The sequence below is a fragment of the Dermacentor albipictus genome, unplaced genomic scaffold (assembly GCF_038994185.2).
Source record: "Dermacentor albipictus isolate Rhodes 1998 colony unplaced genomic scaffold, USDA_Dalb.pri_finalv2 scaffold_32, whole genome shotgun sequence".
NCBI lineage: Eukaryota > Metazoa > Arthropoda > Arachnida > Ixodida > Ixodidae > Dermacentor > Dermacentor albipictus.
This window is the reverse complement of record NW_027225586.1, coordinates 295,741-872,456: the sequence shown is the minus strand read 5'-3', so window position 1 is coordinate 872,456 and position 576,716 is coordinate 295,741.

Here is a 576,716-nt window from a genome sequence, read left to right as displayed (position 1 = left end):
ATCTCTGCCCAGTCCCCTATATATCAACTTGATAAAATCAACAAGGCGAGGGTAAACGAAGAGACTAACAATGACTCCCATGAGGTGCGACTAGAGCAGCACGGCTCTGCACTGTCTGGTGTGGCTTACCTGGCATGCACCGGGGGAATCTCACTGTGCACTTAAAACAAATGATTGTGAAGGCTGTTGCCGATGCTGACGCAATGTGATTTCTGCCTAGTGCTCTAAACGGCAAAGTGATGAAATAAAGAAATGCCTGGATAAAGGACAGGTGTAACAGTGACTCCTGTGGGGTGCGGCTGGAGCAGTGCAGCTCTTGCGCGGTATGGTACGCCTCAACTGGCATGGACGGGCGGAATTCACTGTCCAAATGAAACAAAGCATTCTGGGAGCCAGTGCTCTAAATGTCAACGTGAAGAAATGCAAAAAGGTGGGTATAAAGGACAGGAGTAAGAATGACTCCCGTGCAGAGTTTATTGAGCAGTTTCGCTTTGTGCTATCCATTGTGCTTCATTTGGTATGGACCGGTGGAATCCAACTGTCCATTAAAACAAAGCTTTGCGAAGACTTTTGATCATGCTAACGTAATGTGACTTCTGCCCAGCGCTCTAAATGTCAACGTGAAGAAATTCAACAAGGCATGGCTACACAAAGCGAGTAACAATCGCTCTCTTGAGGTGCGGCTAGAGCAGTGTGGCGCTTGCCCTGCCTGGTGCGCTTCAACTGGCATGGACCGGGAGAATCCGACTCTCCAAATAAAACAATGCATTTTGAGGGCCGTTGACCATGCTGACGCAATGTGATTTCTGCCCAGGTCTGTAAATGTCAACGTGCAGAAATGAAAAAAAGGCGTGGTTCAACGACAGGAGTAAGAATGACTCCCTTGCAGCGTGCATTCAGCTGTGCCGCTTTGCACTTTCCATTGCGCTTGAACTGGTATAGACCGGGGGAATCCGACTGTCCATTTAAAACAAAGCATTGCGGGGACTTTTGACCACGCTGACGCAATGTGATTTCTGCCCAGTCCCCTATATGTCAACTTGATAAAATGCAACAAGGCGTGGGTAAACGAAGAGACTAACAATGACTCCCATGAGGTGCGACTAGAGCAGCACAGGTCTGCACTGTCTGGTGTGGCTTACCTGGCATGCACCGCGGGAATCTCACTGTGCACTTAAAACAAACGATTGTGAAGGCTCTTGCCGATGCTGACACTATGTGATTTCTGCCCAGTGCTATTTAATGTCAACGTGAAGAAATGCAAGAAGGTGTGAATGCGATGAGAGTAACAATGACTCCCGCGAGGTGCGACTAGAGCAGTGCGGCTCTTGCGCAGTCTGCTGCACTCCAACTGGCATAGATCGGGGGAATCCGACTGTCCATTTAAAACAAATTTTTGCGCGGGCCGTTCACCATGCTGACGCAATGTGATTTCTGCCTAGTGCTATAAACGGCAAAGTGATGAAATAAAGAAATGCCTGGATAAAGGACAGGTGTAAGAGTGACTCCTGTGAGGTGCGGCTGGAGCAGTGCAGCTCTTGCGCGGTATGGTACGCCTCAACTGGCATGGACGGGCGGAATTCACGGTCCAAATGAAACAAAGCCCTCTGGGAGCCAGTGCTCTAAATGTCAACGTGAAGAAATGCAAAAAGGTGGGTGTAAAGGACAGGAGTAAGAATGACTCCCGTGCAGAGTTTATTGAGCAGTTTCGCTTTGTGCTATCCATTGTGCTTCATTTGGTATGGACCGGTGGAATCCAACTGTCCATTGAAACAAAGCTTTGCGAAGACTTTTGATCATGCTGACGTAATGTGACTTCTGCCCAGCGCTCTAAATGTCAACGAGAAGAAATGCAACAAGGCATGGCTACACAAAGCGAGTAACAATGGCTCTCTTGAGGTGCGGCTAGAGCAGTGTGGCGCTTGCGCTGCCTGGTGCGCTTCAACTGGCATGGACCGGGAGAATTCGACTCTCCAAATAAAACAATGCATTTTGAGGGCCATTGACCATGCTGACGCAATGTGATTTCTGCCCAGGTCTGTAAATGTCAACGTGCAGAAATGAAAAAAAGGCGTGGTTAAACGACAGGAGTAAGAATGACTCCCTTGCAGTGTGGATTCAGGAGTGGCGCTTTATGCTATCTGTTGTGCATCAACTGGCATGGACCGGCTGAAACTGACTGTCCACTTAAAACAAAGCATTGCAAGGACTTTTGACGATGCTGACGCAATGTGATTTGTGCCCAGGGCTCTAAATGTCAATGTGAGGAAATGGAACAAAGCGTGGGTGAAGGACGTCAGTAACAATGACTCCCTTGAGGTGCGGCTAGAACAGTGCTGCTTTGCACTGTCTGGTGTGGTTCAACTGGAATGCACAGGGGGAATCTTACTGTGCTTTTAAAAGATATAATTGCGAGGGCGGTTGACCATTTTTATGCAAGGTGATTTGTGCCCAGTGCCCTAAATGTCAACCTGAAGAAATAGAACAAGGCGTGGGGGAACTAAGTGAGTAACAATGACTCCCTTGAGCTGCGGCTAGAGCAGTGCGGCTCTAGCGCTGCCTGGTGCGCTTCAACTGGGATAGATCGGGGTAATCCGACTGTCCATTTAAAACAAATGATTGCGAGGGCCGTTGACCATGCTGACGCAATTTGATTTCTGCCTAGTGCTTTAAACGTGAAATAAATTAATTAAGGAAAGGGCTGGATAAACGACAGGAGTAACTATGACACCCTTTAGGTGCGGCTAGCGCAGTGCAGCTCTTGCGCGGTCTGGTGCGAATGAACTGGCATGGACTGACAGAATCCACTGTCCAAATAAAACAAACCATTCTGGCGGCCGTTGAGCATGCTGACGCAGTGTGATTTCTGCACAGTGCTTTAAACGTGAAATAAATTAATTAAGGAAAGGGCTGGATAAACGACAGGAGTAACTATGACACCCTTTAGGTGCGGCTAGTGCAGTGCAGCTCTTGCGCGGTCTGGTGCGAATGAACTGGCATGGACTGACAGAATCCACTGTCCAAATAAAACAAACCATTCTGGCGGCCGTTGAGCATGCTGACGCAGTGTGATTTCTGCACAGTGCTCTAAATGTCGAAGTGAAAAAATGAAAAAAAAGCGTGGATAAAAGACAGGAGTAAGAATGACTCCCTTGCAGTGTGGATTGAGCTGTGCCGCTTTGCACTTTCCGTTGCGCTTCAACTGGTATGGACCGGGAGAATCTGACTGTCCATTTAAAACAAAGCATTGCGAGGACTTTTGACCATGCTGATGCAATGTGATCTCTGCCCAGTCCCCTATATGTCAACTTGATAAAATCAACAAGGCGAGGGTAAACGAAGAGACTAACAATGACTCCCATGAGGTGCGACTAGAGCAGCACGGCTCTGCACTGTCTGGTGTGGCTTACCTGGCATGCACCGGGGGAATCTCACTGTGCACTTAAAACAAATGATTGTGAAGGCTGTTGCCGATGCTGACACAATGTGATTTCTGCCCAGTGCTATTTAATGTCAACGTGAAGAAATGCAAGAAGGTGTGTACGCGATGAGAGTAACAATGACTCCCTCGAGGTGCGACTAGAGCAGTGCGGCTCTTGCGCAGTCTGCTGCACTCAAACTGGCATAGATCGGGGGAATCCGACTGTCCATTTAAAACAAATGATTACGCGGGCCGTTCACCATGCTGACGCAATGTGATTTCTGCCTAGTGCTCTAAACGGCAAAGTGATGAAATAAAGAAATGCCTGGATAAAGGACAGGTGTAAGAGTGACTCCTGTGAGGTGCGGCTGGAGCAGTGCAGCTCTTGCGCGGTATGGTACGCCTCAACTGGCATGGACGGGCGGAATTCACTGTCCAAATGAAACAAAGCATTCTGGGAGCCAGTGCTCTAAATGTCAACGTGAAGAAATGCAAAAAGGTGGGTATAAAGGACAGGAGTAAGAATGACTCCCGTGCAGAGTTTATTGAGCAGTTTCGCTTTGTGCTATCCATTGTGCTTCATTTGGTATGGACCGGTGGAATCCAACTGTCCATTAAAACAAAGCTTTGCGAAGACTTTTGATCATGCTGACGTAATGTGACTTCTGCCCAGCGCTCTAAATGTCAACGTGAAGAAATGCAACAAGGCATGGCTACACAAAGCGAGTAACAATGGCTCTCTTGAGGTGCGGCTAGAGCAGTGTGGCACTTGCGCTGCCTGGTGCGCTTCAACTGGCATGGACCGGGAGAATCCGACTCTCCAAATAAAACAATGCATTTTGAGGGCCGTTGACCATGCTGACGCAATGTGATTTCTGCCCAGGTCTGTAAATGTCAACGTGCAGAAATGAAAAAAAGGCGTGGTTAAACGACAGGAGTAAGAATGACTCCCTTGCAGTGTGGATTCAGGAGTGGCGCTTTATGCTATCTGTTGTGCATCAACTGGCATGGACCGGCTGAAACTGACTGTCCACTTAAAACAAAGCATTGCAAGGACTTTTGACGATGCTGACGCAATGTGATTTGTGCCCAGGGCTCTAAATGTCAATGTGAGGAAATGGAACAAAGCGTGGGTGAAGGACGTTAGTAACAATGACTCCCTTAAGGTGCGGCTAGAACAGTGCTGCTTTGCACTGTCTGGTGTGGTTCAACTGGAATGCACAGGGGGAATCTTACTGTGCTTTTAAAAGATATAATTGCGAGGGCGGTTGACCATTTTTATGCAAGGTGATTTGTGCCCAGTGCCCTAAATGTCAACCTGAAGAAATAGAACAAGGCGTGGGGGAGCTAAGTGAGTAACAATGACTCCCTTGAGCTGCGACTAGAGCAGTGCGGCTCTAGCGCTGCCTGGTGCGCTTCAACTGGGATAGATCGGGGTAATCCGAATGTCCATTTAAAACAAATGATTTCGAGGGTCGTTGACCATGCTGACGCAATTTGATTTCTGCCTAGTGCTTTAAACGTGAAATAAATAAATTAAGGAAAGGGCTGGATAAACGACAGGAGTAACTATGACACCCTTTAGGTGCGGCTAGCGCAGTGCAGCTCTTGCGCGGTCTGGTGCGAATGAACTGGCATGGACTGACAGAATCCACTGTCCAAATAAAACAAACCATTCTGGGGGCCGTTGAGCATGCTGACGCAGTGTGATTTCTGCACAGTGCTCTAAATGTTGAAGTGAAAAAATGAAAAAAAAAAGCGTGGATAAAAGACAGGAGTAAGAATGACTCCCTTGCAGTGTGGATTGAGCTGTGCCGCTTTGCACTTTCCGTTGCGCTTCAACTGGTATGGACCGGGAGAATCTGACTGTCCATTTAAAACAAAGCATTGCGAGGACTTTTGACCATGCTGATGCAATGTGATCTCTGCCCAGTCCCCTAAATGTCAACGTGATAAAATGCAACAAGGCGAGGGTAAACGAAGAGACTAACAATGACTCCCATGAGGTGGGACTAGAGTAGCGCGGCTTTGCACTGTCTGGTGTGGTTTACCTGGCATGCACCGGGGGAATCTCACTGTGCACCTAAAACAAATGATTGTGAAGGCTGTTGCCGATGCTGACGCAATGTGATTTCTGCCTAGTGCTCTAAACGGCAAAGTGATGAAATAAAGAAATGCCTGGATAAAGGACAGGTGTAACAGTGACTCCTGTGAGGTGCGGCTGGAGCAGTGCAGCTCTTGCGCGGTATGGTACGCCTCAACTGGCATGGACGGGCGGAATTCACTGTCCAAATGAAACAAAGCATTCTGGGAGCCAGTGCTCTAAATGTCAACGTGAAGAAATGCAAAAAGGTGGGTATAAAGGACAGGAGTAAGAATGACTCCCGTGCAGAGTTTATTGAGCAGTTTCGCTTTGTGCTATCCATTGTGCTTCATTTGGTATGGACCGGTGGAATCCAACTGTCCATTAAAACAAAGCTTTGCGAAGACTTTTGATCATGCTGACGTAATGTGACTTCTGCCCAGTGCTCTAAATGTCAACGTGAAGAAATGCAACAAGGCATGGCTACACAAAGCGAGTAACAATCGCTCTCTTGAGGTGCGGCTAGAGCAGTGTGGCACTTGCGCTGCCTGGTGCGCTTCAACTGGCATGGACCGGGAGAATCCGACTCTCCAAATAAAACAATGCATTTTGAGGGCCGTTGACCATGCTGACGCAATGTGATTTCTGCCCAGGTCTGTAAATGTCAACGTGCAGAAATGAAAAAAAGGCGTGGTTAAACGACAGGAGTAAGAATGACTCCCTTGCAGTGTGGATTCAGGAGTGGCGCTTTATGCTATCTGTTGTGCATCAACTGGCATGGACCGGCTGAAACTGACTGTCCACTTAAAACAAAGCATTGCAAGGACTTTTGACGATGCTGACGCAATGTGATTTGTGCCCAGGGCTCTAAATGTCAATGTGAGGAAATGGAACAAAGCGTGGGTGAAGGACGTCAGTAACAATGACTCCCTTGAGGTGCGGCTAGAACAGTGCTGCTTTGCACTGTCTGGTGTGGTTCAACTGGAATGCACAGGGGGAATCTTACTGTGCTTTTAAAAGATATAATTGCGAGGGCGGTTGACCATTTTTATGCAAGGTGATTTGTGCCCAGTGCCCTAAATGTCAACCTGAAGAAATAGAACAAGGCGTGGGGGAACTAAGTGAGTAACAATGACTCCCTTGAGCTGCGGCTAGAGCAGTGCGGCTCTAGCGCTGCCTGGTGCGCTTCAACTGGGATAGATCGGGGTAATCCGACTGTCCATTTAAAACAAATGATTGCGAGGGCCGTTGACCATGCTGACGCAATTTGATTTCTGCCTAGTGCTTTAAACGTGAAATAAATTAATTAAGGAAAGGGCTGGATAAACGACAGGAGTAACTATGACACCCTTTAGGTGCGGCTAGCGCAGTGCAGCTCTTGCGCGGTCTGGTGCGAATGAACTGGCATGGACTGACAGAATCCACTGTCCAAATAAAACAAACCATTCTGGCGGCCGTTGAGCATGCTGACGCAGTGTGATTTCTGCACAGTGCTTTAAACGTGAAATAAATTAATTAAGGAAAGGGCTGGATAAACGACAGGAGTAACTATGACACCCTTTAGGTGCGGCTAGTGCAGTGCAGCTCTTGCGCGGTCTGGTGCGAATGAACTGGCATGGACTGACAGAATCCACTGTCCAAATAAAACAAACCATTCTGGCGGCCGTTGAGCATGCTGACGCAGTGTGATTTCTGCACAGTGCTCTAAATGTCGAAGTGAAAAAATGAAAAAAAAGCGTGGATAAAAGACAGGAGTAAGAATGACTCCCTTGCAGTGTGGATTGAGCTGTGCCGCTTTGCACTTTCCGTTGCGCTTCAACTGGTATGGACCGGGAGAATCTGACTGTCCATTTAAAACAAAGCATTGCGAGGACTTTTGACCATGCTGATGCAATGTGATCTCTGCCCAGTCCCCTATATGTCAACTTGATAAAATCAACAAGGCGAGGGTAAACGAAGAGACTAACAATGACTCCCATGAGGTGCGACTAGAGCAGCACGGCTCTGCACTGTCTGGTGTGGCTTACCTGGCATGCACCGGGGGAATCTCACTGTGCACTTAAAACAAATGATTGTGAAGGCTGTTGCCGATGCTGACACAATGTGATTTCTGCCCAGTGCTATTTAATGTCAACGTGAAGAAATGCAAGAAGGTGTGTACGCGATGAGAGTAACAATGACTCCCTCGAGGTGCGACTAGAGCAGTGCGGCTCTTGCGCAGTCTGCTGCACTCAAACTGGCATAGATCGGGGGAATCCGACTGTCCATTTAAAACAAATGATTACGCGGGCCGTTCACCATGCTGACGCAATGTGATTTCTGCCTAGTGCTCTAAACGGCAAAGTGATGAAATAAAGAAATGCCTGGATAAAGGACAGGTGTAAGAGTGACTCCTGTGAGGTGCGGCTGGAGCAGTGCAGCTCTTGCGCGGTATGGTACGCCTCAACTGGCATGGACGGGCGGAATTCACTGTCCAAATGAAACAAAGCATTCTGGGAGCCAGTGCTCTAAATGTCAACGTGAAGAAATGCAAAAAGGTGGGTATAAAGGACAGGAGTAAGAATGACTCCCGTGCAGAGTTTATTGAGCAGTTTCGCTTTGTGCTATCCATTGTGCTTCATTTGGTATGGACCGGTGGAATCCAACTGTCCATTAAAACAAAGCTTTGCGAAGACTTTTGATCATGCTGACGTAATGTGACTTCTGCCCAGCGCTCTAAATGTCAACGTGAAGAAATGCAACAAGGCATGGCTACACAAAGCGAGTAACAATGGCTCTCTTGAGGTGCGGCTAGAGCAGTGTGGCACTTGCGCTGCCTGGTGCGCTTCAACTGGCATGGACCGGGAGAATCCGACTCTCCAAATAAAACAATGCATTTTGAGGGCCGTTGACCATGCTGACGCAATGTGATTTCTGCCCAGGTCTGTAAATGTCAACGTGCAGAAATGAAAAAAAGGCGTGGTTAAACGACAGGAGTAAGAATGACTCCCTTGCAGTGTGGATTCAGGAGTGGCGCTTTATGCTATCTGTTGTGCATCAACTGGCATGGACCGGCTGAAACTGACTGTCCACTTAAAACAAAGCATTGCAAGGACTTTTGACGATGCTGACGCAATGTGATTTGTGCCCAGGGCTCTAAATGTCAATGTGAGGAAATGGAACAAAGCGTGGGTGAAGGACGTTAGTAACAATGACTCCCTTAAGGTGCGGCTAGAACAGTGCTGCTTTGCACTGTCTGGTGTGGTTCAACTGGAATGCACAGGGGGAATCTTACTGTGCTTTTAAAAGATATAATTGCGAGGGCGGTTGACCATTTTTATGCAAGGTGATTTGTGCCCAGTGCCCTAAATGTCAACCTGAAGAAATAGAACAAGGCGTGGGGGAGCTAAGTGAGTAACAATGACTCCCTTGAGCTGCGACTAGAGCAGTGCGGCTCTAGCGCTGCCTGGTGCGCTTCAACTGGGATAGATCGGGGTAATCCGAATGTCCATTTAAAACAAATGATTTCGAGGGTCGTTGACCATGCTGACGCAATTTGATTTCTGCCTAGTGCTTTAAACGTGAAATAAATAAATTAAGGAAAGGGCTGGATAAACGACAGGAGTAACTATGACACCCTTTAGGTGCGGCTAGCGCAGTGCAGCTCTTGCGCGGTCTGGTGCGAATGAACTGGCATGGACTGACAGAATCCACTGTCCAAATAAAACAAACCATTCTGGGGGCCGTTGAGCATGCTGACGCAGTGTGATTTCTGCACAGTGCTCTAAATGTTGAAGTGAAAAAATGAAAAAAAAAGCGTGGATAAAAGACAGGAGTAAGAATGACTCCCTTGCAGTGTGGATTGAGCTGTGCCGCTTTGCACTTTCCGTTGCGCTTCAACTGGTATGGACCGGGAGAATCTGACTGTCCATTTAAAACAAAGCATTGCGAGGACTTTTGACCATGCTGATGCAATGTGATCTCTGCCCAGTCCCCTAAATGTCAACGTGATAAAATGCAACAAGGCGAGGGTAAACGAAGAGACTAACAATGACTCCCATGAGGTGGGACTAGAGTAGCGCGGCTTTGCACTGTCTGGTGTGGTTTACCTGGCATGCACCGGGGGAATCTCACTGTGCACCTAAAACAAATGATTGTGAAGGCTGTTGCCGATGCTGACGCAATGTGATTTCTGCCTAGTGCTCTAAACGGCAAAGTGATGAAATAAAGAAATGCCTGGATAAAGGACAGGTGTAACAGTGACTCCTGTGAGGTGCGGCTGGAGCAGTGCAGCTCTTGCGCGGTATGGTACGCCTCAACTGGCATGGACGGGCGGAATTCACTGTCCAAATGAAACAAAGCATTCTGGGAGCCAGTGCTCTAAATGTCAACGTGAAGAAATGCAAAAAGGTGGGTATAAAGGACAGGAGTAAGAATGACTCCCGTGCAGAGTTTATTGAGCAGTTTCGCTTTGTGCTATCCATTGTGCTTCATTTGGTATGGACCGGTGGAATCCAACTGTCCATTAAAACAAAGCTTTGCGAAGACTTTTGATCATGCTGACGTAATGTGACTTCTGCCCAGTGCTCTAAATGTCAACGTGAAGAAATGCAACAAGGCATGGCTACACAAAGCGAGTAACAATCGCTCTCTTGAGGTGCGGCTAGAGCAGTGTGGCGCTTGCGCTGCCTGGTGCGCTTCAACTGGCATGGACCGGGAGAATCCGACTCTCCAAATAAAACAATGCATTTTGAGGGCCGTTGACCATGCTGACGCAATGTGATTTCTGCCCAGGTCTGTAAATGTCAAGGTGCAGAAATGAAAAAAGGCGTGGTTAAACGACAGGAGTAAGAATGACTCCCTTGCAGTGTGCATTCAGCTGTGCCGCTTTGCACTTTCCATTGCGCTTGAACTGGTATAGACCGGGGGAATCCGACTGTCCATTTAAAACAAAGCATTGCGGGGACTTTTGACCACGCTGACGCAATGTGATTTCTGCCCAGTCCCTTATATGTCAACTTGATAAAATGCAACAAGGCGTGGGTAAACGAAGAGACTAACAATGACTCCCATGAGGTGCGACTAGAGCAGCACAGGTCTGCACTGTCTGGTGTGGCTTACCTGGCATGCACCGCGGGAATGTCACTGTGCACTTAAAACAAACGATTGTGAAGGCTGTTGCCGATGCTGACACTATGTGATTTCTGCCCAGTGCTATTTAATGTCAACGTGAAGAAATGCAAGAAGGTGTGAATGCGATGAGAGTAACAATGACTCCCGCGAGGTGCGACTAGAGCAGTGCGGCTCTTGCGCAGTCTGCTGCACTCCAACTGGCATAGATCGGGGGAATCCGACTGTCCATTTAAAACAAATAATTGCGCGCGCCGTTCACCATGCTGACGCAATGTGATTTCTGCCTAGTGCTATAAACGGCAAAGTGATGAAATAAAGAAATGCCTGGATAAAGGACAGGTGTAAGAGTGACTCCTGTGAGGTGCGGCTGGAGCAGTGCAGCTCTTGCGCGGTATGGTACGCCTCAACTGGCATGGACGGGCGGAATTCACTGTCCAAATGAAACAAAGCATTCTGGGAGCCAGTGCTCTAAATGTCAACGTGAAGAAATGCAAAAAGGTGGGTATAAAGGACAGGAGTAAGAATGACTCCCGTGCAGAGTTTATTGAGCAGTTTCGCTTTGTGCTATCCATTGTGCTTCATTTGGTATGGACCGGTGGAATCCAACTGTCCATTAAAACAAAGCTTTGCGAAGACTTTTGATCATGCTGACGTAATGTGACTTCTGCCCAGCGCTCTAAATGTCAACGTGAAGAAATGCAACAAGGCATGGCTACATAAAGCGAGTAACAATGGCTCTCTTGAGGTGCGGCTAGAGCAGTGTGGCACTTGCGCTGCCTGGTGCGCTTCAACTGGCATGGACCGGGAGAATCCGACTCTCCAAATAAAACAATGCATTTTGAGGGCCGTTGACCATGCTGACGCAATGTGATTTCTGCCCAGGTCTGTAAATGTCAACGTGCAGAAATGAAAAAAAAGGCGTGGTTAAACGACAGGAGTAAGAATGACTCCCTTGCAGTGTGGATTCAGGAGTGGCGCTTTATGCTATCTGTTGTGCATCAACTGGCATGGACCGGCTGAAACTGACTGTCCACTTAAAACAAAGCATTGCAAGGACTTTTGACGATGCTGACGCAATGTGATTTGTGCCCAGGGCTCTAAATGTCAATGTGAGGAAATGGAACAAAGCGTGGGTGAAGGACGTTAGTAACAATGACTCCCTTGAGGTGCGGCTAGAACAGTGCTGCTTTGCACTGTCTGGTGTGGTTCAACTGGAATGCACAGGGGGAATCTTACTGTGCTTTAAAAAGATATAATTGCGAGGGCGGTTGACCATTTTTATGCAAGGTGATTTGTGCCCAGTGCCCTAAATGTCAACCTGAAGAAATAGAACAAGGCGTGGGGGAGCTAAGTGAGTAACAATGACTCCCTTGAGCTGCGACTAGAGCAGTGTGGCTCTAGCGCTGCCTGGTGCGCTTCAACTGGGATAGATCGGGGTAATCCGACTGTCCATTTAAAACAAATGATTGCGAGGGCCGTTGACCATGCCGACGCAATTTGATTTCTGCCTAGTGCTTTAAACGTGAAATAAATAAATTAAGGAAAGGGCTGAATAAACGACAGGAGTAACTATGACACCCTTTAGGTGCGGCTAGCGCAGTGCAGCTCTTGCGCGGTCTGGTGCGAATGAACTGGCACGGACTGACAGAATCCACTGTCCAAATAAAACAAACCATTCTGGGGGCCGTTGAGCATGCTGACGCAGTGTGATTTCTGCACAGTGCTCTAAATGTCGAAGTGAAAAACTGAAAAAAAAAGCGTGGATAAAAGACAGGAGTAAGAATGACTCCCTTGCAGTGTGGATTGAGCTGTGCCGCTTTGCACTTTCCGTTGCGCTTCAACTGGTATGGACCGGGAGAATCTGACTGTCCATTTAAAACAAAGCATTGCGAGGACTTTTGACCATGCTGATGCAATGTGATCTCTGCCCAGTCCCCTATATGTCAACTTGATAAAATCATCAAGGCGTGGGTAAACGAAGAGACTAACAATGACTCCCATGAGGTGCGACTAGAGCAGCACGGCTCTGCACTGTCTGGTGTGGCTTACCTGGCATGCACCGGGGGAATCTCACTGTGCACTTAAAACAAATGATTGTGAAGGCTGTTGCCGATGCTGACACTATGTGATTTCTGCCCAGTGCTATTTAATGTCAACGTGAAGAAATGCAAGAAGGTGTGTGTAAGCGGTGAGAGTAACAATGACTCCCTTGAGGTGCGACTAGAGCAGTGCAGCTTTTGCACAGTCTGCTGCACTCCAGCTGGCATAGATCGGGGGAATCCGACTGTCCATTTAAAACAAATGATTGCGAGGGCCGTCGGCCATGCTGACGCAATGTGATTTCTGCCCAGTGCTCTAAACGTGAAACTGAAGTAAATAAAAAAAGGCATGGATAAACTACAGGAGTCACAATGACTCCCTTGTGGTGCGGCTATCGCAGTGCGGCTCTTGCGTGGTCTTGTGTGCCTCAACTGGCATGGACCGGCGGAATCATCATCAGCATCAGCCTGGTTACGCCTACTGCAGGGCAAAGGCCTCTCCCATACATCTCCAACAACCCCGATCATGTACTAAGTGTGGCCATGTCGTCCCCGCAAACTTCTGAATCTCATGCGCCCGCCTAACTTTCTGCCGCCCTCTGCTAAGCTTCTCTTCCCCTGGAATCCATTCCGTAACCCTCAATGACCATCGGTTATCTTCCCTCCTCATTGCGTATCCTGCCCATGCCCCTTTCTTTTTCTTGATTTCAACTAAGATGTCATTAAGTCGCGTTTGTTCCCTCACCCAATCTGCTCTTTTCTTATCCTTGAACGTTACACCTATCATTCTTCTTTCCATAGCTCGTTGTGTCGTCCTCAATATGAGCAGAACCCTTTTCGTAAGCCTCAAGGTTTCTGCCCCATAGGTGAGTGCTGGTAAGACACAGGTATTATATACTTTCCTCTTGAGGGGATAACGGCAACCTGCTATTCATCATCTGAGAATGCCTGCCAAACGCACCCCAGCCCATTCTTGTTCTTCTGAATATTTCTGTCTTATGATCCGCATCCGCAGTCACTACCTGACCTAAGTTGGTGTATTCCCTTACGACTTCCAGTGCCTCGCTGCCTATTGTAAATTGCGGTTTTCTTCGGAGACTGTTAAGCATTACTTTATTTCCTGCAGATTAATTTTTAGACCCACTCTTCTGCTTTGCCTATCCAGGTCACTGAACATGCATTGCAATTGGTCCCCTGAGGTACTAAGCAAGGCAATGTCATCAGCGAATCGCGAGTTACCAAGCTATTCTCGATTAACTTTTATCCCCAATTCTTCCCAATCCATGTCTCTGAATACCTCCTGTAAAATAAAATGCCCAAATAAAACAAAGCATTTTGGGGGCCGTTGACCGTGCTGACGCAGTGTGATTTCTGCACACTGCTCTAAATGTCAAAGTGAAAAAATGAAAAAAAGGTGTGGATAAACGACATGAGTAAGAATGACTCCCTTGCAGTGCGCATTCAGCTGTGCCGCTTTGCACTTTCCATTGCGCTTCAACTGGTATAGACCGGGGGTCTCCGACTGTCCATTTAAAACAAAGCATTGCGGGGACTTTTGACCATGCTGACGCAATGTGATTTCTGCCCAGTCCCCTATATGTCAACTTGATAAAATCAACAAGGCGTGGGTAAACGAAGAGACTAACAATGACTCCCATGAGGTGCGACTAGAGCAGCACAGCTTTGCACTGTCTGGTGTGGTTTACCTGTCATGCACCGGGGGAATCTCACTGTGCACTTAAAACAAATGATTGTGAAGGCTGTTGCCGATGCTGACACAATGTGATTTCTGCCCAGTGCTATTTAATGTCAACGTGAAGAAATGCAAGAAGGTGTGTATGCGATGAGAGTAACAATGACTCCCTCGAGGTGCGACTAGAGCAGTGCGGCTCTTGCGCAGTCTGCTGCACTCCAACTGGCATAGATCGGGGGAATCCGACTGTCCATTTAAAACAAATGATTACGCGGGCCGTTCACCATGCTGACGCAATGTGATTTCTGCCTAGTGCTCTAAACGGCAAAGTGATGAAATAAAGAAATGCCTGGATAAAGGACAGGTGTAAGAGTGACTCCTGTGAGGTGCGGCTGGAGCAGTGCAGCTCTTGCGCGGTATGGTACGCCTCAACTGGCATGGACGGGCGGAATTCACTGTCCAAATGAAACAAAGCATTCTGGGAGCCAGTGCTCTAAATGTCAACGTGAAGAAATGCAAAAAGGTGGGTATAAAGGACAGGAGTAAGAATGACTCCCGTGCAGAGTTTATTGAGCAGTTTCGCTTTGTGCTATCCATTGTGCTTCATTTGGTATGGACCGGTGGAATCCAACTGTCCATTAAAACAAAGCTTTGCGAAGATTTTTGATCATGCTGACGTAATGTGACTTCTGCCCAGCGCTCTAAATGTCAACGTGAAGAAATGCAACAAGGCATGGCTACACAAAGCGAGTAACAATCGCTCTCTTGAGGAGCGGCTAGAGCAGTGTGGCGCTTGCGCTGCCTGGTGCGCTTCAACTGGCATGGACCGGGAGAATCCGACTCTCCAAATAAAACAATGCATTTTGAGGGCCGTTGACCATGCTGACGCAATGTGATTTCTGCCCAGGTCTGTAAATGTCAACGTGCAGAAATGAAAAAAAGGCGTGGTTAAACGACAGGAGTAAGAATGACTCCCTTGCAGTGTGGATTCAGGAGTGGCGCTTTATGCTATCTGTTGTGCATCAACTGGCATGGACCGGGGGAATCCGACTGTCCATTTAAAACAAAGCATTGCGGGGACTTTTGACCATGCTGACGCAATGTGATTTCTGCCCAGTCCCCTATATGTCAACTTGATAAAATCAACAAGGCGTGGGTAAACGAAGAGACTAACAATGACTCCCATGAGGTGCGACTAGAGCAGCACAGCTTTGCACTGTCTGGTGTGGTTTACCTGTCATGCACCGGGGGAATCTCACTGTGCACTTAAAACAAATGATTGTGAAGGCTGTTGCCGATGCTGACACAATGTGATTTCTGCCCAGTGCTATTTAATGTCAACGTGAAGAAATGCAAGAAGGTGTGTATGCGATGAGAGTAACAATGACTCCCTCGAGGTGCGACTAGAGCAGTGCGGCTCTTGCGCAGTCTGCTGCACTCCAACTGGCACAGATCGGGGGAATCCGACTGTCCATTTAAAACAAATGATTACGCGGGCCGTTCACCATGCTGACGCAATGTGATTTCTGCCTAGTGCTCTAAACGGCAAAGTGATGAAATAAAGAAATGCCTGGATAAAAGACAGGTGTAAGAGTGACTCCTGTAAGGTGCAGCTGGAGCAGTGCAGCTCTTGCGCGGTATGGTACGCCTCAACTGGCATGGACGGGCGGAATTCACTGTCCAAATGAAACAAAGCATTCTGGGAGCCAGTGCTCTAAATGTCAACGTGAAGAAAAAGGTGGGTATAAAGGACAGGAGTAAGAATGACTCCCGTGCAGAGTTTATTGAGCAGTTTCGCTTTGTGCTATCCATTGTGCTTCATTTGGTATGGACCGGTGGAATCCAACTGTCCATTAAAACAAAGCTTTGCGAAGACTTTTGATCATGCTGACGTAATGTGACTTCTGCCCAGCGCCCTAAATGTCAACGTGAAGAAATGCAACAAGGCATGGCTACACAAAGCGAGTAACAATGGCCCTCTTAAGGTGCGGCTAGAGCAGTGTGGCGCTTGCGCTGCCTGGTGCGCTTCAACTGGCATGGACCGGGAGAATCCGACTCTCGAAATAAAACAATGCATTTTGAGGGCCGTTGACCATGCTGACGCAATGTGATTTCTGCCCAGGTCTGTAAATGTCAACGTGCAGAAATGAAAAAAAAAGGCGTGGTTAAAGGACAGGAGTAAGAATGACTCCCTTGCAGTGTGGATTCAGGAGTGGCGCTTTATGCTATCTGTTGTGCTTCAACTGGCATGGACCGGCTGAAACTGACTGTCCACTTAAAACAAAGCATTGCAAGGACTTTTGACGATGCTGACGCAATCTGATTTGTGCCCAGGGCTCTAAATGTCAATGTGAGGAAATGGAACAAAGCGTGGGTGAAGGACGTTAGTAACAATGACTCCCTTGAGGTGCGGCTAGAACAGTGCTGCTTTGCACTGTCTGGTGTGGTTCAACTGGAATGCACAGGGGGAATCTTACTGTGCTTTTAAAAGATATAATTGCGAGGGCGGTTGACCATTTTTATGCAAGGTGATTTGTGCCCAGTGCCCTAAATGTCAACCTGAAGAAATAGAACAAGGCGTGGGGGAGCTAAGTGAGTAACAATGACTCCCTTGAGCTGCGGCTAGAGCAGTGCGGCTCTAGCGCTGCCTGGTGCGCTTCAACTGGGATAGATCGGGGTAATCCGACTGTCCATTTAAAACAAATGATTGCGAGGGCCGTTGACCATGCTGACGCAATTTGATTTCTGCCTAGTGCTTTAAACGTGAAATAAATAAATTAAGGCAAGGGCTGGATAAACGACAGGAGTAACTATGACACCCTTTAGGTGCGCCTAGCGCAGTGCAGCTCTTGCGCCGTCTGGTGCGAATGAACTGGCATGGACTGACAGAATCCACTGTCCAAATAAAACAAACCATTCTGGGGGCCGTTGAGCATGCTGACGCAGTGTGATTTCTGCACAGTGCTCTAAATGTCGAAGTGAAAAAATGAAAAAAAAAGCGTGGATAAAAGACAGGAGTAAGAATGACTCCCTTGCAGTGTGGATTGAGCTGTGCCGCTTTGCACTTTCCGTTGCGCTTCAACTGGTATGGACCGGGAGAATCTGACTGTCCATTTAAAACAAAGCATTGCGAGGACTTTTGACCATGCTGATGCAATGTGATCTCTGCCCAGTCCCCTATATGTCAACTTGATAAAATCAACAAGGCGAGGGTAAACGAAGGGACTAACAATGACTCCCATGAGGTGCGACTAGAGCAGCACGGCTCTGCACTGTCTGGTGTGGCTTACCTGGCATGCACCGGGGGAATCTCACTGTGCACTTAAAACAAATGATTGTGAAGGCTGTTGCCGATGCTGACGCAATGTGATTTCTGCCTAGTGCTCTAAACGGCAAAGTGATGAAATAAAGAAATGCCTGGATAAAGGACAGGTGTAAGAGTGACTCCTGTGAGGTGCGGCTGGAGCAGTGCAGCTCTTGCGCGGTATGGTACGCCTCAACTGGCATGGACGGGCGGAATTCACTGTCCAAATGAAACAAAGCATTCTGGGAGCCAGTGCTCTAAATGTCAACGTGAAGAAATGCAAAAAGGTGGGTATAAAGGACAGGAGTAAGAATGACTCCCGTGCAGAGTTTATTGAGCAGTTTCGCTTTGTGCTATCCATTGTGCTTCATTTGGTATGGACCGGTGGAATCCAACTGTCCATTAAAACAAAGCTTTGCGAAGACTTTTGATCATGCTGACGTAATGTGACTTCTGCCCAGCGCTCTAAATGTCAACGTGAAGAAATGCAACAAGGCATGGCTACACAAAGCGAGTAACAATGGCCCTCTTGAGGTGCGGCTAGAGCAGTGTGGCGCTTGCGCTGCCTGGTGCGCTTCAACTGGCATGGACCGGGAGAATCCGACTCTCCAAATAAAACAATGCATTTTGAGGGCCGTTGACCATGCTGACGCAATGTGATTTCTGCCCAGGTCTGTAAATGTCAACGTGCAGAAATGAAAAAAAAGGCGTGGTTAAACGACAGGAGTAAGAATGACTCCCTTGCAGTGTGGATTCAGGAGTGGCGCTTTATGCTATCTGTTGTGCTTCAACTGGCATGGACCGGCTGAAACTGACTGTCCACTTAAAACAAAGCATTGCAAGGACTTTTGACGATGCTGACGCAATGTGATTTGTGCCCAGGGCTCTAAATGTCAATGTGAGGAAATGGAACAAAGCGTGGGTGAAGGACGTTAGTAACAATGACTCCCTTGAGGTGCGGCTAGAACAGTGCTGCTTTGCACTGTCTGGTGTGGTTCAACTGGAATGCACAGGGGGAATCTTACTGTGCTTTTAAAAGATATAATTGCGAGGGCGGTTGACCATTTTTATGCAAGGTGATTTGTGCCCAGTGCCCTGAATGTCAACCTGAAGAAATAGAACAAGGCGTGGGGGAGCTAAGTGAGTAACAATGACTCCCTTGAGCTGCGGCTAGAGAAGTGCGGCTCTAGCGCTGCCTGGTGCGCTTCAACTGGGATAGATCGGGGTAATCCGACTGTCCATTTAAAACAAATGATTGCGAGGGCCGTTGACCATGCTGACGCAATTTGATTTCTGCCTAGTGCTTTAAACGTGAAATAAATAAATTAAGGAAAGGGCTGGATAAACGACAGGAGTAACTATGACACCCTTTAGGTGCGGCTAGCGCAGTGCAGCTCTTGCGCGGTCTGGTGCGAATGAACTGGCATGGACTGACAGAATCCACTGTCCAAATAAAACAAACCATTCTGGGGGCCGTTGAGCATGCTGACGCAGTGTGATTTCTGCAAAGTGCTCTAAATGTCGAAGCGAAAAAATGAAAAAAAAAGCGTGGATAAAAGACAGGAGTAAGAATGACTCCCTTGCAGTGTGGATTGAGCTGTGCCGCTTTGCACTTTCCGTTGCGCTTCAACTGGTATGGACCGGGAGAATGTGACTGTCCATTTAAAACAAAGCATTGCGAGGACTTTTGACCATGCTGATGCAATGTGATCTCTGCCCAGTCCCCTATATGTCAACTTGATAAAATCAACAAGGCGAGGGTAAACGAAGAGACTAACAATGACTCCCATGAGGTGCGACTAGAGCAGCACAGGTCTGCACTCTCTGGTGTGGCTTACCTGGCATGCACCGCGGGAATCTCACTGTGCACTTAAAACAAACGATTGTGAAGGCTGTTGCCGATGCTGACACTATGTGATTTCTGCCCAGTGCTATTTAATGTCAACGTGAAGAAATGCAAGAAGGTGTGAATGCGATGAGAGTAACAATGACTCCCGCGAGGTGCGACTAGAGCAGTGCGGCTCTTGCGCAGTCTGCTGCACTCCAACTGGCATAGATCGGGGGAATCCGACTGTCCATTTAAAACAAATAATTGCGCGGGCCGTTCACCATGCTGACGCAATGTGATTTCTGCCTAGTGCTATAAACGGCAAAGTGATGAAATAAAGAAATGCCTGGATAAAGGACAGGTGTAAGAGTGACTCCTGTGAGGTGCGGCTGGAGCAGTGCAGCTCTTGCGCGGTATGGTACGCCTCAACTGGCATGGACGGGCGGAATTCACTGTCCAAATGAAACAAAGCATTCTGGGAGCCAGTGCTCTAAATGTCAACGTGAAGAAATGCAAAAAGGTGGGTATAAAGGACAGGAGTAAGAATGACTCCCGTGCAGAGTTTATTGAGCAGTTTCGCTTTGTGCTATCCATTGTGCTTCATTTGGTATGGACCGGTGGAATCCAACTGTCCATTAAAACAAAGCTTTGCGAAGACTTTTGATCATGCTGACGTAATGTGACTTCTGCCCAGCGCCCTAAATGTCAACGTGAAGAAATGCAACAAGGCATGGCTACACAAAGCGAGTAACAATGGCTCTCTTAAGGTGCGGCTAGAGCAGTGTGGCGCTTGCGCTGCCTGGTGCGCTTCAACTGGCATGGACTGGGAGAATCCGACTCTCGAAATAAAACAATGCATTTTGAGGGCCGTTGACCATGCTGACGCAATGTGATTTCTGCCCAGGTCTGTAAATGTCAACGTGCAGAAATGAAAAAAAAGGCGTGGTTAAAGGACAGGAGTAAGAATGACTCCCTTGCAGTGTGGATTCAGGAGTGGCGCTTTATGCTATCTGTTGTGCTTCAACTGGCATGGACCGGCTGAAACTGACTGTCCACTTAAAACAAAGCATTGCAAGGACTTTTGACGATGCTGACGCAATGTGATTTGTGCCCAGGGCTCTAAATGTCAACGTGAGGAAATGGAACAAAGCGTGGGTGAAGGACGTTAGTAACAATGACTCCCTTGAGGTGCGGCTAGAACAGTGATGCTTTGCACTGTCTGGTGTGGTTCAACTGGAATGCACAGGGGGAATCTTACTGTGCTTTTAAAAGATATAATTGCGAGGGCGGTTGACCATTTTTATGCAAGGTGATTTGTGCCCAGTGCCCTAAATGTCAACCTGAAGAAATAAAACAAGGCGTGGGGGAGCTAAGTGAGTAACAATGACTCCCTTGAGCTGCGACTAGAGCAGTGCGGCTCTAGCGCTGCCTGGTGCGCTTCAACTGGGATAGATCGGGGTAATCCGACTGTCCATTTAAAACAAATGATTGTGAGGGCCGTTGACCATGCCGACGCAATTTGATTTCTGCCTAGTGCTTTAAACGTGAAATAAATAAATTAAGGAAAGGGCTGGATAAACGACAGGAGAAACTATGACACCCTTTAGGTGCGGCTAGCGCAGTGCAGCTCTTGCGCGGTCTAGTGCGAATGAACTGGCACGGACTGACAGAATCCACTGTCCAAATAAAACAAACCATTCTGGGAGCCGTTGAGCATGCTGACGCAGTGTGATTTCTGCACAGTGCTCTAAATGTCGAAGTGAAAAAATGAAAAAAAAAGCGTGGATAAAAGACAGGAGTAAGAATGACTCCCTTGGAGTGTGGATTGAGCTGTGCCGCTTTGCACTTTCCGTTGCGCTTCAACTGGTATGGACCGGGAGAATCTGACTGTCCATTTAAAACAAAGCATTGCGAGGACTTTTGACCATGCTGATGCAATGTGATCTCTGCCCAGTCCCCTATATGTCAACTTGATAAAATCATCAAGGCGTGGGTAAACGAAGAGACTAACAATGACTCCCATGAGGTGCGACTAGAGCAGCACGGCTCTGCACGGTCTGGTGTGGCTTACCTGGCATGCACTGGGGGAATCTCACTGTGCACTTAAAACAAATGATTGTGAAGGCTGTTGCCGATGCTGACACTATGTGATTTCTGCCCAGTGCTATTTAATGTCAACGTGAAGAAATGCAAGAAGGTGTGTGTAAGCGGTGAGAGTAACAATGACTCCCTTGAGGTGCGACTAGAGCAGTGCAGCTTTTGCACAGTCTGCTGCACTCCAGCTGGCATAGATCGGGGGAATCCGACTGTCCATTTAAAACAAATGATTGCGAGGGCCGTCGGCCATGCTGACGCAATGTGATTTCTGCCCAGTGCTCTAAACGTGACACTGAAGTAAATAAAAAAAGGCATGGATAAACTACAGGAGTCACAATGACTCCCTTGTGGTGCGGCTATCGCAGTGCGGCTCTTGCGTGGTCTTGTGTGCCTCAACTGGCATGGACCGGCGGAATCATCATCAGCATCAGCCTGGTTACGCCTACTGCAGGGCAAAGGCCTCTCCCATACATCTCCAACAACCCCGATCATGTACTAAGTGTGGCCATGTCGTCCCCGCAAACTTCTGAATCTCATGCGCCCGCCTAACTTTCTGCCGCCCTCTGCTAAGCTTCTCTTCCCTTGGAATCCATTCCGTAACCCTCAATGACCATCGGTTATCTTCCCTCCTCATTGCGTATCCTGCCCATGCCCCTTTCTTTTTCTTGATTTCAACTAAGATGTCATTAAGTCGCGTTTGTTCCCTCACCCAATCTGCTCTTTTCTTATCCTTGAACGTTACACCTATCATTCTTCTTTCCATAGCTCGTTGTGTCGTCCTCAATATGAGCAGAACCCTTTTCGTAAGCCTCAAGGTTTCTGCCCCATAGGTGAGTGCTGGTAAGACACAGGTATTATATACTTTCCTCTGGAGGGGATAATGGCAACCTGCTAATCATCATCTGAGAATGCCTGCCAAACGCACCCCAGCCCATTCTTGTTCTTCTGAATATTTCTGTCTCATGATCCGCATCCGCTGTCACTACCTGCCCTAAGTTGATGTATTCCCTTACGACTTCCAGTGCCTCGCTGCCTATTGTAAATTGCGGTTTTCTTCGGAGACTGTTAAGCATTACTTTAGTTTCCTGCAGAATAATTTTTAGACCCACTCTTCTGCTTTGCCTATCCAGGTCACTGAACATGCATTGCAATTGGTCCCCTGAGGTACTAAGCAAGGCAATGTCATCAGCGAATCGCGAGTTACCAAGCTATTCTCGATTAACTTTTATCCCCAATTCTTCCCAATCCATGTCTCTGAATACCTCCTGTAAAATAAAATGCCCAAATAAAACAAAGCATTTTGGGGGCCGTTGACCGTGCTGACGCAGTGTGATTTCTACACAGTGCTCTAAATGTCAAAGTGAAAAAATGAAAAAAAAGGTGTGGATAAACGACATGAGTAAGAATGACTCCCTTGCAGTGTGCATTCAGCTGTGCCGCTTTGCACTTTCCATTGCGCTTCAACTGGTATAGACCGGGGGAATCCGACTGTCCATTTAAAACAATCATTGCGGGGACTTTTGACTATGCTGACGCAATGTGATTTCTGCCCAGTCCCCTATATGTCAACTTGATAAAATCAACAAGGCGTGGGTAAACGAAGGGACTAACAATGACTCCCATGAGGTGCGACTAGAGCAGCACAGCTTTGCACTGTCTGGTGTGGTTTACCTGTCATGCACCGGGGGAATCTCACTGTGAACTTAAAGAAAATGATTGTGAAGGCTGTTGCCGATGCTGACACAATGTGATTTCTGCCCAGTGCTATTTAATGTCAACGTGAAGAAATGCAACAAGGTGTGTATGCGATGAGAGTAACAATGACTCCCTCGAGGTGCGACTAGAGCAGTGCGGCTCTTGCGCAGTCTGCTGCACTCCAACTGGCATAGATCGGGGGAATCCGACTGTCCATTTAAAACAAATGATTACGCGGGCCGTTCACCATGCTGACGCAATGTGATTTCTGCCTAGTGCTCTAAACGGCAAAGTGATGAAATAAAGAAATGCCTGGATAAAGGACAGGTGTAAGAGTGACTCCTGTGAGGTGCGGCTGGAGCAGTGCAGCTCTTGCGCGGTATGGTACGCCTCAACTGGCATGGACGGGCGGAATTCACTGTCCAAATGAAACAAAGCATTCTGGGAGCCAGTGCTCTAAATGTCAACGTGAAGAAATGCAAAAAGGTGGGTATAAAGGACAGGAGTAAGAATGACTCCCGTGCAGAGTTTATTGAGCAGTTTCGCTTTGTGCTATCCATTGTGCTTCATTTGGTATGGACCGGTGGAATCCAACTGTCCATTAAAACAAAGCTTTGCGAAGACTTTTGATCATGCTGACGTAATGTGACTTCTGCCCAGCGCTCTAAATGTCAACGTGAAGAAATGCAACAAGGCATGGCTACACAAAGCGAGTAACAATGGCCCTCTTGAGGTGCGGCTAGAGCAGTGTGGCGCTTGCGCTGCCTGGTGCGCTTCAACTGGCATGGACCGGGAGAATCCGACTCTCCAAATAAAACAATGCATTTTGAGGGCCGTTGACCATGCTGACGCAATGTGATTTCTGCCCAGGTCTGTAAATGTCAACGTGCAGAAATGAAAAAAAAGGCGTGGTTAAACGACAGGAGTAAGAATGACTCCCTTGCAGTGTGGATTCAGGAGTGGCGCTTTATGCTATCTGTTGTGCTTCAACTGGCATGGACCGGCTGAAACTGACTGTCCACTTAAAACAAAGCATTGCAAGGACTTTTGACGATGCTGACGCAATGTGATTTGTGCCCAGGGCTCTAAATGTCAATGTGAGGAAATGGAACAAAGCGTGGGTGAAGGACGTTAGTAACAATGACTCCCATGAGGTGCGGCTAGAACAGTGCTGCTTTGCACTGTCTGGTGTGGTTCAACTGGAATGCACAGGGGGAATCTTACTGTGCTTTTAAAAGATATAATTGCGAGGGCGGTTGACCATTTTTATGCAAGGTGATTTGTGCCCAGTGCCCTAAATGTCAACCTGAAGAAATAGAACAAGGCGTGGGGGAGCTAAGTGAGTAACAATGACTCCCTTGAGCTGCGGCTAGAGCAGTGCGGCTCTAGCGCTGCCTGGTGCGCTTCAACTGGGATAGATCGGGGTAATCCGACTGTCCATTTAAAACAAATGATTGCGAGGGCCGTTGACCATGCTGACGCAATTTGATTTCTGCCTAGTGCTTTAAACGTGAAATAAATAAATTAAGGAAAGGGCTGGATAAACGACAGGAGTAACTATGACACCCTTTAGGTGCGGCTAGCGCAGTACAGCTCTTGCGCGGTCTGGTGCGAATGAACTGGCATGGACTGACAGAATCCACTGTCCAAATAAAACAAACCATTCTGGGGGCCGTTGAGCATGCTGACGCAGTGTGGTTTCTGCACAGTGCTCTAAATGTCGAAGTGAAAAAATGAAAAAAAAGCGTGGATAAAAGACAGGAGTAAGAATGACTCCCTTGCAGTGTGGATTGAGCTGTGCCGCTTTGCACTTTCCGTTGCGCTTCAACTGGTATGGACCGGGAGAATCTGACTGTCCATTTAAAACAAAGCATTGCGAGGACTTTTGACCATGCTGATGCAATGTGATCTCTGCCCAGTCCCCTATATGTCAACTTGATAAAATCAGCAAGGCGAGGGTAAACGAAGAGACTAACAATGACTCCCATGAGGTGCGACTAGAGCAGCACGGCTCTGCACTGTCTGGTGTGGCTTACCTGGCATGCACCGGGGGAATCTCACTGTGCACTTAAAACAAATGATTGTGAAGGCTGTTGCCGATGCTGACGCAATGTGATTTCTGCCTAGTGCTCTAAACGGCAAAGTGATGAAATAAAGAAATGCCTGGATAAAGGACAGGTGTAAGAGTGACTCCTGTGAGGTGCGGCTGGAGCAGTGCAGCTCTTGCGCGGTATGGTACGCCTCAACTGGCATGGACGGGCGGAATTCACTGTCCAAATGAAACAAAGCATTCTGGGAGCCAGTGCTCTAAATGTCAACGTGAAGAAATGCAAAAAGGTGGGTATAAAGGACAGGAGTAAGAATGACTCCCGTGCAGAGTTTATTGAGCAGTTTCGCTTTGTGCTATCCATTGTGCTTCATTTGGTATGGACCGGTGGAATCCAACTGTCCATTAAAACAAAGCTTTGCGAAGACTTTTGATCATGCTGACGTAATGTGACTTCTGCCCAGCGCTCTAAATGTCAACGTGAAGAAATGCAACAAGGCATGGCTAAACAAAGCGAGTAACAATGGCTCTCTTGAGGTGCGGCTAGAGCAGTGTGGCGCTTGCGCTGCCTGGTGCGCTTCAACTGGCATGGACCGGGAGAATCCGACTCTCCAAATAAAACAATGCATTTTGAGGGCCGTTGACCATGCTGACGCAATGTGATTTCAGCCCAGGTCTGTAAATGTCAACGTGCAGAAATGAAAAAAAGGCGTGGTTAAACGACAGGAGTAAGAATGACTCCCTCGCAGTGTGGATTCAGGAGTGGCGCTTTATGCTATCTGTTGTGCATCAACTGGCATGGACCGGCTGAAACTGACTGTCCACTTAAAACAAAGCATTGCAAGGACTTTTGACGATGCTGACGCAATGTGATTTGTGCCCAGGGCTCTAAATGTAAATGTGAGGAAATGGAACAAAGCGTGGGTGAAGGACGTTAGTAACAATGACTCCCTTAAGGTGCGGCTAGAACAGTGCTGCTTTGCACTGTCTGGTGTGGTTCAACTGGAATGCACAGGGGGAATCTTACTGTGCTTTTAAAAGATATAATTGCGAGGGCGGTTGACCATTTTTATGCAAGGTGATTTGTGCCCAGTGCCCTAAATGTCAACCTGAAGAAATAGATCAAGGCGTGGGGGAGCTAAGTGAGTAACAATGACTCCCTTGAGCTGCGACTAGAGCAGTGCGGCTCTAGCGCTGCCTGGTGCGCTTCAACTGGGATAGATCGGGGTAATCCGACTGTCCATTTAAAACAAATGATTGCGAGGGCCGTTGACCATGCTGACGCAATTTGATTTCTGCCTAGTGCTTTAAACGTGAAATAAATAAATTAAGGAAAGGGCTGGATAAACGACAGGAGTAACTATGACACCCTTTAGGTGCGGCTAGCGCAGTGCAGCTCTTGCGCGGTCTGGTGCGAATGAACTGGCATGGACTGACAGAATCCACTGTCCAAATAAAACAAACCATTCTGGGGGCCGTTGAGCATGCTGACGCAGTGTGATTTCTGCACAGTGCTCTAAATGTCGAAGTGAAAAAATGAAAAAAAAAGCGTGGATAAAAGACAGGAGTAAGAATGACTCCCTGGCAGTGTGGATTGAGCTGTGCCACTTTGCACTTTCCGTTGCGCTTCAACTGGTATGGACCGGGAGAATCTGACTGCCCATTTAAAACAAAGCATTGCGAGGACTTTTGACCATGCTGATGCAATGTGATCTCTGCCCAGTCCCCTATATGTCAACTTGATAAAATCATCAAGGCGTGGGTAAACGAAGAGACTAACAATGACTCCCATGAGGTGCGACTAGAGCTGCACGGCTCTGCACTGTCTGGTGTGGCTTACCTGGCATGCACCGGGGGAATCTCACTGTGCACTTAAAACAAATGATTGTGAAGGCTGTTGCCGATGCTGACACTATGTGATTTCTGCCCAGTGCTATTTAATGTCAACGTGAAGAAATGCAAGAAGGTGTGTGTAAGCGGTGAGAGTAACAATGACTCCCTTGAGGTGCGACTAGAGCAGTGCAGCTTTTGCACAGTCTGCTGCACTCCAGCTGGCATAGATCGGGGGAATCCGACTGTCCATTTAAAACAAATGATTGCGAGGGCCGTCGGCCATGCTGACGCAATGTGATTTCTGCCCAGTGCTCTAAACGTGAAACTGAAGTAAATAAAAAAGGCATGGATAAACTACAGGAGTCACAATGACTCCCTTGTGGTGCGGCTATCGCAGTGCGGCTCTTGCGTGGTCTTGTGTGCCTCAACTGGCATGGACCGGCGGAATCATCATCAGCATCAGCCTGGTTACGCCTACTGCAGGGCAAAGGCCTCTCCCATACATCTCCAACAACCCCGATCATGTACTAAGTGTGGCCATGTCGTCCCCGCAAACTTCTGAATCTCATGCGCCCGCCTAACTTTCTGCCGCCCTCTGCAAAGCTTCTCTTCCCTTGGAATCCATTCCGTAACCCTCAATGACCATCGGTTATCTTCCCTCCTCATTGCGTATCCTGCCCATGCCCCTTTCTTTTTCTTGATTTCAACTAAGATGTCATTAAGTCGCGTTTGTTCCCTCACCCAATCTGCTCTTTTCTTATCCTTGAACGTTACACCTATCATTCTTCTTTCCATAGCTCGTTGTGTCGTCCTCAATATGAGCAGAACCCTTTTCGTAAGCCTCAAGGTTTCTGCCCCATAGGTGAGTGCTGGTAAGACACAGGTATTATATACTTTCCTCTTGAGGGGATAACGGCAACCTGCTATTCATCATCTGAGAATGCCTGCCAAACGCACCCCAGCCCATTCTTGTTCTTCTGAATATTTCTGTCTTATGATCCGCATGCGCTGTCACTACCTGACCTAAGTTGGTGTATTCCCTTACGACTTCCAGTGCCTCGCTGCCTATTGTAAATTGCGGTTTTCTTCGGAGACTGTTAAGCATTACTTTAGTTTCCTGCAGATTAATTTTTAGACCCACTCTTCTGCGTTGCCTATCCAGGTCACTGAACATGCATTGCAATTGGTCCCCTGAGGTACTAAGCAAGGCAATGTCATCAGCGAATCGCGAGTTACCAAGCTATTCTCGATTAACTTTTATCCCCAATTGTTCCCAATCCATGTCTCTGAATACCTCCTGTAAAATAAAATGCCCAAATAGAACAAAGCATTTTGGGGGCCGTTGACCGTGCTGACGCAGTGTGATTTCTGCACAGTGCTCTAAATGTCAAAGTGAAAAAATGAAAAAAGGTGTGGATAAACGACATGAGTAAGAATGACTCCCTTGCAGTGTGCATTCAGTTGTGCCGCCTTGCACTTTCCATTGCGCTTCAACTGGTATAGACCGGGGGAATCCGACTGTCCATTTAAAACAAAGCATTGCGGGGACTTTTGACCATGCTGACGCAATGTGATTTCTGCCCAGTCCCCTATATGTCAACTTGATAAAATCAACAGGGCGTGGGTAAACGAAGAGACTAACAATGACTCCCATGAGGTGCGACTAGAGCAGGACAGCTTTGCACTGTCTGGTGTGGTTTACCTGTCATGCACCGGGGGAATCTCACTGTGCACTTAAAACAAATGATTGTGAAGGCTGTTGCCGATGCTGACACAATGTGATTTCTGCCCAGTGCTATTTAATGTCAACGTGAAGAAATGCAAGAAGGTGTGTATGCGATGAGAGTAACAATCACTCCCTCGAGGTGCGACTAGAGCAGTGCAGCTCTTGCGCAGTCTGCTGCACTCCAACTGGCATAGATCGGGGGAATCCGACTGTCCATTTAAAACAAATGATTACGCGGGCCGTTCACCATGCTGACGCAATGTGATTTCTGCCTAGTGCTCTAAACGGCAAAGTGATGAAATAAAGAAATGCCTGGATAAAGGACAGGTGTAAGAGTGACTCCTGTGAGGTGCGGCTGGAGCAGTGCAGCTCTTGCGCGGTATGGTACGCCTCAACTGGCATGGACGGGCGGAATTCACTGTCCAAATGAAACAAAGCATTCTGGGAGCCAGTGCTCTAAATGTCAACGTGAAGAAATGCAAAAAGGTGGGTATAAAGGACAGGAGTAAGAATGACTCCCGTGCAGAGTTTATTGAGCAGTTTCGCTTTGTGCTATCCATTGTGCTTCATTTGGTATGGACCGGTGGAATCCAACTGTCCATTAAAACAAAGCTTTGCGAAGACTTTTGATCATGCTGACGTAATGTGACTTCTGCCCAGCGCCCTAAATGTCAACGTGAAGAAATGCAACAAGGCATGGCTACACAAAGCGAGTAACAATGGCTCTCTTAAGGTGCGGCTAGAGCAGTGTGGCGCTTGCGCTGCCTGGTGCGCTTCAACTGGCATGGACCGGGAGAATCCGACTCTCGAAATAAAACAATGCATTTTGAGGGCCGTTGACCATGCTGATGCAATGTGATTTCTGCCCAGGTCTGTAAATGTCAACGTGCAGAAATGAAAAAAAAGGCGTGGTTAAAGGACAGGAGTAAGAATGACTCCCTTGCAGTGTGGATTCAGGAGTGGCGCTTTATGCTATCTGTTGTGCTTCAACTGGCATGGACCGGCTGAAACTGACTGTCCACTTAAAACAAAGCATTGCAAGGACTTTTGACGATGCTGACGCAATGTGATTTGTGCCCAGGGCTCTAAATGTCAATGTGAGGAAATGGAACAAAGCGTGGGTGAAGGACGTTAGTAACAATGACTCCCTTGAGGTGCGGCTAGAACAGTGCTGCTTTGCACTGTCTGGTGTGGTTCAACTGGAATGCACAGGGGGAATCTTACTGTGCTTTTAAAAGATATAATTGCGAGGGCGGTTGACCATTTTTATGCAAGGTGATTTGTGCCCAGTGCCCTAAATGTCAACCTGAAGAAATAGAACAAGGCGTGGGGGAGCTAAGTGAGTAACAATGACTCCCTTGAGCTGCGACTAGAGCAGTGCGGCTCTAGCGCTGCCTGGTGCGCTTCAACTGGGATAGATCGGGGTAATCCGACTGTCCATTTAAAACAAATGATTGCGAGGGCCGTTGACCATGCCGACGCAATTTGATTTCTGCCTAGTGCTTTAAACGTGAAATAAATAAATTAAGGAAAGGGCTGGATAAACGACAGGAGTAACTATGACACCCTTTAGGTGCGGCTAGCGCAGTGCAGCTCTTGCGCGGTCTGGTGCGAATGAACTGGCACGGACTGACAGAATCCACTGTCCAAATAAAACAAACCATTCTGGGGGCCGTTGAGCATGCTGACGCAGTGTGATTTCTGCACAGTGCTCTAAATGTCGAAGTGAAAAAATGAAAAAAAAGCGTGGATAAAAGACAGGAGTAAGAATGACTCCCTTGCAGTGTGGATTGAGCTGTGCCGCTTTGCACTTTCCGTTGCGCTTCAACTGGTATGGACCGGGAGAATCTGACTGTCCATTTAAAACAAAGCATTGCGAGGACTTTTGACCATGCTGATGCAATGTGATCTCTGCCCAGTCCCCTATATGTCAACTTGATAAAATCATCAAGGCGTGGGTAAACGAAGAGACTAACAATGACTCCCATGAGGTGCGACTAGAGCAGCACGGCCCTGCACTGTCTGGTGTGGCTTACCTGGCATGCACTGGGGGAATCTCACTGTGCACCTAAAACAAATGATTGTGAAGGCTGTTGCCGATGCTGACACTATGTGATTTCTGCCCAGTGCTATTTAATGTCAACGTGAAGAAATGCAAGAAGGTGTGTGTAAGCGGTGAGAGTAACAATGACTCCCTTGAGGTGCGACTAGAGCAGTGCAGCTTTTGCACAGTCTGCTGCGCTCCAGCTGGCATAGATCGGGGGAATCCGACTGTCCATTTAAAACAAATGATTGCGAGGGCCGTCGGCCATGCTGACGCAATGTGATTTCTGCCCAGTGCTCTAAACGTGAAACTGAAGTAAATAAAAAAAGGCATGGATAAACTACAGGAGTCACAATGACTCCCTTGTGGTGCGGCTATCGCAGTGCGGCTCTTGCGTGGTCTTGTGTGCCTCAACTGGCATGGACCGGCGGAATCATCATCAGCATCAGCCTGGTTACGCCTACTGCAGGGCAAAGGCCTCTCCCATACATCTCCAACAACCCCGATCATGTACTGAGTGTGGCCATGTCGTCCCCGCAAACTTCTGAATCTCATGCGCCCGCCTAACTTTCTGCCGCCCTCTGCTAAGCTTCTCTTCCCTTGGAATCCATTCCGTAACCCTCAATGACCATCGGTTATCTTCCCTCCTCATTGCGTATCCTGCCCATGCCCCTTTCTTTTTCTTGATTTCAACTAAGATGTCATTAAGTCGCGTTTGTTCCCTCACCCAATCTGCTCTTTTCTTATCCTTGAACGTTACACCTATCATTCTTCTTTCCATAGCTCGTTGTGTCGTCCTCAATATGAGCAGAACCCTTTTCGTAAGCCTCAAGGTTTCTGCCCCATAGGTGAGTGCTGGTAAGACACAGGTATTATATACTTTCCTCTGGAGGGGATAATGGCAACCTGCTAATCATCATCTGAGAATGCCTGCCAAACGCACCCCAGCCCATTCTTGTTCTTCTGAATATTTCTGTCTCATGATCCGCATCCGCTGTCACTACCTGCCCTAAGTTGATGTATTCCCTTACGACTTCCAGTGCCTCGCTGCCTATTGTAAATTGCGGTTTTCTTCGGAGACTGTTAAGCATTACTTTAGTTTCCTGCAGATTAATTTTTAGACCCACTCTTCTGCTTTGCCTATCCAGGTCACTGAACATGCATTGCAATTGGTCCCCTGAGGTACTAAGCAAGGCAATGTCATCAGCGAATCGCGAGTTACCAAGCTATTCTCGATTAACTTTTATCCCCAATTCTTCCCAATCCATGTCTCTGAATACCTCCTGTAAAATAAAATGCCCAAATAAAACAAAGCATTTTGGGGGCCGTTGACCGTGCTGACGCAGTGTGATTTCTACACAGTGCTCTAAATGTCAAAGTGAAAAAATGAAAAAAAAGGTGTGGATAAACGACATGAGTAAGAATGACTCCCTTGCAGTGTGCATTCAGCTGTGCCGCTTTGCACTTTCCATTGCGCTTCAACTGGTATAGACCGGGGGAATCCGACTGTCCATTTAAAACAAAGCATTGCGGGGACTTTTGACTATGCTGACGCAATGTGATTTCTGCCCAGTCCCCTATATGTCAACTTGATAAAATCAACAAGGCGTGGGTAAACGAAGGGACTAACAATGACTCCCATGAGGTGCGACTAGAGCAGCACAGCTTTGCACTGTCTGGTGTGGTTTACCTGTCATGCACCGGGGGAATCTCACTGTGAACTTAAAAAAAATGATTGTGAAGGCTGTTGCCGATGCTGACACAATGTGATTTCTGCCCAGTGCTATTTAATGTCAACGTGAAGAAATGCAACAAGGTGTGTATGCGATGAGAGTAACAATGACTCCCTCGAGGTGCGACTAGAGCAGTGCGGCTCTTGCGCAGTCTGCTGCACTCCAACTGGCATAGATCGGGGGAATCCGACTGTCCATTTAAAACAAATGATTACGCGGGCCGTTCACCATGCTGACGCAATGTGATTTCTGCCTAGTGCTCTAAACGGCAAAGTGATGAAATAAAGAAATGCCTGGATAAAGGACAGGTGTAAGAGTGACTCCTGTGAGGTGCGGCTGGAGCAGTGCAGCTCTTGCGCGGTATGGTACGCCTCAACTGGCATGGACGGGCGGAATTCACTGTCCAAATGAAACAAAGCATTCTGGGAGCCAGTGCTCTAAATGTCAACGTGAAGAAATGCAAAAAGGTGGGTATAAAGGACAGGAGTAAGAATGACTCCCGTGCAGAGTTTATTGAGCAGTTTCGCTTTGTGCTATCTATTGTGCTTCATTTGGTATGGACCGGTGGAATCCAACTGTCCATTAAAACAAAGCTTTGCGAAGACTTTTGATCATGCTGACGTAATGTGACTTCTGCCCAGCGCTCTAAATGTCAACGTGAAGAAATGCAACAAGGCATGGCTACACAAAGCGAGTAACAATGGCCCTCTTGAGGTGCGGCTAGAGCAGTGTGGCGCTTGCGCTGCCTGGTGCGCTTCAACTGGCATGGACCGGGAGAATCCGACTCTCCAAATAAAACAATGCATTTTGAGGGCCGTTGACCATGCTGACGCAATGTGATTTCTGCCCAGGTCTGTAAATGTCAACGTGCAGAAATGAAAAAAAAAGGCGTGGTTAAACGACAGGAGTAAGAATGACTCCCTTGCAGTGTGGATTCAGGAGTGGCGCTTTATGCTATCTGTTGTGCTTCAACTGGCATGGACCGGCTGAAACTGACTGTCCACTTAAAACAAAGCATTGCAAGGACTTTTGACGATGCTGACGCAATGTGATTTGTGCCCAGGGCTCTAAATGTCAATGTGAGGAAATGGAACAAAGCGTGGATGAAGGACGTTAGTAACAATGACTCCCATGAGGTGCGGCTAGAACAGTGCTGCTTTGCACTGTCTGGTGTGGTTCAACTGGAATGCACAGGGGGAATCTTACTGTGCTTTTAAAAGATATAATTGCGAGGGCGGATGACCATTTTTATGCAAGGTGATTTGTGCCCAGTGCCCTAAATGTCAACCTGAAGAAATAGAACAAGGCGTGGGGGAGCTAAGTGAGTAACAATGACTCCCTTGAGCTGCGGCTAGAGCAGTGCGGCTCTAGCGCTGCCTGGTGCGCTTCAACTGGGATAGATCGGGGTAATCCGACTGTCCATTTAAAACAAATGATTGCGAGGGCCGTTGACCATGCTGACGCAATTTGATTTCTGCCTAGTGCTTTAAACGTGAAATAAATAAATTAAGGAAAGGGCTGGATAAACGACAGGAGTAACTATGACACCCTTTAGGTGCGGCTAGCGCAGTACAGCTCTTGCGCGGTCTGGTGCGAATGAACTGGCATGGACTGACAGAATCCACTGTCCAAATAAAACAAACCATTCTGGGGGCCGTTGAGCATGCTGACGCAGTGTGGTTTCTGCACAGTGCTCTAAATGTCGAAGTGAAAAAATGAAAAAAAAGCGTGGATAAAAGACAGGAGTAAGAATGACTCCCTTGCAGTGTGGATTGAGCTGTGCCGCTTTGCACTTTCCGTTGCGCTTCAACTGGTATGGACCGGGAGAATCTGACTGTCCATTTAAAACAAAGCATTGCGAGGACTTTTGACCATGCTGATGCAATGTGATCTCTGCCCAGTCCCCTATATGTCAACTTGATAAAATCAGCAAGGCGAGGGTAAACGAAGAGACTAACAATGACTCCCATGAGGTGCGACTAGAGCAGCACGGCTCTGCACTGTCTGGTGTGGCTTACCTGGCATGCACCGGGGGAATGTCACTGTGCACTTAAAACAAATGATTGTGAAGGCTGTTGCCGATGCTGACGCAATGTGATTTCTGCCTAGTGCTCTAAACGGCAAAGTGATGAAATAAAGAAATGCCTGGATAAAGGACAGGTGTAAGAGTGACTCCTGTGAGGTGCGGCTGGAGCAGTGCAGCTCTTGCGCGGTATGGTACGCCTCAACTGGCATGGACGGGCGGAATTCACTGTCCAAATGAAACAAAGCATTCTGGGAGCCAGTGCTCTAAATGTCAACGTGAAGAAATGCAAAAAGGTGGGTATAAAGGACAGGAGTAAGAATGACTCCCGTGCAGAGTTTATTGAGCAGTTTCGCTTTGTGCTATCCATTGTGCTTCATTTGGTATGGACTGGTGGAATCCAACTGTCCATTAAAACAAAGCTTTGCGAAGACTTTTGATCATGCTGACGTAATGTGACTTCTGCCCAGCGCTCTAAATGTCAACGTGAAGAAATGCAACAAGGCATGGCTAAACAAAGCGAGTAACAATGGCTCTCTTGAGGTGCGGCTAGAGCAGTGTGGCGCTTGCGCTGCCTGGTGCGCTTCAACTGGCATGGACCGGGAGAATCCGACTCTCCAAATAAAACAATGCATTTTGAGGGCCGTTGACCATGCTGACGCAATGTGATTTCAGCCCAGGTCTGTAAATGTCAACGTGCAGAAATGAAAAAAAGGCGTGGTTAAACGACAGGAGTAAGAATGACTCCCTTGCAGTGTGGATTCAGGAGTGGCGCTTTATGCTATCTGTTGTGCATCAACTGGCATGGACCGGCTGAAACTGACTGTCCACTTAAAACAAAGCATTGCAAGGACTTTTGACGATGCTGACGCAATGTGATTTGTGCCCAGGGCTCTAAATGTCAATGTGAGGAAATGGAACAAAGCGTGGGTGAAGGACGTTAGTAACAATGACTCCCTTAAGGTGCGGCTAGAATAGTGCTGCTTTGCACTGTCTGGTGTGGTTCAACTGGAATGCACAGGGGGAATCTTACTGTGCTTTTAAAAGATATAATTGCGAGGGCGGTTGACCATTTTTATGCAAGGTGATTTGTGCCCAGTGCCCTAAATGTCAACCTGAAGAAATAGATCAAGGCGTGGGGGAGCTAAGTGAGTAACAATGACTCCCTTGAGCTGCGACTAGAGCAGTGCGGCTCTAGCGCTGCCTGGTGCGCTTCAACTGGGATAGATCGGGGTAATCCGACTGTCCATTTAAAACAAATGATTGCGAGGGCCGTTGACCATGCTGACGCAATTTGATTTCTGCCTAGTGCTTTAAACGTGAAATAAATAAATTAAGGAAAGGGCTGGATAAACGACAGGAGTAACTATGACACCCTTTAGGTGCGGCTAGCGCAGTGCAGCTCTTGCGCGGTCTGGTGCGAATGAACTGGCATGGACTGACAGAATCCACTGTCCAAATAAAACAAACCATTCTGGGTGCCGTTGAGCATGCTGACGCAGTGTGATTTCTGCACAGTGCTCTAAATGTCGAAGTGAAAAAATGAAAAAAAAAGCGTGGATAAAAGACAGGAGTAAGAATGACTCCCTGGCAGTGTGGATTGAGCTGTGCCGCTTTGCACTTTCCGTTGCGCTTCAACTGGTATGGACCGGGAGAATCTGACTGCCCATTTAAAACAAAGCATTGCGAGGACTTTTGACCATGCTGATGCAATGTGATCTCTGCCCAGTCCCCTATATGTCAACTTGATAAAATCATCAAGGCGTGGGTAAACGAAGAGACTAACAATGACTCCCATGAGGTGCGACTAGAGCTGCACGGCTCTGCACTGTCTGGTGTGGCTTACCTGGCATGCACCGGGGGAATCTCACTGTGCACTTAAAACAAATGATTGTGAAGGCTGTTGCTGATGCTGACACTATGTGATTTCTGCCCAGTGCTATTTAATGTCAACGTGAAGAAATGCAAGAAGGTGTGTGTAAGCGGTGAGAGTAACAATGACTCCCTTGAAGTGCGACTAGAGCAGTGCAGCTTTTGCACAGTCTGCTGCACTCCAGCTGGCATAGATCGGGGGAATCCGACTGTCCATTTAAAACAAATGATTGCGAGGGCCGTCGGCCATGCTGACGCAATGTGATTTCTGCCCAGTGCTCTAAACGTGAAACTGAAGTAAATAAAAAAGGCATGGATAAACTACAGGAGTCACAATGACTCCCTTGTGGTGCGGCTATCGCAGTGCGGCTCTTGCGTGGTCTTGTGTGCCTCAACTGGCATGGACCGGCGGAATCATCATCAGCATCAGCCTGGTTACGCCTACTGCAGGGCAAAGGCCTCTCCCATACATCTCCAACAACCCCGATCATGTACTAAGTGTGGCCATGTCGTCCCCGCAAACTTCTGAATCTCATGCGCCCGCCTAACTTTCTGCCGCCCTCTGCAAAGCTTCTCTTCCCTTGGAATCCATTCCGTAACCCTCAATGACCATCGGTTATCTTCCCTCCTCATTGCGTATCCTGCCCATGCCCCTTTCTTTTTCTTGATTTCAACTAAGATGTCATTAGGTCGCGTTTGTTCCCTCACCCAATCTGCTCTTTTCTTATCCTTGAACGTTACACCTATCATTCTTCTTTCCATAGCTCGTTGTGTCGTCCTCAATATGAGCAGAACCCTTTTCGTAAGCCTCAAGGTTTCTGCCCCATAGGTGAGTGCTGGTAAGACACAGGTATTATATACTTTCCTCTTGAGGGGATAACGGCAACCTGCTATTCATCATCTGAGAATGCCTGCCAAACGCACCCCAGCCCATTCTTGTTCTTCTGAATATTTCTGTCTTATGATCCGCATGCGCTGTCACTACCTGACCTAAGTTGGTGTATTCCCTTACGACTTCCAGTGCCTCGCTGCCTATTGTAAATTGCGGTTTTCTTCGGAGACTGTTAAGCATTACTTTAGTTTCCTGCAGATTAATTTTTAGACCCACTCTTCTGCGTTGCCTATCCAGGTCACTGAACATGCATTGCAATTGGTCCCCTGAGGTACTAAGCAAGGCAATGTCATCAGCGAATCGCGAGTTACCAAGCTATTCTCGATTAACTTTTATCCCCAATCGTTCCCAATCCATGTCTCTGAATACCTCCTGTAAAATAAAATGCCCAAATAGAACAAAGCATTTTGGGGGCCGTTGACCGTGCTGACGCAGTGTGATTTCTGCACAGTGCTCTAAAAGTCAAAGTGAAAAAATGAAAAAAGGTGTGGATAAACGACATGAGTAAGAATGACTCCCTTGCAGTGTGCATTCAGTTGTGCCGCTTTGCACTTTCCATTGCGCTTCAACTGGTATAGACCGGGGGAATCCGACTGTCCATTTAAAACAAAGCATTGCGGGGACTTTTGACCATGCTGACGCAATGTGATTTCTGCCCAGTCCCCTATATGTCAACTTGATAAAATCAACAAGGCGTGGGTAAACGAAGAGACTAACAATGACTCCCATGAGGTGCGACTAGAGCAGCACAGCTTTGCACTGTCTGGTGTGGTTTACCTGTCATGCACCGGGGGAATCTCACTGTGCACTTAAAACAAATGATTGTGAAGGCTGTTGCCGATGCTGACACAATGTGATTTCTGCCCAGTGCTATTTAATGTCAACGTGAAGAAATGCAAGAAGGTGTGTATGCGATGAGAGTAACAATGACTCCCTCGAGGTGCGACTAGAGCAGTGCAGCTCTTGCGCAGTCTGCTGCACTCCAACTGGCATAGATCGGGGGAATCCGACTGTCCATTTAAAACAAATGATTACGCGGGCCGTTCACCATGCTGACGCAATGTGATTTCTGCCTAGTGCTCTAAACGGCAAAGTGATGAAATAAAGAAATGCCTGGATAAAGGACAGGTGTAAGAGTGACTCCTGTGAGGTGCGGCTGGAGCAGTGCAGCTCTTGCGCGGTATGGTACGCCTCAACTGGCATGGACGGGCGGAATTCACTGTCCAAATGAAACAAAGCTTTCTGGGAGCCAGTGCTCTAAATGTCAACGTGAAGAAATGCAAAAAGGTGGGTATAAAGGACAGGAGTAAGAATGACTCCCGTGCAGAGTTTATTGAGCAGTTTCGCTTTGTGCTATCCATTGTGCTTCATTTGGTATGGACCGGTGGAATCCAACTGTCCATTAAAACAAAGCTTTGCGAAGACTTTTGATCATGCTGACGTAATGTGACTTCTGCCCAGCGCCCTAAATGTCAACGTGAAGAAATGCAACAAGGCATGGCTACACAAAGCGAGTAACAATGGCTCTCTTAAGGTGCGGCTAGAGCAGTGTGGCGCTTGCGCTGCCTGGTGCGCTTCAACTGGCATGGACCGGGAGAATCCGACTCTCGAAATAAAACAATGCATTTTGAGGGCCGTTGACCATGCTGATGCAATGTGATTTCTGCCCAGGTCTGTAAATGTCAACGTGCAGAAATGAAAAAAAAGGCGTGGTTAAAGGACAGGAGTAAGAATGACTCCCTTGCAGTGTGGATTCAGGAGTGGCGCTTTATGCTATCTGTTGTGCTTCAACTGGCATGGACCGGCTGAAACTGACTGTCCACTTAAAACAAAGCATTGCAAGGACTTTTGACGATGCTGACGCAATGTGATTTGTGCCCAGGGCTCTAAATGTCAATGTGAGGAAATGGAACAAAGCGTGGGTGAAGGACGTTAGTAACAATGACTCCCTTGAGGTGCGGCTAGAACAGTGCTGCTTTGCACTGTCTGGTGTGGTTCAACTGGAATGCACAGGGGGAATCTTACTGTGCTTTTAAAAGATATAATTGCGAGGGCGGTTGACCATTTTTATGCAAGGTGATTTGTGCCCAGTGCCCTAAATGTCAACCTGAAGAAATAGAACAAGGCGTGGGGGAGCTAAGTGAGTAACAATGACTCCCTTGAGCTGCGACTAGAGCAGTGCGGCTCTAGCGCTGCCTGGTGCGCCTAAACTGGGATAGATCGGGGTAATCCGACTGTCCATTTAAAACAAATGATTGCGAGGGCCGTTGACCATGCCGACGCAATTTGATTTCTGCCTAGTGCTTTAAACGTGAAATAAATAAATTAAGGAAAGGGCTGGATAAACGACAGGAGTAACTATGACACCCTTTAGGTGCGGCTAGCGCAGTGCAGCTCTTGCGCGGTCTGGTGCGAATGAACTGGCACGGACTGACAGAATCCACTGTCCAAATAAAACAAACCATTCTGGGGGCCGTTGAGCATGCTGACGCAGTGTGATTTCTGCACAGTGCTCTAAATGTCGAAGTGAAAAAATGAAAAAAAAGCGTGGATAAAAGACAGGAGTAAGAATGACTCCCTTGCAGTGTGGATTGAGCTGTGCAGCTTTGCACTTTCCGTTGCGCTTCAACTGGTATGGACCGGGAGAATCTGACTGTCCATTTAAAACAAAGCATTGCGAGGACTTTTGACCATGCTGATGCAATGTGATCTCTGCCCAGTCCCCTATATGTCAACTTGATAAAATCATCAAGGCGTGGGTAAACGAAGAGACTAACAATGACTCCCATGAGGTGCGACTAGAGCAGCACGGCTCTGCACTGTCTGGTGTGGCTTACCTGGCATGCACTGGGGGAATCTCACTGTGCACCTAAAACAAATGATTGTGAAGGCTGTTGCCGATGCTGACACTATGTGATTTCTGCCCAGTGCTATTTAATGTCAACGTGAAGAAATGCAAGAAGGTGTGTGTAAGCGGTGAGAGTAACAATGACTCCCTTGAGGTGCGACTAGAGCAGTGCAGCTTTTGCACAGTCTGCTGCACTCCAGCTGGCATAGATCGGGGGAATCCGACTGTCCATTTAAAACAAATGATTGCGAGGGCCGTCGGCCATGCTGACGCAATGTGATTTCTGCCCAGTGCTCTAAACGTGAAACTGAAGTAAATAAAAAAAGGCATGGATAAACTACAGGAGTCACAATGACTCCCTTGTGGTGCGGCTATCGCAGTGCGGCTCTTGCGTGGTCTTGTGTGCCTCAACTGGCATGGACCGGCGGAATCATCATCAGCATCAGCCTGGTTACGCCTACTGCAGGGCAAAGGCCTCTCCCATACATCTCCAACAACCCCGATCATGTACTAAGTGTGGCCATGTCGTCCCCGCAAACTTCTGAATCTCATGCGCCCGCCTAACTTTCTGCCGCCCTCTGCTAAGCTTCTCTTCCCTTGGAATCCATTCCGTAACCCTCAATGACCATCGGTTATCTTCCCTCCTCATTGCGTATCCTGTCCATGCCCCTTTCTTTTTCTTGATTTCAACTAAGATGTCATTAAGTCGCGTTTGTTCCCTCACCCAATCTGCTCTTTTCTTATCCTTGAACGTTACACCTATCATTCTTCTTTCCATAGCTCGTTGTGTCGTCCTCAATATGAGCAGAACCCTTTTCGTAAGCCTCAAGGTTTCTGCCCCATAGGTGAGTGCTGGTAAGACACAGGTATTTTATACTTTCCTCTTGAGGGGATAACGGCAACCTGCTATTCATCATCTGAGAATGCCTGCCAAACGCACCCCAGCCCATTCTTGTTCTTCTGAATATTTCTGTCTTATGATCCGCATCCGCTGTCACTACCTGACCTAAGTTGGTGTATTCCCTTACGACTTCCAGTGCCTCGCTGCCTATTGTAAATTGCGGTTTTCTTCGGAGACTGTTAAGCATTACTTTAGTTTCCTGCAGATTAATTTTTAGACCCACTCTTCTGCTTTGCCTATCCAGGTCACTGAACATGCATTGCAATTGGTCCCCTGAGGTACTAAGCAAGGCAATGTCATCAGCGAATCGCGAGTTACCAAGCTATTCTCGATTAACTTTTATCCCCAATTCTTCCCAATCCATGTCTCTGAATACCTCCTGTAAAATAAAATGCCCAAATAAAACAAAGCATTTTGGGGGCCGTTGACCGTGCTGACGCAGTGTGATTTCTGCACAGTGCTCTAAATGTCAAAGTGAAAAAATGAAAAAAAGGTGTGGATAAACGACATGAGTAAGAATGACTCCCTTGCAGTGTGCATTCAGCTGTGCCGCTTTGCACTTTCCATTGCGCTTCAACTGGTATAGACCGGGGGAATCCGACTGTCCATTTAAAACAAAGCATTGCGGGGACTTTTGACCATGCTGACGCAATGTGATTTCTGCCCAGTTCCCTATATGTCAACTTGATAAAATCAACAAGGCGTGGGTAAACGAACAGACTAACAATGACTCCCATGAGGTGCGACTAGAGCAGCACAGCTTTGCACTGTCTGGTGTGGTTTACCTGTCATGCACCGGGGGAATCTCACTGTGCACTTAAAACAAATGATTGTGAAGGCTGTTGCCGATGCTGACACAATGTGATTTCTGCCCAGTGCTATTTAATGTCAACGTGAAGAAATGCAAGAAGGTGTGTATGCGATGAGAGTAACAATGACTCCCTCGAGGTGCGACTAGAGCAGTGCGGCTCTTGCGCAGTCTGCTGCACTCCAACTGGCATAGATCGGGGGAATCCGACTGTCCATTTAAAACAAATGATTACGCGGGCCGTTCACCATGCTGACGCAATGTGATTTCTGCCTAGTGCTCTAAACGGCAAAGTGATGAAATAAAGAAATGCCTGGATAAAGGACAGGTGTAAGAGTGACTCCTGTGAGGTGCGGCTGGAGCAGTGCAGCTCTTGCGCGGTATGGTACGCCTCAACTGGCATGGACGGGCGGAATTCACTGTCCAAATGAAACAAAGCATTCTGGGAGCCAGTGCTCTAAATGTCAACGTGAAGAAATGCAAAAAGGTGGGTATAAAGGACAGGAGTAAGAATGACTCCCGTGCAGAGTTTATTGAGCAGTTTCGCTTTGTGCTATCCATTGTGCTTCATTTGGTATGGACCGGTGGAATCCAACTGTCCATTAAAACAAAGCTTTGTGAAGACTTTTGATCATGCTGACGTAATATGACTTCTGCCCAGCGCCCTAAATGTCAACGTGAAGAAATGCAACAAGGCATGGCTACACAAAGCGAGTAACAATGGCTCTCTTAAGGTGCGGCTAGAGCAGTGTGGCGCTTGCGCTGCCTGGTGCGCTTCAACTGGCATGGACCGGGAGAATCCGACTCTCGAAATAAAACAATGCATTTTGAGGGCCGTTGACCATGCTGACGCAATGTGATTTCTGCCCAGGTCTGTAAATGTCAACGTGCAGAAATGAAAAAAAAAGGCGTGGTTAAAGGACAGGAGTAAGAATGACTCCCTTGCAGTGTGGATTCAGGAGTGGCGCTTTATGCTATCTGTTGTGCTTCAACTGGCATGGACCGGCTGAAACTGACTGTCCACTTAAAACAAAGCATTGCAAGGACTTTTGACGATGCTGACGCAATGTGATTTGTGCCCAGGGCTCTAAATGTCAATGTGAGGAAATGGAACAAAGCGTGGGTGAAGGACGTTAGTAACAATGACTCCCTTGAGGTGCGGCTAGAACAGTGCTGCTTTGCACTGTCTGGTGTGGTTCAACTGGAATGCACAGGGGGAATCTTACTGTGCTTTTAAAAGATATAATTGCGAGGGCGGTTGACCATTTTTATGCAAGGTGATTTGTGCCCAGTGCCCTAAATGTCAACCTGAAGAAATAGAGCAAGGCGTGGGGGAGCTAAGTGAGTAACAATGACTCCCTTGAGCTGCGACTAGAGCAGTGCGGCTCTAGCGCTGCCTGGTGCGCTTCAACTGGGATAGATCGGGGTAATCCGACTGTCCATTTAAAACAAATGATTGCGAGGGCCGTTGACCATGCCGACGCAATTTGATTTCTGCCTAGTGCTTTAAACGTGAAATAAATAAATTAAGGAAAGGGCTGGATAAACGACAGGAGTAACTATGACACCCTTTAGGTGCGGCTAGCGCAGTGCAGCTCTTGCGCGGTCTGGTGCGAATGAACTGGCCCGGACTGACAGAATCCACTGTCCAAATAAAACAAACCATTCTGGGGGCCGTTGAGCATGCTGACGCAGTGTGATTTCTGCACAGTGCTCTAAATGTCGAAGTGAAAAAATGAAAAAAAAGCGTGGATAAAAGACAGGAGTAAGAATGCCTCCCTTGCAGTGTGGATTGAGCTGTGCCGCTTTGCACTTTCCGTTGCGCTTCAACTGGTATGGACCGGGAGAATCTGACTGTCCATTTAAAACAAAGCATTGCGAGGACTTTTGACCATGCTGATGCAATGTGATCTCTGCCCAGTCCCCTATATGTCAACTTGATAAAATCATCAAGGCGTGGGTAAACGAAGAGACTAACAATGACTCCCATGAGGTGCGACTAGAGCAGCACGGCTCTGCACTGTCTGGTGTGGCATACCTGGCATGCACTGGGGGAATCTCACTGTGCACTTAAAACAAATGATTGTGAAGGCTGTTGCCGATGCTGACACTATGTGATTTCTGCCCAGTGCTATTTAATGTCAACGTGAAGAAATGCAAGAAGGTGTGTGTAAGCGGTGAGAGTAACAATGACTCCCTTGAGGTGCGACTAGAGCAGTGCAGCTTTTGCACAGTCTGCTGCACTCCAGCTGGCATAGATCGGGGGAATCCGACTGTCCATTTAAAACAAATGATTGCGAGGGCCGTCGGCCATGCTGACGCAATGTGATTTCTGCCCAGTGCTCTAAACGTGAAACTGAAGTAAATAAAAAAAGGCATGGATAAACTACAGGAGTCACAATGACTCCCTTGTGGTGCGGCTATCGCAGTGCGGCTCTTGCGTGGTCTTGTGTGCCTCAACTGGCATGGACCGGCGGAATCATCATCAGCATCAGCCTGGTTACGCCTACTGCAGGGCAAAGGCCTCTCCCATACATCTCCAACAACCCCGATCATGTACTAAGTGTGGCCATGTCGTCCCCGCAAACTTCTGAATCTCATGCGCCCGCCCAACTTTCTGCCGCCCTCTGCTAAGCTTCTCTTCCCTTGGAATCCATTCCGTAACCCTCAATGACCATCGGTTATCTTCCCTCCTCATTGCGTATCCTGCCCATGCCCCTTTCTTTTTCTTGATTTCAACTAAGATGTCATTAAGTCGCGTTTGTTCCCTCACCCAATCTGCTCTTTTCTTATCCTTGAACGTTACACCTATCATTCCTCTTTCCATAGCTAGTTGTGTCGTCCTCAATATGAGCAGAACCCTTTTCGTAAGCCTCAAGGTTTCTGCCCCATAGGTGAGTGCTGGTAAGACACAGCTATTATATACTTTCCTCTTGAGGGGATAACGGCAACCTGCTATTCATCATCTGAGAATGCCTGCCAAACGCACCCCAGCCCATTCTTGTTCTTCTGAATATTTCTGTCTTATGATCCGCATCCGCTGTCACTACCTGACCTAAGTTGGTGTATTCCCTTACGACTTCCAGTGCCTCGCTGCCTATTGTAAATTGCGGTTTTCCTCGGAGACTGTTAAGCATTACTTTAGTTTCCTGCAGATTAATTTTTAGACCCACTCTTCTGCTTTGCCTATCCAGGTCACTGAACATGCATTGCAATTGGTCCCCTGAGGTACTAAGCAAGGCAATGTCATCAGCGAATCGCGAGTTACCAAGCTATTCTCGATTAACTTTTATCCCCAATTCTTCCCAATCCATGTCTCTGAATACCTCCTGTAAAATAAAATGCCCAAATAAAACAAAGCATTTTGGGGGCCGTTGACCGTGCTGACGCAGTGTGATTTCTGCACAGTGCTCTAAATGTCAAAGTGAAAAAATGAAAAAAAGGTGTGGATAAACGACATGAGTAAGAATGACTCCCTTGCAGTGTGCATTCAGCTGTGCCGCTTTGCACTTTCCATTGCGCTTCAACTGGTATAGACCGGGGGAATCCGACTGTCCATTTAAAACAAAGCATTGCGGGGACTTTTGACCATGCTGACGCAATGTGATTTCTGCCCAGTCCCCTATATGTCAACTTGATAAAATCAACAAGGCGTGGGTAAACGAAGGGACTAACAATGACTCCCATGAGGTGCGACTAGAGCAGCACAGCTTTGCACTGTCTGGTGTGGTTTACCTGTCATGCACCGGGGGAATCTCACTGTGCACTTAAAACAAATGATTGTGAAGGCTGTTGCCGATGCTGACACAATGTGATTTCTGCCCAGTGCTATTTAATGTCAACGTGAAGAAATGCAAGAAGGTGTGTATGCGATGAGAGTAACAATGACTCCCTCGAGGTGCGACTAGAGCAGTGCGGCTCTTGCGCAGTCTGCTGCACTCCAACTGGCATAGATCGGGGGAATCCGACTGTCCATTTAAAACAAATGATTACGCGGGCCGTTCACCATGCTGACGCAATGTGATTTCTGCCTAGTGCTCTAAACGGCAAAGTGATGAAATAAAGAAATGCCTGGATAAAGGACAGGTGTAAGAGTGACTCCTGTGAGGTGCGGCTGGAGCAGTGCAGCTCTTGCGCGGTATGGTACGCCTCAACTGGCATGGACGGGCGGAATTCACTGTCCAAATGAAACAAAGCATTCTGGGAGCCAGTGCTCTAAATGTCAACGTGAAGAAATGCAAAAAGGTGGGTATAAAGGACAGGAGTAAGAATGACTCCCGTGCAGAGTTTATTGAGCAGTTTCGCTTTGTGCTATCCATTGTGCTTCATTTGGTATGGACCGGTGGAATCCAACTGTCCATTAAAACAAAGCTTTGCGAAGACTTTTGATCATGCTGACGTAATGTGACTTCTGCCCAGCGCTCTAAATGTCAACGTGAAGAAATGCAACAAGGCATGGCTACACAAAGCGAGTAACAATGGCCCTCTTGAGGTGCGGCTAGAGCAGTGTGGCGCTTGCGCTGCCTGGTGCGCTTCAACTGGCATGGACCGGGAGAATCCGACTCTCCAAATAAAACAATGCATTTTGAGGGCCTTTGACCATGCTGACGCAATGTGATTTCTGCCCAGGTCTGTAAATGTCAACGTGCAGAAATGAAAAAAAAGGCGTGGGTAAACGACAGGAGTAAGAATGACTCCCTTGCAGTGTGGATTCAGGAGTGGCGCTTTATGCTATCTGTTGTGCTTCAACTGGCATGGACCGGCTGAAACTGACTGTCCACTTAAAACAAAGCATTGCAAGGACTTTTGACGATGCTGACGCAATGTGATTTGTGCCCAGGGCTCTAAATGTCAATGTGAGGAAATGGAACAAAGCGTGGGTGAAGGACGTTAGTAACAATGACTCCCTTGAGGTGCGGCTAGAACAGTGCTGCTTTGCACTGTCTGGTGTGGTTCAACTGGAATGCACAGGGGGAATCTTACTGTGCTTTTAAAAGATATAATTGCGAGGGCGGTTGACCATTTTTATGCAAGGTGATTTGTGCCCAGTGCCCTAAATGTCAACCTGAAGAAATAGAACAAGGCGTGGAGGAGCTAAGTGAGTAACAATGACTCCCTTGAGCTGCGGCTAGAGCAGTGCGGCTCTAGCGCTGCCTGGTGCGCTTCAACTGGGATAGATCGGCGTAATCCGACTGTCCATTTAAAACAAATGATTGCGAGGGCCGTTGACCATGCTGACGCAATTTGATTTCTGCCTAGTGCTTTAAACGTGAAATAAATAAATTAAGGAAAGGGCTGGATAAACGACAGGAGTAACTATGACACCCTTTAGGTGCGGCTAGCGCAGTGCAGCTCTTGCGCGGTCTGGTGCGAATGAACTGGCATGGACTGACAGAATCCACTGTCCAAATAAAACAAACCATTCTGGGGGCCGTTGAGCATGCTGACGCAGTGTGATTTCTGCACAGTGCTCTAAATGTCGAAGTGAAAAAATGAAAAAAAAAAGCGTGGATAAAAGACAGGAGTAAGAATGACTCCCTTGCAGTGTGGATTGAGCTGTGCCGCTTTGCACTTTCCGTTGCGCTTCAACTGGTATGGACCGGGAGAATCTGACTGTCCATTTAAAACAAAGCATTGCGAGGACTTTTGACCATGCTGATGCAATGTGATCTCTGCCCAGTCCCCTATATGTCAACTTGATAAAATCAACAAGGCGAGGGTAAACGAAGAGACTAACAATGACTCCCATGAGGTGCGACTAGAGCAGCACGGCTCTGCACTGTCTGGTGTGGCTTACCTGGCATGCACCGGGGGAATCTCACTGTGCACTTAAAACAAATGATTGTGAAGGCTGTTGCCGATGCTGACGCAATGTGATTTCTGCCTAGTGCTCTAAACGGCAAAGTGATGAAATAAAGAAATGCCTGGATAAAGGACAGGTGTAACAGTGACTCCTGTGAGGTGCGGCTGGAGCAGTGCAGCTCTTGCGCGGTATGGTACGCCTCAACTGGCATGGACGGGCGGAATTCACTGTCCAAATGAAACAAAGCATTCTGGGAGCCAGTGCTCTAAATGTCAACGTGAAGAAATGCAAAAAGGTGGGTATAAAGGACAGGAGTAAGAATGACTCCCGTGCAGAGTTTATTGAGCAGTTTCGCTTTGTGCTATCCATTGTGCTTCATTTGGTATGGACCGGTGGAATCGAACTGTCCATTAAAACAAAGCTTTGCGAAGACTTTTGATCATGCTGACGTAATGTGACTTCTGCCCAGCGCTCTAAATGTCAACGTGAAGAAATGCAACAAGGCATGGCTACACAAAGCGAGTAACAATCGCTCTCTTGAGGTGCGGCTAGAGCAGTGTGGCGCTTGCGCTGCCTGGTGCGCTTCAACTGGCATGGACCGGGAGAATCCGACTCTCCAAATAAAACAATGCATTTTGAGGGCCGTTGACCATGCTGACGCAATGTGATTTCTGCCCAGGTCTGTAAATGTCAACGTGCAGAAATGAAAAAAAGGCGTGGTTAAACGACAGGAGTAAGAATGACTCCCTTGCAGTGTGCATTCAGCTGTGCCGCTTTGCACTTTCCATTGCGCTTGAACTGGTATAGACCGGGGGAATCCGACTGTCCGTTTAAAACAAAGCATTGCGGGGACTTTTGACCACGCTGACGCAATGTGATTTCTGCCCAGTCCCCTATATGTCAACTTGATAAAATGCAACAAGGCGTGGGTAAACGAAGAGACTAACAATGACTCCCATGAGGTGCGACTAGAGCAGCACAGGTCTGCACTGTCTGGTGTGGCTTACCTGGCATGCACCGCGGGAATCTCACTGTGCACTTAAAACAAACGATTGTGAAGGCTGTTGCCGATGCTGACACTATGTGATTTCTGCCCAGTGCTATTTAATGTCAACGTGAAGAAATGCAAGAAGGTGTGAATGCGAAGAGAGTAACAATGACTACCGCGAGGTGCGACTAGAGCAGTGCGGCTCTTGCGCAGTCTGCTGCACTCCAACTGGCATAGATCGGGGGAATCCGACTGTCCATTTAAAACAAATAATTGCGCGGGCCGTTCACCATGCTGACGCAATGTGATTTCTGCCTAGTGCTATAAACGGCAAAGTGATGAAATAAAGAAATGCCTGGATAAAGGACAGGTGTAAGAGTGACTCCTGTGAGGTGTGGCTGGAGCAGTGCAGCTCTTGCGCGGTATGGTACGCCTCAACTGGCATGGACGGGCGGAATTCACTGTCCAAATGAAACAAAGCATTCTGGGAGCCAGTGCTCTAAATGTCAACGTGAAGAAATGCAAAAAGGTGGGTATAAAGGACAGGAGTAAGAATGACTCCCGTGCAGAGTTTATTGAGCAGTTCGCTTTGTGCTATCCATTGTGCTGCATTTGGTATGGACCGGTGGAATCCAACTGTCCATTAAAACAAAGCTTTGCGAAGACTTTTGATCATGCTGACGTAATGTGACTTCTGCCCAGCGCCATAAATGTCAACGTGAAGAAATGCAACAAGGCATGGCTACACAAAGCGAGTAACAATGGCTCTCTTAAGGTGCGGCTAGAGCAGTGTGGCGCTTGCGCTGCCTGGTGCGCTTCAACTGGCATGGACCGGGAGAATCCGACTCTCGAAATAAAACAATGCATTTTGAGGGCCGTTGACCATGCTGACGCAATGTGATTTCTGCCCAGGTCTGTAAATGTCAACGTGCAGAAATGAAAAAAAAGGCGTGGTTAAAGGACAGGAGTAAGAATGACTCCCTTGCAGTGTGGATTCAGGAGTGGCGCTTTATGCTATCTGTTGTGCTTCAACTGGCATGGACCGGCTGAAACTGACTGTCCACTTAAAACAAAGCATTGCAAGGACTTTTGACGATGCTGACGCAATGCGATTTGTGCCCAGGGCTCTAAATGTCAATGTGAGGAAATGGAACAAAGCGTGGGTGAAGGACGTTAGTAACAATGACTCCCTTGAGGTGCGGCTAGAACAGTGCTGCTTTGCACTGTCTGGTGTGGTTCAACTGGAATGCACAGGGGGAATCTTACTGTGCTTTTAAAAGATATAATTGCGAGGGCGGTTGACCATTTTTATGCAAGGTGATTTGTGCCCAGTGCCCTAAATGTCAACCTGAAGAAATAGAACAAGGCGTGGGGGAGCTAAGTGAGTAACAATGACTCCCTTGAGCTGCGACTAGAGCAGTGCGGCTCTAGCGCTGCCTGGTGCGCTTCAACTGGGATAGATCGGGGTAATCCGACTGTCCATTTAAAACAAATGATTGCGAGGGCCGTTGACCATGCCGACGCAATTTGATTTCTGCCTAGTGCTTTAAACGTGAAATAAATAAATTAAGGAAAGGGCTGGATAAACGACAGGAGTAACTATGACACCCTTTAGGTGCGGCTAGCGCAGTGCAGCTCTTGCGCGGTCTGGTGCGAATGAACTGGCACGGACTGACAGAATCCACTGTCCAAATAAAACAAACCATTCTGGGGGCCGTTGAGCATGCTGACGCAGTGTGATTTCTGCACAGTGCTCTAAATGTCGAAGTGAAAAAATGAAAAAAAAGCGTGGATAAAAGACAGGAGTAAGAATGACTCCCTTGCAGTGTGGATTGAGCTGTGCCGCTTTGCACTTTCCGTTGCGCTTCAACTGGTATGGACCGGGAGAATCTGACTGTCCATTTAAAACAAAGCATTGCGAGGACTTTTGACCATGCTGATGCAATGTGATCTCTGCCCAGTCCCCTATATGTCAACTTGATAAAATCATCAAGGCGTGGGTAAACGAAGAGACTAACAATGACTCCCATGAGGTGCGACTAGAGCAGCACGGCTCTGCACTGTCTGGTGTGGCTTACCTGGCATGCACTGGGGGAATCTCACTGTGCACTTAAAACAAATGATTGTGAAGGCTGTTGCCGATGCTGACACTATGTGATTTCTGCCCAGTGCTATTTAATGTCAACGTGAAGAAATGCAAGAAGGTGTGTGTAAGCGGTGAGAGTAACAATGACTCCCTTGAGGTGCGACTAGAGCAGTGCAGCTTTTGCACAGTCTGCTGCACTCCAGCTGGCATAGATCGGGGGAATCCGACTCTCCATTTAAAACAAATGATTGCGAGGGCCGTCGGCCATGCTGACGCAATGTGATTTCTGCCCAGTGCTCTAAACGTGAAACTGAAGTAAATAAAAAAAGGCATGGATAAACTACAGGAGTCACAATGACTCCCTTGTGGTGCGGCTATCGCAGTGCGGCTCTTGCGTGGTCTTGTGTGCCTCAACTGGCATGGACCGGCGGAATCATCATCAGCATCAGCCTGGTTACGCCTACTGCAGGGCAAAGGCCTCTCCCATACATCTCCAACAACCCCGATCATGTACTAAGTGTGGCCATGTCGTCTCCGCAAACTTCTGAATCTCATGCGCCCGCCTAACTTTCTGCCGCCCTCTGCTAAGCTTCTCTTCCCTTGGAATCCATTCCGTAACCCTCAATGGCCATCGGTTATCTTCCCTCCTCATTGCGTATCCTGCCCATGCCCCTTTCTTTTTCTTGATTTCAACTAAGATGTCATTAGGTCGCGTTTGTTCCCTCACCCAATCTGCTCTTTTCTTATCCTTGAAAGTTACACCTATCATTCTTTCCATAGCTCGTTGTGTCGTCCTCAATATGAGCAGAACCCTTTTCGTAAGCCTCAAGGTTTCTGCCCCATAGGTGAGTGCTGGTAAGACACAGGTATTATATACTTTCCTCTTGAGGGGATAACGGCAACCTGCTATTCATCATCTGAGAATGCCTGCCAAACGCACCCCAGCCCATTCTTGTTCTTCTGAATATTTCTGTCTTATGATCCGCATCCGCTGTCACTACCTGACCTAAGTTGGTGTATTCCCTTACGACTTCCAGTGCCTCGCTGCCTATTGTAAATTGCGGTTTTCTTCGGAGACTGTTAAGCATTACTTTAGTTTCCTGCAGATTAATTTTTAGACCCACTCTTCTGCTTTGCCTATCCAGGTCACTGAACATACATTGCAATTGGTCCCCTGAGGTACTAAGCAAGGCAATGTCATCAGCGAATCGCGAGTTACCAAGCTATTCTCGATTAACTTTTATCCCCAATTCTTCCCAATCCATGTCTCTGAATACCTCCTGTAAAATAAAATGCCCAAATAAAACAAAGCATTTTGGGGGCCGTTGACCGTGCTGACGCAGTGTGATTTCTGCACAGTGCTCTAAATGTCAAAGTGAAAAAATGAAAAAAAGGTGTGGATAAACGACATGAGTAAGAATGACTCCCTTGCAGTGTGCATTCAGCTGTGCCGCTTTGCACTTTCCATTGCGCTTCAACTGGTATAGACCGGGGGAATCCGACTGTCCATTTAAAACAAAGCATTGCGGGGACTTTTGACCATGCTGACGCAATGTGATTTCTGCCCAGTCCCCTATATGTCAACTTGATAAAATCAACAAGGCGTGGGTAAACGAAAGGACTAACAATGACTCCCATGAGGTGCGACTAGAGCAGCACAGCTTTGCACTGTCTGGTGTGGTTTACCTGTCATGCACCGGGGGAATCTCACTGTGCACTTAAAACAAATGATTGTGAAGGCTGTTGCCGATGCTGACACAATGTGATTTCTGCCCAGTGCTATTTAATGTCAACGTGAAGAAATGCAAGAAGGTGTGTATGCGATGAGAGTAACAATGACTCCCTCGAGGTGCGACTAGAGCAGTGCGGCTCTTGCGCAGTCTGCTGCACTCCAACTGGCATAGATCGGGGGAATCCGACTGTCCATTTAAAACAAATGATTACGCGGGCCGTTCACCATGCTGACGCAATGTGATTTCTGCCTAGTGCTCTAAACGGCAAAGTGATGAAATAAAGAAATGCCTGGATAAAGGACAGGTGTAAGAGTGACTCCTGTGAGGTGCGGCTGGAGCAGTGCAGCTCTTGCGCGGTATGGTACGCCTCAACTGGCATGGACGGGCGGAATTCACTGTCCAAATGAAACAAAGCATTCTGGGAGCCAGTGCTCTAAATGTCAACGTGAAGAAATGCAAAAAGGTGGGTATAAAGGACAGGAGTAAGAATGACTCCCGTGCAGAGTTTATTGAGCAGTTTCGCTTTGTGCTATCCATTGTGCTTCATTTGGTTTGGACCGGTGGAATCCAACTGTCCATTAAAACAAAGCTTTGCGAAGACTTTTGATCATGCTGACGTAATGTGACTTCTGCCCAGCGCTCAAAATGTCAACGTGAAGAAATGCAACAAGGCATGGCTACACAAAGCGAGTAACAATGGCTGTCTTGAGGTGCGGCTAGAGCAGTGTGGCGCTTGCGCTGCCTGGTGCGCTTCAACTGGCATGGACCGGGAGAATCCGACTCTCCAAATAAAACAATGCATTTTGAGGGCCGTTGACCATGCTGACGCAATGTGATTTCTGCCCAGGTCTGTAAATGTCAACGTGCAGAAATGAAAAAAAGGCGTGGTTAAACGACAGGAGTAAGAATGACTCCCTTGCAGTGTGGATTCAGGAGTGGCGCTTTATGCTATCTGTTGTGCATCAACTGGCATGGACCGGCTGAAACTGACTGTCCACTTAAAACAAAGCATTGCAAGGACTTTTGACGATGCTGACGCAATGTGATTTGTGCCCAGGGCTCTAAATGTCAATGTGAGGAAATGGAACAAAGCGTGGGTGAAGGACGTTAGTAACAATGACTCCCTTAAGGTGCGGCTAGAACAGTGCTGCTTTGCACTGTCTGGTGTGGTTCAACTGGAATGCACAGGGGGAATCCTACTGTGCTTTTAAAAGATATAATTGCGAGGGCGGTTGACCATTTTTATGCAAGGTGATTTGTGCCCAGTGCCCTAAATGTCAACCTGAAGAAATAGAACAAGGCGTGGGGTAGCTAAGTGAGTAACAATGACTCCCCTGAGCTGCGACTAGAGCAGTGCGGCTCTAGCGTTGCCTGGTGCGCTTCAACTGGGATAGATCGGGGTAATCCGACTGTCCATTTAAAACAAATGATTGCGAGGGCCGTTGACCATGCTGACGCAATTTGATTTCTGCCTAGTGCTTTAAACGTGAAATAAATAAATTAAGGAAAGGGCTGGATAAATGACAGGAGTAACTATGACACCCTTTAGGTGCGGCTAGCGCAGTGCAGCTCTTGCGCGGTCTGGTGCGAATGAACTGGCATGGACTGACAGAATCCACTGTCCAAATAAAACAAACCATTCTGGGGGCCGTTGAGCATGCTGACGCAGTGTTATTTCTGCACAGTGCTCTAAATGTCGAAGTGAAAAAATGAAAAAAAAGCGTGGATAAAAGACAGGAGTAAGAATGACTCCCTTGCAGTGTGGATTGAGCTGTGCCGCTTTGCACTTTCCGTTGCGCTTCAACTGGTATGGACCGGGAGAATCTGACTGTCCATTTAAAACAAAGCATTGCGAGGACTTTTGACCATGCTGATGCAATGTGATCTCTGCCCAGTCCCCTAAATGTCAACGTGATAAAATGCAACAAGGCGAGGGTAAACGAAGAGACTAACAATGACTCCCATGAGGTAGGACTAGAGTAGCGCGGCTTTGCACTGTCTGGTGTGGTTTACCTGGCATGCAACGGGGAAATCTAACTCTGCCATGAAAAGAAATGATTGCGAAGGCCGTTGACCATGCTGACACAATGTGATTTCTGCCCAGTGCTATTTAATGTCAACGTGAAGAAATGCAAAAAAGGTGTGTGTAAGCGATGAGAGTAACAATGACACCCTTGAGGTGTGACTAGAGCAGCGCAGCATTTGCACAGTCTGCTGCACTCCAGCTGGCATAGATCGGGGGAGTCCGACTGTCCAATTAAAACAAATGATTGTGAGCGCCGTCGACCATGCTGACGGAATGTGATTTCTGCCCAGTGCTCTAAACGTCAAAGTGAAGTAATTAAAAAAAAGGACGGATAAACGACAGGAGTAACAATGACTCCCTCGTGGTGCGGCTATCGCAGTGCGGCTATTGCGTGGTCTTGTGCGCCTCAACTGGCATGGACCGGCGGAATCATCATCAGCATAGGCCTGGTTACGCCTACTGCAGGGCAAAGGCCTCTCCCATACATCTCCAACAACCCCGATCATGTACTAAGTGTGGCCATGTCGTCCCTGCAAACTTCTGAATCTCATGCGCCCGCCTAACTTTCTGCCGCCCTCTGCTAAGCTTCTCTTCCCTTGGAATCCATTCCGTAACCCTCAATGACCATCGGTTATCTTCCCTCCTCATTGCGTATCCTGCCCATGCCCCTTTCTTTTTCTTGATTTCAACTAAGATGTCATTAAGTCGCGTTTGTTCCCTCACCCAATCTGCTCTTTTCTTATCCTTGAACGTTACACCTATCATTCTTCTTTCCATAGCTCGTTGTGTCGTCCTCAATATGAGCAGAACCCTTTTCGTAAGCCTCAAGGTTTCTGCCCCATAGGTGAGTGCTGGTAAGACACAGGTATTATATACTTTCCTCTTGAGGGGATAACGGCAACCTGCTATTCATCATCTGAGAATGCCTGCCAAACGCACCCCAGCCCATTCTTGTTCTTCTGAATATTTCTGTCTTATGATCCGCATCCGCTGTCACTACCTGACCTAAGTTGGTGTATTCCCTTACGACTTCCAGTGCCTCGCTGCCTATTGTAAATTGCGGTTTTCTTCGGAGACTGTTAAGCATTACTTTAGTTTCCTGCAGATTAATTTTTAGACCCACTCTTCTGCTTTGCCTATCCAGGTCACTGAACATGCATTGCAATTGGTCCCCTGAGGTACTAAGCAAGGCAATGTCATCAGCGAATCGCGAGTTACCAAGCTATTCTCGATTAACTTTTATCCCCAATTCTTCCCAATCCATGTCTCTGAATACCTCCTGTAAAATAAAATGCCCAAATAAAACAAAGCATTTTGGGGGCCGTTGACCGTGCTGACGCAGTGTGATTTCTGCACAGTGCTCTAAATGTCAAAGTGAAAAAATGAAAAATGGTGTGGATAAACGACATGAGTAAGAATGACTCCCTTGCAGTGTGCATTCAGCTGTGCCGCTTTGCACTTTCCATTGCGCTTCAACTGGTATAGACCGGGGGAATCCGACTGTCCATTTAAAACAAAGCATTGCGGGGACTTTTGACCATGCTGACGCAATGTGATTTCTGCCCAGTCCCCTATATGTCAACTTGATAAAATCAACAAGGCGTGGGTAAACGAAGGGACTAACAATGACTCCCATGAGGTGCGACTAGAGCAGCACAGCTTTGCACTGTCTGGTGTGGTTTACCTGTCATGCACCGGGGGAATCTCACTGTGCACTTAAAACAAATGATTGTGAAGGCTGTTGCCGATGCTGACACAATGTGATTTCTGCCCAGTGCTATTTAATGTCAACGTGAAGAAATGCAAGAAGGTGTGTATGCGATGAGAGTAACAATGACTCCCTCGAGGTGAGACTAGAGCAGTGCGGCTCTTGCGCAGTCTGCTGCACTCCAACTGGCATAGATCGGGGGAATCCGACTGTCCATTTAAAACAAATGATTACGCGGGCCGTTCACCATGCTGACGCAATGTGATTTCTGCCTAGTGCTCTAAACGGCAAAGTGATGAAATAAAGAAATGCCTGGATAAAGGACAGGTGTAAGAGTGACTCCTGTGAGGTGCGGCTGGAGCAGTGCAGCTCTTGCGCGGTATGGTACGCCTCAACTGGCATGGACGGGCGGAATTCACTGTCCAAATGAAACAAAGCATTCTGGGAGCCAGTGCTCTAAATGTCAACGTGAAGAAATGCAAAAAGGTGGGTATAAAGGACAGGAGTAAGAATGACTCCCGTGCAGAGTTTATTGAGCAGTTTCGCTTTGTGCTATCCATTGTGCTTCATTTGGTTTGGACCGGTGGAATCCAACTGTCCATTAAAACAAAGCTTTGCGAAGACTTTTGATCATGCTGACGTAATGTGACTTCTGCCCAGCGCTCAAAATGTCAACGTGAAGAAATGCAACAAGGCATGGCTACACAAAGCGAGTAACAATGGCTGTCTTGAGGTGCGGCTAGAGCAGTGTGGCGCTTGCGCTGCCTGGTGCGCTTCAACTGGCATGGACCGGGAGAATCCGACTCTCCAAATAAAACAATGCATTTTGAGGGCCGTTGACCATGCTGACGCAATGTGATTTCTGCCCAGGTCTGTAAATGTCAACGTGCAGAAATGAAAAAAAGGCGTGGTTAAACGACAGGAGTAAGAATGACTCCCTTGCAGTGTGGATTCAGGAGTGGCGCTTTATGCTATCTGTTGTGCATCAAATGGCATGGACCGGCTGAAACTGACTGTCCACTTAAAACAAAGCATTGCAAGGACTTTTGACGATGCTGACGCAATGTGATTTGTGCCCAGGGCTCTAAATGTCAATGTGAGGAAATGGAACAAAGCGTGGGTGAAGGACGTTAGTAACAATGACTCCCTTAAGGTGCGGCTAGAACAGTGCTGCTTTGCACTGTCTGGTGTGGTTCAACTGGAATGCACAGGGGGAATCCTACTGTGCTTTTAAAAGATATAATTGCGAGGGCGGTTGACCATTTTTATGCAAGGTGATTTGTGCCCAGTGCCCTAAATGTCAACCTGAAGAAATAGAACAAGGCGTGGGGTAGCTAAGTGAGTAACAATGACTCCCCTGAGCTGCGACTAGAGCAGTGCGGCTCTAGCGTTGCCTGGTGCGCTTCAACTGGGATAGATCGGGGTAATCCGACTGTCCATTTAAAACAAATGATTGCGAGGGCCGTTGACCATGCTGACGCAATTTGATTTCTGCCTAGTGCTTTAAACGTGAAATAAATAAATTAAGGAAAGGGCTGGATAAATGACAGGAGTAACTATGACACCCTTTAGGTGCGGCTAGCGCAGTGCAGCTCTTGCGCGGTCTGGTGCGAATGAACTGGCATGGACTGACAGAATCCACTGTCCAAATAAAACAAACCATTCTGGGGGCCGTTGAGCATGCTGACGCAGTGTTATTTCTGCACAGTGCTCTAAATGTCGAAGTGAAAAAATGAAAAAAAAGCGTGGATAAAAGACAGGAGTAAGAATGACTCCCTTGCAGTGTGGATTGAGCTGTGCCGCTTTGCACTTTCCGTTGCGCTTCAACTGGTATGGACCGGGAGAATCTGACTGTCCATTTAAAACAAAGCATTGCGAGGACTTTTGACCATGCTGATGCAATGTGATCTCTGCCCAGTCCCCTAAATGTCAACGTGATAAAATGCAACAAGGCGAGGGTAAACGAAGAGACTAACAATGACTCCCATGAGGTAGGACTAGAGTAGCGCGGCTTTGCACTGTCTGGTGTGGTTTACCTGGCATGCAACGGGGAAATCTAACTCTGCCATGAAAAGAAATGATTGCGAAGGCCGTTGACCATGCTGACACAATGTGATTTCTGCCCAGTGCTATTTAATGTCAACGTGAAGAAATGCAAAAAAGGTGTGTGTAAGCGATGAGAGTAACAATGACACCCTTGAGGTGTGACTAGAGCAGCGCAGCATTTGCACAGTCTGCTGCACTCCAGCTGGCATAGATCGGGGGAATCCGACTGTCCAATTAAAACAAATGATTGTGAGCGCCGTCGACCATGCTGACGGAATGTGATTTCTGCCCAGTGCTCTAAACGTCAAAGTGAAGTAATTAAAAAAAAGGACGGATAAACGACAGGAGTAACAATGACTCCCTCGTGGTGCGGCTATCGCAGTGCGGCTATTGCGTGGTCTTGTGCGCCTCAACTGGCATGGACCGGCGGAATCATCATCAGCATAGGCCTGGTTACGCCTACTGCAGGGCAAAGGCCTCTCCCATACATCTCCAACAACCCCGATCATGTACTAAGTGTGGCCATGTCGTCCCTGCAAACTTCTGAATCTCATGCGCCCGCCTAACTTTCTGCCGCCCTCTGCTAAGCTTCTCTTCCCTTGGAATCCATTCCGTAACCCTCAATGACCATCGGTTATCTTCCCTCCTCATTGCGTATCCTGCCCATGCCCCTTTCTTTTTCTTGATTTCAACTAAGATGTCATTAAGTCGCGTTTGTTCCCTCACCCAATCTGCTCTTTTCTTATCCTTGAACGTTACACCTATCATTCTTCTTTCCATAGCTCGTTGTGTCGTCCTCAATATGAGCAGAACCCTTTTCGTAAGCCTCAAGGTTTCTGCCCCATAGGTGAGTGCTGGTAAGACACAGGTATTATATACTTTCCTCTTGAGGGGATAACGGCAACCTGCTATTCATCATCTGAGAATGCCTGCCAAACGCACCCCAGCCCATTCTTGTTCTTCTGAATATTTCTGTCTTATGATCCGCATCCGCTGTCACTACCTGACCTAAGTTGGTGTATTCCCTTACGACTTCCAGTGCCTCGCTGCCTATTGTAAATTGCGGTTTTCTTCGGAGACTGTTAAGCATTACTTTAGTTTCCTGCAGATTAATTTTTAGACCCACTCTTCTGCTTTGCCTATCCAGGTCACTGAACATGCATTGCAATTGGTCCCCTGAGGTACTAAGCAAGGCAATGTCATCAGCGAATCGCGAGTTACCAAGCTATTCTCGATTAACTTTTATCCCCAATTCTTCCCAATCCATGTCTCTGAATACCTCCTGTAAAATAAAATGCCCAAATAAAACAAAGCATTTTGGGGGCCGTTGACCGTGCTGACGCAGTGTGATTTCTGCACAGTGCTCTAAATGTCAAAGTGAAAAAATGAAAAAAAGGTGTGGATAAACGACATCAGTAAGAATGACTCCCTTGCAGTGTGCATTCAGCTGTGCCGCTTTGCACTTTCCATTGCGCTTCAACTGGTATAGACCGGGGGAATCCGACTGTCCATTTAAAACAAAGCATTGCGGGGACTTTTGACCATGCTGACGCAATGTGATTTCTGCCCAGTCCCCTTTATGTCAACTTGATAAAATCAACAAGGCGTGGGTAAACGAAGGGACTAACAATGACTCCCATGAGGTGCGACTAGAGCAGCACAGCTTTGCACTGTCTGGTGTGGTTTACCTGTCATGCACCGGGGGAATCTCACTGTGCACTTAAAACAAATGATTGTGAAGGCTGTTGCCGATGCTGACACAATGTGATTTCTGCCCAGTGCTATTTAATGTCAACGTGAAGAAATGCAAGAAGGTGTGTATGCGATGAGAGTAACAATGACTCCCTCGAGGTGCGACTAGAGCAGTGCGGCTCTTGCGCAGTCTGCTGCACTCCAACTGGCATAGATCGGGGGAATCCGACTGTCCATTTAAAACAAATGATTACGCGGGCCGTTCACCATGCTGACGCAATGTGATTTCTGCCTAGTGCTCTAAACGGCAAAGTGATGAAATAAAGAAATGCCTGGATAAAGGACAGGTGTAAGAGTGACTCCTGTGAGGTGCGGCTGGAGCAGTGCAGCTCTTGCGCGGTATGGTACGCCTCAACTGGCATGGACGGGCGGAATTCACTGTCCAAATGAAACAAAGCATTCTGGGAGCCAGTGCTCTAAATGTCAACGTGAAGAAATGCAAAAAGGTGGGTATAAAGGACAGGAGTAAGAATGACTCCCGTGCAGAGTTTATTGAGCAGTTTCGCTTTGTGCTATCCATTGTGCTTCATTTGGTTTGGACCGGTGGAATCCAACTGTCCATTAAAACAAAGCTTTGCGAAGACTTTTGATCATGCTGACGTAATGTGACTTCTGCCCAGCGCTCAAAATGTCAACGTGAAGAAATGCAACAAGGCATGGCTACACAAAGCGTGTAACAATGGCTGTCTTGAGGTGCGGCTAGAGCAGTGTGGCGCTTGCGCTGCCTGGTGCGCTTCAACTGGCATGGACCGGGAGAATCCGACTCTCCAAATAAAACAATGCATTTTGAGGGCCGTTGACCATGCTGACGCAATGTGATTTCTGCCCAGGTCTGTAAATGTCAACGTGCAGAAATGAAAAAAAGGCGTGGTTAAACGACAGGAGTAAGAATGACTCCCTTGCAGTGTGGATTCAGGAGTGGCGCTTTATGCTATCTGTTGTGCATCAACTGGCATGGACCGGCTGAAACTGACTGTCCACTTAAAACAAAGCATTGCAAGGACTTTTGACGATGCTGACGCAATGTGATTTGTGCCCAGGGCTCTAAATGTCAATGTGAGGAAATGGAACAAAGCGTGGGTGAAGGACGTTAGTAACAATGACTCCCTTAAGGTGCGGCTAGAACAGTGCTGCTTTGCACTGTCTGGTGTGGTTCAACTGGAATGCACAGGGGGAATCCTACTGTGCTTTTAAAAGATATAATTGCGAGGGCGGTTGACCATTTTTATGCAAGGTGATTTGTGCCCAGTGCCCTAAATGTCAACCTGAAGAAATAGAACAAGGCGTGGGGTAGCTAAGTGAGTAACAATGACTCCCCTGAGCTGCGACTAGAGCAGTGCGGCTCTAGCGTTGCCTGGTGCGCTTCAACTGGGATAGATCGGGGTAATCCGACTGTCCATTTAAAACAAATGATTGCGAGGGCCGTTGACCATGCTGACGCAATTTGATTTCTGCCTAGTGCTTTAAACGTGAAATAAATAAATTAAGGAAAGGGCTGGATAAATGACAGGAGTAACTATGACACCCTTTAGGTGCGGCTAGCGCAGTGCAGCTCTTGCGCGGTCTGGTGCGAATGAACTGGCATGGACTGACAGAATCCACTGTCCAAATAAAACAAACCATTCTGGGGGCCGTTGAGCATGCTGACGCAGTGTTATTTCTGCACAGTGCTCTAAATGTCGAAGTGAAAAAATGAAAAAAAAGCGTGGATAAAAGACAGGAGTAAGAATGACTCCCTTGCAGTGTGGATTGAGCTGTGCCGCTTTGCACTTTCCGTTGCGCTTCAACTGGTATGGACCGGGAGAATCTGACTGTCCATTTAAAACAAAGCATTGCGAGGACTTTTGACCATGCTGATGCAATGTGATCTCTGCCCAGTCCCCTAAATGTCAACGTGATAAAATGCAACAAGGCGAGGGTAAACGAAGAGACTAACAATGACTCCCATGAGGTAGGACTAGAGTAGCGCGGCTTTGCACTGTCTGGTGTGGTTTACCTGGCATGCAACGGGGAAATCTAACTCTGCCATGAAAAGAAATGATTGCGAAGGCCGTTGACCATGCTGACACAATGTGATTTCTGCCCAGTGCTATTTAATGTCAACGTGAAGAAATGCAAAAAAGGTGTGTGTAAGCGATGAGAGTAACAATGACACCCTTGAGGTGTGACTAGAGCAGCGCAGCATTTGCACAGTCTGCTGCACTCCAGCTGGCATAGATCGGGGGAATCCGACTGTCCAATTAAAACAAATGATTGTGAGCGCCGTCGACCATGCTGACGGAATGTGATTTCTGCCCAGTGCTCTAAACGTCAAAGTGAAGTAATTAAAAAAAGGACGGATAAACGACAGGAGTAACAATGACTCCCTCGTGGTGCGGCTATCGCAGTGCGGCTATTGCGTGGTCTTGTGCGCCTCAACTGGCATGGACCGGCGGAATCATCATCAGCATAGGCCTGGTTACGCCTACTGCAGGGCAAAGGCCTCTCCCATACATCTCCAACAACCCCGATCATGTACTAAGTGTGGCCATGTCGTCCCTGCAAACTTCTGAATCTCATGCGCCCGCCTAACTTTCTGCCGCCCTCTGCTAAGCTTCTCTTCCCTTGGAATCCATTCCGTAACCCTCAATGACCATCGGTTATCTTCCCTCCTCATTGCGTATCCTGCCCATGCCCCTTTCTTTTTCTTGATTTCAACTAAGATGTCATTAAGTCGCGTTTGTTCCCTCACCCAATCTGCTCTTTTCTTATCCTTGAACGTTACACCTATCATTCTTCTTTCCATAGCTCGTTGTGTCGTCCTCAATATGAGCAGAACCCTTTTCGTAAGCCTCAAGGTTTCTGCCCCATAGGTGAGTGCTGGTAAGACACAGGTATTATATACTTTCCTCTTGAGGGGATAACGGCAACCTGCTATTCATCATCTGAGAATGCCTGCCAAACGCACCCCAGCCCATTCTTGTTCTTCTGAATATTTCTGTCTTATGATCCGCATCCGCTGTCACTACCTGACCTAAGTTGGTGTATTCCCTTACGACTTCCAGTGCCTCGCTGCCTATTGTAAATTGCGGTTTTCTTCGGAGACTGTTAAGCATTACTTTAGTTTCCTGCAGATTAATTTTTAGACCCACTCTTCTGCTTTGCCTATCCAGGTCACTGAACATGCATTGCAATTGGTCCCCTGAGGTACTAAGCAAGGCAATGTCATCAGCGAATCGCGAGTTACCAAGCTATTCTCGATTAACTTTTATCCCCAATTCTTCCCAATCCATGTCTCTGAATACCTCCTGTAAAATAAAATGCCCAAATAAAACAAAGCATTTTGGGGGCCGTTGACCGTGCTGACGCAGTGTGATTTCTGCACAGTGCTCTAAATGTCAAAGTGAAAAAATGAAAAAAAGGTGTGGATAAACGACATGAGTAAGAATGACTCCCTTGCAGTGTGCATTCAGCTGTGCCGCTTTGCACTTTCCATTGCGCTTCAACTGGTATAGACCGGGGGAATCCGACTGTCCATTTAAAACAAAGCATTGCGGGGACTTTTGACCATGCTGACGCAATGTGATTTCTGCCCAGTCCCCTATATGTCAACTTGATAAAATCAACAAGGCGTGGGTAAACGAAGGGACTAACAATGACTCCCATGAGGTGCGACTAGAGCAGCACAGCTTTGCACTGTCTGGTGTGGTTTACCTGTCATGCACCGGGGGAATCTCACTGTGCACTTAAAACAAATGATTGTGAAGGCTGTTGCCGATGCTGACACAATGTGATTTCTGCCCAGTGCTATTTAATGTCAACGTGAAGAAATGCAAGAAGGTGTGTATGCGATGAGAGTAACAATGACTCCCTCGAGGTGCGACTAGAGCAGTGCGGCTCTTGCGCAGTCTGCTGCACTCCAACTGGCATAGATCGGGGGAATCCGACTGTCCATTTAAAACAAATGATTACGCGGGCCGTTCACCATGCTGACGCAATGTGATTTCTGCCTAGTGCTCTAAACGGCAAAGTGATGAAATAAAGAAATGCCTGGATAAAGGACAGGTGTAAGAGTGACTCCTGTGAGGTGCGGCTGGAGCAGTGCAGCTCTTGCGCGGTATGGTACGCCTCAACTGGCATGGACGGGCGGAATTCACTGTCCAAATGAAACAAAGCATTCTGGGAGCCAGTGCTCTAAATGTCAACGTGAAGAAATGCAAAAAGGTGGGTATAAAGGACAGGAGTAAGAATGACTCCCGTGCAGAGTTTATTGAGCAGTTTCGCTTTGTGCTATCCATTGTGCTTCATTTGGTATGGACCGGTGGAATCCAACTGTCCATTAAAACAAAGCTTTGCGAAGACTTTTGATCATGCTGACGTAATGTGACTTCTGCCCAGCGCTCTAAATGTCAACGTGAAGAAATGCAACAAGGCATGGCTACACAAAGCGAGTAACAATGGCCCTGTTGAGATGCGGCTAGAGCAGTGTGGCGCTTGCGCTGCCTGGTGCGCTTCAACTGGCATGGACCGGGAGAATCCGACTCTCCAAATAAAACACTGCATTTTGAGGGCCGTTGACCATGCTGACGCAATGTGATTTCTACCCAGGGCTGTAAATGTCAACGTGCAGAAATGAAAAAAAAGCGTGGTTAAACGACAGGAGTAAGAATGACTCCCTTGCAGTGTGGATTCAGGAGTGGCGCTTTATGCTATCTGTTGTGCTTCAACTGGCATGGACCGGCTGAAACTGACTGTCCACTTAAAACAAAGCATTGCAAGGACTTTTGACGATGCTGACGCAATGTGATTTGTGCCCAGGGCTCTAAATGTCAATGTGAGGAAATGGAACAAAGCGTGGGTGAAGGACGTTAGTAACAATGACTCCCTTGAGGTGCGGCTAGAACAGTGCTGCTTTGCACTGTCTGGTGTGGTTCAACTGGAATGCACAGGGGGAATCTTACTGTGCTTTTAAAAGATATAATTGCGAGGGCGGTTGACCATTTTTATGCAAGGTGATTTGTGCCCAGTGCCCTAAATGTCAACCTGAAGAAACAGAACAAGGCGTGGGGGAGCTAAGTGAGTAACAATGACTCCCTTGAACTGCGGCTAGAGCAGTGCGGCTCTAGCGCTGCCTGGTGCGCTTCAACTGGGATAGATCGGGGTAATTCGACTGTCCATTTAAAACAAATGATTGCGAGGGCCGTTGGCCATGCTGACGCAATTTGATTTCTGCCTAGTGCTTTAAACGTGAAATAAATAAATTAAGGAAAGGGCTGGATAAACGACAGGAGTAACTATGACACCCTTTAGGTGCGGCTAGCGCAGTGCAGCCCTTGCGCGGTCTGGTGCGAATGAACTGGCATGGACTGACAGAATCCACTGTCCAAATAAAACAAACCATTCTGGGGGCCGTTGAGCATGCTGACGCAGTGTGATTTCTGCACAGTGCTCTAAATGTCGAAGTGAAAAAATGAAAAGAAAGCGTGGATAAAAGACAGGAGTAAGAATGACTCCCTTGTAGTGTGGATTGAGCTGTGCCGCTTTGCACTTTCCGTTGCGCTTCAACTGGTATGGACCGGGAGAATCTGACTGTCCATTTAAAACAAAGCATTGCGAGGACTTTTGACCATGCTGATGCAATGTGATCTCTGCCCAGTCCCCTAAATGTCAACGTGATAAAATGCAACAAGGCGAGGGTAAACGAAGAGACTAACAATGACTCCCATGAGGTGGGACTAGAGTAGCGCGGCTTTGCACTGTCTGGTGTGGTTTACCTGGCATGCAACGGGGGAATCTAACTCTGCCATGAAAAGAAATGATTGCGAAGGCCGTTGACCATGCTGACACAATGTGATTTCTGCCCAGTGCTATTTAATGTCAACGTGAAGAAATGCAAAAAAGGTGTGTGTAAGCGATGAGAGTAACAATGACACCCTTGAGGTGTGACTAGAGCAGCGCAGCATTTGCACAGTCTGCTGCACTCCAGCTGGCATAGATCGGGGGAATCCGACTGTCCAATAAAACAAATGATTGTGAGCGCCGTCGACCATGCTGACGGAATGTGATTTCTGCCCAGTGCTCTAAACGTCAAAGTGAAGTAATTAAAAAAAAGGACGGATAAACGACAGGAGTAACAATGACTCCCTCGTGGTGCGGCTATCGCAGTGCGGCTGTTGCGTGGTCTTGTGCGCCTCAACTGGCATGGACCGGCGGAATCATCATCAGCATAGGCCTGGTTACGCCTACTGCAGGGCAAAGGCCTCTCCCATACATCTCCAACAACCCCGATCATGTACTAAGTGTGGCCATGTCGTCCCTGCAAACTTCTGAATCTCATGCGCCCGCCTAACTTTCTGCCGCCCTCTGCTAAGCTTCTCTTCCCTTGGAATCCATTCCGTAACCCTCAATGACCATCGGTTATCTTCCCTCCTCATTGCGTATCCTGCCCATGCCCCTTTCTTTTTCTTGATTTCAACTAAGATGTCATTAAGTCGCGTTTGTTCCCTCACCCAATCTGCTCTTTTCTTATCCTTGAACGTTACACCTATCATTCTTCTTTCCATAGCTCGTTGTGTCGTCCTCAATATGAGCAGAACCCTTTTCGTAAGCCTCAAGGTTTCTGCCCCATAGGTGAGTGCTGGTAAGACAAAGGTATTATATACTTTCCTCTTGAGGGGATAACGGCAACCTGCTATTCATCATCTGAGAATGCCTGCCAAACGCACCCCAGCCCATTCTTGTTCTTCTGAATATTTCTGTCTTATGATCCGCATCCGCTGTCACTACCTGACCTAAGTTGGTGTATTCCCTTACGACTTCCAGTGCCTCGCTGCCAATTGTAAATTGCGGTTTTCTTCGGAGACTGTTAAGCATTACATTAGTTTCCTGCAGATTAATTTTTAGACCCACTCTTCTGCTTTGCCTATCCAGGTCACTGAACATGCATTGCCATTGGTCCCCTGAGGTACTAAGCAAGGCAATGTCATCAGCGAATCGCGAGTTACCAAGCTATTATCGATTAACTTTTATCCCCAATTCTTCCCAATCCATGTCTCTGAATACCTCCTGTAAAATAAAATGCCCAAATAAAACAAATCATTTTGGGGGCCGTTGACCGTGCTGACGCAGTGTGATTTCTGCACAGTGCTCTAAATGTCAAAGTGAAAAAATGAAAAAAAGGTGTGGATAAACGACATGAGTAAGAATGACTCCCTTGCAGTGTGCATTCAGCTGTGCCGCTTTGCACTTTCCATTGCGCTTCAACTGGTATAGACCGGGGGAATCCGACTGTCCATTTAAAACAAAGCATTGCGGGGACTTTTGACCATGCTGACGCAATGTGATTTCTGCCCAGTCCCCTATATGTCAACTTGATAAAATCAACAAGGCGTGGGTAAACGAAGGGACTAACAATGACTCCCATGAGGTGCGACTAGAGCAGCACAGCTTTGCACTGTCTGGTGTGGTTTACCTGTCATACACCGGGGGAATCTCACTGTGCACTTAAAACAAATGATTGTGAAGGCTGTTGCCGATGCTGACACAATGTGATTTCTGCCCAGTGCTATTTAATGTCAACGTGAAGAAATGCAAGAAGGTGTGTATGCGATGAGAGTAACAATGACTCCCTCGAGGTGCGACTAGAGCAGTGCGGTTCTTGCGCAGTCTGCTGCACTCCAACTGGCATAGATGGGGGGAATCCGACTGTCCATTTAAAACAAATGATTACGCGGGCCGTTCACCATGCTGACGCAATGTGATTTCTGCCTAGTGCTCTAAACGGCAAAGTGATGAAATAAAGAAATGCCTGGATAAAGGACAGGTGTAAGAGTGACTCCTGTGAGGTGCGGCTGGAGCAGTGCAGCTCTTGCGCGGTATGGTACGCCTCAACTGGCATGGACGGGCGGAATTCACTGTCCAAATGAAACAAAGCATTCTGGGAGCCAGTGCTCTAAATGTCAACGTGAAGGAATGCAAAAAGGTGGGTATAAAGGACAGGAGTAAGAATGACTCCCGTGCAGAGTTTATTGAGCAGTTTGGCTTTGTGCTATCCATTGTGCTTCATTTGGTATGGACCGGTGGAATCCAACTGTCCATTAAAACAAAGCTTTGCGAAGACTTTTGATCATGCTGACGTAATGTGACTTCTGCCCAGCGCTCTAAATGTCAACGTGAAGAAATGCAACAAGGCATGGCTACACAAAGCGAGTAACAATGGCTCTCTTGAGGTGCGGCTAGAGCAGTGTGGCGCTTGCGCTGCCTGGTGCGCTTCAACTGGCATGGACCGGGAGAATCCGACTCTCCAAATAAAACAATGCATTTTGAGGGCCGTTGTCCATGCTGACGCAATGTGATTTCTGCCCAGGTCTGTAAATGTCAACGTGCAGAAATGAAAAAAAAGGCGTGGTTAAACGACAGGAGTAAGAATGACTCCCTTGCAGTGTGGATTCAGGAGTGGCGCTTTATGCTATCTGTTGTGCTTCAACTGGCATGGACCGGCTGAAACTGACTGTCCACTTAAAACAAAGCATTACAAGGACTTTTGACGATGCTGACGCAATGTGATTTGTGCCCAGGGCTCTAAATGTCAATGTGAGGAAATGGAACAAAGCGTGAGTGAAGGACGTTAGTAACAATGACTCCCTTGAGGTGCGGCTAGAACAGTGCTGCTTTGCACTGTCTGGTTTGGTTCAACTGGAATGCACAGGGGGAATCTTACTGTGCTTTTAAAAGATATAATTGCGAGGGCCGTTGACCATTTTTATGCAAGGTGATTTGTGCCCAGTGCCCTAAATGTCAACCTGAAGAAATAGAACAAGGCGTGCGGGAGCTAAGTGAGTAACAATGACTCCCTGGAGCTGCGGCTAGAGCAGTGCGGCTCTAGCGCTGCCTGGTGCGCTTCAACTGGGATAGATCGGGGTAATCCGACTGTCCATTTAAAACAAATGATTGCGAGGGCCGTTGACTATGCTGACGCAATTTGATTTCTGCCTAGTGCTTTAAACGTGAAATAAATAAATTAAGGAAAGGGCTGGATAAACGACAGGAGTAACTATGACACCCTTTAGGTGCGGCTAGCGCAGTACAGCTCTTGCGCGGTCTGGTGCGAATGAACTGGCATGGACTGACAGAATCCACTGTCCAAATAAAACAAACCATTCTGGGGGCCGTTGAGCATGCTGACGCAGTGTGATTTCTGCACAGTGCTCTAAATGTCGAAGTGAAAAAATGAAAAAAAAGCGTGGATAAAAGACAGGAGTAAGAATGACTCCCTTGCAGTGTGGATTGAGCTGTGCCGCTTTGCACTTTCCGTTGCGCTACAACTGGTATGGACCGGGATAATCTGACTGTCCATTGAAAACAAAGCATTGCGAGGACTTTTGACCATGCTGATGCAATGTGATCTCTGCCCAGTCCCCTATATGTCAACTTGATAAAATCAACAAGGCGTGGGTAAACGAAGAGACTAACAATGACTCCCATGAGGTGCGACTAGAGCAGCACGGCTCTGCACTGTCTGGTGTGGCTTACCTGGCATGCACCGGGGGAATCTCACTGTGCACTTAAAACAAATGATTGTGAAGGCTGCTGCCGATGCTGACACAATGTGATTTCTGCCCAGTGCTATTTAATGTCAACGTGAAGAAATGCAAGACGGTGTGTGTAAGCTATGAGAGTAACAATGACTCCCTGGAGGTGCGACTAGAGCAGCACGGCTCTGCACTGTCTGGTGTGGCTTACCTGGCATGCACCGGGGGAATCTCACTGTGCACTTAAAACAAATGATTGTGAAGGCTGTTGCCGATGCTGACACAATGTGATTTCTGCCCAGTGCTATTTAATGTCAACGTGAAGAAATGCAAGAAGGTGTGTGTAAGCTATGAGAGTAACAATGACTCCCTTGAGGTGCGACTAGAACAGTGCAGCTTTTGCACAGTCTGCTGCACTCCAGCTGGCATAGATCGGGGGAATCCGACTGTCCATTTAAAACAAATGATTGCGAGGGCCGTCGACCATGCTGACGCAATGTGATTTCTGCCCAGTGCTCTAAACGTGAAACTGAAGTAAATAAAAAAAGGCATGGATAAACTACAGGAGTCACAATGACTCCCTTGTGGTGCGGCTATCGCAGTGCGGCTCTTGCGTGGTCTTGTGTGCCTCAACTGGCATGGACCGGCGGAATCATCATCAGCATCAGCCTGGTTACGCCTACTGCAGGGCAAAGGCCTCTCCCGTACATCTCCAACAACCCCGATCATGTACTATGTGTGGCCATGTCGTCCCTGCAAACTTCTTAATCTCATGCGCCCGCCTAACTTTCTGCCGCCCTCTGCTAAGCTTCCCTTCCCTTGGAATCCATTCCGTAACCCTTAATGACCATCGGTTATCTTCCCTCCTCATTTCGTATCCTGCCCATGCCCATTTCTTTTTCTTGATTTCAACTAAGATGTCATTAACTCGCGTTTGTTCCCTCACCCAATCTGCTCTTTTCTTATACTTTAACGTTACACCTATCATTCTTCTTTCCATAGCTCGTTGCGTCGTCCTCAATTTGAGCAGAACCTATTTCGTAAGCCTCCAGGTTTCTGCCCCATAGGTGAGTACTGGTAAGACACAGGTATTATATACTTTCCTCTTGAGGGGATAATGGCAACCTGCTAATCATCATCTGAGAATGCCTGCCAAACCCACCCCAGCCCATTCTTGTTCTGAATATTTCTGTCTCATGATCCGCATCCGCTGTCACTACCTGCCCTAAGTTGATGTAATCCCTTACGACTTCTAGTGCCTCGCTGCCAATTGTAAATTGCTGTTTTCTTCCGAGACTGTTAAGCATTACTTTAGTTTCCTGCAGATTAATTTTTAGACCCACTCTTCTGCTTTGCCTATCCAGGTCAGTGAACATGCATTGCAATTGGTCCCCTGAGGTACTAAGGAAGGCAATGTCATCAGCGAATCGCGAGTTACTAAGCTATTCTCGATTAACTTTTATCCCCAAATCTTCCCAATCCATGTCTCTGAATACCTCCTGTAAAATAAAATGCCCAAATAAAACAAAGCATTTTGGGGGCAGTTGACCATGCTGACGCAATGTGATTTCTGCCCAGGTCTGTAAATGTCAACGTGCAGAAATGAAAAAAAGGCGTGGTTAAACGACAGGAGTAAGAATGACTCCCTTGCAGTGTGGATTCAGGAGTGGCGCTTTATGCTATCTGTTGTGCATCAACTGGCATGGACCGGGGGAATCCGACTGTCCATTTAAAACAAAGCATTGCGGGGACTTTTGACCATGCTGACGCAATGTGATTTCTGCCCAGTCCCCTATATGTCAACTTGATAAAATCAACAAGGCGTGGGTAAACGAAGAGACTAACGATGACTCCCATGAGGCGCGACTAGAGCAGCACAGCTTTGCACTGTCTGGTGTGGTTTACCTGTCATGCACCGGGGGAATCTCACTGTGCACTTAAAACAAATGATTGTGAAGGCTGTTGCCGATGCTGACACAATGTGATTTCTGCCCAGTGCTATTTAATGTCAACGTGAAGAAATGCAAGAAGGTGTGTATGCGATGAGAGTAACAATGACTCCCTCGAGGTGCGACTAGAGCAGTGCGGCTCTTGCGCAGTCTGCTGCACTCCAACTGGCATAGATCGGGGGAATCCGACTGTCCATTTAAAACAAATGATTACGCGGGCCGTTCACCATGCTGACGCAATGTGATTTCTGCCTAGTGCTCTAAACGGCAAAGTGATGAAATAAAGAAATGCCTGGATAAAGGACAGGTGTAAGAGTGACTCCTGTGAGGTGCGGCTGGAGCAGTGCAGGTCTTGCGCGGTATGGTACGCCTCAACTGGCATGGACGGGCGGAATTCACTGTCCAAATGAAACAAAGCATTCTGGGAGCCAGTGCTCTAAATGTCAACGTGAAGAAATGCAAAAAGGTGGGTATAAAGGACAGGAGTAAGAATGACTCCCGTGCAGAGTTTATTGAGCAGTTTCGCTTTGTGCTATCCATTGTGCTTCATTTGGTATGGACCGGTGGAATCCATCTGTCCATTAAAACAAAGCTTTGCGAAGACTTTTGATCATGCTGACGTAATGTGGCTTCTGCCCAGCGCCCTAAATGTCAACGTGAAGAAATGCAACAAGGCATGGTTACACAAAGCGAGTAACAATGGCTCTCTTAAGGTGCGGCTAGAGCAGTGCGGCGCTTGCGCTGCCTGGTGCGCTTCAACTGGCATGGACCGGGAGAATCCGACTCTCGAAATAAAACAATGCATTTTGAGGGCCGTTGACCATGCTGACGCAATGTGATTTCTGCCCAGGTCTGTAAATGTCAACGTGCAGAAATGAAAAAAAAGGCGTGGTTAAAGGACAGGAGTAAGAATGACTCCCTTGCAGTGTGGATTCAGGAGTGGCGCTTTATGCTATCTGTTGTGCTTCAACTGGCATGGACCGGCTGAAACTGACTGTCCACTTAAAACAAAGCATTGCAAGGACTTTTGACGATGCTGACGCAATGTGATTTGTGCCCAGGGCTCTAAATGTCAATGTGAGGAAATGGAACAAAGCGTGGGTGAAGGACGTTAGTAACAATGACTCCCTTGAGGTGCGGCTAGAACAGTGCTGCTTTGCACTGTCTGGTGTGGTTCAACTGGAATGCACAGGGGGAATCTTACTGTGCTTTTAAAAGATATAATTGCGAGGGCGGTTGACCATTTTTATGCAAGGTGATTTGTGCCCAGTGCCCTAAATGTCAACCTGAAGAAATAGAACAAGGCGTGGGGGAGCTAAGTGAGTAACAATGACTCCCTTGAACTGCGGCTAGAGCAGTGCGGCTCTAGCGCTGCCTGGTGCGCTTCAACTGGGATAGATCGGGGTAATCCGACTGTCCATTTAAAACAAATGATTGCGAGGGCCGTTGACCATGCTGACGCAATTTGATTTCTGCCTAGTGCTTTAAACGTGAAATAAATAAATTAAGGAAAGGGCTGGATAAACGACAGGAGTAACTATGACACCCTTTAGGTGCGGCTAGCGCAGTGCAGCTCTTGCGCGGTCTGGTGCGAATGAACTGGCACGGACTGACAGAATCCACTGTCCAAATAGAACAAACCATTCTGGGGGCCGTTGAGCATGCTGACGCAGTGTGATTTCTGCACAGTGCTCTAAATGTCGAAGTGAAAAAATGAAAAAAAAAGCGTGGATAAAAGACAGGAGTAAGAATGACTCCCTTGCAGTGTGGATTGAGCTGTGCCGCTTTGCACTTTCCGTTGCGCTTCAACTGGTATGGACCGGGAGAATCTGACTGTCCATTTAAAACAAAGCATTGCGAGGACTTTTGACCATGCTGATGCAATGTGATCTCTGCCCAGTCCCCTATATGTCAACTTGATAAATTCAACAAGGCGAGGGTAAACGAAGAGACTAACAATGACTCCCATGAGGTGCGACTAGAGCAGCACGGCTCTGCACTGTCTGGTGTGGCTTACCTGGCATGCACCGGGGGAATCTCACTGTGCACTTAAAACAAATGATTGTGAAGGCTGTTGCCGATGCTGACGCAATGTGATTTCTGCCTAATGCTCTAAACGGCAAAGTGATGAAATAAAGAAATGCCTGGATAAAGGACAGGTGTAACAGTGACTCCTGTGAGGTGCGGCTGGAGCAGTGCAGCTCTTGCGCGGTATGGTACGCCTCAACTGGCATGGACGGGCGGAATTCACTGTCCAAATGAAACAAAGCATTCTGGGAGCCAGTGCTCTAAATGTCAACGTGAAGAAATGCAAAAAGGTGGGTATAAACGACAGGAGTAAGAATGACTCCCGTGCAGAGTTTATTGAGCAGTTTCGCTTTGTGCTATCCATTGTGCTTCATTTGGTATGGACCGGTGGAATCCAACTGTCCATTAAAACAAAGCTTTGCGAAGTCTTTTGATCATGCTGACGTAATGTGATCTCTGCCCAGTCCCTTAAATGTCAACGTGATAAAATGCAACAAGGCGAGGGTAAACGAAGAGACTAACAATGACTCCCGTGTGGTGGGACTAGAGTAGCGCGGCTTTGCACTGTCTGGTGTGGTTTACCTGGCATGCAACGGGGGAATCTAACTCTGCCATGAAAAGAAATGATTGCGAAGGCCGTTGACCATGCTGACACAATGTGATTTCTGCCCAGTGCTATTTAATGTCAACGTGAAGAAATGCAAAAAAGGTGTGTGTAAGCGATGAGAGTAACAATGACACCCTTGAGGTGTGACTAGAGCAGCGCAGCATTTGCACAGTCTGCTGCACCCCAGCTGGCATAGATCGGGGGAATCCGACTGTCCAATTAAAACAAATGATTGTGAGCGCCGTCGACCATGCTGACGGAATGTGATTTCTGCCCAGTGCTCTAAACGTCAAAGTGAAGTAATTAAAAAAAAGGACGGATAAACGACAGGAGTAACAATGACTCCCTCGTGTGGCGGCTATCGCAGTGCGGCTCTTGCGTGGTCTTGTGTGCCTCAACTGGCATGGACCGGCGGAATCATCATCATCATCAGCCTGGTTACGCCTACTGCAGGGCAAAGGCCTCTCCCATACATCTCCAACAACCCCGATCATGTACTAAGTGTGGCCATGTCGTCCCCGCAAACTTCTGAATCTCATGCGCCCGCCTAACTTTCTGCCGCCCTCTGCTAAGCTTCTCTTCCCTTGGAATCCATTCCGTAACCCTCAATGACCATCGGTTATCTTCCCTCCTCATTGCATATCCTGCCCATGCCCCTTTCTTTTTCTTGATTTCAACTAAGATGTCATTAAGTCGCGTTTGTTCCCTCACCCAATCTGCTCTTTTCTTATCCTTGAACGTTACACCTATCATTCTTCTTTCCATAGCTCGTTGTGTCGTCCTCAATATGAGCAGAACCCTTTTCGTAAGCCTCAAGGTTTCTGCCCCATAGGTGAGTGCTGGTAAGACACAGGTATTATATACTTTCCTCTTGAGGGGATAACGGCAACCTGCTATTCATCATCTGAGAATGCCTGCCAAACGCACCCCAGCCCATTCTTGTTCTTCTGAATATTTCTGTCTTATGATCCGCATCCGCTGTCACTACCTGACCTAAGTTGGTGTATTCCCTTACGACTTCCAGTGCCTCGCTGCCTATTGTAAATTGCGGTTTTCTTCGGAGACTGTTAAGCATTACTTTAGTTTCCTGCAGATTAATTTTTAGACCCACTCTTCTGCTTTGCCTATCCAGGTCACTGAACATGCATTGCAATTGGTCCCCTGAGGTACTAAGCAAGGCAATGTCATCAGCGAATCGCGAGTTACCAAGCTATTCTCGATTAACTTTTATCCCCAATTCTTCCCAATCCATGTCTCTGAATACCTCCTGTAAAATAAAATGCCCAAATAAAACAAAGCATTTTGGGGGCCGTTGACCGTGCTGACGCAGTGTGATTTCTGCACAGTGCTCTAAATGTCAAAGTGAAAAAATGAAAAAAAAGGTGTGGATAAACGACATGAGTAAGAATGACTCCCTTGCAGTGTGCATTCAGCTGTGCCGCTTTGCACTTTCCATTGCGCTTCAACTGGTGTAGACCGGGGGAATCCGACTGTCCATTTAAAACAAAGCATTGCGGGGACTTTTGACCATGCTGACGCAATGTGATTTCTGCCCAGTCCCCTATATGTCAACTTGATAAAATCAACAAGGCGTGGGTAAACGAAGAGACTAACAATGACTCCCATGAGGTGCGACTAGAGCAGCACAGCTTTGCACTGTCTGGTGTGGTTTACCTGTCATGCACCGGGGGAATGTCACTGTGCACTTAAAACAAACGATTGTGAAGGCTGTTGCCGATGCTGACACTATGTGATTTCTGCCCAGTGCTATTTAATGTCAACGTGAAGAAATGCAAGAAGGTGTGTATGCGACGAGAGTAACAATGACTCCCTCGAGGTGCGACTAGAGCAGTGCGGCTCTTGCGCAGTCTGCTGCACTCCAACTGGCATAGATCGGGGGAATCCGACTGTCCATTTAAAACAAATAATTGCGCGGGCCGTTCACCATGCTGACGCAATGTGATTTCTGCCTAGTGCTATAAACGGCAAAGTGATGAAATAAAGAAATGCCTGGATAAAGGACAGGTGTAAGAGTGACTCCTGTGAGGTGCGGCTGGAGCAGTGCAGCTCTTGCGCGGTATGGTACGCCTCAACTGGCATGGACGGGCGGAATTCACTGTCCAAATGAAACAAAGCATTCTGGGAGCCAGTGCTCTAAATGTCAACGTGAAGAAATGCAAAAAGGTGGGTATAAAGGACAGGAGTAAGAATGACTCCCGTGCAGAGTTTATTGAGCAGTTTCGCTTTGTGCTATCCATTGTGCTTCATTTGGTATGGACCGGTGGAATCCAACTGTCCATTAAAACAAAGCTTTGCGAAGACTTTTGATCATGCTGACGTAATGTGACTTCTGCCCAGCGCCCTAAATGTCAACGTGAAGAAATGCAACAAGGCATGGCTACACAAAGCGAGTAACAATGGCTCTCTTAAGGTGCGGCTAGAGCAGTGTGGCGCTTGCGCTGCCTGGTGCGCTTCAACTGGCATGGACCGGGAGAATCCGACTCTCGAAATAAAACAATGCATTTTGAGGGCCGTTGACCATGCTGACGCAATGTGATTTCTGCCCAGGTCTGTAAATGTCAACGTGCAGAAATGAAAAAAAAGGCGTGGTTAAAGGACAGGAGTAAGAATGACTCCCTTGCAGTGTGGATTCAGGAGTGGCGCTTTATGCTATCTGTTGTGCTTCAACTGGCATGGACCGGCTGAAACTGACTGTCCACTTAAAACAAAGCATTGCAAGGACTTTTGACGATGCTGACGCAATGTGATTTGTGCCCAGGGCTCTAAATGTCAATGTGAGGAAATGGAACAAAGCGTGGGTGAAGGACGTTAGTAACAATGACTCCCTTGAGGTGCGGCTAGAACAGTGCTGCTTTGCACTGTCTGGTGTGGTTCAACTGGAATGCACAGGGGGAATCTTACTGTGCTTTTAAAAGATATAATTGCGAGGGCGGTTGACCATTTTTATGCAAGGTGATTTGTGCCCAGTGCCCTAAATGTCAACCTGAAGAAATAGAACAAGGCGTGGGGGAGCTAAGTGAGTAACAATGACTCCCTTGAGCTGCGACTAGAGCAGTGCGGCTCTAGCGCTGCCTGGTGCGCTTCAACTGGGATAGATCGGGGTAATCCGACTGTCCATTTAAAACAAATGATTGCGAGGGCCGTTGACCATGCCGACGCAATTTGATTTCTGCCTGGTGCTTTAAACGTGAAATAAATAAATTAAGGAAAGGGCTGGATAAACGACAGGAGTAACTATGACACCCTTTAGGTGCGGCTAGCGCAGTGCAGCTCTTGCGCGGTCTGGTGCGAATAAACTGGCACGGACTGACAGAATCCACTGTCCAAATAAAACAAACCATTCTGGGGGCCGTTGAGCATGCTGACGCAGTGTGATTTCTGCACAGTGCTCTAAATGTCGAAGTGAAAAAATGAAAAAAAAAGCGTGGATAAAAGACAGGAGTAAGAATGACTCCCTTGCAGTGTGGATTGAGCTGTGCCGCTTTGCACTTTCCGTTGCGCTTCAACTGGTATGGACCGGGAGAATCTGACTGTCCATTTAAAACAAAGCATTGCGAGGACTTTTGACCATGCTGATGCAATGTGATCTCTGCCCAGTCCCCTATATGTCAACTTGATAAAATCAACAAGGCGAGGGTAAACGAAGAGACTAACAATGACTCCCATGAGGTGCGACTAGAGCAGCACGGCTCTGCACTGTCTGGTGTGGCTTACCTGGCATGCACCGGGGGAATCTCACTGTGCACTTAAAACAAATGATTGTGAAGGCTGTTGCCGATGCTGACGCAATGTGATTTCTGCCTAGTGCTCTAAACGGCAAAGTGATGAAATAAAGAAATGCCTGGATAAAGGACAGGTGTAACAGTGACTCCTGTGAGGTGCGGCTGGAGCAGTGCAGCTCTTGCGCGGTATGGTACGCCTCAACTGGCATGGACGGGCGGAACTCACTGTCCAAATGAAACAAAGCATTCTGGGAGCCAGTGCTCTAAATGTCAACGTGAAGAAATGCAAAAAGGTGGGTATAAAGGACAGGAGTAAGAATGACTCCCGTGCAGAGTTTATTGAGCAGTTTCGCTTTGTGCTATCCATTGTGCTTCATTTGGTATGGACCGGTGGAATCCAACTGTCCATTAAAACAAAGCATTGCGAAGACTTTTGATCATGCTGACGTAATGTGACTTCTGCCCAGCGCTCTAAATGTCAACGTGAAGAAATGCAACAAGGCATGGCTACACAAAGCGAGTAACAATCGCTTTCTTGAGGTGCGGCTAGAGCAGTGTGGCGCTTGCGCTGCCTGGTGCGCTTCAACTGGCATGGACCGGGAGAATCCGACTCTCCAAATAAAACAATGCATTTTGAGGGCCGTTGACCATGCTGACGCAATGTGATTTCTGCCCAGGTCTGTAAATGTCAACGTGCAGAAATGAAAAAAAGGCGTGGTTAAACGACAGGAGTAAGAATGACTCCCTTGCAGTGTGGATTCAGGAGTGGCGCTTTATGCTATCTGTTGTGCTTCAACTGGCATGGACCGGCTGAAACTGACTGTCCACTTAAAACAAAGCATTGCAAGGACTTTTGACGATGCTGACGCAATGTGATTTGTGCCCAGGGCTCTAAATGTCAATGTGAGGAAATGGAACAAAGCGTGGGTGAAGGACGTTAGTAACAATGACTCCCTTGAGGTGCGGCTAGAACAGTGCTGCTTTGCACTGTCTGGTGTGGTTCAACTTGAATGCACAGGGGGAATCTTACTGTGCTTTTAAAAGATATAATTGCGAGGGCGGTTGACCATTTTTATGCAAGGTGATTTGTGCCCAGTGCCCTAAATGTCAACCTGAAGAAATAGAACAAGGCGTGGGGGAGCTAAGTGAGTAACAATGACTCCCTTGAGCTGCGGCTAGAGCAGTGCGGCTCTAGCGCTGCCTGGTGCGCTTCAACTGGGATAGATCGGGGTAATCCGACTGTCCATTTAAAACAAATGATTGCGAGGGCCGTTGGCCATGCTGACGCAATTTGATTTCTGCCTAGTGCTTTAAACGTGAAATAAATAAATTAAGGAAAGGGCTGGATAAACGACAGGAGTAACTATGACACCCTTTAGGTGCGGCTAGCGCAGTGCAGCTCTTGCGCGGTCTGGTGCGAATGAACTGGCATGGACTGACAGAATCCACTGTCCAAATAAAACAAACCATTCTGGGGGCCGTTGAGCATGCTGACGCAGTGTGATTTCTGCACAGTGCTCTAAATGTCGAAGTGAAAAAATGAAAAAAAAAGCGTGGATAAAAGACAGGAGTAAGAATGACTCCCTTGCAGTGTGGATTGAGCTGTGCCGCTTTGCACTTTCCGTTGCGCTTCAACTGGTATGGACCGGGAGAATCTGACTGTCCATTTAAAACAAAGCATTGCGAGGACTTTTGACCATGCTGATGCAATGTGATCTCTGCCCAGTCCCCTATATGTCAACTTGATAAAATCAACAAGGCGAGGGTAAACGAAGAGACTAACAATGACTCCCATGAGGTGCGACTAGAGCAGCACGGCTCTGCACTGTCTGGTGTGGGTTACCTGGCATGCACCGGGGGAATCTCACTGTGCACTTAAAACAAATGATTGTGAAGGCTGTTGCCGATGCTGACGCAATGTGATTTCTGCCTAGTGCTCTAAACGGCAAAGTGATGAAATAAAGAAATGCCTGGATAAAGGACAGGTGTAACAGTGACTCCTGTGAGGTGCGGCTGGAGCAGTGCAGCTCTTGCGCGGTATGGTACGCCTCAACTGGCATGGACGGGCGGAATTCACTGTCCAAATGAAACAAAGCATTCTGGGAGCCAGTGCTCTAAATGTCAACGTGAAGAAATGCAAAAAGGTGGGTATAAAGGACAGGAGTAAGAATGACTCCCGTGCAGAGTTTCTTGAGCAGTTTCGCTTTGTGCTATCCATTGTGCTTCATTTGGTATGGACCGGTGGAATCCAAGTGTCCATTAAAACAAAGCTTTGCGAAGACTTTTGATCATGCTGACGTAATGTGACTTCTGCCCAGCGCTCTAAATGTCAACGTGAAGAAATGCAACAAGGCATGGCTACACAAAGCGAGTAACAATCGCTCTCTTGAGGTGCGGCTAGAGCAGTGTGGCGCTTGCGCTGCCTGGTGCGCTTCAACTGGCATGGACCGGGAGAATCCGACTCTCCAAATAAAACAATGCATTTTGAGGGCCGTTGACGATGCTGACGCAATGTGATTTCTGCCCAGGTCTGTAAATGTCAACGTGCAGAAATGAAAAAAAGGCGTGGTTAAACGACAGGAGTAAGAATGACTCCCTTGCAGTGTGCATTCAGCTGTGCCGCTTTGCACTTTCCATTGCGCTTCAACTGGTATAGACCGGGGGAATCCGACTGTCCATTTAAAACAAAGCATTGCGGGGACTTTTGACCATGCTGACGCAATGTGATTTCTGCCCAGTCCCCTATATGTCAACTTGATAAAATCAACAAGGCGTGGGTAAACGAAGGGACTAACAATGACTCCCATGAGGTGCGACTAGAGCAGCACAGCTTTGCACTGTCTGGTGTGGTTTACCTGTCATGCACCGGGGGAATCTCACTGTGCACTTAAAACAAATGATTGTGAAGGCTGTTGCCGATGCTGACACAATGTGATTTCTGCCCAGTGCTATTTAATGTCAACGTGAAGAAATGCAAGAAGGTGTGTATGCGATGAGAGTAACAATGACTCCCTCGAGGTGCGACTAGAGCAGTGCGGCTCTTGCGCAGTCTGCTGCACTCCAACTGGCATAGATCGGGGGAATCCGACTGTCCATTTAAAACAAATGATTACGCGGGCCGTTCACCATGCTGACGCAATGTGATTTCTGCCTAGTGCTCTAAACGGCAAAGTGATGAAATAAAGAAATGCCTGGATAAAGGACAGGTGTAAGAGTGACTCCTGTGAGGTGCGGCTGGAGCAGTGCAGCTCTTGCGCGGTATGGTACGCCTCAACTGGCATGGACGGGCGGAATTCACTGTCCAAATGAAACAAAGCATTCTGGGAGCCAGTGCTCTAAATGTCAACGTGAAGAAATGCAAAAAGGTGGGTATAAAGGACAGAAGTAAGAATGACTCCCGTGCAGAGTTTATTGAGCAGTTTCGCTTTGTGCTATCCATTGTGCTTCATTTGGTATGGACCGGTGGAATCCAACTGTCCATTAAAACAAAGCTTTGCGAAGACTTTTGATCATGCTGACGTAATGTGACTTCTGCCCAGCGCCCTAAATGTCAACGTGAAGAAATGCAACAAGGCATGGCTACACAAAGCGAGTAACAATGGCTCTCTTGAGGTGCGGCTAGAGCAGTGTGGCGCTTGCGCTGCCTGGTGCGCTTCAACTGGCATGGACCGCGAGAATCCGACTCTCCAAATAAAACAATGCATTTTGAGGGCCGTTGACCATGCTGACGCAATGTGATTTCTGCCCAGGTCTGTAAATGTCAACGTGCAGAAATGAAAAAAAAGGCGTGGTTAAAGGACAGGAGTAAGAATGACTCCCTTGCAGTGTGGATTCAGGAGTGGCGCTTTATGCTATCTGTTGTGCTTCAACTGGCATGGACCGGCTGAAACTGACTGTCCACTTAAAACAAAGCATTGCAAGGACTTTTGACGATGCTGACGCAATGTGATTTGTGCCCAGGGCTCTAAATGTCAATGTGAGGAAATGGAACAAAGCGTGGGTGAAGGACGTTAGTAACAATGACTCCCTTGAGGTGCGGCTAGAACAGTGCTGCTTTGCACTGTCTGGTGTGGTTCAACTGGAATGCACAGGGGGAATCTTACTGTGCTTTTAAAAGATATAATTGCGAGGGCGGTTGACCATTTTTATGCAAGGTGATTTGTGCCCAGTGCCCTAAATGTCAACCTGAAGAAATAGAACAAGGCGTGGGGGAGCTAAGTGAGTAACAATGACTCCCTTGAACTGCGGCTAGAGCAGTGCGGCTCTAGCGCTGCCTGGTGCGCTTCAACTGGGATAGATCGGGGTAATCCGACTGTCCATTTAAAACAAATGATTGCGAGGGCCGTTGACCATGCTGACGCAATTTGATTTCTGCCTAGTGCTTTAAACGTGAAATAAATAAATTAAGGAAAGGGCTGGATAAACGACAGGAGTAACTATGACACCCTTTAGGTGCGGCTAGCGCAGTGCAGCTCTTGCGCGGTCTGGTGCGAATGAACTGGCACGGACTGACAGAATCCACTGTCCAAATAGAACAAACCATTCTGGGGGCCGTTGAGCATGCTGACGCAGTGTGATTTCTGCACAGTGCTCTAAATGTCGAAGTGAAAAAATGAAAAAAAAAGCGTGGATAAAAGACAGGAGTAAGAATGACTCCCTTGCAGTGTGGATTGAGCTGTGCCGCTTTGCACTTTCCGTTGCGCTTCAACTGGTATGGACCGGGAGAATCTGACTGTCCATTTAAAACAAAGCATTGCGAGGACTTTTGACCATGCTGATGCAATGTGATCTCTGCCCAGTCCCCTATATGTCAACTTGATAAATTCAACAAGGCGAGGGTAAACGAAGAGACTAACAATGACTCCCATGAGGTGCGACTAGAGCAGCACGGCTCTGCACTGTCTGGTGTGGCTTACCTGGCATGCACCGGGGGAATCTCACTGTGCACTTAAAACAAATGATTGTGAAGGCTGTTGCCGATGCTGACGCAATGTGATTTCTGCCTAATGCTCTAAACGGCAAAGTGATGAAATAAAGAAATGCCTGGATAAAGGACAGGTGTAACAGTGACTCCTGTGAGGTGCGGCTGGAGCAGTGCAGCTCTTGCGCGGTATCGTACGCCTCAACTGGCATGGACGGGCGGAATTCACTGTCCAAATGAAACAAAGCATTCTGGGAGCCAGTGCTCTAAATGTCAACGTGAAGAAATGCAAAAAGGTGGGTATAAACGACAGGAGTAAGAATGACTCCCGTGCAGAGTTTATTGAGCAGTTTCGCTTTGTGCTATCCATTGTGCTTCATTTGGTATGGACCGGTGGAATCCAACTGTCCATTAAAACAAAGCTTTGCGAAGTCTTTTGATCATGCTGACGTAATGTGATCTCTGCCCAGTCCCTTAAATGTCAACGTGATAAAATGCAACAAGGCGAGGGTAAACGAAGAGACTAACAATGACTCCCGTGTGGTGGGACTAGAGTAGCGCGGCTTTGCACTGTCTGGTGTGGTTTACCTGGCATGCAACGGGGGAATCTAACTCTGCCATGAAAAGAAATGATTGCGAAGGCCGTTGACCATGCTGACACAATGTGATTTCTGCCCAGTGCTATTTAATGTCAACGTGAAGAAATGCAAAAAAGGTGTGTGTAAGCGATGAGAGTAACAATGACACCCTTGAGGTGTGACTAGAGCAGCGCAGCATTTGCACAGTCTGCTGCACCCCAGCTGGCATAGATCGGGGGAATCCGACTGTCCAATTAAAACAAATGATTGTGAGCGCCGTCGACCATGCTGACGGAATGTGATTTCTGCCCAGTGCTCTAAACGTCAAAGTGAAGTAATTAAAAAAAAGGACGGATAAACGACAGGAGTAACAATGACTCCCTCGTGTGGCGGCTATCGCAGTGCGGCTCTTGCGTGGTCTTGTGTGCCTCAACTGGCATGGACCGGCGGAATCATCATCATCATCAGCCTGGTTACGCCTACTGCAGGGCAAAGGCCTCTCCCATACATCTCCAACAACCCCGATCATGTACTAAGTGTGGCCATGTCGTCCCCGCAAACTTCTGAATCTCATGCGCCCGCCTAACTTTCTGCCGCCCTCTGCTAAGCTTCTCTTCCCTTGGAATCCATTCCGTAACCCTCAATGACCATCGGTTATCTTCCCTCCTCATTGCATATCCTGCCCATGCCCCTTTCTTTTTCTTGATTTCAACTAAGATGTCATTAAGTCGCGTTTGTTCCCTCACCCAATCTGCTCTTTTCTTATCCTTGAACGTTACACCTATCATTCTTCTTTCCATAGCTCGTTGTGTCGTCCTCAATATGAGCAGAACCCTTTTCGTAAGCCTCAAGGTTTCTGCCCCATAGGTGAGTGCTGGTAAGACACAGGTATTATATACTTTCCTCTTGAGGGGATAACGGCAACCTGCTATTCATCATCTGAGAATGCCTGCCAAACGCACCCCAGCCCATTCTTGTTCTTCTGAATATTTCTGTCTTATGATCCGCATCCGCTGTCACTACCTGACCTAAGTTGGTGTATTCCCTTACGACTTCCAGTGCCTCGCTGCCTATTGTAAATTGCGGTTTTCTTCGGAGACTGTTAAGCATTACTTTAGTTTCCTGCAGATTAATTTTTAGACCCACTCTTCTGCTTTGCCTATCCAGGTCACTGAACATGCATTGCAATTGGTCCCCTGAGGTACTAAGCAAGGCAATGTCATCAGCGAATCGCGAGTTACCAAGCTATTCTCGATTAACTTTTATCCCCAATTCTTCCCAATCCATGTCTCTGAATACCTCCTGTAAAATAAAATGCCCAAATAAAACAAAGCATTTTGGGGGCCGTTGACCGTGCTGACGCAGTGTGATTTCTGCACAGTGCTCTAAATGTCAAAGTGAAAAAATGAAAAAAAAGGTGTGGATAAACGACATGAGTAAGAATGACTCCCTTGCAGTGTGCATTCAGCTGTGCCGCTTTGCACTTTCCATTGCGCTTCAACTGGTGTAGACCGGGGGAATCCGACTGTCCATTTAAAACAAAGCATTGCGGGGACTTTTGACCATGCTGACGCAATGTGATTTCTGCCCAGTCCCCTATATGTCAACTTGATAAAATCAACAAGGCGTGGGTAAACGAAGAGACTAACAATGACTCCCATGAGGTGCGACTAGAGCAGCACAGCTTTGCACTGTCTGGTGTGGTTTACCTGTCATGCACCGGGGGAATCTCACTGTGCACTTAAAACAAATGATTGTGAAGGCTGTTGCCGATGCTGACACAATGGGATTTCTGCCCAGTGCTATTTAATGTCAACGTGAAGAAATGCAAGAAGGTGTGTATGCGATGAGAGTAACAATGACTCCCTCGAGGTGCGACTAGAACAGTGCGGCTCTTGCGCAGTCTGCTGCACTCCAACTGGCATAGATCGGGGGAATCCGACTGTCCATTTAAAACAAATGATTACGCGGGCCGTTCACCATGCTGACGCAATGTGATTTCTGCCTAGTGCTCTAAACGGCAAAGTGATGAAATAAAGATATGCCTGGATAAAGGACAGGTGTAAGAGTGACTCCTGTGAGGTGCGGCTGGAGCAGTGCAGCTCTTGCGCGGTATGGTACGCCTCAACTGGCATGGACGGGCGGAATTCACTGTCCAAATGAAACAAAGCATTCTGGGAGCCAGTGCTCTAAATGTCAACGTGAAGAAATGCAAAAAGGTGGGTATAAAGGACAGGAGTAAGAATGACTCCCGTGCAGAGTTTATTGAGCAGTTTCGCTTTGTGCTATCCATTGTGCTTCATTTGGTATGGACCGGTGGAATCCAACTGTCCATTAAAACAAAGCTTTGCGAAGACTTTTGATCATGCTGACGTAATGTGACTTCTGCCCAGCGCCCTAAATGTCAACGTGAAGAAATGCAACAAGGCATGGCTACACAAAGCGAGTAACAATGGCTCTCTTAAGGTGCGGCTAGAGCAGTGTGGCGCTTGCGCTGCCTGGTGCGCTTCAACTGGCATGGACCGGGAGAATCCGACTCTCGAAATAAAACAATGCATTTTGAGGGCCGTTGACCATGCTGACGCAATGTGATTTCTGCCCAGGTCTGTAAATGTCAACGTGCAGAAATGAAAAAAAAGGCGTGGTTAAAGGACAGGAGTAAGAATGACTCCCTTGCAGTGTGGATTCAGGAGTGGCGCTTTATGCTATCTGTTGTGCTTCAACTGGCATGGACCGGCTGAAACTGACTGTCCACTTAAAACAAAGCATTGCAAGGACTTTTGACGATGCTGACGCAATGTGATTTGTGCCCAGGGCTCTAAATGTCAATGTGAGGAAATGGAACAAAGCGTGGGTGAAGGACGTTAGTAACAATGACTCCCTTGAGGTGCGGCTAGAACAGTGCTGCTTTGCACTGTCTGGTGTGGTTCAACTGGAATGCACAGGGGGAATCTTACTGTGCTTTTAAAAGATATAATTGCGAGGGCGGTTGACCATTTTTATGCAAGGTGATTTGTGCCCAGTGCCCTAAATGTCAACCTGAAGAAATAGAACAAGGCGTGGGGGAGCTAAGTGAGTAACAATGACTCCCTTGAGCTGCGACTAGAGCAGTGCGGCTCTAGCGCTGCCTGGTGCGCTTCAACTGGGATAGATCGGGGTAATCCGACTGTCCATTTAAAACAAATGATTGCGAGGGCCGTTGACCATGCCGACGCAATTTGATTTCTGCCTGGTGCTTTAAACGTGAAATAAATAAATTAAGGAAAGGGCTGGATAAACGACAGGAGTAACTATGACACCCTTTAGGTGCGGCTAGCGCAGTGCAGCTCTTGCGCGGTCTGGTGCGAATAAACTGGCACGGACTGACAGAATCCACTGTCCAAATAAAACAAACCATTCTGGGGGCCGTTGAGCATGCTGACGCAGTGTGATTTCTGCACAGTGCTCTAAATGTCGAAGTGAAAAAATGAAAAAAAAAGCGTGGATAAAAGACAGGAGTAAGAATGACTCCCTTGCAGTGTGGATTGAGCTGTGCCGCTTTGCACTTTCCGTTGCGCTTCAACTGGTATGGACCGGGAGAATCTGACTGTCCATTTAAAACAAAGCATTGCGAGGACTTTTGACCATGCTGATGCAATGTGATCTCTGCCCAGTCCCCTATATGTCAACTTGATAAAATCAACAAGGCGAGGGTAAACGAAGAGACTAACAATGACTCCCATGAGGTGCGACTAGAGCAGCACGGCTCTGCACTGTCTGGTGTGGCTTACCTGGCATGCACCGGGGGAATCTCACTGTGCACTTAAAACAAATGATTGTGAAGGCTGTTGCCGATGCTGACGCAATGTGATTTCTGCCTAGTGCTCTAAACGGCAAAGTGATGAAATAAAGAAATGCCTGGATAAAGGACAGGTGTAACAGTGACTCCTGTGAGGTGCGGCTGGAGCAGTGCAGCTCTTGCGCGGTATGGTACGCCTCAACTGGCATGGACGGGCGGAACTCACTGTCCAAATGAAACAAAGCATTCTGGGAGCCAGTGCTCTAAATGTCAACGTGAAGAAATGCAAAAAGGTGGGTATAAAGGACAGGAGTAAGAATGACTCCCGTGCAGAGTTTATTGAGCAGTTTCGCTTTGTGCTATCCATTGTGCTTCATTTGGTATGGACCGGTGGAATCCAACTGTCCATTAAAACAAAGCATTGCGAAGACTTTTGATCATGCTGACGTAATGTGACTTCTGCCCAGCGCTCTAAATGTCAACGTGAAGAAATGCAACAAGGCATGGCTACACAAAGCGAGTAACAATCGCTCTCTTGAGGTGCGGCTAGAGCAGTGTGGCGCTTGCGCTGCCTGGTGCGCTTCAACTGGCATGGACCGGGAGAATCCGACTCTCCAAATAAAACAATGCATTTTGAGGGCCGTTGACCATGCTGACGCAATGTGATTTCTGCCCAGGTCTGTAAATGTCAACGTGCAGAAATGAAAAAAAGGCGTGGTTAAACGACAGGAGTAAGAATGACTCCCTTGCAGTGTGGATTCAGGAGTGGCGCTTTATGCTATCTGTTGTGCTTCAACTGGCATGGACCGGCTGAAACTGACTGTCCACTTAAAACAAAGCATTGCAAGGACTTTTGACGATGCTGACGCAATGTGATTTGTGCCCAGGGCTCTAAATGTCAATGTGAGGAAATGGAACAAAGCGTGGGTGAAGGACGTTAGTAACAATGACTCCCTTGAGGTGCGGCTAGAACAGTGCTGCTTTGCACTGTCTGGTGTGGTTCAACTTGAATGCACAGGGGGAATCTTACTGTGCTTTTAAAAGATATAATTGCGAGGGCGGTTGACCATTTTTATGCAAGGTGATTTGTGCCCAGTGCCCTAAATGTCAACCTGAAGAAATAGAACAAGGCGTGGGGGAGCTAAGTGAGTAACAATGACTCCCTTGAGCTGCGGCTAGAGCAGTGCGGCTCTAGCGCTGCCTGGTGCGCTTCAACTGGGATAGATCGGGGTAATCCGACTGTCCATTTAAAACAAATGATTGCGAGGGCCGTTGGCCATGCTGACGCAATTTGATTTCTGCCTAGTGCTTTAAACGTGAAATAAATAAATTAAGGAAAGGGCTGGATAAACGACAGGAGTAACTATGACACCCTTTAGGTGCGGCTAGCGCAGTGCAGCTCTTGCGCGGTCTGGTGCGAATGAACTGGCATGGACTGACAGAATCCACTGTCCAAATAAAACAAACCATTCTGGGGGCCGTTGAGCATGCTGACGCAGTGTGATTTCTGCACAGTGCTCTAAATGTCGAAGTGAAAAAATGAAAAAAAAAGCGTGGATAAAAGACAGGAGTAAGAATGACTCCCTTGCAGTGTGGATTGAGCTGTGCCGCTTTGCACTTTCCGTTGCGCTTCAACTGGTATGGACCGGGAGAATCTGACTGTCCATTTAAAACAAAGCATTGCGAGGACTTTTGACCATGCTGATGCAATGTGATCTCTGCCCAGTCCCCTATATGTCAACTTGATAAAATCAACAAGGCGAGGGTAAACGAAGAGACTAACAATGACTCCCATGAGGTGCGACTAGAGCAGCACGGCTCTGCACTGTCTGGTGTGGGTTACCTGGCATGCACCGGGGGAATCTCACTGTGCACTTAAAACAAATGATTGTGAAGGCTGTTGCCGATGCTGACGCAATGTGATTTCTGCCTAGTGCTCTAAACGGCAAAGTGATGAAATAAAGAAATGCCTGGATAAAGGACAGGTGTAACAGTGACTCCTGTGAGGTGCGGCTGGAGCAGTGCAGCTCTTGCGCGGTATGGTACGCCTCAACTGGCATGGACGGGCGGAATTCACTGTCCAAATGAAACAAAGCATTCTGGGAGCCAGTGCTCTAAATGTCAACGTGAAGAAATGCAAAAAGGTGGGTATAAAGGACAGGAGTAAGAATGACTCCCGTGCAGAGTTTCTTGAGCAGTTTCGCTTTGTGCTATCCATTGTGCTTCATTTGGTATGGACCGGTGGAATCCAAGTGTCCATTAAAACAAAGCTTTGCGAAGACTTTTGATCATGCTGACGTAATGTGACTTCTGCCCAGCGCTCTAAATGTCAACGTGAAGAAATGCAACAAGGCATGGCTACACAAAGCGAGTAACAATCGCTCTCTTGAGGTGCGGCTAGAGCAGTGTGGCGCTTGCGCTGCCTGGTGCGCTTCAACTGGCATGGACCGGGAGAATCCGACTCTCCAAATAAAACAATGCATTTTGAGGGCCGTTGACGATGCTGACGCAATGTGATTTCTGCCCAGGTCTGTAAATGTCAACGTGCAGAAATGAAAAAAAGGCGTGGTTAAACGACAGGAGTAAGAATGACTCCCTTGCAGTGTGCATTCAGCTGTGCCGCTTTGCACTTTCCATTGCGCTTCAACTGGTATAGACCGGGGGAATCCGACTGTCCATTTAAAACAAAGCATTGCGGGGACTTTTGACCATGCTGACGCAATGTGATTTCTGCCCAGTCCCCTATATGTCAACTTGATAAAATCAACAAGGCGTGGGTAAACGAAGGGACTAACAATGACTCCCATGAGGTGCGACTAGAGCAGCACAGCTTTGCACTGTCTGGTGTGGTTTACCTGTCATGCACCGGGGGAATCTCACTGTGCACTTAAAACAAATGATTGTGAAGGCTGTTGCCGATGCTGACACAATGTGATTTCTGCCCAGTGCTATTTAATGTCAACGTGAAGAAATGCAAGAAGGTGTGTATGCGATGAGAGTAACAATGACTCCCTCGAGGTGCGACTAGAGCAGTGCGGCTCTTGCGCAGTCTGCTGCACTCCAACTGGCATAGATCGGGGGAATCCGACTGTCCATTTAAAACAAATGATTACGCGGGCCGTTCACCATGCTGACGCAATGTGATTTCTGCCTAGTGCTCTAAACGGCAAAGTGATGAAATAAAGAAATGCCTGGATAAAGGACAGGTGTAAGAGTGACTCCTGTGAGGTGCGGCTGGAGCAGTGCAGCTCTTGCGCGGTATGGTACGCCTCAACTGGCATGGACGGGCGGAATTCACTGTCCAAATGAAACAAAGCATTCTGGGAGCCAGTGCTCTAAATGTCAACGTGAAGAAATGCAAAAAGGTGGGTATAAAGGACAGAAGTAAGAATGACTCCCGTGCAGAGTTTATTGAGCAGTTTCGCTTTGTGCTATCCATTGTGCTTCATTTGGTATGGACCGGTGGAATCCAACTGTCCATTAAAACAAAGCTTTGCGAAGACTTTTGATCATGCTGACGTAATGTGACTTCTGCCCAGCGCCCTAAATGTCAACGTGAAGAAATGCAACAAGGCATGGCTACACAAAGCGAGTAACAATGGCTCTCTTGAGGTGCGGCTAGAGCAGTGTGGCGCTTGCGCTGCCTGGTGCGCTTCAACTGGCATGGACCGCGAGAATCCGACTCTCCAAATAAAACAATGCATTTTGAGGGCCGTTGACCATGCTGACGCAATGTGATTTCTGCCCAGGTCTGTAAATGTCAACGTGCAGAAATGAAAAAAAGGCGTGGTTAAACGACAGGAGTAAGAATGACTCCCTTGCAGTGTGGATTCAGGAGTGGCGCTTTATGCTATCTGTTGTGCTTCAACTGGCATGGACCGGCTGAAACTGACTGTCCACTTAAAACAAAGCATTGCAAGGACTTTTGACGATGCTGACGCAATGTGATTTGTGCCCAGGGCTCTAAATGTCAATGTGAGGAAATGGAACAAGGCGTGAGTGAAGGACGTTAGTAACAATGACTCCCTTGAGGTGCGGCTAGAACAGTGCTGCTTTGCACTGTCTGGTGTGGTTCAACTGGAATGCACAGGGGGAATCTTACTGTGCTTTTAAAAGATATAATTGCGAGGGCGGTTGACCATTTTTATGCAAGGTGATTTGTGCCCAGTGCCCTAAATGTCAACCTGAAGAAATAGAACAAGGCGTGGGGGAGCTAAGTGAGTAACAATGACTCCCTTGAGCTGCGGCTAGAGCAGTGCGGCTCTAGCGCTGCCTGGTGCGCTTCAACTGGGATAGATCGGGGTAATCCGACTGTCCATTTAAAACAAATGATTGCGAGGGCCGTTGACCATGCTGACGCAATTTGATTTCTGCCTAGTGCTTTAAACGTGAAATAAATAAATTAATGAAAGGGCTGGATAAACGACAGGAGTAACTATGACACCCTTTAGGTGCGGCTAGCGCAGTACAGCTCTTGCGCGGTCTGGTGCGAATGAACTGGCATGGACTGACAGAATCCACTGTCCAAATAAAACAAACCATTCTGGGGGCCGTTGAGCATGCTGACGCAGTGTGATTTCTGCACAGTGCTCTAAATGTCGAAGTGAAAAAATGAAAAAAAAGCGTGGATAAAAGACAGGAGTAAGAATGACTCCCTTGCAGTGTGGATTGAGCTGTGCCGCTTTGCACTTTCCGTTGCGCTTCAACTGGTATGGACCGGGAGAATCTGACTGTCCATTGAAAACAAAGCATTGCGAGGACTTTTGACCATGCTGATGCAATGTGATCTCTGCCCAGTCCCCTATATGTCAACTTGATAAAATCAACAAGGCGTGGGTAAACGAAGAGACTAACAATGACTCCCATGAGGTGCGACTAGAGCAGCACGGCTCTGCACTGTCTGGTGTGGCTTACCTGGCATGCACCGGGGGAATCTCACTGTGCACTTAAAACAAATGATTGTGAAGGCTGTTGCCGATGCTGACACAATGTGATTTCTGCCCAGTGCTATTTAATGTCAACGTGAAGAAATGCAAGACGGTGTGTGTAAGCTATGAGAGTAACAATGACTCCCTTGAGGTGCGACTAGAACAGTGCAGCTTTTGCACAGTCTGCTGCACTCCAGCTGGCATAGTTCGGGGGAATCCGACTGTCCATTTAAAACAAATGATTGCGAGGGCCGTCGACCATGCTGACGCAATGTGATTTCTGCCCAGTGCTCTAAACGTGAAACTGAAGTAAATAAAAAAAGGCATGGATAAACTACAGGAGTCACAATGACTCCCTTGTGGTGCGGCTATCGCAGTGCGGCTCTTGCGTGGTCTTGTGTGCCTCAACTGGCATGGACCGGCGGAATCATCATCAGCATCAGCCTGGTTACGCCTACTGCAGGGCAAAGGCCTCTCCCGTACATCTCCAACAACCCCGATCATGTACTATGTGTGGCCATGTCGTCCCTGCAAACTTCTTAATCTCATGCGCCCGCTTAACTTTCTGCCGCCCTCTGCTAAGCTTCCCTTCCCTTGGAATCCATTCCGTAACCCTTAATGACCATCGGTTATCTTCCCTCCTCATTTCGTATCCTGCCCATGCCCATTTCTTTTTCTTGATTTCAACTAAGATGTCATTAACTCGCGTTTGTTCCCTCACCCAATCTGCTCTTTTCTTATCCTTTAACGTTACACCTATCATTCTTCTTTCCATAGCTCGTTGCGTCGTCCTCAATTTGAGCAGAACCTATTTCGTAAGCCTCCAGGTTTCTGCCCCATAGGTGAGTACTGGTAAGACACAGGTATTATATACTTTCCTCTTGAGGGGATAATGGCAACCTGCTAATCATCATCTGAGAATGCCTGCCAAACCCACCCCAGCCCATTCTTGTTCTTCTGAATATTTCTGTCTCATGATCCGCATCCGCTGTCACTACCTGCCCTAAGTTGATGTAATCCCTTACGACTTCTAGTGCCTCGCTGCCAATTGTAAATTGCTGTTTTCTTCCGAGACTGTTAAGCATTACTTTAGTTTCCTGCAGATTAATTTTTAGACCCACTCTTCTGCTTTGCCTATCCAGGTCAGTGAACATGCATTGCAATTGGTCCCCTGAGGTACTAAGGAAGGCAATGTCATCAGCGAATCGCGAGTTAATAAGCTATTCTCGATTACCTTTTATCCCCAAATCTTCCCAATCCATGTCTCTGAATACCTCCTGTAAAATAAAATGCCCAAATAAAACAAAGCATTTTGGGGGCCGTTGACCATGCTAACGCAATGTGATTTCTGCCCAGGTCTGTAAATGTCAACGTGCAGAAATGAAAAAAAGGCGTGGTTAAACGACAGGAGTAAGAATGACTCCCTTGCAGTGTGGATTCAGGAGTGGCGCTTTATGCTATCTGTTGTGCATCAACTGGCATGGACCGGGGGAATCCGACTGTCCATTTAAAACAAAGCATTGCGGGGACTTTTGACCATGCTGACGCAATGTGATTTCTGCCCAGTCCCCTATATGTCAACTTGATAAAATCAACAAGGCGTGGGTAAACGAAGAGACTAACAATGACTCCCATGAGGTGCGACTAGAGCAGTACAGCTTTGCACTGTCTGGTCTGGTTTACCTGTCATGCACCGGGGGAATCTCACTGTGCACTTAAAACAAATGATTGTGAAGGCTGTTGCCGATGTTGACACAATGTGATTTCTGCCCAGTGCTATTTAATGTCAACGTGAAGAAATGCAAGAAGGTGTGTATGCGATGAGAGTAACAATGACTCCCTCGAGGTGCCACTAGAGCAGTGCGGCTCTTGCGCAGTCTGCTGCACTCCAACTGGCATAGATCGGAGGAATCCGACTGTCCATTTAAAACAAATGATTACGCGGGCCGTTCACCATGCTGACGCAATGTGATTTCTGCCTAGTGCTCTAAACGGCAAAGTGATGAAATAAAGAAATGCCTGGATAAAGGACAGGTGTAAGAGTGACTCCTGTGAGGTGCGGCTGGAGCAGTGCAGGTCTTGCGCGGTATGGTACGCCTCAACTGGCATGGACGGGCGGAATTCACTGTCCAAATGAAACAAAGCATTCTGGGAGCCAGTGCTCTAAATGTCAACGTGAAGAAATGCAAAAAGGTGGGTATAAAGGACAGGAGTAAGAATGACTCCCGTGCAGAGTTTATTGAGCAGTTTCGCTTTGTGCTATCCATTGTGCTTCATTTGGTATGGACCGGTGGAATCCAACTGTCCATTAAAACAAAGCTTTGCGAAGACTTTTGATCATGCTGACGTAATGTGACTTCTGCCCAGCGCCCTAAATGTCAACGTGAAGAAATGCAACAAGGCTACACAAAGCGAGTAACAATGGCTCTCTTAAGGTGCGGCTAGAGCAGTGTGGCGCTTGCGCTGCCTGGTGCGCTTCAACTGGCATGGACCGGGAGAATCCGACTCTCGAAATAAAACAATGCATTTTGAGGGCCGTTGACCATGCTGACGCAATGTGATTTCTGCCCAGGTCTGTAAATGTCAACGTGCAGAAATGAAAAAAAAAAGGCGTGGTTAAAGGACAGGAGTAAGAATGACTCCCTTGCAGTGTGGATTCAGGATAGGCGCTTTATGCTATCTGTTGTGCTTCAACTGGCATGGACCGGCTGAAACTGACTGTCCACTTAAAACAAAGCATTGCAAGGACTTTTGACGATGCTGACGCAATGTGATTTGTGCCCAGGGCTCTAAATGTCAATGTGAGGAAATGGAACAAAGCGTGGGTGAAGGACGTTAGTAACAATGACTCCCTTGAGGTGCGGCTAGAACAGTGCTGCTTTGCACTGTCTGGTGTGGTTCAACTGGAATGCACAGGGGGAATCTTACTGTGCTTTTAAAAGATATAATTGCGAGGGCGGTTGACCATTTTTATGCAAGGTGATTTGTGGCCAGTGCCCTAAATGTCAACCTGAAGAAATAGAACAAGGCGTGGGGGAGCTAAGTGAGTAACAATGACTCCCTTGAGCTGCGGCTAGAGCAGTGCGGCTCTAGCGCTGCCTGGTGCGCTTCAACTGGGATAGATCGGGGTAATCCGACTGTCCATTTAAAACAAATGATTGCGAGGGCCGTTGACCATGCTGACGCAATTTGATTTCTGCCTAGTGCTTTAAACGTGAAATAAATAAATTAAGGAAAGGGCTGGATAAACGACAGGAGTAACTATGACACCCTTTAGGTGCGGCTAGCGCAGTGCAGCTCTTGCGCGGTCTGGTGCGAATGAACTGGCATGGACTGACAGAATCCACTGTCCAAATAAAACAAACCATTCTGGGGGCCGTTGAGCATGCTGACGCAGTGTGATTTCTGCACAGTGCTCTAAATGTCGAAGTGAAAAAATGAAAAAAAAAGCGTGGATAAAAGACAGGAGTAAGAATGACTCCCTTGCAGTGTGGATTGAGCTGTGCCGCTTTGCACTTTCCGTTGCGCTTCAACTGGTATGGACCGGGAGAATCTGACTGTCCATTTAAAACAAAGCATTGCGAGGACTTTTGACCATGCTGATGCAATGTGATCTCTGCCCAGTCCCCTATATGTCAACTTGATAAAATCAACAAGGCGAGGGTAAACGAAGAGACTAACAATGACTCCCATGAGGTGCGACTAGAGCAGCACGGCTCTGCACTGTCTGGTGTGGCTTACCTGGCATGCACCGGGGGAATCTCACTGTGCACTTAAAACAAATGATTGTGAAGGCTGTTGCCGATGCTGACACAATGTGATTTCTGCCCAGTGCTATTTAATGTCAACGTGAAGAAATGCAAGAAGGTGTGTATGCGATGAGAGTAACAATGACTCCCTTCGAGGTGCGACTAGAGCAGTGCGGCTCTTGCGCAGTCTGCTGCACTCCAACTGGCATAGATCGGGGGAATCCGACTGTCCATTTAAAACAAATGATTACGCGGGCCGTTCACCATGCTGACGCAATGTGATTTCTGCCTAGTGCTCTAAACGGCAAAGTGATGAAATAAAGAAATGCCTGGATAAAGGACAGGTGTAAGAGTGACTCCTGTGAGGTGCGGCTGGAGCAGTGCAGCTCTTGCGCGGTATGGTACGCCTCAACTGGCATGGACGGGCGGAATTCACTGTCCAAATGAAACAAAGCATTCTGGGAGCCAGTGCTCTAAATGTCAACGTGAAGAAATGCAAAAAGGTGGGTATAAAGGACAGGAGTAAGAATGACTCCCGTGCAGAGTTTATTGAGCAGTTTCGCTTTGTGCTATCCATTGTGCTTCATTTGGTATGGACCGGTGGAATCCAACTGTCCAATAAAACAAAGCTTTGCGAAGACTTTTGATCATGCTGACGTAATGTGACTTCTGCCCAGCGCTCTAAATGTCAACGTGAAGAAATGCAACAAGGCATGGCTACACAAAGCGAGTAACAATGGCTCTCTTGAGGTGCGGCTAGAGCAGTGTGGCGCTTGCGCTGCCTGGTGCGCTTCAACTGGCATGGACTGGGAGAATCGGACTCTCCAAATAAAACAATGCATTTTGAGGGCCGTTGACCATGCTGACGCAATGTGATTTCTGCCCAGGTCTGTAAATGTCAACGTGCAGAAATGAAAAAAAGGCGTGGTTAAACGACAGGAGTAAGAATGACTCCCTTGCAGTGTGGATTCAGGAGTGGCGCTTTATGCTATCTGTTGTGCATCAACTGGCATGGACCGGCTGAAACTGACTGTCCACTTAAAACAAAGCATTGCAAGGACTTTTGACGATGCTGACGCAATGTGATTTGTGCCCAGGGCTCTAATTGTCAATGTGAGGAAATGGAACAAAGCGTGGGTGAAGGACGTTAGTAACAATGACTCCCTTAAGGTGCGGCTAGAACAGTGCTGCTTTGCACTGTCTGGTGTGGTTCAACTGGAATGCACAGGGGGAATCTTACTGTGCTTTTAAAAGATATAATTGCGAGGGCGGTTGACCATTTTTATGCAAGGTGATTTGTGCCCAGTGCCCTAAATGTCAACCTGAAGAAATAGAACAAGGCGTGGGGTAGTTAAGTGAGTAAAAATGACTCCCTTGAGCTGCGACTAGAGCAGTGCGGCTCTAGCGCTGCCTGGTGCGCTTCAACTGGGATAGATTGGGGTAATCCGACTGTCCATTTAAAACAAATGATTGCGAGGGCCGTTGACCATGCTGACGCAATTTGATTTCTGCCTAGTGCTTTAAACGTGAAATAAATAAATTAAGGAAAGGGCTGGATAAACGACAGGAGTAACTATGACACCCTTTAGGTGCGGCTAGCGCAGTACAGCTCTTGCGCGGTCTGGTGCGAATGAACTGGCATGGACTGACAGAATCCACTGTCCAAATAAAACAAACCATTCTGGGGGCCGTTGAGCATGCTGACGCAGTGTGATTTCTGCACAGTGCTCTAAATGTCGAAGTGAAAAAATGAAAAAAAAAGCGTGGATAAAAGACAGGAGTAAGAATGACTCCCTTGCAGTGTGGATTGAGCTGTGCCGCTTTGCACTTTCCGTTGCGCTTCAACTGGTATGGACCGGGAGAATCTGACTGTCCATTTAAAACAAAGCATTGCGAGGACTTTTGACCATGCTGATGCAATGTGATCTCTGCCCAGTCCCCTAAATGTCAACGTGATAAAATGCAACAAGGCGAGGGTAAACGAAGAGACTAACAATGACTCCCATGAGGTGGGACTAGAGTAGCGCGGCTTTGCACTGTCTGGTGTGGTTTACCTGGCATGCAACGGGGGAATCTAACTCTGCCATGAAAAGAAATGATTGCGAAGGCCGTTGACCATGCTGACACAATGTGATTTCTGCCCAGTGCTATTTAAAGTCAACGTGAAGAAATGCAAAAAAGGTGTGTGTAAGCGATGAGAGTAACAATGACACCCTTGAGGTGTGACTAGAGCAGCGCAGCATTTGCACAGTCTGCTGCACTCCAGCTGGCATAGATCGGGGGAATCCGACTGTCCAATTAAAACAAATGATTGTGAGCGCCGTCGACCATGCTGACGGAATGTGATTTCTGCCCAGTGCTCTAAACGTCAAAGTGAAGTAATTAAAAAAAAGGACGGATAAACGACAGGAGTAACAATGACTCCCTCGGGGTGCGGCTATCGCAGTGCGGCTATTGCGTGGTCTTGTGCGCCTCAACTGGCATGGACCGGCGGAATCATCATCAGCATAGGCCTGGTTACGCCTACTGCAGGGCAAAGGCCTCTCCCATACATCTCCAACAACCCCGATCATGTACTAAGTGTGGCCATGTCGTCCCTGCAAACTTCTGAATCTCATGCGCCCGCCTAACTTTCTGCCGCCCTCTGCTAAGCTCCTCTTCCCTTGGAATCCATTCCGTAACCCTCAATGACCATCGGTTATCTTCCCTCCTCATTGCGTATCCTGCCCATGCCCCTTTCTTTTTCTTGATTTCAACTAAGATGTCATTAAGTCGCGTTTGTTCCCTCACCCAATCTGCTCTTTTCTTATCCTTGAACGTTACACCTATCATTCTTCTTTCCATAGCTCGTTGTGTCGTCCTCAATATGAGCAGAACCCTTTTCGTAAGCCTCAAGGTTTCTGCTCCATAGGTGAGTGCTGGTAAGACACAGGTATTATATACTTTCCTCTTGAGGGGATAACGGCAACCTGCTATTCATCATCTGAGAATGCCTGCCAAACGCACCCCAGCCCATTCTTGTTCTTCTGAATATTTCTGTCTTATGATCCGCATCCGCTGTCACTACCTGACCTAAGTTGGTGTATTCCCTTACGACTTCCAGTGCCTCGCTGCCTATTGTAAATTGCGGTTTTCTTCGGAGACTGTTAAGCATTACTTTAGTTTCCTGCAGATTAATTTTTAGACCCACTCTTCTGCTTTGCCTATCCAGGTCACTGAACATGCATTGCAATTGGTCCCCTGAGGTACTAAGCAAGGCAATGTCATCAGCGAATCGCGAGTTACCAAGCTATTCTCGATTAACTTTTATCCCCAATTCTTCCCAATCCATGTCTCTGAATACCTCCTGTAAAATAAAATGCCCAAATAAAACAAAGCATTTTGGGGGCCGTTGACCGTGCTGACGCAGTGTGATTTCTGCACAGTGCTCTAAATGTCAAAGTGAAAAAATGAAAAAAAGGTGTGGATAAACGACATGAGTAAGAATGACTCCCTTGCAGTGTGCATTCAGCTGTGCCGCTTTGCACTTTCCATTGCGCTTCAACTGGTATAGACCGGGGGAATCCGACTGTCCATTTAAAACAAAGCATTGCGGGGACTTTTGACCATGCTGACGCAATGTGATTTCTGCCCAGTCCCCTATATGCCAACTTGATAAAATCAACAAGGCGTGGGTAAACGAAGGGACTAACAATGACTCCCATGAGGTGCGACTAGAGCAGCACAGCTTTGCACTGTCTGGTGTGGTTTACCTGTCATGCACCGGGGGAATCTCACTGTGCACTTAAAACAAATGATTGTGAAGGCTGTTGCCGATGCTGACACAATGTGATTTCTGACCAGTGCTATTTAATGTCAACGTGAAGAAATGCAAGAAGGTGTGTATGCGATGAGAGTAACAATGACTCCCTCGAGGTGCGACTAGAGCAGTGCGGCTCTTGCGCAGTCTGCTGCACTCCAACTGGCATAGATCGGGGGAATCCGACTGTCCATTTAAAACAAATGATTACGCGGGCCGTTCACCATGCTGACGCAATGTGATTTCTGCCTAGTGCTCTAAACGGCAAAGTGATGAAATAAAGAAATGCCTGGATAAAGCACAGGTGTAAGAGTGACTCCTGTGAGGTGCGGCTGGAGCAGTGCAGCTCTTGCGCGGTATGGTACGCCTCAACTGGCATGGACGGGCGGAATTCACTGTCCAAATGAAACAAAGCATTCTGGGAGCCAGTGCTCTAAATGTCAACGTGAAGAAATGCAAAAAGGTGGGTGTAAAGGACAGGAGTAAGAATGACTCCCGTGCAGAGTTTATTGAGCAGTTTCGCTTTGTGCTATCCATTGTGCTTCATTTGGTATGGACCGGTGGAATCCAACTGTCCATTAAAACAAAGCTTTGCGAAGACTTTTGATCATGCTGACGTAATGTGACTTCTGCCCAGCGCTCTAAATGTCAACGTGAAGAAATTCAACAAGGCATGGCTACACAAAGCGAGTAACAATGGCTCTCTTGAGGTGCGGCTAGAGCAGTGTGGCGCTTGCGCTGCCTGGTGCGCTTCAACTGGCATGGACCGGGAGAATCCGACTCTCCAAATAAAACAATGCATTTTGAGGGCCGTTGACCATGGTGACGCAATGTGATTTCTGCCCAGGTCTGTAAATGTCAACGTGCAGAAATGAAAAAAAGGCGTGGTTAAACGACAGGAGTAAGAATGACTCCCTTGCAGTGTGGATTCAGGAGTGGCGCTTTATGCTATCTGTTGTGCTTCAACTGGCATGGACCAGCTGAAACTGACTGTCCACTTAAAACAAAGCATTGCAAGGATTTTGACGATGCTGACGCAATGTGATTTGTGCCCAGGGCTCTAAATGTCAATGTGAGGAAATGGAACAAAGCGTGAGTGAAGGACGTTAGTAACAATGACTCCCTTGAGGTGCGGCTAGAACAGTGCTGCTTTGCACTGTCTGGTGTGGTTCAACTGGAATGCACAGGGGGAATCTTACTGTGCTTTTAAGAGATATAATTGCGAGGGCGGTTGACCATTTTTATGCAAGGTGATTTGTGCCCAGTGCCCTAAATGTCAACCTGAAGAAATAGAACAAGGCGTGGGGTAGTTAAGTGAGTAACAATGACTCCCTTGAGCTGCGACTAGAGCAGTGCGGCTCTAGCGCTGCCTGGTGCACTTCAACTGGGATAGATCGGGGTAATCCGACTGTCCATTTAAAACAAATGATTGCGAGGGCCGTTGACCATGCTGACGCAATTTGATTTCTGCCTAGTGCTTTAAACGTGAAATAAATAAATTAAGGAAAGGGCTGGATAAACGACAGGAGTAACTATGACACCCTTTAGGTGCGGCTAGCGCAGTGCAGCTCTTGCGCGGTCTGGTGCGAATGAACTGGCATGGACTGACAGAATCCACTGTCCAAATAAAACAAACCATTCTGGGGGCCGTTGAGCATGCTGACGCAGTGTGATTTCTGCACAGTGCTCTAAATGTCGAAGTGAAAAAATGAAAAAAAAAGCGTGGATAAAAGACAGGAGTAAGAATGACTCCCTTGCAGTGTGGATTGAGCTGTGCCGCTTTGCACTTTCCGTTGCGCTTCAACTGGTATGGACCGGGAGAATCTGACTGTCCATTTAAAACAAAGCATTGCGAGGACTTTTGACCATGCTGATGCAATGTGATCTCTGCCCAGTCCCCTATATGTCAACTTGATAAAATCAACAAGGCGAGGGTAAACGAAGAGACTAACAATGACTCCCATGAGGTGCGACTAGAGCAGCACGGCTCTGCACTGTCTGGTGTGGCTTACCTGGCATGCACCGGGGGAATCTCACTGTGCACTTAAAACAAATGATTGTGAAGGCTGTTGCCGATGCTGACGCAATGTGATTTCTGCCTAGTGCTCTAAACGGCAAAGTGATGAAATAAAGAAATGCCTGGATAAAGGACAGGTGTAACAGTGACTCCTGTGAGGTGCGGCTGGAGCAGTGCAGCTCTTGCGCGGTATGGTACGCCTCAACTGGCATGGACGGGCGGAATTCACTGTCCAAATGAAACAACGCATTCTGGGAGCCAGTGCTCTAAATGTCAACGTGAAGAAATGCAAAAAGGTGGGTATAAAGGACAGGAGTAAGAATGACTCCCGTGCAGAGTTTATTGAGCAGTTTCGCTTTGTGCTATCCATTGTGCTTCATTTGGTATGGACCGGTGGAATCCAACTGTCCATTAAAACAAAGCTTTGCGAAGACTTTTGATCATGCTGACGTAATGTGACTTCTGCCAAGCGCTCTAAATGTCAACGTGAAGAAATGCAACAAGGCATGGCTACACAAAGCGAGTAACAATCGCTCTCTTGAGGTGCGGCTAGAGCAGTGTGGCGCTTGCGCTGCCTGGTGCGCTTCAACTGGCATGGACCGGGAGAATCCGACTCTCCAAATAAAACAATGCATTTTGAGGGCCGTTGACCATGCTGACGCAATGTGATTTCTGCCCAGGTCTGTAAATGTCAACGTGCAGAAATGAAAAAAAGGCGTGGGTAAACGACAGGAGTAAGAATGACTCCCTTGCAGTGTGCATTCAGCTGTGCCGCTTTGCACTTTCCATTGCGCTTGAACTGGTATAGACCGGGGGAATCCGACTGTCCATTTAAAACAAAGCATTGCGGGGACTTTTGACCACGCTGACGCAATGTGATTTCTGCCCAGTCCCCTATATGTCGACTTGATAAAATTCAACAAGGCGTGGGTAAACGAAGAGACTAACAATGACTCCCATAAGGTGCGACTAGAGCAGCACAGGTATGCACTGTCTGGTGTGGCTTACCTGGCATGCACCGCGGGAATCTCACTGTGCACTTAAAACAAACGATTGTGAAGGCTATTGCCGATGCTGACACTATGTGATTTCTGCCCAGTGCTACTTAATGTCAACGTGAAGAAATGCAAGAAGGTGTGAATGCGATGAGAGTAACAATGACTCCCGCGAGGTGCGACTAGAGCAGTGCGGCTCTTGCGCAGTCTGCTGCACTCCAACTGGCATAGATCGGGGGAATCCGACTGTCCATTTAAAACAAATAATTGCGCGGGCCGTTCACCATGCTGACGCAATGTGATTTCTGCCTAGTGCTATAAACGGCAAAGTGATGAAATAAAGAAATGCCTGGATAAAGGACAGGTGTAAGAGTGACTCCTGTGAGGTGCGGCTGGAGCAGTGCAGCTCTTGCGCGGTATGGTACGCCTCAACTGGCATGGACGGGCGGAATTCACTGTCCAAATGAAACAAAGCATTCTGGGAGCCAGTGCTCTAAATGTCAACGTGAAGAAATGCAAAAAGGTGGGTATAAAGGACAGGAGTAAGAATGACTCCCGTGCAGAGTTTATTGAGCAGTTTCGCTTTGTGCTATCCATTGTGCTTCATTTGGTATGGACCGGTGGAATCCAACTGTCCATTAAAACAAAGCTTTGCGAAGACTTTTGATCATGCTGACGTAATGTGACTTCTGCCCAGCGCCCTAAATGTCAACGTGAAGAAATGCAACAAGGCATGGCTACACAAAGCGAGTAACAATGGCTCTCTTAAGGTGCGGCTAGAGCAGTGTGGCGCTTGCGCTGCCTGGTGCGCTTCAACTGGCATGGACCGGGAGAATCCGACTCTCGAAATAAAACAATGCATTTTGAGGGCCGTTGACCATGCTGACGCAATGTGATTTCTGCCCAGGTCTGTAAATGTCAACGTGCAGAAATGAAAAAAAAGGCGTGGTTAATGGACAGGAGTAAGAATGACTCCCTTGCAGTGTGGATTCAGGAGTGGCGCTTTATGCTATCTGTTGTGCTTCAACTGGCATGGACCGGCTGAAACTGACTGTCCACTTAAAACAAAGCATTGCAAGGACTTTTGACGATGCTGACGCAATGTGATTTGTGCCCAGGGCTCTAAATGTCAATGTGAGGAAATGGAACAAAGCTTGGGTGAAGGACGTTAGTAACAATGACTCCCTTGAGGTGCGGCTAGAACAGTGCTGCTTTGCACTGTCTGGTGTGGTTCAACTGGAATGCACAGGGGGAATCTTACTGTGCTTTTAAAAGATATAATTGCGAGGGCGGTTGACCATTTTTATGCAAGGTGATTTGTGCCCAGTGCCCTAAATGTCAACCTGAAGAAATAGAACAAGGCGTGGGGGAGCTAAGTGAGTAACAATGACTCCCTTGAGCTGCGACTAGAGCAGTGCGGCTCTAGCGCTGCCTGGTGCGCTTCAACTGGGATAGATCGGGGTAATCTGACTGTCCATTTAAAACAAATGATTGCGAGGGCCGTTGACCATGCCGACGCAATTTGATTTCTGCCTAGTGCTTTAAACGTGAAATAAATAAATTAAGGAAAGGGCTGGATAAACGACAGGAGTAACTATGACACCCTTTAGGTGCGGCTAGCGCAGTGCAGCTCTTGCGCGGTCTGGTGCGAATGAACTGGCACGGACTGACAGAATCCACTGTCCAAATAAAACAAACCATTCTGGGGGCCGTTGAGCATGCTGACGCAGTGTGATTTCTGCACAGTGCTCTAAATGTCGAATTGAAAAAATGAAAAAGAAAGCGTGGATAAAAGACAGGAGTAAGAATGACTCCCTTGGAGTGTGGATTGAGCTGTGCCGCTTTGCACTTTCCGTTGCGCTTCAACTGGTATGGACCGGGAGAATCTGACTGTCCATTTAAAACAAAGCATTGCGAGGACTTTTGACCATGCTGATGCAATGTGATCTCTGCCCAGTCCCCTATATGTCAACTTGATAAAATCATCAAGGCGTGGGTAAACGAAGAGACTAACAATGACTCCCATGAGGTGCGACTAGAGCAGCACGGCTCTGCACTGTCTGGTGTGGCTTACCTGGCATGCACCGGGGGAATCTCACTGTGCACTTAAAACAAATGATTGTGAAGGCTGTTGCCGATGCTGACGCAATGTGATTTCTGCCTAGTGCTCTAAACGGCAAAGTGATGAAATAAAGAAATGCCTGGATAAAGGACAGGTGTAAGAGTGACTCCTGTGAGGTGCGGCTGGAGCAGTGCAGCTCTTGCGCGGTATGGTACGCCTCAACTGGCATGGACGGGCGGAATTCACTGTCCAAATGAAACAAAGCATTCTGGGAGCCAGTGCTCTAAATGTCAACGTGAAGAAATGCAAAAAGGTGGGTATAAAGGACAGGAGTAAGAATGACTCCCGTGCAGAGTTTATTGAGCAGTTTCGCTTTGTGCTATCCATTGTGCTTCATTTGGTATGGACCGGTGGAATCCAACTGTCCATTAAAACAAAGCTTTGCGAAGACTTTTGATCATGCTGACGTAATGTGACTTCTGCCCAGCGCCGTAAATGTCAACGTGAAGAAATGCAACAAGGCATGGCTACACAAAGCGAGTAACAATGGCTCTCTTAAGGTGCGGCTAGAGCAGTGTGGCGCTTGCGCTGCCTGGTGCGCTTCAACTGGCATGGACCGGGAGAATCCGACTCTCGAAATAAAACAATGCATTTTGAGGGCCGTTGACCATGCTGACGCAATGTGATTTCTGCCCAGGTCTGTAAATGTCAACGTGCAGAAATGAAAAAAAAGGCGTGGTTAAAGGACAGGAGTAAGAATGACTCCCTTGCAGTGTGGATTCAGGAGTGGCGCTTTATGCTATCTGTTGTGCTTCAACTGGCATGGACCGGCTGAAACTGACTGTCCACTTAAAACAAAGCATTGCAAGGACTTTTGACGATGCTGACGCAATGTGATTTGTGCCCAGGGCTCTAAATGTCAATGTGAGGAAATGGAACAAAGCGTGGGTGAAGGACGTTAGTAACAATGACTCCCTTGAGGTGCGGCTAGAACAGTGCTGCTTTGCACTGTCTGGTGTGGTTCAACTGGAATGCACAGGGGGAATCTTACTGTGCTTTTAAAAGATATAATTGCGAGGGCGGTTGACCATTTTTATGCAAGGTGATTTGTGCCCAGTGCCCTAAATGTCAACCTGAAGAAATAGAACAAGGCGTGGGGGAGCTAAGTGAGTAACAATGACTCCCTTGAGCTGCGACTAGAGCAGTGCGGCTCTAGCGCTGCCTGGTGCGCTTCAACTGGGATAGATCGGGGTAATCCGACTGTCCATTTAAAACAAATGATTGCGAGGGCCGTTGACCATGCCGACGCAATTTGATTTCTGCCTAGTGCTTTAAACGTGAAATAAATAAATTAAGGAAAGGGCTGGATAAACGACAGGAGTAACTATGACACCCTTTAGTTGCGGCTAGCGCAGTGCAGCTCTTGCGCGGTCTGGTGCGAATGAACTGGCACGGACTGACAGAATCCACTGTCCAAATAAAACAAACCATTCTGGGGGCCGTTGAGCATGCTGACGCAGTGTGATTTCTGCACAGTGCTCTAAATGTCGAAGTGAAAAAATGAAAAAAATAGCGTGGATAAAAGACAGGAGTAAGAATGACTCCCTTGCAGTGTGGATTGAGCTGTGCCGCTTTGCACTTTCCGTTGCGCTTCAACTGGTATGGACCGGGAGAATCTGACTGTCCATTTAAAACAAAGCATTGCGAGGACTTTTGACCATGCTGATGCAATGTGATCTCTGCCCAGTCCCCTATATGTCAACTTGATAAAATCATCAAGGCGTGGGTAAACGAAGAGACTAACAATGACTCCCATGAGGTGCGACTAGAGCAGCACGGCTCTGCACTGTCTGGTGTGGCTTACCTGGCATGCATCGGGGGAATCTCACTGTGCACTTAAAACAAATGATTGTGAAGGCTGTTGCCGATGCTGACGCAATGTGATTTCTGCCTAGTGCTCTAAACGGCAAAGTGATGAAATAAAGAAATGCCTGGATAAAGGACAGGTGTAAGAGTGACTCCTGTGAGGTGCGGCTGGAGCAGTGCAGCTCTTGCGCGGTATGGTACGCCTCAACTGGCATGGACGGGCGGAATTCACTGTCCAAATGAAACAAAGCATTCTGGGAGCCAGTGCTCTAAATGTCAACGTGAAGAAATGCAAAAAGGTGGGTATAAAGGACAGGAGTAAGAATGACTCCCGTGCAGAGTTTATTGAGCAGTTTCGCTTTGTGCTATCCATTGTGCTTCATTTGGTATGGACCGGTGGAATCCAACTGTCCATTAAAACAAAGCTTTGCGAAGACTTTTGATCATGCTGACGTAATGTGACTTCTGCCCAGCGCCCTAAATGTCAACGTGAAGAAATGCAACAAGGCATGGCTACACAAAGCGAGTAACAATGGCTCTCTTAAGGTGCGGCTAGAGCAGTGTGGCGCTTGCGCTGCCTGGTGCGCTTCAACTGGCATGGACCGGGAGAATCCGACTCTCGAAATAAAACAATGCATTTTGAGGGCCGTTGACCATGCTGACGCAATGTGATTTCTGCCCAGGTCTGTAAATGTCAACGTGCAGAAATGAAAAAAAAGGCGTGGTTACAGGACAGGAGTAAGAATGACTCCCTTGCAGTGTGGATTCAGGAGTGGCGCTTTATGCTATCTGTTGTGCTTCAACTGGCATGGACCGGCTGAAACTGACTGTCCACTTAAAACAAAGCATTGCAAGGACTTTTGACGATGCTGACGCAATGTGATTTGTGCCCAGGGCTCTAAATGTCAATGTGAGGAAATGGAACAAAGCGTGGGTGAAGGACGTTAGTAACAATGACTCCCTTGAGGTGCGGCTAGAACAGTGCTGCTTTGCACTGTCTGGTGTGGTTCAACTGGAATGCACAGGGGGAATCTTACTGTGCTTTTAAAAGATATAATTGCGAGGGCGGTTGACCATTTTTATGCAAGGTGATTTGTGCCCAGTGCCCTAAATGTCAACCTGAAGAAATAGAACAAGGCGTGGGGGGCTAAGTGAGTAACAATGACTCCCTTGAGCTGCGACTAGAGCAGTGCGGCTCTAGCGCTGCCTGGTGCGCTTCAACTGGGATAGATCGGGGTAATCCGACTGTCCATTTAAAACAAATGATTGCGAGGGCCGTTGACCATGCCGACGCAATTTGATTTCTGCCTAGTGCTTTAAACGTGAAATAAATAAATTAAGGAAAGGGCTGGATAAACGACAGGAGTAACTATGACACCCTTTAGGTGCGGCTAGCGCAGTGCAGCTCTTGCGCGGTCTGGTGCGAATGAACTGGCACGGACTGACAGAATCCACTGTCCAAATAAAACAAACCATTCTGGGGGCCGTTGAGCATGCTGACGCAGTGTGATTTCTGCACAGTGCTCTAAATGTCGAAGTGAAAAAATGAAAAAAATAGCGTGGATAAAAGACAGGAGTAAGAATGACTCCCTTGCAGTGTGGATTGAGCTGTGCCGCTTTGCACTTTCCGTTGCGCTTCAACTGGTATGGACCGGGAGAATCTGACTGTCCATTTAAAACAAAGCATTGCGAGGACTTTTGACCATGCTGATGCAATGTGATCTCTGCCCAGTCCCCTATATGTCAACTTGATAAAATCATCAAGGCGTGGGTAAACGAAGAGACTAACAATGACTCCCATGAGGTGCGACTAGAGCAGCACGGCTCTGCACTGTCTGGTGTGGCTTACCTGGCATGCATCGGGGGAATCTCACTGTGCACTTAAAACAAATGATTGTGAAGGCTGTTGCCGATGCTGACGCAATGTGATTTCTGCCTAGTGCTCTAAACGGCAAAGTGATGAAATAAAGAAATGCCTGGATAAAGGACAGGTGTAAGAGTGACTCCTGTGAGGTGCGGCTGGAGCAGTGCAGCTCTTGCGCGGTATGGTACGCCTCAACTGGCATGGACGGGCGGAATTCACTGTCCAAATGAAACAAAGCATTCTGGGAGCCAGTGCTCTAAATGTCAACGTGAAGAAATGCAAAAAGGTGGGTATAAAGGACAGGAGTAAGAATGACTCCCGTGCAGAGTTTATTGAGCAGTTTCGCTTTGTGCTATCCATTGTGCTTCATTTGGTATGGACCGGTGGAATCCAACTGTCCATTAAAACAAAGCTTTGCGAAGACTTTTGATCATGCTGACGTAATGTGACTTCTGCCCAGCGCCCTAAATGTCAACGTGAAGAAATGCAACAAGGCATGGCTACACAAAGCGAGTAACAATGGCTCTCTTAAGGTGCGGCTAGAGCAGTGTGGCGCTTGCGCTGCCTGGTGCGCTTCAACTGGCATTGACCGGGAGAATCCGACTCTCGAAATAAAACAATGCATTTTGAGGGCCGTTGACCATGCTGACGCAATGTGATTTCTGCCCAGGTCTGTAAATGTCAACGTGCAGAAATGAAAAAAAAAGGCGTGGTTAAAGGACAGGAGTAAGAATGACTCCCTTGCAGTGTGGATTCAGGAGTGGCGCTTTATGCTATCTGTTGTGCTTCAACTGGCATGGACCGGCTGAAACTGACTGTCCACTTCAAACAAAGCATTGCAAGGACTTTTGACGATGCTGACGCAATGTGGTTTGTGCCCAGGGCTCTAAATGTCAATGTGAGGAAATGGAACAAAGCGTGGGTGAAGGACGTTAGTAACAATGACTCCCTTGAGGTGCGGCTAGAACAGTGCTGCTTTGCACTGTCTGGTGTGGTTCAACTGGAATGCACAGGGGGAATCTTACTGTGCTTTTAAAAGATATAATTGCGAGGGCGGTTGACCATTTTTATGCAAGGTGATTTGTGCCCAGTGCCCTAAATGTCAACCTGAAGAAATAGAACAAGGCGTGGGGGAGCTAAGTGAGTAACAATGACTCCCTTGAGCTGCGACTAGAGCAGTGCGGCTCTAGCGCTGCCTGGTGCGCTTCAACTGGGATAGATCGGGGTAATCCGACTGTCCATTTAAAACAAATGATTGCGAGGGCCGTTGACCATGCCGACGCAATTTGATTTCTGCCTAGTGCTTTAAACGTGAAATAAATAAATTAAGGAAAGGGCTGGATAAACGACAGGAGTAACTATGACACCCTTTAGGTGCGGCTAGCGCAGTGGAGCTCTTGCGCGGTCTGGTGCGAATGAACTGGCACGGACTGACAGAATCCACTGTCCAAATAAAACAAACCATTCTGGGGGCCGTTGAGCATGCTGACGCAGTGTGATTTCTGCACAGTGCTCTAAATGTCGAAGTGAAAAAATGAAAAAAAAGCGCGGATAAAAGACAGGAGTAAGAATGACTCCCTTGGAGTGTGGATTGAGCTGTGCCGCTTTGCACTTTCCGTTGCGCTTCAACTGGTATGGACCGGGAGAATCTGACTGTCCATTTAAAACAAAGCATTGCGAGGACTTTTGACCATGCTGATGCAATGTGATCTCTGCCCAGTCCCCTATATGTCAACTTGATAAAATCATCAAGGCGTGGGTAAACGAAGAGACTAACAATGACTCCCATGAGGTGCGACTAGAGCAGCACGGCTCTGCACGGTCTGGTGTGGCTTACCTGGCATGCACTGGGGGAATCTCACTGTGCACTTAAAACAAATGATTGTGAAGGCTGTTGCCGATGCTGACACTATGTGATTTCTGCCCAGTGCTATTTAATGTCAACGTGAAGAAATGCAAGAAGGTGTGTGTAAGCGGTGAGAGTAACAATGACTCCCTTGAGGTGCGACTAGAGCAGTGCAGCTTTTGCACAGTCTGCTGCACTCCAGCTGGCATAGATCGGGGGAATCCGACTGTCCATTTAAAACAAATGATTGCGAGGGCCGTCGGCCATGCTGACGCAATGTGATTTCTGCCCAGTGCTCTAAACGTGAAACTGAAGTAAATAAAAAAAGGCATGGATAAACTACAGGAGTCACAATGACTCCCTTGTGGTGCGGCTATCGCAGTGCGGCTCTTGCGTGGTCTTGTGTGCCTCAACTGGCATGGACCGGCGGAATCATCATCAGCATCAGCCTGGTTACGCCTACTGCAGGGCAAAGGCCTCTCCCATACATCTCCAACAACCCCGATCATGTACTAAGTGTGGCCATGTCGTCCCCGCAAACTTCTGAATCTCATGCGCCCGCCTAACTTTCTGCCGCCCTCTGCTAAGCTTCTCTTCCCTTGGAATCCATTCCGTAACCCTCAATGACCATCGGTTATCTTCCCTCCTCATTGCGTATCCTGCCCATGCCCCTTTCTTTTTCTTGATTTCAACTAAGATGTCATTAAGTCGCGTTTGTTCCCTCACCCAATCTGCTCTTTTCTTATCCTTGAACGTTACACCTATCATTCTTCTTTCCATAGCTCGTTGTGTCGTCCTCAATATGAGCAGAACCCTTTTCGTAAGCCTCAAGGTTTCTGCCCCATAGGTGAGTGCTGGTAAGACACAGGTATTATATACTTTCCTCTGGAGGGGATAATGGCAACCTGCTAATCATCATCTGAGAATGCCTGCCAAACGCACCCCAGCCCATTCTTGTTCTTCTGAATATTTCTGTCTCATGATCCGCATCCGCTGTCACTACCTGCCCTAAGTTGATGTATTCCCTTACGACTTCCAGTGCCTCGCTGCCTATTGTAAATTGCGGTTTTCTTCGGAGACTGTTAAGCATTACTTTAGTTTCCTGCAGATTAATTTTTAGACCCACTCTTCTGCTTTGAGTATCCAGGTCACTGAACATGCATTGCAATTGGTCCCCTGAGGTACTAAGCAAGGCAATGTCATCAGCGAATCGCGAGTTACCAAGCTATTCTCGATTAACTTTTATCCCCAATTCTTCCCAATCCATGTCTCTGAATACCTCCTGTAAAATAAAATGCCCAAATAAAACAAAGCATTTTGGGGGCCGTTGACCGTGCTGACGCAGTGTGATTTCTACACAGTGCTCTAAATGTCAAAGTGAAAAAATGAAAAAAAAGGTGTGGATAAACGACATGAGTAAGAATGACTCCCTTGCAGTGTGCATTCAGCTGTGCCGCTTTGCACTTTCCATTGCGCTTCAACTGGTATAGACCGGGGGAATCCGACTGTCCATTTAAAACAAAGCATTGCGGGGACTTTTGACTATGCTGACGCAATGTGATTTCTGCCCAGTCCCCTATATGTCAACTTGATAAAATCAACAAGGCGTGGGTAAACGAAGGGACTAACAATGACTCCCATGAGGTGCGACTAGAGCAGCACAGCTTTGCACTGTCTGGTGTGGTTTACCTGTCATGCACCGGGGGAATCTCACTGTGAACTTAAAAAAAATGATTGTGAAGGCTGTTGCCGATGCTGACACAATGTGATTTCTGCCCAGTGCTATTTAATGTCAACGTGAAGAAATGCAACAAGGTGTGTATGCGATGAGAGTAACAATGACTCCCTCGAGGTGCGACTAGAGCAGTGCGGCTCTTGCGCAGTCTGCTGCACTCCAACTGGCATAGATCGGGGGAATCCGACTGTCCATTTAAAACAAATGATTACGCGGGCCGTTCACCATGCTGACGCAATGTGATTTCTGCCTAGTGCTCTAAACGGCAAAGTGATGAAATAAAGAAATGCCTGGATAAAGGACAGGTGTAAGAGTGACTCCTGTGAGGTGCGGCTGGAGCAGTGCAGCTCTTGCGCGGTATGGTACGCCTCAACTGGCATGGACGGGCGGAATTCACTGTCCAAATGAAACAAAGCATTCTGGGAGCCAGTGCTCTAAATGTCAACGTGAAGAAATGCAAAAAGGTGGGTATAAAGGACAGGAGTAAGAATGACTCCCGTGCAGAGTTTATTGAGCAGTTTCGCTTTGTGCTATCCATTGTGCTTCATTTGGTATGGACCGGTGGAATCCAACTGTCCATTAAAACAAAGCTTTGCGAAGACTTTTGATCATGCTGACGTAATGTGACTTCTGCCCAGCGCTCTAAATGTCAACGTGAAGAAATGCAACAAGGCATGGCTACACAAAGCGAGTAACAATGGCCCTCTTGAGGTGCGGCTAGAGCAGTGTGGCGCTTGCGCTGCCTGGTGCGCTTCAACTGGCATGGACCGGGAGAATCCGACTCTCCAAATAAAACAATGCATTTTGAGGGCCGTTGACCATGCTGACGCAATGTGATTTCTGCCCAGGTCTGTAAATGTCAACGTGCAGAAATGAAAAAAAAGGCGTGGTTAAACGACAGGAGTAAGAATGACTCCCTTGCAGTGTGGATTCAGGAGTGGCGCTTTATGCTATCTGTTGTGCTTCAACTGGCATGGACCAGCTGAAACTGACTGTCCACTTAAAACAAAGCATTGCAAGGACTTTTGACGATGCTGACGCAATGTGATTTGTGCCCAGGGCTCTAAATGTCAATGTGAGGAAATGGAACAAAGCGTGGGTGAAGGACGTTAGTAACAATGACTCCCATGAGGTGCGGCTAGAACAGTGCTGCTTTGCACTGTCTGGTGTGGTTCAACTGGAATGCACAGGGGGAATCTTACTGTGCTTTTAAAAGATATAATTGCGAGGGCGGTTGACCATTTTTATGCAAGGTGATTTGTGCCCAGTGCCCTAAATGTCAACCTGAAGAAATAGAACAAGGCGTGGGGGAGCTAAGTGAGTAACAATGACTCCCTTGAGCTGCGGCTAGAGCAGTGCGGCTCTAGCGCTGCCTGGTGCGCTTCAACTGGGATAGATCGGGGTAATCCGACTGTCCATTTAAAACAAATGATTGCGAGGGCCGTTGACCATGCTGACGCAATTTGATTTCTGCCTAGTGCTTTAAACGTGAAATAAATAAATTAAGGAAAGGGCTGGATAAACGACAGGAGTAACTATGACACCCTTTAGGTGCGGCTAGCGCAGTACAGCTCTTGCGCGGTCTGGTGCGAATGAACTGGCATGGACTGACAGAATCCACTGTCCAAATAAAACAAACCATTCTGGGGGCCGTTGAGCATGCTGACGCAGTGTGGTTTCTGCACAGTGCTCTAAATGTCGAAGTGAAAAAATGAAAAAAAAGCGTGGATAAAAGACAGGAGTAAGAATGACTCCCTTGCAGTGTGGATTGAGCTGTGCCGCTTTGCACTTTCCGTTGCGCTTCAACTGGTATGGACCGGGAGAATCTGACTGTCCATTTAAAACAAAGCATTGCGAGGACTTTTGACCATGCTGATGCAATGTGATCTCTGCCCAGTCCCCTATATGTCAACTTGATAAAATCAGCAAGGCGAGGGTAAACGAAGAGACTAACAATGACTCCCATGAGGTGCGACTAGAGCAGCACGGCTCTGCACTGTCTGGTGTGGCTTACCTGGCATGCACCGGGGGAATCTCACTGTGCACTTAAAACAAATGATTGTGAAGGCTGTTGCCGATGCTGACGCAATGTGATTTCTGCCTAGTGCTCTAAACGGCAAAGTGATGAAATAAAGAAATGCCTGGATAAAGGACAGGTGTAAGAGTGACTCCTGTGAGGTGCGGCTGGAGCAGTGCAGCTCTTGCGCGGTATGGTACGCCTCAACTGGCATGGACGGGCGGAATTCACTGTCCAAATGAAACAAAGCATTCTGGGAGCCAGTGCTCTAAATGTCAACGTGAAGAAATGCAAAAAGGTGGGTATAAAGGACAGGAGTAAGAATGACTCCCGTGCAGAGTTTATTGAGCAGTTTCGCTTTGTGCTATCCATTGTGCTTCATTTGGTATGGACCGGTGGAATCCAACTGTCCATTAAAACAAAGCTTTGCGAAGACTTTTGATCATGCTGACGTAATGTGACTTCTGCCCAGCGCTCTAAATGTCAACGTGAAGAAATGCAACAAGGCATGGCTAAACAAAGCGAGTAACAATGGCTCTCTTGAGGTGCGGCTAGAGCAGTGTGGCGCTTGCGCTGCCTGGTGCGCTTCAACTGGCATGGACCGGGAGAATCCGACTCTCCAAATAAAACAATGCATTTTGAGGGCCGTTGACCATGCTGACGCAATGTGATTTCAGCCCAGGTCTGTAAATGTCAACGTGCAGAAATGAAAAAAAGGCGTGGTTAAACGACAGGAGTAAGAATGACTCCCTTGCAGTGTGGATTCAGGAGTGGCGCTTTATGCTATCTGTTGTGCATCAACTGGCATGGACCGGCTGAAACTGACTGTCCACTTAAAACAAAGCATTGCAAGGACTTTTGACGATGCTGACGCAATGTGATTTGTGCCCAGGGCTCTAAATGTCAATGTGAGGAAATGGAACAAAGCGTGGGTGAAGGACGTTAGTAACAATGACTCCCTTAAGGTGCGGCTAGAACAGTGCTGCTTTGCACTGTCTGGTGTGGTTCAACTGGAATGCACAGGGGGAATCTTACTGTGCTTTTAAAAGATATAATTGCGAGGGCGGTTGACCATTTTTATGCAAGGTGATTTGTGCCCAGTGCCCTAAATGTCAACCTGAAGAAATAGATCAAGGCGTGGGGGAGCTAAGTGAGTAACAATGACTCCCTTGAGCTGCGACTAGAGCAGTGCGGCTCTAGCGCTGCCTGGTGCGCTTCAACTGGGATAGATCGGGGTAATCCGACTGTCCATTTAAAACAAATGATTGCGAGGGCCGTTGACCATGCTGACGCAATTTGATTTCTGCCTAGTGCTTTAAACGTGAAATAAATAAATTAAGGAAAGGGCTGGATAAACGACAGGAGTAACTATGACACCCTTTAGGTGCGGCTAGCGCAGTGCAGCTCTTGCGCGGTCTGGTGCGAATGAACTGGCATGGACTGACAGAATCCACTGTCCAAATAAAACAAACCATTCTGGGGGCCGTTGAGCATGCTGACGCAGTGTGATTTCTGCACAGTGCTCTAAATGTCGAAGTGAAAAAATGAAAAAAAAAGCGTGGATAAAAGACAGGAGTAAGAATGACTCCCTGGCAGTGTGGATTGAGCTGTGCCGCTTTGCACTTTCCGTTGCGCTTCAACTGGTATGGACCGGGAGAATCTGACTGCCCATTTAAAACAAAGCATTGCGAGGACTTTTGACCATGCTGATGCAATGTGATCTCTGCCCAGTCCCCTATATGTCAACTTGATAAAATCATCAAGGCGTGGGTAAACGAAGAGACTAACAATGACTCCCATGAGGTGCGACTAGAGCTGCACGGCTCTGCACTGTCTGGTGTGGCTTACCTGGCATGCACCGGGGGAATCTCACTGTGCACTTAAAACAAATGATTGTGAAGGCTGTTGCCGATGCTGACACTATGTGATTTCTGCCCAGTGCTATTTAATGTCAACGTGAAGAAATGCAAGAAGGTGTGTGTAAGCGGTGAGAGTAACAATGACTCCCTTGAGGTGCGACTAGAGCAGTGCAGCTTTTGCACAGTCTGCTGCACTCCAGCTGGCATAGATCGGGGGAATCCGACTGTCCATTTAAAACAAATGATTGCGAGGGCCGTCGGCCATGCTGACGCAATGTGATTTCTGCCCAGTGCTCTAAACGTGAAACTGAAGTAAATAAAAAAGGCATGGATAAACTACAGGAGTCACAATGACTCCCTTGTGGTGCGGCTATCGCAGTGCGGCTCTTGCGTGGTCTTGTGTGCCTCAACTGGCATGGACCGGCGGAATCATCATCAGCATCAGCCTGGTTACGCCTACTGCAGGGCAAAGGCCTCTCCCATACATCTCCAACAACCCCGATCATGTACTAAGTGTGGCCATGTCGTCCCCGCAAACTTCTGAATCTCATGCGCCCGCCTAACTTTCTGCCGCCCTCTGCAAAGCTTCTCTTCCCTTGGAATCCATTCCGTAACCCTCAATGACCATCGGTTATCTTCCCTCCTCATTGCGTATCCTGCCCATGCCCCTTTCTTTTTCTTGATTTCAACTAAGATGTCATTAAGTCGCGTTTGTTCCCTCACCCAATCTGCTCTTTTCTTATCCTTGAACGTTACACCTATCATTCTTCTTTCCATAGCTCGTTGTGTCGTCCTCAATATGAGCAGAACCCTTTTCGTAAGCCTCAAGGTTTCTGCCCCATAGGTGAGTGCTGGTAAGACACAGGTATTATATACTTTCCTCTTGAGGGGATAACGGCAACCTGCTATTCATCATCTGAGAATGCCTGCCAAACGCACCCCAGCCCATTCTTGTTCTTCTGAATATTTCTGTCTTATGATCCGCATGCGCTGTCACTACCTGACCTAAGTTGGTGTATTCCCTTACGACTTCCAGTGCCTCGCTGCCTATTGTAAATTGCGGTTTTCTTCGGAGACTGTTAAGCATTACTTTAGTTTCCTGCAGATTAATTTTTAGACCCACTCTTCTGCGTTGCCTATCCAGGTCACTGAACATGCATTGCAATTGGTCCCCTGAGGTACTAAGCAAGGCAATGTCATCAGCGAATCGCGAGTTACCAAGCTATTCTCGATTAACTTTTATCCCCAATTGTTCCCAATCCATGTCTCTGAATACCTCCTGTAAAATAAAATGCCCAAATAGAACAAAGCATTTTGGGGGCCGTTGACCGTGCTGACGCAGTGTGATTTCTGCACAGTGCTCTAAATGTCAAAGTGAAAAAATGAAAAAAGGTGTGGATAAACGACATGAGTAAGAATGACTCCCTTGCAGTGTGCATTCAGTTGTGCCGCTTTGCACTTTCCATTGCGCTTCAACTGGTATAGACCGGGGGAATCCGACTGTCCATTTAAAACAAAGCATTGCGGGGACTTTTGACCATGCTGACGCAATGTGATTTCTGCCCAGTCCCCTATATGTCAACTTGATAAAATCAACAAGGCGTGGGTAAACGAAGAGACTAACAATGACTCCCATGAGGTGCGACTAGAGCAGCACAGCTTTGCACTGTCTGGTGTGGTTTACCTGTCATGCACCGGGGGAATCTCACTGTGCACTTAAAACAAATGATTGTGAAGGCTGTTGCCGATGCTGACACAATGTGATTTCTGCCCAGTGCTATTTAATGTCAACGTGAAGAAATGCAAGAAGGTGTGTATGCGATGAGAGTAACAATGACTCCCTCGAGGTGCGACTAGAGCAGTGCAGCTCTTGCGCAGTCTGCTGCACTCCAACTGGCATAGATCGGGGGAATCCGACTGTCCATTTAAAACAAATGATTACGCGGGCCGTTCACCATGCTGACGCAATGTGATTTCTGCCTAGTGCTCTAAACGGCAAAGTGATGAAATAAAGAAATGCCTGGATAAAGGACAGGTGTAAGAGTGACTCCTGTGAGGTGCGGCTGGAGCAGTGCAGCTCTTGCGCGGTATGGTACGCCTCAACTGGCATGGACGGGCGGAATTCACTGTCCAAATGAAACAAAGCATTCTGGGAGCCAGTGCTCTAAATGTCAACGTGAAGAAATGCAAAAAGGTGGGTATAAAGGACAGGAGTAAGAATGACTCCCGTGCAGAGTTTATTGAGCAGTTTCGCTTTGTGCTATCCATTGTGCTTCATTTGGTATGGACCGGTGGAATCCAACTGTCCATTAAAACAAAGCTTTGCGAAGACTTTTGATCATGCTGACGTAATGTGACTTCTGCCCAGCGCCCTAAATGTCAACGTGAAGAAATGCAACAAGGCATGGCTACACAAAGCGAGTAACAATGGCTCTCTTAAGGTGCGGCTAGAGCAGTGTGGCGCTTGCGCTGCCTGGTGCGCTTCAACTGGCATGGACCGGGAGAATCCGACTCTCGAAATAAAACAATGCATTTTGAGGGCCGTTGACCATGCTGATGCAATGTGATTTCTGCCCAGGTCTGTAAATGTCAACGTGCAGAAATGAAAAAAAAGGCGTGGTTAAAGGACAGGAGTAAGAATGACTCCCTTGCAGTGTGGATTCAGGAGTGGCGCTTTATGCTATCTGTTGTGCTTCAACTGGCATGGACCGGCTGAAACTGACTGTCCACTTAAAACAAAGCATTGCAAGGACTTTTGACGATGCTGACGCAATGTGATTTGTGCCCAGGGCTCTAAATGTCAATGTGAGGAAATGGAACAAAGCGTGGGTGAAGGACGTTAGTAACAATGACTCCCTTGAGGTGCGGCTAGAACAGTGCTGCTTTGCACTGTCTGGTGTGGTTCAACTGGAATGCACAGGGGGAATCTTACTGTGCTTTTAAAAGATATAATTGCGAGGGCGGTTGACCATTTTTATGCAAGGTGATTTGTGCCCAGTGCCCTAAATGTCAACCTGAAGAAATAGAACAAGGCGTGGGGGAGCTAAGTGAGTAACAATGACTCCCTTGAGCTGCGACTAGAGCAGTGCGGCTCTAGCGCTGCCTGGTGCGCTTCAACTGGGATAGATCGGGGTAATCCGACTGTCCATTTAAAACAAATGATTGCGAGGGCCGTTGACCATGCCGACGCAATTTGATTTCTGCCTAGTGCTTTAAACGTGAAATAAATAAATTAAGGAAAGGGCTGGATAAACGACAGGAGTAACTATGACACCCTTTAGGTGCGGCTAGCGCAGTGCAGCTCTTGCGCGGTCTGGTGCGAATGAACTGGCACGGACTGACAGAATCCACTGTCCAAATAAAACAAACCATTCTGGGGGCCGTTGAGCATGCTGACGCAGTGTGATTTCTGCACAGTGCTCTAAATGTCGAAGTGAAAAAATGAAAAAAAAGCGTGGATAAAAGACAGGAGTAAGAATGACTCCCTTGCAGTGTGGATTGAGCTGTGCCGCTTTGCACTTTCCGTTGCGCTTCAACTGGTATGGACCGGGAGAATCTGACTGTCCATTTAAAACAAAGCATTGCGAGGACTTTTGACCATGCTGATGCAATGTGATCTCTGCCCAGTCCCCTATATGTCAACTTGATAAAATCATCAAGGCGTGGGTAAACGAAGAGACTAACAATGACTCCCATGAGGTGCGACTAGAGCAGCACGGCTCTGCACTGTCTGGTGTGGCTTACCTGGCATGCACTGGGGGAATCTCACTGTGCACCTAAAACAAATGATTGTGAAGGCTGTTGCCGATGCTGACACTATGTGATTTCTGCCCAGTGCTATTTAATGTCAACGTGAAGAAATGCAAGAAGGTGCGTGTAAGCGGTGAGAGTAACAATGACTCCCTTGAGGTGCGACTAGAGCAGTGCAGCTTTTGCACAGTCTGCTGCACTCCAGCTGGCATAGATCGGGGGAATCCGACTGTCCATTTAAAACAAATGATTGCGAGGGCCGTCGGCCATGCTGACGCAATGTGATTTCTGCCCAGTGCTCTAAACGTGAAACTGAAGTAAATAAAAAAAGGCATGGATAAACTACAGGAGTCACAATGACTCCCTTGTGGTGCGGCTATCGCAGTGCGGCTCTTGCGTGGTCTTGTGTGCCTCAACTGGCATGGACCGGCGGAATCATCATCAGCATCAGCCTGGTTACGCCTACTGCAGGGCAAAGGCCTCTCCCATACATCTCCAACAACCCCGATCATGTACTAAGTGTGGCCATGTCGTCCCCGCAAACTTCTGAATCTCATGCGCCCGCCTAACTTTCTGCCGCCCTCTGCTAAGCTTCTCTTCCCTTGGAATCCATTCCGTAACCCTCAATGACCATCGGTTATCTTCCCTCCTCATTGCGTATCCTGCCCATGCCCCTTTCTTTTTCTTGATTTCAACTAAGATGTCATTAAGTCGCGTTTGTTCCCTCACCCAATCTGCTCTTTTCTTATCCTTGAACGTTACACCTATCATTCTTCTTTCCATAGCTCGTTGTGTCGTCCTCAATATGAGCAGAACCCTTTTCGTAAGCCTCAAGGTTTCTGCCCCATAGGTGAGTGCTGGTAAGACACAGGTATTATATACTTTCCTCTGGAGGGGATAATGGCAACCTGCTAATCATCATCTGAGAATGCCTGCCAAACGCACCCCAGCCCATTCTTGTTCTTCTGAATATTTCTGTCTCATGATCCGCATCCGCTGTCACGACCTGCCCTAAGTTGATGTATTCCCTTACGACTTCCAGTGCCTCGCTGCCTATTGTAAATTGCGGTTTTCTTCGGAGACTGTTAAGCATTACTTTAGTTTCCTGCAGATTAATTTTTAGACCCACTCTTCTGCTTTGCCTATCCAGGTCACTGAACATGCATTGCAATTGGTCCCCTGAGGTACTAAGCAAGGCAATGTCATCAGCGAATCGCGAGTTACCAAGCTATTCTCGATTAACTTTTATCCCCAATTCTTCCCAATCCATGTCTCTGAATACCTCCTGTAAAATAAAATGCCCAAATAAAACAAAGCATTTTGGGGGCCGTTGACCGTGCTGACGCAGTGTGATTTCTACACAGTGCTCTAAATGTCAAAGTGAAAAAATGAAAAAAAAGGTGTGGATAAACGACATGAGTAAGAATGACTCCCTTGCAGTGTGCATTCAGCTGTGCCGCTTTGCACTTTCCATTGCGCTTCAACTGGTATAGACCGGGGGAATCCGACTGTCCATTTAAAACAAAGCATTGCGGGGACTTTTGACTATGCTGACGCAATGTGATTTCTGCCCAGTCCCCTATATGTCAACTTGATAAAATCAACAAGGCGTGGGTAAACGAAGGGACTAACAATGACTCCCATGAGGTGCGACTAGAGCAGCACAGCTTTGCACTGTCTGGTGTGGTTTACCTGTCATGCACCGGGGGAATCTCACTGTGAACTTAAAAAAAATGATTGTGAAGGCTGTTGCCGATGCTGACACAATGTGATTTCTGCCCAGTGCTATTTAATGTCAACGTGAAGAAATGCAACAAGGTGTGTGTAAGCTATGAGAGTAACAATGACTCCCTTGAGGTGCGACTAGAACAGTGCAGCTTTTGCGCAGTCTGCTGCACTCCAACTGGCATAGATCGGGGGAATCCGACTGTCCATTTAAAACAAATGATTACGCGGGCCGTTCACCATGCTGACGCAATGTGATTTCTGCCTAGTGCTCTAAACGGCAAAGTGATGAAATAAAGAAATGCCTGGATAAAGGACAGGTGTAAGAGTGACTCCTGTGAGGTGCGGCTGGAGCAGTGCAGCTCTTGCGCGGTATGGTACGCCTCAACTGGCATGGACGGGCGGAATTCACTGTCCAAATGAAACAAAGCATTCTGGGAGCCAGTGCTCTAAATGTCAACGTGAAGAAATGCAAAAAGGTGGGTATAAAGGACAGGAGTAAGAATGACTCCCGTGCAGAGTTTATTGAGCAGTTTCGCTTTGTGCTATCCATTGTGCTTCATTTGGTATGGACCGGTGGAATCCAACTGTCCATTAAAACAAAGCTTTGCGAAGACTTTTGATCATGCTGACGTAATGTGACTTCTGCCCAGCGCTCTAAATGTCAACGTGAAGAAATGCAACAAGGCATGGCTAAACAAAGCGAGTAACAATGGCTCTCTTGAGGTGCGGCTAGAGCAGTGTGGCGCTTGCGCTGCCTGGTGCGCTTCAACTGGCATGGACCGGGAGAATCCGACTCTCCAAATAAAACAATGCATTTTGAGGGCCGTTGACCATGCTGACGCAATGTGATTTCAGCCCAGGTCTGTAAATGTCAACGTGCAGAAATGAAAAAAAGGCGTGGTTAAACGACAGGAGTAAGAATGACTCCCTTGCAGTGTGGATTCAGGAGTGGCGCTTTATGCTATCTGTTGTGCATCAACTGGCATGGACCGGCTGAAACTGACTGTCCACTTAAAACAAAGCATTGCAAGGACTTTTGACGATGCTGACGCAATGTGATTTGTGCCCAGGGCTCTAAATGTCAATGTGAGGAAATGGAACAAAGCGTGGGTGAAGGACGTTAGTAACAATGACTCCCTTAAGGTGCGGCTAGAACAGTGCTGCTTTGCACTGTCTGGTGTGGTTCAACTGGAATGCACAGGGGGAATCTTACTGTGCTTTTAAAAGATATAATTGCGAGGGCGGTTGACCATTTTTATGCAAGGTGATTTGTGCCCAGTGCCCTAAATGTCAACCTGAAGAAATAGATCAAGGCGTGGGGGAGCTAAGTGAGTAACAATGACTCCCTTGAGCTGCGACTAGAGCAGTGCGGCTCTAGCGCTGCCTGGTGCGCTTCAACTGGGATAGATCGGGGTAATCCGACTGTCCATTTAAAACAAATGATTGCGAGGGCCGTTGACCATGCTGACGCAATTTGATTTCTGCCTAGTGCTTTAAACGTGAAATAAATAAATTAAGGAAAGGGCTGGATAAACGACAGGAGTAACTATGACACCCTTTAGGTGCGGCTAGCGCAGTGCAGCTCTTGCGCGGTCTGGTGCGAATGAACTGGCATGGACTGACAGAATCCACTGTCCAAATAAAACAAACCATTCTGGGGGCCGTTGAGCATGCTGACGCAGTGTGATTTCTGCACAGTGCTCTAAATGTCGAAGTGAAAAAATGAAAAAAAAAGCGTGGATAAAAGACAGGAGTAAGAATGACTCCCTGGCAGTGTGGATTGAGCTGTGCCGCTTTGCACTTTCCGTTGCGCTTCAACTGGTATGGACCGGGAGAATCTGACTGCCCATTTAAAACAAAGCATTGCGAGGACTTTTGACCATGCTGATGCAATGTGATCTCTGCCCAGTCCCCTATATGTCAACTTGATAAAATCATCAAGGCGTGGGTAAACGAAGAGACTAACAATGACTCCCATGAGGTGCGACTAGAGCTGCACGGCTCTGCACTGTCTGGTGTGGCTTACCTGGCATGCACCGGGGGAATCTCACTGTGCACTTAAAACAAATGATTGTGAAGGCTGTTGCCGATGCTGACACTATGTGATTTCTGCCCAATGCTATTTAATGTCAACGTGAAGAAATGCAAGAAGGTGTGTGTAAGCGGTGAGAGTAACAATGACTCCCTTGTGGTGCGACTAGAGCAGTGCAGCTTTTGCACAGTCTGCTGCACTCCAGCTGGCATAGATCGGTGGAATCCGACTGTCCATTTAAAACAAATGATTGCGAGGGCCGTCGGCCATGCTGACGCAATGTGATTTCTGCCCAGTGCTCTAAACGTGAAACTGAAGTAAATAAAAAAGGCATGGATAAACTACAGGAGTCACAATGACTCCCTTGTGGTGCGGCTATCGCAGTGCGGCTCTTGCGTGGTCTTGTGTGCCTCAACTGGCATGGACCGGCGGAATCATCATCAGCATCACCCTGGTTACGCCTACTGCAGGGCAAAGGCCTCTCCCATACATCTCCAACAACCCCGATCATGTACTAAGTGTGGCCATGTCGTCCCCGCAAACTTCTGAATCTCATGCGCCCGCCTAACTTTCTGCCGCCCTCTGCAAAGCTTCTCTTCCCTTGGAATCCATTCCGTAACCCTCAATGACCATCGGTTATCTTCCCTCCTCATTGCGTATCCTGCCCATGCCCCTTTCTTTTTCTTGATTTCAACTAAGATGTCATTAAGTCGCGTTTGTTCCCTCACCCAATCTGCTCTTTTCTTATCCTTGAACGTTACACCTATCATTCTTCTTTCCATAGCTCGTTGTGTCGTCCTCAATATGAGCAGAACCCTTTTCGTAAGCCTCAAGGTTTCTGCCCCATAGGTGAGTGCTGGTAAGACACAGGTATTATATACTTTCCTCTTGAGGGGATAACGGCAACCTGCTATTCATCATCTGAGAATGCCTGCCAAACGCACCCCAGCCCATTCTTGTTCTTCTGAATATTTCTGTCGTATGATCCGCATGCGCTGTCACTACCTGACCTAAGTTGGTGTATTCCCTTACGACTTCCAGTGCCTCGCTGCCTATTGTAAATTGCGGTTTTCTTCGGAGACTGTTAAGCATTACTTTAGTTTCCTGCAGATTAATTTTTAGACCCACTCTTCTGCGTTGCCTATCCAGGTCACTGAACATGCATTGCAATTGGTCCCCTGAGGTACTAAGCAAGGCAATGTCATCAGCGAATCGCGAGTTACCAAGCTATTCTCGATTAACTTTTATCCCCAATTGTTCCCAATCCATGTCTCTGAATACCTCCTGTAAAATAAAATGCCCAAATAGAACAAAGCATTTTGGGGGCCGTTGACCGTGCTGACGCAGTGTGATTTCTGCACAGTGCTCTAAATGTCAAAGTGAAAAAATGAAAAAAGGTGTGGATAAACGACATGAGTAAGAATGACTCCCTTGCAGTGTGCATTCAGTTGTGCCGCTTTGCACTTTCCATTGCGCTTCAACTGGTATAGACCGGGGGAATCCGACTGTCCATTTAAAACAAAGCATTGCGGGGACTTTTGACCATGCTGACGCAATGTGATTTCTGCCCAGTCCCCTATATGTCAACTTGATAAAATCAACAAGGCGTGGGTAAACGAAGAGACTAACAATGACTCCCATGAGGTGCGACTAGAGCAGCACAGCTTTGCACTGTCTGGTGTGGTTTACCTGTCATGCACCGGGGGAATCTCACTGTGCACTTAAAACAAATGATTGTGAAGGCTGTTGCCGATGCTGACACAATGTGATTTCTGCCCAGTGCTATTTAATGTCAACGTGAAGAAATGCAAGAAGGTGTGTATGCGATGAGAGTAACAATGACTCCCTCGAGGTGCGACTAGAGCAGTGCAGCTCTTGCGCAGTCTGCTGCACTCCAACTGGCATAGATCGGGGGAATCCGACTGTCCATTTAAAACAAATGATTACGCGGGCCGTTCACCATGCTGACGCAATGTGATTTCTGCCTAGTGCTCTAAACGGCAAAGTGATGAAATAAAGAAATGCCTGGATAAAGGACAGGTGTAAGAGTGACTCCTGTGAGGTGCGGCTGGAGCAGTGCAGCTCTTGCGCGGTATGGTACGCCTCAACTGGCATGGACGGGCGGAATTCACTGTCCAAATGAAACAAAGCATTCTGGGAGCCAGTGCTCTAAATGTCAACGTGAAGAAATGCAAAAAGGTGGGTATAAAGGACAGGAGTAAGAATGACTCCCGTGCAGAGTTTATTGAGCAGTTTCGCTTTGTGCTATCCATTGTGCTTCATTTGGTATGGACCGGTGGAATCCAACTGTCCATTAAAACAAAGCTTTGCGAAGACTTTTGATCATGCTGACGTAATGTGACTTCTGCCCAGCGCCCTAAATGTCAACGTGAAGAAATGCAACAAGGCATGGCTACACAAAGCGAGTAACAATGGCTCTCTTAAGGTGCGGCTAGAGCAGTGTGGCGCTTGCGCTGCCTGGTGCGCTTCAACTGGCATGGACCGGGAGAATCCGACTCTCGAAATAAAACAATGCATTTTGAGGGCCGTTGACCATGCTGATGCAATGTGATTTCTGCCCAGGTCTGTAAATGTCAACGTGCAGAAATGAAAAAAAAGGCGTGGTTAAAGGACAGGAGTAAGAATGACTCCCTTGCAGTGTGGATTCAGGAGTGGCGCTTTATGCTATCTGTTGTGCTTCAACTGGCATGGACCGGCTGAAACTGACTGTCCACTTAAAACAAAGCATTGCAAGGACTTTTGACGATGCTGACGCAATGTGATTTGTGCCCAGGGCTCTAAATGTCAATGTGAGGAAATGGAACAAAGCGTGGGTGAAGGACGTTAGTAACAATGACTCCCTTGAGGTGCGGCTAGAACAGTGCTGCTTTGCACTGTCTGGTGTGGTTCAACTGGAATGCACAGGGGGAATCTTACTGTGCTTTTAAAAGATATAATTGCGAGGGCGGTTGACCATTTTTATGCAAGGTGATTTGTGCCCAGTGCCCTAAATGTCAACCTGAAGAAATAGAACAAGGCGTGGGGGAGCTAAGTGAGTAACAATGACTCCCTTGAGCTGCGACTAGAGCAGTGCAGCTCTAGCGCTGCCTGGTGCGCTTCAACTGGGATAGATCGGGGTAATCCGACTGTCCATTTAAAACAAATGATTGCGAGGGCCGTTGACCATGCCGACGCAATTTGATTTCTGCCTAGTGCTTTAAACGTGAAATAAATAAATTAAGGAAAGGGCTGGATAAACGACAGGAGTAACTATGACACCCTTTAGGTGCGGCTAGCGCAGTGCAGCTCTTGCGCGGTCTGGTGCGAATGAACTGGCACGGACTGACAGAATCCACTGTCCAAATAAAACAAACCATTCTGGGGGCCGTTGAGCATGCTGACGCAGTGTGATTTCTGCACAGTGCTCTAAATGTCGAAGTGAAAAAATGAAAAAAAAGCGTGGATAAAAGACAGGAGTAAGAATGACTCCCTTGCAGTGTGGATTGAGCTGTGCCGCTTTGCACTTTCCGTTGCGCTTCAACTGGTATGGACCGGGAGAATCTGACTGTCCATTTAAAACAAAGCATTGCGAGGACTTTTGACCATGCTGATGCAATGTGATCTCTGCCCAGTCCCCTATATGTCAACTTGATAAAATCATCAAGGCGTGGGTAAACGAAGAGACTAACAATGACTCCCATGAGGTGCGACTAGAGCAGCACGGCTCTGCACTGTCTGGTGTGGCTTACCTGGCATGCACTGGGGGAATCTCACTGTGCACCTAAAACAAATGATTGTGAAGGCTGTTGCCGATGCTGACACTATGTGATTTCTGCCCAGTGCTATTTAATGTCAACGTGAAGAAATGCAAGAAGGTGTGTGTAAGCGGTGAGAGTAACAATGACTCCCTTGAGGTGCGACTAGAGCAGTGCAGCTTTTGCACAGTCTGCTGCACTCCAGCTGGCATAGATCGGGGGAATCCGACTGTCCATTTAAAACAAATGATTGCGAGGGCCGTCGGCCATGCTGACGCAATGTGATTTCTGCCCAGTGCTCTAAACGTGAAACTGAAGTAAATAAAAAAAGGCATGGATAAACTACAGGAGTCACAATGACTCCCTTGTGGTGCGGCTATCGCAGTGCGGCTCTTGCGTGGTCTTGTGTGCCTCAACTGGCATGGACCGGCGGAATCATCATCAGCATCAGCCTGGTTACGCCTACTGCAGGGCAAAGGCCTCTCCCATACATCTCCAACAACCCCGATCATGTACTAAGTGTGGCCATGTCGTCCCCGCAAACTTCTGAATCTCATGCGCCCGCCTAACTTTCTGCCGCCCTCTGCTAAGCTTCTCTTCCCTTGGAATCCATTCCGTAACCCTCAATGACCATCGGTTATCTTCCCTCCTCATTGCGTATCCTGTCCATGCCCCTTTCTTTTTCTTGATTTCAACTAAGATGTCATTAAGTCGCGTTTGTTCCCTCACCCAATCTGCTCTTTTCTTATCCTTGAACGTTACACCTATCATTCTTCTTTCCATAGCTCGTTGTGTCGTCCTCAATATGAGCAGAACCCTTTTCGTAAGCCTCAAGGTTTCTGCCCCATAGGTGAGTGCTGGTAAGACACAGGTATTTTATACTTTCCTCTTGAGGGGATAACGGCAACCTGCTATTCATCATCTGAGAATGCCTGCCAAACGCACCCCAGCCCATTCTTGTTCTTCTGAATATTTCTGTCTTATGATCCGCATCCGCTGTCACTACCTGACCTAAGTTGGTGTATTCCCTTACGACTTCCAGTGCCTCGCTGCCTATTGTAAATTGCGGTTTTCTTCGGAGACTGTTAAGCATTACTTTAGTTTCCTGCAGATTAATTTTTAGACCCACTCTTCTGCTTTGCCTATCCAGGTCACTGAACATGCATTGCAATTGGTCCCCTGAGGTACTAAGCAAGGCAATGTCATCAGCGAATCGCGAGTTACCAAGCTATTCTCGATTAACTTTTATCCCCAATTCTTCCCAATCCATGTCTCTGAATACCTCCTGTAAAATAAAATGCCCAAATAAAACAAAGCATTTTGGGGGCCGTTGACCGTGCTGACGCAGTGTGATTTCTGCACAGTGCTCTAAATGTCAAAGTGAAAAAATGAAAAAAAGGTGTGGATAAACGACATGAGTAAGAATGACTCCCTTGCAGTGTGCATTCAGCTGTGCCGCTTTGCACTTTCCATTGCGCTTCAACTGGTATAGACCGGGGGAATCCGACTGTCCATTTAAAACAAAGCATTGCGGGGACTTTTGACCATGCTGACGCAATGTGATTTCTGCCCAGTCCCCTATATGTCAACTTGATAAAATCAACAAGGCGTGGGTAAACGAACAGACTAACAATGACTCCCATGAGGTGCGACTAGAGCAGCACAGCTTTGCACTGTCTGGTGTGGTTTACCTGTCATGCACCGGGGGAATCTCACTGTGCACTTAAAACAAATGATTGTGAAGGCTGTTGCCGATGCTGACACAATGTGATTTCTGCCCAGTGCTATTTAATGTCAACGTGAAGAAATGCAAGAAGGTGTGTATGCGATGAGAGTAACAATGACTCCCTCGCGGTGCGACTAGAGCAGTGCGGCTCTTGCGCAGTCTGCTGCACTCCAACTGGCATAGATCGGGGGAATCCGACTGTCCATTTAAAACAAATGATTACGCGGGCCGTTCACCATGCTGACGCAATGTGATTTCTGCCTAGTGCTCTAAACGGCAAAGTGATGAAATAAAGAAATGCCTGGATAAAGGACAGGTGTAAGAGTGACTCCTGTGAGGTGCGGCTGGAGCAGTGCAGCTCTTGCGCGGTATGGTACGCCTCAACTGGCATGGACGGGCGGAATTCACTGTCCAAATGAAACAAAGCATTCTGGGAGCCAGTGCTCTAAATGTCAACGTGAAGAAATGCAAAAAGGTGGGTATAAAGGACAGGAGTAAGAATGACTCCCGTGCAGAGTTTATTGAGCAGTTTCGCTTTGTTCTATCCATTGTGCTTCATTTGGTATGGACCGGTGGAATCCAACTGTCCATTAAAACAAAGCTTTGTGAAGACTTTTGATCATGCTGACGTAATATGACTTCTGCCCAGCGCCCTAAATGTCAACGTGAAGAAATGCAACAAGGCATGGCTACACAAAGCGAGTAACAATGGCTCTCTTAAGGTGCGGCTAGAGCAGTGTGGCGCTTGCGCTGCCTGGTGCGCTTCAACTGGCATGGACCGGGAGAATCCGACTCTCGAAATAAAACAATGCATTTTGAGGGCCGTTGACCATGCTGACGCAATGTGATTTCTGCCCAGGTCTGTAAATGTCAACGTGCAGAAATGAAAAAAAAGGCGTGGTTAAAGGACAGGAGTAAGAATGACTCCCTTGCAGTGTGGATTCAGGAGTGGCGCTTTATGCTATCTGTTGTGCTTCAACTGGCATGGACCGGCTGAAACTGACTGTCCACTTAAAACAAAGCATTGCAAGGACTTTTGACGATGCTGACGCAATGTGATTTGTGCCCAGGGCTCTAAATGTCAATGTTAGGAAATGGAACAAAGCGTGGGTGAAGGACGTTAGTAACAATGACTCCCTTGAGGTGCGGCTAGAACAGTGCTGCTTTGCACTGTCTGGTGTGGTTCAACTGGAATGCACAGGGGGAATCTTACTGTGCTTTTAAAAGATATAATTGCGAGGGCGGTTGACCATTTTTATGCAAGGTGATTTGTGCCCAGTGCCCTAAATGTCAACCTGAAGAAATAGAGCAAGGCGTGGGGGAGCTAAGTGAGTAACAATGACTCCCTTGAGCTGCGACTAGAGCAGTGCGGCTCTAGCGCTGCCTGGTGCGCTTCAACTGGGATAGATCGGGGTAATCCGACTGTCCATTTAAAACAAATGATTGCGAGGGCCGTTGACCATGCCGACGCAATTTGATTTCTGCCTAGTGCTTTAAACGTGAAATAAATAAATTAAGGAAAGGGCTGGATAAACGACAGGAGTAACTATGACACCCTTTAGGTGCGGCTAGCGCAGTGCAGCTCTTGCGCGGTCTGGTGCGAATGAACTGGCCCGGACTGACAGAATCCACTGTCCAAATAAAACAAACCATTCTGGGGGCCGTTGAGCATGCTGACGCAGTGTGATTTCTGCACAGTGCTCTAAATGTCGAAGTGAAAAAATGAAAAAAAAGCGTGGATAAAAGACAGGAGTAAGAATGCCTCCCTTGCAGTGTGGATTGAGCTGTGCCGCTTTGCACTTTCCGTTGCGCTTCAACTGGTATGGACCGGGAGAATCTGACTGTCCATTTAAAACAAAGCATTGCGAGGACTTTTGACCATGCTGATGCAATGTGATCTCTGCCCAGTCCCCTATATGTCAACTTGATAAAATCATCAAGGCGTGGGTAAACGAAGAGACTAACAATGACTCCCATGAGGTGCGACTAGAGCAGCACGGCTCTGCACTGTCTGGTGTGGCATACCTGGCATGCACTGGGGGTATCTCACTGTGCACTTAAAACAAATGATTGTGAAGGCTGTTGCCGATGCTGACACTATGTGATTTCTGCCCAGTGCTATTTAATGTCAACGTGAAGAAATGCAAGAAGGTGTGTGTAAGCGGTGAGAGTAACAATGACTCCCTTGAGGTGCGACTAGAGCAGTGCAGCTTTTGCACAGTCTGCTGCACTCCAGCTGGCATAGATCGGGGGAATCCGACTGTCCATTTAAAACAAATGATTGCGAGGGCCGTCGGCCATGCTGACGCAATGTGATTTCTGCCCAGTGCTCTAAACGTGAAACTGAAGTAAATAAAAAAAGGCATGGATAAACTACAGGAGTCACAATGACTCCCTTGTGGTGCGGCTATCGCAGTGCGGCTCTTGCGTGGTCTTGTGTGCCTCAACTGGCATGGACCGGCGGAATCATCATCAGCATCAGCCTGGTTACGCCTACTGCAGGGCAAAGGCCTCTCCCATACATCTCCAACAACCCCGATCATGTACTAAGTGTGGCCATGTCGTCCCCGCAAACTTCTGAATCTCATGCGCCCGCCTAACTTTCTGCCGCCCTCTGCTAAGCTTCTCTTCCCTTGGAATCCATTCCGTAACCCTCAATGACCATCGGTTATCTTCCCTCCTCATTGCGTATCCTGCCCATGCCCCTTTCTTTTTCTTGATTTCAACTAAGATGTCATTAAGTCGCGTTTGTTCCCTCACCCAATCTGCTCTTTTCTTATCCTTGAACGTTACACCTATCATTCTTCTTTCCATAGCTCGTTGTGTCGTCCTCAATATGAGCAGAACCCTTTTCGTAAGCCTCAAGGTTTCTGCCCCATAGGTGAGTGCTGGTAAGACACAGGTATTATATACTTTCCTCTTGAGGGGATAACGGCAACCTGCTATTCATCATCTGAGAATGCCTGCCAAACGCACCCCAGCCCATTCTTGTTCTTCTGAATATTTCTGTCTTATGATCCGCATCCGCTGTCACTACCTGACCTAAGTTGGTGTATTCCCTTACGACTTCCAGTGCCTCGCTGCCTATTGTAAATTGCGGTTTTCCTCGGAGACTGTTAAGCATTACTTTAGTTTCCTGCAGATTAATTTTTAGACCCACTCTTCTGCTTTGCCTATCCAGGTCACTGAACATGCATTGCAATTGGTCCCCTGAGGTACTAAGCAAGGCAATGTCATCAGCGAATCGCGAGTTACCAAGCTATTCTCGATTAACTTTTATCCCCAATTCTTCCCAATCCATGTCTCTGAATACCTCCTGTAAAATAAAATGCCCAAATAAAACAAAGCATTTTGGGGGCCGTTGACCGTGCTGACGCAGTGTGATTTCTGCACAGTGCTCTAAATGTCAAAGTGAAAAAATGAAAAAAAGGTGTGGATAAACGACATGAGTAAGAATGACTCCCTTGCAGTGTGCATTCAGCTGTGCCGCTTTGCACTTTCCATTGCGCTTCAACTGGTATAGACCGGGGGAATCCGACTGTCCATTTAAAACAAAGCATTGCGGGGACTTTTGACCATGCTGACGCAATGTGATTTCTGCCCAGTCCCCTATATGTCAACTTGATAAAATCAACAAGGCGTGGGTAAACGAAGGGACTAACAATGACTCCCATGAGGTGCGACTAGAGCAGCACAGCTTTGCACTGTCTGGTGTGGTTTACCTGTCATGCACCGGGGGAATCTCACTGTGCACTTAAAACAAATGATTGTGAAGGCTGTTGCCGATGCTGACACAATGTGATTTCTGCCCAGTGCTATTTAATGTCAACGTGAAGAAATGCAAGAAGGTGTGTATGCGATGAGAGTAACAATGACTCCCTCGAGGTGCGACTAGAGCAGTGCGGCTCTTGCGCAGTCTGCTGCACTCCAACTGGCATAGATCGGGGGAATCCGACTGTCCATTTAAAACAAATGATTACGCGGGCCGTTCACCATGCTGACGCAATGTGATTTCTGCCTAGTGCTCTAAACGGCAAAGTGATGAAATAAAGAAATGCCTGGATAAAGGACAGGTGTAAGAGTGACTCCTGTGAGGTGCGGCTGGAGCAGTGCAGCTCTTGCGCGGTATGGTACGCCTCAACTGGCATGGACGGGCGGAATTCACTGTCCAAATGAAACAAAGCATTCTGGGAGCCAGTGCTCTAAATGTCAACGTGAAGAAATGCAAAAAGGTGGGTATAAAGGACAGGAGTAAGAATGACTCCCGTGCAGAGTTTATTGAGCAGTTTCGCTTTGTGCTATCCATTGTGCTTCATTTGGTATGGACCGGTGGAATCCAACTGTCCATTAAAACAAAGCTTTGCGAAGACTTTTGATCATGCTGACGTAATGTGACTTCTGCCCAGCGCTCTAAATGTCAACGTGAAGAAATGCAACAAGGCATGGCTACACAAAGCGAGTAACAATGGCCCTCTTGAGGTGCGGCTAGAGCAGTGTGGCGCTTGCGCTGCCTGGTGCGCTTCAACTGGCATGGACCGGGAGAATCCGACTCTCCAAATAAAACAATGCATTTTGAGGGCCTTTGACCATGCTGACGCAATGTGATTTCTGCCCAGGTCTGTAAATGTCAACGTGCAGAAATGAAAAAAAAGGCGTGGGTAAACGACAGGAGTAAGAATGACTCCCTTGCAGTGTGGATTCAGGAGTGGCGCTTTATGCTATCTGTTGTGCTTCAACTGGCATGGACCGGCTGAAACTGACTGTCCACTTAAAACAAAGCATTGCAAGGACTTTTGACGATGCTGACGCAATGTGATTTGTGCCCAGGGCTCTAAATGTCAATGTGAGGAAATGGAACAAAGCGTGGGTGAAGGACGTTAGTAACAATGACTCCCTTGAGGTGCGGCTAGAACAGTGCTGCTTTGCACTGTCTGGTGTGGTTCAACTGGAATGCACAGGGGGAATCTTACTGTGCTTTTAAAAGATATAATTGCGAGGGCGGTTGACCATTTTTATGCAAGGTGATTTGTGCCCAGTGCCCTAAATGTCAACCTGAAGAAATAGAACAAGGCGTGGAGGAGCTAAGTGAGTAACAATGACTCCCTTGAGCTGCGGCTAGAGCAGTGCGGCTCTAGCGCTGCCTGGTGCGCTTCAACTGGGATAGATCGGCGTAATCCGACTGTCCATTTAAAACAAATGATTGCGAGGGCCGTTGACCATGCTGACGCAATTTGATTTCTGCCTAGTGCTTTAAACGTGAAATAAATAAATTAAGGAAAGGGCTGGATAAACGACAGGAGTAACTATGACACCCTTTAGGTGCGGCTAGCGCAGTGCAGCTCTTGCGCGGTCTGGTGCGAACGAACTGGCATGGACTGACAGAATCCACTGTCCAAATAAAACAAACCATTCTGGGGGCCGTTGAGCATGCTGACGCAGTGTGATTTCTGCACAGTGCTCTAAATGTCGAAGTGAAAAAATGAAAAAAAAAGCGTGGATAAAAGACAGGAGTAAGAATGACTCCCTTGCAGTGTGGATTGAGCTGTGCCGCTTTGCACTTTCCGTTGCGCTTCAACTGGTATGGACCGGGAGAATCTGACTGTCCATTTAAAACAAAGCATTGCGAGGACTTTTGACCATGCTGATGCAATGTGATCTCTGCCCAGTCCCCTATATGTCAACTTGATAAAATCAACAAGGCGAGGGTAAACGAAGAGACTAACAATGACTCCCATGAGGTGCGACTAGAGCAGCACGGCTCTGCACTGTCTGGTGTGGCTTACCTGGCATGCACCGGGGGAATCTCACTGTGCACTTAAAACAAATGATTGTGAAGGCTGTTGCCGATGCTGACGCAATGTGATTTCTGCCTAGTGCTCTAAACGGCAAAGTGATGAAATAAAGAAATGCCTGGATAAAGGACAGGTGTAACAGTGACTCCTGTGAGGTGCGGCTGGAGCAGTGCAGCTCTTGCGCGGTATGGTACGCCTCAACTGGCATGGACGGGCGGAATTCACTGTCCAAATGAAACAAAGCATTCTGGGAGCCAGTGCTCTAAATGTCAACGTGAAGAAATGCAAAAAGGTGGGTATAAAGGACAGGAGTAAGAATGACTCCCGTGCAGAGTTTATTGAGCAGTTTCGCTTTGTGCTATCCATTGTGCTTCATTTGGTATGGACCGGTGGAATCGAACTGTCCATTAAAACAAAGCTTTGCGAAGACTTTTGATCATGCTGACGTAATGTGACTTCTGCCCAGCGCTCTAAATGTCAACGTGAAGAAATGCAACAAGGCATGGCTACACAAAGCGAGTAACAATCGCTCTCTTGAGGTGCGGCTAGAGCAGTGTGGCGCTTGCGCTGCCTGGTGCGCTTCAACTGGCATGGACCGGGAGAATCCGACTCTCCAAATAAAACAATGCATTTTGAGGGCCGTTGACCATGCTGACGCAATGTGATTTCTGCCCAGGTCTGTAAATGTCAACGTGCAGAAATGAAAAAAAGGCGTGGTTAAACGACAGGAGTAAGAATGACTCCCTTGCAGTGTGCATTCAGCTGTGCCGCTTTGCACTTTCCATTGCGCTTGAACTGGTATAGACCGGGGGAATCCGACTGTCCATTTAAAACAAAGCATTGCGGGGACTTTTGACCACGCTGACGCAATGTGATTTCTGCCCAGTCCCCTATATGTCAACTTGATAAAATGCAACAAGGCGTGGGTAAACGAAGAGACTAACAATGACTCCCATGAGGTGCGACTAGAGCAGCACAGGTCTGCACTGTCTGGTGTGGCTTACCTGGCATGCACCGCGGGAATCTCACTGTGCACTTAAAACAAACGATTGTGAAGGCTGTTGCCGATGCTGACACTATGTGATTTCTGCCCAGTGCTATTTAATGTCAACGTGAAGAAATGCAAGAAGGTGTGAATGCGAAGAGAGTAACAATGACTACCGCGAGGTGCGACTAGAGCAGTGCGGCTCTTGCGCAGTCTGCTGCACTCCAACTGGCATAGATCGGGGGAATCCGACTGTCCATTTAAAACAAATAATTGCGCGGGCCGTTCACCATGCTGACGCAATGTGATTTCTGCCTAGTGCTATAAACGGCAAAGTGATGAAATAAAGAAATGCCTGGATAAAGGACAGGTGTAAGAGTGACTCCTGTGAGGTGTGGCTGGAGCAGTGCAGCTCTTGCGCGGTATGGTACGCCTCAACTGGCATGGACGGGCGGAATTCACTGTCCAAATGAAACAAAGCATTCTGGGAGCCAGTGCTCTAAATGTCAACGTGAAGAAATGCAAAAAGGTGGGTATAAAGGACAGGAGTAAGAATGACTCCCGTGCAGAGTTTATTGAGCAGTTCGCTTTGTGCTATCCATTGTGCTGCATTTGGTATGGACCGGTGGAATCCAACTGTCCATTAAAACAAAGCTTTGCGAAGACTTTTGATCATGCTGACGGAATGTGACTTCTGCCCAGCGCCATAAATGTCAACGTGAAGAAATGCAACAAGGCATGGCTACACAAAGCGAGTAACAATGGCTCTCTTAAGGTGCGGCTAGAGCAGTGTGGCGCTTGCGCTGCCTGGTGCGCTTCAACTGGCATGGACCGGGAGAATCCGACTCTCGAAATAAAACAATGCATTTTGAGGGCCGTTGACCATGCTGACGCAATGTGATTTCTGCCCAGGTCTGTAAATGTCAACGTGCAGAAATGAAAAAAAAGGCGTGGTTAAAGGACAGGAGTAAGAATGACTCCCTTGCAGTGTGGATTCAGGAGTGGCGCTTTATGCTATCTGTTGTGCTTCAACTGGCATGGACCGGCTGAAACTGACTGTCCACTTAAAACAAAGCATTGCAAGGACTTTTGACGATGCTGACGCAATGTGATTTGTGCCCAGGGCTCTAAATGTCAATGTGAGGAAATGGAACAAAGCGTGGGTGAAGGACGTTAGTAACAATGACTCCCTTGAGGTGCGGCTAGAACAGTGCTGCTTTGCACTGTCTGGTGCGGTTCAACTGGAATGCACAGGGGGAATCTTACTGTGCTTTTAAAAGATATAATTGCGAGGGCGGTTGACCATTTTTATGCAAGGTGATTTGTGCCCAGTGCCCTAAATGTCAACCTGAAGAAATAGAACAAGGCGTGGGGGAGCTAAGTGAGTAACAATGACTCCCTTGAGCTGCGACTAGAGCAGTGCGGCTCTAGCGCTGCCTGGTGCGCTTCAACTGGGATAGATCGGGGTAATCCGACTGTCCATTTAAAAGAAATGATTGCGAGGGCCGTTGACCATGCCGACGCAATTTGATTTCTGCCTAGTGCTTTAAACGTGAAATAAATAAATTAAGGAAAGGGCTGGATAAACGACAGGAGTAACTATGACACCCTTTAGGTGCGGCTAGCGCAGTGCAGCTCTTGCGCGGTCTGGTGCGAATGAACTGGCACGGACTGACAGAATCCACTGTCCAAATAAAACAAACCATTCTGGGGGCCGTTGAGCATGCTGACGCAGTGTGATTTCTGCACAGTGCTCTAAATGTCGAAGTGAAAAAATGAAAAAAAAAGCGTGGATAAAAGACAGGAGTAAGAATGACTCCCTTGCAGTGTGGATTGAGCTGTGCCGCTTTGCACTTTCCGTTGCGCTTCAACTGGTATGGACCGGGAGAATCTGACTGTCCATTTAAAACAAAGCATTGCGAGGACTTTTGACCATGCTGATGCAATGTGATCTCTGCCCAGTCCCCTATATGTCAACTTGATAAAATCATCAAGGCGTGGGTAAACGAAGAGACTAACAATGACTCCCATGAGGTGCGACTAGAGCAGCACGGCTCTGCACTGTCTGGTGTGGCTTACCTGGCATGCACTGGGGGAATCTCACTGTGCACTTAAAACAAATGATTGTGAAGGCTGTTGCCGATGCTGACACTATGTGATTTCTGCCCAGTGCTATTTAATGTCAACGTGAAGAAATGCAAGAAGGTGTGTGTAAGCGGTGAGAGTAACAATGACTCCCTTGAGGTGCGACTAGAGCAGTGCAGCTTTTGCACAGTCTGCTGCACTCCAGCTGGCATAGATCGGGGGAATCCGACTCTCCATTTAAAACAAATGATTGCGAGGGCCGTCGGCCATGCTGACGCAATGTGATTTCTGCCCAGTGCTCTAAACGTGAAACTGAAGTAAATAAAAAAAGGCATGGATAAACTACAGGAGTCACAATGACTCCCTTGTGGTGCGGCTATCGCAGTGCGGCTCTTGCGTGGTCTTGTGTGCCTCAACTGGCATGGACCGGCGGAATCATCATCAGCATCAGCCTGGTTACGCCTACTGCAGGGCAAAGGCCTCTCCCATACATCTCCAACAACCCCGATCATGTACTAAGTGTGGCCATGTCGTCTCCGCAAACTTCTGAATCTCATGCGCCCGCCTAACTTTCTGCCGCCCTCTGCTAAGCTTCTCTTCCCTTGGAATCCATTCCGTAACCCTCAATGGCCATCGGTTATCTTCCCTCCTCATTGCGTATCCTGCCCATGCCCCTTTCTTTTTCTTGATTTCAACTAAGATGTCATTAGGTCGCGTTTGTTCCCTCACCCAATCTGCTCTTTTCTTATCCTTGAAAGTTACACCTATCATTCTTTCCATAGCTCGTTGTGTCGTCCTCAATATGAGCAGAACCCTTTTCGTAAGCCTCAAGGTTTCTGCCCCATAGGTGAGTGCTGGTAAGACACAGGTATTATATACTTTCCTCTTGAGGGGATAACGGCAACCTGCTATTCATCATCTGAGAATGCCTGCCAAACGCACCCCAGCCCATTCTTGTTCTTCTGAATATTTCTGTCTTATGATCCGCATCCGCTGTCACTACCTGACCTAAGTTGGTGTATTCCCTTACGACTTCCAGTGCCTCGCTGCCTATTGTAAATTGCGGTTTTCTTCGGAGACTGTTAAGCATTACTTTAGTTTCCTGCAGATTAATTTTTAGACCCACTCTTCTGCTTTGCCTATCCAGGTCACTGAACATACATTGCAATTGGTCCCCTGAGGTACTAAGCAAGGCAATGTCATCAGCGAATCGCGAGTTACCAAGCTATTCTCGATTAACTTTTATCCCCAATTCTTCCCAATCCATGTCTCTGAATACCTCCTGTAAAATAAAATGCCCAAATAAAACAAAGCATTTTGGGGGCCGTTGACCGTGCTGACGCAGTGTGATTTCTGCACAGTGCTCTAAATGTCAAAGTGAAAAAATGAAAAAAAGGTGTGGATAAACGACATGAGTAAGAATGACTCCCTTGCAGTGTGCATTCAGCTGTGCCGCTTTGCACTTTCCATTGCGCTTGAACTGGTATAGACCGGGGGAATCCGACTGTCCATTTAAAACAAAGCATTGCGGGGACTTTTGACCACGCTGACGCAATGTGATTTCTGCCCAGTCCCCTATATGTCAACTTGATAAAATGCAACAAGGCGTGGGTAAACGAAGAGACTAACAATGACTCCCATGAGGTGCGACTAGAGCAGCACAGGTCTGCACTGTCTGGTGTGGCTTACCTGGCATGCACCGCGGGAATCTCACTGTGCACTTAAAACAAACGATTGTGAAGGCTGTTGCCGATGCTGACACTATGTGATTTCTGCCCAGTGCTATTTAATGTCAACGTGAAGAAATGCAAGAAGGTGTGAATGCGATGAGAGTAACAATGACTCCCGCGAGGTGCGACTAGAGCAGTGCGGCTCTTGCGCAGTCTGCTGCACTCCAACTGGCATAGATCGGGGGAATCCGACTGTCCATTTAAAACAAATAATTGCGCGGGCCGTTCACCATGCTGACGCAATGTGATTTCTGCCTAGTGCTATAAACGGCAAAGTGATGAAATAAAGAAATGCCTGGATAAAGGACAGGTGTAAGAGTGACTCCTGTGAGGTGCGGCTGGAGCAGTGCAGCTCTTGCGCGGTATGGTACGCCTCAACTGGCATGGACGGGCGGAATTCACTGTCCAAATGAAACAAAGCATTCTGGGAGCCAGTGCTCTAAATGTCAACGTGAAGAAATGCAAAAAGGTGGGTATAAAGGACAGGAGTAAGAATGACTCCCGTGCAGAGTTTATTGAGCAGTTTCGCTTTGTGCTATCCATTGTGCTTCATTTGGTATGGACCGGTGGAATCCAACTGTCCATTAAAACAAAGCTTTGCGAAGACTTTTGATCATGCTGACGTAATGTGACTTCTGCCCAGCGCTCTAAATGTCAACGTGAAGAAATGCAACAAGGCATGGCTACACAAAGCGAGTAACAATGGCTGTCTTGAGGTGCGGCTAGAGCAGTGTGGCGCTTGCGCTGCCTGGTGCACTTCAACTGGCATGGACCGGGAGAATCCGACTCTCTAAATAAAACAATGCATTTTGAGGGCCGTTGACCATGCTGACGCAATGTGATTTCTGCCCAGGTCTGTAAATGTCAACGTGCAGAAATGAAAAAAAGGCGTGGTTAAACGACAGGAGTAAGAATGACTCCCTTGCAGTGTGGATTCAGGAGTGGCGCTTTATGCTATCTGTTGTGCATCAACTGGCATGGACCGGCTGAAACTGACTGTCCACTTAAAACAAAGCATTGCAAGGACTTTTGACGATGCTGACGCATTGTGATTTGTGCCCAGGGCTCTAAATGTCAATGTGAGGAAATGGAACAAAGCGTGGGTGAAGGACGTTAGTAACAATGACTCCCTTAAGGTGCGGCTAGAACAGTGCTGCTTTGCACTGTCTGGTGTGGTTCAACTGGAATGCACAGGGGGAATCTAACTGTGCTTTTAAGAGATATAATTGCGAGGGCGGTTGACCATTTTTATGCAAGGTGATTTGTGCCCAGTGCCCTAAATGTCAACCTGAAGAAATAGAACAAGGCGTGGGGTAGCTAAGTGAGTAACAATGACTCCCTTGAGCTGCGACTAGAGCAGTGCGGCTCTAGCGCTGCCTGGTGCGCTTCACCTGGGATAGATCGGGGTAATCCGACTGTCCATTTAAAACAAATGATTGCGAGGGCCGTTGACCATGCTGACGCAATTTGATTTCTGCCTAGTGCTTTAAACGTGAAATAAATAAATTAAGGAAAGGGCTGGATAAACGACAGGAGTAACTATGACACCCTTTAGGTGCGGCTAGCGCAGTGCAGCTCTTGCGCGGTCTGGTGCGAATGAACTGGCATGGACTGACAGAATCCACTGTCCAAATAAAACAAACCATTCTGGGGGCCGTTGAGCATGCTGACGCAGTGTGATTTCTGCACAGTGCTCTAAATGTCGAAGTGAAAAAATGAAAAAAAAAAGCGTGGATAAAAGACAGCAGTAAGAATGACTCCCTTGCAGTGTGGATTGAGCTGTGTCGCTTTGCACTTTCCGTTGCGCTTCAACTGGTATGGACCGGGAGAATCTGACTGTCCATTTAAAACAAAGCATTGCGAGGACTTTTGACCATGCTGATGCAATGTGATCTCTGCCCAGTCCCCTAAATGTCAACGTGATAAAATGCAACAAGGCGAGGGTAAACGAAGAGACTAACAATGACTCCCATGAGGTAGGACTAGAGTAGCGCGGCTTTGCACTGTCTGGTGTGGTTTACCTGGCATGCAACGGGGAAATCTAACTCTGCCATGAAAAGAAATGATTGCGAAGGCCGTTGACCATGCTGACACAATGTGATTTCTGCCCAGTGCTATTTAATGTCAACGTGAAGAAATGCAAAAAAGGTGTGTGTAAGCGATGAGAGTAACAATGACACCCTTGAGGTGTGACTAGAGCAGCGCAGCATTTGCACAGTCTGCTGCACTCCAGCTGGCATAGATCGGGGGAATCCGACTGTCCAATTAAAACAAATGATTGTGAGCGCCGTCGACCATGCTGACGGAATGTGATTTCTGCCCAGTGCTCTAAACGTCAAAGTGAAGTAATTAAAAAAAAGGACGGATAAACGACAGGAGTAACAATGACTCCCTCGTGGTGCGGCTATCGCAGTGCGGCTATTGCGTGGTCTTGTGCGCCTCAACTGGCATGGACCGGCGAAATCATCATCAGCATAGGCCTGGTTACGCCTACTGCAGGGCAAAGGCCTCTCCCATACATCTCCAACAACCCCGATCATGTACTAAGTGTGGCCATGTCGTCCCTGCAAACTTCTGAATCTCATGCGCCCGCCTAACTTTCTGCCGCCCTCTGCTAAGCTTCTCTTCCCTTGGAATCCATTCCGTAACCCTCAATGACAATCGGTTATCTTCCCTCCTCATTGCGTATCCTGCCCATGCCCCTTTCTTTTTGTTGATTTCAACTAAGATGTCATTAAGTCGCGTTTGTTCCCTCACCCAATCTGCTCTTTTCTTATCCTTGAACGTTACACCTATCATTCTTCTTTCCATAGCTCGTTGTGTCGTCCTCAATATGAGCAGAACACTTTTCGTAAGCCTCAAGGTTTCTGCCCCATAGGTGAGTGCTGGTAAGACACAGGTATTATATACTTTCCTCTTGAGGGGCTAACGGCAACCTGCTATTCATCATCTGAGAATGCCTGCCAAACGCACCCCAGCCCATTTTTGTTCTTCTGAATATTTCTGTCTTATGATCCGCATCCGCTGTCACTACCTGACCTAAGTTGGTGTATTCCCTTACGACTTCCAGTGCCTCGCTGCCTATTGTAAATTGCGGTTTTCTTCGGAGACTGTTAAGCATTACTTTAGTTTCCTGCAGATTAATTTTTAGACCCACTCTTCTGCTTTGCCTATCCAGGTCACTGAACATGCATTGCAATTGGTCCCCTGAGGTACTAAGCAAGGCAATGTCATCAGCGAATCGCGAGTTACCAAGCTATTCTCGATTAACTTTTATCCCCAATTCTTCCCAATCCATGTCTCTTAATACCTCCTGTAAAATAAAATGCCCAAAAAAAACAAAGCATTTTGGGGGCCGTTGACCGTGCTGACGCAGTGTGATTTCTGCACAGTGCTCTAAATGTCAAAGTGAAAAAATGAAAAAAAAGGTGTGGATAAACGACATGAGTAAGAATGACTCCCTTGCAGTGTGCATTCAGCTGTGCCGCTTTGCACTTTCCATTGCGCTTCAACTGGTATAGACCGGGGGAATCCGACTGTCCATTTAAAACAAAGCATTGCGGGGACTTTTGACCATGCTGACGCAATGTGATTTCTGCCCAGTCCCCTATATGTCAACTTGATAAAATCAACAAGGCGTGGGTAAACGAAAGGACTAACAATGACTCCCATGAGGTGCGACTAGAGCAGCACAGCTTTGCACTGTCTGGTGTGGTTTACCTGTCATGCACCGGGGGAATCTCACTGTGCACTTAAAACAAATGATTGTGAAGGCTGTTGCCGATGCTGACACAATGTGATTTCTGCCCAGTGCTATTTAATGTCAACGTGAAGAAATGCAAGAAGGTGTGTATGCGATGAGAGTAACAATGACTCCCTCGAGGTGCGACTAGAGCAGTGCGGCTCTTGCGCAGTCTGCTGCACTCCAACTGGCATAGATCGGGGGAATCCGACTGTCCATTTAAAACAAATGATTACGCGGGCCGTTCACCATGCTGACGCAATGTGATTTCTGCCTAGTGCTCTAAACGGCAAAGTGATGAAATAAAGAAATGCCTGGATAAAGGACAGGTGTAAGAGTGACTCCTGTGAGGTGCGGCTGGAGCAGTGCAGCTCTTGCGCGGTATGGTACGCCTCAACTGGCATGGACGGGCGGAATTCACTGTCCAAATGAAACAAAATATTCTGGGAGCCAGTGCTCTAAATGTCAACGTGAAGAAATGCAAAAAGGTGGGTATAAAGGACAGGAGTAAGAATGACTCCCGTGCAGAGTTTATTGAGCAGTTTCGCTTTGTGCTATCCATTGTGCTTCATTTGGTTTGGACCGGTGGAATCCAACTGTCCATTAAAACAAAGCTTTGCGAAGACTTTTGATCATGCTGACGTAATGTGACTTCTGCCCAGCGCTCAAAATGTCAACGTGAAGAAATGCAACAAGGCATGGCTACACAAAGCGAGTAACAATGGCTGTCTTCAGGTGCGGCTAGAGCAGTGTGGCGCTTGCGCTGCCTGGTGCGCTTCAACTGGCATGGACCGGGAGAATCCGACTCTCCAAATAAAACAATGCATTTTGAGGGCCGTTGACCATGCTGACGCAATGTGATTTCTGCCCAGGTCTGTAAATGTCAACGTGCAGAAATGAAAAAAAGGCGTGGTTAAACGACAGGAGTAAGAATGACTCCCTTGCAGTGTGGATTCAGGAGTGGCGCTTTATGCTATCTGTTGTGCATCAACTGGCATGGACCGGCTGAAACTGACTGTCCACTTAAAACAAAGCATTGCAAGGACTTTTGACGATGCTGACGCAATGTGATTTGTGCCCAGGGCTCTAAATGTCAATGTGAGGAAATGGAACAAAGCGTGGGTGAAGGACGTTAGTAACAATGACTCCCTTAAGGTGCGGCTAGAACAGTGCTGCTTTGCACTGTCTGGTGTGGTTCAACTGGAATGCACAGGGGGAATCCTACTGTGCTTTTAAAAGATATAATTGCGAGGGCGGTTGACCATTTTTATGCAAGGTGATTTGTGCCCAGTGCCCTAAATGTCAACCTGAAGAAATAGAACAAGGCGTGGGGTAGCTAAGTGAGTAACAATGACTCCCCTGAGCTGCGACTAGAGCAGTGCGGCTCTAGCGTTGCCTGGTGCGCTTCAACTGGGATAGATCGGGGTAATCCGACTGTCCATTTAAAACAAATGATTGCGAGGGCCGTTGACCATGCTGACGCAATTTGATTTCTGCCTAGTGCTTTAAACGTGAAATAAATAAATTAAGGAAAGGGCTGGATAAATGACAGGAGTAACTATGACACCCTTTAGGTGCGGCTAGCGCAGTGCAGCTCTTGCGCGGTCTGGTGCGAATGAACTGGCATGGACTGACAGAATCCACTGTCCAAATAAAGCAAACCATTCTGGGGGCCGTTGAGCATGCTGACGCAGTGTTATTTCTGCACAGTGCTCTAAATGTCGAAGTGAAAAAATGAAAAAAAAGCGTGGATAAAAGACAGGAGTAAGAATGACTCCCTTGCAGTGTGGATTGAGCTGTGCCGCTTTGCACTTTCCGTTGCGCTTCAACTGGTATGGACCGGGAGAATCTGACTGTCCATTTAAAACAAAGCATTGCGAGGACTTTTGACCATGCTGATGCAATGTGATCTCTGCCCAGTCCCCTAAATGTCAACGTGATAAAATGCAACAAGGCGAGGGTAAACGAAGAGACTAACAATGACTCCCATGAGGTAGGACTAGAGTAGCGCGGCTTTGCACTGTCTGGTGTGGTTTACCTGGCATGCAACGGGGAAATCTAACTCTGCCATGAAAAGAAATGATTGCGAAGGCCGTTGACCATGCTGACACAATGTGATTTCTGCCCAGTGCTATTTAATGTCAACGTGAAGAAATGCAAAAAAGGTGTGTGTAAGCGATGAGAGTAACAATGACACCCTTGAGGTGTGACTAGAGCAGCGCAGCATTTGCACAGTCTGCTGCACTCCAGCTGGCATAGATCGGGGGAATCCGACTGTCCAATTAAAACAAATGATTGTGAGCGCCGTCGACCATGCTGACGGAATGTGATTTCTGCCCAGTGCTCTAAACGTCAAAGTGAAGTAATTAAAAAAAAGGACGGATAAACGACAGGAGTAACAATGACTCCCTCGTGGTGCGGCTATCGCAGTGCGGCTATTGCGTGGTCTTGTGCGCCTCAACTGGCATGGACCGGCGGAATCATCATCAGCATAGGCCTGGTTACGCCTACTGCAGGGCAAAGGCCTCTCCCATACATCTCCAACAACCCCGATCATGTACTAAGTGTGGCCATGTCGTCCCTGCAAACTTCTGAATCTCATGCGCCCGCCTAACTTTCTGCCGCCCTCTGCTAAGCTTCTCTTCCCTTGGAATCCATTCCGTAACCCTCAATGACCATCGGTTATCTTCCCTCCTCATTGCGTATCCTGCCCATGCCCCTTTCTTTTTCTTGATTTCAACTAAGATGTCATTAAGTCGCGTTTGTTCCCTCACCCAATCTGCTCTTTTCTTATCCTTGAACGTTACACCTATCATTCTTCTTTCCATAGCTCGTTGTGTCGTCCTCAATATGAGCAGAACCCTTTTCGTAAGCCTCAAGGTTTCTGCCCCATAGGTGAGTGCTGGTAAGACACAGGTATTATATACTTTCCTCTTGAGGGGATAACGGCAACCTGCTATTCATCATCTGAGAATGCCTGCCAAACGCACCCCAGCCCATTCTTGTTCTTCTGAATATTTCTGTCTTATGATCCGCATCCGCTGTCACTACCTGACCTAAGTTGGTGTATTCCCTTACGACTTCCAGTGCCTCGCTGCCTATTGTAAATTGCGGTTTTCTTCGGAGACTGTTAAGCATTACTTTAGTTTCCTGCAGATTAATTTTTAGACCCACTCTTCTGCTTTGCCTATCCAGGTCACTGAACATGCATTGCAATTGGTCCCCTGAGGTACTAAGCAAGGCAATGTCATCAGCGAATCGCGAGTTACCAAGCTATTCTCGATTAACTTTTATCCCCAATTCTTCCCAATCCATGTCTCTGAATACCTCCTGTAAAATAAAATGCCCAAATAAAACAAAGCATTTTGGGGGCCGTTGACCGTGCTGACGCAGTGTGATTTCTGCACAGTGCTCTAAATGTCAAAGTGAAAAAATGAAAAAAAGGTGTGGATAAACGACATGAGTAAGAATGACTCCCTTGCAGTGTGCATTCAGCTGTGCCGCTTTGCACTTTCCATTGCGCTTCAACTGGTATAGACCGGGGGAATCCGACTGTCCATTTAAAACAAAGCATTGCGGGGACTTTTGACCATGCTGACGCAATGTGATTTCTGCCCAGTCCCCTATATGTCAACTTGATAAAATCAACAAGGCGTGGGTAAACGAAGGGACTAACAATGACTCCCATGAGGTGCGACTAGAGCAGCACAGCTTTGCACTGTCTGGTGTGGTTTACCTGTCATGCACCGGGGGAATCTCACTGTGCACTTAAAACAAATGATTGTGAAGGCTGTTGCCGATGCTGACACAATGTGATTTCTGCCCAGTGCTATTTAATGTCAACGTGAAGAAATGCAAGAAGGTGTGTATGCGATGAGAGTAACAATGACTCCCTCGAGGTGCGACTAGAGCAGTGCGGCTCTTGCGCAGTCTGCTGCACTCCAACTGGCATAGATCGGGGGAATCCGACTGTCCATTTAAAACAAATGATTACGCGGGCCGTTCACCATGCTGACGCAATGTGATTTCTGCCTAGTGCTCTAAACGGCAAAGTGACGAAATAAAGAAATGCCTGGATAAAGGACAGGTGTAAGAGTGACTCCTGTGAGGTGCGGCTGGAGCAGTGCAGCTCTTGCGCGGTATGGTACGCCTCAACTGGCATGGACGGGCGGAATTCACTGTCCAAATGAAACAAAGCATTCTGGGAGCCAGTGCTCTAAATGTCAACGTGAAGAAATGCAAAAAGGTGGGTATAAAGGACAGGTGTAAGAATGACTCCCGTGCAGAGTTTATTGAGCAGTTTCGCTTTGTGCTATCCATTGTGCTTCATTTGGTATGGACCGGTGGAATCCAACTGTCCATTAAAACAAAGCTTTGCGAAGACTTTTGATCATGCTGACGTAATGTGACTTCTGCCCAGCGCTCTAAATGTCAACGTGAAGAAATGCAACAAGGCATGGCTACACAAAGCGAGTAACAATGGCCCTGTTGAGATGCGGCTAGAGCAGTGTGGCGCTTGCGCTGCCTGGTGCGCTTCAACTGGCATGGACCGGGAGAATCCGACTCTCCAAATAAAACACTGCATTTTGAGGGCCGTTGACCATGCTGACGCAATGTGATTTCTACCCAGGGCTGTAAATGTCAACGTGCAGAAATGAAAAAAAAGCGTGGTTAAACGACAGGAGTAAGAATGACTCCCTTGCAGTGTGGATTCAGGAGTGGCGCTTTATGCTATCTGTTGTGCTTCAACTGGCATGGACCGGCTGAAACTGACTGTCCACTTAAAACAAAGCATTGCAAGGACTTTTGACGATGCTGACGCAATGTGATTTGTGCCCAGGGCTCTAAATGTCAATGTGAGGAAATGGAACAAAGCGTGGGTGAAGGACGTTAGTAACAATGACTCCCTTGAGGTGCGGCTAGAACAGTGCTGCTTTGCACTGTCTGGTGTGGTTCAACTGGAATGCACAGGGGGAATCTTACTGTGCTTTTAAAAGATATAATTGCGAGGGCGGTTGACCATTTTTATGCAAGGTGATTTGTGCCCAGTGCCCTAAATGTCAACCTGAAGAAACAGAACAAGGCGTGGGGGAGCTAAGTGAGTAACAATGACTCCCTTGAACTGCGGCTAGAGCAGTGCGGCTCTAGCGCTGCCTGGTGCGCTTCAACTGGGATAGATCGGGGTAATTCGACTGTCCATTTAAAACAAATGATTGCGAGGGCCGTTGGCCATGCTGACGCAATTTGATTTCTGCCTAGTGCTTTAAACGTGAAATAAATAAATTAAGGAAAGGGCTGGATAAACGACAGGAGTAACTATGACACCCTTTAGGTGCGGCTAGCGCAGTGCAGCCCTTGCGCGGTCTGGTGCGAATGAACTGGCATGGACTGACAGAATCCACTGTCCAAATAAAACAAACCATTCTGGGGGCCGTTGAGCATGCTGACGCAGTGTGATTTCTGCACAGTGCTCTAAATGTCGAAGTGAAAAAATGAAAAGAAAGCGTGGATAAAAGACAGGAGTAAGAATGACTCCCTTGCAGTGTGGATTGAGCTGTGCCGCTTTGCACTTTCCGTTGCGCTTCAACTGGTATGGACCGGGAGAATCTGACTGTCCATTTAAAACAAAGCATTGCGAGGACTTTTGACCATGCTGATGCAATGTGATCTCTGCCCAGTCCCCTAAATGTCAACGTGATAAAATGCAACAAGGCGAGGGTAAACGAAGAGACTAACAATGACTCCCATGAGGTGGGACTAGAGTAGCGCGGCTTTGCACTGTCTGGTGTGGTTTACCTGGCATGCAACGGGGGAAAATAACTCTGCCATGAAAAGAAATGATTGCGAAGGCCGTTGACCATGCTGACACAATGTGATTTCTGCCCAGTGCTATTTAATGTCAACGTGAAGAAATGCAAAAAAGGTGTGTGTAAGCGATGAGAGTAACAATGACACCCTTGAGGTGTGACTAGAGCAGCGCAGCATTTGCACAGTCTGCTGCACTCCAGCTGGCATAGATCGGGGGAATCCGACTGTCCAATAAAACAAATGATTGTGAGCGCCGTCGACCATGCTGACGGAATGTGATTTCTGCCCAGTGCTCTAAACGTCAAAGTGAAGTAATTAAAAAAAAGGACGGATAAACGACAGGAGTAACAATGACTCCCTCGTGGTGCGGCTATCGCAGTGCGGCTGTTGCGTGGTCTTGTGCGCCTCAACTGGCATGGACCGGCGGAATCATCATCAGCATAGGCCTGGTTACGCCTACTGCAGGGCAAAGGCCTCTCCCATACATCTCCAACAACCCCGATCATGTACTAAGTGTGGCCATGTCGTCCCTGCAAACTTCTGAATCTCATGCGCCCGCCTAACTTTCTGCCGCCCTCTGCTAAGCTTCTCTTCCCTTGGAATCCATTCCGTAACCCTCAATGACCATCGGTTATCTTCCCTCCTCATTGCGTATCCTGCCCATGCCCCTTTCTTTTTCTTGATTTCAACTAAGATGTCATTAAGTCGCGTTTGTTCCCTCACCCAATCTGCTCTTTTCTTATCCTTGAACGTTACACCTATCATTCTTCTTTCCATAGCTCGTTGTGTCGTCCTCAATATGAGCAGAACCCTTTTCGTAAGCCTCAAGGTTTCTGCCCCATAGGTGAGTGCTGGTAAGACAAAGGTATTATATACTTTCCTCTTGAGGGGATAACGGCAACCTGCTATTCATCATCTGAGAATGCCTGCCAAACGCACCCCAGCCCATTCTTGTTCTTCTGAATATTTCTGTCTTATGATCCGCATCCGCTGTCACTACCTGACCTAAGTTGGTGTATTCCCTTACGACTTCCAGTGCCTCGCTGCCAATTGTAAATTGCGGTTTTCTTCGGAGACTGTTAAGCATTACATTAGTTTCCTGCAGATTAATTTTTAGACCCACTCTTCTGCTTTGCCTATCCAGGTCACTGAACATGCATTGCCATTGGTCCCCTGAGGTACTAAGCAAGGCAATGTCATCAGCGAATCGCGAGTTACCAAGCTATTATCGATTAACTTTTATCCCCAATTCTTCCCAATCCATGTCTCTGAATACCTCCTGTAAAATAAAATGCCCAAATAAAACAAATCATTTTGGGGGCCGTTGACCGTGCTGACGCAGTGTGATTTCTGCACAGTGCTCTAAATGTCAAAGTGAAAAAATGAAAAAAAGGTGTGGATAAACGACATGAGTAAGAATGACTCCCTTGCAGTGTGCATTCAGCTGTGCCGCTTTGCACTTTCCATTGCGCTTCAACTGGTATAGACCGGGGGAATCCGACTGTCCATTTAAAACAAAGCATTGCGGGGACTTTTGACCATGCTGACGCAATGTGATTTCTGCCCAGTCCCCTATATGTCAACTTGATAAAATCAACAAGGCGTGGGTAAACGAAGGGACTAACAATGACTCCCATGAGGTGCGACTAGAGCAGCACAGCTTTGCACTGTCTGGTGTGGTTTACCTGTCATACACCGGGGGAATCTCACTGTGCACTTAAAACAAATGATTGTGAAGGCTGTTGCCGATGCTGACACAATGTGATTTCTGCCCAGTGCTATTTAATGTCAACGTGAAGAAATGCAAGAAGGTGTGTATGCGATGAGAGTAACAATGACTCCCTCGAGGTGCGACTAGAGCAGTGCGGTTCTTGCGCAGTCTGCTGCACTCCAACTGGCATAGATCGGGGGAATCCGACTGTCCATTTAAAACAAATGATTACGCGGGCCGTTCACCATGCTGACGCAATGTGATTTCTGCCTAGTGCTCTAAACGGCAAAGTGATGAAATAAAGAAATGCCTGGATAAAGGACAGGTGTAAGAGTGACTCCTGTGAGGTGCGGCTGGAGCAGTGCAGCTCTTGCGCGGTATGGTACGCCTCAACTGGCATGGACGGGCGGAATTCACTGTCCAAATGAAACAAAGCATTCTGGGAGCCAGTGCTCTAAATGTCAACGTGAAGGAATGCAAAAAGGTGGGTATAAAGGACAGGAGTAAGAATGACTCCCGTGCAGAGTTTATTGAGCAGTTTGGCTTTGTGCTATCCATTGTGCTTCATTTGGTATGGACCGGTGGAATCCAACTGTCCATTAAAACAAAGCTTTGCGAAGACTTTTGATCATGCTGACGTAATGTGACTTCTGCCCAGCGCTCTAAATGTCAACGTGAAGAAATGCAACAAGGCATGGCTACACAAAGCGAGTAACAATGGCTCTCTTGAGGTGCGGCTAGAGCAGTGTGGCGCTTGCGCTGCCTGGTGCGCTTCAACTGGCATGGACCGGGAGAATCCGACTCTCCAAATAAAACAATGCATTTTGAGGGCCGTTGTCCATGCTGACGCAATGTGATTTCTGCCCAGGTCTGTAAATGTCAACGTGCAGAAATGAAAAAAAAGGCGTGGTTAAACGACAGGAGTAAGAATGACTCCCTTGCAGTGTGGATTCAGGAGTGGCGCTTTATGCTATCTGTTGTGCTTCAACTGGCATGGACCGGCTGAAACTGACTGTCCACTTAAAACAAAGCATTACAAGGACTTTTGACGATGCTGACGCAATGTGATTTGTGCCCAGGGCTCTAAATGTCAATGTGAGGAAATGGAACAAAGCGTGAGTGAAGGACGTTAGTAACAATGACTCCCTTGAGGTGCGGCTAGAACAGTGCTGCTTTGCACTGTCTGGTTTGGTTCAACTGGAATGCACAGGGGGAATCTTACTGTGCTTTTAAAAGATATAATTGCGAGGGCCGTTGACCATTTTTATGCAAGGTGATTTGTGCCCAGTGCCCTAAATGTCAACCTGAAGAAATAGAACAAGGCGTGCGGGAGCTAAGTGAGTAACAATGACTCCCTGGAGCTGCGGCTAGAGCAGTGCGGCTCTAGCGCTGCCTGGTGCGCTTCAACTGGGATAGATCGGGGTAATCCGACTGTCCATTTAAAACAAATGATTGCGAGGGCCGTTGACTATGCTGACGCAATTTGATTTCTGCCTAGTGCTTTAAACGTGAAATAAATAAATTAAGGAAAGGGCTGGATAAACGACAGGAGTAACTATGACACCCTTTAGGTGCGGCTAGCGCAGTACAGCTCTTGCGCGGTCTGGTGCGAATGAACTGGCATGGACTGACAGAATCCACTGTCCAAATAAAACAAACCATTCTGGGGGCCGTTGAGCATGCTGACGCAGTGTGATTTCTGCACAGTGCTCTAAATGTCGAAGTGAAAAAATGAAAAAAAAGCGTGGATAAAAGACAGGAGTAAGAATGACTCCCTTGCCGTGTGGATTGAGCTGTGCCGCTTTGCACTTTCCGTTGCGCTTCAACTGGTATGGACCGGGATAATCTGACTGTCCATTGAAAACAAAGCATTGCGAGGACTTTTGACCATGCTGATGCAATGTGATCTCTGCCCAGTCCCCTATATGTCAACTTGATAAAATCAACAAGGCGTGGGTAAACGAAGAGACTAACAATGACTCCCATGAGGTGCGACTAGAGCAGCACGGCTCTGCACTGTCTGGTGTGGCTTACCTGGCATGCACCGGGGGAATCTCACTGTGCACTTAAAACAAATGATTGTGAAGGCTGCTGCCGATGCTGACACAATGTGATTTCTGCCCAGTGCTATTTAATGTCAACGTGAAGAAATGCAAGACGGTGTGTGTAAGCTATGAGAGTAACAATGACTCCCTTGAGGTGCGACTAGAGCAGCACGGCTCTGCACTGTCTGGTGTGGCTTACCTGGCATGCACCGGGGGAATCTCACTGTGCACTTAAAACAAATGATTGTGAAGGCTGTTGCCGATGCTGACACAATGTGATTTCTGCCCAGTGCTATTTAATGTCAACGTGAAGAAATGCAAGAAGGTGTGTGTAAGCTATGAGAGTAACAATGACTCCCTTGAGGTGCGACTAGAACAGTGCAGCTTTTGCACAGTCTGCTGCACTCCAGCTGGCATAGATCGGGGGAATCCGACTGTCCATTTAAAACAAATGATTGCGAAGGCCGTCGACCATGCTGACGCAATGTGATTTCTGCCCAGTGCTCTAAACGTGAAACTGAAGTAAATAAAAAAAGGCATGGATAAACTACAGGAGTCACAATGACTCCCTTGTGGTGCGGCTATCGCAGTGCGGCTCTTGCGTGGTCTTGTGTGCCTCAACTGGCATGGACCGGCGGAATCATCATCAGCATCAGCCTGGTTACGCCTACTGCAGGGCAAAGGCCTCTCCCGTACATCTCCAACAACCCCGATCATGTACTATGTGTGGCCATGTCGTCCCTGCAAACTTCTTAATCTCATGCGCCCGCCTAACTTTCTGCCGCCCTCTGCTAAGCTTCCCTTCCCTTGGAATCCATTCCGTAACCCTTAATGACCATCGGTTATCTTCCCTCCTCATTTCGTATCCTGCCCATGCCCATTTCTTTTTCTTGATTTCAACTAAGATGTCATTAACTCGCGTTTGTTCCCTCACCCAATCTGCTCTTTTCTTATCCTTTAACGTTACACCTATCATTCTTCTTTCCATAGCTCGTTGCGTCGTCCTCAATTTGAGCAGAACCTATTTCGTAAGCCTCCAGGTTTCTGCCCCATAGGTGAGTACTGGTAAGACACAGGTATTATATACTTTCCTCTTGAGGGGATAATGGCAACCTGCTAATCATCATCTGAGAATGCCTGCCAAACCCACCCCAGCCCATTCTTGTTCTGAATATTTCTGTCTCATGATCCGCATCCGCTGTCACTACCTGCCCTAAGTTGATGTAATCCCTTACGACTTCTAGTGCCTCGCTGCCAATTGTAAATTGCTGTTTTCTTCCGAGACTGTTAAGCATTACTTTAGTTTCCTGCAGATTAATTTTTAGACCCACTCTTCTGCTTTGCCTATCCAGGTCAGTGAACATGCATTGCAATTGGTCCCCTGAGGTACTAAGGAAGGCAATGTCATCAGCGAATCGCGAGTTACTAAGCTATTCTCGATTAACTTTTATCCCCAAATCTTCCCAATCCATGTCTCTGAATACCTCCTGTAAAATAAAATGCCCAAATAAAACAAAGCATTTTGGGGGCCGTTGACCATGCTGACGCAATGTGATTTCTGCCCAGGTCTGTAAATGTCAACGTGCAGAAATGAAAAAAAGGCGTGGTTAAACGACAGGAGTAAGAATGACTCCCTTGCAGTGTGGATTCAGGAGTGGCGCTTTATGCTATCTGTTGTGCATCAACTGGCATGGACCGGGGGAATCCGACTGTCCATTTAAAACAAAGCATTGCGGGGACTTTTGACCATGCTGACGCAATGTGATTTCTGCCCAGTCCCCTATATGTCAACTTGATAAAATCAACAAGGCGTGGGTAAACGAAGAGACTAACGATGACTCCCATGAGGCGCGACTAGAGCAGCACAGCTTTGCACTGTCTGGTGTGGTTTACCTGTCATGCACCGGGGGAATCTCACTGTGCACTTAAAACAAATGATTGTGAAGGCTGTTGCCGATGCTGACACAATGTGATTTCTGCCCAGTGCTATTTAATGTCAACGTGAAGAAATGCAAGAAGGTGTGTATGCGATGAGAGTAACAATGACTCCCTCGAGGTGCGACTAGAGCAGTGCGGCTCTTGCGCAGTCTGCTGCACTCCAACTGGCATAGATCGGGGGAATCCGACTGTCCATTTAAAACAAATGATTAGGCGGGCCGTTCACCATGCTGACGCAATGTGATTTCTGCCTAGTGCTCTAAACGGCAAAGTGATGAAATAAAGAAATGCCTGGATAAAGGACAGGTGTAAGAGTGACTCCTGTGAGGTGCGGCTGGAGCAGTGCAGGTCTTGCGCGGTATGGTACGCCTCAACTGGCATGGACGGGCGGAATTCACTGTCCAAATGAAACAAAGCATTCTGGGAGCCAGTGCTCTAAATGTCAACGTGAAGAAATGCAAAAAGGTGGGTATAAAGGACAGGAGTAAGAATGACTCCCGTGCAGAGTTTATTGAGCAGTTTCGCTTTGTGCTATCCATTGTGCTTCATTTGGTATGGACCGGTGGAATCCATCTGTCCATTAAAACAAAGCTTTGCGAAGACTTTTGATCATGCTGACGTAATGTGGCTTCTGCCCAGCGCCCTAAATGTCAACGTGAAGAAATGCAACAAGGCATGGTTACACAAAGCGAGTAACAATGGCTCTCTTAAGGTGCGGCTAGAGCAGTGCGGCGCTTGCGCTGCCTGGTGCGCTTCAACTGGCATGGACCGGGAGAATCCGACTCTCGAAATAAAACAATGCATTTTGAGGGCCGTTGACCATGCTGACGCAATGTGATTTCTGCCCAGGTCTGTAAATGTCAACGTGCAGAAATGAAAAAAAAGGCGTGGTTAAAGGACAGGAGTAAGAATGACTCCCTTGCAGTGTGGATTCAGGAGTGGCGCTTTATGCTATCTGTTGTGCTTCAACTGGCATGGACCGGCTGAAACTGACTGTCCACTTAAAACAAAGCATTGCAAGGACTTTTGACGATGCTGACGCAATGTGATTTGTGCCCAGGGCTCTAAATGTCAATGTGAGGAAATGGAACAAAGCGTGGGTGAAGGACGTTAGTAACAATGACTCCCTTGAGGTGCGGCTAGAACAGTGCTGCTTTGCACTGTCTGGTGTGGTTCAACTGGAATGCACAGGGGGAATCTTACTGTGCTTTTAAAAGATATAATTGCGAGGGCGGTTGACCATTTTTATGCAAGGTGATTTGTGCCCAGTGCCCTAAATGTCAACCTGAAGAAATAGAACAAGGCGTGGGGGAGCTAAGTGAGTAACAATGACTCCCTTGAGCTGCGGCTAGAGCAGTGCGGCTCTAGCGCTGCCTGGTGCGCTTCAACTGGGATAGATCGGGGTAATCCGACTGTCCATTTAAAACAAATGATTGCGAGGGCCGTTGACCATGCTGACGCAATTTGATTTCTGCCTAGTGCTTTAAACGTGAAATAAATAAATTAAGGAAAGGGCTGGATAAACGACAGGAGTAACTATGACACCCTTTAGGTGCGGCTAGCGCAGTGCAGCTCTTGCGCGGTCTGGTGCGAATGAACTGGCATGGACTGACAGAATCCACTGTCCAAATAGAACAAACCATTCTGGGGGCCGTTGAGCATGCTGACGCAGTGTGATTTCTGCACAGTGCTCTAAATGTCGAAGTGAAAAAATGAAAAAAAAAAGCGTGGATAAAAGACAGGAGTAAGAATGACTCCCTTGCAGTGTGGATTGAGCTGTGCCGCTTTGCACTTCCTGTTGCGCTTCAACTGGTATGGACCGGGAGAATCTGACTGTCCATTTAAAACAAAGCATTGCGAGGACTTTTGACCATGCTGATGCAATGTGATCTCTGCCCAGTCCCCTATATGTCAACTTGATAAATTCAACAAGGCGAGGGTAAACGAAGAGACTAACAATGACTCCCATGAGGTGCGACTAGAGCAGCACGGCTCTGCACTGTCTGGTGTGGCTTACCTGGCATGCACCGGGGGAATCTCACTGTGCACTTAAAACAAATGATTGTGAAGGCTGTTGCCGATGCTGACGCAATGTGATTTCTGCCTAATGCTCTAAACGGCAAAGTGATGAAATAAAGAAATGCCTGGATAAAGGACAGGTGTAACAGTGACTCCTGTGAGGTGCGGCTGGAGCAGTGCAGCTCTTGCGCGGTATGGTACGCCTCAACTGGCATGGACGGGCGGAATTCACTGTCCAAATGAAACAAAGCATTCTGGGAGCCAGTGCTCTAAATGTCAACGTGAAGAAATGCAAAAAGGTGGGTATAAACGACAGGAGTAAGAATGACTCCCGTGCAGAGTTTATTGAGCAGTTTCGCTTTGTGCTATCCATTGTGCTTCATTTGGTATGGACCGGTGGAATCCAACTGTCCATTAAAACAAAGCTTTGCGAAGTCTTTTGATCATGCTGACGTAATGTGATCTCTGCCCAGTCCCTTAAATGTCAACGTGATAAAATGCAACAAGGCGAGGGTAAACGAAGAGACTAACAATGACTCCCGTGTGGTGGGACTAGAGTAGCGCGGCTTTGCACTGTCTGGTGTGGTTTACCTGGCATGCAACGGGGGAATCTAACTCTGCCATGAAAAGAAATGATTGCGAAGGCCGTTGACCATGCTGACACAATGTGATTTCTGCCCAGTGCTATTTAATGTCAACGTGAAGAAATGCAAAAAAGGTGTGTGTAAGCGATGAGAGTAACAATGACACCCTTGAGGTGTGACTAGAGCAGCGCAGCATTTGCACAGTCTGCTGCACCCCAGCTGGCATAGATCGGGGGAATCCGACTGTCCAATTAAAACAAATGATTGTGAGCGCCGTCGACCATGCTGACGGAATGTGATTTCTGCCCAGTGCTCTAAACGTCAAAGTGAAGTAATTAAAAAAAAGGACGGATAAACGACAGGAGTAACAATGACTCCCTCGTGTGGCGGCTATCGCAGTGCGGCTCTTGCGTGGTCTTGTGTGCCTCAACTGGCATGGACCGGCGGAATCATCATCATCATCAGCCTGGTTACGCCTACTGCAGGGCAAAGGCCTCTCCCATACATCTCCAACAACCCCGATCATGTACTAAGTGTGGCCATGTCGTCCCCGCAAACTTCTGAATCTCATGCGCCCGCCTAACTTTCTGCCGCCCTCTGCTAAGCTTCTCTTCCCTTGGAATCCATTCCGTAACCCTCAATGACCATCGGTTATCTTCCCTCCTCATTGCATATCCTGCCCATGCCCCTTTCTTTTTCTTGATTTCAACTAAGATGTCATTAAGTCGCGTTTGTTCCCTCACCCAATCTGCTCTTTTCTTATCCTTGAACGTTACACCTATCATTCTTCTTTCCATAGCTCGTTGTGTCGTCCTCAATATGAGCAGAACCCTTTTCGTAAGCCTCAAGGTTTCTGCCCCATAGGTGAGTGCTGGTAAGACACAGGTATTATATACTTTCCTCTTGAGGGGATAACGGCAACCTGCTATTCATCATCTGAGAATGCCTGCCAAACGCACCCCAGCCCATTCTTGTTCTTCTGAATATTTCTGTCTTATGATCCGCATCCGCTGTCACTACCTGACCTAAGTTGGTGTATTCCCTTACGACTTCCAGTGCCTCGCTGCCTATTGTAAATTGCGGTTTTCTTCGGAGACTGTTAAGCATTACTTTAGTTTCCTGCAGATTAATTTTTAGACCCACTCTTCTGCTTTGCCTATCCAGGTCACTGAACATGCATTGCAATTGGTCCCCTGAGGTACTAAGCAAGGCAATGTCATCAGCGAATCGCGAGTTACCAAGCTATTCTCGATTAACTTTTATCCCCAATTCTTCCCAATCCATGTCTCTGAATACCTCCTGTAAAATAAAATGCCCAAATAAAACAAAGCATTTTGGGGGCCGTTGACCGTGCTGACGCAGTGTGATTTCTGCACAGTGCTCTAAATGTCAAAGTGAAAAAATGAAAAAAAGGTGTGGATAAACGACATGAGTAAGAATGACTCCCTTGCAGTGTGCATTCAGCTGTGCCGCTTTGCACTTTCCATTGCGCTTCAACTGGTGTAGACCGGGGGAATCCGACTGTCCATTTAAAACAAAGCATTGCGGGGACTTTTGACCATGCTGACGCAATGTGATTTCTGCCCAGTCCCCTATATGTCAACTTGATAAAATCAACAAGGCGTGGGTAAACGAAGAGACTAACAATGACTCCCATGAGGTGCGACTAGAGCAGCACAGCTTTGCACTGTCTGGTGTGGTTTACCTGTCATGCACCGGGGGAATCTCACTGTGCACTTAAAACAAATGATTGTGAAGGCTGTTGCCGATGCTGACACAATGGGATTTCTGCCCAGTGCTATTTAATGTCAACGTGAAGAAATGCAAGAAGGTGTGTATGCGATGAGAGTAACAATGACTCCCTCGAGGTGCGACTAGAACAGTGCGGCTCTTGCGCAGTCTGCTGCACTCCAACTGGCATAGATCGGGGGAATCCGACTGTCCATTTAAAACAAATGATTACGCGGGCCGTTCACCATGCTGACGCAATGTGATTTCTGCCTAGTGCTCTAAACGGCAAAGTGATGAAATAAAGATATGCCTGGATAAAGGACAGGTGTAAGAGTGACTCCTGTGAGGTGCGGCTGGAGCAGTGCAGCTCTTGCGCGGTATGGTACGCCTCAACTGGCATGGACGGGCGGAATTCACTGTCCAAATGAAACAAAGCATTCTGGGAGCCAGTGCTCTAAATGTCAACGTGAAGAAATGCAAAAAGGTGGGTATAAAGGACAGGAGTAAGAATGACTCCCGTGCAGAGTTTATTGAGCAGTTTCGCTTTGTGCTATCCATTGTGCTTCATTTGGTATGGACCGGTGGAATCCAACTGTCCATTAAAACAAAGCTTTGCGAAGACTTTTGATCATGCTGACGTAATGTGACTTCTGCCCAGCGCCCTAAATGTCAACGTGAAGAAATGCAACAAGGCATGGCTACACAAAGCGAGTAACAATGGCTCTCTTAAGGTGCGGCTAGAGCAGTGTGGCGCTTGCGCTGCCTGGTGCGCTTCAACTGGCATGGACCGGGAGAATCCGACTCTCGAAATAAAACAATGCATTTTGAGGGCCGTTGACCATGCTGACGCAATGTGATTTCTGCCCAGGTCTGTAAATGTCAACGAGCAGAAATGAAAACAAAGGCGTGGTTAAAGGACAGGAGTAAGAATGACTCCCTTGCAGTGTGGATTCAGGAGTGGCGCTTTATGCTATCTGTTGTGCTTCAACTGGCATGGACCGGCTGAAACTGACTGTCCACTTAAAACAAAGCATTGCAAGGACTTTTGACGATGCTGACGCAATGTGATTTGTGCCCAGGGCTCTAAATGTCAATGTGAGGAAATGGAACAAAGCGTGGGTGAAGGACGTTAGTAACAATGACTCCCTTGAGGTGCGGCTAGAACAGTGCTGCTTTGCACTGTCTGGTGTGGTTCAACTGGAATGCACAGGGGGAATCTTACTGTGCTTTTAAAAGATATAATTGCGAGGGCGGTTGACCATTTTTATGCAAGGTGATTTGTGCCCAGTGCCCTAAATGTCAACCTGAAGAAATAGAACAAGGCGTGGGGGAGCTAAGTGAGTAACAATGACTCCCTTGAGCTGCGACTAGAGCAGTGCGGCTCTAGCGCTGCCTGGTGCGCTTCAACTGGGATAGATCGGGGTAATCCGACTGTCCATTTAAAACAAATGATTGCGAGGGCCGTTGACCATGCCGACGCAATTTGATTTCTGCCTGGTGCTTTAAACGTGAAATAAATAAATTAAGGAAAGGGCTGGATAAACGACAGGAGTAACTATGACACCCTTTAGGTGCGGCTAGCGCAGTGCAGCTCTTGCGCGGTCTGGTGCGAATGAACTGGCACGGACTGACAGAATCCACTGTCCAAATAAAACAAACCATTCTGGGGGCCGTTGAGCATGCTGACGCAGTGTGATTTCTGCACAGTGCTCTAAATGTCGAAGTGAAAAAATGAAAAAAAAAAGCGTGGATAAAAGACAGGAGTAAGAATGACTCCCTTGCAGTGTGGATTGAGCTGTGCCGCTTTGCACTTTCCGTTGCGCTTCAACTGGTATGGACCGGGAGAATCTGACTGTCCATTTAAAACAAAGCATTGCGAGGACTTTTGACCATGCTGATGCAATGTGATCTCTGCCCAGTCCCCTATATGTCAACTTGATAAAATCAACAAGGCGAGGGTAAACGAAGAGACTAACAATGACTCCCATGAGGTGCGACTAGAGCAGCACGGCTCTGCACTGTCTGGTGTGGCTTACCTGGCATGCACCGGGGGAATCTCACTGTGCACTTAAAACAAATGATTGTGAAGGCTGTTGCCGATGCTGACGCAATGTGATTTCTGCCTAGTGCTCTAAACGGCAAAGTGATGAAATAAAGAAATGCCTGGATAAAGGACAGGTGTAACAGTGACTCCTGTGAGGTGCGGCTGGAGCAGTGCAGCTCTTGCGCGGTATGGTACGCCTCAACTGGCATGGACGGGCGGAACTCACTGTCCAAATGAAACAAAGCATTCTGGGAGCCAGTGCTCTAAATGTCAACGTGAAGAAATGCAAAAAGGTGGGTATAAAGGACAGGAGTAAGAATGACTCCCGTGCAGAGTTTATTGAGCAGTTTCGCTTTGTGCTATCCATTGTGCTTCATTTGGTATGGACCGGTGGAATCCAACTGTCCATTAAAACAAAGCTTTGAGAAGACTTTTGATCATGCTGACGTAATGTGACTTCTGCCCAGCGCTCTAAATGTCAACGTGAAGAAATGCAACAAGGCATGGCTACACAAAGCGAGTAACAATCGCTCTCTTGAGGTGCGGCTAGAGCAGTGTGGCGCTTGCGCTGCCTGGTGCGCTTCAACTGGCATGGACCGGGAGAATCCGACTCTCCAAATAAAACAATGCATTTTGAGGGCCGTTGACCATGCTGACGCAATGTGATTTCTGCCCAGGTCTGTAAATGTCAACGTGCAGAAATGAAAAAAAGGCGTGGTTAAACGACAGGAGTAAGAATGACTCCCTTGCAGTGTGGATTCAGGAGTGGCGCTTTATGCTATCTGTTGTGCTTCAACTGGCATGGACCGGCTGAAACTGACTGTCCACTTAAAACAAAGCATTGCAAGGACTTTTGACGATGCTGACGCAATGTGATTTGTGCCCAGGGCTCTAAATGTCAATGTGAGGAAATGGAACAAAGCGTGGGTGAAGGACGTTAGTAACAATGACTCCCTTGAGGTGCGGCTAGAACAGTGCTGCTTTGCACTGTCTGGTGTGGTTCAACTTGAATGCACAGGGGGAATCTTACTGTGCTTTTAAAAGATATAATTGCGAGGGCGGTTGACCATTTTTATGCAAGGTGATTTGTGCCCAGTGCCCTAAATGTCAACCTGAAGAAATAGAACAAGGCGTGGGGGAGCTAAGTGAGTAACAATGACTCCCTTGAGCTGCGGCTAGAGCAGTGCGGCTCTAGCGCTGCCTGGTGCGCTTCAACTGGGATAGATCGGGGTAATCCGACTGTCCATTTAAAACAAATGATTGCGAGGGCCGTTGGCCATGCTGACGCAATTTGATTTCTGCCTAGTGCTTTAAACGTGAAATAAATAAATTAAGGAAAGGGCTGGATAAACGACAGGAGTAACTATGACACCCTTTAGGTGCGGCTAGCGCAGTGCAGCTCTTGCGCGGTCTGGTGCGAATGAACTGGCATGGACTGACAGAATCCACTGTCCAAATAAAACAAACCATTCTGGGGGCCGTTGAGCATGCTGACGCAGTGTGATTTCTGCACAGTGCTCTAAATGTCGAAGTGAAAAAATGAAAAAAAAAGCGTGGATAAAAGACAGGAGTAAGAATGACTCCCTTGCAGTGTGGATTGAGCTGTGCCGCTTTGCACTTTCCGTTGCGCTTCAACTGGTATGGACCGGGAGAATCTGACTGTCCATTTAAAACAAAGCATTGCGAGGACTTTTGACCATGCTGATGCAATGTGATCTCTGCCCAGTCCCCTATATGTCAACTTGATAAAATCAACAAGGCGAGGGTAAACGAAGAGACTAACAATGACTCCCATGAGGTGCGACTAGAGCAGCACGGCTCTGCACTGTCTGGTGTGGGTTACCTGGCATGCACCGGGGGAATCTCACTGTGCACTTAAAACAAATGATTGTGAAGGCTGTTGCCGATGCTGACGCAATGTGATTTCTGCCTAGTGCTCTAAACGGCAAAGTGATGAAATAAAGAAATGCCTGGATAAAGGACAGGTGTAACAGTGACTCCTGTGAGGTGCGGCTGGAGCAGTGCAGCTCTTGCGCGGTATGGTACGCCTCAACTGGCATGGACGGGCGGAATTCACTGTCCAAATGAAACAAAGCATTCTGGGAGCCAGTGCTCTAAATGTCAACGTGAAGAAATGCAAAAAGGTGGGTATAAAGGACAGGAGTAAGAATGACTCCCGTGCAGAGTTTATTGAGCAGTTTCGCTTTGTGCTATCCATTGTGCTTCATTTGGTATGGACCGGTGGAATCCAACTGTCCATTAAAACAAAGCTTTGAGAAGACTTTTGATCATGCTGACGTAATGTGACTTCTGCCCAGCGCTCTAAATGTCAACGTGAAGAAATGCAACAAGGCATGGCTACACAAAGCGAGTAACAATCGCTCTCTTGAGGTGCGGCTAGAGCAGTGTGGCGCTTGCGCTGCCTGGTGCGCTTCAACTGGCATGGACCGGGAGAATCCGACTCTCCAAATAAAACAATGCATTTTGAGGGCCGTTGACCATGCTGACGCAATGTGATTTCTGCCCAGGTCTGTAAATGTCAACGTGCAGAAATGAAAAAAAGGCGTGGTTAAACGACAGGAGTAAGAATGACTCCCTTGCAGTGTGGATTCAGGAGTGGCGCTTTATGCTATCTGTTGTGCTTCAACTGGCATGGACCGGCTGAAACTGACTGTCCACTTAAAACAAAGCATTGCAAGGACTTTTGACGATGCTGACGCAATGTGATTTGTGCCCAGGGCTCTAAATGTCAATGTGAGGAAATGGAACAAAGCGTGGGTGAAGGACGTTAGTAACAATGACTCCCTTGAGGTGCGGCTAGAACAGTGCTGCTTTGCACTGTCTGGTGTGGTTCAACTTGAATGCACAGGGGGAATCTTACTGTGCTTTTAAAAGATATAATTGCGAGGGCGGTTGACCATTTTTATGCAAGGTGATTTGTGCCCAGTGCCCTAAATGTCAACCTGAAGAAATAGAACAAGGCGTGGGGGAGCTAAGTGAGTAACAATGACTCCCTTGAGCTGCGGCTAGAGCAGTGCGGCTCTAGCGCTGCCTGGTGCGCTTCAACTGGGATAGATCGGGGTAATCCGACTGTCCATTTAAAACAAATGATTGCGAGGGCCGTTGGCCATGCTGACGCAATTTGATTTCTGCCTAGTGCTTTAAACGTGAAATAAATAAATTAAGGAAAGGGCTGGATAAACGACAGGAGTAACTATGACACCCTTTAGGTGCGGCTAGCGCAGTGCAGCTCTTGCGCGGTCTGGTGCGAATGAACTGGCATGGACTGACAGAATCCACTGTCCAAATAAAACAAACCATTCTGGGGGCCGTTGAGCATGCTGACGCAGTGTGATTTCTGCACAGTGCTCTAAATGTCGAAGTGAAAAAATGAAAAAAAAAGCGTGGATAAAAGACAGGAGTAAGAATGACTCCCTTGCAGTGTGGATTGAGCTGTGCCGCTTTGCACTTTCCGTTGCGCTTCAACTGGTATGGACCGGGAGAATCTGACTGTCCATTTAAAACAAAGCATTGCGAGGACTTTTGACCATGCTGATGCAATGTGATCTCTGCCCAGTCCCCTATATGTCAACTTGATAAAATCAACAAGGCGAGGGTAAACGAAGAGACTAACAATGACTCCCATGAGGTGCGACTAGAGCAGCACGGCTCTGCACTGTCTGGTGTGGGTTACCTGGCATGCACCGGGGGAATCTCACTGTGCACTTAAAACAAATGATTGTGAAGGCTGTTGCCGATGCTGACGCAATGTGATTTCTGCCTAGTGCTCTAAACGGCAAAGTGATGAAATAAAGAAATGCCTGGATAAAGGACAGGTGTAACAGTGACTCCTGTGAGGTGCGGCTGGAGCAGTGCAGCTCTTGCGCGGTATGGTACGCCTCAACTGGCATGGACGGGCGGAATTCACTGTCCAAATGAAACAAAGCATTCTGGGAGCCAGTGCTCTAAATGTCAACGTGAAGAAATGCAAAAAGGTGGGTATAAAGGACAGGAGTAAGAATGACTCCCGTGCAGAGTTTCTTGAGCAGTTTCGCTTTGTGCTATCCATTGTGCTTCATTTGGTATGGACCGGTGGAATCCAAGTGTCCATTAAAACAAAGCTTTGGGAAGACTTTTGATCATGCTGACGTAATGTGACTTCTGCCCAGCGCTCTAAATGTCAACGTGAAGAAATGCAACAAGGCATGGCTACACAAAGCGAGTAACAATGGCTCTCTTGAGGGGCGGCTAGAGCAGTGTGGCGCTTGCGCTGCTTGGTGCGCTTCAACTGGCATGGACCGGGAGAATCCGACTCTCCAAATAAAACAATGCATTTTGAGGGCCGTTGACCATGCTGACGCAATGTGATTTCTGCCCAGGTCTGTAAATGTCAACGTGCAGAAATGAAAAAAAGGCGTGGTTAAACGACAGGAGTAAGAATGACTCCCTTGCAGTGTGCATTCAGCTGTGCCGCTTTGCACTTTCCATTGCGCTTCAACTGGTATAGACCGGGGGAATCCGACTGTCCATTTAAAACAAAGCATTGCGGGGACTTTTGACCATGCTGACGCAATGTGATTTCTGCCCAGTCCCCTATATGTCAACTTGATAAAATCAACAAGGCGTGGGTAAACGAAGGGACTAACAATGACTCCCATGAGGTGCGACTAGAGCAGCACAGCTTTGCACTGTCTGGTGTGGTTTACCTGTCATGCACCGGGGGAATCTCACTGTGCACTTAAAACAAATGATTGTGAAGGCTGTTGCCGATGCTGACACAATGTGATTTCTGCCCAGTGCTATTTAATGTCAACGTGAAGAAATGCAAGAAGGTGTGTATGCGATGAGAGTAACAATGACTCCCTCGAGGTGCGACTAGAGCAGTGCGGCTCTTGCGCAGTCTGCTGCACTCCAACTGGCATAGATCGGGGGAATCCGACTGTCCATTTAAAACAAATGATTACGCGGGCCGTTCACCATGCTGACGCAATGTGATTTCTGGCTAGTGCTCTAAACGGCAAAGTGATGAAATAAAGAAATGCCTGGATAAAGGACAGGTGTAAGAGTGACTCCTGTGAGGTGCGGCTGGAGCAGTGCAGCTCTTGCGCGGTATGGTACGCCTCAACTGGCATGGACGGGCGGAATTCACTGTCCAAATGAAACAAAGCATTCTGGGAGCCAGTGCTCTAAATGTCAACGTGAAGAAATGCAAAAAGGTGGGTATAAAGGACAGAAGTAAGAATGACTCCCGTGCAGAGTTTATTGAGCAGTTTCGCTTTGTGCTATCCATTGTGCTTCATTTGGTATGGACCGGTGGAATCCAACTGTCCATTAAAACAAAGCTTTGCGAAGACTTTTGATCATGCTGACGTAATGTGACTTCTGCCCAGCGCCCTAAATGTCAAAGTGAAGAAATGCAACAAGGCATGGCTACACAAAGCGAGTAACAATGGCTCTCTTGAGGTGCGGCTAGAGCAGTGTGGCGCTTGCGCTGCCTGGTGCGCTTCAACTGGCATGGACCGCGAGAATCCGACTCTCCAAATAAAACAATGCATTTTGAGGGCCGTTGACCATGCTGACGCAATGTGATTTCTGCCCAGGTCTGTAAATGTCAACGTGCAGAAATGAAAAAAAGGCGTGGTTAAACGACAGGAGTAAGAATGACTCCCTTGCAGTGTGGATTCAGGAGTGGCGCTTTATGCTATCTGTTGTGCTTCAACTGGCATGGACCGGCTGAAACTGACTGTCCACTTAAAACAAAGCATTGCAAGGACTTTTGACGATGCTGACGCAATGTGATTTGTGCCCAGGGCTCTAAATGTCAATGTGAGGAAATGGAACAAGGCGTGAGTGAAGGACGTTAGTAACAATGACTCCCTTGAGGTGCGGCTAGAACAGTGCTGCTTTGCACTGTCTGGTGTGGTTCAACTGGAATGCACAGGGGGAATCTTACTGTGCTTTTAAAAGATATAATTGCGAGGGCGGTTGACCATTTTTATGCAAGGTGATTTGTGCCCAGTGCCCTAAATGTCAACCTGAAGAAATAGAACAAGGCGTGGGGGAGCTAAGTGAGTAACAATGACTCCCTTGAGCTGCGGCTAGAGCAGTGCGGCTCTAGCGCTGCCTGGTGCGCTTCAACTGGGATAGATCGGGGTAATCCGACTGTCCATTTAAAACAAATGATTGCGAGGGCCGTTGACCATGCTGACGCAATTTGATTTCTGCCTAGTGCTTTAAACGTGAAATAAATAAATTAATGAAAGGGCTGGATAAACGACAGGAGTAACTATGACACCCTTTAGGTGCGGCTAGCGCAGTACAGCTCTTGCGCGGTCTGGTGCGAATGAACTGGCATGGACTGACAGAATCCACTGTCCAAATAAAACAAACCATTCTGGGGGCCGTTGAGCATGCTGACGCAGTGTGATTTCTGCACAGTGCTCTAAATGTCGAAGTGAAAAAATGAAAAAAAAGCGTGGATAAAAGACAGGAGTAAGAATGACTCCCTTGCAGTGTGGATTGAGCTGTGCCGCTTTGCACTTTCCGTTGCGCTTCAACTGGTATGGACCGGGAGAATCTGACTGTCCATTGAAAACAAAGCATTGCGAGGACTTTTGACCATGCTGATGCAATGTGATCTCTGCCCAGTCCCCTATATGTCAACTTGATAAAATCAACAAGGCGTGGGTAAACGAAGAGACTAACAATGACTCCCATGAGGTGCGACTAGAGCAGCACGGCTCTGCACTGTCTGGTGTGGCTTACCTGGCATGCACCGGGGGAATCTCACTGTGCACTTAAAACAAATGATTGTGAAGGCTGTTGCCGATGCTGACACAATGTGATTTCTGCCCAGTGCTATTTAATGTCAACGTGAAGAAATGCAAGACGGTGTGTGTAAGCTATGAGAGTAACAATGACTCCCTTGAGGTGCGACTAGAACAGTGCAGCTTTTGCACAGTCTGCTGCACTCCAGCTGGCATAGATCGGGGGAATCCGACTGTCCATTTAAAACAAATGATTGCGAGGGCCGTCGACCATGCTGACGCAATGTGATTTCTGCCCAGTGCTCTAAACGTGAAACTCAAGTTAATAAAAAAAGGCATGGATAAACTACAGGAGTCACAATGACTCCCTTGTGGTGCGGCTATCGCAGTGCGGCTCTTGCGTGGTCTTGTGTGCCTCAACTGGCATGGACCGGCGGAATCATCATCAGCATCAGCCTGGTTACGCCTACTGCAGGGCAAAGGCCTCTCCCGTACATCTCCAACAACCCCGATCATGTACTATGTGTGGCCATGTCGTCCCTGCAAACTTCTTAATCTCATGCGCCCGCTTAACTTTCTGCCGCCCTCTGCTAAGCTTCCCTTCCCTTGGAATCCATTCCGTAACCCTTAATGACCATCGGTTATCTTCCCTCCTCATTTCGTATCCTGCCCATGCCCATTTCTTTTTCTTGATTTCAACTAAGATGTCATTAACTCGCGTTTGTTCCCTCACCCAATCTGCTCTTTTCTTATCCTTTAACGTTACACCTATCATTCTTCTTTCCATAGCTCGTTGCGTCGTCCTCAATTTGAGCAGAACCTATTTCGTAAGCCTCCAGGTTTCTGCCCCATAGGTGAGTACTGGTAAGACACAGGTATTATATACTTTCCTCTTGAGGGGATAATGGCAACCTGCTAATCATCATCTGAGAATGCCTGCCAAACCCACCCCAGCCCATTCTTGTTCTTCTGAATATTTCTGTCTCATGATCCGCATCCGCTGTCACTACCTGCCCTAAGTTGATCTAATCCCTTACGACTTCTAGTGCCTCGCTGCCAATTGTAAATTGCTGTTTTCTTCCGAGACTGTTAAGCATTACTTTAGTTTCCTGCAGAATAATTTTTAGACCCACTCTTCTGCTTTGCCTATCCAGGTCAGTGAACATGCATTGCAATTGGTCCCCTGAGGTACTAAGGAAGGCAATGTCATCAGCGAATCGCGAGTTAATAAGCTATTCTCGATTACCTTTTATCCCCAAATCTTCCCAATCCATGTCTCTGAATACCTCCTGTAAAATAAAATGCCCAAATAAAACAAAGCATTTTGGGGGCCGTTGACCATGCTAACGCAATGTGATTTCTGCCCAGGTCTGTAAATGTCAACGTGCAGAAATGAAAAAAAGGCGTGGTTAAACGACAGGAGTAAGAATGACTCCCTTGCAGTGTGGATTCAGGAGTGGCGCTTTATGCTATCTGTTGTGCATCAACTGGCATGGACCGGGGGAATCCGACTGTCCATTTAAAACAAAGCATTGCGGGGACTTTTGACCATGCTGACGCAATGTGATTTCTGCCCAGTCCCCTATATGTCAACTTGATAAAATCAACAAGGCGTGGGTAAACGAAGAGACTAACAATGACTCCCATGAGGTGCGACTAGAGCAGCACAGCTTTGCACTGTCTGGTCTGGTTTACCTGTCATGCACCGGGGGAATCTCACTGTGCACTTAAAACAAATGATTGTGAAGGCTGTTGCCGATGTTGACACAATGTGATTTCTGCCCAGTGCTATTTAATGTCAACGTGAAGAAATGCAAGAAGGTGTGTATGCGATGAGAGTAACAATGACTCCCTCGAGGTGCCACTAGAGCAGTGCGGCTCTTGCGCAGTCTGCTGCACTCCAACTGGCATAGATCGGGGGAATCCGACTGTCCATTTAAAACAAATGATTACGCGGGCCGTTCACCATGCTGACGCAATGTGATTTCTGCCTAGTGCTCTAAACGGCAAAGTGATGAAATAAAGAAATGCCTGGATAAAGGACAGGTGTAAGAGTGACTCCTGTGAGGTGCGGCTGGAGCAGTGCAGGTCTTGCGCGGTATGGTACGCCTCAACTGGCATGGACGGGCGGAATTCACTGTCCAAATGAAACAAAGCATTCTGGGAGCCAGTGCTCTAAATGTCAACGTGAAGAAATGCAAAAAGGTGGGTATAAAGGACAGGAGTAAGAATGACTCCCGTGCAGAGTTTATTGAGCAGTTTCGCTTTGTGCTATCCATTGTGCTTCATTTGGTATGGACCGGTGGAATCCAACTGTCCATTAAAACAAAGCTTTGCGAAGACTTTTGATCATGCTGACGTAATGTGACTTCTGCCCAGCGCTCTAAATGTCAACGTGAAGAAATGCAACAAGGCATGGCTACACAAAGCGAGTAACAATGGCTCTCTTGAGGTGCGGCTAGAGCAGTGTGGCGCTTGCGCTGCCTGGTGCGCTTCAACTGGCATGGACCGGGAGAATCGGACTCTCCAAATAAAACAATGCATTTTGAGGGCCGTTGACCATGCTGACGCAATGTGGTTTCTGCCCAGGTCTGTAAATGTCAACGTGCAGAAATGAAAAAAAGGCGTGGTTAAACGACAGGAGTAAGAATGACTCCCTTGCAGTGTGGATTCAGGAGTGGCGCTTTATGCTATCTGTTGTGCATCAACTGGCATGGACCGACTGAAACTGACTGTCCACTTAAAACAAAGCATTGCAAGGACTTTTGACGATGCTGACGCAATGTGATTTGTGTCCAGGGCTCTAATTGTCAATGTGAGGAAATGGAACAAAGCGTGGGTGAAGGACGTTAGTAACAATGACTCCCTTAAGGTGCGGCTAGAACAGTGCTGCTTTGCACTGTCTGGTGTGGTTCAACTGGAATGCACAGGGGGAATCTTACTGTGCTTTTAAAAGATATAATTGCGAGGGCGGTTGACCATTTTTATGCAAGGTGATTTGTGCCCAGTGCCCTAAATGTCAACCTGAAGAAATAGAACAAGGCGTGGGGTAGCTAAGTGAGTAACAATGACTCCCTTGAGCTGCGACTAGAGCAGTGCGGCTCTAGCGCTGCCTGGTGCGCTTCAACTGGGATAGATCGGGGTAATCCGACTGTCCATTTAAAACAAATGATTGCGAGGGCCGTTGACCATGCTGACGCAATTTGATTTCTGCCTAGTGCTTTAAACGTGAAATAAATAAATTAAGGAAAGGGCTGGATAAACGACAGGAGTAACTATGACACCCTTTAGGTGCGGCTAGCGCAGTGCAGCTCTTGCGCGGTCTGGTGCGAATGAACTGGCATGGACTGACAGAATCCACTGTCCAAATAAAACAAACCATTCTGGGGGCCGTTGAGCATGCTGACGCAGTGTGATTTCTGCACAGTGCTCTAAATGTCGAAGTGAAAAAATGAAAAAAAAGCGTGGATAAAAGACAGGAGTAAGAATGACTCCCTTGCAGTGTGGATTGAGCTGTGCCGCTTTGCACTTTCCGTTGCGCTTCAACTGGTATGGACCGGGAGAATCTGACTGTCCATTTAAAACAAAGCATTGCGAGGTCTTTTGACCATGCTGATGCAATGTGATCTCTGCCCAGTCCCCTAAATGTCAACGTGATAAAATGCAACAAGGCGAGGGTAAACGAAGAGACTAACAATGACTCCCATGAGGTGGGACTAGAGTAGCGCGGCTTTGCACTGTCTGGTGTGGTTTACCTGGCATGCAACGGGGGAATCTAACTCTGCCATGAAAAGAAATGATTGCGAAGGCCGTTGACCATGCTGACACAATGTGATTTCTGCCCAGTGCTATTTAATGTCAACGTGAAGAAATGCAAAAAAGGTGTGTGTAAGCGATGAGAGTAACAATGACACCCTTGAGGTGTGACTAGAGCAGCGCAGCATTTGCACAGTCTGCTGCACTCCAGCTGGCATAGATCGGGGGAATCCGACTGTCCAATTAAAACAAATGATTGTGAGCGCCGTCGACCATGCTGACGGAATGTGATTTCTGCCCAGTGCTCTAAACGTCAAAGTGAAGTAATTAAAAAAAAGGACGGATAGACGACAGGAGTAACAATGACTCCCTCGGGGTGCGGCTATCGCAGTGCGGCTATTGCGTGGTCTTGTGCGCCTCAACTGGCATGGACCGGCGGAATCATCATCAGCATAGGCCTGGTTACGCCTACTGCAGGGCAAAGGCCTCTCCCATACATCTCCAACAACCCCGATCATGTACTAAGTGTGGCCATGTCGTCCCTGCAAACTTCTGAATCTCATGCGCCCGCCTAACTTTCTGCCGCCCTCTGCTAAGCTCCTCTTCCCTTGGAATCCATTCCGTAACCCTCAATGACCATCGGTTATCTTCCCTCCTCATTGCGTATCCTGCCCATGCCCCTTTCTTTTTCTTGATTTCAACTAAGATGTCATTAAGTCGCGTTTGTTCCCTCACCCAATCTGCTCTTTTCTTATCCTTGAACGTTACACCTATCATTCTTCTTTCCATAGCTCGTTGTGTCGTCCTCAATATGAGCAGAACCCTTTTCGTAAGCCTCAAGGTTTCTGCTCCATAGGTGAGTGCTGGTAAGACACAGGTATTATATACTTTCCTCTTGAGGGGATAACGGCAACCTGCTATTCATCATCTGAGAATGCCTGCCAAACGCACCCCAGCCCATTCTTGTTCTTCTGAATATTTCTGTCTTATGATCCGCATCCGCTGTCACTACCTGACCTAAGTTGGTGTATTCCCTTACGACTTCCAGTGCCTCGCTGCCTATTGTAAATTGCGGTTTTCTTCGGAGACTGTTAAGCATTACTTTAGTTTCCTGCAGATTAATTTTTAGACCCACTCTTCTGCTTTGCCTATCCAGGTCACCGAACATGCATTGCAATTGGTCCCCTGAGGTACTAAGCAAGGCAATGTCATCAGCGAATCGCGAGTTACCAAGCTATTCTCGATTAACTTTTATCCCCAATTCTTCCCAATCCATGTCTCTGAATACCTCCTGTAAAATAAAATGCCCAAATAAAACAAAGCATTTTGGGGGCCGTTGACCGTGCTGACGCAGTGTGATTTCTGCACAGTGCTCTAAATGTCAAAGTGAAAAAATGAAAAAAAGGTGTGGATAAACGACATGAGTAAGAATGACTCCCTTGCAGTGTGCATTCAGCTGTGCCGCTTTGCACTTTCCATTGCGCTTCAACTGGTATAGACCGGGGGAATCCGACTGTCCATTTAAAACATAGCATTGCGGGGACTTTTGACCATGCTGACGCAATGTGATTTCTGCCCAGTCCCCTATATGCCAACTTGATAAAATCAACAAGGCGTGGGTAAACGAAGGGACTAACAATGACTCCCATGAGGTGCGACTAGAGCAGCACAGCTTTGCACTGTCTGGTGTGGTTTACCTGTCATGCACCGGGGGAATCTCACTGTGCACTTAAAACAAATGATTGTGAAGGCTGTTGCCGATGCTGACACAATGTGATTTCTGACCAGTGCTATTTAATGTCAACGTGAAGAAATGCAAGAAGGTGTGTATGCGATGAGAGTAACAATGACTCCCTCGAGGTGCGACTAGAGCAGTGCGGCTCTTGCGCAGTCTGCTGCACTCCAACTGGCATAGATCGGGGGAATCCGACTGTCCATTTAAAACAAATGATTACGCGGGCCGTTCACCATGCTGACGCAATGTGATTTCTGCCTAGTGCTCTAAACGGCAAAGTGATGAAATAAAGAAATGCCTGGATAAAGCACAGGTGTAAGAGTGACTCCTGTGAGGTGCGGCTGGAGCAGTGCAGCTCTTGCGCGGTATGGTACGCCTCAACTGGCATGGACGGGCGGAATTCACTGTCCAAATGAAACAAAGCATTCTGGGAGCCAGTGCTCTAAATGTCAACGTGAAGAAATGCAAAAAGGTGGGTGTAAAGGACAGGAGTAAGAATGACTCCCGTGCAGAGTTTATTGAGCAGTTTCGCTTTGTGCTATCCATTGTGCTTCATTTGGTATGGACCGGTGGAATCCAACTGTCCATTAAAACAAAGCTTTGCGAAGACTTTTGATCATGCTGACGTAATGTGACTTCTGCCCAGCGCTCTAAATGTCAACGTGAAGAAATTCAACAAGGCATGGCTACACAAAGCGAGTAACAATGGCTCTCTTGAGGTGCGGCTAGAGCAGTGTGGCGCTTGCGCTGCCTGGTGCGCTTCAACTGGCATGGACCGGGAGAATCCGACTCTCCAAATAAAACAATGCATTTTGAGGGCCGTTGACCATGCTGACGCAATGTGATTTCTGCCCAGGTCTGTAAATGTCAACGTGCAGAAATGAAAAAAAGGCGTGGTTAAACGACAGGAGTAAGAATGACTCCCTTGCAGTGTGGATTCAGGAGTGGCGCTTTATGCTATCTGTTGTGCTTCAACTGGCATGGACCAGCTGAAACTGACTGTCCACTTAAAACAAAGCATTGCAAGGATTTTGACGATGCTGACGCAATGTGATTTGTGCCCAGGGCTCTAAATGTCAATGTGAGGAAATGGAACAAAGCGTGAGTGAAGGACGTTAGTAACAATGACTCCCTTGAGGTGCGGCTAGAACAGTGCTGCTTTGCACTGTCTGGTGTGGTTCAACTGGAATGCACAGGGGGAATCTTACTGTGCTTTTAAGAGATATAATTGCGAGGGCGGTTGACCATTTTTATGCAAGGTGATTTGTGCCCAGTGCCCTAAATGTCAACCTGAAGAAATAGAACAAGGCGTGTGGTAGTTAAGTGAGTAACAATGACTCCCTTGAGCTGCGACTAGAGCAGTGCGGCTCTAGCGCTGCCTGGTGCGCTTCAACTGGGATAGATCGGGGTAATCCGACTGTCCATTTAAAACAAATGATTGCGAGGGCCGTTGACCATGCTGACGCAATTTGATTTCTGCCTAGTGCTTTAAACGTGAAATAAATAAATTAAGGAAAGGGCTGGATAAACGACAGGAGTAACTATGACACCCTTTAGGTGTGGCTAGCGCAGTACAGCTCTTGCGCGGTCTGGTGCGAATGAACTGGCATGGACTGACAGAATCCACTGTCCAAATAAAACAAACCATTCTGGGGGCCGTTGAGCATGCTGACGCAGTGTGATTTCTGCACAGTGCTCTAAATGTCGAAGTGAAAAAATGAAAAAAAAGCGTGGATAAAAGACAGGAGTAAGAATGACTCCCTTGCAGTGTGGATTGAGCTGTGCCGCTTTGCACTTTCCGTTGCGCTTCAACTGGTATGGACCGGGAGAATCTGACTGTCCATTGAAAACAAAGCATTGCGAGGACTTTTGACCATGCTGATGCAATGTGATCTCTGCCCAGTCCCCTATATGTCAACTTGATAAAATCAACAAGGCGTGGGTAAACGAAGAGACTAACAATGACTCCCATGAGGTGCGACTAGAGCAGCACGGCTCTGCACTGTCTGGTGAGGCTTACCTGGCATGCACCGGGGGAATCTCACTGTGCACTTAAAACAAATGATTGTGAAGGCTGTTGCCGATGCTGACACAATGTGATTTCTGCCCCTTGCTATTTAATGTCAACGTGAAGAAATGCAAGAAGGTGTGTGTAAGCTATGAGAGTAACAATGACTCCCTTGAGGTGCGGCTAGAACAGTGCAGCTTTTGCACAGTCTGCTGCACTCCAGCTGGCATAGATCGGGGGAATCCGACTGTCCATTTAAAACAAATGATTGCGAGGGCCGTCGACCATGCTGACGCAATGTGATTTCTGCCCAGTGCTCTAAACGTGAAACTGAAGTAAATAAAAAAAGGCATGGATAAACTACAGGAGTCACAATGACTCCCTTGTGGTGCGGCTATCGCAGTGCGGCTCTTGCGTGGTCTTGTGTGCCTCAACTGGCATGGACCGGCGGAATCATCATCAGCATCAGCCTGGTTACGCCTACTGCAGGGCAAAGGCCTCTCCCGTACATCTCCAACAACCCCGATCATGTACTATGTGTGGCCATGTCGTCCCTGCAAACTTCTTAATCTCATGCGCCCGCCTAACTTTCTGCCGCCCTCTGCTAAGCTTCCCTTCCCTTGGAATCCATTCCGTAACCCTTAATGACCATCGGTTATCTTCCCTCCTCATTTCGTATACTGCCCATGCCCATTTCTTTTTCTTGATTTCAACTAAGATGTCATTAACTCGCGTTTGTTCCCTCACCCAATCTGCTCTTTTCTTATCCTTTAACGTTACACCTATCATTCTTCTTTCCATAGCTCGTTGCGTCGTCCTCAATTTGAGCAGAACCTATTTCGTAAGCCTCCAGGTTTCTGCCCCATAGGTGAGTACTGGTAAGACAGGTATTATATACTTTCCTCTTGAGGGGATAATGGCAACCTGCTAATCATCATCTGAGAATGCCTGCCAAACCCACCCCAGCCCATTCTTGTTCTTCTGAATATTTCTGTCTCATGATCCGCATCCGCTGTCACTACCTGCCCTAAGTTGATGTAATCCCTTACGACTTCTAGTGCCTCGCTGCCAATTGTAAATTGCTGTTTTCTTCCGAGACTGTTAAGCATTACTTTAGTTTCCTGCAGATTAATTTTTAGACCCACTCTTCTGCTTTGCCTATCCAGGTCAGTGAACATGCATTGCAATTGGTCCCCTGAGGTACTAAGCAAGGCAATGTCATCAGCGAATCGCGAGTTACCAAGCTATTCTCGATTAACTTTTATCCCCAATTCTTCCCAATCCATGTCTCTGAATACCTCCTGTAAAATAAAATGCCCAAATAAAACAAAGCATTTTGGGGGCCGTTGACCGTGCTGACGCAGTGTGATTTCTGCACAGTGCTCTAAATGTCAAAGTGAAAAAATGAAAAAAAAGGTGTGGATAAACGACATGAGTAAGAATGACTCCCTTGCAGTGTGCATTCAGCTGTGCCGCTTTGCACTTTCCATTGCGCTTCAACTGGTATAGACCGGGGGAATCCGACTGTCCATTTAAAACAAAGCATTGCGGGGACTTTTGACCATGCTGATGCAATGTGATTTCTGCCCAGTCCCCTACATGTCAACTTGATAAAATCAACAAGGCGTGGGTAAACGAAGGGACTAACAATGACTCCCATGAGGTGCGACTAGAGCAGCACAGCTTTGCACGGTCTGGTGTGGTTTACCTGTCATGCACCGGGGGAATCTCACTGTGCACTTAAAACAAATGATTGTGAAGGCTGTTGCCGATGCTGACACAATGTGATTTCTGCCCAGTGCTATTTAATGTCAACGTGAAGAAATGCAAGAAGGTGTGTATGCGATGAGAGTAACAATGACTCCCTCGAGGTGCGACTAGAGCAGTGCGGCTCTTGCGCAGTCTGCTGCACTCCAACTGGCATAGATCGGGGGAATCCGACTATCCATTTAAAACAAATGATTACGCGGGCCGTTCACCATGCTGACGCAATGTGATTTCTGCCTAGTGCTCTAAACGGCAAAGTGATGAAATAAAGAAATGCCTGGATAAAGAACAGGTGTAAGAGTGACTCCTGTGAGGTGCGGCTGGAGCAGTGCAGCTCTTGCGCGGTATGGTACGCCTCAACTGGCATGGACGGGCGGAATTCACTGTCCAAATGAAACAAAGCATTCTGGGAGCCAGTGCTCTAAATGTCATCGTGAAGAAATGCAAAAAGGTGGGTATAAAGGACAGGAGTAAGTATGACTCCCGTGCAGAGTTTATTGAGCAGTTTCGCTTTGTGCTATCCACTGTGCTTCATTTGGTATGGACCGGTGGAATCCAACTGTCCATTAAAACAAAGCTTTGCGAAGACTTTTGATCATGCTGACGTAATGTGACTTCTGCCCAGCGCTCTAAATGTCAACGTGAAGAAATGCAACAAGGCATGGCTACACAAAGCGAGTAACAATTGCCCTCTTGAGGTGCGGCTAGAGCAGTGTGGCGCTTGCGCTGCCTGGTGCACTTCAACTGGCATGGACCGGGAGAATCCGACTCTCCAAATAAAACAATGCATTTTGAGGGCCGTTGACCATGCTGACGCAATGTGATTTCTGCCCAGGTCTGTAAATGTCAACGTGCAGAAATGAAAAAAAGGCGTGGTTAAACGACAGGAGTAAGAATGACTCCCTTGCAGTGTGGATTCAGGAGTGGTGCTTTATGCTATCTGTTGTGCATCAACTGGCATGGACCGGCTGAAACTGACTGTCCACTTAAAACAAAGCATTGCAAGGACTTTTGACGATGCTGACGCAATGTGATTTGTGCCCAGGGCTCTAAATGTCAATGTGAGGAAATGGAACAAAGCGTGGGTGAAGGACGTTAGTAACAATGACTCCCTTAAGGTGCGGCTAGAACAGTGCTGCTTTGCACTGTCTGGTGTGGTTCAACTGGAATGCACAGGGGGAATCTTACTGTGCTTTTAAAAGATATAATTGCGAGGGCGGTTGACCATTTTTATGCAAGGTGATTTGTTCCCAGTGCCCTAAATGTCAACCTGAAGAAATAGAACAAGGCGTGGGGTAGCTAAGTGAGTAACAATGACTCCCTTGAGCTGCGACTAGAGCAGTGCGGCTCTAGCGCTGCCTGGTGCACTTCAACTGGGATAGATCGGGGTAATCCGACTGTCCATTTAAAACAAATGATTGCGAGGGCCGTTGACCATGCTGACGCAATTTGATTTCTGCCTAGTGCTTTAAACGTGAAATAAATAAATTAAGGAAAGGGCTGGATAAACGACAGGAGTAACTATGACACCCTTTAGGTGCGGCTAGCGCAGTGCAGCTCTTGCGCGGTCTGGTGCGAATGAACTGGCATGGACTGACAGAATCCACTGTCCAAATAAAACAAACCATTCTGGGGGCCGTTGAGCATGCTGACGCAGTGTGATTTCTGCACAGTGCTCTAAATGTCAAAGTGAAAAAATGAAAAAAAAGGTGTGGATAAACGACATGAGTAAGAATGACTCCCTTGCAGTGTGCATTCAGCTGTGCCGCTTTGCACTTTCCATTGCGCTTCAACTGGTATAGACCGGGGGAATCCGACTGTCCATTTAAAACAAAGCATTGCGGGGACTTTTGACCATGCTGATGCAATGTGATTTCTGCCCAGTCCCCTACATGTCAACTTGATAAAATCAACAAGGCGTGGGTAAACGAAGGGACTAACAATGACTCCCATGAGGTGCGACTAGAGCAGCACAGCTTTGCACGGTCTGGTGTGGTTTACCTGTCATGCACCGGGGGAATCTCACTGTGCACTTAAAACAAATGATTGTGAAGGCTGTTGCCGATGCTGACACAATGTGATTTCTGCCCAGTGCTATTTAATGTCAACGTGAAGAAATGCAAGAAGGCGTGTATGCGATGAGAGTAACAATGACTCCCTCGAGGTGCGACTAGAGCAGTGCGGCTCTTGCGCAGTCTGCTGCACTCCAACTGGCATAGATCGGGGGAATCCGACTATCCATTTAAAACAAATGATTACGCGGGCCGTTCACCATGCTGACGCAATGTGATTTCTGCCTAGTGCTCTAAACGGCAAAGTGATGAAATAAAGAAATGCCTGGATAAAGGACAGGTGTAAGAGTGACTCCTGTGAGGTGCGGCTGGAGCAGTGCAGCTCTTGCGCGGTATGGTACGCCTCAACTGGCATGGACGGGCGGAATTCACTGTCCAAATGAAACAAAGCATTCTGGGAGCCAGTGCTCTAAATGTCATCGTCAAGAAATGCAAAAAGGTGGGTATAAAGGACAGGAGTAAGTATGACTCCCGTGCAGAGTTTATTGAGCAGTTTCGCTTTGTGCTATCCACTGTGCTTCATTTGGTATGGACCGGTGGAATCCAACTGTCCATTAAAACAAAGCTTTGCGAAGACTTTTGATCATGCTGACGTAATGTGACTTCTGCCCAGCGCTCTAAATGTCAACGTGAAGAAATGCAACAAGGCATGGCTACACAAAGCGAGTAACAATGGCCCTCTTGAGGTGCGGCTAGAGCAGTGTGGCGCTTGCGCTGCCTGGTGCGCTTCAACTGGCATGGACCGGGAGAATCCGACTCTCCAAATAAAACAATGCATTTTGAGGGCCGTTGACCATGCTGACGCAATGTGATTTCTGCCCAGGTCTGTAAATGTCAACGTGCAGAAATGAAAAAAAGGCGTGGTTAAACGACAGGAGTAAGAATGACTCCCTTGCAGTGTGGATTCAGGAGTGGCGCTTTATGCTATCTGTTGTGCATCAACTGGCATGGACCGGCTGAAACTGACTGTCCACTTAAAACAAAGCATTGCAAGGACTTTTGACGATGCTGACGCAATGTGATTTGTGCCCAGGGCTCTAAATGTCAATGTGAGGAAATGGAACAAAGCGTGGGTGAAGGACGTTAGTAACAATGACTCCCTTAAGGTGCGGCTAGAACAGTGCTGCTTTGCACTGTCTGGTGTGGTTCAACTGGAATGCACAGGGGGAATCTTACTGTGCTTTTAAAAGATATAATTGCGAGGGCGGTTGACCATTTTTATGCAAGGTGATTTGTTCCCAGTGCCCTAAATGTCAACCTGAAGAAATAGAACAAGGCGTGGGGTAGCTAAGTGAGTAACAATGACTCCCTTGAGCTGCGACTAGAGCAGTGCGGCTCTAGCGCTGCCTGGTGCACTTCAACTGGGATAGATCGGGGTAATCCGACTGTCCATTTAAAACAAATGATTGCGAGGGCCGTTGACCATGCTGACGCAATTTGATTTCTGCCTAGTGCTTTAAACGTGAAATAAATAAATTAAGGAAAGGGCTGGATAAACGACAGGAGTAACTATGACACCCTTTAGGTGCGGCTAGCGCAGTGCAGCTCTTGCGCGGTCTGGTGCGAATGAACTGGCATGGACTGACAGAATCCACTGTCCAAATAAAACAAACCATTCTGGGGGCCGTTGAGCATGCTGACGCAGTGTGATTTCTGCACAGTGCTCTAAATGTCAAAGTGAAAAAATGAAAAAAAAGGTGTGGATAAACGACATGAGTAAGAATGACTCCCTTGCAGTGTGCATTCAGCTGTGCCGCTTTGCACTTTCCATTGCGCTTCAACTGGTATAGACCGGGGGAGTCCGACTGTCCATTTAAAACAAAGCATTGCGGGGACTTTTGACCATGCTGATGCAATGTGATTTCTGCCCAGTCCCCTACATGTCAACTTGATAAAATCAACAAGGCGTGGGTAAACGAAGGGACTAACAATGACTCCCATGAGGTGCGACTAGAGCAGCACAGCTTTGCACGGTCTGGTGTGGTTTACCTGTCATGCACCGGGGGAATCTCACTGTGCACTTAAAACAAATGATTGTGAAGGCTGTTGCCGATGCTGACACAATGTGATTTCTGCCCAGTGCTATTTAATGTCAACGTGAAGAAATGCAAGAAGGCGTGTATGCGATGAGAGTAACAATGACTCCCTCGAGGTGCGACTAGAGCAGTGCGGCTCTTGCGCAGTCTGCTGCACTCCAACTGGCATAGATCGGGGGAATCCGACTATCCATTTAAAACAAATGATTACGCGGGCCGTTCACCATGCTGACGCAATGTGATTTCTGCCTAGTGCTCTAAACGGCAAAGTGATGAAATAAAGAAATGCCTGGATAAAGGACAGGTGTAAGAGTGACTCCTGTGAGGTGCGGCTGGAGCAGTGCAGCTCTTGCGCGGTATGGTACGCCTCAACTGGCATGGACGGGCGGAATTCACTGTCCAAATGAAACAAAGCATTCTGGGAGCCAGTGCTCTAAATGTCATCGTCAAGAAATGCAAAAAGGTGGGTATAAAGGACAGGAGTAAGTATGACTCCCGTGCAGAGTTTATTGAGCAGTTTCGCTTTGTGCTATCCACTGTGCTTCATTTGGTATGGACCGGTGGAATCCAACTGTCCATTAAAACAAAGCTTTGCGAAGACTTTTGATCATGCTGACGTAATGTGACTTCTGCCCAGCGCTCTAAATGTCAACGTGAAGAAATGCAACAAGGCATGGCTACACAAAGCGAGTAACAATGGCCCTCTTGAGGTGCGGCTAGAGCAGTGTGGCGCTTGCGCTGCCTGGTGCGCTTCAACTGGCATGGACCGGGAGAATCCGACTCTCCAAATAAAACAATGCATTTTGAGGGCCGTTGACCATGCTGACGCAATGTGATTTCTGCCCAGGTCTGTAAATGTCAACGTGCAGAAATGAAAAAAAGGCGTGGTTAAACGACAGGAGTAAGAATGACTCCCTTGCAGTGTGGATTCAGGAGTGGCGCTTTATGCTATCTGTTGTGCATCAACTGGCATGGACCGGCTGAAACTGACTGTCCACTTAAAACAAAGCATTGCAAGGACTTTTGACGATGCTGACGCAATGTGATTTGTGCCCAGGGCTCTAAATGTCAATGTGAGGAAATGGAACAAAGCGTGGGTGAAGGACGTTAGTAACAATGACTCCCTTAAGGTGCGGCTAGAACAGTGCTGCTTTGCACTGTCTGGTGTGGTTCAACTGGAATGCACAGGGGGAATCTTACTGTGCTTTTAAAAGATATAATTGCGAGGGCGGTTGACCATTTTTATGCAAGGTGATTTGTTCCCAGTGCCCTAAATGTCAACCTGAAGAAATAGAACAAGGCGTGGGGTAGCTAAGTGAGTAACAATGACTCCCTTGAGCTGCGACTAGAGCAGTGCGGCTCTAGCGCTGCCTGGTGCACTTCAACTGGGATAGATCGGGGTAATCCGACTGTCCATTTAAAACAAATGATTGCGAGGGCCGTTGACCATGCTGACGCAATTTGATTTCTGCCTAGTGCTTTAAACGTGAAATAAATAAATTAAGGAAAGGGCTGGATAAACGACAGGAGTAACTATGACACCCTCTAGGTGCGGCTAGCGCAGTGCAGCTCTTGCGCGGTCTGGTGCGAATGAACTGGCATGGACTGACAGAATCCACTGTCCAAATAAAACAAACCATTCTGGGGGCCGTTGAGCATGCTGACGCAGTGTGATTTCTGCACAGTGCTCTAAATGTCGAAGTGAAAAAATGAAAAAAAAAGCGTGGATAAAAGACAGGAGTAAGAATGACTCCCTTGCAGTGTGGATTGAGCTGTGCCGCTTTGCACTTTCCGTTGCGCTTCAACTGGTATGGACCGGGAGAATCTGACTGTCCATTGAAAACAAAGCATTGCGAGGACTTTTGACCATGCTGATGCAATGTGATCTCTGCCCAGTCCCCTATATGTCAACTTGATAAAATCAACAAGGCGAGGGTAAACGAAGAGACTAACAATGACTCCCATGAGGTGCGACTAGAGCAGCACGGCTCTGCACTGTCTGGTGTGGCTTACCTGGCATGCACCGGGGGAATCTCACTGTGCACTTAAAACAAATGATTGTGAAGGCTGTTGCCGATGCTGACGCAATGTGATTTCTGCCTAGTGCTCTAAACGGCAAAGTGATGAAATAAAGAAATGCCTGGATAAAGGACAGGTGTAACAGTGACTCCTGTGAGGTGCGGCTGGAGCAGTGCAGCTCTTGCGCGGTATGGTACGCCTCAACTGGCATGGACGGGCGGAATTCACTGTCCAAATGAAACAACGCATTCTGGGAGCCAGTGCTCTAAATGTCAACGTGAAGAAATGCAAAAAGGTGGGTATAAAGGACAGGAGTAAGAATGACTCCCGTGCAGAGTTTATTGAGCAGTTTCGCTTTGTGCTATCCATTGTGCTTCATTTGGTATGGACCGGTGGAATCCAACTGTCCATTAAAACAAAGCTTTGCGAAGACTTTTGATCATGCTGACGTAATGTGACTTCTGCCAAGCGCTCTAAATGTCAACGTGAAGAAATGCAACAAGGCATGGCTACACAAAGCGAGTAACAATCGCTCTCTTGAGGTGCGGCTAGAGCAGTGTGGCGCTTGCGCTGCCTGGTGCGCTTCAACTGGCATGGACCGGGAGAATCCGACTCTCCAAATAAAACAATGCATTTTGAGGGCCGTTGACCATGCTGACGCAATGTGATTTCTGCCCAGGTCTGTAAATGTCAACGTGCAGAAATGAAAAAAAGGCGTGGGTAAACGACAGGAGTAAGAATGACTCCCTTGCAGTGTGCATTCAGCTGTGCCGCTTTGCACTTTCCATTGCGCTTGAACTGGTATAGACCGGGGGAATCCGACTGTCCATTTAAAACAAAGCATTGCGGGGACTTTTGACCACGCTGACGCAATGTGATTTCTGCCCAGTCCCCTATATGTCGACTTGATAAAATTCAACAAGGCGTGGGTAAACGAAGAGACTAACAATGACTCCCATGAGGTGCGACTAGAGCAGCACAGGTATGCACTGTCTGGTGTGGCTTACCTGGCATGCACCGCGGGAATCTCACTGTGCACTTAAAACAAACGATTGTGAAGGCTATTGCCGATGCTGACACTATGTGATTTCTGCCCAGTGCTACTTAATGTCAACGTGAAGAAATGCAAGAAGGTGTGAATGCGATGAGAGTAACAATGACTCCCGCGAGGTGCGACTAGAGCAGTGCGGCTCTTGCGCAGTCTGCTGCACTCCAACTGGCATAGATCGGGGGAATCCGACTGTCCATTTAAAACAAATAATTGCGCGGGCCGTTCACCATGCTGACGCAATGTGATTTCTGCCTAGTGCTATAAACGGCAAAGTGATGAAATAAAGAAATGCCTGGATAAAGGACAGGTGTAAGAGTGACTCCTGTGAGGTGCGGCTCGAGCAGTGCAGCTCTTGCGCGGTATGGTACGCCTCAACTGGCATGGACGGGCGGAATTCACTGTCCAAATGAAACAAAGCATTCTGGGAGCCAGTGCTCTAAATGTCAACGTGAAGAAATGCAAAAAGGTGGGTATAAAGGACAGGAGTAAGAATGACTCCCGTGCAGAGTTTATTGAGCAGTTTCGCTTTGTGCTATCCATTGTGCTTCATTTGGTATGGACCGGTGGAATCCAACTGTCCATTAAAACAAAGCTTTGCGAAGACTTTTGATCATGCTGACGTAATGTGACTTCTGCCCAGCGCCCTAAATGTCAACGTGAAGAAATGCAACAAGGCATGGCTACACAAAGCGAGTAACAATGGCTCTCTTAAGGTGCGGCTAGAGCAGTGTGGCGCTTGCGCTGCCTGGTGCGCTTCAACTGGCATGGACCGGGAGAATCCGACTCTCGAAATAAAACAATGCATTTTGAGGGCCGTTGACCATGCTGACGCAATGTGATTTCTGCCCAGGTCTGTAAATGTCAACGTGCAGAAATGAAAAAAAAAGGCGTGGTTAATGGACAGGAGTAAGAATGACTCCCTTGCAGTGTGGATTCAGGAGTGGCGTTTTATGCTATCTGTTGTGCTTCAACTGGCATGGACCGGCTGAAACTGACTGTCCACTTAAAACAAAGCATTGCAAGGACTTTTGACGATGCTGACGCAATGTGATTTGTGCCCAGGGCTCTAAATGTCAATGTGAGGAAATGGAACAAAGCTTGGGTGAAGGACGTTAGTAACAATGACTCCCTTGAGGTGCGGCTAGAACAGTGCTGCTTTGCACTGTCTGGTGTGGTTCAACTGGAATGCACAGGGGGAATCTTACTGTGCTTTTAAAAGATATAATTGCGAGGGCGGTTGACCATTTTTATGCAAGGTGATTTGTGCCCAGTGCCCTAAATGTCAACCTGAAGAAATAGAACAAGGCGTGGGGGAGCTAAGTGAGTAACAATGACTCCCTTGAGCTGCGACTAGAGCAGTGCGGCTCTAGCGCTGCCTGGTGCGCTTCAACTGGGATAGATCGGGGTAATCTGACTGTCCATTTAAAACAAATGATTGCGAGGGCCGTTGACCATGCCGACGCAATTTGATTTCTGCCTAGTGCTTTAAACGTGAAATAAATAAATTAAGGAAAGGGCTGGATAAACGACAGGAGTAACTATGACACCCTTTAGGTGCGGCTAGCGCAGTGCAGCTCTTGCGCGGTCTGGTGCGAATGAACTGGCACGGACTGACAGAATCCACTGTCCAAATAAAACAAACCATTCTGGGGGCCGTTGAGCATGCTGACGCAGTGTGATTTCTGCACAGTGCTCTAAATGTCGAATTGAAAAAATGAAAAAGAAAGCGTGGATAAAAGACAGGAGTAAGAATGACTCCCTTGGAGTGTGGATTGAGCTGTGCCGCTTTGCACTTTCCGTTGCGCTTCAACTGGTATGGACCGGGAGAATCTGACTGTCCATTTAAAACAAAGCATTGCGAGGACTTTTGACCATGCTGATGCAATGTGATCTCTGCCCAGTCCCCTATATGTCAACTTGATAAAATCATCAAGGCGTGGGTAAACGAAGAGACTAACAATGACTCCCATGAGGTGCGACTAGAGCAGCACGGCTCTGCACTGTCTGGTGTGGCTTACCTGGCATGCACCGGGGGAATCTCACTGTGCACTTAAAACAAATGATTGTGAAGGCTGTTGCCGATGCTGACGCAATGTGATTTCTGCCTAGTGCTCTAAACGGCAAAGTGATGAAATAAAGAAATGCCTGGATAAAGGACAGGTGTAAGAGTGACTCCTGTGAGGTGCGGCTGGAGCAGTGCAGCTCTTGCGCGGTATGGTACGCCTCAACTGGCATGGACGGGCGGAATTCACTGTCCAAATGAAACAAAGCATTCTGGGAGCCAGTGCTCTAAATGTCAACGTGAAGAAATGCAAAAAGGTGGGTATAAAGGACAGGAGTAAGAATGACTCCCGTGCAGAGTTTATTGAGCAGTTTCGCTTTGTGCTATCCATTGTGCTTCATTTGGTATGGACCGGTGGAATCCAACTGTCCATTAAAACAAAGCTTTGCGAAGACTTTTGATCATGCTGACGTAATGTGACTTCTGCCCAGCGCCGTAAATGTCAACGTGAAGAAATGCAACAAGGCATGGCTACACAAAGCGAGTAACAATGGCTCTCTTAAGGTGCGGCTAGAGCAGTGTGGCGCTTGCGCTGCCTGGTGCGCTTCAACTGGCATGGACCGGGAGAATCCGACTCTCGAAATAAAACAATGCATTTTGAGGGCCGTTGACCATGCTGACGCAATGTGATTTCTGCCCAGGTCTGTAAATGTCAACGTGCAGAAATGAAAAAAAAGGCGTGGTTAAAGGACAGGAGTAAGAATGACTCCCTTGCAGTGTGGATTCAGGAGTGGCGCTTTATGCTATCTGTTGTGCTTCAACTGGCATGGACCGGCTGAAACTGACTGTCCACTTAAAACAAAGCATTGCAAGGACTTTTGACGATGCTGACGCAATGTGATTTGTGCCCAGGGCTCTAAATGTCAATGTGAGGAAATGGAACAAAGCGTGGGTGAAGGACGTTAGTAACAATGACTCCCTTGAGGTGCGGCTAGAACAGTGCTGCTTTGCACTGTCTGGTGTGGTTCAACTGGAATGCACAGGGGGAATCTTACTGTGCTTTTAAAAGATATAATTGCGAGGGCGGTTGACCATTTTTATGCAAGGTGATTTGTGCCCAGTGCCCTAAATGTCAACCTGAAGAAATAGAACAAGGCGTGGGGGAGCTAAGTGAGTAACAATGACTCCCTTGAGCTGCGACTAGAGCAGTGCGGCTCTAGCGCTGCCTGGTGCGCTTCAACTGGGATAGATCGGGGTAATCCGACTGTCCATTTAAAACAAATGATTGCGAGGGCCGTTGACCATGCCGACGCAATTTGATTTCTGCCTAGTGCTTTAAACGTGAAATAAATAAATTAAGGAAAGGGCTGGATAAACGACAGGAGTAACTATGACACCCTTTAGGTGCGGCTAGCGCAGTGCAGCTCTTGCGCGGTCTGGTGCGAATGAACTGGCACGGACTGACAGAATCCACTGTCCAAATAAAACAAACCATTCTGGGGGCCGTTGAGCATGCTGACGCAGTGTGATTTCTGCACAGTGCTCTAAATGTCGAAGTGAAAAAATGAAAAAAATAGCGTGGATAAAAGACAGGAGTAAGAATGACTCCCTTGCAGTGTGGATTGAGCTGTGCCGCTTTGCACTTTCCGTTGCGCTTCAACTGGTATGGACCGGGAGAATCTGACTGTCCATTTAAAACAAAGCATTGCGAGGACTTTTGACCATGCTGATGCAATGTGATCTCTGCCCAGTCCCCTATATGTCAACTTGATAAAATCATCAAGGCGTGGGTAAACGAAGAGACTAACAATGACTCCCATGAGGTGCGACTAGAGCAGCACGGCTCTGCACTGTCTGGTGTGGCTTACCTGGCATGCATCGGGGGAATCTCACTGTGCACTTAAAACAAATGATTGTGAAGGCTGTTGCCGATGCTGACGCAATGTGATTTCTGCCTAGTGCTCTAAACGGCAAAGTGATGAAATAAAGAAATGCCTGGATAAAGGACAGGTGTAAGAGTGACTCCTGTGAGGTGCGGCTGGAGCAGTGCAGCTCTTGCGCGGTATGGTACGCCTCAACTGGCATGGACGGGCGGAATTCACTGTCCAAATGAAACAAAGCATTCTGGGAGCCAGTGCTCTAAATGTCAACGTGAAGAAATGCAAAAAGGTGGGTATAAAGGACAGGAGTAAGAATGACTCCCGTGCAGAGTTTATTGAGCAGTTTCGCTTTGTGCTATCCATTGTGCTTCATTTGGTATGGACCGGTGGAATCCAACTGTCCATTAAAACAAAGCTTTGCGAAGACTTTTGATCATGCTGACGTAATGTGACTTCTGCCCAGCGCCCTAAATGTCAACGTGAAGAAATGCAACAAGGCATGGCTACACAAAGCGAGTAACAATGGCTCTCTTAAGGTGCGGCTAGAGCAGTGTGGCGCTTGCGCTGCCTGGTGCGCTTCAACTGGCATGGACCGGGAGAATCCGACTCTCGAAATAAAACAATGCATTTTGAGGGCCGTTGACCATGCTGACGCAATGTGATTTCTGCCCAGGTCTGTAAATGTCAACGTGCAGAAATGAAAAAAAAGGCGTGGTTAAAGGACAGGAGTAAGAATGACTCCCTTGCAGTGTGGATTCAGGAGTGGCGCTTTATGCTATCTGTTGTGCTTCAACTGGCATGGACCGGCTGAAACTGACTGTCCACTTAAAACAAAGCATTGCAAGGACTTTTGACGATGCTGACGCAATGTGATTTGTGCCCAGGGCTCTAAATGTCAATGTGAGGAAATGGAACAAAGCGTGGGTGAAGGACGTTAGTAACAATGACTCCCTTGAGGTGCGGCTAGAACAGTGCTGCTTTGCACTGTCTGGTGTGGTTCAACTGGAATGCACAGGGGGAATCTTACTGTACTTTTAAAAGATATAATTGCGAGGGCGGTTGACCATTTTTATGCAAGGTGATTTGTGCCCAGTGCCCTAAATGTCAACCTGAAGAAATAGAACAAGGCGTGGGGGAGCTAAGTGAGTAACAATGACTCCCTTGAGCTGCGACTAGAGCAGTGCGGCTCTAGCGCTGCCTGGTGCGCTTCAACTGGGATAGATCGGGGTAATCCGACGGTCCATTTAAAACAAATGATTGCGAGGGCCGTTGACCATGCCGACGCAATTTGATTTCTGCCTAGTGCTTTAAACGTGAAATAAATAAATTAAGGAAAGGGCTGGATAAACGACAGGAGTAACTATGACACCCTTTAGGTGCGGCTAGCGCAGTGGAGCTCTTGCGCGGTCTGGTGCGAATGAACTGGCATGGACTGACAGAATCCACTGTCCAAATAAAACAAACCATTCTGGGGGCCGTTGAGCATGCTGACGCAGTGTGATTTCTGCACAGTGCTCTAAATGTCGAAGTGAAAAAATGAAAAAAAAGCGTGGATAAAAGACAGGAGTAAGAATGACTCCCTTGCAGTGTGGATTGAGCTGTGCCGCTTTGCACTTTCCGTTGCGCTTCAACTGGTATGCCCGGGAGAATCTGACTGTCCATTTAAAACAAAGCATTGCGAGGACTTTTGACCATGCTGATGCAATGTGATCTCTGCCCAGTCCCCTATATGTCAACTTGATAAAATCATCAAGGCGTGGGTAAACGAAGAGACTAACAATGACTCCCATGAGGTGCGACTAGAGCAGCACGGCTCTGCACTGTCTGGTGTGGCTTACCTGGCATGCACCGGGGGAATCTCACTGTGCACTTAAAACAAATGATTGTGAAGGCTGTTGCCGATGCTGACGCAATGTGATTTCTGCCTAGTGCTCTAAACGGCAAAGTGATGAAATAAAGAAATGCCTGGATAAAGGACAGGTGTAAGAGTGACTCCTGTGAGGTGCGGCTGGAGCAGTGCAGCTCTTGCGCGGTATGGTACGCCTCAACTGGCATGGACGGGCGGAATTCACTGTCCAAATGAAACAAAGCATTCTGGGAGCCAGTGCTCTAAATGTCAACGTGAAGAAATGCAAAAAGGTGGGTATAAAGGACAGGAGTAAGAATGACTCCCGTGCAGAGTTTATTGAGCAGTTTCGCTTTGTGCTATCCACTGTGCTTCATTTGGTATGGACCGGTGGAATCCAACTGTCCATTAAAACAAAGCTTTGCGAAGACTTTTGATCATGCTGACGTAATGTGACTTCTGCCCGGCGCCCTAAATGTCAACGTGAAGAAATGCAACAAGGCATGGCTACACAAAGCGAGTAACAATGGCTCTCTTAAGGTGCGGCTAGAGCAGTGTGGGGCTTGCGCTGCCTGGTGCGCTTCAACTGGCATGGACCGGGAGAATCCGACTCTCGAAATAAAACAATGCATTTTGAGGGCCGTTGACCATGCTGACGCAATGTGATTTCTGCCCAGGTCTGTAAATGTCAACGTGCAGAAATGAAAAAAAAGGCGTGGTTAAAGGACAGGAGTAAGAATGACTCCCTTGCAGTGTGGATTCAGGAGTGGCGCTTTATGCTATCTGTTGTGCTTCAACTGGCATGGACCGGCTGAAACTGACTGTCCACTTAAAACAAAGCATTGCAAGGACTTTTGACGATGCTGACGCAATGTGATTTGTGCCCAGGGCTCTAAATGTCAATGTGAGGAAATGGAACAAAGCGTGGGTGAAGGACGTTAGTAACAATGACTCCCTTGAGGTGCGGCTAGAACAGTGCTGCTTTGCACTGTCTGGTGTGGTTCAACTGGAATGCACAGGGGGAATCTTACTGTGCTTTTAAAAGATATAATTGCGAGGGCGGTTGACCATTTTTATGCAAGGTGATTTGTGCCCAGTGCCCTAAATGTCAACCTGAAGAAATAGAACAAGGCGTGGGGGAGCTAAGTGAGTAACAATGACTCCCTTGAGCTGCGACTAGAGCAGTGCGGCTCTAGCGCTGCCTGGTGCGCTTCAACTGGGATAGATCGGGGTAATCCGACTTTCCATTTAAAACAAATGATTGCGAGGGCCGTTGACCATGCCGACGCAATTTGATTTCTGCCTAGTGCTTTAAACGTGAAATAAATAAATTAAGGAAAGGGCTGGATAAACGACAGGAGTAACTATGACACCCTTTAGGTGCGGCTAGCGCAGTGCAGCTCTTGCGCGGTCTGGTGCGAATGAACTGGCACGGACTGACAGAATCCACTGTCCAAATAAAACAAACCATTCTGGGGGCCGTTGAGCATGCTGACGCAGTGTGATTTCTGCACAGTGCTCTAAATGTCGAAGTGAAAAAATGAAAAAAAAAAGCGTGGATAAAAGACAGGAGTAAGAATGACTCCCTTGCAGTGTGGATTGAGCTGTGCCGCTTTGCACTTTCCGTTGCGCTTCAACTGGTATGGACCGGGAGAATCTGACTGTCCATTGAAAACAAAGCATTGCGAGGACTTTTGACCATGCTGATGCAATGTGATCTCCGCCCAGTCCCCTATATGTCAACTTGATAAAATCATCAAGGCGTGGGTAAACGAAGAGACTAACAATGACTCCCATGAGGTGCGACTAGAGCAGCACGGCTCTGCACTGTCTGGTGTGGCTTACCTGGCATGCACCGGGGGAATCTCACTGTGCACTTAAAACAAATGATTGTGAAGGCTGTTGCCGATGCTGACACTATGTGATTTCTGCCCAGTGCTATTTAATGTCAACGTGAAGAAATGCAAGAAGGTGTGTGTAAGCGGTGAGAGTAACAATGACTCCCTTGAGGTGCGACTAGAGCAGTGCAGCTTTTGCACAGTCTGCTGCACTCCAGCTGGCATAGATCGGGGGAATCCGACTGTCCATTTAAAACAAATGATTGCGAGGGCCGTCGGCCATGCTGACGCAATGTGATTTCTGCCCAGTGCTCTGAACGTGAAACTGAAGTAAATAAAAAAAGGCATGGATAAACTACAGGAGTCACAATGACTCCCGGTGCGGCTATCGCAGTGCGGCTCTTGCGTGGTCTTGTGTGCCTCAACTGGCATGGACCGGCGGAATCATCATCAGCATCAGCCTGGTTACGCCTACTGCAGGGCAAAGGCCTCTCCCATACATCTCCAACAACCCCGATCATGTACTAAGTGTGGCCATGTCGTCCCCGCAAACTTCTGAATCTCATGCGCCCGCCTAACTTTCTGCCGCCCTCTGCTAAGCTTCTCTTCCCTTGGAATCCATTCCGTAACCCTCAATGACCATCGGTTATCTTCCCTCCTCATTGCGTATCCTGCCCATGCCCCTTTCTTTTTCTTGATTTCAACTAAGATGTCATTAGGTCGCGTTTGTTCCCTCACCCAATCTGCTCTTTTCTTATCCTTGAACGTTACACCTATCATTCTTCTTTCCATAGCTCGTTGTGTCGTCCTCAATATGAGCAGAACCCTTTTCGTAAGCCTCAAGGTTTCTGCCCCATAGGTGAGTGCTGGTAAGACACAGGTATTATATACTTTCCTCTTGAGGGGATAACGGCAACCTGCTATTCATCATCTGAGAATGCATGCCAAACGCACCCCAGCCCATTCTTGTTCTTCTGAATATTTCTGTCTTATGATCCGCATCCGCTGTCACTACCTGACCTAAGTTGGTGTATTCCCTTACAACTCCCAGTGCCTCGCTGCCTATTGTAAATTGCGGTTTTCTTCGGAGACTGTTAAGCATTGCTTTAGTTTCCTGCAGATTAATTTTTAGACCCACTCTTCTGCTTTGCCTATCCAGGTCACTGAACATGCATTGCAATTGGTCCCCTGAGGTACTAAGCAAGGCAATGTCATCAGCGAATCGCGAGTTACCAAGCTATTCTCGATTAACTTTTATCCCCAATTCTTCCCAATCCATGTCTCTGAATACCTCCTGTAAAATAAAATGCCCAAATAAAAAAAAGCATTTTGGGGGCCGTTGACCATGCTGACGCAATGTGATTTCTGCCCAGGTCTGTAAATGTCAACGTGCAGAAATGAAAAAAAGGCGTGGTTAAACGACAGGAGTAAGAATGACTCCCTTGCAGTGTGGATTCAGCAGTGGCGCTTTATGCTATCTGTTGTGCATCAACTGGCATGGACCGGGGGAATCCGACTGTCCATTTAAAACAAAGCATTGCGGGGACTTTTGACCATGCTGACGCAATGTGATTTCTGCCCAGTCCCCTATATGTCAACTTGATAAAATCAACAAGGCGTGGGTAAACGAAGAGACTAACAATGACTCCCATGAGGTGCGACTAGAGCAGCACAGCTTTGCACTGTCTGGTGTGGTTTACCTGTCATGCACCGGGGGAATCTCACTGTGCACTTAAAACAAATGATTGTGAAGGCTGTTGCCGATGCTGACACAATGTGATTTCTGCCCAGTGCTATTTAATGTCAACGTGAAGAAATGCAAGAAGGTGTGTATGCGATGAGAGTAACAATGACTCCCTCGAGGTGCGACTAGAGCAGTGCGGCTCTTGCGCAGTGCTGGTAAGACACAGGTATTATATACTTTCCTCTTGAGGGGATAACGGCAACCTGCTATTCATCATCTGAGAATGCCTGCCAAACGCACCCCAGCCCATTCTTGTTCTTCTGAATATTTCTGTCTTATGATCCGCATCCGCTGTCACTACCTGACCTAAGTTGGTGTATTCCCTTACGACTTCCAGTGCCTCGCTGCCTATTGTAAATTGCGGTTTTCTTCGGAGACTGTTAAGCATTACTTTAGTTTCCTGCAGATTAATTTTTAGACCCACTCTTCTGCTTTGCCTATCCAGGTCACTGAACATGCATTGCAATTGGTCCCCTGAGGTACTAAGCAAGGCAATGTCATCAGCGAATCGCGAGTTACCAAGCTATTCTCGATTAACTTTTATCCCCAATTCTTCCCAATCCATGTCTCTGAATACCTCCTGTAAAATAAAATGCCCAAATAAAACAAAGCATTTTGGGGGCCGTTGACCATGCTGACGCAATGTGATTTCTGCCCAGGTCTGTAAATGTCAACGTGCAGAAATGAAAAAAAGGCGTGGTTAAACGACAGGAGTAAGAATGACTCCCTTGCAGTGTGGATTCAGCAGTGGCGCTTTATGCTATCTGTTGTGCATCAACTGGCATGGACCGGGGGAATCCGACTGTCCATTTAAAACAAAGCATTGCGGGGACTTTTGACCATGCTGACGCAATGTGATTTCTGCCCAGTCCCCTATATGTCAACTTGATAAAATCAACAAGGCGTGGGTAAACGAAGAGACTAACAATGACTCCCATGAGGTGCGACTAGAGCAGCACAGCTTTGCACTGTCTGGTGTGGTTTACCTGTCATGCACCAGGGGAATCTCACTGTGCACTTAAAACAAATGATTGTGAAGGCTGTTGCCGATGCTGACGCAATGTGATTTCTGCCTAGTGCTCTAAACGGCAAAGTGATGAAATAAAGAAATGCCTGGATAAAGGACAGGTGTAAGAGTGACTCCTGTGAGGTGCGGCTGGAGCAGTGCAGCTCTTGCGCGGTATGGTACGCCTCAACTGGCATGGACGGGCGGAATTCACTGTCCAAATGAAACAAAGCATTCTGGGAGCCAGTGCTCTAAATGTCAACGTGAAGAAATGCAAAAAGGTGGGTATAAAGGACAGGAGTAAGAATGACTCCCGTGCAGAGTTTATTGAGCAGTTTCGCTTTGTGCTATCCATTGTGCTTCATTTGGTATGGACCGGTGGAATCCAACTGTCCATTAAAACAAAGCTTTGCGAAGACTTTTGATCATGCTGACGTAATGTGACTTCTGCCCAGCGCCCTAAATGTCAACGTGAAGAAATGCAACAAGGCATGGCTACACAAAGCGAGTAACAATGGCTCTCTTAAGGTGCGGCTAGAGCAGTGTGGCGCTTGCGCTGCCTGGTGCGCTTCAACTGGCATGGACCGGGAGAATCCGACTCTCGAAATAAAACAATGCATTTTGAGGGCCGTTGACCATGCTGACGCAATGTGATTTCTGCCCAGGTCTGTAAATGTCAACGTGCAGAAATGAAAAAAAAAGGCGTGGTTAAAGGACAGGAGTAAGAATGACTCCCTTGCAGTGTGGATTCAGGAGTGGCGCTTTATGCTATCTGTTGTGCTTCAACTGGCATGGACCGGCTGAAACTGACTGTCCACTTAAAACAAAGCATTGCAAGGACTTTTGACGATGCTGACGTAATGTGATTTGTGCCCAGGGCTCTAAATGTCAATGTGAGGAAATGGAACAAAGCGTGGGTGAAGGACGTTAGTAACAATGACTCCCTTGAGGTGCGGCTAGAACAGTGCTGCTTTGCACTGTCTGGTGTGGTTCAACTGGAATGCACAGGGGGAATCTTACTGTGCTTTTAAAAGATATAATTGCGAGGGCGGTTGACCATTTTTATGCAAGGTGATTTGTGCCCAGTGCCCTAAATGTCAACCTGAAGAAATAGAACAAGGCGTGGGGGAGCTAAGTGAGTAACAATGACTCCCTTGAGCTGCGACTAGAGCAGTGCGGCTCTAGCGCTGCCTGGTGCGCTTCAACTGGATAGATCGGGTTAATCCGACTGTCCATTTAAAACAAATGATTGCGAGGGCCGTTGACCATGCCGACGCAATTTGATTTCTGCCTAGTGCTTTAAACGTGAAATAAATAAATTAAGGAAAGGGCTGGATAAACGACAGGAGTAACTATGACACCCTTTAGGTGCGGCTAGCGCAGTGGAGCTCTTGCGCGGTCTGGTGCGAATGAACTGGCACGGACTGACAGAATCCACTGTCCAAATAAAACAAACCATTCTGGGGGCCGTTGAGCATGCTGACGCAGTGTGATTTCTGCACAGTGCTCTAAATGTCGAAGTGAAAAAATGAAAAAAAAGCGTGGATAAAAGACAGGAGTAAGAATGACTCCCTTGCAGTGTGGATTGAGCTGTGCCGCTTTGCACTTTCCGTTGCGCTTCAACTGGTATGGACCGGGAGAATCTGACTGTCCATTTAAAACAAAGCATTGCGAGGACTTTTGACCATGCTGATGCAATGTGATCTCTGCCCAGTCCCCTATATGTCAACTTGATAAAATCATCAAGGCGTGGGTAAACGAAGAGACTAACAATGACTCCCATGAGGTGCGACTAGAGCAGCACGGCTCTGCACTGTCTGGTGTGGCTTACCTAGCATGCACCGGGGGAATCTCACTGTGCACTTAAAACAAATGATTGTGAAGGCTGTTGCCGATGCTGACGCAATGTGATTTCTGCCTAGTGCTCTAAACGGCAAAGTGATGAAATAAAGAAATGCCTGGATAAAGGACAGGTGTAAGAGTGACTCCTGTGAGGTGCGGCTGGAGCAGTGCAGCTCTTGCGCGGTATGGTACGCCTCAACTGGCATGGACGGGCGGAATTCACTGTCCAAATGAAACAAAGCATTCTGGGAGCCAGTGCTCTAAATGTCAACGTGAAGAAATGCAAAAAGGTGGGTATAAAGGACAGGAGTAAGAATGACTCCCGTGCAGAGTTTATTGAGCAGTTTCGCTTTGTGCTATCCACTGTGCTTCATTTGGTATGGACCGGTGGAATCCAACTGTCCATTAAAACAAAGCTTTGCGAAGACTTTTGATCATGCTGACGTAATGTGACTTCTGCCCGGCGCCCTAAATGTCAACGTGAAGAAATGCAACAAGGCATGGCTACACAAAGCGAGTAACAATGGCTCTCTTAAGGTGCGGCTAGAGCAGTGTGGCGCTTGCGCTGCCTGGTGCGCTTCAACTGGCATGGACCGGGAGAATCCGACTCTCGAAATAAAACAATGCATTTTGAGGGCCGTTGACCATGCTGACGCAATGTGATTTCTGCCCAGGTCTGTAAATGTCAACGTGCAGAAATGAAAAAAAAGGCGTGGTTAAAGGACAGGAGTAAGAATGACTCCCTTGCAGTGTGGATTCAGGAGTGGCGCTTTATGCTATCTGTTGTGCTTCAACTGGCATGGACCGGCTGAAACTGACTGTCCACTTAAAACAAAGCATTGCAAGGACTTTTGACGATGCTGACGCAATGTGATTTGTGCCCAGGGCTCTAAATGTCAATGTGAGGAAATGGAACAAAGCGTGGGTGAAGGACGTTAGTAACAATGACTCCCTTGAGGTGCGGCTAGAACAGTGCTGCTTTGCACTGTCTGGTGTGGTTCAACTGGAATGCACAGGGGGAATCTTACTGTGCTTTTAAAAGATATAATTGCGAGGGCGGTTGACCATTTTTATGCAAGGTGATTTGTGCCCAGTGCCCTAAATGTCAACCTGAAGAAATAGAACAAGGCGTGGGGGAGCTAAGTGAGTAACAATGACTCCCTTGAGCTGCGACTAGAGCAGTGCGGCTCTAGCGCTGCCTGGTGCGCTTCAACTGGGATAGATCGGGGTAATCCGACTGTCCATTTAAAACAAATGATTGCGAGGGCCGTTGACCATGCCGACGCAATTTGATTTCTGCCTAGTGCTTTAAACGTGAAATAAATAAATTAAGGAAAGGGCTGGATAAACGACAGGAGTAACTATGACACCCTTTAGGTGCGGCTAGCGCAGTGCAGCTCTTGCGCGGTCTGGTGCGAATGAACTGGCACGGACTGACAGAATCCACTGTCCAAATAAAACAAACCATTCTGGGGGCCGTTGAGCATGCTGACGCAGTGTGATTTCTGCACAGTGCTCTAAATGTCGAAGTGAAAAAATGAAAAAAAAAAGCGTGGATAAAAGACAGGAGTAAGAATGACTCCCTTGCAGTGTGGATTGAGCTGTGCCGCTTTGCACTTTCCGTTGCGCTTCAACTGGTATGGACCGGGAGAATCTGACTGTCCATTTAAAACAGAGCATTGCGAGGACTTTTGACCATGCTGATGCAATGTGATCTCTGCCCAGTCCCCTATATGTCAACTTGATAAAATCATCAAGGCGTGGGTAAACGAAGAGACTAATAATGACTCCCATGAGGTGCGACTAGAGCAGCACGGCTCTGCACTGTCTGGTGTGGCTTACCTGGCATGCACCGGGGGAATCTCACTGTGCACTTAAAACAAATGATTGTGAAGGCTGTTGCCGATGCTGACGCAATGTGATTTCTGCCTAGTGCTCTAAACGGCAAAGTGATGAAATTAAGAAATGCCTGGATAAAGGACAGGTGTAAGAGTGACTCCTGTGAGGTGCGGCTGGAGCAGTGCAGCTCTTGCGCGGTATGGTACGCCTCAACTGGCATGGACGGGTGGAATTCACTGTCCAAATGAAACAAAGCATTCTGGGAGCCAGTGCTCTAAATGTCAACGGAAGAAATGCAAAAAGGTGGGTATAAAGGACAGGAGTAAGAATGACTCCCGTGCAGAGTTTATTGAGCAGTTTCGCTTTGTGCTATCCATTGTGCTTCATTTGGTATGGACCGGTGGAATCCAACTGTCCATTAAAACAAAGCTTTGCGAAGACTTTTGATCATGCTGACGTAATGTGACTTCTGCCCAGCGCCCTAAATGTCAACGTGAAGAAATGCAACAAGGCATGGCTACACAAAGCGAGTAACAATGGCTCTCTTAAGGTGCGGCTAGAGCAGTGTGGCGCTTGCGCTGCCTGGTGCGCTTCAACTGGCATGGACCGGGAGAATCCGACTCTCGAAATAAAACAATGCATTTTGAGGGCCGTTGACCATGCTGACGCAATGTGATTTCTGCCCAGGTCTGTAAATGTCAACGTGCAGAAATGAAAAAAAAGGCGTGGTTAAAGGACAGGAGTAAGAATGACTCCCTTGCAGTGTGGATTCAGGAGTGGCGCTTTATGCTATCTGTTGTGCTTCAACTGACATGGACCGGCTGAAACTGACTGTCCACTTAAAACAAAGCATTGCAAGGACTTTTGACGATGCTGACGCAATGTGATTTGTGCCCAGGGCTCTAAATGTCAATGTGAGGAAATGGAACAAAGCGTGGGTGAAGGACGTTAGTAACAATGACTCCCTTGAGGTGCGGCTAGAACAGTGCTGCTTTGCACTGTCTGGTGTGGTTCAACTGGAATGCACAGGGGGAATCTTACTGTGCTTTTAAAAGATATAATTGCGAGGGCGGTTGACCATTTTTATGCAAGGTGATTTGTGCCCAGTGCCCTAAATGTCAACCTGAAGAAATAGAACAAGGCGTGGGGGAGCTAAGTGAGTAACAATGACTCCCTTGAGCTGCGACTAGAGCAGTGCGGCTCTAGCGCTGCCTGGTGCGCTTCAACTGGGATAGATCGGGGTAATCCGACTGTCCATTTAAAACAAATGATTGCGAGGGCCGTTGACCATGCCGACGCAATTTGATTTCTGCCTAGTGCTTTATACGTGAAATAAATAAATTAAGGAAAGGGCTGGATAAACGACAGGAGTAACTATGACACCCTTTAGGTGCGGCTAGCGCAGTGCAGCTCTTGCGCGGTCTGGTGCGAATGAACTGGCACGGACTGACAGAATCCACTGTCCAAATAAAACAAACCATTCTGGGGGCCGTTGAGCATGCTGACGCAGTGTGATTTCTGCACAGTGCTCTAAATGTCGAAGTGAAAAAATGAAAAAAAAGCGTGGATAAAAGACAGGAGAAAGAATGACTCCCTTGCAGTGTGGATTGAGCTGTGCCGCTTTGCACTTTCCGTTGCGCTTCAACTGGTATGGACCGGGAGAATCTGACTGTCCATTTAAAACAAAGCATTGCGAGGACTTTTGACCATGCTGATGCAATGTGATCTCTGCCCAGTCCCCTATATGTCAACTTGATAAAATCATCAAGGCGTGGGTAAACGAAGAGACTAACAATGACTCCCATGAGGTGCGACTAGAGCAGCACGGCTCTGCACTGTCTGGTGTGGCTTACCTGGCATGCACCGGGGGAATCTCACTGTGCACTTAAAACAAATGATTGTGAAGGCTGTTGCCGATGCTGACGCAATGTGATTTCTGCCTAGTGCTCTAAACGGCAAAGTGATGAAATAAAGAAATGCCTGGATAAAGGACGGGTGTAAGAGTGACTCCTGTGAGGTGTGGCTGGAGCAGTGCAGCTCTTGCGCGGTATGGTACGCCTCAACTGGCATGGACGGGCGGAATTCACTGTCCAAATGAAACAAAGCATTCTGGGAGCCAGTGCTCTAAATGTCAACGTGAAGAAATGCAAAAAGGTGGGTATAAAGGACAGGAGTAAGAATGACTCCCGTGCAGAGTTTATTGAGCAGTTTCGCTTTGTGCTATCCATTGTGCTTCATTTGGTATGGACCGGTGGAATCCAACTGTCCATTAAAACAAAGCTTTGCGAAGACTTTTGATCATGCTGACGTAATGTGACTTCTGCCCAGCGCCCTAAATGTCAACGTGAAGAAATGCAACAAGGCATGGCTACACAAAGCGAGTAACAATGGCTCTCTTAAGGTGCGGCTAGAGCAGTGTGGCGCTTGCGCTGCCTGGTGCGCTTCAACTGGCATGGACCGGGAGAATCCGACTCTCGAAATAAAACAATGCATTTTGAGGGCCGTTGACCATGCTGACGCAATGTGATTTCTGCCCAGGTCTGTAAATGTCAACGTGCAGAAATGAAAAAAAAGGCGTGGTTAAAGGACAGGAGTAAGAATGACTCCCTTGCAGTGTGGATTCAGGAGTGGCGCTTTATGCTATCTGTTGTGCTTCAACTGGCATGGACCGGCTGAAACTGACTGTCCACTTAAAACAAAGCATTGCAAGGACTTTTGACGATGCTGACGCAATGTGATTTGTGCCCAGGGCTCTAAATGTCAATGTGAGGAAATGGAACAAAGCGTGGGTGAAGGACGTTAGTAACAATGACTCCCTTGAGGTGCGGCTAGAACAGTGCTGCTTTGCACTGTCTGGTGTGGTTCAACTGGAATGCACAGGGGGAATCTTACTGTGCTTTTAAAAGATATAATTGCGAGGGCGGTTGACCATTTTTATGCAAGGTGATTTGTGCCCAGTGCCCTAAATGTCAAACCTGAAGAAATAGAACAAGGCGTGGGGGAGCTAAGTGAGTAACAATGACTCCCTTGAGCTGCGACTAGAGCAGTGCGGCTCTAGCGCTGCCTGGTGCGCTTCAACTGGGATAGATCGGGGTAATCCGACTGTCCATTTAAAACAAATGATTGCGAGGGCCGTTGACCATGCCGACGCAATTTGATTTCTGCCTAGTGCTTTAAACGTGAAATAAATAAATTAAGGAAAGGGCTGGATAAACGACAGGAGTAACTATGACACCCTTTAGGTGCGGCTAGCGCAGTGGAGCTCTTGCGCGGTCTGGTGCGAATGAACTGGCACGGACTGACAGAATCCACTGTCCAAATAAAACAAACCATTCTGGGGGCCGTTGAGCATGCTGACGCAGTGTGATTTCTGCACAGTGCTCTAAATGTCGAAGTGAAAAAATGAAAAAAAAAGTGTGGATAAAAGACAGGAGTAAGAATGACTCCCTTGCAGTGTGGATTGAGCTGTGCCGCTTTGCACTTTCCGTTGCGCTTCAACTGGTATGGACCGGGAGAATCTGACTGTCCATTTAAAACAAAGCATTGCGAGGACTTTTGACCATGCTGATGCAATGTGATCTCTGCCCAGTCCCCTATATGTCAACTTGATAAAATCATCAAGGCGTTGGTAAACGAAGAGACTAACAATGACTCCCATGAGGTGCGACTAGAGCAGCACGGCTCTGCACTGTCTGGTGTGGCTTACCTGGCATGCACCGGGGGAATCTCACTGTGCACTTAAAACAAATGATTGTGAAGGCTGTTGCCGATGCTGACGCAATGTGATTTCTGCCTAGAGCTCTAAACGGCAAAGTGATGAAATAAAGAAATGCCTGGATAAAGGACAGGTGTAAGAGTGACTCCTGTGAGGTGCGGCTGGAGCAGTGCAGCTCTTGCGCGGTATGGTACGCCTCACCTGGCATGGACGGGCGGAATTCACTGTCCAAATGAAACAAAGCATTCTGGGAGCCAGTGCTCTAAATGTCAACGTGAAGAAATGCAAAAAGGTGGGTATAAAGGACAGGAGTAAGAATGACTCCCGTGCAGAGTTTATTGAGCAGTTTCGCTTTGTGCTATCCATTGTGCTTCATTTGGTATGGACCGGTGGAATCCAACTGTCCATTAAAACAAAGCTTTGCGAAGACTTTTGATCATGCTGACGTAATGTGACTTCTGCCCAGCGCCCTAAATGTCAACGTGAAGAAATGCAACAAGGCATGGCTACACAAAGCGAGTAACAATGGCTCTCTTAAGGTGCGGCTAGAGCAGTGTGGCGCTTGCGCTGCCTGGTGCGCTTCAACTGGCATGGACCGGGAGAATCCGACTCTCGAAATAAAACAATGCATTTTGAGGGCCGTTGACCATGCTGACGCAATGTGATTTCTGCCCAGGTCTGTAAATGTCAACGTGCAGAAATGAAAAAAAAGGCGTGGTTAAAGGACAGGAGTAAGAATGACTCCCTTGCAGTGTGGATTCAGGAGTGGCGCTTTATGCTATCTGTTGTGCTTCAACTGGCATGGACCGGCTGAAACTGACTGTCTACTTAAAACAAAGCATTGCAAGGACTTTTGACGATGCTGACGCAATGTGATTTGTGCCCAGGGCTCTAAATGTCAATGTGAGGAAATGGAACAAAGCGTGGGTGAAGGACGTTAGTAACAATGACTCCCTTGAGGTGCGGCTAGAACAGTGCTGCTTTGCACTGTCTGGTGTGGTTCAACTGGAATGCACAGGGGGAATCTTACTGTGCTTTTAAAAGATATAATTGCGAGGGCGGTTGACCATTTTTATGCAAGGTGATTTGTGCCCAGTGCCCTAAATGTCAACCTGAAGAAATAGAACAAGGCGTGGGGGAGCTAAGTGAGTAACAATGACTCACTTGAGCTGCAGCTAGAGCAGTGCGGCTCTAGCGCTGCCTGGTGCGCTTCAACTGGGATAGATCGGGGTAATCCGACTGTCCATTTAAAACAAATGATTGCGAGGGCCGTTGACCATGCTGACGCAATTTGATTTCTGCCTAGTGCTTTAAACGTGAAATAAATAAATTAACGAAAGGGCTGGATAAACGACAGGAGTAACTATGACACCATTTAGATGCGGCTAGCGCAGTACAGCTCTTGCGCGGTCTGGTGCGAATGAACTGGCATGGACTGACAGAATCCACTATCCAAATAAAACAAACCATTCTGGGGGCCGTTGAGCATGCTGACGCAGTGTGATTTCTGCACAGTGCTCTAAATGTCGAAGTGAAAAAATGAAAAAAAAAGCGTGGATAAAAGACAGGAGTAAGAATGACTCCCTTGCAGTGTGGATTGAGCTGTGCCGCTTTGCACTTTCCGTTGCGCTTCAACTGGTATGGACCGGGAGAATCTGACTGTCCATTGAAAACAAAGCATTGCGAGGACTTTTGACCATGCTGATGCAATGTGATCTCTGCCCAGTCCCCTATATGTCAACTTGATAAAATTAACAAGGCGTGAGTAAACGAAGAGACTAACAATGACTCCCATGAGGTGCGACTAGAGCAGCACGGCTCTGCACTGTCTGGTGTGGCTTACCTGGCATGCACCGGGGGAATCTCACTGTGCACTTAAAACAAATGATTGTGAAGGCTGTTGCCGATGCTGACACTATGTGATTTCTGCCCAGTGCTATTTAATGTCAACGTGAAGAAATGCAAGAAGGTGTGTGTAAGCGGTGAGAGTAACAATGACTCCCTTGAGGTGCGACTAGAGCAGTGCAGCTTTTGCACAGTCTGCTGCACTCCAGCTGGCATAGATCGGGGGAATCCGACTGTCCATTTAAAACAAATGATTGCGAGGGCCGTCGGCCATGCTGACGCAATGTGATTTCTGCCCAGTGCTCTAAACGTGAAACTGAAGTAAATAAAAAAAGGCATGGATAAACTACAGGAGTCACAATGACTCCCGGTGCGGCTATCGCAGTGCGGCTCTTGCGTGGTCTTGTGTGCCTCAACTGGCATGGACCGGCGGAATCATCATCAGCATCAGCCTGGTTACGCCTACTGCAGGACAAAGGCCTCTCCCATACATCTCCAACAACCCCGATCATGTACTAAGTGTGGCCATGTCGTCCCCGCAAACTTCTGAATCTCATGCGCCCGCCTAACTTTCTGCCGCCCTCTGCTAAGCTTCTCTTCCCTTGGAATCCATTCCGTAACCCTCAATGACCATCGATTATCTTCCCTCCTCATTGCGTATCCTGCCCATGCCCCTTTCTTTTTCTTGATTTCAACTAAGATGTCATTAACTCGCGTTTGTTCCCTCACCCAATCTGCTCTTTTCTTATCCTTTAACGTTACACCTATCATTCTTCTTTCCTTAGCTCGTTGCGTCGTCCTCAATTTGCGCAGAACCCATTTCGTAAGCCTCAAGGTTTCTGCCCCATAGGTGAGTGCTGGTAAGACACAGGTATTATATACTTTCCTCTTGAGGGGATAACGGCAACCTGCTATTCATCATCTGAGAATGCCTGCCAAACGCACCCCAGCCCATTCTTGTTCTTCTGAATATTTCTGTCTTATGATCCGCATCCGCTGTCACTACCTGACCTAAGTTGGTGTATTCCCTTACGACTTCCAGTGCCTCGCTGCCTATTGTAAATTGCGGTTTTCTTCGGAGACTGTTAAGCATTACTTTAGTTTCCTGCAGATTAATTTTTAGACCCACTCTTCTGCTTTGCCTATCCAGGTCACTGAACATGCATTGCAATTGGTCCCCTGAGGTACTAAGCAAGGCCATGTCATCAGCGAATCGCGAGTTACCAAGCTATTCTCGATTAACTTTTAACGCGATAGCGTTAAGGAGCTCGTGTCGCAGAAAAGCCGGTGTCGTCGGCGTCGGTGTCGGCGTCGGCGGCGTTGACCGTGAGCGATAAATCACGGCAGGCGCTTCATAAATAAAAAGCAACTTCCAAGATTGGCCCGGTGGGAATCGAACCCACGTCTCCGGAGTGTGAGACGGAGACGCTACCACTCAGCCACGAGTTCGATGCTTTCAAGCGGTGCAAACGCGCCTCTAGTGAATGCGGTGTTGCCTTCGAAACGAGCCGTGGAAAGTTATACTGCGGTGTATATCGGTAATTATGAACATGTAACGTACAGAAGTCACAATTACACGAGTTGCGAAGTGCGTTTCCGCTGCATTTCTTCTGCGCTTTCCGCACACGCAGAGCCATCTTGCGGCAAACACAGAAGACCCCCTCCTCTCAATGTACGGCGCTGCCCCGACAGGAGGCGCGCCGCGCGCGCATTGGGACCGCTGCCAGGCGCGTCGCGGGACTCCCTCTCCCCTGACGACGCTTCGCCGTGCTCCCGCTTTAGATTACTATCTATCTCTCTGCCCGTGCCGATCACGACGTTTGGCTGGCGTAGATCGTTTCCCCTCCGAGACACCGAGTTCTTTGGTTCGTTTCGTTCGCTCAGGCGCACGTTTCGTTGCCGCGCCGAACGCTGAGTTGCTCGGCGCTCACCGCGTGATAGGTGGGCGCTAAGTCCGATGCGGGGCGCATCGTAAGTGATTGCTGTGCCGTAGCGCATTGTCTTATACCCCTTGGCGGGTCGACGGGAACGCTGTCGCGTCCCACTCTTGAAGGCGAAGCTTAAGCGTCCTCCAATTTTTATCCCCAATTCTTCCCAATCCATGTCTCTGAATACCTCCTGTAAAATAAAATGCCCAAATAAAACAAAGCATTTTGGGGGCCGTTGACCGTGCTGACGCAGTGTGATTTCTGCACAGTGCTCTAAATGTCAAAGTGAAAAAATGAAAAAAAAAAGCGTGGATAAAAGACAGGAGTAAGAATGACTCCCTTGCAGTGTGAATTGAGCTGTGCCGCTTTGCACTTTCCGTTGCGCTTCAACTGGTATGGACCGGGAGAATCTGACTGTCCATTTAAAACAAAGCATTGCGAGGACTTTTGACCATGCTGATGCAATGTGATCTCTGCCCAGTCCCCTATATGTCAACTTGATAAAATGCGACAAGGCGTGGGTAAACGAAGAGACTAACTATGACTCCCATGAGGTGCGACTAGAGCAGCACGGCTTTGCACTGTCTGGTGTGGTTTACCTGGCATGCACCGGGGGAATCTCACTGTGCAATTAAAACAAATAATTGTGAAGGCTGTTGCCGATGCTGACACAATGTGATTTCTGCCCACTGCTATTTAATGTCAACGTGAAGAAATGCAAGAAGGTGTGTGTAAGCGGTGAGAGTAACAATGACTCCCTTGAGGTTCGCCTAGAGCAGTGCGGCTCTTGCGCAGTCTGCTGCACTCCAACTGGCATAGATCGGGGGAATCCGACTGTCAATTTATAACAAATGATTGCGAGGGCCGTTCACCATGCTTACGCAATGTGATTTCTGCCCAGTGCTCTAAACGTCAAAGTGAAGTAATTAAAAAAAAGGACGGATAAACGACAGGAGTAACCATGACTCCCTTGTGGCGCGGCTATCGCAGTGCGGCTCTTGCGTGGTCTTGTGTGCCTCAACTGGCATGGACCGGCGGAATCAGCATCAGCCTGGTTACGCCTACTGCAGGGCAAAGGCCTCTCCCATACATCTCCAACAACCCCGATCATGTACTAAGTGTGGCCATGTCGTCCCTGCAAACTTCTTAATCTCATGCGCCCGCCTAACTTTCTGCCGCCCTCTGCTAAGCTCCCCTTCCCTTGGAATCCATTCCGTAACCCTTAATGACCATTGGTTATCTTCCCTCCTCATTTCGTGTCCTGCCCATGCCCATTTCTTTTTCTTGATTTCAACTAAGACATCATTAACTCGCGTTTGTTCCCTCACCCAATCTGCTCTTTTCTTATCCTTTAACATTACACCTATCATTCTTCTTTCCATAGCTCGTTTCGTCGTCCTCAATTTGAGCAGAACCATTTTCGTAAGCCTCCAGGTTTCTGCCCCATAGTTGAGTACTGGTAAGACGCAGGTATTATATACTTTCCTCTTGAGGGGATAATGGCAACCTGCTAATCATCATCTGAGAATGCCTGCCAAACACACCCCAGCCCATTCTTGTTCTTCTGAATATTTCTGTCTTATGATCCGCATCCGCTGTCACTACCTGCCCTAAGTTGATGTATTCCCTTACGACTTCTAGTGCCTCGCTGCCAATTGTAAATTGCTGTTTTCTTCCGAGACTGTTAAGCATTACTTTAGTTTCCTGCTGATTAATTTTTAGACCCACTCTTCTGCTTTGCCTATCCAGGTCAGTGAACATGCATTGCAATTGGTCCCCTGAGGTACTGAGGAAGGCAATGTCATCAGCGAATCGCGAGTTACTAAGCTATTCTCGATTAACTTTTATCCCCAATTCTTCCCAATCCATGTCTCTGAATACCTCCTGTAAAATAAAATGCCCAAATAAAACAAAGCATTTTGGGGGCCGTTGACCGTGCTGACGCAGTGTGATTTCTGCCCAGTCCCCTATATGTCAACTTGATAAAATGCAACAAGGCGTGGGTAAACGAAGAGACTAACAATGACTCCCATGAGGTGCGACTAGAGCAGCACGGTTCTGCACTGTCTGGTGTGGTTTACCTGGCATGCACCGCGGGAATCTCACTGTGCACTTAAAACAACTGATTGTGAAGGCTGTTGCCGATGCTGACACTATGTGATTTCTGCCCAGTGCTATTTAATGTCAACGTGAAGAAATGCAAGAAGGTGTGCGTAAGCGAAGAGAGTAACAATGACTCCCTCGTGGTGCGACTAGAGCAGTGCGGCTCTTGCGCAGTCTGCTGCACTCCAACTGGCATAGATCGGGGGAATCCGACTGCCCAATTAAAACAAATGATTCGAGGGCCGTTCACCATGCTGACGCAATGTGATTTCTGCCTAGTGCTCTAAACGGAAAAGTGATGAAATAAAGAAATGCCTGGATAAAGGACAGGTGTAAGAGTGACTCCTGTGAGGTGCGGCTGGAGCAGTGCAGCTCTTGCACGGTATGGTACGCCTCAACTGGCATGGACCGGCGGAATTCACTGTCCAAATGAAACGAAGCATTCTGGGGGCCAGTGCTCTAAAGGTCAACGTGAAGAAATGCAAAAAGGTGGGTATAAAGGACAGGAGTAAGAATGACTCCCGTGCAGAGTTTATTGAGCAGTTTCGCTTTGTGCTATCCATTGTGCTTCATTTGGTATGGACCGGTGGAATCCAACTGTCCATTAAAACAAAGCTTTGCGAAGACTTTTGATCATGCTGACGTAATGTGACTTCTGCCCAGCGCTCTAAATGTCAACGTGAAGAAATGCAACAAGGCATGGCTACACAAAGCGAGTAACAATGGCTCTCTTGAGGGGCGGCTAGAGCAGTGTGGCGCTTGCGCTGCTTGGTGCACTTCAACTGGCATGGACCGGGAGAATCCGACTCTCCAAATAAAACAATGCATTTTGAGGGCCGTTGACCATGCTGACGCAATGTGATTTCTGCCCAGGTCTGTAAATGTCAACGTGAAGAAATGAAAAAAAGGCGTGGTTAAACGACAGGAGTAACTATGACACCCTTTAGGTGCGGTTAGCGCAGTACAGCTCTTGCGCGGTCTGGTGCGAATGAACTGGCATGGACTGACAGAATCCACTGTCCAAATAAAACAAACCATTCTGGGGGCCGTTGAGCATGCTGACGCAGTGTGATTTCTGCACAGTGCTCTAAATGTCGAAGTGAAAAAATGAAAAAAAAGCGTGGATAAAAGACAGGAGTAAGAATGACTCCCTTGCAGTGTGGATTGAGCTGTGCCGCTTTGCACTTTCCGTTGCGCTTCAACTGGTATGGACCGGGAGAATCTGACTGTCCATTGAAAACAAAGCATTGCGAGGACTTTTGACCATGCTGATGCAACGTGATCTCTGCCCAGTCCACTATATGTCAACTTGATAAAATCAACAAGGCGTGGGTAAACGAAGAGACTAACAATGACTCCCATGAGGTGCGACTAGAGCAGCACGGCTCTGCACTGTCTGGTGTGGCTTACCTGGCATGCACCGGGGGAATCTCACTGTGCACTTAAAACAAATGATTGTGAAGGCTGTTGCCGATGCTGGCACAATGTGATTTCTGCCCAGTGCTATTTAATGTCAACGTGAAGAAATGCAAGAAGGTGTGTGTAAGCTATGAGAGTAACAATGACTCCCTTGAGGTGCGACTAGAACAGTGCAGCTTTTGCACAGTCTGCTGCACTCCAGCTGGCATAGATCGGGGGAATCCGACTGTCCATTTAAAACAAATGATTGCGAGGGCCGTCGACCATGCTGACGCAATGTGATTTCTGCCCAGTGCTCTAAACGTGAAACTGAAGTAAATAAAAAAAGGCATGGATAAACTACAGGAGTCACAATGACTCCCTTGTGGTGCGGCTATCGCAGTGCGGCTCTTGCGTGGTCTTGTGTGCCTCAACTGGCATGGACCGGCGGAATCATCATCAGCATCAGCCTGGTTACGCCTACTGCAGGGCAAAGGCCTCTCCCGTACATCTCCAACAACCCCGATCATGTACTATGTGTGGCCATGTCGTCCCTGCAAACTTCTTAATCTCATGCGCCCGCCTAACTTTCTGCCGCCCTCTGCTAAGCTTCCCTTCCCTTGGAATCCATTCCGTAACCCTTAATGACCATCGGTTATCTTCCCTCCTCATTTCGTATCCTGCCCATGCCCATTTCTTTTTCTTGATTTCAACTAAGATGTCATTAACTCGCGTTTGTTCCCTCACCCAATCTGCTCTTTTCTTATCCTTTAACGTTACACCTATCATTCTTCTTTCCATAGCTCGTTGCGTCGTCCTCAATTTGAGTAGAACCCATTTCGTAAGCCTCCAGGTTTCTGCCCCATAGGTGAGTACTGGTAAGACACAGGTATTATATACTTTCCTCTTGAGGGGATAATGGCAACCTGCTAATCATCATCTGAGAATGCCTGCCAAACGCACCCCAGCCCATTCTTGTTCTTCTGAATATTTCTGTCTCATGATCCGCATCCGCTGTCACTACCTGCCCTAAGTTGATGTAATCCCTTACGACTTCTAGTGCCTCGCTGCCAATTGTAAATTGCTGTTTTCTTCCCAGACTGTTAAGCATTACTTTAGTTTCCTGCAGATTAATTTTTAGACCCACTCTTCTGCTTTGCCTATCCAGGTCAGTGAACATGCATTGCAATTGGTCCCCTGAGGTACTAAGGAAGGCAATGTCATCAGCGAATCGCGAGTTACTAAGCTATTCTCGATTAACTTTTATCCCCAAATCTTCCCAATCCATGTCTCTGAATACCTCCTGTAAAATAAAATGCCCAAATAAAACAAAGCATTTTGGGGGCCGTTGACCATGCTGACGCAATGTGATTTCTGCCCAGGTCTGTAAATGTCAACGTGCAGAAATGAAAAAAAGGCGTGGTTAAACGACAGGAGTAAGAATGACTCCCTTGCAGTGTGGATTCAGGAGTGGCGCTTTATGCTATCTGTTGTGCATCAACTGGCATGGACCGGGGGAATCCGACTGTCCATTTAAAACAAAGCATTGCGGGGACTTTTGACCATGCTGACGCAATGTGATTTCTGCCCAGTCCCCTATATGTCAACTTGATAAAATCAACAAGGCGTGGGTAAATTAAGAGACTAACAATGACTCCCATGAGGTGCGACTAGAGCAGCACAGCTTTGCACTGTCTGGTGTGGTTTACCTGTCATGCACCGGGGGAATCTCACTGTGCACTTAAAACAAATGATTGTGAAGGCTGTTGCCGATGCTGACACAATGTGATTTCTGCCCAGTGCTATTTAATGTCAACGTGAAGAAATGCAAGAAGGTGTGTATGGGATGAGAGTAACAATGACTCCCTCGAGGTGCGACTAGAGCAGTGCGGCTCTTGCGCAGTCTGCTGCACTCCAACTGGCATAGATCGGGGAAATCCGACTGTCCATTTAAAACAAATGATTACGCGGGCCGTTCACCATGCTGACGCAATGTGATTTCTGCCTAGAGCTCTAAACGGCAAAGTGATGAAATAAAGAAATGCCTGGATAAAGGACAGGTGTAAGAGTGACTCCTGTGAGGTGCGGCTGGAGCAGTGCAGCTCTTGCGCGGTATGGTACGCCTCAACTGGCATGGACGGGCGGAATTCACTGTCCAAATGAAACAAAGCATTCTGGGAGCCAGTGCTCTAAATGTCAACGTGAAGAAATGCAAAAAGGTGGGTATAAAGGACAGGAGTAAGAATGACTCCCGTGCAGAGTTTATTGAGCAGTTTCGCTTTGTGCTATCCATTGTGCTTCATTTGGTATGGACCGGTGGAATCCAACTGTCCATTAAAACAAAGCTTTGCGAAGACTTTTGATCATGCTGACGTAATGTGACTTCTGCCCAGCGCCCTAAATGTCAACGTGAAGAAATGCAACAAGGCATGGCTACACAAAGCGAGTAACAATGGCTCTCTTAAAGTGCGGCTAGAGCAGTGTGGCGCTTGCGCTGCCTGGTGCGCTTCAACTGGCATGGACCGGGAGAATCCGACTCTCGAAATAAAACAATGCATTTTGAGGGCCGTTGACCATGCTGACGCAATGTGATTTCTGCCCAGGTCTGTAAATGTCAACGTGCAGAAATGAAAAAAAAGGCGTGGTTAAAGGACAGGAGTAAGAATGACTCCCTTGCAGTGTGGATTCAGGAGTGGCGCTTTATGCTATCTGTTGTGCTTCAACTGGCATGGACCGGCTGAAACTGACTGTCCACTTAAAACAAAGCATTGCAAGGACTTTTGACGATGCAGACGCAATGTGATTTGTGCCCAGGGCTCTAAATGTCAATGTGAGGAAATGGAACAAAGCGTGGGTGAAGGACGTTAGTAACAATGACTCCCTTGAGGTGCGGCTAGAACAGTGCTGCTTTGCACTGTCTGGTGTGGTTCAACTGGAATGCACAGGGGGAATCTTACTGTGCTTTTAAAAGATATAATTGCGAGGGCGGTTGACCATTTTTATGCAAGGTGATTTGTGCCCAGTGCCCTAAATGTCAACCTGAAGAAATAGAACAAGGCGCGGGGGAGCTAAGTGAGTAACAATGACTCCCTTGAGCTGCGGCTAGAGCAGTGCGGCTCTAGCGCTGCCTGGTGCGCTTCAACTGGGATAGATCGGGGTAATCCGACTGTCCATTTAAAACAAATGATTGCGAGGGCCGTTGACCATGCTGACGCAATTTGATTTCTGCCTAGTGCTTTAAACGTGAAATAAATAAATTAAGGAAAGGGCTGGATAAACGACAGGAGTAACTATGACACCCTTTAGGTGCGGCTAGCGCAGTGCAGCTCTTGCGCGGTCTGGTGCGAATGAACTGGCATGGACTGACAGAATCCACTGTCCAAATAAAACAAACCATTCTGGGGGCCGTTGAGCATGCTGACGCATTGTGATTTCTGCACAGTGCTCTAAATGTCGAAGTGAAAAAATGAAAAAAAAAGCGTGGGTAAAAGACAGGAGTAAGAATGACTCCCTTGCAGTGTGGATTGAGCTGTGCCGCTTTGCACTTTCCGTTGCGCTTCAACTGGTATGGACCGGGAGAATCTGACTGTCCATTTAAAACAAAGCATTGCGAGGACTTTTGACCATGCTGATGCAATGTGATCTCTGCCCAGTCCCCTATATGTCAACTTGATAAAATCAACAAGGCGAGGGTAAACGAAGAGACTAACAATGACTCCCATGAGGTGCGACTAGAGCAGTACGGCTCTGCACTGTCTGGTGTGGCTTACCTGGCATGCACCGGGGGAATCTCACTGTGCACCTAAAACAAATGATTGTGAAGGCTGTTGCCGATGCTGACACAATATGATTTCTGCACAGTGCTCTAAACGTCAAACTGAAGTAATTAAAAAAAGGCATGGATAAACTACAGGAGTAACCATGACTCCCTTGTGGAGTGGCTATCGCAGTGCGGCTCTTGCGTGGTCTTGTGTGCCTCAACTGGCATGGACCGGCGCAATCATCATCAGCATCAGCCTGGTTACGCCTACTGCAGGGCAAAGGCCTCTCCCATACATCTCCAACAACCCCGATCATGTACTATGTGTGGCCATGTCGTCCCTGCAAACTTCTTAATCTCATGCGCCCGCCTAACTTTCTGCCGCCCTCTGCTAAGCTTCCCTTCCCTTGGAATCCATTCCGTAACCCTCAATGACCATCGGTTATCTTCCCTCCTCATTGCGTATCCTGCCCATGCCCATTTCTTTTTCTTGATTTCAACTAAGATGTCATTAACTCGCGTTTGTTCCCTCACCCAATCTGCTCTTTTCTTATCCTTGAACGTTACACCAATCATTCTTCTTTCCATAGCTCGTTGCGTCGTCCTCAATTTGAGCAGAACCCTTTTCGTAAGCCTCGAGGTTTTTGCCCCATAGGTGAGTACTGGTAAGACACAGGTATTATATACTTTCCTCTTGAGGGGATAATGGCAACCTGCTAATCATCATCTGAGAATGCCTGCCAAACGCACCCCAGCCCATTCTTGTTCTTCTGAATATTTCTGTCTCATGATCCGCATCCGCTGTCACTACCTGCCCTAAGTTGATGTATTCCCTTACGACTTCCAGTGCCTCGCTGCCAATTGTAAATTGCTGTTTTCTTCCGAGACTGTTAAGCATTACTTTAGTTTCCAGAAGAGGGTTAAAGCGCCGAAAAAACACAACACACAGCAAGCGAGACGGGACAGGCGCAACTTCCAACTGTTTATTCACCGCGTATGCGAATGAATATAAGGACAAAGATGGGCAGCAAGAACCACACATGCGCACGAGGTTTTTACATAATGCGGATAAAGATAGGTTAAGTACACACGTATCTCACGCCCGTGTATCTAAAAAAGCAGTTTCATTCTTATAAATGGAGATAGATGGGGCGCTAACACAATCGCTACAGTTTCTTTTAATATAGTAGGCCTCCAACAGTTCACGGGCAGTCTGGTCCTTACTTCTGTTTAAAACCTTTGCTTCTTTCAGCCTTGCCACACACTTGATCTTCCTTTCTTCTCCGCAGGCTTTACAATGATGCGGCAGATGGGAACCAGTGCCATTTTTTAAATCGCGATTATGTTCCGCTAATCGGTCATTAATACAACGGCCGGTTTGTCCGATGTACTTCTTTCCACATGTGAGAGGTATCTGATATACAACACCCACGGCACACTTAACAAACGGGGCTGCATGTCTCTTTTTACAGTCAGTTTTGTTTACATTGTCGGGGTCAGTTTTTGACGCACAAACCAGCCAGTTTCTTTGGGGCGGAAAAAACCACAGGAACCTTATATTTTGCGGCTACATGCTTCAAATTGTGCGCTACCTTATGGGTGTACGGGATGACAACCGGTCTACTTTTGCTTTTGGGGACGACATCTTGGTCGCCCTTCTTTGTACTTTCTTTTTTCATTTTTCGCAGCAAGGCTTCCGCTACTCCGGTTAAGATCGAGGTTGGAAAGCCTGCTTTTTCCAACTTACGAATCTGGGTGTGAAAGCTTTCCTCTGCCTTATGACAACAAGATTTCTTCAGTGACGCTTCCAGGCACATCTGAGCAATGGCGCGTTTTACTGTCTTTGAATGGGAGGAATCATATGGCATTAGTTCTTTTTGTGCGCGAGGGTGATACATCCAGCAAAAGCTTTGGTCATTAAGGGTAATGTCAATGTCTAAAAACTGCAATCTGTTGCCTTGGGCAAGCTCGTAGGTGAAGTCCAAACCTTTTCCAAGTAGTTTAAAACCAGATAAAACTTCTTCCACTATTTGTGGGTAAGATGAGGAAACCTGTTTCTTTAAAATAATTAAAAAATCGTCAACGTATCTAAAAGTTTTCAGCACTTTGGCTTCGTCGAAAGTATCCGCCAGTGACTTGTCCATCTGCGCGAGAAAGATGTTACATAGCACTGGAGCGACGCAGGAACCAATGCAAATTCCTTTTTTCTGAACAAACAGCCGGTCTTCAAATAAAACCACCGTGCAAGACAAGTAATATTCTAACAATGCCATGAAATTCGCAACAGAAACACCGGCAGAGTTCTGGAAGGAAATCGCCCCATTCATTTCAATGCACGACTGTACAGCGGCAAACAACTCAGTCTGTGGGATAGAATAGAAAAGGTCAACAACGTCAATGGAAACGTCAATGGAGCCGCATCATTGTAAAGCCTGCGGAGAAGAAAGGAAGATCAAGCGTGTGGCAAGGCTGAAAGAAGCAAAGGTTTTAAACAGAAGTAAGGACCAGACTGCCCGTGAACTGTTGGAGGCCTACTATATTAAAAGAAACTGTAGCGATTGTGTTAGCGCCCCATCTATCTCCATTTATAAGAATGAAACTGCTTTTTTAGATACACGGGCGTGAGATACGTGTGTACTTAACCTATCTTTATCCGCATTATGTAAAAACCTCGTGCGCATGTGTGGTTCTTGCTGCCCATCTTTGTCCTTATATTCATTCGCATACGCGGTGAATAAACAGTTGGAAGTTGCGCCTGTCCCGTCTCGCTTGCTGTGTGTTGTGTTTTTTCGGCGCTTTAACCCTCTTCTGGAAACATGCACCAACTAGCCCCCCAACAAGTATTACTTTAGTTTCCTGCAGATTACTTTTTAGACCCACTCTTCTGCTTTGTCTCTCCAGGTCAGTGAACATGCATTGCAATTGGTCCCCTGAGGTACTAATGAAGGCAATGTCATCAGCGAATCGCGAGTTACTAAGCTATTCTCGATTAACTTTTATCCCCAATTCTTCCCAATCCATGTCTCTGAATACCTCCTGTAAAATAAAATGCCCAAATAAAACAAAGCATTTTGGGGGCCGTTGACCATGCTGACGCAGTGTGATTTCTGCACAGTGCTCTAAATGTCAACGTGACAAAATGAAAAAAAGCGTGGATAAACGACATGAGTAATGACTCCCTAGCAGTGTGCATTCAGCTGTGCCGCTTTGCACTTTCCGTTGTGCTTCAACTGGTATAGACCGGGGGAATCCTGCTGTCCATTTAAAACAAAGCATTGCGGGGACTTTTGACCATGCTGACGCAATGTGATTTCTGCCCAGTCCCCTATATGTCAACTTGATAAAATGCGACAAGGCGTGGGTAAACGAAGAGACTAACTATGACTCCCATGAGGTGCGACTAGAGCAGCACGGCTGTGCACTGTCTGGTGTGGTTTACCTGGCATGCACCGGGGGAATCTCACTGTGCAAATAAAACAAATAATTGTGAAGGCTGTTGCCGATGCTGACACAATGTGATTTCTGCCCACTGCTATTTAATGTCAACGTGAAGAAATGCAAGAAGGTGTGTGTAAGCGGTGAGAGTAACAATGACTCCCTTGAGGTGCGCCTAGAGCAGTGCGGCTCTTGCGCAGTCTGCTGCACTCCAACTGGCATAGATCGGGGGAATCCGACTGTCAATTTATAACAAATGATTGCGAGGGCCGTTCACCATGCTTACGCAATGTGATGTCTGCCCAGTGCTCTAAACGTCAAAGTGAAGTAATTAAAAAAAAGGACGGATAAACGACAGGAGTAACCATGACTCCCTTGTGGAGCGGCTATCGCAGTGCGGCTCTTGCGTGGTCTTGTGTGCCTCAACTGGCATGGACCGGCGGAATCAGCATCAGCCTGGTTACGCCTACTGCAGGGCAAAGGCCTCTCCCATACATCTCCAACAACCCCGATCATGTACTAAGTGTGGCCATGTCGTCCCTGCAAACTTCTTAATCTCATGCGCCCGCCTAACTTTCTGCCGCCCTCTGCTAAGCTCCCCTTCCCTTGGAATCCATTCCGTAACCCTTAATGACCATTGGTTATCTTCCCTCCTCATTTCGTGTCCTGCCCATGCCCATTTCTTTTTCTTGATTTCAACTAAGACATCATTAACTCGCGTTTGTTCCCTCACCCAATCTGCTCTTTTCTTATCCTTTAACATTACACCTATCATTCTTCTTTCCATAGCTCGTTGCGTCGTCCTCAATTTGAGCAGAACCATTTTGTAAGCCTCCAGGTTTCTGCCCCATAGTTGAGTACTGGTAAGACACAGGTATTATATACTTTCCTCTTGAGGGGATAATGGCAACCTGCTAATCATCATCTGAGAATGCCTGCCAAACACACCCCAGCCCATTCTTGTTCTTCTGAATATTTCTGTCTCATGATCCGCATCCGCTGTCACTACCTGCCCTAAGTTGATGTATTCCCTTACGACTTCTAGTGCCTCGCTGCCAATTGTAAATTGCTGTTTTCTTCCGAGACTGTTAAGCATTACTTTAGTTTCCTGCTGATTAATTTTTAGACCCACTCTTCTGCTTTGCCTATCCAGGTCAGTGAACATGCATTGCAATTGGTCCCCTGAGGTACTGAGGAAGGCAATGTCATCAGCGAATCGCGAGTTACTAAGCTATTCTCGATTAACTTTTATCCCCAATTCTTCCCAATCCATGTCTCTGAATACCTCCTGTAAAATAAAATGCCCAAATAAAACAAAGCATTTTGGGGGCCGTTGACCGTGCTGACGCAGTGTGATTTCTGCCCAGTCCCCTATATGTCAACTTGATAAAATGCAACAAGGCGTTGGTAAACGAAGAGACTAACAATGACTCCCATGAGGTGCGACTAGAGCAGCACGGTTCTGCACTGTCTGGTGTGGTTTACCTGGCATGCACCGCGGGAATCTCACTGAGCACTTAAAACAAATGATTGTGAAGGCTGTTGCCGATGCTGACACTATGTGATTTCTGCCCAGTGCTATTTAATGTCAACGTGAAGAAATGCAAGAAGGTGTGCGTAAGCGAAGAGAGTAACAATGACTCCCTCGCGGTGCGACTAGAGCAGTGCGGCTCTTGCGCAGTCTGCTGCACTCCAACTGGCATAGATCGGGGGAATCCGACTGTCCATTTAAAACAAATGATTCGAGGGCCGTTCACCATGCTGACGCAATGTGATTTCTGCCTAGTGCTCTAAACGGCAAAGTGATGAAATAAAGAAATGCCTGGATAAAGGACAGGTGTAAGAGTGACTCCTGTGAGGTGCGGCTGGAGCAGTGCAGCTCTTGCACGGTATGCTACGCCTCAACTGGCATGGACCGGCGGAATTCACTGTCCAAATGAAACAAAGCATTCTGGGGGCCAGTGCTCTAAAGGTCAACGTGAAGAAATGCAAAAAGGTGGGTATAAAGGACAGGAGTAAGAATGACTCCCGTGCAGAGTTTATTGAGCAGTTTCGCTTTGTGCTATCCATTGTGCTTCATTTGGTATGGACCGGTGGAATCCAACTGTCCATTAAAACAAAGCTTTGCGAAGACTTTTGATCATGCTGACGTAATGTGACTTCTGCCCAGCGCTCTAAATGTCAACGTGAAGAAATGCAACAAGGCATGGCTACACAAAGCGAGTAACAATGGCTCTCTTGAGGGGCGGCTAGAGCAGTGTGGCGCTTGCGCTGCTTGGTGCGCTTCAACTGGCATGGACCGGGAGAATCCGACTCTCCAAATAAAACAATGCATTTTTAGGGCCGTTGACCATGCTGACGCAATGTGATTTCTGCCCAGGTCTGTAAATGTCAACGTGAAGAAATGAAAAAAAGGCGTGTTTAAACGACAGGAGTAACTATGACACCCTTTAGGTGCGGCTAGCGCAGTACAGCTCTTGCGCGGTCTGGTGCGAATGAACTGGCATGGACTGACAGAATCCACTGTCCAAATGAAACAAACAATTCTGGGGGCTGTTGAGCATGCTGACGCAGTGTGATTTCTGCACAGTGCTCTAAATGTCGAAGTGAAAAAATGAAAAAAAAAGCGTGGATAAAAGACAGGAGTAAGAATGACTCCCTTGCAGTGTGGATTGAGCTGTGCCGCTTTGCACTTTCCGTTGCGCTTCAACTGGTATGGACCGGGACAATCTGACTGTCCATTGAAAACAAAGCATTGCGAGGACTTTTGACCATGCTGATGCAATGTGATCTCTGCCCAGTCCCCTATATGTCAACTTGATAAAATCAACAAGGCGTGGGTAAACGAAGAGACTAACAATGACTCCCATGAGGTGCGACTAGAGCAGCACGGCTCTGCACTGTCTGGTGTGGCTTACCTGGCATGCACCGGGGGAATCTCACTGTGCACTTAAAACAAATGATTGTGAAGGCTGTTGCCGATGCTGACACAATGTGATTTCTGCCCAGTGCTATTTAATGTCAACGTGAAGAAATGCAAGAAGGTGTGTGTAAGCTATGAGAGTAACAATGACTCCCTTGAGGTGCGACTAGAACAGTGCAGCTTTTGCACAGTCTGCTGCACTCCAGCTTGCATAGATCGGGGGAATCCGACTGTCCATTTAAAACAAATGATTGCGAGGGCCGTCGACCATGCTGACGCAATGTGATTTCTGCCCAGTGCTCTAAACGTGAAACTGAAGTAAATAAAAAAAGGCAAGGATAAACTACAGGAGTCACAATGACTCCCTTGTGGTGCGGCTATCGCAGTGCGGCTCTTGCGTGGTCTTGTGTGCCTCAACTGGCATGGACCGGCGGAATCATCATCAGCATCAGCCTGGTTACGCCTACTGCAGGGCAAAGGCCTCCTCGTACATCTCCAACAACCCCGATCATGTACTATGTGTGGCCATGTCGTCCCTGCAAACTTCTTAATCTCATGCGCCCGCCTAACTTTCTGCCGCCCTCTGCTAAGCTTCCCTTCCCTTGGAATCTATTCCGTAACCCTTAATGACCATCGGTTATCTTCACTCCTCATTTCGTATCCTGGCCATGCCCATTTCTTTTTCTTGATTTCAACTAAGATGTCATTAACTCGCGTTTGTTCCCTCACCCAATCTGCTCTTTTCTTATCCTTTAACGTTACACCTATCATTCTTCTTTCCATAGCTCGTTGCGTCGTCCTCAATTTGAGCAGAACCCATTTCGTAAGCCTCCAGGTTTCTGCCCCATAGGTGAGTACTGGTAAGACTCAGGTATTATATACTTTCCTCTTGAGGGGATAATGGCAACCTGCTAATCATCATCTGAGAATGCCTGCCAAACGCACCCCAGCCCATTCTTGTTCTTCTGAATATTTCTGTCTCATGATCCGCATCCGCTGTCACTACCTGCCCTAAGTTGATGTAATCCCTTACGACTTCTAGTGCCTCGCTGCCAATTGTAAATTGCTGTTTTCTTCCGAGACTGTTAAGCATTACTTTAGTTTCCTGCAGATTAATTTTTAGACCCACTCTTCTGCTTTGCCTATCCAGGTCAGTGAACATGCATTGCAATTGGTCCCCTGAGGTACTAAGGAAGGCAATGTCATCAGCGAATCGCGAGTTACTAAGCTATTCTCGATTAACTTTTATCCCCAAATCTTCCCAATCCATGTCTCTGAATACCTCCTGTAAAATAAAATGCCCAAATAAAACAAAGCATTTTGGGGGCCGTTGACCATGCTGACGCAATGTGATTTCTGCCCAGGTCTGTAAATGTCAACGTGCAGAAATGAAAAAAAGGCGTGGTTAAACGACAGGAGTAAGAATGACTCCCTTGCAGTGTGGATTCAGGAGTGGCGCTTTATGCTATCTGTTGTGCATCAACTGGCATGGACCGGGGGAATCCGACTGTCCATTTAAAACAAAGCATTGCGGGGACTTTTGACCATGCTGACGCAATGTGATTTCTGCCCAGTCCCCTATATGTCAACTTGATAAAATCAACAAGGCGTGGGTAAACGAAGAGACTAACAATGACTCCCATGAGGTGCGACTAGAGCAGCACAGCTTTGCACTGTCTGGTGTTGTTTACCTGTCATGCACTGGGGGAATCTCACTGTGCACTTAAAACAAATGATTGTGAAGGCTGTTGCCGATGCTGACACAATGTGATTTCTGCCCAGTGCTATTTAATGTCAACGTGAAGAAATGCAAGAAGGTGTGTATGCGATGAGAGTAACAATGACTCCCTCGAGGTGCGACTAGAGCAGTGCGGCTCTTGCGCAGTCTGCTGCACTCCAACTGGCATAGATCGGGGGAATCCGACTGTCCATTTAAAACAAATGATTACGCGGGCCGTTCACCATGCTGACGCAATGTGATTTCTGCCTAGTGCTCTAAACGCAAAGTGATGAAATAAAGAAATGCCTGGATAAAGGACAGGTGTAAGAGTGACTCCTGTGAGGTGCGGCTGGAGCAGTGCAGCTCTTGCGCGGTATGGTACGCCTCAACTGGCATGGACGGGCGGAATTCACTGTCCAAATGAAACAAAGCATTCTGGGAGCCAGTGCTCTAAATGTCAACGTGAAGAAATGCAAAAAGGTGGGTATAAAGGACAGGAGTAAGAATGACTCCCGTGCAGAGTTTATTGAGCAGTTTCGCTTTGTGCTATCCATTGTGCTTCATTTGGTATGGACCGGTGGAATCCAACTGTCCATTAAAACAAAGCTTTGCGAAGACTTTTGATCATGCTGACGTAATGTGACTTCTGCCCAGCGCTCTAAATGTCAACGTGAAGAAATGCAAGAAGGCATGGCTACACAAAGCGAGTAACAATGGCTCTCTTGACATGCGGCTAGAGCAGTGTGGCGCTTGCGCTGCCTGGTGCGCTTCAACTGGCATGGACCGGGAGAATCCGACTCTCCAAATAAAACAATGCATTTTGAGGGCCGTTGACCATGCTGACGCAATGTGATTTCTGCCCAGGTCTGTAAATGTCAACGTGCAGAAATGAAAAAAAGGCGTGGTTAAACGACAGGAGTAAGAATGACTCCCTTGCAGTGTGGATTCAGGAGTGGCGCTTTATGCTATCTGTTGTGCTTCAACTGGCATGGACCGGCTGAAACTGACTGTCCACTTAAAACAAAGCATTGCAAGGACTTTTGACGATGCTGACGCAATGTGATTTGTGCCCAGGGCTCTAAATGTCAATGTGAGGAAATGGAACAAAGCGTGAGTGAAGGACGTTAGTAACAATAACTCCCTTGAGGTGCGGCTAGAACAGTGCTGCTTTGCACTGTCTGGTGTGGTTCAACTGGAATGCACAGGGGGAATCTTACTGTGCTTTTAAAAGATATAATTGCGAGGGCGGTTGACCATTTTTATGCAAGGTGATTTGTGCCCAGTGCCCTAAATGTCAACCTGAAGAAATAGAACAAGGCGTGGGGGAGCTAAGTGAGTAACAATGACTCCCTTGAGCTGCGGCTAGAGCAGTGCGGCTCTAGCGCTGCCTGGTGCGCTTCAACTGGGATAGATCGGGGTAATCCGACTGTCCATTTAAAACAAATGATTGCGAGGGCCGTTGACCATGCTGACGCAATTTGATTTCTGCCTAGTGCTTTAAACGTGAAATAAATGAATTAAGGAAAGGGCTGGATAAACGACAGGAGTAACTATGACACCCTTTAGGTGCGGCTAGCGCAGTACAGCTCTTGCGCGGTCTGGTGCGAATGAACTGGCATGGACTGACAGAATCCACTGTCCAAATAAAACAAACCATTCTGGGGGCCGTTGAGCATGCTGACGCAGTGTGATTTCTGCACAGTGCTCTAAATGTCGAAGTGAAAAAATGAAAAAAAAAGCGTGGATAAAAGACAGGAGTAAGAATGACTCCCTTGCAGTGTGGATTGAGCTGTGCCGCTTTGCACTTTCCGTTGCGCTTCAACTGGTATGGACCGGGAGAATCTGACTGTCCATTTAAAACAAAGCATTGCGAGGACTTTTGACCATGCTGATGCAATGTGATCTCTGCCCAGTCCCCTAAATGTCAACGTGATAAAATGCAACAAGGCGAGGGTAAACGAAGAGACTAACAATGACTCCCATGAGGTGGGACTAGAGAAGCGCGGCTTTGCACTGTCTGGTGTGGTTTACCTGGCATGCAACGGGGGAATCTAACTCTGCCATGAAAAGAAATGATTGCGAAGGCCGTTGACCATGCTGACACAATGTGATTTCTGCCCAGTGCTATTTAATGTCAATGTGAAGAAATGCAAAAAAGGTGTGTGTAAGCGATGAGAGTAACAATGACACCCTTGAGGTGTGATTAGAGCAGCGCAGCATTTGCACAGTCTGCTGCACTCCAGCTGGCATAGATCGGGGGAATCCGACTGTCCAATTAAAACAAATGATTGTGAGCGCCGTCGACCATGCTGACGGAATGTGATTTCTGCCCAGTGCTATATAATGTCAACGTGAAGAAATGCAAGAAGGTGTGTGTAAGCGGTGAGAGTAACAATGACTCCCTTGAGGTGCGCCTAGAGCAGTGCGGCTCTTGCGCAGTCTGCTGCACTCCAACTGGCATAGATCGGGGGAATCCGACTGTCAATTTATAACAAATGATTGCGAGGGCCGTTCACCATGCTTACGCAATGTGATTTCTGCCCAGTGCTCTAAACGTCAAAGTGAAGTAATTAAAAAAAAGGACGGATAAACGACAGGAGTAACCATGACTCCCTTGTGGAGCGGCTATCGCAGTGCGGCTCTTGCGTGGTCTTGTGTGCCTCAACTGGCATGGACCGGCGGAATCAGCATCAGCCTGGTAACGCCTACTGCAGGGCAAAGGCCTCTCCCATAAATCTCCAACAACCCCGATCATGTACTAAGTGTGGCCATGTCGTCCCTGCAAACTTCTTAATCTCATGCGCCCGCCTAACTTTCTGCCGCCCTCTGCTAAGCTCCCCTTCCCTTGGAATCCATTCCGTAACCCTTAATGAAAATTGGTTATCTTCCCTCCTCATTTCGTGTCCTGCCCATGCCCATTTCTTTTTCTTGATTTCAACTAAGGCATCATTAACTCGCGTTTGTTCCCTCACCCAATCTGCTCTTTTCTTTTCCTTTAACATTACACCTATCATTCTTCTTTCCATAGCTCGTTGCGTCGTCCTCAATTTGAGCAGAACCATTTTCGTAAGCCTCCAGGTTTCTGCCCCATAGTTGAGTACTGGTAAGACACAGGTATTATATACTTTCCTCTTGAGGGGATAATGGCAACCTGCTAATCATCATCTGAGAATGCCTGCCAAACACACCCCAGCCCATTCTTGTTCTTCTGAATATTTCTGTCTCATGATCCGCATCCGCTGTCACTACCTGCCCTAAGTTGATGTATTCCCTTACGACTTCTAGTGCCTCGCTGCCAATTGTAAATTGCTGTTTTCTTCCGAGACTGTTAAGCATTACTTTAGTTTCCTGCTGATTAATTGTTAGACCCACTCTTCTGCTTTGCCTATCCAGGTCAGTGAACATGCATTGCAATTGGTCCCCTGAGGTACTGAGGAAGGCAATGTCATCAGCGAATCGCGAGTTACTAAGCTATTCTCGATTAACTTTTATCCCCAATTCTTCCCAATCCATGTCTCTGAATACCTCCTGTAAAATAAAATGCCCAAATAAAACAAAGCATTTTGGGGGCCGTTGACCGTGCTGACGCAGTGTGATTTCTGCCCAGTCCCCTATATGTCAACTTGATAAAATGCAACAAGTCGTGGGTAAACGAAGAGACTAACAATGACTCCCATGAGGTGCGACTAGAGCAGCACGGTTCTGCACTGTCTGGTGTGGTTTACCTGGCATGCACCGCGGGAATCTCACTGTGCACTTAAAACAAATGATTGTGAAGGCTGTTGCCGATGCTGACACTATGTGATTTCTGCCCAGTGCTATTTAATGTCAACGTGAAGAAATGCAAGAAGGTGTGCGTAAGCGAAGAGAGTAACAATGACTCCCTCGTGGTGCGACTAGAGCAGTGCGGCTCTTGCGCAGTCTGCTGCACTCCAACTGGCATAGATCGGGGGAATCCGACTGTCCATTTAAAACAAATGATTCGAGGGCCGTTCACCATGCTGACGCAATGTGATTTCTGCCTAGTGCTCTAAACGGCAAAGTGATGAAATAAAGAAATGCCTGGATAAAGGACAGGTGTAAGAGTGACTCCTGTGAGGTGCGGCTGGAGCAGTGCAGCTCTTGCACGGTATGGTACGCCTCAACTGGCATGGACCGGCGGAATTCACTCTCCAAATAAAACAAAGCATTCTTGGGGCCAGTGCTCTAAAGGTCAACGTGACGAAATGCAAAAAGGTGGGTATAAAGGACAGGAGTAAGAATGACTCCCGTGCAGAGTTTATTGAGCAGTTTCGCTTTGTGCTATCCATTGTGCTTCATTTGGTATGGACCGGTGGAATCCAACTGTCCATTAAAACAAAGCTTTGCGAAGACTTTTGATCATGCTGACGTAATGTGACTTCTGCCCAGCGCTCTAAATGTCAACGTGAAGAAATGCAACAAGGCATGGCTACACAAATCGAGTAACAATGGCTCTCTTGAGGGGCGGCTAGAGCAGTGTGGCGCTTGCGCTGCTTGGTGCGCTTCAACTGGCATGGACCGGGAGAATCCGACTCTCCAAATAAAACAATACATTTTGAGGGCCGTTGACCATGCTGACGCAATGTGATTTCTGCCCAGGTCTGTAAATGTCAACGTGAAGAAATGAAAAAAAGGCGTGGTTAAACGACAGGAGTAACTATGACACCCTTTAGGTGCGGCTAGCGCAGTACAGCTCTTGCGCGGTCTGGTGCGAATGAACTGGCATGGACTGACAGAATCCACTGTCCAAATAAAACAAACCATTCTGGGGGCCGTTGAGCATGCTGACGCAGTGTGATTTCTGCACAGTGCTCTAAATGTCGAAGTGAAAAAATGAAAAAAAAAGCGTGGATAAAAGACAGGAGTAAGAATGACTCCCTTGCAGTGTGGATTGAGCTGTGCCGCTTAGCACTTTCCGTTGCGCTTCAACTGGTATGGACCGGGAGAATCTGACTGTCCATTTAAAACAAAGCATTGCGAGGACTTTTGACCATGCTGATGCAATGTGATCTCTGCCCAGTCCCCTAAATGTCAACGTGATAAAATGCAACAAGGCGAGGGTAAACGAAGAGACTAACAATGACTCCCATGAGGTGGGACTAGAGTAGCGCGGCTTTGCACTGTCTGGTGTGGTTTACCTGGCATGCAACGGGGGAATCTAACTCTGCCATGAAAAGAAATGATTGCGAAGGCCGTTGACCATGCTGACACAATGTGATTTCTGCCCAGTGCTATTTAATGTCAAGGTGAAGAAATGCAAAAAAGGTGTGTGTAAGCGATGAGAGTAAAATGACACCCTTGAGGTGTGATTAGAGCAGCGCAGCATTTGCACAGTCTGCTGCACTCCAGCTGGCATAGATCGGGGGAATCCGACTGTCCAATTAAAACAAATGATTGTGAGCGCCGTCGACCATGCTGACGGAATGTGATTTCTGCCCAGTGCTATATAATGTCAACGTGAAGAAATGCAAGAAGGTGTGTGTAAGCGGTGAGAGTAACAATGACTCCCTTGAGGTGCGCCTAGAGCAGTGCGGCTCTTGCGCAGTCTGCTGCACTCCAACTGGCATAGATCGGGGGAATCCGACTGTCAATTTATAACAAATGATTGCGAGGGCCGTTCACCATGCTTACGCAATGTGATTTCTGCCCAGTGCTCTAAACGTCAAAGTGAAGTAATTAAAAAAAAGGACGGATAAACGACAGGAGTAACCATGACTCCCTTGTGGAGCGGCTATCGCAGTGCGGCTCTTGCGTGGTCTTGTGTGCCTCAACTGGCATGGACCGGCGGAATCAGCATCAGCCTGGTTACGCCTACTGCAGGGCAAAGGCCTCTCCCATACATCTCCAACAACCCCGATCATGTACTAAGTGTGGCCATGTCGTCCCTGCAAACTTCTTAATCTCATGCGCCCGCCTAACTTTCTGCCGCCCTCTGCTAAGCTCCCCTTCCCTTGGAATCCATTCCGTAACCCTTAATGAAAATTGGTTATCTTCCCTCCTCATTTCGTGTCCTGCCCATGCCCATTTCTTTTTCTTGATTTCAACTAAGACATCATTAACTCGCGTTTGTTCCCTCACCCAATCTGCTCTTTTCTTATCCTTTAACATTACACCTATCATTCTTCTTTCCATAGCTCGTTGCGTCGTCCTCAATTTGAGCAGAACCATTTTCGTAAGCCTCCAGGTTTCTGCCCCATAGTTGAGTACTGGTAAGACACAGGTATTATATACTTTCCTCTTGAGGGGATAATGGCAACCTGCTAATCATCATCTGAGAATGCCTGCCAAACACACCCCAGCCCATTCTTGTTCTTCTGAATATTTCTGTCTCATGATCCGCATCCGCTGTCACTACCTGCCCTAAGTTGATGTATTCCCTTACGACTTCTAGTGCCTCGCTGCCAATTGTAAATTGCTGTTTTCTTCCGAGACTGTTAAGCATTACTTTAGTTTCCTGCTGATTAATTGTTAGACCTACTCTTCTGCTTTGCCTATCCAGGTCAGTGAACATGCATTGCAATTGGTCCCCTGAGGTACTGAGGAAGGCAATGTCATCAGCGAATCGCGAGTTACTAAGCTATTCTCGATTAACTTTTATCCCCAATTCTTCCCAATCCATGTCTCTGAATACCTCCTGTAAAATAAAATGCCCAAATAAAACATAGCATTTTGGGGGCCGTTGACCGTGCTGACGCAGTGTGATTTCTGCCCAGTCCCCTATATGTCAACTTGATAAAATGCAACAAGGCGTGGGTAAACGAAGAGACTAACAATGACTCCCATGAGGTGCGACTAGAGCAGCACGGTTCTGCACTGTCTGGTGTGGTTTACCTGGCATGCACCGCGGGAATCTCACTGTGCACTTAAAACAACTGATTGTGAAGGCTGTTGCCGATGCTGACACTATGTGATTTCTGCCCAGTGCTATTTAATGTCAACGTGAAGAAATGCAAGAAGGTGTGCGTAAGCGAAGAGAGTAACAATGACTCCCTCGTGGTGCGACTAGAGCAGTGCGGCTCTTGCGCAGTCTGCTGCACTCCAACTGGCATAGATCGGGGGAATCCGACTGTCCATTTAAAACAAATGATTCGAGGGCCGTTCACCATGCTGACGCAATGTGATTTCTGCCTAGTGCTCTAAACGGCAAAGTGATGAAATAAAGAAATGCCTGGATAAAGGACAGGTGTAAGAGTGACTCCTGTGAGGTGCGGCTGGAGCAGTACAGCTCTTGCACGGTATGGTACGCCTCAACTGGCATGGACCGGTGGAATTCACTGTCCAAATGAAACAAAGCATTCTGGGGGCCAGTGCTCTAAAGGTCAACGTGAAGAAATGCAAAAAGGTGGGTATAAAGGACAGGAGTAAGAATGACTCCCGTGCAGAGTTTATTGAGCAGTTTCGCTTTGTGCTATCCATTGTGCTTCATTTGGTATGGATCGGTGGAATCCAACTGTCCATTAAAACAAAGCTTTGCGAAGACTTTTGATCATGCTGACGTAATGTGACTTCTGCCCAGCGTTCTAAATGTCAACGTGAAGAAATGCAACAAGGCATGGCTACACAAAGCGAGTAACAATGGCTCTCTTGAGGGGCGGCTAGAGCAGTGTGGCGCTTGCGCTGCTTGGTGCGCTTCAACTGGCATGGACCGGGAGAATCCGACTCTCCAAATAAAACAATGCATTTTGAGGGCCGTTGACCATGCTGACGCAATGTGATTTCTGCCCAGGTCTGTAAATGTCAACGTGAAGAAATGAAAAAAAGGCGTGGTTAAACGACAGGAGTAACTATGACACCCTTTAGGTGCGGCTAGCGCAGTACAGCTCTTGCGCGGTCTGGTGCGAATGAACTGGCATGGACTGACAGAATCCACTGTCCAAATAAAACAAACCATTCTGGGGGCCGTTGAGCATGCTGACGCAGTGTGATTTCTGCACAGTGCTCTAAATGTCGAAGTGAAAAAATGAAAAAAAAAAGCGTGGATAAAAGACAGGAGTAAGAATGACTCCCTTGCAGTGTGGATTGAGCTGTGCCGCTTTGCACTTTCCGTTGCGCTTCAACTGGTATGGACCGGGAGAATCTGACTGTCCATTTAAAACAAAGCATTGCGAGGACTTTTGACCATGCTGATGCAATGTGATCTCTGCCCAGTCCCCTAAATGTCAACGTGATAAAATGCAACAAGGCGAGGGTAAACGAAGAGACTAACAATGACTCCCATGAGGTGGGACTAGAGTAGCGCGGCTTTGCACTGTCTGGTGTGGTTTACCTGGCATGCAACGGGGGAATCTAACTCTGCCATGAAAAGAAATGATTGCGAAGGCCGTTGACCATGCTGACACAATGTGATTTCTGCCCAGTGCTATTTAATGTCAATGTGAAGAAATGCAAAAAAGGTGTGTGTAAGCGATGAGAGTAACAATGACACCCTTGAGGTGTGATTAGAGCAGCGCAGCATTTGCACAGTCTGCTGCACTCCAGCTGGCATAGATCGGGGGAATCCGACTGTCCATTTAAAACAAATGATTGCGAGGGCCGTCGGCCATGCTGACGCAATGTGATTTCTGCCCAGTGCTCTAAACGTGAAACTGAAGTAAATAAAAAAAGGCATGGATAAACTACAGGAGTCACAATGACTCCCTTGTGGTGCGGCTATCGCAGTGCGGCTCTTGCGTGGTCTTGTGTGCCTCAACTGGCATGGACCGGCGGAATCATCATCAGCATCAGCCTGGTTACGCCTACTGCAGGGCAAAGGCCTCTCCCATACATCTCCAACAACCCCGATCATGTACTATGTGTGGCCATGTCGTCCCTGCAAACTTCTTAATCTCATGCGCCCGCCTAACTTTCTGCCGCCCTCTGCTAAGCTTCCCTTCCCTTGGAATCCATTCCGTAACCCTTAATGACCATTGGTTATCTTCCCTCCTCATTTCGTGTCCTGCCCATGCCCATTTCTTTTTCTTGATTTCAACTAAGACATCATTAACTCGCGTTTGTTCCCTCACCCAATCTGCTCTTTTCTTATCCTTTAACATTACACCTATCATTCTTCTTTCCATAGCTCGTTGCGTCGTCCTCAATTTGAGCAGAACCATTTTCGTAAGCCTCCAGGTTTCTGCCCCATAGTTGAGTACTGGTAAGACACAGGTATTATATACTTTCCTCTTGAGGGGATAATGGCAACCTGCTAATCATCATCTGAGAATGCCTGCCAAACACACCCCAGCCCATTCTTGTTCTTCTGAATATTTCTGTCTCATGATCCGCATCCGCTGTCACTACCTGCCCTAAGTTGATGTATTCCCTTACGACTTCTAGTGCCTCGCTGCCAATTGTAAATTGCTGTTTTCTTCCGAGACTGTTAAGCATTACTTTAGTTTCCTGCTGATTAATTGTTAGACCCACTCTTCTGCTTTGCCTATCCAGGTCAGTGAACATGCATTGCAATTGGTCCCCTGAGGTACTGAGGAAGGCAATGTCATCAGCGAATCGCGAGTTACTAAGCTATTCTCGATTAACTTTTATCCCCAATTCTTCCCAATCCATGTCTCTGAATACCTCCTGTAAAATAAAATGCCCAAATAAAACAAAGCATTTTGGGGGCCGTTGACCGTGCTGACGCAGTGTGATTTCTGCCCAGTCCCCTATATGTCAACTTGATAAAATGCAACAAGTCGTGGGTAAACGAAGAGACTAACAATGACTCCCATGAGGTGCGACTAGAGCAGCACGGTTCTGCACTGTCTGGTGTGGTTTACCTGGCATGCACCGCGGGAATCTCACTGTGCACTTAAAACAAATGATTGTGAAGGCTGTTGCCGATGCTGACACTATGTGATTTCTGCCCAGTGCTATTTAATGTCAACGTGAAGAAATGCAAGAAGGTGTGCGTAAGCGAAGAGAGTAACAATGACTCCCTCGTGGTGCGACTAGAGCAGTGCGGCTCTTGCGCAGTCTGCTGCACTCCAACTGGCATAGATCGGGGGAATCCGACTGTCCATTTAAAACAAATGATTCGAGGGCCGTTCACCATGCTGACGCAATGTGATTTCTGCCTAGTGCTCTAAACGGCAAAGTGATGAAATAAAGAAATGCCTGGATAAAGGACAGGTGTAAGAGTGACTCCTGTGAGGTGCGGCTGGAGCAGTGCAGCTCTTGCACGGTATGGTACGCCTCAACTGGCATGGACCGGTGGAATTCACTGTCCAAATGAAACAAAGCATTCTGGGGGCCAGTGCTCTAAAGGTCAACGTGAAGAAATGCAAAAAGGTGGGTATAAAGGACAGGAGTAAGAATGACTCCCGTGCAGAGTTTATTGAGAAGTTTCGCTTTGTGCTATCCATTGTGCTTCATTTGGTATGGACCGGTGGAATCCAACTGTCCATTAAAACAAAGCTTTGCGAAGACTTTTGATCATGCTGACGTAATGTGACTTCTGCCCAGCGCTCTAAATGTCAACGTGAAGAAATGCAACAAGGCATGGCTACACAAAGCGAGTAACAATGGCTCTCTTGAGGGGCGGCTAGAGCAGTGTGGCGCTTGCGCTGCTTGGTGCGCTTCTACTGGCATGGACCGGGAGAATCCGACTCTCCAAATAAAACAATGCATTTTGAGGGCCGTTGACCATGCTGACGCAATGTGATTTCTGCCCAGGTCTGTAAATGTCAACGTGAAGAAATGAAAAAAAGGCGTGGTTAAACGACAGGAGTAACTATGACACCCTTTAGGTGCGGCTAGCGCAGTACAGCTCTTCCGCGGTCTGGTGCGAATGAACTGGCATGGACTGACAGAATCCACTGTCCATATAAAACAAACCATTCTGGGGGCCGTTGAGCATGCTGACGCAGTGTGATTTCTGCACAGTGCTCTAAATGTCGAAGTGAAAAAATGAAAAAAAAAGCGTGGATAAAAGACAGGAGTAAGAATGACTCCCTTGCAGTGTGGATTGAGCTGTGCCGCTTTGCACTTTCCGTTGCGCTTCAACTGGTATGGACCGGGAGAATCTGACTGTCCATTGAAAACAAAGCATTGCGAGGACTTTTGACCATGCTGATGCAATGTGATCTCTGCCCAGTCCCCTATATGTCAACTTGATAAAATCAACAAGGCGTGGGTAAACGAAGAGACTAACAATGACTCCAATGAGGTGCGACTAGAGCAGCACGGCTCTGCACTGTCTGGTGTGGCTTACCTGGCATGCACCGGGGGAATCTCACTGTGCACTTAAAACAAATGATTGTGAAGGCTGTTGCCGATGCTGACATTATGTGATTTCTGCCCAGTGCTATTTAATGTCAACGTGAAGAAATGCAAGAAGGTGTGTGTAAGCGGTGAGAGTAACAATGACTCCCTTGAGGTGCGACTAGAGCAGTGCAGCTTTTGCACAGTCTGCTGCACTCCAGCTGGCATCGATCGGGGGAATCCGACTGTCCATTTAAAACAAATGATTGCGAGGGCCGTCGGCCATGCTGACGCAATGTGATTTCTGCCCAGTGCTCTAAACGTGAAACTGAAGTAATTAAAAAAGGCATGGATAAACTACAGGAGTCACAATGACTCCCTTGTGGTGCGGCTATCGCAGTGCGGCTCTTGCGTGGACTTGTGTGCCTCAACTGGCATGGACCGGCGGAATCATCATCAGCATCAGCCTGGTTACGCCTACTGCAGGGCAAAGGCCTCTCCCATACATCTCCAACAACCCCGATCATGTACTATGTGTGGCCATGTCGTCCCTGCAAACTTCTTAATCTCATGCGCCCGCCTAACTTTCTGCCGCCCTCTGCTAAGCTTCCCTTCCCTTGGAATCCATTCCGTTACCCTTAATGACCATCGGTTATCTTCCCTCCTCATTTCGTATCCTGCCCATGCCCATTTCTTTTTCTTGATTTCAACTAAGATGTCATTAACTCGCGTTTGTTCCCTCACCCAATCTGCTCTTTTCTTATCCTTTAACGTTACACCTATCATTCTTCTTTCCATAGCTCGTTGCGTCGTCCTCAATTTGAGCAAAACCCATTTCGTAAACCTCCAGGTTTCTGCCCCATAGGTGAGTACTGGTAAGACACAGGTATTATATACTTTCCTCTGGAGGGGATAATGAAAACCTGCTAATCATCATCTGAGAATGCCTGCCAAACGCACCCCAGCCCATTCTTGTTCTTCTGAATATTTCTGTCTCATGATCCGCATCCGCTGTCACTACCTGCCCTAAGTTGATGTATTCCCTTACGACTTCTAGTGCCTCGCTGCCAATTGTAAATTGCTGTTTTCTTCCGAGACTGTTAAGCATTACTTTAGTTTCCTGCAGATTAATTTTAGACCCACTCTTCTGCTTTGCCTATCCAGGTCAGTGAACATGCATTGCAATTGGTCCCCTGAGGTACTAAGGAAGGCAATGTCATCAGCGAATCGCGAGTTACTAAGCTATTCTCGATTAACTTTTATCCCCAAATCTTCCCAATCCATGTCTCTGAATACCTCCTGTAAAATAAAATGCCCAAATAAAACAAAGCATTTTGGGGGCCGTTGACCGTGCTGACGCAGTGTGATTTCTGCACAGTGCTCTAAATGTCAAAGTAAAGAAATGAAAAAAAGGTGTGGATAAACGACATGAGTAAGAATGACTCCCTTGCAGTGTGCATTCAGCTGTGCCGCTTTGCACTTTCCATTGCGCTTGAACTTGTATAGACCGGGGGAATCCGACTGTCGATTTAAAACAAAGCATTGCGGGGACTTTTGACCACGCTGACGCAATGTGATTTCGGCCCAGTCCCCTATATGTCAACTTGATAAAATGCAACAAGGCGTGGGTAAACGAAGAGACTAACAATGACTCCCATGAGGTGCGACTAGAGCAGCACAGGTCTGCACTGTCTGGTGTGGCTTACCTGGCATGCACCGCGGGAATCTCACTGTGCACTTAAAACAAACGATTGTGAAGGCTGTTGCCGATGCTGACACTATGTGATTTCTGCCCAGTGCTATTTAATGTCAACGTGAAGAAATGCAAGAAGGTGTGTATGCCATGAGAGTAACAATGACTCCCTCGAGGTGCGACTAGAGCAGTGCGGCTCTTGCGCAGTCTGCTGCACTCCAACTGGCATAGATCGGGGGAATCCGACTGTCCATTTAAAACAAATAATTGCGCGGGCCGTTCACCATGCTGACGCAATGTGATTTCTGCCTAGTGCTATAAACGGCAAAGTGATGAAATAAAGAAATGCCTGGATAAAGGACAGGTGTAAGAGTGACTCCTGTGAGGTGCGGCTGGAGCAGTGCAGCTCTTGCGCGGTATGGTACGCCTCAACTGGCATGGACGGGCGGAATTCACTGTCCAAATGAAACAAAGCATTCTGGGAGCCAGTGCTCTAAATGTCAACGTGAAGAAATGCAAAAAGGTGGGTATAAAGGACAGGAGTAAGAATGACTCCCGTGCAGAGTTTATTGAGCAGTTTCGCTTTGTGCTATCCATTGTGCTTCATTTGGTATGGACCGGTGGAATCCAACTATCCATTAAAACAAAGCTTTGCGAAGACTTTTGATCATGCTGACGTAATGTGACTTCTGCCCAGCGCTCTAAATGTCAACGTGAAGAAATGCAACAAGGCATGGCTACACAAAGCGAGTAACAATCGCTCTCTTGAGGTGCGGCTAGAGCAGTGTGGCGCTTGCGCTGCCTGGTGCGCTTCAACTGGCATGGACCGGGAGAATCCGACTCTCCAAATAAAACAATGCATTTTGAGGGCCGTTGACCATGCTGACGCAATGTGATTTCTGCCCAGGTCTGTAAATGTCAACGTGCAGAAATGAAAAAAGGCTGGGTAAACGACAGGAGTAAGAATGACTCCCTTGCAGTGTGCATTCAGCTGTGCCGCTTTGCACTTTCCATTGCGCTTGAACTGGTATAGACCGGGGGAATCCGACTGTCCATTTAAAACAAAGCATTGCGGGGACTTTTGACCACGCTGACGCAATGTGATTTCTGCCCAGTCCCCTATATGTCAACTTGATAAAATGCAACAAGGCGTGGGTAAACGAAGAGACTAACAATGACTCCCATGAGGTGCGACTAGAGCAGCACAGGTCTGCACTGTCTGGTGTGGCTTACCTGGCATGCACCGCGGGAATCTCACTGTGCACTTAAAACAAACGATTGTGAAGGCTGTTGCCGATGCTGACACTATGTGATTTCTGCCCAGTGCTACTTAATGTCAACGTGAAGAAATGCAAGAAGGTGTGAATGCGATGAGAGTAACAATGACTCCCGCGAGGTGCGACTAGAGCAGTGCGGCTCTTGCGCAGTCTGCTGCACTCCAACTGGCATAGATCGGGGGAATCCGACTGTCCATTTAAAACAAATAATTGCGCGGGCCGTTCACCATGCTGACGCAATGTGATTTCTGCCTAGTGCTATAAACGGCAAAGTGATGAAATAAAGAAATGCCTGGATAAAGGACAGGTGTAAGAGTGACTCCTGTGAGGTGCGGCTGGAGCAGTGCAGCTCTTGCGCGGTATGGTACGCCTCAACTGGCATGGACGGGCGGAATTCACTGTCCAAATGAAACAAAGCATTCTGGGAGCCAGTGCTCTAAATGTCAACGTGAAGAAATGCAAAAAGGTGGGTATAAAGGACAGGAGTAAGAATGACTCCCGTGCAGAGTTTATTGAGCAGTTTCGCTTTGTGCTATCCATTGTGCTTCATTTGGTATGGACCGGTGGAATCCAACTGTCCATTAAAACAAAGCTTTGCGAAGACTTTTGATCATGCTGACGTAATGTGACTTCTGCCCAGCGCTCTAAATGTCAACGTGAAGAAATGCAACAAGGCATGGCTACACAAAGCGAGTAACAATGGCTCTCTTGAGGTGCGGCTAGAGCAGTGTGGCGCTTGCGCTGCCTGGTGCGCTTCAAGTGGCATGGACCGGGAGAATCCGACTCTCCAAATAAAACAATGCATTTTGAGGGCCGTTGACCATGCTGACGCAATGTGATTTCTGCCCAGGTCTGTAAATGTCAACGTGCAGAAATGAAAAAAAGGCGTGGTTAAACGACAGGAGTAAGAATGACTCCCTTGCAGTATGGATTCAGGAGTGGCGCTTTATGCTATCTGTTGTGCATCAACTGGCATGGAGCGGCTGAAACTGACTGTCCACTTAAAACAAAGCATTGCAAGGACTTTTGACGATGCTGACGCAATGTGATTTGTGCCCAGGGCTCTAAATGTCAATGTGAGGAAATGGAACAAAGCGTGGGTGAAGGACGTTAGTAACAATGACTCCCTTGAGGTGCGGCTAGAACAGTGCTGCTTTGCACTGTGTGGTGTGGTTCAACTGGAATGCACATGGGGAATCTTACTGTGCTTTTAAAAGATATAATTGCGAGGGCGATTGACCATTTTTATGCAAGGTGATTTGTGCCCAGTGCCCTAAATGTCAACCTGAAGAAATAGAACAAGGCGTGGGGGAGCTAAGTGAGTAACAATGACTCCCTTGAGCTGCGACTAGAGCAGTGCGGCTCTAGCGCTGCCGGGTGCGCTTCAACTGGGATAGATCGGGGTAATCCGACTGTCCATTTAAAACAAATGATTGCGAGGGCCATTGCCCATGCTGACGCAATTTGATTTCTGCCTAGTGCTTTAAACGTGAAATAAATAAATTAAGGAAAGGGCTGGATAAACGACAGGAGTAACTATGACACCCTTTAGGTGCGGCTAGCGCAGTGCAGCTCTTGCGCGGTCTGGTGCGAATGAACTGGCATGGACTGACAGAATCCACTGTCCAAATAAAACAAACCATTCTGGGGGCCGTTGAGCATGCTGACGCAGTGTGATTTCTGCACAGTGCTCTAAATGTCGAAGTGAAAAAATGAAAAAAAAAGCGTGGATTAAAGACAGGAGTAAGAACGACTCCCTTGCAGTGTGGATTGAGCTGTGCCGCTTTGCACTTTCCGTTGCGCTTCAACTGGTATGGACCGGGAGAATCTGACTGTCCATTTAAAACAAAGCATTGCGAGGACTTTTGACCATGCTGATGCAATGTGATCTCTGCCCAGTCCCCTAAATGTCAACGTGATAAAATGCAACAAGGCGAGGGTAAACGAAGAGACTAACAATGACTCCCAAGAGGTGGGACTAGAGTAGCGCGGCTTTGCACTGTCTGGTGTGGTTCACCTGGCATGCAACGGGGGAATCTAACTCTGCCATGAAAAGAAATGATTGCGAAGGCCGTTGACCATGCTGACACAATGTGATTTCTGCCCAGTGCTATTTAATGTCAATGTGAAGAAATGCAAAAAAGGTGTGTGTAAGCGATGAGAGTAACAATGACACCCTTGAGGTGTGATTAGAGCAGCGCAGCATTTGCACAGTCTGCTGCACTCCAGCTGGCATAGATCGGGGGAATCCGACTGTCCAATTAAAACAAATGATTGTGAGCGCCGTCGACCATGCTGACGGAATGTGATTTCTGCCCAGTGCTCTAAACGTCAAAGTGAAGTAAACAAAAAAAAGGACGGATAAACGACAGGAGTAACAATGACTCCCTCGTGGTGCGGCTATCGCAGTGCGGCTATTGCGTGGTCTTGTGCGCCTCAACTGGCATGGACCGGCGGAATCATCATCAGCATCAGCCTGGTTACGCCTACTGAGGGGCAAAGGCCTCTCCCATACATCTCCAACAACCCCGATCATGTACTATGTGTGGCCATGTCGTCCCTGCAAACTTCTTAATCTCATGCGCCCGCCTAACTTTCTGCCGCCCTCTGCTAAGCTTCCCTTCCCTTGGAATCCATTCCGTAACCCTTAATGACCATCGGTTATCTTCCCTCCTCATTTCGTATCCTGCCCATGCCCATTTCGTTTTCTTGATTTCAACTAAGATGTCATTAACTCGCGTTTGTTCCCTCACCCAATCTGCTCTTTTCTTATCCTTTAACGTTACACCTATCATTCTTCTTTCCATAGCTCGTTGCGTCGTCCTCAATTTGAGCAAAACCCATTTCGTAAACCTCCAGGTTTCTGCCCCATAAGTGAGTGCTGGTAAGACACAGGTATTATATACTTTCCTCTGGAGGGGATAATGGCAACCTGCTAATCATCATCTGAGAATGCCTGCCAAACGCACCCCAGCCCATTCTTGTTCTTCTGAATATTTCTGTCTCATGATCCGCATCCGCTGTCACTACCTGCCCTAAGTTGATGTATTCCCTTACGACTTCTAGTGCCTCGCTGCCAATTGTAAATTGCTGTTTTCTTCCGAGACTGTTAAGCATTACTTTAGTTTCCTGCAGATTAATTTTAGACCCACTCTTCTGCTTTGCCTATCCAGGTCAGTGAACATGCATTGCAATTGGTCCCCTGAGGTACTAAGGAAGGCAATGTCATCAGCGAATCGCGAGTTACTAAGCTATTCTCGATTAACTTTTATCCCCAAATCTTCCCAATCCATGTCTCTGAATACCTCCTGTAAAATAAAATGCCCAAATAAAACAAAGCATTTTGGGGGCCGTTGACCGTGCTGACGCAGTGTGATTTCTGCACAGTGCTCTAAATGTCAAAGTAAAGAAATGAAAAAAAGGTGTGGATAAACGACATGAGTAAGAATGACTCCCTTGCAGTGTGCATTCAGCTGTGCCGCTTTGCACTTTCCATTGCGCTTGAACTGGTATAGACCGGGGGAATCCGACTGTCGATTTAAAACAAAGCATTGCGGGGACTTTTGACCACGCTGACGCAATGTGATTTCTGCCCAGTCCCCTATATGTCAACTTGATAAAATGCAACAAGGCGTGGGTAAACGAAGAGACTAACAATGACTCCCATGAGGTGCGACTAGAGCAGCACAGGTCTGCACTGTCTGGTGTGGCTTACCTGGCATGCACCGCGGGAATCTCACTGTGCACTTAAAACAAACGATTGTGAAGGCTGTTGCCGATGCTGACACTATGTGATTTCTGCCCAGTGCTACTTAATGTCAACGTGAAGAAATGCAAGAAGGTGTGAATGCGATGAGAGTAACAATGACTCCCGCGAGGTGCGACTAGAGCAGTGCGGCTCTTGCGCAGTCTGCTGCACTCCAACTGGCATAGATCCGGGGAATCCGACTGTCCATTTAAAACAAATAATTGCGCGGGCCGTTCACCATGCTGACGCAATGTGATTTCTGCCTAGTGCTATAAACGGCAAAGTGATGAAATAAAGAAATGCCTGGATAAAGGACAGGTGTAAGAGTGACTCCTGTGAGGTGCGGCTGGAGCAGTGCAGCTCTTGCGCGGTATGGTACGCCTCAACTGGCATGGACGGGCGGAATTCACTGTCCAAATGAAACAAAGCATTCTGGGAGCCAGTGCTCTAAATGTCAACGTGAAGAAATGCAAAAAGGTGGGTATAAAGGACAGGAGTAAGAATGACTCCCGTGCAGAGTTTATTGAGCAGTTTCGCTTTGTGCTATCCATTGTGCTTCATTTGGTATGGACCGGTGGAATCCAACTGTCCATTAAAACAAAGCTTTGCGAAGACTTTTGATCATGCTGACGTAATGTGACTTCTGCCCAGCGCTCTAAATGTCAACGTGAAGAAATGCAACAAGGCATGGCTACACAAAGCGAGTAACAATGGCTCTCTTGAGGTGCGGCTAGAGCAGTGTGGCGCTTGCGCTGCCTGGTGCGCTTCAAGTGGCATGGACCGGGAGAATCCGACTCTCCAAATAAAACAATGCATTTTGAGGGCCGTTGACCATGCTGACGCAATGTGATTTCTGCCCAGGTCTGTAAATGTCAACGTGCAGAAATGAAAAAAAGGCGTGGTTAAACGACAGGAGTAAGAATGACTCCCTTGCAGTATGGATTCAGGAGTGGCGCTTTATGCTATCTGTTGTGCATCAACTGGCATGGAGCGGCTGAAACTGACTGTCCACTTAAAACAAAGCATTGCAAGGACTTTTGACGATGCTGACGCAATGTGATTTGTGCCCAGGGCTCTAAATGTCAATGTGAGGAAATGGAACAAAGCGTGGGTGAAGGACGTTAGTAACAATGACTCCCTTGAGGTGCGGCTAGAACAGTGCTGCTTTGCACTGTGTGGTGTGGTTCAACTGGAATGCACATGGGGAATCTTACTGTGCTTTTAAAAGATATAATTGCGAGGGCGATTGACCATTTTTATGCAAGGTGATTTGTGCCCAGTGCCCTAAATGTCAACCTGAAGAAATAGAACAAGGCGTGGGGGAGCTAAGTGAGTAACAATGACTCCCTTGAGCTGCGACTAGAGCAGTGCGGCTCTAGCGCTGCCGGGTGCGCTTCAACTGGGATAGATCGGGGTAATCCGACTGTCCATTTAAAACAAATGATTGCGAGGGCCGTTGCCCATGCTGACGCAATTTGATTTCTGCCTAGTGCTTTAAACGTGAAATAAATAAATTAAGGAAAGGGCTGGATAAACGACAGGAGTAACTATGACACCCTTTAGGTGCGGCTAGCGCAGTGCAGCTCTTGCGCGGTCTGGTGCGAATGAACTGGCATGGACTGACAGAATCCACTGTCCAAATAAAACAAACCATTCTGGGGGCCGTTGAGCATGCTGACGCAGTGTGATTTCTGCACAGTGCTCTAAATGTCGAAGTGAAAAAATGAAAAAAAAAGCGTGGATTAAAGACAGGAGTAAGAACGACTCCCTTGCAGTGTGGATTGAGCTGTGCCGCTTTGCACTTTCCGTTGCGCTTCAACTGGTATGGACCGGGAGAATCTGACTGTCCATTTAAAACAAAGCATTGCGAGGACTTTTGACCATGCTGATGCAATGTGATCTCTGCCCAGTCCCCTAAATGTCAACGTGATAAAATGCAACAAGGCGAGGGTAAACGAAGAGACTAACAATGACTCCCATGAGGTGGGACTAGAGTAGCGCGGCTTTGCACTGTCTGGTGTGGTTCACCTGGCATGCAACGGGGGAATCTAACTCTGCCATGAAAAGAAATGATTGCGAAGGCCGTTGACCATGCTGACACAATGTGATTTCTGCCCAGTGCTATTTAATGTCAATGTGAAGAAATGCAAAAAAGGTGTGTGTAAGCGATGAGAGTAACAATGACACCCTTGAGGTGTGATTAGAGCAGCGCAGCATTTGCACAGTCTGCTGCACTCCAGCTGGCATAGATCGGGGGAATCCGACTGTCCAATTAAAACAAATGATTGTGAGCGCCGTCGACCATGCTGACGGAATGTGATTTCTGCCCAGTGCTCTAAACGTCAAAGTGAAGTAAACAAAAAAAAGGACGGATAAACGACAGGAGTAACAATGACTCCCTCGTGGTGCGGCTATCGCAGTGCGGCTATTGCGTGGTCTTGTGCGCCTCAACTGGCATGGACCGGCGGAATCATCATCAGCATCAGCCTGGTTACGCCTACTGAGGGGCAAAGGCCTCTCCCATACATCTCCAACAACCCCGATCATGTACTATGTGTGGCCATGTCGTCCCTGCAAACTTCTTAATCTCATGCGCCCGCCTAACTTTCTGCCGCCCTCTGCTAAGCTTCCCTTCGCTTGGAATCCATTCCGTAACCCTTAATGACCATCGGTTATCTTCCCTCCTCATTTCGTATCCTGCCCATGCCCATTTCGTTTTCTTGATTTCAACTAAGATGTCATTAACTCGCGTTTGTTCCCTCACCCAATCTGCTCTTTTCTTATCCTTTAACGTTACACCTATCATTCTTCTTTCCATAGCTCGTTGCGTCGTCCTCAATTTGAGCAAAACCCATTTCGTAAACCTCCAGGTTTCTGCCCCATAGGTGAGTACTGGTAAGACACAGGTATTATATACTTTCCTCTGGAGGGGATAATGGCAACCTGCTAATCATCATCTGAGAATGCCTGCCAAACGCACCCCAGCCCATTCTTGTTCTTCTGAATATTTCTGTCTCATGATCCGCATCCGCTGTCACTACCTGCCCTAAGTTGATGTATTCCCTTACGACTTCTAGTGCCTCGCTGCCAATTGTAAATTGCTGTTTTCTTCCGAGACTGTTAAGCATTACTTTAGTTTCCTGCAGATTAATTTTAGACCCACTCTTCTGCTTTGCCTATCCAGGTCAGTGAACATGCATTGCAATTGGTCCCCTGAGGTACTAAGGAAGGCAATGTCATCAGCGAATCGCGAGTTACTAAGCTATTCTCGATTAACTTTTATCCCCAAATCTTCCCAATCCATGTCTCTGAATACCTCCTGTAAAATAAAATGCCCAAATAAAACAAAGCATTTTGGGGGCCGTTGACCGTGCTGACGCAGTGTGATTTCTGCACAGTGCTCTAAATGTCAAAGTAAAGAAATGAAAAAAAGGTGTGGATAAACGACATGAGTAAGAATGACTCCCTTGCAGTGTGCATTCAGCTGTGCCGCTTTGCACTTTCCATTGCGCTTGAACTGGTATAGACCGGGGGAATCCGACTGTCGATTTAAAACAAAGCATTGCGGGGACTTTTGACCACGCTGACGCAATGTGATTTCTGCCCAGTCCCCTATATGTCAACTTGATAAAATGCAACAAGGCGTGGGTAAACGAAGAGACTAACAATGACTCCCATGAGGTGCGACTAGAGCAGCACAGGTCTGCACTGTCTGGTGTGGCTTACCTGGCATGCACCGCGGGAATCTCACTGTGCACTTAAAACAAACGATTGTGAAGGCTGTTGCCGATGCTGACACTATGTGATTTCTGCCCAGTGCTATTTAATGTCAACGTGAAGAAATGCAAGAAGGTGTGTATGCGATGAGAGTAACAATGACTCCCTCGAGGTGCGACTAGAGCAGTGCGGCTCTTGCGCAGTCTGCTGCACTCCAACTGGCATAGATCGGGGGAATCCGACTGTCCATTTAAAACAAATAATTGCGTGGGCCGTTCACCATGCTGACGCAATGTGATTTCTGCCTAGTGCTCTAAACGGCAAAGTGCTGAAATAAAGAAATGCCTGCATAAAGGACAGGTGTAAGAGTGACTCCTGCGAGGTGCGGCTGGAGCAGTGCAGCTCTTGCGCGGTATGGTACGCCTCAACTGGCATGGACGGGCGGAATTCACTGTCCAAATGAAACAAAGCATTCTGGGAGCCAGTGCTCTAAATGTCAACGTGAAGAAATGCAAAAAGGTGGGTATAAAGGACAGGAGTAAGAATGACTCCCGTGCAGAGTTTATTGAGCAGTTTCGCTTTGTGCTATCCATTGTGCTTCATTTGGTATGGACCGGTGGAATCCAACTGTCCATTAAAACAAAGCTTTGCGAAGACTTTTGATCATGCTGACGTAATGTGACTTCTGCCCAGCGCTCTAAATGTCAACGTGAAGAAATGCAACAAGGCATGGCTACACAAAGCGAGTAACAATCGCTCTCTTGAGTTGCGGCTAGAGCAGTGTGGCGCTTGCGCTGCCTGGTGCGCTTCAACTGGCATGGACCGGGAGAATCCGACTCTCCAAATAAAACAATGCATTTTGAGGGCCGTTGACCATGCTGACGCAATGTGATTTCTGCCCAGGTCTGTAAATGTCAACGTGCAGAAATGAAAAAAGGCGTGGTTAAACGACAGGAGTAAGAATGACTCCCTTGCAGTGTGCATTCAGCTGTGCCGCTTTGCACTTTCCATTGCGCTTGAACTGGTATAGACCGGGGGAATCCGACTGTCCATTTAAAACAAAGCATTGCGGGGACTTTTGACCACGCTGACGCAATGTGATTTCTGCCCAGTCCCCTATATGTCAACTTGATAAAATGCAACAAGGCGTGGGTAAACGAAGAGACTAACAATGACTCCCATGAGGTGCGACTAGAGCAGCACAGGTCTGCACTGTCTGGTGTGGCTTACCTGGCATGCACCGCGGGAATCTCACTGTGCACTTAAAACAAACGATTGTGAAGGCTGTTGCCGATGCTGACACTATGTGATTTCTGCCCAGTGCTACTTAATGTCAACGTGAAGAAATGCAAGAAGGTGTGAATGCGATGAGAGTAACAATGACTCCCGCGAGGTGCGACTAGAGCAGTGCGGCTCTTGCGCAGTCTGCTGCACTCCAACTGGCATAGATCGGGGGAATCCGACTGTCCATTTAAAACAAATAATTGCGCGGGCCGTTCACCATGCTGACGCAATGTGATTTCTGCCTAGTGCTATAAACGGCAAAGTGATGAAATAAAGAAATGCCTGGATAAAGGACAGGTGTAAGAGTGACTCCTGTGAGGTGCGGCTGGAGCAGTGCAGCTCTTGCGCGGTATGGTACGCCTCAACTGGCATGGACGGGCGGAATTCACTGTCCAAATGAAACAAAGCATTCTGGGAGCCAGTGCTCTAAATGTCAACGTGAAGAAATGCAAAAAGGTGGGTATAAAGGACAGGAGTAAGAATGACTCCCGTGCAGAGTTTATTGAGCAGTTTCGCTTTGTGCTATCCATTGTGCTTCATTTGGTATGGACCGGTGGAATCCAACTGTCCATTAAAACAAAGCTTTGCGAAGACTTTTGATCATGCTGACGTAATGTGACTTCTGCCCAGCGCTCTAAATGTCAACGTGAAGAAATGCAACAAGGCATGGCTACACAAAGCGAGTAACAATGGCTCTCTTGAGGTGCGGCTAGAGCAGTGTGGCGCTTGCGCTGCCTGGTGCGCTTCAAGTGGCATGGACCGGGAGAATCCGACTCTCCAAATAAAACAATGCATTTTGAGGGCCGTTGACCATGCTGACGCAATGTGATTTCTGCCCAGGTCTGTAAATGTCAACGTGCAGAAATGAAAAAAAGGCGTGGTTAAATGACAGGAGTAAGAATGACTCCCTTGCAGTATGGATTCAGGAGTGGCGCTTTATGCTATCTGTTGTGCATCAACTGGCATGGAGCGGCTGAAACTGACTGTCCACTTAAAACAAAGCATTGCAAGGACTTTTGACGATGCTGACGCAATGTGATTTGTGCCCAGGGCTCTAAATGTCAATGTGAGGAAATGGAACAAAGCGTGGGTGAAGGACGTTAGTAACAATGACTCCCTTGAGGTGCGGCTAGAACAGTGCTGCTTTGCACTGTCTGGTGTGGTTCAACTGGAATGCACAGGGGGAATCTTACTGTGCTTTTAAAAGATATAATTGCGAGGGCGGTTGACCATTTCTATGCAAGGTGATTTGTGCCCAGTGCCCTAAATGTCAACCTGAAGAAATAGAACAAGGCGTGGGGGAGCTAAGTGAGTAACAATGACTCCCTTGAGCTGCGACTAGAGCAGTGCGGCTCTACCGCTGCCTGGTGCGCTTCAACTGGGATAGATCGGGGTAATCCGACTGTCCATTTAAAACAAATGATTGCGAGGGCCGTTGACCATGCTGACGCAATTTGATTTCTGCCTAGTGCTTTAAACGTGAAATAAATAAATTAAGGAAAGGGCTGGATAAACGACAGGAGTAACTATGACACCCTTTAGGTGCGGCTAGCGCAGTGCAGCTCTTGCGCGGTCTGGTGCGAATGAACTGGCATGGACTGACAGAATCCACTGTCCAAATAAAACAAACCATTCTGGGGGCCGTTGAGCATGCTGACGCAGTGTGATTTCTGCACAGTGCTCTAAATGTCGAAGTGAAAAAATGAAAAAAAGCGTGGATAAAAGACAGGAGTAAGAACGACTCCCTTGCAGTGTGGATTGAGCTGTGCCGCTTTGCACTTTCCGTTGCGCTTCAACTGGTATGGACCGGGAGAATCTGACTGTCCATTTAAAACAAAGCATTGCGAGGACTTTTGACCATGCTGATGCAATGTGATCTCTGCCCAGTCCCCTAAATGTCAACGTGATAAAATGCAACAAGGCGAGGGTAAACGAAGAGACTAACAATGACTCCCATGAGGTGGGACTAGAGTAGCGCGGCTTTGCACTGTCTGGTGTGGTTTACCTGGCATGCAACGGGGGAATCTAACTCTGCCATGAAAAGAAATGATTGCGAAGGCCGTTGACCATGCTGACACAATGTGATTTCTGCCCAGTGCTATTTAATGTCAATGCGAAGAAATGCAAAAAAGGTGTGTGTAAGCGATGAGAGTAACAATGACACCCTTGAGGTGTGATTAGAGCAGCGCAGCATTTGCACAGTCTGCTGCACTCCAGCTGGCATAGATCGGGGGAATCCGACTGTCCAATTAAAACAAATGATTGTGAGCGCCGTCGACCATGCTGACACAATGTGATTTCTGCCCAGTGCTCTAAACGTCAAACTGAAGTAATTAAAAAAAGGCATGGATAAACTACAGGAGTCACAATGACTCCCTTGTGGTGCGGCTATCGCAGTGCGGCTCTTGCGTGGTCTTGTGTGCCTCAACTGGCATGGACCGGCGCAATCATCATCAGCATCAGCCTGGTTACGCCTACTGCAGGGCAAAGGCCTCTCCCATACATCTCCAACAACCCCGATCATGTACTATGTGTGGCCATGTCGTCCCTGCAAACTTCTTAATCTCATGCGCCCGCCTAACTTTCTGCCGCCCTCTGCTAAGCTCCCCTTCCCATGGAATCCATTCCGTAACCCTTAATGACCATTGGTTATCTTCCCTCCTCATTTCGTGTCCTGCCCATGCCCATTTCTTTTTCTTGATTTCAACTAAGACGTCATTAACTCGCGTTTGTTCCCTCACCCAATCTGCTCTTTTCTTATCCTTTAACATTACACCTATCATTCTTCTTTCCATAGCTCGTTGCGTCGTCCTCAATTTGAGCAGAACCATTTTCGTAAGCCTCCAGGTTTCTGCCCCATAGTTGAGTACTGGTAAGACACAGGTATTATATACTTTCCTCTTGAGGGGATAATGGCAACCTGCTAATCATCATCTGAGAATGCCTGCCAAACACACCCCAGCCCATTCTTGTTCTTATGAATATTTCTGTCTCATGATCCGCATCCGCTGTCACTACCTGCCCTAAGTTGATGTATTACCTTACGACTTCTAGTGCCTCGCTGCCAATTGTAAATTGCTGTTTTCTTCCGAGACTGTTAAGCATTACTTTAGTTTCCTGCTGATTAATTTTTAGACCCACTCTTCTGCTTTGCCTATCCAGGTCAGTGAACATGCATTGCAATTGGTCCCCTGAGGTACTGAGGAAGGCAATGTCATCAGCGAATCGCGAGTTACTAAGCTATTCTCGATTAACTTTTATCCCCAATTCTTCCCAATCCATGTCTCTGAATACCTCCTGTAAAATAAAATGCCGAAATAAAACAAAGCATTTGGGGGCCGTTGACCGTGCTGACGCAGTGTGATTTCTGCCCAGTCCCCTATATGTCAACTTGATAAAATGCAACAAGGCGTGGGTAAACGAAGAGACTAACAATGACTCCCATGAGGTGCGACTAGAGCAGCACGGTTCTGCACTGTCTGGTGTGGTTTACCTGGCATGCACCGCGGGAATCTCACTGTGCACTTAAAACAAATGATTGTGAAGGCTGTTGCCGATGCTGACACTATGTGATTTCTGCCCAGTGCTATTTAATGTCAACGTGAAGAAATGCAAGAAGGTGTGCGTAAGCGAAGAGAGTAACAATGACTCCCTCGTGGTGCGACTAGAGCAGTGCGGCTCTTGCGCAGTCTGCTGCACTCTAACTGGCATAGATCGGGGAATCCGACTGTCCATTTAAAACAAATAATTGCGCGGGCCGTTCACCATGCTGACGCAATGTGATTTCTGCCTAGTGCTATAAACGGCAAAGTGATGAAATAAAGGAATGCCTGGATAAAGGACAGGTGTAAGAGTGACTCCTGTGAGGTGCGGCTGGAGCAGTGCAGCTCTTGCACGGTATGGTACGCCTCAACTGGCATGGACCGGTGGAATTCACTGTCCAAATGAAACAAAGCATTCTGGGGGCCAGTGCTCTAAAGGTCAACGTGAAGAAATGCAAAAAGGTGGGTATAAAGGACAGGAGTAAGAATGACTCCCGTGCAGAGTTTATTGAGCAGTTTCGCTTTGTGCTATCCATTGTGCTTCATTTGGTATGGACCGGTGGAATCCAACTGTCCATTAAAACAAAGCTTTGCGAAGACTTTTGATCATGCTGACGTAATGTGACTTCTGCCCAGCGCTCTAAATGTCAACGTGAAGAAATGCAACAAGGCATGGCTACACAAAGCGAGTAACAATGGCTCTCTTGAGGGGCGGCTAGAGCAGTGTGGCGCTTGCGCTGCTTGGTGCGCTTCAACTGGCATGGACCGGGAGAATCCGACTCTCCAAATAAAACAATGCATTTTGAGGGCCGTTGACCATGCTGACGCAATGTGATTTCTGCCCAGGTCTGTAAATGTCAACGTGAAGAAATGAAAAAAAGGCGTGGCTAAACGACAGGAGTAACTATGACACCCTTTAGGTGCGGCTAGCGCAGTACAGCTCTTGCGCGGTCTGGTGCGAATGAACTGGCATGGACTGACAGAATCCACTGTCCAAATAAAACAAACCATTCTGGGGGCCGTTGAGCATGCTGACGCAGTGTGATTTCTGCACAGTGCTCTAAATGTCGAAGTGAAAAAATGAAAAAAAAGCGTGGATAAAAGACAGGAGTAAGAATGACTCCCTTGCAGTGTGGATTGAGCTGTGCCGCTTTGCACTTTCCGTTGCGCTTCAACTGGTATGGACCGGGAGAATCTGACTGTCCATTGAAAACAAAGCATTGCGAGGACTTTTCACCATGCTGATGCAATGTGATCTCTGCCCAGTCCCCTATATGTCAATTTGATAAAATCAACAAGGCGTGGGTAAACGAAGAGACTAACAATGACTCCCATGAGGTGCGACTAGAGCAGCACGGCTCTGCACTGTCTGGTGTGGCTTACCTGGCATGCACCGGGGGAATCTCACTGTGCACTTAAAACAAATGATTGTGAAGGCTGTTGCCGATGCTGACACTATGTGATTTCTGCCCAGTGCTATTTAATGTCAACGTGAAGAAATGCAAGGAGGTGTGTGTAAGCGGTGAGAGTAACAATGACTCCCTTGAGGTGCGACTAGAGCAGTGCAGCTTTTGCACAGTCTGCTGCACTCCAGCTGGCATAGATCGGGGGAATCCGACTGTCCATTTAAAACAAATGATTGCGAGGGCCGTCGGCCATGCTGACGCAATGTGATTTCTGCCCAGTGCTCTAAATGTGAAACTGAAGTAAATAAAAAAAGGCATGGATAAACTACAGGAGTCACAATGACTCCCTTGTGGTGCGGCTATCGCAGTGCGGCTCTTGCGTGGTCTTGTGTGCCTCAACTGGCATGGACCGGCGGAATCATCATCAGCATCAGCCTGGTTACGCCTACTGCAGGGCAAAGGCCTCTCCCATACATCTCCAACAACCCCGATCATGTACTATGTGTGGCCATGTCGTCCCTGCAAACTTCTTAATCTCATGCGCCCGCCTAACTTTCTGCCGCCCTCTGCTAAGCTTCCCTTCCCTTGGAATCCATTCCGTAACCCTTAATGACCATCGGTTATCTTCCCTCCTCATTTCGTATCCTGCCCATGCCCATTTCTTTTTCTTGATTTCAACTAAGATGTCATTAACTCGCGTTTGTTCCCTCACCCAATCTGCTCTTTTCTTATACTTTAACGTTACACCTATCATTCTTCTTTCCATAGCTCGTTGCGTCGTCCTCAATTTGAGCAGAACCTATTTCGTAAGCCTCCAGGTTTCTGCCCCATAGGTGAGTACTGGTAAGACACAGGTATTATATACTTTCCTCTTGAGGGGATAATGGCAACCTGCTAATCATCATCTGAGAATGCCTGCCAAACCCACCCCAGCCCATTCTTGTTCTGAATATTTCTGTCTCATGATCCGCATCCGCTGTCACTACCTGCCCTAAGTTGATGTAATCCCTTACGACTTCTAGTGCCTCGCTGCCAATTGTAAATTGCTGTTTTCTTCCGAGACTGTTAAGCATTACTTTAGTTTCCTGCAGATTAATTTTTAGACCCACTCTTCTGCTTTGCCTATCCAGGTCAGTGAACATGCATTGCAATTGGTCCCCTGAGGTACTAAGGAAGGCAATGTCATCAGCGAATCGCGAGTTACTAAGCTATTCTCGATTAACTTTTATCCCCAAATCTTCCCAATCCATGTCTCTGAATACCTCCTGTAAAATAAAATGCCCAAATAAAATAAAGCATTTTGGGGGCCGTTGACCATGCTGACGCAATGTGATTTCTGCCCAGGTCTGTAAATGTCAACGTGCAGAAATGAAAAAAGGCGTGGTTAAACGACAGGAGTAAGAATGACTCCCTTGCAGTGTGGATTCAGGAGTGGCGCTTTATGCTATCTGTTGTGCATCAACTGGCATGGACCGGGGGAATCCGACTGTCCATTTAAAACAAAGCATTGCGGGGACTTTTGACCATGCTGACGCAATGTGATTTCTGCCCAGTCCCCTATATGTCAACTTGATAAAATCAACAAGGCGTGGGTAAACGAAGAGACTAACAATGACTCCCATGAGGTGCGACTAGAGCAGCACAGGTCTGCACTGTCTGGTGTGACTTACCTGGCATGCACCGCGGGAATCTCACTGTGCACTTAAAACAAACGATTGTGAAGGCTGTTGCCGATGCTGACACTATGTGATTTCTGCCCAGTGCTACTTAATGTCAACGTGAAGAAATACAAGAAGGTGTGAATGCGATGAGAGTAACAATGACTCCCGCGAGGTGCGACTAGAGCAGTGCGGCTCTTGCGCAGTCTGCTGCACTCCAACTGGCATAGATCGGGGGAATCCGACTGTCCATTTAAAACAAATGATTACGCGGGCCGTTCACCATGCTGACGCAATGTGAGTTCTGCCTAGTGCTCTAAACGCAAAGTGATGAAATAAAGAAATGCCTGGATAAAGGACAGGTGTAAGACTGACTCCTGTGAGGTGCGGCTGGAGCAGTGCAGCTCTTGCGCGGTATGGTACGCCTCAACTGGCATGGACGGGCGGAATTCACTGTCCAAATGAAACAAAGCATTCTGGGAGCCAGTGCTCTAAATGTCAACGTGAAGAAATGCAAAAAGGTGGGTATAAAGGACAGGAGTAAGAATGACTCCCGTGCAGAGTTTATTGAGCAGTTTCGCTTTGTGCTATCCATTGTGCTTCATTTGGTATGGACCGGTGGAATCCAACTGTCCATTAAAACAAAGCTTTGCGAAGACTTTTGATCATGCTGACGTAATGTGACTTCTGCCCAGCGCTCTAAATGTCAACGTGAAGAAATGCAACAAGGCATGGCTACACAAAGCGAGTAACAATGGCTCTCTTGAGGTGCGGCTAGAGCAGTGTGGCGCTTGCGCTGCCTGGTGCGCTTCAACTGGCATGGACCGGGAGAATCCGACTCTCCAAATAAAACAATGCATTTTGAGGGCCCTTGACCATGCTGACGCAATGTGATTTCTGCCCAGGTCGGTAAATGTCAACGTGCAGAAATGAAAAAAAAGGCGTGGTTAAACGACAGGAGTAAGAATGACTCCCTTGCAGTGTGGATTCAGGAGTGGCGCTTTATGCTATCTGTTGTGCTTCAACTGGCATGGACCGGCTGAAACTGACTGTCCACTTAAAACAAAGCATTGCAAGGACTTTTGACGATGCTGACGCAATGTGATTTGTGCCCAGGGCTCTAAATGTCAATGTGAGGAAATGGAACAAAGCGTGAGTGAAGGACGTTAGTAACAATGACTCCCTTGAGGTGCGGCTAGAACAGTGCTGCTTTGCACTGTCTGGTGTGGTTCAACTGGAATGCACAGGGGGAATCTTACTGTGCTTTTAAAAGATATAATTGCGAGGGCGGTTGACCATTTTTATGCAAGGTGATTTGTGCCCAGTGCCCTAAATGTCAACCTGAAGAAATAGAACAAGGCGTGGGGGAGCTAAGTGAGTAACAATGACTCCCTTGAGCAGCGGCTAGAGCAGTGCGGCTCTAGCGCTGCCTGGTGCGCTTCAACTGGGATAGATCGGGGTAATCCGACTGTCCATTTAAAACAAATGATTTCGAGGGCCGTTGACCATGCTGACGCAATTTGATTTCTGCCTAGTGCTTTAAACGTGAAATAAATAAATTAAGGAAAGGGCTGGATAAACGACAGGAGTAACTATGACACACTTTAGTTGCGGCTAGCGCAGTACAGCTCTTGCGCGGTCTGGTGCGAATGAACTGGCATGGACTGACAGAATCCACTGTCCAAATAAAACAAACCATTCTGGGGGCCGTTGAGCATGCTGACGCAGTGTGATTTCTGCACAGTGCTCTAAATGTCGAAGTGAAAAAATGAAAAAGAAGCGTGGATAAAAGACAGGAGTAAGAATGACTCCCTTGCAGTGTGGATTGAGCTGTGCCGCTTTGCACTTTCCGTTGCGCTTCAACTGGTATGGACCGGGAGAATCTGACTGTCCATTGAAAACAAAGCATTGCGAGGACTTTTGACCATGCTGATGCAATGTGATCTCTGCCCAGTCCCCTATATGTCAACTTGATAAAATCAACAAGGCGTGGGTAAACGAAGAGACTAACAATGACTCCCATGAGGTGCGACTAGAGCAGCACGGCTCTGCACTGTCTGGTGTGGCTTACCTGGCATGCACCGGGGGAATCTCACTGTGCACTTAAAACAAATGATTGTGAAGGCTGTTGCCGATGCTGACACAATGTGATTTCTGCCCAGTGCTATTTAATGTCAACATGAAGAAATGCAAGAAGGTGTGTGTAAGCTATGAGAGTAACAATGACTCCCTTGAGGTGCGACTAGAACAGTGCAGCTTTTGCACAGTCTGCTGCACTCCAGCTGGCATAGATCGGGGGAATCCGACTGTCCATTTAAAACAAATGATTGCGAGGGCCGTCGACCATGCTGACGCAATGTGATTTCTGCCCAGTGCTCTAAACGTGAAACTGAAGTAAATAAAAAAAGGCATGGATAAACTACAGGAGTCACAATGACTCCCTTGTGGTGCGGCTATCGCAGTGCGGCTCTTGCGTGGTCTTGTGTGCCTCAACTGGCATGGACCGGCGGAATCATCATCAGCATCAGCCTGGTTACGCCTACTGCAGGGCAAAGGCCTCTCCCGTACATCTCCAACAACCCCGATCATGTACTATGTGTGGCCATGTCGTCCCTGCAAACTTCTTAATCTCATGCGCCCGCCTAACCTTCTGCCGCCCTCTGCTAAGCTTCCCTTCCCTTGGAATCCATTCCGTAACCCTTAATGACCATCGGTTATCTTCCCTCCTCATTTCGTATCCTGCCAATGCCCATTTCTTTTTCTTGATTTTCACTAAGATGTCATTAACTCGCGTTTGTTCCCTCACCCAATCTGCTCTTTTCTTATCCTTTAACGTTACACCTATCATTCTTCTTTCCATAGCTCGTTGCGTCGTCCTCAATTTGAGCAGAACCCATTTCGTAAGCCTCCAGGTTTCTGCCCCATACGTGAGTACTGGTAAGACACAGGTATTATATAATTTCCTCTTGAGGGGATAATGGCAACCTGCTAATCATCATCTGAGAATGCCTGCCAAACGCACCCAAGCCCATTCTTGTTCTTCTGAATATTTCTGTCTCATGATCCGCATCCGCTGTCACTACCTGCCCTAAGTTGATGTAATCCCTTACGACTTCTAGTGCCTCGCTGCCAATTGTAAATTGCTGTTTTCTTCCGAGACTGTTAAGCATTACTTTAGTTTCCTGCAGATTATTTTTAGACCCACTCTTCTGCTTTGCCTATTCAGGTCAGTGAACATGCATTGCAATTGGTCCCCTGAGGTACTAAGGAAGGCAATGTCATCAGCGAATCGCGAGTTACTAAGCTATTCTCGATTAACTTTTATCCCCAAATCTTCCCAATCCATGTCTCTGAATACCTCCTGTAAAATAAAATGCCCAAATAAAACAAAGCATTTTGGGGGCCGTTGACCGTGCTGACGCAGTGTGATTTCTGCACAGTGCTCTAAATGTCAAAGTAAAGAAATGAAAAAAAGGTGTGGATAAACGACATGAGTAAGAATGACTCCCTTGCAGTGTGCATTCAGCTGTGCCGCTTTGCACTTTCCATTGCGCTTGAACTGGTATAGACCGGGGGAATCCGACTGTCGATTTAAAACAAAGCATTGCGGGGACTTTTGACCACGCTGACGCAATGTGATTTCTGCCCAGTCCCCTATATGTCAACTTGATAAAATGCAACAAGGCGTGGGTAAACGAAGAGACTAACAATGACTCCCATGAGGTGCGACTAGAGCAGCACAGGTCTGCACTGTCTGGTGTGGCTTACCTGGCATGCACCGCGGGAATCTCACTGTGCACTTAAAACAAACGATTGTGAAGGCTGTTGCCGATGCTGACACTATGTGATTTCTGCCCAGTGCTATTTAATGTCAACGTGATGAAATGCAAGAAGGTGTGTATGCGATGAGAGTAACAATGACTCCCTCGAGGTGCGACTAGAGCACTGCGGCTCTTGCGCAGTCTGCTGCACTCCAACTGGCATAGATCGGGGGAATCCGACTGTCCATTTAAAACAAATAATTGCGCGGGCCGTTCACCATGCTGACGCAGTGTGATTTCTGCCTAGTGCTCTAAACGGCAAAGTGATGAAATAAAGAAATGCCTGGATAAAGGACAGGTGTAAGAGTGACTCCTGTGAGGTGCGGCTGGAGCAGTGCAGCTCTTGCGCGGTATGGTACGCCTCAACTGGCATGGACGGGCGGAATTCACTGTCCAAATGAAACAAAGCATTCTGGGAGCCAGTGCTCTAAATGTCAACGTGAAGAAATGCAAAAAGGTGGGTGTAAAGGACAGGAGTAAGAATGACTCCCGTGCAGAGTTTATTGAGCAGTTTCGCTTTGTGCTATCCATTGTGCTTCATTTGGTATGGACCGGTGGAATCCAACTGTCCATTAAAACAAAGCTTTGCGAAGACTCTTGATCATGCTGACGTAATGTGACTTCTGCCCAGCGCTCTAAATGTCAACGTGAAGAAATGCAACAAGGCATGGCTACACAAAGCGAGTAACAATCGCTCTCTTGAGGTGCGGCTAGAGCAGTGTGGCGCTTGCGCTTCCTGGTGCGCTTCAACTGGCATGGACCGGGAGAATCCGACTCTCCAAATAAAACAATGCATTTTGAGGGCCGTTGACCATGCTGACGCAATGTGATTTCTGCCCAGGTCTGTAAATGTGAACGTGCAGAAATGAAAAAAAGGCGTGGTTAAACGACAGGAGTAAGAATGACTCCCTTGCAGTGTGCATTCAGCTGTGCCGCTTTGCACTTTCCATTGCGCTTGAACTGGTATAGACCGGGGGAATCCGACTGTCCATTTAAAACAAAGCATTGCGGGGACTTTTGACCACGCTGACGCAATGTGATTTCTGCCCAGTCCCCTATATGTCAACTTGATAAAATGCAACAAGGCGTGGGTAAACGAAGAGACTAACAATGACTCCCATGAGGTGCGACTAGAGCAGCACAGGTCTGCACTGTCTGGTGTGGCTTACCTGGCATGCACCGCGGGAATCTCACTGTGCACTTAAAACAAACGATTGTGAAGGCTGTTGCCGATGCTGACACTATGTGATTTCTGCCCAGTGCTACTTAATGTCAACGTGAAGAAATGCAAGAAGGTGTGAATGCGATGAGAGTAACAATGACTCCCGCGAGGTGCGACTAGAGCAGTGCGGCTCTTGCGCAGTCTGCTGCACTCCAACTGGCATAGATCGGGGGAATCCGACTGTCCATTTAAAACAAATAATTGCGCGGGCCGTTCACCATGCTGACGCAATGTGATTTCTGCCTAGTGCTATAAACGGCAAAGTGATGAAATAAAGAAATGCCTGGATAAAGGACAGGTGTAAGAGTGACTCCTGTGAGGTGCGGCTGGAGCAGTGCAGCTCTTGCGCGGTATGGTACGCCTCAACTGGCATGGACGGGCGGAATTCACTGTCCAAATGAAACAAAGCATTCTGGGAGCCAGTGCTCTAAATGTCAACGTGAAGAAATGCAAAAAGGTGGGTATAAAGGACAGGAGTAAGAATGACTCCCGTGCAGAGTTTTTTGAGCAGTTTCGCTTTGTGCTATCCATTGTCCTTCATTTGGTATGGACCGGTGGAATCCAACCGTCCATTAAAACAAAGCTTTGCGAAGACTTTTGATCATGCTGACGTAATGTGACTTCTGCCCAGCGCTCTAAATGTCAACGTGAAGAAATGCAACAAGGCATGGCTACACAAAGCGAGTAACAATGGCTCTCTTGAGGTGCGGCTAGAGCAGTGTGGCGCTTGCGCTGCCTGGTGCGCTTCAACTGGCATGGACCGGGAGAATCCGACTCTCCAAATAAAACAATGCATTTTGAGGGCCGTTGACCATGCTGACGCAATGTGATTTCTGCCCAGGTCTGTAAATGTCAACGTGCAGAAATGAAAAAAAGGCGTGGTTAAACGACAGGAGTAAGAATGACTCCCTTGCAGTGTGGATTCAGGAGTGGCGCTTTATGCTATCTGTTGTGCATCAACTCGCATGGAGCGGCTGAAACTGACTGTCCACTTAAAACAAAGCATTGCAAGGACTTTTGACGATGCTGACGCAATGTGATTTGTGCCCAGGGCTCTAAATGTCAATGTGAGGAAATGGAACAAAGCGTGGGTGAAGGACGTTAGTAACAATGACTCCCTTGAGGTGCGGCTAGAACAGTGCTGCTTTGCACTGTCTGGTGTGGTTCAACTGGAATGCACAGGGGGAATCTTACTGTGCTTTTAAAAGATATAATTGCGAGGGCGGTTAACCATTTTTATGCAAGGTGATTTGTGCCCAGTGCCCTAAATGTCAACGTGAAGAAATAGAACAAGGCGTGGGGGAGCTAAGTGAGTAACAATGACTCCCTTGAGCTGCGACTAGAGCAGTGCGGCTCTAGCGCTGCCTGGTGCGCTTCAACTGGGATAGATCGGGGTAATCCGACTGTCCATTTAAAACAAATGATTGCGAGGGCCGTTGACCATGCTGACGCAATTTGATTTCTGCCTAGTGCTTTAAACGTGAAATAAATAAATTAAGGAAAGGGCTGGATAAACGACAGGAGTAACTATGACACCCTTTAGGTGCGGCTAGCGCAGTGCAGCTCTTGCGCGGTCTGGTGCGAATGAACTGGCATGGACTGACAGAATCCACTGTCCAAATAAAACAAACCATTCTGGGGGCCGTTGAGCATGCTGACGCAGTGTGATTTCTGCACAGTGCTCTAAATGTCGAAGTGAAAAAATGAAAAAAAAAGCGTGGATAAAAGACAGGAGTAAGAATGACTCCTTTGCAGTGTGGATTGAGCTGTGCCGCTTTGCACTTTCCGTTGCGCTTCAACTGGTATGGACCGGGAGAATCTGACTGTCCATTTAAAACAAAGCATTGCGAGGACTTTTGACCATGCTGATGCAATGTGATCTCTGCCCAGTCCCCTAAATGTCAACGTGATAAAATGCAACAAGGCGAGGGTAAACGAAGAGACTAACAATGACTCCCATGAGGTGGGACTAGAGTAGCGCGGCTTTGCACTGTCTGGTGTGGTTTACCTGGCATGCAACGGGGGAATCTAACTCTGCTATGAAAAGAAATGATTGCGAAGGCCGTTGACCATGCTGACACAATGTGATTTCTGCCCAGTGCTATTTAATGTCAATGTGAAGAAATGCAAAAAAGGTGTGTGTAAGCGATGAGAGTCACAATGACACCCTTGAGGTGTGATTAGAGCAGCGCAGCATTTGCACAGTCTGCTGCACTCCAGCTGGCATAGATCGGGGGAATCCGACTGTCCAATTAAAACAAATGATTGTGAGCGCCGTCGACCATGCTGACGGAATGTGATTTCTGCCCAGTGCTCTAAACGTCAAAGTGAAGTAAATAAATAAAAGGACGGATAAACGACAGGAGTAACAATGACTCCCTCGTGGTGCGGCTATCGCAGTGCGGCTATTGCGTGGTCTTGTGCGCCTCAACTGGCATGGACCGGCGGAATCATCATCAGCATAGGCCTGGTTACGCCTACTGCAGGGCAAAGGCCTCTCCCATACATCTCCAACAACCCCGATCATGTACTAAGTGTGGCCATGTCGTCCCCGCAAACTTCTGAATCTCATGCGCCCGCCTAACTTTCTGCCGCCCTCTGCTAAGCTTCTCTTCCCTTGGAATCCATTCCGTAACCCTCAATGACCATCGGTTATCTTCCCTCCTCATTGCGTATCCTGCCCATGCCCCTTTCTTTTTCTTGATTTCAACTAAGATGTCATTAAGTCGCGTTTGTTCCCTCACCCAATCTGCTCTTTTCTTATCCTTGAACGTTACACCTATCATTCTTCTTTCCATAGCTCGTTGTGTCGTCCTCAATATGAGCAGAACCCTTTTCGTAAGCCTCAAGATTTCTGCCCCATAGGTGAGTGCTGGTAAGACACAGGTATTATATACTTTCCTCTTGAGGGGATAACGGCAACCTGCTATTCATCATCTGAGAATGCCTGCCAAACGCACCCCAGCCCATTCTTGTTCTTCTGAATATTTCTGTCTTATGATCCGCATCCGCTGTCACTACCTGACCTAAGTTGGTGTATTCCCTTACGACTTCCAGTGCCTCGCTGCCTATTGTAAATTGCGGTTTTCTTCGGAGACTGTTAAGCATTACTTTAGTTTCCTGCAGATTAATTTTTAGACCCACTCTTCTGCTTTGCCTATCCAGGTCACTGAACATCCATTGCAATTGGTCCCCTGAGGTACTAAGCAAGGCAATGTCATCAGCGAATCGCGAGTTACCAAGCTATTCTCGATTAACTTTTATCCCCAATTCTTCCCAATCCATGTCTCTGAATACCTCCTGTAAAATAAAGTGCCCAAATAAAACAAAGCATTTTGGGGGGCGTTGACCGTGCTGACGCAGTGTGATTTCTGCACAGTGCTCTAAATGTCAAAGTGAAAAAATGAAAAAAAAAAGCGTGGATAAAAGACAGGAGTAAGAATGACTCCCTTGCAGTGTGGATTGAGCTGTGCCGCTTTGCACTTTCCGTTGCGCTTCAACTGGTATGGACCGGGAGAATCTGACTGTCCATTTAAAACAAAGCATTGCGAGGACTTTTGACCATGCTGATGCAATGTGATCTCTGCCCAGTCCCCTATATGTCAACTTGATGAAATCAACAAGGCGAGGGTAAACGAAGAGACTAACAATGACTCCCATGAGGTGCGACTAGAGCAGCACGGCTCTGCACTGTCTGGTGTGGCTTACCTGGCATGCACCGGGGGAATCTCACTGTGCACTTAAAACAAATAATTGTGAAGGCTGTTGCCGATGCTGACACAATGTGATTTCTGCCCACTGCTATTTAATGTCAACGTGAAGAAATGCAAGAAGGTGTGTGTAGGCGGTGAGAGTAACAATGACTCCCTTGAGGTGCGCCTAGAGCAGTGCGGCTCTTGCGCAGTCTGCTGCACTCCAACTGGCATAGATCGGGGGAATCCGACTGTCAATTTATAACAAATGATTGCGAGGGCCGTTCACCATGCTTACGCAATGTGATTTCTGCCCAGTGCTCTAAACGTCAAAGTGAAGTAATTAAAGAAAAGGACGGATAAACGACAGGAGTAACCATGACTCCCTTGTGGAGCGGCTATCGCAGTGCGGCTCTTGCGTGGTCTTGTGTGCCTCAACTGGCATGGACCGGCGGAATCAGCATCAGCCTGGTTACGCCTACTGCAGGGCAAAGGCCTCTCCCATACATCTCCAACAACCCCGATCATGTACTAAGTGTGGCCATGTCGTCCCTGCAAACTTCTTAATCTCATGCGCCCGCCTAACTTTCTGCCGCCCTCTGCTAAGCTCCCCTTCCCTTGGAATCCATTCCGTAACCCTTAATGACCATTGGTTATCTTCCCTCCTCATTTCGTGTCCTGCCCATGCCCATTTCTTTTTCTTGATTTCAACTAAGACATCATTAACTCGCGTTTGTTCCCTCACCCAATCTGCTCTTTTCTTATCCTTTAACATAACACCTATCATTCTTCTTTCCATAGCTCGTTGCGTCGTCCTCAATTTGAGCAGAACCATTTTCGTAAGCCTCCAGGTTTCTGCCCCATAGTTGAGTACTGGTAAGACACAGGTATTATATACTTTCCTCTTGAGGGGATAATGGCAACCTGCTAATCATCATCTGAGAATGCCTGCCAAACACACCCCAGCCCATTCTTGTTCTTCTGAATATTTCTGTCTCATGATCCGCATCCGCTGTCACTACCTGCCCTAAGTTGATGTATTCCCTTACGACTTCTAGTGCCTCGCTGCCAATTGTAAATTGCTGTTTTCTTCCGAGACTGTTAAGCATTACTTTGGTTTCCTGCTGATTCATTTTTAGACCCACTCTTCTGCTTTGCCTATCCAGGTCAGTGAACATGCATTGCAATTGGTCCCCTGAGGTACTGAGGAAGGCAATGTCATCAGCGAATCGCGAGTTACTAAGCTATTCTCGATTAACTTTTATCCCCAATTCTTCCCAATCCATGTCTCTGAATACCTCCTGTAAAATAAAATGCCCAAATAAAACAAAGCATTTTGGGGGCCGTTGACCGTGCTGACGCAGTGTGATTTCTGCCCAGTCCCCTATATGTCAACTTGATAAAATGCAACAAGGCGTGGGTAAACGAAGAGACTAACAATGACTCCCATGAGGTGCGACTAGAGCAGCACGGTTCTGCACTGTCTGGTGTGGTTTACCTGGCATGCACCGCGGGAATCTCACTGTGCACTTAAAACAAATGATTGTGAAGGCTGTTGCCGATGCTGACACTATGTGATTTCTGCCCAGTGCTATTTAATGTCAACGTGAAGAAATGCAGGAAGGTGTGCGTAAGCGAAGAGAGTAACAATGACTCCCTCGTGGTGCGACTAGAGCAGTGCGGCTCTTGCGCAGTCTGCTGCACTCCAACTGGCATAGATCGGGGGAATCCGACTGTCCATTTAAAACAAATGATTCGAGGGCCGTTCACCATGCTGACGCAATGTGATTTCTGCCTAGTGCTCTAAACGGCAAAGTGATGAAATAAAGAAATGCCTGGATAAAGGACAGGTGTAAGAGTGACCCCTGTGAGGTGCGGCTGGAGCAGTGCAGCTCTTGCACGGTATGGTACGCCTCAACTGGCATGGACCGGTGGAATTCACTGTCCAAATGAAACAAAGCATTCTGGGGGCCAGTGCTCTAAAGGTCAACGTGAAGAAATGCAAAAAGGTGGGTATAAAGGACAGGAGTAAGAATGACTCCCGTGCAGAGTTTATTGAGCAGTTTCGCTTTGTGCTATCCATTGTGCTTCATTTGGTATGGACCGGTGGAATCCAACTGTCCATTAAAACAAAGCTTTGCGAAGACGTTTGATCATGCTGACGTAATGTGACTTCTGCCCAGCGCTCTAAATGTCAACGTGAAGAAATGCAACAAGGCATGGCTACACAAAGCGAGTAACAATGGCTCTCTTGAGGGGCGGCTAGAGCAGTGTGGCGCTTGCGCTGCTTGGTGCGCTTCAACTGGCATGGACCGGGAGAATCCGACTCTCCAAATAAAACAATGCATTTTGAGGGCCGTTGACCATGCTGACGCAATGTGATTTCTGCCCAGGTCTGTAAATGTCAACGTGAAGAAATGAAAAAAAGGCGTGGTTAAACGACAGGAGTAACTATGACACCCTTTAGGTGCGGCTAGCGCAGTACAGCTCTTGCGCGGTCTGGTGCGAATGAACTGGCATGGACTGACAGAATCCACTGTCCAAATAAAACAAACCATTCTGGGGGCCGTTGAGCATGCTGACGCAGTGTGATTTCTGCACAGTGCTCTAAATGTCGAAGTGAAAAAATGAAAAAAAAGCGTGGATAAAAGACAGGAGTAAGAATGACTCCCTTGCAGTGTGGATTGAGCTGTGCCGCTTTGCACTTTCCGTTGCGCTTCAACTGGTATGGACCGGGAGAATCTGACTGTCCATTGAAAACAAAGCATTGCGAGGACTTTTCACCATGCTGATGCAATGTGATCTCTGCCCAGTCCCCTATATGTCAACTTGATAAAATCAACAAGGCGTGGGTAAACGAAGAGACTAACAATGACTCCCATGAGGTGCGACTAGAGCAGCACGGCTCTGCACTGTCTGGTGTGGCTTACCTGGCATGCACCGGGGGAATCTCACTGTGCACTTAAAACAAATGATTGTGAAGGCTGTTGCCGATGCTGACACTATGTGATTTCTGCCCAGTGCTATTTAATGTCAACGTGAAGAAATGCAAGAAGGTGTGTGCAAGCGGTGAGAGTAACAATGACTCCCTTGAGGTACGACTAGAGCAGTGCAGCTTTTGCACAGTCTGCTGCACTCCAGCTGGCATAGATCGGGGGAATCCGACTGTCCATTTAAAACAAATGATTGCGAGGGCCGTCGGCCATGCTGACGCAATGTGATTTCTGCCCAGTGCTCTAAACGTGAAACTGAAGTAAATAAAAAAAGGCATGGATATACTACAGGAGTCACAATGACTCCCTTGTGGTGCGGCTATCGCAGTGCGGCTCTTGCGTGGTCTTGTGTGCCTCAACTGGCATGGACCGGCGGAATCATCATCAGCATCAGCCTGGTTACGCCTACTGCAGGGCAAAGGCCTCTCCCATACATCTCCAACAACCCCGATCATGTACTATGTGTGGCCATGTCGTCCCTGCAAACTTCTTAATCTCATGCGCCCGCCTAACTTTCTGCCGCCCTCTGCTAAGCTTCCCTTCCCTTGGAATCCATTCCGTAACCCTTAATGACCATCGGTTATCTTCCCTCCTCATTTCGTGTCCTGCCCATGCCCATTTCTTTTTCTTGATTTCAACTAAGACATCATTAACTCGCGTTTGTTCCCTCACCCAATCTGCTCTTTTCTTATCCTTTAACATTACACCTATCATTCTTCTTTCCATAGCTCGTTGCGTCGTCCTCAATTTGAGCAGAACCATTTTCGTAAGCCTCCAGGTTTCTGCCCCATAGTTGAGTACTGGTAAGACACAGGTATTATATACTTTCCTCTTGAGGGGATAATGGCAACCTGCTAATCATCATCTGAGAATGCCTGCCAAACACACCCCAGCCCATTCTTGTTCTTCTGAATATTTCTGTCTCATGATCCGCATCCGTTGTCACTACCTGCCCTAAGTTGATGTATTCCCTTACGACTTCTAGTGCCTCGCTGCCAATTGTAAATTGCTGTTTTCTTCCGAGACTGTTAAGCATTACTTTAGTTTCCTGCTGATTAATTTTTAGACCCACTCTTCTGCTTTGCCTATCCAGGTCAGTGAACATGCATTGCAATTGGTCCCCTGAGGTACTGAGGAAGGCAATGTCATCAGCGAATCGCGAGTTACTAAGCTATTCTCGATTAACTTTTATCCCCAATTCTTCCCAATCCATGTCTCTGAATACCTCCTGTAAAATAAAATGCCCAAATAAAACAAAGCATTTTGGGGGCCGCTGACCGTGCCGACGCAGTGTGATTTCTGCACAGTGCTCTAAATGTCAAAGTAAAGAAATGAAAAAAAAGGTGTGGATAAACGACATGAGTAAGAATGACTCCCTTGCAGTGTGCATTCAGCTGTGCCGCTTTGCACTTTCCATTGCGCTTGAACTGGTATAGACCGGGGGAATCCGACTGTCGATTTAAAACAAAGCATTGCGGGGACTTTTGACCACGCTGACGCAATGTGATTTCTGCCCAGTCCCCTATATGTCAACTTGATAAAATCAACAAGGCGTGGGTAAACGAAGAGACTAACAATGACTCCCATGAGGTGCGACTAGAGCAGCACGGTTCTGCACTGTCTGGTGTGGTTTACCTGGCATGCACCGCGGGAATCTCACTGTGGACTTAAAACAAATGATTGTGAAGGCTGTTGCCGATGCTGACACAATGTGATTTCTGCCCAGTGCTATTTAATGTCAACGTGAAGAAATGCAAGAAGGTGTGTATGCGATGAGAGTAACAATGACTCCCTCGAGGTGCGACTAGAGCAGTGCGGCTCTTGCGCAGTCTGCTGCACTCCAACTGGCATAGATCGGGGGAATCCGACTGTCCATTTAAAACAAATGATTCGAGGGCCGTTCACCATGCTGACGCAATGTGATTTCTGCCTAGTGCTCTAAACGGCAAAGTGATGAAATAAAGAAATGCCTGGATAAAGGACAGGTGTAAGAGTGACCCCTGTGAGGTGCGGCTGGAGCAGTGCAGCTCTTGCACGGTATGGTACGCCTCAACTGGCATGGACCGGTGGAATTCACTGTCCAAATGAAACAAAGCATTCTGGGGGCCAGTGCTCTAAAGGTCAACGTGAAGAAATGCAAAAAGGTGGGTATAAAGGACAGGAGTAAGAATGACTCCCGTGCAGAGTTTATTGAGCAGTTTCGCTTTGTGCTATCCATTGTGCTTCATTTGGTATGGACCGGTGGAATCCAACTGTCCATTAAAACAAAGCTTTGCGAAGACGTTTGATCATGCTGACGTAATGTGACTTCTGCCCAGCGCTCTAAATGTCAACGTGAAGAAATGCAACAAGGCATGGCTACACAAAGCGAGTAACAATGGCTCTCTTGAGGGGCGGCTAGAGCAGTGTGGCGCTTGCGCTGCTTGGTGCGCTTCAACTGGCATGGACCGGGAGAATCCGACTCTCCAAATAAAACAATGCATTTTGAGGGCCGTTGACCATGCTGACGCAATGTGATTTCTGCCCAGGTCTGTAAATGTCAACGTGAAGAAATGAAAAAAAGGCGTGGTTAAACGACAGGAGTAACTATGACACCCTTTAGGTGCGGCTAGCGCAGTACAGCTCTTGCGCGGTCTGGTGCGAATGAACTGGCATGGACTGACAGAATCCACTGTCCAAATAAAACAAACCATTCTGGGGGCCGTTGAGCATGCTGACGCAGTGTGATTTCTGCACAGTGCTCTAAATGTCGAAGTGAAAAAATGAAAAAAAAGCGTGGATAAAAGACAGGAGTAAGAATGACTCCCTTGCAGTGTGGATTGAGCTGTGCCGCTTTGCACTTTCCGTTGCGCTTCAACTGGTATGGACCGGGAGAATCTGACTGTCCATTGAAAACAAAGCATTGCGAGGACTTTTCACCATGCTGATGCAATGTGATCTCTGCCCAGTCCCCTATATGTCAACTTGATAAAATCAACAAGGCGTGGGTAAACGAAGAGACTAACAATGACTCCCATGAGGTGCGACTAGAGCAGCACGGCTCTGCACTGTCTGGTGTGGCTTACCTGGCATGCACCGGGGGAATCTCACTGTGCACTTAAAACAAATGATTGTGAAGGCTGTTGCCGATGCTGACACTATGTGATTTCTGCCCAGTGCTATTTAATGTCAACGTGAAGAAATGCAAGAAGGTGTGTGCAAGCGGTGAGAGTAACAATGACTCCCTTGAGGTACGACTAGAGCAGTGCAGCTTTTGCACAGTCTGCTGCACTCCAGCTGGCATAGATCGGGGGAATCCGACTGTCCATTTAAAACAAATGATTGCGAGGGCCGTCGGCCATGCTGACGCAATGTGATTTCTGCCCAGTGCTCTAAACGTGAAACTGAAGTAAATAAAAAAAGGCATGGATATACTACAGGAGTCACAATGACTCCCTTGTGGTGCGGCTATCGCAGTGCGGCTCTTGCGTGGTCTTGTGTGCCTCAACTGGCATGGACCGGCGGAATCATCATCAGCATCAGCCTGGTTACGCCTACTGCAGGGCAAAGGCCTCTCCCATACATCTCCAACAACCCCGATCATGTACTATGTGTGGCCATGTCGTCCCTGCAAACTTCTTAATCTCATGCGCCCGCCTAACTTTCTGCCGCCCTCTGCTAAGCTTCCCTTCCCTTGGAATCCATTCCGTAACCCTTAATGACCATCGGTTATCTTCCCTCCTCATTTCGTGTCCTGCCCATGCCCATTTCTTTTTCTTGATTTCAACTAAGACATCATTAACTCGCGTTTGTTCCCTCACCCAATCTGCTCTTTTCTTATCCTTTAACATTACACCTATCATTCTTCTTTCCATAGCTCGTTGCGTCGTCCTCAATTTGAGCAGAACCATTTTCGTAAGCCTCCAGGTTTCTGCCCCATAGTTGAGTACTGGTAAGACACAGGTATTATATACTTTCCTCTTGAGGGGATAATGGCAACCTGCTAATCATCATCTGAGAATGCCTGCCAAACACACCCCAGCCCATTCTTGTTCTTCTGAATATTTCTGTCTCATGATCCGCATCCGTTGTCACTACCTGCCCTAAGTTGATGTATTCCCTTACGACTTCTAGTGCCTCGCTGCCAATTGTAAATTGCTGTTTTCTTCCGAGACTGTTAAGCATTACTTTAGTTTCCTGCTGATTAATTTTTAGACCCACTCTTCTGCTTTGCCTATCCAGGTCAGTGAACATGCATTGCAATTGGTCCCCTGAGGTACTGAGGAAGGCAATGTCATCAGCGAATCGCGAGTTACTAAGCTATTCTCGATTAACTTTTATCCCCAATTCTTCCCAATCCATGTCTCTGAATACCTCCTGTAAAATAAAATGCCCAAATAAAACAAAGCATTTTGGGGGCCGCTGACCGTGCCGACGCAGTGTGATTTCTGCACAGTGCTCTAAATGTCAAAGTAAAGAAATGAAAAAAAAGGTGTGGATAAACGACATGAGTAAGAATGACTCCCTTGCAGTGTGCATTCAGCTGTGCCGCTTTGCACTTTCCATTGCGCTTGAACTGGTATAGACCGGGGGAATCCGACTGTCGATTTAAAACAAAGCATTGCGGGGACTTTTGACCACGCTGACGCAATGTGATTTCTGCCCAGTCCCCTATATGTCAACTTGATAAAATCAACAAGGCGTGGGTAAACGAAGAGACTAACAATGACTCCCATGAGGTGCGACTAGAGCAGCACGGTTCTGCACTGTCTGGTGTGGTTTACCTGGCATGCACCGCGGGAATCTCACTGTGGACTTAAAACAAATGATTGTGAAGGCTGTTGCCGATGCTGACACAATGTGATTTCTGCCCAGTGCTATTTAATGTCAACGTGAAGAAATGCAAGAAGGTGTGTATGCGATGAGAGTAACAATGACTCCCTCGAGGTGCGACTAGAGCAGTGCGGCTCTTGCGCAGTCTGCTGCACTCCAACTGGCATAGATCGGGGGAATCCGACTGTCCATTTAAAACAAATGATTACGCGGGCCGTTCACCATGCTGACGCAATGTGATTTCTGCCTAGTGCTCTAAACGGCAAAGTGATGAAATAAAGAAATGCCTGGATAAAGGACAGGTGTAAGAGTGACTCCTGTGAGGTGCGGCTGGAGCAGTGCAGCTCTTGCGCGGTGTGGTACGCCTCAACTGGCATGGACGGGCGGAATTCACTGTCCAAATGAAACAAAGCATTCTGGGAGCCAGTGCTCTAAATGTCAACGTGAAGAAATGCAAAAAGGTGGGTATAAAGGACAGGAGTAAGAATGACTCCCGTGCAGAGTTTATTGAGCAGTTTCGCTTTGTGCTATCCATTGTGCTTCATTTGGTATGGACCGGTGGAATCCAACTGTCCATTAAAACAAAGCTTTGCGAAGACTTTTGATCATGCTGACGTAATGTGACTTCTGCCCAGCGCCCTAAATGTCAACGTGAAGAAATGCAACAAGGCATGGCTACACAAAGCGAGTAACAATGGCTCTCTTAAGGTGCGGCTAGAGCAGTGTGGCGCTTGCGCTGCCTGGTGCGCTTCAACTGGCATGGACCGGGAGAATCCGACTCTCGAAATAAAACAATGCATTTTGAGGGCCGTTGACCATGCTGACGCAATGTGATTTCTGCCCAGGTCTGTAAATGTCAACGTGCAGAAATGAAAAAAAAGGCGTGGTTAAAGGACAGGAGTAAGAATGACTCCCTTGCAGTGTGGATTCAGGAGTGGCGCTTTATGCTATCTGTTGTGCTTCAACTGGCATGGACCGGCTGAAACTGACTGTCCACTTAAAACAAAGCATTGCAAGGATTTTTAACGATGCTGACGCAATGTGATTTGTGCCCAGGGCTCTAAATGTCAATGTGAGGAAATGGAACAAAGCGTGGGTGAAGGACGTTAGTAACAATGACTCCCTTGAGGTGCGGCTAGAACAGTGCTGCTTTGCACTGTCTGGTGTGGTTCAACTGGAATGCACAGGGGGAATCTTACTGTGCTTTTAAAAGATATAATTGCGAGGGCGGTTGATCATTTTTATGCAAGGTGATTTGTGCCCAGTGCCCTAAATGTCAACCTGAAGAAATAGAACAAGGCGTGGGGGAGCTAAGTGAGTAACAATGACTCCCTTGAGCTGCGGCTAGAGCAGTGCGGCTCTAGCGCTGCCTGGTGCGCTTCAACTGGGATAGATCGGGGTAATCCGACTGTCCATTTAAAACAAATGATTGCGAGGGCCGTTGACCATGCTGACGCAATTTGATTTCTGCCTAGTGCTTTAAACGTGAAATAAATAAATTAAGGAAAGGGCTGGATAAACGACAGGAGTAACTATGACACCCTTTAGGTGCGGCTAGCGCAGTGCAGCTCTTGCGCGGTCTGGTGCCAATGAACTGGCATCGACTGACAGAATCCACTGTCCAAATAAAACAAACCATTCTGGGGGCCGTTGAGCATGCTGACGCAGTGTGATTTCTGCACAGTGCTCTAAATGTCGAAGTGAAAAAATGAAAAAAAAGCGTGGATAAAAGACAGGAGTAAGAATGACTCCCTTGCAGTGTGGATTGAGCTGTGCCGCTTTGCACTTTCCGTTGCGCTTCAACTGGTATGGACCGGGAGAATCTGACTGTCCATTTAAAAAAAAGCATTGCGAGGACTTTTGACCACGCTGATGCAATGTGATCTCTGCCCAGTCCCCTATATGTCAACTTGATAAAATCAACAAGGCGAGGGTAAACGAAGAGACTAACAATGACTCCCATGACGTGCGACTAGAGCAGCACGGCTCTGCACTGTCTGGTGTGGCTTACCTGGCATGCACCGGGGGAATCTCACTGTGCACTTAAAACAAATGATTGTGAAGGCTGTTGCCGATGCTGACACAATGTGATTTCTGCCCAGTGCTCTAAACGTCAAACTGAAGTAATTAAAAAAAGGCATGGATAAACTACAGGAGTCACAATGACTCCCTTGTGGTGCGGCTATCGCAGTGCGGCTCTTGCGTGGTCTTGTGTGCCTCAACTGGCATGGACCGGCGCAATCATCATCAGCATCAGCCTGGTTACGCCTACTGCAGGGCAAAGGCCTCTCCCATACATCTCCAACAACCCCGATCATGTACTATGTGTGGCCATGTCGTCCCTGCAAACTTCTTAATCTCATGCGCCCGCCTAACTTTCTGCCGCCCTCTGCTAAGCTTCCCTTCCCTTGGAATCCATTCCGTAACCCTCAATGACCATCGGTTATCTTCCCTCCTCATTGCGTATCCTGCCCATGCCCATTTCTTTTTCTTGATTTCAACTAAGATGTCATTAACTCGCGTTTGTTCCCTCACCCCATCTGCTCTTTTCTTATCCTTGAACGTTACACCAATCATTCTTCTTTCCATAGCTCGTTGCGTCGTCCTCAATTTGAGCAGAACCCTTTTCGTAAGCCTCCAGGTTTTTGCCCCATAGGTGAGTACTGGTAAGACACACGTATTATATACTTTCCTCTTGAGGGGATAATGGCAACCTGCTAATCATCATCTGAGAATGCCTGCCAAACGCACCCCAGCCCATTCTTGTTCTTCTGAATATTTCTGTCTCATGATCCGCATCCGCTGTCACTACCTGCCCTAAGTTGATGTAATCCCTTACGACTTCTAGTGCCTCGCTGCCAATTGTAAATTGCTGTTTTCTTCCGAGACTGTTAAGCATTACTTTAGTTTCCTGCAGATTAATTTTTAGACCCACTCTTCTGCTTTGCCTATCCAGGTCGGTGAACATGCATCGCAATTGGTCCCCTGAGGTACTAAGGAAGGCAATGTCATCAGCGAATCGCGAGTTACTAAGCTATTCTCGATTAACTTTTATCCCCAATTATTCCCAATCCATGTCTCTGAATACCTCCTGTAAAATAAAATGCCCAAATAAAACAAAGCATTTTGGGGGCCGTTGACCATGCTGACGCAGTGTGATTTCTGCACAGTGCTTTAAATGTCAACGCGACAAAATGAAAAAAAGCGTGGATAAACGACATGAGTAATGACTCCCTAGCAGTGTGCATTCAGCTGTGCCGCTTTGCACTTTCCGTTGTGCTTCAACTGGTATAGACCGGGGGAATCCTGCTGTCCATTTAAAACAAAGCATTGCGGGGACTTTTGACCATGCTGACGCAATGTGATTTCTGCCCAGTCCCCTATATGTCAACTTGATAAAATGCGACAAGCCGTGGGTAAACGAAGAGACTAACTATGACTCCCATGAGGTGCGACTAGAGCAGCACGGCTTTGCACTGTCTGGTGTGGTTTACCTGGCATGCACCGGGGGAATCTCACTGTGCAATTAAAACAAATAATTGTGAAGGCTGTTGCCGATGCTGACACAATGTGATTTCTGCCCACTGCTATTTAATGTCAACGTGAAGAAATGCAAGAAGGTGTGTGTAAGCGGTGAGAGTAACAATGACTCCCTTGAGGTGCGCCTAGAGCAGTGCGGCTCTTGCGCAGTCTGCTGCACTCCAACTGGCATAGATCGGGGGAATCCGACTGTCAATTTATAACAAATGATTGCGAGGGCCGTTCACCATGCTTACGCAATGTGATTTCTGCCCAGTGCTCTAAACGTCAAAGTGAAGTAATTAAAAAAAAGGACGGATAAACGACAGGAGTAACCATGACTCCCTTGTGGAGCGGCTATCGCAGTGCGGCTCTTGCGTGGTCTTGTGTGCCTCAACTGGCATGGACCGGCGGAATCAGCATCAGCCTGGTTACGCCTACTGCAGGGCAAAGGCCTCTCCCATACATCTCCAACAACCCCGATCATGTACTAAGTGTGGCCATGTCGTCCCTGCAAACTTCTTAATCTCATGCGCCCGCCTAACTTTCTGCCGCCCTCTGCTAAGCTCCCCTTCCCTTGGAATCCATTCCGTAACCCTTAATGACCATTGGTTATCTTCCCTCCTCATTTCGTGTCCTGCCCATGCCCATTTCTTTTTCTTGATTTCAACTAAGACATCATTAACTCGCGTTTGTTCCCTCACCCAATCTGCTCTTTTCTTATCCTTTAACATTACACCTATCATTCTTCTTTCCATAGCTCGTTGCGTCGTCCTCAATTTGAGCAGAACCATTTTCGTAAGCCTCCAGGTTTCTGCCCCATAGTTGAGTACTGGTAAGACACAGGTATTATATACTTTCCTCTTGAGGGGATAATGGCAACCTGCTAATCATCATCTGAGAATGCCTGCCAAACACACCCCAGCCCATTCTTGTTCTTCTGAATATTTCTGTCTCATGATCCGCATCCGCTGTCACTACCTGCCCTAAGTTGATGTATTCCCTTACGACTTCTAGTGCCTCGCTGCCAATTGTAAATTGCTGTTTTCTTCCGAGACTGTTAAGCATTACTTTAGTTTCCTGCTGATTAATTTTTAGACCCACTCTTCTGCTTTGCCTATCCAGGTCAGTGAACATGCATTGCAATTGGTCCCCTGAGGTACTGAGGAAGGCAATGTCATCAGCGAATCGCGAGTTACTAAGCTAATCTCGATTAACTTTTATCCCCAATTCTTCCCAATCCATGTCTCTGAATACCTCCTGTAAAATAAAATGCCCAAATAAAACAAAGCATTTTGGGGGCCGTTGACCGTGCTGACGCAGTGTGATTTCTGCCCAGTCCCCTATATGTCAACTTGATAAAATGCAACAAGGCGTGGGTAAACGAAGAGACTAACAATGACTCCCATGAGGTGCGACTAGAGCAGCACGGTTCTGCACTGTCTGGTGTGGTTTACCTGGCATGCACCGCGGGAATCTCACTGTGGACTTAAAACAAATGATTGTGAAGGCTGTTGCCGATGCTGACACTATGTGATTTCTGCCCAGTGCTATTTAATGTCAACGTGAAGAAATGCAAGAAGGTGCGCGTAAGCGAAGAGAGTAACACTGACTCCCTCGTGGTGCGACTAGAGCAGTGCGGCTCTTGCGCAGTCTGCTGCACTCCAACTGGCATAGACCAGGGGAATCCGACTGTCCATTTAAAAACAAATGATTCGAGGGCCGTTCACCATGCTGACGCAATGTAATTTCTGCCTAGTGCTCTAAACGGCAAAGTGATGAAATAAAGAAATGCCTGGATAAAGGACAGGTGTAAGAGTGACTCCTGTGAGGTGCGGCTGGAGCAGTGCAGCTCTTGCACGGTATGGTACGCCTCAACTGGCATGGACCGGCGGAATTCACTGTCCAAATGAAACAAAGCATTCTGGGGGCCAGTGCTCTAAAGGTCAACGTGAAGAAATGCAAAAAGGTGGGTATAAAGGACAGGAGTAAGAATGACTCCCGTGCAGAGTTTATTGAGCAGTTTCGCTTTGTGCTATCCATTGTGCTTCATTTGGTATGGACCGGTGGAATCCAACTGTCCATTAAAACAAAGCTTTGCGAAGACTTTTGATCATGCTGACGTAATGTGACTTCTGCCCAGCGCTCTAAATGTCAACGTGAAGAAATGCAACAAGGCATGGCTACACAAAGCGAGTAACAATGGCTCTCTTGAGGGGCGGCTAGAGCAGTGTGGCGCTTGCGCTGCTTGGTGCGCTTCAACTGGCATGGACCGGGAGAATCCGACTCTCCAAATAAAACAATGCATTTTGAGGGCCGTTGACCATGCTGACGCAATGTGATTTCTGCCCAGGTCTGTAAATGTCAACGTGAAGAAATGAAAAAAAGGCGTGGTTAAACGACAGGAGTAACTATGACACCCTTTAGGTGCGGCTAGCGCAGTACAGCTCTTGCGCGGTCTGGTGCGAATGAACTGGCATGGACTGACAGAATCCACTGTCCAAATAAAACAAACCATTCTGGGGGCCGTTGAGCATGCTGACGCAGTGTGATTTCTGCACAGTGCTCTAAATGTCGAAGTGAAAAAATGAAAAAAAAAGCGTGGATAAAAGACAGGAGTAAGAATGACTCCCTTGCAGTGTGGATTGAGCTGTGCCGCTTTGCAACTGGTATGGACTGGTATGGACTTTTCAACTGGTATGGACCGGGAGAATCTGACTGTCCATTGAAAACAAAGCATTGCGAGGACTTTTGACCATGCTGATGCAATGTGATCTCTGCCCAGTCCCCTATATGTCAACTTGATAAAATCAACAAGGCGTGGGTAAACGAAGAGACTAACAATGACTCCCATGAGGTGCGACTAGAGCAGCACGGCTCTGCACTGTCTGGTGTGGCCTAATTGGCATGCACCGGGGGAATCTCACTGTGCACTTAAAACAAATGATTGTGAAGGCTGTTGCCGATGCTGACACAATGTGATTTCTGCCCAGTGCTATTTAATGTCAACGTGAAGAAATGCAAGAAGGTGTGTGTAAGCTATGAGAGTAACAATGACTCCCTTGAGGTGCGACTAGAACAGTGCAGCTTTTGCACAGTCTGCTGCACTCCAGCTGGCATAGATCGGGGGAATGCGACTGTCCATTTAAAACAAATGATTGCGAGGGCCGTCGACCATGCTGACGCAATGTGATTTCTGCCCAGTGCTCTAAACGTGAAACTGAAGTAAATAAAAAAAGGCATGGATAAACTACAGGAGTCACAATGACTCTCTTGTGGTGCGGCTATCGCAGTGCGGCTCTTGCGTGGTCTTGTGTGCCTCAACTGGCATGGACCGGCGGAATCATCATCAGCATCAGCCTGGTTACGCCTACTGCAGGGCAAAGGCCTCTCCCGTACATCTCCAACAACCCCGATCATGTACTATGTGTGGCCATGTCGTCCCTGCAAACTTCTTAATCTCATGCGCCCGCCTAACTTTCTGCCGCCCTCTGCTAAGCTTCCCTTCCCTTGGAATCCATTCCGTAACCCTTAATGACCATCGGTTATCTTCCCTCCTCATTTCGTATCCTGCCCATGCCCATTTCTTTTTCTTGATTTCAACTAAGATGTCATTAACTCGCGTTTGTTCCCTCACCCAATCTGCTCTTTTCTTATCCTTTAACGTTACACCTATCATTCTTCTTTCCATAGCTCGTTGCGTCGTCCTCAATTTGAGCAGAACCCATTTCGTAAGCCTCCAGGTTTCTGCCCCACAGGTGAGTACTGGTAAGACACAGGTATTATATACTTTCCTCTTGAGGGGATAATGGCAACCTGCTAATCATCATCTGAGAATGCCTGCCAAACGCACCCCAGCCCATTCTTGTTCTTCTGAATATTTCTGTCTCATGATCCGCATCCGCTGTCACTACCTGCCCTAAGTTGATGTAATCCCTTACGACTTCTAGTGCCTCGCTGCCAATTGTAAATTGCTGTTTTCTTCCGAGACTGTTAAGCATTACTTTAGTTTCCTGCAGATTAATTTTTAGACCCACTCTTCTGCTTTGCCTATCCAGGTCAGTGAACATGCATTGCAATTGGTCCCCTTAGGTACTAAGGAAGGCAATGTCATCAGCGAATCGCGAGTTACTAAGCTATTCTCGGTTAACTTTTATCCCCAAATCTTCCCAATCCATGTCTCTGAATACCTCCTGTAAAATAAAATGCCCAAATAAAACAAAGCATTTTGGGGGCCGTTGACCATGCTGGCGCAATGTGATTTCTGCCCAGGTCTGTAAATGTCAACGTGCAGAAATGAAAAAAAGGCGTGGTTAAACGACAGGAGTAAGAATGACTCCCTTGCAGTGTGGATTCAGGAGTGGCGCTTTATGCTATCTGTTGTGCATCAACTGGCATGGACCGGGGGAATCCGACTGTCCATTTAAAACAAAGCATTGCGGGGACTTTTGACCATGCTGACGCAATGTGATTTCTGCCTAGTCCCCTATATGTCAACTTGATAAAATCAACAAGGCGTGGGTAAACGAAGAGACTAACGATGACTCCCATGAGGTGCGACTAGAGCAGCACAGCTTTGCACTGTCTGGTGTGGTTTACCTGTCATGCACCGGGGGAATCTCACTGTGCACTTAAAACAAATGATTGTGAAGGCTGTTGCCGATGCTGACACAATGTGATTTCTGCCCAGTGCTATTTAAGGTCAACGTGAAGAAATGCAAGAAGGTGTGTATGCGATGAGAGTAACAATGACTCCCTCGAGGTGCGACTAGAGCAGTGCGGCTCTTGCGCAGTCTGCTGCACTCCAACTGGCATAGATCGGGGGAATCCGACTGTCCATTTAAAACAAATGATTACGCGGGCCGTTCACCATGCTGACGCAATGTGATTTCTGCCTAGTGCTCTAAACGGCAAAGTGATGAAATAAAGAAATGCCTGGATAAAGGACAGGTGTAAGAGTGACTCCTGTGAGGTGCGGCTGGAGCAGTGCAGGTCTTGCGCGGTATGGTACGCCTCAACTGGCATGGACGGGCGGAATTCACTGTCCAAATGAAACAAAGCATTCTGGGAGCCAGTGCTCTAAATGTCAACGTGAAGAAATGCAAAAAGGTTGGTATAAAGGACAGGAGTAAGAATGACTCCCGTGCAGAGTTTATTGAGCAGTTTCGCTTTGTGCTATCCATTGTGCTTCATTTGGTATGGACCGGTGGAATCCAACTGTCCATTAAAACAAAGCTTTGCGAAGACTTTTGATCATGCTGACGTAATGTGACTTCTGCCCAGCGCCCTAAATGTCAACGTGAAGAAATGCAACAAGGCATGGCTACACAAAGCGAGTAACAATGGCTCTCTTAAGGTGCGGCTAGAGCAGTGTGGCGCTTGCGCTGCCTGGTGCGCTTCAACTGGCATGGACCGGGAGAATCCGACTCTCGAAATAAAACAATGCATTTTGAGGGCCGTTGACCATGCTGACGCAATGTGATTTCTGCCCAGGTCTGTAAATGTCAACGTGCAGAAATGAAAAAAAGGCGTGGTTAAAGGACAGGAGTAAGAATGACTCCCTTGCAGTGTGGATTCAGGAGTGGCGCGTTATGCTATCTGTTGTGCTTCAACTGGCATGGACCGGCTGAAACTGACTGTCCACCTAAAACAAAGCATTGCAAGGACTTTTGACGATGCTGACGCAATGTGATTTGTGCCCAGGGCTCTAAATGTCAATGTGAGGAAATGGAACAAAGCGTGGGTGAAGGACGTTAGTAACAATGACTCCCTTGAGGTGCGGCTAGAACAGTGCTGCTTTGCACTGTCTGGTGTGGTTCAACTGGAATGCACAGGGGGAATCTTACTGTGCTTTTAAAAGATATAATTGCGAGGGCGGTTGACCATTTTTATGCAAGGTGATTTGTGCCCAGTGCCCTAAATGACAACCTGAAGAAATAGAACAAGGCGTGGGGGAGCTAAGTGAGTAACAATGACTCCCTTGAGCTGCGACTAGAGCAGTGCGGCTCTAGCGCTGCCTGGTGCGCTTCAACTGGGATAGATCGGGGTAATCCGACTGTCCATTTAAAACAAATGATTGCGAGGGCCGTTGACCATGCCGACGCAATTTGATTTCTGCCTAGTGCTTTAAACGTGAAATAAATAAATTAAGGAAAGGGCTGGATAAACGACAGGAGTAACTATGACACCCCTTAGGTGCGGCTAGCGCAGTGCAGCTCTTGCGCCGTCTGGTGCGAATGAACTGGCACGGACTGACAGAATCCACTGTCCAAATAAAACAAACCATTCTGGGGGCCGTTGAGCATGCTGACGCAGTGTGATTTCTGCACAGTGCTCTAAATGTCGAAGTGAAAAAATGAAAAAAAAAGCGTGGATAATAGACAGGAGTAAGAATGACTCCCTTGCAGTGTGGATTGAGCTGTGCCGCTTTGCACTTTCCGTTGCGCTTCAACTGGTATGGACCGGGAGAATCTGACTGTCCATTTAAAACAAAGCATTGCGAGGACTTTTGACCATGCTGATGCAATGTGATCTCTGCCCAGTCCCCTATATGTCAACTTGATAAAATCATCAAGGCGTGGGTAAACGAAGAGACTAACAATGACTCCCATGAGGTGCGACTAGAGCAGCACGGCTCTGCACTGTCTGGTGTGGCTTACCTGGCATGCACCGGGGGAATCTCACTGTGCACTTAAAACAAATGATTGTGAAGGCTGTTGCCGATGCTGACACTATGTGATTTCTGCCCAGTGCTATTTAATGTCAACGTGAAGAAATGCAAGAAGGTGTGTGTAAGCGGTGAGAGTAACAATGACTCCCTTGAGGTGCGACTAGAGCAGTGCAGCTTTTGCACAGTCTGCTGCACTCCAGCTGGCATAGATCGGGGGAATCCGACTGTCCATTTAAAACAAATGATTGCGAGGGCCGTCGGCCATGCTGACGCAATGTGATTTCTGCCCAGTGCTCTAAACGTGAAACTGAAGTAAATAAAAAAGGCATGGATAAACTACAGGAGTCACAATGACTCCCTTGTGGTGCGGCTATCGCAGTGCGGCTCTTGCGTGGTCTTGTGTGCCTCAACTGGCATGGACCGGCTGAATCATCATCAGCATCAGCCTGGTTACGCCTACTGCAGGGCAAAAGCCTCTCCCATACATCTCCAACAACCCCGATCATGTACTATGTGTGGCCATGTCGTCCCTGCAAACTTCTTAATCTCATGCGCCCGCCTAACTTTCTGCCGCCCTCTGCTAAGCTTCCCTTCCCTTGGAATCCGTTCCGTAACCCTTAATGACCATCGGTTATCTTCCCTCCTCATTTCGTATCCTGCCCATGCCCATTTCATTTTCTTGATTTCAACTAAGATGTCATTAACTCGCGTTTGTTCCCTCACCCAATCTGCTCTTTTCTTATCCTTTAACGTTACACCTATCATTCTTCTTTCCATAGCTCGTTGCGTCGTCCTCAATTTGAGCAGAACCCATTTCGTAAGCCTCCAGGTTTCTGCCCCATAGGTGAGTACTGGTAAGACACAGGTATTATATACTTTCCTCTGGGGGGGATAATGGCAACCTGCTAATCATCATCTGAGAATGCCTGCCAAACGCACCCCAGCCCATTCTTGTTCTTCTGAATATTTCTGTCTCATGATCCGCATCCGCTGTCACTACCTGCCCTAAGTTGATGTATTCCCTTACGACTTCTAGTGCCTCGCTGCCAATTGTAAATTGCTGTTTTCTTCCGAGACTGTTAAGCATAACTTTAGTTTCCTGCAGATTAATTTTAGACCCACTCTTCTGCTTTGCCTATCCAGGTCAGTGAACATGGATTGCAATTGGTCCCCTGAGGTACTAAGGAAGGCAATGTCATCAGCGAATCGCGAGTTACTAAGCTATTCTCGATTAACTTTTATCCCCAAATCTTCCCAATCCATGTCTCTGAATACCTCCTGTAAAATAAAATGCCCAAATAAAACAAAGCATTTTGGGGGCCGTTGACCGTGCTGACGCAGTGTGATTTCTGCACAGTGCTCTAAATGTCAAAGTAAAGAAATGAAAAAAAGGTGTGGATAAACGACATGAGTAAGAATGACTCCCTTGCAGTGTGCATTCAGCTGTGCCGCTTTGCACTTTCCATTGCGCTTGAACTGGTATAGACCGGGGGAATCCGACTGTCGATTTAAAACAAAGCATTGCGGGGACTTTTGACCACGCTGACGCAATGTGATTTCTGCCCAGTCCCCTATATGTCAACTTGATAAAATGCAACAAGGCGTGGGTAAACGAAGAGACTAACAATGACTCCCATGAGGTGCGACTAGAGCAGCACAGGTCTGCACTGTCTGGTGTGGCTTACCTGGCATGCACCGCGGGAATCTCACTGTGCACTTAAAACAAACGATTGTGAAGGCTGTTGCCGATGCTGACACTATGTGATTTCTGCCCAGTGCTATTTAATGTCAACGTGATGAAATGCAAGAAGGTGTGTATGCGATGAGAGTAACAATGACTCCCTCGAGGTGCGACTAGAGCAGTGCGGCTCTTGCGCAGTCTGCTGCACTCCAACTGGCATAGATCGGGGGACTCCGACTGTCCATTTAAAACAAATAATTGCGTGGGCCGTTCACCATGCTGACGCAATGTGATTTCTGCCTAGTGCTCTAAACGGCAAAGTGATGAAATAAAGAAATGCCTGGATAAAGGACAGGTGTAAGAGTGACTCCTGTGAGGTGCGGCTGGAGCAGTGCAGCTCTTGCGCGGTATGGTACGCCTCAACTGGCATGGACGGGCGGAATTCACTGTCCAAATGAAACAAAGCATTCTGGGAGCCAGTGCTCTAAATGTCAACGTGAAGAAATGCAAAAAGGTGGGTATAAAGGACAGGAGTAAGAATGACTCCCGTGCAGAGTTTATTGAGCAGTTTCGCTTTGTGCTATCCATTGTGCTTCATTTGGTATGGACCGGTGGAATCCAACTGTCCATTAAAACAAAGCTTTGCGAAGACTTTTGATCATGCTGACGTAATGTGAATTCTGCCCAGCGCTCTAAATGTCAACGTGAAGAAATGCAACAAGGCATGGCTACACAAAGCGAGTAACAATCGCTCTCTTGAGGTGCGGCTAGAGCAGTGTGGCGCTTGCGCTGCCTGGTGCGCTTCAACTGGCATGGACCGGGAGAATCCGACTCTCCAAATAAAACAATGCATTTTGAGGGCCGTTGACCATGCTGACGCAAAGTGATTTCTGCCCAGGTCTGTAAATGTCAACGTGCAGAAATGAAAAAAAGGCGTGGTTAAACGACAGGAGTAAGAATGACTCCCTTGCAGTGTGGATTGAGCTGTGCCGCTTTGCACTTTCCGTTGCGCTTCAACTGGTATGGACCGTGAGAATCTGACTGTCCATTGAAAACAAAGCATTGCGAGGACTTTTGACCATGCTGATGCAATGTGATCCCTGCCCAGTCCCCTATGTGTCAACTTGATAAAATCAACAAGGCGTGGGTAAACGAAGAGACTAACAATGACTCCCATGAGGTGCGACTAGAGCAGCACGGCTCTGCACTGTCTGGTGTGGCTTACCTGGCATGCACCGGGGGAATCTCACTGTGCACTTAAAACAAATGATTGTGAAGGCTGTTGCCGATGCTGACACAATGTGATTTCTGCCCAGTGCTATTTAATGTCAACGTGAAGAAATGCAAGAAGGTGTGTGTAAGCTATGAGAGTAACAATGACTCCCTTGAGGTGCGACTAGAACAGTGCAGCTTTTGCACAGTCTGCTGCACTCCAGCTGGCATAGATCGGGGGAATCCGACTGTCCATTTAAAACAAATGATTGCGAGGGCCGTCGACCATGCTGACGCAATGTGATTTCTGCCCAGTGCTCTAAACGTGAAACTGAAGTAAATAAAAAAAGGCATGGATAAACTACAGGAGTCACAATGACTCCCTTGTGGTGCGGCTATCGCAGTGCGGCTCTTGCGTGGTCTTGTGTGCCTCAACTGGCATGGACCGGCGGAATCATCATCAGCATCAGCCTGGTTACGCCTACTGCAGGGCAAAGGCCTCTCCCGTACATCTCCAACAACCCCGATCATGTACTATGTGTGGCCATGTCGTCCCTGCAAACTTCTTAATCTCATGCGCCCGCCTAACTTTCTGCCGCCCTCTGCTAAGCTTCCCTTCCCTTGGAATCCATTCCGTAACCCTTAATGACCATCGGTTATCTTCCCTCCTCATTTCGTATCCTGCCCATGCCCATTTCTTTTTCTTGATTTCAACTAAGATGTCATTAACTCGCGTTTGTTCCCTCACCCAATCTGCTCTTTTCTTATCCTTTAACGTTACACCTATCATTCTTCTTTCCATAGCTCGTTGCGTCGTCCTCAATTTGAGCAGAACCCATTTCGTAAGCCTCCAGGTTTCTGCCCCATAGGTGAGTACTGGTAAGACACAGGTATTATATACTTTCCTCTTGAGGGGATAATGGCAACCTGCTAATCATCATCTGAGAATGCCTGCCAAACGCACCCCAGCCCATTCTTGTTCTTCTGAATATTTCTGTCTCATGATCCGCATCCGCTGTCACTACCTGCCCTAAGTTGATGTAATCCCTTACGACTTCTAGTGCCTCGCTGCCAATTGTAAATTGCTGTTTTCTTCCGAGACTGTTAAGCATTACTTTAGTTTCCTGCAGATTAATTTTTAGACCCACTCTTCTGCTTTGCCTATCCAGGTCAGTGAACATGCATTGCAATTGGTCCCCTGAGGTACTAAGGAAGGCAATGTCATCAGCGAATCGCGAGTTACTAAGCTATTCTCGATTAACTTTTATCCCCAAATCTTCCCAATCCATGTCTCTGAATACCTCCTGTAAAATAAAATGCCCAAATAAAACAAAGCATTTTGGGGGCCGTTGACCGTGCTGACGCAGTGTGATTTCTGCACAGTGCTCTAAATGTCAAAGTGAAAAAATGAAAAAAAGGTGTGGATAAACGACATGAGTAAGAATGACTCCCTTGCAGTGTGCATTCAGCTGTGCCGCTTTGCACTTTCCATTGCGCTTCAACTGGTATAGACCGGGGGAATCCGACTGTCCATTTAAAACAAAACATTGCGGGGACTTTTGACCATGCTGACGCAATGTGATTTCTGCCCAGTCCCCTATATGTCAACTTGATAAAATCAACAAGGCGTGGGTAAACGAAGAGACTAACAATGACTCCCATGAGGTGCGACTAGAGCAGCAGAGCTTTGCACTGTCTGGTGTGGTTTACCTGTCATGCACCGGGGGAATCTCACTGTGCACTTAAAACAAATGATTGTGAAGGCTGTTGCCGATGCTGACACAATGTGATTTCTGCCCAGTGCTATTTAATGTCAACGTGAAGAAATGCAAGAAGGTGTGTATGCGATGAGAGTAACAATGACTCCCTCGAGGTGCGACTAGAGCAGTGCGGCTCTTGCGCAGTCTGCTGCACTCCAACTGGCATAGATCGGGGGAATCCGACTGTCCATTTAAAACAAATGATTACGCGGGCCGTTCACCATGCTGACGCAATGTGATTTCTGCCTAGTGCTCTAAACGGCAAAGTGATGAAATAAAGAAATGCCTGGATAAAGGACAGGTGTAAGAGTGACTCCTGTGAGGTGCGGCTGGAGCAGTGCAGGTCTTGCGCGGTATGGTACGCCTCAACTGGCATGGACGGGCGGAATTCACTGTCCAAATGAAACAAAGCATTCTGGGAGCCAGTGCTCTAAATGTCAACGTGAAGAAATGCAAAAAGGTGGGTATAAAGGACAGGAGTAAGAATGACTCCCGTGCAGAGTTTATTGAGCAGTTTCGCTTTGTGCTATCCATTGTGCTTCATTTGGTATGGACCGGTGGAATCCAACTGTCCATTAAAACAAAGCTTTGCGAAGACTTTTGATCATGCTGACGTAATGTGACTTCTGCCCAGCGCCCTAAATGTCAACGTGAAGAAATGCAACAAGGCATGGCTACACAAAGCGAGTAATAATGGCTCTCTTAAGGTGCGGCTAGAGCAGTGTGGCGCTTGCGCTGCCTGGTGCGCTTCAACTGGCATGGACCGGGAGAATCCGACTCTCGAAATAAAACAATGCATTTTGAGGGCCGTTGACCATGCTGACGCAATGTGATTTCTGCCCAGGTCTGTAAATGTCAACGTGCAGAAATGAAAAAAAGGCGTGGTTAAAGGACAGGAGTAAGAATGACTCCCTTGCAGTGTGGATTCAGGAGTGGCGCTTTATGCTATCTGTTGTGCTTCAACTGGCATGGACCGGCTGAAACTGACTGTCCACTTAAAACAAAGCATTGCAAGGACTTTTGACGATGCTGACGCAATGTGATTTGTGCCCAGGGCTCTAAATGTCAATGTGAGGAAATGGAACAAAGCGTGGGTGAAGGACGTTAGTAACAATGACTCCCTTGAGGTGCGGCTAGAACAGTGCTGCTTTGCACTGTCTGGTGTGGTTCAACTGGAATGCACAAGGGGAATGCGACTCTCCAAATAAAACAATGCATTTTGAGGGCCGTTGAACATGCTGACGCAATGTGATTTCTGCCCAGGTCTGTAAATGTCAACGTGCAGAAATGAAAAAAAGGCGTGGTTAAACGACAGGAGCAAGAATGACTCCCTTGCAGTGTGCATTCAGCTGTGCCGCTTTGCACTTTCCATTGCGCTTGAACTGGTATAGACCGGGGGAATCCGACTGTCCATTTAAAACAAAGCATTGCGGGGACTTTTGACCACGCTGACGCAATGTGATTTCTGCCCAGTCCCCTATATGTCAACTTGATAAAATGCAACAAGGCGTGGCTAAACGAAGAGACTAACAATGACTCCCATGAGGTGCGACTAGAGCAGCACAGGTCTGCACTGTCTGGTGTGGCTTACCTGGCATGCACCGCGGGAATCTCACTGTGCACTTAAAACAAACGATTGTGAAGGCTGTTGCCGATGCTGACACTATGTGATTTCTGCCCAGTGCTACTTAATGTCAACGTGAAGAAATCCAAGAAGGTGTGAATGCGATGAGAGTAACAATGACTCCCGCGAGGTGCGACTAGAGCAGTGCGGCTCTTGCGCAGTCTGCTGCACTCCAACTGGCATAGATCGGGGGAATCCGACTGTCCATTTAAAACAAATAATTGCGCGGGCCGTTCACCATGCTGACGCAATGTGATTTCTGCCTAGTGCTATAAACGGCAAAGTGATGAAATAAAGAAATGCCTGGATAAAGGACAGGTGTAAGAGTGACTCCTGTGAGGTGCGGCTGGAGCAGTGCAGCTCTTGCGCGGTATGGTACGCCTCAACTGGCATGGACGGGCGGAATTCACTGTCCAAATGAAACAAAGCATTCTGGGAGCCAGTGCTCTAAATGTCAACGTGAAGAAATGCAAAAAGGTGGGTATAAAGGACAGGAGTAAGAATGACTCCCGTGCAGAGTTTATTGAGCAGTTTCGCTTTGTGCTATCCATTGTGCTTCATTTGGTATGGACCGGTGGAATCCAACTGTCCATTAAAACAAAGCTTTGCGAAGACTTTTGATCATGCTGACGTAATGTGACTTCTGCCCAGCGCTCTAAATGTCAACGTGAAGAAATGCAACAAGGCATGGCAACACAAAGCGAGTAACAATGGCTCTCTTGAGGTGCGGCTAGAGCAGTGTGGCGCTTGGGCTGCCTGGTGCGCTTCAACTGGCATGGACCGGGAGAATCCGACTCTCCAAATAAAACAATGCATTTTCAGGGCCGTTGACCATGCTGACGCAATGTGATTTCTGCCCAGGTCTCTAAATGTCAACGTGCAGAAATGAAAAAAAGGCGTGGGTAAACGACAGGAGTAAGAATGACTCACTTGCAGTGTGGATTCAGGAGTGGCGCTTTATGCTATCTGTTGTGCATCAACTGGCATGGAGCGGCTGAAACTGACTGTCCACTTAAAACAAAGCATTGCAAGGACTTTTGACGATGCTGACGCAATGTGATTTGTGCCCAGGGCTCTAAATGTCAATGTGAGGAAATGGAACAAAGCGTGGGTGAAGGACGTTAGTAACAATGACTCCCTTGAGGTGCGGCTAGAACAGTGCTGCTTTGCACTGTCTGGTGTGGTTCAACTGGAATGCACAGGGGGAATCTTACTGTGCTTTTAAAAGATATAATTGCGAGGGCGGTTGACCATTTTTATGCAAGGTGATTTGTGCCCAGTGCCCTAAATGTCAACCTGAAGAAATAGAACAAGGCGTGGGGGAGCTAAGTGAGTAACAATGACTCCCTTGAGCTGCGACTAGAGCAGTGCGGCTCTAGCGCTGCCTGGTGCGCTTCAACTGGGATAGATCGGGGTAATCCGACTGTCCATTTAAAACAAATGATTGCGAGGGCCGTTGACCATGCTGACGCAATTTGATTTCTGCCTAGTGCTTTAAACGTGAAATAAATAAATTATGGAAAGGGCTGGATAAACGACAGGAGTAACTATGACACCCTTTAGGTGCGGCTAGCGCAGTGCAGCTCTTGCGCGGTCTGGTGCGAATGAACTGGCATGGACTGACAGAATCCACTGTCCAAATAAAACAAACCATTCTGGGGGCCGTTGAGCATGCTGACGCAGTGTGATTTCTGCACAGTGCTCTAAATGTCGAAGTGAAAAAATGAAAAAAAAAATGGCTGTGGCTTAGCTAAGGTTAAGCCCAGGATGCGAAGCATACTAGCCTTTATTTTAACGCGACAGCGTTAAGGAGCTCGTGTCGCAGAAAAGCCGGTGTCGTCGGCGTCGGCTCAGGCGTGCGGCGCTTGCTCAGGCGCACATTTCGTTGTCGCGCCGAACGCTGCGTTGCTCGACGCGCACCGCGTCCGATGCGGGGCGCGACGCCGCGAGCGACGGCGGGAGTTGGAGCGCCGGTTCTCCTCTGTCGTGACGTCACGGTGTCACGTGATTTCATGGTCACCGCCGCGCCTGAGGAGCTGGGTTGAGCCCTCGTAATATGCTTCGCATAACGTCGGCTCAGGCGTGCGGCGCTTGCTCAGGCGCACATTTCGTTGTCGCGCCGAACGCTGCGTTGCTCGACGCGCACCGCGTCTGATGCGTGGCGCGACGCCGCGAGCGACGGCGGGAGTTGGAGCGCCGGTTCTCCTCTGTCGTGACGTCACGGTGTCACGTGATTTCATGGTCACCGCCGCGCCTGAGGAGCTGGGTTGAGCCCTCGTAATATGCTTCGCATAAAAAGCGTGGATAAAAGACAGGAGTAAGAATGACTCCCTTGCAGTGTGGATTGAGCTGTGCCGCTTTGCACTTTCCGTTGCGCTTCAACTGGTATGGACCGGGAGAATCTGACTGTCCATTTAAAACAAAGCATTGCGAGGACTTTTGACCATGCTGATGCAATGTGATCTCTGCCCAGTCCCCTAAATGTCAACGTGATAAAATGCAACAAGGCGAGGGTAAACGAAGAGACTAACAATGACTCCCATGAGGTGGGACTAGAGTAGCGCGGCTTTGCACTGTCTGGTGTGGTTTACCTGGCATGCAACGGGGGAAGCTAACTCTGCCATGAAAAGAAATGATTGCGAAGGCCGTTGACCATGCTGACACAATGTGATTTCTGCTCAGTGCTATTTAATGTCAATGTGAAGAAATGCAAAAAAGGTGTGTGTAAGCGATGAGAGTAACAATGACACCCTTGAGGTGTGATTAGAGCAGCGCAGCATTTGCACAGTCTGCTGCACTCCAGCTGGCATAGATCGGGGGAATCCGACTGTCCAATTAAAACAAATGATTGTGAGCGCCGTCGACCATGCTGACGGAATGTGATTTCTGCCCAGTGCACTAAACGTCAAAGCGAAGTAAATAAAAAAAAGGACGGATAAACGGCAGGAGTAACAATGACTCCCTCGTGGTGCGGCTATCGCAGTGCGGCTATTGCGTGGTCTTGTGCGCCTCAACTGGCATGGACCGGCGGAATCATCATCAGCATAGGCCTGGTTACGCCTACTGCAGGGCAAAGGCCTCTCCCATACATCTCCAACAACCCCGATCATGTACTAAGTGTGGCCATGTCGTCCCCGCAAACTTCTGAATCTCATGCGCCCGCCTAACTTTCTGCCGCCCTCTGCTAAGCTTCTCTTCCCTTGGAATCCATTCCGTAACCCTCAATGACCATCGGTTATCTTCCCTCCTCATTGCGTATCCTGCCCATGCCCCTTTCTTTTTCTTGATTTCAACTAAGATGTCATTAAGTCGCGTTTGTTCCCTCACCCAATCTGCTCTTTTCTTATCCTTGAACGTTACACCTATCATTCTTCTTTCCATAGCTCGTTGTGTCGTCCTCAATATGAGCAGAACCCTTTTCGTAAGCCTCAAGGTTTCTGCCCCATAGGTGAGTGCTGGTAAGACACAGGTATTATATACTTTCCTCTTGAGGGGATAACGGCAACCTGCTATTCATCATCTGAGAATGCCTGCCAAACGCACCCCAGCCCATTCTTGTTCTTATGAATATTTCTGTCTCATTGCCCGCATCCGCTGTCACTACCTTACCTAAGTTGGTGTATTCCCTTACGACTTCCAGTGCCTCGCTGCCTATTGTAAATTGCGGTTTTCTTCGGAGACTGTTAAGCATTACTTTAGTTTCCTGCAGATTAATTTTTAAACCCACTCTTCTGCTTTGCCTATCCAGGTCACTGAACATGCATTGCAATTGGTCCCCTGAGGTACTAAGCAAGGCAATGTCATCAGCGAATCGCGAGTTACCAAGCTATTCTCGATTAACTTTTATCCCCAATTCTTCCCAATCCATGTCTCTGAATACCTCCTGTAAAATAAAATGCCCAAATAAAACAAAGCATTTTCGGGGCCGTTGACCGTGCTGACGCAGTGTGATTTCTGCACAGTGCTCTAAATGTCAAAGTGAAAAAATGAAAAAAAAGCGTGGATAAAAGACAGGAGTAAGAATGACTCCCTTGCAGTGTGGATTGAGCTGTGCCGCTTTGCACTTTCCGTTGCGCTTCAACTGGTATGGACCGGGAGAATCTGACTGTCCATTTAAAACAAAGCATTGCGAGGACTTTTGACCATGCTGATGCAATGTGATCTCTGCCCAGTCCCCTATATGTCAACTTGATAAAATCAACAAGGCGAGGGTAAACGAAGAGACTAACAATGACTCCCATGAGGTGCGACTAGAGCAGCACGGCTCTGCACTGTCTGGTGTGGCTTACCTGGCATGCACCGGGGGAATCTCACTGTGCACTTAAAACAAATGATTGTGAAGGCTGTTGCCGATGCTGACACAATGTGATTTCTGCCCAGTGCTCTAAACGTCAAACTCAAGTAATTAAAAAAAGGCATGGATAAACTACAGGAGTCACAATGACTCCCTTGTGGTGCGGCTATCGCAGTGCGGCTCTTGCGTGGTCTTGTGTGCCTCAACTGGCATGGACCGGCGCAATCATCATCAGCATCAGCCTGGTTACGCCTACTGCAGGGCAAAGGCCTCTCCCATACATCTCCAACAACCCCGATCATGTACTATGTGTGGCCATGTCGTCCCTGCAAACTTCTTAATCTCATGCGCCCGCCTAACTTTCTGCCGCCCTCTGCTAAGCTTCCCTTCCCTTGGAATCCATTCCGTAACCCTCAATGACCATCGGTTATCTTCCCTCCTCATTGCGTATCCTGCCCATGCCCATTTCTTTTTCTTGATTTCAACTAAGATGTCATTAACTCGCGTTTGTTCCCTCACCCAATCTGCTCTTTTCTTATCCTTGAACGTTACACCTATCATTCTTCTTTCCATAGCTCGTTGCGTCGTCCTCAATTTGAGCAGAACCCTTTTCGTAAGCCTCCAGGTTTTTGCCCCATAGGTGAGTACTGGTAAGACACAGGTATTATATACTTTCCTCTTGAGGGGATAATGGCAACCTGCTAATCATCATCTGAGAATGCCTGCCAAACGCACCCCAGCCCATTCTTGTTCTTCTGAATATTTCTGTCTCATGATCCGCATCCGCTGTCACTACCTGCCCTAAGTTGATGTATTCCCTAACGACTTCCAGTGCCTCGCTGCCAATTGTAAATTGCTGTTTTCTTCCGAGACTGTTAAGCATTACTTTAGTTTCCTGCAGATTACTTTTTAGACCCACTCTTCTGCTTTGTCTCTCCAGGTCAGTGAACAAGCATTGCAATTGGTCCCCTGAGGTACTAATGAAGGCAATGTCATCAGCGAATCGCGAGTTACTAAGCTATTCTCGATTAACTTTTATCCCCAATTCTTCCCAATCCATGTCTCTGAATACCTCCTGTAAAATAAAATGCCCAAATAAAACAAAGCATTTTGGGGGCCGTTGACCGTGCTGACGCAGTGTGATTTCTGCCCAGTCCCCTCTATGTCAACTTGATAAAATGCAACAAGGCGTGGGTAAACGAAGAGACTAACAATGACTCCCATGAGGTGCGACTAGAGCAGCACGGTTCTGCACTGTCTGGTGTGGTTTACCTGGCATGCACCGCGGGAATCTCACTGTGCACTTAAAACAAATGATTGTGAAGGCTGTTGCCGTACTGACACTATGTGATTTCTGCCCAGTGCTATTTAATGTCAACGTGAAGAAATGCAAGAAGGTGTGCGTAAGCGAAGAGAGTAACAATGACTCCCTCGTGGTGCGACTAGAGCAGTGCGGCTCTTGCGCAGTCTGCTGCACTCCAACTGGCATAGATCGGGGGAATCCGACTGTCCATTTAAAACAAATGATTCGAGGGCCGTTCACCATGCTGACGCAATGTGATTTCTGCCTAGTGCTCTAAACGGTAAGTGATGAAATAAAGAAATGCCTGGATAAAGGACAGGTGTAAGAGTGACTCCTGTGAGGTGCGGCTGGAGCAGTGCAGCTCTTGCACGGTATGGTACGCCTCAACTGGCATGGACCGGCGGAATTCACTGTCCAAATGAAACAAAGCATTCTGGGGGCCAGTGCTCTAAAGGTCAACGTGAAGAAATGCAAAAAGGTGGGTATAAAGGACAGGAGTAAGAATGACTCCCGTGCAGAGTTTATTGAGCAGTTTCGCTTTGTGCTATCCATTGTGCTTCATTTGGTATGGACCGGTGGAATCCAACTGTCCATTAAAACAAAGCTTTGTAAAGACTTTTGATCATGCTGACGTAAAGTGACTTCTGCCCAGCGCTCTAAATGTCAACGTGAAGAAATGCAACAAGGCATGGCTACACAAAGCGAGTAACAATGGCTCTCTTGAGGGGCGGCTAGAGCAGTGTGGCGCTTGCGCTGCTTGGTGCGCTTCAACTGGCATGGACCGGGAGAATCCGACTCTCCAAATAAAACAATGCATTTTGAGGGCCGTTGACCATGCTGACGCAATGTGATTTCTGCCCAGGTCTGTAAATGTCAACGTGAAGAAATGAAAAAAAGGCGTGGTTAAATGACAGGAGTAACTATGACACCCTTTAGGTGCGGCTAGCGCAGTACAGCTCTTGCGCGGTCTGGTGCGAATGAACTGGCATGGACTGACAGAATCCACTGTCCAAATAAAACAAACCATTCTGGGGGCCGTTGAGCATGCTGACGCAGTGTGATTTCTGCACAGTGCTCTAAATGTCGAAGTGAAAAAATGAAAAAAAAAGCGTGGATAAAAGACAGGAGTAAGAATGACTCCCTTGCAGTGTGGATTGAGCTGTGCCGCTTTGCACTTTCCGTTGCGCTTCAACTGGTATGGACCGGGAGAATCTGACTGTCCATTGAAAACAAAGCATTGCGAGGACTTTTGACCATGCTGATGCAATGTGATCTCTGCCCAGTCCCCTATATGTCAACTTGATAAAATCAACAAGGCGTGGGTAAACGAAGAGACTAACAATGACTCCCATGAGGTGCGACTAGAGCAGCACGGCTCTGCACTGTCTGGTGTGGCTTACCTGGCATGCACCGGGGGAATCTCACTGTGCACTTAAAACAAATGATTGTGAAGGCTGTTGCCGATGCTGACACAATGTGATTTCTGCCCAGTGCTATTTAATGTCAACGTGAAGAAATGCAAGAAGGTGTGTGTAAGCTATGAGAGTAACCATGACTCCCTTGAGGTGCGACTAGAACAGTGCAGCTTTTGCACAGTCTGCTGCACTCCAGCTGGCATAGATCGGGGGAATCCGACTGTCCATTTAAAACAAATGATTGCGAGGGCCGTCGACCATGCTGACGCAATGTGATTTCTGCCCTGTGCTCTAAACGTGAAACTGAAGTAAATAAAAAAAGGCATGGATAAACTACAGGAGCCACAATGACTCCCTTGTGGTGCGGCTATCGCAGTGCGGCTCTTGCGTGGTCTTGTGTGCCTCAACTGGCATGGACCGGCGGAATCATCATCAGCATCAGCCTGGTTACGCCTACTGCAGGGCAAAGGCCTCTCCCGTACATCTCCAACAACCCCGATCATGTACTATGTGTGGCCATGTCGTCCCTGCAAACTTCTTAATCTCATGCGCCCGCCTAACTTTCTGCCGCCCTCTGCTAAGCTTCCCTTCCCTTGGAATCCATTCCGTAACCCTTAATGACCATCGGTTATCTTCCCTCCTCATTTCGTATCCTGCCCATGCCCATTTCTTTTTCTTGATTTCAACTAAGATGTCATTAACTCGCGTTTGTTCCCTCACCCAATCTGCTCTTTTCTTATCCTTTAACGTTACACCTATCATTCTTCTTTCCATAGCTCGTTGCGTCGTCCTCAATTTGAGCAGAACCCATTTCGTAAGCCTCCAGGTTTCTGCCCCATAGGTGAGTGCTGGTAAGACACAGGTATTATATACTTTCCTCTTGAGGGGATAATGGCAACCTGCTAATCATCATCTGAGAATGCCTGCCAAACGCACCCCAGCCCATTCTTGTTCTTCTGAATATTTCTGTCTCATGATCCGCATCCGCTGTCACTACCTGCCCTAAGTTGATGTAATCCCTTACGACTTCTAGTGCCTCGCTGCCAATTGTAAATTGCTGTTTTCTTCCGAGACTGTTAAGCATTACTTTAGTTTCCTGCAGATTAATTTTTAGACCCACTCTTCTGCTTTGCCTATCCAGGTCAGTGAACATGCATTGCAATTGGTCCCCTGAGGTACGAAGGAAGGCAATGTCATCAGCGAATCGCGAGTTACTAAGCTATTCTCGATTAACTTTTATCCCCAAATCTTCCCAATCCATGTCTCTGAATACCTCCTGTAAAATAAAATGCCCAAATAAAACAAAGCATTTTGGGGGCCGTTGACCGTGCTGACGCAGTGTGATTTCTGCACAGTGCTCTAAATGTCAAAGTGAAAAAATGAAAAAAAGGTGTGGATAAACGACATGAGTAAGAATGACTCCCTTGCAGTGTGCATTCAGCTGTGCCGCTTTGCACTTTCCATTGCGCTTCAGCTGGTATAGACCGGGGGAATCCGACTGTCCATTTAAAACAAAACATTGCGGGGACTTTTGACCATGCTGACGCAATGTGATTTCTGCCCAGTCCCCTATATGTCAACTTGATAAAATCAACAAGGCGTGGGTAAACGAAGAGACTAACAATGACTCCCATGAGGTGCGACTAGAGCAGCAGAGCTTTGCACTGTCTGGTGTGGTTTACCTGTCATGCACCGGGGGAATCTCACTGTGCACCTAAAACAAATGATTGTGAAGGCTGTTGCCGATGCTGACACAATGTGATTTCTGCCCAGTGCTATTTAATGTCAACGTGAAGAAATGCAAGAAGGTGTGTATGCGATGAGAGTAACAATGACTCCCTCGAGGTGCGACTAGAGCAGTGCGGCTCTTGCGCAGTCTGCTGCACTCCAACTGGCATAGATCGGGGGAATCCGACTGTCCATTTAAAACAAATGATTACGCGGGCCGTTCACCATGCTGACGCAATGTGATTTCTGCCTAGTGCTCTAAACGGCAAAGTGATGAAATAAAGAAATGCCTGGATAAAGGACAGGTGTAAGAGTGACTCCTGTGAGGTGCGGCTGGAGCAGTGCAGGTCTTGCGCGGTATGGTACGCCTCAACTGGCATGGACGGGCGGAATTCACTGTCCAAATGAAACAAAGCATTCTGGGAGCCAGTGCTCTAAATGTCAACGTGAAGAAATGCAAAAAGGTGGGTATAAAGGACAGGAGTAAGAATGACTCCCGTGCAGAGTTTATTGAGCAGTTTCGCTTTGTGCTATCCATTGTGCTTCATTTGGTATGGACCGGTGGAATCCAACTGTCCATTAAAACAAAGCTTTGCGAAGACTTTTGATCATGCTGACGTAATGTGACTTCTGCCCAGCGCCCTAAATGTCAACGTGAAGAAATGCAACAAGGCATGGCTACACAAAGCGAGTAACAATGGCTCTCTTAAGGTGCGGCTAGAGCAGTGTGGCGCTTGCGCTGCCTGGTGCGCTTCAACTGGCATGGACCGGGAGAATCCGACTCTCCAAATAAAACAATGCATTTTGAGGGCCGTTGACCATGCTGACGCAATGTGATTTCTGCCCAGGTCTGTAAATGTCAACGTGCAGAAATGAAAAAAAGGCGTGGTTAAAGGACAGGAGTAAGAATGACTCCCTTGCAGTGTGGATTCAGGAGTGGCGCTTTATGCTATCTGTTGTGCTTCAACTGGCATGGACCGGCTGAAACTGACTGTCCACTTAAAACAAAGCATTGCAAGGACTTTTGACGATGCTGACGCAATGTGATTTGTGCCCAGGGCTCTAAATGTCAATGTGAGGAAATGGAACAAAGCGTGGGTGAAGGACGTTAGTAACAATGACTCCCTTGAGGTGCGGCTAGAACAGTGCTGCTTTGCACTGTCTGGTGTGGTTCAACTGGAATGCACAGGGGGAATCTTACTGTGCTTTTAAAAGATATAATTTGCGAGGGCGGTTGACCATTTTTATGCAAGGTGATTTGTGCCCAGTGCCCTAAATGTCAACCTGAAGAAATAGAACAAGGCGTGGGGGAGCTAAGTGAGTAACAATGACTCCCTTGAGCTGCGACTAGAGCAGTGCGGCTCTAGCGCTGCCTGGTGCGCTTCAACTGGGATAGATCGGGGTAATCCGACTGTCCATTTAAAACAAATGATTGCGAGGGCCGTTGACCATGCCGACGCAATTTGATTTCTGCCTAGTGCTTTAAACGTGAAATAAATAAATTAAGGAAAGGGCTGGATAAACGACAGGAGTAACTATGACACCCTTTAGGTGCGGCTAGCGCAGTGCAGCTCTTGCGCGGTCTGGTGCGAATGAACTGGCACGGACTGACAGAATCCACTGTCCAAATAAAACAAACCATTCTGGGGGCCGTTGAGCATGCTGACGCAGTGTGATTTCTGCACAGTGCTCTAAATGTCGAAGTGAAAAAATGAAAAAAAAGCGTGGATAAAAGACAGGAGTAAGAATGACTCCCTTACAGTGTGGATTGAGCTGTGCCGCTTTGCACTTTCCGTTGCGCTTCAACTGGTATGGACCGGGAGAATCTGACTGTCCATTTAAAAGAAAGCATTGCGAGGACTTTTGACCATGCTGATGCAATGTGATCTCTGCCCAGTCCCCTATATGTCAACTTGATAAAATCATCAAGGCGTGGGTAAACGAAGAGACTAACAATGACTCCCATGAGGTGCGACTAGAGCAGCACGGCTCTGCACTGTCTGGGGTGGCTTACCTGGCATGCACCGGGGGAATCTCACTGTGCACTTAAAACAAATGATTGTGAAGGCTGTTGCCGATGCTGACACTATGTGATTTCTGCCCAGTGCTATTTAATGTCAACGTGAAGAAATGCAAGAAGGTGTGTGTAAGCGGTGAGAGTAACAATGACTCCCTTGAGGTGCGACTAGAGCAGTGCAGCTTTTGCACAGTCTGCTGCACTCCAGCTGGCATAGATCGGGGGAATCCGACTGTCCATTTAAAACAAATGATTGCGAGGGCCGTCGGCCATGCTGACGCAATGTGATTTCTGCCCAGTGCTCTAAACGTGAAACTGAAGTAAATAAAAAAGGCATGGATAAACTACAGGAGTCACAATGACTCCCTTGTGGTGCGGCTATCGCAGTGCGGCTCTTGCGTGGTCTTGTGTGCCTCAACTGGCATGGACCGGCGGAATCATCATCAGCATCAGCCTGGTTACGCCTACTGCAGGGCAAAGGCCTCTCCCATACATCTCCAACAACCCCGATCATGTACTATGTGTGGCCATGTCGTCCCTGCAAACTTCTTAATCTCATGCGCCCGCCTAACTTTCTGCCGCCCTCTGCTAAGCTTCCCTTCCCTTGGAATCCATTCCGTAACCCTTAATGACCATCGGTTATCTTCCCTCCTCATTTCGTATCCTGCCCATGCCCATTTCTTTTTCTTGATTTCAACTAAGATGTCATTAACTCGCGTTTGTTCCCTCACCCAATCTGCTCTTTTCTTATCCTTTAACGTTACACCTATCATTCTTCTTTCCATAGCTCGTTGCGTCGTCCTCAATTTGAGCAGAACCCATTTCGTAAGCCTCCAGGTTTCTGCCACATAGGTGAGTACTGGTAAGACACAGGTATTATATACTTTCCTCTGGAGGGGATAATGGCAACCTGCTAATCATCATCTGAGAATGCCTGCCAAACGCACCCCAGCCCATTCTTGTTCTTCTGAATATTTCTGTCTCATGATCCGCATCCACTGTCACTACCTGCCCTAAGTTGATGTATTCCCTTACGACTTCTAGTGCCTCGCTGCCAATTGTAAATTGCTGTTTTCTTCCGAGACTGTTAAGCATTACTTTAGTTTCCTGCAGATTAATTTTAGACCCACTCTTCTGCTTTGCCTATCCAGGTCAGTGAACATGCATTGCAATTGGTCCCCTGAGGTACTAAGGAAGGCAATGTCATCAGCGAATCGCGAGTTACTAAGCTATTCTCGATTAACTTTTATCCCCAAATCTTCCCAATCCATGTCTCTGAATACCTCCTGTAAAATAAAATGCCCAAATAAAACAAAGCATTTTGGGGGCCGTTGACCGTGCTGACGCAGTGTGATTTCTGCACAGTGCTCTAAATGTCAAAGTAAAGAAATGAAAAAAAGGTGTGGATAAACGACATGAGTAAGAATGACTCCCTTGCAGTGTGCATTCAGCTGTGCCGCTTTGCACTTTCCATTGCGCTTGAACTGGTATAGACCGGGGGAATCCGACTGTCGATTTAAAACAAAGCATTGCGGGGACTTTTGACCACGCTGACGCAATGTGATCTCTGCCCAGTCCCCTATATGTCAACTTGATAAAATCAACAAGGCGAGGGTAAACGAAGAGACTAACAATGACTCCCATGAGGTGCGACTAGAGCAGCACGGCTCTGTACTGTCTGGTGTGGCTTACCTGGCATGCACCGGGGGAATCTCACTGTGCACTTAAAACAAATGATTGTGAAGGCTGTTGCCGATGCTGACACAATGTGATTTCTGCCCAGTGCTCTAAACGTCAAACTGAAGTAATTAAAAAAAGGCATGGATAAACTACAGGAGTCACAATGACTCCCTTGTGGTGCGGCTATCGCAGTGCGGCTCTTGCGTGGTCTTGTGTGCCTCAACTGGCATGGCCCGGCGCAATCATCATCAGCATCAGCCTGGTTACGCCTACTACAGGGCAAAGGCCTCTCCCATACATCTCCAACAACCCCGATCATGTACTATGTGTGGCCATGTCGTCCCTGCAAACTTCTTAATCTCATGCGCTTGCCTAACTTTCTGCCGCCCTCTGCTAAGCTTCCCTTCCCTTGGAATCCATTCCGTAACCCTCAATGACCATCGGTTATCTTCCCTCCTCATTGCGTATCCTGCCCATGCCCATTTCTTTTTCTTGATTTCAACTAAGATGTCATTAACTCGCGTTTGTTCCCTCACCCAATCTGCTCTTTTCTTATCCTTGAACGTTACACCAATCATTCTTCTTTCCATAGCTCGTTGCGTCGTCCTCAATTTGAGCAGAACCCTTTTCGTAAGCCTCCAGGTTTTTGCCCCATAGGTGAGTACTGGTAAGACACAGGTATTATATACTTTCCTCTTGAGGGGATAATGGCAACCTGCTAATCATCATCTGAGAATGCCTGCCAAACGCACCCCAGCCCATTCTTGTTCTTCTGAATATTTCTGTCTCATGATCCGCATCCGCTGTCACTACCTGCCCTAAGTTGATGTATTCCCTTACGACTTCCAGTGCCTCGCTGCCACTTGTAAATTGCTGTTTTCTTCCGAGACTGTTAACCATTACTTTAGTTTCCTGCAGATTACTTTTTAGACCCACTCTTCTGCTTTGTCTCTCCAGGTCAGTGAACATGCATTGCAATTGGTCCCCTGAGGTACTAATGAAGGCAATGTCATCAGCGAATCGCGAGTTACTAAGCTATTCTCGATTAACTTTTATCCCCAATTCTTCCCAATCCATGTCTCTGAATACCTCCTGTAAAATAAAATGCCCAAATAAAACAAAGCATTTTGGGGGCCGTTAACCGTGCTGACGCAGTGTGATTTCTGCCCAGTCCCCTATATGTCAACTTGATAAAATGCAACAAGGCGTGGGTAAACGAAGAGACTAACAATGACTCCCATGAGGTGCGACTAGACCAGCACGGTTCTGCACTGTCTGGTGTGGTTTACCTGGCATGCACCGCGGGAATCTCACTGTGCACTTAAAACAAATGATTGTGAAGGCTGTTGCCGATGCTGACACTATGTGATTTCTGCCCAGTGCTATTTAATGTCAACGTGAAGAAATGCAAGAAGGTGTGCGTAAGCGAAGAGAGTAACAATGACTCCCTCGTGGTGCGACTAGAGCAGTGCGGCTCTTGCGCAGTCTGCTGCACTCCAACTGGCATAGATCGGGGGAATCCGACTGTCCATTTAAAACAAATGATTCGAGGGCCGTTCACCATGCTGACGCAATGTGATTTCTGCCTAGTGCTCTAAACGGCAAAGTGATGAAATAAAGAAATGCCTGGATAAAGGACAGGTGTAAGAGTGACTCCTGTGAGGTGCGGCTGGAGCAGTGCAGCTCTTGCACGGTATGGTACGCCTCAACTGGCATGGACCGGCGGAATTCACTGTCCAAATGAAACAAAGCATTCTGGGGGCCAGTGCTCTAAAGGTCAACGTGAAGAAATGCAAAAAGGTGGGTATAAAGGACAGGAGTAAGAATGACTCCCGTGCAGAGTTTATTGAGCAGTTTCGCTTTGTGCTATCCATTGTGCTTCATTTGGTATGGACCGGTGGAATCCAACTGTCCATTAAAACAAAGCTTTGCGAAGACTTTTGATCATGCTGACGTAATGTGACTTCTGCCCAGCGCTCTAATTGTCAACATGAAGAAATGCAACAAGGCATGGCTACACAAAGCGAGTAACAATGGCTCTCTTGAGGGGCGGCTAGAGCAGTGTGGCGCTTGCGCTGCTTGGTGCGCTTCAACTGGCATGGACCGGGAGAATCCGACTCTCCAAATAAAACAATGCATTTTGAGGGCCGTTGACCATGCTGACGCAATGTGATTTCTGCCCAGGTCTGTAAATGTCAACGTGAAGAAATGAAAAAAAGGCGTGGTTAAACGACAGGAGTAACTATGACACCCTTTAGGTGCGGCTAGCGCAGTACAGCTCTAACGCGGTCTGGTGCGAATGAACTGGCACGGACTGACAGAATCCACTGTCCAAATAAAACAAACCATTCCGGGGGCCGTTGAGCATGCTGACGCAGTGTGATTTCTGCACAGTGCTCTAAATGTCGAAGTGAAAAAATGAAAAAAAAGCGTGGATAAAAGACAGGAGTAAGAATGACTCCCTTGCAGTGTGGATTGAGCTGTGCCGCTTTGCACTTTCCGTTGCGCTTCAACTGGTATGGACCGGGAGAATCTGACTGTCCATTGAAAACAAAGCATTGCGAGGACTTTTGACCATGCTGATGCAATGTGATCTCTGCCCAGTCCCCTATATGTCAACTTGATAAAATCAACAAGGCGTGGGTAAACGAAGAGACTAACAATGACTCCCATGAGGTGCGACTAGAGCAGCACGGCTCTGCACTGTCTGGTGTGGCTTACCTGGCATGCACCGGGGGAATCTCACTGTGCACTTAAAACAAATGATTGTGAAGGCTGTTGCCGATGCTGACACAATGTGATTTCTGCCCAGTGCTATTTAATGTCAACGTGAAGAAATGCAAGAAGGTGTGTGTAAGCTATGAGAGTAACAATGACTCCCTTGAGGTGCGACTAGAACAGTGCAGCTTTTGCACAGTCTGCTGCACTCCAGCTGGCATAGATCGGGGGAATCCGACTGCCCATTTAAAACAAATGATTTCGAGGGCCGTCGACCATGCTGACGCAATGTGATTTTTGCCCAGTGCTCTAAACGTGAAACTGAAGTAAATAAAAAAAGGCATGGATAAATTACAGGAGTCACAGTGACTCCCTTGTGGTGCGGCTATCGCAGTGCGGCTCTTGCGTGGTCTTGTGTGCCTCAACTGGCATGGACCGGCGGAATCATCATCAGCATCAGCCTGGTTACGCCTACTGCAGGGCAAAGGCCTCTCCCGTACATCTCCAACAACCCCGATCATGTACTATGTGTGGCCATGTCGTCCCTGCAAACTTCTTAATCTCATGCGCCCGCCTAACTTTCTGCCGCCCTCTGCTAAGCTTCCCTTCCCTTGGAATCCATTCCGTAACCCTTAATGACCATCGGTTATCTTCCCTCCTCATTTCGTATCCTGCCCATGCCCATTTCTTTTTCTTGATTTCAACTAAGATGTCATTAACTCGCGTTTGTTCCCTCACCCAATCTGTCCTTTCTTATCCTTTAACGTTACACCTATCATTCTTCTTTCCATAGCTCGTTGCGTCGTCCTCAATTTGAGCAGAACCCATTTCGCAAGCCTCCAGGTTTCTGCCCCATAGGTGAGTACTGGTAAGACACAGGTATTATATACTTTCCTCTTGAGGGGATAATGGCAACCTGCTAATCATCATCTGAGAATGCCTGCCAAACGCACCCCAGCCCATTCTTGTTCTTCTGAATATTTCTTTCTCATGATCCGCATCCGCTGTCACTACCTGCCCTAAGTTGGTGTATTCCCTTACGACTTCCAGTGCCTCGCTGCCTATTGTAAATTGCGGTTTTCTTCGGAGACTGTTAAGCATTACTTTAGTTTCCTGCAGATTAATTTTTAGACCCACTCTTCTGCTTTGCCTATCCAGGTCAGTGAACATGCATTGCAATTGGTCCCCTGAGGTACTAAGGAAGGCAATGTCATCAGCGAATCGCGAGTTACTAAGCTATTCTCGATTAACTTTTATCCCCAAATCTTCCCAATCCATGTCTCTGAATACCTCCTGTAAAATAAAATGCCCAAATAAAACAAAGCATTTTGGGGCCGTTGACCATGCTGACGCAATGTGATTTCTGCCCAGGTCTGTAAATGTCAACGTGCAGAAATGAAAAAAAAGGCGTGGTTAAACGACAGGAGTAAGAATGACTCCCTTGCAGTGTGGATTCAGGAGTGGCGCTTTATGCTATCTGTTGTGCATCAACTGGCATGGACCGGGGGAATCCGACTGTCCATTTAAAACAAAGCATTGCGGGGACTTTTGACCATGCTGACGCAATGTGATTTCTGCCCAGTCCCCTATATGTCAACTTGATAAAATCAACAAGGCGTGGGTAAACGAAGAGACTAACAATGACTATCATGAGGTGCGACTAGAGCAGCACAGCTTTGCACTGTCTGGTGTGGTTTACCTGTCATGCACCGGGGGAATCTCACTGTGCACTTAAAACAAATGATTGTGAAGGCTGTTGCCGATGCTGACACAATGTGATTTCTGCCCAGTGCTATTTAATGTCAACGTGAAGAAATGCAAGAAGGTGTGTATGCGATGAGAGTAACAATGACTCCCTCGAGGTGCGACTAGAGCAGTGCGGCTCTTGCGCAGTCTGCTGCACTCCAACTGATTTAGATCGGGGGAATCCGACTGTCCATTTAAAACAAATGATTACGCGGGCCGTTCACCATGCTGACGCAATGTGATTTCTGCCTAGTGCTCTAAACGGCAAAGTGATGAAATAAAGAAATGCCTGGATAAAGGACAGGTGTAAGAGTGACTCCTGTGAGGTGCGGCTGGAGCAGTGCAGGTCTTGCGCGGTATGGTACGCCTCAACTGGCATGGACGGGCGGAATTCACTGTCCAAATGAAACAAAGCATTCTGGGAGCCAGTGCTCTAAATGTCAACGTGAAGAAATGCAAAAAGGTGGGTATAAAGGACAGGAGTAAGAATGACTCCCGTGCAGAGTTTATTGAGCAGTTTCGCTTTGTGCTATCCATTGTGCTTCATTTGGTATGGACCGGTGGAATCCAACTGTCCATTAAAACAAAGCTTTGCGAAGACTTTTGATCATGCTGACGTAATGTGACTTCTGCCCAGCGCCCTAAATGTCAACGTGAAGAAATGCAACAAGGCATGGCTACACAAAGCGAGTAACAATGGCTCTCTTAAGGTGCGGCTAGAGCAGTGTGGCGCTTGCGCTGCCTGGTGCGCTTCAACTGGCATGGACCGGGAGAATCCGACTCTCGAAATAAAACAATGCATTTTGAGGGCCGTTGACCATGCTGACGCAATGTGATTTCTGCCCAGGTCTGTAAATGTCAACGTGCAGAAATGAAAAAAAGGCGTGGTTAAAGGACAGGAGTAAGAATGACTCCCTTGCAGTGTGGATTCAGGAGTGGCGCTTTATGCTATCTGTTGTGCTTCAACTGGCATGGACCGGCTGAAACTGACTGTCCACTTAAAACAAAGCATTGCAAGGACTTTTGACGATGCTGACGCAATGTGATTTGTGCCCAGGGCTCTAAATGTCAATGTGAGGAAATGGAACAAAGCGTGGGTGAAGGACGTTAGTAACAATGACTCCCTTCAGGTGCGGCTAGAACAGTGCTGCTTTGCACTGTCTGGTGTGGTTCAACTGGAATGCACAGGGGGAATCTTACTGTGCTTTTAAAAGATATAATTGCGAGGGCGGTTGACCATTTTTATGCAAGGTGATTTGTGCCCAGTGCCCTAAATGTCAACCTGAAGAAATAGAACAAGGCGTGGGGGAGCTAAGTGAGTAACAATGACTCCCTTGAGCTGCGACTAGAGCAGTGCGGCTCTAGCGCTGCCTGGTGCGCTTCAACTGGGATAGATCGGGGTAATCCGACTGTCCATTTAAAACAAATGATTGCGAGGGCCGTTGACCATGCCGACGCAATTTGATTTCTGCCTAGTGCTTTAAACGTGAAATAAATAAATTAAGGAAAGGGCTGGATAAACGACAGGAGTAACTATGACACCCTTTAGGTGCGGCTAGCGCAGTGCAGCTCTTGCGCGGTCTGGTGCGAATGAACTGGCACGGACTGACAGAATCCACTGTCCAAATAAAACAAACCATTCTGGGGGCCGTTGAGCATGCTGACGCAGTGTGATTTCTGCACAGTGCTCTAAATGTCGAAGTGAAAAAATGAAAAAAAAAGCGTGGATAAAAGACAGGAGTAAGAATGACTCCCTTGCAGTGTGGATTGAGCTGTGCCGCTTTGCACTTTCCGTTGCGCTTCAACTGGTATGGACCGGTAGAATCTGACTGTCCATTTAAAACAAAGCATTGCGAGGACTTTTGACCATGCTGATGCAATGTGATCTCTGCCCAGTCCCCTATATGTCAACTTGATAAAATCATCAAGGCGTGGGTAAACGAAGAGACTAACAATGACTCCCATGAGGTGCGACTAGAGCAGCACGGCTCTGCACTGTCTGGTGTGGCTTACCTGGCATGCACCGGGGGAATCTCACTGTGCACTTAAAACAAATGATTGTGAAGGCTGTTGCCGATGCTGACGCAATGTGATTTCTGCCTAGTGCTCTAAACGGCAAAGTGATGAAATAAAGAAATGCCTGGATAAAGGACAGGTGTAAGAGTGACTCCTGTGAGGTGCGGCTGGAGCAGTGCAGCTCTTGCGCGGTATGGTACGCCTCAACTGGCATGGACGGGCGGAATTCACTGTCCAAATGAAACAAAGCATTCTGGGAGCCAGTGCTCTAAATGTCAACGAGAAGAAATGCAAAAAGGTGGGTATAAAGGACAGGAGTAAGAATGACTCCCGTGCAGAGTTTATTGAGCAGTTTCGCTTTGTGCTATCCATTGTGCTTCATTTGGTATGGACCGGTGGAATCCAACTGTCCATTAAAACAAAGCTTTGCGAAGACTTTTGATCATGCTGACGTAATGTGACTTCTGCCCGGCGCCCTAAATGTCAACGTGAAGAAATGCAACAAGGCATGGCTACACAAAGCGAGTAACAATGGCTCTCTTAAGGTGCGGCTAGAGCAGTGTGGCGCTTGCGCTGCCTGGTGCGCTTCAACTGGCATGGACCGGGAGAATCCGACTCTCGAAATAAAACAATGCATTTTGAGGGCCGTTGACCATGCTGACGCAATGTGATTTCTGCCCAGGTCTGTAAATGTCAACGTGCAGAAATGAAAAAAAAGGCGTGGGGAAAGGACAGGAGTAAGAATGACTCCCTTGCAGTGTGGATTCAGGAGTGGCGCTTTATGCTATCTGTTGTGCTTCAACTGGCATGGACCGGCTGAAACTGACTGTCCACTTAAAACAAAGCATTGCAAGGACTTTTGACGATGCTGACGCAATGTGATTTGTGCCCAGGGCTCTAAATGTCAATGTGAGGAAATGGAACAAAGCGTGGGTGAAGGACGTTAGTAACAATGACTCCCTTGAGGTGCGGCTAGAACAGTGCTGCTTTGCACTGTCTGGTGTGGTTCAACTGGAATGCACAGGGGGAATCTTACTGTGCTTTTAAAAGATTTAATTGCGAGGGCGGTTGACCATTTTTATGCAAGGTGATTTGTGCCCAGTGCCCTAAATGTCAACCTGAAGAAATAGAACAAGGCGTGGGGGAGCTAAGTGAGTAACAATGACTCCCTTGAGCTGCGACTAGAGCAGTGCGGCTCTAGCGCTGCCTGGTGCGCTTCAACTGGGATAGATCGGGGTAATCCGACTGTCCATTTAAAACAAATGATTGCGAGGGCCGTTGACCATGCCGACGCAATTTGATTTCTGCCTAGTGCTTTAAACGTGAAATAAATAAATTAAGGAAAGGGCTGGATAAACGACAGGAGTAACTATGACACCCTTTAGGTGCGGCTAGCGCAGTGCAGCTCTTGCGCGGTCTGGTGCGAATGAACTGGCACGGACTGACAGAATCCACTGTCCAAATAAAACAAACCATTCTGGGGGCCGTTGAGCATGCTGACGCAGTGTGATTTCTGCACAGTGCTCTAAATGTCGAAGTGAAAAAATGAAAAAAAAAGCGTGGATAAAAGACAGGAGTAAGAATGACTCCCTTGCAGTGTGGATTGAGCTGTGCCGCTTTGCACTTTCCGTTGCGCTTCAACTGGTATGGACCGGGAGAATCTGACTGTCCATTTAAAACAAAGCATTGCGAGGACTTTTGACCATGCTGATGCAATGTGATCTCTGCCCAGTCCCCTATATGTCAACTTGATAAAATCATCAAGGCGTGGGTAAACGAAGAGACTAACAATGACTCCCATGAGGTGCGACTAGAGCAGCACGGCTCTGCACTGTCTGGTGTGGCTTACCTGGCATGCACCGGGGGAATCTCACTGTGCACTTAAAACAAATGATTGTGAAGGCTGTTGCCGATGCTGACGCAATGTGATTTCTGCCTAGTGCTCTAAACGGCAAAGTGATGAAATAAAGAAATGCCTGGATAAAGGACAGGTGTAACAGTGACTCCTGTGAGGTGCGGCTGGAGCAGTGCAGCTCTTGCGCGGTATGGTACGCCTCAACTGGCATGGACGGGCGGAATTCACTGTCCAAATGAAACAAAGCATTCTGGGAGCCAGTGCTCTAAATGTCAACGTGAAGAAATGCAAAAAGGTGGGTATAAAGGACAGGAGTAAGAATGACTCCCGTGCAGAGTTTATTGAGCAGTTTCGCTTTGTGCTATCCATTGTGCTTCATTTGGTATGGACCGGTGGAATCCAACTGTCCATTAAAACAAAGCTTTGCGAAGACTTTTGATCATGCTGACGTAATGTGACTTCTGCCCAGCGCCCTAAATGTCAACGTGAAGAAATGCAACAAGGCATGGCTACACAAAGCGAGTAACAATGGCTCTCTTAACGCGCGGCTAGAGCAGTGTGGCGCTTGCGCTGCCTGGTGCGCTTCAAATGGCATGGACCGGGAGAATCCGACTCTCGAAATAAAACAATGCATTTTGAGGGCCGTTGACCATGCTGACGCATTGTGATTTCTGCCCAGGTCTGTAAATGTCAACGTGCAGAAATGCAAAAAAAGGCGTGGTTAAAGGACAGGAGTAAGAATGACTCCCTTGCAGTGTGGATTCAGGAGTGGCGCTTTATGCTATCTGTTGTGCTTCAACTGGCATGGACCGGCTGAAACTGACTGTCCACTTAAAACAAAGCATTGCAAGGACTTTTGACGATGCTGACGCAATGTGATTTGTGCCCAGGGCTCTAAATGTCAATGTGAGGAAATGGAACAAAGCGTGGGTGAAGGACGTTAGTAACAATGACTCCCTTGAGGTGCGGCTAGAACAGTGCTGCTTTGCACTGTCTGGTGTGGTTCAACTGGAATGCACAGGGGGAATCTTACTGTGCTTTTAAAAGATATAATTGCGAGGGCGGTTGACCATTTTTATGCAAGGTGATTTGTGCCCAGTGCCCTAAATGTCAACCTGAATAAATAGAACAAGGCGTGGGGGAGCTAAGTGAGTAACAATGACTCCCTTGAGCTGCGACTAGAGCAGTGCGGCTCTAGCGCTGCCTGGTGCGCTTCAACTGGGATAGATCGGGGTAATCCGACTGTCCATTTAAAACAAATGATTGCGAGGGCCGTTGACCATGCCGACGCAATTTGATTTCTGCCTAGTGCTTTAAACGTGAAATAAATAAATTAAGGAAAGGGCTGGATAAACGACAGGAGTAACTATGACACCCTTTAGGTGCGGCTAGCGCAGTGCAGCTCTTGCGCGGTCTGGTGCGAATGAACTGGCACGGACTGACAGAATCCACTGTCCAAATAAAACAAACCATTCTGGGTGCCGTTGAGCATGCTGACGCAGTGTGATTTCTGCACAGTGCTCTAAATGTCGAAGTGAAAAAATGAAAAAAAAAGCGTGGATAAAAGACAGGAGTAAGAATAACTCCCTTGCAGTGTGGATTGAGCTGTGCCGCTTTGCACTTTCCGTTGCGCTTTAACTGGTATGGACCGGGAGAATCTGACTGTCCATTTAAAACAAAGCATTGCGAGGACTTTTGACCATGCTGATGCAATGTGATCTCTGCCCAGTCCCCTATATGTCAACTTGATAAAATCATCAAGGCGTGGGTAAACGAAGAGACTAACAATGACTCCCATGAGGTGCGACTAGAGCAGCACGGCTCTGCACTGTCTGGTGTGGCTTACCTGGCATGCACCGGGGGAATCTCACTGTGCACTTAAAACAAATGATTGTGAAGGCTGTTGCCGATGCTGACGCAATGTGATTTCTGCCTAGTGCTCTAAACGGCAAAGTGATGAAATAAAGAAATGCCTGGATAAAGGACAGGTGTAACAGTGACTCCTGTGAGGTGCGGCTGGAGCAGTGCAGCTCTTGCGCGGTATGGTACGCCTCAACTGGCATGGACGGGCGGAATTCACTGTCCAAATGAAACAAAGCATTCTGGGAGCCAGTGCTCTAAATGTCAACGTGAAGAAATGCAAAAAGGTGGGTATAAAGGACAGGAGTAAGAATGACTCCCGTGCAGAGTTTATTGAGCAGTTTCGCTTTGTGCTATCCATTGTGCTTCATTTGGTATGGACCGGTGGAATCCAACTGTCCATTAAAACAAAGCTTTGCGAAGACTTTTGATCATGCTGACGTAATGTGACTTCTGCCCAGCGCTCTAAATGTCAACGTGAAGAAATGCAACAAGGCATGGCTACACAAAGCGAGTAACAATCGCTCTCTTGAGGTGCGGCTAGAGCAGTGTGGCGCTTGCGCTGCCTGGTGCGCTTCAACTGGCATGGACCGGGAGAATCCGACTCTCCAAATAAAACAATGCATTTTGAGGGCCGTTGACCATGCTGACGCAATGTGATTTCTGCCCAGGTCTGTAAATGTCAACGTGCAGAAATGAAAAAAAGGCGTGGTTAAACGACAGGAGTAAGAATGACTCCCTTGCAGTGTGCATTCAGCTGTGCCGCTTTGCACTTTCCATTGCGCTTGAACTGGTATAGACCGGGGGAATTCGACTGTCCATTTAAAACAAAGCATTGCGGGGACTTTTGACCACGCTGAGGCAATGTGATTTCTGCCCAGTCCCCTATATGTCAACTTGATAAAATGCAACAAGGCGTGGGTAAACGAAGAGACTAACAATGACTCCCATGAGGTGCGACTAGAGCAGCACAGGTCTGCACTGTCTGGTGTGGCTTACCTGGCATGCACCGCGGGAATCTCACTGTGCACTTAAAACAAACGATTGTGAAGGCTGTTGCCGATGCTGACACTAAGTGATTTCTGCCCAGTGCTATTTAATGTCAACGTGAAGAAATGCAAGAAGGTGTGAATGCGATGAGAGTAACAATGACTCCCTCGAGGTGCGACTAGAGCAGTGCGGCTCTTGCGCAGTCTGCTGCACTCCAACTGGCATAGATCGGGGGAATCCGACTGTCCATTTAAAACAAATAATTGCGCGGGCCGTTCACCATGCTGACGTAATGTGATTTCTGCCTAGTGCTATAAACGGCAAAGTGATGAAATAAAGAAATGCCTGGATAAAGGACAGGTGTAAGAGTGACTCCTGTGAGGTGCGGCTGGAGCAGTGCAGCTCTTGCGCGGTATGGTACGCCTCAACTGGCATGGACGGGCGGAATTCACTGTCCAAATGAAACAAAGCATTCTGGGAGCCAGTGCTCTAAATGTCAACGTGAAGAAATGCAAAAAGGTGGGTATAAAGGACAGGAGTAAGAATGACTCCCGTGCAGAGTTTATTGAGCAGTTTCGCTTTGTGCTATCCATTGTGCTTCATTTGGTATGGACCGGTGGAATCCAACTGTCCATTAAAACAAAGCTTTGCGAAGACTTTTGATCATGCTGACGTAATGTGACTTCTGCCCAGCGCTCTAAATGTCAACGTGAAGAAATGCAACAAGGCATGGCTACACATAGCGAGTAACAATGGCTCTCTTGAGGGGCGGCTAGAGCAGTGTGGCGCTTGCGCTGCTTGGTGCGCTTCAACTGGCATGGACCGGGAGAATCCGACTCTCCAAATAAAACAATGCATTTTGATGGCCGTTGACCATGATGACGCAATGTGATTTCTGCCCAGGTCTGTAAATGTCAACGTGAAGAAATGAAAAAAAGGCGTGGTTAAACGACAGGAGTAAGAATGACTCCCTTGCAGTGTGGATTCAGGAGTGGCGCTTTATGCTATCTGTTGTGCATCAACTGGCATGGACCGGCTGAAACTGACTGTCCACTTAAAACAAAGCATTGCAAGGACTTTTGACGATGCTGACGCAATGTGATTTGTGCCCAGGGCTCTAAATGTCAATGTGAGGAAATGGAACAAAGCGTGGGTGAAGGACGTTAGTAACAATGACTCCCTTAAGGTGCGGCTAGAACAGTGCTGCTTTGCACTGTCTGGTGTGCTTCAACTGGAATGCACAGGGGGAATCTTACTGTGCTTTTAAAAGATATAATTGCGAGGGCGGTTGACCATTTTTATGCAAGGTGATTTGTGCCCAGTGCCCTAAATGTCAACCTGAAGAAATAGATCAAGGCGTGGGGGAGCTAAGTGAGTAACAATGACTCCCTTGAGCTGCGACTAGAGCAGTGCGGCTCTAGCGCTGCCTGGTGCGCTTCAACTGGGATAGATCGGGGTAATCCGACTGTCCATTTAAAACAAATGATTGCGAGGGCCGTTGACCATGCTGACGCAATTTGATTTCTGCCTAGTGCTTTAAACGTGAAATAAATAAATTAAGGAAAGGTCTGGATAAACGACAGGAGTAACTATGACACCCTTTAGGTGCGGCTAGCGCAGTGCAGCTCTTGCGCGGTCTGGTGCGAATGAACTGGCATGGACTGACAGAATCCACTGTCCAAATAAAACAAACCATTCTGGGGGCCCTTGAGCATGCTGACACAGTGTGATTTCTGCACAGTGCTCTAAATGTCGAAGTGAAAAAATGAAAAAAAAAGCGTGGATAAAAGACAGGAGTAAGAATGACTCCCTTGCAGTGTGGATTGAGCTGTGCCGCTTTGCACTTTCCGTTGCGCTTCAACTGGTATGGACCGGGAGAATCTGACTGTCCATTTAAAACAAAGCATTGCGAGGACTTTTGACCATGCTGATGCAATGTGATCTCTGCCCAGTCCCCTAAATGTCAACGTGATAAAATGCAACAAGGCGAGGGTAAACGAAGAGACTAACAATGACTCCCATGAGGTGGGACTAGAGTAGCGCGGCTTTGCACTGTCTGGTGTGGTTTACCTGGCATGCAACGGGGGAATCTAACTCTGCCATGAAAAGAAATGATTGCGAAGGCCGTTGCCGATGCTGACACAATGGGATTTCTGCCCAGTGCTATTTAATGTCAACGTGAAGAAATGCAAGAAGGTGTGTGTAAGCTATGAGAGTAACAATGACTCCCTTGAGGTGCGACTAGAACAGTGCAGCTTTTGCACAGTCTGCTGCACTCCAGCTGGCATAGATCGGGGGAATCCGACTGTCCATTTAAAACAAATGATTGCGAGGGCCGTCGACCATGCTGACGCAATGGGATTTCTGCCCAGTGCTCTAAACGTGAAACTGAAGTAAATAAAAAAAGGCATGGATAAACTACAGGAGTCACAATGACTCCCTTGTGGTGCGGCTATCGCAGTGCGGCTCTTGCGTGGTCTTGTGTGCCTCAACTGGCATGGACCGGCGGAATCATCATCAGCATCAGCCTGGTTACGCCTACTGCAGGGCAAAGGCCTCTCCCGTACATCTCCAACAACCCCGATCATGTACTATGTGTGGCCATGTCGTCCCTGCAAACTTCTTAATCTCATGCGCCCGCCTAACTTTCTGCCGCCCTCTGCTAAGCTTCCCTTCCCTTGGAATCCATTCCGTAACCCTTAATGACCATCGGTTATCTTCCCTCCTCATTTCGTATCCTGCCCATGCCCATTTCTTTTTCTTGATTTCAACTAAGATATCATTAACTCGCGTTTGTTCCCTCACCCAATCTGCTCTTTTCTTATCCTTTAACGTTACACCTATCATTCTTCTTTCCATAGCTCGTTGCGTCGTCCTCAATTTGAGCAGAACCCATTTCGTAAGCCTCCAGGTTTCTGCCCCATAGGTGAGTACTGGTAAGACACAGGTATTATATACTTTCCTCTTGAGGGGATAATGGCAACCTGCTAATCATCATCTGAGAATGCCTGCCAAACGCACCCCAGCCCATTCTTGTTCTTCTGAATATTTCTGTCTCATGATCCGCATCCGCTGTCACTACCTGCCCTAAGTTGATGTAATCCCTTACGACTTCTAGTGCCTCGCTGCCAATTGTAAATTGCTGTTTTCTTCCGAGACTGTTAAGCATTCCTTTAGTTTCCTGCAGATTAATTTTTAGACCCACTCTTCTGCTTTGCCTATCCAGGTCAGTGAACATGCATTGCAATTGGTCCCCTGAGGTACTAAGCAAGGCAATGTCATCAGCGAATCGCGAGTTACTAAGCTATTCTCGATTAACTTTTATCCCCAAATCTTCCCAATCCATGTCTCTGAATACCTCCTGTAAAATAAAATGCCCAAATAAAACAAAGCATTTTGGGGGCCGTTGACCATGCTGACGCAATGTGATTTCTGCCCAGGTCTGTAAATGTCAACGTGCAGAAATGAAAAAAAGGTGTGGTTAAACGACAGGAGTAAGAATGACTCCCTTGCAGTGTGGATTCAGGAGTGGCGCTTTATGCTATCTGTTGTGCATCAACTGGCATGGACCGGGGGAATCCGACTGTCCATTTAAAACAAAGCATTGCGGGGACTTTTGACCATGCTGACGCAATGTGATTTCTGCCCAGTCCCCTATATGTCAACTTGATAAAATCAACAAGGCGTGGGTAAACGAAGAGACTAACAATGACTCTCATGAGGTGCGACTAGAGCAGCACAGCTTTGCACTGTCTGGTGTGGTTTAACTGTCATGCACCGGGGGAATCTCACTGTGCACTTAAAACAAATGATTGTGAAGGCTGTTGCCGATGCTGACACAATGTGATTTCTGCCCAGTGCTATTTAATGTCAACGTGAAGAAATGCAAGAAGGTGTGTATGCGATGAGAGTAACAATGACTCCCTCGAGGTGCGACTAGAGCAGTGCGGCTCTTGCGCAGTCTGCTGCACTCCAACTGGCATAGATCAGGGGAATCCGACTGTCCATTTAAAACAAATGATTACGCGGGCCGTTCACCATGCTGACGCAATGTGATTTCTGCCTAGTGCTCTAAACGGCAAAGTGATGAAATAAAGAAATGCCTGGATAAAGGACAGGTGTAAGAGTGACTCCTGTGAGGTGCGGCTGGAGCAGTGCAGCTCTTGCGCGATATGGTACGCCTCAACTGGCATGGTCGGGCGGAATTCACTGTCCAAATGAAACAAAGCATTCTGGGAACCAGTGCTCTAAATGTCAACGTGAAGAAATGCAAAAAGGTGGGTATAAAGGACAGGAGTAAGAATGACTCCCGTGCAGAGTTTATTGAGCAGTTTCGCTTTGTGCTATCCATTGTGCTTCATTTGGTATGGACCGGTGGAATCCAACTGTCCATAAAACAAAGCTTTGCGAAGACTTTTGATCATGCTGACGTAATGTGACTTCTGCCCAGCGCCCTAAATGTCAACGTGAAGAAATGCAACAAGGCATGGCTACACAAAGCGAGTAACAATGGCTCTCTTAAGGTGCGGCTAGAGCAGTGTGGCGCTTGCGCTGCCTGGTACGCTTCAACTGGCATGGACCGGGAGAATCCGACTCTCGAAATAAAACAATGCATTTTGAGGGCCGTTGACCATGCTGACGCAATGTGATTTCTGCCCAGGTCTGTAAATGTCAACGTGCAGAAATGAAAAAAAAAGGCGTGGTTAAAGGACAGGAGTAAGAATGACTCCCTTGCAGTGTGGATTCAGGAGTGGCGCTTTATGCTATCTGTTGTGCTTCAACTGGCATGGACCGGCTGAAACTGACTGTCCACCTAAAACAAAGCATTGCAAGGACTTTTGGCGATGCTGACGCAATGTGATTTGTGCCCAGGGCTCTAAATGTCAATGTGAGGAAATGGAACAAAGCGTGGGTGAAGGACATAGTAACAATGACTCCCTTGAGGTGCGGCTAGAACAGTGCTGCTTTGCACTGTCTGGTGTGGTTCAACTGGAATGCACAGGGGGAATCTTACTGTGCTTTTAAAAGATATAATTGCGAGGGCGGTTGACCATTTTTATGCAAGGTGATTTGTGCCCAGTGCCCTAAATGTCAACCTGAAGAAATAGAACAAGGCGTGGGGGAGCTAAGTGAGTAACAATGACTCCCTTGAGCTGCGACTAGAGCAGTGCGGCTCTAGCGCTGCCTGGTGCGCTTCAACTGGGATAGATCGGGGTAATCCGACTGTCCATTTAAAACAAATCATTGCGAGGGCCGTTGACCATGCCGACGCAATTTGATTTCTGCCTAGTGCTTTAAACGTGAAATAAATAAATTAAGGAAAGGGCTGGATAAACGACAGGAGTAACTATGACACCCTTTAGGTGCGGCTAGCGCAGTGCAGCTCTTGCGCGGTCTGGTGCGAATGAACTGGCACGGACTGACAGAATCCACTGTCCAAATAAAACAAACCATTCTGGGGGCCGTTGAGCATGCTGACGCAGTGTGATTTCTGCACAGTGCTCTAAATGTCGAAGTGAAAAAATGAAAAAAAAAGCGTGGATAAAAGACAGGAGTAAGAATGACTCCCTTGCAGTGTGGATTGAGCTGTGCCGCTTTGCACTTTCCGTTGCGCTTTAACTGGTATGGACCGGGAGAATCTGACTGTCCATTTAAAACAAAGCATTGCGAGGACTTTTGACCATGCTGATGCAATGTGATCTCTGCCCAGTCCCCTAAATGTCAACGTGATAAAATGCAACAAGGCGAGGGTAAACGAAGAGACTAACAATGACTCCCATGAGGTGGGACTAGAGTAGCGCGGCTTTGCACTGTCTGGTGTGGTTTACCTGGCATGCAACGGGGGAATCTAACTCTGCCATGAAAAGAAATGATTGCGAAGGCCGTTGCCGATGCTGACACAATGGGATTTCTGCCCAGTGCTATTTAATGTCAACGTGAAGAAATGCAAGAAGGTGTGTGTAAGCTATGAGAGTAACAATGACTCCCTTGAGGTGCGACTAGAACAGTGCAGCTTTTGCACAGTCTGCTGCACTCCAGCTGGCATAGATCGGGGGAATCCGACTGTCCATTTAAAACAAATGATTGCGAGGGCCGTCGACCATGCTGACGCAATGGGATTTCTGCCCAGTGCTCTAAACGTGAAACTGAAGTAAATAAAAAAAGGCATGGATAAACTACAGGAGTCACAATGACTCCCTTGTGGTGCGGCTATCGCAGTGCGGCTCTTGCGTGGTCTTGTGTGCCTCAACTGGCATGGACCGGCGGAATCATCATCAGCATCAGCCTGGTTACGCCTACTGCAGGGCAAAGGCCTCTCCCGTACATCTCCAACAACCCCGATCATGTACTATGTGTGGCCATGTCGTCCCTGCAAACTTCTTAATCTCATGCGCCCGCCTAACTTTCTGCCGCCATCTGCTAAGCTTCCCTTCCCTTGGAATCCATTCCGTAACCCTTAATGACCATCGGTTATCTTCCCTCCTCATTTCGTATCCTGCCCATGCCCATTTCTTTTTCTTGATTTCAACTAAGATATCATTAACTCGCGTTTGTTCCCTCACCCAATCTGCTCTTTTCTTATCCTTTAACGTTACACCTATCATTCTTCTTTCCATAGCTCGTTGCGTCGTCCTCAATTTGAGCAGAACCCATTTCGTAAGCCTCCAGGTTTCTGCCCCATAGGTGAGTACTGGTAAGACACAGGTATTATATACTTTCCTCTTGAGGGGATAATGGCAACCTGCTAATCATCATCTGAGAATGTCTGCCAAACGCACCCCAGCCCATTCTTGTTCTTCTGAATATTTCTGTCTCATGATCCGCATCCGCTGTCACTACCTGCCCTAAGTTGATGTAATCCCTTACGACTTCTAGTGCCTCGCTGCCAATTGTAAATTGCTGTTTTCTTCCGAGACTGTTAAGCATTCCTTTAGTTTCCTGCAGATTAATTTTTAGACCCACTCTTCTGCTTTGCCTATCCAGGTCAGTGAACATGCATTGCAATTGGTCCCCTGAGGTACTAAGCAAGGCAATGTCATCAGCGAATCGCGAGTTACTAAGCTATTCTCGATTAACTTTTATCCCCAAATCTTCCCAATCCATGTCTCTGAATACCTCCTGTAAAATAAAATGCCCAAATAAAACAAAGCATTTTGGGGGCCGTTGACCATGCTGACGCAATGTGATTTCTGCCCAGGTCTGTAAATGTCAACGTGCAGAAATGAAAAAAAGGTGTGGTTAAACGACAGGAGTAAGAATGACTCCCTTGCAGTGTGGATTCAGGAGTGGCGCTTTATGCTATCTGTTGTGCATCAACTGGCATGGACCGGGGGAATCCGACTGTCCATTTAAAACAAAGCATTGCGGGGACTTTTGACCATGCTGACGCAATGTGATTTCTGCCCAGTCCCCTATATGTCAACTTGATAAAATCAACAAGGCGTGGGTAAACGAAGAGACTAACAATGACTCTCATGAGGTGCGACTAGAGCAGCACAGCTTTGCACTGTCTGGTGTGGTTTAACTGTCATGCACCGGGGGAATCTCACTGTGCACTTAAAACAAATGATTGTGAAGGCTGTTGCCGATGCTGACACAATGTGATTTCTGCCCAGTGCTATTTAATGTCAACGTGAAGAAATGCAAGAAGGTGTGTATGCGATGAGAGTAACAATGACTCCCTCGAGGTGCGACTAGAGCAGTGCGGCTCTTGCGCAGTCTGCTGCACTCCAACTGGCATAGATCAGGGGAATCCGACTGTCCATTTAAAACAAATGATTACGCGGGCCGTTCACCATGCTGACGCAATGTGATTTCTGCCTAGTGCTCTAAACGGCAAAGTGATGAAATAAAGAAATGCCTGGATAAAGGACAGGTGTAAGAGTGACTCCTGTGAGGTGCGGCTGGAGCAGTGCAGCTCTTGCGCGATATGGTACGCCTCAACTGGCATGGACGGGCGGAATTCACTGTCCAAATGAAACAAAGCATTCTGGGAACCAGTGCTCTAAATGTCAACGTGAAGAAATGCAAAAAGGTGGGTATAAAGGACAGGAGTAAGAATGACTCCCGTGCAGAGTTTATTGAGCAGTTTCGCTTTGTGCTATCCATTGTGCTTCATTTGGTATGGACCGGTGGAATCCAACTGTCCATAAAACAAAGCTTTGCGAAGACTTTTGATCATGCTGACGTAATGTGACTTCTGCCCAGCGCCCTAAATGTCAACGTGAAGAAATGCAACAAGGCATGGCTACACAAAGCGAGTAACAATGGCTCTCTTAAGGTGCGGCTAGAGCAGTGTGGCGCTTGCGCTGCCTGGTACGCTTCAACTGGCATGGACCGGGAGAATCCGACTCTCGAAATAAAACAATGCATTTTGAGGGCCGTTGACCATGCTGACGCAATGTGATTTCTGCCCAGGTCTGTAAATGTCAACGTGCAGAAATGAAAAAAAAAGGCGTGGTTAAAGGACAGGAGTAAGAATGACTCCCTTGCAGTGTGGATTCAGGAGTGGCGCTTTATGCTATCTGTTGTGCTTCAACTGGCATGGACCGGCTGAAACTGACTGTCCACCTAAAACAAAGCATTGCAAGGACTTTTGGCGATGCTGACGCAATGTGATTTGTGCCCAGGGCTCTAAATGTCAATGTGAGGAAATGGAACAAAGCGTGGGTGAAGGACATAGTAACAATGACTCCCTTGAGGTGCGGCTAGAACAGTGCTGCTTTGCACTGTCTGGTGTGGTTCAACTGGAATGCACAGGGGGAATCTTACTGTGCTTTTAAAAGATATAATTGCGAGGGCGGTTGACCATTTTTATGCAAGGTGATTTGTGCCCAGTGCCCTAAATGTCAACCTGAAGAAATAGAACAAGGCGTGGGGGAGCTAAGTGAGTAACAATGACTCCCTTGAGCTGCGACTAGAGCAGTGCGGCTCTAGCGCTGCCTGGTGCGCTTCAACTGGGATAGATCGGGGTAATCCGACTGTCCATTTAAAACAAATCATTGCGAGGGCCGTTGACCATGCCGACGCAATTTGATTTCTGCCTAGTGCTTTAAACGTGAAATAAATAAATTAAGGAAAGGGCTGGATAAACGACAGGAGTAACTATGACACCCTTTAGGTGCGGCTAGCGCAGTGCAGCTCTTGCGCGGTCTGGTGCGAATGAACTGGCACGGACTGACAGAATCCACTGTCCAAATAAAACAAACCATTCTGGGGGCCGTTGAGCATGCTGACGCAGTGTGATTTCTGCACAGTGCTCTAAATGTCGAAGTGAAAAAATGAAAAAAAGCGTGGATAAAAGACAGGAGTAAGAATGACTCCCTTGCAGTGTGGATTGAGCTGTGCCGCTTTGCACTTTCCGTTGCGCTTCAACTGGTATGGACCGGGAGAATCTGACTGTCCATTTAAAACAAAGCATTGCGAGGACTTTTGACCATGCTGATGCAATGTGATCTCTGCCCAGTCCCCTATATGTCAACTTGATAAAATCATCAAGGCGTGGGTAAACGAAGAGACTAACAATGACTCCCATGAGGTGCGACTAGAGCAGCACGGCTCTGCACTGTCTGGTGTGGCTTACCTGGCATGCACCGGGGGAATCTCACTGTGCACTTAAAACAAATGATTGTGAAGGCTGTTGCCGATGCTGACGCAATGTGATTTCTGCCTAGTGCTCTAAACGGCAAAGTGATGAAATAAAGAAATGCCTGGATAAAGGACATGTGTAAGAGTGACTCCTGTGAGGTGCGGCTGGAGCAGTGCAGCTCTTGCGCGGTATGGTACGCCTCAACTGGCATGGACGGGCGGAATTCACTGTCCAAATGAAACAAAGCATTCTGGGAGCCAGTGCTCTAAATGTCAACGTGAAGAAATGCAAAAAGGTGGGTATAAAGGACAGGAGTAAGAATGACTCCCGTGCTGAGTTTATTGAGCAGTTTCGCTTTGTGCTATCCATTGTGCTTCATTTGGTATGGACCGGTGGAATCCAACTGTCCAATAAAACAAAGCTTTGCGAAGACTTTTGATCATGCCGACGTAATGTGACTTCTGCCCAGCGCCCTAAATGTCAACGTGAAGAAAGGCAACAAGGCATGGCTACACAAAGCGAGTAACAATGGCTCTCTTAAGGTGCGGCTAGAGCAGTGTGGCGCTTGCGCTGCCTGGTGCGCTTCAACTGGCATGGACCGGGAGAATCCGACTCTCGAAATAAAACAATGCATTTTGAGGGCCGTTGACCATGCTGACGCAATGTGATTTCTGCCCAGGTCTGTAAATGTCAACGTGCAGAAATGCAAAAAAAGGCGTGGTTAAAGGACAGGAGTAAGAATGACTCCCTTGCAGTGTGGATTCAGGAGTGGCGCTTTATGCTATCTGTTGTGCTTCAACTGGCATGGACCGGCTGAAACTGACTGTCCACTTAAAACAAAGCATTGCAAGGACTTTTGACGATGCTGACGCCATGTGATTTGTGCCCAGGGCTCTAAATGTCAATGTGAGGAAATGGAACAAAGCGTGGGTGAAGGACGTTAGTAACAATGACTCCCTTGAGGTGCGGCTAGAACAGTGCTGCTTTGCACTGTCTGGTGTGGTTCAACTGGAATGCACAGGGGGAATCTTACTGTGCTTTTAAAAGATATAATTGCGAGGGCGGTTGACCATTTTTATGCAAGGTGATTTGTGCCCAGTGCCCTAAATGTCAACCTGAAGAAATAGAACAAGGTGTGGGGGAGCTAAGTGAGTAACAATGACTCCCTTGAGCTGCGACTAGAGCAGTGCGGCTCTAGCGCTGCCTGGTGCGCTTCAACTGGGATAGATCGGGGTAATCCGACTGTCCATTTAAAACAAATGATTGCGAGGGCCGTTGACCATGCCGACGCAATTTGATTTCTGCCTAGTGCTTTAAACGTGAAATAAATAAATTAAGGAAAGGGCTGGATAAACGACAGGAGTAACTATGACACCCTTTAGGTGCGGCTAGCGCAGTGCAGCTCTTGCGCGGTCTGGTGCGAATGAACTGGCATGGACTGACAGAATCCACTGTCCAAATAAAACAAACCATTCTGGGGGCCGTTGAGCATGCTGACGCAGTGTGATTTCTGCACAGTGCTCTAAATGTCGAAGTGAAAAAATGAAAAAAAAGCGTGGATAAAAGACAGGAGTAAGAATGACTCCCTTGCAGTGTGGATTGAGCTGTGCCGCTTTGCACTTTCCGTTGCGCTTCAACTGGTATGGACCGGGAGAATCTGACTGTCCATTTAAAACAAAGCATTGCGAGGACTTTTGACCATGCTGATGCAATGTGATCTCTGCCCAGTCCCCTAAATGTCAACGTGATAAAATGCAACAAGGCGAGGGTAAACGAAGAGACTAACAATGACTCCCATGAGGTGGGACTAGAGTAGCGCGGCTTTGCACTGTCTGGTGTGGTTTACCTGGCATGCAACGGGGGAATCTAACTCTGCCATGAAAAGAAATGATTGCGAAGGCCGTTGCCGATGCTGACACAATGTGATTTCTGCCCAGTGCTATTTAATGTCAACGTGAAGCAATGCAAGGTGTGTGTAAGCTATGAGAGTAACAATGACTCCCTTGAGGTGCGACTATAAAAGTGCAGCTTTTGCACAGTCTGCTGCACTCCAGCTGGCATAGATCGGGGGAATCCGACTGTCCATTTAAAACAAATGATTGCGAGGGCCGTCGACCATGCTGACGCAATGGGATTTCTGCCCAGTGCTCTAAACGTGAAACTGAAGTAAATAAAAAAAGGCATGGATAAACTACAGGAGTCACAATAACTCCCTTGTGGTGCGGCTATCGCAGTGCGGCTCTTGCGTGGTCTTGTGTGCCTCAACTGGCATGGACCGGCGGAATCATCATCAGCATCAGCCTGGTTACGCCTACTGCAGGGCAAAGGCCTCTCCCGTACATCTCCAACAACCCCGATCATGTACTATGTGTGGCCATGTCGTCCCTGCAAACTTCTTAATCTCATGCGCCCGCCTAACTTTCTGCCGCCCTCTGCTAAGCTTCCCTTCCCTTGGAATCCATTCCGTAACCCTTAATGACCATCGGTTATCTTCCCTCCTCATTTCGTATCCTGCCCATGCCCATTTCTTTTTCTTGATTTCAACTAAGATATCATTAACTCGCGTTTGTTCCCTCACCCAATCTGCTCTTTTCTTATCCTTTAACGTTACACCTATCATTCTTCTTTCCATAGCTCGTTGCGTCGTCCTCAATTTGAGCAGAACCCATTTCGTAAGCCTCCAGGTTTCTGCCCCATAGGTGAGTACTGGTAAGACACAGGTATTATATACTTTCCTCTTGAGGGGATAATGGCAACCTGCTAATCATCATCTGAGAATGTCTGCCAAACGCACCCCAGCCCATTCTTGTTCTTCTGAATATTTCTGTCTCATGATCCGCATCCGCTGTCACTACCTGCCCTAAGTTGATGTAATCCCTTACGACTTCTAGTGCCTCGCTGCCAATTGTAAATTGCTGTTTTCTTCCGAGACTGTTAAGCATTCCTTTAGTTTCCTGCAGATTAATTTTTAGACCCACTCTTCTGCTTTGCCTATCCAGGTCAGTGAACATGCATTGCAATTGGTCCCCTGAGGTACTAAGCAAGGCAATGTCATCAGCGAATCGCGAGTTACTAAGCTATTCTCGATTAACTTTTATCCCCAAATCTTCCCAATCCATGTCTCTGAATACCTCCTGTAAAATAAAATGCCCAAATAAAACAAAGCATTTTGGGGGCCGTTGACCATGCTGACGCAATGTGATTTCTGCCCAGGTCTGTAAATGTCAACGTGCAGAAATGAAAAAAAGGTGTGGTTAAACGACAGGAGTAAGAATGACTCCCTTGCAGTGTGGATTCAGGAGTGGCGCTTTATGCTATCTGTTGTGCATCAACTGGCATGGACCGGGGGAATCCGACTGTCCATTTAAAACAAAGCATTGCGGGGACTTTTGACCATGCTGACGCAATGTGATTTCTGCCCAGTCCCCTATATGTCAACTTGATAAAATCAACAAGGCGTGGGTAAACGAAGAGACTAACAATGACTCTCATGAGGTGCGACTAGAGTAGCACAGCTTTGCACTGTCTGGTGTGGTTTAACTGTCATGCACCGGGGGAATCTCACTGTGCACTTAAAACAAATGATTGTGAAGGCTGTTGCCGATGCTGACACAATGTGATTTCTGCCCAGTGCTATTTAATGTCAACGTGAAGAAATGCAAGAAGGTGTGTATGCGATGAGAGTAACAATGACTCCCTCGAGGTGCGACTAGAGCAGTGCGGCTCTTGCGCAGTCTGCTGCACTCCAACTGGCATAGATCAGGGGAATCCGACTGTCCATTTAAAACAAATGATTACGCGGGCCGTTCACCATGCTGACGCAATGTGATTTCTGCCTAGTGCTCTAAACGGCAAAGTGATGAAATAAAGAAATGCCTGGATAAAGGACAGGTGTAAGAGTGACTCCTGTGAGGTGCGGCTGGAGCAGTGCAGCTCTTGCGCGATATGGTACGCCTCAACTGGCATGGACGGGCGGAATTCACTGTCCAAATGAAACAAAGCATTCTGGGAACCAGTGCTCTAAATGTCAACGTGAAGAAATGCAAAAAGGTGGGTATAAAGGACAGGAGTAAGAATGACTCCCGTGCAGAGTTTATTGAGCAGTTTCGCTTTGTGCTATCCATTGTGCTTCATTTGGTATGGACCGGTGGAATCCAACTGTCCATAAAACAAAGCTTTGCGAAGACTTTTGATCATGCTGACGTAATGTGACTTCTGCCCAGCGCCCTAAATGTCAACGTGAAGAAATGCAACAAGGCATGGCTACACAAAGCGAGTAACAATGGCTCTCTTAAGGTGCGGCTAGAGCAGTGTGGCGCTTGCGCTGCCTGGTACGCTTCAACTGGCATGGACCGGGAGAATCCGACTCTCGAAATAAAACAATGCATTTTGAGGGCCGTTGACCATGCTGACGCAATGTGATTTCTGCCCAGGTCTGTAAATGTCAACGTGCAGAAATGAAAAAAAAAGGCGTGGTTAAAGGACAGGAGTAAGAATGACTCCCTTGCAGTGTGGATTCAGGAGTGGCGCTTTATGCTATCTGTTGTGCTTCAACTGGCATGGACCGGCTGAAACTGACTGTCCACCTAAAACAAAGCATTGCAAGGACTTTTGGCGATGCTGACGCAATGTGATTTGTGCCCAGGGCTCTAAATGTCAATGTGAGGAAATGGAACAAAGCGTGGGTGAAGGACATAGTAACAATGACTCCCTTGAGGTGCGGCTAGAACAGTGCTGCTTTGCACTGTCTGGTGTGGTTCAACTGGAATGCACAGGGGGAATCTTACTGTGCTTTTAAAAGATATAATTGCGAGGGCGGTTGACCATTTTTATGCAAGGTGATTTGTGCCCAGTGCCCTAAATGTCAACCTGAAGAAATAGAACAAGGCGTGGGGGAGCTAAGTGAGTAACAATGACTCCCTTGAGCTGCGACTAGAGCAGTGCGGCTCTAGCGCTGCCTGGTGCGCTTCAACTGGGATAGATCGGGGTAATCCGACTGTCCATTTAAAACAAATCATTGCGAGGGCCGTTGACCATGCCGACGCAATTTGATTTCTGCCTAGTGCTTTAAACGTGAAATAAATAAATTAAGGAAAGGGCTGGATAAACGACAGGAGTAACTATGACACCCTTTAGGTGCGGCTAGCGCAGTGCAGCTCTTGCGCGGTCTGGTGCGAATGAACTGGCACGGACTTTCAGAATCCACTGTCCAAATAAAACAAACCATTCTGGGGGCCGTTGAGCATGCTGACGCAGTGTGATTTCTGCACAGTGCTCTAAATGTCGAAGTGAAAAAATGAAAAAAAGCGTGGATAAAAGACAGGAGTAAGAATGACTCCCTTGCAGTGTGGATTGAGCTGTGCCGCTTTGCACTTTCCGTTGCGCTTCAACTGGTATGGACCGGGAGAATCTGACTGTCCATTTAAAACAAAGCATTGCGAGGACTTTTGACCATGCTGATGCAATGTGATCTCTGCCCAGTCCCCTATATGTCAACTTGATAAAATCATCAAGGCGTGGGTAAACGAAGAGACTAACAATGACTCCCATGAGGTGCGACTAGAGCAGCACGGCTCTGCACTGTCTGGTGTGGCTTACCTGGCATGCACCGGGGGAATCTCACTGTGCACTTAAAACAAATGATTGTGAAGGCTGTTGCCGATGCTGACGCAATGTGATTTCTGCCTAGTGCTCTAAACGGCAAAGTGATGAAATAAAGAAATGCCTGGATAAAGGACATGTGTAAGAGTGACTCCTGTGAGGTGCGGCTGGAGCAGTGCAGCTCTTGCGCGGTATGGTACGCCTCAACTGGCATGGACGGGCGGAATTCACTGTCCAAATGAAACAAAGCATTCTGGGAGCCAGTGCTCTAAATGTCAACGTGAAGAAATGCAAAAAGGTGGGTATAAAGGACAGGAGTAAGAATGACTCCCGTGCTGAGTTTATTGAGCAGTTTCGCTTTGTGCTATCCATTGTGCTTCATTTGGTATGGACCGGTGGAATCCAACTGTCCAATAAAACAAAGCTTTGCGAAGACTTTTGATCATGCTGACGTAATGTGACTTCTGCCCAGCGCCCTAAATGTCAACGTGAAGAAAGGCAACAAGGCATGGCTACACAAAGCGAGTAACAATGGCTCTCTTAAGGTGCGGCTAGAGCAGTGTGGCGCTTGCGCTGCCTGGTGCGCTTCAACTGGCATGGACCGGGAGAATCCGACTCTCGAAATAAAACAATGCATTTTGAGGGCCGTTGACCATGCTGACGCAATGTGATTTCTGCCCAGGTCTGTAAATGTCAACGTGCAGAAATGCAAAAAAAGGCGTGGTTAAAGGACAGGAGTAAGAATGACTCCCTTGCAGTGTGGATTCAGGAGTGGCGCTTTATGCTATCTGTTGTGCTTCAACTGGCATGGACCGGCTGAAACTGACTGTCCACTTAAAACAAAGCATTGCAAGGACTTTTGACGATGCTGACGCCATGTGATTTGTGCCCAGGGCTCTAAATGTCAATGTGAGGAAATGGAACAAAGCGTGGGTGAAGGACGTTAGTAACAATGACTCCCTTGAGGTGCGGCTAGAACAGTGCTGCTTTGCACTGTCTGGTGTGGTTCAACTGGAATGCACAGGGGGAATCTTACTGTGCTTTTAAAAGATATAATTGCGAGGGCGGTTGACCATTTTTATGCAAGGTGATTTGTGCCCAGTGCCCTAAATGTCAACCTGAAGAAATAGAACAAGGTGTGGGGGAGCTAAGTGAGTAACAATGACTCCCTTGAGCTGCGACTAGAGCAGTGCGGCTCTAGCGCTGCCTGGTGCGCTTCAACTGGGATAGATCGGGGTAATCCGACTGTCCATTTAAAACAAATGATTGCGAGGGCCGTTGACCATGCCGACGCAATTTGATTTCTGCCTAGTGCTTTAAACGTGAAATAAATAAATTAAGGAAAGGGCTGGATAAACGACAGGAGTAACTATGACACCCTTTAGGTGCGGCTAGCGCAGTGCAGCTCTTGCGCGGTCTGGTGCGAATGAACTGGCATGGACTGACAGAATCCACTGTCCAAATAAAACAAACCATTCTGGGGGCCGTTGAGCATGCTGACGCAGTGTGATTTCTGCACAGTGCTCTAAATGTCGAAGTGAAAAAATGAAAAAAAAGCGTGGATAAAAGACAGGAGTAAGAATGACTCCCTTGCAGTGTGGATTGAGCTGTGCCGCTTTGCACTTTCCGTTGCGCTTCAACTGGTATGGACCGGGAGAATCTGACTGTCCATTTAAAACAAAGCATTGCGAGGACTTTTGACCATGCTGATGCAATGTGATCTCTGCCCAGTCCCCTAAATGTCAACGTGATAAAATGCAACAAGGCGAGGGTAAACGAAGAGACTAACAATGACTCCCATGAGGTGGGACTAGAGTAGCGCGGCTTTGCACTGTCTGGTGTGGTTTACCTGGCATGCAACGGGGGAATCTAACTCTGCCATGAAAAGAAATGATTGCGAAGGCCGTTGCCGATGCTGACACAATGTGATTTCTGCCCAGTGCTATTTAATGTCAACGTGAAGCAATGCAAGGTGTGTGTAAGCTATGAGAGTAACAATGACTCCCTTGAGGTGCGACTATAAAAGTGCAGCTTTTGCACAGTCTGCTGCACTCCAGCTGGCATAGATCGGGGGAATCCGACTGTCCATTTAAAACAAATGATTGCGAGGGCCGTCGACCATGCTGACGCAATGGGATTTCTGCCCAGTGCTCTAAACGTGAAACTGAAGTAAATAAAAAAAGGCATGGATAAACTACAGGAGTCACAATAACTCCCTTGTGGTGCGGCTATCGCAGTGCGGCTCTTGCGTGGTCTTGTGTGCCTCAACTGGCATGGACCGGCGGAATCATCATCAGCATCAGCCTGGTTACGCCTACTGCAGGGCAAAGGCCTCTCCCGTACATCTCCAACAACCCCGATCATGTACTATGTGTGGCCATGTCGTCCCTGCAAACTTCTTAATCTCATGCGCCCGCCTAACTTTCTGCCGCCCTCTGCTAAGCTTCCCTTCCCTTGGAATCCATTCCGTAACCCTTAATGACCATCGGTTATCTTCCCTCCTCATTTCGTATCCTGCCCATGCCCATTTCTTTTTCTTGATTTCAACTACGATGTCATTAACTCGCGTTTGTTCCCTCACCCAATCTGCTCTTTTCTTATCCTTTAACGTTACACCTATCATTCTTCTTTCCATAGCTCGTTGCGTCGTCCTCAATTTGAGCAGAACCCATTTCGTAAGCCTCCAGGTTTCTGCCCCATAGGTGAGTACTGGTAAGACACAGGTATTATATACTTTCCTCTTGAGGGGATAATGGCAACCTGCTAATCATCATCTGAGAATGCCTGCCAAACGCACCCCAGCCCATTCTTGTTCTTCTGAATATTTCTGTCTCATGATCCGCATCCGCTGTCACTACCTGCCCTAAGTTGATGTAATCCCTTACGACTTCTAGTGCCTCGCTGCCAAGTGTAAATTGCTGTTTTCTTCCGAGACTGTTAAGCATTACTTTAGTTTCCTGCAGATTAATTTTTAGACCCACTCTTCTGCTTTGCCTATCCAGGTCAGTGAACATGCATTGCAATTGGTCCCCTGAGGTACTAAGGAAGGCAATGTCATCAGCGAATCGCGAGTTACTAAGCTATTCTCGATTAACTTTTATCCCCAAATCTTCCCAATCCATGTCTCTGAATACCTCCTGTAAAATAAAATGCCCAAATAAAACAAAGCATTTTGGGGGCCGTTGACCATGCTGACGCAATGTGATTTCTGCCCAGGTCTGTAAATGTCAACGTGCAGAAATGAAAAAAAGGCGTGGTTAAACGACAGGAGTAAGAATGACTCCCTTGCAGTGTGGATTCAGGAGTGGCGTTTATGCTATCTGTTGTGCATCAACTGGCATGGACCGGGGGAATGCGACTGTCCATTTAAAACAAAGCATTGCGGGGACTTTTGACCATGCTGACGCAATGTGATTTCTGCCCAGTCCCCTATATGTCAACTTGATAAAATCAACAAGGCGTGGGTAAACGAAGAGACTAACAATGACTCCCATGAGGTGCGAATAGAGCAGCACAGCTTTGCACTGTCTGGTGTGGTTTACCTGTCATGCACCGGGGGAATCTCACTGTGCACTTAAAACAAATGATTGTGAAGGCTGTTGCCGATGCTGACACAATGTGATTTCTGCCCAGTGCTATTTAATGTCAACGTGAAGAAATGCAAGAAGGTGTGTATGCGATGAGAGTAACAATGACTCCCTCGAGGTGCGACTAGAGCAGTGCGGCTTTTGCGCAGTCTGCTGCACTCCAACTGGCATAGATCGGGGGAATCCGACTGTCCATTTAAAACAAATGATTACGCGGGCCGTTCACCATGCTGACGCAATGTGATTTCTGCCTAGTGCTCTAAACGGCAAAGTGATGAAATAAAGAAATGCCTGGATAAAGGACAGGTGTAAGAGTGACTCCTGTGAGGTGCGGCTGGAGCAGTGCAGGTCTTGCGCGGTATGGTACGCCTCAACTGGCATGGACGGGCGGAATTCACTGTCCAAATGAAACAAAGCATTCTGGGAGCCAGTGCTCTAAATGTCAACGTGAAGAAATGCAAAAAGGTGGGTATAAAGGACAGGAGTAAGAATGACTCCCGTGCAGAGTTTATTGAGCAGTTTCGCTTTGTGCTATCCATTGTGCTTCATTTGGTATGGACCGGTGGAATCCAACTGTCCATTAAAACAAAGCTTTGCGAAGACTTTTGATCATGCTGACGTAATGTGACTTCTGCCCAGCGCCCTAAATGTCAACGTGAAGAAATGCAACAAGGCATGGCTACACAAAGCGAGTAACAATGGCTCTCTTAAGGTGCGGCTAGAGCAGTGTGGCGCTTGCGCTGCCTGGTGCGCTTCAACTGGCATGGACAGGGAGAATCCGACTCTCGAAATAAAACAATGCATTTTGAGGGCCGTTGACCATGCTGACGCAATGTGATTTCTGCCCAGGTCTGTATATGTCAACGTGCAGAAATGAAAAAAAAAAGGCGTGGTTAAAGGACAGGAGTAAGAATGACTCCCTTGCAGTGTGGATTCAGGAGTGGCGCTTTATGCTATCTGTTGTGCTTCAACTGGCATGGACCGGCTGAAACTGACTGTCCACTTAAAACAAAGCATTGCAAGGACTTTTGACGATGCTGACGCAATGTGATTTGTGCCCAGGGCTCTAAATGTCAATGTGAGGAAATGGAACAAAGCGTGGGTGAAGGACGTTAGTAACAATGACTCCCTTGAGGTGCGGCTAGAACAGTGCTGCTTTGCACTGTCTGGTGTGGTTCAACTGGAATGCACAGGGGGAATCTTACTGTGCTTTTAAAAGATATAATTGCGAGGGCGGTTGACCATTTTTATGCAAGGTGATTTGTGCCCAGTGCCCTAAATGTCAACCTGAAGAAATAGAACAAGGCGTGGGGGAGCTAAGTGAGTAACAATGACTCCCTTGAGCTGCGACTAGAGCAGTGCGGCTCTAGCGCTGCCTGGTGCGCTTCAACTGGGATAGATCGGGGTAATCCGACTGTCCATTTAAAACAAATGATTGCGAGGGCCGTTGACCATGCCGACGCAATTTGATTTCTGCCTAGTGCTTTAAACGTGAAATAAATAAATTAAGGAAAGGGCTGGATAAACGACAGGAGTAACTATGACACCCTTTAGGTGCGGCTAGCGCAGTGCAGCTCTTGCGCGGTCTGGTGCGAATGAACTGGCATGGACTGACAGAATCCACTGTCCAAATAAAACAAACCATTCTGGGGGCCGTTGAGCATGCTGACGCAGTGTGATTTCTGCACAGTGCTCTAAATGTCGAAGTGAAAAAATGAAAAAAAAGCGTGGATAAAAGACAGGAGTAAGAATGACTCCCTTGCAATGTGGATTGAGCTGTGCCGCTTTGCACTTTCCGTTGCGCTTCAACTGGTATGGACCGGGAGAATCTGACTGTCCATTTAAAACAAAGCATTGCGAGGACTTTTGACCATGCTGATACAATGTGATCTCTGCCCAGTCCCCTAAATGTCAACGTGATAAAATGCAACAAGGCGAGGGTAAACGAAGAGACTAACAATGACACCGATGAGGTGGGACTAGAGTAGCGCAGCTTTGCACTGTCTGGTGTGGTTTACCTGGCATGCAACGGGGGAATCTAACTCTGCCATGAAAAGAAATGATTGCGAAGGCCGTTGCCGATGCTGACACAATGTGATTTCTGCCCAGTGCTATTTAATGTCAACGTGAAGAAATGCAAGAAGGTGTGTGTAAGCTATGAGAGTAACAATGACTCCCTTGAGGTGCGACTAGAACAGTGCAGCTTTTGCACAGTCTGCTGCACTCCAGCTGGCATAGATCGGGGGAATCCGACTGTCCATTTAAAACAAATGATTGCGAGGGCCGTCGACCATGCTGACGCAATGTGATTTCTGCCCAGTGCTCCAAACGTGAAACTGAAGTAAATAAAAAAAGGCATGGATAAACTACAGGAGTCACAATGACTCCCTTGTGGTGCGGCTATCGCAGTGCGGCTCTTGCGTGGTCTTGTGTGCCTCAACTGGCATGGACCGGCGGAATCATCATCAGCATCAGCCTGGTTACGCCTACTGCAGGGCAAAGGCCTCTCCCGTACATCTCCAACAACCCCGATCATGTACTATGTGTGGCCATGTCGTCCCTGCAAACTTCTTAATCTCATGCGCCCGCCTAACTTTCTGCCGCCCTCTGCTAAGCTTCCCTTCCCTTGGAATCCATTCCGTAACCCTTAATGACCATCGGTTATCTTCCCTCCTCATTTCGTATCCTGCCCATGCCCATTTCTTTTTCTTGATTTCAACTAAGATGTCATTAACTCGCGTTTGTTCCCTCACCCAATCTGCTCTTTTCTTATCCTTTAACGTTACACCTATCATTCTTCTTTCCATAGCTCGTTGCGTCGTCCTCAATTTGAGCAGAACCCATTTCGTAAGCCTCCAGGTTTCTGCCCCATAGGTGAGTACTGGTAAGACACAAGTATTATATACTTTCCTCTTGAGGGGATAATGGCAACCTGCTAATCATCATCTGAGAATGCCTGCCAAACGCACCCCAGCCCATTCTTGTTCTTCTGAATATTTCTGTCTCATGATCCGCATCCGCTGTCACTACCTGCCCTAAGTTGATGTAATCCCTTACGACTTCTAGTGCCTCGCTGCCAATTGTAAATTGCTGTTTTCTTCCGAGACTGTTAACCATTACTTTAGTTTCCTGCAGATTAATTTTTAGACCCACTCTTCTGCTTTGCCTATCCAGGTCGGTGAACATGCATCGCAATTGGTCCCCTGAGGTACTAAGGAAGGCAATGTCATCAGCGAATCGCGAGTTACTAAGCTATTCTCGATTAACTTTTATCCCCAAATCTTCCCAATCCATGTCTCTGAATACCTCCTGTAAAATAAAATGCCCAAATAAAACAAAGCATTTTGGGGGCCGTTGACCATGCTGACGCAATGTGATTTCTGCCCAGGTCTGTAAATGTCAACGTGCAGAAATGAAAAAAAGGCGTGGTTAAACGACAGGAGTAAGAATGACTCCCTTGCAGTGTGGATTCAGGAGTGGCGCTTTATGCTATCTGTTGTGCATCAACTGGCATGGACCGGGGGAATCCGACTGTCCATTTAAAACAAAGCATTGCGGGGACTTTTGACCATGCTGACGCAATGTGATTTCTGCCCAGTCCCCTATATGTCAACTTGATAAAATCAACAAGGCGTGGGTAAACGAAGAGACTAACAATGACTCCCATGAGGTGCGACTAGAGCAGCACAGCTTTGCACAGTCTGGTGTGGTTTACCTGTCCTGCACCGGGGGAATCTCACTGTGCACTTAAAACAAATGATTGTGAAGGCTGTTGCCGATGCTGACACAATGTGATTTCTGCCCAGTGCTATTGAATGTCAACGTGAAGAAATGCAAGAAGGTGTGTATGCGATGAGAGTAACAATGACTCCCTCGAGGTGCGACTAGAGCAGTGCGGCTCTTGCGCAGTCTGCTGCACTCCAACTGGCATAGATCGGGGGAATCCGACTGTCCATTTAAAACAAATGATTACGCGGGCCGTTCACCATGCTGACGCAATGTGATTTCTGCCTAGTGCTCTAAACGGCAAAGTGATGAAATAAAGAAATGCCTGGATAAAGGACAGGTGTAAGAGTGACTCCTGTGAGGTGCGGCTGGAGCAGTGCAGGTCTTGCGCGGTATGGTACGCCTCAACTGGCATGGACGGGCGGAATTCACTGTCCAAATGAAACAAAGCATTCTGGGAGCCAGTGCTCTAAATGTCAACGTGAAGAAATGCAAAAAGGTGGGTATAAAGGACAGGAGTAAGAATGACTCCCGTGCAGAGTTTATTGAGCAGTTTCGCTTTGTGCTATCCATTGTGCTTCATTTGGTATGGACCGGTGGAATCCAACTGTCCATTAAAACAAAGCTTTGCGAAGACTTTTGATCATGCTGACGTAATGTGACTTCTGCCCAGCGCCCTAAATGTCAACGTGAAGAAATGCAACAAGGCATGGCTACACAAAGCGAGTAACAATGGCTCTCTTAAGGTGCGGCTAGAGCAGTGTGGCGCTTGCGCTGCCTGGTACGCTTCAACTGGCATGGACCGGGAGAATCCGACTCTCGAAATAAAACAATGCATTTTGAGGGCCGTTGACCATGCTGACGCAATGTGATTTCTGCCCAGGTCTGTAAATGTCAACGTGCAGAAATGAAAAAAAAGGCGTGGATAAAGGACAGGAGTAAGAATGACTCCCTTGCAGTGTGGATTCAGGAGTGGCGCTTTATGCTATCTGTTGTGCTTCAACTGGCATGGACCGGCTGAAACTGACTGTCCACTTAAAACAAAGCATTGCAAGGGCTTTTGACGATGCTGACGCAATGTGATTTGTGCCCAGGGCTCTAAATGTCAATGTGAGGAAATGGAACAAAGCGTGGGTGAAGGACGTTAGTAACAATGACTCCCTTGAGGTGCGGCTAGAACAGTGCTGCTTTGCACTGTCTGGTGTGGTTCAACTGGAATGCACAGGGGGAATCTTACTGTGCTTTTAAAAGATATAATTGCGAGGGCGGTTGACCATTTTTATGCAAGGTGATTTGTGCCCAGTGCCCTAAATGTCAATCTGAAGAAATAGAACAAGGCGTGGGGGAGCTAAGTGAGTAACAATGACTCCCTTGAGCTGCGACTAGAGCAGTGCGGCTCTAGCGCTGCCTGGTGCGCTTCAACTGGGATAGATCGGGGTAATCCGACTGTCCATTTAAAACAAATGATTGCGAGGGCCGTTGACCATGCCGACGCAATTTGATTTCTGCCTAGTGCTTTAAACGTGAAATAAATAAATTAAGGAAAGGGCTGGATAAACGACAGGAGTAACTATGACACCCTTTAGGTGCGGCTAGCGCAGTGCAGCTCTTGCGCGGTCTGGTGCGAATGAACTGGCACGGACTGACAGAATCCACTGTCCAAATAAAACAAACCATTCTGGGGGCCGTTGAGCATGCTGACGCAGTGTGATTTCTGCACAGTGCTCTAAATGTCGAAGTGAAAAAATGAAAAAAAAGCGTGGATAAAAGACAGGAGTAAGAATTACTCCCTTGCAGTGTGGATTGAGCTGTGCCGCTTTGCACTTTCCGTTGCGCTTCAACTGGTATGGACCGGGAGAATCTGACTGTCCATTTAAACAAAGCATTGCGAGGACTTTTGACCATGCTGATGCAATGTGATCTCTGCCCAGTCCCCTATATGTCAACTTGATAAAATCATCAAGGCGTGGGTAAACGAAGAGACTAACAATGACTCCCATGAGGTGCGACTAGAGCAGCACGGCTCTGCACTGTCTGGTGTGGCTTACCTGGCATGCACCGGGGGAATCTCACTGTGCACCTAAAACAAATGATTGTGAAGGCTGATGCCGATGCTGACGCAATGTGATTTCTGCCTAGTGCTCTAAACGGCAAAGTGATGAAATAAAGAAATGCCTGGATAAAGGACAGGTGTAAGAGTGACTCCTGTGAGGTGCGGCTGGAGCAGTGCAGCTCTTGCGCGGTATGGTACGCCTCAACTGGCATGGACGGGCGGAATTCACTGTCCAAATGAAACAAAGCATTCTGGGAGCCAGTGCTCTAAATGTCAACGTGAAGAAATGCAAAAAGGTGGGGAAAAAAGGACAGGAGTAAGAATGACTCCCGTGCAGAGTTTATTGAGCAGTTTCGCTTTGTGCTATCCATTGTGCTTCATTTGGTATGGACCGGTGGAATCCAACTGTGACATTAAAACAAAGCTTTGCGAAGACTTTTGATCATGCTGACGTAATGTGACTTCTGCCCAGCGCCCTAAATGTCAACGTGAAGAAATGCAACAAGGCATGGCTACACAAAGCGAGTAACAATGGCTCTCTTAAGGTGCGGCTAGAGCAGTGTGGCGCTTGCGCTGCCTGGTACGCTTCAACTGGCATGGACCGGGAGAATCCGACTCTCGAAATAAAACAATGCATTTTGAGGGCCGTTGACCATGCTGACGCAATGTGATTTCTGCCCAGGTCTGTAAATGTCAACGTGCAGAAATGAAAAAAAGGCGTGGTTAAAGGACAGGAGTAAGAATGACTCCCTTGCAGTGTGGATTCAGGAGTGGCGCTTTATGCTATCTGTTGTGCTTCAACTGGCATGGACCGGCTGAAACTGACTGTCCACTTAAAACAAAGCATTGCAAGGACTTTTGACGATACTGACGCAATGTGATTTGTGCCCAGGGCTCTAAATGTCAATGTGAGGAAATGGAACAAAGCGTGGGTGAAGGACGTTAGTAACAATGACTCCCTTGAGGTGCGGCTAGAACAGTGCTGCTTTGCACTGTCTGGTGTGGTTCAACTGGAATGCACAGGGGGAATCTTACTGTGCTTTTAAAAGATATAATTGCGAGGACGGTTGACCATTTTTATGCAAGGTGATTTGTGCCCAGTGCCCCAAATGTCAACCTGTAGAAATAGAACAAGGCGTGGGGGAGCTAAGTGAGTAACAATGACTCCCTTGAGCTGCGACTAGAGCAGTGCGGCTCTAGCGCTGCCTGGTGCGCTTCAACTGGGATAGATCGGGGTAATCCGACTGCCCATTTAAAACAAATGATTGCGAGGGCCGTTGACCATGCCGACGCAATTTGATTTCTGCCTAGTGCTTTAAACGTGAAATAAATAAATTAAGGAAAGGGCTGGATAAACGACAGGAGTAACTATGACACCCTTTAGGTGCGGCTAGCGCAGTGCAGCTCTTGCGCGGTCTGGTGCGAATGAACTGGCACGGACTGACAGAATCCACTGTCCAAATAAAACAAACCATTCTGGGGGCCGTTGAGCATGCTGACGCAGTGTGATTTCTGCACAGTGCTCTAAATGTCGAAGTGAAAAAATGAAAAAAAAAGCGTGGATAAAAGACAGGAGTAAGAATGACTCCCTTGCAGTGTGGATTGAGCTGTGCCGCTTTGCACTTTCCGTTGCGCTTCAACTGGTATGGACCGGGAGAATCAGACTGTCCATTTAAAACAAAGCATTGCGAGGACTTTTGACCATGCTGATGCAATGTGATCTCTGCCCAGTCCCCTATATGTAAACTTGATAAAATCATCAAGGCGTGGGTAAACGAAGAGACTAACAATGACTCCCATGAGGTGCGACTAGAGCAGCACGGCTCTGCACTGTCTGGTGTGGCTTACCTGGCATGCACCGGGGGAATCTCACTGTGCACTTAAAACAAATGATTGTGAAGGCTGTTGCCGATGCTGACGCAATGTGATTTCTGCCTAGTGCTCTAAACGGCAAAGTGATGAAATAAAGAAATGCCTGGATAAAGGACAGGTGTAAGAGTGACTCCTGTGAGGTGCGGCTGGAGCAGTGCAGCTCTTGCGCGGTATGGTACGCCTCAACTGGCATGGACGGGCGGAATTCACTGTCCAAATGAAACAAAGCATTCTGGGAGCCAGTGCTCTAAATGTCAACGTGAAGAAATGCAAAAAGGTGGGTATAAAGGACAGGAGTAAGAATGACTCCCGTGCAGAGTTTATTGAGCAGTTTCGCTTTGTGCTATCCATTGTGCTTCATATGGTATGGACCGGTGGAATCCAACTGTCCATTAAAACAAAGCTTTGCGAAGACTTTTGATCATGCTGACGTAATGTGACTTCTGCCCAGCGCCCTAAATGTCAACGTGAAGAAATGCAACAAGGCATGGCTACACAAAGCGAGTAACAATGGCTCTCTTAAGGTGCGGCTAGAGCAGTGTGGCGCTTGCGCTGCCTGGTGCGCTTCAACTGGCATGGACCGGGAGAATCCGACTCTCGAAATAAAACAATGCATTTTGAGGGCCGTTGACCATGCTGACGCAATGTGATTTCTGCCCAGGTCTGTAAATGTCAACGTGCAGAAATGAAAAAAAAGGCGTGGTTAAAGGACAGGAGTAAGAATGACTCCCTTGCAGTGTGGATTCAGGAGTGGCGCTTTATGCTATCTGTTGTGCTTCAACTGGCATGGACCGGCTGAAACTGACTGTCCACTTAAAACAAAGCATTGCAAGGACTTTTGACGATGCTGACGCAATGTGATTTGTGCCCAGGGCTCTAAATGTCAATGTGAGGAAATGGAACAAAGCGTGGGTGAAGGACGTTAGTAACAATGACTCCCTTGAGGTGCGGCTAGAACAGTGCTGCTTTGCACTGTCTGGTGTGGTTCAACTGGAATGCACAGGGGGACTCTTACTGTGCTTTTAAAAGATATAATTGCGAGGGCCCAGGCGGCACGTCAGGTTGGGCCAACGTTGGAAACATATTGGCACTTCTTGGCCCAATGATGGCCTAAGATTAACAGCGTGGTTCCAATATTGGCAGTGCCATTCTGGTTCCTGGCCCAATGTTGGCCTAAGGTTAACAGCGTGGCGCCAATATTGGCTGTGCCATTCTGATAGAGATCCAACGTTGGCCCACATTACACAGTCAGTAAACAATATTGGCTGTGCCATTCTGATAGAGATCCAATGTTGGCCCACTTTACACAGTCAGTAAACAATATTGGCTGTGCCATTCTGATAGAGATCCAATGTTGGCCCACTTTACACAGTAAGTAAACAATATTGGCTGTGCCATTCTGATAGAGATCCAATGTTGGTCCACTTTACACAGTCAGTAAACAATATTGGCACTGCCGTTCAACAAGGCGGGAATTATTGGACCGACTTTGGTATGGATTTGCCAATATGGGTTAGTAGTTGGCTTTCTTTGGAGGACATTGGCCCGTAATAAGCTAATTTTCGCCTTGTCGGCTTTTAGTGCTCTACGACTTGCTGAGATTGAACAACGTGTTTTGAAAACTAACGCACTGATCACAGGCACACTGCGCAGGAACCAAAAATATGTTCTCCCATGTCAACTCCATGAATGGTACACCGCCATTATTGCACTTCTCCTTTACCGAAATGTGTCCCCTAAAGAGAAAAGCCAGTGTACCACGTAGCAAGCAGGGGAAGTCGCATAAATTTAGCCGCTGCTTTATTGATCGTGAATAAGAACTTGAGCTTTCCATAAGAAGCAACGGTATTGCGAATTTGCCTGCGCATTGTATTTTTTGCATGTACGCTCCGCGGCTTTAGTGGGTCAGGATTCTGAGGAGAATCGAGAATTACAGTGCCTCAGAGCTGATGGAACCGTTTTATATTGCATCGAGATGGAGCGCATATGCATTAGTGAAACTATTGTTTGTTTGTTTAGCATGCATGGCATGTTGCGGCGACATCATGCTCCTATTCTAATATATTTGTTTGTTCGTGCATGTGTAGTAAGCTCCTTGTATGAATGCCCCTGACAGAAAAAAAATTAATTGCACGTTTTGGCATTTGCGTGTCAACAACCTCTTGTCTTTGCCTTTAGTAGGCACGGCGCATTCCGGATTTTTTTTTTCGGCCTAGCTTTCCGTCCTTCAGCCCCCCCTTGCCTCTCCTTCACGCACCCAGGTGAGCCTGGTCAATGCTGTCAGTCAAGCGTTCAGACAGCCATAAGCTGCTGTGTCGAATTGGGTGCTCTCGGAAGCACGGGGGAAAGCGGCGGGGTCACTATTGTCCTCCTTGTCGCCCTCCATCGCTGCCACCCCAAAACCCGTTCGGGCTAGGTCCAGCGGGGGAAAGTGGCGTTTACGCCGTATTCTTCGTTCACCCTTTCCTTTCACTCTTTCTTTCTATGTGTCGCTAGCACGCCGACTGGGTGCAACACCACCTGAGTGCTTGCCGTCCGTTCTTGCCAGCGCACTCCTCTCGTGAAAAATGCTCGCTTGCTGTCGTCATTCCTACTGAGAAGCCTACATCTTGAAATACGCAGCAATGTGGCCACGAATTTTTGTGAGTGTTAGAATTAATATAGGCGAAACAACAATTAGAAAAGAAGTCGGCGCTCGTGGGCACCGTCTTCGATGTGGGATGAACTCAGATACGAAGAAGCATGGATCATACAATGGTGAGTGCATTTGTTTTGCGCATGTTATAAGTTTTATCAGAAGCAATATCACCCAAGCTATATCACCCAAGCAATATCACGTGGTATATATATTACTGAAACAGGCCTGGCTAATGTAGAATGCCTGTAATTAAATAGCTCTTTTTATTTGCAGCCTTTGAATAGTGCCTGGAGTAGAACCACGTGTAAATCTCTGTGAATTTCACCCAAATTCCAGGACTATGATTTTATCAAGCCACGCGTGCGGCCTGATCCTGCTAGTGATACCGAGGAACCACGCTTCTTCTCACTGGTATAGGTCAAGCATAATTTCCAGCTGACAGTATTTCTTTCTTTTCGAATAAATGCTTCTTTTACTAGTGTTTCTTGACGGAACTTCTCGGTTTCCACATTAAAAATTTCGCACGAAGGCCGCATTGTGTCTACACTGTCTGAAACTAGGCTTTTTGTGCTGCAGCAGGTTTTGCTGCAAGTTTTAATTTTAAAGTGCTACGCTGACTAAGTGTGAGCTGTAAACACAGCGGACTGCGCATTTTATGTCTGTTCTAAGTGTTACGTTACATCTTGTACAAGGTATGCCATATATGTCGAAATATTAGGAAGTGTTACTTGACAAATCTATTGCAAGAAAGTTTCTTGATTCACCCCTTCGAACTCTCTGCTCAGACTTATAATATTGTTGCAGTATGGCGATTTTTCAAATGAAAACTCTCCATCATACATTTGTCATACCAGCATCTCTGACATTGTTTCTTTTCATTTTACAGTGCAAACATTTCCTCCAAGTAATGGTGAAGTCGCTATCGGATATGGTGGCAATATCAACGAAACCACCGCGTTATCGTGGTCCTCGAGGGCCTGATAAGCCTGCTGTCATCCAAGCACTGACAAACCTGCCTACCGACGTCAGCTCCATGCCCTGAAGCCCCTGGCCAGCCCACCGTCCTCGGCACCTTGCCCAATTCCTATCCTGAGGGCAGTGCCTGTAAATAAACTGTTTGAAGATAACCGAGCGTCACCCATCTAGGTCCACGGAAAATGCCTGTTCGTGAAAATTTATTCGCAAATAAACTGTCATAAACGTCAATTTCAGTATTCTTTTATTATTATTTGCAGTCATATATGACTTCTGCTTCTTGACATCTTTTTGTCGAGCTTTCCTAGCTACTATGGAGGAAGAGAGTAAGGGGACAATTGCTACAAAAAATGCCGCTAGCAAAATGTTTGCGGTAAGAATATGTGCGTGCTCTAAAGCCAGCATATCTAGAATATTCGTCATGCAAAGGGCATTGGCTCAGAGCTGGCATTAATATTGGTAACGATATGGCTCAACACTGGTCCTACGCTGGCAGCACGATGGCTGCTGCATTGGCATAACATTGGCCCAATCTTGGCTTTAACGCTGGTCCTACGATGGCTGCTGCATTGGCATAACATTGGCCCAATCTTGGCTTTAAGGCTGGTCCTACGCTGGCAGCACGATGGCTGCTGCATTGGCATAACATTGGCCCAATCTTGGCTTTAACGCTGGTCCTACGATGGCTGCTGCATTGGCATAACATTGGTCCAATCTTGGCTTTAACGCTGGTCCTACGCTGGCAGCACAATGGCTGCTGCATTGGCATAACATTGGTCCAATCTTGGCTTGAACGCTGGGCCAACATTGGATTGGGTTGCACTTTGCCAATATGCCAACATTGGTCCAACATTGGTACCAATTTCTGCCAGCATTGGGCCATGGTTGGACCAATGCTGGTGTGCTGCCTGGGGGCGGTTGACCATTTTTATGCAAGGTGATTTGTGCCCAGTGCCCTAAATGTCAACCTGAAGAAATAGAACAAGGCGTGGGGGAGCTAAGTGAGTAACAATGACTCCCTTGAGCTGCGACTAGAGCAGTGCGGCTCTAGCGCTGCCTGGTGCGCTTCAACTGGGATAGATCGGGGTAATCCGACTGTCCATTTAAAACAAATGATTGCGAGGGCCGTTGACCATGCCGACGCAATTTGATTTCTGCCTAGTGCTTTAAACGTGAAATAAATAAATTAAGGAAAGGGCTGGATAAACGACAGGAGTAACTATGACACCCTTTAGGTGCGGCTAGCGCAGTGCAGCTCTTGCGCGGTCTGGTGCGAATGAACTGGCACGGACTGACAGAATCCACTGTCCAAATAAAACAAACCATTCTGGGGGCCGTTGAGCATGATGACGCAATGTGATTTCTGCCCAGGTCTGTAAATGTCAACGTGCAGAAATGAAAAAAAGGCGTGGTTAAACGACAGGAGTAAGAATGACTCCCTTGCAGTGTGGATTCAGGAGTGGCGCTTTATGCTATCTGTTGTGCATCAACTGGCATGGACCGGCTGAAACTGACTGTCCACTTAAAACAAAGCATTGCAAGGACTTTTGACGATGCTGACGCAATGTGATTTGTGCCCAGGGCTCTAAATGTCAATGTGAGGAAATGGAACAAAGCGTGGGTGAAGGACGTTAGTAACAATGACTCCCTTAAGGTGCGGCTAGAACAGGGCTGCTTTGCACTGTCTGGTGTGGTTCAACTGGAATGCACAGGGGGAATCTTACTATGCTTTTTAAAGATATAATTGCGAGGGCGGTTGACCATTTTTATGCAAGGTGATTTGTGCCCAGTGCCCTAAATGTCAACCTGAAGAAATAGATCAAGGCGTGGGGGAGCTAAGTGAGTAACAATGACTCCCTTGAGCTGCGACTAGAGCAGTGCGGCTCTAGCGCTGCCTGGTGCGCTTCAACTGGGATAGATCGGGGTAATCCGACTGTCCAATTAAAACAAATGATTGCGAGGGCCGTTGACCATGCTGACGCAATTTGATTTCTGCCTAGTGCTTTAAACGTGAAATAAATAAATTAGGGAAAGGGCTGGATAAACGACAGGAGTAACTATGACACCCTTTAGGTGCGGCTAGCGCAGTGCAGCTCTTGCGCGGTCTGGTGCGAATGAACTGGCATGGACTGACAGAATCCACTGTCCAAATAAAACAAACCATTCTGGGGGCCGTTGAGCATGCTGACGCAGTGTGATTTCTGCACAGTGCTCTAAATGTCGAAGTGAAAAAATGAAAAAAAAGCGTGGATAAAAGACAGGAGTAAGAATTACTCCCTTGCAGTGTGGATTGAGCTGTGCCGCTTTGCACTTTCCGTTGCGCTTCAACTGGTATGGACCGGGAGAATCTGACTGTCCATTTAAAACAAAGCATTGCGAGGACTTTTGACCATGCTGATGCAATGTGATCTCTGCCCAGTCCCCTAAATGTCAACGTGATAAAATGCAACAAGGCGAGGGTAAACGAAGAGACTAACAATGACTCCGATGAGGTGGGACTAGAGTAGCGCGGCTTTGCACTGTCTGGTGTGGTTTACCTGGCATGCAACGGGGGAATCTATCTCTGCCATGAAAAGAAATGATTGCGAAGGCCGTTGCCGATGCTGACACAATGTGATTTCTGCCCAGTGCTATTTAATGTCAACGTGAAGAAATGCAAGAAGGTGTGTGTAAGCTATGAGAGTAACAATGACTCCCTTGAGGTGCGACTAGAACAGTGCAGCTTTTGCACAGTCTGCTGCACTCCAGCTGGCATAGATCGGGGGAATCCGACTGTCCATTTAAAACAAATGATTGCGAGGGCCGTCGACCATGCTGACGCAATGTGATTTCTGCCCAGTGCTCTAAACGTGAAACTGAAGTAAATAAAAAAAGGCATGGATAAACTACAGGAGTCACAATGACTCCCTTGTGGTGCGGCTATCGCAGTGCGGCTCTTGCGTGGTCTTGTGTGCCTGAACTGGCATGGACCGGCGGAATCATCATCAGCATCAGCCTGGTTACGCCTACTGCAGGGAAAGGCCTCTCCCGTACATCTCCAACAACCCCGATCATGTACTATGTGTGGCCATGTCGTCCCTGCAAACTTCTTAATCTCATGCGCCCGCCTAACTTTCTGCCGCCCTCTGCTAAGCTTCCCTTCCCTTGGAATCCATTCCGTAACCCTTAATGACCATCGGTTATCTTCCCTCCTCATTTCGTATCCTGCCCATGCCCATTTCTTTTTCTTGATTTCAACTAAGATGTCATTAACTCGCGTTTGTTCCCTCACCCAATCTGCTCTTTTCTAATCCTTTAACGTTACACCTATCATTCTTCTTTCCATAGCTCGTTGCGTCGTCCTCAATTTGAGCAGAACCCATTTCGCAAGCCTCCAGGTTTCTGCCCCATAGGTGAGTACTGGTAAGACACAGGTATTATATACTTTCCTCTTGAGGGGATAATGGCAACCTGCTAATCATCATCTGAGAATGCCTGCCAAACGCACCCCAGCCCATTCTTGATCTTCTGAATATTTCTGTCTCATGATCCGCATCCGCTGTCACTACCTGCCCTAAGTTGATGTAATCCCTTACGACTTCTAGTGCCTCGCTGCCAATTGTAAATTGCTGTTTTCTTCCGAGACTGTTAAGCATTACTTTAGTTTCCTGCAGATTAATTTTTAGACCCACTCTTCTGCTTTGCCTATCCAGGTCAGTGAACATGCATTGCAATTGGTCCCCTGAGGTACTAAGGAAGGCAATGTCATCAGCGAATCGCGAGTTACTAAGCTATTCTCGATTAACTTTTATCCCCAAATCTTCCCAATCCATGTCTCTGAATACCTCCTGTAAAATAAAATGCCCAAATAAAACAAAGCATTTTGGGGGCCGTTGACCATGCTGACGCAATGTGATTTCTGCCCAGGTCTGTAAATGTCAACGTGCAGAAATGAAAAAAAGGCGTGGTTAAACGACAGGAGTAAGAATGACTCCCATGAGGTGCGACTAGAGCAGCACAGCTTTGCACTGTCTGGTGTGGTTTACCTGTCATGCACCGGGGGAATCTCACTGTGCACTTAAAACAAATGATTGAGAAGGCTGTTGCCGATGCTGACACAATGTGATTTCTGCCCAGTGCCATTTAATGTCAACGTGAAGAAATGCAAGAAGGTGTGTATGCGATGAGAGTAACAATGACTCCCTCGAGGTGCGACTAGAGCAGTGCGGCTCTTGCGCAGTCTGCTGCACTCCAACTGGCATAGATCGGGGGAATCCGACTGTCCATTTAAAACAAATGATTACGCGGGCCGTTCACCATGCTGACGCAATGTGATTTCTGCCTAGTGCTCTAAACGGCAAAGTGATGAAATAAAGAAATGCCTGGATAAAGGACAGGTGTAAGAGTGACTCCTGTGAGGTGCGGCTGGAGCAGTGCAGGTCTTGCGCGGTATGGTACGCCTCAACTGGCATGGACGGGCGGAATTCACTGTCCAAATGAAACAAAGCATTCTGGGAGCCAGTGCTCTAAATGTCAACGTGAAGAAATGGAAAAAGGTGGGTATAAAGGACAGGAGTAAGAATGACTCCCGTGCAGAGTTTATTGAGCAGTTTCGCTTTGTGCTATCCATTGTGCTTCATTTGGTATGGACCGGTGGAATCCAATTGTCCATTAAAACAAAGCTTTGCGAAGACTTTTGATCATGCTGACGTAATGTGACTTCTGCCCAGCGCCCTAAATGTCAACGTGAAGAAATGCAACAAGGCATGGCTACACAAAGCGAGTAACAATGGCTCTCTTAAGGTGCGGCTAGAGCAGTGTGGCGCTTGCGCTGCCTGGTGCGCTTCAACTGGCATGGACCGGGAGAATCCGACTCTCGAAATAAAACAATGCATTTTGAGGGCCGTTGACCATGCTGACGCAATGTGATTTCTGCCCAGGTCTGTAAATGTCAACGTGCAGAAATGAAAAAAAGGCGTGGTTAAAGGACAGGAGTAAGAATGACTCCCTTGCAGTGTGGATTCAGGAGTGGCGCTTTATGCTATCTGTTGTGCTTCAACTGGCATGGACCGGCTGAAACTGACTGTCCACTTAAAACAAAGCATTGCAAGGACTTTTGACGATGCTGACGCAATGTGATTTGTGCCCAGGGCTCTAAATGTCAATGTGAGGAAATGGAACAAAGCGTGGGTGAAGGACGTTAGTAACAATGACTCCCTTGAGGTGCGGCTAGAACAGTGCTGCTTTGCACTGTCTGGTGTGGTTCAACTGGAATGCACAGGGGGAATCTTACTGTGCTTTTAAAAGATATAATTGCGAAGGCGGTTGACCATTTTTATGCAAGGTGATTTGTGCCCAGTGCCCTAAATGTCAACCTGAAGAAATAGAACAAGGCGTGGGGGAGCTAAGTGAGTAACAATGACTCCCTTGAGCTGCGACTAGAGCAGTGCAGCTCTAGCGCTGCCTGGTGCGCTTCAACTGGGATAGATCGGGGTAATCCGACTCTCCATTTAAAACAAATGATTGCGAGGGCCGTTGACCATGCCGACGCAATTTGATTTCTGCCTAGTGCTTTAAACGTGAAATAAATAAATTAAGGAAAGGGCTGGATAAACGACAGGAGTAACTATGACACCCTTTAGGTGCGGCTAGCGCAGTGCAGCTCTTGCGCGGTCTGGTGCGAATGAACTGGCACGGACTGACAGAATCCACTGTCCAAATAAAACAAACCATTCTGGGGGCCGTTGAGCATGCTGACGCAGTGTGATTTCTGCACAGTGCTCTAAATGTCGAAGTGAAAAAATGAAAAAAAAAGCGTAGATAAAAGACAGGAGTAAGAATGACTCCCTTGCAGTGTGGATTGAGCTGTGCCGCTTTGCACTTTCCGTTGCGCTTCAACTGGTATGGACCGGGAGAATCTGACTGTCCATTTAAAACAAAGCATTGCGAGGACTTTTGACCATGCTGATGCAATGTGATCTCTGCCCAGTCACCTATATGTCAACTTGATAAAATCATCAAGGCGTGGGTAAACGAAGAGACTAACAATGACTCCCATGAGGTGCGACTAGTGCAGCACGGCTCTGCACTGTCTGGTGTGGCTTACCTGGCATGCACCGGGGGAATCTCACTGTGCACTTAAAACAAATGATTGTGAAGGCTGTTGCCGATGCTGACGCAATGTGATTTCTGCCTAGTGCTCTAAACGGCAAAGTGATGAAATAAAGAAATGCCTGGATAAAGGACAGGTGTAAGAGTGACTCCTGTGAGGTGCGGCTGGAGCAGTGCAGCTCTTGCGCGGTATGGTACGCCTCAACTGGCATGGACGGGCGGAATTCACTGTCCAAATTAAACAAAGCATTCTGGGAGCCAGTGCTCTAAATGTCAACGTGAAGAAATGCAAAAAGGTGGGTATAAAGGACAGGAGTAAGAATGACTCCCGTGCAGAGTTTATTGAGCAGTTTCGCTTTGTGCTATCCATTGTGCTTCATTTGGTATGGACCGGTGGAATCCAACTGTCCATTAAAACAAAGCTTTGCGAAGACTTTTGATCATGCTGACGTAATGTGACTTCTGCCCAGCGCCCTAAATGTCAACGTGAAGAAATGCAACAAGGCATGGCTACACAAAGCGAGTAACAATGGCTCTCTTAAGGTGCGGCTAGAGCAGTGTGGCGCTTGCGCTGCCTGGTGCGCTTCAACTGGCATGGACCGGGAGAATCCGACTCTCGAAATAAAACAATGCATTTTTAGGGCCGTTGACCATGCTGACGCAATGTGATTTCTGCCCAGGTCTGTAAATGTCAACGTGCAGAAATGAAAAAAAGGCGTGGTTAAACGACAGGAGTAAGAATGACTCCCTTGCAGTGTGGATTCAGGAGTGGCGCTTTATGCTATCTGTTGTGCATCAACTGGCATGGACCGGCTGAAACTGACTGTCCACTTAAAACAAAGCATTGCAAGGACTTTTGACGATGCTGACGCAATGTGATTTGTGCCCATGGCTCTAAATGTCAATGTGAGGAAATGGAACAAAGCGTGGGTGAAGGACGTTAGTAACAATGACTCCCTTAAGGTGCGGCTAGAACAGTGCTGCTTTGCACTGTCTGGTGTGGTTCAACTGGAATGCACAGGGGGAATCTTACTATGCTTTTAAAAGATATAATTGCGAGGGCGGTTGACCATTTTTATGCAAGGTGATTTGTGCCCAGTGCCCTAAATGTCAACCTGAAGAAATAGATCAAGGCGTGGGGGAGCTAAGTGAGTAACAATGACTCCCTTGAGCTGCGACTAGAGCAGTGCGGCTCTAGCGCTGCCTGGTGCGCTTCAACTGGGATAGATCGGGGTAATCCGACTGTCCATTTAAAACAAATGATTGCGAGGGCCGTTGACCATGCCGACGCAATTTGATTTCTGCCTAGTGCTTTAAACGTGAAATAAATAAATTAAGGAAAGGGCTGGATAAACGACAGGAGTAACTATGACACCCTTTAGGTGCGGCTAGCGCAGTGCAGCTCTTGCGCGGTCTGGTGCGAATGAACTGGCACGGACTGACAGAATCCACTGTCCAAATAAAACAAACCATTCTGGGGGCCGTTGAGCATGCTGACGCAGTGTGATTTCTGCACAGTGCTCTAAATGTCGAAGTGAAAAAATGAAAAAAAAAGCGTGGATAAAAGACAGGAGTAAGAATGACTCCCTTGCAGTGTGGATTGAGCTGTGCCGCTTTGCACTTTCCGTTGCGCTTCAACTGGTATGGACCGGGAGAATCTGACTGTCCATTTAAAACAAAGCATTGCGAGGACTTTTGACCATGCTGATGCAATGTGATCTCTGCCCAGTCCCCTAAATGTCAACGTGATAAAATGCAACAAGGCGAGGGTAAACGAAGAGACTAACAATGACTCCGATGAGGTGGGACTAGAGTAGCGCGGCTTTGCACTGTCTGGTGTGGTTTACCTGGCATGCAACGGGGGAATCTAACTCTGCCATGAAAAGAAATGATTGCGAAGGCCGTTGCCGATGCTGACACAATGTGATTTCTGCCCAGTGCTATTTAATGTCAACGTGAAGAAATGCAAGAAGGTGTGTGTAAGCTATGAGAGTAACAATGACTCCCTTGAGGTGCGACTAGAACAGTGCAGCTTTTGCACAGTCTGCTGCACTCCAGCTGGCATAGATCGGGGGAATCCGACTGTCCATTTAAAACAAATGATTGCGAGGGCCGTCGACCATGCTGACGCAATGTGATTTCTGCCCAGTGCTCTAAACGTGAAACTGAAGTAAATAAAAAAAGGCATGGATAAACTACAGGAGTCACAATGACTCCCTTGTGGTGCGGCTATCGCAGTGCGGCTCTTGCGTGGTCTTGTGTGCCTCAACTGGCATGGACCGGCGGAATCATCATCAGCATCAGCCTGGTTACGCCTACTGCAGCGCAAAGGCCTCTCCCGTACATCTCCAACAACCCCGATCATGTACTATGTGTGGCCATGTCGTCCCTGCAAACTTCTTAATCTCATGCGCCCGCCTAACTTTCTGCCGCCCTCTGCTAAGCTTCCCTTCCCTTGGAATCCATTCCGTAACCCTTAATGACCATCGGTTATCTTCCCTCCTCATTTCGTATCCTGCCCATGCCCATTTCTTTTTCTTGATTTCAACTAAGATGTCATTAACTCGCGTTTGTTCCCTCACCCAATCTGCTCTTTTCTAATCCTTTAACGTTACACCTATCATTCTTCTTTCCATAGCTCGTTGCGTCGTCCTCAATTTGAGCAGAACCCATTTCGTAAGCCTCCAGGTTTCTGCCCCATAGGTGAGTACTGGTAAGACACAGGTATTATATACTTTCCTCTTGAGGGGATAATGGCAACCTGCTAATCATCATCTGAGAATGCCTGCCAAACGCACCCCAGCCCATTCTTGTTCTTCTGAATATTTCTGTCTCATGATCCGCATCCGCTGTCACTACCTGCCCTAAGTTGATGTAATCCCTTACGACTTCTAGTGCCTCGCTGCCAATTGTAAATTGCTGTTTTCTTCCGAGACTGTTAAGCATTACTTTAGTTTCCTGCAGATTAATTTTTAGATCCACTCTTCTGCTTTGCCTATCCAGGTCAGTGAACATGCATTGCAATTGGTCCCCTGAGGTACTAAGGAAGGCAATGTCATCAGCGAATCGCGAGTTACTAAGCTATTCTCGATTAACTTTTATCCCCAAATCTTCCCAATCCATGTCTCTGAATACCTCCTGTAAAATAAAATGCCAAATAAAACAAAGCATTTTGGGGGCCGTTGACCATGCTGACGCAATGTGATTTCTGCCCAGGTCTGTAAATGTCAACGTGCAGAAATGAAAAAAAGGCGTGGTTAAACGACAGGAGTAAGAATGACTCCCATGAGGTGCGACTAGAGCAGCACAGCTTTGCACTGTCTGGTGTGGTTTACCTGTCATGCACCGGGGGAATCTCACTGTGCACTTAAAACAAATGATTGAGAAGGCTGTTGCCGATGCTGACACAATGTGATTTCTGCCCAGTGCCATTTAATGTCAACGTGAAGAAATGCAAGAAGGTGTGTATGCGATGAGAGTAACAATGACTCCCTCGAGGTGCGACTAGAGCAGTGCGGCTCTTGCGCAGTCTGCTGCACTCCAACTGGCATAGATCGGGGGAATCCGACTGTCCATTTAAAACAAATGATTACGCGGGCCGTTCACCATGCTGACGCAATGTGATTTCTGCCTAGTGCTCTAAACGGCAAAGTGATGAAATAAAGAAATGCCTGGATAAAGGACAGGTGTAAGAGTGACTCCTGTGAGGTGCGGCTGGAGCAGTGCAGGTCTTGCGCGGTATGGTACGCCTCAACTGGCATGGACGGGCGGAATTCACTGTCCAAATGAAACAAAGCATTCTGGGAGCCAGTGCTCTAAATGTCAACGTGAAGAAATGCAAAAAGGTGGGTATAAAGGACAAGAGTAAGAATGACTCCCGTGCAGAGTTTATTGAGCAGTTTCGCTTTGTGCTATCCATTGTGCTTCATTTGGTATGGACCGGTGGAATCCAACTGTCCATTAAAACAAAGCTTTGCGAAGACTTTTGATCATGCTGACGTAATGTGACTTCTGCCCAGCGCCCTAAATGTCAACGTGAAGAAATGCAACAAGGCATGGCTACACAAAGCGAGTAACAATGGCTCTCTTAAGGTGCGGCTAGAGCAGTGTGGCGCTTGCGCTGCCTGGTACGCTTCTACTGGCATGGACCGGGAGAATCCGACTCTCGAAATAAAACAATGCATTTTGAGGGCCGTTGACCATGCTGACGCAATGTGATTTCTGCCCAGGTCTGTAAATGTCAACGTGCAGAAATGAAAAAAAGGCGTGGTTAAAGGACAGGAGTAAGAATGACTCCCTTGCAGTGTGGATTCAGGAGTGGCGCTTTATGCTATCTGTTGTGCTTCAACTGGCATGGACCGGCTGAAACTGACTGTCCACTTAAAACAAAGCATTGCAAGGACTTTTGACGATGCTGACGCAATGTGATTTGTGCCCAGGGCTCTAAATGTCAATGTGAGGAAATGGAACAAAGCGTGGGTGAAGGACGTTAGTAACAATGACTCCCTTGAGGTGCGGCTAGAACAGTGCTGCTTTGCACTGTCTGGTGTGGTTCAACTGGAATGCACAGGGGGAATCTTACTGTGCTTTTAAAAGATATAATTGCGAGGGCGGTTGACCATTTTTATGCAAGGTGATTTGTGCCCAGTGCCCTAAATGTCAACCTGAAGAAATAGAACAAGGCGTGGGGGAGCTAAGTGAGTAACAATGACTCCCTTGAGCTGCGACTAGAGCAGTGCGGCTCTAGCGCTGCCTGGTGCGCTTCAACTGGGATAGATCGGGGTAATCCGACTGTCCATTTAAAACAAATGATTGCGAGGGCCGTTGACCATGCCGACGCAATTTGATTTCTGCCTAGTGCTTTAAACGTGAAATAAATAAATTAAGGAAAGGGCTGGATAAACGACAGGAGTAACTATGACACCCTTTAGGTGCGGCTAGCGCAGTGCAGCTCTTGCGCGGTCTGGTGCGAATGAACTGGCACGGACTGACAGAATCCACTGTCCAAATAAAACAAACCATTCTGGGGGCCGTTGAGCATGCTGACGCAGTGTGATTTCTGCACAGTGCTCTAAATGTCGAAGTGAAAAAATGAAAAAAAAAAGCGTGGATAAAAGACAGGAGTAAGAATGACTCCCTTGCAGTGTGGATTGAGCTGTGCCGCTTTGCACTTTCCGTTGCGCTTCAACTGGTATGGACCGGGAGAATCTGACTGTCCATTTAAAACAAAGCATTGCGAGGACTTTTGACCATGCTGATGCAATGTGATCTCTGCCCAGTCCCCTATATGTCAACTTTATAAAATCATCAAGGCGTGGGTAAACGAAGAGACTAACAATGACTCCCATGAGGTGCGACTAGAGCAGCACGGCTCTGCACTGTCTGGTGTGGCTTACCTGGCATGCACCGGGGGAATCTCACTGTGCACTTAAAACAAATGATTGTGAAGGCTGTTGCCGATGCTGACGCAATGTGATTTCTGCCTAGTGCTCTAAACGGCAAAGTGATGAAATAAAGAAATGCCTGGATAAAGGACAGGTGTAAGAGTGACTCCTGTGAGGTGCGGCTGGAGCAGTGCAGCTCTTGCGCGGTATGGTACGCCTCAACTGGCATGGACAGGCGGAATTCACTGTCCAAATGAAACAAAGCATTCTGGGAGCCAGTGCTCTAAATGTCAACGTGAAGAAATGCAAAAAGGTGGGTATAAAGGACAGGAGTAAGAATGACTCCCGTGCAGAGTTTATTGAGCAGTTTCGCTTTGTGCTATCCATTGTGCTTCATTTGGTATGGACCGGTGGAATCCAACTGTCCATTAAAACAAAGCTTTGCGAAGACTTTTGATCATGCTGACGTAATGTGACTTCTGCCCAGCGCCCTAAATGTCAACGTGAAGAAATGCAACAAGGCATGGCTACACAAAGCGAGTAACAATGGCTCTCTTAAGGTGCGGCTAGAGCAGTGTGGCGCTTGCGCTGCCTGGTGCGCTTCAACTGGCATGGACCGGGAGAATCCGACTCTCGAAATAAAACAATGCATTTTGAGGGCCGTTGACCATGCTGACGCAATGTGATTTCTGCCCAGGTCTGTAAATGTCAACGTGCAGAAATGCAAAAAAAGGCGTGGTTAAAGGACAGGAGTAAGAATGACTCCCTTGCAGTGTGGATTCAGGAGTGGCGCTTTATGCTATCTGTTGTGCTTCAACTGGCATGGACCGGCTGAAACTGACTGTCCACCTAAAACAAAGCATTGCAAGGACTTTTGACGATGCTGACGCAATGTGATTTGTGCCCAGGGCTCTAAATGTCAATGTGAGGAAATGGAACAAAGCGTGGGTGAAGGACGTTAGTAACAATGACTCCCTTGAGGTGCGGCTAGAACAGTGCTGCTTTGCACTGTCTGGTGTGGTTCAACTGGAATGCACAGGGGGAATCTTACTGTGCTTTTAAAAGATATAATTGCGAGGGCGGTTGACCATTTTTATGCAAGGTGATTTGTGCCCAGTGCCCTAAATGTCAACCTGAAGAAATAGAACAAGGCGTGGGGGAGCTAAGTGAGTAACAATGACTCCCTTGAGCTGCGACTAGAGCAGTGCGGCTCTAGCGCTGCCTGGTGCGCTTCAACTGGGATAGATCGGGGTAATCCGACTGTCCATTTAAAACAAATGATTGCGAGGGCCGTTGCCCATGCCGACGCAATTTGATTTCTGCCTAGTGCTTTAAACGTGAAATAAATAAATTAAGGAAAGGGCTGGATAAACGACAGGAGTAACTATGACACCCTTTAGGTGCGGCTAGCGCAGTGCAGCTCTTGCGCGGTCTGGTGCGAATGAACTGGCACGGACTGACAGAATCCACTGTCCAAATAAAACAAACCATTCTGGGGGCCGTTGAGCATGCTGACGCAGTGTGATTTCTGCACAGTGCTCTAAATGTCGAAGTGAAAAAATGAAAAAAAAAGCGTGTATAAAAGACAGGAGTAAGAATGACTCCCTTGCAGTGTGGATTGAGCTGTGCCGCTTTGCACTTTCCGTTGCGCTTCAACTGGTATGGACCGGGAGAATCTGACTGTCCATTTAAAACAAAGCATTGCGAGGACTTTTGACCATGCTGATGCAATGTGATCTCTGCCCAGTCACCTATATGTCAACTTGATAAAATCATCAAGGCGTGGGTAAACGAAGAGACTAACAATGACTCCCATGAGGTGCGACTAGAGCAGCACGGCTCTGCCCTGTCTGGTGTGGCTTACCTGGCATGCACCGGGGGAATCTCACTGTGCACTTAAAACAAATGATTGTGAAGGCTGTTGCCGATGCTGACGCAATGTGATTTCTGCCTAGTGCTCTAAACGGCAAAGTGATGAAATAAAGAAATGCCTGGATAAAGGACAGGTGTAAGAGTGACTCCTGTGAGGTGCGGCTGGAGCAGTGCAGCTCTTGCGCGGTATGGTACGCCTCAACTGGCATGGACGGGCGGAATTCACTGTCCAAATGAAACAAAGCATTCTGGGAGCCAGTGCTCTAAATGTCAACGTGAAGAAATGCAAAAAGGTGGGTATAAAGGACAGGAGTAAGAATGACTCCCGTGCAGAGTTTATTGAGCAGTTTCGCTTTGTGCTATCCATTGTGCTTCATTTGGTATGGACCGGTGGAATCCAACTGTCCATTGAAACAAAGCTTTGCGAAGACTTTTGATCATGCTGACGTAATGTGACTTCTGCCCAGCGCCCTAAATGTCAACGTGAAGAAATGCAACAAGGCATGGCTACACAAAGCGAGTAACAATGGCTCTCTTAAGGTGCGGCTAGAGCAGTGTGGCGCTTGCGCTGCCTGGTGCGCTTCAACTGGCATGGACCGGGAGAATCCGACTCTCGAAATAAAACAATGCATTTTGAGGGCCGTTGACCATGCTGACGCAATGTGATTTCTGCCCAGGTCTGTAAATGTCAACGTGCAGAAATGAAAAAAAGGCGTGGTTAAACGACAGGAGTAAGAATGACTCCCTTGCAGTGTGAATTCAGGAGTGGCGCTTTATGCTATCTGTTGTGCATCAACTGGCATGGACCGGCTGAAACTGACTGTCCACTTAAAACAAAGCATTGCAAGGACTTTTGACGATGCTGACGCAATGTGATTTGTGCCCAGGGCTCTAAATGTCCATGTGAGGAAATGGAACAAAGCGTGGGTGAAGGACGTTAGTAACAATGACTCCCTTGAGGTGCGGCTAGAACAGTGCTGCTTTGCACTGTCTGGTGTGGTTCAACTGGAATGCACAGGGGGAATCTTACTGTGCTTTTAAAAGATATAATTGCGAGGGCGGTTGACCATTTTTATGCAAGGTGATTTGTGCCCAGTGCCCTAAATGTCAACCTGAAGAAATAGAACAAGGCGTGGGGGAGCTAAGTGAGTAACAATGACTCCCTTGAGCTGCGACTAGAGCAGTGCGGCTCTAGCGCTGCCTGGTGCGCTTCAACTGGGATAGATCGGGGTAATCCAACTGTCCATTTAAAACAAATGATTGCGAGGGCCGTTGACCATGCCGACGCAATTTGATTTCTGCCTAGTGCTTTAAACGTGAAATAAATAAATTAAGGAAAGGGCTGGATAAACGACAGGAGTAACTATGACACCCTTTAGGTGCGGCTAGCGCAGTGCAGCTCTTGCGCGGTCTGGTGCGAATGAACTGGCACGGACTGACAGAATCCACTGTCCAAATAAAACAAACCATTCTGGGGGCCGTTGAGCATGCTGACGCAGTGTGATTTCTGCACAGTGCTCTAAATGTCGAAGTGAAAAAATGAAAAAAAAAGCGTGGATAAAAGACAGGAGTAAGAATGACTCCCTTGGAGTGTGGATTGAGCTGTGCCGCTTTGCACTTTCCGTTGCGCTTCAACTGGTATGGACCGGGAGAATCTGACTGTCCATTTAAAACAAAGCATTGCGAGGACTTTTGACCATGCTGATGCAATGTGATCTCTGCCCAGTCCCCTATATGTCAACTTGATAAAATCATCAAGGCGTGGGTAAACGAAGAGACTAACAATGACTCCCATGAGGTGCGACTAGAGCAGCACGGCTCTGCACTGTCTGGTGTGGCTTACCTGGCATGCACCGGGGGAATCTCACTGTGCACTTAAAACAAATGATTGTGAAGGCTGTTGCCAATGCTGACACTATGTGATTTCTACCCAGTGCTATTTAATGTCAACGTGAAGAAATGCAAGAAGGTGTGTGTAAGCGGTGAGAGTAACAATGACTCCCTTGAGGTGCGACTAGAGCAGTGCAGCTTTTGCACAGTCTGCTGCACTCCAGCTGGCATAGATCGGGGGAATCCGACTGTCCATTTAAAACAAATAATTGCGAGGGCCGTCGGCCATGCTGACGCAATGTGATTTCTGCCCAGTGCTCTAAACGTGAAACTGAAGTAAATAAAAAAAGGCATGGATAAACTACAGGAGTCACAATGACTCCCGGTGCGGCTATCGCAGTGCGGCTCTTGCGTGGTCTTGTGTGCCTCAACTGGCATGGACCGGCGGAATCATCATCAGCATCAGCCTGGTTACGCCTACTGCAGGGCAAAGGCCTCTCCCGTACATCTCCAACAACCCCGATCATGTACTATGTGTGGCCATGTCGTCCCTGCAAACTTCTTAATCTCATGCGCCCGCCTAACTTTCTGCCGCCCTCTGCTAAGCTTCCCTTCCCTTGGAATCCATTCCGTAACCCTTAATGACCATCGGTTATCTTCCCTCCTCATTTCGTATCCTGCCCATGCCCATTTCTTTTTCTTGATTTCAACTAAGATGTCATTAACTCGCGTTTGTTCCCTCACCCAATCTGCTCTTTTCTTATCCTTTAACGTTACACCTATCATTCTTCTTTCCATAGCTCGTTGTGTCGTCCTCAATATGAGCAGAACCCTTTTCGTAAGCCTCAAGGTTTCTGCCCCATAGGTGAGTGCTGGTAAGACACAGGTATTATATACTTTCCTCTTGAGGGGATAACGGCAACCTGCTATTCATCATCTGAGAATGCCTGCCAAACGCACCCCAGCCCATTCTTGTTCTTCTGAATATTTCTGTCTTATGATCCGCATCCGCTGTCACTACCTGACCTAAGTTGGTGTATTCCCTTACGACTTCCAGTGCCTCGCTGCCTATTGTAAATTGCGGTTTTCTTCGGAGACTGTTAAGCATTACTTTAGTTTCCTGCAGATTAATTTTTAGACCCACTCTTCTGCTTTGCCTATCCAGGTCACTGAACATGCATTGCAATTGGTCCCCTGAGGTACTAAGCAAGGCAATGTCATCAGCGAATCGCGAGTTACCATCTATTCTCGATTAACTTTTATCCCCAATTCTTCCCAATCCATGTCTCTGAATACCTCCTGTAAAATAAAATGCCCAAATAAAACAAAGCATTTTGGGGGCCGTTGACCGTGCTGACGCAGTGTGATTTCTGCACAGTGCTCTAAATGTCAAAGTGAAAAAATGAAAAAAAGGTGTGGATAAACGACATGAGTAAGAATGACTCCCTTGCAGTGTGCATTCAGCTGTGCCGCTTTGCACTTTCCATTGTGCTTCAACTGGTATAGACCGGGGGAATCCGACTGTCCATTTAAAACAAAGCATTGCGGGGACTTTTGACCATGCTGACGCAATGTGATTTCTGCCCAGTCCCCTATATGTCAACTTGATAAAATCAACAAGGCGTGGGTAAACGAAGAGACTAACAATGACTCCCATGAGGTGCGACTAGAGCAGCACAGCTTTGCACTGTCTGGTGTGGTTTACCTGTCATGCACCGGGGGAATCTCACTGTGCACTTAAAACAAATGATTGTGAAGGCTGTTGCCGATGCTGACACAATGTGATTTCTGCCCAGTGCTATTTCATGTCAACGTGAAGAAATGCAAGAAGGTGTGTATGCGATGAGAGTAACAATGACTCCCTCGAGGTGCGACTAGAGCAGTGCGGCTCTTGCGCGGTCTGCTGCACTCCAACTGGCATAGATCGGGGGAATCCGACTGTCCATTTAAAACAAATGATTACGCGGGCCGTTCACCATGCTGACGCAATGTGATTTCTGCCTAGTGCTCTAAACGGCAAAGTGATGAAATAAAGAAATGCCTGGATAAAGGACAGGTGTAAGAGTGACTCCTGTGAGGTGCGGCTGGAGCAGTGCAGGTCTTGCGCGGTAGGGTACGCCTCAACTGGCATGGACGGGCGGAATTCACTGTCCAAATGAAACAAAGCATTCTGGGAGCCAGTGCTCTAAATGTCAACGTGAAGAAATGCAAAAAGGTGGGTATAAAGGACAGGAGTAAGAATGACTCCCGTGCAGAGTTTATTGAGCAGTTTCGCTTTGTGCTATCCATTGTGCTTCATTTGGTATGGACCGGTGGAATCCAACTGTCCATTAAAACAAAGCTTTGCGAAGACTTTTGATCATGCTGACGTAATGTGACTTCTGCCCAGCGCCCTAAATGTCAACGTGAAGAAATGCAACAAGGCATGGCTACACAAAGCGAGTAACAATGGCTCTCTTAAGGTGCGGCTAGAGCAGTGTGGCGCTTGCGCTGCCTGGTACGCTTCAACTGGCATGGACCGGGAGAATCCGACTCTCGAAATAAAACAATGCATTTTGAGGGCCGTTGACCATGCTGACGCAATGTGATTTCTGCCCAGGTCTGTAAATGTCAACGTGCAGAAATGAAATAAAAGGCGTGGTTAAAGGACAGGAGTAAGAATGACTCCCTTGCAGTGTGGATTCAGGAGTGGCGCTTTATGCTATCTGTTGTGCTTCAACTGGCATGGACCGGCTGAAACTGACTGTCCACTTAAAACAAAGCATTGCAAGGACTTTTGACGATGCTGACGCAATGTGATTTGTGCCCAGGGCTCTAAATGTCAATGTGAGGAAATGGAACAAAGCGTGGGTGAAGGACGTTAGTAACAATGACTCCCTTGAGGTGCGGCTAGAACAGTGCTGCTTTGCACTGTCTGGTGTGGTTCAACTGGAATGCAGAGGGGGAATCTTACTGTGCTTTTAAAAGATATAATTGCGAGGGCGGTTGACCATTTTTATGCAAGGTGATTTGTGCCCAGTGCCCTAAATGTCAACCTGAAGAAATAGAACAAGGCGTGGGGGAGCTAAGTGAGTAACAATGACTCCTTTGAGCTGCGACTAGAGCAGTGCGGCTCTAGCGCTGCCTGGTGCGCTTCAACTGGGATAGATCGGGGTAATCCGACTGTCCATTTAAAACAAATGATTGCGAGGGCCGTTGACCATGCCGACGCAATTTGATTTCTGCCTAGTGCTTTAAACGTGAAATAAATAAATTAAGGAAAGGGCTGGATAAACGACAGGAGTAACTATGACACCCTTTAGGTGCGGCTAGCGCAGTGCAGCTCTTGCGCGGTCTGGTGCGAATGAACTGGCACGGACTGACAGAATCCACTGTCCAAATAAAACAAACCATTCTGGGGGCCGTTGAGCATGCTGACGCAGTGTGATTTCTGCACAGTGCTCTAAATGTCGAAGTGAAAAAGTGAAAAAAAAGCGTGGATAAAAGACAGGAGTAAGAATGACTCCCTTGCAGTGTGGATTGAGCTGTGTCGCTTTGCACTTTCCGTTGCGCTTCAACTGGTATGGACCGGGAGAATCTGACTGTCCATTTAAAACAAAGCATTGCGAGGACTTTTGACCATGCTGATGCAATGTGATCTCTGCCCAGTCCCCTATATGTCAACTTGATAAAATCATCAAGGCGTGGGTAAACGAAGAGACTAACAATGACTCCCATGAGGTGCGACTGGAGCAGCACGGCTCTGCACTGTCTGGTGTGGCTTACCTGGCATGCACCGGGGGAATCTCACTGTGCACTTAAAACAAATGATTGTGAAGGCTGTTGCCGATGCTGACGCAATGTGATTTCTGCCTAGTGCTCTAAACGGCAAAGTGATGAAATAAAGAAATGCCTGGATAAAGGACAGGTGTAAGAGTGACTCCTGTGAGGTGCTGCTGGAGCAGTGCAGCTCTTGCGCGGTATGGTACGCCTCAACTGGCATGGACGGGCGGAATTCACTGTCCAAATGAAACAAAGCATTCTGGGAGCCAGTGCTCTAAATGTCAACGTGAAGAAATGCAAAAAGGTGGGTATAAAGGACAGGAGTAAGAATGACTCCCGTGCAGAGTTTATTGAGCAGTTTCGCTTTGTGCTATCCATTGTGCTTCATTTGGTATGGACCGGTGGAATCCAACTGTCCATTAAAACAAAGCTTTGCGAAGACTTTTGATCATGCTGACGTAATGTGACTTCTGCCCAGCGCCCTAAATGTCAACGTGAAGAAATGCAACAAGGCATGGCTACACAAAGCGAGTAACAATGGCTCTCTTAAGGTGCGGCTAGAGCAGTGTGGCGCTTGCGCTGCCTGGTGCGCTTCAACTGGCATGGACCGGGAGAATCCGACTCTCGAAATAAAACAATGCATTTGAGGGCCGTTGACCATGCTGACGCAATGTGATTTCTGCCCAGGTCTGTAAATGTCAACGTGCAGAAATGCAAAAAAAGGCGTGGTTAAAGGACAGGAGTAAGAATGACTCCCTTGCAGTGTGGATTCAGGAGTGGCGCTTTATGCTATCTGTTGTGCTTCAACTGGCATGGACCGGCTGAAACTGACTGTCCACCTAAAACAAAGCATTGCAAGGACTTTTGACGATGCTGACGCAATGTGATTTGTGCCCAGGGCTCTAAATGTCAATGTGAGGAAATGGAACAAAGCGTGGGTGAAGGACGTTAGTAACAATGACTCCCTTGAGGTGCGGCTAGAACAGTGCTGCTTTGCACTGTCTGGTGTGGTTCAACTGGAATGCACAGGGGGAATCTTACTGTGCTTTTAAAAGATATAATTGCGAGGGCGGTTGACCATTTTTATGCAAGGTGATTTGTGCCCAGTGCCCTAAATGTCAACCTGAAGAAATAGAACAAGGCGTGGGGGAGCTAAGTGAGTAACAATGACTCCCTTGAGCTGCGACTAGAGCAGTGCGGCTCTAGCGCTGCCTGGTGCGCTTCAACTGGGATAGATCGGGGTAATCCGACTGTCCATTTAAAACAAATGATTGCGAGGGCCGTTGACCATGCCGACGCAATTTGATTTCTGCCTAGTGCTTTAAACGTGAAATAAATAAATTAAGGAAAGGGCTGGATAAACGACAGGAGTAACTATGACACCCTTTAGGTGCGGCTAGCGCAGTGCAGCTCTTGCGCGGTCTGGTGCGAATGAACTGGCACGGACTGACAGAATCCACTGTCCAAATAAAACAAACCATTCTGGGGGCCGTTGAGCATGCTGACGCAGTGTGATTTCTGCACAGTGCTCTAAATGTCGAAGTGAAAAAATGAAAAAAAAGCGTGGATAAAAGACAGGAGTAAGAATGACTCCCTTGCAGTGTGGATTGAGCTGTGCCGCTTTGCACTTTCCGTTGCGCTTCAACTGGTATGGACCGGGAGAATCTGACTGTCCATTTAAAACAAAGCATTGCGAGGACTTTTGACCATGCTGATGCAATGTGATCTCTGCCCAGTCCCCTATATGTCAACTTGATAAAATCATCAAGGCGTGGGTAAACGAAGAGACTAACAATGACTCCCATGAGGTGCGACTAGAGCAGCACGGCTCTGCACTGTCTGGTGTGGCTTACCTGGCATGCACCGGGGGAATCTCACTGTGCACTTAAAACAAATGATTGTGAAGGCTGTTGCGATGCTGACGCAATGTGATTTCTGCCTAGTGCTCTAAACGGCAAAGTGATGAAATAAAGAAATGCCTGGATAAAGGACAGGTGTAAGAGTGACTCCTGTGAGGTGCGGCTGGAGCAGTGCAGCTCTTGCGCGGAATGGTACGCCTCAACTGGCATGGACGGGCGGAATTCACTGTCCAAATGAAACAAAGCATTCTGGGAGCCAGTGCTCTAAATGTCAACGTGAAGAAATGCAAAAAGGTGGGTATAAAGGACAGGAGTAAGAATGACTCCCGTGCAGAGTTTATTGAGCAGTTTCGCTTTGTGTTATCCATTGTGCTTCATTTGGTATGGACCGGTGGAATCCAACTGTCCATTAAAACAAAGCTTTGCGAAGACTTTTGATCATGCTGACGTAATGTGACTTCTGCCCGGCGCCCTAAATGTCAACGTGAAGAAATGCAACAAGGCATAGCTACACAAAGCGAGTAACAATGGCTCTCTTAAGGTGCGGCTAGAGCAGTGTGGCGCTTGCGCTGCCTGGTGCGCTTCAACTGGCATGGACCGGGAGAATCCGACTCTCGAAATAAAACAATGCATTTTGAGGGCCGTTGACCATGCTGACGCAATGTGATTTCTGCCCAGGTCTGTAAATGTCAACGTGCAGAAATGAAAAAAAAAGGCGTGGTTAAAGGACAGGAGTAAGAATGACTCCCTTGCAGTGTGGATTCGGGAGTGGCGCTTTATGCTATCTGTTGTGCTTCAACTGGCATGGACCGGCTGAAACTGACTGTCCACCTAAAACAAAGCATTGCAAGGACTTTTGACGATGCTGACGCAATGTGATTTGTGCCCAGGGCTCTAAATGTCAATGTGAGGAAATGGAACAAAGCGTGGGTGAAGGACGTTAGTAACAATGACTCCCTTGAGGTGCGGCTAGAACAGTGCTGCTTTGCACTGTATGGTGTGGTTCAACTGGAATGCACAGGGGGAATCTTACTGTGCTTTTAAAAGATATAATTGCGAGGGCGGTTGACCATTTTTATGCAAGGTGATTTGTGCCCAGTGCCCTAAATGTCAACCTGAAGAAATAGAACAAGGCGTGGGGGAGCTAAGTGAGTAACAATGACTCCCTTGAGCTGCGACTAGAGCAGTGCGGCTCTAGCGCTGCCTGGTGCGCTTCAACTGGGATAGATCGGGGTAATCCGACTGTCCATTTAAAACAAATGATTGCGAGGGCCGTTGACCATGCCGACGCAATTTGATTTCTGCCTAGTGCTTTAAACGTGAAATAAATAAATTAAGGAAAGGGCTGGATAAACGACAGGAGTAACTATGACACCCTTTAGGTGCGGCTAGCGCAGTGCAGCTCTTGCGCGGTCTGGTGCGAATGAACTGGCACGGACTGACAGAATCCACTGTCCAAATAAAACAAACCATTCTGGGGGCCGTTGAGCATGCTGACGCAGTGTGATTTCTGCACAGTGCTCTAAATGTCGAAGTGAAAAAATGAAAAAAAAGCGTGGATAAAGACAGGAGTAAGAATGACTCCCTTGCAGTGTGGATTGAGCTGTGCCGCTTTGCACATTCCGTTGCGCTTCAACTGGTATGGACCGGGAGAATCTGACTGTCCATTTAAAAGAAAGCATTGCGAGGACTTTTGACCATGCTGATGCAATGTGATCTCTGCCCAGTCCCCTAAATGTCAACGTGATAAAATGCAACAAGGCGAGGGTAAACGAAGAGACTAACAATGACTCCCATGAGGTGGGACTAGAGTAGCGCGGCTTTGCACTGTCTGGTGTGGTTTACCTGGCATGCAACGGGGGAATCTAACTCTGCCATGAAAAGAAATGATTGCGAAGGCCGTTGCCGATGCTGACACAATGTGATTTCTGCCCAGTGCTATTTAATGCCAACGTGAAGAAATGCAAGGTGTGTGTAAGCTATGAGAGTAACAATGACTCCCTTGAGGTGCGACTAGAACAGTGCAGCTTTTGCACAGTCTGCTGCACTCCAGCTGGCATAGATCGGGGGAATCCGACTGTCCTTTTTAAACAAATGATTGCGAGGGCCGTCGACCATGCTGACGCAATGTGATTTCTGCCCAGTGCTCTAAACGTGAAACTGAAGTAAATAAAAAAAGGCATGGATAAACTACAGGAGTCACAATGACTCCCTTGTGGTGCGGCTATCGCAGTGCGGCTCTTGCGTGGTCTTGTGTGCCTCAACTGGCATGGACCGGCGGAATCATCATCAGCATCAGCCTGGTTACGCCTACTGCAGGGCAAAGGCCTCTCCCGTACATCTCCAACAACCCCGATCATGTACTATGTGTGGCCATGTCGTCCCTGCAAACTTCTTAATCTCATGCGCCCGCCTAACTTTCTGCCGCCCTCTGCTAAGCTTCCCTTCCCTTGGAATCCATTCCGTAACCCTTAATGACCATCGGTTATCTTCCCTCCGCATTTCGTATCCTGCCCATGCCCATTTCTTTTTCTTGATTTCAACTAAGATGTCATTAACTCGCGTTTGTTCCCTCACCCAATCTGCTCTTTTCTTATCCTTTAACGTTACACCTATCATTCTTCTTTCCATAGCTCGTTGCGTCGTCCTCAATTTGAGCAGAACCCATTTCGTAAGCCTCCAGGTTTCTGCCCCATAGGTGAGTACTGGTAAGACACAGGTATTATATACTTTCCTCTTGAGGGGATAATGGCAACCTGCTAATCATCATCTGAGAATGCCTGCCAAACGCACCCCAGCCCATTCTTGTTCTTCTGAATATTTCTGTCTCATGATCCGCATCCGCTGTCACTACCTGCCCTAAGTTGATGTAATACCTTACGACTTCAAGTGCCTCGCTGCCAATTGTAAATTGCTGTTTTCTTCCGAGACTGTTAAGCATTACTTTAGTTTCCTGCAGATTAATTTTTAGACCCACTCTTCTGCTTTGCCTATCCAGGTCAGTGAACATGCATTGCAATTGGTCCCCTGAGGTACTAAGGAAGGCAATGTCATCAGCGAATCGCGAGTTACTAAGCTATTATCGATTAACTTTTATCCCCAAATCTTCCCAATCCATGTCTCTGAATACCTCCTGTAAAATAAAATGCCCAAATAAAACAAAGCATTTTGGGGGCCGTTGACCGTGCTGACGCAGTGTGATTTCTGCACAGTGCTCTAAATGTCAAAGTGAAAAAATGAAAAAAAGGTGTGGATAAACGACATGAGTAAGAATGACTCCCTTGCAGTGTGCATTCAGCTGTGCCGCTTTGCACTTTCCATTGTGCTTCAACTGGTATAGACCGGGGGAATCCGACTGTCCATTTAAAACAAAGCATTGCGGGGACTTTTGACCATGCTGACGCAATGTGATTTCTGCCCAGTCCCCTATATGTCAACTTGATAAAATCAACAAGGCGTGGGTAAACGAAGAGACTAACAATGACTCCCATGAGGTGCGACTAGAGCAGCACAGCTTTGCACTGTCTGGTGTGGTTTACCTGTCATGCACCGGGGGAATCTCACTGTGCACTTAAAACAAATGATTGTGAAGGCTGTTGCCGATGCTGACACAATGTGATTTCTGCCCAGTGCTATTTAATGTCAACGTGAAGAAATGCAAGAAGGTGTGTATGCGATGAGAGTAACAATGACTCCCTCGAGGTGCGACTAGAGCAGTGCGGCTCTTGCGCGGTCTGCTGCACTCCAACTGGCATAGATCGGGGGAATCCGACTGTCCATTTAAAACAAATGATTACGCGGGCCGTTCACCATGCTGACGCAATGTGATTTCTGCCTAGTGCTCTAAACGGCAAAGTGATGAAATAAAGAAATGCCTGGATAAAGGACAGGTGTAAGAGTGACTCCTGTGAGGTGCGGCTGGAGCAGTGCAGCTCTTGCGCGGAATGGTACGCCTCAACTGGCATGGACGGGCGGAATTCACTGTCCAAATGAAACAAAGCATTCTGGGAGCCAGTGCTCTAAATGTCAACGTGAAGAAATGCAAAAAGGTGGGTATAAAGGACAGGAGTAAGAATGACTCCCGTGCAGAGTTTATTGAGCAGTTTCGCTTTGTGTTATCCATTGTGCTTCATTTGGTATGGACCGGTGGAATCCAACTGTCCATTAAAACAAAGCTTTGCGAAGACTTTTGATCATGCTGACGTAATGTGACTTCTGCCCAGCGCGCTTAATGTCAACGTGAAGAAATGCAACAAGGCATGGCTACACAAAGCGAGTAACAATGGCCCTCTTGAGGTGCGGCTAGAGCAGTGTGGCGCTTGCGCTGCCTGGTGCGCTTCAACTGGCATGGACCGGGAGAATCCGACTCTCCAAATAAAACAATGCATTTTGAGGGCCGTTGACCATGCTGACGCAATGTGATTTCTGCCCAGGTCTGTAAATGTCAACGTGCAGAAATGAAAAAAAAGGCGTGGTTAAACGACAGGAGTAAGAATGACTCCCTTGCAGTGTGGATTCAGGAGTGGCGCTTTATGCTATCTGTTGTGCTTCAACTGGCATGGACCGGCTGAAACTGACTGTCCACCTAAAACAAAGCATTGCAAGGACTTTTGACGATGCTGACGCAATGTGATTTGTGCCCAGGGCTCTAAATGTCAATGTGAGGAAATGGAACAAAGCGTGGGTGAAGGACGTTAGTAACAATGACTCCCTTGAGGTGCGGCTAGAACAGTGCTGCTTTGCACTGTCTGGTGTGGTTCAACTGGAATGCACAGGGGGAATCTTACTGTGCTTTTAAAAGATAAAATTGCGAGGGCGGTTGACCATTTTTATGCAAGGTGATTTGTGCCCAGTGCCCTAAATGTCAACCTGAAGAAATAGAACAAGGCGTGGGGGAGCTAAGTGAGTAACAATGACTCCCTTGAGCTGCGACTAGAGCAGTGCGGCTCTAGCGCTGCCTGGTGCGCTTCAACTGGGATAGATCGGGGTAATCCGACTGTCCATTTAAAACAAATGATTGCGAGGGCCGTTGACCATGCCGACGCAATTTGATTTCTGCCTAGTGCTTTAAACATGAAATAAATAAATTAAGGAAAGGGCTGGATAAACGACAGGAGTAACTATGACACCCTTTAGGTGCGGCTAGCGCAGTGCAGCTCTTGCGCGGTCTGGTGCGAATGAACTGGCACGGACTGACAGAATCCACTGTCCAAATAAAACAAACCATTCTGGGGGCCGTTGAGCATGCTGACGCAGTGTGATTTCTGCACAGTGCTCTAAATGTCGAAGTGAAAAAATGAAAAAAAAGCGTGGATAAAAGACAGGAGTAAGAATGACTCCCTTGCAGTGTGGATTGAGCTGTGCCGCTTTGCACTTTCCGTTGCGCTTCAACTGGTATGGACCGGGAGAATCTGACTGTCCATTTAAAACAAAGCATTGCGAGGACTTTTGACCATGCTGATGCAATGTGATCTCTGCCCAGTCCCCTATATGTCAACTTGATAAAATCATCAAGGCGTGGGTAAACGAAGAGACTAACAATGACTCCCATGAGGTGCGACTAGAGCAGCACGGCTCTGCACTGTCTGGTGTGGCTTACCTGGCATGCACCGGGGGAATCTCACTGTCCACTTAAAACAAATGATTGTGAAGGCTGTTGCCGATGCTGACGCAATGTGATTTCTGCCTAGTGCTCTAAACGGCAAAGTGATGAAATAAAGAAATGCCTGGATAAAGGACAGGTGTAAGAGTGACTCCTGTGAGGTGCGGCTGGAGCAGTGCAGCTCTTGCGCGGAATGGTACGCCTCAACTGGCATGGACGGGCGGAATTCACTGTCCAAATGAAACAAAGCATTCTGGGAGCCAGTGCTCTAAATGTCAACGTGAAGAAATGCAAAAAGGTGGGTATAAAGGACAGGAGTAAGAATGACTCCCGTGCAGAGTTTATTGAGCAGTTTCGCTTTGTGTTATCCATTGTGCTTCATTTGGTATGGACCGGTGGAATCCAACTGTCCATTAAAACAAAGCTTTGCGAAGACTTTTGATCATGCTGACGTAATGTGACTTCTGCCCGGCGCCCTAAATGTCAACGTGAAGAAATGCAACAAGGCATGGCTACACAAAGCGAGTAACAATGGCTCTCTTAAGGTGCGGCTAGAGCAGTGTGGCGCTTGCGCTGCCTGGTGCGCTTCAACTGGCATGGACCGGGAGAATCCGACTCTCGAAATAAAACAATGCATTTTGAGGGCCGTTGACCATGCTGACGCAATGTGATTTCTGCCCAGGTCTGTAAATGTCAACGTGCAGAAATGAAAAAAAAGGCGTGGTTAAAGGACAGGAGTCAGAATGACTCCCTTGCAGTGTGGATTCAGGAGTGGCGCGTTATGCTATCTGTTGTGCTTCAACTGGCATGGACCGGCTGAAACTGACTGTCCACTTAAAACAAAGCATTGCAAGGACTTTTGACGATGCTGACGCAATGTGATTTGTGCCCAGGGCTCTAAATGTCAATGTGAGGAAATGGAACAAAGCGTGGGTGAAGGACGTTAGTAACAATGACTCCCTTGAGGTGCGGCTAGAACAGTGCTGCTTTGCACTGTCTGGTGTGGTTCAACTGGAATGCACAGGGGGAATCTTACTGTGCTTTTAAAAGATTTAATTGCGAGGGCGGTTGACCATTTTTATGCAAGGTGATTTGTGCCCAGTGCCCTAAATGTCAACCTGAAGAAATAGAACAAGGCGTGGGGGAGCTAAGTGAGTAACAATGACTCCCTTGAGCTGCGACTAGAGCAGTGCGGCTCTAGCGCTGCCTGGTGCGCTTCAACTGGGATAGATCGGGGTAATCCGACTGTCCATTTAAAACAAATGATTGCGAGGGCCGTTGACCATGCCGACGCAATTTGATTTCTGCCTAGTGCTTTAAACGTGAAATAAATAAATTAAGGAAAGGGCTGGATAAACGACAGGAGTAACTATGACACCCTTTAGGTGCGGCTAGCGCAGTGCAGCTCTTGCGCGGTCTGGTGCGAATGAACTGGCACGGACTGACAGAATCCACTGTCCAAATAAAACAAACCATTCTGGGGGCCGTTGAGCATGCTGACGCAGTGTGATTTCTGCACAGTGCTCTAAATGTCGAAGTGAAAAAATGAAAAAAAAAGCGTGGATAAAAGACAGGAGTAAGAATGACTCCCTTGGAGTGTGGATTGAGCTGTGCCGCTTTGCACTTTCCGTTGCGCTTCAACTGGTATGGACCGGGAGAATCTGACTGTCCATTTAAAACAAAGCATTGCGAGGACTTTTGACCATGCTGATGCAATGTGATCTCTGCCCAGTCCCCTATATGTCAACTTGATAAAATCATCAAGGCGTGGCTAAACGAAGAGACTAACAATGACTCCCATGAGGTGCGACTAGAGCAGCACGGCTCTGCACTGTCTGGTGTGGCTTACCTGGCATGCACCGGGGGAATCTCACTGTGCACTTAAAACAAATGATTGCGAAGGCCGTTGCCGATGCTGACACAATGTGATTTCTGCCCAGTGCTATTTAATGTCAACGTGAAGAAATGCAAGAAGGTGTGTGTAAGCTATGAGAGTAACAATGACTCCCTTGAGGTGCGACTAGAACAGTGCAGCTTTTGCACAGTCTGCTGCACTCCAGCTGGCATAGATCGGGGGAATCCGACTGTCCATTTAAAACAAATGATTGCGAGGGCCGTCGACCATGCTGACGCAATGTGATTTCTGCCCAGTGCTCTAAACGTGAAACTGAAGTAAATAAAAAAAGGCATGGATAAACTACAGGAGTCACAATGACTCCCTTGTGGTGCGGCTATCGCAGTGCGGCTCTTGCGTGGTCTTGTGTGCCTGAACTGGCATGGACCGGCGGAATCATCATCAGCATCAGCCTGGTTACGCCTACTGCAGGGAAAGGCCTCTCCCGTACATCTCCAACAACCCCGATCATGTATTATGTGTGGCCATGTCGTCCCTGCAAACTTCTTAATCTCATGCGCCCGCCTAACTTTCTGCCGCCCTCTGCTAAGCTTCCCTTCCCTTGGAATCCATTCCGTAACCCTTAATGACCATCGGTTATCTTCCCTCCTCATTTCGTATCCTGCCCATGCCCATTTCTTTTTCTTGATTTCAACTAAGATGTCATTAACTCGCGTTTGTTCCCTCACCCAATCTGCTCTTTTCTAATCCTTTAACGTTACACCTATCATTCTTCTTTCCATAGCTCGTTGCGTCGTCCTCAATTTGAGCAGAACCCATTTCGCAAGCCTCCAGGTTTCTGCCCCATAGGTGAGTACTGGTAAGACACAGGTATTATATACTTTCCTCTTGAGGGGATAATGGCAACCTGCTAATCATCATCTGAGAATGCCTGCCAAACGCACCCCAGCCCATTCTTGATCTTCTGAATATTTCTGTCTCATGATCCGCATCCGCTGTCACTACCTGCCCTAAGTTGATGTAATCCCTTACGACTTCTAGTGCCTCGCTGCCAATTGTAAATTGCTGTTTTCTTCCGAGACTGTTAAGCATTACTTTAGTTTCCTGCAGATTAATTTTTAGACCCACTCTTCTGCTTTGCCTATCCAGGTCAGTGAACATGCATTGCAATTGGTCCCCTGAGGTACTAAGGAAGGCAATGTCATCAGCGAATCGCGAGTTACTAAGCTATTCTCGATTAACTTTTATCCCCAAATCTTCCCAATCCATGTCTCTGAATACCTCCTGTAAAATAAAATGCCCAAATAAAACAAAGCATTTTGGGGGCCGTTGACCATGCTGACGCAATGTGATTTCTGCCCAGGTCTGTAAATGTCAACGTGCAGAAATGAAAAAAAGGCGTGGTTAAACGACAGGAGTAAGAATGACTCCCATGAGGTGCGACTAGAGCAGCACAGCTTTGCACTGTCTGGTGTGGTTTACCTGTCATGCACCGGGGGAATCTCACTGTGCACTTAAAACAAATGATTGAGAAGGCTGTTGCCGATGCTGACACAATGTGATTTCTGCCCAGTGCCATTTAATGTCAACGTGAAGAAATGCAAGAAGGTGTGTATGCGATGAGAGTAACAATGACTCCCTCGAGGTGCGACTAGAGCAGTGCGGCTCTTGCGCAGTCTGCTGCACTCCAACTGGCATAGATCGGGGGAATCCGACTGTCCATTTAAAACAAATGATTACGCGGGCCGTTCACCATGCTGACGCAATGTGATTTCTGCCTAGTGCTCTAAACGGCAAAGTGATGAAATAAAGAAATGCCTGGATAAAGGACAGGTGTAAGAGTGACTCCTGTGAGGTGCGGCTGGAGCAGTGCAGGTCTTGCGCGGTATGGTACGCCTCAACTGGCATGGACGGGCGGAATTCACTGTCCAAATGAAACAAAGCATTCTGGGAGCCAGTGCTCTAAATGTCAACGTGAAGAAATGGAAAAAGGTGGGTATAAAGGACAGGAGTAAGAATGACTCCCGTGCAGAGTTTATTGAGCAGTTTCGCTTTGTGCTATCCATTGTGCTTCATTTGGTATGGACCGGTGGAATCCAATTGTCCATTAAAACAAAGCTTTGCGAAGACTTTTGATCATGCTGACGCAATGTGACTTCTGCCCAGCGCCCTAAATGTCAACGTGAAGAAATGCAACAAGGCATGGCTACACAAAGCGAGTAACAATGGCTCTCTTAAGGTGCGGCTAGAGCAGTGTGGCGCTTGCGCTGCCTGGTGCGCTTCAACTGGCATGGACCGGGAGAATCCGACTCTCGAAATAAAACAATGCATTTTGAGGGCCGTTGACCATGCTGACGCAATGTGATTTCTGCCCAGGTCTGTAAATGTCAACGTGCAGAAATGAAAAAAAGGCGTGGTTAAAGGACAGGAGTAAGAATGACTCCCTTGCAGTGTGGATTCAGGAGTGGCGCTTTATGCTATCTGTTGTGCTTCAACTGGCATGGACCGGCTGAAACTGACTGTCCACTTAAAACAAAGCATTGCAAGGACTTTTGACGATGCTGACGCAATGTGATTTGTGCCCAGGGCTCTAAATGTCAATGTGAGGAAATGGAACAAAGCGTGGGTGAAGGACGTTAGTAACAATGACTCCCTTGAGGTGCGGCTAGAACAGTGCTGCTTTGCACTGTCTGGTGTGGTTCAACTGGAATGCACAGGGGGAATCTTACTGTGCTTTTAAAAGATATAATTGCGAAGGCGGTTGACCATTTTTATGCAAGGTGATTTGTGCCCAGTGCCCTAAATGTCAACCTGAAGAAATAGAACAAGGCGTGGGGGAGCTAAGTGAGTAACAATGACTCCCTTGAGCTGCGACTAGAGCAGTGCAGCTCTAGCGCTGCCTGGTGCGCTTCAACTGGGATAGATCGGGGTAATCCGACTCTCCATTTAAAACAAATGATTGCGAGGGCCGTTGACCATGCCGACGCAATTTGATTTCTGCCTAGTGCTTTAAACGTGAAATAAATAAATTAAGGAAAGGGCTGGATAAACGAGAGGAGTAACTATGACACCCTTTAGGTGCGGCTAGCGCAGTGCAGCTCTTGCGCGGTCTGGTGCGAATGAACTGGCACGGACTGACAGAATCCACTGTCCAAATAAAACAAACCATTCTGGGGGCCGTTGAGCATGCTGACGCAGTGTGATTTCTGCACAGTGCTCTAAATGTCGAAGTGAAAAAATGAAAAAAAAAGCGTAGATAAAAGACAGGAGTAAGAATGACTCCCTTGCAGTGTGGATTGAGCTGTGCCGCTTTGCACTTTCCGTTGCGCTTCAACTGGTATGGACCGGGAGAATCTGACTGTCCATTTAAAACAAAGCATTGCGAGGACTTTTGACCATGCTGATGCAATGTGATCTCTGCCCAGTCACCTATATGTCAACTTGATAAAATCATCAAGGCGTGGGTAAACGAAGAGACTAACAATGACTCCCATGAGGTGCGACTAGTGCAGCACGGCTCTGCACTGTCTGGTGTGGCTTACCTGGCATGCACCGGGGGAATCTCACTGTGCACTTAAAACAAATGATTGTGAAGGCTGTTGCCGATGCTGACGCAATGTGATTTCTGCCTAGTGCTCTAAACGGCAAAGTGATGAAATAAAGAAATGCCTGGATAAAGGACAGGTGTAAGAGTGACTCCTGTGAGGTGCGGCTGGAGCAGTGCAGCTCTTGCGCGGTATGGTACGCCTCAACTGGCATGGACGGGCGGAATTCACTGTCCAAATTAAACAAAGCATTCTGGGAGCCAGTGCTCTAAATGTCAACGTGAAGAAATGCAAAAAGGTGGGTATAAAGGACAGGAGTAAGAATGACTCCCGTGCAGAGTTTATTGAGCAGTTTCGCTTTGTGCTATCCATTGTGCTTCATTTGGTATGGACCGGTGGAATCCAACTGTCCATTAAAACAAAGCTTTGCGAAGACTTTTGATCATGCTGACGTAATGTGACTTCTGCCCAGCGCCCTAAATGTCAACGTGAAGAAATGCAACAAGGCATGGCTACACAAAGCGAGTAACAATGGCTCTCTTAAGGTGCGGCTAGAGCAGTGTGGCGCTTGCGCTGCCTGGTGCGCTTCAACTGGCATGGACCGGGAGAATCCGACTCTCGAAATAAAACAATGCATTTTTAGGGCCGTTGACCATGCTGACGCAATGTGATTTCTGCCCAGGTCTGTAAATGTCAACGTGCAGAAATGAAAAAAAGGCGTGGTTAAACGACAGGAGTAAGAATGACTCCCTTGCAGTGTGGATTCAGGAGTGGCGCTTTATGCTATCTGTTGTGCATCAACTGGCATGGACCGGCTGAAACTGACTGTCCACTTAAAACAAAGCATTGCAAGGACTTTTGACGATGCTGACGCAATGTGATTTGTGCCCAGGGCTCTAAATGTCAATGTGAGGAAATGGAACAAAGCGTGGGTGAAGGACGTTAGTAACAATGACTCCCTTAAGGTGCGGCTAGAACAGTGCTGCTTTGCACTGTCTGGTGTGGTTCAACTGGAATGCACAGGGGGAATCTTACTATGCTTTTAAAAGATATAATTGCGAGGGCGGTTGACCATTTTTATGCAAGGTGATTTGTGCCCAGTGCCCTAAATGTCAACCTGAAGAAATAGATCAAGGCGTGGGGGAGCTAAGTGAGTAACAATGACTCCCTTGAGCTGCGACTAGAGCAGTGCGGCTCTAGCGCTGCCTGGTGCGCTTCAACTGGGATAGATCGGGGTAATCCGACTGTCCAATTAAAACAAATGATTGCGAGGGCCGTTGACCATGCTGACGCAATTTGATTTCTGCCTAGTGCTTTAAACGTGAAATAAATAAATTAGGGAAAGGGCTGGATAAACGACAGGAGTAACTATGACACCCTTTAGGTGCGGCTAGCGCAGTGCAGCTCTTGCGCGGTCTGGTGCGAATGAACTGGCATGGACTGACAGAATCCACTGTCCAAATAAAACAAACCATTCTGGGGGCCGTTGAGCATGCTGACGCAGTGTGATTTCTGCACAGTGCTCTAAATGTCGAAGTGAAAAAATGAAAAAAAAAGCGTGGATAAAAGACAGGAGTAAGAATGACTCCCTTGCAGTGTGGATTGAGCTGTGCCGCTTTGCACTTTCCGTTGCGCTTCAACTGGTATGGACCGGGAGAATCTGACTGTCCATTTAAAACAAAGCATTGCGAGGACTTTTGACCATGCTGATGCAATGTGATCTCTGCCCAGTCCCCTAAATGTCAACGTGATAAAATGCAACAAGGCGAGGGTAAACGAAGAGACTAACAATGACTCCGATGAGGTGGGACTAGAGTAGCGCGGCTTTGCACTGTCTGGTGTGGTTTACCTGGCATGCAACGGGGGAATCTAACTCTGCCATGAAAAGAAATGATTGCGAAGGCCGTTGCCGATGCTGACACAATGTGATTTCTGCCCAGTGCTATTTAATGTCAACGTGAAGAAATGCAAGAAGGTGTGTGTAAGCTATGAGAGTAACAATGACTCCCTTGAGGTGCGACTAGAACAGTGCAGCTTTTGCACAGTCTGCTGCACTCCAGCTGGCATAGATCAGGGGAATCCGACTGTCCATTTAAAACAAATGATTGCGAGGGCCGTCGACCATGCTGACGCAATGTGATTTCTGCCCAGTGCTCTAAACGTGAAACTGAAGTAAATAAAAAAAGGCATGGATAAACTACAGGAGTCACAATGACTCCCTTGTGGTGCGGCTATCGCAGTGCGGCTCTTGCGTGGTCTTGTGTGCCTCAACTGGCATGGACCGGCGGAATCATCATCAGCATCAGCCTGGTTACGCCTACTGCAGGGCAAAGGCCTCTCCCGTACATCTCCAACAACCCCGATCATGTACTATGTGTGGCCATGTCGTCCCTGCAAACTTCTTAATCTCATGCGCCCGCCTAACTTTCTGCCGCCCTCTGCTAAGCTTCCCTTCCCTTGGAATCCATTCCGTAACCCTTAATGACCATCGGTTATCTTCCCTCCTCATTTCGTATCCTGCCCATGCCCATTTCTTTTTCTTGATTTCAACTAAGATGTCATTAACTCGCGTTTGTTCCCTCACCCAATCTGCTCTTTTCTAATCCTTTAACGTTACACCTATCATTCTTCTTTCCATAGCTCGTTGCGTCGTCCTCAATTTGAGCAGAACCCATTTCGTAAGCCTCCAGGTTTCTGCCCCATAGGTGAGTACTGGTAAGACACAGGTATTATATACTTTCCTCTTGAGGGGATAATGGCAACCTGCTAATCATCATCTGAGAATGCCTGCCAAACGCACCCCAGCCCATTCTTGTTCTTCTGAATATTTCTGTCTCATGATCCGCATCCGCTGTCACTACCTGCCCTAAGTTGATGTAATCCCTTACGACTTCTAGTGCCTCGCTGCCAATTGTAAATTGCTGTTTTCTTCCGAGACTGTTAAGCATTACTTTAGTTTCCTGCAGATTAATTTTTAGACCCACTCTTCTGCTTTGCCTATCCAGGTCAGTGAACATGCGTTGCAATTGGTCCCCTGAGGTACTAAGGAAGGCAATGTCATCAGCGAATCGCGAGTTACTAAGCTATTCTCGATTAACTTTTATCCCCAAATCTTCCCAATCCATGTCTCTGAATACCTCCTGTAAAATAAAATGCCCAAATAAAACAAAGCATTTTGGGGGCCGTTGACCATGCTGACGCAATGTGATTTCTGCCCAGGTCTGTAAATGTCAACGTGCAGAAATGAAAAAAAGGCGTGGTTAAACGACAGGAGTAAGAATGACTCCCATGAGGTGCGACTAGAGCAGCACAGCTTTGCACTGTCTGGTGTGGTTTACCTGTCATGCACCGGGGGAATCTCACTGTGCACTTAAAACAAATGATTGAGAAGGCTGTTGCCGATGCTGACACAATGTGATTTCTGCCCAGTGCCATTTAATGTCAACGTGAAGAAATGCAAGAAGGTGTGTATGCGATGAGAGTAACAATGACTCCCTCGAGGTGCGACTAGAGCAGTGCGGCTCTTGCGCAGTCTGCTGCACTCCAACTGGCATAGATCGGGGGAATCCGACTGTCCATTTAAAACAAATGATTACGCGGGCCGTTCACCATGCTGACGCAATGTGATTTCTGCCTAGTGCTCTAAACGGCAAAGTGATGAAATAAAGAAATGCCTGGATAAAGGACAGGTGTAAGAGTGACTCCTGTGAGGTGCGGCTGGAGCAGTGCAGGTCTTGCGCGGTATGGTACGCCTCAACTGGCATGGACGGGCGGAATTCACTGTCCAAATGAAACAAAGCATTCTGGGAGCCAGTGCTCTAAATGTCAACGTGAAGAAATGCAAAAAGGTGGGTATAAAGGACAAGAGTAAGAATGACTCCCGTGCAGAGTTTATTGAGCAGTTTCGCTTTGTGCTATCCATTGTGCTTCATTTGGTATGGACCGGTGGAATCCAACTGTCCATTAAAACAAAGCTTTGCGAAGACTTTTGATCATGCTGACGTAATGTGACTTCTGCCCAGCGCCCTAAATGTCAACGTGAAGAAATGCAACAAGGCATGGCTACACAAAGCGAGTAACAATGGCTCTCTTAAGGTGCGGCTAGAGCAGTGTGGCGCTTGCGCTGCCTGGTACGCTTCTACTGGCATGGACCGGGAGAATCCGACTCTCGAAATAAAACAATGCATTTTGAGGGCCGTTGACCATGCTGACGCAATGTGATTTCTGCCCAGGTCTGTAAATGTCAACGTGCAGAAATGAAAAAAAGGCGTGGTTAAAGGACAGGAGTAAGAATGACTCCCTTGCAGTGTGGATTCAGGAGTGGCGCTTTATGCTATCTGTTGTGCTTCAACTGGCATGGACCGGCTGAAACTGACTGTCCACTTAAAACAAAGCATTGCAAGGACTTTTGACGATGCTGACGCAATGTGATTTGTGCCCAGGGCTCTAAATGTCAATGTGAGGAAATGGAACAAAGCGTGGGTGAAGGACGTTAGTAACAATGACTCCCTTGAGGTGCGGCTAGAACAGTGCTGCTTTGCACTGTCTGGTGTGGTTCAACTGGAATGCACAGGGGGAATCTTACTGTGCTTTTAAAAGATATAATTGCGAGGGCGGTTGACCATTTTTATGCAAGGTGATTTGTGCCCAGTGCCCTAAATGTCAACCTGAAGAAATAGAACAAGTCGTGGGGGAGCTAAGTGAGTAACAATGACTCCCTTGAGCTGCGACTAGAGCAGTGCGGCTCTAGCGCTGCCTGGTGCGCTTCAACTGGGATAGATCGGGGTAATCCGACTGTCCATTTAAAACAAATGATTGCGAGGGCCGTTGACCATGCCGACGCAATTTGATTTCTGCCTAGTGCTTTAAACGTGAAATAAATAAATTAAGGAAAGGGCTGGATAAACGACAGGAGTAACTATGACACCCTTTAGATGCGGCTAGCGCAGTGCAGCTCTTGCGCGGTCTGGTGCGAATGAACTGGCACGGACTGACAGAATCCACTGTCCAAATAAAACAAACCATTCTGGGGGCCGTTGAGCATGCTGACGCAGTGTGATTTCTGCACAGTGCTCTAAATGTCGAAGTGAAAAAATGAAAAAAAAAGCGTGGATAAAAGACAGGAGTAAGAATGACTCCCTTGCAGTGTGGATTGAGCTGTGCCGCTTTGCACTTTCCGTTGCGCTTCAACTGGTATGGACCGGGAGAATCTGACTGTCCATTTAAAACAAAGCATTGCGAGGACTTTTGACCATGCTGATGCAATGTGATCTCTGCCCAGTCCCCTATATGTCAACTTTATAAAATCATCAAGGCGTGGGTAAACGAAGAGACTAACAATGACTCCCATGAGGTGCGACTAGAGCAGCACGGCTCTGCACTGTCTGGTGTGGCTTACCTGGCATGCACCGGGGGAATCTCACTGTGCACTTAAAACAAATGATTGTGAAGGCTGTTGCCGATGCTGACGCAATGTGATTTCTGCCTAGTGCTCTAAACGGCAAAGTGATGAAATAAAGAAATGCCTGGATAAAGGACAGGTGTAAGAGTGACTCCTGTGAGGTGCGGCTGGAGCAGTGCAGCTCTTGCGCGGTATGGTACGCCTCAACTGGCATGGACGGGCGGAATTCACTGTCCAAATGAAACAAAGCATTCTGGGAGCCAGTGCTCTAAATGTCAACGTGAAGAAATGCAAAAAGGTGGGTATAAAGGACAGTAGTAAGAATGACTCCCGTGCAGAGTTTATTGAGCAGTTTCGCTTTGTGCTATCCATTGTGCTTCATTTGGTATGGACCGGTGGAATCCAACTGTCCATTAAAACAAAGCTTTGCGAAGACTTTTGATCATGCTGACGTAATGTGACTTCTGCCCAGCGCCCTAAATGTCAACGTGAAGAAATGCAACAAGGCATGGCTACACAAAGCGAGTAACAATGGCTCTCTTAAGGTGCGGCTAGAGCAGTGTGGCGCTTGCGCTGCCTGGTGCGCTTCAACTGGCATGGACCGGGAGAATCCGACTCTCGAAATAAAACAATGCATTTTGAGGGCCGTTGACCATGCTGACGCAATGTGATTTCTGCCCAGGTCTGTAAATGTCAACGTGCAGAAATGCAAAAAAAGGCGTGGTTAAAGGACAGGAGTAAGAATGACTCCCTTGCAGTGTGGATTCAGGAGTGGCGCTTTATGCTATCTGTTGTGCTTCAACTGGCATGGACCGGCTGAAACTGACTGTCCACCTAAAACAAAGCATTGCAAGGACTTTTGACGATGCTGACGCAATGTGATTTGTGCCCAGGGCTCTAAATGTCAATGTGAGGAAATGGAACAAAGCGTGGGTGAAGGACGTTAGTAACAATGACTCCCTTGAGGTGCGGCTAGAACAGTGCTGCTTTGCACTGTCTGGTGTGGTTCAACTGGAATGCACAGGGGGAATCTTACTGTGCTTTTAAAAGATATAATTGCGAGGGCGGTTGACCATTTTTATGCAAGGTGATTTGTGCCCAGTGCCCTAAATGTCAACCTGAAGAAATAGAACAAGGCGTGGGGGAGCTAAGTGAGTAACAATGACTCCCTTGAGCTGCGACTAGAGCAGTGCGGCTCTAGCGCTGCCTGGTGCGCTTCAACTGGGATAGATCGGGGTAATCCGACTGTCCATTTAAAACAAATGATTGCGAGGGCCGTTGCCCATGCCGACGCAATTTGATTTCTGCCTAGTGCTTTAAACGTGAAATAAATAAATTAAGGAAAGGGCTGGATAAACGACAGGAGTAACTATGACACCCTTTAGGTGCGGCTAGCGCAGTGCAGCTCTTGCGCGGTCTGGTGCGAATGAACTGGCACGGACTGACAGAATCCACTGTCCAAATAAAACAAACCATTCTGGGGGCCGTTGAGCATGCTGACGCAGTGTGATTTCTGCACAGTGCTCTAAATGTCGAAGTGAAAAAATGAAAAAAAAAGCGTGGATAAAAGACAGGAGTAAGAATGACTCCCTTGCAGTGTGGATTGAGCTGTGCCGCTTTGCACTTTCCGTTGCGCTTCAACTGGTATGGACCGGGAGAATCTGACTGTCCATTTAAAACAAAGCATTGCGAGGACTTTTGACCATGCTGATGCAATGTGATCTCTGCCCAGTCACCTATATGTCAACTTGATAAAATCATCAAGGCGTGGGTAAACGAAGAGACTAACAATGACTCCCATGAGGTGCGACTAGAGCAGCACGGCTCTGCCCTGTCTGGTGTGGCTTACCTGGCATGCACCGGGGGAATCTCACTCTGCACTTAAAACAAATGATTGTGAAGGCTGTTGCCGATGCTGACGCAATGTGATTTCTGCCTAGTGCTCTAAACGGCAAAGTGATGAAATAAAGAAATGCCTGGATAAAGGACAGGTGTAAGAGTGACTCCTGTGAGGTGCGGCTGGAGCAGTGCAGCTCTTGCGCGGTATGGTACGCCTCAACTGGCATGGACGGGCGGAATTCACTGTCCAAATGAAACAAAGCATTCTGGGAGCCAGTGCTCTAAATGTCAACGTGAAGAAATGCAAAAAGGTGGGTATAAAGGACAGGAGTAAGAATGACTCCCGTGCAGAGTTTATTGAGCAGTTTCGCTTTGTGCTATCCATTGTGCTTCATTTGGTATGGACCGGTGGAATCCAACTGTCCATTGAAACAAAGCTTTGCGAAGACTTTTGATCATGCTGACGTAATGTGACTTCTGCCCAGCGCCCTAAATGTCAACGTGAAGAAATGCAACAAGGCATGGCTACACAAAGCGAGTAACAATGGCTCTCTTAAGGTGCGGCTAGAGCAGTGTGGCGCTTGCGCTGCCTGGTGCGCTTCAACTGGCATGGACCGGGAGAATCCGACTCTCGAAATAAAACAATGCATTTTGAGGGCCGTTGACCATGCTGACGCAATGTGATTTCTGCCCAGGTCTGTAAATGTCAACGTGCAGAAATGAAAAAAAGGCGTGGTTAAACGACAGGAGTAAGAATGACTCCCTTGCAGTGTGAATTCAGGAGTGGCGCTTTATGCTATCTGTTGTGCATCAACTGGCATGGACCGGCTGAAACTGACTGTCCACTTAAAACAAAGCATTGCAAGGACTTTTGACGATGCTGACGCAATGTGATTTGTGCCCAGGGCTCTAAATGTCCATGTGAGGAAATGGAACAAAGCGTGGGTGAAGGACGTTAGTAACAATGACTCCCTTGAGGTGCGGCTAGAACAGTGCTGCTTTGCACTGTCTGGTGTGGTTCAACTGGAATGCACAGGGGGAATCTTACTGTGCTTTTAAAAGATATAATTGCGAGGGCGGTTGACCATTTTTATGCAAGGTGATTTGTGCCCAGTGCCCTAAATGTCAACCTGAAGAAATAGAACAAGGCGTGGGGGAGCTAAGTGAGTAACAATGACTCCCTTGAGCTGCGACTAGAGCAGTGCGGCTCTAGCGCTGCCTGGTGCGCTTCAACTGGGATAGATCGGGGTAATCCAACTGTCCATTTAAAACAAATGATTGCGAGGGCCGTTGACCATGCCGACGCAATTTGATTTCTGCCTAGTGCTTTAAACGTGAAATAAATAAACTAAGGAAAGGGCTGGATAAACGACAGGAGTAACTATGACACCCTTTAGGTGCGGCTAGCGCAGTGCAGCTCTTGCGCGGTCTGGTGCGAATGAACTGGCACGGACTGACAGAATCCACTGTCCAAATAAAACAAACCATTCTGGGGGCCGTTGAGCATGCTGACGCAGTGTGATTTCTGCACAGTGCTCTAAATGTCGAAGTGAAAAAATGAAAAAAAAAGCGTGGATAAAAGACAGGAGTAAGAATGACTCCCTTGGAGTGTGGATTGAGCTGTGCCGCTTTGCACTTTCCGTTGCGCTTCAACTGGTATGGACCGGGAGAATCTGACTGTCCATTTAAAACAAAGCATTGCGAGGACTTTTGACCATGCTGATGCAATGTGATCTCTGCCCAGTCCCCTATATGTCAACTTGATAAAATCATCAAGGCGTGGGTAAACGAAGAGACTAACAATGACTCCCATGAGGTGCGACTAGAGCAGCACGGCTCTGCACTGTCTGGTGTGGCTTACCTGGCATGCACCGGGGGAATCTCACTGTGCACTTAAAACAAATGATTGTGAAGGCTGTTGCCAATGCTGACACTATGTGATTTCTACCCAGTGCTATTTAATGTCAACGTGAAGAAATGCAAGAAGGTGTGTGTAAGCGGTGAGAGTAACAATGACTCCCTTGAGGTGCGACTAGAGCAGTGCAGCTTTTGCACAGTCTGCTGCACTCCAGCTGGCATAGATCGGGGGAATCCGACTGTCCATTTAAAACAAATAATTGCGAGGGCCGTCGGCCATGCTGACGCAATGTGATTTCTGCCCAGTGCTCTAAACGTGAAACTGAAGTAAATAAAAAAAGGCATGGATAAACTAGAGGAGTCACAATGACTCCCGGTGCGGCTATCGCAGTGCGGCTCTTGCGTGGTCTTGTGTGCCTCAACTGGCATGGACCGGCGGAATCATCATCAGCATCAGCCTGGTTACGCCTACTGCAGGGCAAAGGCCTCTCCCGTACATCTCCAACAACCCCGATCATGTACTATGTGTGGCCATGTCGTCCCTGCAAACTTCTTAATCTCATGCGCCCGCCTAACTTTCTGCCGCCCTCTGCTAAGCTTCCCTTCCCTTGGAATCCATTCCGTAACCCTTAATGACCATCGGTTATCTTCCCTCCTCATTTCGTATCCTGCCCATGCCCATTTCTTTTTCTTGATTTCAACTAAGATGTCATTAACTCGCGTTTGTTCCCTCACCCAATCTGCTCTTTTCTTATCCTTTAACGTTACACCTATCATTCTTCTTTCCATAGCTCGTTGTGTCGTCCTCAATATGAGCAGAACCCTTTTCGTAAGCCTCAAGGTTTCTGCCCCATAGGTGAGTGCTGGTAAGACACAGGTATTATATACTTTCCTCTTGAGGGGATAACGGCAACCTGCTATTCATCATCTGAGAATGCCTGCCAAACGCACCCCAGCCCATTCTTGTTCTTCTGAATATTTCTGTCTTATGATCCGCATCCGCTGTCACTACCTGACCTAAGTTGGTGTATTCCCTTACGACTTCCAGTGCCTCGCTGCCTATTGTAAATTGCGGTTTTCTTCGGAGACTGTTAAGCATTACTTTAGTTTCCTGCAGATTAATTTTTAGACCCACTCTTCTGCTTTGCCTATCCAGGTCACTGAACATGCATTGCAATTGGTCCCCTGAGGTACTAAGCAAGGCAATGTCATCAGCGAATCGCGAGTTACCAAGCTATTCTCGATTAACTTTTATCCCCAATTCTTCCCAATCCATGTCTCTGAATACCTCCTGTAAAATAAAATGCCCAAATAAAACAAAGCATTTTGGGGGCCGTTGACCGTGCTGACGCAGTGTGATTTCTGCACAGTGCTCTAAATGTCAAAGTGAAAAAATGAAAAAAAGGTGTGGATAAACGACATGAGTAAGAATGACTCCCTTGCAGTGTGCATTCAGCTGTGCCGCTTTGCACTTTCCATTGTGCTTCAACTGGTATAGACCGGGGGAATCCGACTGTCCATTTAAAACAAAGCATTGCGGGGACTTTTGACCATGCTGACGCAATGTGATTTCTGCCCAGTCCCCTATATGTCAACTTGATAAAATCAACAAGGCGTGGGTAAACGAAGAGACTAACAATGACTCCCATGAGGTGCGACTAGAGCAGCACAGCTTTGCACTGTCTGGTGTGGTTTACCTGTCATGCACCGGGGGAATCTCACTGTGCACTTAAAACAAATGATTGTGAAGGCTGTTGCCGATGCTGACACAATGTGATTTCTGCCCAGTGCTATTTCATGTCAACGTGAAGAAATGCAAGAAGGTGTGTATGCGATGAGAGTAACAATGACTCCCTCGAGGTGCGACTAGAGCAGTGCGGCTCTTGCGCGGTCTGCTGCACTCCAACTGGCATAGATCGGGGGAATCCGACTGTCCATTTAAAACAAATGATTACGCGGGCCGTTCACCATGCTGACGCAATGTGATTTCTGCCTAGTGCTCTAAACGGCAAAGTGATGAAATAAAGAAATGCCTGGATAAAGGACAGGTGTAAGAGTGACTCCTGTGAGGTGCGGCTGGAGCAGTGCAGGTCTTGCGCGGTAGGGTACGCCTCAACTGGCATGGACGGGCGGAATTCACTGTCCAAATGAAACAAAGCATTCTGGGAGCCAGTGCTCTAAATGTCAACGTGAAGAAATGCAAAAAGGTGGGTATAAAGGACAGGAGTAAGAATGACTCCCGTGCAGAGTTTATTGAGCAGTTTCGCTTTGTGCTATCCATTGTGCTTCATTTGGTATGGACCGGTGGAATCCAACTGTCCATTAAAACAAAGCTTTGCGAAGACTTTTGATCATGCTGACGTAATGTGACTTCTGCCCAGCGCCCTAAATGTCAACGTGAAGAAATGCAACAAGCCATGGCTACACAAAGCGAGTAACAATGGCTCTCTTAAGGTGCGGCTAGAGCAGTGTGGCGCTTGCGCTGCCTGGTACGCTTCAACTGGCATGGACCGGGAGAATCCGACTCTCGAAATAAAACAATGCATTTTGAGGGCCGTTGACCATGCTGACGCAATGTGATTTCTGCCCAGGTCTGTAAATGTCAACGTGCAGAAATGAAAAAAAAGGCGTGGTTAAAGGACAGGAGTAAGAATGACTCCCTTGCAGTGTGGATTCAGGAGTGGCGCTTTATGCTATCTGTTGTGCTTCAACTGGCATGGACCGGCTGAAACTGACTGTCCACTTAAAACAAAGCATTGCAAGGACTTTTGACGATGCTGACGCAATGTGATTTGTGCCCAGGGCTCTAAATGTCAATGTGAGGAAATGGAACAAAGCGTGGGTGAAGGACGTTAGTAACAATGACTCCCTTGAGGTGCGGCTAGAACAGTGCTGCTTTGCACTGTCTGGTGTGGTTCAACTGGAATGCAGAGGGGGAATCTTACTGTGCTTTTAAAAGATATAATTGCGAGGGCGGTTGACCATTTTTATGCAAGGTGATTTGTGCCCAGTGCCCTAAATGTCAACCTGAAGAAATAGAACAAGGCGTGGGGGAGCTAAGTGAGTAACAATGACTCCTTTGAGCTGCGACTAGAGCAGTGCGGCTCTAGCGCTGCCTGGTGCGCTTCAACTGGGATAGATCGGGGTAATCCGACTGTCCATTTAAAACAAATGATTGCGAGGGCCGTTGACCATGCCGACGCAATTTGATTTCTGCCTAGTGCTTTAAACGTGAAATAAATAAATTAAGGAAAGGGCTGGATAAACGACAGGAGTAACTATGACACCCTTTAGGTGCGGCTAGCGCAGTGCAGCTCTTGCGCGGTCTGGTGCGAATGAACTGGCACGGACTGACAGAATCCACTGTCCAAATAAAACAAACCATTCTGGGGGCCGTTGAGCATGCTGACGCAGTGTGATTTCTGCACAGTGCTCTAAATGTCGAAGTGAAAAAGTGAAAAAAAAGCGTGGATAAAAGACAGGAGTAAGAATGACTCCCTTGCAGTGTGGATTGAGCTGTGTCGCTTTGCACTTTCCGTTGCGCTTCAACTGGTATGGACCGGGAGAATCTGACTGTCCATTTAAAACAAAGCATTGCGAGGACTTTTGACCATGCTGATGCAATGTGATCTCTGCCCAGTCCCCTATATGTCAACTTGATAAAATCATCAAGGCGTGGGTAAACGAAGAGACTAACAATGACTCCCATGAGGTGCGACTGGAGCAGCACGGCTCTGCACTGTCTGGTGTGGCTTACCTGGCATGCACCGGGGGAATCTCACTGTGCACTTAAAACAAATGATTGTGAAGGCTGTTGCCGATGCTGACGCAATGTGATTTCTGCCTAGTGCTCTAAACGGCAAAGTGATGAAATAAAGAAATGCCTGGATAAAGGACAGGTGTAAGAGTGACTCCTGTGAGGTGCTGCTGGAGCAGTGCAGCTCTTGCGCGGTATGGTACGCCTCAACTGGCATGGACGGGCGGAATTCACTGTCCAAATGAAACAAAGCATTCTGGGAGCCAGTGCTCTAAATGTCAACGTGAAGAAATGCAAAAAGGTGGGTATAAAGGACAGGAGTAAGAATGACTCCCGTGCAGAGTTTATTGAGCAGTTTCGCTTTGTGCTATCCATTGTGCTTCATTTGGTATGGACCGGTGGAATCCAACTGTCCATTAAAACAAAGCTTTGCGAAGACTTTTGATCATGCTGACGTAATGTGACTTCTGCCCAGCGCCCTAAATGTCAACGTGAAGAAATGCAACAAGGCATGGCTACACAAAGCGAGTAACAATGGCTCTCTTAAGGTGCGGCTAGAGCAGTGTGGCGCTTGCGCTGCCTGGTGCGCTTCAACTGGCATGGACCGGGAGAATCCGACTCTCGAAATAAAACAATGCATTTGAGGGCCGTTGACCATGCTGACGCAATGTGATTTCTGCCCAGGTCTGTAAATGTCAACGTGCAGAAATGCAAAAAAAGGCGTGGTTAAAGGACAGGAGTAAGAATGACTCCCTTGCAGTGTGGATTCAGGAGTGGCGCTTTATGCTATCTGTTGTGCTTCAACTGGCATGGACCGGCTGAAACTGACTGTCCACCTAAAACAAAGCATTGCAAGGACTTTTGACGATGCTGACGCAATGTGATTTGTGCCCAGGGCTCTAAATGTCAATGTGAGGAAATGGAACAAAGCGTGGGTGAAGGACGTTAGTAACAATGACTCCCTTAAGGTGCGGCTAGAACAGTGCTGCTTTGCACTGTCTGGTGTGGTTCAACTGGAATGCACAGGGGGAATCTTACTATGCTTTTAAAAGATATAATTGCGAGGGCGGTTGACCATTTTTATGCAAGGTGATTTGTGCCCAGTGCCCTAAATGTCAACCTGAAGAAATAGATCAAGGCGTGGGGGAGCTAAGTGAGTAACAATGACTCCCTTGAGCTGCGACTAGAGCAGTGCGGCTCTAGCGCTGCCTGGTGCGCTTCAACTGGGATAGATCGGGGTAATCCGACTGTCCAATTAAAACAAATGATTGCGAGGGCCGTTGACCATGCTGACGCAATTTGATTTCTGCCTAGTGCTTTAAACGTGAAATAAATAAATTAGGGAAAGGGCTGGATAAACGACAGGAGTAACTATGACACCCTTTAGGTGCGGCTAGCGCAGTGCAGCTCTTGCGCGGTCTGGTGCGAATGAACTGGCATGGACTGACAGAATCCACTGTCCAAATAAAACAAACCATTCTGGGGGCCGTTGAGCATGCTGACGCAGTGTGATTTCTGCACAGTGCTCTAAATGTCGAAGTGAAAAAATGAAAAAAAAAGCGTGGATAAAAGACAGGAGTAAGAATGACTCCCTTGCAGTGTGGATTGAGCTGTGCCGCTTTGCACTTTCCGTTGCGCTTCAACTGGTATGGACCGGGAGAATCTGACTGTCCATTTAAAACAAAGCATTGCGAGGACTTTTGACCATGCTGATGCAATGTGATCTCTGCCCAGTCCCCTAAATGTCAACGTGATAAAATGCAACAAGGCGAGGGTAAACGAAGAGACTAACAATGACTCCGATGAGGTGGGACTAGAGTAGCGCGGCTTTGCACTGTCTGGTGTGGTTTACCTGGCATGCAACGGGGGAATCTAACTCTGCCATGAAAAGAAATGATTGCGAAGGCCGTTGCCGATGCTGACACAATGTGATTTCTGCCCAGTGCTATTTAATGTCAACGTGAAGAAATGCAAGAAGGTGTGTGTAAGCTATGAGAGTAACAATGACTCCCTTGAGGTGCGACTAGAACAGTGCAGCTTTTGCACAGTCTGCTGCACTCCAGCTGGCATAGATCAGGGGAATCCGACTGTCCATTTAAAACAAATGATTGCGAGGGCCGTCGACCATGCTGACGCAATGTGATTTCTGCCCAGTGCTCTAAACGTGAAACTGAAGTAAATAAAAAAAGGCATGGATAAACTACAGGAGTCACAATGACTCCCTTGTGGTGCGGCTATCGCAGTGCGGCTCTTGCGTGGTCTTGTGTGCCTCAACTGGCATGGACCGGCGGAATCATCATCAGCATCAGCCTGGTTACGCCTACTGCAGGGCAAAGGCCTCTCCCGTACATCTCCAACAACCCCGATCATGTACTATGTGTGGCCATGTCGTCCCTGCAAACTTCTTAATCTCATGCGCCCGCCTAACTTTCTGCCGCCCTCTGCTAAGCTTCCCTTCCCTTGGAATCCATTCCGTAACCCTTAATGACCATCGGTTATCTTCCCTCCTCATTTCGTATCCTGCCCATGCCCATTTCTTTTTCTTGATTTCAACTAAGATGTCATTAACTCGCGTTTGTTCCCTCACCCAATCTGCTCTTTTCTAATCCTTTAACGTTACACCTATCATTCTTCTTTCCATAGCTCGTTGCGTCGTCCTCAATTTGAGCAGAACCCATTTCGTAAGCCTCCAGGTTTCTGCCCCATAGGTGAGTACTGGTAAGACACAGGTATTATATACTTTCCTCTTGAGGGGATAATGGCAACCTGCTAATCATCATCTGAGAATGCCTGCCAAACGCACCCCAGCCCATTCTTGTTCTTCTGAATATTTCTGTCTCATGATCCGCATCCGCTGTCACTACCTGCCCTAAGTTGATGTAATCCCTTACGACTTCTAGTGCCTCGCTGCCAATTGTAAATTGCTGTTTTCTTCCGAGACTGTTAAGCATTACTTTAGTTTCCTGCAGATTAATTTTTAGACCCACTCTTCTGCTTTGCCTATCCAGGTCAGTGAACATGCATTGCAATTGGTCCCCTGAGGTACTAAGGAAGGCAATGTCATCAGCGAATCGCGAGTTACTAAGCTATTCTCGATTAACTTTTATCCCCAAATCTTCCCAATCCATGTCTCTGAATACCTCCTGTAAAATAAAATGCCCAAATAAAACAAAGCATTTTGGGGGCCGTTGACCATGCTGACGCAATGTGATTTCTGCCCAGGTCTGTAAATGTCAACGTGCAGAAATGAAAAAAAGGCGTGGTTAAACGACAGGAGTAAGAATGACTCCCATGAGGTGCGACTAGAGCAGCACAGCTTTGCACTGTCTGGTGTGGTTTACCTGTCATGCACCGGGGGAATCTCACTGTGCACTTAAAACAAATGATTGAGAAGGCTGTTGCCGATGCTGACACAATGTGATTTCTGCCCAGTGCCATTTAATGTCAACGTGAAGAAATGCAAGAAGGTGTGTATGCGATGAGAGTAACAATGACTCCCTCGAGGTGCGACTAGAGCAGTGCGGCTCTTGCGCAGTCTGCTGCACTCCAACTGGCATAGATCGGGGGAATCCGACTGTCCATTTAAAACAAATGATTACGCGGGCCGTTCACCATGCTGACGCAATGTGATTTCTGCCTAGTGCTCTAAACGGCAAAGTGATGAAATAAAGAAATGCCTGGATAAAGGACAGGTGTAAGAGTGACTCCTGTGAGGTGCGGCTGGAGCAGTGCAGGTCTTGCGCGGTATGGTACGCCTCAACTGGCATGGACGGGCGGAATTCACTGTCCAAATGAAACAAAGCATTCTGGGAGCCAGTGCTCTAAATGTCAACGTGAAGAAATGCAAAAAGGTGGGTATAAAGGACAAGAGTAAGAATGACTCCCGTGCAGAGTTTATTGAGCAGTTTCGCTTTGTGCTATCCATTGTGCTTCATTTGGTATGGACCGGTGGAATCCAACTGTCCATTAAAACAAAGCTTTGCGAAGACTTTTGATCATGCTGACGTAATGTGACTTCTGCCCAGCGCCCTAAATGTCAACGTGAAGAAATGCAACAAGGCATGGCTACACAAAGCGAGTAACAATGGCTCTCTTAAGGTGCGGCTAGAGCAGTGTGGCGCTTGCGCTGCCTGGTACGCTTCTACTGGCATGGACCGGGAGAATCCGACTCTCGAAATAAAACAATGCATTTTGAGGGCCGTTGACCATGCTGACGCAATGTGATTTCTGCCCAGGTCTGTAAATGTCAACGTGCAGAAATGAAAAAAAGGCGTGGTTAAAGGACAGGAGTAAGAATGACTCCCTTGCAGTGTGGATTCAGGAGTGGCGCTTTATGCTATCTGTTGTGCTTCAACTGGCATGGACCGGCTGAAACTGACTGTCCACTTAAAACAAAGCATTGCAAGGACTTTTGACGATGCTGACGCAATGTGATTTGTGCCCAGGGCTCTAAATGTCAATGTGAGGAAATGGAACAAAGCGTGGGTGAAGGACGTTAGTAACAATGACTCCCTTGAGGTGCGGCTAGAACAGTGCTGCTTTGCACTGTCTGGTGTGGTTCAACTGGAATGCACAGGGGGAATCTTACTGTGCTTTTAAAAGATATAATTGCGAGGGCGGTTGACCATTTTTATGCAAGGTGATTTGTGCCCAGTGCCCTAAATGTCAACCTGAAGAAATAGAACAAGTCGTGGGGGAGCTAAGTGAGTAACAATGACTCCCTTGAGCTGCGACTAGAGCAGTGCGGCTCTAGCGCTGCCTGGTGCGCTTCAACTGGGATAGATCGGGGTAATCCGACTGTCCATTTAAAACAAATGATTGCGAGGGCCGTTGACCATGCCGACGCAATTTGATTTCTGCCTAGTGCTTTAAACGTGAAATAAATAAATTAAGGAAAGGGCTGGATAAACGACAGGAGTAACTATGACACCCTTTAGATGCGGCTAGCGCAGTGCAGCTCTTGCGCGGTCTGGTGCGAATGAACTGGCACGGACTGACAGAATCCACTGTCCAAATAAAACAAACCATTCTGGGGGCCGTTGAGCATGCTGACGCAGTGTGATTTCTGCACAGTGCTCTAAATGTCGAAGTGAAAAAATGAAAAAAAAAGCGTGGATAAAAGACAGGAGTAAGAATGACTCCCTTGCAGTGTGGATTGAGCTGTGCCGCTTTGCACTTTCCGTTGCGCTTCAACTGGTATGGACCGGGAGAATCTGACTGTCCATTTAAAACAAAGCATTGCGAGGACTTTTGACCATGCTGATGCAATGTGATCTCTGCCCAGTCCCCTATATGTCAACTTTATAAAATCATCAAGGCGTGGGTAAACGAAGAGACTAACAATGACTCCCATGAGGTGCGACTAGAGCAGCACGGCTCTGCACTGTCTGGTGTGGCTTACCTGGCATGCACCGGGGGAATCTCACTGTGCACTTAAAACAAATGATTGTGAAGGCTGTTGCCGATGCTGACGCAATGTGATTTCTGCCTAGTGCTCTAAACGGCAAAGTGATGAAATAAAGAAATGCCTGGATAAAGGACAGGTGTAAGAGTGACTCCTGTGAGGTGCGGCTGGAGCAGTGCAGCTCTTGCGCGGTATGGTACGCCTCAACTGGCATGGACGGGCGGAATTCACTGTCCAAATGAAACAAAGCATTCTGGGAGCCAGTGCTCTAAATGTCAACGTGAAGAAATGCAAAAAGGTGGGTATAAAGGACAGTAGTAAGAATGACTCCCGTGCAGAGTTTATTGAGCAGTTTCGCTTTGTGCTATCCATTGTGCTTCATTTGGTATGGACCGGTGGAATCCAACTGTCCATTAAAACAAAGCTTTGCGAAGACTTTTGATCATGCTGACGTAATGTGACTTCTGCCCAGCGCCCTAAATGTCAACGTGAAGAAATGCAACAAGGCATGGCTACACAAAGCGAGTAACAATGGCTCTCTTAAGGTGCGGCTAGAGCAGTGTGGCGCTTGCGCTGCCTGGTGCGCTTCAACTGGCATGGACCGGGAGAATCCGACTCTCGAAATAAAACAATGCATTTTGAGGGCCGTTGACCATGCTGACGCAATGTGATTTCTGCCCAGGTCTGTAAATGTCAACGTGCAGAAATGCAAAAAAAGGCGTGGTTAAAGGACAGGAGTAAGAATGACTCCCTTGCAGTGTGGATTCAGGAGTGGCGCTTTATGCTATCTGTTGTGCTTCAACTGGCATGGACCGGCTGAAACTGACTGTCCACCTAAAACAAAGCATTGCAAGGACTTTTGACGATGCTGACGCAATGTGATTTGTGCCCAGGGCTCTAAATGTCAATGTGAGGAAATGGAACAAAGCGTGGGTGAAGGACGTTAGTAACAATGACTCCCTTGAGGTGCGGCTAGAACAGTGCTGCTTTGCACTGTCTGGTGTGGTTCAACTGGAATGCACAGGGGGAATCTTACTGTGCTTTTAAAAGATATAATTGCGAGGGCGGTTGACCATTTTTATGCAAGGTGATTTGTGCCCAGTGCCCTAAATGTCAACCTGAAGAAATAGAACAAGGCGTGGGGGAGCTAAGTGAGTAACAATGACTCCCTTGAGCTGCGACTAGAGCAGTGCGGCTCTAGCGCTGCCTGGTGCGCTTCAACTGGGATAGATCGGGGTAATCCGACTGTCCATTTAAAACAAATGATTGCGAGGGCCGTTGCCCATGCCGACGCAATTTGATTTCTGCCTAGTGCTTTAAACGTGAAATAAATAAATTAAGGAAAGGGCTGGATAAACGACAGGAGTAACTATGACACCCTTTAGGTGCGGCTAGCGCAGTGCAGCTCTTGCGCGGTCTGGTGCGAATGAACTGGCACGGACTGACAGAATCCACTGTCCAAATAAAACAAACCATTCTGGGGGCCGTTGAGCATGCTGACGCAGTGTGATTTCTGCACAGTGCTCTAAATGTCGAAGTGAAAAAATGAAAAAAAAAGCGTGGATAAAAGACAGGAGTAAGAATGACTCCCTTGCAGTGTGGATTGAGCTGTGCCGCTTTGCACTTTCCGTTGCGCTTCAACTGGTATGGACCGGGAGAATCTGACTGTCCATTTAAAACAAAGCATTGCGAGGACTTTTGACCATGCTGATGCAATGTGATCTCTGCCCAGTCACCTATATGTCAACTTGATAAAATCATCAAGGCGTGGGTAAACGAAGAGACTAACAATGACTCCCATGAGGTGCGACTAGAGCAGCACGGCTCTGCCCTGTCTGGTGTGGCTTACCTGGCATGCACCGGGGGAATCTCACTCTGCACTTAAAACAAATGATTGTGAAGGCTGTTGCCGATGCTGACGCAATGTGATTTCTGCCTAGTGCTCTAAACGGCAAAGTGATGAAATAAAGAAATGCCTGGATAAAGGACAGGTGTAAGAGTGACTCCTGTGAGGTGCGGCTGGAGCAGTGCAGCTCTTGCGCGGTATGGTACGCCTCAACTGGCATGGACGGGCGGAATTCACTGTCCAAATGAAACAAAGCATTCTGGGAGCCAGTGCTCTAAATGTCAACGTGAAGAAATGCAAAAAGGTGGGTATAAAGGACAGGAGTAAGAATGACTCCCGTGCAGAGTTTATTGAGCAGTTTCGCTTTGTGCTATCCATTGTGCTTCATTTGGTATGGACCGGTGGAATCCAACTGTCCATTGAAACAAAGCTTTGCGAAGACTTTTGATCATGCTGACGTAATGTGACTTCTGCCCAGCGCCCTAAATGTCAACGTGAAGAAATGCAACAAGGCATGGCTACACAAAGCGAGTAACAATGGCTCTCTTAAGGTGCGGCTAGAGCAGTGTGGCGCTTGCGCTGCCTGGTGCGCTTCAACTGGCATGGACCGGGAGAATCCGACTCTCGAAATAAAACAATGCATTTTGAGGGCCGTTGACCATGCTGACGCAATGTGATTTCTGCCCAGGTCTGTAAATGTCAACGTGCAGAAATGAAAAAAAGGCGTGGTTAAACGACAGGAGTAAGAATGACTCCCTTGCAGTGTGAATTCAGGAGTGGCGCTTTATGCTATCTGTTGTGCATCAACTGGCATGGACCGGCTGAAACTGACTGTCCACTTAAAACAAAGCATTGCAAGGACTTTTGACGATGCTGACGCAATGTGATTTGTGCCCAGGGCTCTAAATGTCCATGTGAGGAAATGGAACAAAGCGTGGGTGAAGGACGTTAGTAACAATGACTCCCTTGAGGTGCGGCTAGAACAGTGCTGCTTTGCACTGTCTGGTGTGGTTCAACTGGAATGCACAGGGGGAATCTTACTGTGCTTTTAAAAGATATAATTGCGAGGGCGGTTGACCATTTTTATGCAAGGTGATTTGTGCCCAGTGCCCTAAATGTCAACCTGAAGAAATAGAACAAGGCGTGGGGGAGCTAAGTGAGTAACAATGACTCCCTTGAGCTGCGACTAGAGCAGTGCGGCTCTAGCGCTGCCTGGTGCGCTTCAACTGGGATAGATCGGGGTAATCCAACTGTCCATTTAAAACAAATGATTGCGAGGGCCGTTGACCATGCCGACGCAATTTGATTTCTGCCTAGTGCTTTAAACGTGAAATAAATAAACTAAGGAAAGGGCTGGATAAACGACAGGAGTAACTATGACACCCTTTAGGTGCGGCTAGCGCAGTGCAGCTCTTGCGCGGTCTGGTGCGAATGAACTGGCACGGACTGACAGAATCCACTGTCCAAATAAAACAAACCATTCTGGGGGCCGTTGAGCATGCTGACGCAGTGTGATTTCTGCACAGTGCTCTAAATGTCGAAGTGAAAAAATGAAAAAAAAAGCGTGGATAAAAGACAGGAGTAAGAATGACTCCCTTGGAGTGTGGATTGAGCTGTGCCGCTTTGCACTTTCCGTTGCGCTTCAACTGGTATGGACCGGGAGAATCTGACTGTCCATTTAAAACAAAGCATTGCGAGGACTTTTGACCATGCTGATGCAATGTGATCTCTGCCCAGTCCCCTATATGTCAACTTGATAAAATCATCAAGGCGTGGGTAAACGAAGAGACTAACAATGACTCCCATGAGGTGCGACTAGAGCAGCACGGCTCTGCACTGTCTGGTGTGGCTTACCTGGCATGCACCGGGGGAATCTCACTGTGCACTTAAAACAAATGATTGTGAAGGCTGTTGCCAATGCTGACACTATGTGATTTCTACCCAGTGCTATTTAATGTCAACGTGAAGAAATGCAAGAAGGTGTGTGTAAGCGGTGAGAGTAACAATGACTCCCTTGAGGTGCGACTAGAGCAGTGCAGCTTTTGCACAGTCTGCTGCACTCCAGCTGGCATAGATCGGGGGAATCCGACTGTCCATTTAAAACAAATAATTGCGAGGGCCGTCGGCCATGCTGACGCAATGTGATTTCTGCCCAGTGCTCTAAACGTGAAACTGAAGTAAATAAAAAAAGGCATGGATAAACTAGAGGAGTCACAATGACTCCCGGTGCGGCTATCGCAGTGCGGCTCTTGCGTGGTCTTGTGTGCCTCAACTGGCATGGACCGGCGGAATCATCATCAGCATCAGCCTGGTTACGCCTACTGCAGGGCAAAGGCCTCTCCCGTACATCTCCAACAACCCCGATCATGTACTATGTGTGGCCATGTCGTCCCTGCAAACTTCTTAATCTCATGCGCCCGCCTAACTTTCTGCCGCCCTCTGCTAAGCTTCCCTTCCCTTGGAATCCATTCCGTAACCCTTAATGACCATCGGTTATCTTCCCTCCTCATTTCGTATCCTGCCCATGCCCATTTCTTTTTCTTGATTTCAACTAAGATGTCATTAACTCGCGTTTGTTCCCTCACCCAATCTGCTCTTTTCTTATCCTTTAACGTTACACCTATCATTCTTCTTTCCATAGCTCGTTGTGTCGTCCTCAATATGAGCAGAACCCTTTTCGTAAGCCTCAAGGTTTCTGCCCCATAGGTGAGTGCTGGTAAGACACAGGTATTATATACTTTCCTCTTGAGGGGATAACGGCAACCTGCTATTCATCATCTGAGAATGCCTGCCAAACGCACCCCAGCCCATTCTTGTTCTTCTGAATATTTCTGTCTTATGATCCGCATCCGCTGTCACTACCTGACCTAAGTTGGTGTATTCCCTTACGACTTCCAGTGCCTCGCTGCCTATTGTAAATTGCGGTTTTCTTCGGAGACTGTTAAGCATTACTTTAGTTTCCTGCAGATTAATTTTTAGACCCACTCTTCTGCTTTGCCTATCCAGGTCACTGAACATGCATTGCAATTGGTCCCCTGAGGTACTAAGCAAGGCAATGTCATCAGCGAATCGCGAGTTACCAAGCTATTCTCGATTAACTTTTATCCCCAATTCTTCCCAATCCATGTCTCTGAATACCTCCTGTAAAATAAAATGCCCAAATAAAACAAAGCATTTTGGGGGCCGTTGACCGTGCTGACGCAGTGTGATTTCTGCACAGTGCTCTAAATGTCAAAGTGAAAAAATGAAAAAAAGGTGTGGATAAACGACATGAGTAAGAATGACTCCCTTGCAGTGTGCATTCAGCTGTGCCGCTTTGCACTTTCCATTGTGCTTCAACTGGTATAGACCGGGGGAATCCGACTGTCCATTTAAAACAAAGCATTGCGGGGACTTTTGACCATGCTGACGCAATGTGATTTCTGCCCAGTCCCCTATATGTCAACTTGATAAAATCAACAAGGCGTGGGTAAACGAAGAGACTAACAATGACTCCCATGAGGTGCGACTAGAGCAGCACAGCTTTGCACTGTCTGGTGTGGTTTACCTGTCATGCACCGGGGGAATCTCACTGTGCACTTAAAACAAATGATTGTGAAGGCTGTTGCCGATGCTGACACAATGTGATTTCTGCCCAGTGCTATTTCATGTCAACGTGAAGAAATGCAAGAAGGTGTGTATGCGATGAGAGTAACAATGACTCCCTCGAGGTGCGACTAGAGCAGTGCGGCTCTTGCGCGGTCTGCTGCACTCCAACTGGCATAGATCGGGGGAATCCGACTGTCCATTTAAAACAAATGATTACGCGGGCCGTTCACCATGCTGACGCAATGTGATTTCTGCCTAGTGCTCTAAACGGCAAAGTGATGAAATAAAGAAATGCCTGGATAAAGGACAGGTGTAAGAGTGACTCCTGTGAGGTGCGGCTGGAGCAGTGCAGGTCTTGCGCGGTAGGGTACGCCTCAACTGGCATGGACGGGCGGAATTCACTGTCCAAATGAAACAAAGCATTCTGGGAGCCAGTGCTCTAAATGTCAACGTGAAGAAATGCAAAAAGGTGGGTATAAAGGACAGGAGTAAGAATGACTCCCGTGCAGAGTTTATTGAGCAGTTTCGCTTTGTGCTATCCATTGTGCTTCATTTGGTATGGACCGGTGGAATCCAACTGTCCATTAAAACAAAGCTTTGCGAAGACTTTTGATCATGCTGACGTAATGTGACTTCTGCCCAGCGCCCTAAATGTCAACGTGAAGAAATGCAACAAGGCATGGCTACACAAAGCGAGTAACAATGGCTCTCTTAAGGTGCGGCTAGAGCAGTGTGGCGCTTGCGCTGCCTGGTACGCTTCAACTGGCATGGACCGGGAGAATCCGACTCTCGAAATAAAACAATGCATTTTGAGGGCCGTTGACCATGCTGACGCAATGTGATTTCTGCCCAGGTCTGTAAATGTCAACGTGCAGAAATGAAAAAAAAGGCGTGGTTAAAGGACAGGAGTAAGAATGACTCCCTTGCAGTGTGGATTCAGGAGTGGCGCTTTATGCTATCTGTTGTGCTTCAACTGGCATGGACCGGCTGAAACTGACTGTCCACTTAAAACAAAGCATTGCAAGGACTTTTGACGATGCTGACGCAATGTGATTTGTGCCCAGGGCTCTAAATGTCAATGTGAGGAAATGGAACAAAGCGTGGGTGAAGGACGTTAGTAACAATGACTCCCTTGAGGTGCGGCTAGAACAGTGCTGCTTTGCACTGTCTGGTGTGGTTCAACTGGAATGCAGAGGGGGAATCTTACTGTGCTTTTAAAAGATATAATTGCGAGGGCGGTTGACCATTTTTATGCAAGGTGATTTGTGCCCAGTGCCCTAAATGTCAACCTGAAGAAATAGAACAAGGCGTGGGGGAGCTAAGTGAGTAACAATGACTCCTTTGAGCTGCGACTAGAGCAGTGCGGCTCTAGCGCTGCCTGGTGCGCTTCAACTGGGATAGATCGGGGTAATCCGACTGTCCATTTAAAACAAATGATTGCGAGGGCCGTTGACCATGCCGACGCAATTTGATTTCTGCCTAGTGCTTTAAACGTGAAATAAATAAATTAAGGAAAGGGCTGGATAAACGACAGGAGTAACTATGACACCCTTTAGGTGCGGCTAGCGCAGTGCAGCTCTTGCGCGGTCTGGTGCGAATGAACTGGCACGGACTGACAGAATCCACTGTCCAAATAAAACAAACCATTCTGGGGGCCGTTGAGCATGCTGACGCAGTGTGATTTCTGCACAGTGCTCTAAATGTCGAAGTGAAAAAGTGAAAAAAAAGCGTGGATAAAAGACAGGAGTAAGAATGACTCCCTTGCAGTGTGGATTGAGCTGTGTCGCTTTGCACTTTCCGTTGCGCTTCAACTGGTATGGACCGGGAGAATCTGACTGTCCATTTAAAACAAAGCATTGCGAGGACTTTTGACCATGCTGATGCAATGTGATCTCTGCCCAGTCCCCTATATGTCAACTTGATAAAATCATCAAGGCGTGGGTAAACGAAGAGACTAACAATGACTCCCATGAGGTGCGACTGGAGCAGCACGGCTCTGCACTGTCTGGTGTGGCTTACCTGGCATGCACCGGGGGAATCTCACTGTGCACTTAAAACAAATGATTGTGAAGGCTGTTGCCGATGCTGACGCAATGTGATTTCTGCCTAGTGCTCTAAACGGCAAAGTGATGAAATAAAGAAATGCCTGGATAAAGGACAGGTGTAAGAGTGACTCCTGTGAGGTGCTGCTGGAGCAGTGCAGCTCTTGCGCGGTATGGTACGCCTCAACTGGCATGGACGGGCGGAATTCACTGTCCAAATGAAACAAAGCATTCTGGGAGCCAGTGCTCTAAATGTCAACGTGAAGAAATGCAAAAAGGTGGGTATAAAGGACAGGAGTAAGAATGACTCCCGTGCAGAGTTTATTGAGCAGTTTCGCTTTGTGCTATCCATTGTGCTTCATTTGGTATGGACCGGTGGAATCCAACTGTCCATTAAAACAAAGCTTTGCGAAGACTTTTGATCATGCTGACGTAATGTGACTTCTGCCCAGCGCCCTAAATGTCAACGTGAAGAAATGCAACAAGGCATGGCTACACAAAGCGAGTAACAATGGCTCTCTTAAGGTGCGGCTAGAGCAGTGTGGCGCTTGCGCTGCCTGGTGCGCTTCAACTGGCATGGACCGGGAGAATCCGACTCTCGAAATAAAACAATGCATTTGAGGGCCGTTGACCATGCTGACGCAATGTGATTTCTGCCCAGGTCTGTAAATGTCAACGTGCAGAAATGCAAAAAAAGGCGTGGTTAAAGGACAGGAGTAAGAATGACTCCCTTGCAGTGTGGATTCAGGAGTGGCGCTTTATGCTATCTGTTGTGCTTCAACTGGCATGGACCGGCTGAAACTGACTGTCCACCTAAAACAAAGCATTGCAAGGACTTTTGACGATGCTGACGCAATGTGATTTGTGCCCAGGGCTCTAAATGTCAATGTGAGGAAATGGAACAAAGCGTGGGTGAAGGACGTTAGTAACAATGACTCCCTTGAGGTGCGGCTAGAACAGTGCTGCTTTGCACTGTCTGGTGTGGTTCAACTGGAATGCACAGGGGGAATCTTACTGTGCTTTTAAAAGATATAATTGCGAGGGCGGTTGACCATTTTTATGCAAGGTGATTTGTGCCCAGTGCCCTAAATGTCAACCTGAAGAAATAGAACAAGGCGTGGGGGAGCTAAGTGAGTAACAATGACTCCCTTGAGCTGCGACTAGAGCAGTGCGGCTCTAGCGCTGCCTGGTGCGCTTCAACTGGGATAGATCGGGGTAATCCGACTGTCCATTTAAAACAAATGATTGCGAGGGCCGTTGACCATGCCGACGCAATTTGATTTCTGCCTAGTGCTTTAAACGTGAAATAAATAAATTAAGGAAAGGGCTGGATAAACGACAGGAGTAACTATGACACCCTTTAGGTGCGGCTAGCGCAGTGCAGCTCTTGCGCGGTCTGGTGCGAATGAACTGGCACGGACTGACAGAATCCACTGTCCAAATAAAACAAACCATTCTGGGGGCCGTTGAGCATGCTGACGCAGTGTGATTTCTGCACAGTGCTCTAAATGTCGAAGTGAAAAAATGAAAAAAAAGCGTGGATAAAAGACAGGAGTAAGAATGACTCCCTTGCAGTGTGGATTGAGCTGTGCCGCTTTGCACTTTCCGTTGCGCTTCAACTGGTATGGACCGGGAGAATCTGACTGTCCATTTAAAACAAAGCATTGCGAGGACTTTTGACCATGCTGATGCAATGTGATCTCTGCCCAGTCCCCTATATGTCAACTTGATAAAATCATCAAGGCGTGGGTAAACGAAGAGACTAACAATGACTCCCATGAGGTGCGACTAGAGCAGCACGGCTCTGCACTGTCTGGTGTGGCTTACCTGGCATGCACCGGGGGAATCTCACTGTGCACTTAAAACAAATGATTGTGAAGGCTGTTGCGATGCTGACGCAATGTGATTTCTGCCTAGTGCTCTAAACGGCAAAGTGATGAAATAAAGAAATGCCTGGATAAAGGACAGGTGTAAGAGTGACTCCTGTGAGGTGCGGCTGGAGCAGTGCAGCTCTTGCGCGGAATGGTACGCCTCAACTGGCATGGACGGGCGGAATTCGCTGTCCAAATGAAACAAAGCATTCTGGGAGCCAGTGCTCTAAATGTCAACGTGAAGAAATGCAAAAAGGTGGGTATAAAGGACAGGAGTAAGAATGACTCCCGTGCAGAGTTTATTGAGCAGTTTCGCTTTGTGTTATCCATTGTGCTTCATTTGGTATGGACCGGTGGAATCCAACTGTCCATTAAAACAAAGCTTTGCGAAGACTTTTGATCATGCTGACGTAATGTGACTTCTGCCCGGCGCCCTAAATGTCAACGTGAAGAAATGCAACAAGGCATAGCTACACAAAGCGAGTAACAATGGCTCTCTTAAGGTGCGGCTAGAGCAGTGTGGCGCTTGCGCTGCCTGGTGCGCTTCAACTGGCATGGACCGGGAGAATCCGACTCTCGAAATAAAACAATGCATTTTGAGGGCCGTTGACCATGCTGACGCAATGTGATTTCTGCCCAGGTCTGTAAATGTCAACGTGCAGAAATGAAAAAAAAAGGCGTGGTTAAAGGACAGGAGTAAGAATGACTCCCTTGCAGTGTGGATTCGGGAGTGGCGCTTTATGCTATCTGTTGTGCTTCAACTGGCATGGACCGGCTGAAACTGACTGTCCACCTAAAACAAAGCATTGCAAGGACTTTTGACGATGCTGACGCAATGTGATTTGTGCCCAGGGCTCTAAATGTCAATGTGAGGAAATGGAACAAAGCGTGGGTGAAGGACGTTAGTAACAATGACTCCCTTGAGGTGCGGCTAGAACAGTGCTGCTTTGCACTGTCTGGTGTGGTTCAACTGGAATGCACAGGGGGAATCTTACTGTGCTTTTAAAAGATATAATTGCGAGGGCGGTTGACCATTTTTATGCAAGGTGATTTGTGCCCAGTGCCCTAAATGTCAACCTGAAGAAATAGAACAAGGCGTGGGGGAGCTAAGTGAGTAACAATGACTCCCTTGAGCTGCGACTAGAGCAGTGCGGCTCTAGCGCTGCCTGGTGCGCTTCAACTGGGATAGATCGGGGTAATCCGACTGTCCATTTAAAACAAATGATTGCGAGGGCCGTTGACCATGCCGACGCAATTTGATTTCTGCCTAGTGCTTTAAACGTGAAATAAATAAATTAAGGAAAGGGCTGGATAAACGACAGGAGTAACTATGACACCCTTTAGGTGCGGCTAGCGCAGTGCAGCTCTTGCGCGGTCTGGTGCGAATGAACTGGCACGGACTGACAGAATCCACTGTCCAAATAAAACAAACCATTCTGGGGGCCGTTGAGCATGCTGACGCAGTGTGATTTCTGCACAGTGCTCTAAATGTCGAAGTGAAAAAATGAAAAAAAAAGCGTGGATAAAAGACAGGAGTAAGAATGACTCCCTTGGAGTGTGGATTGAGCTGTGCCGCTTTGCACTTTCCGTTGCGCTTCAACTGGTATGGACCGGGAGAATCTGACTGTCCATTTAAAACAAAGCATTGCGAGGACTTTTGACCATGCTGATGCAATGTGATCTCTGCCCAGTCCCCTATATGTCAACTTGATAAAATCATCAAGGCGTGGCTAAACGAAGAGACTAACAATGACTCCCATGAGGTGCGACTAGAGCAGCACGGCTCTGCACTGTCTGGTGTGGCTTACCTGGCATGCACCGGGGGAATCTCACTGTGCACTTAAAACAAATGATTGTGAAGGCTGTTGCCGATGCTGACACTATGTGATTTCTACCCAGTGCTATTTAATGTCAACGTGAAGAAATGCAAGAAGGTGTGTGTAAGCGGTGAGAGTAACAATGACTCCCTTGAGGTGCGACTAGAGCAGTGCAGCTTTTGCACAGTCTGCTGCACTCCAGCTGGCATAGATCGGGGGAATCCGACTGTCCATTTAAAACAAATGATTGCGAGGGCCGTCGGCCATGCTGACGCAATGTGATTTCTGCCCAGTGCTCTAAACGTGAAACTGAAGTAAATAAAAAAAGGCATGGATAAACTACAGGAGTCACAATGACTCCCGGTGCGGCTATCGCAGTGCGGCTCTTGCGTGGTCTTGTGTGCCTCAACTGGCATGGACCGGCGGAATCATCATCAGCATCAGCCTGGTTACGCCTACTGCAGGGCAAAGGCCTCTCCCGTACATCTCCAACAACCCCGATCATGTACTATGTGTGGCCATGTCGTCCCTGCAAACTTCTTAATCTCATGCGCCCGCCTAACTTTCTGCCGCCCTCTGCTAAGCTTCCCTTCCCTTGGAATCCATTCCGTAACCCTTAATGACCATCGGTTATCTTCCCTCCTCATTTCGTATCCTGCCCATGCCCATTTCTTTTTCTTGATTTCAACTAAGATGTCATTAACTCGCGTTTGTTCCCTCACCCAATCTGCTCTTTTCTTATCCTTTAACGTTACACCTATCATTCTTCTTTCCATAGCTCGTTGTGTCGTCCTCAATATGAGCAGAACCCTTTTCGTAAGCCTCAAGGTTTCTGCCCCATAGGTGAGTGCTGGTAAGACACAGGTATTATATACTTTCCTCTTGAGGGGATAACGGCAACCTGCTATTCATCATCTGAGAATGCCTGCCAAACGCACCCCAGCCCATTCTTGTTCTTCTGAATATTTCTGTCTTATGATCCGCATCCGCTGTCACTACCTGACCTAAGTTGGTGTATTCCCTTACGACTTCCAGTGCCTCGCTGCCTATTGTAAATTGCGGTTTTCTTCGGAGACTGTTAAGCATTACTTTAGTTTCCTGCAGATTAATTTTTAGACCCACTCTTCTGCTTTGCCTATCCAGGTCACTGAACATGCATTGCAATTGGTCCCCTGAGGTACTAAGCAAGGCAATGTCATCAGCGAATCGCGAGTTACCAAGCTATTCTCGATTAACTTTTATCCCCAATTCTTCCCAATCCATGTCTCTGAATACCTCCTGTAAAATAAAATGCCCAAATAAAACAAAGCATTTTGGGGGCCGTTGACCGTGCTGACGCAGTGTGATTTCTGCACAGTGCTCTAAATGTCAAAGTGAAAAAATGAAAAAAAGGTGTGGATAAACGACATGAGTAAGAATGACTCCCTTGCAGTGTGCATTCAGCTGTGCCGCTTTGCACTTTCCATTGTGCTTCAACTGGTATAGACCGGGGGAATCCGACTGTCCATTTAAAACAAAGCATTGCGGGGACTTTTGACCATGCTGACGCAATGTGATTTCTGCCCAGTCCCCTATATGTCAACTTGATAAAATCAACAAGGCGTGGGTAAACGAAGAGACTAACAATGACTCCCATGAGGTGCGACTAGAGCAGCACAGCTTTGCACTGTCTGGTGTGGTTTACCTGTCATGCACCGGGGGAATCTCACTGTGCACTTAAAACAAATGATTGTGAAGGCTGTTGCCGATGCTGACACAATGTGATTTCTGCCCAGTGCTATTTAATGTCAACGTGAAGAAATGCAAGAAGGTGTGTATGCGATGAGAGTAACAATGACTCCCTCGAGGTGCGACTAGAGCAGTGCGGCTCTTGCGCGGTCTGCTGCACTCCAACTGGCATAGATCGGGGGAATCCGACTGTCCATTTAAAACAAATGATTACGCGGGCCGTTCACCATGCTGACGCAATGTGATTTCTGCCTAGTGCTCTAAACGGCAAAGTGATGAAATAAAGAAATGCCTGGATAAAGGACAGGTGTAAGAGTGACTCCTGTGAGGTGCGGCTGGAGCAGTGCAGCTCTTGCGCGGTATGGTACGCCTCAACTGGCATGGACGGGCGGAATTCACTGTCCAAATGAAACAAAGCATTCTGGGAGCCAGTGCTCTAAATGTCAACGTGAAGAAATGCAAAAAGGTGGGTATAAAGGACAGGAGTAAGAATGACTCCCGTGCAGAGTTTATTGAGCAGTTTCGCTTTGTGCTATCCATTGTGCTTCATTTGGTAGGGACCGGTGGAATCCAACTGTCCATTAAAACAAAGCTTTGCGAAGACTTTTGATCATGCTGACGTAATGTGACTTCTGCCCAGCGCGCTTAATGTCAACGTGAAGAAATGCAACAAGGCATGGCTACACAAAGCGAGTAACAATGGCCCTCTTGAGGTGCGGCTAGAGCAGTGTGGCGCTTGCGCTGCCTGGTGCGCTTCAACTGGCATGGACCGGGAGAATCCGACTCTCCAAATAAAACAATGCATTTTGAGGGCCGTTGACCATGCTGACGCAATGTGATTTCTGCCCAGGTCTGTAAATGTCAACGTGCAGAAATGAAAAAAAAGGCGTGGTTAAACGACAGGAGTAAGAATGACTCCCTTGCAGTGTGGATTCAGGAGTGGCGCTTTATGCTATCTGTTGTGCTTCAACTGGCATGGACCGGCTGAAACTGACTGTCCGCTTAAAACAAAGCATTGCAAGGACTTTTGACGATGCTGACGCAATGTGATTTGTGCCCAGGGCTCTAAATGTCAATGTGAGGAAATGGAACAAAGCGTGGGTGAAGGACGTTAGTAACAATGACTCCCTTGAGGTGCGGCTAGAACAGTGCTGCTTTGCACTGTCTGGTGTGGTTCAACTGGAATGCACAGGGGGAATCTTACTGTGCTTTTAAAAGATATAATTGCGAGGGCGGTTGACCATTTTTATGCAAGGTGATTTGTGTCCAGTGCCCTAAATGTCAACCTGAAGAAATAGAACAAGGCGTGGGGACCTAAGTGAGTAACAATGACTCCCTTGAGCTGCGGCTAGAGCAGTGCGGCTCTAGCGCTGCCTGGTGCGCTTCAACTGGGATAGATCGGGGTAATCCGACTGTCCATTTAAAACAAATGATTGCGAGGGCCGTTGACCATGCTGACGCAATTTGATTTCTGCCTAGTGCTTTAAACGTGAAATAAATAAATTAAGGAAAGGGCTGGATAAACGACAGGAGTAACTATGACACCCTTTAGGTGCCGCTAGCGCAGTGCAGCTCTTGCGCGGTCTGGTGCGAATGAACTGGCACGGACTGACAGAATCCACTGTCCAAATAAAACAAACCATTCTGGGGGCCGTTGAGCATGCTGACGCAGTGTGATTTCTGCACAGTGCTCTAAATGTCGAAGTGAAAAAATGAAAAAAAAAGCGTGGATAAAAGACAGGAGTAAGAATGACTCCCTTGCAGTGTGGATTGAGCTGTGCCGCTTTGGACTTTCCGTTGCGCTTCAACTGGTATGGACCGGGAGAATCTGACTGTCCATTTAAAACAAAGCATTGCGGGGACTTTTGACCATGCTGATGCAATGTGATCTCTGCCCAGTCCCCTATATGTCAACTTGATAAAATCAACAAGGCGAGGGTAAACGAAGAGACTAACAATGACTCCCATGAGGTGCGACTAGAGCAGCACGGCTCTGCACTGTCTGGTGTGGCTTACCTGGCATGCACCGGGGGAATCTCACTGTGCACTTAAAACAAATGATTGTGAAGGCTGTTGCCGATGCTGACGCAATGTGATTTCTGCCTAGTGCTCTAAACGGCAAAGTGATGAAATAAAGAAATGCCTGGATAAAGGACAGGTGTAAGAGTGACTCCTGTGAGGTGCGGCTGGAGCAGTGCAGCTCTTGCGCGGTATGGTACGCCTCAACTGGCATGGACGGGCGGAATTCACTGTCCAAATGAAACAAAGCATTCTGGGAGCCAGTGCTCTAAATGTCAACGTGAAGAAATGCAAAAAGGTGGGTATAAAGGACAGGAGTAAGAATGACTCCCGTGCAGAGTTTATTGAGCAGTTTCGCTTTGTGCTATCCATTGTGCTTCATTTGGTATGGACCGGTGGAATCCAACTGTCCATTAAAACAAAGCTTTGCGAAGACTTTTGATCATGCTGACGTAATGTGACTTCTGCCCAGCGCTCTAAATGTCAACGTGAAGAAATGCAACAAGGCATGGCTACACAAAGCGAGTAACAATCGCTCTCTTGAGGTGCGGCTAGAGCAGTGTGGCGCTTGCGCTGCCTGGTGCGCTTCAACTGGCATGGACCGGGAGAATCCGACTCTCCAAATAAAACAATGCATTTTGAGGGCCGTTGACCATGCTGACGCAATGTGATTTCTGCCCAGGTCTGTAAATGTCAACGTGCAGAAATGAAAAAAAGGCGTGGTTAAACGACAGGAGTAAGAATGACTCCCTTGCAGTGTGGATTCAGGAGTGGCACTTTATGCTATCTGTTGTGCATCAACTGGCATGGACCGGCTGAAACTGACTGTCCACTTAAAACAAAGCATTGCAAGGACTTTTGACGATGCTGACGCAATGTGATTTGTGCCCAGGGCTCTAAATGTCAATGTGAGGAAATGGAACAAAGCGTGGGTGAAGGACGTTGGTAACAATGACTCCCTTAAGGTGCGGCTAGAACAGTGCTGCTTTGCACTGTCTGGTGTGGTTCAACTGTAATGCACAGGGGGAATCTTACTGTGCTTTTAAAAGATATAATTGCGAGGGCGGTTGACCATTTTTATGCAAGGTGATTTGTGCCCAGTGCCCTAAATGTCAACCGGAAGAAATAGATCAAGGCGTGGGGGAGCTAAGTGAGTAACAATGACTCCCTTGAGCTGCGACTAGAGCAGTGCGGCTCTAGCGCTGCCTGGTGCGCTTCAACTGGGATAGATCGGGGTAATCCGGCTGTCCATTTAAAACAAATGATTGCGAGGGCCGTTGACCATGCTGACGCAATTTGATTTCTGCCTAGTGCTTTAAACGTGAAATAAATAAATTAAGGAATGGGCTGGATAAACGACAGGAGTAACTATGACACCCTTTAGCTGCGGCTAGCGCAGTGCAGCTCTTGCGCGGTCTGGTGCGAATGAACTGGCATGGACTGACAGAATCCACTGTCCAAATAAAACAAACCATTCTGGGGGCCGTTGAGCATGCTGACGCAGTGTGATTTCTGCACAGTGCTCTAAATGTCGAAGTGAAAAAATGAAAAAAAAGCGTGGATAAAGACAGGAGTAAGAATGACTCCCTTGCAGTGTGGATTGAGCTGTGCCGCTTTGCACTTTCCGTTGCGCTTCAACTGGTATGGACCGGGAGAATCTGACTGTCCATTTAAAAGAAAGCATTGCGAGGACTTTTGACCATGCTGATGCAATGTGATCTCTGCCCAGTCCCCTAAATGTCAACGTGATAAAATGCAACAAGGCGAGGGTAAACGAAGAGACTAACAATGACTCCCATGAGGTGGGACTAGAGTAGCGCGGCTTTGCACTGTCTGGTGTGGTTTACCTGGCATGCAACGGGGGAATCTAACTCTGCCATGAAAAGAAATGATTGCGAAGGCCGTTGCCGATGCTGACACAATGTGATTTCTGCCCAGTGCTATTTAATGCCAACGTGAAGAAATGCAAGGTGTGTGTAAGCTATGAGAGTAACAATGACTCCCTTGAGGTGCGACTAGAACAGTGCAGCTTTTGCACAGTCTGCTGCACTCCAGCTGGCATAGATCGGGGGAATCCGACTGTCCTTTTTAAACAAATGATTGCGAGGGCCGTCGACCATGCTGACGCAATGTGATTTCTGCCCAGTGCTCTAAACGTGAAACTGAAGTAAATAAAAAAAGGCATGGATAAACTACAGGAGTCACAATGACTCCCTTGTGGTGCGGCTATCGCAGTGCGGCTCTTGCGTGGTCTTGTGTGCCTCAACTGGCATGGACCGGCGGAATCATCATCAGCATCAGCCTGGTTACGCCTACTGCAGGGCAAAGGCCTCTCCCGTACATCTCCAACAACCCCGATCATGTACTATGTGTGGCCATGTCGTCCCTGCAAACTTCTTAATCTCATGCGCCCGCCTAACTTTCTGCCGCCCTCTGCTAAGCTTCCCTTCCCTTGGAATCCATTCCGTAACCCTTAATGACCATCGGTTATCTTCCCTCCGCATTTCCTATCCTGCCCATGCCCATTTCTTTTTCTTGATTTCAACTAAGATGTCATTAACTCGCGTTTGTTCCCTCACCCAATCTGCTCTTTTCTTATCCTTTAACGTTACACCTATCATTCTTCTTTCCATAGCTCGTTGCGTCGTCCTCAATTTGAGCAGAACCCATTTCGTAAGCCTCCAGGTTTCTGCCCCATAGGTGAGTACTGGTAAGACACAGGTATTATATACTTTCCTCTTGAGGGGATAATGGCAACCTGCTAATCATCATCTGAGAATGCCTGCCAAACGCACCCCAGCCCATTCTTGTTCTTCTGAATATTTCTGTCTCATGATCCGCATCCGCTGTCACTACCTGCCCTAAGTTGATGTAATACCTTACGACTTCAAGTGCCTCGCTGCCAATTGTAAATTGCTGTTTTCTTCCGAGACTGTTAAGCATTACTTTAGTTTCCTGCAGATTAATTTTTAGACCCACTCTTCTGCTTTGCCTATCCAGGTCAGTGAACATGCATTGCAATTGGTCCCCTGAGGTACTAAGGAAGGCAATGTCATCAGCGAATCGCGAGTTACTAAGCTATTATCGATTAACTTTTATCCCCAAATCTTCCCAATCCATGTCTCTGAATACCTCCTGTAAAATAAAATGCCCAAATAAAACAAAGCATTTTGGGGGCCGTTGACCGTGCTGACGCAGTGTGATTTCTGCACAGTGCTCTAAATGTCAAAGTGAAAAAATGAAAAAAAGGTGTGGATAAACGACATGAGTAAGAATGACTCCCTTGCAGTGTGCATTCAGCTGTGCCGCTTTGCACTTTCCATTGTGCTTCAACTGGTATAGACCGGGGGAATCCGACTGTCCATTTAAAACAAAGCATTGCGGGGACTTTTGACCATGCTGACGCAATGTGATTTCTGCCCAGTCCCCTATATGTCAACTTGATAAAATCAACAAGGCGTGGGTAAACGAAGAGACTAACAATGACTCCCATGAGGTGCGACTAGAGCAGCACAGCTTTGCACTGTCTGGTGTGCTTTACCTGTCATGCACCGGGGGAATCTCACTGTGCACTTAAAACAAATGATTGTGAAGGCTGTTGCCGATGCTGACACAATGTGATTTCTGCCCAGTGCTATTTAATGTCAACGTGAAGAAATGCAAGAAGGTGTGTATGCGATGAGAGTAACAATGACTCCCTCGAGGTGCGACTAGAGCAGTGCGGCTCTTGCGCGGTCTGCTGCACTCCAACTGGCATAGATCGGGGGAATCCGACTGTCCATTTAAAACAAATGATTACGCGGGCCGTTCACCATGCTGACGCAATGTGATTTCTGCCTAGTGCTCTAAACGGCAAAGTGATGAAATAAAGAAATGCCTGGATAAAGGACAGGTGTAAGAGTGACTCCTGTGAGGTGCGGCTGGAGCAGTGCAGCTCTTGCGCGGAATGGTACGCCTCAACTGGCATGGACGGGCGGAATTCACTGTCCAAATGAAACAAAGCATTCTGGGAGCCAGTGCTCTAAATGTCAACGTGAAGAAATGCAAAAAGGTGGGTATAAAGGACAGGAGTAAGAATGACTCCCGTGCAGAGTTTATTGAGCAGTTTCGCTTTGTGTTATCCATTGTGCTTCATTTGGTATGGACCGGTGGAATCCAACTGTCCATTAAAACAAAGCTTTGCGAAGACTTTTGATCATGCTGACGTAATGTGACTTCTGCCCAGCGCGCTTAATGTCAACGTGAAGAAATGCAACAAGGCATGGCTACACAAAGCGAGTAACAATGGCCCTCTTGAGGTGCGGCTAGAGCAGTGTGGCGCTTGCGCTGCCTGGTGCGCTTCAACTGGCATGGACCGGGAGAATCCGACTCTCCAAATAAAACAATGCATTTTGAGGGCCGTTGACCATGCTGACGCAATGTGATTTCTGCCCAGGTCTGTAAATGTCAACGTGCAGAAATGAAAAAAAAGGCGTGGTTAAACGACAGGAGTAAGAATGACTCCCTTGCAGTGTGGATTCAGGAGTGGCGCTTTATGCTATCTGTTGTGCTTCAACTGGCATGGACCGGCTGAAACTGACTGTCCACCTAAAACAAAGCATTGCAAGGACTTTTGACGATGCTGACGCAATGTGATTTGTGCCCAGGGCTCTAAATGTCAATGTGAGGAAATGGAACAAAGCGTGGGTGAAGGACGTTAGTAACAATGACTCCCTTGAGGTGCGGCTAGAACAGTGCTGCTTTGCACTGTCTGGTGTGGTTCAACTGGAATGCACAGGGGGAATCTTACTGTGCTTTTAAAAGATATAATTGCGAGGGCGGTTGACCATTTTTATGCAAGGTGATTTGTGCCCAGTGCCCTAAATGTCAACCTGAAGAAATAGAACAAGGCGTGGGGGAGCTAAGTGAGTAACAATGACTCCCTTGAGCTGCGACTAGAGCAGTGCGGCTCTAGCGCTGCCTGGTGCGCTTCAACTGGGATAGATCGGGGTAATCCGACTGTCCATTTAAAACAAATGATTGCGAGGGCCGTTGACCATGCCGACGCAATTTGATTTCTGCCTAGTGCTTTAAACGTGAAATAAATAAATTAAGGAAAGGGCTGGATAAACGACAGGAGTAACTATGACACCCTTTAGGTGCGGCTAGCGCAGTGCAGCTCTTGCGCGGTCTGGTGCGAATGAACTGGCACGGACTGACAGAATCCACTGTCCAAATAAAACAAACCATTCTGGGGGCCGTTGAGCATGCTGACGCAGTGTGATTTCTGCACAGTGCTCTAAATGTCGAAGTGAAAAAATGAAAAAAAAGCGTGGATAAAAGACAGGAGTAAGAATGACTCCCTTGCAGTGTGGATTGAGCTGTGCCGCTTTGCACTTTCCGTTGCGCTTCAACTGGTATGGACCGGGAGAATCTGACTGTCCATTTAAAACAAAGCATTGCGAGGACTTTTGACCATGCTGATGCAATGTGATCTCTGCCCAGTCCCCTATATGTCAACTTGATAAAATCATCAAGGCGTGGGTAAACGAAGAGACTAACAATGACTCCCATGAGGTGCGACTAGAGCAGCACGGCTCTGCACTGTCTGGTGTGGCTTACCTGGCATGCACCGGGGGAATCTCACTGTGCACTTAAAACAAATGATTGTGAAGGCTGTTGCCGATGCTGACGCAATGTGATTTCTGCCTAGTGCTCTAAACGGCAAAGTGATGAAATAAAGAAATGCCTGGATAAAGGACAGGTGTAAGAGTGACTCCTGTGAGGTGCGGCTGGAGCAGTGCAGCTCTTGCGCGGAATGGTACGCCTCAACTGGCATGGACGGGCGGAATTCACTGTCCAAATGAAACAAAGCATTCTGGGAGCCAGTGCTCTAAATGTCAACGTGAAGAAATGCAAAAAGGTGGGTATAAAGGACAGGAGTAAGAATGACTCCCGTGCAGAGTTTATTGAGCAGTTTCGCTTTGTGTTATCCATTGTGCTTCATTTGGTATGGACCGGTGGAATCCAACTGTCCATTAAAACAAAGCTTTGCGAAGACTTTTGATCATGCTGACGTAATGTGACTTCTGCCCGGCGCCCTAAATGTCAACGTGAAGAAATGCAACAAGGCATGGCTACACAAAGCGAGTAACAATGGCTCTCTTAAGGTGCGGCTAGAGCAGTGTGGCGCTTGCGCTGCCTGGTGCGCTTCAACTGGCATGGACCGGGAGAATCCGACTCTCGAAATAAAACAATGCATTTTGAGGGCCGTTGACCATGCTGACGCAATGTGATTTCTGCCCAGGTCTGTAAATGTCAACGTGCAGAAATGAAAAAAAAGGCGTGGTTAAAGGACAGGAGTAAGAATGACTCCCTTGCAGTGTGGATTCAGGAGTGGCGCGTTATGCTATCTGTTGTGCTTCAACTGGCATGGACCGGCTGAAACTGACTGTCCACTTAAAACAAAGCATTGCAAGGACTTTTGACGATGCTGACGCAATGTGATTTGTGCCCAGGGCTCTAAATGTCAATGTGAGGAAATGGAACAAAGCGTGGGTGAAGGACGTTAGTAACAATGACTCCCTTGAGGTGCGGCTAGAACAGTGCTGCTTTGCACTGTCTGGTGTGGTTCAACTGGAATGCACAGGGGGAATCTTACTGTGCTTTTAAAAGATATAATTGCGAGGGCGGTTGACCATTTTTATGCAAGGTGATTTGTGCCCAGTGCCCTAAATGTCAACCTGAAGAAATAGAACAAGGCGTGGGGGAGCTAAGTGAGTAACAATGACTCCCTTGAGCTGCGACTAGAGCAGTGCGGCTCTAGCGCTGCCTGGTGCGCTTCAACTGGGATAGATCGGGGTAATCCAACTGTCCATTTAAAACAAATGATTGCGAGGGCCGTTGACCATGCCGACGCAATTTGATTTCTGCCTAGTGCTTTAAACGTGAAATAAATAAATTAAGGAAAGGGCTGGATAAACGACAGGAGTAACTATGACACCCTTTAGGTGCGGCTAGCGCAGTGCAGCTCTTGCGCGGTCTGGTGCGAATGAACTGGCACGGACTGACAGAATCCACTGTCCAAATAAAACAAACCATTCTGGGGGCCGTTGAGCATGCTGACGCAGTGTGATTTCTGCACAGTGCTCTAAATGTCGAAGTGAAAAAATGAAAAAAAAAGCGTGGATAAAAGACAGGAGTAAGAATGACTCCCTTGGAGTGTGGATTGAGCTGTGCCGCTTTGCACTTTCCGTTGCGCTTCAACTGGTATGGACCGGGAGAATCTGACTGTCCATTTAAAACAAAGCATTGCGAGGACTTTTGACCATGCTGATGCAATGTGATCTCTGCCCAGTCCCCTATATGTCAACTTGATAAAATCATCAAGGCGTGGGTAAACGAAGAGACTAACAATGACTCCCATGAGGTGCGACTAGAGCAGCACGGCTCTGCACTGTCTGGTGTGGCTTACCTGGCATGCACCGGGGGAATCTCACTGTGCACTTAAAACAAATGATTGTGAAGGCTGTTGCCGATGCTGACACTATGTGATTTCTACCCAGTGCTATTTAATGTCAACGTGAAGAAATGCAAGAAGGTGTGTGTAAGCGGTGAGAGTAACAATGACTCCCTTGAGGTGCGACTAGAGCAGTGCAGCTTTTGCACAGTCTGCTGCACTCCAGCTGGCATAGATCGGGGGAATCCGACTGTCCATTTAAAACAAATGATTGCGAGGGCCGTCGGCCATGCTGACGCAATGTGATTTCTGCCCAGTGCTCTAAACGTGAAACTGAAGTAAATAAAAAAAGGCATGGATAAACTACAGGAGTCACAATGACTCCCGGTGCGGCTATCGCAGTGCGGCTCTTGCGTGGTCTTGTGTGCCTCAACTGGCATGGACCGGCGGAATCATCATCAGCATCAGCCTGGTTACGCCTACTGCAGGGCAAAGGCCTCTCCCGTACATCTCCAACAACCCCGATCATGTACTATGTGTGGCCATGTCGTCCCTGCAAACTTCTTAATCTCATGCGCCCGCCTAACTTTCTGCCGCCCTCTGCTAAGCTTCCCTTCCCTTGGAATCCATTCCGTAACCCTTAATGACCATCGGTTATCTTCCCTCCTCATTTCGTATCCTGCCCATGCCCATTTCTTTTTCTTGATTTCAACTAAGATGTCATTAACTCGCGTTTGTTCCCTCACCCAATCTGCTCTTTTCTTATCCTTTAACGTTACACCTATCATTCTTCTTTCCATAGCTCGTTGTGTCGTCCTCAATATGAGCAGAACCCTTTTCGTAAGCCTCAAGGTTTCTGCCCCATAGGTGAGTGCTGGTAAGACAGGTATTATATACTTTCCTCTTGAGGGGATAACGGCAACCTGCTATTCATCATCTGAGAATGCCTGCCAAACGCACCCCAGCCCATTCTTGTTCTTCTGAATATTTCTGTCATATGATCCGCATCCGCTGTCACTACCTGACCTAAGTTGGTGTATTCCCTTACGACTTCCAGTGCTTCGCTGCCTATTGTAAATTGCGGTTTTCTTCGGAGACTGTTAAGCATTACTTTAGTTTCCTGCAGATTAATTTTTAGACCCACTCTTCTGCTTTGCCTATCCAGGTCACTGAACATGCATTGCAATTGGTCCCCTGAGGTACTAAGCAAGGCAATGTCATCAGCGAATCGCGAGTTACCAAGCTATTCTCGATTAACTTTTATCCCCAATTCTTCCCAATCCATGTCTCTGAATACCTCCTGTAAAATAAAATGCCCAAATAAAACAAAGCATTTTGGGGGCCGTTGACCGTGCTGACGCAGTGTGATTTCTGCACAGTGCTCTAAATGTCAAAGTGAAAAAATGAAAAAAAGGTGTGGATAAACGACATGAGTAAGAATGACTCCCTTGCGGTGTGCATTCAGCTGTGCCGCTTTGCACTTTCCATTGTGCTTCAACTGGTATAGACCGGGGGAATCCGACTGTCCATTTAAAACAAAGCATTGCGGGGACTTTTGACCATGCTGACGCAATGTGATTTCTGCCCAGTCCCCTATATGTCAACTTGATAAAATCAACAAGGCGTGGGTAAACGAAGAGACTAACAATGACTCCCATGAGGTGCGACTAGAGCAGCACAGCTTTGCACTGTCTGGTGTGGTTTACCTGTCATGCACCGGGGGAATCTCACTGTGCACTTAAAACAAATGATTGTGAAGGCTGTTGCCGATGCTGACACAATCTGATTTCTGCCCAGTGCTATTTAATGTCAACGTGAAGAAATGCAAGAAGGTGTGTATGCGATGAGAGTAACAATGACTCCCTCGAGGTGCGACTAGAGCAGTGCGGCTCTTGCGCGGTCTGCTGCACTCCAACTGGCATAGATCGGGGGAATCCGACTGTCCATTTAAAACAAATGATTACGCGGGCCGTTCACCATGCTGACGCAATGTGATTTCTGCCTAGTGCTCTAAACGGCAAAGTGATGAAATAAAGAAATGCCTGGATAAAGGACAGGTGTAAGAGTGACTCCTGTGAGGTGCGGCTGGAGCAGTGCAGCTCTTGCGCGGTATGGTACGCCTCAACTGGCATGGACGGGCGGAATTCACTGTCCAAATGAAACAAAGCATTCTGGGAGCCAGTGCTCTAAATGTCAACGTGAAGAAATGCAAAAAGGTGGGTATAAAGGACAGGAGTAAGAATGACTCCCGTGCAGAGTTTATTGAGCAGTTTCGCTTTGTGCTATCCATTGTGCTTCATTTGGTATGGACCGGTGGAATCCAACTGTCCATTAAAACAAAGCTTTGCGAAGACTTTTGATCATGCTGACGTAATGTGACTTCTGCCCAGCGCGCTTAATGTCAACGTGAAGAAATGCAACAAGGCATGGCTACACAAAGCGAGTAACAATGGCCCTCTTGAGGTGCGGCTAGAGCAGTGTGGCGCTTGCGCTGCCTGGTGCGCTTCAACTGGCATGGACCGGGAGAATCCGACTCTCCAAATAAAACAATGCATTTTGAGGGCCGTTGACCATGCTGAGGCAATGTGATTTCTGCCCAGGTCTGTAAATGTCAACGTGCAGAAATGAAAAAAAGGCGTGGTTAAACGACAGGAGTAAGAATGACTCCCTTGCAGTGTGGATTCAGGAGTGGCGCTTTATGCTATCTGTTGTGCTTCAACTGGCATGGACCGGCTGAAACTGACTGTCCGCTTAAAACAAAGCATTGCAAGGACTTTTGACGATGCTGACGCAATGTGATTTGTGCCCAGGGCTCTAAATGTCAATGTGAGGAAATGGAACAAAGCGTGGGTGAAGGACGTTAGTAACAATGACTCCCTTGAGGTGCGGCTAGAACAGTGCTGCTTTGCACTGTCTGGTGTGGTTCAACTGGAATGCACAGGGGGAATCTTACTGTGCTTTTAAAAGATATAATTGCGAGGGCGGTTGACCATTTTTATGCAAGGTGATTTGTGCCCAGTGCCCTAAATGTCAACCTGAAGAAATAGAACAAGGCGTGGGGAGCTAAGTGAGTAACAATGACTCCCTTGAGCTGTGGCTAGAGCAGTGCGGCTCTAGCGCTGCCTGGTGCGCTTCAAGTGGGATAGATCGGGGTAATCCGACTGTCCATTTAAAACAAATGATTGCGAGGGCCGTTGACCATGCTGACGCAATTTGATTTCTGCCTAGTGCTTTAAACGTGAAATAAATAAATTAAGGAAAGGGCTGGATAAACGACAGGAGTAACTATGACACCCTTTAGGTGCGGCTAGCGCAGTGCAGCTCTTGCGCGGTCTGGTGCGAATGAACTGGCACGGACTGACAGAATCCACTGTCCAAATAAAACAAACCATTCTGGGGGCCGTTGAGCATGCTGACGCAGTGTGATTTCTGCACAGTGCTCTAAATGTCGAAGTGAAAAAAATGAAAAAAAAAGCGTGGATAAAAGACAGGAGTAAGAATGACTCCCTTGCAGTGTGGATTGAGCTGTGCCGCTTGCACTTTCCGTTGCGCTTCAACTGGTATGGACCGGGAGAATCTGACTGTCCATTTAAAACAAAGCATTGCGAGGACTTTTGACCATGCTGATGCAATGTGATCTCTGCCCAGTCCCCTATATGTCAACTTGATAAAATCAACAAGGCGAGGGTAAACGAAGAGACTAACAATGACTCCCATGAGGTGCGACTAGAGCAGCACGGCTCTGCACTGTCTGGTGTGGCTTACCTGGCATGCACCGGGGGAATCTCACTGTGCACTTAAAACAAATGATTGTGAAGGCTGTTGCCGATGCTGACGCAATGTGATTTCTGCCTAGTGCTCTAAACGGCAAAGTGATGAAATAAAGAAATGCCTGGATAAAGGACAGGTGTAAGAGTGACTCCTGTGAGGTGCGGCTGGAGCAGTGCAGCTCTTGCGCGGTATGGTACGCCTCAACTGGCATGGACGGGCGGAATTCACTGTCCAAATGAAACAAAGCATTCTGGGAGCCAGTGCTCTAAATGTCAACGTGAAGAAATGCAAAAAGGTGGGTATAAAGGACAGGGGTAAGAATGACTCCCGTGCAGAGTTTATTGAGCAGTTTCGCTTTGTGCTATCCATTGTGCTTCATTTGGTATGGACCGGTGGAATCCAACTGTCCATTAAAACAAAGCTTTGCGAAGACTTTTGATCATGCTGACGTAATGTGACTTCTGCCCAGCGCTCTAAATGTCAACGTGAAGAAATGCAACAAGGCATGGCTACACAAAGCGAGTAACAATCGCTCTCTTGAGGTGCGGCTAGAGCAGTGTGGCGCTTGCGCTGCCTGGTGCGCTTCAACTGGCATGGACCGGGAGAATCCGACTCTCCAAATAAAACAATGCATTTTGAGGGCCGTTGACCATGCTGACGCAATGTGATTTCTGCCCAGGTCTGTAAATGTCAACGTGCAGAAATGAAAAAAAGGCGTGGTTAAACGACAGGAGTAAGAATGACTCCCTTGCAGTGTGGATTCAGGAGTGGCACTTTATGCTATCTGTTGTGCATCAACTGGCATGGACCGGCTGAAACTGACTGTCCACTTAAAACAAAGCATTGCAAGGACTTTTGACGATGCTGACGCAATGTGATTTGTGCCCAGGGCTCTAAATGTCAATGTGAGGAAATGGAACAAAGCGTGGGTGAAGGACGTTGGTAACAATGACTCCCTTAAGGTGCGGCTAGAACAGTGCTGCTTTGCACTCTCTGGTGTGGTTCAACTGGAATGCACAGGGGGAATCTTACTGTGCTTTTAAAAGATATAATTGCGAGGGCGGTTGACCATTTTTATGCAAGGTGATTTGTGCCCAGTGCCCTAAATGTCAACCTGAAGAAATAGATCAAGGCGTGGGGGAGCTAAGTGAGTAACAATGACTCCCTTGAGCTGCGACTAGAGCAGTGCGGCTCTAGCGCTGCCTGGTGCGCTTCAACTGGGATAGATCGGGGTAATCCGACTGTCCATTTAAAACAAATGATTGCGAGGGCCGTTGACCATGCTGACGCAATTTGATTTCTGCCTAGTGCTTTAAACGTGAAATAAATAAATTAAGGAATGGGCTGGATAAACGACAGGAGTAACTATGACACCCTTTAGCTGCGGCTAGCGCAGTGCAGCTCTTGCGCGGTCTGGTGCGAATGAACTGGCATGGACTGACAGAATCCACTGTCCAAATAAAACAAACCATTCTGGGGGCCGTTGAGCATGCTGACGCAGTGTGATTTCTGCACAGTGCTCTAAATGTCGAAGTGAAAAAATGAAAAAAAAGCGTGGATAAAAGACAGGAGTAAGAATGACTCCCTTACAGTGTGGATTGAGCTGTGCCGCTTTGCACTTTCCGTTGCGCTTCAACTGGTATGGACCGGGAGAATCTGACTGTCCATTTAAAAGAAAGCATTGCGAGGACTTTTGACCATGCTGATGCAATGTGATCTCTGCCCAGTCCCCTAAATGTCAACGTGATAAAATGCAACAAGGCGAGGGTAAACGAAGAGACTAACAATGACTCCCATGAGGTGGGACTAGAGTAGCGCGGCTTTGCACTGTCTGGTGTGGTTTACCTGGCATGCAACGGGGGAATCTAACTCTGCCATGAAAAGAAATGATTGCGAAGGCCGTTGCCGATGCTGACACAATGTGATTTCTGCCCAGTGCTATTTAATGTCAACGTGAAGAAATGCAAGAAGGTGTGTGTAAGCTATGAGAGTAACAATGACTCCCTTGAGGTGCGACTAGAACAGTGCAGCTTTTGCACAGTCTGCTGCACTCCAGCTGGCATAGATCGGGGGAATCCGACTGTCCTTTTTAAACAAATGATTGCGAGGGCCGTCGACCATGCTGACGCAATGTGATTTCTGCCCAGTGCTCTAAACGTGAAACTGAAGTAAATAAAAAAAGGCATGGATAAACTACAGGAGTCACAATGACTCCCTTGTGGTGCGGCTATCGCAGTGCGGCTCTTGCGTGGTCTTGTGTGCCTCAACTGGCATGGACCGGCGGAATCATCATCAGCATCAGCCTGGTTACGCCTACTGCAGGGCAAAGGCCTCTCCCGTACATCTCCAACAACCCCGATCATGTACTAAGTGTGGCCATGTCGTCCCCGCAAACTTCTGAATCTCATGCGCCCGCCTAACTTTCTGCCGCCCTCTGCTAAGCTTCCCTTCCCTTGGAATCCATTCCGTAACCCTTAATGACCATCGGTTATCTTCCCTCCGCATTTCGTATCCTGCCCATGCCCATTTCTTTTTCTTGATTTCAACTAAGATGTCATTAACTCGCGTTTGTTCCCTCACCCAATCTGCTCTTTTCTTATCCTTTAACGTTACACCTATCATTCTTCTTTCCATAGCTCGTTGCGTCGTCCTCAATTTGAGCAGAACCCATTTCGTAAGCCTCCAGGTTTCTGCCCCATAGGTGAGTACTGGTAAGACACAGGTATTATATACTTTCCTCTTGAGGGGATAATGGCAACCTGCTAATCATCATCTGAGAATGCCTGCCAAACGCACCCCAGCCCATTCTTGTTCTTCTGAATATTTCTGTCTCATGATCCGCATCCGCTGTCACTACCTGCCCTAAGTTGATATAATACCTTACGACTTCAAGTGCCTCGCTGCCAATTGTAAATTACTGTTTTCTTCCGAGACTGTTAAGCATTACTTTAGTTTCCTGCAGATTAATTTTTAGACCCACTCTTCTGCTTTGCCTATCCAGGTCAGTGAACATGCATTGCAATTGGTCCCCTGAGGTACTAAGGAAGGCAATGTCATCAGCGAATCGCGAGTTACTAAGCTATTATCGATTAACTTTTATCCACAAATCTTCCCAATCCATGTCTCTGAATACCTCCTGTAAAATAAAATGCCCAAATAAAACAAAGCATTTTGGGGGCCGTTGACCATGCTGACGCAATGTGATTTCTGCCCAGGTCTGTAAATGTCAACGTGCAGAAATGAAAAAAAGGCGTGGTTAAACGACAGGTGTAAGAATCACTCCCTTGCAGTGTGGATTCAGGAGTGGCGCTTTATGCTATCTGTTGTGCATCAACTGGCATGGACCGGGGGAATCCGACTGTCCATTTAAAACAAAGCATTGCGGGGACTTTTGACCATGCTGACGCAATGTGATTTCTGCCCAGTCCCCTATATGTCAACTTGATAAAATCAACAAGGCGTGGGTAAACGAAGAGACTAACAATGACTCCCATGAGGTGCGACTAGAGCAGCACAGCTTTGCACTGTCTGGTGTGGTTTACCTGTCATGCACCGGGGGAATCTCACTGTGCACTTAAAACAAATGATTGTGAAGGCTGTTGCCGATGCTGACACAATGTGATTTCTGCCCAGTGCTATTTAATGTCAACGTGAAGAAATGCAAGAAGGTGTGTATGCGATGAGAGTAACAATGACTCCCTCGAGGTGCGACTAGAGCAGTGCGGCTCTTGCGCAGTCTGCTGCACTCCAACTGGCATAGATCGGGGGAATCCGACTGTCCATTTAAAACAAATGATTACGCGGGCCGTTCACCATGCTGACGCAATGTGATTTCTGCCTAGTGCTCTAAACGGCCAAGTGATGAAATAAAGAAATGCCTGGATAAAGGACAGGTGTAAGAGTGACTCCTGTGAGGTGCGGCTGGAGCAGTGCAGGTCTTGCGCGGTATGGTACGCCTCAACTGGCATGGACGGGCGGAATTCACTGTCCAAATGAAACAAAGCATTCTGGGAGCCAGTGCTCTAAATGTCAACGTGAAGAAATGCAAAAAGGTGGGTATAAAGGACAGGAGTAAGAATGACTCCCGTGCAGAGTTTATTGAGCAGTTTCGCTTTGTGCTATCCATTGTGCTTCATTTGGTATGGACCGGTGGAATCCAACTGTCCATTAAAACAAAGCTTTGCGAAGACTTTTGATCATGCTGACGTAATGTGACTTCTGCCCAGCGCCCTAAATGTCAACGTGAAGAAATGCAACAAGGCATGGCTACACAAAGCGAGTAACAATGGCTCTCTTAAGGTGCGGCTAGAGCAGTGTGGCGCTTGCGCTGCCTGGTACGCTTCAACTGGCATGGACCGGGAGAATCCGACTCTCGAAATAAAACAATGCATTTTGAGGGCCGTTGACCATGCTGACGCAATGTGATTTCTGCCCAGGTCTGTAAATGTCAACGTGCAGAAATGAAAAAAAAGGCGTGGTTAAAGGACAGGAGTAAGAATGACTCCCTTGCAGTGTGGATTCAGGAGTGGCGCTTTATGCTATCTGTTGTGCTTCAACTGGCATGGACCGGCTGAAACTGACTGTCCACTTAAAACAAAGCATTGCAAGGACTTTTGACGATGCTGACGCAATGTGATTTGTGCCCAGGGCTCTAAATGTCAATGTGAGGAAATGGAACAAAGCGTGGGTGAAGGACGTTAGTAACAATGACTCCCTTGAGGTGCGGCTAGAACAGTGCTGCTTTGCACTGTCTGGTGTGGTTCAACTGGAATGCACAGGGGGAATCTTACTGTGCTTTTAAAAGATATAATTGCGAGGGCGGTTGACCATTTTTATGCAAGGTGATTTGTGCCCAGTGCCCTAAATGTCAACCTGAAGAAATAGAACAAGGCGTGGGGGAGCTAAGTGAGTAACAATGACTCCTTTGAGCTGCGACTAGAGCAGTGCGGCTCTAGCGCTGCCTGGTGCGCTTCAACTGGGATAGATCGGGGTAATCCGACTGTCCATTTAAAACAAATGATTGCGAGGGCCGTTGACCATGCCGACGCAATTTGATTTCTGCCTAGTGCTTTAAACGTGAAATAAATAAATTAAGGAAAGGGCTGGATAAACGACAGGAGTAACTATGACACCCTTTAGGTGCGGCTAGCGCAGTGCAGCTCTTGCGCGGTCTGGTGCGAATGAACTGGCACGGACTGACAGAATCCACTGTCCAAATAAAACAAACCATTCTGGGGGCCGTTGAGCATGCTGACGCAGTGTGATTTCTGCACAGTGCTCTAAATGTCGAAGTGAAAAAGTGAAAAAAAAAAGCGTGGATAAAAGACAGGAGTAAGAATGACTCCCTTGCAGTGTGGATTGAGCTGTGTCGCTTTGCACTTTCCGTTGCGCTTCAACTGGTATGGACCGGGAGAATCTGACTGTCCATTTAAAACAAAGCATTGCGAGGACTTTTGACCATGCTGATGCAATGTGATCTCTGCCCAGTCCCCTAAATGTCAACGTGATAAAATGCAACAAGGCGAGGGTAAACGAAGAGACTAACAATGACTCCCATGAGGTGGGACTAGAGTAGCGCGGCTTTGCACTGTCTGGTGTGGTTTACCTGGCATGCAACAGGGGAATCTAACTCTGCCATGAAAAGAAGTGATTGCGAAGGCCGTTGACCATGCTGACACAATGTGATTTCTGCCCAGTGCTATTTAATGTCAACGTGAAGAAATGCAAAAAAGGTGTGTGTAAGCGATGAGAGTAACAATGACACCCTTGAGGTGTGACTAGAGCAGCGCAGCATTTGCACAGTCTGCTGCACTCCAGCTGGCATAGATCGGGGGAATCCGACTGTCCAATTAAAACAAATGATTGTGAGCGCCGTCGACCATGCTGACGGAATGTGATTTCTGCCCAGTGCTCTAAACGTCAAAGTGAAGTAATTAAAAAAAAGGACGGATAAACGACAGGAGTAACAATGACTCCCTCGCGGTGCGGCTATCGCAGTGCGGCTATTGCGTGGTCTTGTGCGCCTCAACTGGCATGGACCGGCGGAATCATCATCAGCATAGGCCTGGTTACGCCTACTGCAGGGCAAAGGCCTCTCCCATACATCTCCAACAACCCCGATCATGTACTAAGTGTGGCCATGTCGTCCCTGCAAACTTCTGAATCTCATTCGCCCGCCTAACTTTCTGCCGCCCTCTGCTAAGCTTCTCTTCCCTTGGAATCCATTCCGTAACCCTCAATGACCATCGGTTATCTTCCCTCCTCATTGCGTATCCTGCCCATGCCCCTTTCTTTTTCTTGATTTCAACTAAGATGTCATTAAGTCGCGTTTGTTCCCTCACCCAATCTGCTCTTTTCTTATCCTTGAACGTTACACCTATCATTCTTCTTTCCATAGCTCGTTGTGTCGTCCTCAATATGAGCAGAACCCTTTTCGTAAGCCTCAAGGTTTCTGCCCCATAGGTGAGTGCTGGTAAGACACAGGTATTATATACTTTCCTCTTGAGGGGATAACGGCAACCTGCTATTCATCATCTGAGAATGCCTGCCAAACGCACCCCAGCCCATTCTTGTTCTTCTGAATATTTCTGTCTTATGATCCGCATCCGCTGTCACTACCTGACCTAAGTTGGTGTATTCCCTTACGACTTCCAGTGCCTCGCTGCCTATTGTAAATTGCGGTTTTCTTCGGAGACTGTTAAGCATTACTTTTGTTTCCTGCAGATTCATTTTCAGACCCACTCTTCTGCTTTGCCTATCCAGGTCACTGAACATGCATTGCAATTGGTCCCCTGAGGTACTAAGCAAGGCAATGTCATCAGCGAATCGCGAGTTACCAAGCTATTCTCGATTAACTTTTATCCCCAATTCTTCCCAATCCATGTCTCTGAATACCTCCTGTAAAATAAAATGCCCAAATAAAACAAAGCATTTTGGGGGCCGTTGACCGTGCTGACGCAGTGTGATTTCTGCACAGTGCTCTAAATGTCAAAGTGAAAAAATGAAAAAAAGGTGTGGATAAACGACATGAGTAAGAATGACTCCCTTGCAGTGTGCATTCAGCTGTGCCGCTTTGCACTTTCCATTGCGCTTCAACTGGTATTGACCGGGGGAATCCGACTGTCCATTTAAAACAAAGCATTGCGGGGACTTTTGACCATGCTGACGCAATGTGATTTCTGCCCAGTCCCCTATATGTCAACTTGATAAAATCAACAAGGCGTGGGTAAACGAAGGGACTAACATTGACTCCCATGAGGTGCGACTAGAGCAGCACAGCATTGCACTGTCTGGTGTGGTTTACCTGTCATGCACCGGGGGAATCTCACTGTGCACATAAAACAAATGATTGTGAAGGCTGTTGCCGATGCTGACACAATGTGATTTCTGCCCAGTGCTATTTAATGTCAACGTGAAGAAATGCAAGAAGGTGTGTATGCGATGAGAGTAACAATGACTCCCTCGAGGTGCGACTAGAGCAGTGCGGCTCTTGCGCAGTCTGCTGCACTCCAACTGGCATAGATCGGGGGAATCCGACTGTCCATTTAAAACAAATGATTACGCGGGCCGTTCACCATGCTGACGCAATGTGATTTCTGCCTAGTGCTCTAAACGGCAAACTGATGAAATAAAGAAATGCCTGGATAAAGGACAGGTGTAAGAGTGACTCCTGTGAGGTGCGGCTGGAGCAGTGCAGCTCTTGCGCGGTATGGTACACCTCAACTGGCATGGACGGGCGGGATTCACTGTCCAAATGAAACAAAGCATTCTGGGAGCCAGTGCTCTAAATGTCAACGTGAAGAAATGCAAAAAGGTGGGTATAAAGGACAGGAGTAAGAATGACTCCCGTGCAGAGTTTATTGAGCAGTTTCGCTTTGTGCTATCCATTGTGCTTCATTTGGTATGGACCGGTGGAATCCAACTGTCCATTAAAACAAAGCTTTGCGAAGACTTTTGATCATGCTGACGTAATGTGACTTCTGCCCAGCGCTCTAAATGTCAACGTGAAGAAATGCAACAAGGCATGGCTACACAAAGCGAGTAACAATGGCTCTCTTGAGGTGCGGCTAGAGCAGTGTGGCGCTTGCGCTGCCTGGTGCGCTTCAACTGGCATGGACCGGGAGAATCCGACTCTCCAAATAAAACAATGCATTTTGAGGGCCGTTGACCATGCTGACGCAATGTGATTTCTGCCCAGGTCTGTAAATGTCAACGTGCAGAAATGAAAAAAAAGGCGTGGTTAAACGACAGGAGTAAGAATGACTCCCTTGCAGTGTGGATTCAGGAGTGGCGCTTTATGCTATCTGTTGTGCTTCAACTGGCATGGACCGGCTGAAACTGACTGTCCACTTAAAACAAAGCATTGCAAGGACTTTTGACGATGCTGACGCAATGTGATTTGTGCCCAGGGCTCTAAATGTCAATGTGAGGAAATGGAACAAAGCGTGAGTGAAGGACGTTAGTAACAATGACTCCCTTGAGGTGCGGCTAGAACAGTGCTGCTTTGCACTGTCTGGTGTGGTTCAACTGGAATGCACAGGGGGAATCTTACTGTGCTTTTAAAAGATATAATTGCGAGGGCGGTTGACCATTTTTATGCAAGGTGATTTGTGCCCAGTGCCCTAAATGTCAACCTGAAGAAATAGAACAAGGCGTGGGGGAGCTAAGTGAGTAACAATGACTCCCTTGAGCTGCGGCTAGAGCAGTGCGGCTCTAGCGCTGCCTGGTGCGCTTCAACTGGGATAGATCGGGGTAATCCGACTGTCCATTTAAAACAAATGATTGCGAGGGCCGTTGACCATGCTGACGCAATTTGATTTCTGCCTAGTGCTTTAAACGTGAAATAAATAAATTAAGGAAAGGGCTGGATAAACGACAGGAGTAACTATGACACCCTTTAGGTGCGGCTAGCGCAGTACAGCTCTTGCGCGGTCTGGTGCGAATGAACTGGCATGGACTGACAGAATCCACTGTCCAAATAAAACAAACCATTCTGGGGGCCGTTGAGCATGCTGACGCAGTGTGATTTCTGCACAGTGCTCTAAATGTCGAAGTGAAAAATTGAAAAAAAAAGCGTGGATAAAAGACAGGAGTAAGAATGACTCCCTTGCAGTGTGGATTGAGCTGTGCCGCTTTGCACTTTCCGTTGCGCTTCAACTGGTATGGACCGGGAGAATCTGACTGTCCATTGAAAACAAAGCATTGCGAGGACTTTTGACCATGCTGATCCAATGTGATCTCTGCCCAGTCCCCTAAATGTCAACGTGATAAAATGCAACAAGGCGAGGGTAAACGAAGAGACTAACAATGACTCCCATGAGGTGGGACTAGAGTAGCGCGGCTTTGCACTGTCTGGTGTGGTTTACCTGGCATGCAACGGGGGAATCTAACTCTGCCATGAAAAGAAATGATTGCGAAGGCCGTTGCCGATGCTGACACAATGGGATTTCTGCCCAGTGCTATTTAATGTCAACGTGAAGAAATGCAAGAAGGTGTGTGTAAGCTATGAGAGTAACAATGACTCCCTTGAGGTGCGACTAGAACAGTGCAGCTGTTGCACAGTCTGCTGCACTCCAGCTGGCATAGATCGGGGGAATCCGACTGTCCATTTAAAACAAATGATTGCGAGGGCCGTCGACCATGCTGACGCGATGTGATTTCTGCCCAGTGCTCTAAACGTGAAACTGAAGTAAATAAAAAAAGGCATGGATAAACTACAGGAGTCACAATGACTCCCTTGTGGTGCGGCTATCGCAGTGCGGCTCTTGCGTGGTCTTGTGTGCCTCAACTGGCATGGACCGGCGGAATCATCATCAGCATCAGCCTGGTTACGCCTACTGCAGGGCAAAGGCCTCTCCCGTACATCTCCAACAACCCCGATCATGTACTATGTGTGGCCATGTCGTCCCTGCAAACTTCTTAATCTCATGCGCCCGCCTAACTTTCTGCCGCCCTCTGCTAAGCTTCCCTTCCCTTGGAATCCATTCCGTAACCCTTAATGACCATCGGTTATCTTCCCTCCTCATTTCGTATCCTGCCCATGCCCATTTCTTTTTCTTGATTTCAACTAAGATGTCATTAACTCGCGTTTGTTCCCTCACCCAATCTGCTCTTTTCTTATCCTTTAACGTTACACCTATCATTCTTCTTTCCATAGCTCGTTGCGTCGTCCTCAATTTGAGCAGAACCCATTTCGTAAGCCTCCAGGTTTCTGCCCCATAGGTGAGTACTGGTAAGACACAGGTATTATATACTTTCCTCTTGAGGGGATAATGGCAACCTGCTAATCATCATCTGAGAATGCCTGCCAAACGCACCCCAGCCCATTCTTGTTCTTCTGAATATTTCTGTCTCATGATCCGCATCCGCTGTCACTACCTGCCCTAAGTTGATGTAATCCCTTACGACTTGTAGTGCCTCGCTGCCAATTGTAAATTGCTGTTTTCTTCCGAGACTGTTAAGCATTACTTTAGTTTCCTGCAGATTAATTTTTAGACCCACTCTTCTGCTTTCCCTATCCAGGTCAGTGAACATGCATTGCAATTGGTCCCCTGAGGTACTAAGGAAGGCAATGTCATCAGCGAATCGCGAGTTACTAAGCTATTCTCGATTAACTTTTATCCCCAAATCTTCCCAATCCATGTCTCTGAATACCTCCTGTAAAATAAAATGCCCAAATAAAACAAAGCATTTTGGGGGCCGTTGACCATGCTGACGCAATGTGATTTCTGCCCAGGTCTGTAAATGTCAACGTGCAGAAATGAAAAAAAGGCGTGGTTAAACGACAGGAGTAAGAATGACTCCCTTGCAGTGTGGATTCAGGAGTGGCGCTTTATGCTATCTGTTGTGCATCAACTGGTGGACCGGGGGAATCCGACTGTCCATTTAAAACAAAGCATTGCGGGGACTTTTGACCATGCTGACGCAATGTGATTTCTGCCCAGTCCCCTATATGTCAACTTGATAAAATCAACAAGGCGTGGGTAAACGAAGAGACTAACAATGACTCCCATGAGGTGCGACTAGAGCAGCACAGCTTTGCACTGTCTGGTGTGGTTTACCTGTCATGCACCGGGGGAATCTCACTGTGCACTTAAAACAAATGATTGTGAAGGCTGTTGCCGATGCTGACACAATGTGATTTCTGCCCAGTGCTATTTAATGTCAACGTGAAGAAATGCAAGACGGTGTGTATGCGATGAGAGTAACAATGACTCCCTCGAGGTGCGACTAGAGCACTGCGGCTCTTGCGCAGTCTGCTGCACTCCAACTGGCATAGATCGGGGGAATCCGACTGTCCATTTAAAACAAATGATTACGCGGGCCGTTCACCATGCTGACGCAATGTGATTTCTGCCTAGTGCTCTAAACGGCAAAGTGATGAAATAAAGAAATGCCTGGATAAAGGACAGGTGTAAGAGTGACTCCTGTGAGGTGCGGCTGGAGCAGTGCAGGTCTTGCGCGGTATGGTACGCCTCAACTGGCATGGACGGGCGGAATTCACTGTCCAAATGAAACAAAGCATTCTGGGAGCCAGTGCTCTAAATGTCAACGTGAAGAAATGCAAAAAGGTGGGTATAAAGGACAGGAGTAAGAATGACTCCCGTGCAGATTTATTGAGCAGTTTCGCTTTGTGCTATCCATTGTGCTTCATTTGGTATGGACCGGTGGAATCCAACTGTCCATTAAAACAAAGCTTTGCGAAGACTTTTGATCATGCTGACGTAATGTGACTTCTGCCCAGCGCCCTAAATGTCAACGTGAAGAAATGCAACAAGGCATGGCTACACAAAGCGAGTAACAATGGCTCTCTTAAGGTGCGGCTAGAGCAGTGTGGCGCTTGCGCTGCCTGGTGCGCTTCAACTGGCATGGACCGGGAGAATCCGACTCTCGAAATAAAACAATGCATTTTGAGGGCCGTTGACCATGCTGACGCAATGTGATTTCTGCCCAGGTCTGTAAATGTCAACGTGCAGAAATGAAAAAAAGGCGTGGTTAAACGACAGGAGTAAGAATGACTCCCTTGCAGTGTGGATTCAGGAGTGGCGCTTTATGCTATCTGTTGTGCTTCAACTGGCATGGACCGGCTGAAACTGACTGTCCACTTAAAACAAAGCATTGCAAGGACTTTTGACGATGCTGACGCAATGTGATTTGTGCCCAGGGCTCTAAATGTCAATGTGAGGAAGTGGAACAAAGCGTGGGTGAAGGACGTTAGTAACAATGACTCCCTTGAGGTGCGGCTAGAACAGTGCTGCTTTGCACTGTCTGGTGTGGTTCAACTGGAATGCACAGGGGGAATCTTACTGTGCTTTTAAAAGGTATAATTGCGAGGGCGGTTGACCATTTTTATGCAAGGTGGTTTGTGCCCAGTGCCCTAAATGTCAACCTGAAGAAATAGAACAAGGCGTGGGGGAGCTAAGTGAGTAACAATGACTCCCTTGAGCTGCGACTAGAGCAGTGCGGCTCTAGCGCTGCCTGGTGCGCTTCAACTGGGATAGATCGGGGTAATCCGACTGTCCATTTAAAACAAATGATTGCGAGGGCCGTTGACCATGCCGACGCAATTTGATTTCTGCCTAGTGCTTTAAACGTGAAATAAATAAATTAAGGAAAGGGCTGGATAAACGACAGGAGTAACTATGACACCCTTTAGGTGCGGCTAGCGCAGTGCAGCTCTTGCGCGGTCTGGTGCGAATGAACTGGCACGGACTGACAGAATCCACTGTCCAAATAAAACAAACCATTCTGGGGGCCGTTGAGCATGCTGACGCAGTGTGATTTCTGCACAGTGCTCTAAATGTCGAAGTGAAAAAATGAAAAAAAAAGCGTGGATAAAAGACAGGAGTAAGAATGACTCCCTTGCAGTGTGGATTGAGCTGTGCCGCTTTCCACTTTCCGTTGCGCTTCAACTGGTATGGACCGGGAGAATCTGACTGTCCATTTAAAACAAAGCATTGCGAGGACTTTTGACCATGCTGATGCAATGTGATCTCTGCCCAGTCCCCTATATGTCAACTTGATAAAATCATCAAGGCGCGGGTAAACGAAGAGACTAACAATGACTCCCATGAGGTGCGACTAGAGCAGCACGGCTCTGCGCTGTCTGGTGTGGCTTACCTGGCATGCACCGGGGGAATCTCACTGTGCACTTAAAACAAATGATTGTGAAGGCTGTTGCCGATGCTGACACTATGTGATTTCTGCCCAGTGCTATTTAATGTCAACGTGAAGAAATGCAAGAAGGTGTGTGTAAGCGGTGAGAGTAACAATGACTCCCTTGAGGTGCGAATAGAGCAGTGCAGCTTTTGCACAGTCTGCTGCACTCCAGCTGGCATAGATCGGGGGAATCCGACTGTCCATTTAAAACAAATGATTGCGAGGGCCGTCGACCATGCTGACGCAATGTGATTTCTGCCCAGTGCTCTAAACGTGAAACTGAAGTAAATAAAAAAAGGCATGGATAAACTACAGGAGTCACAATGACTCCCTTGTGGTGCGGCTATCGCAGTGCGGCTCTTGCGTGGTCTTGTGTGCCTCAACTGGCATGGACCGGCGGAATCATCATCATCAGCATCAGCCTGGTTACGCCTACTGCAGGGCAAAGGCCTCTCCCGTACTTCTCCAACAACCCCGATCATGTACTATGTGTGGCCATGACGTCCCTGCAAACTTCTTAATCTCATGCGCCCGCCTAACTTTCTGCCGCCCTCTGCTAAGCTTCCCTTCCCTTGGAATCCATTCCGTAACCCTTAATGACCATCGGTTATCTTCCCTCCTCATTTCGTATCCTGCCCATGCCCATTTCTTTTTCTTGATTTCAACTAAGATGTCATTAACTCGCGTTTGTTCCCTCACCCAATCTGCTCTTTTCTTATCCTTTAACGTTACACCTATCATTCTTCTTTCCATAGCTCGTTGCGTCGTCCTCAATTTGAGCAGAACCCATTTCGTAAGCCTCCAGGTTTCTGCCCCATAGGTGAGTACTGGTAAGACACAGGTATTATATACTTTCCTCTTGAGGGGATAATGGCAACCTGCTAATCATCATCTGAGAATGCCTGCCAAACGCACCCCAGCCCATTCTTGTTCTTCTGAATATTTCTGTCTCATGATCCGCATCCGCTGTCACTACCTGCCCTAAGTTGATGTAATCCCTTACGACTTCTAGTGCCTCGCTGCCAATTGTAAATTGCTGTTTTCTTCCGAGACTGTTAAGCATTACTTTAGTTTCCTGCAGATTAATTTTTAGACCCACTCTTCTGCTTTGCCTATCCAGGTCAGTGAACATGCATTGCAATTGGTCCCCTGAGGTACTAAGGAAGGCAATGTCATCAGCGAATCGCGAGTTACTAAGCTATTCTCGATTAACTTTTATCCCCAAATCTTCCCAATCCATGTCTCTGAATACCTCCTGTAAAATAAAATGCCCAAATAAAACAAAGCATTTTGGGGGCCGTTGACCGTGCTGACGCAGTGTGATTTCTGCACAGTGCTCTAAATGTCAAAGTGAAAAAATGAAAAAAAGGTGTGGATAAACGACATGAGTAAGAATGACTCCCTTGCAGTGTGCATTCAGCTGTGCCGCTTTGCACTTTCCATTGCGCTTCAACTGGCATAGACCGGGGGAATCCGACTGTCCATTTAAAACAAAGCATTGCGGGGACTTTTGACCATGCTGACGCAATGTGATTTCTGCCCAGTCCCCTATATGTCAACTTGATAAAATCAACAAGGCGTGGGTAAACGAAGAGACTAACAATGACTCCCATGAGGTGCGACTAGAGCAGCACAGCTTTGCACTGTCTGGTGTGGTTTACCTGTCATGCACCGGGGGAATCTCACTGTGCACTTAAAACAAATGATTGTGAAGGCTGTTGCCGATGCTGACACAATGTGATTTCTGCCCAGTGCTATTTAATGTCAACGTGAAGAAATGCAAGAAGGTGTGTATGCGATGAGAGTAACAATGACTCCCTCGAGGTGCGACTAGAGCAGTGCGGCTCTTGCGCAGTCTGCTGCACTCCAACTGGCATAGATCGGGGGAATCCGACTGTCCATTTAAAACAAATGATTACGCGGGCCGTTCACCGTGCTGACGCAATGTGATTTCTGCCTAGTGCTCTAAACGGCAAAGTGATGAAATAAAGAAATGCCTGGATAAAGGACAGGTGTAAGAGTGACTCCTGTGAGGTGCGGCTGGAGCAGTGCAGCTCTTGCGCGGTATGGTACGCCTCAACTGGCATGGACGGGCGGAATTCACTGTCCAAATGAAACAAAGCATTCTGGGAGCCAGTGCTCTAAATGTCAACGTGAAGAAATGCAAAAAGGTGGGTATAAAGGACAGGAGTAAGAATGACTCCCGTGCAGAGTTTATTGAGCAGTTTCGCTTTGTGCTATCCATTGTGCTTCATTTGGTATGGACCGGTGGAATCCAACTGTCCATTAAAACAAAGCTTTGCGAAGACTTTTGATCATGCTGACGTAATGTGACTTCTGCCCAGCGCTCTAAATGTCAACGTGAAGAAATGCAACAAGGCATGGCTACACAAAGCGAGTAACAATGGCCCTCTTGAGGTGCGGCTAGAGCAGTGTGGCGCTTGCGCTGCCTGGTGCGCTTCAACTGGCATGGACCGGGAGAATCCGACTCTCCAAATAAAACAATGCATTTTGAGGGCCGTTGACCATGCTGACGCAATGTGATTTCTGCCCAGGTCTGTAAATGTCAACGTGCAGAAATGAAAAAAAAGGCGTGGTTAAACGACAGGAGTAAGAATGACTCCCTTGCAGTGTGGATTCAGGAGTGGCGCTTTATGCTATCTGTTGTGCTTCAACTGGCATGGACCGGCTGAAACTGACTGTCCACTTAAAACAAAGCATTGCAAGGACTTTTGACGATGCTGACGCAATGTGATTTGTGCCCAGGGCTCTAAATGTCAATGTGAGGAAATGGAACAAAGCGTGGGTGAAGGACGTTAGTAACAATGACTCCCTTGAGGTGCGGCTAGAACAGTGCTGCTTTGCACTGTCTGGTGTGGTTCAACTGGAATGCACAGGGGGAATCTTACTGTGCTTTTAAAAGATATAATTGCGAGGGCGGTTGACCATTTTTATGCAAGGTGATTTGTGCCCAGTGCCCTAAATGTCAACCTGAAGAAATAGAACAAGGCGTGGGGGAGCTAAGTGAGTAACAATGACTCCCTTGAGCTGCGGCTAGAGCAGTGCGGCTCTAGCGCTGCCTGGTGCGCTTCAACTGGGATAGATCGGGGTAATCCGACTGTCCATTTAAAACAAATGATTGCGAGGGCCGTTGACCATGCTGACGCAATTTGATTTCTGCCTAGTGCTTTAAACGTGAAATAAATAAATTAAGGAAAGGGCTGGGTAAACGACAGGAGTAACTATGACACCCTTTAGGTGCGGCTAGCGCAGTGCAGCTCTTGCGCGGTCTGGTGCGAATGAACTGGCATGGACTGACCGAATCCACTGTCCAAATAAAACAAACCATTCTGGGGGCCGTTGAGCATGCTGACGTAGTGTGATTTCTGCACAGTGCTCTAAATGTCGAAGTGAAAAAATGAAAAAAAAGCGTGGATAAAAGACAGGAGTAAGAATGACTCCCTTGCAGTGTGGATTGAGCTGTGCCGCTTAGCACTTTCCGTTGCGCTTCAACTGGTATGGACCGGGAGAATCTGACTGTCCATTTAAAACAAAGCATTGCGAGGACTTTTGACCATGCTGATGCAATGTGATCTCTGCCCAGTCCCCTATATGTCAACTTGATAAAATCAACAAGGCGAGGGTAAACGAAGAGACTAACAATGACTCCCATGAGGTGCGACTAGAGCAGCACGGCTCTGCACTGTCTGGTGTGGCTTACCTGGCATGCACCGGGGGAATCTCACTGTGCACTTAAAACAAATGATTGTGAAGGCTGTTGCCGATGCTGACGCAATGTGATTTCTGCATAGTGCTCTAAACGGCAAAGTGATGAAATAAAGAAATGCCTGGATAAAGGACAGGTGTAAGAGTGACTCCTGTGAGGTGCGGCTGGAGCAGTGCAGCTCTTGCGCGGTATGGTACGCCTCAACTGGCATGGACGGGCGGAATTCACTGTCCAAATGAAACAAAGCATTCTGGGAGCCAGTGCTCTAAATGTCAACGTGAAGAAATGCAAAAAGGTGGGTATAAAGGACAGGAGTAAGAATGACTCCCGTGCAGAGTTTATTGAGCAGTTTCGCTTTGTGCTATCCATTGTGCTTCATTTGGTATGGACCGGTGGAATCCAACTGTCCATTAAAACAAAGCTTTGCGAAGACTTTTGATCATGCTGACGTAATGTGATCTCTGCCCAGTCCCCTAAATGTCAACGTGATAAAATGCAACAAGGCGAGGGTAAACGAAGAGACTAACAATGACTCCCATGAGGTGGGACTAGAGTAGCGTGGCTTTGCACTGTCTGGTGTGGTTTACCTGGCATGCAACGGGGGAATCTAACTCTGCCATGAAAAGAAATGATTGCGAAGGCCGTTGACCATGCTGACACAATGTGATTTCTGCCCAGTGCTCTAAACGGCAAAGTGATGAAATAAAGAAATGCCTGGATAAAGGACAGGTGTAAGAGTGACTCCTGTGAGGTGCGGCTGGAGCAGTGCAGCTCTTGCGCGGTATGGTACGCCTCAACTGGCATGGACGGGCGGAATTCACTGTCCAAATGAAACAAAGCATTCTGGGAGCCAGTGCTCTAAATGTCAACGTGAAGAAATGCAAAAAGGTGGGTATAAAGGACAGGAGTAAGAATGACTCCCGTGCAGAGTTTATTGAGCAGTTTCGCTTTGTGCTATCCATTGTGCTTCATTTGGTATGGACCGGTGGAATCCAACTGTCCATTAAAACAAAGCTTTGCGAAGACTTTTGATCATGCTGACGTAATGTGACTTCTGCCCAGCGCTCTAAATGTCAACGTGAAGAAATGCAACAAGGCATGGCTACACAAAGCGAGTAATAATGGCTCTCTTGAGGTGCGGCTAGAGCAGTGTGGCGCTTGCGCTGCCTGGTGCGCTTCAACTGGCATGGACCGGGAGAATCCGACTCTCCAAATAAAACAATGCATTTTGAGGGCCGTTGACCATGCTGACGCAATGTGATTTCTGCCCAGGTCTGTAAATGTCAACGTGCAGAAATGAAAAAAAGGCGTGGTTAAACGACAGGAGTAAGAATGACTCCCTTGCAGTGTGGATTCAGGAGTGGCGCTTTATGCTATCTGTTGTGCATCAACTGGCATGGACCGGCTGAAACTGACTGTCCACTTAAAACAAAGCATTGCAAGGACTTTTGACGATGCTGACGCAATGTGATTTGTGCCCAGGGCTCTAAATGTCAATGTGAGGAAATGGAACAAAGCGTGGGTGAAGGACGTTAGTAACAACGACTCCCTTAAGGTGCGGCTAGAACAGTGCTGCTTTGCACTGTCTGGTGTGGTTCAACTGGAATGCACAGGGGGAATCTTACTGTGCTTTTAAAAGATATAATTGCGAGGGCGGTTGACCATTTTTATGCAAGGTGATTTGTGCCCAGTGCCCTAAATGTCAACCTGAAGAAATAGATCAAGGCGTGGGGGAGCTAAGTGAGTAACAATGACTTCCTTGAGCTGCGACTAGAGCAGTGCGGCTCTAGCGCTGCCTGGTGCGCTTCAACTGGGATAGATCGGGGTAATCCGACTGTCCATTTAAAACAAATGATTGCGAGGGCCGTTGACCATGCTGACGCAATTTGATTTCTGCCTAGTGCTTTAAATGTGAAATAAATAAATTAAGGAAAGGGCTGGATAAACGACAGGAGTAACTATGACACCCTTTAGGTGCGGCTAGCGCAGTGCAGCTCTTGCGCGGTCTGGTGCGAATGAACTGGCATGGACTGACAGAATCCACTGTCCAAATAAAACAAACCATTCTGGGGGCCGTTGAGCATGCTGACGCAGTGTGATTTCTGCACAGTGCTCTAAATGTCGAAGTGAAAAAATGAAAAAAAAGCGTGGATAAAAGACAGGAGTAAGAATGACTCCCTTGCAGTGTGGATTGAGCTGTGCCGCTTTGCACTTTCCGTTGCGCTTCAACTGGTATGGACCGGGAAAATATGACTGTCCATTTAAAACAAAGCATTGCGAGGACTTTTGACCATGCTGATGCAATGTGATCTCTACCCAGTCCCCTAAATGTCAACGTGATAAAATGCAACAAGGCGATGGTAAACGAAGAGACTAACAATGACTCCCATGAGGTGGGACTAGAGTAGCGCGGCTTTGCACTGTCTGGTGTGGTTTACCTGGCATGCAACGGGGGAATCTAACTCTGCCATGAAAAGAAATGATTGCGAAGGCCGTTGCCGATGCTGACACAATGTGATTTCTGCCCAGTGCTATTTAATGTCAACGTGAAGAAATGCAAGAAGGTGAGTGTAAGCTATGAGAGTAACAATGACTCCCTTGAGGTGCGACTAGAACAGTGCAGCTTTTGCACAGTCTGCTGCACTCCAGCTGGCATAGATCGGGGGAATCCGACTGTCCATTTAAAACAAATGATCGCGAGGGCCGTCGACCATGCTGACGCAATGTGATTTCTGCCCAGTGCTCTAAACGTGAAACTGAAGTAAATAAAAAAAGGCATGGATAAACTACAGGAGTCACAATGACTCCCTTGTGGTGCGGCTATCGCAGTGCGGCTCTTGCGTGGTCTTGTGTGCCTCAACTGGCATGGACCGGCGGAATCATCATCAGCATCAGCCTGGTTACGCCTACTGCAGGGCAAAGGCCTCTCCCGTACATCTCCAACAACCCCGATCATGTACTATGTGTGGCCATGTCGTCCCTGCAAACTTCTTAATCTCATGCGCCCGCCTAAATTTCTGCCGCCCTCTGCTAAGCTTCCCTTCCCTTGGAATCCATTCCGTAACCCTTAATGACCATCCGTTATCTTCCCTCCTCATTTCGTATCCTGCCCATGCCCATTTCTTTTTCTTGATTTCCACTAAGATGTCATTAACTCGCGTTTGTTCCCTCACCCAATCTGCTCTTTTCTTATCCTTTAACGTTACACCTATCATTCTTCTTTCCATAGCTCGTTGCGTCGTCCTCAATTTGAGCAGAACCCATTTCGTAAGCCTCCAGGTTTCTGCCCCATAGGTGAGTACTGGTAAGACACAGGTATTATATACTTTCCTCTTGAGAGGATAATGGCAACCTGCTAATCATCATGTGAGAATGCCTGCCAAACGCACCCCAGCCCATTCTTGTTCTTCTGAATATTTCTGTCTCATGATCCGCATCCGCTGTCACTACCTGCCCTAAGTTGATGTAATCCCTTACGACTTCTAGTGCCTCGCTGCCAATTGTAAATTGCTGTTTTCTTCCGAGACTGTTAAGCATTACTTTAGTTTCCTGCAGATTAATTTTTAGACCCACTCTTCTGCTTTGCATATCCAGGTCAGTGAACATGCATTGCAATTGGTCCCCTGAGGTACTAAGGAAGGCAATGTCATCAGCGAATCGCGAGTTACTAAGCTATTCTCGATTAACTTTTATCCCCATATCTTCCCAATCCATGTCTCTGAATACCTCCTGTAAAATAAAATGCCCAAATAAAACAAAGCATTTTGGGGGCCGTTGACCATGCTGACGCAATGTGATTTCTGCCCAGGTCTGTAAATGTCAACGTGCAGAAATGAAAAAAAGGCGTGGTTAAACGACAGGAATAAGAATGACTCCCTTGCAGTGTGGATTCAGGAGTGGCGCTTTATGCTATCTGTTGTGCATCAACTGGCATGGACCGGGGGAATCCGACTGTCCATTTAAAACAAAGCATTGCGGGGACTTTTCACCATGCTGACGCAATGTGATTTCTGCCCAGTCCCCTATATGTCAACTTGATAAAATCAACAAGGCGTGGGTAAACGAAGAGACTAACAATGACTCCCATGAGGTGCGACTAGAGCAGCACAGCTTTGCACTGTCTGGTGTGGTTTACCTGTCATGCACCGGGGGAATCTCACTGTGCACTTAAAACAAATGATTGTGAAGGCTGTTGCCGATGCTGACACAATGTGATTTCTGCCCAGTGCTATTTAATGTCAACGTGAAGAAATGCAAGAAGGTGTGTATGCGATGAGAGTAACAATGACTCCCTCGAGGTGCGACTAGAGCAGTGCGGCTCTTGCGCAGTCTGCTGCACTCCAACTGGCATAGATCGGGGGAATCCGACTGTCCATTTAAAACAAATGATTACGCGGGCCGTTCACCATGCTGACGCAATGTGATTTCTGCCTAGTGCTCTAAACGGCAAAGTGATGAAATAAAGAAATGCCTGGATAAAGGACAGGTGTAAGAGTGACTCCTGTGAGGTGCGGCTGGAGCAGTGCAGGTCTTGCGCGGTATGGTACGCCTCAACTGGCATGGACGGGCGGAATTCACTGTCCAAATGAAACAAAGCATTCTGGGAGCCAGTGCTCTAAATGTCAACATGAAGAAATGCAAAAAGGTGGGTATAAAGGACAGGAGTAAGAATGACTCCCGTGCAGAGTTTATTGAGCAGTTTCGCTTTGTGCTATCCATTGTGCTTCATTTGGTATGGACCGGTGGAATCCAACTGTCCATTAAAACAAAGCTTTGCGAAGACTTTTGATCATGCTGACGTAATGTGACTTCTGCCCAGCGCTCTAAATGTCAACGTGAAGAAATGCAACAAGGCATGGCTACACAAAGCGAGTAACAATGGCTCTCTTGAGGTGCGGCTAGAGCAGTGTGGCGCTTGCGCTGCCTGTTGCGCTTCAACTGGCATGGACCGGGAGAATCCGACTCTCCAAATAAAACAATGCATTTTGAGGGCCGTTGACCATGCTGACGCAATGTGATTTCTGCCCAGGTCTGTAAATGTCAACGTGCAGAAATGAAAAAAAGGCGTGGTTAAACGACAGGAGTAAGAATGACTCCCTTGCAGTGTGGATTCAGGAGTGGCGCTTTATGCTATCTGTTGTGCATCAACTGGCATGGACCGGCTGAAACTGACTGTCCACTTAAAACAAAGCATTGCAAGGACTTTTGACGATGCTGACGCAATGTGATTTGTGCCCAGGGCTCTAAATGTCAATGTGAGGAAATGGAACAAAGCGTGGGTGAAGGACTTTAGTAACAATGACTCCCTTAAGGTGCGGCTAGAACAGTGCTGCTTTGCACTGTCTGGTGTGGTTCAACTGGAATGCACAGGGGGAATCTTACTGTGCTTTTAAAAGATATTGTTACGGTGAAGTGAAGGAAGACGTTGAATGGGACTAGAGAAAGACGAAGTCTGGCGGTTGCCTGAACGCCATATCCATCATTTGTAAATATAAGTTATTTTACACTCGTGGGCCTGCTTTCTTCCCGCAACATTTTGGTGGAAGGTGCGGGGTACCACCACGGAACTTCGCAGCGGACGTCATCTACCTGCTGCCACAATGGCAAATCAACCGACACAAGCGACAACGCCTCGGCAGCCCGTGCCCACGGTCATCCTCACTCACCCACGGGACCCGGGAACATTTTGTGGCACGGACAACGTCGACGTCGAGGACTGGCTTACGATGTACGAGCGAGTGTGCGACAACAACAGGTGGGATCCTACAATGATGCTTGCAAACGTAATATTTTATCTGAAGGGAACTGCGAAGCAATGGTATGACACACATGAAGCTGACCTAACGAGCTGGGATGTTTGCAAAGAAAAAATGCGAGACCTGTTCGGCAGACCTGTCGGTCGTCAGCTGGCAGCTAAAAAAGAACTTGCGTGCCGCGCTCAGACGTCCACAGAATCCTATGTCGTGTACATACAGGATGTGCTGGCCCTCTGTCGCAAGGCTGATGACAACATGACCGAGGCAGACAAGATTGGCCATATATTGAAAGGTATTGCAGACGATGCCTTCAATCTCTTGATGTGTAAGGATTGTGCCACTGTGGATGCAATTATTAAGGAGTGCCGGCGCTTCGAACAAGCGAAGGGCCGCCGCGTCACTCAAACTTTCGACCGGTTGCCCAATACCGCCGCGACATCTTCTTGCGAAGACCCGCCGCGGTTCGTTCAGCCCGCAGGACCGGAAGAAATAACGCGCATCGTTCGCCGTGAGCTTGAGGCCATGGCCCCGGCTCCCGTTCGTTCAGACTGTCGGGAAAGCGTACCCGCTATCTCCCTTATACAAGCGGTCGTTCGGGAAGAAATAGCAAGTTTGGGCATTCCATCTCTCTGCTCAGTCCGCCATACCAACACCTACCAAATTTCTCCGACCGCTCGCTCCCGGACGCAAAGCTTTCCACCACTCCGTCGCAACCCAGCTGAATGGCGCACAGCGGATGATAAACCCATCTGTTTTAATTGTTCCGGTATTGGACACATCGCCCGTCATTGCCGCAACCACTGGTCGTCGCCTCCTCGGTGGTCGTCTCCGAGTCACTACAGCGAAGTACCCGACAATCGCACTTTCTCGCCCTATACGCCGACTAGGAACATCAACGCCGACAGTGCTCCACCAAGATCCAGCCGATCCCCGTCTCCGCAAGGTCGTAGGTCCCGTTCGCCTCTCGTTCACCGCTCTTCGTCCCCTTCTGCAACCGGTCGCTTCGCTTCGGGAAACTAGGCGGTGCAGCTCCCGGAGGTGAAGCTGCAACTCCGACCCGGCCCACAAATCCTCTATTGACCCTGCCTACATGTGGAAACCTGCTGTACATTGAAGTCGATGGCGTTCCTGTTAGATCTCTCGTTGATACAGGAGCGCAGCTCTCAGTTATGAGCGCTGCTCTCCGCCGCCGGCTCAAAAAGGTTCTGACCCCCGCCGTACCGTGCACCGTGCGAGTCGCCGATGGGAGTACGTCACCTGTCCTTGGAATGTGCACAGCACGTGTGACCATTGGGGGCCATTATACCGTTGTTCTATTTATCGTCCTTGAACACTGCCCACACGACCTAATTCTCGGCCTCGACTTCCTTTCGAAACACTCTGCCCAAATTGACTGCTCCGCAGGTGTTGTACAGTTGGACCTGCCGCTTCCTGCCGACGCAACCACTTGTGCTCCACACCGCTTATGTGCTGCTGAATTTGCAAGGCTGCCTCCACAGGCTGCTACAAATGTCCTGCTGACGCCCTGTCCTCCCGTACCTGATGGCGAGTACGTCCTGTCGCCGCTTACTGACGTGGTTTTGTCGCGTAATATTGCCCTACCGAGCACCTTAATTCGGATCCGCGAAAACTGCGCTCGCGTGCCCATCCTCAATTTTGGGTTCTCGTCACATGTTTTGCCACACGGTATCGCCATAGCGCATATCACTCCTTTGGAAGAATTTCAGATTTCTTTTTTGACCTCTGAATCCTTCCTCAGTACGAACGGACCTTTGTCATCCACTCCTTCGTACTCGACGCCTGCGGACGATGTTTCTAAGATGATCGCCCCCGACCTTCCTTCCGAGCAAACAACAGCTCTTCGTCATCTCCTGTCATCTTATCGGGACATCTTTGATTTGGACGACCGTCCACTTGGCCAGACATCTGTTGTCACGCATCGCATCAACACCGGTGACGCCAGCCCCATTCATAGGCGGCCATATCGTGTCTCGGCAACAGAAAGGGCCATCATACAGAAAGAAGTAGACAGGATGATGGACAAGGACATCATTGAACCCTCCAGTAGCCCGTGGGCATCACCGGTTGTCTTAGTAAAGAAAAAAGATAACTCGTGGCGCTTCTGCGTTGACTACCGTCACCTCAACCGGATAACAAAGAAGGATGTTTATCCCTTGCCTCGCATTGATGACGCTCTTGACTGCCTTCACGGATCCCAATACTTTTCATCAATTGACCTCCGCTCCGGCTATTGGCAGATTAGCGTCGATGAGATGGACCGCGAGAAAACCGCCTTTGTCACACCGGACGGTCTGTACCAATTTAAAGTCATGCCCTTTGGATTATGCAATGCGCCAGCTACATTCGAGCGCATGATGGACTCTCTCTTGCGCGGCTTGAAGTGGTCTACATGCCTGTGTTACCTCGACGATGTGATTGTGTTTTCGCCGAACTTTGAGAGCCACCTGCGGCGCCTCACAACCATACTCTCCGTGTTTCGCAGGGCTGGCCTTCAGCTAAACTCCTCCAAGTGCCATTTCGGTCGCCGTGAAATTAACATGCTTGGTCATCTCGTCAACGCCGCCGGAATCCAACCTGATCCACAGAAAGTTCACGCCGTGCGAAATTTTCCTGTACCTTGTTCAACGAACGATGTCCGTAGTTTTCTGGGCTTATGCTCTTATTTTCGGCGATTTGTGAAAAATTTTGCGGACATCGCTCACCCTCTCACTGACCTTCTTAAGAAAGACGCCTCTTTCTCTTGGGGACCGCTACAGGAGAAAGCCTTCTCTACCCTGATTGAGCGGCTTACCACTTCCCCGATTCTCTCCCACTTTGACCCTTCTGCGCCCACTGAAGTACGAACTGACGCGAGTGGTCATGGCATCGGCGCTGTCCTCGCTCAGCGTCAACAGGGCCAAGACCGTGTCATCGCTTACGCTAGCCGCCGCCTTTCCACGCCCGAGCGAAATTACTCCATTACTGAGAGAGAATGTCTCGCGCTCGTATGGGCGGTCGCGAAATTTCGCCCGTGCCTTTTCGGTCGGAGCTTCTGCGTTGTCACCGACCATCACGCCCTCTGCTGGCTCTCCTCTTTGAAGGACCCAACTGGACGACTTGCACGTTGGGCATTGTGCCTACAAGAATATACATTTTCTATTATATATAAGTCAGGACGCCTGCATAAAGACGCTGACTGCCTGTCCCGCAATCCCGTGGATCAACCGGACGATACCGATGCAGACTCGGACATCAGTATTCTGTCCCTCTCCCGCTTCCTCCACATTGGCGACGAGCAGCGCAAGGATCCTGTTCTTCGAACACTTATGGAACGCCTAAGCTCCTCGCCCAATGACCCGTCCCTTCGGATGTTCACCTTGCGCGATGGAACTTTATACCGTCGTAGCGTTCGTCCTGACGGCCCGGAGCTCCTCCTAGTCGTCCCCAAGCACCTTCGACTCACCGTGCTCCAGCAACTTCATGACGCTCCTACTGCTGGACATCTGGGCGTCACTCGTACTTACGACCACCTGCGGCGCCGCTTCTTCTGGCCTGGCATTTATCGCTCTGTGCGCCGTTATGTCGCTTCTTGCGACCTGTGTCAGCGCCGGAAGACGCCTGCTATGCCTCCCGCTGGTTTGCTTCAACCCATTGATATACCTACAGAGCCCTTCTTCCGTGTGGGCCTCGACCTCCTTGGTCCGTTTCCAATTTCCATCAAAGGAAACAAATGGATTGCTGTAGCAACCGATTATGCCACTAGATATGCCATCGCACGAGCCCTGCCAACCAGCTGCGCTACAGATGTCGCCGACTTCTTACTAAAAGACGTCATCCTGCACCACGGCGCCCCTCGCCAGTTGCTGACGGATCGCGGCCGCTACTTTCTATCGAAGGTCGTTGATGATCTGCTCCGCTCCTGTTCTACAGAACATCGGATTGCTACCGCGTACCACCCTCAAACGAACGGCCTCACCGAGCGACTCAACCGCACACTCACTGAAATGCTCGCCATGTACGTTTCCAACGATCACCGCGACTGGGACGTCGCTTTACCATACGTCACTTTCGCATACAACTCGTCCCGTCACGACACTGCCGGATTTTCACCATTTTTCCTTTTGTACGGCCGCGACCCCACCTTGCCTTTTGACACGTTGCTACCTTCCGCAGTACAGTCACCCAGCACTGCTTACGCTCGCGATGCTATTGACTTAGCCGCCCAGGCCCGAGATGTCGCCCGTCATCGCCTCACAGTCTCGCAAGCTTCTCAAAAGCGACGCTACGACCTTCGGCACCGAGACCACCATTTTTCACCTGGTTCCCTTGTCCTTCTCTGGACGCCTTCACGTCGTGTCGGCTTGTCGGAAAAATTACTGTCCCGTTTTTCTGGTCCGTACCAGATCTTACGCCAACTGTCCGACGTGACCTACGAGATCGCCCCACTCGGTCAGCCTTCCGTGCCTCCCAACTTAACCAGTGATGTTGTTCACGTCACCAGGCTCAAGCCCTATGTCCCCCCAATAAGTGAGGCTGTTTAACTTGCACCGGGACGGAGCTCCCCCACCGGGAGGGTGATGTTACGGTGAAGTGAAGGAAGACGTTGAATGGGACTAGAGAAAGACGAAGTCTGGCGGTTGCCTGAACGCCATATCCATCATTTGTAAATATAAGTTATTTTACACTCGTGGGCCTGCTTTCTTCCCGCAACAATATAATTGCGAGGGCGGTTGACCATTTTTATGCAAGGTGATTTGTGCCCAGTGCACTAAATGTCAACCTGAAGAAACAGAACAAGGCGTGGGGGAGCTAAGTGAGTAACAATGACTCCCTTGAGCTGCGACTAGAGCAGTGCGGCTCTAGCGCTGCCTGGTGCGCTTCAACTGGGATAGATCGGGGTAATCCGACTGTCCATTTAAAACAAATGATTGCGAGGGCCGTTGACCATGCTGACGCAATTTGATTTCTGCCTAGTGCTTTAAACGTGAAATAAATAAATTAAGGAAAGGGCTGGATAAACGACAGGAGTAACTATGACACCCTTTAGGTGCGGCTAGCGCAGTGCAGCTCTTGCGCGGTCTGGTGCGAATGAACTGGCATGGACTGACAGAATCCACTGTCCAAATAAAACAAACCATTCTGGGGGCCGTTGAGCATGCTGACGCAGTGTGATTTCTGCACAGTGCTCTAAATGTCGAAGTGAAAAAATGAAAAAAAAAGCGGGGATAAAAGACAGGAGTAAGAATGACTCCCTTGCAGTGTGGATTGAGCTGTGCCGCTTTGCACTTTCCGTTAAGCTTCAACTGGTATGGACCGGGAGAATCTGACTGTCCATTTAAAACAAAGCATTGCGAGGACTTTTGACCATGCTGATGCAATGTGATCTCTGCCCAGTCCCCTATATGTCAACTTGATAAAATCAACAAGGCGAGGGTAAACGAAGAGACTAACAATGACTCCCATGAGGTGCGACTTGAGCAGCACGGCTCTGCACTGTCTGGTGTGGCTTACCTGGCATGCACCGGGGGAATCTCACTGTGCACTTAAAACAAATGATTGTGAAGGCTGCTGCCGATGCTGACGCAATGTGATTTCTGCCTAGTGCTCTAAACGGCAAAGTGGTGAAATAAAGAAATGCCTGGATAAAGGACAGGTGTAACAGTGACTCCTGTGAGGTGCGGCTGGAGCAGTGCAGCTCTTGCGCGGTATGGTACGCCTCAAGTGGCATGGACGGGCGGAATTCACTGTCCAAATGAAACAAAGCATTCTGGGAGCCAGTGCTCTAAATGTCAACGTGAAGAAATGCAAAAAGGTGGGTATAAAGGACAGGAGTAAGAATGACTCCCGTGCAGAGTTTATTGAGCAGTTTCGCTTTGTGCTACCCATTGTGCTTCATTTGGTATGGACCGGTGGAATCCAACTGTCCATTAAAACAAAGCTTTGCGAAGACTTTTGATCATGCTGACGTAATGTGACTTCTGCCCAGCGCTCTAAATGTCAACGTGAAGAAATGCAACAAGGCATAGCTACACAAAGCGAGTAACAATCGCTCTCTTGAGGAGCGGCTAGAGCAGTGTGGCGCTTGCGCTGCCTGGTGCGCTTCAACTGGCATGGACCGGGAGAATCCGACTCTCCAAATAAAACAATGCATTTTGAGGGCCGTTGACCATGCTGACGCAATGTGATTTCTGCCCAGGTCTGTAAATGTCAACGTGCAGAAATGAAAAAAAGGCGTGGTTAAACGACAGGAGTAAGAATGACTCCCTTGCAGTGTGCATTCAGCTGTGCCGCTTTGCACTTTCCATTGCGCTTGAACTGGTATAGACCGGGGGAATCCGACTGTCCATTTAAAACAAAGCATTGCGGGGACTTTTGACCATGCTGACGTAATGTGATTTCTGCCCAGTCCCCTATATGTCAACTTGATAAAATCAACAAGGCGTGGGTAAACGAAGAGACTAACAATGACTCCCATGAGGTGCGACTAGAGCAGCACAGCTTTGCACTGTCTGGTGTGGTTTACCTGTCATGCACCGGGGGAATCTCACTGTGCACTTAAAACAAATGATTGTGAAGGCTGTTGCCGATGCTGACACAATGTGATTTCTGCCCAGTGCTATTTAATGTCAACGTGAAGAAATGCAAGAAGGTGTGTATGCGATGAGAGTAACAATGACTCCCTCGAGGTGCGACTAGAGCAGTGCGGCTCTTGCGCAGTCTGCTGCACTCCAACTGGCATAGATCGGGGGAATCCGACTGTCCATTTAAAACAAATGATTACGCGGGCCGTTCACCATGCTGACGAAATGTGATTTCTGCCTAGTGCTCTAAACGGCAAAGTGATGAAATAAAGAAATGCCTGGATAAAGGACAGGTGTAAGAGTGACTCCTGTGAGGTGCGGCTGGAGCAGTGCAGCTCTTGCGCGGTATGGTACGCCTCAACTGGCATGGACGGGCGGAATTCACTATCCAAATTAAACAAAGCATTCTGGGAGCCAGTGCTCTAAATGTCAACGTGAAGAAATGCAAAAAGGTGGGTATAAAGGACAGGAGTAAGAATGACTCCCGTGCAGAGTTTATTGAGCAGTTTCGCTTTGTGCTATCCATTGTGCTTCATTTGGTATGGACCGGTGGAATCCAACTGTCCATTAAAACAAAGCTTTGCGAAGACTTTTGATCATGCTGACTTAATGTGACTTCTGCCCAGCGCTCTAAATGTCAACGTGAAGAAATGCAACAAGGCATGGCTACACAAAGCGAGTAACAATGGCTCTCTTAAGGTGCGGCTAGAGCAGTGTGGCGCTTGCGCTGCCTGGTGCGCTTCAACTGGCATGGACCGGGAGAATCCGACGCTCGAAATAAAACAATGCATTTTGAGGGCCGTTGACCATGCTGACGCAATGTGATTTCTGCCCAGGTCTGTAGATGTCAACGTGCAGAAATGAAAAAAAAAGGCGTGGTTAAAGGACAGGAGTAAGAATGACTCCATTGCAGTGTGGATTCAGGAGTGGCGCTTTATGCTATCTGTTGTGCTTCAACTGGCATGGACCGGCTGAAACTGACTGTCCACTTAAAACAAAGCATTGCAAGGACTTTTGACGATGCTGACGCAATGTGATTTGTGCCCAGGGCTCTAAATGTCAATGTGAGGAAATGGAACAAAGCGTGGGTGAAGGACGTTAGTAACAATGACTCCCTTGAGGTGCGGCTAGAACAGTGCTGCTTTGCACTGTCTGGTGTGGTTCAACTGGAATGCACAGGGGGAATCTTACTGTGCTTTTAAAAGATATATTTGCGAGGGCGGTTGACCATTTTTATGCAAGGTGATTTGTGCCCAGTGCCCTAAAAGTCAACCTGAAGAAATAGAACAAGGCGTGGGGGAGCTAAGTGAGTAACAATGACTCCCTTGAGCTGCGGCTAGAGCAGTGCGGCTCTAGCGCTGCCTGGTGCGCTTCAACTGGGATAGATCGGGGTAATCCGACTGTCCATTTAAAACAAATGATTGCGAGGGCCGTTGACCATGCTGACGCAATTCGATTTCTGCCTAGTGCTTTAAACGTGAAATAAATAAATTAAGGAAAGGGCTGGATAAACGACAGGAGTAACTATGACGCCCTTTAGGTGCGGCTAGCGCAGTGCAGCTCTTGCGCGGTCTGGTGCGAATGAACTGGCATGGACTGACAGAATCCACTGTCCAAATAAAACAAACCATTCTGGGGGCCGTTGAGCATGCTGACGCAGTGTGATTTCTGCACAGTGCTCTAAATGTCGAAGTGAAAAAATGAAAAAAAAAGCGTGGATAAAAGACAGGAGTAAGAATGACTCCCTTGCAGTGTGGATTGAGCTGTGCCGCTTTGCACTTTCCGTTGCGCTTCAACTGGTATGGACCGGGAGAATCTGACTGTCCATTTAAAACAAAGCATTGCGAGGACTTTTGACCATGCTGATGCAATGTGACCTCTGCCCAGTCCCCTATATGTCAACTTGATAAAATCATCAAGGCGTGGGTAAACGAAGAGACTAACAATGACTCCCATGAGGTGCGACTAGAGCAGCACGGCTCTGCACTGTCTGGTGTGGCTTACCTGGCATGCACCGGGGGAATCTCACTGTGCACTTAAAACAAATGATTGTGAAGGCTGTTGCCGATGCTGACACTATGTGATTTCTGCCCAGTGCTATTTAATGTCAACGTGAAGAAATGCAAGAAAGTGTGTGTAAGCGGTGAGAGTAACAATGACTCCCTTGAGGTGCGACTAGAGCAGTGCAGCTTTTGCACAGTCTGCTGCACTCCAGCTGGCATAGATCGGGGGAATCCGACTGTCCATTTAAAACAAATGATTGCGAGGGCCGTCGGCCATGCTGACGCAATGTGATTTCTGCCCAGTGCTCTAAACGTGAAACTGAAGTAAATAAAAAAGGCATGGATAAACTACAGGAGTCACAATGACTCCCTTGTGGTGCGGCTATCGCAGTGCGGCTCTTGCGTGGTCTTGTGTGCCTCAACTGGCATGGACCGGCGGAATCATCATCAGCATCAGCCTGGTTACGCCTACTGCAGGGCAAAGGCCTCTCCCATACATCTCCAACAACCCCGATCATGTACTAAGTGTGGCCATGTCGTCCCCGCAAACTTCTGAATCTCATGCGCCCGCCTAACTTTCTGCCGCCCTCTGCTAAGCTTCTCTTCCCTTGGAATCCATTCCGTAACCCTCAATGACCATCGGTTATCTTCCCTCCTCATTGCGTATCCTGCCCATGCCCCTTTCTTTTTCTTGATTTCAACTAAGATGTCATTAAGTCGCGTTTGTTCCCTCACCCAATCTGCTCTTTTCTTATCCTTGAACGTTACACCTATCATTCTTCTTTCCATAGCTCGTTGTGTCGTCCTCAATATGAGCAGAACCCTTTTCGTAAGCCTCAAGGTTTCTGCCCCATAGGTGAGTGCTGGTAAGACACAGGTATTATATACTTTCCTCTTGAGGGGATAACGGCAACCTGCTATTCATCATCTGAGAATGCCTGCCAAACGCACCCCAGCCCATTCTTGTTCTTCTGAATATTTCTGTCTTATGATCCGCATCCGCTGTCACTACCTGACCTAAGTTGGTGTATTCCCTTACGACTTCCAGTGCCTCGCTGCCTATTGTAAATTGCGGTTTTCTTCGGAGACTGTTAAGCATTACTTTAGTTTCCTGCAGATTAATTTTTAGACCCACTCTTCTGCTTTGCCTATCCAGGTCACTGAACATGCATTGCAATTGGTCCCCTGAAGTACTAAGCAAGGCAATGTCATCAGCGAATCGCGAGTTACCAAGCTATTCTCGATTAACTTTTATCCCCAATTCTTCCCAATCCATGTCTCTGAATACCTCCTGTAAAATAAAATGCCCAAATAAAACAAAGCATTTTGGGGGCCGTTGACCGTGCTGACGCAGTGTGATTTCTGCACAGTGCTCTAAATGTCAAAGTGAAAAAATGAAAAAAAGGTGTGGATAAACGACATGAGTAAGAATGACTCCCTTGCAGTGTGCATTCAGCTGTGCCGCTTTGCACTTTCCATTGCGCTTCAACTGGTATAGACCGGGGGAATCCGACTGTCCATTTAAAACAAAGCATTGCGGGGACTTTTGACCATGCTGACGTAATGTGATTTCTGCCCAGTCCCCTATATGTCAACTTGATAAAATCAACAAGGCGTGGGTAAACGAAGAGACTAACAATGACTCCCATGAGGTGCGACTAGAGCAGCACAGCTTTGCACTGTCTGGTGTGGTTTACCTGTCATGCACCGGGGGAATCTCACTGTGCACTTAAAACAAATGATTGTGAAGGCTGTTGCCGATGCTGACACAATGTGATTTCTGCCCAGTGCTATTTAATGTCAACGTGAAGAAATGCAAGAAGGTGTGTATGCGATGAGAGTAACAATGACTCCCTCGAGGTGCGACTAGAGCAGTGCGGCTCTTGCGCAGTCTGCTGCACTCCAACTGGCATAGATCGGGGGAATCCGACTGTCCATTTAAAACAAATGATTACGCGGGCCGTTCACCATGCTGACGAAATGTGATTTCTGCCTAGTGCTCTAAACGGCAAAGTGATGAAATAAAGAAATGCCTGGATAAAGGACAGGTGTAAGAGTGACTCCTGTGAGGTGCGGCTGGAGCAGTGCAGCTCTTGCGCGGTATGGTACGCCTCAACTGGCATGGACGGGCGGAATTCACTATCCAAATTAAAGAAAGCATTCTGGGAGCCAGTGCTCTAAATGTCAACGTGAAGAAATGCAAAAAGGTGGGTATAAAGGACAGGAGTAAGAATGACTCCCGTGCAGAGTTTATTGAGCAGTTTCGCTTTGTGCTATCCATTGTGCTTCATTTGGTATGGACCGGTGGAATCCAACTGTCCATTAAAACAAAGCTTTGCGAAGACTTTTGATCATGCTGACTTAATGTGACTTCTGCCCAGCGCTCTAAATGTCAACGTGAAGAAATGCAACAAGGCATGGCTACACAAAGCGAGTAACAATGGCCCTCTTGAGGTGCGGCTAGAGCAGTGTGGCGCTTGCGCTGCCTGGTGCGCTTCAACTGGCATGGACCGGGAGAATCCGACTCTCCAAATAAAACAATGCGTTTTGAGGGCCGTTGACCATGCTGACGCAATGTGATTTCTGCCCAGGTCTGTAAATGTGAACGTGCAGAAATGAAAAAAAAAGGCGTGGTTAAACGAGAGGAGTAAGAATGACTCCCTTGCAGTGTGGATTCAGGAGTGGCGCTTTATGCTATCTGTTGTGCTTCAACTGGCATGGACCGGCTGAAACTGACTGTCCACTTAAAACAAAGCATTGCAAGGACTTTTGACGATGCTGACGCAATGTGATTTGTGCCCAGGGCTCTAAATGTCAATGTGAGGAAATGGAACAAAGCGTGGGTGAAGGACGTTAGTAACAATGACTCCCTTGAGGTGCGGCTAGAACAGTGCTGCTTTGCACTGTCTGGTGTGGTTCAACTGGAATGCACAGGGGGAATCTTACTGTGCTTTTAAAAGATATAATTGCGAGGGCGGTTGACCATTTTTATGCAAGGTGATTTGTGCCCAGTGCCCTAAATGTCAACCTGAAGAAATAGAACAAGGCGTGGGGGAGCTAAGTGAGTAACAATGACTCCCTTGAGCTGCGGCTAGAGCAGTGCGGCTCTAGCGCTGCCTGGTGCGCTTCAACTGGGATAGATCGGGGTAATCCGACTGTCCATTTAAAACAAATGATTGCGAGGGCCGTTGACCATGCTGACGCAATTTGATTTCTGCCTAGTGCTTTAAACGTGAAATAAATAAATTAAGGAAAGGGCTGGATAAACGACAGGAGTAACTATGACACCCTTTAGGTGCGGCTAGCGCAGTGCAGCTCTTGCGCGGTCTGGTGCGAATGAACTGGCATGGACTGACAGAATCCACTGTCCAAATAAAACAAACCATTCTGGGGGCCGTTGAGCATGCTGACGCAGTGTGATTTCTGCACAGTGCTCTAAATGTCGAAGTGAAAAAATGAAAAAAAAGCGTGGATAAAAGACAGGAGTAAGAATGACTCCCTTGCAGTGTGGATTGAGCTGTGCCGCTTTGCACTTTCCGTTGCGCTTCAACTGGTATGGACCGGGAGAATCCGACTGTCCATTTAAAACAAAGCATTGCGAGGACTTTTGACCATGCTGATGCAATGTGATCTCTGCCCAGTCCCCTAAATGTCAACGTGATAAAATGCAACAAGGCGAGGGTAAACGAAGAGACTAACAATGACTCCCATGAGGTGGGACTAGAGTAGCGCGGCTTTGCACTGTCTGGTGTGGTTTACCTGGCATGCAACGGGGGAATCTAACTCTGCCATGAAAAGAAATGATTGCGAAGGCCGTTGCCGATGCTGACACAATGTGATTTCTGCCCAGTGCTATTTAATGTCAACGTGAAGAAATGCAAGAAGGTGTGTGTAAGCTATGAGAGTAACAATGACTCCCTTGAGGTGCGACTAGAACAGTGCAGCTTTTGCACAGTCTGCTGCACTCCAGCTGGCATAGATCGGGGGAATCCGACTGTCCATTTAAAACAAATGATTGCGAGGGCCGTCGACCATGCTGACGCAATGTGATTTCTGCCCAGTGCTCTAAACGTGAACCTGAACTAAATAAAAAAAGGCATGGATAAACTACAGGAGTCACAATGACTCCCTTGTGGTGCGGCTATCGCAGTGCGGCTCTTGCGTGGTCTTGTGTGCCTCAACTGGCATGGACCGGCGGAATCATCATCAGCATCAGCCTGGTTACGCCTACTGCAGGGCAAAGGCCTCTCCCGTACATCTCCAACAACCCCGATCATGTACTATGTGTGGCCATGTCGTCCCTGCAAACTTCTTAATCTCATGCGCCCGCCTAACTTTCTGCCGCCCTCTGCTAAGCTTCCCTTCCCTTGGAATCCATTCCGTAACCCTTAATGACCATCGGTTATCTTCCCTCCTCATTTCGTATCCTGCCCATGCCCATTTCTTTTTCTTGATTTCAACTAAGATGTCATTACCTCCCGTTTGTTCCCTCACCCAATCTGCTCTTTTCTTATCCTTTAACGTTACACCTATCATTCTTCTTTCCATAGCTCGTTGCGTCGTCCTCAATTTGAGCAGAACCCATTTCGTAAGCCTCCAGGTTTCTGCCCCATAGGTGAGTACTGGTAAGACACAGGTATTATATACTTTCCTCTTGAGAAGATAATGGCAACCTGCTAATCATCATCTGAGAATGCCTGCCAAACGCACCCCAGCCCATTCTTGTTCTTCTGAATATTTCTGTCTCATGATCCGCATCCGCTGTCACTACCTGCCCTAAGTTGATGTAATCCCTTACGACTTCCAGTGCCTCGCTGCCAATTGTAAATTGCTGTTTTCTTCCGAGACTGTTAAGCATTACTTTAGTTTCGTGCAGATTAATTTTTAGACCCACTCTTCTGCTTTGCCTATCCAGGTCAGTGAACATGCATTGCAATTGGTCCCCTGAGGTACTAAGGAAGGCAATGTCATCAGCGAATCGCGAGTTACTAAGCTATTCTCGATTAACTTTTATCCCCAAATCTTCCCAATCCATGTCTCTGAATACCTCCTGTAAAATAAAATGCCCAAATAAAACAAAGCATTTTGGGGGCCGTTGACCATGCTGACGCAATGTGATTTCTGCCCAGGTCTGTAAATGTCAACGTGCAGAAATGAAAAAAAGGCGTGGTTAAACGACAGGAGTAAGAATGACTCCCTTGCAGTGTGGATTCAGGAGTGGCGCTTTATGCTATCTGTTGTGCATCAACTGGCATGGACCGGGGGAATCCGACTGTCCATTTAAAACAATGCATTGCGGGGACTTTTGACCATGCTGACGCAATGTGATTTCTGCCCAGTCCCCTATATGTCAACTTGATAAAATCAACAAGGCGTGGGTAAACGAAGAGACTAACAATGACTCCCATGAGGTGCGACTAGAGCAGCACAGCTTTGCACTGTCTGGTGTGGTTTACCTGTCATGCACCGGGGAATCTCACTGTGCACTTAAAACAAATGATTGTGAAGGCTGTTGCCGATGCTGACACAATGTGATTTCTGCCCAGTGCTATTTAATGTCAACGTGAAGAAATGCAAGAAGGTGTGTATGCGATGAGAGTAACAATGACTCCCTCGAGGTGCGACTAGAGCAGTGCGGCTCTTGCGCAGTCTGCTGCACTCCAACTGGCATAGATCGGGGGAATCCGACTGTCCATTTAAAACAAATGATTACGCGGGCCGTTCACCATGCTGACGCAATGTGATTTCTGCCTAGTGCTCTAAACGGCAAAGTGATGAAATAAAGAAATGCCTGGATAAAGGACAGGTGTAAGAGTGACTCCTGTGAGGTGCGGCTGGAGCAGTGCAGGTCTTGCGCGGTATGGTACGCCTCAACTGGCATGGACGGGCGGAATTCACTGTCCAAATGAAACAAAGCATTCTGGGAGCCAGTGCTCTAAATGTCAACGTGAAGAAATGCAAAAAGGTGGGTATAAAGGACAGGAGTAAGAATGACTCCCGTGCAGAGTTTATTGAGCAGTTTCGCTTTGTGCTATCCATTGTGCTTCATTTGGTATGGACCGGTGGAATCCAACTGTCCATTAAAACAAAGCTTTGCGAAGACTTTTGATCATGCTGACGTAATGTGACTTCTACCCAGCGCCCTAAATGTCAACGTGAAGAAATGCAACAAGGCATGGCTACACAAAGCGAGTAACAATGGCTCTCTTAAGGTGCGGCTAGAGCAGTGTGGCGCTTGCGCTGCCTGGTGCGCTTCAACTGGCATGGACCGGGAGAATCCGACTCTCGAAATAAAACAATGCATTTTGAGGGCCGTTGACCATGCTGACGCAATGTGATTTCTGCCCAGGTCTGTAAATGTCAACGTGCAGAAATGAAAAAAAAGGCGTGGTTAAAGGACAGGAGTAAGAATGACTCCCTTGCAGTGTGGATTCAGGAGTGGCGCTTTATGCTATCTGTTGTGCTTCAACTGGCATGGACCGGCTGAAACTGACTGTCCACTTAAAACAAAGCATTGCAAGGACTTTTGACGATGCTGACGCAATGTGATTTGTGCCCAGGGCTCTAAATGTCAATGTGAGGAAATGGAACAAAGCGTGGGTGAAGGACGTTAGTAACAATGACTCCCTTGAGGTGCGGCTAGAACAGTGCTGCTTTGCACTGTCTGGTGTGGTTCAACTGGAATGCACAGGGGGAATCTTACTGTGCTTTTAAAAGATATAATTGCGAGGGCGGTTGACCATTTTTATGCAAGGTGATTTGTGCCCAGTGCCCTAAATGTCAACCTGAAGAAATAGAACAAGGCGTGGGGGAGCTAAGTGAGTAACAATGACTCCCTTGAGCTGCGACTAGAGCAGTGCGGCTCTAGCGCTGCCTGGTGCGCTTCAACTGGGATAGATCGGGGTAATCCGACTGTCCATTTAAAACAAATGATTGCGAGGGCCGTTGACCATGCTGACGCAATTTGATTTCTGCCTAGTGCTTTAAACGTGAAATAAATAAATTAAGGAAAGGGCTGGATAAACGACAGGAGTAACTATGACACCCTTTAGGTGCGGCTAGCGCAGTGCAGCTCTTGCGCGGTCTGGTGCGAATGAACTGGCATGGACTGACAGAATCCACTGTCCAAATAAAACAAACCATTCTGGGGGCCGTTGAGCATGCTGACGCAGTGTGATTTCTGCACAGTGCTCTAAATGTCGAAGTGAAAAAATGAAAAAAAAAGCGTGGATAAAAGACAGGAGTAAGAATGCCTCCCTTGCAGTGTGGATTGAGCTGTGCCGCTTTGCACTTTCCGTTGCGCTTCAACTGGTATGGACCGGGAGAATCTGACTGTCCATTTAAAACAAAGCATTGCGAGGACTTTTGACCATGCTGATGCAATGTGATCTCTGCCCAGTCCCCTAAATGTCAACGTGATAAAATGCAACAAGGCGAGGGTAAACGAAGAGACTAACAATGACTCCCATGAGGTGGGACTAGAGTAGCGCGGCTTTGCACTGTCTGGTGTGGTTTACCTGGCATGCAACGGGGGAATCTAACTCTGCCATGAAAAGAAATGATTGCGAAGGCCGTTGCCGATGCTGACACAATGTGATTTCTGCCCAGTGCTATTTAATGTCAACGTGAAGAAATGCAAGAAGGTGTGTGTAAGCTATGAGAGTAACAATGACTCCCTTGAGGTGCGACTAGAACAGTGCAGCTTTTGCACAGTCTGCTGCACTCCAGCTGGAATAGATCGGGGGAATCCGACTGTCCATTTAAAACAAATGATTGCGAGGGCCGTCGACCATGCTGACGCAATGTGATTTCTGCCCAGTGCTCTAAACGTGAAACTGAAGTAAATAAAAAAAGGCATGGATAAACTACAGGAGTCACAATGACTCCCTTGTGGTGCGGCTATCGCAGTGCGGCTCTTGCGTGGTCTTGTGTGCCTCAACTGGCATGGACCGGCGGAATCATCATCAGCATCAGCCTGGTTACGCCTACTGCAGGGCAAAGGCCTCTCCCGTACATCTCCAACAACCCCGATCATGTACTATGTGTGGCCATGTCGTCCCTGCAAACTTCTTAATCTCATGCGCCCGCCTAACTTTCTGCCGCCCTCTGCTAAGCTTCCCTTCCCTTGGAATCCATTCCGTAACCCTTAATGACCATCGGTTATCTTTCCTCCTCATTTCGTATCCTGCCCATGCCCATTTCTTTTTCTTGATTTCAACTAAGATGTCATTAACTCGCGTTTGTTCCCTCACCCAATCTGCTCTTTTCTTATCCTTTAACGTTACACCTATCATTCTTCTTTCCATAGCTCGTTGCGTCGTCCTCAATTTGAGCAGAACCCATTTCGTAAGCCTCCAGGTTTCTGCCCCATAGGTGAGTACTGGTAAGACACAGGTATTATATACTTTCCTCTTGAGAGGATAATGGCAACCTGCTAATCATCATCTGAGAATGCCTGCCAAACGCACCCCAGCCCATTCTTGTTCTTCTGAATATTTCTGTCTCATGATCCGCATCCGCTGTCACTACCTGCCCTAAGTTGATGTAATCCCTTACGACTTCTAGTGCCTCGCTGCCAATTGTAAATTGCTGTTTTCTTCCGAGACTGTTAAGCATTACTTTAGTTTCCTGCAGATTAATTTTTAGACCCACTCTTCTGCTTTGCCTATCCAGGTCAGTGAACATGCATTGCAATTGGTCCCCTGAGGTACTAAGGAAGGCAATGTCATCAGCGAATCGCGAGTTACTAAGCTATTCTCGATTAACTTTTATCCCCAAATCTTCCCAATCCATGTCTCTGAATACCTCCTATAAAATAAAATGCCCAAATAAAACAAAGCATTTTGGGGGCCGTTGACCGTGCTGACGCAGTGTGATTTCTGCACAGTGCTCTAAATGTCAAAGCTAAAAAATGAAAAAAAGGTGTGGATAAACGACATGAGTAAGAATGACTCCCTTGCAGTGTGCATTCAGCTGTGCCGCTTTGCACTTTCCATTGCGCTTCAACTGGTATAGACCGGGGGAATCCGACTGTCCATTTAAAACAAAGCATTGCGGGGACTTTTGACCATGCTGACGCAATGTGATTTCTGCCCAGTCCCCTATATGTCAACTTGATAAAATCAACAAGGCGTGGGTAAACGAAGAGACTAACAATGACTCCCATGAGGTGCGACAAGAGCAGCACAGCTTTGCACTGTCTGGTGTGGTTTACCTGTCATGCACCGGGGGAATCTCACTGTGCACTTAAAACAAATGATTGTGAAGGCTGTTGCCGATGCTGACACAATGTGATTTCTGCCCAGTGCTATTTAATGTCAACGAGAAGAAATGCAAGAAGATGTGTATGCGATGAGAGTAACAATGACTCCCTCGAGGTGCGACTAGAGCAGTGCGGCTCTTGCGCAGTCTGCTGCACTTCAACTGGCATAGATCGGGGGAATCCGACTGTCCATTTAAAACAAATGATTACGCGGGCCGTTCACCATGCTGACGCAATGTGATTTCTGCCTAGTGCTCTAAACGGCAAAGTGATGAAATAAAGAAATGCCTGGATAAAGGACAGGTGTAAGAGTGACTCCTGTGAGGTGCGGCTTGAGCAGTGCAGCTCTTGCGCGGTATGGTACGCCTCAACTGGCAAGGACGGGCGGAATTCACTGTCCAAATGAAACAAAGCATTCTGGGAGCCAGTGCTCTAAATGTCAACGTGAAGAAATGCAAAAAGGTGGGTATAAAGGACAGGAGTAAGAATGACTCCCGTGCAGTGTTTATTGAGCAGTTTCGCTTTGTGCTATCCATTGTGCTTCATTTGGTATGGACCGGTGGAATCCAACTGTCCATTAAAACAAAGCTTTGCGAAGACTTTTGATCATGCTGACGTAATGTGACTTCTGCCCAGCGCTCTAAATGTCAACGTGAAGAAATGCAACAAGGCATGGCTACACAAAGCGAGTAACAATGGCCCTCTTGAGGTGCGGCTAGAGCAGTGTGGCGCTTGCGCTGCCTGGTGCGCTTCAACTGGCATGGACCGGGAGAATCCGACCCTCCAAATAAAACAATGCATTTTGAGGGCCGTTGACCATGCTGACGCAATGTGATTTCTGCCCAGGTTTGTAAATGTCAACGTGCAGAAATGAAAAAAAAAGGCGTGGTTAAACGACAGGAGTAAGAATGACTCCCTTGCAGTGTGGATTCAGGAGTGGCGCTTTATGCTATCTGTTGTGCTTCAACTGGCATGGACCGGCTGAAACTGACTGTCCACTTAAAACAAAGCATTGCAAGGACTTTTGACGATGCTGACGCAATGTGATTTGTGCCCAGGGCTCTAAATGTCAATGTGAGGAAATGGAACAAAGCGTGGGTGAAGGACGTTAGTAACAATGACTCCCTTGAGGTGCGGCTAGAACAGTGCTGCTTTGCACTGTCTGGTGTGGTTCAACTGGAATGCACAGGGGGAATCTTACTGTGCTTTTAAAAGATATAATTGCGAGGGCGGTTGACCATTTTTATGCAAGGTGATTTGTGCCCAGTGCCCTAAATGTCAACCTGAAGAAATAGAACAAGGCGTGGGGGAGCTAAGTGAGTAACAATGACTCCCTTGAGCTGCGGCTAGAGCAGTGCGGCTCTAGCGCTGCCTGGTGCGCTTCAACTGGGATAGATCGGGGTAATCCGACTGTCCATTTAAAACAAATGATTGCGAGGGCCGTTGACCATGCTGACGCAATTTGATTTCTGCCTAGTGCTTTAAACGTGAAATAAATAAATAAAGGAAAGGGCTGGATAAACGACAGGAGTAACTATGACACCCTTTAGGTGCGGCTAGCGCAGTGCAGCTCTTGCGCGGTCTGGTGCGAATGAACTGGCATGGACTGACAGAATCCACTGTCCAAATAAAACAAACCATGCTGGGGGCCGTTGAGCATGCTGACGCAGTGTGATTTCTGCACAGTGCTCTAAATGTCGAAGTGAAAAAATGAAAAAAAAGCGTGGATAAAAGACAGGAGTAAGAATGACTCCCTTGCAGTGTGGATTGAGCTGTGCCGCTTTGCACTTTCCGTTGCGCTTCAACTGGTATGGACCGGGAGAATCTGACTGTCCATTTAAAACAAAGCATTGCGAGGACTTTTGACCATGCTGATGCAATGTGATCTCTGCACAGTCCCCTATATGTCAACTTGATAAAATCAACAAGGCGAGGGTAAACGAAGAGACTAACAATGACTCCCATGAGGTGCGACTAGAGCAGCACGGCTCTGCACTGTCTGGTGTGGCTTACCTGGCATGCACCGGGGGAATCTCACTGTGCACTTAAAACAAATGATTGTGAAGGCTGTTGCCGATGCTGACACAATGTGATTTCTGCCCAGTGCTCTAAACGTCAAACTGAAGAAATTAAAAAAAGGCATGGATAAACTACAGGAGTCACAATGACTCCCTTGTGGTGCGGCTATCGCAGTGCGGCTCTTGCGTGGTCTTGTGTGCCTCAACTGGCATGGACCGGCGCAATCATCATCAGCATCAGCCTGGTTACGCCTACTGCAGGGCAAAGGCCTCTCCCATACATCTCCAACAACCCCGATCATGTACTATGTGTGGCCATGTCGTCCCTGCAAACTTCTTAATCTCATGCGCCCGCCTAACTTTCTGCCGCCCTCTGCTAAGCTTCTCTTCCCTTGGAATCCATTCCGTAACTATCAATGACCATCGGTTATCTTCCCTCCTCATTGCGTATCCTGCCCATGCCCATTTCTTTTTCTTGATTTCAACTAAGATGTCACTAACTCGCGTTTGTTCCCTCACCCAATCTGCTCTTTTCTTATCCTTGAACGTTACACCTATCATTCTTCTTTCCATAGCTCGTTGCGTCGTCCTCAATTTGAGCAGAACCCTTTTCGTAAGCCTCCAGGTTTTTGCCCCATAGGTGAGTACTGGTAAGACACAGGTATTATATACTTTCCTCTTGAGGGGATAATGGCAACCTGCTAATCATCATCTGAGAATGCCTGCCAAACGCACCCCAGCCCATTCTTGTTCTTCTGAATATTTCTGTCTCATGATCCGCATCCGCTGTCACTACCTGCCCTAAGTTGATGTATTCCCTTACGACTTCCAGTGCCTCGCTGCCAATTGTAAATTGCTGTTTTCTTCCGAGACTGTTAAGCATTACTTTAGTTTCCTGCAGATTAATTTTTAGACCCACTCTTCTGCTTTGCCTATCCAGGTCAGTGAACATGCATTGCAATTGGTCCCCTGAGGTACTAAGGAAGGCAATGTCATCAGCGAATCGCGAGTTACTAAGCTATTCTCGATTAACTTTTATCCCCAATTCTTCCCAATCCATGTGTCTGAATACCTCCTGTAAAATAAAATGCCCAAATAAAACAAAGCATTTTGGGGGCCGTTGACCATGCTGACGCAGTGTGATTTCTGCACAGTGCTCTATATGTCAACGTGACAAAATGAAAAAAAGCGTGGATAAACGACATGAGTAATGACTCCCTAGCAGTGTGCATTCAGCTGTGCCGCTTTGCACTTTCCGTTGTGCTTCAACTGGTATAGACCGGGGGAATCCTGCTGTCCATTGAAAACAAAGCATTGCGAGGACTTTTGACCATGCTGATGCAATGTGATCTCTGCCCAGTCCCCTATATGTCAACTTGATAAAATCAACAAGGCGTGGGTAAACGAAGAGACTAACAATGACTCCCATGATGTGCGACTAGAGCAGCACGGCTCTGCACTGTCTGGTGTGGCTTACCTGGCATGCACCGGGGGAATCTCACTGTGCACTTAAAACAAATGATTGTGAAGGCTGTTGCCGATGCTGACACAATGTGATTTCTGCCCAGTGCTATTTAATGTCAACGTGAAGAAATGCAAGAAGGTGTGTGTAAGCTATGAGAGTAACAATGACTCCCTTGAGGTGCGACTAGAACAGTGCAGCTTTTGCAGTCTGCTGCACTCCAGCTGGCATAGATCGGGGGAATCCGACTGTCCATTTAAAACAAATGATTGCGAGGGCCGTCGACCATGCTGACGCAATGTGATTTCTGCCCAGTGCTCTAAACGTGAAACTGAAGTAAATAAAAAAGGCATTGATAAACTACAGGAGTCACAATGACTCCCTTGTGGTGCGGCTATCGCAGTGCGGCTCTTGCGTGGTCTTGTGTGCCTCAACTGGCATGGACCGGCGGAATCATCATCAGCATCAGCCTGGTTACGCCTACTGCAGGGCAAAGGCCTCTCCCGTACATCTCCAACTACCCCGATCATGTACTATGTGTGGCCATGTCGTCCCTGCAAACTTCTTAATCTCGTGCGCCCGCCTAACTTTCTGCCGCCCACTGCTAAGCTTCCCTTCCCTTGGAATCCATTCCGTAACCCTTAATGACCATCGGTTATCTTCCCTCCTCATTTCGTATCCTGCCCATGCCCATTTCTTTTTCTTGATTTCAACTAAGATGTCATTAACTCGCGTTTGTTCCCTCACCCAATCTGCTCTTTTCTTATCCTTTAACGTTACACCTATCATTCTTCTTTCCATAGCTCGTTGCGGCGTCCTCAATTTGGGCAGAACCCATTTCGTAAGCCTCCAGGTTTCTGCCCCATAGGTGAGTACTGGTAACACAGGTATTATATACTTTCCTCTTGAGGGGATAATGGCAACCTGCTAATCATCATCTGAGAATGCCTGCCAAACGCACCCCAGCCCATTCTTGTTCTTCTGAATATTTCTGTCTCATGATCCGCATCCGCTGTCACTACCTGCCCTAAGTTGATGTAATCCCTTACGACTTCTAGTGCCTCGCTGCCAATTGTAAATTGCTGTTTTCTTCCGAGACTGTTAAGCATTACTTTAGTTTCCTGCAGATTAATTTTTACACCCACTCTTCTGCTTTGCCTATCCAGGTCAGTGAACATGCATTGCAATTGGTCCCCTGAGGTACTAAGGAAGGCAATGTCATCAGCGAATCGCGAGTTACTAAGCTATTCTCGATTAACTTTTATCCCCAAATCTTCCCAATCCATGTCTCTGAATACCTCCTGTAAAATAAAATGCCCAAATAAAACAAAGCATTTTGGGGGCCGTTGACCATGCTGACGCAATGTGATTTCTACCCAGGTCTGTAAATGTCAACGTGCAGAAATGAAAAAAAGGCGTGGTTAAACGACAGGAGTAAGAATGACTCCCTTGCAGTGTGGATTCAGGAGTGGCGCTTTATGCTATCTGTTGTGCATCAACTGGCATGGACCGGGGGAATCCGACTGTCCATTTAAAACAAAGCATTGCGGGGACTTTTGACCATGCTGACGCAATGTGATTTCTGCCCAGTCCCCTATATGTCAACTTGATAAAATCAACAAGGCGTGGGTAAACGAAGAGACTAACAATGACTCCCATGAGGTGCGACTAGAGCAGCACAGCTTTGCACTGTCTGGTGTGGTTTACCTGTCATGCACCGGGGGAATCTCACTGTGCACTTAAAACAAATGATTGTGAAGGCTGTTGCCGATGCTGACACAATGTGATTTCTGCCCAGTGCTATTTAATGTCAACGTGAAGAAATGCAAGAAGATGTGTATGCGATGAGAGTAACAATGACTCCCTCGAGGTGCGACTAGAGCAGTGCGGCTCTTGCGCAGTCTGCTGCACTTCAACTGGCATAGATCGGGGGAATCCGACTGTCCATTTAAAACAAATGATTGCGAGGGCCGTTGGCCATGGTGACGCAATGTGATTTCTGCCCAGTGCTCTACACGTGAAACTGAAGTAAATAAAAAAGGCATGGATAAACTACAGGAGTCACAATGACTCCCTTGTGGTGCGGCTATCGCAGTGCGGCTCTTGCGTGGTCTTGTGTGCCTCAACTGGCATGGACCGGCGGAATCATCATCAGCATCAGCCTGGTTACGCCTACTGCAGGGCAAAGGCCTCTCCCATACATCTCCAACAACCCCGATCATGTACTATGTGTGGCCATGTCGTCCATGCAAACTTCTTAATCTCATGCGCCCGCCTGACTTTCTGCCGCCCTCTGCTAAGCTTCCCTTCCCTTGGAATCCATTCCGTAACCCTTAATGACCATCGGTTATCTTCCCTCCTCATTTCGTATCCTGCCCATGCCCATTTCTTTTTCTTGATTTCAACTAAGATGTCATTAACTCGCGTTTGTTCCCTCACCCAATCTGCTCTTTTCTTATCCTTTAACGTTACACCTATCATTCTTCTTTCCATAGCTCGTTGCGTCGTCCTCAATTTGAGCAGAACCCATTTCGTAAGCCTCCAGGTTTCTGCCCCATAGGTGAGTACTGGTAAGACACAGGTATTATATACTTTCCTCTGGAGGGGATAATGGCAACCTGCTAATCATCATCTGAGAATGCCTGCCAAACGCACCCCAGCCCAATCTTGTTCTTCTGAATATTTCTGTCTCATGATCCGCATCCGCTGTCACTACCTGCCCTAAGTTGATGTATTCCCTTACGACTTCTAGTGCCTCGCTGCCAATTGTAAATTGCTGTTTTCTTCCGAGACTGTTAAGCATTACTTTAGTTTCCTGCAGAATAATTTTAGACCCACTCTTCTGCTTTGCCTATCCAGGTCAGTGAACATGCATTGCAATTGGTCCCCTGAGGTACTAAGGAAGGCAATGTCATCAGCGAATCGCGAGTTACTAAGCTATTCTCGATTAACTTTTATCCCCAAATCTTCCCAATCCATGTCTCTGAATACCTCCTGTAAAATAAAATGCCCAAATAAAACAAAGCATTTTGGGGGCCGTTGACCGTGCTGACGCAGTGTGATTTCTGCACAGTGCTCTAAATGTCAAAGTAAAGAAATGAAAAAAAGGTGTGGATAAACGACATGAGTAAGAATGACTCCCTTGCAGTGTGCATTCAGCTGTGCCGCTTTGCACTTTTCATTGCGCTTGAACTGGTATAGACCGGGGGAATCCGACTGTCGATTTAAAACAAAGCATTGCGGGGACTTTTGACCACGCTGACGCAATGTGATTTCTGCCCAGTCCCCTATATGTCAACTTGATAAAATGCAACAAGGCGTGGGTAAACGAAGAGACTAACAATGACTCCCATGAGGTGCGACTAGAGTAGCACAGGTCTGCACTGTCTGGTGTGGCTTACCTGGCATGCACCGCGGGAATCTCACTGTGCACTTAAAACAAACGATTGTGAAGGCTGTTGCCGATGCTGACACTATGTGATTTCTGCCCAGTGCTATTTAATGTCAAGGTGAAGAAATGCAAGAAGGTGTGTATGCGATGAGAGTAACAATGACTCCCTCGAGGTGCGACTAGAGCAGTGCGGCTCTTGCGCAGTCTGCTACACTCCAACTGGCATAGATCGGGGGAATCCGACTGTCCATTTAAAACAAATAATTGCGTGGGCCGTTCACCATGCTGACGCAATGTGATTTCTGCCTAGTGCTCTAAACGGCAAAGTGATGAAATAAAGAAATGCCTGGATAAAGGACAGGTGTAATAGTGACTCCTGTGAGGTGCGGCTGGAGCAGTGCAGCTCTTGCGCGGTATGGTACGCCTGAACTGGCATGGACGGGCGGAATTCACTGTCCAAATGAAACAAAGCATTCTGGGAGCCAGTGCTCTAAATGTCAACGTGAAGAAATGCAAAAAGGTGGGTATAAAGGACAGGAGTAAGAATGACTCCCGTGCAGAGATTATTGAGCAGTTTCGCTTTGTGCTATCCATTGTGCTTCATTTGGTATGGACCGGTGGAATCCAACTGTCCATTAAAACAAAGCTTTGCGAAGACTTTTGATCATGCTGACGTAATGTGACTTCTGCCCAGCGCTCTAAATGTCAACGTGAAGAAATGCAACAAGGCATGGCTACACAAAGCGAGTAACAATGGCTCTCTTGAGGTGCGGCTAGAGCAGTGTGGCACTTGCGCTGCCTGGTGCGCTTCAACTGGCATGGACCGGGAGAATCCGACTCTCCAAATAAAACAATGCATTTTGAGGGCCGTTGACCATGCTGACGCAATGTGATTTCTGCCCAGGTCTGTAAATGTCAACGTGCAGAAATGAAAAAAAAGGCGTGGTTAAACGACAGGAGTAAGAATGACTCCCTTGCAGTGTGGATTCAGGAGTGGCGCTTTATGCTATCTGTTGTGCTTCAACTGGCATGGACCGGCTGAAACTGACTGTCCACTTAAAACAAAGCATTGCAATGACTTTTGACGATGCTGACGCAATGTGATTTGTGCCCAGGGCTCTAAATGTCAATGTGAGGAAATGGAACAAAGCGTGGGTGAAGGACGTTAGTAACAATGACTCCCTTGAGGTGCGGCTAGAACAGTGCTGCTTTGCACTGTCTGGTGTGGTTCAACTGGAATGCACAGGGGGAATCTTACTGTGCTTTTAAAAGATATAATTGCGAGGGCGGTTGACCATTTTTATGCAAGGTGATTTGTGCCCAGTGCCCTAAATGTCAACCTGAAGAAATAGAACAAGGCGTGGGGGAGCTAAGTGAGTAACAATGACTCCCTTGAGCTGCGGCTAGAGCAGTGCGGCTCTAGCGCTGCCTGGTGCGCTTCAACTGGGATAGATCGGGGTAATCCGACTGTCCATTTAAAACAAATGATTGCGAGGGCCGTTGACCATGCTGACGCAATTTGATTTCTGCCTAGTGCTTTAAACGTGAAATAAATAAATTAAGGAAAGGGCTGGATAAACGACAGGAGTAACTATGACACCCTTTAGGTGCGGCTAGCGCAGTGCAGCTCTTGCGGGGTCTGGTGCGAATGAACTGGCATGGACTGACAGAATCCACTGTCCAAATAAAACAAACCATTCTGGGGGCCGTTGAGCATGCTGACGCAGTGTGATTTCTGCACAGTTCTCTAAATGTCGAAGTGAAAAAATGAAAAAAAAAGCGTGGATAAAAGACAGGAGTAAGAATGACTCCCTTGCAGTGTGGATTGAGCTGTGCCGCTTTGCACTTTCCGTTGCGCTTCAACTGGTATGGACCGGGAGAATCTGACTGTCCATTTAAAACAAAGCATTGCGAGGACTTTTGACCATGCTGATGCAATGTGATCTCTGCACAGTCCCCTATATGTCAACTTGATAAAATCAACAAGGCGAGGGTAAACGAAGAGACTAACAATGACTCCCATGAGGTGCGACTAGAGCAGCACGGCTCTGCACTGTCTGGTGTGGCTTACCTGGCATGCACCGGGGGAATCTCACTGTGCACTTAAAACAAATGATTGTGAAGGCTGTTGCCGATGCTGACACAATGTGATTTCTGCCCAGTGCTCTAAACGTCAAACTGAAGTAATTAAAAAAAGGCATGGATAAACTACAGGAGTCACAATGACTCCCTTGTGGTGCGGCTATCGCAGTGCGGCTCTTGCGTGGTCTTGTGTGCCTCAACTGGCATGGACCGGCGCAATCATCATCAGCATCAGCCTGGTTACGCCTACTGCAGGGCAAAGGCCTCTCCCATACATCTCCAACAACCCCGATCATGTACTATGTGTGGCCATGTCGTCCCTGCAAACTTCTTAATCTCATGCGCCCGCCTAACTTTCTGCCGCCCTCTGCTAAGCTTCCCTTCCCTTGGAATCCATTCCGTAACCCTCAATGACCATCGGTTATCTTCCCTCCTCATTGCGTATCCTGCCCATGCCCATTTCTTTTTCTTGATTTCAACTAAGATGTCATTAACTCGCGTTTGTTCCCTCACCCAATCTGCTCTTTTCTTATCCTTGAACGTTACACCTATCATTCTTCTTTCCATAGCTCGTTGCGTCGTCCTCAATTTGAGCAGAACCCTTTTCGTAAGCCTCCAGGTTTTTGCCCCATAGGTGAGTACTGGTAAGACACAGGTATTATATACTTTCCTCTTGAGGGGATAATGGCAACCTGCTAATCATCATCTGAGAATGCCTGCCAAACGCACCCCAGCCCATTCTTGTTCTTCTGAATATTTCTGTCTCATGATCCGCATCCGCTGTCACTACCTGCCCTAAGTTGATGTATTCCCTTACGACTTCCAGTGCCTCGCTGCCAATTGTAAATTGCTGTTTTCTTCCGAGACTGTTAAGCATTACTTTAGTTTCCTGCAGATTACTTTTTAGACCCACTCTTCTGCTTTGTCTCTCCAGGTCAGTGAACATGCATTGCAATTGGTCCCCTGAGGTACTAATGAAGGCAATGTCATCAGCGAATCGCGAGTTACTAAGCTATTCTCGATTAACTTTTATCCCCAATTCTTCCCAATCCATGTCTCTGAATACCTCCTGTAAAATAAAATGCCCAAATAAAACAAAGCATTTTGGGGGCCGTTGACCATGCTGACGCAGTGTGATTTCTGCACAGTGCTCTATATGTCAACGTGACAAAATGAAAAAAAGCGTGGATAAACGACATGAGTAATGACTCCCTAGCAGTGTGCATTCAGCTGTGCCGCTTTGCACTTTCCGTTGTGCTTCAACTGGTATAGACCGGGGGAATCCTGCTGTCCATTTAAAACGACGCATTGCGGGGACTTTTGACCATGCTGACGCAATGTGATTTCTGCCCAGTCCCCTATATGTCAACTTGATAAAATGCGACAAGGCGTGGGTAAACGAAGAGACTAACTATGACTCCCATGAGGTGCGACTAGAGCAGCACGGCTTTGCACTGTCTGGTGTGGTTTACCTGGCATGCACCGGGGGAATCTCACTGTGCAAATAAAACAAATAATTGTGAAGGCTGTTGCCGATGCTGACACAATGTGATTTCTGCCCCCTGCTATTTAATGTCAACGTGAAGAAATGCAAGAAGGTGTGTGTAAGCGGTGAGAGTAACAATGACTCCCTTGAGGTGCGCCTAGAGCAGTGCGGCTCTTGCGCAGTCTGCTGCACTCCAACTGGCATAGATCGGGGGAATCCGACTGTCGATTTATAACAAATGATTGCGAGGGCCGTTCACCATGCTTACGCAATGTGATTTCTGCCCAGTGCTCTAAACGTCAAAGTGAAGTAATTAAAAAAAAGGACGGATAAACGACAGGAGTAACCATGACTCCCTTGAGGAGCGGCTATCGCAGTGCGGCTCTTGCGTGGTCTTGTGTGCCTCAACTGGCATGGACCGGCGGAATCAGCATCAGCCTGGTTACGCCTACTGCAGGGCAGGGGCCTCTCCCATACATCTCCAACAACCCCGATCATGTACTAAGTGTGGCCATGTCGTCCCTGCAAACTTCTTAATCTCATGCGCCCGCCTAACTTTCTGCCGCCCTCTGCTAAGCTTCCCTTCCCTTGGAATCCATTCCGTAACCCTTAATGACCATTGGTTATCTTCCCTCCTCATTTCGTGTCCTGCCCATGCCCATTTCTTTTTCTTGATTTCAACTAAGACATCATTAACTCGCGTTTGTTCCCTCACCCAATCTGCTCTTTTCTTATCCTTTAACATTACACCTATCATTCTTCTTTCCATAGCTCGTTGCGTCGTCCTCAATTTGAGCAGAACCATTTTCGTAAGCCTCCAGGTTTCTGCCCCATAGTTGAGTACTGGTAAGACACAGGTATTATATACTTTCCTCTTGAGGGGATAATGGCAACCTGCTAATCATCATCTGAGAATGCCTGCCAAACACACCCCAGCCCATTCTTGTTCTTCTGAATATTTCTGTCTCATGATCCGCATCCGCTGTCACTACCTGCCCTAAGTTGATGTATTCCCTTACGACTTCTAGTGCCTCGCTGCCAATTGTAAATTGCTGTTTTCTTCCGAGACTGTTAAGCATTACTTTAGTTTCCTGCAGATTAATTTTTAGACCCACTCTTCTGCTTTGCCTATCCAGGTCAGTGAACATGCATTGCAATTGGTCCCCTGAGGTACTGAGGAAGGCAATGTCATCAGCGAATCGCGAGTTACTAAGCTATTCTCGATTAACTTTTATCCCCAATTCTTCCCAATCCATGTCTCTGAATACCTCCTGTAAAATAAAATGCCCAAATAAAACAAAGCATTTTGGGGGCCGTTGACCGTGCTGACGCAGTGTGATTTCTGCCCAGTCCCCTATATGTCAACTTGATAAAATGCAACAAGGCGTGGGTAAACCAAGAGACTAACAATGACTCCCATGAGGTGCGACTAGAGCAGCACGGTTCTGCACTGTCTGGTGTGGTTTACCTGGCATGCACCGCGGGAATCTCACTGTGCACTTAAAACAATGATTGTGAAGGCTGTTGCCGATGCTGACACTATGTGATTTCTGCCCAGTGCTATTTAATGTCAACGTGAAGAAATGCAAGAAGGCGTGCGTAAGCGAAGAGAGTAACAATGACTCCCTCGTGGTGCGGCTAGAGCAGTGTGGCGCTTGCGCTGCCTGGTGCGCTTCAACTGGCATGGACCGGGAGAATCCGACTCTCGAAATAAAACAATGCATTTTGAGGGCCGTTGACCATGCTAACGCAATGTGATTTCTGCCCAGGTCTGTAAATGTCAACGTGCAGAAATGAAAAAAAAGGCGTGGTTAAAGGACAGGAGTAAGAATGACTCCCTTGCAGTGTGGATTCAGGAGTGGCGCTTTATGCTATCTGTTGTGCTTCAACTGCCATGGACCGGCTGAAACTGACTGTCCACTTAAAACAAAGCATTGCAAGGACTTTTGACGATGCTGACGCAATGTGATTTGTGCCCAGGGCTCTAAATGTCAATGTGAGGAAATGGAACAAAGCGTGGGTGAAGGACGTTAGTAACAATGACTCCCTTGAGGTGCGGCTAGAACAGTGCTGCTTTGCACGGTCTGGTGTGGTTCAACAGGAATGCACAGGGGGAATCTTACTGTGCTTTTAAAAGATATAATTGCGAGGGCGGTTGACCATTTTTATGCAAGATGATTTGTGCCCAGTGCCCTAAATGTCAACCTGAAGAAAAAAAACAAGGCGTGGGGGAGCTAAGTGAGTAACAATGACTCCCTTGAGCTGCGACTAGAGCAGTGCGGCTCTAGCGCTGCCTGGTGCGCTTCAACTGGGATAGATCGGGGTAATCCGACTGTCCATTTAAAACAAATGATTGCGAGGGCCGTTGACCATGCCGACGCAATTTGATTTCTGCCTAGTGCTTTAAACGTGAAATACATAAATTAAGGAAAGGGCTGGATAAACGACAGGAGTAACTATGACACCCTTTAGGTGCGGCTAGCGCAGTGTAGCTCTTGCGCGGTCTGGTGCGAATGAACTGGCACGGACTGACAGAATCCACTGTCCAAATAAAACAAACCATTCTGGGGGCCGTTGAGCATGCTGACGCAGTGTGATTTCTGCACAGTTTTCTAAATGTCGAAGTGAAAAAATGAAAAAAAAAGCGTGGATAAAAGACAGGAGTAAGAATGACTCCCTTGCAGTGTGGATTGAGCTGTGCCGCTTTGCACTTTCCGTTGCGCTTCAACTGGTATGGACCGGGAGAATCTGACTGTCCATTTAAAACAAAGCATTGCGAGGACTTTTGACCATGCTGATGCAATGTGATCTCTGCCCAGTCCCCTATATGTCAACTTGATAAAATCAACAAGGCGAGGGTAAACGAAGAGACTAACAATGACTCCCATGAGGTGCGACTAGAGCAGCACGGCTCTGCACTGTCTGGTGTGGCTTACCTGGCATGCACCGGGGGAATCTCACTGTGCACTTAAAACAAATGATTGTGAAGGCTGTTGCCGATGCTGACACAATGTGATTTCTGCCCAGTGCTCTAAACGTCAAACTGAAGTAATTAAAAAAAGGCATGGATAAACTACAGGAGTCACAATGACTCCCTTGTGGTGCGGCTATCGCAGTGCGGCTCTTGCGTGGTCTTGTGTGCCTCAACTGGCATGGACCGGCGCAATCATCATCAGCATCAGCCTGGTTACGCCTACTGCAGGGCAAAGGCCTCTCCCATACATCTCCAACAACCCCGATCATGTACTATGTGTGGCCATGTCGTCCCTGCAAACTTCTTAATCTCATGCGCCCGCCTAACTTTCTGCCGCCCTCTGCTAAGCTTCCCTTCCCTTGGAATCCATTCCGTAACCCTCAATGACCATCGGTTATCTTCCCTCCTCATTGCGTATCCTGCCCATGCCCATTTCTTTTTCTTGATTTCAACTAAGATGTCATTAACTCGCGTTTGTTCCCTCACCCAATCTGCTCTTTTCTTATCCTTGAACGTTACACCTATCATTCTTCTTTCCATAGCTCGTTGCGTCGTCCTCAATTTGAGCAGAACCCTTTTCGTAAGCCTCCAGGTTTTTGCCCCATAGGTGAGTACTGGTAAGACACAGGTATTATATACTTTCCTCTTGAGGGGATAATGGCAACCTGCTAATCATCATCTGAGAATGCCTGCCAAACGCACCCCAGCCCATTCTTGTTCTTCTGAATATTTCTGTCTCATGATCCGCATCCGCTGTCACTACCTGCCCTAAGTTGATGTATTCCCTTACGACTTCCAGTGCCTCGCTGCCAATTGTAAATTGCTGTTTTCTTCCGAGACTGTTAAGCATTACTTTAGTTTCCTGCAGATTACTTTTTAGACCCACTCTTCTGCTTTGTCTCTCCAGGTCAGTGAACATGCATTGCAATTGGTCCCCTGAGGTACTAATGAAGGCAATGTCATCAGCGAATCGCGAGTTACTAAGCTATTCTCGATTAACTTTTATCCCCAATTCTTCCCAATCCATGTCTCTGAATACCTCCTGTAAAATAAAATGCCCAAATAAAACAAAGCATTTTGGGGGCCGTTGACCATGCTGACGCAGTGTGATTTCTGCACAGTGCTCTATATGTCAACGTGACAAAATGAAAAAAAGCGTGGATAAACGACATGAGTAATGACTCCCTAGCAGTGTGCATTCAGCTGTGCCGCTTTGCACTTTCCGTTGTGCTTCAACTGGTATAGACCGGGGGAATCCTGCTGTCCATTTAAAACGAAGCATTGCGGGGACTTTTGACCATGCTGACGCAATGTGATTTCTGCCCAGTCCCCTATATGTCAACTTGATAAAATGCGACAAGGCGTGGGTAAACGAAGAGACTAACTATGACTCCCATGAGGTGCGACTAGAGCAGCACGGCTTTGCACTGTCTGGTGTGGTTTACCTGGCATGCACCGGGGGAATCTCACTGTGCAAATAAAACAAATAATTGTGAAGGCTGTTGCCGATGCTGACACAATGTGATTTCTGCCCCCTGCTATTTAATGTCAACGTGAAGAAATGCAAGAAGGTGTGTGTAAGCGGTGAGAGTAACAATGACTCCCTTGAGGTGCGCCTAGAGCAGTGCGGCTCTTGCGCAGTCTGCTGCACTCCAACTGGCATAGATCGGGGGAATCCGACTGTCGATTTATAACAAATGATTGCGAGGGCCGTTCACCATGCTTACGCAATGTGATTTCTGCCCAGTGCTCTAAACGTCAAAGTGAAGTAATTAAAAAAAAGGACGGATAAACGACAGGAGTAACCATGACTCCCTTGAGGAGCGGCTATCGCAGTGCGGCTCTTGCGTGGTCTTGTGTGCCTCAACTGGCATGGACCGGCGGAATCAGCATCAGCCTGGTTACGCCTACTGCAGGGCAGGGGCCTCTCCCATACATCTCCAACAACCCCGATCATGTACTAAGTGTGGCCATGTCGTCCCTGCAAACTTCTTAATCTCATGCGCCCGCCTAACTTTCTGCCGCCCTCTGCTAAGCTTCCCTTCCCTTGGAATCCATTCCGTAACCCTTAATGACCATTGGTTATCTTCCCTCCTCATTTCGTGTCCTGCCCATGCCCATTTCTTTTTCTTGATTTCAACTAAGACATCATTAACTCGCGTTTGTTCCCTCACCCAATCTGCTCTTTTCTTATCCTTTAACATTACACCTATCATTCTTCTTTCCATAGCTCGTTGCGTCGTCCTCAATTTGAGCAGAACCATTTTCGTAAGCCTCCAGGTTTCTGCCCCATAGTTGAGTACTGGTAAGACACAGGTATTATATACTTTCCTCTTGAGGGGATAATGGCAACCTGCTAATCATCATCTGAGAATGCCTGCCAAACACACCCCAGCCCATTCTTGTTCTTCTGAATATTTCTGTCTCATGATCCGCATCCGCTGTCACTACCTGCCCTAAGTTGATGTATTCCCTTACGACTTCTAGTGCCTCGCTGCCAATTGTAAATTGCTGTTTTCTTCCGAGACTGTTAAGCATTACTTTAGTTTCCTGCAGATTAATTTTTAGACCCACTCTTCTGCTTTGCCTATCCAGGTCAGTGTACATGCATTGCAATTGGTCCCCTGAGGTACTGAGGAAGGCAATGTCATCAGCGAATCGCGAGTTACTAAGCTATTCTCGATTAACTTTTATCCCCAATTCTTCCCAATCCATGTCTCTGAATACCTCCTGTAAAATAAAATGCCCAAATAAAACAAAGCATTTTGGGGGCCGTTGACCGTGCTGACGCAGTGTGATTTCTGCCCAGTCCCCTATATGTCAACTTGATAAAATGCAACAAGGCGTGGGTAAACCAAGAGACTAACAATGACTCCCATGAGGTGCGACTAGAGCAGCACGGTTCTGCACTGTCTGGTGTGGTTTACCTGGCATGCACCGCGGGAATCTCACTGTGCACTTAAAACAATGATTGTGAAGGCTGTTGCCGATGCTGACACTATGTGATTTCTGCCCAGTGCTATTTAATGTCAACGTGAAGAAATGCAAGAAGGCGTGCGTAAGCGAAGAGAGTAACAATGACTCCCTCGTGGTGCGGCTAGAGCAGTGTGGCGCTTGCGCTGCCTGGTGCGCTTCAACTGGCATGGACCGGGAGAATCCGACTCTCGAAATAAAACAATGCATTTTGAGGGCCGTTGACCATGCTAACGCAATGTGATTTCTGCCCAGGTCTGTAAATGTCAACGTGCAGAAATGAAAAAAAAGGCGTGGTTAAAGGACAGGAGTAAGAATGACTCCCTTGCAGTGTGGATTCAGGAGTGGCGCTTTATGCTATCTGTTGTGCTTCAACTGCCATGGACCGGCTGAAACTGACTGTCCACTTAAAACAAAGCATTGCAAGGACTTTTGACGATGCTGACGCAATGTGATTTGTGCCCAGGGCTCTAAATGTCAATGTGAGGAAATGGAACAAAGCGTGGGTGAAGGACGTTAGTAACAATGACTCCCTTGAGGTGCGGCTAGAACAGTGCTGCTTTGCACGGTCTGGTGTGGTTCAACAGGAATGCACAGGGGGAATCTTACTGTGCTTTTAAAAGATATAATTGCGAGGGCGGTTGACCATTTTTATGCAAGATGATTTGTGCCCAGTGCCCTAAATGTCAACCTGAAGAAAAAAAACAAGGCGTGGGGGAGCTAAGTGAGTAACAATGACTCCCTTGAGCTGCGACTAGAGCAGTGCGGCTCTAGCGCTGCCTGGTGCGCTTCAACTGGGATAGATCGGGGTAATCCGACTGTCCATTTAAAACAAATGATTGCGAGGGCCGTTGACCATGCCGACGCAATTTGATTTCTGCCTAGTGCTTTAAACGTGAAATACATAAATTAAGGAAAGGGCTGGATAAACGACAGGAGTAACTATGACACCCTTTAGGTGCGGCTAGCGCAGTGTAGCTCTTGCGCGGTCTGGTGCGAATGAACTGGCACGGACTGACAGAATCCACTGTCCAAATAAAACAAACCATTCTGGGGGCCGTTGAGCATGCTGACGCAGTGTGATTTCTGCACAGTTTTCTAAATGTCGAAGTGAAAAAATGAAAAAAAAAGCGTGGATAAAAGACAGGAGTAAGAATGACTCCCTTGCAGTGTGGATTGAGCTGTGCCGCTTTGCACTTTCCGTTGCGCTTCAACTGGTATGGACCGGGAGAATCTGACTGTCCATTTAAAACAAAGCATTGCGAGGACTTTTGACCATGCTGATGCAATGTGATCTCTGCCCAGTCCCCTATATGTCAACTTGATAAAATCATCAAGGCGTGGGTAAACGAAGAGACTAACAATGACTCCCATGAGGTGCGACTAGAGCAGCTCGGCTCTGCACTGTCTGGTGTGGCTTACCTGGCCTGCACCGGGGGAATGTCACTGTGCACTTAAAACAAATGATTGTGAAGGCTGTTGCCGATGCTGACACTATGTGATTTCTGCCCAGTGCTATTTAATGTCAACGTGAAGAAATGCAAGAAGGTGTGTGTAAGCGGTGAGAGTAACAATGACTCCCTTGAGGTGCGACTAGAGCAGTGCCGCTTTTGCACAGTCTGCTGCACTCCAGCTGGCATAGATCGGGGGAATCCGACTGTCCATTTAAAACAAATGATTGCGAGGGCCGTTGGCCATGCTGACGCAATGTGATTTCTGCCCAGTGCTCTACACGTGAAACTGAAGTAAATAAAAAAAGGCATGGATAAACTACAGGAGTCACAATGACTCCCTTGTGGTGCGGCTATCGCAGTGCGGCTCTTGCGTGGTCTTGTGTGCCTCAACTGGCATGGACCGGCGGAATCATCATCAGCATCAGCCTGGTTACGCCTACTGCAGGGCAAAGGCCTCTCCCATACATCTCCAACAACCCCGATCATGTACTATGTGTGGCCATGTCGTCCCTGCAAACTTCTTAATCTCATGCGCCCGCCTGACTTTCTGCCGCCCTCTGCTAAGCTTCCCTTCCCTTGGAATCCATTCCGTAACCCTTAATGACCATCGGTTATCTTCCCTCCTCATTTCGTATCCTGCCCATGCCCATTTCTTTTTCTTGATTTCAACTAAGATGTCATTAACTCGCGTTTGTTCCCTCACCCAATCTGCTCTTTTCTTATCCTTTAACGTTACACCTATCATTTTTCTTTCCATAGCTCGTTGCGTCGTCCTCAATTTGAGCAGAACCCATTTCGTAAGCCTCCAGGTTTCTGCCCCATAGGTGAGTACTGGTAAGACACAGGTATTATATACTTTCCTCTGGAGGGGATAATGGCAACCTGCTAATCATCATCTGAGAATGCCTGCCAAACGCACCCCAGCCCATTCTTGTTCTTCTGAATATTTCTGTATCATGATCCGCATCCGCTGTCACTACCTGCCCTAAGTTGATGTATTCCCTTACGACTTCTAGTGCCTCGCTGCCAATTGTAAATTGCTGTTTTCTTCCGAGACTGTTAAGCATTACTTTAGTTTCCTGCAGATTAATTTTAGACCCACACTTCTGCTTTGCCTATCCAGGTCAGTGAACATGCATTGCAATTGGTCCCCTGAGGTACTAAGGAAGGCAATGTCATCAGCGAATCGCGAGTTACTAAGCTATTCTCGATTAACTTTTATCCCCAAATCTTCCCAATCCATGTCTCTGAATACCTCCTGTAAAATAAAATGCCCAAATAAAACAAAGCATTTTGGGGGCCGTTGACCGTGCTGACGCAGTGTGATTTCTGCACAGTGCTCTAAATGTCAAAGTAAAGAAATGAAAAAAAGGTGTGGATAAACGACATGAGTAAGAATGACTCCCTTGCAGTGTGCATTCAGCTGTGCCGCTTTGCACTTTCCATTGCGCTTGAACTGGTATAGACCGGGGGAATCCGAATGTCGATTTAAAACAAAGCATTGCGGGGACTTTTGACCACGCTGACGCAATGTGATTTCTGCCCAGTCCCCTATATGTCAACTTGATAAAATGCAACAAGGCGTGGGTAAACGAAGAGACTAACAATGACTCCCATGAGGTGCGACTAGAGCAGCACAGGTCTGCACTGTCTGGTGTGGCTTACCTGGCATGCACCGCGGGAATCTCACTGTGCACTTAAAACAAACGATTGTGAAGGCTGTTGCCGATGCTGACACTATGTGATTTCTGCCCAGTGCTATTTAATGTCAAGGTGAAGAAATGCAAGAAGGTGTGTATGCGATGAGAGTAACAATGACTCCCTCGAGGTGTGACTAGAGCAGTGCGGCTCTTGCGCAGTCTGCTGCACTCCAACTGGCATAGATCGGGGGAATCCGACTGTCCATTTAAAGCAAATAATTGCGTGGGCCGTTCACCATGCTGACGCAATGTGATTTCTGCCTAGTGCTCTAAACGGCAAAGTGATGAAATAAAGAAATGCCTGGATAAAGGACAGGTGTAATAGTGACTCCTGTGAGGTGCGGCTGGAGCAGTGCAGCTCTTGCGCGGTATGGTACGCCTCAACTGGCATGGACGGGCGGAATTCACTGTCCAAATGAAACAAAGCATTCTGGGAGCCAGTGCTCTAAATGTCAACGTGAAGAAATGCAAAAAGGTGGGTATAAAGGACAGGAGTAAGAATGACTCCCGTGCAGAGTTTATTGAGCAGTTTCGCTTTGTGCTATCCATTGTGCTTCATTTGGTATGGACCGGTGGAATCCAACTGTCCAATAAAACAAAGCTTTGCGAAGACTTTTGATCATGCTGACGTAATGTGACTTCTGCCCAGCGCTCTAAATGTCAACGTGAAGAAATGCAACAAGGCATGGCTACACAAAGCGAGTAACAATGGCTCTCGTGAGGTGCGGCTAGAGCAGTGTGGCACTTGCGCTGCCTGGTGCGCTTCAACTGGCATGGACCGGGAGAATCCGACTCTCCAAATAAAACAATGCATTTTGAGGGCCGTTGACCATGCTGACGCAATGTGATTTGTGCCCAGGTCTGTAAATGTCAACGTGCAGAAATGAAAAAAAAGGCGTGGTTAAACGACAGGAGTAAGAATGACTCCCTTGCAGTGTGGATTCAGGAGTGGCGCTTTATGCTATCTGTTGTGCTTCAACTGGCATGGACCGGCTGAAACTGACTGTCCACTTAAAACAAAGCATTGCAAGGACTTTTGACGATGCTGACGCAATGTGATTTGTGCCCAGGGCTCTAAATGTCAATGTGAGGAAATGGAACAAAGCGTGGGTGAAGGACGTTAGTAACAATGACTCCCTTGAGGTGCGGCTAGAACAGTGCTGCTTTGCACTGTCTGGTGTGGTTCAACTGGAATGCACAGGGGGAATCTTACTGTGCTTTTAAAAGATATAATTGCGAGGGCGGTTGACCATTTTTATGCAAGGTGATTTGTGCCCAGTGCCCTAAATGTCAACCTGAAGAAATAGAACAAGGCGTGGGGGAGCTAAGTGAGTAACAATGACTCCCTTGAGCTGCGGCTAGAGCAGTGCGGCTCTAGCGCTGCCTGGTGCGCTTCAACTGGGATAGATCGGGGTAATCCGACTGTCCATTTAAAACAAAGCATTGCGAGGACTTTTGACCATGCTGATGCAATGTGATCTCTGCACAGTCCCCTATATGTCAACTTGATAAAATCAACAAGGCGAGGGTAAACGAAGAGACTAACAATGACTCCCATGAGGTGCGACTAGAGCAGCACGGCTCTGCACTGTCTGGTGTGGCTTACCTGGCATGCACCGGGGGAATCTCACTGTGCACTTAAAACAAATGATTGTGAAGGCTGTTGCCGATGCTGACACAATGTGATTTCTGCCCAGTGCTCTAAACGTCAAACTGAAGAAATTAAAAAAAGGCATGGATAAACTACAGGAGTCACAATGACTCCCTTGTGGTGCGGCTATCGCAGTGCGGCTCTTGCGTGGTCTTGTGTGCCTCAACTGGCATGGACCGGCGCAATCATCATCAGCATCAGCCTGGTTACGCCTACTGCAGGGCAAAGGCCTCTCCCATACATCTCCAACAACCCCGATCATGTACTATGTGTGGCCATGTCGTCCCTGCAAACTTCTTAATCTCATGCGCCCGCCTAACTTTCTGCCGCCCTCTGCTAAGCTTCCCTTCCCTTGGAATCCATTCCGTAACCCTCAATGACCATCGGTTATCTTCCCTCCTCATTGCGTATCCTGCCCATGCCCATTTCTTTTTCTTGATTTCAACTAAGATGTCATTAACTCGCGTTTGTTCCCTCACCCAATCTGCTCTTTTCTTATCCTTGAACGTTACACCTATCATTCTTCTTTCCATAGCTCGTTGCGTCGTCCTCAATTTGAGCAGAACCCTTTTCGTAAGCCTCCAGGTTTTTGCCCCATAGGTGAGTACTGGTAAGACACAGGTATTATATACTTTCCTCTTGAGGGGATAATGGCAACCTGCTAATCATCATCTGAGAATGCCTGCCAAACACACCCCAGCCCATTCTTGTTCTTCTGAATATTTCTGTCTCATGATCCGCATCCGCTGTCACTACCTGCCCTAAGTTGATGTATTCCCTTACGACTTCCAGTGCCTCGCTGCCAATTGTAAATTGCTGTTTTCTTCCGAGACTGTTAAGCATTACTTTAGTTTCCTGCAGATTACTTTTTAGACCCACTCTTCTGCTTTGTCTCTCCAGGTCAGTGAACATGCATTGCAAGTGGTCCCCTGAGGTACTAATGAAGGCAATGTCATCAGCGAATCGCGAGTTACTAAGCTGTTCTCGAATAACTTTTATCCCCAATTCTTCCCAATCCATGTCTCTGAATACCTCCTGTAAAATAAAATGCCCAAATAAAACAAAGCATTTTGGGGGCCGTTGACCATGCTGACGCAGTGTGATTTCTGCACAGTGCTCTATATGTCAACGTGACAAAATGAAAAAAAGCGTGGATAAACGACATGAGTAATGACTCCCTAGCAGTGTGCATTCAGCTGTGCCGCTTTGCACTTTCCGTTGTGCTTCAACTGGTATAGACCGGGGGAATCCTGCTGTCCATTTAAAACAAAGCATTGCGGGGACTTTTGACCATGCTGACGCAATGTGATTTCTGCCCAGTCCCCTATATGTCAACTTGATAAAATGCGACAAGGCGTGGGTAAACGAAGAGACTAACTATGACTCCCATGAGGTGCGACTAGAGCAGCACGGCTTTGCACTGTCTGGTGTGGTTTACCTGGCATGCACCGGGGGAATCTCACTGTGCAATTAAAACAAATAATTGTGAAGGCTGTTGCCGATGCTGACACAATGTGATTTCTGCCCACTGCTATTTAATGTCAACGTGAAGAAATGCAAGAAGGTGTGTGTAAGCGGTGAGAGTAACAATGACTCCCTTGAGGTGCGCCTAGAGGAGTGCGGCTCTTGCGCAGTCTGCTGCACTCCAACTGGCATAGATCGGGGGAATCCGACTGTCAATTTATAACAAATGATTGCGAGGGCCGTTCACCATGCTTACGCAATGTGATTTCTGCCCAGTGCTCTAAACGTCAAGGTGAAGTAATTAAAAAAAGGACGGATAAACGACAGGAGTAAACATGACTCCCTTGAGGAGCGGCTATCGCAGTGCGGCTCTTGCGTGGTCTTGTGTGCCTCAACTGGCATGGACCGGCGGAATCAGCATCAGCCTGGTTACGCCTACTGCAGGGCAGGGGCCTCTCCCATACATCTCCAACAACCCCGATCATGTACTAAGTGTGGCCATGTCGTCCCTGCAAACTTCTTAATCTCATGCGCCCGCCTAACTTTCTGCCGCCCTCTGCTAAGCTTCCCTTCCCTTGGAATCCATTCCGTAACCCTAATGACCATTGGTTATCTTCCCTCCTCATTTCGTGTCCTGCCCATGCCCATTTCTTTTTCTTGATTTCAACTAAGACATCATTAACTCGCGTTTGTTCCCTCACCCAATCTGCTCTTTTCTTATCCTTTAACATTACACCTATCATTCTTCTTTCCATAGCTCGTTGCGTCGTCCTCAATTTGAGCAGAACCATTTTCGTAAGCCTCCAGGTTTCTGCCCCATAGTTGAGTACTGGTAAGACACAGGTATTATATACTTTCCTCTTGAGGGGATAATGGCAACCTGCTAATCATCATCTGAGAATGCCTGCCAAACACACCCCAGCCCATTCTTGTTCTTCTGAATATTTCTGTCTCATGATCCGCATCCGCTGTCACTACCTGCCCTAAGTTGATGTATTCCCTTACGACTTCTAGTGCCTCGCTGCCAATTGTAAATTGCTGTTTTCTTCCGAGACTGTTAAGCATTACTTTAGTTTCCTGCAGGTTAATTTTTAGACCCACTCTTCTGCTTTGCCTATCCAGGTCAGTGAACATGCATTGCAATTGGTCCCCTGAGGTACTGAGGAAGGCAATGTCATCAGCGAATCGCGAGTTACTAAGCTATTCTCGATTAACTTTTATCCCCAATTCTTCCCAATCCATGTCTCTGAATACCTCCTGTAAAATAAAATGCCCAAATAAAACAAAGCATTTTGGGGGCCGTTGACCGTGCTGACGCAGTGTGATTTCTGCCCAGTCCCCTATATGTCAACTTGATAAAATGCAACAAGGCGTGGGTAAACGAAGAGACTAACAATGACTCCCATGAGGTGCGACTAGAGCAGCACGGTTCTGCACTGTCTGGTGTGGTTTACCTGGCATGCACCGCGGGAATCTCACTGTGCACTTAAAACAATGATTGTGAAGGCTGTTGCCGATGCTGACACTATGTGATTTCTGCCCAGTGCTATTTAATGTCAACGTGAAGAAATGCAAGAAGGCGTGCGTAAGCGAAGAGAGTAACAATGACTCCCTCGTGGTGCGACTAGAGCAGTGCGGCTCTTGCGCAGTCTGCTGCACTCCAACTGGCATAGATCGGGGGAATCCGACTGTCCATTTAAAACAAATGATTCGAGGGCCGTTCACCATGCTGACGCAATGTGATTTCTGCCTAGTGCTCTAAACGGCAAAGTGATGAAATAAAGAAATGCCTGGATAAAGGACAGGTGTAAGAGTGACTCCTGTGAGGTGCGGCTGGAGCAGTGCAGCTCTTGCACGGTATGGTACGCCTCAACTGGCATGGACCGGCGGAATTCACTGTCCAAATGAAACAAAGCATTCTGGGGGCCAGTGCTCTAAAGGTCAACGTGAAGAAATGCAAAAAGGTGGGTATAAAGGACAGGAGTAAGAATGACTCCCGTGCAGAGTTTATTGAGCAGTTTCGCTTTGTGCTATCCATTGTGCTTCATTTGGTATGGACCGGTGGAATCCAACTGTCCATTAAAACAAAGCTTTGCGAAGACTTTTGATCATGCTGACGTAATGTGACTTCTGCCCAGCGCTCTAAATGTCAACGTGAAGAAATGCAACAAGGCATGGCTACACAAAGCGAGTAACAATGGCTCTCTTGAGGTGCGGCTAGAGCAGTGTGGCGCTTGCGCTGCTTGGTGCGCTTCAACTGGCATGGACCGGGAGAATCCGACTCTCCAAATAAAACAATGCATTTTGAGGGCCGTTGACCATGCTGACGCAATGTGATTTCTGCCCAGGTCTGTAAATGTCAACGTGAAGAAATGAAAAAAAGGCGTGGTTAAACGACAGGAGTAACTATGACACCCTTTAGGTGCGGCTAGCGCAGTACAGCTCTTGCGCGGTCTGGTGCGAATGAACTGGCATGGACTGACAGAATCCACTGTCCAAATAAAACAAACCATTCTGGGGGCCGTTGAGCATGCTGACGCGGTGTGATTTCTGCACAGTGCTCTAAATGTCGAAGTGAAAAAATGAAAAAAAAAGCGTGGATAAAAGACAGGAGTAAGAATGACTCCCTTGCAGTGTGGATTGAGCTGTGCCGCTTTGCACTTTCCGTTGCGCTTCAACTGGTATGGACCGGGAGAATCTGACTGTCCATTGAAAACAAAGCATTGCGAGGACTTTTGACCATGCTGATGCAATGTGATCTCTGCCCAGTCCCCTATATGTCAACTTGATAAAATCAACAAGGCGTGGGTAAACGAAGAGACTAACAATGACTCCCATGAGGTGCGACTAGAGCAGCACGGCTCTGCACTGTCTGGTGTGGCTTACCTGGTATGCACCGGGGGAATCTCACTGTGCACTTAAAACAAATGATTGTGAAGGCTGTTGCCGATGCTGACACAATGTGATTTCTGCCCAGTGCTATTTAATGTCAACATGAAGAAATGCAAGAAGGTGTGTGTAAGCTATGAGAGTAACAATGACTCTCTTCAGGTGCGACTAGAACAGTGCAGCTTTTGCAGTCTGCTGCACTCCAGGTGGCATAGATCGGGGGAATCCGACTGTCCATTTAAAACAAATGATTGCGAGGGCCGTCGACCATGCTGACGCAATGTGATTTCTGCCCAGTGCTCTAAACGTGAAACTGAAGTAAATAAAAAAAGGCATGGATAAACTACAGGAGTCACAATGACTCCCTTGTGGTGCGGCTATCGCAGTGCGGCTCTTGCGTGGTCTTGTGTGCCTCAACTGGCATGGACCGGCGGAATCATCATCAGCATCAGCCTGGTTACGCCTACTGCAGGGCAAAGGCCTCTCCCGTACATCTCCAACAACCCCGATCATGTACTATGTGTGGCCATGTCGTCCCTGCAAACTTCTTAATCTCGTGCGCCCGCCTAACTTTCTGCCGCCCTCTGCTAAGCTTCCCTTCCCTTGGAATCCATTCCGTAACCCTTAATGACCATCGGTTATCTTCCCTCCTCATTTCGTATCCTGACCATGCCCATTTCTTTTTCTTGATTTCAACTAAGATGTCATTAACTCGCGTTTGTTCCCTCACCCAATCTGCTCTTTTCTTATCCTTTAACGTTACACCTATCATTCTTCTTTCCATAGCTCGTTGCGGCGTCCTCAATTTGAGCAGAACCCATTTCGTAAGCCTCCAGGTTTCTGCCCCATAGGTGAGTACTGGTAAGACACAGGTATTATATACTTTCCTCTTGAGGGGATAATGGCAACCTGCTAATCATCATCTGAGAATGCCTGCCAAACGCACCCCAGCCCATTCTTGTTCTTCTGAATATTTCTGTCTCATGATCCGCATCCGCTGTCACTACCTGCCCTAAGTTGATGTAATCCCTTACGACTTCTAGTGCCTCGCTGCCAATTGTAAATTGCTGTTTTCTTCCGAGACTGTTAAGCATTACTTTAGTTTCCTGCAGATTAATTTTTAGACCCACTCTTCTGCTTTACCTATCCAGGTCAGTGAACATGCATTGCAATTGGTCCCCTGAGGTACTAAGGAAGGCAATGTCATCAGCGAATCGCGAGTTACTAAGCTATTCTCGATTAACTTTTATCCCCAAATCTTCCCAATCCATGTCTCTGAATACCTCCTGTAAAATAAAATGCCCAAATAAAACAAAGCATTTTGGGGGCCGTTGACCGTGCTGACGCAGTGTGATTTCTGCACAGTGCTCTAAATGTCAAAGTAAAGAAATGAAAAAAAGGTGTGGATAAACGACATGAGTAAGAATGACTCCCTTGCAGTATGCATTCAGCTGTGCCGCTTTGCACTTTCCATTGCGCTTGAACTGGTATAGACCGGGGGAATCCGACTGTCGATTTAAAACAAAGCATTGCGGGGACTTTTGACCATGCTGACGCAATGTGATTTCTGCCCAGTCCCCTATAAGTCAACTTGATAAAATGCAACAAGGCGTGGGTAAACGAAGAGACTAACAATGACTCCCATGAGGTGCGACTAGAGCAGCACAGGTCTGCACTGTCTGATGTGGCTTACCTGGCATGCACCGCGGGAATCTCACTGTGCACTTAAAACAAACGATTGTGAAGGCTGTTGCCGATGCTGACACTATGTGATTTCTGCCCAGTGCTATTTAATGTCAACGTGAAGAAATGCAAGAAGGTGTGTATGCGATGAGAGTAACAATGACTCCCTCGAGGTGCGACTAGAGCAGTGCGGCTCTTGCGCAGTCTGCTGCACTCCAACTGGCATAGATCGGGGGAATCCGACTGTCCATTTAAAACAAATAATTGCGTGGGCCGTTCACCATGCTGACGCAATGTGATTTCTGCCTAGTGCTCTAAACGGCAAAGTGATGAAATAAAGAAATGCCTGGATAAAGGACAGGTGTAAGAGTGACTCCTGTGAGGTGCGGCTGGAGCAGTGCAGCTCTTGCGCGGTATGGTACGCCTCAACTGGCATGGACGGGCGGAATTCACTGTCCAAATGAAACAAAGCATTCTGGGAGCCAGTGCTCTAAATGTCAACGTGAAGAAATGCAAAAAGGTGGGTATAAAGGACAGGAGTAAGAATGACTCCCGTGCAGAGTTTATTGAGCAGTTTCGCTTTGTGCTATCCATTGTGCTTCATTTGGTATGGACCGGTGGAATCCAACTGTCCATTAAAACAAAGCTTTGCGAAGACTTTTGATCATGCTGACGTAATGTGACTTCTGCCCAGCGCCCTAAATGTCAACGTGAAGAAATGCAACAAGGCATGGCTACACAAAGCGAGTAACAATGGCTCTCTTAAGGTGCGGCTAGAGCAGTGTGGCGCTTGCGCTGCCTGGTGCGCAACTGGCATGGACCGGGAGAGTCCGACTCTCCAAATAAAACAATGCATTTTGAGAGCCGTTGACCATGCTGACGCAATGTGATTTCTGCCCAGGTCTGTAAATGTCAACGTGCAGAAATGAAAAAAAGGCGTGGTTAAACGACAGGAGTAAGAATGACTCCCTTGCAGTGTGGATTCAGGAGTGGCGCTTTATGCTATCTGTTGTGCATCAACTGGCATGGAGCGGCTGAAACTGACTGTCCACTTAAAACAAAGCATTGCAAGGACTTTTGACGATGCTGACGCAATGTGATTTGTGCCCAGGGCTCTAAATGTCAATGTGAGGAAATGGAACAAAGCGTGGGTGAAGGACGTTAGTAACAATGACTCCCTTGAGGTGCGGCTAGAACAGTGCTGCTTTGCACTGTCTGGTGTGGTTCAACTGGAATGCACAGGGGGAATCTTACTGTGCTTTTAAAAGATATAATTGCGAGGGCGGTTGACCATTTTTATGCAGGGTGATTTGTGCCCAGTGCCCTAAATGTCAACCTGAAGAAATAGAACAAGGCGTGGGGGAGCTAAGTGAGTAACAATGACTCCCTTGAGCTGCGACTAGAGCAGTGCGGCTCTAGCGCTGCCTGGTGCGCTTCAACTGGGATAGATCGGGGTAATCCGACTGTCCATTTAAAACAAATGATTGCGAGGGCCGTTGACCATGCCGACGCAATTTGATTTCTGCCTAGTGCTTTAAACGTGAAATAAATAAATTAAGGAAAGGGCTGGATAAACGACAGGAGTAACTATGACACCCTTTAGGTGCGGCTAGCGCAGTGCAGCTCTTGCGCGGTCTGGTGCGAATGAACTGGCACGGACTGACAGAATCCACTGTCCAAATAAAACAAACCATTCTGGGGGCCGTTGAGCATGCTGACGCAGTGTGATTTCTGCACAGTGCTCTAAATGTCGAAGTGAAAAAATGAAAAAAAAGCGTGGATAAAAGACAGGAGTATGAATGACTCCCTTGCAGTGTGGATTGAGCTGTGCCGCTTTGCACTTTCCGTTGCGCTTCAACTGGTATGGACCGGGAGAATCTGACTGTCCATTTAAAACAAAGCATTGCGAGGACTTTTGACCATGCTGATGCAATGTGATCTCTGCCCAGTCCCCTATATGTCAACTTGATAAAATCATCAAGGCGTGGGTAAACGAAGAGACTAACAATGACTGCCATGAGGTGCGACTAGAGCAGCACGGCTCTGCACTGTCTGGTGTGGCTTACCTGGCATGCACCGGGGGAATCTCACTGTGCACTTAAAACAAATGATTGTGAAGGCTGTTGCCGATGCTGACACTATGTGATTTCTGCCCAGTGCTATTTAATGTCAACGTGAAGAAATGCAAGAAGGTGTGTGTAAGCGGTGAGAGTAACAATGACACCCTTGAGGTGCGACTAGAGCAGTGCAGCTTTTGCACAGTCTGCTGCACTCCAGCTGGCATAGATCGGGGGAATCCGACTGTCCAATTAAAACAAATGATTGTGAGCGCCGTCGACCATGCTGACGGAATGTGATTTCTGCCCAGTGCTCTAAACGTCAAAGTGAAGTAAATAAAAAAAAGGACGGATAAACGACAGGAGTAACAATGACTCCCTCGTGGTGCGGCTATCGCAGTGCGGCTATTGCGTGGTCTTGTGCGCCTCAACTGGCATGGACCGGCGGCATCATCATCAGCATAGGCCTGGTTACGCCTACTGCAGGGCAAAGGCCTCTCCCATACATCTCCAACAACCCCGATCATGTACTAAGTGTGGCCATGTCGTCCCCGCAAACTTCTGAATCTCATGCGCCCGCCTAACTTTCTGCCGCCCTCTGCTAAGCTTCTCTTCCCTTGGAATCCATTCCGTAACCCTCAATGACCATCGGTTATCTTCCCTCCTCATTGCGTATCCTGCCCATGCCCCTTTCTTTTTCTTGATTTCAACTAAGATGTCATTAGGTCGCGTTTGTTCCCTCACCCAATCTGCTCTTTTCTTATCCTTGAACGTTACACCTATCATTCTTCTTTCCATAGCTCGTTGTGTCGTCCTCAATATGAGCAGAACCCTTTTCGTAAGCCTCAAGGTTTCTGCCCCATAGGTGAGTGCTGGTAATCACAGGTATTATATACTTTCCTCTTGAGGGGATAACGGCAACCTGCTATTCATCATCTGAGAATGCCTGCCAAACGCACCCCAGCCCATTCTTGTTCTTCTGAATATTTCTGTCTTATGATCCGCATCCGCTGTCACTACCTGACCTAAGTTGGTGTATTCCCTTACGACTTCCAGTGCCTCGCTGCCTATTTTAAATTGCGGTTTTCTTCGGAGACTGTTAAGCATTACTTTAGTTTCCTGCAGATTAATTTTTAGACCCACTCTTCTGCTTTGCCTATCCAGGTCACTGAACATGCATTGCAATTGGTCCCCTGAGGTACTAAGCAAGGCAATGTCATCAGCGAATCGCGAGTTACCAAGCTATTCTCGATTAACTTTTATCCCCAATTCTTCCCAATCCATGTCTCTGAATACCTCCTGTAAAATAAAATGCCCAAATAAAACAAAGCATTTTGGGGGCCGTTGACCGTGCTGACGCAGTGTGATTTCTGCACAGTGCTCTAAATGTCAAAGTGAAAAAATGAAAAAAAGGTGTGGATAAACGACATGAGTAAGAATGACTCCCTTGCAGTGTGCATTCAGCTGTGCCGCTTTGCACTTTCCATTGCGCTTCAACTGGTATAGACCGGGGGAATCCGACTGTCCATTTAAAACAAAGCATTGCGGGGACTTTTGACCATGCTGACGCAATGTGATTTCTGCCCAGTCCCCTGTATGTCAACTTGATAAAATCAACAAGGCGTGGGTAAACGAAGAGACTAACAATGACTCCCATGAGGTGCGACTAGAGCAGCACAGCTTTGCACTGTCTGGTGTGGTTTACCTGTCATGCACCGGGGGAATCTCACTGTGCACTTAAAACAAATGATTGTGAAGGCTGTTGCCGATGCTGACACAATGTGATTTCTGCCCAGTGCTATTTAATGTCAACGTGAAGAAATGCAAGAAGGTGTGTATGCGATGAGAGTAACAATGACTCCCTCGAGGTGCGACTAGAGCAGTGCGGCTCTTGCGCAGTCTGCTGCACTCCAACTGGCATAGATCGGGGGAATCCGACTGTCCATTTAAAACAAATGATTACGCGGGCCGTTCACCATGCTGACGCAATGTGATTTCTGCCTAGTGCTCTAAACGGCAAAGTGATGAAATAAAGAAATGCCTGGATAAAGGACAGGTGTAAGAGTGACTCCTGTGAGGTGCGGCTGGAGCAGTGCAGCTCTTGCGCGGTATGGTACGCCTCAACTGGCATGGACGGGCGGAATTCACTGTCCAAATGAAACAAAGCATTCTGGGAGCCAGTGCTCTAAATGTCAACGTGAAGAAATGCAAAAAGGTGGGTATAAAGGACAGGAGTAAGAATGACTCCCGTGCAGAGTTTATTGAGCAGTTTCGCTTTGTGCTATCCATTGTGCTTCATTTGGTATGGACCGGTGGAATCCAACTGTCCATTAAAACAAAGCTTTGCGAAGACTTTTGATCATGCTGACGTAATGTGACTTCTGCCCAGCGCTCTAAATGTCAACGTGAAGAAATGCAACAAGGCATGGCTACACAAAGCGAGTAACAATGGCCCTCTTGAGGTGCGGCTAGAGCAGTGTGGCGCTTGCGCTGCCTGGTGCGCTTCAACTGGCATGGACCGGGAGAATCCGACTCTCCAAATAAAACAATGCATTTTGAGGGCCGTTGACCATGCTGACGCAATGTGATTTCTGCCCAGGTCTGTAAATGTCAACGTGCAGAAATGAAAAAAAAGGCGTGGTTAAACGACAGGAGTAAGAATGACTCCCTTGCAGTGTGGATTCAGGAGTGGCGCTTTATGCTATCTGTTGTGCTTCAACTGGCATGGACCGGCTGAAACTGACTGTCCACTTAAAACAAAGCATTGCAAGGACTTTTGACGATGCTGACGCAATGTGATTTGTGCCCAGGGCTCTAAATGTCAATGTGAGGAAATGGAACAAAGCGTGGGTGAAGGACGTTAGTAACAATGACTCCCCTGAGGTGCGGCTAGAACAGTGCTGCTTTGCACTGTCTGGTGTGGTTCAACTGGAATGCACAGGGGGAATCTTACTGTGCTTTTAAAAGATATAATTGCGAGGGCGGTTGACCATTTTTATGCAAGGTGATTTGTGCCCAGTGCCCTAAATGTCAACCTGAAGAAATAGAACAAGGCGTGGGGGAGCTAAGTGAGTAACAATGACTCCCTTGAGCTGCGGCTAGAGCAGTGCGGCTCTAGCGCTGCCTGGTGCGCTTCAACTGGGATAGATCGGGGTAATCCGACTGTCCATTTAAAACAAATGATTGCGAGGGCCGTTGACCATGCTGACGCAATTTGATTTCTGCCTAGTGCTTTAAACGTGAAATAAATAAATTAAGGAAAGGGCTGGATAAACGACAGGAGTAACTATGACACCCTTTAGGTGCGGCTAGCGCAGTGCAGCTCTTGCGCGGTCTGGTGCGAATGAACTGGCTTGGACTGACAGAATCCACTGTCCAAATAAAACAAACCATTCTGGGGGCCGTTGAGCATGCTGACGCAGTGTGATTTCTGCACAGTGCTCTACATGTCGAAGTGAAAAAATGAAAAAAAAGCGTGGATAAAAGACAGGAGTAAGAATGACTCCCTTGCAGTGTGGATTGAGCTGTGCCGCTTTGCACTTTCCGTTGCGCTTCAACTGGTATGGACCGGGAGAATCTGACTGTCCATTTAAAACAAAGCATTGCGAGGACTTTTGACCATGCTGATGCAATGTGATCTCTGCCCAGTCCCCTAAATGTCAACGTGATAAAATGCAACAAGGCGAGGGTAAACGAAGAGACTAACAATGACTCCCATGAGGTGGGACTAGAGTAGCGCGGCTTTGCACTGTCTGGTGTGGTTTACCTGGCATGCAACGGGGGAATCTAACTCTGCCATGAAAAGAAATGATTGCGAAGGCCGTTGACCATGCTGACACAATGTGATTTCTGCCCAGTGCTATTTAATGTCAATGTGAAGAAATGCAAGAAGGTGTGTGTAAGCGGTGAGAGTAACAATGACTCCCTTGAGGTGCGACTAGAGCAGTGCAGCTTTTGCACAGTCTGCTGCACTCCAGCTGGCATAGATCGGGGGAATCCGACTGTCCATTTAAAACAAATGATTGCGAGGGCCGTTGGCCATGCTGACGCAATGTGATTTCTGCCCAGTGCTCTACACGTGAAACTGAAGTAAATAAATAAAGGCATGGATAAACTACAGGAGTCACAATGACTCCCTTGTGGTGCGGCTATCGCAGTGCGGCTCTTGCGTGGTCTTGTGTGCCTCAACTGGCATGGACCGGCGGAATCATCATCAGCATCAGCCTGGTTACGCCTACTGCAGGGCAAAGGCCTCTCCCATACATCTCCAACAACCCTGATCATGTACTATGTGTGGCCATGTCGTCCCTGCAAACTTCTTAATCTCATGCGCCCGCCTAACTTTCTGCCGCCCTCTGCTAAGCTTCCCTTCCCTTGGAATCCATTCCGTAACCCTTAATGACCATCGGTTATCTTCCCTCCTCATTTCGTATCCTGCCCATGCCCATTTCTTTTTCTTGATTTCAACTAAGATGTCATTAACTCGCGTTTGTTCCCTCACCCAATCTGCTCTTTTCTTATCCTTTAACGTTACACCTATCATTCTTCTTTCCATAGCTCGTTGCGTCGTCCTCAATTTGAGCAGAACCCATTTCGTAAGCCTCCAGGTTTCTGCCCCATAGGTGAGTACTGGTAAGACACAGGTATTATATACTTTCCTCTGGAGGGGATAATGGCAACCTGCTAATCATCATCTGAGAATGCCTGCCAAATGCACCCCAGCCCATTCTTGTTCTTCTGAATATTTCTGTCTCATGATCCGCATCCGCTGTCACTACCTGCCCTAAGTTGATGTATTCCCTTACGACTTCTAGTGCCTCGCTGCCAATTGTAAATTGCTGTTTTCTTCCGAGACTGTTAAGCATTACTTTAGTTTCCTGCAGATTAATTTTAGACCCACTCTTCTGCTTTGCCTATCCAGGTCAGTGAACATGCATTGCAATTGGTCCCCTGAGGTACTAAGGAAGGCAATGTCATCAGCGAATCGCGAGTTACTAAGCTATTCTCGATTAACTTTTATCCCCAAATCTTCCCGATCCATGTCTCTGAATACCTCCTGTAAAATAAAATGCCCAAATAAAACAAAGCATTTTGGGGGCCGTTGACCGTGCTGACGCAGTGTGATTTCTGCACAGTGCTCTAAATGTCAAAGTAAAGAAATGAAAAAAAGGTGTGGATAAACGACATGAGTAAGAATGACTCCCTTGCAGTGTGCATTCAGCTGTGCCGCTTTGCACTTTCCATTGCGCTTGAACTGGTATAGACCGGGGGAATCCGACTGTCGATTTAAAACAAAGCATTGCGGGGACTTTTGACCACGCTGACGCAATGTGATTTCTGCCCAGTCCCCTATATGTCAACTTGATAAAATGCAACAAGGCGTGGGTAAACGAAGAGACTAACAATGACTCCCATGAGGTGCGACTAGAGCAGCACAGGTCTGCACTGTCTGGTGTGGCTTACCTGGCATGCACCGCGGGAATCTCACTGTGCACTTAAAACAAACGATTGTGAAGGCTGTTGCCGATGCTGACACTATGTGATTTCTGCCCAGTGCTATTTAATGTCAACGTGAAGAAATGCAAGAAGGTGTGTATGCGATGAGAGTAACAATGACTCCCTCGAGGTGCGACTAGAGCAGTGCGGCTCTTGCGCAGTCTGCTGCACTCCAACTGGCATAGATCGGGGGAATCCGACTGTCCATTTAAAACAAATAATTGCGTGGGCCGTTCACCATGCTGACGCAATGTGATTTCTGCCTAGTGCTCTAAACGGCAAAGTGATGAAATAAAGAAATGCCTGGATAAAGGACAGGTGTAAGAGTGACTCCTGTGAGGTGCGGCTGGAGCAGTGCAGCTCTTGCGCGGTATGGTACGCCTCAACTGGCATGGACGGGCGGAATTCACTGTCCAAATGAAACAAAGCATTCTGGGAGCCAGTGCTCTAAATGTCAACGTGAAGAAATGCAAAAAGGTGGGTATAAAGGACAGGAGTAAGAATGACTCCCGTGCAGAGTTTATTGAGCAGTTTCGCTTTGTGCTATCCATTGTGCTTCATTTGGTATGGACCGGTGGAATCCAACTGTCCATTAAAACAAAGCTTTGCGAAGACTTTTGATCATGCTGACGTAATGTGACTTCTGCCCAGCGCTCTAAATGTCAACGTGAAGAAATGCAACAAGGCATGGCTACACAAAGCGAGTAACAATCGCTCTCTTGAGGTGCGGCTAGAGCAGTGTGGCGCTTGCGCTGCCTGGTGCGCTTCAACTGGCATGGACCGGGAGAATCCGACTCTCCAAATAAAACAATGCATTTTGAGGGCCGTTGACCATGCTGACGCAATGTGATTTCTGCCCAGGTCTGTAAATGTCAACGTGCAGAAATGAAAAAAAGGCGTGGTTAAACGACAGGAGTAAGAATGACTCCCTTGCAGTGTGTATTCAGGAGTGGCGCTTTATGCTATCTGTTGTGCATCAACTGGCATGGAGCGGCTGAAACTGACTGTCCACTTAAAACAAAGCATTGCAAGGACTTTTGACGATGCTGACGCAATGTGATTTGTGCCCAGGGCTCTAAATGTCAATGTGAGGAAATGGAACAAAGCGTGGGTGAAGGACGTTAGTAACAATGACTCCCTTGAGGTGCGGCTAGAACCGTGCTGCTTTGCACTGTCTGGTGTGGTTCAACTGGAATGCACAGGGGGAATCTTACTGTGCTTTTAAAAGATATAATTGCGAGGGCGGTTGACCATTTTTATGCAAGGTGATTTGTGCCCAGTGCCCTAAATGTCAACCTGAAGAAATAGAACAAGGCGTGGGGGAGCTAAGTGAGTAACAATGACTCCCTTGAGCTGCGACTAGAGCAGTGCGGCTCTAGCGCTGCCTGGTACGCTTCAACTGGGATAGATCGGGGTAATCCGACTGTCCATTTAAAACAAATGATTGCGAGGGCCGTTGACCATGCTGACGCAATTTGATTTCTGCCTAGTGCTTTAAACGTGAAATAAATAAATTAAGGAAAGGGCTGGATAAACGACAGGAGTAACTATGACACCCTTTAGGTGCGGCTAGCGCAGTGCAGCTCTTGCGCGGTCTCGTGCGAATGAACTGGCATGGACTGACAGAATCCACTGTCCAAATAAAACAAACCATTCTGGGGGCCGTTGAGCATGCTGACGCAGTGTGATTTCTGCACAGTGCTCTAAATGTCGAAGTGAAAAAATGAAAAAAAAAAGCGTGGATAAAAGACAGGAGTAAGAATGACTCCCTTGCAGTGTGGATTGAGCTGTGCCGCTTTGCACTTTCCGTTGCGCTTCAACTGGTATGGACCGGGAGAATCTGACTGTCCATTTAAAACAAAGCATTGCGAGGACTTTTGACCATGCTGATGCAATGTGATCTCTGCCCAGTCCCCTAAATGTCAACGTGATAAAATGCAACAAGGCGAGGGTAAACGAAGAGACTAACAATGACTCCCATGAGGTGGGACTAGAGTAGCGCGGCTTTGCACTGTCTGGTGTGGTTTACCTGGCATGCAACGGGGGAATCTAACTCTGCCATGAAACGAAATGATTGCGAAGGCCGTTGACCATGCTGACACAATGTGATTTCTGCCCAGTGCTATTTAATGTCAATGTGAAGAAATGCAAAAAAGGTGTGTGTAAGCGATGAGAGTAACAATGACACCCTTGATGTGTGATTAGAGCAGCGCAGCATTTGCACAGTCTGCTGCACTCCAGCTGGCATAGATCGGGGGAATCCGACTGTCCAATTAAAACAAATGATTGTGAGCGCCGTCGACCATGCTGACGGAATGTGATTTCTGCCCAGTGCTCTAAACGTCAAAGTGAAGTAAATAAAAAAAAGGACGGATAAACGACAGGAGTAACAATGACTCCCTCGTGGTGCGGCTATCGCAGTGCGGCTATTGCGTGGTCTTGTGCGCCTCAACTGGCATGGACCGGCGGAATCATCATCAGCATAGGCCTGGTTACGCCTACTGCAGGGCAAAGGCCTCTCCCATACATCTCCAACAACCCCGATCATGTACTAAGTGTGGCCATGTCGTCCCCGCAAACTTCTGAATCTCATGCGCCCGCCTAACTTTCTGCCGCCCTCTGCTAAGCTTCTCTTCCCTTGGAATCCATTCCGTAACCCTCAATGACCATCGGTTATCTTCCCTCCTCATTGCGTATCCTGCCCATGCCCCTTTCTTTTTCTTGATTTCAACTAAGATGTCATTAAGTCGCGTTTGTTCCCTCACCCAATCTGCTCTTTTCTTATCCTTGAACGTTACACCTATCATTCTTCTTTCCATAGCTCGTTGTGTCGTCCTCAATATGAGCAGAACCCTTTTCGTAAGCCTCAAGGTTTCTGCCCCATAGGTGAGTGCTGGTAAGACACAGGTATTATATACTTTCCTCTTGAGGGGATAACGGCAACCTGCTATTCATCATCTGAGAATGCCTGCCAAACACACCCCAGCCCATTCTTGTTCTTCTTAATATTTCTGTCTCATGATCCGCATCCGCTGTCACTACCTGACCTAAGTTGGTGTATTCCCTTACGACTTCCAGTGCCTCGCTGCCTATTGTAAATTGCGGTTTTCTTCGGAGACTGTTAAGCATTACTTTAGTTTCCTGCAGAATAATTTTTAGACCCACTCTTCTGCTTTGCCTATCCAGGTCACTGAACATGCATTGCAATTGGTCCCCTGAGGTACTAAGCAAGGCAATGTCATCAGCGAATCGCGAGTTACCAAGCTATTCTCGATTAACTTTTATCCCCAATTCTTCCCAATCCATGTCTCTGAATACCTCCTGTAAAATAAAATGCCCAAATAAAACAAAGCATTTTGGGGGCCGTTGACCGTGCTGACGCAGTGTGATTTCTGCACAGTGCTCTAAATGTCAAAGTGAAAAAATGAAAAAAAGGTGTGGATAAACGACATGAGTAAGAATGACTCCCTTGCAGTGTGCATTCAGCTGTGCCGCTTTGCACTTTCCATTGTGCTTCAACTGGTATAGACCGGGGGAATCCGACTGTCCATTTAAAACAAAGCATTGCGGGGACTTTTGACCATGCTGACGCAATGTGATTTCTGCCCAGTCCCCTATATGTCAACTTGATAAAATCAACAAGGCGTGGGTATACGAAGAGACTAACAATGACTCCCATGAGGTGCGACTAGAGCAGCACAGCTTTGCACTGTCTGGTGTGGTTTACCTGTCATGCACCGGGGGAATCTCACTGTGCACCTAAAACAAATGATTGTGAAGGCTGTTGCCGATGCTGACACAATGTGATTTCTGCCCAGTGCTATTTAATGTCAACGTGAAGAAATGCAAGAAGGTGTGTATGCGATGAGAGTAACAATGACTCCCTCGAGGTGCGACTAGAGCAGTGCGGCTCTTGCGCAGTCTGCTGCACTCCAACTGGCATAGATCGGGGGAATCCGACTGTCCATTTAAAACAAATGATTACGCGGGCCGTTCACCATGCTGACGCAATGTGATTTCTGCCTAGTGCTCTAAACGGCAAAGTGATGAAATAAAGAAATGCCTGGATAAAGGACAGGTTCATAGTAAAATATTCTTGCGCGCACAATTGACAAGGACACAGTGAAGGGGACACACGAGCGCTTACTCACAACTATTTTATTTTCGGAAAGATACAGAACATATATACCTTAGCTATCAGCGCTGAGCATGTGCAAGAAGAGTGGTCAGTAAAGCATAAACAGATTAAACACAGATTAAGAAGGTTCAACCATTATTTAAGAAAGCGAATTCATTTTCAGCGATTACAACCGATGGTTGGCTTATGCATCTTTCCGCGCACTTTTTGATATAAAATGCTTCTGCGATTTCACGTGTTAGTTTATTATTATCTGAAAACAAAATGTCAGTGTTAAAAAATATCGGATCACAATGACATAGAATGCAGTGGTTCGACAAGTGCGAATGATTTTCTTTACCAAGGGAACGCTCATGTTCTTTTAGACGGGTGTTTATGCACCGACCGGTTTGTCCTATGTACATGCTGCCACAGGTCAATGGAAGCCGGTACACAACACCTATTCTGCATTTTGTGAATTTTTTATCGTCTTTTATACCGCAGCTGCATTTTTTTACCTTATTGTCTAATTTTCTGGAAATAGCTTGACACAGTTTTTGCACCTTGTTAGGAGCGCTGAAAACTACTTCAACGCCATACCGGCTGGCAACATTCTTTAGCCCATGGGAAAAATAATGTACGTAAGGTACAACTGCAAGGCGTTTTTTGTTTGTGCTAAGCCTGTTCCTTGAATCTGTATGTTGTACACCCTTTACTATTCTTATTACCTTTTCGGCCGCTCTGACTATAATGTGTTCCGGGAATCCCCCTGAGGCTAGTCTAGTTACCTGATTAGCAAAGCTTTCTTTTAGTCGGTGGCAACAAGATTTTACCAACGCTGCCCGAAGGCAAGACACTGCAATTCCGCTTTTTACAATCTTCGAATGTCCTGATTTGAAGTGTAATATGGGCTTTTTTGATCTAGGGCTGTACATCCAGCATGTGTGATCGGGTAGCAATCGCAGAGAAAGATCGAGAAATTGTAGTTCATTTTCTTTAGCAATCTCGTGGGTAAACTTAAGGCCTAGGCCACATTCGTGGAACACTTTCAGTACATTAACCACATTACATCCATGTTCATTCCCATCAAAAATAACCAAAAAATCATCAACAAATCGGAAAATCTTTGCCAAGCTTCCTAAAGCACTGTGAATACTTTTGTCAACATGAGCTAGAAAAATAGGACGATAGGACACACCAGAAGAATATGCCGAATAGTTGCGTCTGAATCGTGGAGGCAAGTGCGACACCATAAAGACTGCTTGCGTGTAGCGTGCCAGACACAGTGTGGGGATACCAGCAGACGACTCTTCCTGGACTGGTGCAAAACAGCGGATAGGACAACGGAGTTCCTCTGGAACACGGTGAGACCGCTCTTGCCCACTGTCAAGAAGGCACCTCCTACAGAAGGAAGAGTGGTACGGCTTGGGGAATATTTTATTCCAGAAAAGGACAACAAGCTTCTCCAGCTTGGGCCAAAGTTCGCGCTGGAACCGACACTGTGTCCATCTGCGAAGCTGGCAGCAACGAGAGCCGTTTCCCGACTGGTTCCTGAGGAAGAACGTGCAAGGTGTGTTTCTGAATGTGTAGACGCTATCGCGAAGGCAAAAACTGCATGTGTGAGTCCCAACAGGCTTAACCTAGTAGCAGGAGACTTGGCTTCCAGAGGGTTACGTGTTCTTACCGCCGATAAAGAAGGATGTTTTGTTGTGCTACCAGATGGCATGTTTCGTGAAAAAGCTTGTGAAGCTATAGATAAAAATTTCAAGAGAACTGATGTTAAGCCTGCCAAACAAAAACAGCGTGCTATTGAATTATTGCGTTCCCTTAATTTAGAAAACTTATGTGCCTCAGTGAAAAAAGCAAAGGGCCTGCATCTTGAAGTGTTTTTCTCATGTAAAACGCACAAACCTGGAGAGCCGTTCAGAGCCATTGTCACTGAAAGAAGCACCTGGCAGCAGCAGGTAGCATCGTATATCCAGAAACAGCTTTCCTCGTTAAGAATCCCAGATCCGTTAGCAATCTGTAATTCTGAGGCTGTTGTACAATATTTGAGGGAAAACAAAACAAAGGGATGCAGCGCCTTCAGTGTCGACGTACAAGATTTGTTTTACTCGATTCCCCACACAGAGCTGTTAAAAAATGTTAAAATGTGTATTTGTGAAGATAATGATGAAGTAAAGTTTAGAAATGACAGCGGAACAACCGTGGAAAGCTTTATGGAAATACTACTCTTTTATCTTAGTTCTACGTTTGTTGGTTGGAATGAAGCAATGTATGTGCAAAAATCAGGTATATGTATAGGCTCCAAGGTAGCGCCAATACTAAGCGATATTTTTCTAGCTCATGTTGACAAAAGTATTCACAGTGCTTTAGGAAGCTTGGCAAAGATTTTCCGATTTGTTGATGATTTTTTGGTTATTTTTGATGGGAATGAACATGGATGTAATGTGGTTAATGTACTGAAAGTGTTCCACGAATGTGGCCTAGGGCTTAAGTTTACCCACGAGATTGCTAAAGAAAATGAACTACAATTTCTCGATCTTTCTCTGCGATTGCTACCCGATCACACATGCTGGATGTACAGCCCTAGATCAAAAAAGCCCATATTACACTTCAAATCAGGACATTCGAAGATTGTAAAAAGCGGAATTGCAGTGTCTTGCCTTCGGGCAGCGTTGGTAAAATCTTGTTGCCACCGACTAAAAGAAAGCTTTGCTAATCAGGTAACTAGACTAGCCTCAGGGGGATTCCCGGAACACATTATAGTCAGAGCGGCCGAAAAGGTAATAAGAATAGTAAAGGGTGTACAACATACAGATTCAAGGAACAGGCTTAGCACAAACAAAAAACGCCTTGCAGTTGTACCTTACGTACATTATTTTTCCCATGGGCTAAAGAATGTTGCCAGCCGGTATGGCGTTGAAGTAGTTTTCAGCGCTCCTAACAAGGTGCAAAAACTGTGTCAAGCTATTTCCAGAAAATTAGACAATAAGGTAAAAAATGCAGCTGCGGTATAAAAGACGATAAAAAATTCACAAAATGCAGAATAGGTGTTGTGTACCGGCTTCCATTGACCTGTGGCAGCATGTACATAGGACAAACCGGTCGGTGCATAAACACCCGTCTAAAAGAACATGAGCGTTCCCTTGGTAAAGAAAATCATTCGCACTTGTCGAACCACTGCATTCTATGTCATTGTGATCCGATATTTTTTAACACTGACATTTTGTTTTCAGATAATAATAAACTAACACGTGAAATCGCAGAAGCATTTTATATCAAAAAGTGCGCGGAAAGATGCATAAGCCAACCATCGGTTGTAATCGCTGAAAATGAATTCGCTTTCTTAAATAATGGTTGAACCTTCTTAATCTGTGTTTAATCTGTTTATGCTTTACTGACCACTCTTCTTGCACATGCTCAGCGCTGATAGCTAAGGTATATATGTTCTGTATCTTTCCGAAAATAAAATAGTTGTGAGTAAGCGCTCGTGTGCCCCCTTCACTGTGTCCTTGTCAATTGTGCGCGCAAGAATATTTTACTATGAATTCGTACCAACTCGCCCAACTATCAGTTCTGCTAAAGGACAGGTGTAAGAGTGACTCCTGTGAGGTGCGGCTGGAGCAGTGCAGCTCTTGCGCGGTATGGTACGCCTCAACTGGCATGGACGGGCGGAATTCACTGTCCAAATGAAACAAAGCATTCTGGGAGCCAGTGCTCTAAATGTCAACGTGAAGAAATGCAAAAAGGTGGGTATAAAGGACAGGAGTAAGAATGACTCCCGTGCAGAGTTTATTGAGCAGTTTCGCTTTGTGCTATCCATTGTGCTTCATTTGGTATGGACCGGTGGAATCCAACTGTCCATTAAAACAAAGCTTTGCGAAGACTTTTGATCATGCTGACGTAATGTGACTTCTGCCCAGCGCTCTAAATGTCAACGTGAAGAAATGCAACAAGGCATGGCTACACAAAGCGAGTAACAATGGCTCTCTTGAGGTGCGGCTAGAGCAGTGTGGCGCTTGCGCTGCCTGGTGCGCTTCAACTGGCATGGACCGGGAGAATCCGACTCTCCAAATAAAACAATGCATTTTGAGGGCCGTTGACCATGCTGACGCAATGTGATTTCTGCCCAGGTCTGTAAATGTCAACGTGCAGAAATGAAAAAAAAGGCGTGGTTAAATGACAGGAGTAAGAATGACTCCCTTGCAGTGTGGATTCAGGAGTGGCGCTTTATGCTATCTGTTGTGCTTCAACTGGCATGGACCGGCTGAAACTGACTGTCCACTTAAAACAAAGCATTGCAAGGACTTTTGACGATGCTGACGCAATGTGATTTGTGCCCAGGGCTCTAAATGTCAATGTGAGGAAATGGAACAAAGCTTGGGTGAAGGACGTTAGTAACAATGACTCCCTTGAGGTGCGGCTAGAGCAGTGCTGCTTTGCACTGTCTGGTGTGGTTCAACTGGAATGCACAGGGGGAATCTTACTGTGCTTTTAAAAGATATAATTGCGAGGGCGGTTGACCATTTTTATGCAAGGTGATTTGTGCCCAGTGCCCTAAATGTCAACCTGAAGAAATAGAACAAGGCGTGGGGGAGCTAAGTGAGTAACAATGACTCCCTTGAGCTGCGACTAGAGCAGTGCGGCTCTAGCGCTGCCTGGTGCGCTTCAACTGGGAGAGATCGGGGTAATCCGACTGTCCATTTAAAACAAATGATTGCGAGGGCCGTTGACCATGCTGACGCAATTTGATTTCTGCCTAGTGCTTTAAACGTGAAATAAATAAATTAAGGAAAGGGCTGGATAAACGACAGGAGTAACTATGACACCCTTTAGGTGCGGCTAGCGCAGTGCAGCTCTTGCGCGGTCTGGTGCGAATGAACTGGCATGGACTGACAGAATCCACTGTCCAAATAAAACAAACCATTCTGGGGGCCGTTGAGCATGCTGACGCAGTGTGATTTCTGCACAGTGCTCTAAATGTCGAAGTGAAAAAATGAAAAAAAAGCGTGGATAAAAGACAGGAGTAAGAATGACTCCCTTGCAGTGTGGATTGAGCTGTGCCGCTTTGCACTTTCCGTTGCGCTTCAACTGGTATGGACCGGGAGAATCTGACTGTCCATTTAAAACAAAGCATTGCGAGGACTTTTGACCATGCTGATGCAATGTGATCTCTGCCCAGTCCCCTAAATGTCAACGTGATAAAATGCAACAAGGCGTGGGTAAACGAAGAGACTAACAATGACTCCCATGAGGTGCGACTAGAGCAGCACGGCTCTGCACTGTCTGGTGTGGCTTACCTGGCATGCACCGGGGGAATCTCACTGTGCACTTAAAACAAATGATTGTGAAGGCTGTTGCCGATGCTGACACTATGTGATTTCTGCCCAGTGCTATTTAATGTCAACGTGAAGAAATGCAAGAAGGTGTGTGTAAGCGGTGAGAGTAACAATGACTCCCTTGAGGTGCGACTAGAGCAGTGCAGCTTTTGCACAGTCTGCTGCACTCCAGCTGGCATAGATCGGGGGAATCCGACTGTCCATTTAAAACAAATGATTGCGAGGGCCGTCCGCCATGCTGACGCAATGTGATTTCTGCCCAGTGCTCTACACGTGAAACTGAAGTAAATAAAAAAAGGCATGGATAAACTACAGGAGTCACAATGACTCCCTTGTGGTGCGGCTATCGCAGTGCGGCTCTTGCGTGGTCTTGTGTGCCTCAACTGGCATGGACCGGCGGAATCATCATCAGCATCAGCCTGGTTACGCCTACTGCAGGGCAAAGGCCTCTCCCATAAATCTCCAACAACCCCGATCATGTACTATGTGTGGCCATGTCGTCCCTGCAAACTTCTTAATCTCATGCGCCCGCCTAACTTTCTGCCGCCCTCTGCTAAGCTTCCCTTCCCTTGGAATCCATTCCGTAACCCTTAATGACCATCGGTTATCTTCCCTCCTCATTTCGTATCCTGCCCATGCCCATTTCTTTTTCTTGATTTCAACTAAGATGTCATTAACTCGCGTTTGTTCCCTCACCCAATCTGCTCTTTTCTTATCCTTTAACGTTACACCTATCATTCTTCTTTCCATAGCTCGTTGCGTCGTCCTCAATTTGAGCAGAACCCATTTCGTAAGCCTCCAGGTTTCTGCCCCATAGGTGAGTACTGGTAAGACACAGGTATTATATACTTTCCTCTGGAGGGGATAATGGCAACCTGCTAATCATCATCTGAGAATGCCTGCCAAACGCACCCCAGCCCATTCTTGTTCTTTTGAATATTTCTGTCTCATGATCCGCATCCGCTGTCACTACCTGCCCTAAGTTGATGTATTCCCTTACGACTTCTAGTGCCTCGCTGCCAATTGTAAATTGCTGTTTTCTTCCGAGACTGTTAAGCATTACTTTAGTTTCCTGCAGATTAATTTTAGACCCACTCTTCTGCTTTGCCTATCCAGGTCAGTGAACATGCATTGCAATTGGTCCCCTGAGGTACTAAGGAAGGCAATGTCATCAGCGAATCGCGAGTTACTAAGCTATTCTCGATTAACTTTTATCCCCAAATCTTCCCAATCCATGTCTCTGAATACCTCCTGTAAAATAAAATGCCCAAATAAAACAAAGCATTTTGGGGGCCGTTGACCGTGCTGACGCAGTGTGATTTCTGCACAGTGCTCTAAATGTCAAAGTAAAGAAATGAAAAAAAGGTGTGGATAAACGACATGAGTAAGAATGACTCCCTTTCAGTGTGCATTCAGCTGTGCCGCTTTGCACTTTCCATTGCGCTTGAACTGGTATAGACCGGGGGAATCCGACTGTCGATTTAAAACAAAGCATTGCGGGGACTTTTTACCACGCTGACGCAATGTGATTTCTGCCCAGTCCCCTATATGTCAACTTGATAAAATGCAACAAGGCGTAGGTAAACGAAGAGACTAACAATGACTCCCATGAGGTGCGACTAGAGCAGCACAGGTCTGCACTGTCTGGTGTGGCTTACCTGGCATGCACCGCGGGAATCTCACTGTGCACTTAAAACAAACGATTGTGAAGGCTGTTGCCGATGCTGACACTATGTGATTTCTGCCCAGTGCTATTTAATGTCAACGTGAAGAAATGCAAGAAGGTGTGTATGCGATGAGAGTAACAATGACTCCCTCGAGGTGCGACTAGAGCAGTGCGGCTCTTGCGCAGTCTGCTGCACTCCAACTGGCATAGATCGGGGGAATCCGACTGTCCATTTAAAACAAATAATTGCGTGGGCCGTTCACCATGCTGAAACAATGTGATTTCTGCCTAGTGCTCTAAACGGCAAAGTGATGAAATAAAGAAATGCCTGGATAAAGGACAGGTGTAAGAGTGACTCCTGTGAGGTGCGGCTGGAGCAGTGAAGCTCTTGCGCGGTATGGTACGCCTCAACTGGCATGGACGGGCGGAATTCACTGTCCAAATGAAACAAAGCATTCTGGGAGCCAGTGCTCTAAATGTCAACGTGAAGAAATGCAAAAAGGTGGGTATAAAGGACAGGAGTAAGAATGACTCCCGTGCAGAGTTTATTGAGCAGTTTCGCTTTGTGCTATCCATTGTGCTTCATTTGGTATGGACCGGTGGAATCCAACTGTCCATTAAAACAAAGCTTTGCGAAGACTTTTGATCATGCTGACGTAATGTGACTTCTGCCCAGCGCTCTAAATGTCAACGTTAAGAAATGCAACAAGGCATGGCTACACAAAGCGAGTAACAATCGCTCTCTTGAGGTGCGGCTAGAGCAGTGTGGCGCTTGCGCTGCCTGGTGCGTTTCAACTGGCATGGACCGGGAGAATCCGACTCTCCAAATAAAACAATGCATTTTGAGGGCCGTTGACCATGCTGACGCAATGTGATTTCTGCCCAGGTCTGTAAATGTCAACGTGCAGAAATGAAAAAAAGGCGTGGTTAAACGACAGGAGTAAGAATGACTCCCTTGCAGTGTGGATTCAGGAGTGGCGCTTTATGCTATCTGTTGTGCATCAACTGGCATGGAGCGGCTGAAACTGACTGTCCACTTAAAACAAAGCATTGCAAGGACTTTTGACGATGCTGACGCAATGTGATTTGTGCCCAGGGCTCTAAATGTCAATGTGAGGAAATGGAACAAAGCGTGGGTGAAGGACGTTAGTAACAATGACTCCCTTGAGGTGCGGCTAGAACAGTGCTGCTTTGCACTGTCTGGTGTGGTTCAACTGGAATGCACAGGGGGAATCTTACTGTGCTTTTAAAAGATATAATTGCGAGGGCGGTTGACCATTTTTATGCAAGGTGATTTGTGCCCAGTGCCCTAAATGTCAACCTGAAGAAATAGAACAAGGCGTGGGGGAGCTAAGTGAGTAACAATGACTCCCTTGAGCTGCGACTAGAGCAGTGCGGCTCTAGCGCTGCCTGGTGCGCTTCAACTGGGATAGATCGGGGTAATCCGACTGTCCATTTAAAACAAATGATTGCGAGGGCCGTTGACCATGCTGACGCAATTTGATTTCTGCCTAGTGCTTTAAACGTGAAATAAATAAATTAAGGAAAGGGCTGGATAAACGACAGGAGTAACTATGACGCCCTTTAGGTGCGGCTAGCGCAGTGCAGCTCTTGCGCGGTCTGGTGCGAATGAACTGGCATGGACTGACAGAATCCACTGTCCAAATAAAACAAACCATTCTGGGGGCCGTTGAGCATGCTGACGCAGTGTGATTTCTGCACAGTGCTCTAAATGTCGAAGTGAAAAAATGAAAAAAAAAAGCGTGGATAAAAGACAGGAGTAAGAATGACTCCCTTGCAGTGTGGATTGAGCTGTGCCGCTTTGCACTTTCCGTTGCGCTTCAACTGGTATGGACCGGGAGAATCTGACTGTCCATTTAAAACAAAGCATTGCGAGGACTTTTGACCATGCTGATGCAATGTGATCTCTGCCCAGTCCCCTAAATGTCAACGTGATAAAATGCAACAAGGCGTGGGTAAACGAAGAGACTAACAATGACTCCCATGAGGTGGGACTAGAGTAGCGCGGCTTTGCACTGTCTGGTGTGGTTTACCTGGCATGCAACGGGGGAATCTAACTCTGCCATGAAAAGAAATGAGTGCAAAGGCCGTTGACCATGCTGACACAATGTGATTTCTGCCCAGTGCTATTTAATGTCAATGTGAAGAAATGCAATAAAGGTGTGTGTAAGCGATGAGAGTAACAATGACACCCTTGAGGTGTGATTAGAGCAGCGCAGCATTTGCACAGTCTGCTGCACTCCAGCTGGCATAGATCGGGGGAATCCGACTGTCCAATTAAAACAAATGATTGTGAGCGCCGTCGACCATGCTGACGGAATGTGATTTCTGCCCAGTGCTCTAAACGTCAAAGTGAAGTAAATAAAAAAAAGGACGGATAAACGACAGGAGTAACAATGACTCCCTCGTGGTGCGGCTATCGCAGTGCGGCTATTGCGTGGTCTTGTGTGCCTCAACTGGCATGGACCGGCAGAATCATCATCAGCATAGGCCTGGTTACGCCTACTGCAGGGCAAAGGCCTCTCCCATACATCTCCAACAACCCCGATCATGTACTATGTGTGGCCATGTCGTCCCTGCAAACTTCTTAATCTCATGCGCCCGCCTAACTTTCTGCCGCCCTCTGCTAAGCTTCCCTTCCCTTGGAATCCATTCCGTAACCCTCAATGGCCATCGGTTATCTTCCCTCCTCATTGCGTATCCTGCCCATGCCCCTTTCTTTTTCTTGATTTCAACTAAGATGTCATTAAGTCGCGTTTGTTCCCTCACCCAATCTGCTCTTTTCTTATCCTTGAACGTTACACCTATCATTCTTCTTTCCATAGCTCGTTGTGTCGTCCTCAATATGAGCAGAACCCTTTTCGTAAGCCTCAAGGTTTCTGCCCCATAGGTGAGTGCTGGTAAGACACAGGTATTATATACTTTCCTCTTGAGGGGATAACGGCAACCTGCTATTCATCATCTGAGAATGCCTGCCAAACGCACCCCAGCCCATTCTTGTTCTTCTGAATATTTCTGTCTTATGATCCGCATCCGCTGTCACTACCTGACCTAAGTTGGTGTATTCCCTTACGACTTCCAGTGCCTCGCTGCCTATTGTAAATTGCGGTTTTCTTCGGAGACTGTTAAGCATTACTTTAGTTTCCTGCAGATTAATTTTTAGACCCACTCTTCTGCTTTGCCTATCCAGGTCACTGAACATGCATTGCAATTGGTCCCCTGAGGTACTAAGCAAGGCAATGTCATCAGCGAATCGCGAGTTACCAAGCTATTCTCGATTAACTTTTATACCCAATTTTTCCCAATCCATGTCTCTGAATACCTCCTGTAAAATAAAATGCCCAAATAAAACAAAGCATTTTGGGGGCCGTTGACCGTGCTGACGCAGTGTGATTTCTGCACAGTGCTCTAAATGTCAAAGTGAAAAAATGAAAAAAAGGTGTGGATAAACGACATGAGTAAGAATGACTCCCTTGCAGTGTGCATTCAGCTGTGCCGCTTTGCACTTTCCATTGCGTTTCAACTGGTATAGACCGGGGGAATCCGACTGTCGATTTAAAACAAAGCATTGCGGGGACTTTTGACCACGCTGACGCAATGTGATTTCTGCCCAGTCCCCTATATGTCAACTTGATAAAATCAACAAGGCGTGGGTAAACGAAGAGACTAACAATGACTCCCATGAGGTGCGACTAGAGCAGCACAGCTTTGCACTGTCTGGTGTGGTTTACCTGTCATGCACCGGGGGAATCTCACTGTGCACTTAAAACAAATGATTGTGAAGGCTGTTGCTGATGCTGACACAATGTGATTTCTGCCCAGTGCTATTTAATGTCAACGTGAAGAAATGCAAGAAGGTGTGTATGCGATGAGAGTAACAATGACTCCCTCGAGGTGCGACTAGAGCAGTGCGGCTCTTGCGCAGTCTGCTGCACTCCAACTGGCATAGATCGGGGGAATCCGACTGTCCATTTAAAACAAATGATTACGCGGGCCGTTCACCATGCTGACGCAATGTGATTTCTGCCTAGTGCTCTAAACGGCAAAGTGATGAAATAAAGAAATGCCTGGATAAAGGACAGGTGTAAGAGTGACTCCTGTGAGGTGCGGCTGGAGCAGTGCAGCTCTTGCGCGGTATGGTACGCCTCAACTGGCATGGACGGGCGGAATTCACTGTCCAAATGAAACAAAGCATTCTGGGAGCCAGTGCTCTAAATGTCAACGTGAAGAAATGCAAAAAGGTGGGTATAAAGGACAGGAGTAAGAATGACTCCCGTGCAGAGTTTATTGAGCAGTTTCGCTTTGTGCTATCCATTGTGCTTCATTTGGTATGGACCGGTGGAATCCAACTGTCCATTAAAACAAAGCTTTGCGAAGACTTTTGATCATGCTGACGTAATGTCACTTCTGCCCAGCGCTCTAAATGTCAACGTGAAGAAATGCAACAAGGCATGGCTACACAAAGCGAGTAACAATCGCTCTCTTGAGGTGCGGCTAGAGCAGTGTGGCGCTTGCGCTGCCTGGTGCGCTTCAACTGGCATGGACCGGGAGAATCCGACTCTCCAAATAAAACAATGCATTTTGAGGGCCGTTGACCATGCTGACGCAATGTGATTTCTGCCCAGGTCTGTAAATGTCAACGTGCAGAAATGAAAAAAAGGCATGGTTAAACGACAGGAGTAATGACTCCCTTGCAGTGTGGATTCAGGAGTGGCGCTTTATGCTATCTGTTGTGCATCAACTGGCATGGAGCGGCTGAAACTGACTGTCCACTTAAAACAAAGCATTGCAAGGACTTTTGACGATGCTGACGCAATGTGATTTGTGCCCAGGGCTCTAAATGTCACTGTGAGGAAATGGAACAAAGCGTGGGTGAAGGACGTTAGTAACAATGACTCCCCTGAGGTGCGGCTAGAACAGTGCTGCTTTGCACTGTCTGGTGTGGTTCAACTGGAATGCACAGGGGGAATCTTACTGTGCTTTTAAAAGATATAATTGCGAGGGCGGTTGACCATTTTTATGCAAGGTGATTTGTGCCCAGTGCCCTAAATGTCAACCTGAAGAAATAGAACAAGGCGTGGGGGAGCTAAGTGAGTAACAATGACTCGCTTGAGCTGCGGCTAGAGCAGTGCGGCTCTAGCGCTGCCTGGTGCGCTTCAACTGGGATAGATCGGGGTAATCCGACTGTCCATTTAAAACAAATGATTGCGAGGGCCGTTGACCATGCTGACGCCATTTGATTTCTGCCTAGTGCTTTAAACGTGAAATAAATAAATTAGGGATAGGGCTGGATAAACGACAGGAGTAACTATGACACCCTTTAGGTGCGGCTAGCGCAGTGCAGCTCTTGCGCGGTCTGGTGCGAATGAACTGGCATGGACTGACAGAATCCACTGTCCAAATAACCTCCTGAGACCCGGGATGCATTTGGGTGCGCAGATTTTTTCCAAACTTTCAGAATACGTCAGTAGGTGTATGAAGATGAAAAGTGTTAAATATTTTTTTAACAGCCCTGATAGTTTCAGCTCAGCGCGATGTCCAATATATTGGACACTGGGATGCTACCCGGTCTTTTTCACCCAGCGCGCACGTAATGTCATACCGCAGATATTTCGCTCAAACTTGTGTGCAAAATTATTTTAATAACTCGAAAGGCAAAGTAGTGAATAAAGTACAAAAAAGAGCATTCCTCTGCTCAACAAAAATTTTGCTCTTGTGTTCAGTTCCTGTGGGCAATTTCAAAACACTTCTTTTTCCTGGGTGATGCCGAAGAAGAGCCGACATTTCGTGAAAAAGATTTTTTTCCATGTCGCAGCCATGTAGTCTGCAACGGGCAGCGTTTGCAGTGTCAGCCAGCATTGAGCAGTGGGTAGTGCTATTTTTAGGGGTTCTCGAGGAGACAGTCGAGCCTGCCTTGATGGCGGGTGCAACTCAGCTTTGTTCTCACTCTTCGTTTCATCCTGCTTCTTCCCTTGAGCCACGAGAGTCTCAGCAACAGATTGGCGGAACTGCATAGATTTGAGTATTTCTTTCCGCTGTTTCTTTAGGGAGCGTATGTCCCGCGTGCACTGCACCCAGGAGTTGCTGAGGGCAATGTAGAAGAGGTGAAAGATGGCTCTGACTGTCCACTTGTTGACGCGTGCTTTTATCCTGTAGTAACTTATCATTTGGTCTGCCTTTTCAACACCCCCCATGTTGACGTTGTACATGCGCACAATATCTGGTCGAGGGACATCGATATGTTCGGTTCTTTACGAGACCACCTGCGACAGGTGTCTTGCGGGTCCTAGCTATGGATTGAAAAAAGAAAAGTTATCCGCTTAATTCACCAGACACGCGAGGCCGGTCCCCTAAAGAAAAAAAAAGAGACGCGATTTCGTCCACAAGCCGCTAAATGCCAACAGTACTCGCCTGCTGTTCATAACAAGGCCATCTCAAAAGCGCGGTCTAAATAACCGGGTTGAGTCCTAGCGTCCAACATAATGGACACGCGAAATCAAAGGAAGCGTGAAAAAAAGTAAGCGCGCCAAAAATTTAAATTTCGTATTCAGCGCTTATGCTGTTGTATTAACTTTATTATAAAATCAAAGATATGCCCTGAAAGCAGGTAGAAATAGGAGAAACAGTGCTTACTTCTGCGGCAGCTGCCGTAAAACGCCGCGCCGCTGAATGCCGCCATTGTGGAACTGTTTCGGCAGGAATTTGAACGATGTATTTTCATCAATGCTGCATAGATGGCGCAAGCAGGTGTCCAATAAGTTGGACAGTGCGGTTTTATGAGGATGAAACCCTTGTGACAGAAGTGCTGTCTTATTTCTTAATGTCCAATATATTGGACAAATCCCCATAGCGGGGTCTCAGGAGGATAAAACAAACCATTCTGGGGGCCGCTGAGCATGCTGACGCAGTGTGATTTCTGCACAGTGCTCTAAATGTCGAAGTGAAAAAATGAAAAAAAAGCGTGGATAAAAGACAGGAGTAAGAATGACTCCCTTGCAGTGTGGATTGAGCTGTGCCGCTTTGCACTTTCCGTTGCGCTTCAACTGGTATGGACCGGGAGAATCTGACTGTCCATTTAAAACAAAGCATTGCGAGGACTTTTGACCATGCTGATGCAATGTGATCTCTGCCCAGTCCCCTATATGTCAACTTGATAAAATCATCAAGGCGTGGGTAAACGAAGAGACTAACAATGACTCCCATGAGGTGCGACTAGAGCAGCACGGCTCTGCACTGTCTGGTGTGGCTTACCTGGCATGCACCGGGGGAATCTCACTGTGCACATAAAACAAATGATTGTGAAGGCTGTTGCCGATGCTGACACAATGTGATTTCTGCCCAGTGCTATTTAATGTCAACGTGAAGAAATGCAAGAAGGTGTGTGTAAGCTATGAGAGTAACAATGACTCCCTTGAGGTGCGACTAGAACAGTGCAGCTTTTGCACAGTCTGCTGCACTCCAGCTGGCATAGATCGGGGGAATCCGACTGTCCACTTAAACCAAATGATTGCGAGGGCCGTCGACCATGCTGACGCAATGTGATTTCTACCCAGTGCTCTAAACGTGAAACTGAAGTAAATAAAAAAAGGCATGGATAAACTACAGGAGTCACAATGACTCCCTTGTGGTGCGGCTATCGCAGTGCGGCTCTTGCGTGGTCTTGTGTGCCTCAACTGGCATGGACCGGCGGAATCATCATCAGCATCAGCCTGGTTACGCCTACTGCAGGGCAAAGGCCTCTCCCGTACATCTCCAACAACCCCGATCATGTACTATGTGTGGCCATGTCGTCCCTGCAAACTTCTTAATCTCATGCGCCCGCCTAACTTTCTGCCGCCCTCTGCTAAGCTTCCCTTCCCTTGGAATCCATTCCGTAACCCTTAATGACCATCGGTTATCTTCCCTCATCATTTCGTATCCTGCCCATGCCCATTTCTTTTTCTTGATTTCAACTAAGATGTCATTACCTCGCGTTTGTTCCCTCACCCAATCTGCTCTTTTCTTATCCTTTAACGTTACACCCATCATTCTTCTTTCCATAGCTCGTTGCGTCGTCCTCAATTTGAGCAGAACCTATTTCGTAAGCCTTCAGGTTTCTGCCCCATAGGTGAGTACTGGTAAGACACAGGTATTATATACTTTCCTCTTGAGGGGATAATGGCAACCTGCTAATCATCATCTGAGAATGCCTGCCAAACCCACCCCAGCCCATTCTTGTTCTTCTGAATATTTCTGTCTCATGATCCGCATCCGCTGTCACTACCTGCCCTAAGTTGATGTAATCCCTTACGACTTCTAGTGCCTCGCTGCCAATTGTAAATTGCTGTTTTCTTCCGAGACTGTTAAGCATTACTTTAGTTTCCTGCAGATTAATTTTTAGGCCCACTCTTCTGCTTTGCCTATCCAGGTCAGTGAACATGCATTGCAGTTGGTCCCCTGAGGTACTAAGGAAGGCAATGTCATCAGCGAATCGCGAGTTACTAAGCTATTCTCGATTAACTTTTATCCCCAAATCTTCCCAATCCATGTCTCTGAATACCTCCTGTAAAATAAAATGCCCAAATAAAACAAAGCATTTTGGGGGCCGTTGACCATGCTGACGCAATGTGATTTCTGCCCAGGTCTGTAAATGTCAACGTGCAGAAATGAAAAAAAGGCGTGGTTAAACGACAGGAGTAAGAATGACTCCCTTGCAGTGTGGATTCAGGAGTGGCGCTTTATGCTATCTGTTGTGCATCAACTGGCATGGACCGGGGGAATCCGACTGTCCATTTAAAACAAAGCATTGCGGGGACTTTTGACCACGCTGACGCAATGTGATTTCTGCCCAGTCCCCTATATGTCAACTTGATAAAATCAACAAGGCGTGGGTAAACGAAGAGACTAACAATGACTCCCATGAGGTGCGACTAGAGCAGCACAGCTTTGCACTGTCTGGTGTGGTTTACCTGTCATGCACCGGGGGAATCTCACTGTGCACTTAAAACAAATGATTGTGAAGGCTGTTGCTGATGCTGACACAATGTGATTTCTGCCCAGTGCTATTTAATGTCAACGTGAAGAAATGCAAGAAGGTGTGTATGCGATGAGAGTAACAATGACTCCCTCGAGGTGCGACTAGAGCAGTGCGGCTCTTGCGCAGTCTGCTGCACTCCAACTGGCATAGATCGGGGGAATCCGACTGTCCATTTAAAACAAATGATTACGCGGGCCGTTCACCATGCTGACGCAATGTGATTTCTGCCTAGTGCTCTAAACGGCAAAGTGATGAAATAAAGAAATGCCTGGATAAAGGACAGGTGTAAGAGTGACTCCTGTGAGGTGCGGCTGGAGCAGTGCAGCTCTTGCGCGGTATGGTACGCCTCAACTGGCATGGACGGGCGGAATTCACTGTCCAAATGAAACAAAGCATTCTGGGAGCCAGTGCTCTAAATGTCAACGTGAAGAAATGCAAAAAGGTGGGTATAAAGGACAGGAGTAAGAATGACTCCCGTGCAGAGTTTATTGAGCAGTTTCGCTTTGTGCTATCCATTGTGCTTCATTTGGTATGGACCGGTGGAATCCAACTGTCCATTAAAACAAAGCTTTGCGAAGACTTTTGATCATGCTGACGTAATGTCACTTTTGCCCAGCGCTCTAAATGTCAACGTGAAGAAATGCAACAAGGCATGGCTACACAAAGCGAGTAACAATCGCTCTCTTGAGGTGCGGCTAGAGCAGTGTGGCGCTTGCGCTGCCTGGTGCGCTTCAACTGGCATGGACCGGGAGAATCCGACTCTCCAAATAAAACAATGCATTTTGAGGGCCGTTGACCATGCTGACGCAATGTGATTTCTGCCCAGGTCTGTAAATGTCAACGTGCAGAAATGAAAAAAAGGCATGGTTAAACGACAGGAGTAATGACTCCCTTGCAGTGTGGATTCAGGAGTGGCGCTTTATGCTATCTGTTGTGCATCAACTGGCATGGAGCGGCTGAAACTGACTGTCCACTTAAAACAAAGCATTGCAAGGACTTTTGACGATGCTGACGCAATGTGATTTGTGCCCAGGGCTCTAAATGTCACTGTGAGGAAATGGAACAAAGCGTGGGTGAAGGACGTTAGTAACAATGACTCCCCTGAGGTGCGGCTAGAACAGTGCTGCTTTGCACTGTCTGGTGTGGTTCAACTGGAATGCACAGGGGGAATCTTACTGTGCTTTTAAAAGATATAATTGCGAGGGCGGTTGACCATTTTTATGCAAGGTGATTTGTGCCCAGTGCCCTAAATGTCAACCTGAAGAAATAGAACAAGGCGTGGGGGAGCTAAGTGAGTAACAATGACTCGCTTGAGCTGCGGCTAGAGCAGTGCGGCTCTAGCGCTGCCTGGTGCGCTTCAACTGGGATAGATCGGGGTAATCCGACTGTCCATTTAAAACAAATGATTGCGAGGGCCGTTGACCATGCTGACGCCATTTGATTTCTGCCTAGTGCTTTAAACGTGAAATAAATAAATTAGGGATAGGGCTGGATAAACGACAGGAGTAACTATGACACCCTTTAGGTGCGGCTAGCGCAGTGCAGCTCTTGCGCGGTCTGGTGCGAATGAACTGGCATGGACTGACAGAATCCACTGTCCAAATAAAACAAACCATTCTGGGGGCCGCTGAGCATGCTGACGCAGTGTGATTTCTGCACAGTGCTCTAAATGTCGAAGTGAAAAAATGAAAAAAAAGCGTGGATAAAAGACAGGAGTAAGAATGACTCCCTTGCAGTGTGGATTGAGCTGTGCCGCTTTGCACTTTCCGTTGCGCTTCAACTGGTATGGACCGGCAGAATCTGACTGTCCATTTAAAACAAAGCATTGCGAGGACTTTTGACCATGCTGATGCAATGTGATCTCTGCCCAGTCCCCTATATGTCAACTTGATAAAATCATCAAGGCGTGGGTAAACGAAGAGACTAACAATGACTCCCATGAGGTGCGACTAGAGCAGCACGGCTCTGCACTGTCTGGTGTGGCTTACCTGGCATGCACCGGGGGAATCTCACTGTGCACATAAAACAAATGATTGTGAAGGCTGTTGCCGATGCTGACACAATGTGATTTCTGCCCAGTGCTATTTAATGTCAACGTGAAGAAATGCAAGAAGGTGTGTGTAAGCTATGAGAGTAACAATGACTCCCTTGAGGTGCGACTAGAACAGTGCAGCTTTTGCACAGTCTGCTGCACTCCAGCTGGCATAGATCGGGGGAATCCGACTGTCCACTTAAACCAAATGATTGCGAGGGCCGTCGACCATGCTGACGCAATGTGATTTCTACCCAGTGCTCTAAACGTGAAACTGAAGTAAATAAAAAAAGGCATGGATAAACTACAGGAGTCACAATGACTCCCTTGTGGTGCGGCTATCGCAGTGCGGCTCTTGCGTGGTCTTGTGTGCCTCAACTGGCATGGACCGGCGGAATCATCATCAGCATCAGCCTGGTTACGCCTACTGCAGGGCAAAGGCCTCTCCCGTACATCTCCAACAACCCCGATCATGTACTATGTGTGGCCATGTCGTCCCTGCAAACTTCTTAATCTCATGCGCCCGCCTAACTTTCTGCCGCCCTCTGCTAAGCTTCCCTTCCCTTGGAATCCATTCCGTAACCCTTAATGACCATCGGTTATCTTCCCTCATCATTTCGTATCCTGCCCATGCCCATTTCTTTTTCTTGATTTCAACTAAGATGTCATTACCTCGCGTTTGTTCCCTCACCCAATCTGCTCTTTTCTTATCCTTTAACGTTACACCCATCATTCTTCTTTCCATAGCTCGTTGCGTCGTCCTCAATTTGAGCAGAACCTATTTCGTAAGCCTTCAGGTTTCTGCCCCATAGGTGAGTACTGGTAAGACACAGGTATTATATACTTTCCTCTTGAGGGGATAATGGCAACCTGCTAATCATCATCTGAGAATGCCTGCCAAACCCACCCCAGCCCATTCTTGTTCTTCTGAATATTTCTGTCTCATGATCCGCATCCGCTGTCACTACCTGCCCTAAGTTGATGTAATCCCTTACGACTTCTAGTGCCTCGCTGCCAATTGTAAATTGCTGTTTTCTTCCGAGACTGTTAAGCATTACTTTAGTTTCCTGCAGATTAATTTTTAGGCCCACTCTTCTGCTTTGCCTATCCAGGTCAGTGAACATGCATTGCAGTTGGTCCCCTGAGGTACTAAGGAAGGCAATGTCATCAGCGAATCGCGAGTTACTAAGCTATTCTCGATTAACTTTTATCCCCAAATCTTCCCAATCCATGTCTCTGAATACCTCCTGTAAAATAAAATGCCCAAATAAAACAAAGCATTTTGGGGGCCGTTGACCATGCTGACGCAATGTGATTTCTGCCCAGGTCTGTAAATGTCAACGTGCAGAAATGAAAAAAAGGCGTGGTTAAACGACAGGAGTAAGAATGACTCCCTTGCAGTGTGGATTCAGGAGTGGCGCTTTATGCTATCTGTTGTGCATCAACTGGCATGGACCGGGGGAATCCGACTGTCCATTTAAAACAAAGCATTGCGGGGACTTTTGACCACGCTGACGCAATGTGATTTCTGCCCAGTCCCCTATATGTCAACTTGATAAAATCAACAAGGCGTGGGTAAACGAAGAGACTAACAATGACTCCCATGAGGTGCGACTAGAGCAGCACAGCTTTGCACTGTCTGGTGTGGTTTACCTGTCATGCACCGGGGGAATCTCACTGTGCACTTAAAACAAATGATTGTGAAGGCTGTTGCTGATGCTGACACAATGTGATTTCTGCCCAGTGCTATTTAATGTCAACGTGAAGAAATGCAAGAAGGTGTGTATGCGATGAGAGTAACAATGACTCCCTCGAGGTGCGACTAGAGCAGTGCGGCTCTTGCGCAGTCTGCTGCACTCCAACTGGCATAGATCGGGGGAATCCGACTGTCCATTTAAAACAAATGATTACGCGGGCCGTTCACCATGCTGACGCAATGTGATTTCTGCCTAGTGCTCTAAACGGCAAAGTGATGAAATAAAGAAATGCCTGGATAAAGGACAGGTGTAAGAGTGACTCCTGTGAGGTGCGGCTGGAGCAGTGCAGCTCTTGCGCGGTATGGTACGCCTCAACTGGCATGGACGGGCGGAATTCACTGTCCAAATGAAACAAAGCATTCTGGGAGCCAGTGCTCTAAATGTCAACGTGAAGAAATGCAAAAAGGTGGGTATAAAGGACAGGAGTAAGAATGACTCCCGTGCAGAGTTTATTGAGCAGTTTCGCTTTGTGCTATCCATTGTGCTTCATTTGGTATGGACCGGTGGAATCCAACTGTCCATTAAAACAAAGCTTTGCGAAGACTTTTGATCATGCTGACGTAATGTCACTTCTGCCCAGCGCTCTAAATGTCAACGTGAAGAAATGCAACAAGGCATGGCTACACAAAGCGAGTAACAATCGCTCTCTTGAGGTGCGGCTAGAGCAGTGTGGCGCTTGCGCTGCCTGGTGCGCTTCAACTGGCATGGACCGGGAGAATCCGACTCTCCAAATAAAACAATGCATTTTGAGGGCCGTTGACCATGCTGACGCAATGTGATTTCTGCCCAGGTCTGTAAATGTCAACGTGCAGAAATGAAAAAAAGGCATGGTTAAACGACAGGAGTAATGACTCCCTTGCAGTGTGGATTCAGGAGTGGCGCTTTATGCTATCTGTTGTGCATCAACTGGCATGGAGCGGCTGAAACTGACTGTCCACTTAAAACAAAGCATTGCAAGGACTTTTGACGATGCTGACGCAATGTGATTTGTGCCCAGGGCTCTAAATGTCACTGTGAGGAAATGGAACAAAGCGTGGGTGAAGGACGTTAGTAACAATGACTCCCCTGAGGTGCGGCTAGAACAGTGCTGCTTTGCACTGTCTGGTGTGGTTCAACTGGAATGCACAGGGGGAATCTTACTGTGCTTTTAAAAGATATAATTGCGAGGGCGGTTGACCATTTTTATGCAAGGTGATTTGTGCCCAGTGCCCTAAATGTCAACCTGAAGAAATAGAACAAGGCGTGGGGGAGCTAAGTGAGTAACAATGACTCGCTTGAGCTGCGGCTAGAGCAGTGCGGCTCTAGCGCTGCCTGGTGCGCTTCAACTGGGATAGATCGGGGTAATCCGACTGTCCATTTAAAACAAATGATTGCGAGGGCCGTTGACCATGCTGACGCCATTTGATTTCTGCCTAGTGCTTTAAACGTGAAATAAATAAATTAGGGATAGGGCTGGATAAACGACAGGAGTAACTATGACACCCTTTAGGTGCGGCTAGCGCAGTGCAGCTCTTGCGCGGTCTGGTGCGAATGAACTGGCATGGACTGACAGAATCCACTGTCCAAATAACCTCCTGAGACCCGGGATGCATTTGGGTGCGCAGATTTTTTCCAAACTTTCAGAATACGTCAGTAGGTGTATGAAGATGAAAAGTGTTAAATATTTTTTTAACAGCCCTGATAGTTTCAGCTCAGCGCGATGTCCAATATATTGGACACTGGGATGCTACCCGGTCTTTTTCACCCAGCGCGCACGTAATGTCATACCGCAGATATTTCGCTCAAACTTGTGTGCAAAATTATTTTAATAACTCGAAAGGCAAAGTAGTGAATAAAGTACAAAAAAGAGCATTCCTCTGCTCAACAAAAATTTTGCTCTTGTGTTCAGTTCCTGTGGGCAATTTCAAAACACTTCTTTTTCCTGGGTGATGCCGAAGAAGAGCCGACATTTCGTGAAAAAGATTTTTTTCCATGTCGCAGCCATGTAGTCTGCAACGGGCAGCGTTTGCAGTGTCAGCCAGCATTGAGCAGTGGGTAGTGCTATTTTTAGGGGTTCTCGAGGAGACAGTCGAGCCTGCCTTGATGGCGGGTGCAACTCAGCTTTGTTCTCACTCTTCGTTTCATCCTGCTTCTTCCCTTGAGCCACGAGAGTCTCAGCAACAGATTGGCGGAACTGCATAGATTTGAGTATTTCTTTCCGCTGTTTCTTTAGGGAGCGTATGTCCCGCGTGCACTGCACCCAGGAGTTGCTGAGGGCAATGTAGAAGAGGTGAAAGATGGCTCTGACTGTCCACTTGTTGACGCGTGCTTTTATCCTGTAGTAACTTATCATTTGGTCTGCCTTTTCAACACCCCCCATGTTGACGTTGTACATGCGCACAATATCTGGTCGAGGGACATCGATATGTTCGGTTCTTTACGAGACCACCTGCGACAGGTGTCTTGCGGGTCCTAGCTATGGATTGAAAAAAGAAAAGTTATCCGCTTAATTCACCAGACACGCGAGGCCGGTCCCCTAAAGAAAAAAAAAGAGACGCGATTTCGTCCACAAGCCGCTAAATGCCAACAGTACTCGCCTGCTGTTCATAACAAGGCCATCTCAAAAGCGCGGTCTAAATAACCGGGTTGAGTCCTAGCGTCCAACATAATGGACACGCGAAATCAAAGGAAGCGTGAAAAAAAGTAAGCGCGCCAAAAATTTAAATTTCGTATTCAGCGCTTATGCTGTTGTATTAACTTTATTATAAAATCAAAGATATGCCCTGAAAGCAGGTAGAAATAGGAGAAACAGTGCTTACTTCTGCGGCAGCTGCCGTAAAACGCCGCGCCGCTGAATGCCGCCATTGTGGAACTGTTTCGGCAGGAATTTGAACGATGTATTTTCATCAATGCTGCATAGATGGCGCAAGCAGGTGTCCAATAAGTTGGACAGTGCGGTTTTATGAGGATGAAACCCTTGTGACAGAAGTGCTGTCTTATTTCTTAATGTCCAATATATTGGACAAATCCCCATAGCGGGGTCTCAGGAGGATAAAACAAACCATTCTGGGGGCCGCTGAGCATGCTGACGCAGTGTGATTTCTGCACAGTGCTCTAAATGTCGAAGTGAAAAAATGAAAAAAAAGCGTGGATAAAAGACAGGAGTAAGAATGACTCCCTTGCAGTGTGGATTGAGCTGTGCCGCTTTGCACTTTCCGTTGCGCTTCAACTGGTATGGACCGGGAGAATCTGACTGTCCATTTAAAACAAAGCATTGCGAGGACTTTTGACCATGCTGATGCAATGTGATCTCTGCCCAGTCCCCTATATGTCAACTTGATAAAATCATCAAGGCGTGGGTAAACGAAGAGACTAACAATGACTCCCATGAGGTGCGACTAGAGCAGCACGGCTCTGCACTGTCTGGTGTGGCTTACCTGGCATGCACCGGGGGAATCTCACTGTGCACATAAAACAAATGATTGTGAAGGCTGTTGCCGATGCTGACACAATGTGATTTCTGCCCAGTGCTATTTAATGTCAACGTGAAGAAATGCAAGAAGGTGTGTGTAAGCTATGAGAGTAACAATGACTCCCTTGAGGTGCGACTAGAACAGTGCAGCTTTTGCACAGTCTGCTGCACTCCAGCTGGCATAGATCGGGGGAATCCGACTGTCCACTTAAACCAAATGATTGCGAGGGCCGTCGACCATGCTGACGCAATGTGATTTCTACCCAGTGCTCTAAACGTGAAACTGAAGTAAATAAAAAAAGGCATGGATAAACTACAGGAGTCACAATGACTCCCTTGTGGTGCGGCTATCGCAGTGCGGCTCTTGCGTGGTCTTGTGTGCCTCAACTGGCATGGACCGGCGGAATCATCATCAGCATCAGCCTGGTTACGCCTACTGCAGGGCAAAGGCCTCTCCCGTACATCTCCAACAACCCCGATCATGTACTATGTGTGGCCATGTCGTCCCTGCAAACTTCTTAATCTCATGCGCCCGCCTAACTTTCTGCCGCCCTCTGCTAAGCTTCCCTTCCCTTGGAATCCATTCCGTAACCCTTAATGACCATCGGTTATCTTCCCTCATCATTTCGTATCCTGCCCATGCCCATTTCTTTTTCTTGATTTCAACTAAGATGTCATTACCTCGCGTTTGTTCCCTCACCCAATCTGCTCTTTTCTTATCCTTTAACGTTACACCCATCATTCTTCTTTCCATAGCTCGTTGCGTCGTCCTCAATTTGAGCAGAACCTATTTCGTAAGCCTTCAGGTTTCTGCCCCATAGGTGAGTACTGGTAAGACACAGGTATTATATACTTTCCTCTTGAGGGGATAATGGCAACCTGCTAATCATCATCTGAGAATGCCTGCCAAACCCACCCCAGCCCATTCTTGTTCTTCTGAATATTTCTGTCTCATGATCCGCATCCGCTGTCACTACCTGCCCTAAGTTGATGTAATCCCTTACGACTTCTAGTGCCTCGCTGCCAATTGTAAATTGCTGTTTTCTTCCGAGACTGTTAAGCATTACTTTAGTTTCCTGCAGATTAATTTTTAGGCCCACTCTTCTGCTTTGCCTATCCAGGTCAGTGAACATGCATTGCAGTTGGTCCCCTGAGGTACTAAGGAAGGCAATGTCATCAGCGAATCGCGAGTTACTAAGCTATTCTCGATTAACTTTTATCCCCAAATCTTCCCAATCCATGTCTCTGAATACCTCCTGTAAAATAAAATGCCCAAATAAAACAAAGCATTTTGGGGGCCGTTGACCATGCTGACGCAATGTGATTTCTGCCCAGGTCTGTAAATGTCAACGTGCAGAAATGAAAAAAAGGCGTGGTTAAACGACAGGAGTAAGAATGACTCCCTTGCAGTGTGGATTCAGGAGTGGCGCTTTATGCTATCTGTTGTGCATCAACTGGCATGGACCGGGGGAATCCGACTGTCCATTTAAAACAAAGCATTGCGGGGACTTTTGACCATGCTGACGCAATGTGATTTCTGCCCAGTCCCCTATATGTCAACTTGATAAAATCAACAAGGCGTGGGTAAACGAAGAGACTAACAATGACTCCCATGAGGTGCGACTAGAGCAGCACAGCTTTGCACTGTCTGGTGTGGTTTACCTGTCATGCACCGGGGGAATCTCACTGTGCACTTAAAACAAATGATTGTGAAGGCTGTTGCCGATGCTGACACAATGTGATTTCTGCCCAGTGCTATTTAATGTCAACGTGAAGAAATGCAAGAAGGTGTGTATGCGATGAGAGTAACAATGACTCCCTCGAGGTGCGACTAGAGCAGTGCGGCTCTTGCGCCGTCTGCTGCACTCCAACTGGCATAGATCGGGGGAATCCGACTGTCCATTTAAAACAAATGATTACGCGGGCCGTTCACCATGCTGACGCAATGTGATTTCTGCCTAGTGCTCTAAACGGCAAAGTGATGAAATAAAGAAATGCCTGGATAAAGGACAGGTGTAAGAGTGACTCCTGTGAGGTGCGGCTGGAGCAGTGCAGGTCTTGCGCGGTATGGTACGCCTCAACTGGCATGGACGGGCGGAATTCACTGTCCAAATGAAACAAAGCATTCTGGGAGCCAGTGCTCTAAATGTCAACGTGAAGAAATGCAAAAAGGTGGGTATAAAGGACAGGAGTAAGAATGACTCCCGTGCAGAGTTTATTGAGCAGTTTCGCTTTGTGCTATCCATTGTGCTTCATTTGGTATGGACCGGTGGAATCCAACTGTCCATTAAAACAAAGCTTTGCGAAGACTTTTGATCATGCTGACGTAATGTGACTTCTGCCCAGCGCCCTAAATGTCAACGTGAAGAAATGCAACAAGGCATGGCTACACAAAGCGAGTAACAATGGCTCTCTTAAGGTGCGGCTAGAGCAGTGTGGCGCTTGCGCTGCCTGGTACGCTTCAACTGGCATGGACCGGGAGAATCCGACTCTCGAAATAAAACAATGCATTTTGAGGGCCGTTGACCATGCTGACGCAATGTGATTTCTGCCCAGGTCTTTAAATGTCAACGTGCAGAAATGAAAAAAAAAGGCGTGGTTAAAGGACAGGAGTAAGAATGACTCCCTTGCAGTGTGGATTCAGGAGTGGCGCTTTATGCTATCTGTTGTGCTTCAACTGGCAGGGACCGGCTGAAACTGACTGTCCACTTAAAACAAAGCATTGCAAGGACTTTTGACGATGCTGACGCAATGTGATTTGTGCCCAGGGCTCTAAATGTCAATGTGAGGAAATGGAACAAAGCGTGGGTGAAGGACGTTAGTAACAATGACTCCCTTGAGGTGCGGCTAGAACAGTGCTGCTTTGCACTGTCTGGTGTGGTTCAACTGGAATGCACAGGGGGAATCTTACTGTGCTTTTAAAAGATATAATTGCGAGGGCGGTTGACCATTTTTATGCAAGGTGATTTGTGCCCAGTGCCCTAAATGTCAACCTGAAGAAATAGAACAAGGCGTGGGGGAGATAAGTGAGTAACAATGACTCCCTTGAACTGCGGCTAGAGCAGTGCGGCTCTAGCGCTGCCTGGTGCGCTTCAACTGGGATAGATCGGGGTAATCCGACTGTCCATTTAAAACAAATGATTGCGAGGGCCGTTGACCATGCTGACGCAATTTGATTTCTGCCTAGTGCTTTAAACGTGAAATAAATAAATTAAGGAAAGGGCTGGATAAACGACAGGAGTAACTATGACACCCTTTAGGTACGGCTAGCGCAGTGCAGCTCTTGCGCGGTCTGGTGCGAATGAACTGGCATGGACTGACAGAATCCACTGTCCAAATAAAACAAACCATTCTGGGGGCCGTTGAGCATGCTGACGCAGTGTGATTTCTGCACAGTGCTCTAAATGTCGAAGTGAAAAAATGAAAAAAAAAGCGTGGATAAAAGACAGGAGTAAGAATGACTCCCTTGCAGTGTGGATTGAGCTGTGCCGCTTTGCACTTTCCGTTGCGCTTCAACTGGTATGGACCGGGAGAATCTGACTGTCCATTTAAAACAAAGCATTGCGAGGACTTTTGACCATGCTGATGCAATGTGATCTCTGCCCAGTCCCCTATATGTCAACTTGATAAAATCAACAAGGCGAGGGTAAACGAAGAGACTAACAATGACTCCCATGAGGTGCGACTAGAGCAGCACGGCTCTGCACTGTCTGGTGTGGCTTACCTGGCATGCACCGGGGGAATCTCACTGTGCACTTAAAACAAATGATTGTGAAGGCTGTTGCCGATGCTGACACTATGTGATTTCTGCCCAGTGCTATTTAATGTCAACGTGAAGAAATGCAAGAAGGTGTGTGTAAGCGGTGAGAGTAACAATGACTCCCTTGAGGTGCGACTAGAGCAGTGCAGCTTTTGCACAGTCTGCTGCACTCCAGCTGGCATAGATCGGGGGAATCCGACTGTCCATTTAAAACAAATGATTGCGAGGGCCGTCGGCCATGCTGACGCAATGTGATTTCTGCCCAGTGCTCTAAACGTGAAACTGAAGTGCATAAAAAAAGGCATGGATAAACTACAGGAGTCACAATGACTCCTGTCATTGTGGGAGTCATTGTGACTCCTGTAGGGAGTCATTGTGACTCCTGTAGTTTATCCATGCCTTTTTTTATTTACTTCAGTTTCACGTTTAGAGCACTGGGCAGAAATCACATTGCGTCAGCATGGTCGACGGCCCTCGCAATCATTTGTTTAAAAAGGACAGTCGGATTCCCCCGATCTATGCCAGCTGGAGTGCAGCAGACTGTGCAAAAGCTGCACTGTTCTAGTCGCACCTCAAGGGAGTCATTGTTACTCTCATAGCTTACACACACCTTCTTGCATTTCTTCACGTTGACATTAAATAGCACTGGGCAGAAATCACATTGTGTCAGCATCGGCAACGGCCTTCGCAATCATTTCTTTTCATGGCAGAGTTAGATTCCCCCGTTGCATGCCAGGTAAACCACACCAGACAGTGCAAAGCCGCGCTACTCTAGTCCCACCTCATGGGAGTCATTGTTGTCTCTTCGTTTACCCTCGCCTTGTTGCATTTTATCACGTTGACATTTAGGGGACTGGGCAGAGATCACATTGCATCAGCATGGTCAAAAGTCCTCGCAATGCTCTTTTAAATGGACAGTCAGATTCTCCCGGTCCATACCAGTTGAAGCGCAACGGAAAGTGCAAAGCGGCACAGCTCAATCCACACTGCAAGGGAGTCATTCTTACTCCTGTCTTTTATCCACGCTTTTTTTCATTTTTTCACTTCGACATTTAGAGCACTGTGCAGAAATCACACTGCGTCAGCATGCTCAACGGCCCCCAGAATGGTTTGTTTTATTTGGACAGTGGATTCTGTCAGTCCATGCCAGTTCATTCGCACCAGACCGCGCAAGAGCTGCACTGCGCTAGCCGCACCTAAAGGGTGTCATAGTTACTCCTGTCGTTTATCCAGCCCATTCCTTAATTTATTTATTTCACGTTTAAAGCACTAGGCAGAAATCAAATTGCGTCAGCATGGTCAACGGCCCTCGCAATCATTTGTTTTAAATGGACAGTCGGATTACCCCCATCTATCCCAGTTGAAGCGCACCAGGCAGCGCTAGAGCCGCACTGCTCTAGTCGCAGCTCAAGGGAGTCATTGTTACTCACTTAGCTCCCCCACGCCTTGATCTATTTCTTCAGGTTGACATTTAGGGCACTGAGCACAAATCACCTTGCATAAAAATGGTCAACCGCCCTCGCAATTATATCTTTTAAAAGCACAGTAAGATTCCCCCTGTGCATTCCAGTTGAACCACACCAGACAGTGCAAAGCAGCACTGTTCTAGCCGCACCTTAAGGGAGTCATTGTTACCAACGTCCTTCACCCACGCTTTGTTCCATTTCCTCACATTGACATTTAGAGCCCTGGGCACAAATCACATTGCGTCAGCATCGTCAAAAGTCCTTGCAATGCTTTGTTTTAAGTGGACAGTCAGTTTCAGCCGGTCCATGCCAGTTGATGCACAACAGATAGCATAAAGTGCCACTCCTGAATCCACACTGCAAGGGAGTCATTCTTACTCCTGTCGTTTAACCACGCCTTTTTTTCATTTCTGCACGTTGACATTTACAGACCTGGGCAGAAATCACATTGCGTCAGCATGGTCAACGGCCCTCAAAATGCATTGTTTTATTTGGAGAGTCGGATTCTCCCGGTCCATGCCAGTTGAAGCGCACCAGGCAGCGCAAGCGCCACACTGCTCTAGCCGCACCTCAAGAGAGCGATTGTTACTCGCTTTGTGTAGCCATGCCTTGTTGCATTTCTTCACGTTGACATTTAGAGCGCTGGGCAGAAGTCACATTACGTCAGCATGATCAAAAGTCTTCGCAAAGCTTTGTTTTAATGGACAGTTGGATTCCACCGGTCCATACCAAATGAAGCACAATGGATAGCACAAAGCGAGACTGCTCAATAAACTCTGCACGGGAGTCATTCTTACTCCTGTCCTTTATACCCACCTTTTTGCATTTCTTCACGTTGACATTTAGAGCACTGGCTCCCAGAATGCTTTGTTTCATTTGGACAGTGAATTCCGCCCGTCCATGCCAGTTGAGGCGTACCATACCGCGCAAGAGCTGCACTGCTCCAGCCGCACCTCACAGGAGTCACTCTTACACCTGTCCTTTATCCAGGCATTTCTTTATTTCATCACTTTGCCGTTTAGAGCACTAGGCAGAAATCACAATGCGTCAGCATCGGCAACAGCCTTCACAATCATTTGTTTTAAGTGCACAGTGAGATTGCCCCGGTGCATGCCAGGTAAGCCACACCAGACAGTGCAGAGCCGTGCTGCTCTAGTCGCACCTCATGGGAGTCATTGTTAGTCTCTTCGTTTACCCTCGCCTTGTTGATTTTATCAAGTTGACATATAGGGGACTGGGCAGAGATCACATTGCATCAGCATGGTCAAAAGTCCTCGCAATGCTTTGTTTTAAATGGACAGTCAGATTCTCCCGGTCCATACCAGTTGAAGCGCAACGGAAAGTACAAAGCGGCACAGCTCAATCCACACTGCAAGGGAGTCATTCTTACTCCTGTCTTTTATCCACGCTTTTTTTTTCATTTTTTCACTTCGACATTTAGAGCACTGTGCAGAAATCACACTGCGTCAGCATGCTCAACGGCCCCCAGAATGGTTTGTTTTATTTGGACAGTGGATTCTGTCAGTCCGTGCCAGTTCATTCGCACCAGACCGCGCAAGAGCTGCACTGCGCTAGCCGCACCTAAACGGTGTCATAGTTACTCCTGTCGTTTATCCAGCCCTTTCCTTAATTTATTTATTTCACGTTTAAAGCACTAGGCAGAAATCAAATTGCGTCAGCATGGTCAACGGCCCTCGCAATCATTTGTTTTAAATGGACAGTCGGATTACCCCGATCTATCCCAGTTGAAGCGCACCAGGCAGCGCTAGAGCCGCACTGCTCTAGCCGCAGCTCAAGGGAGTCATTGTTACTCACTTAGCTCCCCACGCCTTGTTCTATTTCTTCAGGTTGACATTTAGGGCACTGGGCACAAATCACCTTGCATAAAAATGGTCAACCGCCCTCGCAATTATATCTTTTAAAAGCACAGTAAGATTCCCCCTGTGCATTCCAGTTGAACCACACCAGACAGTGCAAAGCAGCACTGTTCTAGCCGCACCTCAAGGGAGTCATTGTTACTAACGTCCTTCACCCACGCTTTGTTCCATTTCCTCACATTGACATTTAGAGCCCTGGGCACAAATCACATTGCGTCAGCATCGTCAAAAGTCCTTGCAATGCTTTGTTTTAAGCGGACAGTCAGTTTCAGCCGGTCCATGCCAGTTGAAGCACAACAGATAGCATAAAGCGCCACTCCTGAATCCACACTGCAAGGGAGTCATTCTTACTCCTGTCGTTTAACCACGCCTTTTTTTTCATTTCTGCACGTTGACATTTACAGACCTGGGCAGAAATCACATTGCGTCAGCATTGTCAACGGCCCTCAAAATGCATTGTTTTATTTGGAGAGTCGGATTCTCCCGGTCCATGCCAGTTGAAGCGCACCAGGCAGCGCAAGCGCCACACTGCTCTAGCCGCACCTCAAGAGGGCCATTGTTACTCGCTTTGTGTAGCCATGCCTTGTTGCATTTCTTCACGTTGACATTAAGCGCGCTGGGCAGAAGTCACATTACGTCAGCATGATCAAAAGTCTTCGCAAAGCTTTGTTTTAATGGACAGTTGGATTCCACCGGTCCATACCAAATGAAGCACAATGGATAGCACAAAGCGAAACTGCTCAATAAACTCTGCACGGGAGTCATTCTTACTCCTGTCCTTTATACCCACCTTTTTGCATTTCTTCACGTTGACATTTAGAGCACTGGCTCCCAGAATGCTTTGTTTCATTTGGACAGTGAATTCCGCCCGTCCATGCCAGTTGAGGCGTACCATACCGCACAAGAGCTGCACTGCTCCAGCCGCACCTCACAGGAGTCACTCTTACACCTGTCCTTTATCCAGGCATTTCTTTATTTCATCACTTTGCCGTTTAGAGGACTAGGCAGAAATCACATTGCGTCAGCATGGTGAACGGCCCGCGTAATCATTTGTTTTAAATGGACAGTCGGATTCCCCCGATCTATGAAAGTTGGAGTGCAGCAGACCGCGCAAGAGCCGCACTGCTCTAGTCGCACCTCGAGGGAGTCATTGTTACTCTCATCGCATACACACCTTCTTGCATTTCTTCACGTTGACATTAAATAGCACTGGGCAGAAATCACATTGTGTCAGCATCGGCAACAGCCTTCACAATCATTTGTTTTAAGTGCACAGTGAGATTCCCCCGGTGCATGACAGGTAAACCACACCAGACAGTGCAAAGCTGTGCTGCTCTAGTCGCACCTCATGGGAGTCATTGTTAGTCTCTTCGTTTACCCACGCCTTGTTGATTTTATCAAGTTGACATATAGGGGACTGGGCAGAAATCACATTGCGTCAGCATGGTCAAAAGTCCCCGCAATGCTTTGTTTTAAATGGACAGTCGGATTCCCCCGGTCTATACCAGTTGAAGCACAATGGAAAGTGCAAAGCGGCACAGCTGAATGCACACTGCAAGGGAGTCATTCTTACTCATGTCGTTTATCCACACCTTTTTTTCATTTTTTCACTTTGACATTTAGAGCACTGTGCAGAAATCACACTGCGTCAGCACGGTCAACGGCCCCCAAAATGCTTTGTTTTATTTGGGCATTTTATTTTACAGGAGGTATTCAGAGACATGGATTGGGAAGAATTGGGGATAAAAGTTAATCGAGAATAGCTTGGTAACTCGCGATTCGCTGATGACATTGCCTTGCTTAGTACCTCAGGGGACCAATTGCAATGCATGTTCAGTGACCTGGATAGGCAAAGCAGAAGAGTGGGTCTAAAAATTAATCTGCAGGAAACTAAAGTAATGCTTAACAGTCTCCGAAGAAAACCGCAATTTACAATAGGCAGCGAGGCACTGGAAGTCGTAAGGGAATACACCAACTTAGGTCAGGTAGTGACAGCGGATGCGGATCATAAGACAGAAATATTCAGAAGAACAAGAATGGGCTGGGGTGCGTTTGGCAGGCATTCTCAGATGATGAATAGCAGGTTGCCGTTATCCCCTCAAGAGGAAAGTATATAATACCTGTGTCTTACCAGCACTCACCTATGGGGCAGAAACCTTGAGGCTTACGAAAAGGGTTCTGCTCATATTGAGGACGACACAACGAGCTATGGAAAGAAGAATGATAGGTGTAACGTTCAAGGATAAGAAAAGAGCAGATTGGGTGAGGGAACAAACGCGACTTAATGACATCTTAGTTGAAATCAAGAAAAAGAAAGGGGCATGGGCAGGATACGCAATGAGGAGGGAAGATAACCGATGGTCATTGAGGGTTACGGAATGGATTCCAAGGGAAGAGAAGCTTAGCAGAGGGCGGCAGAAAGTTAGGCGGGCGCATGAGATTCAGAAGTTTGCGGGGACGACATGGCCACACTTAGTACATGATCGGGGTTGTTGGAGATGTATGGGAGAGGCCTTTGCCCTGCAGTAGGCGTAACCAGGCTGATGCTGATGATGATTCCGCCGGTCCATGCCAGTTGAGGCACACAAGACCACGCAAGAGCCGCACTGCGATAGCCGCACCGGGAGTCATTGTGACTCCTGTAGTTTATCCATGCCTTTTTTATTTACTTCAGTTTCACGTTTAGAGCACTGGGCAGAAATCACATTGCGTCAGCATGGCCGACGGCCCTCGCAATCATTTGTTTTAAATGGACAGTCGGATTCCCCCGATCTATGCCAGCTGGAATGCAGCAGACTGTGCAAAAGCTGCACTGCTCTAGTCGCACCTCAAGGGAGTCATTGTTACTCTCACCGCTTAAACATACCTTCTTGCATTTCTTCACGTTGACATTAAATAGCACTGGGCAGAAATCACATAGTGTCAGCATCGGCAACAGCCTTCACAATCATTTGTTTTAAGTGCACAGTGAGATTCCCCCGGTGCATGCCAGGTAAGCCACACCAGACAGTGCAGAGCCGTGCTGCTCTAGTCGCACCTCATGGGAGTCATTGTTAGTCTCTTCGTTTACCCACGCCTTGATGATTTTATCAAGTTGACATATAGGGGACTGGGCAGAGATCACATTGCATCAGCATGGTCAAAAGTCCTCGCAATGCTTTGTTTTAAATGGACAGTCAGATTCTCCCGGTCCATACCAGTTGAAGCGCAACGGAAAGTGCAAAGCGGCACAGCTCAATCCACACTGCAAGGGAGTCATTCTTACTCCTGTCTTTTATCCACGCTTTTTTTTCATTTTTTCACTTCGACATTTAGAGCACTGTGCAGAAATCACACTGCGTCAGCACGCTCAACGGCCCCCAGAATGGTTTGTTTTATTTGGACAGTGGATTCTGTCAGTCCGTGCCAGTTCATTCGCACCAGACCGCGCAAGAGCTGCACTGCGCTAGCCGCACCTAAAGGGTGTCATAGTTACTCCTGTCGTTTATCCAGCCCTTTCCTTAATTTATTTATTTCACGTTTAAAGCACTAGGCAGAAATCAAATTGCGTCGGCATGGTCAACGGCCCTCGCAATCATTTGTTTTAAATGGACAGTCGGATTACCCCGATCTATCCCAGTTGAAGCGCACCAGGCAGCGCTAGAGCCGCACTGCTCTAGTCGCAGCTCAAGGGAGTCATTGTTACTCACTTAGCTCCCCCACGCCTTGTTCTATTTCTTCAGGTTGACATTTAGGGCACTGGGCACAAATCACCTTGCATAAAAATGGTCAACCGCCCTCGCAATTATATCTTTTAAAAGCACAGTAAGATTCCCCCTGTGCATTCCAGTTGAACCACACCAGACAGTGCAAAGCAGCACTGTTCTAGCCGCACCTCAAGGGAGTCATTGTTACTAACGTCCTTCACCCACGCTTTGTTCCATTTCCTCACATTGACATTTAGAGCCCTGGGCACAAATCACATTGCGTCAGCATCGTCAAAAGTCCTTGCAATGCTTTGTTTTAGGTGGACAGTCAGTTTCAGCCGGTCCATGCCAGTTGAAGCACAACAGATAGCATAAAGCGCCACTCCTGAATCCACACTGCAAGGGAGTCATTCTTACTCCTGTCCTTTAACCACGCCTTTTTTTGCATTTCTGCACGTTGACATTTACAGACCTGGGCAGAAATCACATTGCGTCAGCATGGTCAACGGCCCTCAAAATGCATTGTTTTATTTCGAGAGTCGGATTCTCCCGGTCCATGCCAGTTGAAGCGCACCAGGCAGCGCAAGCGCCACACTGCTCTAGCCGCACCTTAAGAGAGCCATTGTTACTCGCTTTGTGTAGCCATGCCTTGTTGCATTTCTTCACGTTGACATTTAGGGCGCTGGGCAGAAGTCACATTACGTCAGCATGATCAAAAGTCTTCGCAAAGCTTTGTTTTAATGGACAGTTGGATTCCACCGGTCCATACCAAATGAAGCACAATGGATAGCACAAAGCGAAACTGCTCAATAAACTCTGCACGGGAGTCATTCTTACTCCTGTCCTTTATACCCACCTTTTTGCATTTCTTCACGTTGACATTTAGAGCACTGGCTCCCAGAATGCTTTGTTTCATTTGGACAGTGAATTCCGCCCGTCCATGCCAGTTGAGGCGTACCATACCGCGCAAGAGCTGCACTGCTCCAGCCGCACCTCACAGGAGTCACTCTTACACCTGTCCTTTATCCAGGCATTTCTTTATTTCATCACTTTGCCGTTTAGAGCACTAGGCAGAAATCACATTGCGTCAGCATCGGCAACAGCCTTCACAATCATTTGTTTTAAGTGCACAGTGAGATTCCCCCGGTGCATGCCAGGTAAGCCACACCAGACAGTGCAGAGCCGTGCTGCTCTAGTCGCACCTCATGGGAGTCATTGTTAGTCTCTTCGATTACCCACGCCTTGATGATTTTATCAAGTTGACATATAGGGGACTGGGCAGAGATCACATTGCATCAGCATGGTCAAAAGTCCTCGCAATGCTTTGTTTTAAATGGACAGTCAGATTCTCCCGGTCCATACCAGTTGAAGCGCAACGGAAAGTGCAAAGCGGCACAGCTCAATCCACACTGCAAGGGAGTCATTCTTACTCCTGTCTTTTATCCACGCTTTTTTTTTCATTTTTTCACTTCGACATTTAGAGCACTGTGCAGAAATCACACTGCGTCAGCATGCTCAACGGCCCCCAGAATGGTTTGTTTTATTTGGACAGTGGATTCTGTCAGTCCGTGCCAGTTCATTCGCACCAGACCGCGCAAGAGCTGCACTGCGCTAGCCGCACCTAAAGGGTGTCATAGTTACTCCTGTCGTTTATCCAGCCCTTTCCTTAATTTATTTATTTCACGTTTAAAGCACTAGGCAGAAATCAAATTGCGTCGGCATGGTCAACGGCCCTCGCAATCATTTGTTTTAAATGGACAGTCGGATTACCCCGATCTATCCCAGTTGAAGCGCACCAGGCAGCGCTAGAGCCGCACTGCTCTAGTCGCAGCTCAAGGGAGTCATTGTTACTCACTTAGCTCCCCCACGCCTTGTTCTATTTCTTCAGGTTGACATTTAGGGCACTGGGCACAAATCACCTTGCATAAAAATGGTCAACCGCCCTCGCAATTATATCTTTTAAAAGCACAGTAAGATTCCCCCTGTGCATTCCAGTTGAACCACACCAGACAGTGCAAAGCAGCACTGTTCTAGCCGCACCTCAAGGGAGTCATTGTTACTAACGTCCTTCACCCACGCTTTGTTCCGTTTCCTCACATTGACATTTAGAGCCCTGGGCACAAATCACATTGCGTCAGCATCGTCAAAAGTCCTTGCAATGCTTTGTTTTAAGTGGACAGTCAGTTTCAGCCGGTCCATGCCAGTTGAAGCACAACAGATAGCATAAAGCGCCACTCCTGAATCCACACTGCAAGGGAGTCATTCTTACTCCTGTCCTTTAACCACGCCTTTTTTTTTTCATTTCTGCACGTTGACATTTACAGACCTGGGCAGAAATCACATTGCGTCAGCATGGTCAACGGCCCTCAAAATGCATTGTTTTATTTCGAGAGTCGGATTCTCCCGGTCCATGCCAGTTGAAGCGTACCAGGCAGCGCAAGCGCCACACTGCTCTAGCCGCACCTTAAGAGAGCCATTGTTACTCGCTTTGTGTAGCCATGCCTTGTTGCATTTCTTCACGTTGACATTTAGGGCGCTGGGCAGAAGTCACATTACGTCAGCATAATCAAAAGTCTTCGCAAAGCTTTGTTTTAATGGACAGTTGGATTCCACCGGTCCATACCAAATGAAGCACAATGGATAGCACAAAGCGAAACTGCTCAATAAACTCTGCACGGGAGTCATTCTTACTCTTGTCCTTTATACCCACCTTTTTGCATTTCTTCACGTTGACATTTAGAGCACTGGCTCCCAGAATGCTTTGTTTCATTTGGACAGTGAATTCCGCCCGTCCATGCCAGTTGAGGCGTACCATACCGCGCAAGACCTGCACTGCTCCAGCCGCACCTCACAGGAGTCACTCTTACACCTGTCCTTTATCCAGGCATTTCTTTATTTCATCACTTTGCCGTTTAGAGCACTAGGCAGAAATCACATTGCGTCAGCATGGTGAACGGCCCGCGTAATCATTTGTTTTAAATGGACAGTCGGATTCCCCCGATCTATGCCAGTTGGAGTGCAGCAGACTGCGCAAGAGCCGCACTGCTCTAGTCGCACCTCGAGGGAGTCATTGTTACTCTCATCGCATACACACCTTCTTGCATTTCTTCACGTTGACATTAAATAGCACTGGGCAGAAATCACATTGTGTCAGCATCGGCAACAGCCTTCACAATCATTTGTTTTAAGTGCACAGTGAGATTCCCCCGGTGCATGACAGGTAAACCACACCAGACAGTGCAAAGCTGTGCTGCTCTAGTCGCACCTCATGGGAGTCATTCTTACTCCTGTCGTTTAACCACGCCTTTTTTTCATTTCTGCACGTTGACATTTACAGACCTGGGCAGAAATCACATTGCGTCAGCATGGTCAACGGCCCCCAAAATGCTTTGTTTTATTTGGGCATTTTATTTTACAGGAGGTATTCAGAGACATGGATTGGGAAGATTTGGGGATAAAAGTTAATCGAGAATAGCTTAGTAACTCGCGATTCGCTGATGACATTGCCTTCCTTAGTACCTCAGGGGACCAATTGCAATGCATGTTCACTGACCTGGATAGGCAAAGCAGAAGAGTGGGTCTAAAAATTAATCTGCAGGAAACTAAAGTAATGCTTAACAGTCTCGGAAGAAAACAGCAATTTACAATTGGCAGCGAGGCACTAGAAGTCGTAAGGGATTACATCAACTTAGGGCAGGTAGTGACAGCGGATGCGGATCATGAGACAGAAATATTCAGAAGAACAAGAATGGGCTGGGGTGCGTTTGGCAGGCATTCTCAGATGATGATTAGCAGGTTGCCATTATCCCCTCAAGAGGAAAGTATATAATACCTGTGTCTTACCAGTACTCACCTATGGGGCAGAAACCTGGAGGCTTACGAAATGGGTTCTGCTCAAATTGAGGACGACGCAACGAGCTATGGAAAGAAGAATGATAGGTGTAACGTTAAAGGATTAGAAAAGAGCAGATTGGGTGAGGGAACAAACGCGAGTTAATGACATCTTAGTTGAAATCAAGAAAAAGAAATGGGCATGGGCAGGATACGAAATGAGGAGGGAAGATAACCGATGGTCATTAAGGGTTACGGAATGGATTCCAAGGGAAGGGAAGCTTAGCAGAGGGCGGCAGAAAGTTAGGCGGGCGCATGAGATTAAGAAGTTTGCAGGGACGACATGGCCACACATAGTACATGATCGGGGTTGTTGGAGATGTACGGGAGAGGCCTTTGCCCTGCAGTAGGCGTAACCAGGCTGATGCTGATGATGATTCCGCCGGTCCATGCCAGTTGAGGCACACAAGACCACGCAAGAGCCGCACTGCGATAGCCGCACCACAAGGGAGTCATTGTGACTCCTGTAGTTTATCCATGCCTTTTTTTATTTACTTCAGTTTCACGTTTAGAGCACTGGGCAGAAATCACATTGCGTCAGCATGGTCGACGGCCCTCGCAATCATTTGTTTTAAATGGACAGTCGGATTCCCCCGATCTATGCCAGCTGGAGTGCAGCAGACTGTGCAAAAGCTGCACTGTTCTAGTCGCACCTCAAGGGAGTCATTGTTACTCTCATAGCTTACAAACACCTTCTTGCATTTCTTCACGTTGACATTAAATAGCACTGGGCAGAAATCACATTGTGTCAGCATCGGCAACGGCCTTCGCAATCATTTCTTTTCATGGCAGAGTTAGATTCCCCCGTTGCATGCCAGGTAAACCACACCAGACAGTGCAAAGCCGCGCTACTCTAGTCCCACCTCATCGGAGTCATTGTTAGTCTCTTCGTTTACCCTCGCCTTGTTGCATTTTATCACGTTGACATTTAATGGACTGGGCAGAGATCACATTGCATCAGCATGGTCAAAAGTCCTCGCAATGCTTTGTTTTAAATGGTCAGTCAGATTCTCCCGGTCCATACCAGTTGAAGCGCAACGGAAAGTGCAAAGCGGCACAGCTCAATCCACACTGCAAGGGAGTCATTCTTACTCCTGTCTTTTATCCACGCTTTTTTTTTCATTTTTTTCACTTCGACATTTAGAGCACTGTGCAGAAATCACACTGCATCAGCATGCTCAACGGCCCCCAGAATGGTTTGTTTTATTTGGACAGTGGATTCTGTCAGTCCATGCCAGTTCATTCGCACCAGACCGCGCAAGAGCTGCACTGCGCTAGCCGCACCTAAAGGGTGTCATAGTTACTCCTGTCGTTTATCCAGCCCTTTCCTTAATTTATTTATTTCACGTTTAAAGCACTAGGCAGAAATCAAATTGCGTCAGCATGGTCAACGGCCCTCGCAATCATTTGTTTTAATTGGACAGTCGGATTACCCCGATCTATCCCAGTTGAAGCGCACCAGGCAGCGCTAGAGCCGCACTGCTCTAGTCGCAGCTCAAGGGAGTCATTGTTACTCACTTAGCTCCCCCACGCCTTGATCTATTTCTTCAGGTTGACATTTAGGGCACTGGGCACAAATCACCTTGCATAAAAATGGTCAACCGCCCTCGCAATTATATCTTTTAAAAGCATAGTAAGATTCCCCCTGTGCATTCCAGTTGAACCACACCAGACAGTGCAAAGCAGCACTGTTCTAGCCGCACCTTAAGGGAGTCATTGTTACTAACGTCCTTCACCCACGCTTTGTTCCATTTCCTCACATTGACATTTAGAGCCCTGGGCACAAATCACATTGCGTCAGCATCGTCAAAAGTCCTTGCAATGCTTTGTTTTAAGTGGACAGTCAGTTTCAGCCGGTCCATGCCAGTTGATGCACAACAGATAGCATAAAGCGCCACTCCTGAATCCACACTGCAAGGGAGTCATTCTTACTCCTGTCGTTTAACCAAGCCTTTTTTTCATTTCTGCACGTTGACATTTACAGACCTGGGCAGAAATCACATTGCGTCAGCATGGTCAACGGCCCTCAAAATGCATTGTTTTATTTCGAGAGTCGGATTGTCCCGGTCCATGCCAGTTGAAGCGCACCAGGCAGCGCAAGCGCCACACTGCTCTAGCCGCACCTTAAGAGAGCCATTGTTACTCGCTTTGTGTAGCCATGCCTTGTTGCATTTCTTCACGTTGACATTTAGGGCGCTGGGCAGAAGTCACATTACGTCAGTATGATCAAAAGTCTTCGCAAAGGTTTGTTTTAATGGACAGTTGGATTCCACCGCTCCATACCAAATGAAGCACAATGGATAGCACAAAGCGAAACTGCTCAATAAACTCTGCACGGGAGTCATTCTTACTCCTGTCCTTTATACCCACCTTTTTGCATTTCTTCACGTTGACATTTAGAGCACTGGCTCCCAGAATGCTTTGTTTCATTTGGACAGTGAATTCCGCCCGTCCATGCCAGTTGAGGCGTACCATACCGCGCAAGAGCTGCACTGCTCCAGCCGCACCTCACAGGAGTCACTCTTACACCTGTCCTTTATCCAGGCATTTCTTTATTTCATCACTTTGCCGTTTAGAGCACTAGGCAGAAATCACATTGCGTCAGCATCGGCAACAGCCTTCACAATCATTTGTTTTAAGTGCACAGTGAGATTCCCCCGGTGCATGCCAGGTAAGCCACACCAGACAGTGCAGAGCCGTGCTGCTCTAGTCGCACCTCATGGGAGTCATTGTTAGTCTCTTCGTTTACCCACGCCTTGATGATTTTATCAAGTTGACATATAGGTGACTGGGCAGAGATCACATTGCATCAGCATGGTCAAAAGTCCTCGCAATGCTTTGTTTTAAATGGACAGTCAGATTCTCCCGGTCCATACCAGTTGAAGCGCAACGGAAAGTGCAAAGCGGCACAGCTCAATCCACACTGCAAGGGAGTCATTCTTACTCCTGTCTTTTATCCACGCTTTTTTTTCATCTTTTCACTTCGACATTTAGAGCACTGTGCAGAAATCACACTGCGTCAGCATGCTCAACGGCCCCCAGAATGGTTTGTTTTATTTGGACAGTGGATTCTGTCAGTCCGTGCCAGTTCATTCGCACCACACCGCGCAAGAGCTGCACTGCGCTAGCCGCACCTAAAGGGTGTCATAGTTACTCCTGTCGTTTATCCAGCCCTTTCCTTAATTTATTTATTTCACGTTTAAAGCACTAGGCAGAAATCAAATTGCGTCGGCATGGGCAACGGCCCTCGCAATCATTTGTTTTAAATGGACAGTCGGATTACCCCGATCTATCCCAGTTGAAGCGCACCAGGCAGCGCTAGAGCCGCACTGCTCTAGTCGCAGCTCAAGGGAGTCATTGTTACTCACTTAGCTCCCCCACGCCTTGTTCTATTTCTTCAGGTTGACATTTAGGGCACTGGGCACAAATCACCTTGCATAAAAATGGTCAACCGCCTACGCAATTATATCTTTTAAAAGCACAGTAAGATTCCCCCTGTGCATTCCAGTTGAACCACACCAGACAGTGCAAAGCAGCACTGTTCTAGCCGCACCTCAAGGGAGTCATTGTTACTAACGTCCTTCACCCACGCTTTATTCCATTTCCTCACATTGACATATAGAGCCCTGGGCACAAATCACATTGCGTCAGCATCGTCAAAAGTCCTTGCAATGCTTTGTTTTAGGTGGACAGTCAGTTTCAGCCGGTCCATGCCAGTTGAAGCACAACAGATAGCATAAAGCGCCACTCCTGAATCCACACTGCAAGGGAGTCATTCTTACTCTTGTCCTTTAACCACGCCTTTTTTTGCATTTCTGCACGTTGACATTTACAGACCTGGGCAGAAATCACATTGCGTCAGCATGGTCAACGGCCCTCAAAATGCATTGTTTTATTTCGAGAGTCGGATTCTCCCGGTCCATGCCAGTTGAAGCGCACCAGGCAGCGCAAGCGCCACACTGCTCTAGCCGCACCTTAAGAGAGCCATTGTTACTCGCTTTGTGTAGCCATGCCTTGTTGCATTTCTTCACGTTGACATTTAGGGCGCTGGGCAGAAGTCACATTACGTCAGCATGATCAAAAGTCTTCGCAAAGCTTTGTTTTAATGGACAGTTGGATTCCACCGGTCCATACCAAATGAAGCACAATGGATAGCACAAAGCGAAACTGCTCAATAAACTCTGCACGGGAGTCATTCTTACTCTTGTCCTTTATACCCACCTTTTTGCATTTCTTCACGTTGACATTTAGAGCACTGGCTCCCAGAATGCTTTGTTTCATTTGGACAGTGAATTCCGCCCGTCCATGCCAGTTGAGGCGTACCATACCGCGCAAGACCTGCACTGCTCCAGCCGCACCTCACAGGAGTCACTCTTACACCTGTCCTTTATCCAGGCATTTCTTTATTTCATCACTTTGCCGTTTAGAGCACTAGGCAGAAATCACATTGCGTCAGCATGGTGAACGGCCCGCGTAATCATTTGTTTTAAATGGACAGTCGGATTCCCCCGATCTATGCCAGTTGGAGTGCAGCAGACTGCGCAAGAGCCGCACTGCTCTAGTCGCACCTCGAGGGAGTCATTGTTACTCTCATCGCATACACACCTTCTTGCATTTCTTCACGTTGACATTAAATGGCACTGGGCAGAAATCACATTGTGTCAGCATCGGCAACAGCCTTCACAATCATTTGTTTTAAGTGCACAGTGAGATTCCCCCGGTGCATGACAGGTAAACCACACCAGACAGTGCAAAGCTGTGCTGCTCTAGTCGCACCTCATGGGAGTCATTCTTACTCCTGTCGTTTAACCACGCCTTTTTTTCATTTCTGCACGTTGACATTTACAGACCTGGGCAGAAATCACATTGCGTCAGCATGGTCAATGGCCCCCAAAATGCTTTGTTTTATTTGGGCGTTTTATTTTACAGGAGGTATTCAGAGACATGGATTGGGAAGAATTGGGGATAAAAGTTAATCGAGAATAGCTTAGTAACTCGCGATTCGCTGATGACATTGCCTTCCTCAGTACCTCAGGAGACCAATTGCAATGCATGTTCACTGACCTGGATAGGCAAAGCAGAAGAGTGGGTCTAAAAATTAATCAGCAGGAAACTAAAGTAATGCTTAACAGTCTCGGAAGAAAACAGCAATTTACAATTGGCAGCGAGGCACTAGAAGTCGTAAGGGAATACATCAACTTAGGGCAGGTAGTGACAGCGGATGCGGATCATGAGACAGAAATATTCAGAAGAACAAGAATGGGCTGGGGTGTGTTTGGCAGGCATTCTCAGATGATGATTAGCAGGTTGCCATTATCCCCTCAAGAGGAAAGTATATAATACCTGTGTCTTACCAGTACTCAACTATGGGGCAGAAACCTGGAGGCTTACGAAAATGGTTCTGCTCAAATTGAGGACGACGCAACGAGCTATGGAAAGAAGAATGATAGGTGTAATGTTAAAGGATAAGAAAAGAGCAGATTGGGTGAGGGAACAAACGCGAGTTAATGATGTCTTAGTTGAAATCAAGAAAAAGAAATGGGCATGGGCAGGACACGAAATGAGGAGGGAAGATAACCAATGGTCATTAAGGGTTACGGAATGGATTCCAAGGGAAGGGGAGCTTAGCAGAGGGCGGCAGAAAGTTAGGCGGGCGCATGAGATTAAGAAGTTTGCAGGGACGACATGGCCACACTTAGTACATGATCGGGGTTGTTGGAGATGTATGGGAGAGGCCTTTGCCCTGCAGTAGGCGTAACCATTCTGATGCTGATTCCGCCGGTCCATGCCAGTTGAGGCACACAAGACCACGCAAGAGCCGCACTGCGATAGCCGCTCCACAAGGGAGTCATGGTTACTCCTGTCGTTTATCCGTCCTTTTTTTTAATTACTTCACTTTGACGTTGAGAGCACTGGGCAGAAATCACATTGCGTAAGCATGGTGAACGGCCCTCGCAATCATTTGTTATAAATTGACAGTCGGATTCCCCCGATCTATGCCAGTTGGAGTGCAGCAGACTGCGCAAGAGCCGCACTGCTCTAGGCGCACCTCAAGGGAGTCATTGTTACTCTCACCGCTTACACACACCTTCTTGCATTTCTTCACGTTGACATTAAATAGCAGTGGGCAGAAATCACATAGTGTCAGCATCGGCAACAGCCTTCACAATCGTTTGTTTTAAGTGCACAGTGAGATTCCCGCGGTGCATGCCAGGTAAACCACACCAGACAGTGCAAAGCCGTGCTGCTCTAGTCGCACCTCATGGGAGTCATAGTTAGTCTCTTCGTTTACCCACGCCTTGTCGCATTTTATCAAGTTGACATATAGGGGACTGGGCAGAAATCACATTGCGTCAGCAAGGTCAAAAGTCCCCGCAATGCTTTGTTTTAAATGGACAGCAGGATTCCCCCGGTCTATACCAGTTGAAGCACAACGGAAGTGCAAAGCGGCACAGCTGAATGCACACTGCTAGGGAGTCATTACTCATGTCGTTTATCCACGCTTTTTTTCATTTTGTCACGTTGACATTTAGAGCACTGTGCAGAAATCACACTGCGTCAGCATGGTCAACCGCCCCCAAAATGCTTTGTTTTATTTGGGCATTTTATTTTACAGGAGGTATTCAGAGACATGGATTGGGAAGAATTGGGGATAAAAGTTAATCGAGAATAGCTTAGTAACTCGCGATTCGCTGATGACATTGCCTTCATTAGTACCTCAGGGGACCAATTGCAATGCATGTTCACTGACCTGGAGAGACAAAGCAGAAGAGTGGGTCTAAAAAGTAATCTGCAGGAAACTAAAGTAATGCTTAACAGTCTCGGAAGAAAACAGCAATTTACAATTGGCAGCGAGGCACTGGAAGTCGTAAGGGAATACATCAACTTAGGGCAGGTAGTGACAGCGGATGCGGATCATGAGACAGAAATATTCAGAAGAACAAGAATGGGCTGGGGTGCGTTTGGCAGGCATTCTCAGATGATGATTAGCAGGTTGCCATTATCCCCTCAAGAGGAAAGTATATAATACCTGTGTCTTACCAGTACTCACCTATGGGGCAAAAACCTGGAGGCTTACGAAAAGGGTTCTGCTCAAATTGAGGACGACGCAACGAGCTATGGAAAGAAGAATGATAGGTGTAACGTTCAAGGATAAGAAAAGAGCAGATTGGGTGAGGGAACAAACGCGAGTTAATGACATCTTAGGTGAAATCAAGAAAAAGAAATGGGCATGGGCAGGATACGCAAAGAGGAGGGAAGATAACCGATGGTCATTGAGGGTTACGGAATGGATTCCAAGGGCAGGGAAGCTTAGCAGAGGGCGGCAGAAAGTTAGGCGGGCGCATGAGATTAAGAAGTTTGCAGGGACGACATGGCCACACATAGTACATGATCGAGGTTTTTGGAGATGTATGGGAGAGGCCTTTGCCCTGCAGTAGGCGTAACCAGGCTGATGCTGATGATGACTGCGCCGGTCCATGCCAGTTGAGGCACACAAGACCACGCAAGAGCCGCACTGCGATAGCCGCACCACAAGGGAGTCATTGTGACTCCTGTAGTTTATCCATGCCTTTTTTTAATTACTTCAGTTTGACGTTTAGAGCACTGGGCAGAAATCACATTGTGTCAGCATCGGCAACAGCCTTCACAATCATTTGTTTTAAGTGCACAGTGAGATTCCCCCGGTGCATGCCAGGTAAGCCACACCACACAGTGCAGAGCCGTGCTGCTCTAGTCGCACCTCATGGGAGTCATTGTTAGTCTCTTCGTTTACCCTCGCCTTGTTGATTTTATCAAGTTGACATATAAGGGACTGGGCAGAGATCACATTGCATCAGCATGGTCAAAAGTCCTCGCAATGCTTTGTTTTAAATGGACAGTCAGATTCTCCCGGTCGATACCAGTTGAAGCGCAACGGAAAGTGCAAAGCGGCACAGCTCAATCCACACTGCAAGGGAGTCATTCTTACTCCTGTCTTTTATCCACGCTTTTTTTTTCATTTTTTCACTTTGACATTTAGAGCACTGTGCAGAAATCACACTGCGTCAGCACGGTCAACGGCCCCCAAAATTCTTGGTTTTATTTGGGCATTTTATTTTACAGGAGGTATTCAGAGACATGGATTGGGAAGAATTGGGGATAAAAGTTAATCGAGAATAGCTTGGTAACTCGCGATTCGCTGATGACATTGCCTTGCTTAGTACCTCAGGGGACCAATTGCAATGCATGTTCAGTGACCTGGATAGGCAAAGCAGAAGAGTGGGTCTAAAAATTAATCTGCAGGAAACTAAAGTAATGCTTAACAGTCTCCGAAGAAAACCGCAATTTACAATAGGCAGCGAGGCACTGGAAGTCGTAAGGGAATACACCAACTTAGGTCAGGTAGTGACAGCGGATGCGGATCATAAGACAGAAATATTCAGAAGAACAAGAATGGGCTGGGGTGCGTTTGGCAGGCATTCTCAGATGATGAATAGCAGGTTGCCGTTATCCCCTCAAGAGGAAAGTATATAATACCTGTGTCTTACCAGCACTCACCTATGGGGCAGAAACCTTGAGGCTTACGAAAAGGGTTCTGCTCATATTGAGGACGACACAACGAGCTATGGAAAGAAGAATGATAGGTGTAACGTTCAAGGATAAGAAAAGAGCAGATTGGGTGAGGGAACAAACGCGACTTAATGACATCTTAGTTGAAATCAAGAAAAAGAAAGGGGCATGGGCAGGATACGCAATGAGGAGGGAAGATAACCGATGGTCATTGAGGGTTACGGAATGGATTCCAAGGGAAGAGAAGCTTAGCAGAGGGCGGCAGAAAGTTAGGCGGGCGCATGAGATTCAGAAGTTTGCGGGGACGACATGGCCACACTTAGTACATGATCGGGGTTGTTGGAGATGTATGGGAGAGGCCTTTGCCCTGCAGTAGGCGTAACCAGGCCTATGCTGATGATGATTCCGCCGGTCCATGCCAATTGAGGCGCACAAGACCACGCAATAGCCGCACTGCGATAGCCGCACCACGAGGGAGTCATTGTTACTCCTGTCGTTTATCCGTCCTTTTTTTTATTTACTTCACTTTGACGTTTAGAGCACTGGGCAGAAATCACATTCCGTCAGCATGGTCGACGGTGCTCACAATCATTTGTTTTAATTGGACAGTCGGATTCCCCCGATCTATGCCAGCTGGAGTGCAGCAGACTGTGCAAAAGCTGCACTGCTCTAGTCGCACCTCAAGGGAGTCATTGTTACTCTCATCGCATACACACCTTCTTGCATTTCTTCACGTTGACATTAAATGGCACTGGGCAGAAATCACATTGTGTCAGCATCGGCAACAGCCTTCACAATCATTTGTTTTAAGTGCACAGTGAGATTCCCCCGGTGCATGACAGGTAAACCACACCAGACAGTGCAAAGCTGTGCTGCTCTAGTCGCACCTCATGGGAGTCATTCTTACTCCTGTCGTTTAACCACGCCTTTTTTTCATTTCTGCACGTTGACATTTACAGACCTGGGCAGAAATCACATTGCGTCAGCATGGTCAATGGCCCCCAAAATGCTTTGTTTTATTTGGGCATTTTATTTTACAGGAGGTATTCAGAGACATGGATTGGGAAGAATTGGGGATAAAAGTTAATCGAGAATAGCTTAGTAAATCGCGATTCGCTGATGACATTGCCTTCCTCAGTACCTCAGGAGACCAATTGCAATGCATGTTCACTGACCTGGATAGGCAAAGCAGAAGAGTGGGTCTAAAAATTAATCAGCAGGAAACTAAAGTAATGCTTAACAGTCTCGGAAGAAAACAGCAATTTACAATTGGCAGCGAGGCACTAGAAGTCGTAAGGGAATACATCAACTTAGGGCAGGTAGTGACAGCGGATGCGGATCATGAGACAGAAATATTCAGAAGAACAAGAATGGGCTGGGGTGTGTTTGGCAGGCATTCTCAGATGATGATTAGCAGGTTGCCATTATCCCCTCAAGAGGAAAGTATATAATACCTGTGTCTTACCAGTACTCAACTATGGGGTAGAAACCTGGAGGCTTACGAAAATGGTTCTGCTCAAATTGAGGACGACGCAACGAGCTATGGAAAGAAGAATGATAGGTGTAATGTTAAAGGATAAGAAAAGAGCAGATTGGGTGAGGGAACAAACGCGAGTTAATGATGTCTTAGTTGAAATCAAGAAAAAGAAATGGGCATGGGCAGGATACGAAATGAGGAGGGAAGATAACCGATGGTCATTAAGGGTTACGGAATGGATTCCAAGGGAAGGGAAGCTTAGCAGAGGGCGGCAGAAAGTTAGGCGGGCGCATGAGATTAAGAAGTTTGCAGGGACGACATGGCCACACTTAGTACATGATCGGGGTTGTTGGAGATGTATGGGAGAGGCCTTTGCCCTGCAGTAGGCGTAACCAGGCCTATGCTGATGATGATTCCGCCGGTCCATGCCAGTTGAGGCGCACAAGACCACGCAATAGCCGCACTGCGATAGCCGCACCACGAGGGAGTCATTGTTACTCCTGTCGTTTATCCGTCCTTTTTTATTTACTTCACTTTGACGTTTAGAGCACTGGGCAGAAATCACATTCCGTCAGCATGGTCGACGGTGCTCACAATCATTTGTTTTAATTGGACAGTCGGATTCCCCCGATCTATGCCAGTTGGAGTGCAGCAGACTGCGCAAGAGCCGCACTGCTCTAGTCGCACCTCGAGGGAGTCATTGTTACTCTCATCGCATACACACCTTCTTGCATTTCTTCACGTTGACATTAAATGGCACTGGGCAGAAATCACATTGTGTCAGCATCGGCAACAGCCTTCACAATCATTTGTTTTAAGTGCACAGTGAGATTCCCCCGGTGCATGACAGGTAAACCACACCAGACAGTGCAAAGCTGTGCTGCTCTAGTCGCACCTCATGGGAGTCATTCTTACTCCTGTCGTTTAACCACGCCTTTTTTTCATTTCTGCACGTTGACATTTACAGACCTGGGCAGAAATCACATTGCGTCAGCATGGTCAATGGCCCCCAAAATGCTTTGTTTTATTTGGGCATTTTATTTTACAGGAGGTATTCAGAGACATGGATTGGGAAGAATTGGGGATAAAAGTTAATCGAGAATAGCTTAGTAACTCGCGATTCGCTGATGACATTGCCTTCCTCAGTACCTCAGGAGACCAATTGCAATGCATGTTCACTGACCTGGATAGGCAAAGCAGAAGAGTGGGTCTAAAAATTAATCAGCAGGAAACTAAAGTAATGCTTAACAGTCTCGGAAGAAAACAGCAATTTACAATTGGCAGCGAGGCACTAGAAGTCGTAAGGGAATACATCAACTTAGGGCAGGTAGTGACAGCGGATGCGGATCATGAGACAGAAATATTCAGAAGAACAAGAATGGGCTGGGGTGTGTTTGGCAGGCATTCTCAGATGATGATTAGCAGGTTGCCATTATCCCCTCAAGAGGAAAGTATATAATACCTGTGTCTTACCAGTACTCAACTATGGGGCAGAAACCTGGAGGCTTACGAAAATGGTTCTGCTCAAATTGAGGACGACGCAACGAGCTATGGAAAGAAGAATGATAGGTGTAATGTTAAAGGATAAGAAAAGAGCAGATTGGGTGAGGGAACAAACGCGAGTTAATGATGTCTTAGTTGAAATCAAGAAAAAGAAATGGGCATGGGCAGGACACGAAATGAGGAGGGAAGATAACCAATGGTCATTAAGGGTTACGGAATGGATTCCAAGGGAAAGGGAGCTTAGCAGAGGGCGGCAGAAAGTTAGGCGGGCGCATGAGATTAAGAAGTTTGCAGGGACGACATGGCCACACTTAGTACATGATCGGGGTTGTTGGAGATGTATGGGAGAGGCCTTTGCCCTGCAGTAGGCGTAACCATTCTGATGCTGATTCCGCCGGTCCATGCCAGTTGAGGCACACAAGACCACGCAAGAGCCGCACTGCGATAGCCGCTCCACAAGGGAGTCATGGTTACTCCTGTCGTTTATCCGTCCTTTTTTTTAATTACTTCACTTTGACGTTGAGAGCACTGGGCAGAAATCACATTGCGTAAGCATGGTGAACGGCCCTCGCAATCATTTGTTATAAATTGACAGTCGGATTCCCCCGATCTATGCCAGTTGGAGTGCAGCAGACTGCGCAAGAGCCGCACTGCTCTAGGCGCACCTCAAGGGAGTCATTGTTACTCTCACCGCTTACACACACCTTCTTGCATTTCTTCACGTTGACATTAAATAGCAGTGGGCAGAAATCACATAGTGTCAGCATCGGCAACAGCCTTCACAATCGTTTGTTTTAAGTGCACAGTGAGATTCCCGCGGTGCATGCCAGGTAAACCACACCAGACAGTGCAAAGCCGTGCTGCTCTAGTCGCACCTCATGGGAGTCATAGTTAGTCTCTTCGTTTACCCACGCCTTGTCGCATTTTATCAAGTTGACATATAGGGGACTGGGCAGAAATCACATTGCGTCAGCAAGGTCAAAAGTCCCCGCAATGCTTTGTTTTAAATGGACAGCAGGATTCCCCCGGTCTATACCAGTTGAAGCACAACGGAAAGTGCAAAGCGGCACAGCTGAATGCACACTGCTAGGGAGTCATTACTCATGTCGTTTATCCACGCTTTTCTTCATTTTGTCACGTTGACATTTAGAGCACTGTGCAGAAATCACACTGCGTCAGCATGGTCAACGGCCCCCAAAATGCTTTGTTTTATTTGGGCATTTTATTTTACAGGAGGTATTCAGAGACATGGATTGGGAAGAATTGGGGATAAAAGTTAATCGAGAATAGCTTAGTAACTCGCGATTCGCTGATGACATTGCCTTCATTAGTACCTCAGGGGACCAATTGCAATGCATGTTCACTGACCTGGAGAGACAAAGCAGAAGAGTGGGTCTAAAAAGTAATCTGCAGGAAACTAAAGTAATGCTTAACAGTCTCGGAAGAAAACAGCAATTTACAATTGGCAGCGAGGCACTGGAAGTCGTAAGGGAATACATCAACTTAGGGCAGGTAGTGACAGCGGATGCGGATCATGAGACAGAAATATTCAGAAGAACAAGAATGGGCTGGGGTGCGTTTGGCAGGCATTCTCAGATGATGATTAGCAGGTTGCCATTATCCCCTCAAGAGGAAAGTATATAATACCTGTGTCTTACCAGTACTCACCTATGGGGCAAAAAGCTGGAGGCTTACGAAAAGGGTTCTGCTCAAATTGAGGACGACGCAACGAGCTATGGAAAGAAGAATGATAGGTGTAACGTTCAAGGATAAGAAAAGAGCAGATTGGGTGAGGGAACAAACGCGAGTTAATGACATCTTAGGTGAAATCAAGAAAAAGAAATGGGCATGGGCAGGATACGCAACGAGGAGGGAAGATAACCGATGGTCATTGAGGGTTACGGAATGGATTCCAAGGGCAGGGAAGCTTAGCAGAGGGCGGCAGAAAGTTAGGCGGGCGCATGAGATTAAGAAGTTTGCAGGGACGACATGGCCACACATAGTACATGATCGGGGTTGTTGGAGATGTATGGGAGAGGCCTTTGCCCTGCAGTAGGCGTAACCAGGCTGATGCTGATGATGACTGCGCCGGTCCATGCCAGTTGAGGCACACAAGACCACGCAAGAGCCGCACTGCGATAGCCGCACCACAAGGGAGTCATTGTGACTCCTGTAGTTTATCCATGCCTTTTTTTAATTACTTCAGTTTGACGTTTAGAGCACTGGGCAGAAATCACATTGTGTCAGCATCGGCAACAGCCTTCACAATCATTTGTTTTAAGTGCACAGTGAGATTCCCCCGGTGCATGCCAGGTAAGCCACACCACACAGTGCAGAGCCGTGCTGCTCTAGTCGCACCTCATGGGAGTCATTGTTAGTCTCTTCGTTTACCCACGCCTTGTTGATTTTATCAAGTTGACATATAGGGGACTGGGCAGAGATCACATTGCATCAGCATGGTCAAAAGTCCTCGCAATGCTTTGTTTTCAATGGACAGTCAGATTCTCCCGGTCCATACCAGTTGAAGCGCAACGGAAAGTGCAAAGCGGCACAGCACAATCCACACTGCAAAGGAGTCATTCTTACTCCTGTCTTTTATCCACGCTTTTTTTCATTTTTTCACTTTGACATTTAGAGCACTGTGCAGAAATCACACTGCGTCAGCACGGTCAACGGCCCCCAAAATGCTTGGTTTTATTTGGGCATTTTATTTTACAGGAGGTATTCAGAGACATGGATTGGGAAGAATTGGGGATAAAAGTTAATCGAGAATAGCTTGGTAACTCGCGATTCGCTGATGACATTGCCTTGCTTAGTACCTCAGGGGACCAATTGCAATGCATGTTCAGTGACCTGGATAGGCAAAGCAGAAGAGTGGGTCTAAAAATTAATCTGCAGGAAACTAAAGTAATGCTTAACAGTCTCCGAAGAAAACCGCAATTTACAATAGGCAGCGAGGCACTGGAAGTCGTAAGGGAATACACCAACTTAGGTCAGGTAGTGACAGCGGATGCGGATCATAAGACAGAAATATTCAGAAGAACAAGAATGGGCTGGGGTGCGTTTGGCAGGCATTCTCAGATGATGAATAGCAGGTTGCCGTTATCCCCTCAAGAGGAAAGTATATAATACCTGTGTCTTACCAGCACTCACCTATGGGGCAGAAACCTTGAGGCTTACGAAAAGGGTTCTGCTCATATTGAGGACGACACAACGAGCTATGGAAAGAAGAATGATAGGTGTAACGTTCAAGGATAAGAAAAGAGCAGATTGGGTGAGGGAACAAACGCGACTTAATGACATCTTAGTTGAAATCAAGAAAAAGAAAGGGGCATGGGCAGGATACGCAATGAGGAGGGAAGATAACCGATGGTCATTGAGGGTTACGGAATGGATTCCAAGGGAAGAGAAGCTTAGCAGAGGGCGGCAGAAAGTTAGGCGGGCGCATGAGATTCAGAAGTTTGCGGGGACGACATGGCCACACTTAGTACATGATCGGGGTTGTTGGAGATGTATGGGAGAGGCCTTTGCCCTGCAGTAGGCGTAACCAGGCCTATGCTGATGATGATTCCGCCGGTCCATGCCAGTTGAGGCGCACAAGACCACGCAATAGCCGCACTGCGATAGCCGCACCACGAGGGAGTCATTGTTACTCCTGTCGTTTATCCGTCCTTTTTTTTTATTTACTTCACTTTGACGTTTAGAGCACTGGGCAGAAATCACATTCCGTCAGCATGGTCGACGGTGCTCACAATCATTTGTTTTAATTGGACAGTCGGATTCCCCCGATCTATGCCAGCTGGAGTGCAGCAGACTGTGCAAATGCTGCGCTGCTCTAATCACACCTCAAGGTTGTCATTGTTACTCTCATCGCTTACACACACCTTTTTTGCATTTCTTCACATTGACATTAAATAGCACTGGGCAGAAATCACATTGTGTCAGCATGGTCAACGGCCTTCGCAATCATTTCTTTTCATGGCAGAGTTAGATTCCCCCGTTGCATGCCAGGTAAACCACACCAGACAGTGCAAAGCCGCGCTACTCTAGTCCCACCTCATGGGAGTCATTGTTAGTCTCTTCGTTTACCCTCGCCTTGTTGCATTTTATCACGTTGACATTTAGGGGACTGGGCAGAGATCACATTGCATCAGCATGGTCAAAAGTCCTCGCAATGCTTTGTTTTAAATGGACAGTCAGATTCTCCCGGTCCATACCAGTTGAAGCGCAACGGAAAGTGCAAAGCGGCACAGCTCAATCCACACTGCAAGGGAGTCATTCTTACTCCTGTCTTTTATCCACGCTTTTTTTTCATTTTTTCACTTCGACATTTAGAGCACTGTGCAGAAATCACACTGCGTCAGCATGCTCAACGGCCCCCAGAATGGTTTGTTTTATTTGGACAGTGGATTCTGTCAGTCCATGCCAGTTCATTCGCACCAGACCGCGCAAGAGCTGCACTGCGCTAGCCGCACCTAAAGGGTGTCATAGTAACTCCTGTCGTTTATCCAGCCCTTTCCTTAATTTATTTATTTCACGTTTAAAGCACTAGGCAGAAATCAAATTGCGTCGGCATGGTCAACGGCCCTCGCAATCATTTGTTTTAAATGGACAGTCGGATTACCCCGATCTATCCCAGTTGAAGCGCACCAGGCAGCGCTAGAGCCGCACTGCTCTAGACGCTGCTCAAGGGAGTCATTGTTACTCACTCAGCTCCCCCACGCCTTGTTCTATTTCTTCAGGTTGACATTTAGGGCACTGGGCACAAATCACCTTGCATAAAAATGGTCAACCGCCCTCGCAATTATATCTTTTAAAAGCACAGTAAGATTCCCCCTGTGCATTCCAGTTGAACCACACCAGACAGTGCAAAGCAGCACTGTTCTAGCCGCACCTCAAGGGAGTCATTGTTACTAACGTCCTTCACCCACGCTTTGTTCCATTTCCTCACATTGACATTTAGAGCCCTGGGCACAAATCACATTGCGTCAGCATCGTCAAAAGTCCTTGCAATGCTTTGTTTTAAGTGGACAGTCAGTTTCAGCCGGTCCATGCCAGTTGAAGCACAACAGATAGCATAAAGCGCCACTCCTGAATCCACACTGCAAGGGAGTCATTCTTACTCCTGTCCTTTACCCACGCCTTTTTTTCATTTCTGCACGTTGACATTTACAGACCTGGGCAGAAATCACATTGCGTCAGCATGGTCAACGGCCCTCAAAATGCATTGTTTTATTTCGAGAGTCGGATTCTCCCGGTCCATGCCAGTTGAAGCGCACCAGGCAGCGCAAGCGCCACACTGCTCTAGCCGCACCTTAAGAGAGCCATTGTTACTCGCTTTGTGTAGCCATGCCTTGTTGCATTTCTTCACGTTGACATTTAGGGCGCTGGGCAGAAGTCACATTACGTCAGCATGATCAAAAGTCTTCGCAAAGCTTTGTTTTAATGGACAGTTGGATTCCACCGGTCCATACCAAATGAAGCACAATGGATAGCACAAAGCGAAACTGCTCAATAAACTCTGCACGGGAGGCATTCTTACTCCTGTCCTTTATACCCACCTTTTTGCATTTCTTCACGTTGACATTTAGAGCACTGGCTCCCAGAATGCTTTGTTTCATTTGGACAGTGAATTCCGCCCGTCCATGCCAGTTGAGGCGTACCATACCGCGCAAGACCTGCACTGCTCCAGCCGCACCTCACAGGAGTCACTCTTACACCTGTCCTTTATCCAGGCATTTCTTTATTTCATCACTTTGCCGTTTAGAGCACTAGGCAGAAATCACATTGCGTCAGCATGGTGAACGGCCCGTGTAATCATTTGTTTTAAATGGACAGTCGGATTCCCCCGATCTATGCCAGTTGGAGTGCAGCAGACTGCGCAAGAGCCGCACTGCTCTAGTCGCACCTCGAGGGAGTCATTGTTACTCTCATCGCATACACACCTTCTTGCATTTCTTCACGTTGACCTTAAATAGCACTGGGCAGAAATCACATTGTGTCAGCATCGGCAACAGCCTTCACAATCATTTGTTTTAAGTGCACAGTGAGATTCCCCGGTGCATGACAGGTAAACCACACCAGACAGTGCAAAGCTGTGCTGCTCTAGTCGCACCTCATGGGAGTCATTGTTAGTCTCTTCGTTTACCCACGCCTTGTTGATTTTATCAAGTTGACATATAGGGGACTGGGCAGAAATCACATTGCGTCAGCATGGTCAAAAGTCCCCGCAATGCTTTGTTTTAAATGGACAGTCGGATTCCCCCGGTCCATGCCAGTTGATGCACAACAGATAGCATAAAGCGCCACTCCTGAATCCACACTGCAAGGGAGTCATTCTTACTCCTGTCGTTTAACCACGCCTTTTTTTCATTTCTGCACGTTGACATTTACAGACCTGGGCAGAAATCACATTGCGTCAGCATGGTCAACGGCCCCCAAAATGCTTTGTTTTATTTGGGCATTTTATTTTACAGGAGGTATTCAGAGACATGGATTGAGAAGATTTGGGGATAAAAGTTAATCGAGAATAGCTTAGTAACTCGCGATTCGCTGATGACATTGCCTTCCTTAGTACCTCAGGGGACCAATTGCAATGCATGTTCACTGACCTGGATAGGCAAAGCAGAAGAGTGGGTATAAAAATTAATCTGCAGGAAACTAAAGTAATGCTTAACAGTCTCGGAAGAAAACAGCAATTTACAATTGGCAGCGAGGCACTAGAATTCGTAAGGGATTACATCAACTTAGGGCAGGTAGTGACAGCGGATGCGGATCATGAGACAGAAATATTCAGAAGAACAAGAATGGGCTGGGGTGCGTTTGGCAGGCATTCTCAGATGATGATTAGCAGGTTGCCATTATCCCCTCAAGAGGAAAGTATATAATACCTGTGTCTTACCAGTACTCACCTATGGGGCAGAAACCTGGAGGCTTACGAAATGGGTTCTGCTCAAATTGAGGACGACGCAACGAGCTATGGAAAGAAGAATGATAGGTGTAACGTTAAAGGATAAGAAAAGAGCAGATTGGGTGAGGGAACAAACGCGAGTTAATGACATCTTAGTTGAAATCAAGAAAAAGAAATGGGCATGGGCAGGATACGAAATGAGGAGGGAAGATAACCGATGGTCATTAAGGGTTACGGAATGGATTCCAAGGGAAGGGAAGCTTAGCAGAGGGCGGCAGAAAGTTAGGCGGGCGCATGAGATTAAGAAGTTTGCAGGGACGACATGGCCACACATAGTACATGATCGGGGTTGTTGGAGATGTACGGGAGAGGCCTTTGCCCTGCAGTAGGCGTAACCAGGCTGATGCTGATGATGATTCCGCCGGTCCATGCCAGTTGAGGCACACAAGACCACGCAAGAGCCGCACTGCGATAGCCGCACCACAAGGGAGTCATTGTGACTCCTGTAGTTTATCCATGCCTTTTTTTATTTACTTCAGTTTCACGTTTAGAGCACTGGGCAGAAATCACATTGCGTCAGCATGGTCGACGGCCCTCGCAATCATTTGTTTTAAATGGACAGTCGGATTCCCCCGATCTATGCCAGCTGGAGTGCAGCAGACTGTGCAAAACCTGCACTGTTCTAGTCGCACCTCAAGGGAGTCATTGTTACTCTCATAGCTTACACACACCTTCTTGCATTTCTTCACGTTGACATTAAATAGCACTGGGCAGAAATCACATTGTGTCAGCATCGGCAACAGCCTTCACAATCATTTGTTTTAAGTGCACAGTGAGATTCCCCCGGTGCATGCCAGGTAAGCCGCACCAGACAGTGCAGAGCCGTGCTGCTCTAGTCGCACCTCATGGGAGTCATTGTTAGTCTCTTCGTTTACCCACGCCTTGTTGATTTTATCAAGTTGACATATAGGGGACTGGGCAGAGATCACATTGCATCAGCATGGTCAAAAGTCCTCGCAATGCTTTGTTTTCAATGGACAGTCAGATTCTCCCGGTCCATACCAGTTGAAGCGCAACGGAAAGTGCAAAGCGGCACAGCACAATCCACACTGCAAAGGAGTCATTCTTACTCCTGTCTTTTATCCACGCTTTTTTTCATTTTTTCACTTCGACATTTAGAGCACTGTGCAGAAATCACACTGCGTCAGCATGCTCAACGGCCCCCAGAATGGTTTGTTTTATTTGGACAGTGGATTCTGTCAGTCCATGCCAGTTCATTCGCACCAGACCGCGCAAGAGCTGCACTGCGCTAGCCGCACCTAAAGGGTGTCATAGTTACTCCTGTCGTTTATCCAGCCCTTTCCTTAATTTATTTATTTCACGTTTAAAGCACTAGGCAGAAATCAAATTGCGTCGGCATGGTCAACGGCCCTCGCAATCATTTGTTTTAAATGGACAGTCGGATTACCCCGATCTATCCCAGTTGAAGCGCACCAGGCAGCGCTAGAGCCGCACTGCTCTAGTCGCAGCTCAAGGGAGTCATTGTTACTCACTTAGCTCCCCCACGCCTTGTTCTATTTCTTCAGGTTGTCATTTAGGGCACTGGGCACAAATCACCTTGCATAAAAATGGTCAACCGCCCTCGCAATTATATCTTTTAAAAGCACAGTAAGATTCCCCCTGTGCATTCCAGTTGAACCACACCAGACAGTGCAAAGCAGCACTGTTCTAGCCGCACCTCAAGGGAGTCATTGTTACTAACGTCCTTCACCCACGCTTTGTTCCATTTCCTCACATTGACATTTAGAGCCCTGGGCACAAATCACATTGCGTCAGCATCGTCAAAAGTCCTTGCAATGCTTTGTTTTAGGTGGACAGTCAGTTTCAGCCGGTCCATGCCAGTTGAAGCACAACAGATAGCATAACGCGCCACTCCTGAATCCACACTGCAAGGGAGTCATTCTTACTCCTGTCCTTTAACCACGCCTTTTTTTCATTTCTGCACGTTGACATTTACAGACCTGGGCAGAAATCACATTGCGTCAGCATGGTCAACGGCCCTCAAAATGCATTGTTTTATTTCGAGAGTCGGATTCTCCCGGTCCATGCCAGTTGAAGCGCACCAGGCAGCGCAAGCGCCACACTGCTCTAGCCGCACCTTAAGAGAGCCATTGTTACTCGCTTTGTGTAGCCATGCCTTGTTGCATTTCTTCACGTTGACATTTAGGGCGCTGGGCAGAAGTCACATTACGTCAGCATGATCAAAAGTCTTCGCAAAGCTTTGTTTTAATGGACAGTTGGATTCCACCGGTCCATACCAAATGAAGCACAATGGATAGCACAAAGCGAAACTGCTCAATAAACTCTGCACGGGAGTCATTCTTACTCCTGTCCTTTATACCAACCTTTTTGCATTTCTTCACGTTGACATTTAGAGCACTGGCTCCCAGAATGCTTTGTTTCATTTGGACAGTGAATTCCGCCCGTCCATGCCAGTTGAGGCGTACCATACCGCGCAAGACCTGCACTGCTCCAGCCGCACCTCACAGGAGTCACTCTTACACCTGTCCTTTATCCAGGCATTTCTTTATTTCATCACTTTGCCGTTTAGAGCACTAGGCAGAAATCACATTGCGTCAGCATGGTGAACGGCCCGCGTAATCATTTGTTTTAAATGGACAGTCGGATTCCCCCGATCTATGCCAGTTGGAGTGCAGCAGACTGCGCAAGAGCCGCACTGCTCTAGTCGCACCTCGAGGGAGTCATTGTTACTCTCATCGCATACACACCTTCTTGCATTTCTTCACGTTGACATTAATTAGCACTGGGCAGAAATCACATTGTGTCAGCATCGGCAACAGCCTTCACAATCATTTGTTTTAGGTGCACAGTGAGATTCCCCCGGTGCATGACAGGTAAACCACACCAGACAGTGCAAAGCTGTGCTGCTCTAGTCGCACCTCATGGGAGTCATTGTTAGTCTCTTCATTTACCCACGCCTTGTTGATTTTATCAAGTTGACATATAGGGGACTGGGCAGAAATCACATTGCGTCAGCATGGTCAAAAGTCCCCGCAATGCTTTGTTTTAAATGGACAGTCGGATTCCCCCGGTCCATGCCAGTTGATGCACAACAGATAGCATAAAGCGCCACCCCTGAATCCACACTGCAAGGGAGTCATTCTTACTCCTGTCGTTTAACCACGCCTTTTTTTCATTTCTGCACGTTGACATTTACAGACCTGGGCAGAAATCACATTGCGTCAGCATGGTCAACGGCCCCCAAAATGCTTTGTTTTATTTGGGCATTTTATTTTACAGGAGGTATTCAGAGACATGGATTGGGAAGATTTGGGGATAAAAGTTAATCGAGAATAGCTTAGTAACTCGCGATTCGCTGATGACATTGCCTTCCTTAGTACCTCAGGGGACCAATTGCAATGCATGTTCACTGACCTGGATAGGCAAAGCAGAAGAGTGGGTCTAAAAATTAATCTGCAGGAAACTAAAGTAATGCTTAACAGTCTCGGAAGAAAACAGCAATTTACAATTGGCAGCGAGGCACTAGAAGTCGTAAGGGATTACATCAACTTAGGGCAGGTAGTGACAGCGGATGCGGATCATGAGACAGATATATTCAGAAGAACAAGAATGGGCTGGGGTGCGTTTGGCAGGCATTCTCAGATGATGATTTGCAGGTTGCCATTATCCCCTCAAGAGGAAAGTATATAATACCTGTGTCTTACCAGTACTCACCTATGGGGCAGAAACCTGGAGGCTTACGAAATGGGTTCTGCTCAAATTGAGGACGACGCAACGAGCTATGGAAAGAAGAATGATAGGTGTAACGTTAAAGGATAAGAAAAGAGCAGATTGGGTGAGGGAACAAACGCGAGTTAATGACATCTTAGTTGAAATCAAGAAAAAGAAATGGGCATGGGCAGGATACGAAATGAGGAGGGAAGATAACCGATGGTCATTAAGGGTTACGGAATGGATTCCAAGGGAAGGGAAGCTTAGCAGAGGGCGGCAGAAAGTTAGGCGGGCGCATGAGATTAAGAAGTTTGCAGGGACGACATGGCCACACATAGTACATGATCGGGGTTGTTGGAGATGTACGGGAGAGGCCTTTGCCCTGCAGTAGGCGTAACCAGGCTGATGCTGATGATGATTCCGCCGGTCCATGCCAGTTGAGGCACACAAGACCACGCAAGAGCCGCACTGCGATAGCCGCACCACAAGGGAGTCATTGTGACTCCTGTAGTTTATCCATGCCTTTTTTTATTTACTTCAATTTCACGTTTAGAGCACTGGGCAGAAATCACATTGCGTCAGCATGGTCGACGGCCCTCGCAATCATTTGTTTTAAATGGAACGTCGGATTCCCCCGATCTATGCCAGCTGGAGTGCAGCAGACTGTGCAAAAGCTGCACTGTTCTAGTCGCACCTCAAGGGAGTCATAGTTACTCTCATAGCTTACACACACCTTCTTGCATTTCTTCACGTTGACATTAAATAGCACTGGGCAGAAATCACATTGTGTCAGCATCGGCAACAGCCTTCACAATCATTTGTTTTAAGTGCACAGTGAGATTCCCCCGGTGCATGCCAGGTAAGCCACACCAGACAGTGCAGAGCCGTGCTGCTCTAGTCGCACCTCATGGGAGTCATTGTTAGTCTCTTCGTTTACCCACGCCTTGTTGATTTTATCAAGTTGACATATAGGGGACTGGGCAGAGATCACATTGCATCAGCATGGTCAAAAGTCCTCGCAATGCTTTGTTTTCAATGGACAGTCAGATTCTCCCGGTCCATACCAGTTGAAGCGCAACGGAAAGTGCAAAGCGGCACAGCTCAATCCACACTGCAAGGGAGTCATTCTTACTCCTGTCTTTTATCCACGCTTTTTTTTTCATTTTTTCACTTCGACATTTAGAGCACTGTGCAGAAATCACACTGCGTCAGCATGCTCAACGGCCCCCAGAATGGTTTGTTTTATTTGGACAGTGGATTCTGTCAGTCCATGCCAGTTCATTCGCACCAGACCGCGCAAGAGCTGTACTGCGCTAGCCGCACCTAAAGGGTGTCATAGTTACTCCTGTCGTTTAACCACGCCTTTTTTTCATTTCTTCACGTTGACATTTACAGACCTGGGCAGAAATCACATTGCGTCAGCATGGTCAACGGCCCTCAAAATGCATTGTTTATTTGGAGAGTCGGATTCTCCCGGTCCATGCCAGTTGAAGCGCACCAAGCAGCGCAAGCGCCACACTGCTCTAGCCGCCCCTCAAGAGAGCCATTGTTACTCGCTTTGTGTAGCCATGCCTTGTTGCATTTCTTCACGTTGACATTTAGAGCGCTGGGCAGAAGTCACATTACGTCAGCATGATCAAAAGTCTTCGCAAAGCTTTGTTTTAATGGACAGTTGGATTCCACCGGTCCATACCAAATGAAGCACAATGGATAGCACAAAGCGAAACTGCTCAATAAACTCTGCACGGGAGTCATTCTTACTCCTGTCCTTTATACCCACCTTTTTGCATTTCTTCACGTTGACCTTTAGAGCACTGGCCCCCAGAATGCTTTGTTTCATTTGGACAGTGAATTCCGCCGGTCCATGCCAGTTGAGGCGTACCATACCGTGCAAGAGCTGCACTGCTCCAGCCGCACCTCACAGGAGTCACTCTTACACCTGTCCTTTATCCAGGCATTTCTTTATTTCATCACTTTGCCGTTTAGAGCACTAGGCAGAAATCACATTGCGTCAGAATGGTGAACGGCCCTCGAATCATTTGTTTTAAATGGACAGTCGGATTCCCCCGATCTATGCCAGTTGGAGTGCAGCAGACTGCGCAAGAGCCGCACTGCTCTAGTCGCACCACGAGGGAGTCATTGTTACTCTCCTCGCTTACGCACACCTTCTTGCATTTCTTCACGTTGACATTAAATAGCACTGGGCAGAAATCACATAGTGTCAGCATCGGCAACAGCCTTCACAATCATTTGTTTTAAGTGCACAGTGAGATTCCCGCGGTGCATGCCAGGTAAACCACACCAGACAGTGCAGAACCGTGCTGCTCTTGTCGCACCTCATGGGAGTCATTGTTAGTCTCTTCGTTTACCCACGCCTTGTTGCATTTTATCAAGTTGACATATAGGGGACTGGGCAGAAATCACACTGCGTCAGCACGGTCAACGGCCCCCAAAATGCTTTGTTTTATTTGGGCATTTTATTTTACAGGAGGTATTCAGAGACATGGATTGGGAAGAATTGGGGATAAAAGTTAATCGAGAATAGCTTAGTAACTCGCGATTCGCTGATGACATTGCCTTCCTCAGTACCTCAGGGGACCAATTGCAATGCATGTTCACTGACCTGGATAGGCAAAGCAGAAGAGTGGGTCTAAAAATTAATCAGCAGGAAACTAAAGTAATGCTTAACAGTCTCGGAAGAAAACAGCAATTTACAATTGGCAGCGAGGCACTAGAAGTCGTAAGGGAATACATCAACTTAGGGCAGGTAGTGACAGCGGATGCGGATCATGAGACAGAAATATTCAGAAGAACAAGAATGGGCTGGGGTGTGTTTGGCAGGCATTCTCAGATGATGATTAGCAGGTTGCCATTATCCCCTCAAGAGGAAAGTATATAATACCTGTGTCTTACCAGTACTCAACTATGGGGCAGAAACCTGGAGGCTTACGAAAATGGTTCTGCTCAAATTGAGGACGACGCAACGAGCTATGGAAAGAAGAATGATAGGTGTAATGTTAAAGGATAAGAAAAGAGCAGATTGGGTGAGGGAACAAACGCGAGTTAATGATGTCTTAGTTGAAATCAAGAAAAAGAAATGGGCATGGGCAGGACACGAAATGAGGAGGGAAGATAACCAATGGTCATTAAGGGTTACGGAATGGATTCCAAGGGAAGGGGAGCTTAGCAGAGGGCGGCAGAAAGTTAGGCGGGCGCATGAGATTAAGAAGTTTGCAGGGACGACATGGCCACACTTAGTACATGATCGGGGTTGTTGGAGATGTATGGGAGAGGCCTTTGCCCTGCAGTAGGCGTAACCAGGCTGATGCTGATTCCGCCGGTCCATGCCAGTTGAGGCACACAAGACCACGCAAGAGCCGCACTGCGATAGCCGCTCCACAAGGGAGTCATGGTTACTCCTGTCGTTTATCTGTCCTTTTTTTTAATTACTTCACTTTGACGTTTAGAGCACTGGGCAGAAATCACATTGCGTAAGCATGGTGAACGGCCCTCGCAATCATTTGTTATAAATTGACAGTCGGATTCCCCCGATCTATGCCAGTTGGAGTGCAGCAGACTGCGCAAGAGCCGCACTGCTCTAGGCGCACCTCAAGGGAGTCATTGTTACTCTCACCGCTTACACACACCTTCTTGCATTTCTTCACGTTGACATTAAATAGCACTGGGCAGAAATCAAATTCCGTCAGCATGGTCGACGGCGCTCACAATCATTTGTTTTAATTGGACAGTCGGATTCTCCCTATCTATGCCAGCTGGAGTGCAGCAGACTGTGCAAATGCTGCGCTGCTCTAATCACACCTCAAGGGTGTCATTGTTACTCTCATCGCTTACACACACCTTTTTTGCATTTCTTCACATTGACATTAAATAGCACTGGGCAGAAATCACATTGTGTCAGCATGGTCAACGGCCTTCGCAATCATTTCTTTTCATGGCAGAATTAGAATCCCCCGTTGCATGCCAGGTAAACCACACCAGACAGTGCAAAGCCGCGCTACTCTAGTCCCAATGGCGGCCTGTCCGCCATTGGGACTAGAGTAGCGCGGACTAGAGTAGCGCGGCTAGAGTAGCGCGGACAGGCCGCCATTGGAATATGAACCTGGCAACGTTTAACGCTAGAACGTTATCTAGTGAGGCGAGTCTAGCAGTGCTATTGGAGGAATTAGAGGGCAGTAAATGGGATATAATAGGGCTCAGCGAAGTTAGGAGGCCAAAAGAAGCATATACAGTGCTAAAAAGCGGGCACGTCCTGTGCTACCGGGGCTTAGCAGAGAGAAGGGAACTAGGCGTCGGATTCCTGATTAATAAGAATATAGCTGGTAACATACAGGAATTCTATAGCATTAACGAGAGGGTGGCAGGTCTTGTTGTGAAACTTAATAAGAGGTACAAAATGAAGATTGTACAGGTCTACGCCCCTACATCCAGTCATGATGACCAGGAAGTCGAAAGCTTCTATGAAGACGTGGAATCGGCGATGGGTAGAGTGAAAACTAAATACACTATACTAATGGGTGACTTTAATGCCAAGGTAAGCAAAAAGCAGGCTGGAGACAAGGCAGTGGGGGAATATGGCATAGGCACTAGGAATATCAGGGGGGAGTTATTGGTAGAGTTTGCGGAAAAGAATGATATGAGGATAATGAATACCTTCTTCCGCAAACGGGATAGCCGAAAGTGGACGTGGAGGGGCCCGAACGGCGAGACTAGAAATTAAATAGACTTCATACTCTGCGCTAACCCTGGCATCATAAAAGATGTGGACGTGCTCGGCAAGGTGCACTGCAGTGACCACAGGATGGTAAGAACTCGAATTAGCCTAGACCTGAGAAGGGAACGAAAGAAACTGGTACATAAGAAACCGATCAATGAGTTAGCGGTAAAAGGGAAAATAGAGCAATTCCAGATCAAGCTACAGAACAGGTATTCGGCTTTAACTCAGGAAGAGGACTTTAGTGTTGAAGCAATGAACGACAATCTTGTGGACATCATTAAGGAGTGTGCAATGGAAGTCGGTGGTAACTCCGTTAGGCAGGATACCAGTAAACTATCGCAGGAGAGGAAAGATCTGATCAAGAAACGCCAATGTATGAAAGCCTCTAACCCTACAGCTAGAATAGAACTGGCAGAACTTTCGAAGTTAATCAACAAGCGTAAGACAGCTGACATAAGGAAGTATAATATGGATAGAATTGAACATGCTCTCAGGAACGGAGGAAGCCTAAAAACAGTGAAGAAGAAACTAGGAATTGGCAAGAATCAGATGTATGCGTTAAGAGACAAAGCCGGCAATATCATTACTAATATGGATGAGATAGTACAAGTGGCTGAGGAGTTCTATAGAGATTTGTACAGTACCAGTGCCACCCACGATGATAATGGAAGAGAAAATAGTCTAGAGGAATTCGAAATCCCACAGGTAACGCCGGAAGAAGTAAAGAAAGCCTTGGGAGATATGCAAAGTGGGAAGGCAGCTGGGGAGGATCAGGTAACAGCAGATTTGTTGAAGGATGGTGGGCAGATTGTTCTAGAGAAACTGGCCACCCTGTATACGCAATGCCTCATAACGTCGAGCGTACCGGAATCTTGGAAAAACGCTAACATAATCCTAATCCATAAGAAAGGGGACACCAAAGACTTGAAAAATTACAGACCAATCAGCTTACTGTCCGTTGCCTACAAACTATTTACTAAGGTAATCGCACATAGAATCAGGAACACCTTAGACTTCTGTCAAGCAAAGGACCAGGCAGGATTCCGTAAAGGCTACTCAACAATAGATCATATTCACACTATCAATCAGGTGATAGAGAAATGTGCGGAATATAACCAACCCTTATATATAGCTTTCATTGATTACGAGAAAGCATTTGATTCTGTCGAAACCTCAGCAGTCATGGAGGCATTACGAAATCAGGCTGTAGACGAGCCATATGTAAAAGTACTGGAAGATATCTATAGCGGCTCCACAGCCACTATAGTCCTTCATAAAGAAAGCAACAAAATCCCAATAAAGAAAGGCGTCAGGCAGGGAGATACGATCTCTCCAATGCTATTCACAGCGTGTTTACAGGAGGTATTCAGAGACCTGGATTGGGAAGAAACGGGGATAAAAGTTAATGGAGAATACCTTAGTAACTTGCGATTCGCTGATGATATTGCCTTGCTTAGTAACTCAGGGGACCAACTGCAATGCATGCTCACTGACCTGGAGAGGCAAAGCAGAAGAGTGGGTCTAAAAATTAATCTGCAGAAAACTAAAGTAATGTTTAACAGTCTCGGAAGAGAACAGCAGTTTACAATAGGCAGCGAGGCACTGGAAGTCGTAAAGGAATACATCTACTTAGGGCAGGTAGTGACTGCGGATCCGGATCATGAGGCAGAAATAATCAGAAGAATAAGAATGGGCTGGGGTGCGTTTGGCAGGCATTCTCAGATCATGAACAGCAGGTTGCCATTATCCCTCAAGAGAAAAGTGTATAATAGCTGTGTCTTACCAGTACTCACCTACGGGGCAGAAACCTGGAGGCTTACGAAAAGGGTTCTACTCAAATTGAGGACGACGCAACGAGCTATGGAAAGAAGAATGATAGGTGTAACGTTAAGGGATAAGAAAAGAGCAGATTGGGTGAGGGAACAAACGCGAGTTAATGACATCTTAGTTGAAATTAAGAAAAAGAAATGGGCATGGGCAGGACATGTAATGAGGAGGGAAGATAACCGATGGTCATTAAGGGTTACGGACTGGATTCCAAGGGAAGGGAAGCGTAGCAGGGGACGGCAGAAAGTTAGGTGGGCGGATGAGATTAAGAAGTTTGCAGGGAAGACATGGCCACAATTAGTACATGACCGGGGTTGTTGGAGAAATATGGGAGAGGCCTTTGCCCTGCAGTGGGCGTAACCAGGCTGATGATGATGATGATGACGATGACTCTAGTCCCACCTCATGGGAGTCATTGTTAGTCTCTTCGTTTACCCTCGCCTTGTTGCATTTTATCACGTTGACATTTAGGGGACTGGGCAGAGATCACATTGCATCAGCATGGTCAAAAGTCCTCGCAATGCTTTGTTTTAAATGGACAGTCAGATTCTCCCGGTCCATACCAGTTGAAGCGCAACGGAAAGTGCAAAGCGGCACAGCTCAATCCACACTGCAAGGGAGTCATTCTTACTCCTGTCTTTTATCCACGCTTTTTTTTTCATTTTTTCACTTCGACATTTAGAGCACTGTGCAGAAATCACACTGCGTCAGCATGCTCAACGGCCCCCAGAATGGTTTGTTTTATTTGGACAGTGGATTCTGTCAGTCCATGCCAGTTCATTCGCACCAGACCGCGCAAGAGCTGCACTGCGCTAGCCGCACCTAAAGGGTGTCATAGGTACTCCTGTCGTTTATCCAGCCCTTTCCTTAATTTATTTATTTCACGTTTAAAGCACTAGGCAGAAATCAAATTGCGTCAGCATGGTCAACGGCCCTCGCAATCATTTGTTTTAAATGGACAGTCGGATTACCCCGATCTATCCCAGTTGAAGCGCACCAGGCAGCGCTAGAGCCGCACTGCTCTAGTCGCAGCTCAAGGGAGTCATTGTTACTCACTTAGCTCCCCCACGCCTTGTTCTATTTCTTCAGGTTGGCATTTAGGGCACTGGGCACAAATCACCTTGCATAAAAATGGTCAACCGCCCTCGCAATTATATCTTTTAAAAGCACAGTAAGATTCCCCCTGTGCATTCCAGTTGAACCACACCAGACAGTGCAAAGCAGCACTGTTCTAGCCGCACCTCAAGGGAGTCATAGTTACTAACGTCCTTCACCCACGCTTAGTTCCATTTCCTCACATTGACATTTAGAGCCCTGGGCACAAATCACATTGCGTCAGCATCGTCAAAAGTCCTTGCAATGCTTTGTTTTACGTGGACAGTCAGTTTCAGCCGCTCCATGCCAGTTGATGCACAACAGATAGCATAAAGCGCCACTCCTGAATCCACACTGCAAGGGAGTCATTCTTACTCCTGTCGTTAAACGCCTTTTTTTCATTTCTGCACGTTGACATTTACAGACCTGGGCAGAAATCACATTGCGTCAGCATGGTCAACGGCCCTCAAAATGCATTGTTTTATTTGGAGAGTCGGATTCTCCCGGTCCATGCCAGTTGAAGCGCACCAGGCAGCGCAAGCGCCACACTGCTCTAGCCGCACCTCAAGAGAGCCATTGTTACTCGCTTTGTGTAGCCATGCCTTGTTGCATTTCTTCACGTTGACATTTAGAGCGCTGGGCAGAAGTCACATTACGTCAGCATGATCAAAAGTCTTCGCAAAGCTTTGTTTTAATGGACAGTTGGATTCCACCGGTCCATACCAAATGAAGCACAATGGATAGCACAAAGCGAAACTGCTCAATAAACTCTGCACGGGAGTCATTCTTACTCCTGTCCTTTATACCCACCTTTTTGCATTTCTTCACGTTGACATTTAGAGCACTGGCTCCCAGAATGCTTTGTTTCATTTGGACAGTGAATTCCGCCCGTCCATGCCAGTTGAGGCGTATCATACCGCGCAAGAGCTGCACTGCTCCAGCCGCACCTCACAGGAGTCACTCTTACACCTGTCCTTTATCCAGGCATTTCTTTATTTCATCACTTTGCCGTTTATAGCACTAGGCAGAAATCACATTGCGTCAGCATGGTGAACGGCCCGCGCAATTATTTGTTTTAAATGGACAGTCGGATTCCCCCGATCTATGCCAGTTGGAGTGCAGCAGACTGCGCAAGAGCCGCACTGCTCTAGTCGCACCTCGCGGGAGTCATTGTTACTCTCATCGCATTCACACCTTCTTGCATTTCTTCACGTTGACATTAAGTAGCACTGGGCAGAAATCACATAGTGTCAGCATCGGCAACAGCCTTCACAATCGTTTGTTTTAAGTGCACAGTGAGATTCCCGCGGTGCATGCCAGGTAAGCCACACCAGACAGTGCAGACCTGTGCTGCTCTAGTCGCACCTCATGGGAGTCATTGTTAGTCTCTTAGTTTACCCACGCCTTGTTGCATTTTATCAAGTTGACATATAGGGGACTGGGCAGAAATCACATTGCGTCAGCGTGGTCAAAATTCCCCGCAATGCTTTGTTTTAAATGGACAGTCGGATTCCCCCGGTCTATACCAGTTCAAGCGCAATGGAAAGTGCAAAGCGGCACAGCTGAAAGCACACTGCAAGGGAGTCATTCTTACTCCTGTCGTTTACCCACGCCTTTTTTTCATTTCTGCACGTTGACATTTACAGACCTGGGCAGAAATCACATTGCGTCAGCATGGTCAACGGCCCTCAAAATGCATTGTTTTATTTGGAGAGTCGGATTCTCCCGATCCATGCCAGTTGAAGCGCACCAGGCAGCGCAAGCGCCACACTGCTCTAGCCGCACCTCAAGAGAGCGATTGTTACTCGCTTTGTGTAGCCATGCCTTGTTGCATTTCTTCACGTTGACATTTAGAGCGCTGGGCAGAAGTCACATTACGTCAGCATGATCAAAAGTCTTCGCAAAGCTTTGTTTTAATGGACAGTTGGATTCCACCGGTCCATACCAAATGAAGCACAATGGATAGCACAAAGCGAAACTGCTCAATAAACTCTGCACGGGAGTCATTCTTACTCCTGTCCTTTATACCCACCTTTTTGCATTTCTTCACGTTGACATTTAGAGCACTGGCTCCCAGAATGCTTTGTTTCATTTGGACAGTGAATTCCGCCCGTCCATGCCAGTTGAGGCGTACCATACCGCGCAAGAGCTGCACTGCTCCAGCCACACCTCACAGGAGTCACTCTTACACCTGTCCTTTATCCAGGCATTTCTTTATTTCATCACTTTGCCGTTTAGAGCACTAGGCAGAAATCACATTGCGTGAGCATGGTGAACGGCCCACGCAATTATTTGTTTTAAATGGACAGTCGGATTCCCCCGATCTATGCCAGTTGGAGTGCAGCAGACTGCACAAGAGCCGCACAGCTCTAGTCGCACCTCGAGGGAGTCATTGTTACTCTCATCGCATACACGCCTTCTTGCATTTCTTCACGTTGACATTAAATAGCACTGGGCAGAAATCACATAGTGTCAGCATCGGCAACAGCCTTCACAATCGTTTGTTTTAAGTGCACAGTGAGATTCCCGCGGTGCATGCCAGGTAAGCCACACCAGACAGTGCAGACCTGTGCTGCTCTAGTCGCACCTCATGGGAGTCATTGTTAGTTTCTTCGTTTACCCACGCCTTGTTGATTTTATCAAGTTGACATATAGGGGACTGGGCAGAGATCACATTGCATCAGCATGGTCAAAAGTCCTCGCAATGCTTTGTTTTCAATGGACAGTCAGATTCTCCCGGTCCATACCAGTTGAAGCGCAACGGAAAGTGCAAAGCGGCACAGCTCAATCCACACTGCAAGGGAGTCATTCTTACTCCTGTCTTTTATCCACGCTTTTTTTCTTCATTTTTTCACTTCGACATTTAGAGCACTGTGCAGAAATGACACTGCGTCAGCATGCTCAACGGCCCCAAGAATGGTTTGTTTTATTTGGACAGTGGATTCTGTCAGTCCATGCCAGTTCATTCGCACCAGACCGCGCAAGAGCTGTACTGCGCTAGCCGCACCTAAAGGGTGTCATAGTTACTCCTGTCGTTTAACCACGCCTTTTTTTCATTTCTTCACGTTGACATTTACAGACCTGGGCAGAAATCACATTGCGTCAGCATGGTCAACGGCCCTCAAAATGCATTGTTTTATTTGGAGAGTCGGATTCTCCCGGTCCATGCCAGTTGAAGCGCACCAAGCAGCGCAAGCGCCACACTGATCTAGCCGCCCCTCAAGAGGGCCATTGTTACTCGCTTTGTGTAGCCATGCCTTGTTGCATTTCTTCACGTTGACATTTAGAGCGCTGGGCAGAAGTCACATTACGTCAGCATGATCAAAAGTCTTCGCAAAGCTTTGTTTTAATGGACAGTTGGATTCCACCGGTCCATACCAAATGAAGCACAATGGATAGCACAAAGCGAAACTGCTCAATAAACTCTGCACGGGAGTCATTCTTACTCCTGTCCTTTATACCCACCTTTTTGCATTTCTTCACGTTGACCTTTAGAGCACTGGCCCCCAGAATGCTTTGTTTCATTTGGACAGTGAATTCCACCGGTCCATGCCAGTTGAGGCGTACCATACCGTGCAAGAGCTGCACTGCTCCAGCCGCACCTCACAGGAGTCACTCTTACACCTGTCCTTTATCCAGGCATTTCTTTATTTCATCACTTTGCCGTTTAGAGCACTAGGCAGAAATCACATTGCGTCAGCATGGTGAACGGCCCTCGAATCATTTGTTTTAAATGGACCGTCGGATTCCCCCGATCTATGCCAGTTGAAGTGCAGCAGACTGCGCAAGAGCCGCACTGCTCTAGTCGCACCACGAGGGAGTCATTGTTACTCTCTTCGCTTACGCACACCTTCTTGCATTTCTTCACGTTGACATTAAATAGCACTGGGCAGAAATCACATAGTGTCAGCATCGGCAACAGCCTTCACAATCATTTGTTTTAAGTGCACAGTGAGATTCCCGCGGTGCATGCCAGGTAAACCACACCAGACAGTGCAGAACCGTGCTGCTCTAGTCGCACCTCATGGGAGTCATTGTTAGTCTCTTCGTTTACCCACGCCTTGTTGCATTTTATCAAGTTGACATATAGGGGACTGGGCAGAAATCACACTGCGTCAGCACGGTCAACGGCCCCCAAAATGCTTTGTTTTATTTGGGCATTTTATTTTACAGGAGGTATTCAGAGACATGGATTGGGAAGAATTGGGGATAAAAGTTAATCGAGAATAGCTTAGTAACTCGCGATTCGCTGATGACATTGCCTTCCTCAGTACCTCAGGGGACCAATTGCAATGCATGTTCACTGACCTGGATAGGCAAAGCAGAAGAGTGGGTCTAAAAATTAATCAGCAGGAAACTAAAGTAATGCTTAACAGTCTCGGAAGAAAACAGCAATTTACAATTGGCAGCGAGGCACTAGAAGTCGTAAGGGAATACATCAACTTAGGGCAGGTAGTGACAGCGGATGCGGATCATGAGACAGAAATATTCAGAAGAACAAGAATGGGCTGGGGTGTGTTTGGCAGGCATTCTCAGATGATGATTAGCAGGTTGCCATTATCCCCTCAAGAGGAAAGTATATAATACCTGTGTCTTACCAGTACTCAACTATGGGGCAGAAACCTGGAGGCTTACGAAAATGGTTCTGCTCAAATTGAGGACGACGCAACGAGCTATGGAAAGAAGAATGATAGGTGTAATGTTAAAGGATAAGAAAAGAGCAGATTGGGTGAGGGAACAAACGCGAGTTAATGATGTCTTAGTTGAAATCAAGAAAAAGAAATGGGCATGGGCAGGACACGAAATGAGGAGGGAAGATAACCAATGGTCATTAAGGGTTACGGAATGGATTCCAAGGGAAGGGGAGCTTAGCAGAGGGCGGCAGAAAGTTAGGCGGGCGCATGAGATTAAGAAGTTTGCAGGGACGACATGGCCACACTTAGTACATGATCGGGGTTGTTGGAGATGTATGGGAGAGGCCTTTGCCCTGCAGTAGGCGTAACCAGGCTGATGCTGATTCCGCCGGTCCATGCCAGTTGAGGCACACAAGACCACGCAAGAGCCGCACTGCGATAGCCGCTCCACAAGGGAGTCATGGTTACTCCTCTCGTTTATCCGTCCTTTTTTTAATTACTTCACTTTGACGTTTAGAGCACTGGGCAGAAATCACATTCCGTCAGCATGGTCGACGGCGCTCACAATCATTGGTTTTAATTGGACAGTCGGATTCCCCCGATCTATGCCAGCTGGAGTGCAGCAGACTGTGCAAATGCTGCGCTGCTCTAGTCACACCTCAAGGGTGTCATTGTTACTCTCATCGCTTACACACACCTTTTTTGCATTTCTTCACATTGACATTAAATAGCACTGGGCAGAAATCACATTGTGTCAGCATGGTCAACGGCCTTCGCAATCATTTCTTTTCATGGCAGAGTTAGATTCCCCCGTTGCATGCCAGGTAAACCACACCAGACAGTGCAAAGCCGCTCTACTCTAGTCCCACCTCATGGGAGTCATTGTTAGTCTCTTCGTTTACCCTCGCCTTGTTGCATTTTATCACGTTGACATTTAAAGGACTGGGCAGAGATCACATTGCATCAGCATGGTCAAAAGTCCTCGCAATGCTTTGTTTTAAATGGACAGTCAGATTCTCCCGGTCCATACCAGTTGAAGCGCAACGGAAAGTGCAAAGCGGCACAGCTCAATCCACACTGCAAGGGAGTCATTCTTACTCCTGTCTTTTATCCACGCTTTTTTTTCATTTTTTCACTTCGACATTTAGAGCACTGTGCAGAAATCACACTGCGTCAGCAAGCTCAACGGCCCCCAGAATGGTTTGTTTTATTTGGACAGTGGATTCTGTCAGTCCATGCCAGTTCATTCGCACCAGACCGCGCAAGAGCTGCACTGCGCTAGCCGCACCTAAAGGGTGTCATAGTTACTCCTGTCGTTTATCCAGCCCTTTCCTTAATTTATTTATTTCACGTTTAAAGCACTAGGCAGAAATCAAATTGCGTCAGCATGGTCAACGGCCCTCGCAATCATTTGTTTTAAATGGACAGTCGGATTACCCCGATCTATCCCAGTTGAAGCGCACCAGGCAGCGCTAGAGCCGCACTGCTCTAGCCGCAGCTCAAGGGAGTCATTGTTACTCACTTAGCTCCCCCACGCCTTGTTCTATTTCTTCAGGTTGACATTTAGGGCACTGGGCACAAATCACCTTGCATAAAAATGGTCAACCGCCCTCGCCATTATATCTTTTAAAAGCACAGTAAGATTCCCCCTGTGCATTCCAGTTGAACCACACCAGACAGTGCAAAGCAGCACTGTTCTAGCCGCACCTCAAGGGAGTCATTGTTACTAACGTCCTTCACCGACGCTTTGTTCCATTTCCTCACATTGACATTTAGAGCCCTGGGCACAAATCACATTGCGTCAGCATCGTCAAAAGTCCTTGCAATGCTTTGTTTTAAGTGGACAGTCAGTTTCAGCCGCTCCATGCCAGTTGATGCACAACAGATAGCATAAAGCGCCACTCCTGAATCCACACTGCAAGGGAGTCATTCTTACTCCTGTCGTTTAACCACGCCTTTTTTTTCATTTCTGCACGTTGACATTTACAGACCTGGGCAGAAATCACATTGCGTCAGCATGGTCAACGGCCCTCAAAATGCATTGTTTTATTTGGAGAGTCTGATTCTCCCGGTCCATGCCAGTTGAAGCGCACCAGGCAGCGCAAGCGCCACACTGCTCTAGCCGCACCTCAAGAGAGCCATTGTTACTCGCTTTGTGTAGCCATGCCTTGTTGCATTTCTTCACGTTGACATTTAGAGCGCTGGGCAGAAGTCACATTACGTCAGCATGATCAAAAGTCTTCGCAAAGCTTTGTTTTAATGGACAGTTGGATTCCACCGGTCCATACCAAATGAAGCACAATGGATAGCACAAAGCGAAACTGCTCAATAAACTCTGCACGGGAGTCATTCTTACTCCTGTCCTTTATACCCACCTTTTTGCATTTCTTCACGTTGACATTTAGAGCACTGGCTCCCAGAATGCTTTGTTTCATTTGGACAGTGAATTCCGCCCGTCCATGCCAGTTGAGGCGTACCATACCGCGCAAGAGCTGCACTGCTCCAGTCGCACCTCACAGGAGTCACTCTTACACCTGTCCTTTATCCAGGCATTTCTTTATTTCATCACTTTGCCGTTTATAGCACTAGGCAGAAATCACATTGTTTCAGCATGGTGAACGGCCCACGCAATTATTTGTTTTAAATGGACAGTCGGATTCCCCCGATCTATGCCAGTTGGAGTGCAGCAGACTGCGCAAGAGCCGCACTGCTCTAGTCGCACCTCGAGGGAGTCATTGTTACTCTCATCGCATACACACCTTCTTGCATTTCTTCACGTTGACATTAAATAGCACTGGGCAGAAATCACATAGTGTCAGCATCGGCAACAGCCTTCACAATCGTTTGTTTTAAGTGCACAGTGAGATTCCCGCGGTGCATGCCAGGTAAGCCACACCAGACAGTGCAGACCTGTGCTGCTCTAGTCGCACCTCATGGGAGTCATTGTTAGTCTCTTCGTTTACCTACGCCTTGTTGCATTTTATCAAGTTGACATATAGGGGACTGGGCAGAAATCACATTGCGTCAGCGTGGTAAAAAGTCCCCGCAATGCTTTGTTTTAAATCGACAGTCGGATTCCCCCGGTCTATACCAGTTCAAGCGCAATGGAAAGTGCAAAGCGGCACAGCTGAATGCACACTGAAAGGGAGTCATTCTTACTCATGTCGTTTATCCACACCTTTTTTTCATTTCTTTACTTTGACATTTAGAGCACTGTGCAGAAATCACACTGCGTCAGCACGGTCAACGGCCCCCAAAATGCTTTGTTTTATTTGGGCATTTTATTTTACAGGAGGTATTCAGAGACATGGATTGGGAAGAATTGGGGATAAAAGTTAATCGAGAATAGCTTAGAAACTCGCGATTCGCTGATGACATTGCCTTCCTCAGTACCTCAGGGGACCAATTGCAATGCATGTTCACTGACCTGGATAGGCAAAGCAGAAGAGTGGGTCTAAAAATTAATCAGCAGGAAACTAAAGTAATGCTTAACAGTCTCGGAAGAAAACAGCAATTTACAATTGGCAGCGAGGCACTAGAAGTCGTAAGGGAATACATCAACTTAGGGCAGGTAGTGACAGCGGATGCGGATCATGAGACAGAAATATTCAGAAGAACAAGAATGGGCTGGGGTGTGTTTGGCAGGCATTCTCAGATGATGATTAGCAGGTTGCCATTATCCCCTCAAGAGGAAAGTATATAATACCTGTGTCTTACCAGTACTCAACTATGGGGCAGAAACCTGGAGGCTTACGAAAATGGTTCTGCTCAAATTGAGGACGACGCAACGAGCTATGGAAAGAAGAATGATAGGTGTAATGTTAAAGGATAAGAAAAGAGCAGATTGGGTGAGGGAACAAACGCGAGTTAATGATGTCTTAGTTGAAATCAAGAAAAATAAATGGGCATGGGCAGGACACGAAATGAGGAGGGAAGATAACCAATGGTCATTAAGGGTTACGGAATGGATTCCAAGGGAAGGGAAGCTTAGCAGAGGGCGGCAGAAAGTTAGGCGGGCGCATGAGATTAAGAAGTTTGCAGGGACGACATGGCCACACATAGTACATGATCGGGGTTGTTGGAGATGTATGGGAGAGGCCTTTGCCCTGCAGTAGGCGTAACCAGGCTGATGCTGATGATGATTCCGCCGGTCCATGCCAGTTGAGGCACACAAGACCACGCAAGAGCCGCACTGCGATAGCCGCACCACAAGGGAGTCATTGTGACTCCTGTAGTTTATCCATGCCTTTTTTTATTTACTTCAGTTTCACGTTTAGAGCACTGGGCAGAAATCACATTGCGTCAGCATGGCCGACGGCCCTCGCAATCATTTGTTTTAAATGGACAGTCGGATTCCCCCGATCTATGCCAGCTGGAGTGCAGCAGACTGTGCAAAAGCTGCATTGCTCTAGTCGCACCTCAAGGGAGTCATTGTTACTCTCACCGCTTACACACACCTTCTTGCATTTCTTCACGTTGACATTAAATAGCACTGGGCAGAAATCACATAGTGTCAGCATCGGCAACAGCCTTCACAATCATTTGTTTTAAGTGCACAGTGAGATTCCCCCGGTGCATGCCAGGTAAGCCACACCAGACAGTGCAGAGCCGTGCTGCTCAAGTCGCACCTCATGGGAGTCATTGTTAGTCTCTTCGTTTACCCACGCCTTGTTGATTTTATCAAGTTGACATATAGGGGACTGGGCAGAGATCACATTGCATGAGCATGGTCAAAAGTCCTCGCAATGCTTTGTTTTCAATGGACAGTCAGGTTCTCCCGGTCCATACCAGTTGAAGCGCAACGGAAAGTGCAAAGCGGCACAGCTCAATCCACACTGCAAGGGAGTCATTCTTACTCCTGTCTTTTATCCACGCTTTTTTTTTCATTTTTTCACTTCGACATTTAGAGCACTGTGCAGAAATCACACTGCGTCAGCATGCTCAACGGCCCCCAGAATGGTTTGTTTTATTTGGACAGTGGATTCTGTCAGTCCATGCCAGTTCATTCGCACCAGACCGCGCAAGAGCTGTACTGCGCTAGCCGCACCTAAAGGGTGTCATAGTTACTCCTGTCGTTTAACCACGCCTTTTTTTCATTTCTTCACGTTGACATTTACAGACCTGGGCAGAAATCACATTGCGTCAGCATGGTCAACGGCCCTCAAAATGCATTGTTTTATTTGGAGAGTCGGATTCTCCCGGTCCATGCCAGTTGAAGCGCACCAAGCAGCGCAAGCACCACACTGCTCTAGCCGCCCCTCAAGAGAGCCATTGTTACTCGCTTTGTGTAGCCATGCCTTGTTGCATTTCTTCACGTTGACATTTAGAGCGCTGGGCAGAAGTCACATTACGTCAGCATGATCAAAAGTCTTCGCAAAGCTTTGTTTTAATGGACAGTTGGATTCCACCGGTCCATACCAAATGAAGCACAATGGATAGCACAAAGCGAAACTGCTCAATAAACTCTGCACGGGAGTCATTCTTACTCCTGTCCTTTATACCCACCTTTTTGCATTTCTTCACGTTGACCTTTAGAGCACTGGCCCCCAGAATGCTTTGTTTCATTTGGACAGTGAATTCCACCGGTCCATGCCAGTTGAGGCGTACCATACCGTGCAAGAGCTGCACTGCTCCAGCCGCACCTCACAGGAGTCACTCTTACACCTGTCCTTTATCCAGGCATTTCTTTATTTCATCACTTTGCCGTTTAGAGCACTAGGCAGAAATCACATTGCGTCAGCATGGTGAACGGCGCGCGCAATTATTTGTTTTAAATGGACAGTCGGATTCCCCCGATCTATGCCAGTTGGAGTGCAGCAGACTGCGCAAGAGCCGCACTGCTCTAGTCGCACCACGAGGGAGTCATTGTTACTCTCTTCGCTTACGCACACCTTCTTGCATTTCTTCACGTTGACATTAAATAGCACTGGGCAGAAATCACATAGTGTCAGCATCGGCAACAGCCTTCACAATCATTTGTTTTAAGTGCACAGTGAGATTCCCGCGGTGCATGCCAGGTAAACCACACCAGACAGTGCAGAACCGTGCTGCTCTAGTCGCACCTCATGGGAGTCATTGTTAGTCTCTACGTTTACCCACGCCTTGTTGCATTTTATCAAGTTGACATATAGGGGACTGGGCAGAAATCACACTGCGTCAGCACGGTCAACGGCCCCCAATATGCTTTGTTTTATTTGGGCATTTTATTTTACAGGAGGTATTCAGAGACATGGATTGGGAAGAATTGGGGATAAAAGTTAATCGAGAATAGCTTGGTAACTCGCGATTCGCTGATGACATTGCCTTGCTTAGTACCTCAGGGGACCAATTGCAATGCATGTTCAGTGACCTGGATAGGCAAAGCAGAAGAGTGGGTCTAAAAATTAATCTGCAGGAAACTAAAGTAATGCTTAACAGTCTCCGAAGAAAACCGCAATTTACAATAGGCAGCGAGGCACTGGAAGTCGTAAGGGAATACACCAACTTAGGTCAGGTAGTGACAGCGGATGCGGATCATAAGACAGAAATATTCAGAAGAACAAGAATGGGCTAGGGTGCGTTTGGCAGGCATTCTCAGATGATGAATAGCAGGTTGCCGTTATCCCCTCAAGAGGAAAGTATATAATACCTGTGTCTTACCAGTACTCAACTATGGGGCAGAAACCTGGAGGCTTACGAAAATGGTTCTGCTCAAATTGAGGACGACGCAACGAGCTATGGAAAGAAGAATGATAGGTGTAATGTTAAAGGATAAGAAAAGAGCAGATTGGGTGAGGGAACAAACGCGAGGTAATGATGTCTTAGTTGAAATCAAGAAAAAGAAATGGGCATGGGCAGGACACGAAATGAGGAGGGAAGATAACCAATGGTCATTAAGGGTTACGGAATGGATTCCAAGGGAAGGGGAGCTTAGCAGAGGGCGGCAGAAAGTTAGGCGGGCGCATGAGATTAAGAAGTTTGCAGGGACGACATGGCCACACTTAGTACATGATCGGGGTTGTTGGAGATGTATGGGAGAGGCCTTTGCCCTGCAGTAGGCGTAACCAGGCTGATGCTGATTCCGCCGGTCCATGCCAGTTGAGGCACACAAGACCACGCAAGAGCCGCACTGCGATAGCCGCTCCACAAGGGAGTCATGGTTACTCCTGTCGTTTATCCGTCCTTTTTTTAATTACTTCACTTTGACGTTTAGAGCACTGGGCAGAAATCACATTGCGTAAGCATGGTGAACGGCCCTCGCAATCATTTGTTATAAATTGACAGTCGGATTCCCCCGATCTATGCCAGTTGGAGTGCAGCAGACTGCGCAAGAGCCGCACTGCTCTAGGCGCACCTCAAGGGAGTCATTGTTACTCTCACCGCTTACACACACCTTCTTGCATTTCTTCACGTTGACATTAAATAGCACTGGGCAGAAATCACATTCCGTCAGCATGGTCGACGGCGCTCACAATCATTTGTTTTAATTGGACAGTCGGATTCCCCCGATCTATGCCAGCTGGAGTGCAGCAGACTGTGCAAATGCTGCGCTGCTCTAATCACACCTCAAGGGTGTCATTGTTACTCTCATCGCTTACACACACCTTTTTTGCATTTCTTCACATTGACATTAAATAGCACTGGGCAGAAATCACATTGTGTCAGCACGGTCAACGGCCTTCGCAATCATTTCTTTTCATGGCAGAGTTAGATTCCCCCGTTGCATGCCAGGTAAACCACACCAGACAGTGCAAAGCCGCTCTACTCTAGTCCCACCTCATGGGAGTCATTGTTAGTCTCTTCGTTTACCCTCGCCTTGTTGCATTTTATCACGTTGACATTTAGGGGACTGGGCAGAGATCACATTGCATCAGCATGGTCAAAAGTCCTCGCAATGCTTTGTTTTAAATGGACAGTCAGATTCTACCGGTCCATACCAGTTGAAGCGCAACGGAAAGTGCAAAGCGGCACAGCTCAATCCACACTGCAAGGGAGTCATTCTTACTCCTGTCTTTTATCCACGCTTTTTTTTTCATTTTTTCACTTCGACATTTAGAGCACTGTGCAGAAATCACACTGCGTCAGCAAGCTCAACGGCCCCCAGAATGGTTTGTTTTATTTGGACAGTGGATTCTGTCAGTCCATGCCAGTTCATTCGCACCAGACCGCGCAAGAGCTGCACTGCGCTAGCCGCAGCTAAAGGGTGTCATAGTTACTCCTGTCGTTTATCCAGCCCTTTCCTTAATTTATTTATTTCACGTTTAAAGCACTAGGCAGAAATCAAATTGCGTCAGCATGGTCAACGGCCCTCGCAATCATTTGTTTTAAATGGACAGTCGGATTACCCCGATCTATCCCAGTTGAAGCGCACCAGGCAGCGCTAGAGCCGCACTGCTCTAGCCGCAGCTCAAGGGAGTCATTGTTGCTCACTTAGCTCCCCCACGCCTTGTTCTATTTCTTCAGGTTGACATTTAGGGCACTGGGCACAAATCACCTTGCATAAAAATGGTCAACCGCCCTCGCAATTATATCTTTTAAAAGCACAGTAAGATTCCCCCTGTGCATTCCAGTTGAACCACACCAGACAGTGCAAAGCAGCACTGTTCTAGCCGCACCTCAAGGGAGTCATTGTTACTAACGTCCTTCACCGACGCTTTGTTCCATTTCCTCACATTGACATTTAGAGCCCTGGGCACAAATCACATTGCGTCAGCATCGTCAAAAGTCCTTGCAATGCTTTGTTTTAAGTGGACAGTCAGTTTCAGCCGCTCCATGCCAGTTGATGCACAACAGATAGCATAAAGCGCCACTCCTGAATCCACACTGCAAGGGAGTCATTCTTACTCCTGTCGTTTAACCACGCCTTTTTTTTCATTTCTGCACGTTGACATTTACAGACCTGGGCAGAAATCACATTGCGTCAGCATGGTCAACGGCCCTCAAAATGCATTGTTTTATTTGGAGAGTCTGATTCTCCCGGTCCATGCCAGTTGAAGCGCACCAGGCAGCGCAAGCGCCACACTGCTCTAGCCGCACCTCAAGAGAGCCATTGTTACTCGCTTTGTGTAGCCATGCCTTGTTGCATTTCTTCACGTTGACATTTAGAGCACTGGCTCCCAGAATGCTTTGTTTCATTTGGACAGTGAATTCCGCCCGTCCATGCCAGTTGAGGCGTACCATACCGCGCAAGAGCTGCACTGCTCCAGCCGCACCTCACAGGAGTCACTCTTACACCTGTCCTTTATCCAGGCATTTCTTTATTTCATCACTTTGCCGTTTATAGCACTAGGCAGAAATCACATTGCGTCAGCATGGTGAACGGCCCGCGCAATTATTTGTTTTAAATGGACAGTCGGATTCCCCCGATCTATGCCAGTTGGAGTGCAGCAGACTGCGCAAGAGCCGCACTGCTCTAGTCGCACCTCGCGGGAGTCATTGTTACTCTCATCGCATTCACACCTTCTTGCATTTCTTCACGTTGACATTAAGTAGCACTGGGCACAAATCACATAGTGTCAGCATCGGCAACAGCCTTCACAATCGTTTGTTTTAAGTGCACAGTGAGATTCCCGCGGTGCATGCCAGGTAAGCCACACCAGACAGTGCAGACCTGTGCTGCTCTAGTCGCACCTCATGGGAGTCATTGTTAGTCTCTTCGTTTACCCACGCCTTGTTGCATTTTATCAAGTTGACATATAGGGGACTGTGCAGAAATCACATTGCGTCAGCGTGGTCAAAAGTCCCCGCAATGCTTTGTTTTAAATCGACAGTCGGATTCCCCCGGTCTATACCAGTTCAAGCGCAATGGAAAGTGCAAAGCGGCACAGCTGAATGCACACTGCAAGGGAGTCATTCTTACTCATGTCGTTTATCCACACCTTTTTTTCATTTCTTTACTTTGACATTTAGAGCACTGTGCAGAAATCACACTGCGTCAGCACGGTCAACGGCCCCCAAAATGCTTTGTTTTATTTGGGCATTTTATTTTACAGGAGGTATTCAGAGACATGGATTGGGAAGAATTGGGGATAAAAGTTAATCGAGAATAGCTTAGAAACTCGCGATTCACTGATGACATTGCCTTCCTCAGTACCTCAGGGGACCAATTGCAATGCATGTTCACTGACCTGGATAGGCAAAGCAGAAGAGTGGGTCTAAAAATTAATCAGCAGGAAACTAAAGTAATGCTTAACAGTCTCGGAAGAAAACAGCAATTTACAATTGGCAGCGAGGCACTAGAAGTCGTAAGGGAATACATCAACTTAGGGCAGGTAGTGACAGCGGATGCGGATCATGAGACAGAAATATTCAGAAGAACAAGAATGGGCTGGGGTGTGTTTGGCAGGCATTCTCAGATGATGATTAGCAGGTTGCCATTATCCCCTCAAGAGGAAAGTATATAATACCTGTGTCTTACCAGTACTCAACTATGGGGCAGAAACCTGGAGGCTTACGAAAATGGTTCTGCTCAAATTGAGGACGACGCAACGAGCTATGGAAAGAAGAATGACAGGTGTAATGTTAAAGGATAAGAAAAGAGCAGATTGGGTGAGGGAACAAACGCGAGTTAATGATGTCTTAGTTGAAATCAAGAAAAAGAAATGGGCATGGGCAGGACACGAAATGAGGAGGGAAGATAACCGATGGTCATTAAGGGTTACGGAATGGATTCCAAGGGAAGGGAAGCTTAGCAGAGGGCGGCAGAAAGTTAGGCGGGCGCATGAGATTAAGAAGTTTGCAGGGACGACATGGCCACACATAGTACATGATCGGTGTTGTTGGAGGTGTATGGGAGAGGCCTTTGCCCTGCAGTAGGCGTAACCAGGCTGATGCTGATGATGATTCCGCCGGTCCATGCCAGTTGAGGCACACAAGACCACGCAAGAGCCGCACTGCGATAGCCGCACCACAAGGGAGTCATTGTGACACCTGTAGTTTATCCATGCCTTTTTTTATTTACTTCAGTTTCACGTTTAGAGCACTGGGCAGAAATCACATTGCGTCAGCATGGCCGACGGCCCTCGCAATCATTTGTTTTAAATGGACAGTCGGATTCCCCCGATCTATGCCAGCTGGAGTGCAGCAGACTGTGCAAAAGCTGCACTGCTCTAGTCGCACCTCAAGGGAGTCATTGTTACTCTCACCGCTTACACACACCTTCTTGCATTTCTTCACGTTGACATTAAATAGTACTGGGCAGAAATCACATAGTGTCAGCATCGGCAACAGCCTTCACAATCATTTGTTTTAAGTGCACAGTGAGATTCCCCCGGTGCATGCCAGGTAAGCCACACCAGACAGTG